The 555,662-nt window shown below is 33.8% G+C and overlaps 25 protein-coding genes and 3 long non-coding RNA genes across 52 annotated transcripts; 10 read left to right on the forward strand and 18 right to left on the reverse strand.

Moving 5' to 3' along the window:
• Window positions 1–568: 568 nt before the first annotated feature.
• Window positions 569–6,722, reverse strand: LOC111053708. Its single transcript, XM_022340630.2, has 2 exons — window positions 6,234–6,722; window positions 569–2,210 (listed from the first exon to the last, which is right to left on the reverse strand). Exons 1-2 carry the CDS (start codon window positions 6,631–6,633, stop codon window positions 1,885–1,887), a joined length of 726 nt encoding a protein of 241 aa, XP_022196322.2. The 5' UTR covers window positions 6,634–6,722; the 3' UTR covers window positions 569–1,884.
• Window positions 6,723–16,851: 10,129 nt separating this feature from the next.
• Window positions 16,852–21,656, reverse strand: LOC120355525 (putative uncharacterized protein DDB_G0293878). Its single transcript, XM_039443992.1, has 2 exons — window positions 20,486–21,656; window positions 16,852–17,615 (listed from the first exon to the last, which is right to left on the reverse strand). The coding sequence occupies exons 1-2, from the start codon at window positions 21,456–21,458 to the stop codon at window positions 17,329–17,331; spliced, it is 1,260 nt and encodes a 419-aa protein (XP_039299926.1). The 5' UTR covers window positions 21,459–21,656; the 3' UTR covers window positions 16,852–17,328.
• A 730-nt stretch (window positions 21,657–22,386) lies between these two features.
• On the reverse strand, window positions 22,387–33,233 carry LOC111053718. Its single transcript, XM_022340640.2, has 4 exons — window positions 32,766–33,233; window positions 29,780–30,101; window positions 27,604–27,798; window positions 22,387–24,249 (listed from the first exon to the last, which is right to left on the reverse strand). Exons 1-4 carry the CDS (start codon window positions 32,769–32,771, stop codon window positions 23,912–23,914), a joined length of 861 nt encoding a protein of 286 aa, XP_022196332.2. The 5' UTR covers window positions 32,772–33,233; the 3' UTR covers window positions 22,387–23,911.
• Window positions 33,234–35,165: 1,932 nt separating this feature from the next.
• Window positions 35,166–148,153, reverse strand: LOC111053656 (protein held out wings). 7 transcript variants are annotated; one of them, XM_039444036.1, is made up of 8 exons: window positions 147,824–148,153; window positions 71,255–71,388; window positions 54,578–54,694; window positions 51,891–52,031; window positions 50,546–50,606; window positions 47,937–48,260; window positions 42,252–42,391; window positions 35,166–38,817 (listed from the first exon to the last, which is right to left on the reverse strand). In XM_039444036.1, exons 1-7 carry the CDS (start codon window positions 147,951–147,953, stop codon window positions 42,285–42,287), a joined length of 1,014 nt encoding a protein of 337 aa, XP_039299970.1. In that variant the 5' UTR covers window positions 147,954–148,153; the 3' UTR covers window positions 35,166–38,817; window positions 42,252–42,284. The 7 variants fall into 7 exon arrangements, with proteins under 7 accessions (XP_039299970.1, XP_039299955.1, XP_039299976.1 ...); XM_039444021.1 differs by having other exon boundaries at window positions 37,128–38,817; window positions 50,504–50,606; window positions 147,824–148,148; XM_039444042.1 differs by lacking the exon at window positions 35,166–38,817 and having other exon boundaries at window positions 41,104–44,618.
• Window positions 148,154–170,677: 22,524 nt separating this feature from the next.
• On the reverse strand, window positions 170,678–178,845 carry LOC111063822. 2 transcript variants are annotated; one of them, XM_039444066.1, is made up of 4 exons: window positions 178,598–178,845; window positions 175,827–176,035; window positions 172,578–172,770; window positions 170,678–171,108 (listed from the first exon to the last, which is right to left on the reverse strand). In XM_039444066.1, exons 1-4 carry the CDS (start codon window positions 178,614–178,616, stop codon window positions 170,903–170,905), a joined length of 627 nt encoding a protein of 208 aa, XP_039300000.1. In that variant the 5' UTR covers window positions 178,617–178,845; the 3' UTR covers window positions 170,678–170,902. The 2 variants fall into 2 exon arrangements, with proteins under 2 accessions (XP_039300000.1, XP_039300004.1); XM_039444070.1 differs by lacking the exon at window positions 178,598–178,845 and adding an exon at window positions 177,595–177,705.
• A 1,755-nt stretch (window positions 178,846–180,600) lies between these two features.
• Window positions 180,601–208,655, reverse strand: LOC111053665 (probable ATP-dependent RNA helicase pitchoune). The gene is made up of 13 exons (XM_039444093.1): window positions 208,255–208,655; window positions 207,078–207,146; window positions 193,021–193,080; window positions 192,447–192,512; window positions 191,389–191,649; window positions 190,431–190,580; window positions 189,964–190,128; window positions 188,691–188,831; window positions 185,252–185,412; window positions 184,800–184,952; window positions 183,150–183,320; window positions 182,194–182,371; window positions 180,601–180,765 (listed from the first exon to the last, which is right to left on the reverse strand). The coding sequence occupies exons 1-13, from the start codon at window positions 208,352–208,354 to the stop codon at window positions 180,656–180,658; spliced, it is 1,785 nt and encodes a 594-aa protein (XP_039300027.1). The 5' UTR covers window positions 208,355–208,655; the 3' UTR covers window positions 180,601–180,655.
• LOC111053674 (WD repeat-containing protein 36) lies at window positions 208,515–216,789 on the forward strand. Its single transcript, XM_039444081.1, has 4 exons — window positions 208,515–208,754; window positions 209,849–211,461; window positions 213,256–213,530; window positions 215,897–216,789. Exons 2-4 carry the CDS (start codon window positions 209,922–209,924, stop codon window positions 216,752–216,754), a joined length of 2,673 nt encoding a protein of 890 aa, XP_039300015.1. The 5' UTR covers window positions 208,515–208,754; window positions 209,849–209,921; the 3' UTR covers window positions 216,755–216,789.
• A 6,911-nt stretch (window positions 216,790–223,700) lies between these two features.
• LOC111053682 (nucleoporin NDC1) lies at window positions 223,701–225,442 on the reverse strand. Its single transcript, XM_022340601.2, has one exon. The coding sequence runs from the start codon at window positions 225,108–225,110 to the stop codon at window positions 223,701–223,703; it is 1,410 nt and encodes a 469-aa protein (XP_022196293.2). The 5' UTR covers window positions 225,111–225,442.
• A 745-nt stretch (window positions 225,443–226,187) lies between these two features.
• On the forward strand, window positions 226,188–233,286 carry LOC120355550 (cell division control protein 45 homolog). Its single transcript, XM_039444098.1, has 2 exons — window positions 226,188–226,342; window positions 229,446–233,286. The coding sequence occupies exon 2, from the start codon at window positions 229,579–229,581 to the stop codon at window positions 231,292–231,294; it is 1,716 nt and encodes a 571-aa protein (XP_039300032.1). The 5' UTR covers window positions 226,188–226,342; window positions 229,446–229,578; the 3' UTR covers window positions 231,295–233,286.
• Window positions 233,287–238,153: 4,867 nt separating this feature from the next.
• On the reverse strand, window positions 238,154–245,169 carry LOC120355554. Of its 2 annotated transcripts, none has more exons than XM_039444105.1 (3): window positions 245,013–245,169; window positions 243,916–244,014; window positions 238,154–240,403 (listed from the first exon to the last, which is right to left on the reverse strand). In XM_039444105.1, the coding sequence occupies exon 3, from the start codon at window positions 240,366–240,368 to the stop codon at window positions 239,661–239,663; it is 708 nt and encodes a 235-aa protein (XP_039300039.1). In that variant the 5' UTR covers window positions 240,369–240,403; window positions 243,916–244,014; window positions 245,013–245,169; the 3' UTR covers window positions 238,154–239,660. The 2 variants fall into 2 exon arrangements, with proteins under 2 accessions (XP_039300039.1, XP_039300040.1); XM_039444106.1 differs by having other exon boundaries at window positions 243,916–244,017; window positions 245,013–245,168.
• Window positions 245,170–252,800: 7,631 nt separating this feature from the next.
• Window positions 252,801–264,048, reverse strand: LOC120355562 (sphingolipid delta(4)-desaturase DES1). 2 transcript variants are annotated; one of them, XM_039444122.1, is made up of 7 exons: window positions 263,544–264,042; window positions 259,919–260,095; window positions 259,136–259,275; window positions 258,261–258,474; window positions 256,468–256,679; window positions 253,986–254,174; window positions 252,801–253,211 (listed from the first exon to the last, which is right to left on the reverse strand). In XM_039444122.1, exons 1-6 carry the CDS (start codon window positions 263,623–263,625, stop codon window positions 254,034–254,036), a joined length of 966 nt encoding a protein of 321 aa, XP_039300056.1. In that variant the 5' UTR covers window positions 263,626–264,042; the 3' UTR covers window positions 252,801–253,211; window positions 253,986–254,033. The 2 variants fall into 2 exon arrangements, with proteins under 2 accessions (XP_039300056.1, XP_039300048.1); XM_039444114.1 differs by lacking the exon at window positions 252,801–253,211 and having other exon boundaries at window positions 253,839–254,174; window positions 263,544–264,048.
• An 8,950-nt stretch (window positions 264,049–272,998) lies between these two features.
• On the reverse strand, window positions 272,999–297,060 carry LOC111059587. Its single transcript, XM_039444131.1, has 7 exons — window positions 295,865–297,060; window positions 285,866–286,211; window positions 280,474–280,668; window positions 279,150–279,378; window positions 278,036–278,158; window positions 276,956–277,238; window positions 272,999–276,408 (listed from the first exon to the last, which is right to left on the reverse strand). The coding sequence occupies exons 1-6, from the start codon at window positions 296,173–296,175 to the stop codon at window positions 277,204–277,206; spliced, it is 1,239 nt and encodes a 412-aa protein (XP_039300065.1). The 5' UTR covers window positions 296,176–297,060; the 3' UTR covers window positions 272,999–276,408; window positions 276,956–277,203.
• A 20,316-nt stretch (window positions 297,061–317,376) lies between these two features.
• LOC111059584 (putative mediator of RNA polymerase II transcription subunit 26) lies at window positions 317,377–333,650 on the reverse strand. The gene is given in 11 exon segments (XM_039441346.1): window positions 317,377–318,530; window positions 319,708–320,568; window positions 322,298–322,363; window positions 324,196–324,430; window positions 325,321–325,564; window positions 326,665–326,899; window positions 328,201–328,342; window positions 330,593–330,737; window positions 331,318–331,481; window positions 331,484–331,792; window positions 333,355–333,650. Coding segments are annotated over 11 exon segments (2,643 nt in total). The 5' UTR covers window positions 333,371–333,650; the 3' UTR covers window positions 317,377–318,304.
• A 4,456-nt stretch (window positions 333,651–338,106) lies between these two features.
• Window positions 338,107–346,938, forward strand: LOC111059586 (lysocardiolipin acyltransferase 1). Of its 7 annotated transcripts, XM_039444149.1 has the most exons (9): window positions 338,939–339,333; window positions 339,492–339,494; window positions 340,534–340,785; window positions 342,827–343,009; window positions 343,971–344,172; window positions 344,667–344,779; window positions 345,147–345,297; window positions 345,843–345,960; window positions 346,312–346,938. In XM_039444149.1, the coding sequence occupies exons 3-9, from the start codon at window positions 340,753–340,755 to the stop codon at window positions 346,703–346,705; spliced, it is 1,194 nt and encodes a 397-aa protein (XP_039300083.1). In that variant the 5' UTR covers window positions 338,939–339,333; window positions 339,492–339,494; window positions 340,534–340,752; the 3' UTR covers window positions 346,706–346,938. The 7 variants fall into 7 exon arrangements, with proteins under 7 accessions (XP_039300090.1, XP_039300085.1, XP_039300087.1 ...); XM_039444156.1 differs by lacking the exons at window positions 338,939–339,333; window positions 339,492–339,494 and adding an exon at window positions 338,107–338,330 and having other exon boundaries at window positions 340,534–340,731; XM_039444151.1 differs by lacking the exons at window positions 338,939–339,333; window positions 339,492–339,494 and adding an exon at window positions 338,222–338,330.
• A 50-nt stretch (window positions 346,939–346,988) lies between these two features.
• On the forward strand, window positions 346,989–373,029 carry LOC111059583 (myosin-3-like). Of its 2 annotated transcripts, none has more exons than XM_039444162.1 (6): window positions 346,989–347,183; window positions 347,989–348,089; window positions 348,963–349,088; window positions 353,189–353,235; window positions 365,704–365,802; window positions 372,373–373,029. In XM_039444162.1, exons 1-6 carry the CDS (start codon window positions 347,122–347,124, stop codon window positions 372,496–372,498), a joined length of 561 nt encoding a protein of 186 aa, XP_039300096.1. In that variant the 5' UTR covers window positions 346,989–347,121; the 3' UTR covers window positions 372,499–373,029. The 2 variants fall into 2 exon arrangements, with proteins under 2 accessions (XP_039300096.1, XP_039300102.1); XM_039444168.1 differs by lacking the exon at window positions 353,189–353,235 and adding an exon at window positions 358,968–359,014.
• Window positions 373,030–375,654: 2,625 nt separating this feature from the next.
• On the reverse strand, window positions 375,655–378,993 carry LOC120355575. Its single transcript, XM_039444139.1, has 2 exons — window positions 378,104–378,993; window positions 375,655–376,620 (listed from the first exon to the last, which is right to left on the reverse strand). The coding sequence occupies exons 1-2, from the start codon at window positions 378,629–378,631 to the stop codon at window positions 375,799–375,801; spliced, it is 1,350 nt and encodes a 449-aa protein (XP_039300073.1). The 5' UTR covers window positions 378,632–378,993; the 3' UTR covers window positions 375,655–375,798.
• Window positions 378,994–379,136: 143 nt separating this feature from the next.
• Window positions 379,137–384,334, forward strand: LOC111055303. 5 transcript variants are annotated; one of them, XR_005573675.1, is made up of 3 exons: window positions 379,137–379,496; window positions 379,930–380,058; window positions 384,034–384,334. It is a non-coding gene; the product is annotated as an uncharacterized LOC111055303 (long non-coding RNA). The 5 variants fall into 5 exon arrangements; XR_005573682.1 differs by lacking the exon at window positions 379,137–379,496 and adding an exon at window positions 379,509–379,615; XR_005573679.1 differs by lacking the exon at window positions 379,137–379,496 and adding an exon at window positions 379,606–379,682.
• A 6,108-nt stretch (window positions 384,335–390,442) lies between these two features.
• On the reverse strand, window positions 390,443–398,907 carry LOC111058793. 3 transcript variants are annotated; one of them, XR_005573687.1, is made up of 4 exons: window positions 398,690–398,907; window positions 396,679–396,766; window positions 392,803–393,001; window positions 390,443–390,706 (listed from the first exon to the last, which is right to left on the reverse strand). It is a non-coding gene; the product is annotated as an uncharacterized LOC111058793 (long non-coding RNA). The 3 variants fall into 3 exon arrangements; XR_005573685.1 differs by lacking the exon at window positions 398,690–398,907 and adding an exon at window positions 398,277–398,493 and having other exon boundaries at window positions 392,803–392,965; XR_005573684.1 differs by lacking the exon at window positions 398,690–398,907 and adding an exon at window positions 398,277–398,483.
• A 1,328-nt stretch (window positions 398,908–400,235) lies between these two features.
• Window positions 400,236–400,655, reverse strand: LOC120354362. Its single transcript, XM_039441426.1, has one exon. It carries the CDS (start codon window positions 400,653–400,655, stop codon window positions 400,236–400,238), a length of 420 nt encoding a protein of 139 aa, XP_039297360.1.
• Window positions 400,656–406,211: 5,556 nt separating this feature from the next.
• LOC111062666 (PIN2/TERF1-interacting telomerase inhibitor 1) lies at window positions 406,212–411,971 on the forward strand. The gene is made up of 4 exons (XM_039444207.1): window positions 406,212–406,393; window positions 408,490–408,615; window positions 408,973–409,129; window positions 410,625–411,971. Exons 1-4 carry the CDS (start codon window positions 406,327–406,329, stop codon window positions 410,944–410,946), a joined length of 672 nt encoding a protein of 223 aa, XP_039300141.1. The 5' UTR covers window positions 406,212–406,326; the 3' UTR covers window positions 410,947–411,971.
• Window positions 411,972–419,319: 7,348 nt separating this feature from the next.
• LOC111059819 (translational activator of cytochrome c oxidase 1) lies at window positions 419,320–427,021 on the reverse strand. Its single transcript, XM_022347442.2, has 5 exons — window positions 426,645–427,021; window positions 422,791–422,906; window positions 421,694–421,827; window positions 421,053–421,224; window positions 419,320–419,586 (listed from the first exon to the last, which is right to left on the reverse strand). The coding sequence occupies exons 1-5, from the start codon at window positions 426,811–426,813 to the stop codon at window positions 419,383–419,385; spliced, it is 795 nt and encodes a 264-aa protein (XP_022203134.1). The 5' UTR covers window positions 426,814–427,021; the 3' UTR covers window positions 419,320–419,382.
• An 8,382-nt stretch (window positions 427,022–435,403) lies between these two features.
• On the reverse strand, window positions 435,404–449,905 carry LOC111061240 (tRNA (guanine(10)-N2)-methyltransferase homolog). The gene is made up of 10 exons (XM_039444221.1): window positions 449,901–449,905; window positions 449,762–449,827; window positions 446,729–446,971; window positions 446,029–446,163; window positions 442,605–442,761; window positions 441,754–441,860; window positions 439,676–439,820; window positions 437,274–437,472; window positions 436,688–436,814; window positions 435,404–435,608 (listed from the first exon to the last, which is right to left on the reverse strand). Exons 3-10 carry the CDS (start codon window positions 446,930–446,932, stop codon window positions 435,483–435,485), a joined length of 1,200 nt encoding a protein of 399 aa, XP_039300155.1. The 5' UTR covers window positions 446,933–446,971; window positions 449,762–449,827; window positions 449,901–449,905; the 3' UTR covers window positions 435,404–435,482.
• Window positions 449,906–452,867: 2,962 nt separating this feature from the next.
• LOC111059818 (sorting nexin-17) lies at window positions 452,868–468,271 on the forward strand. Its single transcript, XM_022347441.2, has 10 exons — window positions 452,868–453,292; window positions 456,479–456,671; window positions 457,333–457,508; window positions 458,367–458,457; window positions 459,128–459,212; window positions 459,907–460,069; window positions 461,239–461,445; window positions 463,408–463,590; window positions 464,091–464,210; window positions 464,690–468,271. Exons 1-10 carry the CDS (start codon window positions 453,233–453,235, stop codon window positions 464,849–464,851), a joined length of 1,440 nt encoding a protein of 479 aa, XP_022203133.2. The 5' UTR covers window positions 452,868–453,232; the 3' UTR covers window positions 464,852–468,271.
• Window positions 468,272–470,053: 1,782 nt separating this feature from the next.
• Window positions 470,054–485,818, reverse strand: LOC111059820 (ATP-dependent RNA helicase abstrakt). The gene is given in 15 exon segments (XM_039441514.1): window positions 470,054–470,390; window positions 471,082–471,218; window positions 472,045–472,227; window positions 472,406–472,555; window positions 474,318–474,450; window positions 474,452–474,487; window positions 476,045–476,176; window positions 477,918–477,999; window positions 478,320–478,400; window positions 479,394–479,550; window positions 480,136–480,269; window positions 481,353–481,562; window positions 483,403–483,542; window positions 484,953–485,111; window positions 485,744–485,818. Coding segments are annotated over 14 exon segments (1,758 nt in total). The 5' UTR covers window positions 485,768–485,818; the 3' UTR covers window positions 470,054–470,390.
• Window positions 485,819–492,244: 6,426 nt separating this feature from the next.
• LOC111062206 lies at window positions 492,245–506,234 on the forward strand. The gene is made up of 4 exons (XM_039444249.1): window positions 492,245–492,515; window positions 494,168–494,453; window positions 501,657–501,813; window positions 505,436–506,234. Exons 1-4 carry the CDS (start codon window positions 492,370–492,372, stop codon window positions 505,582–505,584), a joined length of 738 nt encoding a protein of 245 aa, XP_039300183.1. The 5' UTR covers window positions 492,245–492,369; the 3' UTR covers window positions 505,585–506,234.
• On the reverse strand, window positions 501,808–512,213 carry LOC120355642. 3 transcript variants are annotated; one of them, XR_005573698.1, is made up of 4 exons: window positions 510,755–512,213; window positions 510,154–510,433; window positions 508,460–508,545; window positions 501,808–503,113 (listed from the first exon to the last, which is right to left on the reverse strand). It is a non-coding gene; the product is annotated as an uncharacterized LOC120355642 (long non-coding RNA). The 3 variants fall into 3 exon arrangements; XR_005573699.1 differs by lacking the exon at window positions 510,154–510,433; XR_005573697.1 differs by lacking the exon at window positions 501,808–503,113 and having other exon boundaries at window positions 506,986–508,545.
• Window positions 512,214–517,438: 5,225 nt separating this feature from the next.
• On the forward strand, window positions 517,439–527,124 carry LOC111057938 (actin, muscle). The gene is made up of 5 exons (XM_022345417.2): window positions 517,439–517,706; window positions 517,823–517,975; window positions 523,234–523,612; window positions 525,113–525,220; window positions 526,172–527,124. Exons 2-5 carry the CDS (start codon window positions 517,850–517,852, stop codon window positions 526,687–526,689), a joined length of 1,131 nt encoding a protein of 376 aa, XP_022201109.1. The 5' UTR covers window positions 517,439–517,706; window positions 517,823–517,849; the 3' UTR covers window positions 526,690–527,124.
• Window positions 527,125–532,834: 5,710 nt separating this feature from the next.
• On the forward strand, window positions 532,835–553,389 carry LOC111057939 (alpha,alpha-trehalose-phosphate synthase [UDP-forming]). Its single transcript, XM_039441598.1, has 7 exons — window positions 532,835–532,877; window positions 543,549–543,663; window positions 544,495–544,735; window positions 545,629–545,835; window positions 546,618–546,735; window positions 547,623–547,903; window positions 551,530–553,389. The coding sequence occupies exons 1-7, from the start codon at window positions 532,838–532,840 to the stop codon at window positions 552,919–552,921; spliced, it is 2,394 nt and encodes a 797-aa protein (XP_039297532.1). The 5' UTR covers window positions 532,835–532,837; the 3' UTR covers window positions 552,922–553,389.
• The last annotated feature ends 2,273 nt before the right edge of the window (window positions 553,390–555,662 follow it).

The raw sequence follows: 555,662 nt of genomic DNA on the forward strand, positions 1-555,662 counted from the left end.
CGATCGCTACACTACTTATAAAAATTTCATCATTATACAATTTGTCATTAGAAGAATCAAGGGTGAGCGAGCGTTTAGGCCTCCCGCGATTCCGACAATTGTATTGAGTCTTGTAGTGAGTCAATCAGTCTGGTGTTCACTCAGCGTCCTCACACGCCATTGCAAAATTTATAGCCACTACACCACTGACTCAGTGCAAGATTCACCCTACATGTGTGAAGCCGTTAAAAAACGCACCACATGATTTGCCGGCCCAACGTGAGGCATTTAAATACAGCATTACATCACCCTAAGTGTGTTGTCCTATCCTTGGAGGTGAGAGTGACTCCCCCAGGAGGAGCACCACACATTATAAGAATGTTTTTGTTTCACTTGTTTGTAAAAGAATGGCAATTATCCACCTTGAACAAATCGATTAATTTTTAATGACAATGCACAAGTTCAGCACCAATTTGATATTATATGATCCTGCAATGTCATTTGATTGATCGGAATACATTTTTTCTTCTTGAATGAATAAACAAAATACCTGAAATTAAGGTTTCTTCTGGAAAATGAAAGAACTGAGAAACGAGAATATTTTTTTTAATTTAGCTTTGGTTTCAGTTGAAATCAAAATCCTCAATATCGATGAGGATTTACAAATAAATAATAATATTTACAAAATAATGGCTCAAAATTCTTAATACTGTACAATCATTCCAATATAAATACAATCAGTCAATAAGACTTGAGCTTTGTAACAGCTATACAAGTTTAACAAAAATGTTCTACATTGTAGAATACACACTGATAAGAATAAATATTATCATACATTACAATAATGTGATAATTCTCAATAACTAGAATATTTTGTCAATAATATAACACGCGATTCTCCTTCTCAAAGCATTCATCTCTTTAAACTTCAGTTAATGATCATTGTACAAGGTGACACAAAAATAAAAAATATAAACAAAACTGTTCCTAAAATACTTAATACAATCATGATTTATCAGGCTCTTCAAAAAAATAAATTTAACGTCTGTGATGTTTCAGAAAAGAAATAGAACAGCCTGTACAGGAATTTTTAACTTATATTTTGTTGAAAATTTGATGGATCTGAATTTTTAGAAGCTATTTAAAATACGGTTACATATCTGAATAACTGTATTCAATAACATAATGTGACAAACCATATTCATTAAATCTTTCTAATATCATTATCTTATTTTTTATTCAATTCCAGAACTAATTGATTTAATTGTTCAATTAACCACAAAGATTTAATCATTCATTGGCACAACATTGCATTATTATTCATCATAATAGATTAATATTGGTGCCATTTGTGATTTGTATAAAAATTTGTGAGATGAGTTATCATTTCAATCCCTGGGAGAGATCATTTTATGAAATAGTATTTTTAGTTGCTGGGATTTCAATGTCATCGTCCCTATCAAAGAAATAATGACTCGTCAATTCAGATCAGATCAGATACACCCCAATTAAATCAATTATTGCTGCTTTGAATTATTCATTACATTTATGGTTTATACCATACAATAGTTTCTATCTCTGCAATAAATCAAAATAGATTTAAGAATCCGTTTCTTCCGGTATCTATTATCATAGATATCAGCTTGTAATGATCAATATAATTTTTCAATGTTGATAAATTAAATCAAGCTTTAGAAATTACCCGTAATTTGTTCATTTACAATCCAAAAAATGAACTGGTATACTTCAAATGCCTCTTCGAAAGGAGAATTTCTATTAATACTGAAGGACTCTCCTATCTATCTACATCTGTATGAATGACATCAAGACGATGAAGGACATCCATATAGGAATGAGGATGACGTCGTCCCAAAGGAATGTATCGAAGGAAAAAGGATCCCCTTATCACTGAGGCACCTGCGCGCTGTAGGCCATCTCATGAGCTTTGTTCTCCTCGTGGGCGAGAGGCAGAGGGATGCTTCGGCCCCAGCCTCCATGATCGCCGCCGCCTCCATGTGCGTAGATCACCTGCGGGTGGGAGTCACCGCCCCCGCCGCCTCCGACCAGCTTCTTCAGACCGATTATCGCGGAGAGCAGAAGCGCGATCTTACCGACGAGCAACGCCTTACCGGCGATCAGGGCGATCTTGGCCATCACCATCTGGATCATCATGCCTCCCATCGCCAGCGCGCCGATCATCATGTGACCTCCCTTGTCCTTCTTCTTCCTTCCTGCAACATTATAGCAAAACATTCGTTAGTCATTCAACTCTGTAGGAAACAAGAAACATACAAAATCCAAAACCTATTTCTAATCTCATGATAAAGAATGAAAAAATAATTTGAGTAGGTTATTTTCAATCTTATCAATCGTGTTGTGTTCTTGGAAACAAATTGTATTTAGGTACTGTTTTCTATCGAATAATCTAATCAGGAAAAGGATATTGCAGTGATTGGACTCCCAGGAGGCAGCCGTTTGTACAGTCAAAGCTTAAACGAAATTAAATCAGCTGGTGGCTTAAACTCAAAATGAAACACATTATAACGAACGAGACTTGATACGGATTTAATACAGTTTAAAATAGAATTCAGTTTAAACTGTGACTGTGCAAACGGCACTTATTAAATGATGTTAAGGTGGGCTATTGAGCCACTTCAGCATTTTTTTTTTTAATACAAGGATTTGTTCAATTATATGCAGCAAAGAGAAACCTTCTGCATATAACAGTTGTTGTTAAAACATTACTAATTTCATTCCTTATTTTCAAATAGGTACTGAAGAAAACGAAATATCTAGTTTTCTCTTATCTGTTCTATTCTGGATTATCTAAATTCTGATTTCTTTCATTTCACTCAATTTCATTATCTTACTCTTCATTATTTCAAGTTCTTTATTTGTAGAAAACTATTATTATATTGAGTTCAAAAACAATAAAAAGAAATAATTATTGTCGAAAATTAGCTCCAGATCAACAGTATTGTTTTATTTTTGAATATTTGACAATACGAAAATCTAGTTTTCTCTAATCTGCTCCATTCCAAATGATTGTGTATTTTGCCTGGAAGGTTATCTTTGCAACAAACTTCAATTATTCTTTTGGAATAAAATTGAGTAGATTCTGGATAAGTTTTGAAAAATTATGTAATAAGAAAGTGAAATATTTTAAAGCCTTTATAAATTCCGTATGAGTATGAAGTTGAGAGAAAAATAAAAATCTTAGTACCCTTTTTGAAAATATATTTTTTTATATGTTTATAGTGAATAAATATTTTCAAAAAGGGTACTAAGATTTTTATTTTTCTCTCTCTTTCTATAAAAGTAGCCCTATACAGAAAAGAGTATGCATTAGAGTAAGTGATAAGAATTTAGTTTAAATCGAGGAAAAGTAGCCTACTCCAGTTTCATTCAATGTTCATTGTAGTTAGTCTGTCCAGGGCTTTGTCAGGATTAATTCCTTTTCAGTATCACTGACCAAGGAAATCTAGATTACGATTGGAGCTAGTGAAAATGTCCTACATTGAAAAGGAGAGTATTCCTTTTACTAGGATCATTCAATTATGAATAAAAGAAACTGATTCACAATATTCAATTTGAAAAGTAATAGCCCTAACTCTGTGATATTGAACTGAATGATTAATGTAGCAGTTCTAATAACCAGGTATGAATAACTATAACTGAGTTCAACTACTGATGGCTATTAACTTTCTAAGGCATAGTGATGAACTTTATTACCAGATCATAAATTGGACGTCCATTCATTATGCCTCACATTAGACTGTGCAGCTAGCATCTTCGACATATTTTCAACATATCTAATAGAGAAGTTAATGATGAGCATACCATTATTTCCATCCATGTTGAACAATGAAGTGTTCTACTTGTACAACTATTGTAGCCTACATCTATTGTTTTCAGAGCATTTGAAAAGGAATTTCAGTCCTTACAAAGTTTTATGTATTCTACTTGATACTTTCATCCTTTATTCCTCTGCATTTGTTGGTTTAAAGACATCAAACCATGCAATTCATCCTTTACTGGAGCCACCATTTCTATGTTGAATTTTTAGTGGTAAAATTCAGTTTACAGTTGGTTTTTTTATTACTTTCTAAATGGAGTAATAATATTCTTTGTCAATTTGCATATTTTCAAATTGATGGACTAAAATAAATACCGGACACTTTCCTATTTTCAAGACGTCACTAGTCTCTAGAATATTATTCTATTTGGAATCAGAATGAAGAAATGAAAGGGTATCCTATACTATTAAGCTAGCAATTTCTGTTTATATATTTATATGTTTGTATTTCACCGGATCTCGAAAACGGCTCCAGGTCTCATCTTTGGGAAAACTCGCTGAACGACATTAAAAGGATAATTCATCCATGGCTGAAACAGCTGAGACTTTCGTCGTCTGTGGATAGTAAAAAGTGAGCGAGTGATTCTGTGGAAAATCAAAATATCGCATCCCCGAAATTCATAAGATGACTGACGTATATCCAGCTCTAAAATATAAACACGATCATTTCAGAGAATTGTGTTCTGTTTATCAATAAATAAAAGTAACGAGCGAAGCTCGGTGCCCCGATATTTAGTCTTATCTATCGATTTCAAGAGTCAAGAACTCCACGAAAAATTAATCAAATCCTTATGATAATATTAATTATTTCAAAGTTTATATATCTTTATGAGATACTTGCAGTAGTCGTTGGATATAATATTGTACTTTACTGTTTTGGTTGAGAACTTCATATTTAAAGCACAGTAGGCCTTATACTGAACGTAGGTACTCAATAATATCAAATCTGAATTATTATCTACTGCTCATAAAATTCAATATTATAGTCGTATAAGTCAACATGAACTGACAGCTGAGCTTGGACGGTTAAGATCAGTGAGTAAAGAATGTAAACAATACAATAAACAATAAATTATAAATGTATAATAAAGTATTCTATTTCTGATTCTATTTCAACAGAATAGATTTTATTACATTTTACCTAAATATATTTTTCTGAGAACAAAGTCTATTCAGCCACTATTTGTTGAGAGATAGAATGCTAATGCTTATGTTTTCAATGGATTTCCATTCAAAACCAAATTATCTAAATTAATTTTTGAGTTGAACAAGACATATCAAATCCACAATAATTATGAGCTACGGATTTTTATAACGTAGACTTCTCCACAAAAGTAATTCATCCTTCTCGTCTTGCAAAGTATGGATAGATGCCGATTTAAATATGTTATGGAAATTGTAATACAAAATTTCAAAATTACTCTCACTTGAGATTTCTCTGTTAGAAATTTATGTGGAATGGACTATTTACAGAAAAATAATTTCCAATCGATAAAATTTGTGTAAGTTCCTCTAATATCTTGGGCGATATTATCGAGCTATTGAACGAACAGTGGATTGTTCTCATATTAAATTATTCACAGATCCTCTCCAGATATTCATAAGCTGGTTACTCATTTAATATAAGGATACGAATGCAATCGAATTTTGAAAGCTATCACAGTACAGGTTCTGGATTGGATTCCCATTATGTTTGGTATTTATTTGTATCAGACCTCACGTCATTACAAGCCAACATGAATATAAATTTCTCGTCATTATAAATTTATTGGTCTAATCTTCAGTAAAAATTCTATTCCGATATCTTTGCACTGGTTAATGGGTTATTGAATTTCCATTTTGTCAGGATATTTTCATCATGCCTTTCTACATCGAATATTTTATGGCTAAGTCATGCACAGCTCAGAGACTTGAGTGAGTATCATCAGCAAGAGAAAAACATGTCTCAGTTTCATATGTCTGTACAAGTTATCAAGCTTTTCTTAATAGTCAACATAAATATAGTTTTATTAATAGTTCATTATTATTTTTAAATAATTGTTCATTCATTATTATTTTACTCAATTCACTTATCATGCTCATCGTCCTCAACATTGATGAATTTTATTATCAATTCCAATACCAAGCGACAGTTAGTAAATAGATCAAATTGCATTATTTGCATTCTGATAGATAAAATGTAATCAAATACATTTCTTGGCTTCATTCAGAATTCTGCTATTTGAATCAATTATCATTTACATGTTTCATCGATAACATTCTATACTATCTGACTCCAACTCCAGCAATTAGATTGGTGAGAATATCATAGTATACTTTTATAATCTTGATAAACAGGTGATTTACAGCGTATGATAAACTGGTGGGAATTTTAGGCTTGAAGATGCACGACACTAACCTTCCAAAACATCAGCGGGAATGCTGAACTGCAGAGTCCTGGTCTGCAGGAACCTGTAGAGTCTGTCCCACAGCATCTCGTCGAGGGAGCGGCTCTTGTCGTCATAGCTGCGGGGGAGGCGGGCGGCGATGTCGGACTCCGACTCGTTGTCAGAGGCGGCGGAGGCGGCGGAGGGATCCTTGACGACGGACACGAAGTCAGTGAGGGCGATAGCGTCGGGCTGACGGAGTGCGCGGTCCATCAGAGCGACCGCCTTCAGCTTCAGACAGACGCCGACGTCGCGGTCCGCACTGCACTTTTCGACAGTCTTGTAGATTGCATTCAAACCACCCGCGTCCTCCGATTCGGCCAATGTGAACGCGCAAAACAAACAAAGTACAAGGGTAGCGCACAACTTCATGATTGTGCCGTGGAAAACTGTCAACTGCAAACAAACACTGGGATCCTCTGGTGGCTGACTTAACTCAGAACGAAACAAGTTCTACTGACAAGCGCCTCCACCGCCACTGGCTTTAAATACCGCGTCCTTGCCTCTGACCGTCCAACTGGAGCGCAACTAACTTTGCTCCTCCTCCTCCTCCTCCTCCAACTCATCCTTCTCCTCCTACCAATCGTAGATGGTGTGCTCACAGTCACAGTGAAAACAGCATCCATAGCCATAAAAAATAATAATAATATCATTGTCGTCATGTTGTCTGAAAGTGAAAACAAAATGGGAAATCTACTACTGTTGAGATGCTGCTCGGAAAATCGTCACAATGTGTTGGGTTGGGTCTCCTCTGTGGAAAGCAATTTGGTGCGCAGGTCAACTCACTTCCCTTTATGTTGCTAATGAGTGACGTTCGATTGCATGATTTCATTGATGATGGTTTTACTAATGAGAATCACAATTCACACAATATAGGATCGTACTTATTTTGGATCGAATCCTTGTATACATCTGTATTGATATAGCCTACACACTTGAATACAATGATGTTTTATTCTATAGACAGATAAATACCCATTTGCTACTTGACAAATTAGTAGATTCAAACATTCTGGATTCGGATAAACGTTGATGATTGGAGCTTCTTGATCTTGGGATGCCTTGTAATAATTGGAATAACTGAATAGAATCAACTGGGTAGAATTAGCGTGATTATTTCGAGTACAATCTTATTGTAAGGGTCCCACATGGGAGGGGTTTGATGCAGACTGCGTGATTGAAATTTTTAGGGGAGGGAGTTCAAAAACCAATCTTGGGAAGTCCCAAAAAACAGAGTTTAGTATTAACTGACGACTCTTTTTTGTGATCTTGGAATGTACAAGGAATAAATACAAAGAAAGAGAGGTGGCGGAAGAGCTGAAGCATGGTTCAAAACCTACCTGTAATTATTACTACCTCAATTGCCACCTATTGGGTGTAACCTACCTTCATTGTAAATTTTATGCTTATTGGAAAAATCTTATTCTATCTCACTCATATAAGCGCTTTAATTGAAAGATTGATTTTGGTATGTAACCATCTGGAATGAAAGTTTAGAGATATTATAGAAGTTAAAACAATTCAAACAAAGTTTTGACGTCAATTCCTTCGTTTTTGTTGATTTTTTAAATGAATCATACATAATTTTTAAGGGTGATGCATGGACGAGTCCACCAGTTTCTTGGGCAATGCTTTAGCTAAATATTTATAATAAATGTACGATACTTTCTTTTTAATGTATGTGTAGAATATGATTCAAGTATCTCACGTGATTCTGGAAACTCCAATTTCATTGAGTTGTACAGCGTGAGTGTCATTTATTCTTATCAATGAAGTAATTGAAGTTCAATTTGACACAGCCTACACGAGCCTACGTGTTCAGCACAGACAGTAACAGAACTGAATCATCAACCAGAGAGAAAATTGTTGTGATATGTTCAAACGGTATTAATTGTGTGTGATCACTTTCATCTTGTCTCATTCAACTAGCATCTTGCGTCTGCTCTGAGAGCACATTCCAATGTTTTGGAGCCTAAGAAAACGTTCGAGAGCATTACGAATCATTTTTACAATTGACTTTCGCTGACAAGATATGCTACTGCGTTGGTATATCGAAACTAGGAAGGCAACGATTATGAAAATATCATATCTCAGTATGAATCACGGTGCATCTCCATAGGATTTTTCAATTCTCATAATGAATTAATTGAATGCCTCAATTATTCTATAAACAGAGCTCACAAGACAAAGTTCCATGCACATTCTCTGGTCGTGGAATCAAAAATATAATTTTTAATTGGATTGATCCGTTCAGTTCTTCGTCTTTTTCTGATTGACTGAACGACCCCGTTCTGGCATCCCTAGGCCCAATAATATATTCGCCCTCTTGGCTAGTTCTAGTATTTTCTTAAGAACGCTCGTTCATTGAGCAATAGGGAAGCGGTTGGCTTGACTCAGTGGTCGCGCTGATATGCTACCTGTTGTTTAAGTAAACAATCATGCGCCTGCTTCTCCCGTTGAAAGGATGGCCGCTTGAGCCAACTCCTCTGAATATGATTCATGACTTGCAAAATTACTTCTAGGAGGTTCGGAACTCACCCAAAACTCACCTATCTCTCATTATCATCCGCTGCATTACCCACGCACAACCCTTGAGCTTATGTGGGCATCAACCTCATTAAAAAGAAATATATATAATATATTACTTAGGTCATGTCATGTTTATTGATCAAATACCACTCTTCGATGCAACTTAATCACAGTATCCCGTGTTTGAGATCAATGTTTGAGCGAAGTTAATGCAATATGGAGAAAATAGTCCATATTTACCAAAAAAAAAATATTGTTCCAATAAACTTCGTTTTCAATTGAAAATCAGAATTCCTTTTACTATGATTCTACCATTCAATTTAATTCAAAAAGTAATGTCAAGTAAGGGGTATTTATTTCTATTTCCAGATATTTTTATTTTTTTCTCTTAGCTGTGCGCCCCCTGAGAGCTTGCGCCCATAGGCTCGGCCTACCCGTTAAATTGTGAAATCCTAGTCACAGGGTCAACAAAGTCAATAACTTAATAATTGTAATCACTCAAACTTTAACTTTAATAAAAACCTAAACGTACTTGAAGATTTATTGAGCACGACTCTACATATTCAACTCCAACCTCCCTTCCGAATCATGGAAAAAATGTCCAATACGTTCCGGTTCAGAAATGAAAGAATGGCTTTCATTGAATGGAATGATACTGGTAAAGTAATAATTGTAGATTCCCTTATTATTTGTAATATTTTTCATGATTGAAACAGCCAAATCAAGAAAAGCATCCGCTAAATGATGTATGGTGAAATACAGGATCTGTATAATAAGTAACCGGACTGACATCAGGAAATTTTTTATTGGAAAAATATGTACAATTTTTCATTAAATATCTTCAATGTAGTCCCTATTGGATTCGATAACATGCTAATATCGGGTTTTCAAATCCCTGAACGCTCCCTGGAAGTCGGCAACCTCTATGCTGTCTAGAGCCCTCGTCGTAGCACGTTAAACGTTTTCCAGAGTCCCCAACCGCCTCCCCTTAAGTTGTCTCTTGATCTTGGGAACAAAAATGAGTCCGGTGGTGCCATATCCGGGTTGTAAGGAGGATGTGGCAACGTGAGAAATTACGGGCTGTAAGGAGGATGTGGCAACTAAGCCAATTGCTCGGTGACGAGCAGGCAGGTGTGCGACGGACCATTGTCGTGAAGGAGGATCCACGAATCAGCAATCCCTGGACGGACTCGATGAACCTTGGCGGTTAGTAGATGGAGCACCTCTCAGTAGTACTGGTCGTTTACAGTTTGGCCGGGTGGCACAAACTCTTTGTGAACGGCCAGAACTACAGAGAGGTGCTCCGTCGACTAACAGCCCAGGTTCATCGATTCCGTCCGGGGATTGCTGATTCGTGGATCCTCCATCACGACAATGCTCCGTCGCACACCTGCCTGCTTGTCACCGAGCAGTTGGCTAAACAGTCGAGGGTAACGTTGCCACATCCTCCTTACAGCCCGGATATGGCACCACCGGACCTATTTTTGTTCCCAAGATCAAGAGACAACTTAAGGGGACGCGGTTCGGGACTCTGGAAAACGCTTAACGTGCTACGACGAGGGCTCTAGACAGCATAGAGGTTGCCGACTTCCAGGGAGCGTTCAGGGATTTGAAAACCCGATATCAGCGTGTTATCGACTCCAATAGGGACTACATTGAAGATATCTAATGAAAAATTTTACATATTTTTCCAATAAAAAATTTTCTGAGGTCAGTCTGGTTACTTATTATACAGACCCTGTATACTCATATAATCCAATGACTCATTTCTATTACTAGAGAAACATTTCTTTGAATATCCATGTCTTTAAAGATAAGTTTTCAATTCTTATTTTATGTTATTATTCCAATGTGACTTATGGTCCTCCTTCTTTCGCTTGCTAGGTCTGGTGACTTGACTAGAATTTTTTTTTGTACTATCCATAATTAACTTTCTATAATTGATCTGACTCAACTCATATCATCACATATAATCAATCGATATCAGGATCAGCTCATTCATCTGTCTATCTTCTTCAATGTATGTCTTTATTTTTAAAAAATGGATAGTAAGAACATTCCAGGAAGAATCTTGAAGGCATGGAGTGAGAAAGAAGTATGAGGCGAAGAGTGAGTTAAATATCAGACACTTCAATTTCTAGTAAAAGTACTCACTGTATCAGTCACTGATTTATATAATATAACTGATTATATAGTTGTCATCCACCTCACTGATATCTATTTCAATAGGAAAATCGAATTATAATAATTACTATTATAAGGAAGAGCATTAGATCTAAAATTCGATTGTAGAAAAGCATTAACTTTTACATCAGCCCAAATTTTAGTGAATATTAATTAAAATGATTTAAATGTTATTGATTATCGCTCATCCAGTTATAATTGAATGACATTTCACTTTTTTGGAGAATGTCTCGGTGACTTCTTGAAAGGTAGCGTTTAGAGTCGAAAGTTGACAGACTAATTACAAACTGTTTCGAGGGAGAAAGTAAAAAATGGAGTTGGGGGCTGGACGGCTGGACGGCAAGTTGTCGACGTTACGGTCATAAAGTAAACGTTGCGCGAGTGTGTGTGTTTGTGCTATTTTAGATTAAATATTTAAGCGACGAGTGAAATGCTGGGATTTCGAGTTGGGCCTAGTAAGCAACCAGTGCAGAAAAAACGGCAATTTGGATGGCCACGGTCGACAGTGACGGTAATGCCCCCACATGAGAGAGCGCTCCGCTCATTCATTGCAGTGCAGATTAGAGAGATTGGTGAGAGATGATGTTAATTAGCGAGGTGTGCTGCATTGCATGAAAATGTGTCTCAGTGCCAGTGGTGCCCCCACCCCCCCTCATGTGCGCTCCTCACCACTTACTTTCATTAGGCCGATATTTGGGCTGTGAATTTCCGGATTTCCACTTTCAGAACTAATCAACTCCCCATTCACCACGATAAATAAGTCACCCTACAACCATCCACGTTTCTTCCTAAGTTATTTTCGAAATAATAAAAAAATCTTACCAGCTTGTCAATCAAAATTTTATCTGCGGGTTTTGTGGCAGAAAACCTGTTGATTATGTCGAAGCTCAATTTCAAGAAATCAAGAACTGTCCATCCAATCAAGTTGTATAAAAAATTAGCATCAATCAAATATCAATGACTTTTACTGGCAATTTTTCTGTATTATCAAACGTTGAAGTCTTTACAGTACTCAAGTCATTTGGAAATATATAAATATAAAAGATTTGAGAGTTTGAAGTGACAAAATTCCTTGATTGTAATCAAGTAGGTACTGGTGAGTAAATTGACGTGATTGGTGTGTCAAATAGAACATTTTTACCGACGAAACCACGAAATTGAATCCTACCTACAATTATATAAGACTAAGTTATTTTAACAAATGACTTTGTTATGATCTTTGTTTCTATGTATGATTACTTTGTTAAGAATGGCGAAAAATGTATATGATATGAATTCATCACATAATGTGCGTATATGAGTATACACTATGAGTAATCACATAGTTCATCATATTAGAATATCACATAGTTTTATACAGTGAGAAGGCAAATCTCCCATAAGATTTGAACTATCGATATTCTTGATGAGATTCAGGGCATTCAATGTTACACTTGAGCAGGAACAAGGGAACGGAACTTTTAATTGAGCTATTGGTAATCAAAGATGATCAGGCAAAGGGCTACCTCAATTTACTAACCAATTTCAGAGTGAATTTACTGTGAAAAGTATTAATTGATAATATTCTGCTAAAATGTGAAAGTAATAATTAAAATTAAGTTGTTCATCTGCTTTGAACGAGGTGTTGAGCCGAGAGCCAAAGATGCGTTTAATTGGCAGCGGTCATTTCAGACTTTTTCATAACGAGTTATTGTTTTGTGACCTACATCTTTTTATATGCATCGTTATTTTATCTGTGATAGTTTTGTTACAGTTGCCATTCTACAGATTTATTGATCAGTTGCTGAGTTGACTACGTTCACTATCTCTGTCCTGCAGTCACTTTCGCTCAGCTCATATCCGATCATCACTCTCTGTATGGTTTGGAGCAGTCCACATGCCGGAAGCTCTCACACAACTCCACTTTCCTGAAATTCTTCCAATTTGGTCTCAAAATCAAGATGAATGGTGGCCATAAAAGTCAGAGACAACTTCCTCTCAACTGGTTCATATCGTCCGGCTTTGCTTTATATTTATTAATCAAGCGCCGTCCGAAAAACTTGTAGACAAGAGATTAGAATTTCGAAGCTAGTAGGTCAACTGACATCGGCAACTAGATTATCAGAAGTTGACTCCTGATAACCGAAAACCGACTTCTTTGGAGTTGTAGGTCAATGTCAAGACTGTTGGACACCTTCCTTCCTGTCATAGTTTACACCTATTCTTATTAAATATTGGAAAAGGGAAAGACAGTAACAGCTACATTCACGATTTTTGTATTATTGGATCATGGCTCTGGAAAATCATTCTAATCACTGTATCTTGTTTATTGCGACTACGTTTATGAGAATTTTTTCCATCAACTAGAGAGATTCTCATACTAATTATGGGCGCCTGCAAAGGGGAGAAAGGGCTATGTTGAGGTTGAATAAAAATAGAGATTTCAGTGCTAAATAAATAATAATAAAAAGTATTTTATTGGTCATAAAAATTTCTAGAATACGTAGACCATGTCACACAATCATAGACAAAATCCATACAAAACAAAATCCTCTAGTTGATGAAATTCATTAAAAATATGTCATCAACCTTATATTTTTTTTTGAATTTGATCATATAAGGGGAAATACAGTGCTATATAAATACTTTCTCATTTCTACAAAAATAACTGGGATACATGTGAAAGAAGATAGATCTGTAGATCAGTAGAACAGCTGCTATAGAGTGAACAAACAGTCAAATTGAACACGTCTGCTACAATAATAAGGTGCCGTACTACCTTGAAGGAGATATGAAGAAGATTTTTAAGCTTCGATAAAAATGTAAAACCAGACAAACCACCATATGGTATTCATCTTATTCATATACATGTAATGATGCTGGAACGGTTCCTTTTTAGCTGATGGCAGCTGGTGAAAAGAGTTGCTTGATAGAAGATCTCAAGTTCTAGAATTAAAATCTGAAATGAAGAGGAAATTTTCAGAGAAAACTTGATGCTTTGAGCTTATAAAATGGGATGAGGATTTTAGGTCACACATAGTTTTGTCAAATCAAGACCTAAATCGCAACACGTTTCTGAGGGCTACGTCTTTTATTAAAAATAAGCTACCGTGACACAGTTAATTTTTTTCGTCTCGAAGCATTAAATATAGATATAACAAGATTCATCTCCACAAAGCAAAATAATGGAACTTGGTTATTTTATACGTACTGTTTTTTCTAATTAATAAAATCTGAATTTAATTGGAAATTTTTCAAAATACGGTTATTGTATTATTCTCTCTTATGGGATAAATTATGAAAACAAAAATTTGACCCACTGTTTTAGATGAGTTCCGAACCAACTGAATTAAGTTTTTCATGGATGTAAATGATTAAAGCAGCAATCATCCTTTTAACCGAAGTAATAAAAAGAGCGCATCACAAATTTCAACTGAGAGATTAAATGTGACTTTGACTATCTACTTTTCCAATATATACGACGAGAGGTTTCTATTTCGTATTTCTCTCTCTCTCTCTATTTTCTTTAAATGAGTAATGTATTACAACTTCTACCATGGACCATAGTATGTGAAAAATCTTCGGGATCATACAATTTTTCAATTATTGAAACAGTAATAATTTTTGATAATCATACTCACTTCTATAATACAACACTGTGAGCGAAGAAACTACTAAAGATGATTATTTTGATTAGGACGATTTTATATTGTATAGTGAGGTCTACGTTATAATGACAGTGAAGAAAGATAGGAGAACAATGTTGCCGATCCTCTGTCATGTCAATGCCTTCTATAGACGGTATCTGATACAGGTTTATTGATGTAATATTAACTGTTCATTCTCGATTAAAATAATAAATATATTTTAGTAAGCAAGAAATTATATTCTTCAATAAATTCATAATGAATTTTGATAATTATGATGAAATATTTTGTTAATTAATTATTAATTCTACCTTGTTAAAAGACGATCTGGCAACAGAGCAAAGCGAGAATGAGATAGCGCTATTCGCTTTGTTGAATGATAGACAAGGAAGGATAGCAATACCATTGCTAAGCAAACAATGCCATTATAACGTGGACCTCACTATAGTAAAAGTTTTCATCATAGTTTAAGTCCAGTTTCTTGAATCATTCATTCCATAACAATACTGGGTTCAAATCCCGGCCTGGGCAAAATATTTTTCTCGGGCCACTCCCGTGTTTTCGATGTAAACATTAAGTCGTCGGTCCCGGCTGCCTGGAAACAGTCGTTAGGCCATGTCAGAAGCCCTGAAATTGACAAAGTGCGACCTGAAAACTGACACCAGACCTGAGCCAGCCAGGTCACTCGATATTATTATTTTATTATTGGGCAATTGAATTATTACAGAATCTGTAGCCTTCCATCCAAGGCCCATTTCTCTATGCTATTTCAGTTTACTATTCGTCATCAATACACCACATTCCCGATGATAACTAGCGTGATCATAATCACGAGACAGAGTTGTAAACATGACGAAATAAGAATGATTCTGCACTAGGAGTTCCCACACATCAACAATATTAGATAGTTTCCAACTGAAAGGCGTATCCAGTCGATAATTCAATTTCATACTATGTCCATCCCTCAACAATAAGTGTCCAGTGAAATCGATAACAAAAGAATTTGCGAGGACTTATCGGCTACCATTCAGAATGGAATTCAGAAGCATTGACTATCACTATGATGTTCATGGACCTCTCTGATTCATCCATGCTGATTGAAATGTACAGTATTTCAGATTCAGATCAATGGAACTGGGTAACTGGACTAATATTAATTGCAATGCTCGATGAAAAAATGTATGTTACTTCTTTTGTATGATACAACAAATCGATGTACACCAATTAAAAACATTATCAATAACAAGATTTAATTTCAAATCTTGGCACTTATGAACCGATTTTTACTGTCTGAAGCAGGACTTCCTATATACTGCCTAGGATGTTCTGTCTAGAGAGTTATTCCAATTCACATTTTATAATAAAAACAATCTAAGCTTGAAGCAATCCAACATAAGGCCAATGCGATGAAGAAATTGGCATGATGAATTTGAATTGTAATTTCATGTTACAGAGTTCATTAGAGGCTCTTATTCTATATGATAAGTAGTAAAAAGATAGTACAATAACACATATTGTTCTCTTTATAGAAGAGTTATTTTAATCCTTTACATACAAAGTATACAGTATTTCTTAAGACTGGAACAATATGTCAACTCAACTCAACATCCTCACTAAGGAATAAGAAACAACGTGTGTAGGCCTATAGGTCTTTATATTAAGACATTTTCCGTACCAACTCTCTGTATTCACTCGCTCTGTATTAAATCTCGTGGTTGAGTGATAGAGTGGACATTACTGTCCAAACTTCGCCACGTCAACAAATAAAAAAGTCATTATACTCTCTCTGCGAATTATAAACTTGGCTACGTTTATACAGAGAGCAGCCCACGCCCAGTGACAGCAACGCAACACAAACATGAAAAGTTGAATGTGTTATTCATAGTGAGGTGATATCAGTGCGACTAGCAAGTAACATAGAAACTAGAGTTTCTCCAGATTACATTACGTTGCTATCAACAGTTCCTTCCTTAAAGGTGAGCAATATTAGAAATACATGGACAATTAAGCAAAGATTTATATTGTTTTTATATTATCTGAATCTCGAAATATGACAAAAATCCTCGAGTACCATTTTTTATATTCTATCAATTCACTCACACACAACAGTTTCGACTAATTTTAAAGATTGAGGATTTTTATTCCATTTCAATAAATGTATCAGATGGAATTAAATGGAGAATGCATTTATTTTCATTTTAATTTTTGGATAGTAGTTCTCATCAAATTTCCATCTAGCTGTTAGCCCTGTTGTCAATGTTTGCAGTTGCAGAAGTCTTCGGGGTGATTTGCAGCATTTATTTAGGATTTTCGTTAAAAAATAATTATAAATGTATCACTTTTCCCTGTAAAGGAAAAGTGCATTTCTGATTTTCTATCAGGAGAGTTGCACTGAACTTGGTTAAACTCAGGGGGAAACTAAATTTTTTGTGTTATTAAGTTCTACAAAACATCTGAGAAATCGTCTCCAAAAAGTGTTCAATGAGTTTGAACTCATTTCAATAAATGTATCACTTTTCCCTTTGAAGGAAAAGTGCATTTCTGATTCTCTTTCAGGAGAGTTGCACAGAACTGGGTTAAACTCAGGGGGGAGGGAAATTCAATCTTTTTGTATTATTAAGTTCTACAAAAGTCTGAGAAATCGTCTCCAAGAAGTGTTCAATGAGTTTCATGGTTCTTTTCACTTTCATCGTTTTGCAATAACGATGATCGATTCCATGGCATGTTACTAACGCATATAAAACGCATACTGCTCAGGTTCAGGCTGGACGCGGCTGGTCGCGTGAGGCCGCTGCGTTATTTCGCGGTGTCCGGCGGCCAGTGAGAGCAACAAGGAGAGAGCTAGGCTGGAGAGAGAGAGAGCACTGCCCGACGTTAGCAGCGCGAGGGCCAATAGACTGGTCAGCGCAGTTGCTGGTAGCATCAGAAGCAACTTCAATTTCAGAAGCAGCTCGTTGGCAGTCGCTTGCTGCAGCAACGGTTTCCGTCCGACAATTCGCCTGCTTCTGCTGTCTCCTGCAACAATGGAAAAGAAAGTGCAATCATTAAGACGCCCCTAAGGCCGACTAGAAGAAACCTACCGTAATTGAGCGTCGTCAGGCAATGTCCTGTTCTAACTTCTAACTAGCCAGAGTATGGGAAGAGACCACTACCTACTAAACACAAAATTGAAGCCAGCGATGCTCGTTCAACCTATAATCTGCTTCCAATTCTATTCTCAGCTAACCGTATTAGTGAAGGTACATCTCTATTGAAGTAATGCATGGTAAAAATCACACACGCTCCAATGAAAAGTTGACATGGAAACAAGGCCATGAATTGTCCTTGTATCACAAGATTCTCAACTAACTCTAGAGGAAAAGTCTTCTAATATTGTTCTATGATACACCATTCAATTTGCTAGCATGCATCAGTTTTTATTCTCATCTCCATTCCATGTTTGTTCCTGCATTATTGAAGAAGCTATCGCGTGTCTTATTGTGAGTACAAAGTTGGAACTTTAAAATTAATTTCCCTGCAAATCAATATTCCTAATAAAATTGGAGACAAGAAAAGCCGGTATTCTTTCATAATTTTCCAATATTTAAAGGTCTACTGAAGATTTATAACTCATGATTAGGTATTAGATATAATATAGGTATTAGATATGATACAAATACTCTATAGGTGTGAAAAATTTTAGCCTACATACTTATTTTAAAGAGACTTGTTTCATCATTATTTCAATGATATGGTTCTGATTAATTTGTTCATAGCTCATAAGGAAATATTCATAATAAACGTTTTTCATAACTTTCTTATTAAGTTTTTTATTTATCATAATATTATTATCGTGTGTGAAAGTATTCTAATATTGTTGTAAATTGCGCCTTTATTTACCACAGAATATTATAGAAACAATCGAAATTCCCATACGATATTTAATTTACATTAACCTCCTTGTAGAATATCATATATGGAGATAAGATGGGAGGATAAGGTTCAAGATTTCAGGATAAGGACATTTGAAATGAAATTGAAAATTTTAAAATTTGTTTAGAATTTCTACATTCAAAACCAAATCTGTTAGTGATTTACTCAATCTTAACTAACGTGGAAAAATTACAATAAATATTTAAAATAATCAAACTAGAATTGAAATTATGTTCAACTTTCCATTAGAAATTGCAGTATTTGAGTTTTCCAGAGGTAAATATAAAACGATATTTCCTTATTAGCGCCACAACTGCAGGGTCTCTCTAAGGAGGAAATGTCAAGATATGGAACTAAAAATCTGTTGTTTCCGTTGCATAACACTGAAAATCGTCACAGATGATTGCGTCTACTACCGGATCCGGATCTACAACAGTCAATTTTCCACAATTGAACGAAAGTATTGGAAAAAATAACAAATTTTATCATTTCACTCTGCTCGTGAAATCGAAAGCATTCCAATAATACTAGCAGATGAAAAAGTATTTGTTATTGATCCTCCGTGATATGAGAGAAAAGCTAAATACCATTTGTAAAAAATAATGTTTCCGTCCATGGATATCTGTTGCTGGGAGAAAGAATTTTTACAAGTGAAGAGTGTGAATAATTGGTTACTTTTTCTTATCTTATAGCTTTGGTTGTAGGAATGAATTATTCAAATTTCTCTCGTCGTTCAAGAAAATTGTTGCCACTCTACTTTATGACGGCACTAAAAACTGAGGAATTCAGGATAGACTCCCTAGCCAGAGGAAGCTTCACCGGAGTGTTTCTGAAATTCTAATTTGATAAGGATTGACACACCTTGAAACTGTTTGTTACACACCTTATCCACTGACACACCTTATCCTCTTCCATGGCATGTAATTGGATCAATATTATAAATAATAATTTGATAGTTTTGATAAATCATCGTTTATCCAGTCCCACAAAAAATTTATATCTTAAGATTCCATTGAACTTTGTCCAAAATATATTTGGAAAATAAAGAGTTTGATGGGATTGAGAAGATCTTTAGGAGCTAAAATCGAATAATTCAGAAAAGTTCCGAAATATCTGTGAATGTTTAAATCATCTTGTTCAATATATGAGGGCTGCAAAGTTTCATTATGTTTTTGATAAACCAAACAGATTTTTGTAGCAAAATCAAAATTATTATTTTTTCCTCATCAAAAATTGTCGATTAATCACTCTTATCCCAAATCTAATAAATGGAAAGTTTGTACAAAAAGAGGAGAAAATAGAGGATGGTAGGTTTACTGAAAATATAAGATCTATATAATATTATAAATGATCTTTTCTCATTTTTCAAATTCTCAAAATATAGGTTTTTCTATCCATCTAGAGGACGGAAGGTTTACTGAAAATATAAGATCAATATAATATTATAAATGATCTTCTCTCATTTTCTCAAATTCTCAAAATATAGGTATCTCTATGCCTCTCAAAAAAGGAGTTACAATAGCTTACAACCCTTTATTTCTAAAAATAATTGAGATAATAAACTGTTCGTGTGGAATCTTCAAATATGAACTTTCTATGACATAGAATATTATATAATCTCAAATATATAAACTCTCAAGATATAGGCTTTTTCTGCCTTTAAAAAAGAGTATTATAATACTTTCAAAATATTGGCATTTCTGCCTTTGAGAAAGAAATTAAAATAGCTCCCAAATCTTTATTTCTTAAACAAATTTTTGATAGTATAAACTGTAACTGTTTAAGTAAAATCTTGAGATTTATACTTTCTGAGAGACACTTTCTGTATCACTATGTAGTGATGTTCTAGAAGAGAATAGATTTTCTAGTGTCTAGTAGTATACCGGTATTACCGGTGTATGCTAGTGTCTGGTATATTGTCATACTAGTGTCTGATATATTGTTCAGTTCAGATTCAAATGTAAGTTACCTACCTGTAGGTTGTACTGTATCAATATTTGATCCTTGCTGAGCACCACAAGGGCCTTTCACCACAGATGAAGAATGAAACTTTTCGTCATTATGAGCACATCCAATTTTCTGATCATGAAAACTAAAAACTCCCTCATCCGTCATTTTAAAGGATTCAATTCTGTTAAGATAACTGATGAAGTTATAGAGAAGCTCAATTATATTTGAATTCTCATTTTGCAAATTATGTAAATTAGGAACATTCATATTCATCAACCGTTCTTGTAATGATTCAAAGTTATTATTTTCAATGGGCTTCAAATCAACTCCAATTAATGGATGATTCTTTGATAACTGGGAAAGAGTATCCAAATTGGAGTTAAGCTCAAAATCGTTTACAGTGTCTTTTTTAATTGCATTATTGGATTTGTAATCGTTGCTTACATCTGAAATATTCTCACACTTGATCCGACTACATGAAGAATTATTTTTAACTGATGAGGAGGAGTCATTAGACTGCGAGTTGTTAACACTGTCTCTTAAAGATGTACTATAACTTTTTCCAACACCTCTAGGGTTCCCATCTAATTCTTCACTACTATTAGTATATTTTTCAAAACCATTCGAATCATTCTTGACAGGACGTAATCTTGTAATGAATTCTGCCTTCCTATTTCTAATACTCTTTTTACTGCTAGGTTCATAGCTTCTCAACAAATAATCAGGTAGTTGATCACGTGTATCATTAGAATGTACAAAAACTGGTTGAAAGATCTTCACTGGACTGTTCCTGAGAGAATTCTTCTCAGGCAACTGCTCTGAAGTTTTTGAAGTATTATTTGATATGTTATTGTTATGGTATTCAGTCATATGTCTGCCAAATCTAAAACCGCGACCACCAGCACTCACTATCATATCCTTTGTGATAATTGATGATGCCTGGATAAGCAAGCGATTGATTGTCAAAAAGCACGTTAAATACATCACCAGAAGCATGTTGAAAACTATTCCACTTAACTTTAACAATTTCAAACTATATCCAAACCTCTTCCTCGATCAATATTAGAACTTTTATAATACTGTGAAACATCTATTGTTGTTACGACTGTGGAATTTGTGAATGTACTGAACTATCTACTGTCAGTTACATCAACTTATTCTAAATACGTAGCATGTCGCAACTCGATAAAAATAATTTCCTCAATTTTAAAAATGGACTTCCAAGCGGAATTAATCATTTTATAGATGTTAAACCTACAGACACAGTCATATTATATGTACCGTTTGTTTGTGAAACATCATTCCAAAATCTAAACCACGCTTAATACTTATATATTAAGATGCACCATTATCTAAACTACAGTATCGCTATCATCGGAAGCATGAACCATATCAATATTCACTGATTATAAAAATATTGCGGGCTCCACAAAGTAGGTATTATTCCATTACTGTTGGAAATTGTTCCAATTTGAAAATTCGGATTGTTCTTCTTCTACCCAGAATACCATTACCATTATTTTAGAATATCTTCATTTTGAATAAGTTATTCATTGAGGAACTGGAAATTCTCCTCCTACACATTAAAAATAAACTCCTAGCTTTTAAAATAAATTCGAAATATTATTACAGATTCCAACTTTCAAAATAAATAAACTAAATGTTTTTTCAATAAAAGGCTTTCTAGTTTCATAAGGTTTATTCTAATTAATGCCTATATGACCCGCACTCTGCAACGGTCTGCGTTAATACATTATAAGGTCTCTAGGATGAGTTTTTTTATAGTTCCAAGCTAAAAGTTGTAGTTTTATCCAATCAACTGTTCGGTACTTGATATCTGCAAAAATTGTCCAAAGGGATATTTATTAAAAATATACAGAAATATGATAAGTTCATTATTGTAAAAAATAGCATGGATAGAATCTTCATTGAAGTTGAAAATTCGCAGCAAACAATATTGACTCCAGAAGTGAATAAACCGACAACCTTCATTCCACAGTACGGTACCAAAAATCACAATCATAATATTATGGTAAAGAAGAATAAATATCGTACTCTTGGAAATGAAGGAAAACAAATTTTGAGTAATATATACGATCAATTTTTTTCAACACAGATTATAACTTTTGAAAGCCTACACAAATTCACATGGATATAGGTTTATATGTGATTATATTTTTTAGAATATAATCCATACAAATTAAATACAAAAACAAAATAAAAAATTCAATTTATGCATATATATAATTTTTATACAGAATAAATCTTCACAATTAAAGTTATACAAACATCAATTGGCACTAATTTTTCACCTTTTTGAAGTTTGTTTACAAATTATCAATGTACTGTGGAGTGGACAATACATCTAATCAGACAATTAGTCATTTTTATAGACTGAATCTTGTTTCTAGTTGAAATTTCATTGAAAAGGAAAAATGTTCTCCACCTATCACAGGCAAACCATAATATGGATCAAATAAGACTAGTCATTTTTATAGGCTGAATCTTGTTTCTAGTTGAAATTTCCTTGAAAAGGATTTGTTCTCCACCTATCTCAGACAAACCATAATGGATCAATCAGCAAGAAGAATTATCTTTTCAATTAATATTCTCATATTTATTAATTCAGTAATGTACAATTATTACACTTATATGAGAAGGCTTATGAATGGAACAGAGTACCAGAGTACAGAGTTGTTTATCACCACATAAGTCGAGGGTTTTTTCCGTTAAGGAACGACGATGGATTCTTGATTTAATATTATTCAAAATGATTTTAACTTCAATTATAGGCAGTATGCTATCACAATCATCACTCAGGAAGTCAGAGTCTGGCTCGCTATATGGGGATCATAAATTTGAACGCCTGTGCTTCCGTGCTAGAAGATGTGGTATGAAGATCAGACGATTAGAGGCTGAACCACACTATACATACAGTATGGAAACTTGGCTAGTACCCTGACGCTAAAATCATGTTAGGAAGCGCCGCATTGTAATATTATTGATGGTAGGTTCGGATCACTTTAATCATCCGGATCAATTGATCTCATTCACTGCCACGAGCCAATCAGAAGACCAGGATTATAACTTCCCAAGATCACGTGACGTGTTCAGTATTGGCGTCATGTAAAAAGCATTGGTTAGATAGGCGATTGATTACAAGTTTCCATTCTGTACCTATTCTGTGGCTGAACGCCTAGATTTGAATGTCAAAAGATCTCATTTTGGATGAATTTGTTTTCAAACTTATTTGACATAAATTCGAACGCTGGCGCTTTCATGGAGAAGGTGTGAACTTTGCATGGGGAACTTTTTCCAACAGAGATCGCGCAAGTTGATTCACCTGTCAACTTCTGATCCCCTATAGAATAATATGAAAACTAATTCTTCATATTATCCTTTAGCATGTATTAAATGAATCTATCCAGATATTGTCCTTTATCATAATATCATTTCTTCGACTTTTTCGCCTTGTCTTCCCATCTGAAATTACGGCCACTTGTTTCATCTCTTTTCCTGTGGTGATTGGAGTCGCGATACAGACTGCCATCATAGAAGCTGTGAGGTCCCAGCAGCGAGGGAGGACTCGGCACATGGTGCTGATGGGCATACTGCGACGCCGACGCCAGCCCAGCGATCGTTGTGAACAGAAATGCGAATTTGCTCAGCATGAACGCTTTCTTGGTGAGGAATATCAGGGCGGCGAATACCAGTGGAATTATGGCGATCAGATTGATTTTCAGTCCCAGAATGTAAGGTAGGACAGCCCTTTTCACCAGGAGCCGACCTGTAATAATATTAAATAATAATTATTAAAAAATTATAATAATTGTTTAAATATATTATAAAGTGTTCTAATAGGGCTTGAATTGTTTAATTATTATAGAAATAATAACATATTTGAATCAGCTTAAAAAAGGTACTAGTTATTTCTATAGTAATAAAAATAAAAATAATTTCATTATTTAATTAGATAATTTAACTTTTTTTATTATAATATTTTCAAAAAAATAAAATATAAAATGCTTAAAAGTGTGCCAGTTTCGAATTCGAATTTTCAGTTCACTTCACCCAATAATTTATCTGAGAAGGTATCCTTTTTCCATCTGTCATTTTGTCTTATCACAATATGGATATAAGCACTCGATGAGTATTATAGTTGTGGGTTGATGAAATAGTCTCAATATTTACATTATTTTCATTAGTAAATTCCATTTACACCACCTGACTCTGAATCCAGATTTATTCTTAGAGAGGTTTCAGAACAGGACGTTCGCCAATGTGTGATGGGAATTCGGGGAGGCTCTGCCCCTGGCTGTGATGATATTCCCGCTAACTTGATAAAAAATAATATTGATATTCTTCTCACCCCGCTCTGCCACATCATAAATTGTAGTTTCAGAACCGGAACTTTCCCTGATTTGTTTAAGCTTGCCAAAGTAATCCCTCTCCACAAGTCAGGTAGTAAAGTTGACCTTAATAATTACCGTCCTATATCATTACTTAGTATTTTATCAAAAGTTATTGAAAAATGTTTTAAAAAACAATTAACTAATTACATAAAAACTAACAACCTACTCACTGAGTTTCAATTCGGCTTCAGGGACGATTGCAACTCAGAAAACTGCTTTTATCGCTTAAGCGACTTTTTGAGGGTGGGTATTAATAATAATAAATACATTCTTCTTCTATTTGTTGACCTCACCAAGGCTTTTGATTCTATAGACCGCTCCATCTTGATGAGAAAACTGTATAAATATGGTAATGTCCAGGGAATAGACTATGGAGTAGTCCAGGGTAGTACCCTTGGTCCGGTTCTATTTCTCCTGTACATTAATGACATAATTGAAAGCAATATTATGGGGAAAATTTTGTTATTTGCTGACGACACTGCTGTGTATTTTGAGGGGGATAGCTGGAGAGAAGTGTACAGGACCGCAAATAGTGGTGTAGTGAGACTGAAAAAGTGGTTTGATAGCAATATCCTTAGTATGAATATTAGTAAAACCAAAGTCATGCCTATTTTTCTTCACAAAAAACGTGCCCCACCTCCCCAGTTGGATCTTAAACTTCACATGTGTGGTCGTGAGTGGGATGTTGAATGTGACTGCAGGTCAATTGAGTCTGTAAATGAAATGAAATATCTGGGTATCATTTTTGATAATAGACTGAGTTGGATGCAGCACATAGCCTACTTGAAAAAGAAGTTGAGAAAGTTGATCTTCGTTTTCTCTAAATTACATGGTATCCTCAATGTTAAAGAATTAAGAATGGTATATTTTTCATTTGCTCAGTCCATCATGACATACGGTATTATTGCATGGGGCGGTGCATGTGATGTATACATTAAAGAATTATCTATAACTCAGAAAGCAATTATCAAGGCTGGACTAGGTCTGGAAAGGACTTATTCATCAGATCTCTTGTTCAATTTCTTCAATGTTCTCACTATAAAAAAACTTTTCATCAAATCTGTTATGACCTATGCATTTAAAAATAAGATTGTTTTCAATAATTCCTCTCAACACAATTACCTGACCCGCGGCTCATATCTCCATCATTCTGGTGTTTCACGTAATATGAGATCTGTCTGCGACAGAAATGTGACATATCTGGTTCACGTAATTCTGCGGAATGCACCTTTGTTTGTTAGTCAGCCGGGGGAATGCTCAATATACCAATACAAAAGAGTATTGCGGGGGTGGTTATCTGCCTAAATAACGACGAATGTGATCTGATTTTGAGATCTGCGTACGTCTAGCCCCGCTGCGCGCAAACGCGGTTGGTTAAACTCCAGGCTTACGCTTCAAATTATTCTACTGTAGACCTATATTCTATACAAATTTTATTCCTCTATATATTTATTATTTTGAGCTTCCAATTTTCATCTCCTCTACCTCCATCCGTAATCAACCAATGAATTTAAATGCATTTAACAGCCATTTTAGAATGTTGGTGTGTGTGTATGTATGTGTGTGGTGTGTGTGTGGCTGTCTTCCCCTCCCTGTATGTGTGAGTTGTATGTGTGTAGTTGTGCTACAATATTTCTATGATTGAATAATAATTTCTATTATCTAACATATCATAATTCAATTTACTTCTTTATTTAAGTTATTCTTTTCATTTCAATACAATGTACCTAGCCAAATCTAATTTTCCAGAATTTCTCTCAAGTTATAATAATTTAAATAATGTAATTACGAACTCAAACAACTCACAAACAGACCTGCGTGTCCATGTGAGTGTTGTTTCAATTATATCTTTTTATAATATATTGTTTATACTGTAAATGTTGGAAACAAATAAATTTGATTTGATTTGATTTATTAGATTGACTTTTTAATTGAAGATTTCATAGAAATTCAAATACATAATAAAAATAATAATAATAATACAGTGGTCTCTGTGTGAAATCCATTATAAGATAAATATTTTTTCAAATGGAAATTATTATTAAGTGACTTTTTTGTCCTTTACTATAATAATATTTACATACGTTTTCTGATAAGATAAAAATTAGACTGTTTTAATTTCCAGACAAAAATATTTCAAATTCCAAGTCTACCCACTAGATATTTCCTGAATTGATTCTCCTTCAATTAATTATTGATCAATTTAAAATAATTAATTATTTTCTTAGTCTATATTATGTAAATTCATCTATAATTTTGCTGTATTGTATGCCATTGTATATAAGTAAGTGTATAAACCAGTATATTGTAATCTACATAAAGTACTCAATCAATCAAATTGACTATTATTTGATAAAAAGTGTTTCTTTTTACTGTTAACAAAACCTCTTATCTTAATAAATATTTAAAAATCTTACACGACTGATAGAATTTATGATTATTCCAAGTTATTAGACCAGATTTGCATCAGTCTCATAATGATTATAGTTCACTGTCATAATAGAAAAGTTTAAGCTGTAATGCATTGAATGCACTAAGTTCAGGTGTTTAAAATCAGCTCTACTTTTCTTCTCCATGTTTGATATTTTAATCATGATTTTCGAACTCACTGCTGGCGCACTAAATTAGTGCGGTAGTGTGATATAATATTGATTCCATAATTTGTAATTGTTTTCACAGCAGATAAATTATCATTGATTTTTGAATGAATGCATGATTGTGACAATTACCAGTTGATAGTCGCCTTTCATCATGGCCTTTTCTGGGATCCAGCAAGAAATGCAGGGATGGAGGTCCTGCATTCACAGATCCTATGCACATCTCCAACCCAGGAAATAGAGACTCCAAATTCCAACGCAACGTTCTTCGTTGTAGAAACTTTGTGCTAGCTTCCATAAGAGAATAGAAATCAGTTGGATCCGCATCTAAAATGTTAAACATTAAAAGCCACATTTAATATTTTCAGCAATATTATCAACCATGACTTTTTCTATTTGTAAAACTTTGTAAGGAGATGACAAAAATAAAATTTTGGGCGTTTTGAACAACCGGTTATCTCACATTATAACTGACATGTTTTGATGTTCTTTCCTGGAATTAATATATTTATAACATAACTTGATTTCTAATAGAGTTTATAGAACTATTCTTCTTCTTCTTCCTTGCCTTTTTCCCATTATTTGGGGTCGGCTCTCCTGGATCTTAGTCGCCAGTGATTGCGATCTTGGGTCGTCTCTATAGTTTATAGAACTATTGTATATGAATATTCATTAATAAAGAATAGTATATTCATGCGCAAACTATACAATAATATTAATAATAGCCTAAATTATACTATATAATCTAATAATCATATCCGTCAATATTATGTTATTTACAAAGGTTAATTTTTATTACTTTTATATATTATCAACTTTTCATATATATCACACATCGTATCAGGAAAATTTGTAAAAGTTTGTGAGTGTAATTTATTGAATGATGAAAAGAAAAGTGTGAATAATGAAAAGAGAGAAAGATTCAACACAATCAACCACGTATTCCTATTCTATGTCATTTGCTATGCACAATGTACTACTGGTATAATGCAAGCACACATGTCATTCAAATATCAGGTACGATTTTATTGCTGTGCATTAAAATCATTCATTTATTATTATTATCATTTATTCTATTCTATTTCATTTTCTTCATTTTGCATTTATTTATTTTTTGAAAATAATGTTTGTATGAGCCCTTGTGTTTTGTAATAGTGTAGTAATATAGTTTTTGGCTTGTGTTTTTATAATAGAAGAGATACTGTACCCTTTACCCTATATACCGTACGACAATGTGTAGAGATGTTTGATGATTGGGCCTACAGTTTTACAACTGGGGACGTGGATTTTGGTTTTGATACACGTGGCTTTGTAAGTGGGTTTTGAACCGCTGGGAATAGTTCTATAGCTCTCAAATATTTATTAGAATAGCAGCTAGACTCAAACAGCCAGCCTTTCAACGGCATAACGTAGAGCTATGCACTCTGCACTACAATAGTGTAATCTAGACGATTCCGATTCGAGACGGTTCAACTGCTGGCACAGTCACTCTCCATAATTGGGCAGTGAGGAGGCTACTCTCTGACTTGTTGAGCTTGGGGTCGCTCACCTGAAAATTCAGGTCTATTCGTCTCAAATCATCGTCGTCATCACCTGAAATTACCATCATCATCCCAACACACTTTGTAGTATAGAGCCCGGTTGCACGTATGTCTGTTAAATTTGACGGTGGTCAATTGACGTCATTATTCTGTTATACGACTTGTTCAAGATGGTTTTTGTAGCATAGTTTCCATGGGTTCCCCAAGACGTACCGTAATTTAAAAAAAATGGATGCTGTCACTGAACCTTGATCAAATTTAATGGGCAACCGGAGTTTGCTCATTACGCTCATCTCAAAAAGATTAGTAATAAATATTAATAGATGGTAAGGGTACTTCTTGTGCTCTTCTATAATTAAACATCAAGTGGTCCTATGAAAATACTTTATTAGCAACAAGCAGGTAACCCGTAATCCGCAAGGTCTAATTAAAAATTTGACCTACGGTACTGAAATCTTGAATAATTATTTTTTGTTTTCCTCTTTGTATAATTGTAATGTTATACTATCATTATATGTCATTAAGGCTCGTACTGGAGTTTGTCTGTGAGCCTTTCTATGTTTTCTTGGAATAAATAAATAAATGAAATAAATAGGTCTATAACCATCCTCGGTAGATTAAGAATCTATATGCAAAAATTCAAGTTAATCAGTCCAGTAGTTCATACGTGATGATGGGTCATTTGTGAATTTCCTATCCCGTACGTGTATAAGTCAGTTCTTCCATTTATTATTATAGATCAATGCATATACTATAATTATACTCACCAACAGGTACAACAGTGCGGATTTCTTGAGAATCAATATCATTGTCATGCAGCTCCATATCCTCATAGATGGGCAGACTTTCCTTGCGGACGGCCGTCTGCAGCATGACAAACGCGCCCGCCGTCATGCAGGAGCCCACTGCACCCCCCTCTCGCAGACAGTGGCCCACCTCTCCCATGTAGCCCCCCTCGTCGGGGGACAGCCCCCCTGCCCCCGCTGCAGGCCCCTCTTCCACCGGTCGCATCACACTCTCACATTTGTAGTATTCAATCGTTATAAGCACCAACAACGACTTCCATAATATATTGAACTTGGCTATCATCTGTAATAAGACATTTTTATTTGTAAACTTTTAAATTTTTTGGTAGAATATATTCAGCTTAAGGCTGTGCAAAGGCTAAAAATAAACTTTCTACTTATTTTTCAAAGTTTTACGATTTGTATGTCATCAAGCTATCAAAATGGAAAAGTTTTCTCAGGAAAACATTTTTCCGGTCATTAGGTACTTTTTGAGATATGAGCGCCTGAAGTTTACATTTTTGGGACAGAAAATTTCAAATTCGGTAAGAGAATCTATGAGATTCATAGGATAAATTCTTCATGGTATTGTTGATTAAATAAAACAATTTTTTAAATATAATTTTTGATATTATTCAATTTACCAAAAAAACTCAACTAAAAGTTATTTTTGGACATTTTCAGTAAATTGAATAACTTTCTCAAAAATTAGTAAATGTTTTTTCAATCAACAATATCATGGATTTATCTCTTACCGAATTTGAAATGTTCTGTCTCAAAAAAAAATTGTTTTCCTCAGAAAACTTTTCCATTTTGATAGCTTGATGATATACAGATCGAAAAACTTTGAAAAATTTCACCAGTAGAAAGTATATTTTTAGCCTTTGCACAGCCTTAACAGAATCCCTTCTGTGGGGGATCTATATTCTTGAGTTGAGAACCCAGCCATGCAGAAGTTCGACATTGTTGTGCGTCCACGGTATAGCTACACTCTCAACACTGGATGCATATACCCACTAAACTGCCTAGTTTTCCCCAATAGTATACCGTACGCTAACTACCATTATTTCATCTGTATATGTTGACACTCAACTATTCTTTCTGGAAGTTTCGAAAAATTTCAAGAAGGCATTCCAGGCGATGCCTCATCATTGCCTTTTATCAATGAAAAACTGTTTTAATAAGCCAACTCAGTCTTAAACTGGAGTAGGTATTATATTTTTTATATTATAATTGCACTTTAAAACTCTTACAGTATTGTTACAGTTGAATGGAATACAGTAAAGAGTTACGTGAAGAAATAACATAATCGTGTCCATGGTGGACAATCTAACTACATATTATTTTGTTTAATCCTATAACTTATCAAAAATTTACTTTAATCTTTAGAATTTTTGAAATTGTAAGAGCAAGTTGATTCTATTTAGAAGAGATGAAATTTTTGGAAGGATTGATATTTAGGTTTTATCATGCTGATCTTGTGTAGCCTACTGCCTTCTATTTGTGTATCCTTAGTAATTCACCAAACATACGTGTGAATCACAATCACCATGAGGTGAGATATTCATAATACTATAATGGAACTATTAGGTACCTAGTCTTAATCCATACAGCGCGAAGAGCGCTTTTTCAAATGAATGTGTCATCAAAATTTCCATTGATCTATCATCTATGACTCTCTTATATCTCTACCTCTTGAGTTGAATTATTTGTGCCAAAAAATATTCTTCTTTACATTTTTTACACTGTACTGTATTGTTTCAAAATACAAAAATTGAACCTACACATTTACATTTATCTTCATCTCTATAATTGTTGAGGCGATTTGAATAATCTTCAGCGAATTAAAAAGTACTCTGAATAGCCATCCATACATAGGAAACATATCCAAAAGGATGTAAATAACTTAATTGGAAGGAACTAGTTTATTCAAATATTTCTGATTCAAACACTCGAGACTTAGTTATTACGGTAGTTGAGTAGGAGTTAGGCTAAAAGTTATGATTTCTTCATTTTCAAAACCTCTCATTGTGGCTGAAAATTTTGTATCTAGCAACATTATATTGTGGTTTCTAATATATATGGCATGATTTAATTGTATAGAAATACAAATAATTTATGTACGATAAGTTTTTATATCACCATGTCAAACAGGTCTGGTACCTCGAGATGCAAATACTCAATTGGCATTTAATTTTATTTTGTAATAGTAGATATTTTACAATGGTGTAAAATTTGTATTGCTCTTATTATGTATTTCCAAGATGTTGTATTTTTTTCTTTCTGCCAATAAAACATTAATTCAAAAATGAACAACGTACAGACACTCATGAATTCACGTTTATAGTTCTGGAAAAACTTTTGGAAGTAAGAAAATAAATTATTTTAGAAAAATAATACTTACTGTATGAGCGTACCTATGTGTTGTAAATCTCAGATATTTCATAAAAATAATTTATTTTCTCACTTGCCAATTTTTTATAATTATGTACGCTTGCCAATAGTTTAGTCTCCAGTCTACTGGAGTAAGCTTAAAACAGTGAACTTCTCAAATTCGACATTGAATTTCGTCCTGAATGCGAGCTAATTGAAGAAAAATGTATCAGGGCTGCATTGAATATATCACTAAGTATATGACTTTTATTCATTTTCTCAAGGGACTCATGCCCTCATGTGGAAATAAAATACTTGAGGAAGATAGTCTTTTTTCTTTAGGGCTACTCTTAAATATAAATAAAAATTAGAAATCTAAAAGTACCCATTATCAAGTGATTGGACAATAAATAAATAAAAATTATTAATAATTAATTTATTTTCCAATCACTTGATAATGGCATTATATAGCTGAAACATGTCGTGATTGAACAATTTTAAAAGGCTAACTTACTTGGATTTCTAATTTTTATTTATATTGAGGAAGATAGTTATATTTAAATCTAAATGAAAATAATATACTATTATTACTTACATGCATAACAGTGTTCGTTGCTCCTTAGTTGTATTTCAAATAGAGAACTCTGTATCACACAGCAGTTTGCAGAAGCAGAGATGAACTACAAATGAGCTTTCCTCTCCCCAAATGTCTTCTATTTATCAATTTTGCAAAATTAAATCACTCTTACTTTCTTTCTTCATGGTAAGATTAACATTGCAAAAGTGATTAGAATCTTTGCTTTCCATTATTGTGATCTCTACCGTTTGTTACCATCCTCAGCAGACTGATTGATGAATATTTATGAGATCAACCAACCAGCTTCACTATAGCAAAGTGCGGTACGCTACAGTACTTCTCTATCCAACTTGAAAACCATCGCTAACTGTCACAAAAGAGCTAACAGCAAACAGGAAAGGCATCACGCTTTCAAGTAGTTAATAATCTACAGGAAATCATAATGCTGCTTTATTTGCTGATCGTTCACAAGATATTTTTCAAGTAGCTGACTATCTATTGCAATATCACCAGCTTCCGTAGCGAGGCAGAGAAATGGGCAAAAGGCTCATCTTTACATCCTGAATGCTGAAGCACGCTGACTAGTTTATTATGGTACGGATGTGAATTGATTTTCTTACCTACCGTATTATAGATATTTTTATGAAAAAGGAGAAAAATCATGATTGTGTTCATGTGGATGGACAAGCCTACAATAATTTTGTTAGACTATATTACAGCTACTGCCACGTTTATAATGAGTTATTCAATGTGTTGCAAATTTTCTCAAGTTGAGTTTTTTATTTTTTCAATTTTTCATAGTCTTATAGGAAAGTATTGAAGCTTAAATGCAACATACAGTATAAACCTACCTGTACCCTAACAGAGCTTACGAATCTTATATTGTAGTTTTATACAGTGTTTGAAAAAGAACTCCCTAGTTTTAATATGTAAAAAGTGATATACACTATTCTAGTTTGTGGTGTTTGATTCAGCAACCGTCAAGTTTTGTCCCCCTGCAGTTAGCAGAACTGCTTGACCTTGAGACGGCGCCAGGGAACAGTTCCCTCAGTTGAGTTCAAGCTTTCCGGGAAGGTGGATAGGGAGAGCTGGCCCAAAATTGCTTGCCACCACGAAGCCCGGACTTAACCCCTCCGGATTTTTCTTTTGGGGACACATGAAAAAAGTTGTGTACAGTGGAAAAATCCGAGACATGAACCATTTACGGGAAAGAATCATCACGGTGGTTGGGACAGTTACACCTGATAGGTTGGTGAATACATGGCGAAAACTTGAATATCGTCTCGACGTGTGCAGGGCAACAAATGGATCCCATGTTGAAGTGTACTGATTTTAAACAAAACTTGAAGGTTCTCTCTTTCATTGTATGTACTTGATGTAGTTTTCCATCAATTTACACATTAAATTTATATCTAAAACTAGGGAGTTCTTTTTCAAACACCCTATATTATAGTACTAGTGTGAATGCGGCATAACACTTATTTGAACAGATGTTGGATTATATAAGGCTATGGACGCAAGTTTATACCACGTACCAGGTGATATGATCTAGTTTAAACTTGAGACTGTATAAATTCACCGTACAGGCCAATGTACCTAGAATACATGTATTCTAGGTACCTTGGTAGGGACCATAAATTATGCACAATCCAAGTTTAATCAAACTGAATAATATCGGCTGAGGTTTAAACTCAAAATTTAACTCATAACAAAAATAATGTAACCCTTGATTATTATTTAACCTACTAGCTGTTCAGATTAGTGTTAAACCTAGACTGTGCATACGGTCAGCAATAATATTGCAGTTTATCAACATAGAAGCCTGCAAGTGCAAATGCACATACTCCAACCTTCTTATATTACTCAAGTAATATATTGCTGGAAGATCCGAGTTGGGAGTTTGCAAAACAAGCTCTACATTCGTTCATCATCTTCAAGATCAGAAATATCTGAATCGTCCTAGACTCTGTCCAGAACTCAAGACCAGCCTTATCGTTGATTTACAGATCAATTCGATAGAAAGCATATTTTAAAAATAAATGTTCATACTAATCTGAAAATAAAAGGATTGAAAACCCAATTATCACTTTGGTGTAAACGCAGCTTTACAGAGTGTGCTTAGAGCAGAGCCCAGTGCGCCATTAGGCCTACACATCAAGATGAAACTCCGGTAGGCTCAATACATTTCTCATTAAGAAGTTTTTCATTTCCTGTCTACGATTCATCTCAATCAAATTGTACGTTCAACTGAGTTTTTGCCGCGTATAATTATATAGGATATCACAACATAAATTTTCAATTTCACCAGTGGTGTATTTCGATAACTTGAGATCACTATACACCATTGACACATTATACACCAGAAACATATTTTAGAGCTAGGATATTTATTAATATTAATAAATGAATAAGAAGTGATAATAAAGAAAGATTTTATATTTTCCATTAATATTTACAAGAATGGATTCTCTACATTGTAGTGTAACTATTTCATGATAATTTGCAAAAAAATGTGTTGAAATATGCTCCATAAAAATAAACGACAAAAGTACAAATTAATTTTTCTCTGAAGATGTAATATACAAATATCAAAATATTGATCCAGTTCAAAAATATAGAGATTCCATTCGAATAACAATGGCACTTGTACAAAAACCTATCATCACTAGTAACACATAACACAAAAAATACGGCAACGCCTTACAAACTAAAAGAAATATTTGAACAAACAATTCAAATGAATTATTGCAATAGAATATTATTGTATTATAATCTCTTTACTACTAAACTTTCACAAAAATGAGACAGATCATAGAATGAATATTCAACTATTTCTCGAAACCCTGTCGGGCTCTTGGAGAAAAGTTGTCATTATAACAAAATTGACAATATTAACTTGTTTAATGGAAGCAATAGCAATTGATCTTTTAAGTTCCAGAATTTGAACTTCTTCATGAGCTAAAAGGAGGCTTTCTTCTTTGTGAAATATATTTTTTAAATGTTATTGGAGTAGCTCTGAGCTTCGAGCAACAAAATATAATAGTTCAACTATTGAACTATAAAAGGAAAAAGTAGCTAATATTTTTTTTCACATCGGACAGTAATTTTCTTATAACTTTCAATTTGATAACAGGTAATAGTTTTCTAATTGCTATAATAATTTTTATTGGAGGGAGTAATCTCAGCATTCGATGATTTGTGACATTCAAATAATTAAATACCTACTCATTAAACACTATAGCTGCCAACAACTTCACTAAAATAGTGATGAGGTTTCAATATTCTTGTTTGCGAACCAACAACGTAATTTTTCAAGACTAGGAAAAGCATACCTATTCTAATGATAGTACCGTATGTGTTTTTTAAATGTTCTTCCAGTGATTTACTCTAATAATTTGATATATGTAGATGATTACTTGTTCTCCAACACAATTAAAAGCTATGCAATAATTGATTTATTGTCATGGTTTTATATATCTGAGAAAACATAAGACTAATATTCAACTTGATTGAAATATGACACAAGTAGGCCTAAGAAATATCTTTTTAAATGTATATGGACGTTAAAAATCATGTAAAAATAATATCACTACCATATTGAAAAAAACAATATCATTGCGGGAGGATCGAACAGCATCTAAAACTAATAATAACATGTCTGTCAGACTTGAAATTTACTGTAATAAATTGGATGGATCAAATTCTTCGCCTCAAGTGAAGTTCACTTCAGGCTATTTATAGCCTATTTTGTTCGTTCATGATTTGCGACAGGATAAAATAATCTCAAAATACTATTCGTTCGAAATTATTCACAGAGTTTACAGAATTGACTTTGGATTGTTGATGTGTAGGCTATACGAGAATGAGTGGGCAACTGCCATGTTTCAATTATTGATTGAGCATTTATGAGCAGGTCTGTTGATTGTTCTAGTATTGTCAAGCTGCCTATTGATGATATTCTGTCAATATTTACAATGAGGCAGTATCGTGAGGTATATCATGACTCAACTAGTAATTTTATTTGAAAATGTACAGATTGTGATTGGTAAATAACAAAAATTATTACTACGATACATTTCAAGTTTGAAATTGAATAAATTGTTCCTATTATATTTTACTGTAAATTCACTTTTTTAAATTAACGAAACCAACTCGCAGGAAAACATTAAAAATGGGTTGAAGATATAATGGCACACACAAAAATCTAATATTGTTTTCTTTTTCAAGATTTCTGAACCTTCAACAATAGACTTTTGAACTATAACGTAGAGAATTGAAAAGCTGCAAGAATAATCTTTGCGACGGAAAAATCTTTTAGAGATATTAAGACAAAATGAAAATGTAAATGAAATTTTTGCTGTGAAAAGTTTTCATGTAAGATACTATAAAATTCGAAAATAAAAATCTATTCTTCAAGGACATTAATAATAACATTGATATCGATCAGTATTCTAGAATTCTATGTGACGATTCTTGTAGGTGAATCATATTTCTTAAGAGAATACGTGATTCTTCTAGGTGATTCATATTTCAAAAAGAATACCTTTCTCACAGTCTTTACATAATGTTGCAGTTAAGGCAAATATTTATAATACGGACTAACAATATATTCAAGTATTACATTTGAATAGAACTAAAATAACTAAAAACAAATAATAAATATATATCTATAAACAAATTATTTTTGATTTCAACAACAAGTAAAAATCTCATAAACTTGTTTCGCATTTAAAGCTGTCAATATGTTATTACCATTTAATTTGATCAGTACTTTGATCAAAGATTGATTAAGAAATTCTAGAGAAACATATTCACAAGCTAAATAAGTTATAGTACTTTGTGAAATACCCTGTGCAGTGCAGTGCATGGCAATGGCACTCTCACAACCTGACTAAATGATATTCAATAAAATAGAATATCATAGCAGCTCTATGATTCGACAATAGTACTCACAGTAGAGAGTGAATCTAACAAAAAAGTTTTCTTGAAGAAAAGTGAAAATGAAAAATCATTTTCATGAAATATATTTTACAATTGGGCTCATAATATTGGAGATTTAAAAATATGAATATATCTGATGAATACAACAGGAAAAATACACCAGTATAAATTTAGAACATTTGAAACATATTTTTTCGTTTTTAAGTACGCTAAAGTGTTCCATCGTTTTCCGGGAACATTAATTGAAAAAATAGATCTATTCATTAATGTATTAGCTCAGAAAATATAAAATAATTCAATATCATGCTAAATAACAATGTGATAGTTATTAACATTAAACTTCTAAATGATTATTAATTTATAACAGTGTCATGCAAAAGATGAGAAGACTGACAACGTTTTAATCTTTAGGGCATTATTACTTTTGAATAAAATCGTTATTAAGAGAAAAATAAATGCGCACAAAACAACAATGAGCTAAGTTACAATATTATTTCTGGAAGTGCATAATTACTTAGGCTATTAAGTATTCAAACTACAAATTATATTATGCTGCTTTGTACAGTATTGAATAATAATTTTCATACTTCTCCCAAGTACAGCACATTCTTTTTCTATGTATATAATAGCTTCTCATAACAAAATAATGATCATGGTGATGATTTGAAAAATATATTAGACACTTTTATCCTTATGTAGGATTCAAAAATGTAAATAAAAAATTGTAAAATCCTTAAAATTTATTTACAATTTGACAATATCATTTAATAAGGTTTGTTAGTATCTTATTCGTGAATGAACACATTTATAATAAGAATAGTCTGTGAAATTTCAAGTTTAATATCAAGTTTGTTTGGAAAATAATATCAATTTCTTGCAATAGTTTCTATTGAAAAAATGAATAGAAAAAGAAAGTGCCATACTGATATTTTAACAGAAAAACCTTTAAAATCTATGTACCACAATGATTCTCTCCTGCTTAAGAGAGAGAGAGAGAGCCAGAGGCGGCTGTTGTGTGTGTGAAGAGGAGGCGGAGCGAGAGCGAGCGAACGAACGCACATGAGCTCGCGCGTACGAGCAACTTGTTAGATTGGCCAGCGTGCACAGTTGGTTACGGTTAGCTCCAAGCCTAGGTACGAACCAGGACATGGTTAAACAAGAAAAAGAAAACAGAATGTTAGTAATCTCTTTCCTGGTGTCAATTCGACTAAATTATTAATAAATATTATTGATGATATTAATAAATTATATATACTTAGATTGATTATTTCCCAAAACAGAACCCACTACTCTGCTCAAGAATCTATGCCATGCTTGTGAAAGAAAATACGCCTCCGGATACAAGATAGAAAATTGGCAATTTGCAACAATTGTCTCAATGAAACAAAACTAACTTTCTACTGGTTGAGTGGAAAAAAGTTTCTCTACCATATACAATCATGAAACTAGTTTTTATAGGAAGATGAATTGTTGAAGAATGAAGTTAAGTGTGATCAGTGTCAAAAGACATCAGTTGCCTTATGCCTCTACACATTTCAATTTCAATAAAGTTATGACGAAAATATAACATTTATACTTAATTACAAATTATGGGGAAGAATGAAAGAGAACAAATGATTGTAAATTAAATGGAAAAACTTGAATTAAAAATTATGTATTTGTCATTAATAAGATTTTTTTGAATAAAATAAGACTGAGAGATTCAGTATATTTTCTTTTGAATATGAAAATTGAAGAATTTAAAGTACATTTTATTTAAAGATTTTATGGATTTCACAAGATGAAAAAGATCTACAAGATGTTACCTGTAGAAACATCTACGAGACGTGTAAGCCTTTCAATTTGCTTTGGGGAATAGTTCTAAATTATTTACCAAGTAATTTCATAGCATAGAAAAGATTATTGAGTCGATTTTCATCAATTCACAGAAAAGCGGATGAACATTTTAAAGATGAATGTTTATTCTGAGAATGTAGAAAGCATGGCATAGATTCTAAAAGTAGCAAACACCTTGAAAAAGCAGAGGATGGAAAGGATATTTAGTGCAATAATAAATTAAATTCAAAGTGTATTCAATATTAATCAGCCTTTATTGATGAATAACGGTATTTAATAAATGATTTCCCAAAATCAGATTAACTTTCATAAACGTAAGCAATGCAAATAAGCCAGTATGAAAATCAGTTCATTCGTCTTACCTATACCTGAATGAATATTGGAACAAGCAAAGAAGGATTGATTTAGAAACTATATTCAACAGTAAACAATTATTATAATAGAAAGGATACTCAAACTTGGAAAAAATTCAAAAAGTGTTATATTCTAGGAAAATAGAAAATTTAATTAAATCAGAATCATATTCATAATTTTTAAATGTATTGTCAACATCTAGCTTATTTGCATGACTTCCCGCTATATTTTTTAAAAATCATCAGAAAAAAATGTGAAATTGTTGTGGAAATGAAGTTGCTCATGTAAAATCGATAAAACATATAGATAAAAAGTTTGAGATAACACAAAACATGGTAGAAAAATGACAATACTGATTGAGAATTGAAGAAAAAATTGTAACTAGGCATGATTAGAGAGAAATGGATGGCAGTGAGACATTAACAAAAAAATACCTGATACAAAAATTACAACTAATGTAAACTGAATTTGGCTGAAGAACGGGTTTTCTCAAATTTATATGAATTTCCCGCACAATATAAAGTGGCGATAGAAAAATTTTACAAGTTATGTTGCAAAAATTGGAAAAATATTTCATTTTCAGTTGTCATGTACGGTACATATATCACCCTAGCTGGAGTAAATGACTGTAAAATTGTACAGAATAAAAAAGCTGCCAGTAAAAAAATTGTACAAAGAAGATAATACCATAAGCACCAGTTAGATAGACATTGTTGGCTTGAAATAATATAAAGGGTGTAGGAATAGTGAAATTGTGCATAGAAAATCAATAACAAAAACACAGAATAAAACAAATATTTACCACCTCAATTCAAGGGAAAACTATTACGTTTTGTTAAATATTTTACTATTATTTGAGAAAATGAGGTCTGATTTTTGTTAGTAGAGTGGCATGGTTAGTTAACTTGGCCATGTGAATCAATCAACCAGGGTAAATATTAAATGCCTGAAAGGGTTATCATATATGAAGAGATCTATTGTAATCGACTTTAAATTAATATAAATTATCAATGTTCAAGAAAATGTTGAGCCCATAATGAAAGGATTTTTTGATACGATCAAATTCAGTAGATTAAGTTATCTGACATGTCAATGAAAGACTTCGCTTGTTATATTAATCACGTTGAAGCAGAATAACTAGCTTTTAAATCATTTTCTAAAAATGAAAATTACTTTATGTAATGTGAAAGGGGATGAGGTCGTTAAGACAAATAATAACGGCAACTTTAAAATAAAGTTCACTTTATTGTGCAATTTATGCAATGCTCAAATCAATGGTACAAATTCGCACCATTCCTCTTCAATTATTATAAATATATTATAAAATCTAACATTCAAATAGACATCAACAATAATTTCTCTTAAACAACTTCTTCACTGGCACAAGTTGTGAATCTAAGCTATTTCACATCATACAAGAGTATTCACTTCATTATTAGGTACTTGAAAAAGGATAGTATTTGATACCTAGACGCACGGTTTGAGAGAGGAGACAGGATGCTATCATTTTCAACAAATTAAAACTTCTACATTATAGAAAAAATGGACGGATGTATTCAGTTGATAAAATTATTTTTAATTGGGAAGTCTGGCGCGAATAGAAGTTGATCTGTGCTAACAGTAAAAACGTTACTATTTGTGGAGAATAAATGAAGTACAAATGCATTTTAGAAGCCATTATAAACGTAGAATTCTATTTTTATAGATTCAATCAAAAATATCAACCGTGATTTAGATTTACAGTAAATCATTGACAGTGTAGCTTGATAAATACGAGTTATTATAATCGATGCAATGAATTCAACACCAATCATTCCTTTCACAAAACATAACGCAATGGCTGCATGGCACAGATAGAATTCTATTCGCTTCGTACATCGATGCGGGACTACAATGATTATAAATTCAATATTGCCACATGTATGCGCTCGACTAACAAATATCAGAAGAATTATGAGAATAAGATAAATATGAAGTAAGAAAATAGAGATGATAGTGGGGCCTCTAGCAAATTACCCGATAAAAATCCTATAAATTGATGAACTGATTCCGAAAAAGGGCCACTTGGAAAAATCACGGGAAAGACTATTCATTTCCTGATGTTTGTTTTTCGTATGAGGGAAGACAAGACTTAAAATGGTGGGGAACTTGGACAATATCGTAAGGCAATAGAGAGACAGAGGCCCGGTTGCAGAAAAGCCGGTTAAATTTTAATAGTGATTAATTTAACGAGAGAAGGCTATTTCGAAAAGAAGGTTTCTCTGATTGGTTCTCGTGAAATTAGTCACAATTAAAATTTAACCAGCTTTCTTGCAACCGGCACAGAGAGTTTCAATTGATAATGTGTATCACATTGAATGATTTGAAACTAACCTTTTAGGGATCAGGGAGACCGTAAAGGAAATTTCATGCGAGCGCGCCGGCCCTTTGATAAGGGTGGTCGCGGATCTGACCCAAATGTCTCCGTTGCTTAGCAACGCCAGCCGCAGCGGCCACTGCTGCTGCTGCTGCTCCTGTTGCACATACAAGTCACACCATTCAGAGACAATACTCAACACATTAAATATAACCACTGGGCTGTAAAGCAGACTATAACAGAAATGGTAACAGAAATAAAACATGACTAATTAAAGCACATTAACTGTCTAATCAGGCAGCTATTCATCTGAAAAATAATAAATAATTCACTTAACATCTACAAATATAATATCTACGCATTCACAACATTGTATATAATTAAACTAAAAGTAGACTAAATCTATTAAGAACATAGAAACAGCATAAATATCGTGTTTTTATATAAAATCGAATCAACTAAATACTAAAGACGACGTATTTCTAAGGAAACAACTGCTTTCCACACAATGTGATATTTCAAAGTTATAATATACATGGTACTTATAATACCTGCCATGAGTTGAGATTAAACAGAAGTTTTTTTAAAATTTTAGTTGATTTCAGCAAAGCTTTAAAATTGATAGGTCATTAGTATGAACTTATCATCACCACCGTCATGAAAACACAAAAACTTATAGGAGTGTCTGTGATTGGATAACAATAGAATTAGATTGTAGTACAAAATTAATTGGGTAAATTTGTGTCCAAAATCGAGAAGATCGGTTCGAGGCAGATTCAAAAAATGTAGAATTTTAAAGAAAATGCTTATATTGACATTTTTTGATAAATGCAATTAATTCTATTCTAAATTGGAAGTAGGCTATATATAGTATGATGAATGTGAAAATAATAAGTAGAGAAAAGGCTACCGTACTTATAGAGAGCAAAAGTTGCAATAATCAAGTCTGATATATTTTGGAATTAGGGCTATTGTATCACAACTAGAGTTACCTAATTGAAGAAAAAGTATAGGTACTTGACAACGCGAAAACTATCAACTTTCGGCTAAAATCATTGAAGCTACTTACTCAATAAATATGCTTCTTCCAAAACTTTTGAAACGTTTCTTGAATGTGAGAAATCAACTTTATAGCTTATTCTATTGATTCAAGAGTCAAAATACTACAACTGTGAAAAGATTATGAATGATTCTTTTCTTATGACTGTTACAAGGTATATTATAAATCGCTTGTCTAAAACCAATAATAGAAAGTATACATTTCAAGAGAAATATGCAACCGAGATGATGAGATCTGAAGTTAACTAATCCGAGAGATGATTCCTGCTAATTTCAACAGGGTCTAATTTTTGAAAGAAGAATCATTGTTGACATATTTCAACAATTTACTGATTGTATTTTATTACAATAAGTATTGATAATAAAGCTCACTTTCACTTCAAAAGATCTCATAAAACACAACAAATTTATATGAGTTCACACAATAATAGAATAATAATACTAGACTTCTACAGCCTAAAATTTTTGAAATGCAGAAAAGTACCTCTGGCAGTCAATTGATAAATAGAAAAGTATTTCGATCACAAAAACAATATATACAAGTCTCATTTAATGAACAATTATTATACCTAAATTACTGTACATGTACTGTACAAGTGATCTAAACTGCATTATGAATATAAAATATTTATTGAATAAAATAAAAAAATACTCTAATCTAGAACGTTTATACGAAAAACCGAATAGATATAATACTCAATGAAAAACAACCTTCCAATATGAAACACGGTAATATGTCAACATTCATATTTGCACCAAAAAATATCTAATCGAATATGCAAGAAAAAGTGAATTGATTTCCAAATCAAATCCATGAGAAATCATCACACACAATAATACTTTGAACTTATTTAAAGCTACTACCAAAATAAATTGTACACTAAAGATAACTAATATTGAATTACAATAAAATATATAGTCTATAAACTAGGAGACGAGTCGAGTAATCTCAATTACATTGAGTGAAATGCAAAAATAAGCTTTACAAAATTGATACCCTGCTCACTCGTAGAAAGTAAAATAAATAAGACGCACAAGTACATACACATTCAGTCTCAACATACATACTACATTCGCAGATACTTTCAGTGACATGATAAAACTAATAAAGCGAGTCGTACTGTTTGTAACAGATCATGTTTGATTTTTGAAGATTGTCAAGTAAGGCGTTTGATTGTTGCAAATCAAAGACCTGGATGGATGATAGTATAGAGATGTATAGTAGAGAGAGGCTGCGCTGGGGGTCTAGCGCTGGTCGGGCCAGTGGCGTGGGTTGTGGCTGTGATTTTGCAACCAATGGGTCACACCCCAACAGCGAGCCACCGCTGCTCTGGAATTAGCAATCCAACCGTACAGTCCACACCAAAACAATACACCCTACTACTACACCTATTCTTCAACACTCAACTCAAATGGATACAGATCAAGTAATATGTGATACTATTCTACCAATATGAAAAAAATGGTCATATAGTATTCAGAGAAGATGAAACAACTCATAAAATTACTAAAACATTTTTTCTCCGACTGGTTTTAAATGTTGACTTGACAGGGTTAAAATTGTTACTTCAGACAAATTTTACTAAAGCTTATTCCGACCCAAAAATATAGTATAAGCAATGGAAGGCAGTTTGAATCCTTAAATAATATTTTTAAGACTTGACAATACCAGAAGTAGGTTGGAATTTGTGATTGAACCAATCAATAGCTTATAATTGACTGAAAATAGGAGGAATCTGAATCATTCTACTACAAAATTATCCCAGCATCTTATCACTTGGACTCTTGATTATTTTTTTCTAGTTACTGAAAAAAGATCAGTAGATCTTTGACTCTGAAACTTTGATCTAACTGCATTGGAAGTTTTGCTATCTATTAAACTTTATAGGATTGAATAAATTGTACAAATTTTATTCAATTTCTAAAATGAATTCATTGATGCATTTCGAATCTAACTTGCTAATACATTATCGAACATTATCATTCACTCCATTGTTTTCATTCAATTTTTTAAATATTCAAAAACATTACTAAGGCGATTATCGTAAATAGTATTCATTCTTCACAAATAGAATTCAATTCACATTTCATAAACTCTGATGTATCTTGGGCTGCTAGGGAGGATTATTCCAATTTACTAACAAATTTTCTCAATTAATGAAAATGATGTTGATAGGATGTAACCAGATTGAAGTATAGGATGTAATCTACTAAAAATAAAAATTAATTATCATTCAACCTTGGAAATGGGCTGAGGGCGAATGGATATCAAAATAAGAAAGTGTGTGTCGGAATGCATTTATGATTGGCTATACTGGTGTTACCGAATAAAACTTACAGTAACTCTGTAAGTTACATGAACTTACAACTTAAAACATACTTTTCACATTGAACACAGTCAATGAAGTTTGATGTGACAAATCGAAGAAAATAATGCAGAGCTCAAATAATATAGTAGGATGCAAAACATAAAATGTAAATAAATGAATAAATAATGAATTTTATGATTGAATCTGTATCCATAAATTAAGTGCATGAAGCATCGGTCATAAGCTAAGTGAATGAGTAGAATTTCGGATCATTAAAATCTTGTTAAATTTTTCAGAAATCAAGACCAGTTATGAGATTATAGTAAATTATTGTCTATTTTTTATCACTAAAATCAATGTTCATTTGATGGTGCCCATTCCTGTACTGATCTTTGAAAAATGAATCGGATAACCAATAATTCTACTCAATCACCTAACTTCATGAGCGCTACTATGTTCTGAAGAATATTGTAGTTTTTAGATGAATGGAAAAATAAGCCATCGCCCATCACCAATAACAACGAATAATCCCAGAATATTTCATGCAGTACTTCTAATGATTCAAAGAGTACCATAAGTAACCAAACTGGAGAATTGAGACATTTTAATTTGAGAACTCCTTAGAGTATTTATATTTGATTATAAATGAGAAAAATATATCAATCAAATCAAGTCTCTTATCTTCAAAATGTTTGGACTTGTATTCGCCATGCACGTGATTAGAAACATGGAAATTACAGAATTAGGAATTTCGTTTGATAATAATAATTATACATGGAAATTATTTTGGTATCGTCCACGGAACAACAAACGTGTTCCAAATTTTTGATAAAATTTCAAGGGTCATTTGTATAGTATGTCACTGAATATCATTTATGTATAACAGATTCAAGTCTGACACAAAGTATTTTCTCTATTAAGCCTTTCTAGGAAGAACGTCCTATGACTAGCACTCACAGCTAAAAAATTCAACAGATTTTGATCTGTTTAAGAATAGATTTCTTCAATATTCTAAGGAGTATAGAAATCAGTGAAATGTTACTGAAGAACATGGACATTTGAGAAAATCAAACCAACATATCGATAACGGTTTAAGAATATTTTGATAACAGGTGACAAAATGTTCAAGAACAGTTTTGGATAATATTCCTAACTCTTTAAAAGGAGTATCTAGTTATTGGATTGCATTCAAATCTACAAACTTGTTGAAAAACATTTTTGGGAAATATTCCCAACAGTGTTTGAAAGGAGAGTGTAAAGTTACTGAACAGTATTGAGCAGCATTCACATCTACAAAATTTATCATAGACAATAATAAGTTCAAGAACATTATTTTGAAACATTCCCAACAGTGTTTCATGGGAGTTTGATGTTTGGTTCAACAAGCTCGTTCAAGACATGGTCAAATCAGGTACACTTTTCAACGAGTGCACAGAAACATTATGTTTTCTATGGCGATTATAGATAATTCCACTGCACACTTGTAAATCGTACCCGCCTTGATAATGTTCAAATGTCTTAACCGTGCTTGGTGAACCCGGGCATAAGTATAGTTACACACACGTTGATTTTTGAACGTACGATTTTTGCCAACCTTATAAATTCTATTAGATTGAACATAACTTGACAAATGCATGATGTGATCATGTGTTTGTCAAGTTCCATTAAATCTGGGAGAATTTATAAGGAGGACAAAAATCATACGTCCAAAAATCGATGTGTATGTAACTGGCTTTACTAAATAGCATTCACATTTTACATCTACGAACTTGGTAACTCATGCTGTAGACCTAATGTCGAAGAACGTTTTTGGAAAATATTCCCAACAGTGTTCTATAAGAGTATTACAGTACGGTGCTGAATAGTAAGTAATTCAAGGCGACAAAATATCCATAATCGAAAGATGGATGATGCAATCGATTCACGCCTTGACTTGAGTTCTCTTAGAGCTGAACCTCTGAATTCAGTTAGGTACTCATTGAAATACCTACTGATATTGATGTGTGTTTTATGAGTGTCTAGTTACGTTACTGAATAGCGTAGCATTCACATCAACAAACTTGATTACAGATATTGAAATGTTGGATGACATTATTTGTTGGAAATTGTCTCAACAGTTTAATACTGTGTCAAGTTACTAAATTATCTAGCATTCACATCTACTAACTCGATTATCGATAAATGTTCAAAAACGTTTGTTGGAAGATTTTCCCAACAGTTTGATGGGACTGAATTCACTAGCATTCACATACTAGTTACTAGCATTTACATGTACGAACTAGATAACATATAAAAATGAGTTTGTAGGCTCGGGTCACCGAGCAAAGAACCCACCCGAATGGTCGGCGGCGGTGTACTCGGTGAGCAGAGGCGACCCGGTGAGCGCCGAGTAGTCGGTGTAGCTCGGGTAGGGCGTGTAGATGAGACCATGGGCGTCGGCGGCCGACAACAGCTGACCGGGAGGCCCCGACCCGTTGAGGATGGAGGCGGCCGTGGTTGGCACCGGGATTCTCGGCGACAGGATGAGCGGCGCGCCGAGCGGCGTCGCGGTGGGTGTGCGAAGTGGAGTCGCCAAGCCGGGCATGCCAGGCGACATGAGTCGCTGCGTCTCGGCTGCGGCCGCGGTCAGTGCCATGCGTCGCCACTCCTCGTCGCAGGCTGCAAAGCGAGCGACACACACATCAGTCACACGTTCACATCACACAGGCCCGGAAACTTACACTAACATGCATTGATCGAGCACTACTTGAGTCTGATCTTATTGATCTACATTTCTCACTCATGTGGTGCGTACAGACTTAAGCGCTGCAAACACACGCATTTCGGTTTTAATCAGCTGATGCTACGCTATCTGTACCTTACTGTTCCTGTACAAATACTGATATAGTCAGCTAATGAAAAGTGAGATGCGCGTGTTTGTGGCACTCATGTCTGTACGCCGCTTTGGATGCAACTAATTGAAATTAATTAGAATAGAGTAAAACTTGGTTTTTGTTCAGGGAAATTCCTTCAATAAGGGAAGAACTGCGAGTATAGTATAAGTTCAAGTAGCCTATATTATCAATATTATTTCCAGTATCAATATAATAATTCTCACTAATACTCGTACTGTTCAACCCATCGCATTGCATTCCACTCCAAACGGACTTACACATTGAGGTATTAGCTTTTAGTTAATGACCAGCCATTCTTGTTTCTCAGCAGCCAACAATGTGAGTGCCTGACAGTGCATAGTGCAATAACAATGCATACACTTCATAAAAAAACTATATTAAAACTGAGAGCATAATAGCATCCTCAAAAACTTGATTGACTTTGTTTAGTTTAGACTTTTGGACAGTTTTATGTTTGGTCCTGAGTGAAGAGGGATAGAAACAATCAAATAGTTGAGATCCTTCCAGAGATTTAACTCGAAGCAAAGTTATCAAGTAAGCGCTTTTCAAAAATTAATGCTTTCTGAGAACAAATATTTTATGTTTTGATAATAGCCTCCACTAACTCACTACCTCCGTAAACAAAGCCATAGTGCATGACAGGTGGTTGATGGTAACGTCAGCACAGAAAGGGATTCTAAACCAATAAAAACCATAGTTGATATAGATCAGCTGAAATCAACAAATTTTTATTTGTGTAGGAGCCCTACCTGTGCTGACGTCACCAGAGTGCACTATGGCTTTGTTTACGGAGGTAGTGAGTCAACGCTTAAAAATCAAGGGAAATTTATGAAATCTTTGTTTTGTTAAAATAATAATTTTTCCTAACAAGTTCGAAACCAAACTAAGTTAATCTAGTTTGGTTTCGAACTTGTTAGGAAAAATTATTATTATAGATATGGCAACTTTTAACAGGGTAATTGAACAACAAATTATTCAGTTTACAGATAATTATTCATCATGCCGAGCTCATGTCTTGCATGCAATTTATGTGCAATGTTATAAAGTACCCTTACAGTCAACTCATTCAAAAAATAATAATGATACATGACAATAACAAACATGAACATATTAAATTCCTCCCAGATTTTATTTTATTAGTTTCATAGCAAAATTATATTGATATCAGTGTATCTGTAGTTTACTAGATTCATCATATATTACTTAATTTATTACTGAAGTGAACTCCATGAATTGTATCAGCTATCAGTGGATCTGTATCAGTGTATCTAAAGCTGAATCATATTACTCTTCAATCTGCAAGTTTCGATCATAATTTTTCCCTAATACTTATTACAGCCTCTCTTTAGAACCATAATTTAAAAATATTCATAAGCCAAGTCGCCAAAGCAACTTCATTCATGGATGAAGAATGAACTCTTCAATTAATCAGTTAGACCTGTGTCTATTAGATTAAAAATGTCTCTAATCGATCAGAGATTCAGTTGAAATTGCAATACCGTACAAATTTAGTATTTACAGATTTCATTCACAAATAGAAGATATTATTTCTCCAGATTGAAATAGTGCTCCGGTTTCATTAACTGCGTTCACACCAAAGTTGACAACTTTGTTTTCTTCGTCCTTATATATAAGGAACAATATTATTGTTCAAGATTAAACATGATTTGGCAAACACATGATGTGTTTCCCAAGTTCCGTTCAATCTAGTATAATTTATAAGGACGGAAAAAACATATTGACAACTTTGGTGTAAACGAATCATCAATTTATTCCAACCCCAATCTCACATATCAATGCAATTAGTTCACAGTTTCAACAACATCAACAGATCATGTCTCGAGCATTTAAGCACATATAAAGCAATAAATCATGAAAAACAACATTCACCTATTGGAATGTTACATGATGTAATGTTGTATCAATATGTGGAGGAGTTGGGGGGTGTCTAGTTGCACAAAGGTTAATATATTAATGAACATAGAATGAGGAACATGCATTGTGTACCTGCAGCAGCCAGTGCCTTAGCATTTGAATCGCGATATGTACCGTTAATGATAGCCAACTCCATCAGCTGCCTTTTCTTCAGCTCATCCTCACCGTCAGCTTGCTATTATCATCAAACAAAACATTAGTCACAAAAAGTATTCGGGCGAGTATCAATGATTTGGGAAAATAGATAAGATTTAAGCAGAAAATATTTTCAATGATAATACTTCTAGCCTATAATAAATCACTGGTTAGTACATTCCATGAGTGAAGACCTCTGGTCAGCTGATAATTACAAGCTGGCTAGAGATCTCTATCCATGGAATTCACTATCGAGGAAGAGTGAGTGGACGAATATAATTGAACAGAGAATATATAGAAAATTCTAATTACTAATTCAAAGATATCAATCTGAGCAGAAACTAGATAAAAACAATCATAGAATGCCCCACATTCCACACTCAATTTAAATACTGAAATACATATCCAACTCAAAATATTGGTTGGGTTGCAATAGTACAACCCAACCCTACAGTAGTTTTTAATTTAATGTATAGCTTATCAATTTTATTTTGTGGTCTGCAATATGTCAAGTATAAATGGTAACTGATAAATCATAGTTGTTTCTGGTTGGTATGTTGCTATTGCTACAAATACATGCTATGGCATAAATACATACAATTGTACATTGGTACAAACACAGCAATCCCTACCACAAGTTAACTAGGGATGACATCTTTAGCCAACTAAATATGTATGCGCTGTTACAAGTCGTCAATAATGAAATAATAACATTTATTAAATCAATAGTATGTAGAATTATTATAATAGGGAATGAGAGATATATAGAACTGATAGAATATTAATAAACATATAAATCTGAGTACCCTTTTTAAAATTATTTAATTATAACGCTATTATCAAGTCTTGATAATGACATTATAAAGCCGAAACATGACGTGATTAAATAATACTAAAAAGGGTACTCACATTTATATTTTTCTTTATATTCAAAAGTAGCCCTAAGGAAAAAAGACAATTTGATGAGAACTGATAGAGCTATACATTGAACGACTATAAGTTAATAGAACACTAAATAAATACGGTAAACTTCTTTCTGTTACTTTTGTTTCAATTTCGCAAAAAAGAAGTAATTATGTATCTGATTGTGTAGTAAGACTGTATTAATGTTCCTTCATCTGCATCCTTCCCAATTTTAGTAAAATTTTAGAATTTTAGTAAAAGTCTAAAATTCAAATGAGCATTATTATAAAAAAGACAATCATCTACAAATTTTCTGAGTAGTGTGAAGGTGATATTGTGGTAGTTATCTACACTGAATAAATATCATCTATACATGTTTAATGAAACAAAATTTCAAGTGAAAAAGGTTTGTAGGACTCACAGGGACAAGTAGTTTCTTGACTTCATCTACAGCTCTTTGTAGCTTGAGTTTGGCTCGGTTTTCTGTGTCGTCAACCGATATTAGAACATGCAGCTCCTCGCTCAGGTGCTCCCAATTTGGCTTTCCTCTGTTCAGTTCCTCCTGTCAATCAAGTAGATTGCATTTAGCATACCTACATCTATTATGATATTGGTCAACATTTGTATTGGGATGAATCAAGCAACAAATGACGAAGGTAATGTAGACTCAGAATAGAATGACTTGTTTATTTCTTGACGTGGCGAAGTTTGGACAATAATGTCCACTCTACCACTTAACCACATCACCCATCAATAGAGTCTATGATTACCCCACCCATCAATAGGTATATGATAAGATGGTAAAAGACTTTCAAATTTTGATAGCAATTGATAGTTACTTCAAATTTCAATTTATAACATTATCACAGCCTTCCTAGCACACATTCAACAATTCCATATCACTATTTGAAAACTTTAATAATATGTAATTACATTTTTTTCATGAAACCATGAAAAGATAAATGCTTTTTTAGGGTTTAATATGGCTCTTCTATGCTGCAGAAATATTTACTATCCTACATAGTAACTTAAAATGAGATGAGCCACCATATTGGTAAATAATTAATTATGCTTATGCGCTTACAGCAATTAAAAGCATGCAGTATGTACATTTGACCCTGGAAATAAAGCCACATTATAACTCACAAAATCATATATTTTTTCGAACAAATGAAACCTTTGCATAAAAAAGGTGGGTGATGATTGAAAATGATTTGAGATTGAAGGCATAAACAACAGAGAATCATGTTTTCAATAATATAAGAAGAATTACAGAAGAACTAACTTATATTAAATTGATTTCATGCACACAATTGATAAATAATGAAATATAAAAGGATAAAAGGATTGTCTACTGAAACTGAGATGTATTACCGTACAAACCTTGAGTCTCATCAATCAAATAGTCCTTACGCTAGCGTCCAAGAAGCATTAAAAGTGTTAAAGGCATTAAATTTGTTTACTGATGATAGCTGTTATGTAATTCAAGAAACTATAATATGTCAAAAAATAGAGGCCTGAAAAAATATTACAGTAAGAAGAAGGTAAACGATAATTTACTAGTGACACCATAGCTTAATAGTAGCCTCTTTAGAGAAATGTACATCGTTTTAAAATCAAATCTAATAATTTTACTTTCTTTTGAGTACCGTATCTGCTCTAAGAGAAAGATTTCAAGAGACAATTCGACGTTTACATCGAAAACACTTTACTGAAGTATTACAATTTATAAGAGCAATGAGGGATGATTAGCTTTATTTGTTGATAGAATTTATCTATGACAGTACAAATGACGTTTCATCATAGTAAAATAGTTATAAAGACTAGCTCATTCTCTTCTTATCAATTCAATAATCCTCGAAGTCATCTACACAATGGTATGTAGATCTGAAATGAATTAACAGTTAGTTAGATTGACTTGATTACATTGGTTCTCATTTGTGTTTCACTAGTGACTTGTGTATTATCGTGAGTGTGATATGCCAGTATAAATGCAAGACTCAGAAAGTACAAGATAATATCAGCAAGTACTTTTTATCAGCGTCGAATTTAAACAAGATTTTCTATTAAGAACAGAACTGAATGAAATTAAGTGATAATATCATGGATATTATTATAGAGACTTGATGGTCACCTGTCACCTACACAACTGTATACAAGAAACTGAATAGCTTACACTCTATTCAAAATTATTTTAATCCATGCAGAGTGCACTGTGCACTGCTTACAATAATAAATTCTTGATTCCCATGTGGACAACAGAGAGAGAATTATTCCAGTAGACTTAGAGTAATAACAAAAACGATTGCATGGTATTTTAGTGAAATGAATAAGTTACAGGAATTGTGAGGCAAATTACAGTAGATGTTAGAAGAGAAAAGAGAAGGACTGGGCACGACCCAAATAAACAAGCCGATAAATGAAACAGACAAGACGTGAGTTGCAAGAAGCAAGAAGAGAGGTCGGCGAACCTCTTTGCATCCTACAACAAAATAAGGCAGTTTATTAGTAGCCCAGAATAGACTAGGGGAGGAAGGGAGAATGGATGATAAGGCAACAATTCTCCGTTGAAAATCTCTAGATATTAGCTTCCAATTCCACATTGAAAACAGAGTTCTGCATAAGATTTAGAATAAGCAGTTACAGAACGCACAAGCATCTAATTAGTTATGAAAAGCTTTGTAATATTATGTATGAGCCTAGCGCCCAGCACAATAAAAAACACCTATAAATTCTTAATTTTGGGTTCTAAAATTCTTTCATAACAAATGTCCTTTCCAAAATTCAATTTGGTTTTCCAATTTTCCTGATAAAACTAGATATTAAGCCCTTCTATCAGGAAGAGAAGTATCTTCAAACAAGAGATTTAGAAATAAACGATTATTTCATTTCAATACTTTAATTCACAAACTGTTAAGGAGAACCTCCTACTTTTGATTTATATAGTAATTAAATAATAAAATACAATAATGCATAGTGGAGACTGATGAATTTTGTCAATAACAACTAGAACTTGGGTCAGTAGCATTGTTATTCAGGATTACTGTATTAGTACAGCTATTGTATAACATGTATTATATTACATTTATGAAATTTGGAGGTACTTACTTTCTTTTTATCTCTCATTGAACCTTTACCCCGAACCATTATTTTACAACCAGTCTCTTGTTCTAACTGTTTCGCTGTCATTCCTCTTGGGCCCAATATTCTTCCAACAAAATTGAACTGCAAAAAGAAAAACCAATCGATTAGTAAAACATTCGAGTTCACTTAAATTCTAGTCAACAATATTTTATTTATTTATAATTTTTACAAAGTAGCACTGATTGGGAGAGAAAAACTAAGGATACTCCTTGTACCATTTTTCTCCCAAATTTAGATAACATTTTAAAAGTTCAAGATAGGGACGTGGTTTCACTTTTCTAAAATTTAGTCCATTTTCACTAAAAAACAACGAAAACTGGGAATTTTAAATTTTGATGGTTAAAAACAGAATAAAAAAATATCACACTCAAATCACCATTAATTGAAACATTTATAATATAAGTCTATATTCTTCTAGTTATCATTATACAACTGCATTATTTTTAATTTTGTTTCATAAAATAAGTAGATATCTTCCTTATTCCCACACTCTAATAATCATATCTATTACATTGGCTCAGAGGCAGGTGTGAACAAGAATTGAATTGATTCACATTCCTATCATTTCTTCAAGTTCTCTTCTTCTTTTTATTTTTTTTAGAATTGAATAAGCTTTTACTTATTTTTTTCTTCTTTTTCATATCTCTTATTCTTCTCCTTATTTCATTCTGTCCACTCTCTTTATCAAAACATTATATTTCTTATCTACTTATAATTATCTTATCATCTTAATTTATATCTAATTTAATTATATTTTGACTTTTCGCAGTTAACTGTTTTTATTTTTAATACTTATATTTTGCTGAAGGTACGTTGTGTTTATTTTGTTTTATTTGAATACTGTTGTATTTTGATCATTTGTTTCGATTTGTATTGTCCTGTTGTCTGGTTCAATGAGTCTATCGAGATCTAGAACCTCATATTAAAAATCATTCAATAAATCAATCAATCAATCTAATATCTGTCAACTATCACCTAATTCGGTATTCCTCTTCCAAAAAAGATCCTTTTTTTATTGAAACAAGTCTTAGGAATCGAGTCAGGACTATCATAAATGTATTCATAAATGTATCAATATTGAGCTTCTTCAAATGAACAATATAAACCTTAAATTTTATGAAGTAAGTTACAGAACAATATCACAAGCATTATCCTACTCGTTGTCAAAGCACAAATCACAGACTCATGTGAACGACATCCTCCACCAAGTTAGTGGCACCAACAAAACTCAACTAGGAAAGGACGAGTAGAATGTTGAAAGTTCATGCGGGGGTCAACCACAAACAACGAAGATGTGTTGAATAATGAACAGCGAACCTTCCACTGGTTACGATCAATAGAAACAAAATATGCTAATAATAATTATCATTAAATAAGGACATAGTTCTAAGTTCGCCACGAGTAATGGGAACAACCAGGGAAGATGGAACTAATCTTTCGGCGGCAAAAGAACAAAAGACAATTATTGAGAAGTACAATCGGTGAGTTCAGAAGGGTGAACAAGAGAACAGCCATTCATGAAGAAGGAATTTCTCCAAGTAATCTGCAAGTACTGTATATGGGAAAACGTAAAAGCAAAACAGTGTCACCGATTTCAACTACAAAGAGGTTGTATGAATACGTATTTTATACAATAGTAATACACAATACTCTATTCGTAGATTATATACTTTTCATATACAGTAATCTGTAAATTGTTTATTCTATAACAGTATAAACGTAAAACTGTTGACCTCAAACAGGTTGCAGGGATTATTATTCTTATAAATACATTCTTATATACGTTGTAATATAGTATGAATATGTGGTCTATAGTCTCATATACAACATGACCGCACAACTGTGACAAATCCGTTAACTTTCTGTGCAGGACCTCAAGAATCATGTAGAATTGTGGTCTTCTGTACAATAGTATTGTTATTTGTAAGGTAAAGTTAGGTGTAGTTGTTGACAGGGTGACCTATTTGCAACGGGGATGGCAGCAGTCATGTCCCAAGTCCCCCAGGTCGCACACCGCAAAGCCAACCTCCTTCTCTAAAAGGCAACCGTTGCTATATTGCTTTTAAAGGGCGCTGATTGCCCGTCTACATTCCACATTCCAGTCGCCGGTGATAAGGCACATTCCAGTAATGTACGGGCGCAAACCTATTGTCACCTCATTAGCATCAGCTCCTTGTTAGGAGTGCGCAAAACCATTTTTCTTATCCCAATATAGAGGAGCGAATGCTGTTCTGCTGGCAGCAGTCCTCTGGCCTTTGTTATCGGTCAACAACCGACTCGGTCACAACAATATTATGGTTTGATCACAATGTGATCGTAAGTAACCACTGGTTAGCCGATGGCACATTATCGGCCAGCAACGGTAAATCTGTTCATCTTCATCGAATATGGTTATTGGTTGTTTAAATACAGGAACACGGTGCTTTATAAATCAGAAGATTTATGTTGCAGAGAGCATTGTGTTTTGGCTGCGAAGAAGATGACAAGTTTCAGAGAAGTTTCTCTCCACCTATTCAGCCTTGATTCTACATATTCTGGGTTGATTAATACTCTCATTTTAGTATAACGATATCAAAGAGCTTGAGGGGGAAATCCAATATTGCTAGGTAAATATGGATTCAATCGTGTCAATTATAACTGTTAAAGATCTTTAAAGATCAAAAGAACTTTACTAAAGATCTTAACTTGTGCTACTTCACTGTTTTCTTTTTTTATTCAACTCATTCTTTTGTGAGTCTTTGTTTTATTCATACGGTTGTTTCATAATTTAGTTCTATCCTTGCTTATTTTTATCTTTATCTTCATCTTACTATTATTACTACTCTTTTGTGATTAATTTAAAAAAATTATTTTCTTCTTGATACGTACAAGCTTCAAGTTCTTTCGTACTATTGATAAATTTCTTATAGTGTATATTATGTGACTATATATTATATGCAATTGTACAAGGAACAGATGAATTTGAATTTGAACAACAACTATTTTGGAAAATTGGTAATATCTCTGATGAACACGATTAGGCAGTAAAATAGCAAGAGGTACATTTAAATTTGATAGATTCAATATTGCTGGGGTAACAAGGATTACATCACATCGATGAAAAATTGATGGAAAACTTATCAATAACCTATTTTACTAGTATGGGATTTCAGCACTTTCATATACAGTAATACAATATGGAGAAGGTTCGGCGAGTAACTTCAAACTTGAGAGGAAGTGTGGTTTCATTCAATCATGTAAGAATTCAATCATAATATTAGAAGATTGATGAGCAACTTATCAACAACAATATATAGTATGGGAAGAATATGAATTGGTATGGAAATGATGGATTGGCAGATAATAATTAATAACTGGGCGGTTGATGGGTCGGAGAATAACCTGTCATCGATGGGCCCGATATTTATAAAAGTAGAATGGTTCTTATAGATGATGATCGAAATCTAAAACACATCAATACAATTAGTGATGAAATCCATTTTTTGGACTAAAACAATAATTCATTCATCAGGAAAATTAAAATATTATTGGATAAGAAAGTGTTTTATGAGTTCAGTTGGAATAATTGGATTTAATATTGTATTTTAGTTTGGAGATCAGTTGTGCCAGGTGCAAGGAGTTATTGTGAATAGAGACAGAGGTTGGAAACAAGTGAAACTTAAGTTGCTGTTTCCTAAAGAAGAAAACGTTTGCAGGACACGTCTCCTCCAGGAAGCGTCATCCTTCTCATTATTAATGAGTTTGCAATCCATCATTAAGATTCTGAACTCATAGAACGCGAATAAGCATGTGATGAAAGAGGCGTAAGAGATGAGCAGGGTTTCAGAATCGGAATGAGAGGTAAATGAATATTGAAGTTTTGAAATTGATGGATAGGCTAATCAAATATCCATATTTATGTGGCAAGTTCCAGACAGAAGGATTACAAATGAGAACAGATCACAATTTTTTATGTATGAATTCTTATTTGAGCTAATGTTACACTCAACGTTATATTTCTAAATACTTTGTACTCTACTGAGGATTAGAAATACTATCCAAATACTCTCTAATCCTCAGTATTGTTGAAGCCCCTAATGTTAAATCGATTACAACTAAGTTTATCAATCAGATCTCTTTTCATTGATGAAATGAGCCAATTGTATCAGGAAGTTCAACAACATAAAATTTCATTCATGTCGCACTCTGCCAACAGTCCAAGTTGATAAATCAAACCAGATTAGCACTCCAAATGTTGGAAGATGTCTGCCAAAAATTTGAGGTCACTGGGTTTTTTCTGTCAACCAACAACTGTCATTTCAATAGCCAATTAGGCCTAATATATTGTTATAGTAATAGTATCTATAAACATAAGCCAATCGTTTAGCTTTCAAGTAAGTCATAACATGGGAAATAGATATTCATTCGAAAAAGTAATCATGAAATATTTGAGTTTGGCGGGAACACAATTGTTTTTTTTTTCTTAATGTTGACCACAGTAAGAAAGGCGAGTTTGATTAAAATACATGGTTGAACAGAACATATGCAGATATTATTATTATTGCTGATCCATCATTGGTCCTCTTGGATTTCATAGGGAATCATTTGCAAGCAAGCAAGCTGCTATGATGAAAGGGAATTTCAAAATGTACTGAAATAGAGTAGAAATTGGAAAATGAGTTAGCACCGTTATTGTTGGAACTGAATTAACTTGGGAACATTCACCTTCAATTGTTATTGGTGTCTCAGAAAATTCCAATTTCATTATCAAATAAGAGAAATAGGTGATAGATTCTCCTTATGAAATTATACTGTTCTGAAATTCATTACTAAAATAGCCAGTGTTTACGGCACGCACATCAAATGAATTGCTTTTTCAATTGCGTCGTCACAAATATCTCATGTTTGGTCTCAATCGAAGCCAGAGATGTCGCCCTGAACTTGGATGTCCTTTGATGCTATAAGAGGATCGGCCAACAAAGAGGGCGAATTAAAATAGACAAACACGTCACTACTTTCAATGCATGACAAAAGAAAGCAAGGGAGCAATGAGAGTGTGACTCTTCATCAACTGATTCGAATAACCAGTGAATTTTATTTTCAATTACGGGCAACTGTTGTAGTTTCAAAATTGAAGTGACTTTCTGAACTAATACTATCTTTACCCAACGTTTTCCCCACACAGTTTCCTTTTTCGTAGCATTTGTGCATATTGATATGTCATTTTCATTTTTTTCTACTTTCCTTCTAAAAATTATTCTACTTGTAATTTGGGAGAATTTTAGGAGTTTCATATAAAATTTCCAGTGAATTTTATTTTCGATTACGGGCAACAGTAGTTTCAAAATTGAAGTGACTTTCTGAACTTATACTATCTTTACCCAATGTTTTTCCAACCCAGTTTTCTTTTTCGTAGCATTTGTGCAAGTTGATTTCTCATTTTCATTTTTTTCTACTTTCCTTCTAAAAATTATTCTACTTATAATTTGGGAGAATTTTAGGAGTTTCATATAAAATTTCTTACTTCAGTATAATATCATACTTGAAGAGATTTTTAGGAGTTAAGTTTGTGTGTCATTTACTCATACTAATGATAATTAGCAAAAATTTTCCCTAATGAATAAATAGTCTCATATAAAGAAAAATGAGTTAATCTTTAACAAACTCCTGCGAATATTTTTTTAGTGGAACAATGTTATCAAGGAAGCATTTTTAAAACTCTCCTTACTAGACTCCTGAAAATATTTTCTTAGTGAAATAATGATTTCGAGGAAGCATTTTTAAAACTCTCCTTACCAAACTCCTGCAAATATTTTCGTAGTCGAACAATGTTTTCAAGATAGCATTTTCAAGACTCTCCAAGTGTCTAGACCAGCCCCTTTCAAATAGCTTTGATGCATGAAGAATGTTCAACTCAGACATCCCAATCATACTTTATATGAGACCGACTGCACCAGTGTGATGGTAGTAGTTACTGTACTATTACCGACAAATTAAAATCTCGTTTAAGAACAGTGAGTGACCTGCCAATGAAAATCAAGCCAGCCAGATGAATGCTAACTAGACTGTTGTTCAATCAAGTGCAGGAAACTGTTGTTAGAGGGTATAGAAGCAGGCGCCAGACACCGCTTGCTTGCTCGCACGTCCATCTCCACGCACTTTGCTTGTAGTTGGCTCATATACTTCACTTGGAAATTTTACTTCATCTGATAGTTCATTAAGAATTTCACTCCTTTATATGACAGAACTCATACATATGATTCCTTTATATGACTCCTGCGGCTCCTGCCGATCAGAACGATCCCTCCAGAGGTCCGTAAGTTGCATCTTACCTGCTGGATTGTATTTTTCTCAATAAGTAACATTAAATTTGGTTTGTGATTCATTACTATGCAGTTCTGTATATTATAAACTGATAGGTTATTGAGAATAAAATTTTATTCATTCATAGTTGGGTTCTCACAATCAGAAGTAGCAGTAAGCTGATTTTCATATTTCATTTTTGTTTTCATTACATTCCTTTCCTTTTTGTCTTATTTAGCAGTTTTAAATGGAGACACAATTCATTGGAAGTTATTTGATTGTACTGTAGTTTGTAGTTTGTACTACTCTTGAATTTTCAATGGGGTTACTATCTACAATTCCATATATAACCTCAATGTGTGCCAGATCCTTTTACTTGCGTAGCTAGAGGACAAAACACCAGCTGACAAGAAGCAACTCAGTGAAACCATCACAATCATCAATGATGGTAATAGTGAAATGAATTATACATCTAGCCACGATTTCACAATAGCCGACAGTCGACCAATTCACAAGTAGTCGTGATTCGCCGTATACTGTGTGCCACGTTGGACCACCACGCCACCATTAAGCATGCAGCAGGCGCTTCCAGAGGCATCATCGATGACTTGGTGAAGTGTTACCGACCCTAATGTCGGCCGAAACAGGAGATTGGAAAACTATAGACATACTATCGAACAATTCAATTCGATTTTGTTCATTCAAATGAGATGGCCACTGGCAGAAAGCTAGTAATGAAGAAACAATTGCCCAACATAACAGTGAGAATTCTTCACGCCGTGCCTGTAAAGTGGAGCTGTATCAGCTGTACAAGTCGTATAAAACTGAAAGATCACATCAGGTCTCACATACAAAGTCTTGGTCTGGATATCGACACATGCATCGCAAGGCTTGTCGTCAAAAGGTTATCGACAATCGAAGTTCTTGAAGGGAATAATCATGACCTCCCTCTAATATGGGAGCGTCAAAACTATATGTGCAGAGCACGTTAAAGGAATTCAAATCACCGTTGCCAACGCTTTCATCATCAGCTGTAAGGTTATCGTAAAATTGTGGCAATAAATTCATTGTACTATAGGCAGGATGAGGTCATCACTACTTTTATGAATTTGGCAGCTTTGTTCTTGGGGCATTCACCCCACATAAAGTAGGCCTACACGCAAGGAATATGATCTTTCGAGAAGATTTGGTATAATTATAATTTGTTTTTCTATCAAGGCAACAAGGATTGACAATTTTTATTATTGAGTTCGCTATTTATTACAATTGAATTCGCTAAATTTAATTCTCTCAAGAATTTAGCGAATTCAATTCCACTTGTATGCAAATTAATGGAAAATTAGTAGTCAGAAGGAGGTTGACTGTCAAGATTTATAAAAAATATGTAAAATGTAAACTTCATAACAAATACACTTGTAATATAACAGGAATCGTCTGCATTTCAAATGGCCTCTTGGAAATAACGAGAAAATCGCTTGTTAATGAGCGTAATATCAATTCATTAGTTTAAATTGATTATTATTTTCAATTCTCGTTTTAAAGAATCCATTTATCTGTGATGAACTCATGTCTTTCAATAACAACTACCAGAGATGACAGAAATAATATTCCCTTACTTTATGCAACCACTAACCCAAATTTAAGAGTTGGTTTGATCCAAAGCTAGTATAAATAGTAAATATTATGTTATATATTTTAAGGCCGAAGACTAATATGTATACTGGACTTGGTTATATACTCATGGCGGTATGGAATACCATCCTGGGATCCTGGGATTTGAGACTTGGAAAGCCAGATGTTTTAACCCCCAAGGGCTGAGGTGAGAGGAAATATTATAACATTCAACTTGAGAAAATACTGATACGTTCAGCAACAGAGAGGGGTGACTATATTTAGATTATCAAGAGCATATAAGTTGAGGGTGTTGAAATGACAGCTGCAATAAGAAGACTATTTTTGAATGGAATAACCATGGAGCAGACTCCACCAAGTCCACATGGTCGAGATTTTAATAAGTTCTCTCGTTTGTATAGGACTCATTTAATTACTCTACAAATTTGAAGTTAAAATTCGACAGCAAATTAGGAAAGTAATACCTGGATGGAATCATGTTGGTGACGATTTTTCAATCTGCTACCGAGTGAATTGAAAAATCACCAAATATAAACTCAAAGTAAATTACCTATCATAAAAGAGAATATGGACCTCAAAGCCACTTGACCTTCCATAACTAGAGGAAGTACAATTGAAATACAGAATATCCAATCAAAATAAAAATCTTTGTCATTTTTTTCTCTCTCTTCCAAAACAAATAAAAATGTACCTGAATAGAACGTTAGTGGTTCATGTTTAATATGTAAGTGGGTCAATCCCATATGAACAGCATGCTTCTGAAAATGAGTCACTAGTGACCTAACAAGACAGAAATCGTTTGACATTTGCCGATTGAGAACAATCAAGGGAACCGACAGCAAAATTGAAAAATCACACACAATCCAAATGAGATTTGAAAATGGCCAGTCCAGTCTGATATAGTTTATAACACATTGCGACACCAATAAATAAACAATAATGTTTGTTTTCCTCATTTCTATTTAAGGCAAAAAACTGAACTTCGAAAGCTGTTTTGTCATGTCGACTTCTATAAATACAACAAACGCCAATTTGTATTCAGTTCCAACACTGATTATGGCGATTCTATGAAAAGTAAGAATCATAAATCAATTTTGAGATGATATCAGTTTGAAGTGAACATGTCACCAATTTTTGCAGTATGAAGATGTCTCCTATTGTAATATACTATTGCAAGCTACAATTCAATATTCACTGAAAAGAAATTCAGTTAATCAATTTATCAAAGATTGTAAGTAATACTGAATAAGAAGTTGGGTCTCTTCAGTTAATTGATTCACCAAATAATATGATAAATTTGCTTTCTAGTGACTTAGTACCGCTTAGTCTCAAACGATACAATATTATAAATAATATTCCAAAAATAATAAAAATAATTGTAGAAAAACACTTTTGAATTATGCAGTGACAACGTTGTTGTTGTTGTTGGTCATCTTAAGACTGAGGAAACTTTTATCAAAAGGAAATTTACTCAGTCTGAAGATGACCCACAGGTCGAAAAGTGGTCACTGCTAAAAAATAAATGTGTCCTCTTCAAAGGTGTTTTCTTATACAAAGTTTAAATTAATGATGAGAAAGAATGGGTTCACCACACACAATAATGATTGATCACTGTCGACAAATAAAGTTCAAAATGGAACTTAATATCATCTAAAACAGTGTAACAAGAAAAAATCAGAGAACAATATTTCAATCACGTATGAACACAATCACATTGCCAAGAAGTGTTGTGACAATTAATTATGCAAAAGATTAAAGACTTCTCAACTTTGTTCACAGATTAATGCTTCCAACCACGGAATTAAAAATTAGTAACTATGCAGTAGTTCTGTGCTCTGGGGATGTTTCAATATTTTATTGAAGTTTTCTAGTGATTTTTTTATTTTGATCGAAATAACATGGCAGAATATAAATATGGAATAGTGTAGATGAGGGAACAAGATAAGCGTTCTCTGTGATTACAAGCGCGTGAAGAGCATGTGTAGAAGCCGCAGCATCACGATTAGGCCTAGCACTCTCTGAGGGGGTGGAGGCATTTTGAACGGCGCCTTTCTATTTTCGAACAGATTCGAAAATAGCAGCAACCCCACCCCCGATCATAAACCCATCGACCCTCCCCTCTCCATGACCGTTAATCCCCCAAATCCACTACAGACGTCAAGCGAAGTTGCGACTCTGCATCTGGAGATTGGATGGCCCAAAGCTACCGTATTGTATTTCACTTGCAAACAGATCAGTAAACAAAGCATGAGGCACAATGAAGGGGATTGATTGTACGATTAAATTCTATCTTGATAAAAACGCAGTGGAGCTTGAATATGTAGAGGAATACACGATATTTGAATTCAAGTAGCACATAGTATCGTCTAAGGTACTAGAGTAAGGTGAAAAGTGTATCAGAGTCAGTAGAAAAATATTGGTTCTTGAACAACACATTTGAATGACTGATGCTCGATTACCGAAATTGAACTAACCAATAGCTATCGAAGTTTTGTACTCAAATTAATGAAACGTTTTTGGTTAAAACTTTTAGGTTATTCAAACTTTTCAAATTACCACAAAATGATCATCAATTCGAGTTTAACAAGTTTGAAAATTATCTAAGTTTAAAAATTTGAACATATTTTCTGAATAGGTGGAGACTTATGACTGTGTTTAAAGACACATTTTCTAAATTTTCCATAGGATTTTAGTCAATCTTTACTTGCTGAATCAGTCACTTGCTGCAAACAGAACAGACGATGGCTTGTTGATTTTGGATCAAAGAAAGGAAGCATGGCGTCTTGTGGTTGTGGCTGCTCTGCCTCTGCCAGCTATTTTTACCCGCCAACTCAAACTCTTTTCTAGCGTCACACTCTCTCTCAACTATCAGTGTTTCCCATTCTCTTTGTCCTGCATCCTTCTCTTGTTTTCGAGTTAATGGGTTAATTGGATATGTGTTTTTTATCGATAGCCGCCCGCCTCAACTTCACTTGCCACTTGTCCAAGAGTTACCCACATTGTCGTTACTGATCTGTGGCGGCCAATAATCGTGGACGCTGCTGCTGTCAATTGTCTCCCAGATCGTAAAAATCCATCAAAACTGTGCGGTGGGTGTTCGCGCCACTTATGGCTGGAAATTGGTTCAATTGGATTTCCTATTGCAACAGATCCAAATGATCCTACGCGATCGACCTTGCTCTAAACAATGATAAATGATAGGACTTCTGTTGCAATGCAACTTTTTACAACTGAATTTTATCTGTAAATTTATTACTGGGTTACAAGGCTCAACACAATACGAAAAGCGAGGGAAAAATACAATATTTTATTATCTCCAGATATATTCTATCTCTTGATACGACTGACAACTGAAAATTGATTTGGTAAGACAAAATTATATCAATTTCTAAAAATGATAAATATAGAGAGTATTTGAGCAATCAAATCAGAGTCTAAATATCAATTTAAATAATCTTCAATCAAATATACTTGATACTCATAAAATTCTCAAGATTTATGAGCTTGAATATGTAGAGGAATACACGATATTTGAATTCAAGTAACACATAGTATCGTCTAAGGTACTAGAGTAAGGTGAAAAGTGTATCAGAGTCAGTAGAAAAATATTGGTTCTTGAACAACACATTTGAATGACTGATGCTCGATTACCGAAATTAATGAACTAACCAATAGCTATCGAAGTTTTGTACTCAAATTAATGAAACGTTTTTGGTTAAAACTTTTAGGTTATTCAAACTTTTCAAATTACCACAAAATGATCATCAATTCGAGTTTAACAAGTTTGAACATATCTAAGTTTAACAATTTGAACATATTTTCTGAATAGGTGGAGACTTATGACTGCGTTTAAAGACACATTTTCTAAATTTTCCATAGGATTTTAGTCAATCTTTACTTGCTGAATCAGTCACTTGCTGCAAACAGAACAGACGATGGCTTGTTGATTTTGGATCAAAGAAAGGAAGCATGGCGTCTTGTGGTTGTGGCTGCTCTGCCTCTGCCAGCTATTTTTACCCGCCAACTCAAACTCTTTTCTAGCGTCACACTCTCTCTCAACTATCAGTGTTTCCCATTCTCTTTGTCCTGCATCCTTCTCTTGTTTTCGAGTTAATGGGTTAATTGGATATGTGTTTTTTATCGATAGCCGCCCGCCTCAACTTCACTTGCCACTTGTCCAAGAGTTACCCACATTGTCGTTACTGATCTGTGGCGGCCAATAATCGTGGACGCTGCTGCTGTCAATTGTCTCCCAGATCGTAAAAATCCATCAAAACTGTGCGGTGGGTGTTCGCGCCACTTATGGCTGGAAATTGGTTCAATTGGATTTCCTATTGCAACAGATCCAAATGATCCTACGCGATCGACCTTGCTCTAAACAATGATAAATGATAGGACTTCTGTTGCAATGCAACTTTTTACAACTGAATTTTATCTGTAAATTTATTACTGGGTTACAAGGCTCAACACAATACGAACAGCGAGGGAAAAATACAATATTTTATTATCTCCAGATATATTCTATCTCTTGATACGACTGACAACTGAAAATTGATTTGGTAAGACAAAATTATATCAATTTCTAAAAATGATAAATATAGAGAGTATTTGAGCAATCAAATCAGAGTCTAAATATCAATTTAAATAATCTTCAATCAAATATACTTGATACTCATAAAATTCTCAAGATTTATGAGATTGAATTATGCATGTAAAAATGCGTCATCCTTTGATAACGATATTATAATATTAGATAATTATTATCTTGGTATTGATATCATAGAGAATATCAGTTTCGTATCGTGAAATAACGACAATCTCTATCAATATTGCTGAATTTTCAGAGTCCACAGCACCCATACCTCATGTAATGAATAATGGATTGATTGATTCCCTTAATCCCATTGATTTATTATCGAACCCAACGAAGTTTGCACATAGTTCTTCAAGAATTAGAACAATCATCAGATTTGAATAGAAATTAATAAAAAAGTTATATTCTGTCGCTTTACTCCAGAGTGAACGAGTATGAACAGCAGTAATTTAACAGACTTATAGAAAGATGGAATGAAGTAGATTCCGAAACTATGGGATGAAGGAAACCGATTTAAACTGAAGCCACATACTGAACGATGAGATTTCAGTTTTTATTATCGTAATGGCTTTAGATAGCTCACTTGAAACTCTCAATGACTGGGAAGCCTGCATTTTATTGCATACTAATCACTCATTTATTGGGTTGTGATAGCTTTTCTTATTGATTCGACATAGCTATCAAATCAAAGTTGGATTCAAATCATCAGTAAATGCAGTCACATATAACAGATAACATAGCTGATAATCCAAGTAATTGGAAGGTGATTAATTAGTTTCAATAACTCCCAAATAATAGCAACATTTGTTTGGAATGTTTAAACAGAAGGGATCAAATCAGGATCCAGATTGCATTCCGATGAACAAATAAAACTCAGGAAATCGACACCAGCAGAATTGTGTTATCAGTTGATAAAAATAAACTACTAATACAATTTTGAAATATCGTAGAAATACGAGGAAACTGAATATTGCAGAACGCGACGACGTGTGAAAACTCCCACACCAACTACTCAAAACAAATTTCAGATTCCTGGGTAAAGTGGGAAAGGATTTATGAGTTCATTATAATCTATTCTGAGACACTCGTTCCTACTCCGCTCTGAATGTGGAACAAACATAGGAAATAGAATCTAGTGTTATGAAAATATCAGAAAGAGATGGTAATTTATCAATTTATATTTCTCTAAGTTTCAAAATCAATTTTCTTTCATAAGAAAAACTACCAGCTCAAAAAAATCCTCAAGAAGTCGTACAACAAGCTTGAATTCTAACTATAAAATCAATTTTTGAAGATTGGAAAATACTGAATCAAAGCTTCAAAAGCTATCGTTTTTTCATGAGTGGAATTGGATGAATTTAATGAGTTTAATCTCTTCAATGAGAATTGTTTCTTAATGCAGTGAATTGGAAAATAGGTCCTTCGTCAAATCCAAATAACCAGTGACGCAAATGAAAATTTTGGACATTTATCAAGATCAATAACGATTATTTCAACATTCCAAGTTCTTATAATGAATAATACTGAATTCGTTTTTGAAGAATACTTTCCCAATATACTACAGAATAGGTATATCCATATACTGTATGAAGAGATAACTCCACAGGATTTTAATTTTGAACATAAATACAAAACTCACGATTCACGTTGGTGACGAATCAGAATATAGGACTAGTATGGTACATGAAGCTACACTATAAATCTGCAAGAAGGCTTATTAGAAATTCCGATTGAGCAGGCCCAACCCATCTGACTCACTGCTAATTTTGTTCCAACTTCATTGCTAAGCCTGTCCAAGTAATTTTACACTCTCAGAATGCACAAAAATTGATTTCCAGTTCCGTTAGCAGATAAATAGACATGAGGTAATCCAAAACTCATAGAATTTATTGGTTTTGTGGATGAAAAAGATAATAATTGACGGAATTTGAAGCCAACAATAGATTCTTTCAGTCTGATGTTTGAATATTATTATGACCGATTAGTTTTTGTTCCCATAATTTCACTAGCGAGGATCAATAATTGAAGTTTACAGCTTATTAACAATTTGCTGAATCACTCGATAGTTAATGGAAATCAGAATCACCAATTTGTTGTTAATCGATTAAACCAACAATCCAACAATTTCGAGGTTGATTGGTACAGAGGACTAAAAACTCCTAATGATGGTTGAATTTTTTTTATTAATGACCCAAGACTGTTTTTCATTTCAACTTGTTTTTCATTCCAGTTGACAGAAAATTATGACAATTTTTTATCATTTTTATTAAAATGCAACAAAAATCAAATAAGTATGGTATTAAAAACTTCAAACTATTGAATAGATGTTTGGCTAGAGAGATACATTGTGTCTAGCTTCAAAGCATACCTCATTATATTTTATTAAATATAAAATTGTCATCACCGTTCATCTCCATCCCCTCTCACCAGATGAATTATTGATATTTTGTCAACATCAGGTTTTATTTAAAGTTCTATCTCTATCCAACTCGAAATATTCTTTCAGCATGAAAATTTATAGTTAGCGAGACAATGTAAGATATAAATATATATTCTTCATATTGTAGAAGTTGAATTTTTAAAATTCCATTACAGTACGAAGAAAGATGATGTTCACAAATGGCGAAGAAATAGAGCATGTTGTGAACTATCAGAAGTGTAATCAAGTACGTACTAAAAAGCTGAAATAATGTTTTTCAATCTATCAATATGCCAAAAATGGAAAATTTGGGGCCCAGATGTTGATACAATGCTTGCTAAGTAGGAAACCAGTTCAAGATTTATACTGTTACATGGACAACCGAAACTTTCTTGTGATAAGGAATTGCTTACAAGGAGCACAGGGACAGTAAAAGCCCTATTTGAGAGATTTGAATCCGTATCACTAACACTGGACACACACATTTTAATCCATCTGGTCTTCTAAAGCGCTCCCTTATACGGATTTAAACCTGATCATAGTTGTATATTTAATATGGTTCAACACTCACATTAGCCTAACTAATAGGTTTGAGAACACGATAAGTAGGTGCTTGATTGGGTACCGGCCTATGGGCTTAATTTATTTTGTCAGCAGGGAAAATTGTATGATATTTCACTGATCATAATAATTAACATTTTATCTATCTGATTGACTATGTTTTAGTACGGATATCAGATATCACTTATATAGAAGTAATTATCAACTCGCAATTTTGAAATATGGAACAAAACATCCAGGTACATAGAGAATGAATCTTCAGGAATAGCTTCAGGTTTTTTCATCAACTCATAACAGACAAAAATTACTTTATTATTTTTTGTGAAGTCAATATAAAAAAACCTTCTTGCTGAGGATCTCAGCACCTTTATCCTTCATAAACGATGCTCATAATGTTACAAGGAGTATCGAAGTCAGAAAGTTGAAAAAGCATAATAGAAACGTCACTATAATTTGCATTTTGGCTTTAAGATTAAGGTAGTTTTCATAGATCACTAGATCTGTTTAGAAAACTATTTTTGTGGGTTTAACAAAATTATACAGATTTAGCAACAGGTCAACACATATTACATTCTAGGTGGAAATATTATGATTCTTATAATACTGGTTGATAATGAGCTGGTAGCCTGGGCCTATATCTGTACTTTCCGGCCACCATGAAATGAACGAAATTGATGGGATTATAGTTGTCATCAATAACAGAACTCGTATGCTCATCAGCTATCTTTCTCCTAACTTGGGACTTTATCTCTTCCACAATACATTTTTAATTTATAATTCATTGGACATTTTTGCATGATAATGAAGTATTTCTATTCTATAGTGATTGAATTTGATAGAATTGAGGACAAGATCGAGTTGCAATGAGTAAAATATGAGTGTGAAAGGTATAGGAGTACACCAAGTATTTGACTTGTTCCATTTATGACATATTTTATACTCATTTGATAAAATTATTTGGAATTTTTTTGGAATTTACAAAAGATAAAATAAGTGTATGAAAAGTTGTGTGTTGGAACTCGAATTCATTTTTCCTTTGGAAACCAAAATTGTTTCCACTACAGTGTTTGAAATAATTGATGGAATTTTGGATTCGATTAAGTTATCATTTTCGGATTTGATTGAGTTATAGTATAGAGTATAAGTTACTTACTTCTGGATGTTCTTTGATGGGCACAAAGACCTTTTCGTTGAGCGTGATGGGCGGGCCCTGTGCTTCGGGCAACACCAGTGGTTCAGTCTTCACGCCATTCAGCTGGAACAAACTCGACCGCACCTTCGCTATCTCTGCAACACACACAACACACATACATTCAACACATTGCTAAGTCACAAGACGTGCAAAAACTCTCAACACCACTGGTGCTAATCAGTAGCATAAACATGAGATAATGAGTACAGAATTCTCTACAATCGCAGGAAATATCAAAGAGTATTTCTATTTCAAGTCCACTTTTGCCCTGGTGTCTGCCGTATTTTGCTCATGGAGTGTTAGGAATACGTATTATGAGGAAAATCACACATTATCATGAATTTAACATAAAATTGCAAGGTGAAAAAGGGCGTGTATCATCAAAATTTAAATGAGAGTATTTGAGTGGGACTTGTTTGTGGAAACATAAAGTAACTGAATAAACTGTAAAACTACAGAATTTAAATTGACTGTAAACTGTAAAACTGTTCATATTTACCGAATTAAGTGTATTACCACAGTAACTGAATCAATTCTATAATTATTTTCTGTGTTGTGGAGGAAATGTATTAATTCATTTATCGATTCATACCATTGAAACATTTAATTGATAATTTTTTCGGTAATTCTTCAAAATTATATTTCTAATATGTGAATATTTCCTATTTTACTTATAATAATGTGAAATATTTCTTCTATGTTTAGTTTTGAAGCATCTAAATTTGAATATCTACTTTGTGAAAATACTTGAGGACTGAAAATTGTGTGAATTGAAGAACTACAAGCCTTATCTATTTCGGACTATGTGTTATCTATATTTGGGAGAGGCATAGCACAAGGTTACCTTATTTTTCCTCTCCCTATCATTTTATTAATGTACTTATTGTATAAATAAAGAATGAATAATTCAGGGAGAAACAACAGGTTCAGTCCAAAACTGTTCCTCCCCTGAATTTTGATACATGGTCAAAAAAATGGTAAATTAATAGGTAGAAATTGGCATTATATAAATGTCTTGAAATTGATAAACTTGGAACGTCTAGATAAAATTACAACGTTCAGTATTACAGATAAACCAAAACATTACCATGACCACCGATCAAAGGGATCAATTTGAATGAAATTAATTTAAGAGTGGCCTAATACTGTTCACTGTTCACTATTTTATAGCCACAACTGCTCACTGTTTCATAACCATATAAGCTTTGAAGCTTTATTGCAAGAGAAAAACACCCAAAAATCGAACATGCTTCACCAATCAATCTCCAACCCAACACCATATGGCGGGTTTCCGCAATCCTTTACCACACAACCAGATTGGTTGAAGCAAATTACAATGGCAGGCAGCTTCCTCCTTGCTCAGTGTGAATGCTGTCGGTCGGGCTGAGGAGTGAGCAGAGGAGATTGATAGTAATCGAGCAGAGCAAGAGGACGGCATGGTCACGATGTCCGCACCAACTGATAAATGAACCTGGACAGCAACAACTGCCTCTGCCTTGGGCCAACCGGCAAGGAATCGATCATCATCGATGCTACAATGAGACTGCGACGCGGCACAACCGGTTGTTCAATCTTTCTCGCGAATAGCACGCATCGCATCGATTTTCCACTCACCGCCGGCAAGTCGCAACGCACTCCCGCATCTCTTTCTGGAGTCGCCTCCAACTAATACCTTCATTTTTATAAGTATGTATTATATGCATAAAGCCTCTTCAATCCGATTACTTGGACCTCCGTGGAAGTCCATTACACCCAGCTTTAAACGTATCACGTTAAACTTTATTCATTCTTTACTACTAAACAAATAGGTACTGTACTCAGTGTAGGATATATAGTACAGAGTACGGTAACCATAATCTTTACATTACAGTATTCAGTGTACAGAGTTCAATGTACAGTATTGATTATAAACGTAAGAGTTGAACGTATAAAGAGTTGAAACATACTTCAACAGTAGTAATTACATTACAGTAGTACTGTAATTTTTTTCTACAAAAACCAACGTGTACTGTGTACCTTCCACCGTTCCACCCTATTACCAATAACGAACTCTTAGCACACAGAGACTAAACTCTAAACGCTTAGCGTAGTGTGAAGATTGAGGATGTTAATGGAGGATTCTGTAATAGAGGCACTATATATTTAGAGACACTAAATTATCGTTTTGTGTTATTATAACAGTATACTAGAATTGAGATAAAACCAAAATATCTAAAAGCTGAATACCAAGAAAGATGAGAACTGTAGTAGCTCACCAACTAGAGAAGAGGTAACATTTCTACCACATTATTGAGACTGCATCACAATAAGCTGTATTACACAGTGATATTATATCAAGCCCCGCACACACACATCGGTTTTTGTTGGTACGATATTTTGCCGTCCTTATGAATTCTATCAGATTGAACGGAACTTGACAAACATCATCTGTTTAATCTAATAGAATTTATAAGGACGGCAAAATATCGTACCAACAAAAACCGATGTGTGTGTGCTGGGCTTCAGTGGAGAGAAATCGTACTTGGAGCATCTCTAGTAAGCCTATACTACCAGGAATGCAAGTCAATGAAGGTGTCTGAGAAACATCAATTGTTTATTGAAATTTATTTCAACTTTTTCAAGTACAGTATATAGGAGCCTACCTACTTTCAACTTTTACTCGGAAAACTTTCAACCAGTGGATTAAGTATCCACGCAGACAGAACCGAAAGTTATCTGATCAAATTCCTGCAATAGCCTTCTGAAACAAAAATTAGCTCTGAGTGACGGTGATGCTGGTTTTTTATTGCGATCATGAGTTCTAAGAAACGGAAGACTTTGGCGTGTACAGCCAATGAGAGTTCACCACACGCGATCACAATTTATTCATCTGTAGGAATTTTTAAGAATTTACCAAGTTCTTCAACAATTATTGTGCAAATTGAAAAAAGACATAAAATTCCATGATGACACACTAATACATATTACGGAGTTAATATAAGTTATAAGTCAATTTACTCTACCATAATGTAATATCATTCTAATCTAGTTCCCTTGATCTATTTTTTATCAATTTCAAGTGAATTTTTTGTGGATCATTTAGAAAAATCAAAGGAGCTCGAGTAATAGAAGTATTTTATGCTACGTGGTCAACAAAAATTGGATTTTGGATAAATTGAATTATTTATTTATGTTTTCCATATTTAGTACATACATAGGATATTCTGTCCATTCGTAATTGAAAGCGCAAAACTCACATATTTTAATATCACAATCTTAGCCGATTAGCTTCAAATAAAATACAACGTTTTTGCAGTAGTACAGATAGGACAGATATCTACTCTTTTCTTTCCAATCGTGAAGGATTAAACCATCTGACTGAGTAAATTACGTGATAGATAAGTCTGAGTAAATTACGTCTGTTGAAGATACACCATAGATAAGTGCTTCTCAGCCTCAAGTTGACCCACAAGTTATATCAAATTATTCCGCACATTTCGCAATTCAACGTAGTTTCTGCAACTATCAACTTTTTTAACAAAATCCAGTCTCATCAATCAGCCTGTAAAAAACATTGAAAGATAGATCTACAAATCGCATACCAATCTAGCAGATGGTGACAACTTTTTCTACATACATGAAACATAAAAGTGAAAGTTAACAACCAGTGGTGGACCCACACTTCAAGTCATGGGTAAATTGGAATATTGTATTTCAAAAAAACATTACAGGAATATCTGCTAATTTTATGCCAAATAAGGAACGTGGCGACGTAATGTTTGCTGCAAGCAACTGTTAATATCACTCAATTTGAACATAAAATCACCAGTTTAGATAGAAATGTAGACAGCAATAAAAACATGAAGCCTACTAGGCCTAAAGCATGGGTAAGTAAAGATTATCTAGTCTTCAAATCTTATCACGAGCGAATGAGTGTGAACCAGGTCTAAATTATTAACCCATTGCAGGGATAAAAGAAACTAACGTTTGAAAAGCAAGATATCGTATTTCCACTTCACAGATTGTAGGAAAATTCAACTAATAAGACGTCATAGCTTGGTTTAGTTCATATATATAATACATGACGATTGGTCACAGGACAGTATTATAATAACACTATCCGCTCTCTCTTATTCCAGAATCACACAAATTCCCTTATTCCAGAATCACACAAAGTTAAACGCACAAATTCTAGAATGACAATCATTTTTATTTCAGAGCAGCATTCAACTGTTATAAGATTATTTTAATTATACCCTTATTTAAATTTCAAATCAATTTATTTATTTCGCTACTATTCAACAATAGTTTTCAAATTCATTTCGATTTTCAATCGAGAATGATTTGTTATTAGGATATTAGGATAATGCATTGTAGTCCAATTCAAGAATGGAATTTTTGGTTACTCAAGATACTTTTGAGCATTGAGAATATTGAATATTGAACAAACTTGAGAATATTCTACAGCAGGGTCGTGAACGAAACTCACAGGCCCAGATATAGGCCTGACAGACAACTCTTATGGTAGCTGGTATAATATTATGCTAATTCCAGTTAAGTACAATATAAATTAGCAACAAAATCACATTCCAATTCTCTATCTCATCCTAAAAACCCAGACATTGAAGAATGCAGAAAGCATGCACAGTTCAACGGTTGAGGAGCTAAGTTTCCCCAGTTACATACAATCCATCGATTACCCTGTGCATGGAAACTGTTTCAATAATGGTCTGGGATAATGGTTTTACAATCTCAAATCGCACGACCCTATTTTTGTACTTCCCCTAACCGGTTGGCTGGTTTCAATTTTTGTTTGAAAATGAGTTTCAATAAAAGGCCTTTCTCAGCCTCCACCAACTAATGCCCTATTAATTTGGGTTTTGCAACATTCTAGAAGTAAACGATATGCATAATATTGTTGACTCGGTGTCCTCGATGACATTATCAATAACTTGATACCTATTTGCATGTTCAATATAAATGAAAAGGGTTGATAAATTCCAAGATTTGTACGCATCTTAGCCTGCATGATCCTCGATTTGCATACTCGTTTCGCATGCAATACGGGTTAAAGTGAGGTGCAGTTATGCAAGCCGTAGTGACATTGCATTCTAGCTGACTTGGTCGTGGGGCATTCAATGGATGTTGTGGCTCTTGCAAGAGAGATGAATATTGTATGCAAAATCCGTGCAAAAATATTTGTCAATATGTAGTCTCCAGTGAATCTTTCAGCATTAATTTCCTACTAATCTGACACGTATCTCCAGAGGGAACTCTTTCTCAAGTCCAGTTAATCTTATTGCAAAATGACAACTACTAGGAAAGGTTGTTGAAAGATTTGTCTAATAATGCAAATTCAACAAAGTAGTAACGTATTCATTACAATGGACATAGAATATTAGTACATGAATATTTATGAACAATGCATGAATATATTATATGACAACGAAAACACAAAATATTGCTAAGAAAATTCATAATAGCTTCAATTCCTTTGATGATATTCCAATAATATTCAAATAATTTTCTTACAATAAATCTTTTAATTTCATTTTTTCAACGCATGTGATTGAACCATATAAAATTCGTTTTCTCAACACAGTTTCAAAATTTCATTGCAACCGTACCTATTTCTAGTACACATTTGCTAGTATGAGGCCTAGTAAGAGAATCTATATAAAACAAAAATTAAATATTCATATGAATTAAGTTAATTACAATGACTATGAAGATTCACTGAGTTACTCATGTAACACTTGGGCCTACTAATAATCACATCTAGAAACATCACAAAAATTTGGTTGGTACTTTCAGTTTAAGCTCTTTAAATGCGAGTTGGGTTTCTTAATCTTTCAAGTACTACACCGAATTCAACGATTTACCAGTTTTTTTTAAGAAATGCCAAAAAGGTTCAATATCGTAAAGACGTTCATACAGGAATTTTCCATTCAACGAGATATCTTTCTCATGTCCATTCTTTTTCACATGTGGTGGAAAATCTATCACTATTTATCTGGTGGATCAATCAGTATCAACTGACATTTATGCGTGAATGTATGTGAAAATATGACATGGCTTTTCTTCATGAAAAATAAGGATAACCATGATGCTGATAACTAGCTGATAAACAGATAAGGCACTCAAAGAGAAGGAGGAGAATTGAGTGGTGCTGTGGTACATTACAGGAGCGTCCTGGCCCAAAATAATGAATATGAAGAAAAATCAGTTCGGTAATTATTATAGAAAAAAGTACAGTAATCTGAATTTTTGACGGCCTGACAGTAAAGTAAAAAGGGCGTTCAGCGCAAATTACCCTCTGAATATGGGCAGAAAAACTGATATTAAGTATCATGGGGTGTTACTTAAAATCACTCAACCTAACATTAACCTTGCCCCCCCCCCCAAAAAAACATTTATATACGCCACTGGTACATTATGTTACAGTACGTGTAACAGTGATACTGATCGTTTGAAGTTATTCACTAAAAAACATAGTGGCCGTAGTCGAGTGGATTAGATGCTGGCTTTGTAATTCAAAGGCCCGGGTTCGAATCCCAGCCCGGGCAAGATATTTTTCTCGGGCTACTCCCGTGTTTCGGATGGACACGTTAAGCATTCGGTCCCGGCTGCCTAAAAAACAGTCGTTAGGTCATGTCAGAGGCCCTGAAATTAATCAGTTGCGACCTGAAAACTCTGACACCAGACCTGAGCCAGCCAGATCACTCGATATTATTATTATTATTATTATTATTATTATTATTATTATTATTATTAATATTATTAAAAAACATCAATTTATGATCGTAACTTTGAAATTCATTTTCCTGCAAGAACCACAAGTAGATCAAGAAACACGTCCTTATTCAATTAGCTTGAAAGGCAATTCATAACAATCGTGGATCATCAATGTTATTTCCCAAAATTACGCGTCGTTAACACCTGTACGCTGAATTGGGTCATCAAAGTTGTTGTGAGCATTAGAAAGAATTAAGAGTGAACACAAGCAACAGGAGTAATTGAAGCAGCTGAGCTGTGTGCAGACTGCAGAGACTCCTTGCAGCCGGTTGTTCGCTCGCCGGAGCATGTAACTGAGCGGTTCCGCCGTGTGACTTCATTCAGTCTCCTCATCTTCCACACACCGCTGACACAGTTCTCAACTTTAAATTCGCTTCCTTTTTGGTTCTTTCCTTCTGCTATCAACGTCCTCAGTTAACACTGGATAACATTTGCCGACTAAGTAGCTTCTCTTGTAGGCTCGTCTGATTTGCTTTTACCGTTTGCTGCTCGACGATGAAATGAGGTTCACTTTCTTCTCGGCTAGCCACCCGAAAGTAAGCTGTCGTGATAACGGTTAACTTGATAACAACTACAAAAACCAAATTGAATGATTCTGATTAACGGGGTTCAACAAGATTGCAAGTGTTCTAATGAATGCTAAAGGTCTGCCTTTGCAAACAAAGTAAAATATTCAATAGGGTGATTTATAATAACAGATGTATTGATGAGGGGTATGAAACTTTCTAAACAATTGAATATATTACGGAATTTTACAATCATTCCTGGGGAGTCCGATCTCACTAGGCATCAAACCTGTAATCTATATAGAAATCAATCTGAAAAAACAAACCAATATGCTTGCAAATGAATAAAATTACATTGTCAAAAACCACATAAATTCGTTCATGATTCTAGACCTTTAAATTTTTATGATGAAGACCTCAAAATTCTGATGTCTTAATATCTGTCTTACAAACTAACCTAGACACTGGCATAAATTGAATGAACGTAAAAATCTTATGAAGACAAAAAAATATAAGAAAGCTGTATTTAAACTACGTGTATTATCAATAATATTAATGGTTAATGGTTATGCTATTTTTGGCTGGATTACTAATGAATCAATGATTTATGAGATAAGGAGGCTTCTATCTGACTATTTGTCAATAACATAACTGATAATGGAACAAGAATCGACCAAGAAAAAATCTACACGTTTGAAGAGTAGCAATAAATACAAATTATTCACTAGAATGCATTTACAGCTTGGCTTGTTAATTTGAGAATTACATACGCTAACTATTTTGCATTTACTGGGAATTCTCAGCCCCTCACTTTAAGATCTAATCACTCAAACATTGGTAAAGATAGAAGTAATTTACACGTACATTCTCTTCTTAGCCTTTCATCTAAGCTAATATATACAAATCATTATCTCCTAGATTATTGTAGAACATTAAATGGATAATTTCAAGCTACAGCTAATGGACTTTAGCAATTCAGACAATTTTTTCATCACACAATAAGAGCTTTGAGACATACGAGAATACATTAAAACTAGGTGGAGGAAAAATTCAATAATTACATGATAAACTAAATTTTAACCTACTTGAAAAAGAAGTCAATTAGAATATTGAGATATTTTTATATTTTCATTGGATTTATGAATAAATGAAAGATGTGAAAACTGAAATATTTGAGAACAATGAAATCATGAGGAATACAAATTCAGTAGAGCTTCTACTATCAAAGAATTGATAGTAATAAGCGATAATTAGTGAAACACTTTTTGTTGGAATTATAACTTTTCAAGAGACTTCCTATTATGGAGGTTCCTAAATGTCCATTAATGCTCTACAAATTTGTAACAATTGTGTACTGTAATCTTATTAAAGTTTCATTAAATGTGTGACACAATAACATCCTACTTATTAATACCATCACAAAATAATAACCCTGAATCAATTTTATATTATATTCATAAAATCACTATTTTAATACAACAAATTAATTGAGAAAAGGTTCATCACAGACATTGAAATTTGTTTAGCGTTCTTGCCGAAATTTTTACTAGATCAGAAAAAAATCAAGCTGAACAGTCAACCTTTATTACAATCCACATTATTTCTTATTCCACGGTATAGTGCACTTTGTATTAGGTTATGGGTTTATCCATTGATGTTATAGCGGTTGGGGCGAATCCAGCTTAGTATGTGGGTGCCCTAATTGAGCACGCGTGGCTGATTTCATGTGGGCTCTGCTCAGTACTTAGGGGAGTCCATTGATTCCCTCTATCCATCATAGCGCCATAACACCGCCTTTCAAATCACCTCGCCACTTTAGTACCAGTATCGCCGATTAGACTACCTACTGCTCAGTTGTTGATTCTGTAAAGGGTGGCCACCCCTGCGATTCTAATCTTCATAGTTCTATAGAAGTATAATTATGTAGCTAAAAAAGTCTGACAATAATTTGAACAACCTAAGTAAAACTACTGTGGAAGAGCGACGATTGGACCCACATTGTATGACCCTATTAAGGCATTACTTCAAGAGAGAATGGTGTCTAGCACAATATTGTCTATGCACTTCTGATGATAATAACCACAAGCTATTGATGAGTACAAAAATACATTTGATAACAATCATCGTCGATGAGTGATAAACTATTCCAATCTTCTTGCACTGAATATAAGAATTAATAGTGTTCATTATTATAATACTTCGCAGACCAAATATTCTTATCAATTCTTATCTTATGAGTAAGTTGACAAATTAATATACAAATCAAGATCAAAAATGTCTACCATGACCATAAGATAAATATAACAGGTATTGTTGAATGTGATAAGAGAGAAACATGAACATTAATCAGGAAAAAATGTAATTCACAAACAAATACCGTATTTTGTTTGAATAAGATACTAAGCATTGAAAATAATTAACAAGTCACTGCCATAAATTTCACATTAATTATTGTAAGGTGAGTTTTTCTCATTGAGAAATGATCAATCGTTATGAATTATTACTGAATACTCTTTCTTCTTCTACTGAATTGCTGTAATTCTCTTCATGAGTTCGAAGTTATTTTACATAAATCACAACATTGTTACCAAATTCCGGCATCACAAGCTAACAAATAACCAAATCTCCAGCCAATAATATATTTACATTCAACAAACATTTTATTGGGTGGTATTCTCTAACCAATTATACATCGTATAATCAAAAATTAAATCAATTATTTCTAAACATAAATCTCATAAGTTATCTTTGGGTGACTGAAATATTTGTTATTGCTGAGCTTTAGTGCAAAAATAAAATGACTGATCGAGCTTACATGAAACCCTTCATATAACTCATAAGCGACAGGAACAAGGAAGCTAAGATTCCGCCAAGTGCATGTGCAATTACAAGAATTAAGGCAATCGCACTATTTCTATAAGTGCAGATCTGAACTCTGGAGGGAACACGTATTTTAGTATTAGTAGTTGAATTCATCAAACTAATATTAGCAAGTAAAAGCTTAACCGGAAACCACGTTCAAGATGCATTGCGATGAGTTGACAAAACAATTTGACGTAAATAATGGCTCAAACTCGTGAAATTTATCCTCGTTATTTAGAGTAAGAAACAACTTGTACGCCAAAGAGATGACTCGCCCTAGATTAACGGATTTATTTTGGAATTCTCATTGAACTCTATTTTCAAAAGAAACATCACAAAGGAATTTGAAAAGCACTTCTAGATTTATGAGACTTATTGGCTTGGTTCCTATGCATGCCTCAGTTTACATGCCTACTGTAGAAGACTCCTAATATTCTAAAACTAAATATTATATATGTGGAAACCATCAATAATTAATAACTACGAAATCGATAGATATGCAATAAATCTTCTCTTGAATAGAACAGAAAGAATAGAACACTTCACAGTGTTCATAGAATAGATCAGAACATTAAGTGAACAAAGAATTGCCAGGATTGGCAATTGACGCAATACATTTATTCAAATTATTGTTGAGTTATCCATTTCATTCAACCCTGTTTAGAAGACAGGCAAGAACTGAAACCAGAAAATAAATAAATACAATATAAAATAATGATGCAAAATGATTTGAGCTTGAGCAAAACAATACAAAATACCTACTTGAATACCATTTGGAACACCAAGAAATTTAGTAAGTTTAAACGGATAAGTATTATTCTTATCCAACCATTTACAAGGATAGGCAAACAGTTTGATCCTAATCGATGCTTTAAATTATTATCATGTTAATTATAAATCAGTCCACTCTCAATAATTATAGATTCATACTATTATTTTTTCTCTCCCTATCATTTTGATGATATACTTATTGTATGAATCAATGAAAAATAAAGAATATTGCTAGTTATTTTTGCTTATAATTTTTAATAATCACTTTAAAAAGCAGCTATTATCATTGCTTACCGTTATTTAGAGATGAGTCTTTACTGATGTACAATGAAACTACATTACAAACTTGATAACAAGTGTAATTATCACGACGGCTGAATTATTTCAAAGCTGTGTGCTTCTACATTGAGAGGGAAAAGAAACCACTGCAGCGTGTGACACATATTATTATTCTTTGCAACAACAAACCGACCGTGTTCCATTTCCGCTATCGGAATCAGCCTTTCGTTTAGAAGGTCAACCTCATACACACTGAGTGGACACTATCTTAAATGTCCCTCAGTCTCCGAGGTACAAACTGCATACAGCAACACTATTGGTACTCACACCAAATCATCAACCTAGAGCGTGTAATTACTATCCTAATTGCTATTCAAAAGGCAACATTATCACAATATTATGCACATGAAATTATGAACATTATTACAGTGTTTTGTAATCTTTAATAGCTGCATTAGCTTCCGTTTGAATCATGATCAAAACAACAGAGCAACATAGGTGGAATTCGGGCTATGTGTGAAATAGAGCAGATTTCAAGCTCGACTGATTAACGCCTGAACCTTGACTGGAACATATTCAAATGAGCTGAAATGAGAAATACCGTAATACAATAACTAGTCCTGGGCCTGGGCACAACACACCGATAGGAATAAATGTTGAAGGATACATGGAACACTTTAATGGTTACTACAAATGTACTATGAAAAATTACATGATACATTATCATACTCCAAACGCTGCACAAATATGAGCATACAGTATCAGTTCTTGGAATAAACGAGGTACGAATATCATACTGCAGTGAGAGCATTTAGAACACACGTTTAGAGGGAGATTCCTTTTCTGTTGCAGCCGAATTCTCGCAGTCTAATCTGGGTTCATGCAATTAGAAAATATAATTGAAACATCAGCATATATTTGCTCATTTCAAAATACACAATTTACTCTGATAGAAGAGTAATAACTAAAGTACCTACAAGAGGAGCCATAATCTATTAAATTGGAGTGAAGCTTTATCTCCTGAGGCAGTCAAGTTGCTATCAGCCCTATTCACAAAGCCTTCCTAGTTTCTAGTAGAACCTTTCTACTGTACGTTCAAATATCGATAAGGGACCCAAAAAACTACAGTTGCCACACGTTGACCTCCCTCTCTAATCCTGTGCTCTGCCCTATTTGTATGGAGGAGCTTCACTCCAAACTCAAACGATGAGCAGATTTTACTGATATACTTTTAATGCTTGAATGAAAGAAATTACTGTATAATTATATGAATGATATAAAATCACTGTTTAAACTTTAAATGCCTTAAAATTCGCATTTAAATGATAGTTTATTAGCTAAATTATAACATCATCCACTTTGAGTATTAGTATTTTTTTGTAGACACAGAGGAGTATTAGATCAATAGATTGTTCTACAGATGAGAACAAAATGAATGATCATCAATCCAATGCATGGAAAGTGAATTCATTGAACCTACAGCAAGTGAGATTATGAACATAATGGAAGTGAACTTTCTGCTAATGATAAATGTAAAAATAAACAACTACACAACCATAACGATCTGCTATTTTCATAAGTCTCCACTACAATTTGTCAGTGTTCACCATTAAAACAACAATCGGGCCTTGTCTTGCCTTAACAGTCAGCAATGGAAATATATTTCAATGAAGCATTGATGTAAAAGTTCTTGGACCCGTCTGCAAGATGAATTAGTGCGCATTTGCTGCTCCAACAACCACCAACGGGCATCTGATAGAGGTTGAGATTTAGTGAGATTAATGTTCGGACCTACCGCAATATGTTTCAGCGACTCCAGTTGTTGGCGCCAAATGCAACATGGATGGCTTTCATATTTCAATCTAAAGCACATACTGAGATTATTGCAATTAACTGTGTGCGAATGAACAGAAATGTGGCTTCTGATTTTTACACATATGTAGCTTCTGAAGCGACGAATACACTATTATGAAAATTGACAGATACAGTCAATCTTCCTGCCTCAAGATTGTGTTTCATGATGTCACAAAAGGTTTTTATTTTATTTTCGATAACATAATTAACAAACACCTCGTCAATCTTGGCCCTTGAATCAATAAAGTGGCAATAATCATACTGATTAATCATTGTCAAATAATATACAGTATCAAATAGCAACCAGTCGTTTCATTCGTGTAATATTATTGCTGTGAACTGGACTCTGTTCCAAAAACCTGAAAATCCATGGAATCATTGAAAATCAAGATCCATATTATTTATTTACATTTATTAATTTATCTTACATTGCTTTTTGTTTGCTTCATGTTTGCTATTTGTTTTGTCTTACATTTGAAACTTATATGAGAGAAAATAAGAGAATTATGTGTTTTCACTGAGATTTTGAGGAGTGCCATTTAGATGAAACGTCACAAGGCTCACAACATAACCTCAAAGCACATTCTTTAAACAATCATAATTCTATTATCTAATCTGACAACACTCCAATGTGTCTACAACAATTGTTCTGTCCTAATATTGATTGAATGCTTATTTACAATCAAAAAATGGTTTATGTACTCTAAAAACCAAGAAACAAAAAGCTCTACATGCAAATATTATCTATGGAAATCAATGTAATTACAGTTGCCCACATGTTTTCCAGTACTACTCAATCACATTTATGACATGTTCAACAATAGTAGCAATTGATTGTATTTTGAAGTGCATTTCTTCAGACAATGCACACAATTGTTGATGGGCGATAGGATAGATCGTTCTCTAGTTGGCAGCTGTTAATCGAGGAGACGGCATCCGACAGATTGGTTCATTCTATTCAGTTCTATCGGTTCGGCAATCCATTTGTTTCCGTGGAGGAAAGGAACAGAGGAGAGAGATGGAGTTGTTCAGAACAGACGCAGAAAGAGAGAAATGGAGAAGTAGACTGGAATGGTCGAGATCAGCCAACCGTGAAAAGTAGTAAGGTGTGGTCGCGTATTTGCCAGCATTACATGTCAAGGGTGAACGATCGGCAATCTCCGATGATTCCTCCCAGTAAAGAATAGAATGATACTCTGGTGAACTGGGTGCTTGTTGGTTTAGCCCATAATCGAGGAGGCGCCGTACTAGACAGATCCATTGTGCACAATATCAATAGGAATCAAGTGTAGACAGATCCATTGTGCACTATATCAGTAAGAATCAAGTGTTGCACCTATTAGGGAATCTCTAAGCTTCATCCCCTACCTGGGTTTATCATATCCTCCCTTCCACCCAAACAATCGATTTGTTTGTCAACAGTTTCCATTTTATACTCCAAATTAGAAAGCATGTAGTTGACAGGAGTCAAAATTTTGTTTTTGCGGTATTTCTCTTATACTTTCTTGAGATTATAGATTTAATAAGTGACTTTCTTGTAGGTATAAACTTTTCAATAGCACATCTAGTGCTTCTAGCAGTTTCATTTTGAGTAGCCTCAAGACCTTGATTTTGACCTTCAGTCTCAACAATTCCCAATATTATAATATTAATATTCACAAAATATCCAGCCACAACTTTCAAATATAATTTACAGGAAGCGATACAAGCGTTTCAGAGCAGATGGCTCACAAAGTGAGTCGAGTGTGAACAACAGAACATTGTTTTAAAGCCCAGCGAAACATTTAACTAGCCGATTACAACTCCCAAGCACGAAGCAACTAACAAAATGTTAATGAACAAGATTAGAGAGCACGGTGGGAGGGAGGGGGCCCATCTTCGAGTTATTTTCAGAACATTATCAGCTAAACTTTCGACACAGGTCAAAAACCTGTTTCCAGAAGAATCCGTCGGTAATCTGTGTTCCTGGTCGGAGACCTGGACGTCCTTGCGACTGCGCGGTTTCTGGCTCGTGGTGATGCTGATGGTCCACTCATCTCACAACCAACTGATTGTCAAAAGGGTGAAAAATATCCCTCACAATACTACTTCAAGGTCAAAGGTTAAATACTACTTGAGCAGTCAAGAACTTTGTTGTAGTCAACAATTTTTCTGAACAATCCTATTTACATCATTGAAGTTTCTCAGAGTATGATAGTGATATGAAGAGTACCTAGCCAGGACCCAGGTGATTTATTAATAATTATTATTTTCAGACTGATTTCTGTTCCATCTGAACAGGTAGAAGATTTGATAACGTGCCTGAGATCAGACACCTCAGAATAATATAAGGTAATATTCTATAGTTTTCTTATAATGTAGATTTAAACAAGAAGCTTTTATGAATGAAATGTAACAGCAGAATCACTAGATTTCAATTCGTCAATCAATCCCTCCGCAAATGAATATTTCAATGAGCAAAGGACAGGTCATTCAACTCAAGTTGTTGCAGCGGCAAGACAGTAGTAATACTTTGGTAATTCAACTGCACTGAACTCATCAAGGCCTGAACTCTGATGAGTGTTATGAAATATCGTCAATTATTATCCTTACTATAATTTGACTGCAGTAGAAATAACAACTACTCAACTGTCTAGTTCTAGTACTGGCTAGACTAAATTTTTAACAAGACATTAAATCATACAATTTTTTTTAAATTTTATCAAAAATCATAATGCAACACATGTCTAAGTTCTCAAACAAAACACGAGAATAATCCAATTACACTCTACTCACGAGCACTGGCAGTTTAGTTATTACTGTATACAAGCATTTATTAACAAAAATCATTTGAATTCTGTAATTTCATAACTATTGAGCTTTAATTTAGCCCTGTGCACTATACTTTTTAAAATATCAACAGTATCGAGATTGCTGGCTAGTTAATCTAATCAATTCGATCATTGTTACAGGAAATATAAGAGATAAAATATCAGTTTGATAAACCGAGAGTATTTGAAATCGTATTTAAAGTTGAGATTTTACGGTAATCAATATTGTGGTGGCGTGGCAATGACTACTGTTCTTCAAGCATTTAAAAGAGGAGCATTTTTGGTCTAAGATCCCCACACTTATCATCCAACTATTATAATAATAGTTATAGTTATTATTCAACTATAATAAATTATTAATTAAATCCTATTTCAAGAGCTATTCTATATTGTAACCTGTTTGAATTGAAATACAGTAGTTTATTTTCCAATTCTATTTGTAATCTACATCATGCATTTAATGATGTTTTTCTCCAAAAATAGAGATATTCTCTGCATGCTCTGATAAGGATTATGAGGAATAATGTTTCCCAACTATTGATAAAGTGTTTTTGTATTATTTATTATTGTTGTACGGTTCATTGTCATTTGAGCAACCTTCCACTTTGAATGCAGGCAGCGGATGACGTGCATATTGTTGGCAAACAGATGGAACAAGTCATAGAATTCGCAGTTGCCAGATAATCGTGCCAAGTGAACTGGGAATGTCAAATGATATCATCTCTTTTTTATACACAAAATGCATACAACGGCCAACAAGCGGCAAACGGTTTCAACGCTAAGCACTATCATTTATTATGTGATTAATCTGATACAATTTAATGAATAAACATACAATATCAAGAGTTATATTTGAGTAATAGTTTGATCCCAGGTTGTGTGAAAACTGTAGAATCTTTCAAGCTTTAAAAAATCAAGCTGGATGAAATCCAGTCATATTATTGCTATAGATATTGTATCTTGGAACAGTGATTTCAATATAGAATTGAGGAATTGGAGTTTTTTTTTCAAGAATAGTAAAACTGAAAGTATTGATGAATTATTATTGATTAAATTATTAGGGCTTTGAATTTGTTAATAGGTTATAGCAGAATATTGTAATACGAGGCTTATAGTGAGTCTTGTGTTGTTGTGTGGTGTATATATAGAACATGTAACTCACCACTCGCCTGAGGATTAACAAAGGGTTGATCACAAATCAACCCTTTCACAAAGGGTTGATCACAAATCAACTTGATTTTAAGCATACCTAGAAAAGAGATATTAAATAATGTTATACTTTGATCAAGACACTGAAAATGTATTGACAGATAGGCATTCAAAACTGAAATTTATAGTAAGAGCTCAAGCAAAGAGATTTTCAAATCAATGGATTTGACTTTTCAATGTAATTTCAAACACTTTTATTACAGTACAACGGCATTAAGAAGATTTATAAATAAGGACACGGTTGAATAATTTACAGGATCATAACACATATAACAAAATCAAGTATATAGAAGAAAAAATAACTTACTGTGACATATGTAACATCTAAAAAGCATAATTAATGATAAAAGAAAATGGTGAATTTGATGAGAATAATTTATTGATGAACTCTATGATTTGTTATTACTCAATGAATTTTGTAAAGCAGTCGAGTAGAGAGAGAGAGAGAGAGAGATTCTGAAGATATATCAAAGAGAAAAATCAAATAAAAAGACCAAGAAATAGTCAAAAACCACGTATCTTAATAATAACTACCACAATATCAACTTCTCGACTAAACAAAAAGTGAAAGAGAAAAATAGTCATAACTAAAAGATAGTAGGTGGATATTTCAAGTGGCAATTGATTTATTTAGAAACTGGATGCAACTATGTAAGATCTATTCAGTACAATTGTTTTCCCAAAGATAACACTTGTTTATCTTATCAGTAAGAGTGGTGACACTACAGCTCTTGAGATTCACAGAGCCTTTGATGAAACGTTTATTTCCATTACTCTCGATTATAGAAGTTCATATTTCAATCATGCATAACAAATACAAGGCAATAATAATTGATGAATAGATTGAATTAATTGAATTGATAAATTCCATGAGTACGTAAAAGTATCAAGTAAGCTTATTCCATGGTAACAGTAGACATGTTATCAGTAAAATACATCAAATATCAAACAATAATGAAAGATAATTCCACAACTATTCATGGTTGATTAGTGAGTGCTCTTCATGGTGAGTTATCAAGTTCCAATTGATTCATTCCCAGAAGAAAATAAACATTCCTGAGTTTCATTGGTACGTATTCAGTTTATGTAGCTCAAGGTCAATAGATTTTTTTCACCTAATATCGGAATGAATAGCAAAATGGGCAAATAAAATGTCACAAATTTTCCATCATCTAAATTGTCTACCAAAGTTGGTGAATGACTCAATAATCGACACTAAACAAGCCATTCAACACGTACTTCCGGTGATGGACTATGTAGGCCCACTATATGAACAGTTGAACATCACCTCATCAACTAACAATGAATTATTCATAAAATCCGTTTTGCAATTGCGGAGGAGGTTACGAAATCATACATGCTCATTAGGTCATGTGAAATTAACGTGTGACCATGCTTTGTTTACAATCAACACTTGATTCATCTCGTTATTGTTAATGGATTTACTTACTGTAAGAAACAACAGGGCTCGATTCATTCATTAACAAGCCAAATAGATGAAATATATCCACAATGGGATAGATAAATAATTAATATTTTTTCTCAATATCACTACAGTGATGAATTCCTTGATCAAATTATTTTTTCAATAACACTGGATTTCCACTCAACGAAGATTTCAATATTCTAAATATTTTACATTTTATTTGAAATACAAACAATCCACATTCTATTTGTATGATTTCCAAATTTGCATTTTATTTAATACTTTATTCCTCCTTCCAATACATCCAACTATAATGTGGAAATATAGTTTCATGTTTTTGAATTTGTTTTTGTACTAGGTACTGTATTTATATTTGGAACAGTTTTGGGCTTTAAGCCTGTTGTTCCTTTCCCAATCATTCATAGTTGAGAATGATATTGTATGTATTGTAAAGCATCGAATTTGGGTAGATAAAAATCCCTAACCGAAATAGTAATAGGTCTGAAAATAAAGTAACTGGCTAATATCGCCAAATAGATAATAACTAAGATTAGATAGCATCAGCTTGTTCTGGCTAAACGGTACAAAAACCTAAAAAGGATTTGAAGGAATTTGTTGCTAATAAATAGATTATTATATAAAATATTTTGAAGATTGAGGTTAGGTATATGTATTCAGGGATCGGTGACCTAGAGATCGATCAAATCGAGCAACGTAGAATCTGACCAAAACCCCTTGGCAGAGCTCTATTGCAATCAAACAGTATGCAATGTGAAAAAACACATGATCACGTGGCTAATTATTAGGTAGCATGAAATAAATATTAGTGTATAGAATATTAGCTAGCATGTAGAGAGCATAACCAATAAACCAAATAAAAATAATTAAGTGTATTCAGGAAATAGGAGGTACCAGGCGCATGAATACCGAATAAAATTTGCATGCACCAATAGCAAAACGGCAGTTAATAGGCGGCAACTGTAGGCCAATTCAAAAATATTTCTATATATTTATATAAATGTACTGGATTTGTGTTAACACATTGTATAGTCTATGTTATCGATATGGCTCGAAGGCAAAGAAATTATTAATCGCACAACCTAAGTAATAATTTGATATTTTTTGCACGATCTATTTGAACCTAAATGGCGGAGGACTAAGATATTCAAATTTTATGTTAATTTGAAAGTCGGAAATAAGATTTGTAAAATTGAGAAAGGAGAACCAGCACTCGCCTGCCAAATGCCACCATGAGAGGACCCCAAATATTTTAGAGTGTAGTACCTTGCTAATAAATTTGTAAAAGTTAAAGTTGAATCAAATTATTAAATTTCTTAAAAGACTTCGTGATGCTATTGTAAAGCAGAAGTCATTTTCATTTTCAAATAAATTTATAACCCCTTGGAAGAGACGATTCCGGCTACCATATTCCAGGACCACATGGAGTTGGATCGACATCAGCGGCTTACAAGAAGATTTTCGACACGTGAGTGATAAATATTGAATTAGTGATGGGCGCCCTCGTGCTTCGAATTATCTAATAATCAAAGCTAGCTCGTCGAAAGGGTTTTTATTATAAATTAAGAAATTAATAAGAGTAATACTTGCGCAAGTAAAATTAGTATTAAAGGTATTTATTGAAGAAAAAATATAGATCAATACATTTCAGAAAATTCCATTGGATCAAAGAAGTATAAAATCTAGGCTATTAAAATACATTAATATGCTCTTCAATTTTTGCAATATAATTTGCGATAGTTTGTTATAGCTCTAATTCACTAGATGAATGGCTCTACCTATTCCGTCAGGTGCCGAATCTTGCACCCTGAGATAAAATATATATTCGATACAAAGAAATCTACTAAGTACTAGAGATTTTAATATATATATATATATTTGGATTATTAGTGGCTAATTTATCAAGTTGATCTTAAAGAACCTATTTTTTAATTGAATTGTCCAAGTCAACAAGTATTAACAAGAGCATATCGCAGCTACATGCCAAAGGATGCATATGAATTTTAAGATAAAGGCACATGGTAATGATTCATAAATCTAGAATATAAAGTTTAGCCTGTGATATTTTACTGATTTAAATTATTGTTCTATTTTATAATATATTTTTTATCGCTCTTTATATATTTTTTGCCTCGATCTATTTTCTTTTGCATTATTGTTTAATATATGTATGATATGTTTATGGTGTGCAATTTATTTTTATTCCTCAACACTATAGTATAAGTATCATATTTATATATATTTATTTTATTGAATTACAAGAGTTATAGGAGAAGCCCATACCTAGGCCTAGAAAGATTTTTATGAGACTGGATCCTATTAAAAACCACGACCTAATTATATGATTATATCAAATATCTCATGCTTACCGACTGATGCAAGCAGGAGGCTAATCGTTATTTAAATATAAAGAATAACGTCACAGTATCAATGTATAATAAATATTTCTTCAAGATTTTTGAACAGATTCACAGAACATTAATTAAAACGTTGATTCCCATTACTCATTATCATAAAAGTTCATATATCAATTGAACCTTTCATTTGGGTCATTTCTTTTTAATCTTAGTTGATTCAATATCAAAAATAAATAAAATTTCATTTTAAAATTGTAAATATCTTTTGATATATTCGGACTCTAATATGGAAGTATCACGAGTCACGACAGTGTTGAGTTAGATGATTATTTCTTGAAAAATATTCTCAGATGAAACTGGGCAGCAGAAAGATCAGATAATTAGAACGTCGTGAATAGAAACGAACTTACTCGTTCTAAATTCTAATCCACCTTTGAGTGATTAGTGAGAATATGATGCAGCGGCAACCAAGCAATCCACCCTTCGACTGGAAGGGGGGACTCCGGAAGTTGGGGAGTCGAAAATGGCTTCGTTAAATTTAGCCAGCATCAATATTTGGATTGAAGGCGGGTGGATTCGGTCGGTTATGATGACTGTACTCTGTTGTGAGATGTGAGCAGCCAGCAGCCAGCTTTGCCACTTGTAGCATTGGAATGCAGCCAGAGTCTTACAATATATCTGGATATCAAATGAGTTCTGATTCATGGTTTGCTAGTTTGAAAGCTGTGGCCTGGTCCCTTTCAGCACAACCGCATTATTTCACTCAATTTCCAAGCCAACTTTGTTTTTCAGAGGGGTTATCTCTCTATCTCCCATGAAATCATAGATATCATTTATTAATTTTTCGTTTATTGAATTATGTACAATGCCACTCTATAAGCAAAAAAAAAACTTATGACCAAATCTGAAACTTCTCCAATTTAGTGAATGAATGTTCAAAATTAAGGTTATGTTCAGTTTTACACTATCACTGATTTGAAAATCAGTGAAATCTATTTAATATTTGCAAAAAAAATGAAACGGATAAAACAAATCTTTTTCAACATCAGTTGGAAATCATAACATTCTGAACGGAATGACAAGTCCCCTGTTACGGATACTTGAGCTTTAGGGCCTAAAAATGTATTCTTGAGAATGAATAGTTTTGCAATAAGTTGTAAAACTTATCGAGCTATAACAAACTTTTCGTATATTTCATATAAAATTGTAAAATTACAATAGCACCACATTAAACATCAACATACAGTATATTAGGTAATATTACGTACATACTGTACAGCATGTTACACACAGATACAGTAGTAAACATCACATATATTAGAAGAAGCTGAGTGTCACATAAATTAATTCTACATTTAAGTATTTTTATAAGGCAATCAAGGTATTTTTATAAACGTATAATTTCGATAAACGTCGAAAATCTGAACAAATCCAATAAGCTTCAGTTATAGAAATTGAGTCATTCCCAACAACATTTCATCTGTGAGTATTGCAATAACACATACAATCGATCACGAAAGGCCAAGTGAAAGACATCTACAATATTAGTTTCCAGTGTTATTAAGACCAAAAATCATTACCAAAAAAAGATTTAATATATCCTTTATTGGGAATTGGGAATGACCTCCACCCAGTTCCAGTATAGTATTAGCAAATAAAGCGCCAACAACAAAACAAATTGACAAAGCATTAGTCAACGTCCACCACTCGCGTAACATACGTATAGTAGCCTCTCTATCTATATTTTTGCTATATCTTGAGTTGGCACGAGCGCAGTAGAGGGCAGTCGACTGATACGACGATCAGATCATTGAATGAGTCACTTGTAGGTGGATATGTGGACCAAGATGGAGGGAGATAGGAGAGCGCGTCAACTTCATCAAATCAGTCGCGGTAATCTGATCGAAATAGACTACCGCTTCGATAAGAATATTAGACCAGCTAGACGTTTTTCATGTTTTCAATGCGGCTGATACGAAAGTACTTCGTTCAGATGAAACATTAGTGTCTCTTTATAAAATGGTTCATTTTAAATTCGAATTCAACTTAATTTATTTGATAATAAAATAATTATTTTTTATGAAACTAGGGGTGCGTCCTTAGCCTCCGAGGGGTGAACACCTCTGATGAAACATTAGTGCCTCAGTAAAATGGTTAAGTTATGTAGTGAGAAAATGAAATAGCAGAATCAATGAATATGATTCTATCAGTATAGTTATCATTCAGTTTCATATATTTTGCCTTAATCCTAAACAAAATACAGCATTTGATAAACTGCAACAATATCTATTCATTTCTCGTTTATAAACAAATTACTAGAGTATTACTATTGTTCGATTGGGTATATTAGTTGGAATCAGGCTGAACAAATCAAAGCCGTGTACGTTACCCAATTGGTGGAAAATTTAATAATTAAATTATTGAATTTCGTCTCACACTTCTAGTGATTCACAATATTTACGTACTGATTTACGTGGATTCTCATCATACAAGACAAAATAGAAGAGTAAATCGATAAAACTGAAATTAGTTTGCAGCCCTTTCATGAGATAAGTTGAGATTTCTGTTGTGAATAACATCCATCATGCTAATGAACTCGCAAATGAGAAGCAAAAACTAAAAGAGTTTACTTGCAAAACAAAAGCAAGATCTTGTGCAAAGCTAGACTGTCAAGGCAGGCATTTCAATTGCGGAGCCAGTTAATAACCCAAGTGGAGTTAAACGGTAAGCAACCAACACAAATGAGAGGTAGAGGCCTAAACATGGGCAACCAAACAATAGAACAGTCACCGTGACCGCACTCAAAACAAACATCTGGCTGCAGCAGACCACGTAAAACAATGAGACACAACTGTACACAGGGTCACAGGGACCAGAGGTCCTGGGGACCGGAGAGGTCCAGGGGACCGAGGGGGTCCAGGGCACGGCTGTCACGACACAACCTACAGCTACAGCGGACCGCGTTTCTCACGAGTGACTTCATCAAAATGATTGCGAGTGTGGAAGAGCACTGACTTCACCAGACGCAAAGCAAGCCGCATGTCAATCATTTACTGTGTTGCCGACTAATGATGATCAAGGAAAAAAGTGTTTTCACAGTAACAATAATTATGCGTTTGTTCCGGTATGGAGTACGGCACCACTGTGATTACATATTGCAACTTCAAAAATTTGCAGAGTTCTTAATTATTTTTAGGAGAGTCCGCAAGTGTGCCTCACGTGACTCCATTTTACAAATTAAAATATGAAGGGTGACTTGTGCTCAAGTTTATTTTTGTATAAATATGAACGCACCAATCGTCAAGTAAATCTTACACTCTGCTTGTCCCTTTTTAGATAAGAAGCTTTATTCTTTTCAGAATATGTCAATTAATTTCCCCACTCCTGATGCCTCTAATCCAGACTAATATAAGCGACCTATCCCTCGATCAACTGCAAGTAACCCTTACAGCGTCTGCTTTATATCACATTACTTTCAGAAGAAATCATTACTTTACTATATCCGCAGTGCCTGCAGTAAGTTTTATTTTATGAATGCGCGACATTCAACATGGTGCATGCAGGATGAATGCACTCTTTCATAAGGTTTAGTAGTCATACGACTCCAGTATGCATTAGACATATGCCAGAACAGTTCTTTCTTCAATTACCCAGCTTTCTTCCCTAGTAATAAATAATAATATCCATGCGGAGGAGATAGAGATAACCTCAATCTTCTGTGCAATCTCAATAATTCAATTATATTTTCAACTCGTTCCTATCTATCCTAAATAAAATGTGCATTCATTTATGAGCCTGGTGAATGGATTATTTAAAAGTACAGTATTCCATAATCGCAAAAACTTTGGATAAATTACTTATTATTAAGTTATCGATTGATAATAAGTTTAATAATTACTCGTAAGTTTAATTTACTTCACTCGTAAGTTTGATTTACTTCACTCGTAATTTTAATACTTACTCGTAAGTTTAATTTACTTCACTTGTAAGTTTAATACTTACGAGTGATTTAACTCGTTTTTCCGGAGAATCGAATGTGCATAAAATGATTAGCTTATCAATTGGTTGAAAAATAGGTGATTTCTAAGATGAGTCAGAGATGCCCAAAACGAAAAAGAAACGTTTTTATTTCTGAACAGTCAGAACTATGAGAAGCACACCTTCACACAGTTGAGTAGTTATCTTCAGAAGCAGAGTCAATTAAAATCATAAATCTGTTTCCAAAAATTGTTAACATGCATATTCTCAGGCACAGAAAATTGTTGTCCATTGTAACAGGCTTTCCAGGGATTGAAATTCAAACATCCATGATGAGAATTCCAGTTAGCTGTATTGTAAGTAAGGTCATCGTTAATGAAATCTGTTCTCCTTCTTTCATCACACGAGATGACGAGAGATTACATCTGAAAACTATAATGAGTTTTTCGTCAATGTTAAGAGACGTAAAACTGCTAGCTGCTAACTTCAGATTTTGACCTTCACATTCTCATGTTATATGGTTGATTCTTTCTAATGCATGAATGCTATTAACACTCCTTGATAATTCCTATGATAACAACATATCAACATGATAATTAGCATACGAAGACTTCAACAGTTTTGGCAAACCCAAATAACAATTTGTTGTCTTCAGTCAAACTATCAACACACTTATGATTCATTGAAACTTACAATGGTAATTGGATAATTACCAAGATAGCTAATTTGAGAGGCTGTAAAAATGTGAATGTTTTGCTCCCAGTTTTTCCAATTTCCAGTTTAACCCTATATACTCAAGAAATGTATTTAGGACACAAATATCAATAGTTGCATGTTTCAAAACGATTTAAAAGTTGTCTTCAGTCATTAAGATAACACTAGCCTATTCGTATTGTGATGCAAAACGTGTTATATGAATTTCTTCCCTATTACAAATTTATTCATGATAACGTGCAGGATTGGCTTTTTATCAATGTATCTAAATTGGATATACAGAGAAATAACATAAAATATAATATATTTATGTTAATTACAACATATTCGTGATATTAGGAAGTAATAAATTCAATTAAGCTGTGACAAGTGCGATTACACACCTCATAAAATAGAAATATGTAATAACAATAATTTATCCTTCCGATGTAATTTTGAAAGCATTGTATATATTCTACTAAATAAAGCTAAGAGTGTCATCGGATGTTGATGTATTTAAAAAAAATGATGTTGTCAAGTTGTCTTTTATAACATTTTAATCAATAAACAGTAGCAGAGCTGGAATAATTCGATTTGTGGAGATTGCAAATTCCTGCAAACATGAATGTGAAAACAGCAACAAACCCCAAGATGGGTTTGCCCTACAAAATTCTTCGAAAAAATTGTATCTACTCGTATTTGTACAGAATCAATCTCTCCTACTTATTTATCACTGAATGAACGATGAACTCAGATATAGATTATATATTAGTCCATATCACTCAAGACGTGAGCTCTCACAACCGTATTTTCTTCTATTATAGATCAAAAAAGATAGAAAATAAAGATAACGATCTACTTTAGGACCATTCTGACAATCTTTGTTTGAATAAGAGAGAAAAGAAGTAAATCTTATCTATAAGTAAGTGATTTGAATAGTCTCAGTCTGGATTGTCTCACCCGGATGTATAAATTTTAATGATTTTGTAAACAAACAACATTCCTAATTTTTCAATAAGCTCTGTCAATGGAACTATAATTATTATTACGAGTAGATTTGAACAATGATTGTTTTTCTTTCTTGCCTTATTCATTATTTTCTACTTATATTCTCTTGATAACTTATAACCAGACTGATAACATTGTTCTATTGCATATTTCTTCTTACACAATGAATGAGACTTGTCATTTTCCACAATAAAGCTTCTGCTTTTTTATCAAAAGTTACTTCCATGATTCTTCAATTTTTCTTTTTAAAGTATGCAATATATAATTATCATTTCGGGCCCTAGCCCGGGTAATTTTATTTTTTCAGAAAACCTATATTAGCCCAAGAATAGTGTATAGAAGGTTGCCTTGATCCCATAAGACGCGTGGAGAAGGCAGCCGGCTATGGTGTGACGTCATGCTGCGACCTCTCGGCCCGGCTTAACTTGTATTCAAACGTAAAAATGCCTAACTATGAGCCCTTATAGCAAATTAACCATCAACACTCCATAGAAGTGAATAACATCAAAATGTTCAGAATTTTATCCTCTTTGAAACAATATCAAAAAAATTTTCAATAAAAATCCTATAAATTTTACTGGAGAGTCTAAAACAAATCGTTTGAGTACATGATTCGATTCAATACATAGCCTACTATTTCAAATTAGTTTTTGTACTTTCTCTTACTTTTTCTCGCGTCGTTGTAGTTCTTCCTCTTATTTAGATTCTCATTAAGACATTTCTTTCTCATGAAGGTCCTTTGTTTGTGTAAAGATCTAACTACTTCTTCGGGAATTTCAGGATATTTCTCTGATGATATTAACGTAATTTTATCAACAACAACAATGCGAATCCATCAACGGTTTTCTAACATTATCACAAAAATAACCAATCTAAATCTGCCCTAACAATGTATTAACATCATTTAAACATTATATAGATTTTTATTTATCCTAATTATTAACAAATTTGATTCAAATTGATGCTTTTATTTAGAAATAACAATCAAATTTCTGAAATTTATTTAATTCATGGATTAAATAAATAACTGGAAATTGCTATCGACCTTCATTATTTTAATGTAATTTCTAACACAACAAAAACTACTGCTTTTACACTACAAAAATTAAATATGAATAATAGTGTTGAAGAATGACTTTGTTACAGCTCTTTATTATAGTAGAAAGCGTAGATTAACAAGTGAAGAAGCAGAATCTTCTGCGCGAACGCAGAATCAAGTAATGGACGCACGAATCAAGTAATGAGGGTAATAAACTTTCTGCACATCGCTCAGAAATTAATATAAAAAGGAAATAACGCTGATGTTGACCAATGATGACCAGTCCGTTAGCAGATTATGAAAGTATTGAAGAATGTTCGAAGGAACATCTGGCGCTAAGTGACCGTAGTAGCATCGCACTAGACCGCTAGATAACGACAGAAAAAATGAGCCTGAAATGTGAAAAATCATTTAATTTCTACCGTTCACCGGTCGAAACTTTTTACAGCCACTCAAGACCTATTGCACCACCAAGTGAGAAAGCTACGAACAATGACAGCTTCAATCCGAATTGGCTAATACGTGTTACGCCATTAGAATCTAGGACAAGAGCACCACTGTGCTTTGATGTTGAGGATGCATCAATATATGAGAAGAAGCCGAATATAAGTCTCCTCTATCCCAGACTTGACGTTTTGTATTCATGCAGAGCGCTCATACAGTTTTCTTTTACGATCTTCAAACATTTGTATCGTACCAACTAAACCGGTAAACACTCGACCGTGGAAGACAAATAAATATGTTTCCAACAAGAAAACGAACTCACTCACCGTGGTGGAGCTTATTTGGGCGTGCTGACGTGCTTGTGGGTGCGGAGAACAACTCAATACATGACATCATCTTGGAAACAGAGCTTGTTTAGAATGCTTACGCCGTTCTGAAATTTGTCATTCGCTCACTGTGTATTTGGGCTTATATTATTAGACTACAAACGTTTCTCAACTGGTCATGATATATCAACACTTGAAGGAATTCGACCTCAGGCTAATAATCATAAACCAAGGTTCTAAGATACACATACTAACTTTGATACTAGACGTAAAGGCCCTCGAGTGTGCGAACTTTGAGAGAACAGCTTGTCAATAAAAATCATTAACATTAACAAAACTCGAATAGACTTCAGTTGAGAGTCCAGGTGCGATTTGAGAATATTCTAGCTGAGGGTTCGAATATGTCTGAAGCTTCAAGATTAGTGAAAAAATCAAAACTTTGAAAATCTAAATTTTACTAAATTGTTCAAAAACAACTCGGTACAAAATCTTATTGAGAATGCCAATTGATAGTCAATTTTTTGTAGGGCAGAGTACGATATCAGTCACTAGAATTGAGAATAATGAATCAATTATGAAATTCTGATCTGAATTATGTGATGACTTGCAGTTTAGAATCTTTAATAACTGATATGAGAACAAGTAGTGATTATATACTGAGAGAATTTAAATAAACTGTCATATACACTTATAAGCTCTGACACTCGTATTTTATGAACATAATTTATACGATATTGTAGAGTGTGCACTGAATCATTGTAGTGTCCTATAAAAGTCTGCTCGAATTAATAAATCCAAGGTAAGTAATGCGTGTTTCATGTACCAGCACTATTTTCCTATCAACCGCAACTTATTCCAATGACTCATACAACAATTACGTATCAGAGAAACTCATGCAAGATAATTAGATAAGATTCCATGCACAAACTAGGCCTATAATATTGTTATATAACAAATCAGGTTGTTTACAAAAAAAAACTTCATTTCCACCCAATGGTGTGGAAGTATTTCACATTTTATAAATGGAATAGTGGATGAAAGATTCAGCCAACCGACTTATGACAATCCTCTCGCATTATATTAGAATCAATAAGCGTCTCTCACAGCCATAAAACTTGGATAACCAAGTCTAATAGTAGCTAAGATAATAAACCAACTCCTCAGTTTGGATGCCAGCCAAAATCATTCTATTCAGAAATCCTAGAGGTAATGGCTTACTGCTTTTCAACTATCAAGTTACACATTTCCAAATTCGTTGTCAGTACATCAAGTGACAACATTTCTGTCTTTTCACTAGCTCTCGAGAAACACGTGATTCTGAAGATCACAAAGGAGACTTGAATAATTACTGTTTGTTGTTTGTTGTTGATCAAGTCTAGTTGCTTGCTACAGGGATATAAATGAACTTTAACTTCAATGTTTTTAATTGGTGATTCATTCACTGATTCGAATCAGTCACTTCACTTTTTTACTTTACTTTTCTTACTTCACTGTGTCCAAGAGTTGTATTGCAAACTATCCATGATCTTCAGGTTCTATTGAAGATATGAAAGTGGAAAGAAATTAATATCGTAAAAGATGGAGTAAATTAGTATGGGAAACTGACACGGAAACTCCACATAGATTCAATAGTTCAGGAAATTCAAAGAATGTCATTGGAAAGAGGATAATAATATTATGAAGAATAACGAAGATGAGGAGGAAACGTTATGAAGATGGAAAATAGTGAGTAACAATAAGCACAGTGATGTAGTTTCACATAATATGCCACTCAAGTTTTATTGAATCGATAGCACTCAAAATGAGGCAAAAAAATCTGGATTCATAGCTGAGAATGTCATGTTGGCCCAGTGACCTGAGCCTGCACTATGATATACTACTTCATTTCGATGTAGCCTAGTGTCTGCCCTATATTCATTGTCTTCCTTTTGAATGAAAGCTATAGGCTTCCAAAAAATCCTGGTTCGAGTTGTAGAACTACGGGTTTGTAAATCCTTTTTGTTTTGCTATTTTCTGAAACTAACCCAAAAATTAGTTCCACAGATTCAGTATTAATAAGTTCTATAGCTATCATTCAATCAGAGATTTCAATTTTCACACAATGGTAGTGAGAAGAGGTGTCGTGGAAGTTCTTTATAAGACATGAGAAATTGAGACGACGTTCACGACACAAGACGAACATAATCTGTACTGAAGAACAACGTCAATGGGAATGGGAAAGAGTGCTTACTAGCTCCAAAGATCACAATGGCATGCTATTAAGGTGCAAAATTCTAGCCAAGGACATTATGCTGTGTCTTGCGCTTGCTTTGTGTGTGTGTGAGAGATAGGGATAAGAAATGAGAGGAGGAAAGAAGAGATGAAGAGGAGGTGGAGGAGATCATGAGGAGACCAAGAGGAGGCGGCTTGGCCTGACTTTTAGTCATTCTCATTCTGTTTGCGAGACTGATCAATGGATAGGAGCCATTCTTGGGGGACGGATTGAGTTGAGCAAGCCCCGTTTAATCTTTTAATCCGTTACGAAACAGATCGACTCGATTTTAAGAGCAAAAGAGCACAACAATAACAAAAGTAAAAGTGGCATGCCGCTATCCATACAATGAACATCATCGCATGACTGATTTTGAAAAAATCAAAACCTAGAGCTTTCTGTCCAATAAACTAGTTACCTAGGACAGAAAATCAGCTGTCTTGGGCTAAAAAAGGATTTTCAGCACCACTGGAGCAATGCTGAAAGTTTGCTAGGCTTGATCTTTGATTACATCAACCTTTAGAGAAATTCACTCTCGTTTGAGAGATGGTTAAATTGTTACTCTATTCATGAAAATGTAACTGATAAATCGCTGATTCAATTTGACATTAAACCTTGCGACACAAGATTCAATGCGGTGAAACGAAACGAAAGGAATCAATTCTATGATTTATTCATTTATTACATTCTACAATTACAATATCAAATTAATGATTGGGAGAGAATCAACTGGATATTAATTAACCCTGTTAATTAATACAGTATATAACTTATTATAATTCATCTAGTAAAAACTTTTCCAATGTTTTCAATTATAACGAAAGAGAAATATGAAAATTCAACTCACCAGAAAACAGAATTATCAAGTTTTTATATTATCCACTGAATCACGTTACAAAATGTGAGACCCACATTCATTATATTGAATGATCGATCATACCTGCAAAAGAAAATATTAATTATTTACAAAATTTGAAACGTGAAGAACAATAATAAACACGTCTTACTCTAATGAACAATATCTATTTTCATGGTACTTAAAACAGTGAGATGATTTTTAGATGATTTCCAAACGTAACAGTACACGACTTGTTGAATCGAAATTGATAATTTGGATGATAGGAAAAAGAAGAATTGTCACCTTATCAGACAAAGCATTTCATTGTAAGCACTTTCAGTCACGAATTAGTGTCCCAAAATAGAACAATAATTTTACAAATGAATTAAATTATATATTTGAGATTGTTACTCTTATTATGTTTTGAATTTTGGAACAAGTACATATTAAGAGAATAGAAAGGAAAAGATAAGAAGCCTAAAATGAGAAAGTGTGTTCATTATAATGTGATTATTTCAAATGACATATAGTAGCTACAATTACTTTAAGTTGCATTCCTAATCTGGAGATGAATCACCAAGATACCAAAATTGGAGAATAATTTTGATCAGAAATTCTCAACATTATCAAGTAATGTAAAATTAGGTTGTTATCAGGTCACACAATATTATTTTATTAAATTGTTTGGACAAGAGAACTAATGCGTACTACACATGGCAAGAAACATTTGACCTGCACATAACTGCTTATATTTACAATTTCAATTAAACATTTTTGTATTTTTATACAGTTTGTTATTCTTGTAAAATAAAAATTATAATGATACCTGTATTCAACAACTTTTGAACGTGTACAGAGCAATCAACAATGTAAAAAAAGAACATAATTATTTTTAATGATCGAATTACAAATTATTTTTAAATTGTGATATTCAACTTATAATGTTCTAATTTTTATGACAAGTTCATCATTCAATCGTCAATTCACGACCGAGAAAAGTATCATTGTAACACTGTTATCTAATCTGACAATTTCCGTTCCAAATCGTCCATAACTTATCATTTTCTCGACACCTTGCAGATGGAATGTTCTAAAGAGAGGGATAATAGGTCGGAAGAGGCAATCATGGAGTATGGAGAGCCATAAAATACAATCAGCTGTTGAAAGAGCTACTGGAGTGAGGAAGACGGCCAGAGGACAACGCATCTTCAAAGCTAGAGGTTTACGTAATGAGTACTCAGTACTGGGTCTTTTCCCATGCACCAATACCACTTCAGACTCTAGTAACTATAGCAGCAGTTGCAAATCCACAGATATACTAATGAATGCTGATGATCCATCCAGTTGTAAATCTATAAGTTGGATATAGTAATGGATCCATCCAGTTGCGAATCCATAGATATACTGAGCAGTTTTGTGACGTATGCAGTTGCAAATCCATAGATATAGTGATGAGGGACGGTCAAGGCAAGGCTCAGCCAGGACACTGACCCTTCCTCCACGACCGGATTCGCCTGTGGCCTGTGGCACATTCCTCTCGCATCACATCCACTTTTCAGAACTGCCTCCTTTTGAACCCCTGACCCCTGACCTCTTCTCACAATAATGTCCCTTCCTTATCACACACCGAAATTTGCGCGTCCTTGAAAAGGATACTTGGACTAATACTTCATTAAACATACTATGAAGTTTTGGGAAAGTTGGTGAATCTGGAACTGTGAGGTTCTTGGAGTACATTGAACACTTTTTGGGAAAGTTAGTCAGAATAATAGCACTTTGAATATTGAAGTGAGGATCTGATTGTATATGTGGCACTCATTGAGTGGCTATCAAAGCTATGTCAAGCCACGATGGTTTACATTAGGATACACTCTTAGAAATCTATGCTTGTTCTACATGGCACGTTTGACGTCTGTCCTTTTGTCCAAGAGTAATAATTTTGTATAAACAAGTGTCTAGACAGACTAAACAGATCTCATAAACTTTTTACTCATTGCTATTCGTCTTAATTGTTTGCTAGATTGGTTAAATCTTGCTTACTATACAAGTAGGAACTGATCAGAATTATTCTCTACAAAATCCCTATGTTTGATTTTTTAATGTTTTGCATCAATGCTGCAGATCACAAATATTATTCTGTGACTCAAGTGTTGAAAATGGTATTGTAATTTAACTGGAAATTATTCCACAAAACCCCTTGTATTTTAACGATTATCATCTATTGCAAATATATTTCTCCAGCTACATTGTAATATCTGAAGAAAAATTCCTATGCAAAACAAATTACATTTCCCTCTTTGACAATCAATAGAAAGATTTTGAACACTGGAATAATTTAAGGAAGTAGTACTAGACCAGAGGGGATTTTTTATAATTATAACATTTTCAACAAGGCATTCATGTTAATTACACAATCAACTCCTGAAAACATCCTAGAAGTTCCATAAAAATTGTCTGAAAGTTGTTACACAGTGAGAAATGTGTGAAAAAAACATGGGAAATCTTCTTTGACTGTTAAATTAACTCAATTTGAGGGAGAAACAATTGTCAGAATGAATTAAAATGAATTATTCTGATTAATATTCGATCATCATGACTTTCATGCCCAATGACATTATAATGAAAATCATGACATTTTCAGGCTAATCCTAAAAATACAGCCACTTCAATTAGGTACTTCAAAAGTAACTTGAGTTTCTTCCCGTGCAACCATTCAAATGACTGGAAACATGTACCGTTTTCACAGTCAACGTTTCTCAATCAGACTCATTTATTACTAATTTATTCCTCTCTAGAGGGACCAGAATCTTGTAACGACATCCAACGAAGCTTCGATACTAGACAGTACTCTGAAACCGGCTCTTTTTTGTTGGTGCCATATAAATATTAATGGAAGAGAAACTGATGGAATAAACAGGCATTTAACGAAGATATCTGGTTAGATTATTGAAAGTTGGTTGTTTTTGATCACTTTTCAAGAATCGAGTTGAATTAAAATTGAAAACTGTAGAAGTAAAATTAGAACCGTTGGAGTTCTGAAAAATCATGACAGGATAGAATGTTTAGTGATTATTAATTTTCGAAAGGTTAGGGAGACCGGTGTATTACAGGAGACTACATTATACATGCATTTAGTAAATTATACATGCACTACATTACAGGATACTGTAATGGTGCAAATACTTGCAGACAGGAGACTGGTACAAATACTTGCAGAAAGTGTTGCGGACTAAAATATTGCAGAAATAAGAATTTATATAAATTTGGGAATTAATGGAATTGTATATTATTACTATCATCAAATAAAATTCTCCCATCAGGAAAACATTTTCTATCACCTTTTAATTGCATACCAAAATACTCGTTTTTTACTTTACATCTAAATTTCATGCTTATTGGAAGCAAAATCCTGAAAACCAAATAATGTTTTTCGAAGAGGAACTGATTGAATAATAAGCCAACAGAACATGCATAAACGGAGCTAATGTGTGAATAATCGGATAATGCACGCGTAGGGTGCCGGAGGCACACACTGTGTTGCGTCACAGGGATTTCGACGAACAGCGGTCTGGATATCGAAATGACGCGATAAACAATCGTGGTCGGTCGGTAGTTGTAGCATCTGAAAAAGGAGCTGAAAGATATCAATCAGGTTTGTTGAATTGCCCAGAATAGAAATGGAGAAAGCGACAGTGGTATATACAACCAGCAATGGAGAGTAGGAGAAGGTGCCCCTTAGATTTCTCTCTTATACACCTCATAATCTTCTAAGAAACTGTCAATAGTTGATATTAGGCTACTCATAAGGATCAATCATAAGATCTTCCAATGAGGTGACTAGTGTTGAATGAATAGAAATGGAAATTGTATGAGTAATAATGAATGTCCATGACTTTTCTCAAGATAGAGAATTATTTAACAATAAATTGAAAGAATAGATTAACGGTTATTCAGTCAGAACTTTTCTCCACTCTGACAATATTTTTACTGTAGTAGTAAGGGCTTGTTCACATGACAGCGACTTACGCTCGGTTGTCGCGCGATTGGCAAATCGCTCGATTTGCCAGTCTCGTACACATGACAGCGATTCATGAGCGATTTGCCCTCGGTCAAGTCTGAGATTACAACCGCCGCGATTCGCCGGCGACTACTAAAACCGAGCGATGCATGTGTACAGCACCATGTGTATCCATATACCTGGCAACCGCTCGGTTTGTCAACCACGCGACAACCGAACGTAAATCACTGTCATGTGAACAGGCTCTAAGTTGGTGATTTTGTAAAAGTGTGTTGTGCAGCCCAACCCAAAACAAAACTTCAAAGGCTTGATAAAGAAATCTTTGTTTGGGAGTCATCTCAATACTTCCATTACTGGTACTTGTAACCACTTATTTTATACATTTACGTCTTGTTTGTGGACACTTGAAAGACACTCGAGACCTGATCATTGACTATGTTCTTCAGAGGTTATTATCAACTGGTGGTGGATTAATCAAGCGATGATAAATTCTCATCGATCTTTGAATCATTTCATCTTCCCCCGATACTGAATTAATATTCCCATATATGATTTTCAACATACCACTACTTACAATAATTCTCTTAGGACTGTGTAATGTGCTAAGTACTTTATCATGAAAAGAAAGTTGAATGCAGATTGTACATAGTAGCATTGAGTGAAGATGAGGATGCAGTACAAATACAAAGGATGCGACCTGTCGCAAACATATTGACGCCAGAGGAGCCAACTTAACCTTTGACATAGTTTACATACAGTACACTTTCACCGCGAGTTTTGCGTTTTCGAAACCTGCTACAAACATCCATCTGTATATGCAACCGCCGACAAATATGGTATGGACATTATCGATGTCCATTATGCGTAAAAAGTAAAAGCAGTATTTTCCAGCAAAAACCGGACGCCGCTAGGATAAGCGACGACTTTTGATCGGTCAATAAAGTTGCAGCCATTTTGGGCAAACATTGGTGAACCAACTTTATAAACAGTAGCAATTGGCTATTGGCGCTTCAATTAAAGCAAGGCAACCACTAAATCAATCATTTAATCTGGCTACGCTTGTTTCCCGAAGAACATTTGACATCCCCTTCATATCGAATACCTGTTTCTATACAAGAGCACAGAATATTTATTATCGATAGGACTTATTTGAAACTGTACTTTATGGCAATACAAAATGAACTTGAATTTGAAATCGAATCCTCATAACTTTGTTTCTCAGTGGAATATACCAGAAAAGGAAATGAATATGTTATTTCAATAACAATAACTAACAAAAATTTTCCTGGACTCAATTTAGAAAGCTAACACCCATGTTCGAAGACTGAAGAAGTTGTGAATGCGCTTGTAGATTTGGTAAGATTCATACAAATTATACTATAAAAATTCATTCAATTTCCGACCAAACGCATTACACTAATTAAAGTGCACTACTTCTGAAGGAAAAGCAAGTTTTTCCACTGCGTTTAACACACTGGGAAGAGACTCAGCGGTAACAATTACTGCCGAAAAAGTTAATGAGATGTATTACAGGGCTGGGCACAATAGACTTGAAGCAACCCATTACTAGATGCAGTAGCAGTGAACCGTAATCACAATGGACCGATGTAGTAAGACAAGGAGGAGGTGAGTGTAAGGAAATGACTGATCATCCTTCTTCTTCCTATTCCTCTTCTTATTCTCATTCTTCTTCTTTAAACTCTTCTTCCTTTTCGTCCTCTTCTTCTGTAGCCATGAGACCGCGCCTGTTAGGTGTCGTAACAACCATTTTTCGCCATTATCTTTCAAACTCTTTCAATAGTCTATTCCCTATTCAGCATAATTTTACGCCAGATCTGTCTTCTCTATTTCTTGTACAATACTGTACACTGGTGAACTAACACGTCGGCCATGTCATTGCATCCACTAAAAAGCCAGTAAGTCAACGGAGAAAATTCTACCACAATTTGAGCAACATAACTACAAGAACATTTGCGTGATTTCAAGAAAACCATCAATCAAACTAGGATATCTGTCGTCTGAATAAAGGAGTAATCTTGTGACAGTGAGAAGCCCAGCAGTTTCAAATTGAATGATGAATTGCTGGGAATGCTGGGAAGCTAGACCACGTTGTTTCGAAATGTTTGAGAAAATAGTAGCATTGAAAGCTATCCTGGAGAAGTGGAAGGAAAAAATGAAGACTTGAAGGATTTTATACTCTATAGGTACTGGACGAAAGCAGCAGGATAACTAAACTTCAATCAAAATTAGAATAAATCTTGAAATATTATTGATTTTGATAAGTTCTCTACCTATAAATGTATATTAGTTACTCTAAATATACCTCTAGGGTCAGTCAATATCTAAATTCTAGGTGTTGAGAAACCAGAAACATATATTATAGGCCTAAGGTTGATGTTTGTGTTTATTTTGCAAAGAGAAAAGCCAAGTTTCAAAATTTTAGGAAGACTTTTGACATAGTAATTTAGTGAAAAATATTATCATTTCTACTTCTGAGCTACGATTAAAATGAGAAAATAACCAAAAGTGAATTAAAATTAATATAAAATCTCATATTTCCAAACTCTATTTTCAGATCCAGTTTCAGCACAAATTGACTTTATGTGATACAGAATTGTTATGGAATTTCAGAGCCAATGGCATAACATTTATATTTTGAAGCTAAAAATAACACGTTAGAACGTAAGCTGCATGGACCGCTGTAAAATGAAGTAGGGTGCATTCCAACAGACTGACTGAAACGGAGGTGAGGTTTATGGCCGAAATTACAGCATGAACTAATACTTGAACGACGAAATTAGGGAAGCATGCATCTGGCATCTGAAGCTATATGCTTGCTGTCACCCTCACTCAATTTACAGTCGGCTATACTGATGCATTCTCAAGTGCAAGTGAGATGACACTCAAGAGTTCTCTTCTATAGTTTTCTCACTCGCCCTAGTTCATTCAATCTAAATACCAAACAAGCTCTTCACATAATAAACTTGACAATAATGAATATTTACTTGATTGCTAGTAATCATGAATTGACTTAACATCTTTTAACCCACGTAACCCACTTCGAATTCAAATTTTGTACAATTTTCTCATTTATCCGACAAACGCATGAATGGATATTTATCATTTTTACATTTGTGATAGATTAGGCCTGAGAGAAAATAATAACGTATTTCTTCTATACTCACTGCTAATATTGCAGGATGCAAATCCACTTTTAAAGTAACTATACATTTGACCTACTATAGTTCATATTATGGAAACTTCTTTTCTATATTATGTAAGACGTGCGACTAGATAACTTCTTGCAAAGTACTGCCGTGATACTAATGTACTTGAAAAACTGAATAACAATTAAGAAAACGTAACCCAACAATGAATACAATGTAGTTCAAGTTAGTTTGTAATGAACAACACCCGTTTTTCGATGTACTTTAATTGAATATACAATGTCAGAATCGGGGTTTTCTAAATTACCACTACACTGGAAGTAGGCACTGTACATCACAATAATTGATCTGTGGGCTGATACTCTGAAAGATGCGTTTGACGTGTGTCTAGGCTTCGTACAATAAGTGCATTTATACAAGAGCATGAAAAAGCTCTATATGTTGTCCTATATTGTGAATTGCACTAGGCTAGGCTATTCAAGATTGATTAATTTTGAGAGTATTCCAGATTGAATAAGATGGAAGCGGGCGGTTTCGGACAAAGAATAAAAGACCGATGAAGAGTTGGCGTTTAAAAGAGGATTGTTCCTTTGTGCTGAGAAAATGACAGACGGATTCGAGTCGTAATTAAAACTGACTTGTCGGCGAAATAAGAGTTCAGAATAATAATTGAGCTGGCTGAAAGCAAATGACGTCTCTTCTAGCTACTGTAGGCCTACCTGAAGAAAGCCGTACACTGTCACCGTTGAGTAGAGTTCATCTACCGGTGAGAGCATTTTTATTTGATCGATAGGGTGACAGTCTACTTTCAACACAGCAATTCGTACATCATGCTACTTCCTGTTCAAGTTTTGTAAAACGTAACATACTTGAAGACTTTTTAAATGAAAGTGATCTGAATAAACTCATATTAATCGAATTCAAATCGAATGCAACAGTGAACTCCCATTTTTCAAGAGAAACTGACTCAAAATTCACTCAATGAAAAAGAATGAAGTGAAATAAGATTTTTTCATAGAGCATAGAATTGAAAAATATAAGTCTGGATAGTAAGGTAGAATTTAATTGTCAGCAGTCAAAACAAAATTATGATGAAAAATTCAGAAGTATTGGAACAAATTAAATTGGATTCAGAGTTATTGAAGATGGATTGTCGACTATCAAGGAGGAACACATATAGATCATTTCTCTATCACATTGGAAATAATTGAGGATGCTTTAAATTAAAAATTCAAGCAATAGATAATAGGAGGAGATAGAAGACAGTCGTCAATACAAGTAAATACTCTAAAACAAATCCTTGTCTCAATCTGTTCTATTGAGTAGACATTGTCTTGGTCTACTCATCGATTTTCTCAAATAATCATCATAAAATATCTGATTAACAACAATTGACATCTATGACATTATTTATTAAATTTTCATAGGCTGGACTCAATTATTTATATAACATATTGGATCAATGTCACAAAAATGGGATGAAAAAGAAGCATACATGGGCCTAAAACGTTTTCTATTCTGTGATGTAGTCATGTCCATAAGCATTTTCACAACATATTTGAATACAGAAATCAATAAAAGCGCCAGAAATATTTAAAAATCAAGGAGTGACGCGTTTATGTACAGAATGCCATCTCTTCACACGATCAGAGAGAACCTATAGATTGTTTATTCTAACCTTTAGATTGTTTATTGTAGGACACAATACTGGAGATCAAGTGAAAAGTGAAAAAGTGTGAGAAAGCATGCGTGTGAAAGGCAAAGAAGAGGCAGCGCTGTCCGGAACTTTCCTGGCTGTGGGCCGCGAGTGACCGACAAGGTCGGCCGTCGGCCGTCAGCCGGAAGCAAAAACCGCCGATTCACCCACAACAAACCGGGATAGCGGCTTCAAACTCGGCAAGGGTTGTCTTCCAGGCACGAAGAACGGGTAGCGAAGCACGCCCGCCCCAAAATCAAGTCGGGGACTTGGTTGAGGGCAGAACAAGTGCACAGATGTTTCAAGTTTCTCTCTCGCCGACGCATTCCTTCGGTCAAAGGCCCGGAAGCGCGCTTTGCGTTTGCGCCACCACCAATCGCAAACACTTACCAGCGCAGCGCCCACTCGCTCTAATACTGCACCGTACAGTATTTCCTACTACACCGAATCAAACTATATTCACATAAGGCTATACTATACTAGGTACTATATCTACCTCACTGTACTAAACAACATTCATAGTTAACTACGAAACATCTATCGGTGCTAGTTCGATGACTTCTTACGTCAACGTAACGCAACTGAATACAAATAAACGTCAACTAGTTGGTAAACCAGTTGAGAGGTTGACATGATACAGCCCATCATCCTGCATAAAAACGGCTACCATCTGAAAATGGTTTTATATGTAGGTATCAGGTCCTCATGTCATCTGCACATACATATATCATCTTGTGGAGAGATCTCAATATTGAACAAGTCAAATAGAGAGTTAAATAAAGTTATCACTGAATTTAGAACATAGCCTACTGTTACTACTAACGAAAGAAAGAGACCCACCGTTAAAATTATCTGGAATATCAAACTGGAATTTTCACAAATTTTAATTCCCTCAATCTAGAAGGTAGAGGGATCCCTTCGCCCTGAAATTCAGCTCATTGGACTTCTTCAAGATTTATCTCAATCATTATTCGATTTATTTTAGGCGAAAAGAGACAGAAGATACAACAGTTGGATAAAAAATATCATTGATAAACCAGTTTATTCAATTACTTTTAAATCAACGTTCACATCTAATATCCATATCTATACTGTACTATTTTAGCCAACAAACACACAATTGAAGCTCATGAGTGAGTAAACAGATGAGGCAGGAGGCATTGTCAATGCGAGCGACGATCCACTCTGATTATGTATTCCACGGCGACCCTCCCCGACAAGAATGGCTGGAAAATACTCCTACGTTGATTCCGATGGCCAACAATAACACAGCTCACTGTTCACACGCACTTGGATGATTCGTCACGAAAAGAAAGTGGAGGCTTGCCTTATTCGGATGAATGTATTCAAATGATGAGTTTAATTGAACAGCGTTTGTTTGTTATATAAAGTTGTAGGCTTTTCAAGCAATATTTATTCGTGATATTGTGCATTATTACTAGGCATGTTTCATGAAATCTGTGAAGAGTAGGTGGGCTGGTTTTACTGCATATATTGAGCCCGTTGGTGTGAATTTTATTGATGATTGATGACAGGTTGACTAGGCTAAATAATATTATGAAACGGATATTGATGGTTAACAATATATTTTCCAGTACAATAATGTTTCAAAAAATTTCCTATTCGATACAATTCGTGAAACCACCATTACTGTTAGGTTCTAGGTTATAAATTAGATTTTTTTCTCTAATCAACGTACTTGTGTGAACTATTTTTCAGTTGATAATAATTTGATGTTTCAGACTAAGCAACAACCACACGAACGAAATACTAATTATATCAAAATCGTTTGGGTTAACAATTAATCTTGAGTACTTGAAATTTTAATTGCAAACCGGAAGAAAGCAAGCCAAAATTGAACTAAGATAACAAAAAAGAAGGAACGTAGAGTGAAGTGCAGAATGACAGTAGGACTATATTATTAGAAATCATGAATCAGAATTTCTTATACTACTCCCATTGCAATTTTTGCCAATTGAAATGAACCAAATCCCAAAATGTCAAATGAAATAACAGTAATAACATAGTTTTCGCAAATACATCAATTAAAGACAACAACCGATTAAATTCACATGAAATGCGAGACAGCTTAAAAATGTTAGCTTACAATGTACATGGCACGTTTTTTCAAGAATGAGCATCGCTACTTGTATAGGTTATTTACTACACTTTCTTCTGTGGGTAACCAATGTCTGGCGGTTTGATTAGGTGAATTGAGAACGGGAGAGAATTACACTGGAATCTAATCATAGGCTACAAGTTTATTACACTTCAGACTATCAATAACCAAACGATTACACCTGCCTACTCCTGATACCGTGTTGGCGCCTCAAGAATAAAATGTGTTATTAAGAGATTTAAGATTGGTGAGATTTGAGTTTGAAAAACAGAGGAATTAGGATGCGGCTCCAATCCATCGACTTTCACAATTTCAAATTTTGATATGATTCGGTGAATTAATTATTGACAGAAATTATTGAATAAATAAACTTCCAAACATAATGATTGCAGAATATTTTCTGATGGATGTTCTATTCCTTGGCATTTCCAATTTAAAGAGACTTTCGAAAATTACGAGTATGAGTTCAATTACCTTTCAAAGTTCTAATCTATTTTGACACAACATAACACTTTCTGATCAATTTATAAATCGATCCTTTTCCAATTTTTTGTAAGTTTTCAAAGTAGCCTATATTCATTGATTCGATTGTTTATTTAAATAGCGAGGTAATATTAAAATATAGCCTAGACTCTATTCTAATGTAACGTATTCCAATTGAATTGGAATATCAAGGAATAAAATGGCATATTTTGCTTTATAAAAATAATTTTGTAGTAATGGCAGGGTTCTCTATTCAAAAGGTAAGAGTTTGTTTTTGGATTGAGCTTCATTCATCGTAAAGCAAACTAGAATCTGAAAGCAACCAAAGCCAAGTTCCTACACAGGGTTTCATGACATCTGCTATCCACATGCTTGTCTCCATTGCCAGTGTTCTAGCAAAGACGACCCTCCAAGTCACAGCTGGATTTTTTACAACTTGTCTTTGAAGTCTCCAGGGAGGAGACAACTTCAACTGTTCATGATCACTAAATTACTGCAACAACCTCTCGAACATGTCGTCACTCTTGAGTGTCTGGCCTGAGTTCCAATGCTTCCTACAAAATTTATTTCAAATGTGAAACATGAAATGACTGTACAGTGCTGATTTACGAGTTGAATGAACGATGGCAGTTATTGAGAAGAGTATAAATCTATTTTGCATTAAAATAAATGCTTCAATTACTTGCCACATGCTACAAAAAATATTGAATAAATAAACAACAAACTTTAGAAACCGTGGATTCACTCATACTGCTATAAAACCCAAATTAACAAAATATTTTAAAATTGAAAAGGTCATTACAAAGAACAAATTGATCATTATTTCATCCACATCCCGATAAAACGAAGCTCAATTGAATACTGTGTTATCATTAAACAGAGATTAGTCTAGCTAACTACAGAGCTTATCAAGTGAGAGTATGGTACATTCAAAATTCACGACCATAAATGATTTTCAATCTGAAACTTCTTCGTGAGGAAAGACTTCCTTCTAATAAAGTATATTCATTACTATAATATATACAAAAATTCGTTGGCTTCTGATAAATATTTCCTATCAATAACATCAGTGTTTACATACAGGAGCAGCATTGTGTAGTTCAATGACTCTAGCTGTAGGATTTCAGACTTGAAACTCCCCTATAAATATTTCTATAGTGAGTCAGACAGTCGGGAGCCGAGATTACGTTACAGGTGTTTTCAATTCAGGGCGACCCCTCTAAAAAGGTGGTTGAATAGGAACAGTGATCAGGGGCCAGATTAGAGTGAGAGAGAGTGAGTCAGAAGAGAGGATGAGAGAGTGACTTGAGTACAATGTTCCATCGAGGGTGAAAAATTCAAAGCAGCAGGTGGCGGGAAACAGTGGAAGGCATAGCAGGTCTTTCCGTAGGGTCTCAAGGTCAAAACACGACCTTCCGCAACCCTTGGATCATCTCTTCACTCCAGTGAACAAGTATACAGTACCTGTGCCCAGAGTGATCAATGAAAATATAGTACTGTACTTATCAATCAATTAAAATATAATTTACTACACTTCTGCTAGTATTGATAATCTGTAATTATCGTATTAAATAGCCAGGTTCCCAGTATCAATTAACAAGAATCCACATTCATTGATATTCCTCCATTTAACTACAGTTCATTAATAATTCCTCCATTCAACTACAGTTTAGCATATGGTGACTGAGCAATGTGGTAATTAAAGCGCGCATTTATGGCATCGTTAATAGGTTTAAAAGGAATACGGAATACATTTCTGTTGGGATCTACAATCAATACTTAATCAAGACTTTTACATCTTTCGTTTGAAGCGTTTGACAAGTCACATAATAATCTAATGCATGCAAAAGTAAATAAGATAAATGATTTATATTTGTTCTCACTGATCAATTATAGTTGAACAAATGACCTACATTAACAACAGCATAAAAGGTTTTCAAAGCATTTTCTAATAAACAACTACATTAACGACTTGTACATTTCAACGTTTCAAAAGCATTTCTTAATTAGCTAACATCTTTATGAGAGTTGGGAAGATTATTATATCCTGTTGTTTTTATGAAGTTACACCTGATAACAAAAGAGAGAAGATGTTCCAAATAGATTTTAGATTAGCATTGTTTGATAGCGCAAATGTATAGGCCTTGATTACTGGAAACAGCCATTTAACCCATCAAAACAGAAAAACCAGAAAGGATTATTCTAGTAGGCCCAATTATCCTGAACATTGGATGAGATTTGGTACACATGATTGGATAATATTAAGAATCACACGACGTTGTGGAACGCTAGTGATGACATTGTGTATTACATAGGCAGGAAATCTTGGATGCTGGTGCTGGAATAAATGACGCCTGCCAACTTTAAACCATGAATACAGTTTCCACATGGATGCCAAGTTTCCACTTTGGAATTATTGTTACATAAAAAGTTGCCAACAAATGTTAAATATTGTTTTACGTGATCCCTAGATAATACAGGTGAAACAGTTGTTGACTGTCACCTCGTGTGTTTTCTCAGTTTCATTTAGATCAAGTCGGAACAAAATCTAGCAACCTCATGTTGCACCGCAGAATAAAAGACGGCTGTATACTTTCCGAACGAATGAGTGAACACAAATACGCGCAGCTCGCCGCATCCAGAAATAAACCCAACTATAACTACTGCGTTTCTGCAAAGAACAGGCCTTATTTATACGGCATGCATCAGATCAACCGACGTGCCTCTAGTCTCCAGTCTACACAACAGCAGCAGTAAAGAAGTACAGTTGTAAGGAATGCCAGCCAGTCCCTGTCCGTAGTGGATAAGGACAACTCAATAAACAGATTTCAACATCTGCCCAGCTAATTATACTCTCACTGTATGTTTCCTTATTTCCTTCTAGGCATGGCTACTTCGTTACATGATAATCTACTGCATGTCTGAGAGTTTTTCATATCTTCCAGGTGATATCTACACAGTTTTTAACACAAGTGAATATGATGTTTACGTATTAATCCTCTGTGAATTCCATTACGACATACTCTTATCTGATTAACAGAGTCTCTTGCGAAAAAACGACACAAATAAGCCAATCCACGAGTAGCTTGAGAACTATCAGGGAGAATAGAAAAATAATATTCAGCTATATTTTCTCTGATAACAAACTTATATATTTGTAAATAGTAATAATCAATCTATCACTAGTCTTGCAGTCAATGTTGATATTGTACTGGACGTGACTCTTTTGAAGAGAAGACTTTGGAGTACGGTACGTTTCAGAAACGTAGGGAACACTACAAAATTAAAAAAAAAACTTATTAGTGTCTGTTTTAGAATTGCCTAATGTGAAACAAGAAATCATGAGCTGCATGAGAAGCTATAATCTAATAATATCAGAAGTACTAATAGCAATAAATTTAGCACATCATTTTAATTATGAAGAGAACCAATACTATAAAACATTGTTTCAAATGTCACAAAGTAGAGTATTAAATTGAATTAGAATATCAACAAGAAATAAAGTAATATGAACCAACAAAAACTGAAATCTCAAGTAAATCAATGAAACCTTTTTAATCCTGGAATAAATATTGATTATATTTTATTATCCGAAAATAAATAAGGGATAAAAACTTGAAAAAGTTCAATAGTTTGCTGTGGAATAATTTGAATATTTAACAAGAAGTAAGGTTTGCTTTAGATCGTTGATCATGGAATTGCACACATTACAATGAATGCTATTCAAGTGAGATGATACAAAAAGTCATTACCTTGAGAAGCACATAGCTTTCAAGATGTACTCTTCCGTTCACATACAGAGAGTATAGAATGTAACATAGAACGTTACATACTCTCTGTTTACATACTGTAATAATATGAGAACACAACAATACAGTGTCATATTTTTTTCAAATATTCAGATTACATCTAGATTATATTTGTTTGGCAACCTCATGCATCAAGATATTTGTAAATGATAACGGGAAAGGATATACACGCTAAAAGAAACGTGATTGTTCCATGAGATGACAACAGTAGATAGAAACGAAAGTTTTAAATCGGTGTTGTAAACGAGACGATAATCCAAAAACAATAGGTTGCCTGAAGCATCATCTACAATATTGGCAGTATAGTGCTTAGGAGTGGACCAGGAACTGGAGTTTGTCAGTCAGCTGAGTCGGACTTCGGACAATAGAAGGAGTAAAAGAATAAATGAAAAAGTAAAGGGTAATCGGAGACAGAACACACCTTGGCTCGCGCTCGGCACGACTCACTAATTATTTTTTATTGTAGGTAAGCATCACTTCAACTGGTCACTGGTCACTGATCACGTGAGTCTATCACACAGCGCATTAGGGTCTTTATCGGAAGCCAATTTATCATAGTTATGTTCAAGAATGCGTAATACAAGAAATGGACGGAATGTAGAAACAAAACTGGAACCTATTGATAAGGGAGCCTACTATCGGAGTGCTAACGGAGAACAGATAAGATAAAGCACAATAGAGCAGTACTTCACGAAAGTGCAAATACATTACTAGAATGAATTCGATTTTGAATGTTTTTCCAACTGTCTAAAGGCTGAAAAGGAAGCCAGAGTTAGCTAATAAACTTTAAAGTCTCATGACTCTGCTGTCAATTTGTGCATATTCAATGAATATTACAAACCTCAAGTTGGAGGTTTAAGAGGATAGCACACATTTTCTTGTGGTATAAATTTGTTAAATCTATATACCTCTTATGTAGGAGGTCAGTGGATGAAAGGAAATGAAGGATTCATTTCCTTTTGCGTAATTCAACTGCATTCAACTATGAATTGAGATAATTTATTTATACAGAAGACTATTTTTATTAATTAATTTCTTATAAAAATATATTAGTTACTCTAAAATCACTTCACTCATATGGGCTACTTAAATCAAATTAATAAAAACAATATAAAACTTGAAGTACCCTTTTATTGAAAAGAAAGATCCCTTGTAGTAGAAAGATCCTTTTATTAAATAAAAGAGTACTACAAGTTTTATATTGTTTTTATTAATTCAGTTACTCTAAACTCACAAAAAGAAAGTTATTCTATAGTGAAGAATCTTAAAATGTCATGGAAGATAAAACTGTATTAGGCTAGTTTTCAAACTAATGATCAATAAGAAGCAAATTTCATTAGAAGTGTACATTACAATCATAGTAGTGAATAGTGAGTACCTAGTCTATAAGCTATCATACTGCACTGTTTAAAGATACTTTACTGGCAGCCAAACCTTCAAGAAAGGAGCCAACCTTCTTAGACCACCATCAAGAAAGACCATATAACAACGACTACGCCCTAAAATAAAATTTCTGAAATATGAATAGAATTCAGTGGCTCAAGTTACAACTAATAATAGTGGTATTCTGTGTTGTTGGAAATAAAAGGTATTTTCAGATGGTGGCAACGATGATACAGTCCTCAAATTTTACGGGTTTGCATCAGAGCAGAGGCGCCCGAGCGCGCGACGTTTTACGAAAAAAGTCAAAACATTTTATGAAAAATGTTTGAGGCCGGAAATCAGTTTGTTAGATGACGAGGAGGGGGGGTGGTTGTCGTGGGGGGAAGGATTATGCACGCTTTGCTTTCCAAACGCATTGGAGAAGTTCCAGAAGCCAGAGATTGGATTCTAGGGGACAGGGAGGTGGTCTCGAGTGAGAAAGGACAAATTTAAAACTCATTACGTGAGGAGTAGTCGCCGACGACGACTATTCACGAAACTGAAACGAGCGACAGACTTACGACAACATCGACCAAGCTCATTTCGGGGCTATTTTCGAAAAAACATTCTCATTCGACTCGGAATCTGAAATGTCAAACGGAAAGGACCCGGCGGTCTGGCTTATCAGGAGTTGTCGGAAGGCGGGATAAATTATTAATGCTGTCACAGAAAAGAAAATTGGTTGTAACATGGAAAATTGCATAACCAATCGTTTGACACGATTAATTGGACCAGACAGATTACCTGGGTGGACTAATTTCAACCTAATTGGTATAATATTTTATCACTGATTTATTATTTCGATGATGGATGAACTGGATCGGATGCCACACTCCGTTCGCAAAATTATAATTGTGCGACTTGAAAAGCTCGAAAAAGTAATGAATCATCCAGAGACCATACAGTACCAAAGCTTAATTACACAATGTGGCCGACGTCCTTTCAGTTTGTCATCTTTTACATTGCAACGTTACTCATGTAATATCCATCAAAATTGTCTTCTTCACATACTTCCGCACATTTTTTCATCTATTGACTTGTTTTCAATATTAACAATACTAGGCTTTTGTGTTGAATAACGATTTAATACTATTGTTTCTACTATTCGAAATTCCAAGTTTGCTATGTATACTGAGAACTATTAAGTTATCTCGAAAAGCGTAAAGAATATGTTTATGCTTCTTATACAGTGATATATGAGGAACCACCTCACTGCACATGTTTACTTGGAGAGTGAATATTAGACTATACAAGCAATGAGTGATTGTCAAGTATCAATCAAAGTGATTTTTATCTAAAAATCTACTCTATTTTCAAGTCACGTATTACCCTCATGGAAAGCAATCAGGCTTACAAATTTCAGTTCTGAACAAACTGTTTGAGAACGCCCTTTTGATTTCCAATCACTCCCCCATCAAAACCGAATTCAACCTCTTGATAATTTGGACATAACTCCTGGATGCAGTAGGCTTACGAGTTTGTAGTGAATTATGAAAAACACAGAAAAGGTACATAAATACAAAACTTACATTAATTAAGACGGGCAAAACCAGCAATCAAGACCATCAAGTTACCTGGAAAAATAAAAGTAATAGCTGTTAGTAAAACAGAATATTCTTGATAGTATAGTTGTAATAGTAAATTAGAAGGATGAATTTTACAAGAAGTACAATTTTCAATTTTACTTAGCTTGTTTGAGTTCATGGGAGTATTTACATCATCTTGTTAATCTAAAAATGAGAACTAGATACTTGGAGCTGCTGACAAGCGATAAGGTAAACACAAAATGAGTAATCACTTTAAACTACAAGACTATTAAATGCTATTAATTATTATTCAACGAAAATCCTTTAATTCCATCTGTAAAATGCTATTAAATAAAATAAGCTTAGTTGTCTATTTGAAGCATATAACGTATGACAGTCAATTGATTATTCATATTCATGAATTTATACTAGTATTCATTAATGATGGACAAGGTATTGTCCAAGTCACATCACCACATCCACCCACATCACAAGGAAGCAATAATAAGAGAGTGCATGAATAGTGGTCATAATCAGGATTTTCCATATTATATAATTTTTATTTGACTACAATTTTATTTACAGTACGTGAAAAACAATAAAATGTTCATTTTATTATATTGAAAGTTCTACTTGACTGTGATTCGGAAGGTTCAGTTCATATTCAATTCACGGGAAGAAGCGGGTATAAAATAAGGACGAGAAGAGAAGAGAACAGAGGTAGTAAGAGATTGCGTACGAATTACAGAAAAGGAGACACGATGGAGAGAGAGGAGGGAAATGAGAAAAAAATAAATAGAAAAGAAGAGAAAAGAAATTGAAGAGAAAAGAAGAATATAAATAGAAAAGTCAATGTTACGAGGAGGGGCAAAATTGAAATAGTAAGTTAAAAAATCTGGTGTGGTACACTCACACAACTTTCCTTGCTCATTGAACTATAAGCCTCATTATCAAACGAGAATAATTTAGGGGAATAACATAATGACGATTGACGGCAACATATTTGCAACTACGATCAGACTACTGTATAATTATGTGTATATACAATTGTTTTCAGAGTACTTTTTCCTTTATGTAAATTGTGAAATTCGATGATTTTTTTTGAAATTCGTCAAAACAGCTGTTCTACAGATGAAATATCTTGACTATGACTGTGTTCTTTTTATAAACTGCTCTACCTACCCACGGTATATGGAAGAAGAAAAAGTAAAAACCGTGTACCAACCTACCTCATGCACGAGAAGGAGGTTACAAAGTCCATTTCTCAAGGATTGGGTGGACCCCTCATTAGTACCCCAGGAAATGACTCATGTCAGTTGATAGAGCTATTAAATAACTATACAGGGTATGGATTTCAAAAAATTCGTTAAAGCCATTTTTGAGAAAATCGTGAAAAAAAATGGTTTTTTAGTAACTGTCATTTTTCTCAAGAATATTACGGAGCTCCTACAATTTTCTCATAAATAAGACTCATGTTAGTTGATAGGGCTTATAAATAGCTATCCATGGTAAAAATTTGAAGAAAATCGTTGGAGCCGTTTTCGAGAAAACCGTGAAAAACATGGCTTTTTAATCATTATCCGCCATTTTTCTCAAGAATATTACGGAGCTCCTGAAATTTTCCCAGAAATGAGACTCATGCCAGTTGATAGGGCATATGAATAGCTATCCATGGTATAAATTTGAAGAAAATCGTTGGAGCCGTTTTCGAGAAAAACCTGAAAAACATGGCTTTTTATTCATTATCCGCCATTTTTCTCAAGAATATTACGGAGCTCCTGAAATTTTCCCTGAAATGAGACTTATGCCAGTTGATAGGGCTTATAAATAGCTATCCATGGTATGAATTTGAAGAAAATCGTTAGAGCCATTTTCGAGAAAAACGTGAAAAACATGGTTTTTTAGTAATTATCCGCCATTTTTTCCGCCATCTTGAATTGAATTTTATTGAATTTCTTATTGTCGGGTCCTCAGGGTATAAGGACCTTAAGTTTAAAATTTCAAGTCAATCGGTTAATTAGGAATGGAGTTATCGTGTTCACAGACTCACAGACATACACACATACACACATACACACATACACACACACACACAGACCAATACCAAAAATCATGTTTTTGGACTCAGGGGACCTTGAAACGTATAGAAAACTTGAAATTGGGGTACCTTAATTTTTTTTGGAAAGCAATACTTTCCTTACCTATGGTAGTAGGGCAAGGAAAGTAAAAACCACTTTTTTGGACTCAGGGGACCTTGAAACGTATAGAAATTTAGAAATTGGGGTACCTTAATTTTTTTCGGAAAGCAATACTTTCCTTACCTATGGAAATAGGGCAAAGAAAGTAAAAAATGGAATAGAGGATAACAACAAAATAGATAAAAGGAAAAGAAGAACATTTTGCAGAGGAGATAAAGCTCTTTGGAGGAGATGAGTCAAAGTTTAGTAACAAGGATAAAAGAGAAGATGGAGAAGGGGGAGTAGGAGGAGGAGGTGGAGGAGAGGGAGGAGGAGGAAAGGAGGAGGAGGAGGAGGAGGAGGAGGAGCAGGAAAAGGATAAATGGACACGAAGGAGGAGCAGATAATGTTTATTACAGCAGTGGAAAGGAAGAACGGGCGCATCCGTTGACTCATATCAACGACACACCCAGCAAGCAAATTCAGGACCTTACAGCTGATTGCTGGTGCAAAGTACACCTCAGTGCTGTCCTAGCCTCGAGGCGAAACAATCAGCCTATTTGCCCGTGCCATCCACATCCAAATCGTGATGAGAATCTCAACTGCCAACTGCCAACCAACTCCTAGCTACGTCATCGTGAGCACTGAGCAGTAAGCCAGTAACGCTCCCAACATTACGAAACTTGGGCATACCATCAACAGTCCACATCATAGCCTCCCTTTTCATTGCATTTAGAAGGCAATAAAGCTGCAACAAATTGAAGCTCATCTTCGATGGCCTTAATAATGATGTTGCGAGCAACTGATGTCCTGCTATTCACTGGATACAAATTACTCCTAGCAGCGCAGCGCACCTTCCTGCCTGGAAAACGTGGCACAGATTCCAAACAAAGTATTGAGGATTTTTCTCTGAAAATAGCCCTTAATTAGTATACCAACTGATTAATATTGTAAGTGAAGAAGTTCGATGATTATATTGTCGAACTCTAATTTTTGTGATTATTTAAAAATAGAAAATAAGAACGCATTTTTCATGTACTTCCTGACTGCAATCTAGAGATTCGCCAGAAACTGATAGTGATCTATCATATATTATTTAATAATATTGTGTTCAATTGATATTTTCATAACTGGAGTTAGTTATTGTTGATATTTGTGTGCCACTCTGTGAATAATATCATATTGAATTCCGAAATTGATGAGACTGAAATTCAATTGATTTTGATTCCATAAAAGTATTGACTTAAACCCCCGTTACAAACTTAATATTTCAATAGACTTGAACTGGAATATTCTAATGATCTAATAACATAGCCCAATAAAACGAGGCCGCACTTGCTTTCGTATTATTAGAATTGAGAATGATAGACAAAACACCTCATTGTTATAATTATTGTATTTGATTATGTAGGACTACAGAGGTTTTCCATACAAATCAAGTTTTCCGTCTAATACAGAGCTCATTAGTGTATCTTTATTTGAATTGTTCCAACGATACCGTATATAGTCTGCCTTCTAGACTACGTTGAAGTTTTACGCGCCTGTTTCAGAAATTTCGTAATGTTATTTATTGCTCGTTACTATACTGATTGTCATGAAGATGTCAGTATGGAATTCTGTCTCAACGGTTTAATCCGGATTGAAAGCAAACCAGCTGAGTTTCAAGGTCAATTTTTCGTTTCCTCCACACGCACTGTTCATCGACAGCGCGTCATAAATATCAATTGTTATGTAACCAATCGAATACCGTTCAATAAGTTATTCCAAGACAATGCTGTGTGTCTAGGAAGAAAGGAAAGGAATGTGATGTCATACATGCGCTGCCTATACCTAGCTTCAACATCACACAACTATGTAGTCGAGTCTTGTAATAATTATTATAATCCAGATTCCCAATCCTTCAAGGATTGTTGTTTACTAGATTATAGAGTACATGTAACACAAGACCTTGATATGCATTGTTGTGAATGTAACTTTGTAAGTATACTGTAGTCAACATATTTATAGATCAGTGGGTAACTTTGTAAGTAAAGCATTTATATTCATAAATTATAACACACTCGGAAACTACACTAAGGACCCTATAGAGAATATGTGAACGTCAGGAGCATTGGAGACGTCTGTTCAGTGTTTATTTGTCAAATTGACGTTCAGTTGTAAATTAACTATTATTTAAAGGATTTCCTCTTTGATATGCCAACGACATTAGGTAACCAATTTAGATTGAGGAAGCCTAAAGAAACCAAAAGTGATAACTGATAATTATGAAGTTTGCTAGTATTTAATGACAGGCATTATCAAGCAGATGCAAAAGTGTGGAAATTTCACTTTTTAATCTAGCTCCACATATTTGGTGTATTATAATATTGTTCATGAACTCCAGTTCAAATCGAATTCAAAGTTCTAGACCTGCGACTCAAATTTTTATTTCTTCACCCTTCACCGAGCTCATACAAATTTATGGAATTACTATCAGCTTTAGACAAGAAATAACAAAAAATACGAATATAAAGAAAAATAAAAATACTGAGATTTTTATTTTTCTTTATATTTATATTACAAGTAGCCTTATACAGAAAAGAGACAAAAAAATACGAATATATTGAATAGTTCTTGAAGATAACATTCAGCTCTAACATAACATTTTTATCACAAGCACGATGATATATATCTTTGAATAAATAACATTTAAGCTGATTTAAAAGTAAAAGAGGTTCAGTAGATGAAATACTGCATTGCTTTTATGAGGTTGAAACCGAAACAAGTTATGTGTTTAATACTGTTACCAGATTTATTTCGTTACAGTATTGAGGATTCCTCTAAAAGGTAGGATCAAACTATAGAAATAGTTTATGTATCTGTTGAGCATCATGTTAAGTAATGTATACCTCATTTATTTCCATTGAACGGAGCTATTACATTGCTACTTATTCCATAAGATTGTGTAACCAGTTACTGCAATACTTAGTATGATTGGGGGTATATCTATGGAATAAATGAGCACTCCATGTATCTGGGAGTTATTTATGGTCCGTCAAGGGGATGGAATAAACCAATTAAGAGTGAATTTCAGGCGCCAATGATTTATTGGATGACCAGTTGGATGGAGGCCATGCGCCATGCTACAGCGTGCCATAGGCCATGTGGCAGCATGACCACCGTGTCAGACACAGTCACGCCGCCTGGTGGCCGAGTCGTGCCCCAGATCACAGTCAAAACATCACAGTCTCCCACAGAACATCCAAGGATCCAACTATGAACAGCAATAAAAAGCAATAGAGCCGCCAGGCCACAACCCTTCCAATCGAGGAACACGCTTCGAGAATTGGAAAGATTTATGTGTAGAAAATACTTTTAGAACCATGCTTCAAGTCATACACAAATGGTTTTCGAAGTAAATAGTTTTGAAACTTTTAAAGATTGTGGAGTGAGTATACAGGATTTTCATTGAGGCTAGTGTACTATTTATTTTTCTACCGAACTCAAAGATTACAATACTGAGAACCTTTCCATTTTTAAAGAGATTCATCCCAAAGGCCTGTGGTTGCAGCTAAACTTGTAATAATTATGAAAACAAAAAAATAATAACTTTGTTGTGCTGTGTTAGAGAAATGTGTCAATTTGAAAAAAATCAAAAACTTACATTTTGAAACATTGTTTCAAAGGGCAATACTGGCAACTAAACTGAAATTCATTCAACCTTCCCTAAACAAAAGAGTAATAGTTACTCCAAAGTTTATGAAAAAAATGCTCATGTCGAAATCTGGTAAGCATTGATAATTTGTAGATGTATTTTGGAATACATTTAGTGGATGGACCAAGCAAACAATGACTAGTCAAGCCAAATTCTAGTAGCACTTCAAATATCAGCCACACTATAATTTCAATAAAATCAGACTGCACTGTATGTCTGCAACCAATAAGTCAACATTATTGAAAGAATATTTCCAGGATAAGATAGGAAAATAATTTTAAAAGAGAGAATGCTATCGAAATGTCAACATAAGTTTTTATTCGCGACGATTGACGAATGAAATGCACAATGATGCCAGCTTTCTTTAAGTTAGCTCAACATTCGGCACGTTAGAAAGCGTTGACCTAGTAAGGCCACAGAGCAGATGTTGACATACCTTGCCAACACTCATACATTGCTCACCTCACAACTCACTACTCACACTCACAACTTACAACGATCAAAGCCTTGAGAAGCAAAAGTCATGCGAGCGGATCGAACCCCCCCCCCACCCTCATCCCACCATAACACAACCAATCAGACACGTGATTACACTCACTTAGCGGCACTGCCATAAAAGAAAATAGTAATATTTCCAAAGCTATGTGCCGAGTTATTAAAGTTAATAACGTGGAAAGTTATAAGCGGATCTGTACTTTGATTTATGAAGATGGATCAAGGAAATGGATTAGGAAATAATCAGCCACATTCAACTGAATTCAAGACAGATTGATAGACAATTATTGGTAAGGTGAGCATTACAAGCTTATTATTCCCCGATTTGATTATTAAAAATTGCTAAGCCCAACAATGATGCCCAAATGCTCATGAATTATTTACACTTCAATTCAAACTTGTTTATTATTTTATGCTCATGGTTACTCAGGTTTATTACATTAATGAAATGGACATTGTCGAACTTGGAATGTGATAATGCCTTCTATCAGTGCTAACAAAGTAACTCATTTGTGAAAAGTATTAAATGTATAATCACAGATTAATCAGTATTTATAATAAAATGTTTAGATTTACGAAATGATTCAGATGTTAATAAGTACACAGTTATTCTGTAAAATAGAATATAAACAGCGATATCCAGTAAACCACTTTTTTCAAATACAGGATCTGAATAACTTGAGTGGACTGGACCTGTTAATAATTTGAATATTCCCCTCTTCCTGTTACGTCAAGCATCACTTCACCTGTTAAATTCCCCGTACATGAAATCACGCGAGTGTGACATCACCCCAAAACACATCCATTTACATCACGGTACATAAATAAGGGGATATAATGCACATAATGGAAACCAAGGCCCATACAAGCCCAACCTTAATCAGATCTAGTTATACAAGTAAGTTAATCAGTTACAATATCATGTGATATAGTACTAGTCAACTCTACTACAACAGTGATTCAGATTTCAAGTTACAATATTTACTTAACAATCTGTAGAGTTCACTCTCCAACAGTGGCTTTAATTTGCAGTTGAAATATTCACTTATTCAGACAGAAATCAGTAACATTATCCTCTTATTTAGTAAGTAGAATACCCTCTCAAAAACAGTGGTTTGAATTGAAACAGTGTTTCACCCTACAAAATCAGAGAGAAGCAAGTACTATTTATTTAAGGATATTCGTTCATCTCCGGTCGAATTATCTTTTTACTCAGTTTGAAGGGTTCACTATTTATAAGGGTAAATTTATTATACTACGGTACTGTAAAATAGTTTCACTATTCTACAGTGGTATATTTATTATACTACTGTAGAATAGTGATTACGCCTATTCAGGCCTATCAGTTTCCAGTTATCAGTCCTCTAATTTATCATTATCCTCCATTCCAGTGTTCCCTCTTCTACAGTGGTTTACATCACCAGCAACAATAAACTCTTATTCAGTCAGTGATCAATTACGCTCTTTTCCAGACAGTTTCTACTTTTGAACAGTGGTTTGCCGCCTTTTTGTATTTGTTTGTGATTTGTTGCGGACGATGAAATTGAATACGGTCCTGATTCTCGGAAAAAAGGAAGACTGTTCACACTGTGAACGCTTTGAGTCATCGTGTGAAGGACGCGGTTACTCCACTCCCCCCCCCCACCATCATCAACACCACCCTGGACCACCGCGCCAACATCGGCTTAGGAATCCAGTGCGGCGCGGTTTGAGCAGAGAGTATAGAATGTATAACTCTGGGTTTGAGTGGCTCCAAAACAGGCTCTGCTGGACATGATACACGACGGACGACCTGTTTCGATCCGAGCAGAAGAAGCGAGATCATCAAGAGTGCGTGGGCCTCGCCACATCGGTTCGCCCACCGCTTTTCAACGCCTTATCTCTCCGTCAGCTGACTGACTAAGCTGCACACACCTGTGACTCACTCGCTAGCAAACAATCTGTGCAAATTTCACGTAATTGCCTGCTAATCAAGACTTACTGCGGCCTACACGTTTGGTTAGCCTTGTACAATGTGAAACATGCCCACACAATACCGATCACACCGATCCAGTAAACTACAACAACAAACAAGCTGCTTCTGGTCTTGTTTTTATTCCATCATCTCCGATTATTATATTTTGTTCAGTCCTATTCTGGATAATCCTCATGAATAGGAGTCGTTGTACTCTAAATTTATTCCTATCGCTGTGGCACTGATAAGAAACCTATCTATTGTATATTACTGTACCTCTCTTTGATGATTCGAATTAGATTACTATGTTTCTAAAAGAGTAAAAATACAGATAAACAATATTCATGATTCCTTAACCTGAATAAATCAGTTATAATTTATTTCTATCTTGTTTTGGTGATGTGAACAGTTATCAAAAATATTCAAGACTGGAAATAAAGACTATGAGATTATATTATATTATCGTATTTCTCTATATAGAGAATAGAAAGTCCTTCTCTTATCAGTTAATCGTAAATAGTTTTCTGAATTGATAAAAAACAAAGCAAGTTATTGGAGAATTGGATTTTAGTCTAATCAATTGCAGTATTTTTATAAAACTATAACTTTCATAAATAAATCATAGTGATGAAATCCAATTAACTAATCATAGGAATTTCTGAGATGTTTGAATACAGAAATGAATTTTAATAAAAATTGATTAATTTCTTGTGGTATAAAAAATAAATACAGAGCTTCAGAACTTCCGCATCATGTCAAGATATATAGTTTCTTTCTAATGTAGTTTTATAGTGCTGGGTTCCTGAAACGTCTCCCACGAATAGGCTACTTTGTATATGACAAATACTGTAAGAATTCAAAATAATAACTGGAAGAATTCATGAATTCTAAACAATAGTCTGTTCAATTAATTCTGGTGAATCAACATTTCAATATCTATAGATGCATTACGGATTTAAACTATTCCAATATTGTATTGTATTTAGTTTGATTATTTAATTAGACAAGAAGTAACACGCCGTTCAAAACTAGCTATTTGTAATGGCATTGCTACGTTTGATGATGTCACTCCCTAATTAAATGGAATGTGAATATTTAAAGTCATCCTAAGAATTTTGATTCATAGCAAAGTATTCGGATACTGACGGTCTCCTACTATATAGAGATTGAAGGAGAGTTTACTGACGCTCTAGTAGTTCTGTTTGCAAAACATTTCAACAATTTTGAAAAGACAGCTTGGAATAATATTATTCAAACACGAATTGTATTGGTGAGAAGGACCATACTTTGAAAAAGAAACAATGGACATGCCATGCCACACCTTTCTTGGCTGTAACTACTAACGCCTCTTCTAGCTCTAGCACTTATCAACGCATGTCTTGTCTCAGCACTCAGCTGTATGCTGTTCTGTTCGCATTCAAGCAATTTCATTCTTCTCTCATTGCTTCTGTTTCTTTCTCACTCTACCCTTCCAATCTAAACTCAAGTTCACTTCATCTACCGTCCTTCTCACTCAATCCCACGCCCACACAATCTCGCTAATCACAAACTGTCTTACAGTAACACACACTGCCTGGGACAAGCCGAAAATGCAAAAGTTCAATGTTGTACATGTAGGTTCATAAACAGACATTAATAGCAATTTTCAGAGTTGGAATAGTTCGACAGTTCACAAACGGGGAAAATATGAAACAGAAAAAGAAAGGAAACTGGTCTCTTCCTGCTTGAAAACATATAATGGGACTTCTCATTTCCTATTATTATACAACTTTAATAAAATATTGTTCATACTGAATTAATATAGGTTGCTACTTATTTGGAAAGTTACTTGATTGGTATCCAATCACTCTAATTAGATTAGGGAAAACAATTAGGCTGTTGCATTGTACGGATGGGCACCAATAATCGTCCTCCAATAACACTCAGTGCTTTCCAATTTTTTTCATTGGTTGGGAAGCAACTGAAACTGTGAGTTCACTTTATTCTTGCATAAGTATAGAGCTTATGAGAGCATAATAGTCATCAAGAAACTGAGTTATAGTAGAATTCATTGATAAAATGGGCATCAATGAAGAACAAAGTAAGGCACTTCACCCAAATGTGCAAAACCGCAATTGGAATGCACAAACCAATAACAACAGAGAGATTAAAACTTTGATCAAAAGTGGGATGGTAGAGTGAGATTTACAAGAACATCTAGGAGAATAAAGGAATAAAAGTGACCACATAAAAGTGATAAATATTGAAGTATGTTGAAAAAAGTATTTCCTATTGTTTAAGTCATCAATAGAACGACACTAGCATCTAAATTTTTCTAGATGCTAAAAAGATCATCTCAAGTCATATCATAATCGTATTCTTATCAATTGAAAATGGAAAATTAAAAAAGTGGAGAACAAAATATTCAAAATTCCTATATTGTGAAAACATGACAATCAAACGAAATTGTTGCACAGCTCTGTCAATTCATTGAGCCAATTTAAGTGAGACCTTGGTTTCCTTTCAACTGGAATAGTTCTACAATGTTAATTAGCACAGCTACATAACTGTGTTGCAATCGGGCTACAGACAGCTAAAATTTTATGCCTCAAGTCGGCGAGCTACCTCTCACCAACCGTTTATCAATAGTTTGTTCCAGAATTACTTTGTTTCTCTCTAAAACTTTGAGGTGTAGGAATCAGAGTGGCAATTGATGCAAAATCATACTCTTCAGGTCAGTTGCAATGGTCGTAAAAGCTAATAATAATAATATATCAGTAGTGGATGTGGTCAAAGATTTTAATGAGTATTAATAACTATAATAAATTATTAATTGATAGTCAATTCGCAGAGTATTTGAAATGGTCTATAAATGAGGATTCAATATAATTTACTGCAGAAATAAAACAAAGTTCAATATGTTTGTTTTAGTAACTCCGTGTTCATATTCTCCAGGCTCCCCCAGGATAATCTTCTTCGGAAATTTTCTATTGTTACGAGATTGTAGCGTTTTGAATTTGGGTTTCCACAGTCTATTCATTATTACAAGGTCTACACTTTTTATGTTCTAACCTACAACAATTGGAACGAAATTCAATAAATTTTTACTAGGCTTCTACCAGTCATATTTTTCTTTCTTAATCTAATTAGTTATATGCACGTGTTGTGTGGTCGCAGTTAGTTTGTCCACTTTATGGCAGAAAGAGTTGACAGAAGGCTGGCGCTGCGCTGCGTTGTGCTGGAGGCTAAGCTGTTGGGCGACTACAAGGAAGTGCCGGTACTGGATGGAGCAGCAGGGAAGAGAGAATCGAAGGATGCTTGGGGAATCCGGTAGCGACCCAATCTCAACTCTTATAAGCGGAGAGAGTGTTTTCAAACGGCGAGGCCGTGAAACCTGTCCAGAAAGTAACAGAGTGTGTGTGTGTGTGTGTGAGAGAGAGAGAAAATGAGCAAAAGATGGCGTCAAGGAATGTACAAGAACCAAGGAGTGGCGCACATGTGATTCTCGAAGCTCATAAAGGGTGGTTGGAAGGCGGTGGGGGCGGCATATTGAGCCGGGGGCAGTAATCGGTGAAAAGCTACGCGCAGGACCCAGCCAGACCATTCTCCGCCCCCTGTGAGGCCCCTGGAGGCGGCACAAAGCTCAGATGACAACCGCCTCCATGCCACCCACGGGTCGGCCATAGCTCCAAAGCACCGGTTTACCAACATGCAAACACGCACACGCACGCTTGCGCCCACTCACACACGCTCTCTCAGTCCGTCCTACACGTGTCAGCAGTCGGCATACCGGTGCAATAGTAGGCCTACTCGACTATCAAAATCACACCGCGTTCAACCAGCCTGAATCAAATATTGCTCAATTGCTTGTAAAGTAACATGCTGTGATTTTGGACAACACATACGAATTCAAAGCTACTAACAACACATTGCACAGTACTACACATTGTAGAGTAGAAGCAAATATCCTCGAATAGTTCTTTCTGGAGAGTGGATATATTTTTAATATTGATTCATAATTGTAAAATGAAGCTCAAATAATTTGAAAAAAATGAGAGAATCACACTGCTAGAAATTAAGTGAAGGAAGCAGGAAGTTAATTGTTGGAAAACAATCTCAATTCTATCGTGAATAATAAAATATAATAATAAACCGTTGAAATTCAGACTAGCAAGTCACTTCAAATCTTCCTTATAAAAATTAGCAGGAACTACAGATACTATACAAACAGTAAACAGTAACTGTAGTAGGATCCTATTGATAACAGCCGATGCCCAGTAAGATAAGGCAAGAAGATTCAAAATTATGTTCAGCTAAACTAACCAAAATAATGTTAACCATTCAACTGCATGGTTAGCAAGAATTATCATCAATAAAATCGTAGGAAAGGGCTATTTTTCGACTGTGGGCAGTCACATAGAGTCCTGCTTCAATGCATTTAGTCACATACTTCTCCTATAGATCCTATAGTTCTAGGGTATGGTAATATTTTCCTCAACTAAACATCTACATTTGCACTGCTGTTTTCAATCTTTAGACGTCTTGTAGAGTACGTCGTACCATATAGAAAAGATAGTATAATGTAGAAGAATATACGTATTATACATGGATACATTAAAAATTATTTTATTTATTGAGAATAAATTATTATACATGCAATTTTACTGTAAACTCCATCTTATAATATCCTTTCTCTATGGTCCTACTTTGTGCATAGATGTAGAAGTATTAGAGACATCGACGTTTATCTGTAAAGAACACGTATTCGCTGCCAGCTCCTGCCCGGGGCATTTCAACATGCTAAGTGGCCCCATGGCATAGCATAGCAAACCACATGCTGGATGCTGCTGGCCTCTCATCACAGTGCAATCGATTGGTGCAGAGGCTGAGCAGAGCAGCTCTTCGGCGTTTTACGATGCTTGCCGTAAATGGCGTTTTCGATTGCAGATCTCTCCAATAATCTATTGCCAGATCCCAGTAAGGCAAAAAGCATGCATAACGGGCCTCTCTTGCTCCACGCCGCCTCGCTCAAACATAACCAACGCAATTTATTGCAGTCCATGTTGATCTGTTAGTACAGTATTTGATGGCGACAAGCGTGGTCAACTATTTCAATAGTAACCAATCGACGATAAATTAAAGCAACGGCGATTTGAAAATGTTACATGCTGGCAAATACTAACATCTGGGACGTCATCAAAGTTTCACACGTCCCACTAATAAATAGTTGTACTAAAGTGTGTACAGGAGTTTCTGATTTTGCGGAGGATATCAATGTCCTGGTTTCTTGAAGGAGCCGGTGAAAATAACAAATGTGATTCTGACAAATAAATCGATTTGTCGATAAATGAACGGGATCCAGGCAATAATAACAATAACACAACTTCCAACAAATAATGACAAATTGAAAGTTTTTAATATTGAGAAAACGACCAAATTTTTATTAATCAACCAAAAGCTGAGAATTTGGAAAATTGCAAATGAAAAATTATTGCAAACTGCGATACTGTCAAGGACTACTTTCCTTGACCAAACTGTGTTTTCTGACAATGGCGTGATTCGATTAATATTCAAAGAAGGAGACATTGGTCACATATACAGCTACACTATACATGTAATATTACAGTAAACACATCATCTCTGACTTGTCATGTGTGATGTAATGAACCATAAGAATTAATACTATAATGAAAGGAAATTTGCACGATAATTTGAGAATTATTTTACAACCAATTGATTCCTTCGGTCTGGCTACTGGCCTCATTATACTGCAACTGCAGCAATAAAATCGAATTGTGCTTTGCTCTTTCCAAACTCATAAAAGATCATGAATGAACCAGTCAACAGTGAGGAGTTTTGATATTGATAACACAGTGCTCTGTGTTTGCATTCTTATCGCACCGCCGTTATAAGTCAGTTCTATCACAAGTGAGGCATTTTAGATGAAGCATTTGGAATGAAGATGTCTAGTTGCCCCCCTGTGACCCGACTGCCTATTTATAGCCATCTATCTGCAGTCAAGGCCGGATTCACATCGGCCAACACACGGCTTTACAACAGAAGTCTTCTTACTTCATTGAAAACTTTGGGGTTGGAATAAGCTTCTCAGATAAAAAAAGTGTGAATTCCCAATTTTGGAAAACAAATTGAGAAACTGCAAAGTGGACAATAATTGTAATGATTCAAGTTATCAAGAAATTACATTAGGTTTTAATGATTCACTGACACATTGAAGAAACATAATAATTCAGACATAACCTCTAAAATAGACGATCACACAGAGTGGAAGATCGAAAATGGAAAAGTGATCAAAAATGAAAAGTGAGCTCGAAAGAAACAAAAAGTTCTCCGGAGATGTGGAATGAAGTTATTGAGAATTAGAGTAGACAAGAGAATTAAAATGGAGTCACAATGCAGTATAATTCTTATCTATTTCACAATCCATGACGAACTGCAAGTTAATAATTCTTTTTGAACTATTCCGAAAGCGCTCCACATGTGAGTACTAGTTTTTAATAACTATTATTCAAAAATAAGAATGTAGTGTCGTCAAAATAGTTCAAAACTAAGCAGTCGAAGTCACATTCACTTCCAATAAATGAACTTGCAAATCAGTAGATAGAATAAAACAGAAATTGTATAGGCTAATGCATTTGCTCCAAGAATGAATTGCTGCAATTTTGACAGACAGGTCCATGGAAATCCATGCAGGCTACTCTACTCTTTTGTAAACTATGAGAAAACGATCCAAAATCTTGACTGCTCCTACAATGTACGTCTAACAAGAACGACAAACTACTATATACTGTGCAATTACAAGATATGATTAATATTATTATAAACTGTGCAATTATATACTGATATTATTATCATCTATGATTTTCAACATGGTGTAGTCAATTCTTTTGTGTGTTCAGAATTATTTTTAACCCAAACAATTTATTTACGAGTCGAATCTTGAAACAGATGAGAAATGAAACAATTTTCAGCCAGTACATGAGACAATCACAGTTCGCTATTATTCAACTGTAGAGTTTTGTGGCTCTCGGCTATACTACCCGAGTGAAGTAGACAGTGGACAAAATGCACATGGAATAGGACGACAGGGCGGGTCTGGTTTGTGTCTGTGTGTGTGTGTGTGTGTGTGTCGGTGCGTTCATCAGTTGTGTTTCGACGAGTGTGACAGTCCACAGTCGCCGGTGCCACGTTGCCAAACTGGTCGTCGGTCGGTCGCACATACAAAACAATGCCGATGGACGACTCGACTACTCACACAGTCACACGCGCGCACACACACACACACAGACGCAGAAAACAAGCGAGCCTCAGCCTGCACGCAAAGTGAGGAACTTCTACTATCACCATCATCATTGTTATCATCGGTATCTTATCATCATCATCGACATCAACGTTCCGCTTATTGTATTTACATGTTATTCCTGTTTCAATGTCAAAAATACTAGCGCCGCCCGACTATTATAGTGGTCACGTGACAGGTCCGATGAACTCCCATCCTACAGTAGGAACTGCATGGCTTGGCTGGCACACCAACAGCTGATTCTTGCAATCGAAACCAGACACCGACAGAAACACTATACATGATAATATACACTACACTATTATATACATAGACGACTGCACTTCTGGATATAGGCATAACATTAACTTTATGTTTCCGAATAGGCACATCCATGGCCATTCTATAGATCTTCAGATCGATGGTCATCTACACTAAAGATGGCCATGGAAGTTCTCAATGGATAATATCATAGCCACCTCTAATACAGGTATTAGAGGTGGCTATAATAATATGTATTGAAAAATACTATAGTTATTGGGATAAAATTTAAAAAAAAACTGGAGTTTTAAAAAATATTGGAAGAATTACATACTTTTAAACGGCATTAAAAAATGTTAATAGTTGGAAAGTTGGATTCTAATGAGAATACACCAGAACTGGCAAAAGTCTAAATTGATAATCCTTATTAATAGTTGACCAAGTGTATCATAGCTGATGTGGTGATTTTTAGTAACGTACATTTCTATCTGATTAATGGTAGTCTAGGTTTAGTTTGTATAGTACGGAAGAACTGGCTGATTGACGATACTCGTTTGAAACATTGGCTACAAAGATATTGATTGTATTCAATATTGATATGTGAGGATATAACTTCTAATCTATCGATGGGATTTCAGTATTAGGGAGCTGGTTACAGGATAACTTGGCACAGAAAACAAAATGTATGCTTCATTAATGGAATGAAGGATCAAAGAAAATTGGATTCAGTGATGATGGCCAGGACTAGATAGATGGATTTATTACAGCCTAAAATTTGATTTCCAGCCAAAATCATTTTTCAAAGAACTTTGTTGCAAGGGGATCTAGTCACAAATATTTTGTATAAATCAAGCATCAAAAATATATAAAAATTAATATTTGATTATTTCAACTTATATCTTCATCTTCGGAGAGGAGGAAAATATATAGATATAATTTTTAAAATATATTAAAAATATAGTGCTCAACTCTGAAAATCCTAAAACTATTCAACAAACATTAATTAATAAAGTTAATAGAGCAATACAAGTTAATCAAGAAGATAAATTTTATGAAATGAGCTGGACGTACAAGTGGCAACTAGGCGTGTCTTGATAGAACTATTCAATACTTCAGTAGTTTACGTACAATAGTAGTACAGCTTGCATAAATCAGTAAACAATGATGTGCTGTTGGATGAATTTTATAGAAATACCAAATAACAATAAGCAATAAACTACGAAGAGGACAGCATAGCATAAATATAGAAAATAATGTCTCTAGATGTGCTGGAAGATTCCTTCCAAGTTTCATAACCAGTCTATGATGCTGGATAAACTCATTTCAGAACGATATTCTAATGATACAGTGTGCAGTATATATCCTATATTTTAGTGTACAGTATTTAGAATAGCTGAAGTGTGAATGATTGTATTTATTTTTACACGATAGATAGTTTTTAATATGATGTAAAAGGTGTTACTATCATCAATTTAATATTGAAAACGGTTATTCTGACATTTATTAATTCGAAATCATGAGTTAAAAGGCTTCATAATGAATTGTAAATCCAAAAATTACCGGAAAGAAATCAATCCACCTTACGCTACAGTAATACAGGGAATTTAACTAGAATAAATATTAGCATAGCATTCTCCTAGTAAGAGGTACTTTTATGTAATCATATTTTATATATAGAGGTACTGAAGTATTCACGAATATAATATACAGTGTGATTCAATGATATTAATTTTATAATTATGCGATCCAGTAGAATGAAAATATAAATTTGTGAGATACTATCTTCACATAGACTAGTAGATCACAAAATCATATTATGTGGAGATGAAGAACACTAAAATCTGTATATGTCTTCAATAACAATGACTGGACTTGATTTTTAGTTTTCACTGTAACACTGTAAAAACCTGACTTTATATTTATCTATCATGTTATACGGTAATATAATACTCAAAAATTAACATTTATACCACTACATTTGTATGGTGAGATGTTGAGCTAAGATGTCCATGATATCTAACTTTCCAATATTTCAGAATTTTCTTGAGGCTATATGGATGTGGAAGCAGCAAAAGACTGTATAAGTGTATATAAAGCAGCAGGCCAGCGCACACAGCTGAGTACCGTAACGTACGTATTTGGAAGTCTTCCACATTCTATTAGCAAAGGTGGAACCAATCTCATAGGAGGGGTCAACCGAAAGTCTCAATTGGCATTCACAACTGGCACAACGGCAAGGCTCAAAAGAAAATTTCATTATTCTATGTATTCAGTTCACACGCGCACACAACGCTGATGATATCTTGCCCATGTTATACAATTTGTATGCTGGCTGTATTATTAATAAGGGTCATTTTATACTCAATACTGTATTCCCAGAAGTCTCTTTCTCATTTTTGGCAAATTTTCATGTAGCACAAATATATTCTTTCTCAGAATAAGGCTTTTGTTGGTTGATGCGGTTAACATTTGAAATTTATTGTCTATTGACAAATTTTGACTAAATTGTATTAAAAAATACTATTGACTTACTTGAAAAGTTGAATCAATACAAATGTTTCCAATTTAAATGAATCAATTACTCGAAAATTGTATTGGTACCAATTGGTGATCAATTTACATTAATTGGGTACATGGTACAAAAAGCTGAAAGAGCACCAAGAAAATATCATACCATAATTTACTGGATTGTCAATATTTACACCTAGTTACTTCAGTACTAAAGCAGCCCAGAAATAAGCGATTGTTAATAACATCCTTCGCTCATAATCAATCAGCAAGTGGTTCGATTATATTGAATGGAAAAATGGGATTGAAAACCATTTGGTGACTCATTGGCAAATACTTTACAAATATCTACAATGGAATAATCTTGATTGACTTACTCTCATTGCGACAGCAATATTTAGCATGGAAATAGAAATAAAGAATGAAACAGGAATGTATTAACTTATGTTAAGCACGATGAACCAAATTGCAAACAGCCTTATTAGAATGGGAGACCGAGTAGGCGTACTACACTGGTATGGAGTCTTCGTCATTGCTTGCCAAGCCTAACAATGCCATATATGGTCGTGTAAGAAGAGTTGCTACAGAGGAAAAAGCAAAAATAACTGCAAAGAAAACCGCGGGCGGATTTCCATAATGTTGAATAGAGTGGAAAAACAACACAAGAAAAAGGAGAAAGATGGAGTAAAAATATTGTGAACATAATCAGAAGAATATTAAATTGTTGGGTGGGTGCAGACAATGTTGCCCCAGGCTCCGACTTATCTTCTCCTTGTAATTGAAACATGTCTAAGATCACCTTCCAAGATATGAATTATTTAAATTGTGTGAATCAGTTTTCCCCCAAGTATAGAAATCTACACTGAAACTCTGAATAAAGTTTCAAATACATGGCGCAGATATTACCATAAATATGAAGGCTAACCAGAAAGGGCTTGTGAAGATGGTATTACAGTTATTTGATAGTAGAGGCAAAAGTTACCAAGGAAAATATTCTGGTTGTCATTGAAATGATTTACAACATTCTGATGAATATTATTTAAAGTCTAACTTATTCCGTATACATAACAAAAAAGGTAACTAATTCTGTGTACAGCAGGTAGCGTATTATTATAAAATTTTGAGAAGCGTAAATTTAGTACTAAGTATTTGAGTTAATAATTCAATATCCGTACTGTTATAAAAATTAGGGTGTAATAAGGGGAATTCTGATTTACATCAAGTGACTTACTTTACAAATATCAATTCTAGTCTCGAGTTGTTTTCACAATAACGTACCTGCAACAAAATATAACGATTATTAGAATATAAAAAAATATTAAAAAGTTTCATTCTAGAAATGTCATTGAGAATTGGTATCTCTCAACGCAAAAATGGTTCAAACGTAGGATATAAATATATTATAAATACGCTATTGGCCTATCCGAATTATTCAATATTTTTTATTTATTGATACAGTAAGTACATCATCAAAATTATAGGGATTGTAATTCTTCACTTCACAAGAATTTCATAATTTCTTTACGAATCATAGGTAATGATTGTACAACGTTCAAATCTAGAAAGATTATTATTTATAACTCTACTATCCGATAAATAATTAATAACTCGACCTCAAACAACCCTATGAGTGATGAGCTTTACATAACTGGAAGAAGAAATACAGAAAATACCAATAAAAATTGAAGTGCTTGTCGAAATATGTTTCATGTAAACGGATATTGCACACAACGAAGTTATTATTTACGATTACCCAACAACAATTCACATTTTTCTTCAGTAATCACAGTGAGGTCAAAGATATGAGAGAGACCAAAGTGTCCGAGATAACGCGATGCTCACATCACTAGAAAACGCTTCACAAAATAATAAGCGATTGCCTGGTTATTGATTGCCTACAACTACAGAATCAGCTACCGCTCAGTACCGTACTTGATATGAATTTGTTGTATCTAAATAAACTATTTGAGATTCAGAAACATTTCTCTTTTTCATAATTTTGTATCCATAACAGTGTTGACTCAATGTAGGCTATTTCTTACTTATAGTTTAGCATCTAATACCACAAAGTGCCATCAAGTACAAAACAATTAAGAGTTATAAAAGTACATCTATTAAATTTTATACACAGTACTGTATGATTATTGATTGGGCTGGGTGAAATAATACAAGTTGAATTTTCTTTAATTTGTGGATAATTTATGAAAACATTCATGGTACTCAACTCACGATGGACTGCCAAAAGATATGATTTATTACATAATAAATCTCATCATATAGGGAGGCAGAGGTTATCTAGTGACAAGAAACATTTTGCAATTCCGTTAAAAAGTGATTGAGAACTGAAACTGAAAAAAAAGATGCAATCCAAAATTATTTCCTACTAAGGTTCAATAATTCAGATAGTGATAAAAAGAAGCCTAATTCAAGAGTAATCTTAACAATTATTTTTATTTTAACCGATGAACTTCTATCATCAACTTTACATGGATTCGTGGGCTTCATATTTTTGTGCTGTTTTTCAATCATTGAACTAGAATTACATAATTTCATAAGAGATTGCTGATTTTTTTCAAGTCACAATCAGCTAATTACAACACATTCAACTGCTAGATTTCTTCCTCTCTATGTCATTCATGAACATCATCAATGGAAGAGAGGTTTTAAACAGTAAAATGATTCTTTGTTGAATGAGAGAAATATGAAATTTGTTTGTATCATATTTCAATTGATTCCCATTTGCTATTATTTATAATGATTATTGTATTAAACAAAATTCCAATTAATATGCTACAAAGTTCCATTTTGGAAACAGAAGAAATAATTACATTACATTGAGCAAGTATATTGAACATTAGAGTACTACAGTACGTTAAGTTTAATAAGAAGAAATTAGTTCATTTATAAAATAATCAATATTTAAGACGATCGTCAAAAGTCTTTTGTCAGCATACAACCAATAATATTGAATTAGGATAAAGAAAAATACGTCTCAATCATACGGAAAAGTATCAAGCGGAAACTCAAAATTCACTTCATGTTGATATAGATTTTAGAACTGTTCAGTGACAATAAAGACAAAGAAAGCTATCCTATTAGATGTGTAAATATTTGTCTATATAATATTGTCATTAATTCTACATGGCACATACCAAAACCGATCAAAATCTACTACCAAGATCTTCGAAACCAGTTCCAAGCGAACCAAAACAGGTTTCCCAAGCGACTCCCAATTCAAATTCCCTGCTGCAACTGCATGAAAACTCTACATGGAACTGGATAATTTGAAATGGTGGTTTAGTTAGTTGGGGAATTTGATCCCATAGATGTGAGAGATGGGAAATTTCAACTACCAATTTCTAAAGGTAACATTTTTAAAAAGCATAATTTGTCAACTGCAAATTCAATTCGGAAAAGGAAGAGGAAACGTAGTGAGTCAGTTGATCCAATTTTTCCTACAAGGGATAGAATTCATAATGGAAGCGAGAAAAATATAAACTTTACATTACTTTTTCCATTATTATCATATCCTGATATAACTACCCACACTTCAATCCTTCAATGCAATATTGAAACCTGAAAGAGATGTGACAAAGGCAATAATATAATAGATAAAAACAAGATCGTGTCAGGTTATTCAAAGGCTGTAATGACGTGTTTGAGAACTTTGTCATTTCGTGAAAAATATCATTTACCAGAATGTAGACCATTTTCCAATGATGCTGATCTACCAACAAAGAAATTTGAACGTGGGAAAAGTGAAATTCATGAGACACTTGTTGACACTGATGAAATTTAAATAAGAATGACAGTATTTTACAGAACTTTACACCTAACAACGCCAGGCAGTCAAATACTTCATAGTTCAAACATGAAAATTGGAGCAAAATTTGAACAGTTTGGATGAGAAAAACTTGAAGAAGAGATAGTACAGTATTTCTACAAGTCTCTGTTGAAATGGTAACTGCATGTAAAATAGAATGTTAATTAGATGGTCGATAACTTTATTATCTGAAAGCTCAATCGAGAAACATCTTCTGGAACATTACTAGCACAGAAACAGTTTTCAAGGACCATTATTAGTTCTCGACTATCATGATAACAGGCATAGAGCTGATAGCAATGTGAATTATACTCCAAGGCTAGTCCAAGGACTCGACTTAATTGGTTGCCTACTGGTATTGAAGACAAAAACGTTAATAGTCTGACTGATCGTACAGTGCTCATTTAGGACTGACTACTGTTCAACAGTTCATTTGTTATGCATTGATATGGTCCTCGAAGTATAGTAACTACTTCTCTGGATTTTTTATCAATTGATTTGATACGGTATTTTTTAGAAATATAAACTGTAGTATAATAATAAAATTAGTGATATCAACATTATTATTATTTAGTATGTAAATTTCACTTTTGTCTATCACAGATTCGATACCCATGCCATGATATATCTTTTCGTATTCTCTATGACTCTGGAAAATAAAATCTTGTCTCAACTACACTGTTTCCGCTAAATACACAGCAGTAAATTACTCTCTCCTATTACATGATAACAAACAATCAATCACCTTAGACTGTACAGGCCAAATAAACACAGTCTATGATTCTCAGGAAAGTGCAGGTATCAATTTATTTAATGATTGCTAAATGCCTCACTACAGCTACAGCAGCACTATGAGTTGGCTACTTGGGAAAAAGCATACAAGCACCGCTCGAGAAAACAGGTCTGATCACTTCTTACGTGGTTTCAGACCGAGCACTGAAATTGCTCTACATGTCTGATATGATAGCAATGAAGAGAAATTGAGGAAGACGGAACTAACCGGATGAGCCGAATATTTCAAACAGCAAGATTCGTTAATAAATTAAGGCAAACATGATTCTTTTTCAGATCTCACATATGTTTTCGGGTCAAATCTACTGTGTACGGACCAAGGGCTTGCATTTAGCAATCTAGAATGTAAAGTAAAATACACTATGAAGCATTGTGAATGTAATTTTCTTAAAATTGAATTATTGATGATACTGTAGCCTACAAGAGTAATAGTGGGTTGATAATATGTGATTATTAGCTGAACTGTTACATATAGAAAAGTAGTACAGCTTCAGATGAACTGTGCAACCCAAATCATGCATGTTCATCGCATTAGTTGCATTTATACTATTTCGTTAAATGGAAAATAATCTCCAGTAATTAATATAAGAGAAAATAGGATGTCTAGAGTACTTGAGTTTATATCAAAAACAAATTTACTTCATTATAAATGTTCTAGATTCGAAATGACATTATATGCATTGAAATTACGATAGATCATTGATGTAGCCTCTACCACTTTACCTACTGATAAGAAATTACACATTGACAAATGACAATATTACGTTAATGATAATTATTGTAACAACTAGTGTAGTAACTAACTATTATTAGTGATCTACCGTACTTGTATATGGTTGCAATAATTGAGTTAGGACTGAATGGATTTCAAGTAGCCTATGTATTTTCATTCTTTCACTAGCAATGAGTCAGACTAGTTTTTCGGTCGTTGATAGCAAGACCAGGTTACTAGGAAGACAGCGTAGTTTTTCAAACGAATTTGGCAGAAGCAATTTATCTCTTCAACATGATTACTCACAGCCTTTTGCTAACGTTTGCAATAAATTCTGTGCCAGAACTACCGTAGTCACTAACAATATATGCGATTCCAACAAGTCAAGAACGGTCCAATTAAATTTGGTCATCTGGTTAGTGATTCATGCTCTAAAACAGCGAAGCTGTAGTTACAATCTCATTCTTCACTTGAAAAAGTAGAGCTTCAAGTTCACGTAAAAAGTTTTTATTCAATTTATCACTGCTCGTGTTCCGGTTTCCGGTAGCTGGGGACGAAAATTATTCTATTCTTCACAATAAAAACGTTCTCTTTCACGTTCCACATTATTCGAAGTATTCAACAACTATACTGAATGAACTTATAGAACTAAAATGCTGGCTATTAGTTGTGTTTACTCTTTTCAACAATATTTAGGTAATCTTGAACATTGACCTACTCAATGACCAAACAAGAAACAACATCATTCAACTAATGAAGAATGAACAGATAACAATAATTACAAATGGAATGGGGATTAATGAGACTGAATCGAAGCATTACAAAACTGGTCATTGAACCCAATGTTTTCAAGTGGTAAAGAGGATAAAATATATAAGATAATAATATATTATTATTACATTATACATGTGAGGAATTGAAAGCTTCTTCTTTATAAGGTGCTCTGAAATGGGCCGAGACTCATAGATATTATGAATGTTTACTATTATTATATTAATTATTAATTTTAAATTCTCCAATTCTTAGCATTATGCAATCAAATTATTGTTGGTCCCATGCTCCCTTCAAACACTTGGCAAAATTGGAACGATTTATTCAACTGATGATGAATACGATATTCGGTACGGTACCTAAATGTATTTTAAAGGCTATTTTCAGTTCGCTCAACTCACAAGCGAATTCAGTCGTAGACATTATAATGTATAGAATGTAGAGTACTCGCATATAACAAAGAAGTCCTCGTTCAAGCGAATGGAGTGGTTCAAAAGATTGTATTGAGTGCAATGTTTTGTAATTAGGTATAATTCCAATTTGAAAGGAAGGTAAAAGGTGATAGTGTATGCATGAGGTCATATATTGTAACAACTGTGAATGATTTTAAATTTGTTGAATACCCAGTGCAAGTTATTAAATCCTTGGCTGTTAATCACTGATAAAAGTTTGAGCTTTGGCACAGTGGATTGAGCAAATGTACGACCTTGACTGATAACAAACTAGCTATTTACTTGAACAAGACTCTTTTATTGAACTACTGAAGATTACTGTATAATGACAGAACATTTACAAGCTAAATTTTTCAAGATGTGAAGAAACATTCATAATCGAGGAAATTGATTACGGTACGTACTCCTACAAGATTAATTTGTCTATAACCCCTATGTAAATTGATTGAATGAAGAACATTGCTGATTTTGGAACATCAATTCAAATTGATTTTGGTCTTCAATTTTTCTTGTTCGAATGAGTTTGAGTATTGAAGACTGTTATCAAAAAATCCGAGATAGTATATATTATGATAAGATCTACAGTTGAGTCAGTCTTATCAAAATGTGAAAAAGAATATCAATATTGGAAATATGGAGAATGTTTGAATGAGAGTAATAAAATTATAACAATAATGATTACTGCTTATCACTGAACAACTATGAACTTGCAAAAAACAACTTAATCATTTAGTTAAGTTACTATCTTCTAATCCTTCATGCTTACTCTTGATTGTAGTCTATTTCCGATAGGTAGTTTACCGATTACTGTACTTCTTTACTAAGACAATTATACCTAAGTAATTAACTGCCAGGACAAATAAATTTGATTAAAAGTAAATACATACAAAAACCATAATATAAAATCAGGTGCAACAGAAATGAATTAACTCATGTAAATTCATTCATTGCCTCACATATACATCTATCAACATGGGAATTGATTAAAACAACAATATACTTCCAACTATGATATCATCCATCCATATAAATAGATCTATTTTTACACTGATTAGACATGCACAAGGAAATCATCAAACAATAATAATTGTAAACAGACCTGTGAGCTTTTGCCAGCTTAATACTATAGAATAACTCATACAAAAGATAAAAAGACAAGCAATTTTGACTACGGTATTACTAATTAAATAACTCAAGTACGGTATTCCCTGTAGCATATTAATAATGCTTGCTAATTATAATGTTTGTGCGTAGTGTAAGTTATAAATCATAACTTTAGTACCGTTTTACTTCACATAACATACAATACTCCAGCACAATAATTGAAAATATTATGTTGAGATCTTTATAACATAACACAATAGTAAAATTATAATTTAAAATTTGCTGGTATCAAATAATAGAATGCATCCATCAACTTTATCTTTCAGTTTTTCAAGTTATAAAGATTTCAATCAATTAACTGCACTTATGATAATGAGGGAATGACATGCTTGCTTTGATGCAATTACAAGAACATTACCTACTTCTATTTGTCAATCTTATATACAGTTAGATAATCTCAAGCCAAAATAAAAGTGCCTATTTTGTACAAGTAGACTTTGAAGTATTTGGTCGTTTAAAGTGTCTTACTTGAGTCTGTATTATTATATGAAATCAGACTGTTTATGTGTATGCATGGGAATAATAATTGAAATGGCCCAATTTCATGAACGTTGACAATAATATTATTTACAAGATTAACAAAAACTAAATTACAAGACTTGTAAGCTACAGACCTACAGTAGACTCGTCGAAAGACAAGATTAATCATGCCTTGATGACCTACGTGAATGATATACGGCGGAGTTTGTAGTTTAGTATAGAGTTTGACATAAGATGCAGAATATAAGTTAGCCAAAAAGAACAAACATTTTAATTTGAAATGATTACCTTCATCAATGAGCCTTTCCACGTGCATGAAGACATTCGGGAAGGCGGTCACTTGTTTTCTATCTTTCAGTAGCTGCGCCAGGTAGTCCGCTATGCTTTGCGTGTTGTTCACGCTAGAATTTTCACTCATTGTAAATAGTTAACGAAAACAACAGAACAAAATGTTAGTAGTATTATAATTCGATGTAGGTTCGTTGTGTAACCCAATCCGAGCAAAGTGCTAGTTCTACTTCAACGCGGTCCCCTAATAACTGGCACGGGACAATCTACGGACACAACTGAGCAGAGAAAATGGCCGAGTGCTCGACAAGTAGACGGACTGAGTTGTGCGCATGCGCAGTGGAGTTGGACGAGTCCATCCGGATCTCGACGGTGTGGGTTGCCTGCCTGTTGCATGTGCCTTCTCTTCTCATACCATATAGGGCAGGGGCGCTCTCTGGTATCGTTCTCTTCATTTTCCGAAGCTCTGGACAACTCTTGTTTACTTCTTTTTATCATAAATTGTCTGCTACATCGGCGAAACACTTCCCACTGCTTGAAATTTCCACTCTTGAAATTAATTTGACGCACTTTTAAGGCAAAGAAAACGCTGTTCGACTCACTTGACGCCGGTGGACACACCTAGATCCTCCACTTCCAGCCCCACCCACCCACGCACGCACACCGCTTCTGCCTTTTGCCTTTGCCCTTTGCCTTTTCATATTTTTTGCCTGCCAGGCCTAACTCAATCCCTTTAGGTCGTGATGTTATCATGTAATCTACATTAAGTTATTATACTGTACTACCATAGGTACTGTTATAGAAAATCACTGTTGGCTACTTCTATTTTGTCATTTACAAAAACTTCAACAATGGGTAAAAATAAAACTGTTATCAAAATTATTTGACTGATTCTCACCTCATTCAATTATTCATCTTCACATGAGAAAGTTTAATCGCAGACAATATTGTTTCAATACTTTGGTTAGAGTTAGAGCCAGAGAACAAAAACAAACCCATACCGGTAGGGAGTAGCACTCAATTCAGAGTTCAACATCCATTGAAAATTATAATAGGATTTATTAAGTAAATTTATGAATATTATATATATTCATTGTTACATATTCATAATAACATTTGGACTAATAGCAAATAGCCATTATAAATCAACAACTTGTGTTCTTAATATGCACAATGCAATCAATCTTGAAATTTGTTAGCTCTTTTATTGCATGTATTTTAAAATAAATTGGAAAACACACCTCACATATTATTCTTAGAAATTTTCCGTTCCATTCTGTTTTTGCCCTGGTTACTGCAGTTAAATGTACTCAGTATCACAATCTGCTATACTGTATCCATACATCTGCATGCTTAGTCCATGGTCACATAAAAAAGAAGCTCAAGTGGAAGTTGAGGTTATTCTAGTCTTTTCAGTACGATTTCTATAAACATGTCTAAGTAACTTAATTTATTTTATTTTTACAAACGCACGTATCGGGAGAGAAAAACTAAGGATACAGTATTTCTCTCTCAAGTTTGGATAACAAAGTCCAAAATAGGGTCTCTTGATTTTCACTTTTATTCAAATTTAGAATTCAGATTGATTTATACACAGAAAAATTAATTATATCCAATATAGATATGCTCAACAAACAATAACGAACCAGCTGATGTCAGACATTGCTTCTTTCATTGCTAGTAATGGAGAAAAGGTGCAAATATACAGATCTGCCAATGAAAGGAGTGCTGTGTCGGATTGCGTTTTGTTTAGGGGTGCCACGGCACAAGTACAAGGGGTCGCTCGCTATAAACAGCCAATCGGGGTTGAAGTACCGTAACTCGAGTGACGGTCACGCAACTTAGAACTATTCATTCATGTAATCACCCTCCCCCTGACATACTACAAGCAGCACTACACAAAAGAATGAATGAATGAACGAATGCCGTCTATAGCTCTCACCTGTTGCGCTTGTACAAGTTTACAATAACACTTTTCTACACGATGCCTTTCAATGAGCCAATCTAGATTAATAACAGCGATTACCTGTGCTCTGTTTATTCATTCAATTAGAACTTCTAATTCACTTATTCTCTTAGCACTCAACACAACGTACTTTTCACTCTATTCAATCCGGGAAAAATCATTCAATTAATGGCTCCAGTCAATCATTCAAATAGGCATATACCAGGAGAATCTCTATTTTAATTTTCAAAATAAAATCAATACTTCTATGAACATAATTAGTACTAGGGTAAGTACTCCTTAGAACCCTACCTTCAACCCCATCTCGCTCAACACTGCTGCTAACTATGCTAAACTAGTAGTTCTGTGAACAGTAGACCTCGCGCAGTTATAAACCGCAGCCTCCTCTTATACTGTCCATCAGAGTAAATCCTGTCTGTATGTCGTGTCGGCGAGATATCGGTGTGAAAACGGCTAATGGCTGTTGGGGTTGGTGTATCAAAAATGCTACCATCAAAAGCTAATCTCCTTCAAGACATACTGACAACAGGACAGCCCGAGTTCAAAGCAGAGAAAGTTCGAGAGACAATACTATGTTATTTTAGTTATTAATTGTATGCGCTATTGCACGCAATCGATAGTTCATTTAATAGTGAATAGAAAGTGCATTCAATGAGGCATGCAATTAATAGTCTACACAGCTTCTGATTTTTTACCAAGTTACATTGAGATATTGAATTGCATGCGTCATGGCATGCAATTTATAATCTACTCGACAGCTGATTTATGATGAAAAAATTCTATAGTGTGATTTTTACTCTAATATTGGCGTATGAAGGAGGCTCCTTTTTCCTTTTATATTATCCTTGAAATGCAAAATTTCCAAAAACCTTGTATATACGTCGACGTGCAATTTAAAAAGGAACATACCTGACACATTTCATGAAAATCCATTACCGCGTTTCGCCGTAAATGCGCAATACATAAATTCCTGGTAAATTCAACAAACTTGTAATTTTTATCTGACTGAATTGAATGGGTGATCAAAAGCTTTAAAAACTGAGTAAAATTATGAAAGCTGCTACTCACCAAGAAAACAAACATTTTAGCCCAACATCATATTTTCAGACGCTTCAGCCGTTGTTGTTGATGTTTTTCTAGTGGAAGATCCTTCTAAAAGGCATCAAGATGGTAGCGGAGAAGCGGAGCAAGCAGTGGTTCCTCACTGATAAAAAATTCTCATTTTTGCACCTGATAGGCTATCCCTGATTGGGGATCCCTTGGTGTGCATCACAGTAGAGAACATATTATCCGGATTATCCGTAGAGTCCGGATAACTAATAATCCGGATAATCGATTTTACTCTAGCTCTCAAGTATAGACGAAATTAGAACTTTGCATTCTGGCCTACAGTACTTAGTATGTATGTAATATGACTTTTATATACTCATCTTTCATTCACATTCTAGTTAAAATAGACAACATGGTGTGTAATTCAATAACTCAAGGTACTATTTGAAGATAGTATCTACATAATTTGTTTTAGATTGTAATTATAACCAATTTTCATTTATAAATCACACTATTGCATCAAAACATACTTATTATTTTTCAAAAGTATCTGTTCTACAACTTCTATAAAAAGCTTTGGAACTTTAAAGAAATTAATATCTAGGATTGTGGAACAATAATTATTTCAATAACATATATTATTGTCTGTAATGACGAGTGGCACAAAAACAAAATTTTTTGAAGATCTACTTGTGAGAATATAATATTATATTCTTCCAGCATTTCCATTCATGTTACTTGTAAAAAATGATTATTTGAATTTATATTATAGATTGACTGTCATATTAAAAGATAATGATTTCAGTATGGGTAGTAATGGGCACGAAATGTCCAGATGCAGAACGAATTGATCCGAGAACTCCTCGATAACCAAGAAACGGATAGGAGCGGAAGATAGTTACGACGTGGTTGCGAAAGCAGCCTATTTTACTAAGTTTATAGTTGGCCAACACCCATCCATAAAATCCGTTCACGATGCAAATTCATTTCCACTCCTTAGTGGGAAGTCTGTGAAGTAACACACCCTATGAAAATGAGAAAATCGGAGACATTTGGAAGGATTCGTTTGCAGTTGCAGTAATCCGTATCTTCTGGATATTGCCAACTAGAAAATGAGGCTAAACTGTCTTCGGAAATTGAACGAATTAAATAAAACATTAAACAATCTTTGAAAGCTACTCATGAAAATTTGAAAGTGTAATTCACTTCAGGTGTATTTATACTCTGAACTCTATGCTATTTCCATGAAGTGCGGAAATAGTAGCTTGAAACTGAATTGAAGAAATAAAACTTTTGATTGAAACGAAAATCTAAATATATTATATAGACTAATGTTTCAGGATGTTCAGAATTATTTCAAAATTTGAGTGTCATTGTGATGTTTATAAGAGAAATATCATATAAGTAATACTGTGCACTCCATTTTCCTGAATTATATCCTTTTGTTTCATAGATTATTTTTATTTAGAAATCGTAACATTGTAGCCAGTCTAAGAGACGATAATCGAACAAGTTAAAATTTTGACTTTATTTTTGGGAAAAAATGTCTTCGTCCTACTTCATCAACTCAATGAATGAAGAAATAAATTTTGGGATTTCATTATTTATGAATGGAACAAAAATAATATGAAGTACGATTATTGAATGGTGCAATTTCCAGATTGACAAGAAATCTCCATTACATGTTTGTAAGAAAACTTCACTTTTGTGAGTAATCTCAAAGTGACTATAGAAATAGATGGCTGTAGTCACGGTCTTTATATATACGCTGGGCAGAAATACCAAGTTTACCATGTAAAAAAATGTTGTCCGCTGAAAAATTTAAACCCTCATAGTTTCGAATTTACAAGTGTAAGAATGTGAGTAGGTAGTGAGCCTCACAATAATGATTAATATTGTGAATCAGACAATTATTTTTTAAATATTGGTAAAAAATGTTTTATGAAGCCTACCAACATTTCAGTGTATAAATACCGTACTGCAACTGCTCTGTGAAAATAAGGAAACAGTTCATGTCCAATAATTTTAGAGGCCTTATAGGTATATCATTTCGAATTTTCAATTTGTATTACCAATACACATTTTAAAAATGAGTTTTGATTTCTTTATACCATAATTTAAAATACAATGGTGATATGGCTGACAGCTCATTATCCACACTGTGAATGTAATGTGGATTGCTAACGCTATCTATTGGCGAATCTGGAATTAACTGCACTAGACAGCGTGAGTAACGCGCTAGATTTGAATTCAATCTTATTAGGAGCGGGGATACTAATCATGATGGATATATGAATGATTGAAAATTTGAAGACAGCATTGACATCAAAATCATATATTAAATAGCAGTAATTTCAACAACGTCCTTCTTAGACAAAGAACTCTCTCTTATACTCCCACCCAACTAAGAAAATAAATACAATACTTATCTGAGTTTCCACCCACTACAGGTTGGTAAGTTATTTTAGACCTCTATATTGTAAACGTAGAGTGTATTATAATTTTCTGTCTTTATTGATATCGTAGTAGATGTCAAGGTAAGGCATCAGGGTCGTTTCAACATCGTCGAAGGAACTGAATGAAGAAAAAAGAAAATTCTAGAATACGGTATTGGGAAATGATCCAATAAAGTCCTGAACAACTCTTCATTGATTTTTCATGAACTAAACCTGAGAAACATCTCCAATACTTTTATGTGAATGAGATAGAGATCTAAGTTGAATGAATAGTAATGTTGCATTACTGAGTTCTCGTGTTTTGTCGAGCATGTGGTGCTCTGATGACGTAGCAGTGTGAGATTTATGTTATCAGGGTGTTTGCTGCAAAGTGAACAGGTTTGGAAGTCATTTCTCTTGTGGATTTACGTAGGAAGTAAGCCGAGAAAGGATGAATGAAACTGGCGGTGAGCGTGCGTGCGTGTGTGTAGGGCAGGTACGAGCGACCACATGTTAGTTGGCCCATGTCCCAGATCTGCCATGCCATCAGCCCACGTGGGTGCCATACTGCCATATGCCAGCTGTGTCATGAGTCAAGCTTCACCACTAACCTGGTTGACAATGGCTCATCAAATGTGACACATGTCATAGAAATACAGTAATTTAAATTATTTATCGAACACCATATCATTTTCAACAACTGCTCATTGCTACTGAGCAATAATTTGCGACAATCTTTAGCACCCGACCTGATTCTATCAGAGATTCAAATCAGGTTGTGTGACTCAGACTCACCCTGCTCTACTGTTGCATAGAGACTGTTGTATAGAGGTAACGGAAGACGAAACATTGAGAGTAGAACCTGTTTTGTAGATACAGTTCTCCAGAAGTCACAAGTTCATGTGACAAATATTCTGATACCATATAAAACATGGAAGTAATTTTAGCTGCTGGAATTGTAAATTTCAGGTTCCGTGGAAATGAATGTGCTGTATGTTGATTATTGTCTTGAAGACTACTGACTATATGAAGCTGCCTTCATAATCAAATACTTTACCAACTTTAAAAAGACAAAAAAAATTAATAAAGGAATGAACAGTGAATGTGATGTAACAATTTCTGAAGCTCTGAAGGATTTATTCGAATGATGATCGAATAAACAGTAAACACTCAGTAATTCGAACTTATTCCAAGTTATTCGCAATTGTTAAATTCAAAAATGTACTCGTTGATCTATTCAATCCAATCCTCAAGGTAAATGATGAATAAATTCCATGGTTAATTATTTTATTCCTCAAACACTTGAGCATAGATTGATGAAAATAAATTTAATGAATATATAATTGTGATGTTTCACTACACAAGAATTCATAAATCCGCTTCAAATAATGCAGTAATCTTCTAATCAGATTTCAGTAGAATGATTTCAGTTATCTATGAAGTATGAACAAACTCGCTTTCTGATTCATCAAGCTATATGTTGTTGTTTTTGAAAATTCATCGTTTGAAAAACCTAATTATTGTCTGAGTTCCTTCGTCAGCTCTCAAATTTCAATATGTATGGAAATTTATCAGAAATTATTATCGTCAGAGAATATTGAAAGTCAGCTGTTAACACGTGGGCGTCATCTACAGGTCACTCTCAGAGTCTCCTGAGGATAAACTAGTATTTCAACGCCGGAACAACCTTACCACATCACATCTGGTTATTTCATTGATTCTGCCATGCTGCACAACTCCATAAGTAATATTATTCTTTAGTGAATGGATTTGTTTGTCGCATAAGACAACCCACGTCCTTCCCCTTCCCCCCACCTATTACCCTATCATACAACCTGACTTAATGCCACCCACTTGCATCTCAATGCTAACGCAAATCTATAATATGAATGAAAAACCTCACCTTCAATTTTTTACTCATTCATCGATTCATTCATATTCTCAATTTCTAGTCGATGAGATATTTGCATCTGGATTAAAATCAAGATAATTCATTGTTATCGTTTGATATGATTGTTATCGTATGAGAATGAATCTAACTACGTAACAATGAAGATACTCTTCTCAAATACACAAGCAAATTTAATTACATACGGAATCACGAAAAATTGATTTGGGTAGATACTATTGAAAGTTTGTGAAACATGTGCTTTGTATACGCTGTTTAGTGTTTGTATACGCTGTGCTTCTTTCTGGTTTATCGTTCGATGGCACACAATATAATGTTGATATAGTTACAGCGCCTCTCTGTGTACACTGTATACTTTTCTTTCAAATTGGAAATTTTCACTTCGTGAAAAATGAACTCTCCATCTGAGTTGATAGTAAAAATGGGGTGTGCTCTCTAGAGCATTCTTAGGTGGATTCAGATATCTATAGATATCTACATCTATATATCTATATACCTTTCTAAGACCGCTGGAGCTCGAAACGCCTGACCGGTCTCTGTGTGAACACACCCCAATTATTTTCACAGTTCTTTATTATTTAAAGAATGATCCTTTATGAATCCAATCAATAATCAGATGAAACGTGATAAATAGATTCCATATGATCATCTCTCAACAGAATTACTTCAACCTTCAGTCCGGAGCTCCATCATAAATATCTAGTTGTTCAAAAGTGATGATATCTAAGAAACCTAAAAGAAAAACATAGCATATAGCCTAAACACAACACAAAAAAGTTATTCATATGAGATCACATTACTGCGTCAGAGATTTAGTCAAGTTGGAGTAGATTCCTGAACCTGAATTATTTGTTTGGACGTCAGGTTTAGTTTCAAATTTACCAATTAAGCTGAAACCTCCTGGTCAGCAATCATGTGAGAGTAAATAATATAACATACTATAGCAATAATTAGATAAAATAATGTGCTGGTTGTTGACTCAATTATATCCATTAGTCCACTGCCATCAAGTCTGTTTTAAAATAACTCTGGTGAAATTTCCTGTCTCCTAACCTTTTTCAAATGGGAAAATCAAGAAACAACATTGATGACTCACAAACAGCTTTTTGGTTCAGTGCATGGGCTTGTGGCACAAAATATGAATAATAAATATCAAAGACAGTTTTAGTATTTTACATTATGACAAATCCCATCTCCATCTGTTTGGCAGGTTGCTTAACTTCACATGTTAAACTTGTTCGTTGGATATGTCGAATTATGGACACCATTGCAACATCTGGAGACATTTTCGTTTTTGAAGAGTAATTGGAAGAGATAAAGAGAAGAACCAGCGTCCAGCACTTTCCAAAACGGAAGAGCTGGGGTTTTATTTAATAGCGACATCCATAAGAGAGCAATGTAGAAGCTTTTAGAGTGGCGCCGGCGAATCGATCGTTACGTCACTGAATTGAATAGAGAAGAGGACGTGATGAAGATGCTGTAAAGAGAAAAAGCGGGAGGAAGAAGGCAGAACGATGTTGGCGATGTGGTGGGCGTGTGTCGTGTCGTTGTGTCGCGTGGGACACACGTGTCACGTGTCACTAACACCTACCTATCTTCCAGCTGGTCATCACCCTCAAGGACGACATCTTGCCACAAACATCTTCCAAAGGTTTTTGTCCTTATCGCAGATCTGAGAGCTCTTGGAAACAGATCTCATCCCAAAAAATAAACTTCAGAAAGAGGTTACAATCAGAAAATCAAATATAGGCTACTAAAATTGAAGTAATATGTAATGAAATTCAATTACTGTACATTGAGTGTAAATTAAGATTTTAATTTAACAGCTAAATTATTCAAAATCAAAACCTTAATTTTATGAACAGCAGATACTTAAAAACGGTCTACGCTTCAAGACAAAATCCTATGCTTTGATTGCCTGGCAGCCAGCTATATAGGAAAAGAATAGTTTTGATTAGTTTTTGAGATTGTTTCACTGGACCTAAAATACCATTTGAAATTATTCTTATTTCCTTCATAAAACCAGTGTATTATCTTTAGCTTGTACATTTTCTACTATTCAAAATAGGTCGTACTGTCAGTTCACCTGAATCATCTTTGACCACGATAATATTATTCTGAACTGTAAGCTTATATGAAAAATGGGACTGTATCCAACTTGAGAATTAGTCTCCACCCTTCATTGACCGTTGCAGCTATCAAACAGTTCCCACATTCCCACAATTTTCTGTGTTTCTCGCAGTACAACGTTTCCCATTTAACAATAAGAGTTTATTGAGAATGAACAAATTCAACTCTTATCTATACTATCAAATTATATGCATATCTAACATCGTGACCATGTTAATTATTACCTACCCTTACAAAATATGAATAAGAGATTGGTTGTAGAGTACACATTTTCTGATAACTTTTTTATTAACTTTTACCGACAGAGTATACTCCGCCTTAGATCAAAGACTGATAAATTATAAGATGAGATAAGTATAGTTTCAATAATCAGAACATGTAGTTACAGTAATTGGTTTTCAGGAAGATTGCTATACGTACATTATTGTAGTCTCCTCAGAACGGAAAATGTTACTTGTTTCCATAATAATATTACTGCACATGAATAAAGATAAGGCGCAATTCATAAAACTCTCGAAATGTGTTTTATCCACATTGTTATCACATGAAAATCTCAACTACTCAATTTCATGATACATCTCTCATATTTTCTAACGAAATTGATCCATTTTGGTAAAATTTTCTGTTTGAATCTTTGCCGATTTCTCTTACAATATCTATAATTTTGATATCTCTATTGGAAATATTCAAAGATTCAACATATTTTATCCTCCGCACGAATGATGAAAGATCGAGCAATCCAAGATTTTCAATAAGGGTATGTTTCTACTGAAGTATATTTTTGAATCTATAACCATTCCACGGAAGTTACCAAGTGAAAAAGGAAGGGAACTCGTGTAAGCTAATGGTGTCATGACCTCTGTCAAAAATTCTCAGAACTAAAGAATTTGAAGGAACTACGGAACAAATGGTGTTGTTGAAGTACGGTATCCTCTTCTCCCATCTCCAAATTTAAATCTGATACAACATCCAACGGCAACAAAGCAAATCTCGTCGATCATTTCGTTTCTATTCTAGATACTAATGATAGGATCGATCTTTCTTTCTGTCGACTGTCAGTTTGACTCAGGAATTGTTTCTTACAAGGATGGAACACGTCGCGAAGGAGTAGAGTAATGAAGCTACTACGGAAGTCGATGTAATGGAGTTACTAGAATGAATTTAGAAAGCGTTAAATGAAAAGGAAGTCTGGAAATAGAGGATGCCCCGCCTAAGGGCCTAAACGCGGGCATATGTCACTGGAAGTGAACATTATTCTCGTCCCAGCCCAAATCCCAGTGAGCTTTCGAGAAATTACTTTTATTTGGTTGTCGCATCAATCGGATGCTCCAATCAAACGAGGCGCCACTGCTAGAAGAGCCACCCATCCTAATTATTTATCAAGCGACCTACTTTTTGCATTTACTTCACACATCGACAAATTATTACCTACATCTACTAATTGACTGTATATTTTTTTTACAAATTGAAATTTCTTTTGAAAATCTTGTCAACGGTATCCATTTTCATGATTGAATATGATATGTTATTTGAACGATTTTTATTAACTATTAGCATTAAAATCACTAGATTGCCAATAACAGAATGTCACCCATAGTTCTGCTACTAATTCCATAATTTCCACTTGTCCATGTTATGTATCAAATTGCATACTGTGATAAATGGAATAATACATTTTAAAGACATAAATGGAAGTATGATGATTTCAAAAATTTTTGAGCTTAATTTATCCAAGAAGGAAGTCCTAATTTATCCTACGTACAAGAAGGAACTCTGTAGATAGTAAATTTGAAGTCTATATAGTAAATCATGGAAAATTTTCGAAATCGGTTTAAAAATGAAAATTCAAATCTTTATTTTTGTTCAGAATTTCAGAACATAGAAACATACAGAACTCACATTCAGTGAGCTACACTGGAAAGCTCTGCAAAGATGAAAGGTAACTCGAAACCGTACAAAGGAAATCAGTGTCACATGTGAAACAGAGTAAGTCTTCACAGTTGACCTTCCAATTGGTGTCTACAGTTTGTAGACAGTCTGAGTACATTACGGTGGTTGACGTTGGGGTAAAAATGGATTGGTTTCCGGTGGTGGCCTCCCTTCCGGTGTCACGCATTGTTTACCGGGGCGCCGCGACGACACCTCTCACAAAAAGAGGAGGAGAAGGATGCGTCGCGATGCTATTTCTAGTGTCGATAAAACATGATATAAGGCCACAAAAGACCTATTCTGTCTCTTGAGCCGTAAACAAGTCATATTTAGTAGATTATCAAGATTTACTCCAGGGATTTACTAATACTAGGATTGTGAGGATATGGTTTTACGACGTCGGAGTGACGATGCCAACTGTGTGTGTTCCTATTCTAATGAGTGGTTCGATTAAAATAATCCAGCGAAAAAAATTTACCAGTCAATTAGTATTCATTGTTGAATTTATAAATCACCGAAGATGAAATAGTTCAAAAGAATCAAATTAGTTTGGAATTTGAGAAACAGTATTGCACGGTGTTTTAGAAAAATTGAAGTTACATGGGTTATTGCATTATTTCAATAATACTCTCACTTCTTTCTCAATACTATAATTATATATTTTTTATATTCATTAATTCATTTGTATTGAAGTATTGTACTCATAAATACTAATTTCAAGTGAGATTGATTTGATCAATTTCAATCTCGTTGGCGAATGTGATATCCACATTATTACTTTATTCACTAATAACTTATCCGCTACAATTACCAAACAAGAACTGCTCTGAACACAGGTATCATCACTCCTAGACTGCTTAAAACATTCACAACAACATCCTCTCATTATAAAATCAATATGATTTTCCCTAAGCTACCAGAATTTAAAAAAAAAATCCGTAAATAATAAAATAAGCCATATCAAGCAAATAGTCAACAAAATAATGGATACTTAGTTTGAATCGTGAATAATGGAGAATTATAATAGAGTATCAATTTATTCTGATCGACAGTGGTCGAGTAATGTGATAAGATCGCAAGTATACAATAATATTAAAAATGAATATAGAATATGAATAAAAATGAAAATAGAACACATACATAGGGAAGTTCAAATGAATTTATACGAAATTTAATGTGTACGGTGTGTTGAGGGATTTTGAGCGTATTTGGGATGTCTCTTTTAGGTTTAATTACTTGTAGTATCCTAATACCATTAATTATCTATCATTTAACGTCTGTAAGTAATATATCTTGTAATTAATAATTATTATTGCTATGTTTCTTTGTTTTGGTGATATGTTATGGTTTAGTCCTTATTATTGGTTGAAATTGTTTTGTTCTTCAATTGTGTTTTATACTCGCACACAGGCTTTGCCCATGTGACGAACCTTATTTAAGTTTTGAATACCATATGTATATTGTATATTGTTTGTACTTTCTAAGAAGAAGAATAAAGATAATTTCAATTCAATTCAGTCTATGAATGAAAATCCTTGAAATATCACGTGAAATTAGGAAGCAGAAATGTGTTTTTACCTTAATGATCAAGAGTGAAGCTATTTACACACTCATCGATTTTGGACGTTCAAATTTGAAGTAGCGTTCAGACCTGTCGATATTATACCGTAAACATACATGTCATTTTCAATGATTCGCTTCAGCTGCTTGTTGCTGTGCCACACAAAATCGTTCCTCAAACAAGGATTCGCCAAGTCCGTCGGTGCTCCAAGCTCGAGAACAGAGCTCAAGCGGAGCTTGAACGTGAGCTTGAGAGTTCGTCGCGAACACAAACCGCGCATGAAAATAGTTTTGTCACCCCATATCGGCTTCGCCATCATCTTCTCGCGTTTCGTTTGTAATCGGCTTGTGTTCTTGGCACATAAGTCTGCACGTAGCTATATTTTTTATGAAATCCTTTTGTATGAACTATAAAATCTTCTATTCCTTCGAATACATTACCGTACTCCTTCTCCAAAAAATCCATCAGCTCTCTTGAGAAAATCAGAACAGAGAACATAATCCACTGTTCTATGAAACTCAACTTGTTGGTTCTTTCAATATTCGAAGTTGAAAGCAAATAAACACTAGAGTTGCAACCTGACTCCTACTGACGCTGAAACATTTCATCTCATCAATATGAATGACATTTAGTACAATTAATGTTTGTCCAACCTACGCCTGCTTTGGTTCTTGTGCTGGGAGAACAAGGTGTGTGTTTTGTTTCGACACAACGTGTCATGTCCCACACAGATCACTCTTCAGTTTCCGGTTTTGCAATTTGTCCTCTTTCAGCTCATTACACCGTCCAATAAAACACACTTCCATCTGGATAGAAATGGAAGTTTGAATTATGGAGCGAAATCAAAACTTAGAACGGGTGTTCCATCACGTACAATATTTCTAAATATAATAAATATTCTATCTGAACAGACAAGAGAGAAGCAAATCAACAAAACAAAACACTGGTTGCACAAACATTCTATTGGAGTTTAACCTTGATTAAGTGCTGATTTGTCCGCTTCTCTCATGTTTCTTGTGCGGCTTTCAACTGTCATTTAATTACGATTAAAATTTTATACTTTTGTGCAACCAGGAGAATGTATGGTACCATAAAACATGGTGATACACTGATGGCTGATCAATAAAAGTTATATTAAAGAGAATTTTAATACTTAACTACGATTCTTTCAATAGTAGCCTACATTAAATTGAGAAATAGACTAGTAAATCGCAGAAGCATAACGAGAAATTGAGTTTTACACGCTGGAAAATCATGCAGGCCTATTGTCTCATGAAAAAAATATATATTTACGATTTTCCAAGTAATATTCAGGGGTAACCATAGAGTAAAGATACCGTTTAATTGTGATTATTTGTGTCGTCTCTAGTAAAATCTATCTGAATGGGGGCTTGGAACGGTCAAGGGAGAACATGAGAATCATAAGCAACTGGAATGGTAAATTCGATGGTCAATGGTTACTTTGTATTCATCAGCCCAATCAAATTGAATATCAAATCATTCTCATTGATCACTTTCAATTATTTATCGAGAAATTTCAATGCAAAAAATTCTAATTCTATTCTATATTTTCCAATAATTTTTGAAATCAGGGGATCAAGAAGAAATTCATACTATACATCTATTTGCAGGCTTCCAATATTTTTTTAGATTTAGAATATAAATATATGGAATCATAGTGTCATTTAATTCTCCTTTAGTCAAGTGAAGTCAAGTCCCTTGGTTAAGCCCCCAAGTCAAGTCCTTCGACCTCTCTAATTTTTCTTTCACGTAGCTGCATACTTTATTGATAGATAATTCAACTTGTGAAACTACACACTACCTAAAAAAGGACTGCTTCACACCCTAGGTTTTGACAATAACTGTGAAAGACTACCTGAGAAGAATGATTCTCTAGGAATCCATTGACGCTATTTATGTTGAGTACAGTAAATCTTCAGTCACCTTCCATTCTTTCCATAGTTTTATCGCGTTGATTTATGGAGAAAGTGATAGGAGAGGAATGAGAAAAAGCCAGCAGCAGCCGTGGGCGCCGCGAGCCAAGGTGGGCGAATTGGGCGGCTACCATATATGCCATCAAAATAAATACATAGTTATATTCGATGATGATAATGCTAGATTGAACCGGCTCGCAGCTAAACCTCCACAAATTCAACTCTGTGCGCAACATATTAAACTCTCACAGATAATCGGGCGGCGCCACAAATCGATTAATTCCTTTCAGGTTGTTATTGGCTCCTTTCAAAACAGTATTTCCATTCTTCATTTACATTCTAGAATTCAATAAACAACTTGCTACTGCCAAGCTTATAAAGTGGTGATTCGAGATTATCTTGTGTTTAATGAATCAATTATTGTCGAGTATTCCTATACGATACTACAGAAACTTGAAGAATGGAGGAAATGTACGCCTGATAGTGTTAAGAGTTTTGAGGGGAGGAAATGGATTTTTAATGAGGTGAAAATCTCACAATGACTCCCGACTCAGAGACTACCATACTGCTGCGTCTTGAAAAACGAAATTGGTTGGTGAGTGATAATAATTTATTGTAGTTAAATACTTTTTTATCAATTCCTGATTCAATCACACTACAAGTAGTATAAATCACGATAGTTGATCTACTATTTTAATTTTCCGAAATCCTACAATCCGATATTACTAACGATTTTACAGTAAATTATTACGTTTCTCCAGCTACCAAAATAGGAATTAGAAACCCTAAGTACCACAGTACATCACTCAAATTTGATAACCGGTTTACTCTAGTAACTAAAAGAGACTTTTGAAAATATTTCAGAGTTCGTCCAACATCAACGACTTTATTTTTCTACTGTATTATATTTCCCTTCTTCTGTTAACAATTAAATCAAGGGTTTTCAAAACGCACAAAAACTTTAAATTCAAACTAAAACGAAAATGCATCGAAATAAACCATTCCCAGTTTTTGTGTTCTTAGTTCTATTCGAGAACGATTCAGAAATTTTGAAATTCGATTCACACATATTCAGCCTAGGACCTGCTGGCTTTCAATTGGTTGTGGTGGGGGTCTAGGCGACATGGATAAGGCGAGCGAAGCGATCCTGCCAGCTTGTATGTGTACAAGCAGTTTATAGTGAGCCAATTGATATCAGAGAGAAGAGGAAGTTTGGTCTGTTCCTATTTTCTACTCAGTAAAATATTAATAAAATTTTATAAATTTATAACATATTATTAAAGTTTCATTTCAATTTGGTTTCTGGTGAAGTTTCTGCTATAGGTAGCATTCAACGTTAGTAGACAGACGTCTGTCTACTAACTTTGGGTAGCATTATTATCTCTTCAAATCTACCTTTTCAAACTCATCCCACTGAACACCTCAATCAACAGCAAATACTGTTTCCAGACTATAAATGTATAATCAACAAAAAAGTAGGCTACGGTATTCTCAAATTCACTACCTACAGATATTTGCATAGCTCGTTGCTATTCAATAAACCCTTCCCTCATTTATAATTATGCATCTCATCAATAGGATGAGAATTTCCATTCGTGATTTTAATTGAATGGTTATTAAGCGGCTTGAAATGTGGGTGGATGATTGGAAACACTTTGTTATCATAATGCGGCAATTGACGACTGTTGATAGGGCACACTGAAATATGAAATTAATCATTTCGTCAGCCTGCTAAGAAGATCGTCACTTGGGCTTATATTCATATATCTATATTTCCAACAACACATCTATATTACCAGTGCATTAATAGTATAACGATACAGTTATCTACATTGTAACAAATGATAGACAGGCTATTAGGACATGGAATCGTGACTTAGAGTGGTCCAGTGTGGGTGGATAACATCAAGGCAGACAATTACATTGCAATCCAGAGGATAGGCCCTACTCTGTCAAAGAAGCACCTTCTACTTTTTCAAAGCAGCATTGGTCCTCCATCAATCAACTATAGATTAGTTTTCAATTTTCAAATGTTAACTGTCATTGAGATCAGGCCAGTTGAATCAGATTGCATATCAATGAATCAGTTTTCAAGTAACCTTGAGTTTGAGGTTTATAATGATAAAACTAAAATTATTGTTATTCAATATCAAGAACCTGACTGTATCTAGTGAGCCAATTCATTAATCGAATTGAATGGAAAACATAGAAGAATTGGGGATCAATGTGGTACCTATAACAGAAGTTGCGACGCTCTCCACTAGACCATCATTATTTAAACACACAACAATGATTTTGCCACTTATCTTTCAAATTATTAGATTTCAAATGAAAACTCATTCAATAATATGTAAATACCTAGTTGGCAGTTGTTGGCAATCAATCATTGCTTCTTCACAATAATAATTTATGATCATAATCTTGATTCACAATAATTGGGCTATTTTACTTGAAAAATGTTCTCAAATTTTATTTTACCCAAATTTTCAAATCTAGAGATACAATAGTTGCGGCACATACTGAGATTAGCATTGTTATGTCAGAATGATTGTTTAGTCTTATTGAAAAAATAAAAGGTAGATAAGATAGTACATCTGCAAATCAGGAATTGCACAGTGTAGGCAATAAAAATAGAATGCATCAATTTTAAGGATTTTAATAAACACAATAGAAATGGTGTCCATGTGTTTTATGAAATTCAAAAATAGGAATCAATAATATGTATTCAAGACTGAAAAAGAAATTAAAAACAACCTGAAAGTTTTAGTAAGCTACCTACCTAGACATTTCAAATCATCATTCTCATCTAAATTAGGGTTGAACTCTACTGTTACTCTACAGCAAATATTGTAGCTTAAAAATAAGAAAAATCTTGAAATTTAGGTTTCCTGACATTCATGAAAGACAGGAGCATTTGTTTGGTCGAGCCTTTTCTAATTTAATTGTTTTCTTTCTGAATTCTTAAATTTATTTATCACAAACACAATACAGTACTTTACTTGTAAACTACTAATTTGTCCAAATAAAAATGTACATTAAATTTAATCACTATAACAAATAAAATACTTATGATCTTTCTATGGTTTTGAAAAATAAAATATTCTGAAAGTTTTCGAAAAATTGAAAACTATGAATTTATTCTATTTTTATGCTAACAGGTGTAGATCCAATTTTCTTTTTGTTTCACTTGAGAAAATCATCTTAATTCGTATGCTGTAAACCCACTCACGCCTAAAGAAGTAGAGTTATTAACAGAGTAGAGTATGATTTTTTAGAGTAGGTGTGTGTGGGGGACACTGTATCTATCCTAACCTTGTGCAACAAAGCCAGAGTGTACGCCCTCTCACAGAAAGATATTCTACGCCCCGCCATCTAAATTGCTACATTATTCTGCACCTCCCCAGTGCAAACACTTTACAAGATGTACTCAGCCATCAAATATCTCCCACTCTATAAACAGTATCACAAAATAAAATGCCGACTTTATTGTGTCCGTACAGATTTCCAATTATAATCCTACTTTGAAAGCGATGTTAGATTTTATAAATGGACATGAGCGGAATAATCTGCTTGAAACTAATTATGTTGGGCTGAGAGGTACAATGTTGCTATTATTTCAAAGACGACGATTTCTATGCACATCTTGTCATTTTTAATGTATTATTCGGATATTGAAAAGAAAATGTGCACCTTATCAAGATCACAACAAAAAAGCTCTAATGATTTCTATCACATAGATATCGGTAATCGTATTTTTCTTATTCAAAAATGGTAGTTAAGGCATGAAGTTGTACGATACTATCCGATTTGCAGATAGCAATACAAAATGAAGGTCTACTCAACGACAGGTACACAATAAAATCAATTAATTAAGTATTACAGCATTTAGTTTCTCATGGAATGAAATGCGGGGAAATTTATTCTACTCATCAGACACTCAGATTATATTTCTTTAGTACCGTATATCACCCTTGGAAAAACACATTCTTTAAAAATATATTACATGAATCTATTCTAATAAATCGTGGAAAATGGCGGTTGGCGGCATGCAAAATTAATTAGATTATTGGTGAATATATTGCTTGAGATTTTGGGAAACTATCCTTGTGCTATTGTTTTCGTTCAACAGAATCAATAGTGCATAATGGCTGAATCCACTTACAATTTACGATGTAATGCACAATATTTTTATTCAAAATAGGAAGGCTACTATACTTCAACAACAATAACAAAACAATACATGTGAATTGATAATATTATTTCTATTAAATGCGAAGTGCCATTGCTGCCTGTTTCACTAACCGACAGTTATGAACTTCAATATCTCTTCTCGTTGATATCTCCCATCTCAAAGCATAATCCTTCCAATTACCTAAGCATAAGTCTAAAATAAATCTAACAACATCATTATCATCAATTTATTATTTTCCGGCATCATCATTCCAGGAAAAGGAGTATCAAGCAGGATAATCAGGAAGTAGCATAATTTGGCAGATAGATATCGGAAAAACGTAAAAAATAAACAATTCACGAGTTTATGAAATCATACTGCGTGAGAACTGAACCACTGGATGGATGTACCATCCTGGGTAAGAGAGAAAAGATCCTATTTTCTATTATCTCATAATTTTCTCAACATAAGATGCAAATTATTATTCTCAAACTAAGTAGGCCTACACCTTGTGATTTGGTACTTTTTAGAAAGAAAAATTCATGATTGAATGAGCATAAATTGATAAGAGTAGCCTACAGTAGTTGGTACCGGTACTGTAGGTGTAGGTGCTTATCTACAGTGATATCAACTAGAAACTTACAACACGTGTTTGATAGTGAATCTCAAACAAACATTCTACATGGATTCGGCTCTGTAGAAAGTGAAATTTACAACTCAATGTGCATAAATAACACTGTATAGCACTGTAGGTGCTTATTTACAAGGATGTCCAACTAGGACTAGGAACTTACAACACAGGTTTGGTTGTGAACTAGCTCTACTGGTGAGCGGGACAAGGGTAGAGGGGTGTTTCAGGCAATCCAAGCTAGCAATACACCTGTATGGTTCAAGATGACATCCCACACGCTGGTGTGACGACGACGCTAGAGTTTTGTAGAGGACGTTCGTTGGGCGCGTAGGAAGTAGACCTCTGCTGCGACCGCTTCCTACATGCATTGCCATAAAAAGTCACCGGCCGCGGCGGCGGCGGCGAAATTGGAAAGGTGTCCGCCCCGATTTATCTATTGCGCAGTCGTCAGTCCTACGTAACGACTGAACGGTGTGGGGCTGGACGGACGGACTTACGGACGGACGGACGACGGCCCTTCCCAGCTGAAGGCTGAAGGCTGAAGGTGGGTGACCACCGTGCCCCCGCAACCACCTTCAAATCAGAGGATCACTCAATGTTGAAAACGTTGAATTAGGGTGTAGAAAATAGATTAATTTGATGTAGTTGTTTTGGCTTATAAATACACTTGTCTTTGTCTGCTTATTATACTTATAGTTATTATGTTTCTGTTTCTATATTGTAGTATTACAATACTAAATTTATATTTTTTAGATATTAGAAAAATTCGAGAAATTAAGATTAAAAAACTTAATTGATAATTCTGAGATTGGGTAGGGTGTCAAAAAGGGGTAGGTGACATATTAGACTCATACATTCTTTTTTGTTCCTTACTGAGACGTATAATATTAGAATATTACTAGACTGATTTTTTCTTAATATAAGAAGATTTAATGAAAATTGTAGATTTTTATTTCAATACGTTATTCCAAGAATTAGTTACTGAATGGTTTTATATATTTAAAAATTTGTAGCATTGGAAATCGTTCAAAATTGTATTATTTCAATCCATTAACATGATATTGATTGTAAATGAGTGATATTATATTATTTGATTCCATAGGTATTATAACTGCTTATCCACAGCTTATTCAACTTTCATCCTTATTCAACTATTCTGTATGCATTATTATTATTATTATATTATTATTATTATTATTATTATTATTATTATTATTATTATTATTATTATTATTATTATTATTAAGTATTTAACCTACTTACTGAAGGATTGAAGGATTTCCTACTAAGCTTAATCTTGTTTCAATATAAGTGTCAACTTGTATGAATGGAGAATTTTCAACTTACTCAAATATCCATAAATTTCAAGCACCATCAAGGTATTAAAAAAATGATATTTTGTACGTTTGTTGGAATCTAGCATTTTTCTGAGTTCTGTCAACAAATTCGTTTTTTATTGAATTTTAAACACAACTTTATAATAATTATATTAGAAATATTTTGTGCAATTGATTTTTACAATGGTAGAACACTCTTATTTAATAAATAAAGTAACACTTTTTTAATCAATTGTAAATTTATAGAATGCAAATGATTCAACTCTCCAATACCACAAACCAAACTGCTCAGTGATACATTATTCACACCTTTCATCAATTGGGATTGAGGCTGTTTTATCTGCAATTAAATTTTATTACACCAATAACATCTTTATTGCGCTGACTCAATTTATCTCGACAAAATCACTACTGTACCAGCTACCAATACAGGAGTGCAACACGGCTGCTGGAATATTATCAACCTATCCTTTGCATTTAGTTGAAAACAAGTTTCGCCAATTTGCCATGTTCCTAACGAAAGATCTCATGTAGGAGTTGACTACAACAATTAATTGCCTGGTCTGGGATAATTTGTTAAAATATAAGGTGGTTGCTGGGTTGCTGGCGCGTTGTCGTTTCCATCATTTGCCTTCCAATTATCGATCGTTGACTTCGTAGAGAGGACAAGAGTAGATTATCGAGAAAAATAGAAGAGTGTTTTACATTGGGTGGGTGACTAGGGCCTGTTATGAGAAAATTATGCGGCTCGATTACTTATGCGCAGAATCCAAATTTGGATGTGGACCGCTGTGGGTGTATGATAATAGTCGAGACTTTTTCCGTTCTACTCATTGTACCTACATGCTGGTCTTACATGACACAATACACGAACAGAAGTTACATGTTTCCATATCCAATTCCCAAACCATAATAATTGGAGGTACGAATTAACTTATCAAGCTGCTTCGAAGTTTACAATTCGGATACTCGGATTAAATTCTCTGAGTCTATGTGTTTATTCATATCTTGTTATGGATCTGGATGTCAATTTGAGAAGTTGACTTGCCTTATCTGCTACAAGACAAAGATTAATATCGAGAACATCGAGAAAATGTTTGCTACCATTTTGAAGTGAAATCTGTTGAGCAAAGATTGTAAGATGGATGAAATTTAATTGGATTTCGTTCGGTAATTATTATTCCTTTTAAAAAATATACATGATTGAATCAAGATTAACTATTGCATTGACAATCATTTCAAGAACCTGAGTATTTTATCTCCTGAAGTACCTAGTATTATAAGTACCAGTGATCACAATTTTAATAATAAGGGCACATTTTACAAAACCATGAGTAACATAAACTAGCAACAGAAACAGTATTCTTCAATGTTGTTTTCAATCACGAAATGCTCACTATTAAATCACTTACTTGTTATTAAATAGTTATGACAATGTTATTGAAAACTTTCTTGTTATAAAATTTCTTCAATAAATGAATTTATTATTTTTTTCGGCGGACCTGCCGAAACTGTCACAGTAAGTACGGTAAATAAATTCATTTGTTAAGAAATTTTACTGATAGTCGTTCTATTTAATAACAAAAAAGTGTAAAAAGTTTATTGATTATACGTTCTAGAGTAAAGTTGTACTAGTTGTTTACGGTATTCCCCGGCCGGCCACCATATTTTTCTCGGGTCAATCCCGTGTTTTGGATGGTCATGTGAAACCTTCGTACCCGGCTGTCTAAAAGCAATTGCTGTATCAGAGCCCCTGAAATTGAACAAAATCGGCCTAAAAACTCTGAAACCAGATCTGCACCAGCAAGGTATTTCTATTTATTGATTTCCATTAATACTGAATTTACTTCAAACATAACATAAACTTTGTTCAAATAATAGACAATATATCCAATTAAAAATTTGTCTATGTTATTATAAAAAATAACAGTATATACTGTTCGTTCCAAATATTTTGAACGAGAGAAAACGGAATATTCAGAATAGCTGGTATTTTCAACAGAATTCAATTCTCTCATTTATATTATCATTGAGATTTGGACTCCCCTTTCTCATCTTTTTTAGGTTCTCCAGAGTAGTACTTATTAGAGTAGCCTGGTTTCCAGCATTCTTTCTCATAGTCCCAATGAGATGACATTCCATCAATGACCCCGTACTCCATGTCTATGGCTCGCTTCACCTGCGCCCGGACATATTCGTAATCTGTTACACTCTTTGGCCAGGGAGGGGCACCTGTTGCAAAAATAAACACAATCAACTTAATACTTACATAAACTATTCCTTAAATATCCCAAATTCAGTATTATAGCCGACTCAAAAAATTAATATAAGCACCCTACCATGAAAAGGTGGTCGTCAGTAGGATTTGTTTTTGTTTATGATAATCTGTACATAGCCTATTTAAATCAGTGAATTATTAGTGAAATGATTCTATGTACTTTAAACCTTATTTCTCGTCCCTCTATTCATATTATCCAGAATCCATTGAAATTGAGATTAATTGAAATTGAAGTACCTGCAAACCATAAAGCTTTAGCACTCAAGTTCTATTCAAGTCACGTGGCCGAGAAGTGGCCGTTAGTGGCGAGCATGATGTTTCCAGTCGAGGCCTCAGCCCAGTCTGAAATTTCATGCAAGTAGAGACATTCACGGCCAAGTAGCGTACGATATTTTTCGCTACATAATCATAAATAATAATGTAAATGAGTAAACAGCAACGAATAATTGAATACGTACTTCACGTGATGAAGCCTGAAATAGGAATGTTACCAACAGCGCAACATGGATAATCACATAGTACCCTTTTTTGTTTGAAGAACAATCCATTCAGAAAAGCTGTCAATTTTGTGTGGTCTTGTTTTATGAGAGGTTTGAGAATTGACTATTGGGAGAGTATGCAAATTCCAATAAGTATTTTCACACTAGTAAAAGAAATACTATTATTAATTCTTCTAATAATTCCAATTGAATTATTTATTTCAATAAAAACTCTGTTAAAGAAGTTCAGACCACGGATATGCTATGAGTTGGGTAAGGCTGGGTTCACACTGTTGATTTTTTCGTCGGCCGATAGTTCCCAAAAAGACGGAACATATGCTTTTTAAATGTAAGTCTTCATATCGTCAACGGTGATAGAAAAATCTTGCCAGAAAATAGAACCTGTCCTATTTTCAGAGGAGAGAGATAGTAATGGCGCATATACTTCTGCATACAAACATTCACACTGGTATAATTTAGTCACCGGAACTCATTCTTCTTCACACATTTCAGAGGGTCACTAGCCTTTGTTTGCCTGTTTATTGTTTCCCTATATCAAAAAACTCCAATCGTTAATTTCGAGATATTCAATTTTTTATTCGACTCACTGAGTCCATAGAAGTTTGATTTTTGTTTTTATGGCCAAGAATAATATTTTTTTTGTACAAAAATCGAAAAGTTGCTGGGTCCAAGAATCAACAATGTGAAGACCCAAAGGGATCTCTCCTATTTCACGGCTATTAGCAAATCATTCCGGTTCGTTGCGGACGACTATTTTTCGATCAGACTGTCCGCGCCCTAATATTTTTATTGGACACTTTTATTTTTATTTAATTTAATATTTTTATTGATAATATTTTTATTTTTGTTGGTAATATTTTTTTCTAGGCGAATATATGAGTATGATTATTGTGCATATTGATAGATGAACACGGTACACTTACAGAAATATCTGAGTGCCATGAAGAGCCAAAGTGCGACTGATGTCCAGATGAGGCTCCAGCCGAGAATCAGCTTCCACTCGCCGGTGCTGGCCAGCATCTCAGAGTACGTTTGACAGAAACTTGCACGGTACAGGCATCTCTTCTCATCATAGCTCAGATTTCGCCAATCACACTTTTCCTTTTCACGCAATGCCTTAAACATAATATTTATCCAGTGATTTTAAGCTACTACATAGTGATTAAAAAAGAATGGTTTAAATCATATCACCATAGAGAAAAGATAGCATAAGAAGATATCCGATGGTATAGGACGTTTATGTTCCAAATTTCTGTTAACTCAAGCCGATAGTCCTAGGCCCGGTTGCACAACAGCCGGTTAAATTTTAACCGTGATTAATTACTCGAGAATCAATCAGAGAAGGCGTTTTTGAAAAGACGGCTTCTCTGATTGGTTCTTGTGGAATTAATCACGGTTAAAATTTAACCGGCTGTTGTGCAACCGGCACCTAGACTCCTAGTAGTTCTTTTTTGTGAAGCTGGTATTCTATACTGTGCCGTTCTTGCACAAAAACAGAAATAATAGTACAGTAATCGGCTTGCGTTAACAAAACATATGCTTGAAATTTGGAACATAAACTACCAATACCATGGGATAACAAAACATGCGTTAACAAAACATATGCTTGAAATTTGGAACATAAACTACCAATACCATGGGATATCTTCTACTGCTATATTTTCTTTATGATATTACACACATAAAATTTATGATGGTGTATTATAAGTAGTGTATGTGCACTCTTTTTGAGGCTCGGACATCAACATAGAAGTAGGGTCCATACACCATGGTTTGTGGAATTGCACTCAAAACGCTTACATGGGCGAATTTCTACTGGTGAGGGTTTCTGGTTCCCCGTATACGAACATTATGTCGATTGACTTTACCGCATAGGTACGTGAAACGCTGCCTCATCGCTTATAATACATCATATATTTGATGTTTCTTCGAGTAAACTCGAAGAAACATCAAATATATGATGTATTATAAGCGATGAGGCAGCGTTTCACGTACCTATGCGGTAAAGTCAATCGACATAATGTTCGTATACGGGAACCAGAAACCCTCACCAGTAGAAATTCGCCCATGTAAGCGTTTTGAGTGCAATTCCACAAACCATGGTGTATGGACCCTACTTCTATGTTGATGTCCGAGCCTCAAAAAGAGTGCACATACACTACTTATAATACACCATCATAAATTTTATGCTTCTGTGTGTAATATCATAAAGAAAATATAGCAGTAGAAGATATCCCATGGTATTGGTAGTTTATGTTCCAAATTTCAAGCATATGTTTTGTTAACGCATGTTTTGTTATCCCATGGTATTGGTAGTTTATGTTCCAAATTTCAAGCATATGTTTTGTTAACGCAAGCCGATTACTGTACTATTATTTCTGTTTTTGTGCAAGAACGGCACAGTATAGAATACCAGCTTCACAAAAAAGAACTACTAGAGGAGTCTAGGTGCCGGTTGCACTGCACAACAGCCGGTTAAATTTTAACCGTGATTAATTCCACAAGAACCAATCAGAGAAGCCGTCTTTTCAAAAACGCCTTCTCTGATTGATTCTCGAGTAATTAATCACGGTTAAAATTTAACCGGCTGTTGTGCAACCGGGCCTAGGACTATCGGCTTGAGTTAACAGAAATTTGGAACATAAACGTCCTATACCATCGGATATCTTCTTATGCTATCTTTTCTCTATGGTGATATGATTTAAACCATTCTTTTTTAATCACTATGTAGTAGCTTAAAATGACTGGATAAATATTATGTTTAAGGCATTGCGTGAGAAGGAAAAGTGTGATTGGCGAAATCTGAGCTATGATGAGAAGAGATGCCTGTACCGTGCAAGTTTCTGTCAAACGTACTCTGAGATGCTGGCCAGCACCGGCGAGTGGAAGCTGATTCTCGGCTGGAGCCTCATCTGGACATCAGTCGCACTTTGGCTCTTCATGGCACTCAGATATTTCTGTAAGTGTACCGTGTTCATCTATCAATATGCACAATAATCATACTCATATATTCGCCTAGAAAAAAATATTACCAACAAAAATAAAAATATTATCAATAAAAATATTAAATTAAATAAAAATAAAAGTGTCCAATAAAATATTAGGGCGTGGACAGTCTGATCGAAAAATAGTCGTCCGCAACGAACCGGAATGATTTGCTAATAACCGTGAAATCGCTTTGAGTCTTCATATTGTTGATTCTGGACCCAGCAACTTTTCGATTTTTTTACAAAAAAATATATTATTCTTGGTCATAGAAACAAAAATCAAACTTCTATGGACTCAGTGAGTCGAATAGATTATTATATAATATTTAAAAAAAAAATTGAATATCTCGAAATTAACGATTGGAGTTTTTTGATATAGGGAAACAATAAACAGGCAAACAAAGGCTAGTGACCCTCTGAAATGTGTGAAGAAGAATGAGTTCCGGTGACTAAATTACACCATGGTTTGTGGAATTGCACGCAAAACGCTTACATGGGCGAATTTCTACTGTTTGGTGAGTGTTTCTGGTTCCCCGTATACGAACATTATGTCAATTGACTTTACCGCAAACGCTGCCACATCGCTTATAATACAACATCATATACTTGATGTTTCTTCGAGTAATTTGATGAGATATTGGTTTGTGTGAAAGGTTTTCAAAAAATATCATTGCTTTTTGCTTGAAATTGGGACATTTTTTATTAGATCACTCTAAATATTAGAGTTGAATTATGATAATTCTACTTGATAACAGCATGAAATAAAAATAATAAATTGAATTTGAACTTGATAATAATTGGTTTGAGTGTATCAACTATTTTAGAACTATTTGTACAGTACCGTACCGTATTCCGATGACTTTATTATTCCACAGAGACGAGAATTAGATTGGACATATTAATGTTTAACTTTGGAGTATGCCAAAATCCTTGAGTGATAAATATTTTTAGTTCGATCTTTGCTCTGCTTGCGGATGGGCTAATTGAGCTCGATACACAGTAAATATGGATATACAGTAGGCCTACTTACATACCGTACTACCAACACTGTAGCCTACATGGGTATGGTATTCAAATGCTTGTAGATATTTTCGAGAACAAAATTAGGTACTGTAAACTATATGCTAAATTTTAACAAATATTTATGCTCAATATTAACAAATATTTATTTTTTCATTTACTGACCTGCATGAAAGGATTATTGCGTTGAAATCTGATAGCTGGACAGGGAAAGGAAGGTTCATCAAAATAGGCCGGCGAGCCATCCTTTCCAAAGCCAACAATGTCTCTGTCGCCTATTATGTTGGTCCACCTGTCTGCCGTCTCATAACCCACAGTCCTTCGAAAAATAGGCAAGCCATAGCTTAGCATATTATTCACTTTTCTTAACCTTCCTGAAGAAATATAAGCGTACATCCATTCAGATATGAGTGTCTAAATTAGAGCACTTGGTGAAATTATAATTTTATTTACGGTATGGTACTACTTATACAAGTACTACTAGTACATACACCCGTAATGAATTATTCGGCTATAAAAAGCTTTTTTGCCGAAATAAAGGTTTTTGCTTTAAACAAGCAAAAACCACATGTTGTGATGTGGTTTCACACACTCTATGGAAATAGCAATATTACAACATTCGTTGTAATATAGCAATCTTAACCAACTATTATAATTGTTTACATTTAAATAATAAAATGTATTTATTACTCCTCAATATATTTTTAAAGGAAGTAGATACTTTAAACTATGAGAAAATCTAGAACTATATGAATGGGGTGTCTAACAACACAGTCTAACAATCAGGGTGAATAACAACCTCATTTTTTAGTCAATACGTATATTTTTTGTCTGTTCTTATGTGCAGTAGCCTATACTTTTCAAATCAAATTATGATTCTTAATTTCTCTTTTTTCTCTTTCCTCAGTTTCTACATTGATAGTTTATTCTACTTTACCGGTATTCAATGTTCATACACGTGTTACTCCCGTTTGAAGGGTGACCAGTTGAAAAGCCGACTCAGCTAACAGTAATTCATGAGTTTTAAAATTGCTTCCTTTTAAGTTTGGAACCCACCTAAAGCTATAAGTTTACTCATCTCTTATTATCCTCTAGTCCGATTATGTGGGCCCTGGGCATTACCCCGAAAATATTTTACAGGAAGAAAAGAATTTTCTTAGGCTAGGCACACACCAGTTAGTCATCACAAAACAATACATGATCAGACACGTTCAGTCACAATACTTCACATAGTTGCTTATGAAGACATGTCTAATTGCATTGACTAATTAGTGTTTTTTGCGTCATAAGCAACTATGTAAAGTATTGTGTCTGATCATGTCTTGTCTTGACTAACTGGTGTGTGCCTAGCCTTATTCAACTTGAATATGCTGATGGCGAGTTTTTATATTTTCTGTTCATCTATATACTGTATGTTACAGTATCTATAGAAAAATTGTCTATTCATTTATTATTCTCAATTTTTAATTCAGCTTTTCTATTTAATTTTTATTTACCCCCGTTCTTGCATCCATCACCTACTTATGTTTATATATTTTTTGCCTATTATGACTAATTTATTTATTGATAATTATATATTATTTCACTCATTCATAAATGTTTAGAAAACAATGTTATTTTGTTTTTATTATAAGAAAGAAAATAATCACGGCTGAAATTTAAACACTGGATTTCTGTGTGGATTCGCAATAATTATTGGTTTCTATTGGCGGGTTAAATCTATTTTCAAGTCGATTTTCTGTTATGCCTATTACTCAATATTTCATTTGAACACTAGCTCATTTTATTCATTAATCACCCAGACCCTTTTGAATGCTTACTACCATCGGACTCCCCAACCAGTACGGTATCCAAAGGTTATCCAATTTAAATAAGTTTAAAATAAATAGTTAATTTCTGCTAAAAATGACTTGTGTATTATCTGTAAGATTACCTGCAAGTAGAAATGTCATTTTGAATACTGAGAAATTCACAAGGTAATAACAAGAAATTCAACTCGTCAACTGGAAAAAAAATGTTTGCTTTAGGCAACTTGAAAATATTAGATTGCAGTATATTTTACCTTATGTAAATAATGTAGTTCAAAATGTAGACAAATTGATGGTACTGTTATCTAACTTTAATGATGAGAAAATCAAACAGGTATATCAGTATACTGTGAAAGCACTTATCAAGAGAGAAAATATGGTGTCGACCACCGATAGATAAGCATGATAATTACGATAGTTATCAGTCACTGCCAGCTTTAAGATATTATGGTTAGATGTATAGAGGTATTCATGTTTTCAATCTCTGTTATTAGTCATTCTTACTTTTCTGTACTTGGTGGTGGCATTATGATTGGTTTATCATGTTATAATATGATGTAAAAAAAAAATATTTATACATACAAAAAATTATCTATATTCATGTGTAAATGACTCAACTCATTTGTATGGCAATAATTGTCGAAACAAATAAAATGATTTATTATTATTATTATTATTTAATTTTTATTCACCCCCGTTCTTGCATTCATCACCTAACTATGTTTATACAATTTTTGCCTATTATGACTAATTTATTATTGATAATTATATATTATTTCACTCATTCATAATTGTTTAGAAAACAATGCTATTTTGCTTTTATTATAAGAAAGAAAATAATTACGGCTGAAATTTAAACACTGGATTTCTGTGTGGATTCGCAATAATTATTGGTTTCTATTGGCGGGTTAAATCTATTTTCAAGTCGATTTTCTGTTATGCCTATTACTCAATATTTCATTTGAACACTAGCTCATTTTATTCATTAATGACCCAGACCCTTTTGAATGCTTACTACCATCGGACTCCCCAACCAGTACGGTATCCAAAGGTTATCCAATTTAAATAAGTTTAAAATAAATAGTTAATTTTTGCTAAAAATGACTTGTGTATTATCTGTAAGATTACCTGCAAGTAGAAATGTCATTTTGAATACTGAGAAATTCACAAGGTAATAACACGAAATTCAACTCGTCAACTGGAAAAACAAATGTTTGCTTTAGGCAACTTGAAAAAATTAAATCAAGTTTTGAAAGTACAAGATGTGTAAATAATTACAGTAATATGACTGGCCAGCTGTTAGTTAACTTTCATTGCTAAGGTAATTTCAAATCTTGATCAGGTGATGTAAATACAAAAATCATTGTGCAATGAAGAAGCCACCTTATAGGCCATATTGTAGGGATAATTCACAGCCTAAGACAACTTGCTTCTCAATAAAATAAAAGATTTTCATGATTTTTTGCACCTGCTTCCTTGCTTTGAGGTTAGAACAGAAGCGATGAAATTGATAAATATATTTTTTGTAAAATTTAAAATTATCATAGAAACATTCAAATCAATTCAAAAAGTAGTCCAACTTTGGATCGACTTGAAAAAAAATCTTGGAAAAATTAATCTAGTCTATTGCAGGAATGTGGAGACCTCAGACTGCAACGCAGCAAAGGCTTCATGATTTGGAAGCAGCATAGAAATACTAGAGTCAGCAAATAATTATATTAAGAAATTCATTCTTCAAATGAATGTGCTGTAATTTTTATAATAATATAATATAAAAATAGTCATGTTAGTAAGAAGATAGCAACTGGCCTGTTCTTGGACTTACAAAAGGCATTTCACAACCTCGATCAGGAAATTCTCATGGAAAAATTAAAACAACTGAATATACGGGGAAAGGCTTTGCAATGGATCGCAAATTATTTTACTGACAGACAACAATATGTCGAGATCCTTCACCATCATCAAACTGCAATCACGAGTGTTAAATCAGCTTTTATAAAGATGAATAATGGTGTGCCGCAGGGTACAATTCTAGGCCTCTTATTTTTTCTCATTTCCATCATGTTTTTCTGGGAAGTCATTGATGTATAATTTATTGTGCTGTTCGCAGATGACACCACAATCATCATTCCAACAGAAAGAGTAACTGAAAAAGACAGCACTATAGCTTCAGCATTCCAAAGAGCCTCATTAGCATGCAGTGATCTCAAACTGACAATCAATAGAGACAAAACTGTAAAGATGGTCTTCACACCCAACCAAAGACAAGAGCCTGAGACAGACATGAGCACAACTTGCAGCACAAAGTTTCTAGGGGTGATAACTGACCAGAACCTCAACTGGGGAGAGCACACGAACCTTTTGTGCAACAGGCTCTCATCATCCCTGTACGTGATAAGAATTCGAAACATTGAATATGAAAAAGCAGCATTGATTGCATGCCATGCCCTGTTTGCCTCTTTGCTGAGATATGGAATAGTAGCATGGGGATCTGCGCCAAGGAACTGTATAGACAGAATAATTCGCTGTCAAAAAAAGGCATTAAGGATTATCTTGAGGAAGTATTTCAGGGAGCATTGCAAACCACTATTTATTCAAGATAAAATACTCACTGTAGTCTCACTATATCTTATGGGAACAATAATTCTTGCTACCGACAGAACCCTGCACTCCGTAGTGACCGACATAATTGTAACACCAGAGGCCGAATAAATATTGACGTTCCGCAACATAGGCTCCAGAAATTCAAGCACACCCCTACTTATGCTGGCTCGCACTATTTCAACATCCTGCCAAAGGACCTCAAGTCAATGATACACCCCTTTAAGGAGCTGAAACAGTACTTCTTGAGGAGAGCATTATTATATCGTGGCTGAATTTGTAGACGGAAACACATTCCAAGATCGGAGGACATGATCGAGTACATCTGAAAATTATAACGATTCCCCGATCCAAGAACCGTGGCGAAGACACCGAAAGAATTGAATTGAATGTTTTTGGAGAGAGGTAATTGTCTCGTGGCTCACCTTCCAATTGATCATAAGAGTATTAAATTATTATTATAGCCTACGTCTAAATAATTGTTTTAATTCTGTCAGGTGTAAACGGGATTGAATGAAATTAACAAAATATTTGTTATAAGAAATATATTAAGTAAAATATTTTAACATTCCGTAACGCACAAAATCAACTTATATTGACATATTTTGCTTTCTTTCTTTCCTGATTCATGTTCTTGAAAGATCCGTATCCTCCACCTCCAGTTCTTTTCCTTGGTCTTGAGCTGGCGTTCACTTCTGATAGTTTTATTAAGGAAAGCAATCATGCAAGAATGGACACTGGACACTATACACTGCCATAGAAATAAATATACTATGTGTATAATAGTAATAATTCTACAGTATCCAATATTGTAGCTTTAAGAATAAATATTACAAGAATCCGCCAGAATTGATTTAGACACGGTTTTTAGGACACCTATTAAATCTAAAAACCATCAAGTCCAATTAAATCTAACTAAACCTATAGATTTAATGATTCATTAGATTTATTAAGTGTTTGAGAAACCGAGCCTTAGAGGCAAAAATAAGGGCCAAGCCACATGAGGCGTTTTTCAAACGAGTCAGCAGGGCAGGATGCTCTCCGATTGGCTGATTGGGTGGCGTTCGGAAATCAGCTGATGAATCTGACTCGTTTAACTGCCAACTCGTTATCTGACTGATAAACCCTGCCAACTCATCTGAAAAATGCCTCATATGGTTTGGCCCCAAATCACGACCAGGAAAGGATTTGACAGTTGTATCATCTTATTTACAGTGAGAATGGAAGATATGTCTAATTAGAGTATCAATAGCTCACGAAGATGGAAGTCAAGTGGAAATGTGATGCGCTGAATTATGGGAAATCCGGTTTCACTCGGAATATAAGTCCTTACCGTAATGGAACGAGTTTGATACTGCATATTATGTAAAGTATATTATGGTATGTCTTATTTCATGCTGACCCACAGCGACAGTCTTTGGACTACATGGTTCCTGTTAATTATAATAAAAAAACATCTTTCACAGTGAACTCCAGAAAACCTCTAACATCTGAGTCGCTTAGACTCGGCCGATTCAGAGTCATGGAGTAAAAGCCTGGGATAATCCACTATATGCATTAAATACTGCACTACACAATTCAAAAAGAAAGGATAGAATAAACTGGTTGGAATACATTTTCCAGACAACTATAATTCAGGTGCTTTTAATCCATTTCCACTATCAATTTACTTGAAAAATCAAGACAGTGAAAATTCTTATTGGTTCCCGAGACCAGTGAGAAGTAACCTTCTAACTTCTTGTTTTCTCTGTTTACATGAATCTATAACCATCTCTTCACACCCAGCGTAGCGTAGCTAGAAATACCTTTAGAAGAGGTAGCCGTTTTATTTCGCAATGTTAAATCAACGCTATGTTGGTGTGAAATGGGCAGATTGATTAACATTAGGAGATACATCGGCTAAGTCTTCGGAAGAAGAATTTATAACTACGCTAGTTGTGAAGACACCTTAACGCCCTTGATTCAAACTTATTCAAGCAATAAAACGATTTCAACAGTCAAGTAAGTAAGAGTAAGTTAATGAACCTGAAAAATAGAACATTTTCATAAAATTAAAGAAAAACTAGAGACAAATTGAGCCAACAGCATGCTGATGGCAAGAACGATTTGACAGAAAAGGATACTCAAATCGATGGCAGGGGGTACGTTGAATCCGAATGACTTGGCCACCTTGGTCAGGTCCAATGTGTCAATGTCGAAGATGGTCTTCAGGTGATGACTGTCGTAAGCCCTCACATACGCTTTGAATGCTTCCTTCGCCGACATGTTCAGGTAGTAGTTTGTCGACACCAACTTTTCCAGCTACAACACCGAGAAAGATTACAGAATTATAAATGGAACATGGCATTTAATGAATTTGTCAGACATGAATATTTACAAGATTTTAATTCACTCAAGATTTTCAGTTTTTGACAATAAAATGAATTTATTAGTAAGAACTTCTAAATGCTAAAAGTAATAAAACCTTTAAACCTTGAAACCTAAAACCTTCAAACCTTTAATTTCAAATCAAATTACTTTAATCACTTAATTAATTGTACAATTTCACAAATAATTAAGTACACTCCTAATTAGGATGGGCCTACGTCGAGGAATGGTTTCTCTTATTACATACTAGCAGGTAAGCCGTGCTCCTTAAGGGTCTAATTAAAAACTTGACAAACTGAAAACTTGACCTACTGAAATCTTGAAGAATTTGAAATAGGCCTATAACCATACTCGTAAATTCAAATTAAGAATCAATATGCAAAATTTCAATCAGTCCAGTTAGTTCAGACGTGATGATGCGTCATTCTTGAATTTCCTATCCGGTACGTGTATAAGCCAATTCATTCCTTTATTATATTATAGATAAAGCTTCAATTCATAAAATACAAAACGGTAAGAAAGATATGAACAAAATATACAGTACATTCAGTAATAAAAAGTAAAATATTTTAGAAACGAAAAGAAACTAATTTCAAGTGGCATTGGAATAACAACTATAACTAATTTCCAATAAAGGGAGAATTCTTTAAAATTATTGCGAATTCAAAGTAACTTACAGTGCAATAATATAACAACGTGATATAAAGCTTACCTGCAGTTGGATGTCAGCAATTTTATTCCATGAGAATTCGAATTCATTTAAGGGCACCCGGGCTTGCTTGAGGTAGCGCAGAAAACCGAGCTCTTCAGGTCTCAGTATGAGAAGGGCACTGCCTCTGCCCCCCTCGCCACGGGCTGTTCGACCAACTCTGTGAATATATTCCTACAAAAACAGCTACCATCAATATCTAATAAATTTAAATATTGCTGAATATAAAGATTCACAGAATTCGATTAAATTTACAAAAATAAATATCACAAGTTAAAAACTACATCCAACAGAGATAACTAATCAGTCCTTAAATAATAGATCTGTTCCAAGTTTAAAGTCTCAATTTCAATGACTCGTTTCATTACATTTTGTTCCAGCTCTACCACTACCACTATAAACCTCTGTTTACGGAGGTAGTGGCTCTACTTTTTTCTTAATTGTTAACAGTTGGGAAATTTCACAGAATAGTTGAACAGGAAACACACACAACACAATATTGCGTAACAGTTTTCTGCGCCTTATTCTTTGCAAATTGGTAACAATATAAAGTGATAGTAAAATGAAAGAAGGTAAGATAAGACAATGGAAAATTTTCACGATACACAGCATTCCAAAACATTTGGTCAAAACCTGTGTATTTTTGGTATCTGTATTACTAAACACTATTGACTAATTCAGTAGGATGTGTACAACTAACTTATAGAAATAAAATTGATATTTACTAGTAGTTCTGTGAACAGTAGACCTCCGCTCAGTAAGTTACATTGACCTGTTATGTTTTCTCAAAAATTAACAAATGATTTATCAATTTAAAATGTCTAGAAAAATCCTAAATAAATATAGAGCTTTCTGTCCTATCGTACCGTGACGTGTCGTCCCGGAATGTGAGTGTGAGCGCTGTTATCAGGTCTGGCTGCAACTGTCTACAACGTTGATGGAAAGATACAATTTTCAAGATGTTCGATGTTTTTGAACGGGAAGTATTATAGTCAACTGTCTACTAACGTTGATGGAAAGATAAATTTTCAAGATGTTCGATTTTTTTGAACGGGTGGGTAGTATTATAGTCCACTAGACAGCTGATTTATGATGAATAATTCTACAGTCTGATTTTTACGGTAATATTGGCGTATGAAGGAGGCTCCTTTTTCCTTTTATATTATCCTTGAAATGCAAAATTTCCAAAAACCTTGTATATACGTCAAAGCGCAATTTAAAAAGGAGCATACCTGTCAAATTTCATGAAAATCTATTACCGCGATTCGCCGTAAATGCGCAACATAAAAACATATAAACATTTAAACATTAAGAGAAATGCCAAACCGTCGACTTGAATCTTAGACCTCACTTCGCTCGGTCAATTATCTTTTTTTGAATGAGATCCAGAAGTAATATTTATGTATTTTTTTGTTAAAGATATACACAAATCATATGAATGATTGGGGAAGGGTCAACAGACTCAGACCAAAACTGTCCCTTCTCAAATTTTTATATTAATAGTCCTGAAAGATAGGTTTTATGTTTCTTCACTTCAATCAATTTGAGTCAAATACTGAGTCCAAAAATATACAATCTAGGAGCGACACTTTTAAAATAAATAATATAAAAGACAACGAAGCTTGAATGAAAACGATTCCGTTAAAAGCCTACCTTAGGATCATCCGGAGGATCGACTTGAACAATCCAGTCAATTGCTGGGATGTCGAGACCTCTGGCTGCGACATCAGTACAAAGTAGAATTCCCGACTCCACATTACAAAACTGGAAAAATGTTGTCGTTCGTTTTGCTTGCTTTTGCTTGCCCTGGTCAAAAAAATCATTCATTACGAATAGATGTAAATGCAATAATTTGTATGTAACACCGAAGAAATAGCAAGTGGGAATACAAAATTTCTTTCGGGAATACAGGGATAAATAGCACATCACCTCAATCTATACAGAACAAGAGGCTCAGTGTCATCTACTGCACCTCATATATTCAATCTTTAATGTATGATCTTGAATACTTATTGAGAAATGGCATTACATTATATTGTAGTGTATTTGCCACTACCATAATACAATATTTTACACCCAAATGGAAATTCAAACCGTATACTTACATGAATGCACATAACTGGCAGGTCAATGTAGTTCAACAGCTCGTAATAGAATTTGACAGCCATACAGGAGCTGAAAAATACCATTGCCTTCTTCTTTCGAATCTTCTTGAGGAATGTGAAGAGGAGTAGAAATCGTTTCTCCGAGGGCACAATCACATAGCCTGCACAAATAGGAGTTGATTAGCCAACATAAAGATTGGAGGAATTCATCCTTTTAAAAAACTAATAGGAGCCATGGTAACCGTTATATTGGGTCGAACCATATACGGTTTGCAAGGGACAAAAACAAAAAATAGGGGTCTCATATAGGTGTAGGCTACCAATTTTATTTGTACTTCGAAAACATGTTATAAATGGGTAGAAAACGAAAAATAATAACAAATTATTGAACTATTGAAAATATTTGAACAAAATAACCAGATTCAGTAACAGTAGTACATGCATTACAGTATATCCTATTATATTAAGTGAGCAATTTCTGTAGATCTGCATATATTTTTATATCTGGTTATTTATGTTCAACGGATCTCGAAAACAGCTCTAACGATTTTCACGAAATTTGGAATATAGTAGGTTTATGATATAAAAATTCAATTGCACTAGGTCTCATCCTTGGGGAAACTCGCTGAACGACATTAAAAGGATAATTCATCCTTGACTGAAACAGCTAAGACTTTCGTCGTCTGTGGATAGTAAAAAAGTGAGTGAGCGAGTATGTGAAAAATCAAAATATCGCATCACCGAAATTCATAAGATGACGTATAGCCAGCTGTGAGATATAAACAAGATCATTTTAAAGAATTGTGTTTTGTTTATCAATAAATGAAAATAACGAGCGAAGCTCGGTGCCCCGATATTGTATATTAATTTGATCAAATCTATGCGCTCTATAGTGTCACACTGGAACTAAATGATTATTGTTTCAACATAAGTGGTATTCACTTAACCAGCTAGATCGAGCTATCTGTTAAGTTCTGTTAGTATCAACTCATAGGTTGTCATAGCAGGAGCACATTGAAAAAAAAATTAGCAGCTGAGAAAGCAGGTAACGCAGGTTTGATTGTGTGTGTGTTAACACAAAATTTCGTAAAAACGGAGGCTGTTCTTAGTGGGGTTATAGTCGTGGAGTTACAACTAGTTCCCGCTTGTGGTTAACATAGGATGGATCACAATTTAGGAAATAAAAGTTGCTTGTTAAAACAACATCGTAAATATCCCTAATAATCACACTAGCCTGTAACAATTATTGTATCAATTCTCGTATTATATTTACTATTATGTAATATATTGCAACTGAATAGAAATCGATGTGGTCTTGAGTACAAATTTGAGTAACCTTTGAAATGAAATTCACCATCGACTTGTTATGTGAATGGACATTTCTTACCCTGTTTCAATCCTTCAACTGTGGCCATTTCCTTGTGTCATCCACGCCAACATAGATGGGCTCTTTCTTCAACGCAAATGCTGTCAACGCTTCAGTTTTCGGTGTCTTTGTAGCACTGAACAGCATTGTTTGCCTCCTCTCTGCAAATAATCAGTTAGTAAATATAGTTTTGGAATTGATAACTACACTAATTTTATCAAATTTAATGAGAATGCCTTTGAAATAACAGTGTTCAACTGTGAGTATTGTTATTGATAGATAGCTGTAATCCTTTTGAAATGTTTTGTATACTGTAGAATTGGTAAAAAATAGCAAGTTATACTACCATGGCGCCTAAAAAATATTTCTAGTTAAATAAAAAGACTAAGAAATTGTCAAAACAACAGATTTTCTGTGATTTTTATTAATTTAATATAACTTATTAAGTCAACTTAAAAACTCATAACTTATAAACTTACTATAAGTTAATATAACTTAATTCAACTTCTCAACTACACAAAAAGGAAAACATTTCTAGACACGAAAAACATAAGTTGAATTCTATTTTAACCTATATGATGCACAACAAAATCAATCAAAGGACAATAATAATGATGAATTTATATTGAATCATGATGAACAGTTGAATTTCTCAGGCATATCATATATTTCAACCAATACATTTTAGGCTACATTTCCAACAAATATGACAAAATTTTTATTCTCTCTCCCAATCATTCTAATATATAATGTGAAGTGTTTTGTAAAAATGAATAATGGATAAATTAAGATGTGCCGAGCACTCTTTTTAATTCAGGCCTTTTCCCAAGTTATAATAGTAAATTTAATACGCAATAGACTAGAGCCATTATTGTAAGTGAGTTAGCGAAATAAATTATTTTCTCTCTCTATTATGAACGACCATGACTTCGAGTTTCCCATGATAGATATTTAAAAATTGTGGCTCCGAGTCGTCGAGGAATGTAGATTATGGAATTATCTCTAAAACTTAGCCTTCCTGTCGCGACATAGAGTGCGATAAGTTGGAAAACAGCAAGCATTGAAATTATAACAAACTACCGATTTTGCAGTTACTATTTGGTCCAAAGGCTCTAGAAGCCACGCGACGATTGGTCAAATTGATTCCCTTCGCCCAATAGGAGACCTGTTTCTAAATACAGTAGTGGGGGGGGGGATTCCCCAGGCGAGAGACCAGATTACGTTTCGGAGGACACTTTGCTAGGAGCACTACGAGAGTAAAGATGTAGTCACTATGTTTCCCCCTTTTTGGGCAGGTTTACAAGTTTATATCATTAGTTAATGTAGGAGCTAGTTTTATTTTTATTAAAGTTTAAATTTTCTAGTAGTGCCATGTCCTGAAAAGTTAATTGTGTTTCTTCATCATGTACGAATAATTGTTTCTTCAAATAACCGCTAAGGTACGTAAAATAAGGTTAAAATATAATTTAGGGAATTTAATTGATTGAAACTTCCACAAGAGTATTGTATTAACAAAGCCTGTTATTTTTCAAGTTAATAATATTGATTGAGAATAATCCTTTTGATTTTATTAGTGATGGAAGATAATTATAATTTTTTTTCTAAAGAAGTATAGAAAGTATTCACTTAACCAGCTAGATCGAGCTATCTGTTAAGTTCTGTTAGTATCAACTCATAGGTTGTCATAGCAGGAGCACATTGAAAAAAAAATTAGCAGCTGAGAAAGCAGGTAACGCAGGTTTGATTGTGTGTGTGTGCTAACACAAAATTTCGTAAAAACGGAGGCTGTTCTTAGTGGGGTTATAGTCGTGGAGTTACAACTAGTTCCCGCTTGTGGTTAACATAGGATGGATCACAATTTAGGAAATAAAAGTTGCTTGTTAAAACAACATCGTAAATATCCCTAATAATCACACTAGCCTGTAACAATTATTGTATCAATTCTCGTATTATATTTACTATTATGTAATATATTGCAACTGAATAGAAATCGATGTGGTCTTGAGTACAAATTTGAGTAACCTTTGAAATGAAATTCACCATCGACTTGTTATGTGAATGGACATTTCTTACCCTGTTTCAATCCTTCAACTGTGGCCATTTCCTTTGTGTCATCCACGCCAACATAGATGGGCTCTTTCTTCAACGCAAATGCTGTCAACGCTTCAGTTTTCGGTGTCTTTGTAGCACTGAACAGCATTGTTTGCCTCCTCTCTGCAAATAATCAGTTAGTAAATATAGTTTTGGAGTTGATAACTACACTAATTTTATCAAATTTAATGAGAATGCCTTTGAAATAACAGTGTTCAACTGTGAGTATTGTTATTGATAGATAGCTGTAATCCTTTTGAAATGTTTTGTATACTGTAGAATTGGTAAAAAATAACAAGTTATACCACCATGGCGCCTATAAAATATTTCTAGTTAAATAAAAAGACTAAGAAATTGTCAAAAACAACAGATTTTCTGTGATTTTTATTAATTTAATATAACTTATTAAGTCAACTTAAAAACTCATAACTTATAAACTTACTATAAGTTAATATAACTTAATTAAACTTCTCAACTACACAAAAAGGAAAATATTTCTAGTCACGAAAAATATAAGTTGAATTCTATTCTAACCTATATGGTTCACAACAAAATCAATCAAAGGACAGTAATAATGATGAATTATATTGAATCATGATGAACAGTTGAATTTCTCAGGCATATCATATATTTCAACCAATACATTTTACGCTACATTTCCAACAAATATGAAAAATTTTTACTCTCTCCCAATCATTCTAATATCTAATGTGAAGGGTTTTGTAAAAATGAATAATGGATAAATGAAGAGTAGCCTACTTAAATTCTTTCACTAACTTCAATTGGAGTTCCTTGAACTATTAGTATGATGTTTATCACATGTGCATTATGTAAATTATGCTTATATTATGCTACATTGGTTTGATTATACCTAAAATAGAATTATACAAATTTGCTAATTAATACCAACAAGTTAAGAGCCCAAACAGAATGCAATAAGAATGCATTTATTTTCAACAATGATGAAAACACATAATCATAAATGATTGGGTATAAAAAACAGGCTTATAGACATTAATATTATATTCCCGAGTTTCGAATAAAAAATAGTCCAAAAAGGTTATTTTTTGCTCCGAGTGATGCCTACATAGTTTTCAGACGTATGCGTGGGTGATGATGATGATGATGAATGCGTTGACCTACATTTTTAGGTGGGCTCCAAACCACCAGGAAGTGATTTTTTAAATCATTGATGTTGAATACGATCTCCAACACACTGTACATTTACATTTTAGATAATTTAATATCGACTTACTTGGAAGAAGATTGATGATTTGTTTCAAGTCCTCTTCAAAACCAATATCAAGGATTCTGTCAGCTTCATCGATAATCAAACACTGGAGATTTTTATAAAGGAAGTCCGGTGTGTTTTGGAGGTGATCAAGGAGTCTTCCCGGAGTGGCAACAATTATATTTATACCTGGAAAAAGCAAATTTAAAAATTAATCAACTAATTTGGGCGAATAATTTCTTGAATATCAATAAAAATTTCAAGAAGCTAAGTCTGCAATATAAGATATAATTTGTCGGAAACAACTTTTTCCTAAGGAAAAGTTTTCATGATGGAAGAAAAGTTAGTAAAGTTAGTAGACTGAAGATTGTTGTAGCGCCCCAGTGGTCTGGTGAACCACTGAACAGCGGACAGCTGACAGTGGACAGCGTTACAACAATCTTCAGGTTTCTAAGTAAACCAACCTGGCCGGCAATTAGTTTATTAGTTACCTTTTGACAATTTTTCAGCTTCAGCTTTCCTATTTGCTCCACCCATGATTAGTCCATACGTGTGATGGTTGTATTTCATGAGTTCCTTCAAAACTCCAAATGTTTGCATAGATAATTCTCTAGTAGGAGAAATTATTATAATTCCAGTTCCTGTAAGCAAAATAATAACAGATCAGCATTATAAAAGATCACAGGATATTTAATAAGATTTAGAAATCGTAAGAATGATATGTAATAAGATAATGAAAAATTAAACTGATTTGTATGACTCAAATCAGTAAAATCAATAAATTATTTGTAGTTTGCATTGAAATTTCTAATACTGTATAATCCCGAACCATCAACGCAATCTTGCTTTTATGCATAAAATCAAGTGGAATATAATTCAAGCTGGGGGAAATAAATTACCATAGATAAGCATTGCCAAGCAAGCTAAACCTTGGTTTTTGTTTTCGGAAGACTGTTAAATCATAAGCAATATTACAAGACTAATATTCTATGATTGTTCCAAAGACTATATAATGTTCCAATTAGCCAATATATTATCCATCATTAAAGGATTTGGAGTGATCACTGAACTACCTACAAAAATGCAATTTTTCTTTATCCTTATAAATTATTCGTACACTATGCAAATATCATGATCAACACAAGGAATCTTATGTTGGCAGTGCCGAATATTACATTAATAATCATTGTTGGGAAAGTTACAATCAATGTCTATTTGTAGGTAAGTGTATATTGCATACTCCAATGATTGTATTGTACAAGTATGTGTATGTGATTTTTGGCAATAGATTCAATTCAATTCAATTTCAAATTAGCATCAAATTGAGACGCTAGAGTAAGTACCTATTTAAAATTAAATCATATTATTATAAGTTTTCATAGATTTATTTGCATTGAATTAGTATATATTGAGAGCCAAACTACAGAAGAATGGACATCTAGGACTTACCATTTCGTGGCATGAATTTGAGTTTAGTGATAAGCTCAATAGCTGGTATAAGGAATGCCAGAGTTTTTCCCGATCCAGTTTTAGCAGAACCCACTATGTCTCTTCCTTCCAACAATGGAGGAATTGCCTTAGCTTGGATCTCTGTCATTGTTTTGAAGCCCATATCTTCAATGGCCTTCAATAGTCCTTCAGACACTTTTCCTTCCAAAGTTGAAAAGGAGGAATCGCTCAATATGCCTAGAGCGATTGAGGAGCCAGGCACTAAAAGATGAATAAATAGAATGATAAGATTATGCAAACAAGAAATATAGAACACAAACACACGCTGATAATACAGTAATTACTTTTTAAAACGCGAATCATGAAGGCGTATCTGTTGATTTTATCTTCATCAATCTCAATTACTAACTCCAAGAATAAGAACTCTCAAAACCCTTCCATAGTAACTCTAACGCATAAAGCTGATTAGAATTTTTCTATTCTTCTTATTTTTCGTCTTCTTCTTAGTCCATCAAGTGCTGAGCAAATGAACCAATGGTTCATTTATAGTAATTCTGTATTGCAGGTTAAATTAATGCAGTAAATAACATATACTTGGGAGAGGAATAGCACAAGGTTACCTTATTTTCCTCTCCCTATCATTTTGATAATGTACTTATTGTATAAATGAATAAAGAATGAATACTATTCATTTATATAGTCTAACTTGATATTCATCAGAACTATGAATATGGGTAATGAGACGATGAGAGTTGAGGTGTACCTACAGCTTCAAGAGTGTTATTCACACTTATTTTTATCACTCGTATTTTTCCTCTACCATTTCTTATGATATTTATTTACGATACGACTCCGTCCCTTCAGCGGACCACAAGTGATTCTTGTGTACTTGTTTGAATTTTGACAGGATCCTTAAGGTAATACTATTTGTTTGTATAATGTCTTATTTTTATGTTTGAAGTCTTTCTTTTGCATTTTGTTTTAGTGTAATCTGTATCAAGTAATGCATGCTTGTTGTTGTAATTCTGAAAATAAACTACTATTAATTATAAACTCACATTGACTTTCATCTAACGGAGCATTTTCCCCTTCACCGCCGTTCTCATTTGTGGTTGGACTCTCCTCTGAAAATAAAAATATATTTTTTTCAATTATATTGCTTTAGTGATAGAACAGACTTGAAATGATGTAGACTACAATTTTTAAACACAGTCCATCAGAATAGCAGATGCTGAAGTGCCATACAAATCCAACATAAGTAATTTGTTTCGTAGATTGTAGGATGAAGGCAGAGAATGACCGTTAGAGTATTAGCCAGCCAAGTGTTGGATAACGTCTCTGCGGTCATTTATTGCTTTCTGTGGAAATTTTCAGTACAAAATTTTAATATAAACTTTTAAATTGATATGAACGATTATTTTGTTATATTATCAACTGATATTACTTCAATTTCAAGAATGGATAAATTTCAATGTGTTGTTATTGGAGTTGTGTGACTCTTGAGCAATCTGTTCTTGAAATTGTTAATATAATGATATTCACTTCAACTAAAAGCATTCCTTATGAATAAAAGTGAATCTCACTATAGCTTGCTCAATTAACCAATTCATCAACGATTCAAGAATTACTTACCATTACCATCTTCCTCTTCCATTTTTTCATGTCTTCCTTTCTTTTTCTTCCTTTTCCTTTCTAGAACATAAAAAATTAATTTCCTTTCTGTATTGGAGTGAAGAGAAAGTGTTACAGTAGAAATACATATAGATTATTTCAACTAAATAATAGACAATGGCCAAAAAGGTTATTTATCTTTAGTTACTTCATTAAAAGAAAATTTATAGGCTTACAGGTTACTCTTCAATTAGTACCAATAACAAACTTATAATTTTATATATTTAGTAAAATACTTGGAACTATATAAAATTACTAAACATTGAACTAGAAAGGGCTGATTATGTTAAATATAGTATATTTAAGATAGAATTATCATTATTAATATTTATAGGCTAAACAATAAAAATTAGGAAACATATCTCAAATATTAGATCTAGTTGACTGATGGCTGTGCTAGAATGAAATATAAAATAGTACAATAAAACGAAAATAAAGCATGAAATGAAAAATACTCCTTTTACAAGCAAACAACTGACAATGTTTATGGATCTTTTGAGAAGTTATGGCCTTTACATCACTTGTACCGAGCCCACCAGGGGAGCAGCCTGCTTGGACAATGTTGCTGTGAGATTTCAGCCAGGTGTTTGCAGCACTCAAATGATTGAGCTTCGTGGTGATGACCATTCTGCCCTGGTAACAGCTTTCCTAAATTGCAGTTCTTCTGTGGTGAATGATGTATAACCTTCTTGGCATGCCAACTATAATTTCAGAAAAATACATAATGCTGCTCTGACCCTTTTTAGAGATGCACTGGCCAGCACCCCCTGGGAGGCTGTGCTCCATGACACAAATGACCTGTCTGGAACATTTTTCCAGTATTTTCAAGAGAAGTTTAACAACTACTTTCCGGAAATTGTCAAGTCACATCGCACTCAAAGACTAAAAAAGAGCCCAGGCCGTGTGAAAAGTCATCTTGAGTGGTACATTTATGATCTTGCCAGACTCAAGGGAATCATGTTTGCCCTAAAAGATAGATGTGAGCGTGGCAACGGCGATGACAGAGAAAGATACCGTTAGTCCAAATCCATCTACAAAAAAAGTATTTGAGAAAGCTAGAAAGTTGGCAACAGCATCTAAAATTGAGAGTGCATCAAAATTGTTGTAAGGCTGCATGGGATGTGATAAACTCACATAGATCAATGCCGAGGAGACAACTTGTTTTTGCAAGCCCTGACTCTTTCAATTTCTTCATAGTCAGTAAACGACATAGTGAGTGCAATGCCTGTTGTTCCTGAGGATCCAGTTAAGATTCTGGCTGCACGAGTACCACCAACGCACACTCGTCTTTCTGTTCTCTATCCAGTCACTCCAATGGCCCTTAGGAGGATAATTCGGTCTTTTAAACCATCCAGGAGTCCGGATATCTAAGGCATTTCTGCTTATATGATTCGGGAGGTGACTGATTCCATTTCAGAACCCCTGGCAGCAGCTGTCAACGACTGCCTGAGAACTGGGGTTTTCCAGATTTCCTGAAGAACTCAAGAACCGTTCCTGTCTACAAGAAGGGGCACCACCAGAGCCTTAACAGCTTCAGGCCAATTTCAATGACTCCAGTGTTTGGAAAGGTGGTTGAAGCGGTCATCAAACCCCAACTTGAGAACTTCTTGTGTTTGTGTGTGCTCTAATATTGACCAGGAGAGCAAAGCTAGTCTGGTCGTCAACCGAACTAAGACAGTGTACAAACTTCTCTGGAAGTACCTCGTTTATTTATGCAATCATTACTAATCTACTAACCAATACCATCCCCACCGCCAAGCGTTTATAAGGACACAAAGGGGTATAGAAACAGATCTATGTCCTATGGCTGATGTTATTTTGCCTGTCCGCTCTGGAGTGTGTAATAGAGGACATACTTATGGTTGTTCGAACTACACTACATGTAGTTGATAGCCTAGCATGTTAGAAAAATTTATGTGAAAGGAAAAATAAGCCCTCAGACCCCAACGTGTAGTTTAAGGACCAGGGCTTGAAAGGCAAGAGCTTGACCAAGGAAGGCCAGACAGGAAGATAAAAGATGAGTAAAGGAAGAATGATACAAAGCCAAGTCAATAGAAAACCGTTCATTCCAAGAGATAAAGATCCAGAGCATGTTGAAGAAGAAGAGGGGAGTGGGAGTAAGGGCTCTGGAAGAAAAGGGTCCCCTTTTAGTCGCCTCTTACGACAAGCAGAAGATACTGTGGGTGAATTCTTCCCTTTAACTTGAGTACTGAGTCTACCTTGTTCGACTCTACTTTTTCCCCCCTGCCCACAGGGGTCACGCTTTTATACAAAAATTCTGCAAACTGGAAATCTCCCAGCAGATTTCAAGGAGTCTAAAATAGTTTCAATTCTCAAGCCTGGCAAACCTTGTGATGATGTGAAAACCTGAAAAGCTACCGCCCAATTGCACTGCTGAGTGTGAGTTACAAAGTGCTAGAGAGGCTTCTCTACAATAGGATAAGTGAAATATTACTAGAGCATGTACCGATTGAACAGGCTGGATTTCGACCCAACCGGAGTTGTACAGACCAGGTTCTCTCTTTGACGACATATATCGAGGCAGGCTTCCAAAAGGGATTGAAAACATCTGTTGCCTTTGTGGACCTGAGTGCTGCTTATTATACAGTGTGGAGAGAGGGACTCATTTCCAAACTCCTGCATGTTCTACCAAGCCTAAAAATCATCCAATTGATAAATAACATGTGTGATGAATTTTTCAAATAGATCTCATGAGAAGAGAGAAAAATTGTGATTACCTTTTAAAATGAAAGAATTTGCTAAAGGAATAGTTAGCGACCGAGCGATAAAGCTTACTTATCAATAACTGTATATTTGATAAGAGTACCGTTCTGTACTGAATATTTTTCTAGGAAAATTATTCAATAAAATTATAATTATTTTGCGAATAAAGCACAAATTATTTATGAATTGCTCACCGATTTTGAGGTTACACTTGTTTACTATCGATCAGATGTTTTCAAAACAGTTCGAACGCAGCTGACTGATTCAAAGCATTGTCAAATATCATACCGGTTCTCATGCAAGGTAAAATATCATTCCTAAAAATTATAAAACTATCAATAAAGGATCAAGAATTTCAAATAAAAAAATAAAATATATGTATTATTGTTGAAATTATTTATTATTTAAGAAATTGTATTATGCGTCGGGTCTTATTGTAACTAAATAGGTCATAGCATGAAATTCTATTATTGATAAAATGGCAGAAATTAATTATAGTAATCTCAAACCTAATGAAAATTGTACAAGAATATTAATTTATTAATAATTAATTCAACTGAACCACATGGTAATTAAATCTCTTTGGTAGGTCTAAACCAATCACAGTGCATAGAAATAGCACCAAGACAGTGATCGTTTGAAAGCAACACATGTTAATCTATTATCAGACACCAACCCTGCCTTATCAGTTACACTAGCACGTGTACATTGTAGGAGAGGAACTATGTCTATAAGATTAAGTAGTTTTAAGAATTACATAAATTAAATTATTATTGTAATTAAAGGAATTGTATTCTACTACTTGCCACTGACGTCATGTTTACGTCACAAGCGTTCTACCAATGGCAAATTTTTATGCAAATTATTACATTGAGATTCCGAGAAGCAAGGTCTAGCCCAAAAGCTTAGAGAAAAGAACAGCACTTCCCTTTTGAAATCCTTACCGTGTAGATCTCTTTCATAGTTACCAAAGACCTATTTGTAAAATTTCTTGTTCGATTTTTAAATGTTCTATTTGTGAGCCGATATTTTAGGCCAATCTATTTGTTATTTATAAATTTCTGTTTTCATCAATCGATAAATTTAAAAGCTTAAAGTAGATTATCCCTTAATTAATTCGGTGAAGGAGATATTTAAATTAAGATTCCCCACGTGCTGAAACCAAAGCCTGGATTGCCGCCGATCAAACGATTTTTGATCTAAAGAAGAAAACCACGACCGCCAAGGAAATTCACGTGAGTTATAAGTTTTAAAAGGGGCCCCAATCTACGCTTCGAAAATATTTCAGTGCAGAAAAACATAAATTTTTTCTTCGTTAAATTATTGGCCACGCCGACAAGCGCTTTTAGTTATTAAGAGCCTAAAATTTATTCATATTTAATTTCTAAGAATTCGTAGTTGATTAACTATCCTCCGCTGCCTGAACCACGACCCCGAACATTTTAAAAATATTTTCTATAATTCATTTTTCTCTATTTTTTTCAAACTGTTAGATTTTATCAATTGTAAAATTCTGTTGAATCACGCATGGTATCATGCAAGCACAAGAAAATTTTTAACTATTCTGTTAATGCCAAATTATTATCAACCTGTGAATCAAATTCTGAACCTGCACTGTATGATTGAATATTTTATTGTAATATATTTCAGTTTTGTTAATTCGCTTTCTGAGTTCGATTATTTCTTAAGCCTGTCAATTGTTGTGTCTGATACGTTCTATATCATCAAGAACCGATCGAATACGATCATTGGAATAATTGAATCAAGCTGGATATTGGAACAGGTCTAAGTGGATGTAGCGAGTGGGGTCAGATCGAGATATTTATCCTTTGTCCTTACCTGCTCATATATCAGCTTTTATCTGTTACCTACCTCGACTTAGGAGCGAACACGTCAATTGTACAGCAGATGCAGCCATAGATCATATAAATTCCTACAATAGAGCTTAAAACCCGACAAGACTCTGTTCTCGAAATATATTCTGAACGATATTTGGTTCAAATACCGTATTTTAATCCTTCAGAACTTATTAGAGACGCAGTCCCGTAAATTATCTACATCGGGATTTTTGCTCGACCTGTATGATTTTGTATGCTCATTCTTCACAGGTAATAATTTTAAGGTATCCGCCTTCAGTGTTTAGCGATCGCTACACTGCTTATAAAAATTTTCATCATTACACAAATTTGTCATTAGAGGAATCAAGGGTGAGCGAGCGTTTAGGCCTCCCGCGATTCCGACAATTGTATTGAGTCTTGTAGTGAGTCAATCAGTCTGGTGTTCACTCAGCGTCCTCACACGCCATTACAAAATTTATAGCCGCTACACCATTGACTCAGTACAAGATTCACTCTACATGTGTGAAGCCGTCAAATACCGCTCCACATGATTTGGCGCCCAACGTGGGGCATTGAAGAGGCGGATAATCGACTGCGAGGATTATTTAGTTGCTCAGTATACTATAGCGCTGACAACGGGAAAATTTTTTTTTTTTAAAAATTCATGGTTGTGAATTTCTTCAATTTTTAATATTAACTGTTCACTGTTATATAAAATAACAAGACGTACCATACCCAATTTTTGAACGGAAAAGAAATTTATCGATTGATGAATTTTTAGAGAAAAAATCGAACTCAGAATTTTATTATCTTGTTATTCGAAAATTGGTCATACTATAAGTCATAGGTTTAAGAAACACCATAAGAAAGGTCATATTATTTGAAGAATATTGGGTCTATATTAAAACAATTTATAAATATTTACAGAAAAGAGGATTGAAGTTATTTACAGTTTTAAAAGTTTTTAAAACATAAAGAGGGAAGTAAAATTAAATCCCGGATATATTGCGGAATAATTAAGCAGAGTATCACTGCTTTTATATAAAATTTTGCGAAGAATACTAGCCCTATATATAATTGCGGCAAGAAATTATAAGAATAAAATATTATAATAATAGTAATAATAAATATAAGAGGCGTACCTGTATTACCGCATAAGTGTTCACTGTGTATCCTGTGTGTTCGTGTCATTTTTATGTTAACGATATTGCTAACTTGACTCATTTTATCACTGAACACATTGCTAAACCACTTTTTCCGTATTTCACTCACTACGAAGCTATAACAATTTCTATTGGATTTCTTATTAATTATTTTATATATCACGTCAACACTTTCACGCTTTTATTCACCGCACACGTTCGTCGCATTATTTTCTCACAAACCATGGCAGGAAACGACCAGGTCAATCCAAGTCTGTCGGACACCGAGGACATCTCACCCGATTGTTCGCCGCCATCCGCATCTGCCGATTTCCATCCAAATGTACTGGATGATTTATCTTCGACACAGGTGGAGGAGAGCTGCATCCTAGTGGAAGATCCGTCGGCAGCCCAAGAGCCGGAGGATGAAACATCGGGAGAGCATACGGACGACGACGCCCCCGAGACAGGAACTCCCATTTCTCGTACCGTTGCTCGGATAAAAAACCAGAAGGTAACCGTTCGCCATACACCCGCTCCCGCACTGGATATGGACGCCTTCCTGGAAGCAATAACCAGTAAGATAGAGAAAGGAAACAAACAAACAAATGAAGCAATAAAACAAAGTTCTTCAGCAACAAAGGAAGAGTTAAAGAAGGAAATCCAAGAAATAAAGAAGGACAACAAGCAAACAAAGGAAGAATTAAAAAAGGAAGTTCAAGAAGTAAAGAAGGTAAACGAACAGGGGTTGGAGAAGTTGAGCCAGCGAATGGACAGAGCATTCCATGATACCGATAATACCATCAAAAAATTAGCTGAGTGTCTGGATAAATCAATTTTAGAAACAAATAACCGATTGGATAGGATATCCCAAGATATGCATACAGAAACAATTAACATCAAAGTCAGCCTAAAGGAACATATACATGTGGAGAAGGATACAATGAAGGAGGTGAAAGTCAAACAAGTAAGCGAACATGACACATGTATGGGAGACCAACCTACCGAAAATGTCAAGGCTGAAGTCGCGCCGCACCCTGCAGAGCACCGAGAGGAGCCGGACGACATCATCCACCAAGCCGAGGACGTCATCAATGGCATACAGGGACAACCCCGTACCACCACCCGCAGAATGCCAAGAGAAGCCGGACGACATCACCCGCCAGGCCGAGGACGACATCCATCAGGTAGAGGGACAGCCCATACCGCCGCGCGCCGGACACCAGGAGTCCAAGGACGTTGCCCGCCGAGTAGAAGAGCCGCCTGGACTACCGACCGCCCGTATCTCCGAGCCACCGAGGACAACACCTGCAACAGATAAACCCAGTACTCATGAAGATCATCCGCTAAACAATAGAAATGAAACAGAAACACACTACAAATCAAAATCACAACTGAAACTAAAAACCAATGAATCAAAACAACACACAAGCAGCAAAACAATTCAAGAAAGAAAAAAAAATATCTGAAAGGATCTATTTACACCGCCGTCATGTTAGGCTGAAATCCTACATCAAGCTTTCCACCAACATGCGAGAAAGAAGGAAAATAATATCAAGAAGGACCTACAACCACCGCAGTCATGTCCGGTTAAAATCAAGTAGACTGTACACCGGCATGCAAAAAAGGAAAATATTATCAACAAGAATCCACACACATCACCGGCATGTCAGATTTAAGAATAGCAAACTGCATGTTACCGGCCGACAAAGAGGAAACGAGTTTGAAAGAATTGATTTACACCGTCGGCACATTCGTTTTAAGCCAAGTTTTAATAAAACGGATAGTTGCAAATCGGAATTAGACCTTGAATAACACCGGAATTAAATTTAGATGGGGGCTTAAGAAATCATTTTGAATTAACTGGAAGCTACGTTGTGAATTACATCAATTATCGAACTTCTTCATAATCACAGCCTACCCATCGAATCATATCTTTGCATACTGGAATCTTTTTACTGCAGCCTAATCAACATAACCTAAACTTCGCCGCATCTCAGCTAATAAGGAAATATTATTAATCCACATCAAATGAAGAAATTATTATCAACTCTAAGTCAAGAAAATAAACTGCAAAACAACATTAAAAATTTACCAACCTGATCAAGCCATCAGTCTCGTGCTACAGTCATCACCGAAACAATCGTCTAACACCATCCGCACAACTGAAAAACAGAAACAAGAATTATAGTATCCACGGAAAATAATTATAAATTAGAAACAACATGAAATTAGTAGTGAATAGGAGGAAAGAAAATAAACAAAGTTTATTTGAAAAAAAATGTGTAAATCTAACCTCGAAATACAGAATCGATCAAGAAATCTATTCAGAACCAAAGCCTGTTCGATAATTTTCTTCGTCCCACCAACCAATGTGTACGAAATCCTAGAGTCAATGTTAACAGAATCCAAGCAATATCGTTATTCAATTATTAATGTAACATATTATTTAATGTGAAATCATAAGCAAAAAACCAACCAAAAATATATATCTATGTTAATTTGCACGAAATGCGCATGTTCTATGTCATATATGAATGTATCTCTAAAAAACTCCAAAGAAAATGAAATTCTTACCTTTAAATGTGAAATTTATTACTGTTGCATCAAAAGATCATGAATTGTAATTCAAATTGATAAATGTAATCTTAAGGACTTAATATTTGTAACCAACATTGATAATAATCAAGAAAGCCATTTCAAGTGTAACCCTGTTTGTACACAACGTACTAAGCGCAAATAAGAAAATTGCTCGAGTCAAACGGTAGACGATTGTCAAGTCACCGAAGTAAAATCACACTCTCACCCAATTTATGTAAAAGCCAAACCAAAGAGTCGAAACCTGTAATAACTATGAAAAAATGATGAAAGTCTATATTTGTTGCAAATACTATTCAAATCTTAAGAAGTAATATGTGAAATTTTGTATATTTGTTATAGTTATGGGTCTGCTCATAAGCCACCCATGAATGGAAGTTGTGGAGTTGTTTTTAATGAAGGATCCTAAGAGACCTCATTAATTATTGTATTTCGATTGTATCCAATGGAAGGAACAATCAATTATTTATTTTCTCGTAGCCAAAAGTGCACGATATATTGTTTTTAGTGTTAAGTGTTGAGTTTTCGTAGAAGTAAGGAGATGAAATAGTGTATTCATCACAATATCGGATTTTTCAAATAGTCATTGTTTCGACTCGTCTCCCAATTACCTATTTAAAATATCCTGGGGGCTTTTGTGTGATGAATTTTTCAAATAGATCTCATGAGAAGAGAGAAAAATTGTGATTACCTTTTAAAATGAAAGAATTTGCTAAAGGAATAGTTAGCGACCGAGCGATAAAGCTTACTTATCAATAACTGTATATTTGATAAGAGTACCGTTCTGTACTGAATATTTTTCTAGGAAAATTATTCAATAAAATTATAATTATTTTGCGAATAAAGCACAAATTATTTATGAATTGCTCACCGATTTTGAGGTTACACTTGTTTACTATCGATCAGATGTTTTTAAAACAGTTCGAACGCAGCTGACTGATTCAAAGCATTGTCAAATATCATACCGGTTCTCATGCAAGGTAAAATATCATTCCTAAAAATTATAAAACTATCAATAAGGATCAAGAATTTCAAATAAAAAATAAAAATATATGTATTATTGTTGAAATTATTTATTATTTAAGAAATTGTATTATGCGTCGGGTCTTATTGTAACTAAATAGGTCATAGCATGAAATTCTATTATTGATAAAATGGCAGAAATTAATTATAGTAATCTCAAACCTAATGAAAATTGTACAAGAATATTAATTTATTAATAATTTAATTCAACTGAACCACATGGTAATTAAATCTCTTTGGTAGGTCTAAACCAATCACAGTGCATAGAAATAGCACCAAGACAGTGATCGTTTGAAAGCAACACATGTTAATCTATTATCAGACACCAACCCTGCCTTATCAGTTACACTAGCACGTGTACATTGTAGGAGAGGAACTATGTCTATAAGATTAAGTAGTTTTAAGAATTACATAAATTAAATTATTATTGTAATTAAAGGAATTGTATTCTACTACTTGCCACTGACGTCATGTTTACGTCACAAGCGTTCTACCAATGGCAAATTTTTATGCAAATTATTACATTGAGATTCCGAGAAGCAAGGTCTAGCCCAAAAGCTTAGAGAAAAGAACAGCACTTCCCTTTTGAAATCCTTACCGTGTAGATCTCTTTCATAGTTACCAAAGACCTATTTGTAAAATTTCTTGTTCGATTTTAAATGTTCTATTTGTGAGCCGATATTTTAGGCCAATCTATTTGTTATTTATAAATTTCTGTTTTCATCAATCGATAAATTTAAAAGCTTAAAGTAGATTATCCCTTAATTAATTCGGTGAAGGAGATATTTAAATTAAGATTCCCCACGTGCTGAAACCAAAGCCTGGATTGCCGCCGATCAAACAATTTTTGATCTAAAGAAGAAAACCACGACCGCCAAGGAAATTCACGTGAGTTATAAGTTTTAAAAGGGGCCCCAATCTACGCTTCGAAAATATTTCAGTGCAGAAAAACATAAATTTTTTCTTCGTTAAATTATTGGCCACGCCGACAAGCGCTTTAGTTATTAAGAGCCTAAATTTATTCATATTTAATTTCTAAGAATTCGTAGTTGATTAACTATCCTCCGCTGCCTGAACCACGACCCCGAACATTTTAAAAATATTTTCTATAATTCATTTTTCTCTATTTTTTCAAACTGTTAGATTTTATCAATTGTAAAATTCTGTTGAATCACGCATGGTATCATGCAAGCACAAGAAAATTTTTAACTATTCTGTTAATGCCAAATTATTATCAACCTGTGAATCAAATTCTGAACCTGCACTGTATGATTGAATATTTTATTGTAATATATTTCAGTTTTGTTAATTCGCTTTCTGAGTTCGATTATTTCTTAAGCCTGTCAATTATTGTGTCTGATACGTTCTATATCATCAAGAACCGATCGAATACGATCATTGGAATAATTGAATCAAGCTGGATATTGGAACAGGTCTAAGTGGATGTAGCGAGTGGGGTCAGATCGAGATATTTATTCTTTGTCCTTACCTGCTCATATATCAGCTTTTATCTGTTACCTACCTCGACTTAGGAGCGAACACGTCAATTGTACAGCAGATGCAGCCATAGATCATATAAATTCCTACAATAGAGCTTAAAACCCGACAAGACTCTGTTCTCGAAATATATTCTGAACGATATTTGGTTCAAATACCGTATTTTAATCCTTCAGAACTTATTAGAGACGCAGTCCCGTAAATTATCTACATCGGGATTTTTGCTCGACCTGTATGATTTTGTATGCTCATTCTTCACAGGTAATAATTTTAAGGTATCCGCCTTCAGTGTTTAGCGATCGCTACACTGCTTATAAAAATTTCATCATTACACAATTGTCATTAGAGGAATCAAGGGTGAGCGAGCGTTTAGGCCTCCCGCGATTCCGACAATTGTATTGAGTCTTGTAGTGAGTCAATCAGTCTGGTGTTCACTCAGCGTCCTCACACGCCATTACAAAATTTATAGCCGCTACACCATTGACTCAGTACAAGATTGACTCTAACACATTGTTGCCTATTCTTTAAATAACTGCAAAACCATCCCAGTGCCACATCCTACAAGAAAATACTACAATAAAACGAAAATAAAGCATGAAATGAAAAATACTCCTTTTACAAGCAAACAACTGACAATGGTTATGGATCTTATGAGAAGTTATGGCCTTCATCACTTGTACCGAGCCCACCAGGGGAGCAGCCTGCTTGGACAATATTGCTGTGAGCTTTCAGCCAATCGTTTGCAGCACTCAAGTGATTGAGCTTCATGGTGATGACCACTCTGCCCTGGTAACAGCTTTCCTAAATTGCAGTTCTTCTGTGGTGAATGATGTATCACCTTATTGGCGTGCCAACTATAATTTCAGAAAAATACATGATGCTGCTCTGACCCTTTTTAGAGATGCACTGGCCAGCACCCCCTGGGAGGCTGTGCTCCATGACACAAATGACCTGTCTGGAACATTTTTCCAGTATTTTCAAGAGAATTTTAACAACTACTTTCCGGAAATTGTCAAGTCACATCGCACTCAAAGACTAAAAAAGAGCCCAGGCCGTGTGAAAAGTCATCTTGAGTGGTACACTGATGATCTTGCCAGACTCAAGGGAATCATGCTTGCCCTAAAAGATAGATGTGAGCGTGGCAACGGCGATGACAGAGAAAGATACTGTTAGTCCAAATCCATCTACAAAAAAAGTATTGAGCAAGCTAGAAAGTTGGCAACAGCATCTAAAATTGAGAGTGCATCAAATTGTTGCAAGGCTGCATGGGATGTGATAAACTCACATAGATCAATGCCGAGGAGACAACTTGATTTTGCAAGCCCTGACTCTTTCAACCGTTTCTTCATAGTGAGTACAATGCCTGTTGTTCCTGAGGATCCAGTTGAGATTCTGGCTGCACGAGTACCACCAACGCACGCTCGTCTTTCTGTCCTCTATCCAGTCACTCCAATGGCCCTTAGGAAGATAATTCGGTCTTTTAAACCATCCAGGAGTCCTGATATCTGCGGCATGTCTGCTTATATGATTCGGGAGGTGATTGATTCCATTTCAGACCCCCTGGCAGCAGCTGTAAACGACTGCCTGAGAACTGGTGTTTTTCCAGATTTCCTGAAGACCTCAAGAACCGTTCCTGTCTACAAGAAGGGGGACCACCAGAGCCTTAACAGCTTCAGGCCAATTTTAATGACTCCAAAGTTTGGAAAGATGGTTGAAGCAGTCATCAAGCCCAAACTTGAGAACTTCTTTGAAAGACAAAACCTTTCAAGTATGCAGTTCAGTTTTCGAAGAGGGAGGTCTACTTTGGATGCAGTAAATAAAGAGGCTGAAAGTATTGGTCTGGTGTTTGAGGATGGAGAGTCTCTGGAGCTAACCCTGTGCGACCTGAGCAGAGCCTTTGATTGTGTTGACCATTGCATCCTGATTGAGAAACTGCGCTACTACGATGTAGTGGACTCAGCGCTATCCATTCCCAAGTCCTATCTGGCTGGGAGGCAGCAGGTGGTGTCTCTCAATGGAGCTTCTTCCTGTCCACTCCCAGTGAGCCACGGTGTACCTCAGGGATCAATCCTGGGACCGATCCTATTTATGATTATGATAAACGACCTCGACAGTGATGGTTCAACGCTCTTGTTTGCGGATGATACATCATTGATGTCATCTGGCCGTGTCCTTCAGCAGGTGTTGGAGATGTCAGCTGAACATTTGCGGTCTTCCTGGTTCCTGGGAAACCGATTCCAGTTGAATGCAAACAAGACCCAGCATGTCATCTGCAGCTTGTCAAGAAACCTTTCTGGTGATCAAGACCCTATCAAGCTGCTGGGTTTTGTTCTGGACAATAAACTCAACTGGGCCAGCCATATTCAGCATGTGACTACAAGACTGTCCAGAATTTGTTTTCTGCTGCTGAAGCTGAGGGGTCATGTGACTGAGGCCTATTTAGCCATGGTGTATCACGCGCTCTTCCACTGTCACGTTTCCTATGGCCTACTCATGTGGGGTCATTCAGCAAAGGTTGTGGACATACTGAAGCTGCAAAAACGGGCTGCCCGAATCATCACCGCGAACGAATATCGTGCACATTGCAAGCCCCTTTTTGTTGGACTTGGTATTCTAACAGTGATCTGCCACTTCCTACTTCTCTGTCTTATGTATGTCAAGGAGAACCAGCAGTACCTATTGACTCGGACTGATGTGCATCAACATAACACCAGACATCGAGAGCTCATTGATATTCCCAGATAACGCCTTCAGAGATCATAGGTGTACTTCAGTAGTTCGGCCTTGCGATACTTCAATAGGCTGCCTACAGGAGTAAAACAGTTGGATCTAAGAACTTTCGAGAGAGTTGTATCCAAGCACTTATGAGTGATGATTTGTCGGAAATGCTGTCTTGCTAAACAAGCCTTATGTATGTTTGTTTTTGTGTATTACATGTAGGCCTAAGTATCAAGTAAGTATATGTTTTTGACGCCATCGATCCCTTATTATGGGTAAAGGATGCAGATTTAGGTATAAAGGTACAAGACAGAGAAAAAGTTGAAGAAACAATAGCCTAATTAACGTATGAGTCTTCACCAAAAATAATATTACTTATTAAGAAGGAATATCCGTTGACATAGAAATTATTTCGACTATTTTATTCTATTTGTAGCTCACTAAAAAGAAGTGTGAGCGAGTAGTAGTTTCAACTTACTCTTTTCAGGAGCACTGACATCAGGTGTTGTCAAGCTGCTGCTTGCAGCTGGAATAGCAACATCCTCAACTGAAAAGAATATTTATATCAGTAAATCATATCAATAAGAAGTTAACAACTAGAAGTTTCAATAAATCACTAATTTGAAGAATTCAAAATTAAGAATCATAGCCAATGAGTTTACAAATTTACTAGTCAAAATAGGAACCATTCAAACAAGGCCAGGAGAAAGAGCATTGCATAACAAATTAATAAAAGTCATTTAGTATTAATATAAAAATTGAATGGAGTGACGTGCGATATTAAATGAGAAATGAAGATAGTAAAGCTGCTTTTACACCAAAGTTATTAACAAAATGTTAATAACTTAATCCTTATAGATTCTATTAGATTGAACGGAACTTGTAAAAAGAACATATGTTCATCATGTGTATGATAAGTTATGTTCAATCTAATAGAATCTATAAGGATAAGTTATTAACATTTTGTTACAGTAATAACCTTGGCGTGAACGCAGCTTTATAGATTCTATTAGATTGGACATTACTTATACACATGATGAACATAACAATTTTGTGTTTGTCAAGTTCCGTTTAATCTAATAGAATCTATTAAGGACAGAAAAATAAAAAAATTGTATATAACTTTGGTGTAAACGCAGATTTAGACTACGTAATATTTTTCTTCTATGATCTTATCTTAAATTTAAAAGGGCAATGGAGCTTAAGATCAATAGTGCCAAAAGACCACACGACTAAAAAATATCTGAAATTACTATTGTTTATTGAAGTAGCCAAAATACATGTCAGATGTCACAAGAGGTCTGTAGGATTCATTGAACAAACGACAGAGTGACAAGACTGAAATACCAATGCAAATAATAGTGTTGTGATATCAAAATAATATCTTACATCAAATATCCTATGAAGGACATAATTTAAAATTATAAAGAGTATTTTAAGGATCCAAAAAATGGATTCAAATTAGCTAGAGTTCTTTCCAATAGTTTATATTCAATAAAAGTGCATGCTTTTTCAACTCTAGTCTTATAGACGGCCGTAGCCGTCGGAGGTTTATTATAAAGCTATTTATACCTATAAATTAGAGCGGAATTATTATTTTATATGTAGAATAATTGAAAATAATGGGTATCAAATAAATTACAATGATTACTAACCTGTAAGCTTTGTTTCGTCTTCCTTTTTCTTGAGAATATTCAACTTATTTTTCTCCCGCTTTCTGATTTTTCTAAGTAAAACTTTCTCTTTCAAAGACATATTTATTTGTTAGATTCTAAACCTTCTATTAAAATCTAAAAATATTAAAACATTGCATGTGATTCAGAAATAAATATTGAAATGCTTGCTAACCTCACACACGATCACAAGAAAGTGTAGCGTGCACGTGCATACGGAGATTATCTGAAATAAATCTAAAAGGCTGTGGTATAAATTTTGCCAATACTGCAGTAATTTTTCATAAAATTATTTTAAAAATCTTATTGAAAATTATTTCTACTTATTTTTGGAGAGGAAAATATGAATGTCTATATATTTTTTCAAATTCAGTACAATGCCATCAGAATCGCATATAAAAACATAACCTACAAATTCATTGGTTTCTGTCTGGTTTGAGTTGGAGAATTTTAGGTTATGATCCAATTTTTAGTTTTTATTGGTAAGTATTTTTAATTTGATTCAACTAATACTACTATTGCCATTTGTTGCAAGTGTGATAAATATTAATCTTCCGTGTAAATATCATAGTTTTACATGTTAGTAGATGTAGATTTTGTTTTTCTAGGACAACACTATAGTCATGGTTTTGTTATGATATGACAACAAACACGTGCAAATTTTATTGTTTCTTTAATTTGACTTATTTACCAAAATAAGCATTTGAATTACTGTAGAGGATAATTAAATTGAAAATAATTTAATAAAAATGATGATATTTCATTTTGATACTGGTGTATTGTATACATTCATTAGACTGATTGCTGTATTCGCAGCTGCAATTGATTTATCAATCAATTTGTGTTACGATGGGCAGAGTAATTTCTCTATTAAGAAATGAATTTCCAAAAAATTACATTTCTATAATTTGTTTGCTTTCTTACAAAGTCATTGTTTTATGGAACAATTCCAAGGGGTCATCCATCCAGTACCACAATGACTAATACCATAATGGTATTAATAGTACCTAATAAGAAAAAAAATGCTCTCTGTTCATAACATAGACATACTACTAGGGCATGTCCATAAGAGTACAAGACAAAAAAGGTAATAATATAAATGTATACCCAATTAAAATATGACTGATGCAGTACCTAATTTATAAATTCAGCCTTTCATTCAGTTCTTGATTGAGAGAATACATTACAGGGGTTGAATATACTCGCCGGGATGGTTTCGCACGTTAACAGGATGTAGGCCTATTATACTAAACACCATAGGTTCGGAATTTTGCTCGGACATTATCCCTCGTTAGAGGTATGCGTTATGAAACTAGAAAATAGTGAGTCCTCGTGATGAGGACACCAGAAGTAAGAAAGAAGTAAGTAAGAAAAAAGAAACGCCACTTTTTTTCCTTATAGTTGAGGCCCTACACAATGAGTACTATGAGGATAAATTTAACTTATATTCATGACAAGGACAACATGAAATTCAATGAACACGACCATGGTTCTGTGTTGCGCTTCTATTATAATTTTATCAACTATTCAGTATTTCAATTAAATCACAATAATTATATTTCTTTTCTGGTTCCAGGTTATTTCCAAAAAATGCTTCCTAGATGGTTTAATGAGTGAGCAAAAATACTTTGAGAGGATAAATAGCAAAGATGTCAGCTAGTCAGATTTTTGTGAGTAATAGAGCACTGGGCTATGTAAGTAATCACATTCCTCTTGTCACCCGTTTTATCAAACGAAGAAATGAAAATCTGGTGGTGACATGTGTTGGCAGGGCTTTTCATACGTACGGGTGCGCCCATTTCTCTCTACTATCAGTCAGTATTCAATTGGAAGCGGATATAACATGTCTTGGTGCTGACACATTCCACGTTTACACTGCTTGCGGCCCTTTAATCCAAGCATGGAGAAGAGGGACAGAACTAAAACATACTTATAGAGGGCACACTCATGATGTTCATCTGCTGTTGCCTTTTGGACCCCATCTGATATCTGTTGACGAAGCAAGTACTCTGATTGTATGGGACGTGAAGGACGAAGATATTTACTTAAGTTTGAATTTTCAAAACAAAGACTTTCATATCACAACAATTTTGCATCCTAGTACGTACTTGAATAAAATATTACTGGGCAGTGAACAGGGAAAGTTGCAATTATGGAATATTAAAACTTCGAAGATGATCTATAAGTTTCGAGGCTGGGGCTCCCCTGTCACAGTTCTTGAACAAGCTCCAGCTGTTGATGTCATCGGAGTGGGTCTGGCTGATGGACGTATTTTCCTCCACAACTTGAAGTTTGATGAGACTGTCTTGTCTCTTGTGCAGGATTGGGGAACTGTGACGTCGATTTCTTTCAGGCTTGATGGAAGACCAATTATGGCAACAGGTAGTGGGTCAGGACATATTGTGTTCTGGGATTTGGAGAAGCGAACAGTGGCTAGTCAGCTGATGAATGCTCATGAAGCATCGGTGGCTGGTATGAAATTCTTGCCCAATGAGCCGCTGATGGTGACGTCGTCACCGGATAACACTCTGAAAATGTGGATTTTTGACTTGTCAGACGACGGCGCTCGCCTGCTGCGAGTGAGAGAGGGCCACGCGGCCCCGCCCACCTTGATCCGGTTCCACGGCAGCAACGGCCACAACATTCTCAGCTCTGGAAACGACTCCTCACTGCGCATCTTCAACACGCAACTCGAGACATTCAACAAAAGTTTGGGTCGCGCGTCCTACAATCGCAAGGCATCCAAAAAGAAAGGAAAACGTCTCGATACACACATCATGCCGCCTATCACAAATTTCGACTCTGTCACGATCAGAGACAAGGAATGGGACAGCATAGCAGCCGTGCATCGCGGTTTACCTGTCGTTACAACGTGGTCCTACGACAAACTGCGGATGGGCGAATTGAAACTTGTACCTGACAAACTTAAACCGAAAAACTATCAATCCTTCGTCCCTCCAATGGCGACTTGCTTGACTGTGACGAATTGTGGCAACTTTGTTGTGATAGGATACAGTACCGGCCACCTGGAACGATTCAACATCCAGTCTGGAATCCACCGGTGCTCGTACGGCACATCGACGGCGCATGCGGGGACTGTGAGGGGCGTGGTCGTGGACAGCAACGGACAGGTTGTCATTTCTGGTGGCGCTGATGCTTCTGTTAAGTTCTGGATTTTCAAAACTCCTGGTGAGTAATTATTTAAGGTGATATTCTTACAGTAATTAATAATAAAACACAGCACTACATTATTGTGTTACAAGCACCTTTATTAAAAGAACGAGAGACTTTAGTGAGGTCTACGTTATAATGGCAGTGAAGAAAGATAGCAGAACAAAGTTGCCGATCCTCTGTCTTGTCATTGCTTTCTATAGACGGTAGCTGATACTGATGTAGCCTAATATTAACTGTTCATTCTCGTTTATAATAATCAATTATATTTTATTAAGCAAGACATTATATTTTCATAATTAAGATGAAATATTTTGTTAATTAATATTATCAATACTACATTGTTAAAAGACGATCTGGCAACAGAAAAAAGTGAGAAAGAGATAGCGCTATCCGCTTTGTTGAATGATAGACAAGGATAACAATACCATTGCTAATTAAACATTGCCATTATAACAAAGTTCTAACGTAGACCTCACTATAGTATATGTTGTTTTAAATTTGATATTTTAAACCAGATTTAGTAGGCTGTATTCTTATTCAATACATCAAATCTATCTTCTCATTCCCATAAATTGAGCATTCACATAAAACATATTTCTTGTATTTAATTTAAAGCAAAGTTATTTTTATCTTTAAAATGTTTTTTTTTATTTACTACACTATTTTTTTATTCTGGAGTTTATCAATACTATTTTAGTAATTTTTGAAAGATGTGGAGAAATCAAACAAAATTGATTCAATTTTTTTCCGATGATAGTCTTAACATTTAGGGCCGATTTCCGAGCTCGGGATTTAAGTAAAGTTCTAGACTTTAAAAAGCTGGAGTCAGAAAATTGGCTTTCCGAAACGGGGCGTAGTCGTAGTCATAGTCAAAGTCACGTTTAAATTAAATTTCGAAAAACTAGAAAATTGAACACAAAATAAAATAAAGAGAAAATAGTGTAAAGTTTCACAGCTATTTTGAATTATTTAGGAATGTTTCATTTCGTCAAGGAAAAACGTTTCCAATTATAGAAATGAGAAAATAAATATTTATTTTGCTGCAACTATTTACTGCGACTAAGCCCCGTTTTGGAAAGCCAATTTTCTGACTCCAGCTGTTTAAAGTCTAGAATTTAGCTAAATCCCAAGCTCGGAAACCGGCCCTTAAAGTCTGAAACTAACAGTCATGTAATAATACTACCTATAATTACACTATGGATATTACATTCTCTTCTATATTCTACGGAATGTTTTCAACAAAGTCACTTCCGTGTTATCGGATGGACACGTGTAACTGTTGGTCTCAGCTGAAGTATGACAGTCATAAGGCTAATTGACGGCTCAAGTTATATATTCATGCGAGTTAGGCACTTCTCACAAATAATAATGCTCATAATATACGTTCACAATGGCACAATACCCATTTCCTAAGCCAATTCATTCATCATTTAGTTTTTAAGATACATTTCCATAATAAATATTGAAATGTTAAAACAAAAAAGTTATAAACTGTCCTTGTATCTCATCACAACACAACTAGTATAATAAAATATAAATATGTACAGTTGAAAATGGTTTTGAAGAGCTGAAACGGGTTGTGTTGTGATAAAATAGAAGGGTACTAATTGATATATTTTATTGTGTTTCTATAATTTCGGTAGCCCTAAAAAGAAAAGTGAGTATATTGAAATGTGGATTATATGAAGTGTTCTAATGCTGTACTATTTTGTATTCATACATTTTCGTAATAATTTATTTTTTTTTTAATATTGAAATGTGTTTTTATATGGAGTGTTCTAATGCTTTAATATTTTTTATGAATGGCAGGTGTTGCCCAATTTGCGTCAGTTGCGATGGAAGAGCCAGTCGCATTCTTCTCGAAGCACCGAGAGAGTTCGATAGTGTGCGTGGCGCTGGACGACTTCAGCCTTTGCCTGCTGGACATTGACACGAGACGGCTGGTGCGACGGTTCGTCGGCCACAGCGGACAGCTCAATGACGCCACCTTCAGTCCGGACATGCGCTGGCTCGTGTCAGCCGCCATGGACTCTACTCTCCGTGTTTGGGATATCCCCACCGGGCAACTGGTCGATTGCTTCAAGGTAAACCTGCCTTAATCAATTCACCGATCAATAACTACAATTTAAATTTTATTGAAAAATGATACTATTTATAATTGACCGAACGTAGTGAGGTCTATGTTTCAACTCGATTTGCTTTTGTCTGTCTGTATGTAACGCGATTATGGCCAAACGCGTTGATAGAAATCGATGAGATTTGGCAGGAATATTCCTTTTTCAACTGCGCGTCGATGTATACACAAGGTTTTTTTGAAATTTTGCATTTTAAGAATAATATGAAAAGAAAAGGAATTCCTCCATACTCTGATATCATAAAATTTACTATATATAAAATTCTAAAATAAAATTAATATAATATATAATTCTATATATATTCTAATATAATTCTATAAATATAAAATTTACTTTGAAGATAGGATCAATCAGACTATAGAATTATTCATAATCAATCAGCTGACAAGTGGATTTACATGCATCACACAGATGTCTGGCCGTGTCTATTTCTATAAGGTAGAGTTTCAATATTTTCTATGATGCGTGCCCATCAGTTGAAAAACAAATTTAATAGGTGATTGAAAATAAAATAAAAAATGATTAAATAAACTGAATAATGCAAAAGAAATTATAATATTCTTGATTGAAAAAAATAATTTTTAAATAGTTGAGAAATTTTTTATCAAATGGAAAGATTATCACGAAACTGGATAAATCATCATATGGGATACAAATTCAAACGTGAACTGAGTTTATTAATATAAGTGAATTTTTGATCTTGGAGAAAACAAATAACAGTTTTTAAGAGTTTAATTATGATTCAACTGTGAATTGTGATTCAACTGAATCAACTAGAACAGGTGACATCAGATACTTGTGGATGAGAAAACTGCGTCTACTGTTCACAGAACTACTAGTACAGTATAGATAACATAGGAAACAATAAATTGAATGAAGATATAATATAAGGTACATTATTCATAAAATTAGAAACTCTGCGGAATTAAAATGATAGGCCTACAATTAAAATAGAAATGCAAATTAATTTTCTCCTCGTGCTGCCACTAGATTTTTGTCTTTGGGTCTGATCACATTGAATTCGTATATGTGCAAGTGCAAGCTTGATTCATGCATATAATTATGTGCAAGCGTGCAGATGAGATACAAAATCTGGAAGAGCAATAGACACACACTTGGAGCTTGCACTTGCTGGTGCGTTCAGTGTGAGTAGCTACTTGCAAGTCAATACGTGTTTTGAAGGCACTTTTCAAATTTTGTTTTTCGGCTCATGCATGATTCGACTTGCACCTGCACATATACGCATTCAGTTTGATCAAACCCTTAGGACCGGTTGCACAAAAGCCAGTTAAATTTTAATCGTGATTAATTTCACGAGAACCAATCAGAGAAGGCCTTTTTGATAAGACGGCTTCTCTGATTGGTTCTTGTGGAATTAATCACGATTAAAACATAACCGGCTTTTGTGCAAACGGCACTTAGACTCGTAATAATTTTTCTTCTGTTTCTAGTTTTACCGCATCTTTCACTTTTGGTGGCCTTTACTTCACTTTTATCGCAAGGGGAGTTCTCTATCTAGTGAATGTTAAAAGTAATTCGTACCATTCCGCTTTTAAATTATCAATGGATTTGTAACAATTCCAAACCAAATGAGGTTTTTGAGGTCGTGTAGAGGGATTTTTTTCAAGTAGTTTAAGTTTAGTTCTTGAAAAAAGCAACAGTAATCAACTATGAAAGATGTTTGATAGATTGTCACGGGAATTTGAAAAACATCTAGCCGTTTGAATTATGACAGAATTGCTTCTACTATTTTTCTATTTAGTTAGAATTCAACTCTGTTTTCCTGTGCGTGGACTGACATTTATTTTTTGTGCACAATACATACTTTGTCTCATTTGCATTTATAAAAATGTGTTACTATTCTTGATAAAATTTATTGAATAAAAATTGATATTGTGGAATTCCTCCATGATTGAAAAAACACAGTTTTGTTCTAGTCACATGATCCACTTCTTCACAGCTAGATTTGTACACAGGACTGCAGTTTCCTACACTACAGCTGAAGATGTGTTTGTTTCAGTCCTGTGTACAGATCTAGATGTGAAGAAGTGAATGTGACAAGAATAGAACTGCTTTTTCAATATGTTATTATTCTCATTTTGAATTTGTATTTCAAGGAGTAATGTTTGTTTTTTTGTGACAAATAAAGTTTTCCATTCTATTCTATCTAAAACAATGAAATTCTATTCAATAATTCATTGTTAGTACATTCTAGTACTGTCAACTATAGTGTATGATTTGAGATTGTGATGAATTTCATGAAATTTATTCTAATTTAAAAAACAATTCTAAAAAATTGTCTTCTTTGTTCACAGGTTCCATATGCGTGTATTTCATTGAGTTTTTCACCTACCGGAGAATACCTAGCCACTGCGCACGTTGATAACTTGGGACTGTACCTGTGGTCGAATAGGACATTGTTTGCGCATGTCTCTTTGAAGCCACTGCCAAATGACGTGGACATTCAGATGCTGGAATTGCCATCAACAACGCAGACAGCTTCCAGCGTTGGCGAGTTGGATGACATTGAAGAGGAGAAAGACTACCAGTCACCGGATCATCTGGAAGATCACCTAATCAGTTTCTCGTCGTTGGCCAACTCCAGGTGGCAGAATCTCTTGGATCTGGACCTCATCAAGAAACGTAACAAACCAAAAGAAGCTCCCAAGGCTCCCAAAGCTGCCCCCTTCTTCCTCCCCACTCTCCCCTCCCTCAACTTGCAATTCGATCTGAGGGATGTGGAGAAAGGAGATGGTGCCATTAAAAAGATAGACCTGAACAAAATGATTGACAACCACACCGCGTTTGGTAAACATTTAGTCGAGTGTGGGAAAAGTGGTGACTTCTCTTCAGCTCTGGAAAAATTGAAAAGCATGGGACCTTCAGCAGTCGACTTGGAAGTGAATTCTCTGTTCGTCGAAGGTGGCTCTTCGACATTGTTGGATATGTTTATGAGATTGATCAAGTTTGTGTTTGATAGTAATAAGGACTTTGAACTGGGCCAAGCGTACTTGGGCTTGTTTCTGAAGGTGCATGGCGAAGCAGTGGCCACCTCATCACAACTATCCGCCATGTTGGTTGAGTTACAGACTGCTCAGGACACTAGTTGGAACAGATTACAACATAGGTTCTCTTATTGTTTATCAATTGTTGAAACATTGAAAATAAATTGAATTTATATTAAATATCTTATATATTTTCAAGTGTTCCCAAGTTTCTCATTGAATACCTTCCCAATTACACAATTGAAGTTTTTCTTTCAATGGAAAGATACGGTATGACATTCACAGAGAAGCTTCTTTCGTATCGTTGAAGGTAATACTGTTCATATTCATATTGAATAAGAATACTTGAAGTTGTCACAACCACTTATTAAGATAACTAGAGACTAATTTATTGTCATCTTAATAAATAAGTGGCATTGATTCTTTTTGAACATTTCCCAGTAGTGTAATGAGCCTTTTCCTTCGAAAACACTGGAGTTAGTATAGACTCCAATTGAAATTCAGGATCTTGTTCCATTTAAAACCGTTGAATACTGCTTGATACTGTAAAGCCAGGATAGAAAGTATATAGGAGGTCCTGGTGAAGCCCTTGAAGAAATATAAACTCAACAGCAAAGTCGAGTTTGTCTAAATACAGCAATATTTAGAGCGTCTTTCACATAGATGAGGTTGTAAATGCAGTATGAATAAAAACCTTCATCCATTTCTTATTTAAATACTTTTTCAAGCCGTATCATGTAATACATCTCTGTAAAGGTAGGCGCACACAGATCGTATACCTATACGATGCGGATAGGTACCTATGCGCACTCCAATTGAAAACAATCCATCAAATCCAATCGTCTGATGCGTGCCGTCCGTCCGATGACGATCTGTGTGCGCCTACCTGTATAAGTCCCTTTTAAAAATTATATGATAGTGCAGGTGCTCAATGTAAAAAGCAAGCTACATCAAAAGAGAAGAGGCTCGAAGTTTAAAGTAAATGAAAATGCCAATGAATTGCAATAATTAATAAATTAAACGAGGATAAAAACGTAATGTGATTTATTCACATTCTCGTTCAATTAATTACCTATTACTGTCACTTCCAATATTAATTTCCCATAAAACTATTAAAAATTGCATTTCTTTACTTGAAACATGAATCGGAGTTTGCAATCATATTGTTGATATAAATTGAAGAAAAATGTTCAGTGAATGATTCATTTTTTTGCATCTTCTGATGTCATCACATCGCCAGTTTCTCTGAAGTTATTAAACAGTAAGTTTCGTTTATTCTTCGTCACAGTCTATTAACTGGGTAGTTGTCAAACAAATGACTGTCGAATTTTTTAATTGGCATAATATTATACAAGTAGGTCCTATCTTCTAGTATTCGTCAAATTCAATTATAAATATTATTCAGTATTTATAAACTAAATACTAAACCCCCGAGGATTATGAAAGTTTTGTAGGGTAACACCAAGGGGTACCGTACGACGCGTATATCAGGTCAAGAACAGAGAACCACTACCATACTCAATACTTTATGTTTCAATAACCAAAAATAAAATTCCATACAGTGGAATGTTCTGTAGTAGGGTATAGTGTACTTTATACATTCAATAATTTATCAGTTTTGTCATACTTACATTTTTTTAATGGATGTATACCCAAAATTGTACTTTTCAGTCGTATTGATAGCAAGTATTGTAGTACCTAGTATTCCAAAACTTTGAAGGGGTGTTGTCCATTGTCCTAGTTGAAATTAACGCCGACTGCTTTTAAGGTGAAAACATAGTGGAGCGGCGAAAGTAACTTCAAGCTTGAGATGAGTGTTTAGTGTATTTGAATAGTTTATAACATACAGCCCCACTGTGCGCCATCTTTTAAATACCTACATGTTTTACATTCAACATCATCAAGCTTTAGGATACCTTCGCCGCTCCACTATGTTTTCACCCTTAGCAAAAGCGCATTTCCTAAGCCCTCAAGCTTCAACAGGCGTAAAGCTCTGCGTCGGTCCAGCTAGCACAGACCCAAGGCTAGTAAATAGGGATTTGTCCTTGAGGACAGACAACACACACATTAATTATTCTTTTATTTACTGGATTGGTTTCAATGGTATGGAGTAGATTTACGATTGTTTAATAATAATTTCTCTGGTCGCAGGAACAAAATGAATAATTATTGACCGAACGGAGTGAGGTCTAAGATTCAAGTCGACGGTTTGGCATTTCTCTTATTGTTTAAATGTTTATATATTTATATGTTGCGCATTTACGGCGAAACGCGGTAATAGATTTTTATGAAATTTGACAGGTATGTTCCTTTTTAAATTGCGCGTCGACTTATATACAAGGTTTTTGGAAATTTCGCATTTCAAGGATAATATAAAAGGAAAAAGGAGCCTCCTTCATACGCCAATATTAGAGTAAAAATCAGACTATAGAATTATTCATCATAAATCAGCTGACAAGTGATTACACAGATGTGTGGAGAAGCCAGTCTATTACTGTATTTGTATAAGGTCTATTTTCTATAGTTTTCTGCTCGTAAGCAGGTCCTTCTATATGGCAGCAGCCCTCCACTCTCTTCTATTCTCTGCCAGTCGCTTCGTTGCATAGTAGCTCATCCCCTCCTTGATGTCGTCCAACATTTTGTATCTTCTTCTCCCTCTTCCTCTTCTTCCCTGAATGGTGCACTCCATGGCATCCACCAACAAGCATTGCCGTCTCATCCAATGTCCCAGCCATCTCCTCTTTCTTCCCTTTATCACATCCAGCAGACTCCTTCTTTCCCCAACCCTCTTCAACACCTCCTCGTTTGTAACTTTATCCCTCCAACTGATCCCCTCCATCCTTCTCCATATCCACATTTCCAATGCCTCAAGCCTCCTCTTATTCTCCTTTCTCAGCGTCCAAGTTTCTGCACCATACAGTGCCACACTCCAAACATAGCACTTTATTAGCCTTTTCCTTAGTGTCTTGTCTATAAGGACTATAGTTTCAATCAAAGACATTAAAGAGGTATACATCTTTAAGCTGGGTTTACACCAAAGTTATTAACAAAATGGTTATAACTTAATCCTTATAGATTCTATTAGATTGAACGGAAGTTGACAAACACATATGTTCATCATGTGTATGATAAGTTATGTTCAATCTAATATAATCTAGAAGGATTGAGTTATTAACATTTTTTTAATAAATTTGGTCTAATCGCAGCTTTAAGGTCTTTGGTTTCAATATTTTGTTTTGCAGTCATGGTATTATTATGCGTGCCCATCAGTATCAATATTCTCACATTCGAAAAAGCTAATTTAATTTGTTTAGTTGAATAAAAATAAACAAATGAACTAAATAATGCTGGAAAAATTATAATATTTTTGATTCTAAAAAATTAATTTTCATCAGATAGAAAGATCATCACGGAACTGGATGAATTATATATGTATTATGGAATACAAATTCAAACGTAAACTGAGTTTGTTAACATTTAAAACAGTTGACATCTGGTACTTGTGGATGAGAATACTGCGTGAGGTCTACTGTTTACAGAACTACTAGTTATGTTTGAGTAGAGATAACTTAGGTACTATTCTTAGTACCATATCCACATGTTCTTATGGTCACGTTTATTATGTTTCATTCTAGGTTTGTTTAAACCAATAGCTGATGTACATGTATCTCCCTTTAAGCCGAGATGCTGCATAAGGGCCTAGACCTAGCGCCGCATTGCAGGATGGTTTCTCACAGCTTGGCGTTGTTGTCATGTGAGATGGTTGTCTGGCTTGGAAGTGTTTCGGCCGCATTGCAGGATAACTGTTAACGGTTGCCGGAAGATCAACAGCTGGTTTTTTTTCGTTATTTTTCGTGATAGAGAAATTCTGATTGCAGATTCGTTCTCAGCGACCCCAAGTTTATCCTGAAGACTCAGAATGTCAACAATGTTTTTTAAATAATTAAAAATCATCATGAAAAGTCATTAATATGGTAGTAAACCACGTTTCTGGAAACGTTTTACTGGTGACTGGAGTTATTATTGATTATAGGTAACACAAAAATCAAAATAATCGTGAGAAGAAAACTGCTGATGAACGCAAATAAGACCGCCACTCCATTGTTCTATTGTCTCGGCTGCTTGGCTGAGCCTGGCTGGAGGGATCAAATAACCGACTGGATTGATCTTTCGTATGTCTGCTAGGTGGAACTACGCCGACCATTACTGGGTGGAAGACGTTACTGCGGCCGCTCACATTCCCACCAACGCTGCTATTATTTGCTGTCTCGGCGCCTAGTGCGAGTCAGACAAGCATCCAGCCTGCACTGCGGAGCTAGGTTAAGGCCGGTTACAGAGCTCGACCGACCGTCACTGCGTACGTCAGTCGCGCTTCTCTTTTCCATAGATATTCCATGTATCCGTACAGAGCACGACTGACGGCACGCATGCGTACGATCAGGACCATGCGTTTTATACAGCGTACGAAGACCATCGGTCGAGCTCGTGCGCATCCGTTCCATCGGTCGACTGACGCGCTATTGAAACAAATAGAAGCTTTCAGAGCTGTACTGATCAGTAGCCCGATCGCAACATAACCAATGTGCTGACACCTCTGCCCGACAATCAGCTGATATTGAATTGAATAGCATACCGTACCTAATGAATGAATTCAATAATTAATAGTGTCATAGTTGAATAATTCAGAGTGTTTCTATACATTTCTTCAATAATTTCTAATTTTTTTATTGAAAAATCATATATTATTAACATTATCTACATTTATTTGATCCGTAGCCTAAAGTGACTGCAAGTATTCCCAATGGTGATACAAGCTCGAAATAACTCATCAGAATTTCTGATGGACATTCTGAGGTAGTTGAAAAATGTATCTTCACCCCAAGCAATGATGTAAATACTATATAATGGTACTAAATTCCCTTTGAAGACAAGTATGCTGTCTAGTTTATACCACTTTATATAAATGCATAACTGGACATCTCTCTCGAAGTGAATTTCATTCGAACTTCCAACCTAGTGCAAACAGGCAGCCTCTACACTTACCATTTAAACATATCTTTGATATAGTAACTGTAATAGCTTAAAGTGTAAACTAGAACACATTGTACACTCACTTGCATGTTGTAAATGCTGCCTTTTTACCATTCAAAATTTTCAAGTAATAAGAAAAATATTTTTCGTAGAATCTTATTACTTTTTATTAATCTCATTAAGGTTTCTGTTGTTCATTCCCTTGAAAAATCAAGATTTAGCGCCAAGCCACAAGAAGCATTTTTTTCAGGCGTTTTTAGACGAGTCGGCAGGGCAGGAAGCTCTCCGATTGGCTAATTATCAGCTGATTCCTGAACGCCAACCCAATCAGCAAATCGGAGAGCTTTTTCTGCCCTGTCAACTAGTTTGAAAACGCCTGAAGAAACGCTTTTTATGGCTTGGCTTCTGAATAATCCATTAAGAGATTTATATTTTTGGACCGGAACCTTAGACCCTTATTACATCGTGATACCCTAGATGTGTCCGTGAGGTAAAGCAAGCTAGGACACCAGCCGTCCGATTCTGGTGAGCCGGCTGGCGACCCTATAATGAAATGAAAAAATCTTTTAACTCGAAGGGATAAGCGGAGCCAGCTCAGCCAATTGGAGTAATTATTGAAAACAATGGAGTCATAGAAACAAGCGCGATTGCCAAGTTCACAAAACAGGCACAGTCGATGCAGTGCTTTCAGAGAAGAAACTAGGTATGCTCATCATGAGGTGTTGAACACTCACTCAAGACTACAGAACGCTGTCAGCTCTAGTACGGCAACATCGTGGCCACTGTATCCCTACTTTTCTCTGCTCCGCCTACCACTCCGAGTTGGTAGATGTTTTAATTGCTCTGTAGTGTGATGAGCACAATGTCTCGCGACTCGCTCGAATCCTTGGCGTCCCTCTGGCGACCCAGCCCGGTGGCCTGATGTAATACATGATTTAATTTCTAGCAAGCCAGATAATAATATTTTCTGTTGATTTCCAACTAATATTGAATATAAATATATAGTAAGCAACGGTACCTCCTTATTTAAAATAAATCGAGTTGTGAAAAAATGAAAACTTATATAATTCATTATGAATTATCTGACAATATTATAATTTTCTATAACTGGAAAGTAGGAAGAAATAGAATATTTCGCACTTGTCGTTTATTATTGTATTTATTAAATTAAAAACTTACATTAGATAGTGAAAATTAATGGAAAATGACAATAAAGATTTCTTAAAGAAAAAGGAAGATTAAACGTGTGACACCGCAAAATACAGGAATTCAAGTTATACAATTTACATGTTTTAATTTATTAATGTAGAATCAGAATGTATTAAACAATTACACAGTATATGCCTGCCTGATGCAAATATTGCTCAAGTAAACAAAATATTTTAACTTTAAATAAAATTATGGTCACTAGTACTTGACTTTCTCAAAATGATTAGGGAGCAATGTACCAATATTAGAACAAGAGTCATACACCCAAAACCGAACATAAAACCATATGTATGATATTTGGTTATCATACATAAAATATGAACTATTACTAGAAAAAGAGAAAATCTTACAAGAAAATTAATTATTAATTTATACAGTTTTGGCGATACTAATAACAAGTCACAGGAATAATTTTCAAATCAATAACCAGTTAAACAGATTATTTAAATAAAAGTTCATCCAATAACTTTAAAAATCCTAAAACTAAGTTCACAAGCAGGCCATACTGCAAGTTTTGAAAAAATATTGTTACTATTGGAAGTGGATCACCAAAGTTTTTGTTCACAACTTAGTTACTTTGATTCAGAAGCAGCCTACAAAACATGAGACTTCATCTGCCATATAGCACAATTTAAAAAACCAAAACAATTCACATGGACGTTGCAAACATGAGATTATACAAATCTATAGTGTTTTGAAAAAATGAAAAAATATCATGATTGTTTTCTTCAAAGTGATAACGTTAACTAACTTTACATGATTAATTATACAAAAGAACTAAGACTTAAGTTAAAAAAGACAATAAGAAAATGTCAGTCAGTAACCCGATAACTAACTTGTATTAACTTAAGCAAGAACAATAAGAAATGATCGCTTATTCTGTGATTTGAACATAATTTGAAAGTTGTTTTACCCTAGGTTCAATCATGTCTCCAAATAAATATACTATCAAAGGTTTCTTGTAGAAAGCATTCAATTTCTCGTCAAACCATGTGCTGCAGTTCTTCAATACTTGCTCATATGACTTTTGTATTGTTGAAGTAGAAACTGGATGTGACTGTACAACTACAGGGGAGAGGCATCTGATTCTTGGAGAGTAAATATGCTCCTGAATAGGAACATTAGGAGCAGATAAGTCATGCTTCTTGTTTGAATTGACTTCGCTCAATGTTAGACGAGTTTCATCAAATGCCTTATCTAGATCATCGAGAAAAGAATTGATTACTTTGAAGCACTGGCCAGAAATACAGTTCCAAGTTCGAGCATGTCCTCCAGGTTGGCTCAAAGTAAATAGTTGCGCTCTACGTTCGTCGTCAAATTCAGCCAAGAAGGACAAATCGTAAAAGCCCAGATGTTGAATGATGGGAACATTATCACACATTAGTGCGTTCTGTAAGGGCACGTGATCAGCTGGAAGAGCCAATAATGTTGACACTGGGAATATTGCTCTTTCAGTCAAATAGATATTGAATAAAATCTCCATCATTTCCAAAGTGACAATAAATGTAGTGCTCAACATCCACAAGTAGAACATTAATTCAAAATCTGCAAGAGTAAATACACTATCCAAGCCCTCATTCTTAGATTGTAATTGAAAAATCGATGAAAATGTACTTCTCAAGTAATTTCCTTTGAAAAAGTAGCATACATAAAAAATCAGACTTGGAACAATTGATTTTGCAAAAGAGTTCCTCACACAAGGTAAAAATGATGACTGGATCCTGATGAATTTTTCTTGTTGTATTGGAGGAAAGAACAGAGCTTTTGAAGACCGAAAAATGTTACTTTTTATGAAGAAGAAAATTCCCATGCATAGTCCATCACATACAAGAAAAAATCTTTCTTCATTGAGGCATCTCTCAATCTGGTTTGGGCACAGCGTCGAAAATGAATTTAAACGTTCATTCAGCACTGAAGTATGGACATGTGCAAGAGTAATACCAACAAACGAAAAGAGCACTAAAGTTGTAAAATTATAGATTGTGAAAAAGTTCAGTAACAGTGAGAATCTAGTATTTGATACCTGGTTGTTGCGTTGAATGATATAGTCTCTGCTACACAAAAATCCTTGACAGAATATCACCAGGGCAAGTGGAAAAATGTTCAATAGAGTTGTGAGAGAAAAAATAGAACTAAATGAAACTGAGAATGCATTAAATGGATGCCAAAAGTTCAAATTTGCAATGAAAATGTAGCAATACAGGAACATAAATTGAAACACAATACTCCAGCCGATAGCTCCGGCTATTCTCCAGATGTGCATTTCTTTACTACTCAATTCCATTTTGGTTTACAACGGAAAATGTTTTATAACAATAAATAAAATTATTAGCCAATATTATTGAAGCTGATCTATTTGGCGCGAAATGCTAACAGTCCACACAATTGACTAAGATTTCTAATTATTAAACTTTGGATCACTGATTCAAACAACTGTATCATTTGATATAAAAGACATTATCACATAAAATCATAGAACACATAACTTATCGTTGGAAAATATTACTGCAATTTTCAATAACCTCACAAGATAAAGCATGTGTCATTTTTATAAAACCCAAACTGAAAATGAAAATTGAGCTGCGCAGCTGCACACAAAGTTTACCGGTGACTGAGAGGCCTTCTAGATTACATTGCTACATCCTAGAACAGCTGATACAAAAGCGGAGTACCTACAAGCATTTGTCTGGATTGAGGCTTTCGTTCGCCCATCAATACGCTGTGCGCCGACCACCGGTACAAAACCACAAAACCCTGTTGTGCCAAGGTGCCTCGGACACAAAAGACATCATATTCTGTGCCTCGGGTGTAGTTGCCTTGCACATTATAAAACGCTTTTCACCTTGTTACATTATTACTATTATATACCTTGTTAAGAAATTAACACAGCAGAGCCCATGATCATATTTTTGTTTCTGTATTGATGATGAAATTCATGAGAACCTTGAAATGTATTATGATCAATATTTTTATAAAATGATTTCAATTTGATAATCCTGATTTCCCGAATAAATAGAATAATGAATAGATTATTATAATCAAGTGTTGATTTTATAATGTAGACCTCAGCTCACTATAATCCAACAAAAATATTGATAAAGTATATGAGGATTCAAACAAGTAAACAGCAACGTCAACTCTACGTTCGAGCAAATTCATTTTGAAGAAATGATCATTCATACAGATTGCGCTCAAATACAAATTATATTTTCATTCTTTCTCCAGAGATACAGCAATGGATATATTATAGAGGATATTTAAAAATATATAAATTTCTTATTTGAGTTTTGTTAATTTGTTGATATCAAATGTTGATAATTTTACAAGAATTAATTTTTTTCTAGTCAGCTGATAGATATCTTTCCCGCCAAATGTTACGCCGACAAATAATAAGATTGATTTTATTTTGTAAATTTTATTTTTGAAGAATTTAAGGTTATCGATTGAAGTGGTTTATATTTATAATCAAATTTACACAAAAACCTACGAACTTTCCAAAATTTACATTTTCAATAGGTTTGTATATTTACAAATGTTTTTTAATTTAAGTTTGTTTGCTAACATGTGTCTCTACGGATTCTATGTTTTAATAATATTATTTTGATAATAGTTTTGATTATTCCAGTTTTAATAATAAAATGTCTCCTGCTTAAAATACATATTTAATTTATACTAGATTTCCAGGAAATACTGGTCAAGATGCATACTTGACTTGAAGTTGAGTAAGATTCACAGAACTAACCTCTCATTAAATATGAAAATCTATCAACTTTTCAAAAATAATTCCTTACCTGTATAAAATCCAAATCGAATTCTTTTGAATCATGATCTTTGAAACAAAGGATACGGTAATGTATTAAATATCAGTGTTAGTAATGAAATCAAGTTGTTAAATGAATATTATACCATTTATGAAAGTAGTAACTCAAAATACTCATGGTAGGCAGCTATGACCTAAAGCCCAGAGAAACTTGAAATGATAAAGATTGAGTTTAATTTATTGGTGGTTGATTCCACATGAACTGACCATGCCAAAACCTGGTCGACAGTCAGTCCCAGTAAACCAACTGAGATTGAGGACTGCTCCTCCTCACTATGAGATTGAAAGAAGCTGAGCTGTGACCGTTGTAATCAAATAAATGAGGTTTCTGAGATGTTTACCTCCAACATGTTTGCCTTGCACCAACAATCCACCTTACAAAGGACCGAGTTTTCAGCCAACTCGAGTTCATTATATTATTAAGCTGTTATTAGAAAATTTTAATCGTCAGCATAGAGAACAGATTTGGTTAGATGTACATTTTTTTCTGGAGGGTTACCTATTTATGTAAATAAAAACAAGAAGCCCAATATAGAACCCTGAGGCACTCGTTTTCCTACAGGTCATTGTTTAGAATTGAATTTAGCATTGATGACAACACCATTCTGAACCTTAATTTTAACCATCTGGGTTCGCCTAAGATAATATTCTAATATTGATAAGAAATTACCACTGATTGCTTGGTAATGAAATTTCTTGAATAGGATGCTGTGGTCCAGGCTGTCAAACGTTTTTTTAAGAGTCCATCTACTGTTGGCATCCCAATGCTGTTTTTGTAGAATTCTTAATTCTCTTCAAACGAATAGCCATCTCAAAAGCATTACCGAAGATCTAGACAAATTAATCAGTCTGATCCCTAAGGTGAATCTAATTCATTTATGTAGGCGACCAATTGCATCAAATTTGATAGTGTGAGAACTTCAACTTGTTTTGATTAGAAAAAGTTCGTTCTATCATACACTACAGAGATTCCACTTGATATAGGCCATGAGTTATAACATGAGCCTAAACCCCATGAACGGTGAAGGAGTAGCTGGCGTGGTATGGATGTAGGGGTGAGAATGTCTCTCACACATTATCCTTCTCACTCTGCATGCATACAGCCAGTGTAGAGAATGTTGGAAGTGAGGTTAACTTACTTACTTTACTCCGTACTGCTACAGCCCGTTTAGGGCCTTGACCTCCTCTCCATTCCTCTCTGTCGCCAGTTTTTCTTCTCCAACCTCGGACACCCAGCCTCCTCAAATCTTGTTCCACATCTTCTAGCCAGCGTTTTCGTGGGCGTCCTCGTAGTCTCCTTCCTCCTGGATTTTCTCTGAAGACCTTCTTTACTGCTCTTGAGTCACTCATCCTTTCTACGTGACCTAACCAACTCAGTCGCCTGTATTTTATTTCGTTAACAATTTCTGTTTTTTGGTATAGGTCACGTAACTCTCGATTTGTCCTTATTCTCCACTCCCCATTGTTACAGACTGGTCCGTAAATCTTTCTCAATACTTTCCGTTCCCAAGTACTCAAGAGATCTTCATCTTTCTTTGTGAGAACCCAGGACTCTGCGCCATACAACACAACTGGTTTTATTATTGTTTCATAAATTTGAATTTTCAACTTCTTCGTTAGCACTTTGGATCTAAGGAATTGGCTTAGGGCAAAATAGCACTTATTACCTGCAGCTATCTTTGCTTTTATATCGACTTGGACGTTGTTGTCATCAGTGATTACAGAGCCAAGGTATTTAAATTCTGCTACCTTTCCAAAAACAAAGTTCTCTGTATTTATTTCTGTGTCACATGCTTGTCGTGTTCTGCTGCTGGCCATATATTTCGTTTTGCCGTCATTTATTCTAAGTGAGGAAGTGAGGTTAACGGCTGCTGAAAACAAAGTGATCAAACTTTTACCCCCAAAAAATCAGAGTTGAGTCCCATGCAGTGGGAGTTGAAGGTTCATGTTATATCTCACCGCCTCCACCGAGGCAAATGAACGACTATCTCCTAAGCAGAGTGATTAGATAAAGGCAGACTCACCACCTGCTACAATACAGTCATCATTAACTAAGTCATTATGCAACAGAGGGGAAGAGTGTGCTGTTACTTGAGTAGGCTCTCTGATCAAACCCTGGAGACCATAAGCACAAAAACCAATATCACCTCCTGCCTAGAGCTTGTGCTACTTAGAAAGACAACATTAAAGTCGCCAATCACAATGACTCCTTCAAATCTTTTAAATGTTGAATACAGAAGTTTGTCAAGTCTATCAAAACTAGTATCCATTAAACTGTCTGAGATCTATAAATACAGACAATTAGATTTATCCTTCACAGTCACATCCGCTGTCACAAAACAGACTTACAAACACAAATGAAATTCAGAGGATGAAAATCCACGTCTGGCGTAAATAGCAACCCTTTTTTACTCTCTGTTGAAATAGCACACAAGATTAAAACCACCTAGCAATCCTCAATGAACAATGAAATCACAGTGACATTACTGTAATCATGTTTCAAGATTCGAGTAAATCATGATTTGGTACTAGCTTATTAACTGGCAAACAATATTTAATACAATTTATCAATTGAATTGGCAGTAGGTATTTAATTAGTAACTGTAATTATCTTGAGTTGAAATAATTGAACATTTGTTTCATCTTTTTTTAAATTTGAGACTGTAGTGAGTAATGGAACTTACTATTATGTTAATTCATTAGATCTAATCAAACATACAATTTTTCAAGATTGAAGGGTGGTTGCGATTTCCAAGCATAACTTAAAGTTTTTATGATCTTTGTTTTTTTTTGTTACAGATTGACAGAATTTCCTGTGTCTCATTGGAACGATGGTCATCAATGATCTGCAATTTGAAAATTCTATTTCGTCGTAGCTGAATGTCCAACATCCAACACTTTCACTGGAGAATGATCTAAAGGTTTGTGCAACATGTACGTTGATAACATAGTGAAAGACTTCTACGAGGTGCTGGTTGGACAACAGGTACTACTGCTTGTCAACTATGACATTGATGGATTGTGCACTTGCAAAATGCTTCAGTGGCTTTTTCAGACCGAGGGCACTCTTTATTCGTTGGTTCCAGTCGAAACTATCTCGGACATTGAAGCAGCTTTCAAGGAGCATATCAAGAACATGACTTACGTTGTACTTGTGAACTGTGGGGGAACAATAGACTTGGTTGAGCGACTCGAGCCTGAAGACAATGTAATATTTTTTGTGATTGATAGTCACCGTCCGTCCGACCTGTGCAATGTGTACAGTGCGGCGCAGATACGGCTCATAGCGTTGCCCGATGAAGACGAAGACATTCCCGCTTTCAACGATGTCTTCCAGCAGCAAGATACCGATGATGAGGAAGAAGAAGAGGAGGAGGAGGAAAACTTGGAAGACGACAGTGAAGCTAGGCCAGATAGGTTTGAACAGCTTGAAAAGGCAGCAGCTAAACGAAGAGAAAAGCAAAAGTGGGAAGAAAAGAAAAATAAACTCATGTTCGATTACTATCAATTTTCATACTATGGTAAGTCTAGCTCTGTTTTAGTGCACGAATTAATTTGGACTTTGTCAAAAGGCAATGTAGATATTTTATGGTACGCCATTGTAGGACTAACTTCTTATGTTGTGTGCGGCGATAAAACGCAGGAGTTGTACATGGAAGAAATGGGTGTACTGAAGAGACATTCCAGCGAATTGAGTTCGAGATTCAACACCGTCGATTGTGAAGACAATAATTCGACAGTGAGTAGTCCTCACCCTCCAAGTGTATCAATTAGCGCGGAAATGGATCTGAAACTGGCAATGTTCAGGCATTGGACTGTGGAGAGCAGTTTGCGACACTCGCTCTCTAGCTCGATTCCGTTGAAGCTGTGGACCAAGAAGGGCGAACAGCGTCTACAACAAGTGCTCGTAGAAATGGGAATTCCACTGGTGCAAGGGCGGCAGACATTCAACGCGATGGATGTGAGTCTGCGCAATGAGTTCCACTCAATGATACTCAAAGTGGCTGACGCACACGGCATGGAAGATATTCAATTCCCATCGTTTGCATTGAAACTATGCTACAAAGGCCAATACTTTGCCAGTGATTTTGTCTACTCGTTACTAGGTCTACTCAATGAACATGATAGAAATAATGAAGACTGTTTTTTCAGTTGCCTCGATTGTTTGTCTAGTCGTGATAAAGAGTTGCTTGAAAGAGGTTTTGAAAATCACAAAAAAGTCTTGTCAATCATATCCAAACAGATTCAGATGTCGTTTGATATGAAACGAATTGCACAGTCTGGTAACTTTTTATCTTATAACATTGAAGAAAACACAATGGAAGCCGGCATTTTCAAGCGTCCTCATTTATTAATAATTCTTGCTAGACACATGTTGAGAGCTTATCTAAAATTAGGAACTAAGAAAAGGCATAGCCGGTTGCCTCTAGTTGTACAGTGTAATTACAATGCTGACCATTGCCTTGTATTGGGGATCCCCCCAGTCACAGAATTTACAAACAAAAACTTTTTTGGTAGAGCGTTTGAACAAGCAGCTAATGTTCTTGGTTGTCCCATAGAAATTGATTATCCAGACTCCTCTATTGTCCGAATAGAATCAAACGATAGAACTCGATTTTTGGATTCTCTGTCATCTCTACTTTCATGACATAACTCTAACAAGAAATCTTCAGTATCGAAGGACTTCAAAATGCAGTACTCATGTCTGTTGAGCATAATTAATTCAAAGAGTATCCAGTTGTATAATAAAATCTTAGCTTTATTAAACCGATGCAACGATTATCAAAATAATTCATGACTGCCTTCCCATCGTCATTTTAAATGGCAAATTTTCCCGTTTATTTACACACTCTTGAAGAGCAGTCCAGTGATTTTTAATTCCAATTCATATCAACGTCTAGTTAATAAATAGTATCAATTAATTTTGCTTTGAAAAGGTTCTTATTTAATTTCCTTTATGAATTTGTAAAATATTGAAAATCTTAATTTATAGGGATCTAAACATTGCGCACATGTAAAGGAATGTTTCTATGGTTTATTCATATTGGCTAAAGCACAATAAAATCACATGAAGTACAAACAACATATTATATCTATAGAGATCGCTGAATGAATACTGACCACATTATTACTGTTATTGTTCTGTCAACATGTCGGTTTTTTCATGAAGTTTTGTACAAGCATATTATATCTGAGGGGTTGGCTTAGATCTTAGAGGAAGAGTTCATGAGAATACAACACACAATTGTTGAACATAACAAAAGAATTCCACATTATTGTGAAAGTGCTGAAAAAATGTCCTCATCAGTTCCACCATATGGAACGAATATATGCATACACTAATAAGCAAAGTATCCTTTTTGAGAATTTGTTGTAAAATAGAAGTAATTTAAAATAATACTAATTTAGGTTTAGAAATATATGTTGTACTAATCGTGAATTATTGTAGGTGTCATAAGTAGCATTTTATAATATGATCAACTAGCTGAAGAAAAACGAAATATTGAGAAAACGAAATATTCACAGAACAGTAAACAGTATCATATTACTATATATTCTAGTCTGTTCACAGTAAACAGTATCATATTACTATATATTCTAGTCTGTTCATCGAAAGTAGAGACGAAACATCTCTGTTTCGCTGATCAGACTGTAGTAAGATTCACTTCAACCCTTCAGCTTTGATTGAATGAGAAGCCTTGATATTAAGAAGGAATGCCGACTGTTTGAAGCCAATCTCTTTATAAAACTATTGTAATGTGAGGTAGCCAGTATGTATCCACTTCAATGACTAGAATAATTGTAGTACCTTACATAGATACTTCATTTGATTCAATATTTGAACACTATTTCAGCAACAGCAGTCTAAGGACCAAGCCACATGAGGCGATTTTAGACGAGTTGGCAGGGTAGGAAGATCTCGGATTATCAGAGAGAAGCTCTCTCTGATTATCAACTGATTCCCGAAAATCAACTCAAACAGCCGATTGGAGAGCTTCCTGCCCTGCCGACTTGTCTGAAAAACGCCTCATGTGGCTTGGCCAATTGAAGCAAAAACTGCCTACTACACACGTTGTGGAGCACTTTCGGACGTCATATAGTAGCTTTCGCTGTGTAATAGTAGTGGTTAGCATTGCTATGTCGCTAAAAAGTGTTCAATTGACTCGTAATGGAGCGTTAAATTGAAGAAAATAACTCATGGTCTTCATGTAATGTAGTATGAATATTATTACGTTTTCAACTTTTGTATGGCAAACGAATCATATCCTCATTAAATGAAGATATGATTTTGGTGATACGGTAACTACTATTCACAGAAAGTTTCCTTTACATGTTCGCCACTTTTCGGTCTCTTTGTACAATAATCAAAGATAAAGCTTCTTGTATAATTTTATTATGATAGAATAACTTGTGTGATTGTACTATATTTTAATATTTCATGATAACCTCGTATTGTAAACTGTTGTATCTTTCTCCTCTTGTATCGATAATTTTAGCAATTTTATTCCATTTCACATTATATTTGCGCTTAAATGAGAGAAGAATATTTTCACAATTGTGTAAATAACATGGTAAAAAGAGGAAAATTAGAATGATTACTGACTCGGATATTTTTATAAATAGAATTTTCTCTCAATTAGATACTGGTATTTTCGTTTCTCCCTTTTATAACGCTCTGATGTACCTTAGAAAACTTCTCCATCTTGTATTAATAATACTAATTTAAATTAAATCTTGACAATCTTATAAGTACAGTAATTTTGTAACAACTTGTTGAGCTCTCCTGTGATTTTTTCCATGAAAGTGATTAAAAAAGACTCAACGTTCAAAACATCTTCGACTTCATTCCATTCCATATCAGTCATATTCAATGCCTTGAAGGCGCTCAATTGAGTAAGCTGTAAATAGATCAAACTGTCAAGGATTGATAAATTTTACTAATGTACCATTGTTTCATGTTATAATGACCATCACATAGTTGAAAAATTTAGGTACTAGATGTTTATTAAAAAGCAATAGGTTGTTAGTTATGTGCCGGTAGTGTTAAACAATCATTATATTAAGCTTAATAAAAATGTATTATTATCATTACTCTTTCATTTAACCTTATTTCAGTTTGAAACTGTGCTGTCAATCTGTGGTATTTGATTCACTTTGTATTTTTCACCCACGGACATGAATTGACAGCCCAACGAAGATGCTTTCAAGTCTTGTTGGTATGCATCAGAGTTGAAAAATTGTAATTTCATTGATAACCCATTAACTGGAGTGTCCGTCAGCTCAGATAGGGATTTGTGCAAAGATGCAGTGTATGGTGAGGTGGAGATCCATTAAGCGGCTCATACTGGTCCTGCATTGCATGTCGTGCTTGCAGGACGGGCCAAAAAAGGGAGGATCGTGCCAATGTGTGAGGAATTTCGTGCTAAGCACGTCCTGTATTGCACAGCACGATGGAAATCCGGAAAGGTCTGATTCCCATCGCGCCAGGCCAGCCGGCGTCGTGCTGTCCTGCTAGTGTGAGAGTCAGTTTCGTGCCACGTGCCGAGAGTGCAGTGTTTTGAGGTTATATTTCGTTTGTTGGCTTTTCTCTTTTTCCATCATAAGTGCTGATGCACAAGTGTTTCTCTCTCCAAATTTTTTACCAATATTCATCGATGAGTACAGAAATCATCACTGCTTGTGGCGTGCCAAGTGCAAAGAATATTCGAATAGAAATTTAAAACAAAATATTCATCCATATTTTAAACAATTAGTATTTAGACCTAGTTGAGTTGTGCAGAACAGTCAAGAGCTTGAGGTGAAATTATAGTTGAGAACTTCATGTCCTCTAGTGACCTCCCAGTGGCTAAATATCGAAGTGTGAAATATCGTTGTTCACCTGTTATAGCTTTTCTGAAATTAGTGTCCTGTCTCTCGATGCGCGGCCAAACCTTTTCCACATAACTAAATGTATCATTATCCATACACAAGTAGTTAATATAAAATTATTTTCATGATTCTCAGGTAATTCTTTCAAAAGTCCCATGTTTGAATATTTTTCTCTCCTTCAACCAATTTTTCGTCCATACTTGCCTTTTCCTCTTCTTTACTTTCCTGTCTCCCTGAATAGCACCAATCAACAATACTGCTAAAGCTTTCTTCTTCCTTAGTACTGGCATAGCTAGTGAACAAGAAAATATCACTTTCACAACCGACTTCTAGCACGGCACGGAGCAAACTGAATTTGCAGTGTATGGCGCTCATCGTGCCATGCCAAGCTGGTGGTGCCAATAAAACAAATGGCAGGATGTGCAATGCACGAACAGTGTATGGGCCGCTTTACGTATGTGTAGCCTATTGTGGAGGTGTCTCACACTGTAAATGACTGCCAGAAGCCCAGAATTACTCAAGGCAAATTACAGGCCATTTAGTTAGGCTGTAGAGGATTGCAACAAGTGATATCATAATAATTATAGATGTATATATAATATCATTTTGCCGGCCAGGATAGCCGAGACGACTAAGGCGTTGCACCATTCAGTCTACTGGTCGTGAGTTTGAATCCCATGGAATAGGCATGGACGTTTGAACATCTCATAATTCACCCTCGCACTTCCCATTACCCACGCACAAGCAAAAAGCTCATGTGGACATCATCCGCAATAAAAAAAATAATTTATACACATGCTATAAATATGATAATATATTATAGCTGTTATGTATACACTAATTTTCCCCATCCTTGACCTGTATGTACAACTACCGTAGGTACCGTAGTTTCAATTTAATGGCATTTAGTTTAGGGGCTCAAGTACACCGTATACAAGGTGGCGCAGATGGATCGGGTAGTTTTAAAATATTTGTCAAACTGTCCTTTTTTCCTCCATGATCATAACTATTTATTATGATTATAGTGTTTTGTACTATAAGTGGATAAATATTAAAGATATTGGATTGAAATATTGAAGTATAAGACGTGTAGTTACAATGGAAGTTTAATAACAAAAAATTAGTCGTTAGTTTTTGAAAATTACATCAATCAAATGGCAATATTTGAGTCGATCCTTAATAACGTTCCGCATTGCCCGCTCAATCACCTCACCAGGAATTGATGTGGTTTCGTTGTGAATTACTGCCTCCAACTCCTGAATGGTCCGGAGTTTGTTCATGTAGACCCTTGCTTTTAAATAGCTTTATAAGAGGGGGCCAATGCAAATCTCCATTACGGGGAATCAAACGGCCAGAGAACAGCTTGCATTGATATCCTATATAGCGGTATGTTCAGTTGGCCCGTCTTGTCGGCACCACATATTGTCTATGTCGTAAGTATGGTACGGTAATTATCAATTGCTAGTGATGTGCTTGAGCAGGCAATGCGGAACGTTAAGGACCGACTCCAAGAATGCGTCGTTCAAGAAGAAGGGCATTTGGTGATGTAATTTTAAAAAAATAACGTCTAATTAATGCATTTATGTTTAAGCCACGTCCGTCTTACTCCACTTCTGTGTGGATTGAACCTTACATGGCATAACGACAGTTTTCAGGTGACTGGACTATTTAGTAGGTGAGAGTAAGATAAGGGTTACACATGAAAAAATCCTAGACCACAATGTGTACCGAAACTTATTCATATCCTGAACAAAATTTCGATCGAAAAACAAATTTGAAGGAAGAGATTAGGCCAACAGGAGAGCAAACATGTAGGCTATTCTAAAATTATTCCATGCCAGTTCAAAAATGTCAATTTCGGATAAAATTAATCGATAAAAAAATAAATAACAATTTTTATGAAAACATTTATTTATTGTTTGGTAACAAGTAAGTAGTACGTTTCGTACATTTAAACCTAGATAAAAAATTTAAAAAACATCTACCGGTACTGTTAAGAAATATTCATAAAAATATATGTGGATATTATTCATAGGTATAAATATATATTTATATAGAAAATAGCTATTAAAAACTCATAATACAAACGTTTATATAATATTTAAATATATAATAGCAGAAATTATCCATGAAGTTCATATCAGAATATATCAGTACTTTTCCAACTAAATATAAGAACAGATACAATAATAACACCATAATAATTATAAGGCAAAATAATTCTACAGTAAATAGAAATGTATATGGGTATACACTCATTGGTATAACGATAAGTTACATTAAAATTTGTTCGAAAAACAAACCAAAAGAAAAATATATCAGTTCTTGCATTAATATCAAAAGCATACATAGTGTAATTAAACTATGTTTTATAAGTAATAATAAGTGAGTACATTGCATGTACGTGATTGATTTTTTTTAAATTACAATATTATTGACACAGTGGAGCCCAAAGCATACTTGGAATTTCAGATAGTTGAAAGCCTCATATTGGTCACAGATTTCATTAACTGTACATTCGTATTTAAACAAATTATTGTTCATTCTAAAAAATGAAGGTAACTGATTTTTTAATTAGAAGTACCTAGAAACATTTTTTATCAACCAAGAAATTCAACAGTGATAAGCTCTGAAATACTTTAAAATATAAAACGTTTATTTAGTTTATAGATTATAGAAATTTGGGTGAGTTACAAAACATTCACTTTTATTTTCTCTTGATGGCATTGCTATATGATTAGGCACGCGATTTATTCCAAGTCTGAATATTAGATGAATTTTGTTTATTTAGAATTTAGATGATACTAAAAACTTCGTACATTAAACTTTTGTTTCTATACTATAATTGGAATGCTTATAATATTTTAAACTCCGTAAGGTAAAATTCAAGACTAACATAATTTATACACATGTAAAATTCTAAATAAAGTTGGTTTGTTGGTTAATCATCACTTCATGATTTTATTTTTGGTTCACATCAACATTCTTATAAAATTTTAAGCAGTCTTTAATTTCTTGAACATGTTCAAACCATATCATTCATAAAAGTAGAAACTCTACACTAGAAATTTTCAATTTGATTGAAATTGTTACCAATGCATTTGAAATTCAAATACATTTGTGATTTTGTTAAAAATTTATTTCAACAAGAAAGTTTAGCTTCAAATATGAAAGTTTTCTAATGATAAAAATTAGCTTTACAAAAAACTATTCTAACAAGAATGTCTCCAAACACGAAACAAATGCTAAACCCGTCATAAATATACAAGATTTCCAATATAACATCAATTATTGAATATATTCAAACTTGAGAATTACTATTCTTCTTGAATGTTCAATTCATTTGGTAATACTGCCAGAGAAATAGGACCATTCAACAACAAAGAATAAGTTAAGAAAAATTTATAGAACGCTCATTAAATTTAAAATCTTATAATTAATAACAGAAATAGTGTCCAATGATACGATAAAATAAGAATAATAATGCACGGGATTTCAATAAATAATGCACTGCAAGAGGAATGTTTAAAACAGTTTTCAATGGTAATCAAGGATTTTCAAACAACAAAAAATAATTGAATAGAAATATTTTTCAAGGAGAGTTGAATGGCAGAAGATACCAATCTTAATTTTTGTGCTACAATGTCAGGGCACTATTTTAAATAGTGTGTCAGTGTTTTTTTGTAATTTTCCTTCAATGATAAGTTTTCAGTTAATTCGTGTTCTGGGAAGACTTCAACTTTGTTTTATTTATCCTACATGAACTGTCTTAAGTTCATTTGAATTTATCAAATTCAATATACCGCAAAACTTCAACAAACTGCATAAAACTTTTTGTGAAAATGTCTGTTTCATGAAGTGTCGAGTGTGTTTCCTTGGCATTTTACTTTGGCAACTTGCAATATACAGCTTCTAATTTATACCTTATTGCATAGAAAAACTAAATGTGTTAGATATGAAGATAGATATAATAATGAAGAATATCATTAGAATTAGGAAAAAAGGTAATCCTCATCAAGATTCAGTTGTGTGATTGTAAAATGTATTTTTTTCCAAGAAAACGTTGAATATAAAACAAAATATTAATCAACTGAAATTATAAAAATTGAATGAATATTTATGACAGTATGAATGTATGTATGTTTGTAACATGCAACGGAGTATACATTATATAATACATATTTATCCCAACAAACAAAATAATAATTCCTTCTTGTTATAATAAATGGAACCAAAATTGCTTACCGTACTATAGAATAATATAATGTTTAAGTTTTAGAACTTGACTGGACAAAATGCAGGCAGAGTATCACCTCATGGAAGAAGCTTTTTCCATCAAGGAAGACGCTTCTCCTTCAACTCTTGGAAATACTTACAAATTTATTTATAGCTTCTTACATAGATTGCGGTAGAAGTGAAATTAATTAAATACATTCCTAAGTGAGCAATGTAATAAATAATTAATTATACTTTCAAATAAAAATTTTCAAATTTGAAATTCGAAAAAATAAATTTTTATCAGTGACGTAACATGTGTACATTCAATTTATTCGAATCACTTCGCCTGACCCTCTTAAAAAATGTTAACATTTCATAAAAAAGCGCTAAGCCAACAGCCGCACATTTCATTCTAGCTGCTACAGTATAATTAATATATTTTCTCAATAAACATAATTCCCGACTAATTAACAACAATAACGTAAGAAAGAGCTATTTTTGGTAAGCAAACCCAATTGAATGTTTTTACAATATATTATATCTTGGTGGCGGCTCATCTATAGACTAAGTAATATTTTTATGTAAAATAATCTATTTTAATATAATCGATATAAAATTGAAATCTTGGTCTTTTATCAAAGACTAACAATTAACTACGTCAATAGATGTTGTAATGGAGGTCCGACACCTCCATTACCTCCAATAATTTGCCCCCACGAAACTACTGGTCCACGTTACGCCTAAACAAGCAAATTAAAATCTGAGGACATTGATCGTGCTTTTCACCTCAGGAGAGAGAGATTTTGATTTTAAAAGTAACTTGCAACAAAAGAACTAACAATCGATAGAGTATGGTAAACTAGAGTAAAAAAGAGAATACTTGCAATTGCACTTGGAATAATAGAAGGGGAGATTGGTAGCAATGGTTTATTGTTGCAGTTGTTGTTGTTGTGGTAGTGGTGGTGGTGGTGGTAGTTTGTTGAGTTTTGAGCGTGGTTTGGCGTTGGAGTAGTTGCCCAGATAGCAGGAGCTGCCCTGCTTGGAGGTGTGCACATCCAGGTAAGCCTGCCTGGAGAACACCCTATGGCAAGTCTGGCACTGGTATTTGCTGATGTGCACCTTGTTGTTGTGACGCAGTAACGATGTTTGGAATTTGAACGTCTTCTCGCACAGTTTGCAGATAAAAATCTTCCTATTTTTGATGGCGTAGTCGGCGTTGGAGTCGGCGGCACAAGGCTCGACGGGGTAGGGCGTTTCTATGGGCTTGCGCTTGACTGGCTTGTGCTTGGGGGTGCGCAGGGGGTCCTCGAGCATGTTGGGGGCGCCGAAGACGGCGTGTTCGTTGTCGAGCAGGTGACTCGCGTCGTCTGCCTCCTCGAAGGGGGTGGCGGCCATGTTAGGGTGACGCGCATGCGCGTGGTGTTGTGACAGCAGAAATGGATGGATCTCGTAGCCCAGCTGTGGGTAGAACAGTGCCAGCGGCGGTGACGGCCGGTTCATCGCATCTCCCATCCCCACCCCCATGTAGCCGCCCCCGCCACCCCCGTCGCCCATCGGCAGCTGCAGACTGCTGGTCGACAGCTGCACTGACAGGTCGTCCTTTCTACTTTCCATTGTGTTGTAAATGTCTCCCATTTTCAGCTATATCCTCTCAACTCACACTCCAGCAGCTGCAATTAGATAAGAATGCTGATATATAAGAATGTATGCATTAAGAATGAAATGGACTTAAATATTCCAACCCAACATGAACATAGGACTAGAAGCAGTCATCTTCTACATCCCAGCTTAGAGAGAATTTCGCGAACTGTTTGCGACAGAAATGTCTCTTAGGTAATTAATATGATTTTGCGGAATGCTCCCCCCCCCATATAAGTCAACCAGGTTCTTGTACTGTACTAAAATACCAAGAAAATGCTGCATGAATAGTTGGAATCTCTGAATGACTATCAATGTGGTAGATTGTGGTAGTATGTGTAACGCCTTGAAATTTCATTTACTCATGTGTGTGCTCAAGTGTGTAGTGTGTGTGTGTTTCCCTTCCCGTGCGAATGTTAATAGTTGAGCTTGAATATTGAATACGTTTTTTATTTCTATTTCAATAGTTTTGATATTGTATTGTTCAAAGCTATTAAATATTGGTAGTTATCTGTAATAGTGATCCTACTTCTCTGTATCATAGATAAGTTATATGTGTAAATTAAATTTTTATATTTCCTATGCGAATATAATCTTCTTTAAATTAGTACATTTACTGATTTTTTTCTAAATCTGAATTATTTTTGTAAAACAATAAATTCAATTCAAGAATCATTTGTCGTACGACACAAGAAATGTTACAATCCAAGAAAAAATTTTGCTCAACTTCAACAAAAAAATGTAAAACTTTAAAAACAAAATTATTGTTCATTTCCTTACTTTTATACCCTAGATACAATTCTTGAATAAAAACACACATATGTTGTCAAATTCTACACAGTTTTAGAATTCTACACAGTTTCAGCCAACTTGAAAATGTGACCGGTGTGGTTACGAAACCATGGTCGTGTACCAAATAAAACTGTGTAAAATTTGACAACATATGTGTGTTTTTATTCAATTATGGAACGGTTCTACAATATTGACAATGACTCAGTCGAATTTCTATACAATTCTATTACCATTCTATACTTCTATGGGAAACCGAAGTTGGCTAGGTATTTTTCCTCCTTTCTTACTTTTCAGCACACCCATCATGAAACCACCTGTTTTTTGTTTTTAATAAGAAATTTGTATTTTGATATCTTGTATATTTTGTGTTGAATTGAATGAAATTATTGATTATTTGTTATAACCTTCATCGAAACAATAGTATGCTTTGTAACAGAATTCCGAGAGTCATAAGGAAAATAGTAGGCCTATTCGTTTGTGAATAGAAAATTAGCAAATAAGATAAAAAATTAAAAATCAAAATCAAATCAATTCAAATTATAAGCATTCTTATTGGAAAGTACCTACCCTAAACCATTCCTCTACATAACTCAATCTTCAAGCAAATACAGACATTTATCATACCGTAGCTTGTGACGAGTTTTTCAAATACCGTCTTTTCTGAAGCATCCAGTGCAGTTATAATAGTTATTTGTGCAACTAGTGCGCAAAGTGACACTTTGCTGCACCAAGCCCTAGGGGAGTGCGAAATGGTTTCTTGAGTGCAGCAAAGGAACTTTACGCACGTATTTTACATTAAATTTTTCCTACACTTACCATTGAATATGAAAAGTGAGTAATTATGGGTAGAATGTCCTGAAATCAATCCAATGTTTATCTGTATGATTTAGTAATTAATAACAAATTTTATTTTAAAATTGATAATTCAATAAAAAATTGTTTTCTTCTAAATTTTAAAATTTTTGAATGTAAAAATTTTTGAATTTTATAATTTGTATTTAAATAGGTAAAACCTATGTGGATGGGGGCATGGAACGTTCAAGAGAGAACAATACCCCTCCTTCAACGCTGGTTGAATGGGAAACAATAACTGTCAACCCATGTCAATTCTCAACCAATATCAAACAATAGATCTCTTAATGCCCCCATCCAGATAGGTTTAGGTCTGCCCCCATCCACTCTGGTCTGCAACTTACAACTCGACATAAAAACTCGATTTTTTATCGTTTAAAAAATATCAATTAGCACAAGGAAATTAGTTCTTTGATAGGCTCAGAATTGTGTTCCATAATGATGGAATTCAACTATTTTTCTAAATTTAATAAGAATGACTTGAAAATTCTGTTTTGAAGCTATATGTACATCTCTGATAACCTGATATGAGTTATAAAATCATTATATACTAAAATCATTTATTGCGTGAAACCACAGAGAAGAATTCCTTCTACTTTGTGGTGAAACACACCATTTAATTGCAGGGTTTGGTTTTTACCACACGACGAACATAATATCCTTTGATTAGCAATTCGATTGTACATCAATAAAAACTGGTATATGCCTTCACGGTTTAGATCTGTGTCGTATCTTGATAAGCTCTGCAAGAACTCCATGTTACCCCAAGAGCTACAGAGTATAGACTGTCTAGTACTTTGATGGACCTGAATTATAACTTTGATGGACCTGTACAGAACACGGAAATGGGAATCCCGCAGTAAAAGTCTAAGTGTGGAATAACGTCACTAAACTTAACAGGATGGGGGCATACGCTTTATTGCACAAGGGTCGAAAATGTGCTAAATCTACCTGCCAAAGGGTCTCGCAGTTGTATTGTTCTAGCTTGACCGTCCCATGCCCCCATCCAGATAGGGTTTACCCTAATTTTTTATATTTTTAAATTTTTAATAATTTATCAATTAGTTTTAAATATTTATCTTGTCAAAATTATATGAATAATTTTCATTGTGTTGTCATGCTACAAATCTGGAGTACGCAAAGTATTACTTTGCGCACTAGTGCTGGAAAGTGATTCTTTGCAGCCTGCAATCAGTGCAGAGATAGTCACTTTTCAAGGTATCTGTAGGAAAAATAAATAGTTACGCCCTCTTTAAGTTCCTCATCACTATCAAATATTTTATTCCCTGCCAAAGTTTTGTAACGAGATGAAAATCTGAAGGGCTATATCATAGTGGAACATAGTGGTTGGTTCAAAGTTTTCCGCTTATATTGGCTTAGAAGTTGTTGTATCAGCGAAGCCACATGAGGTATGGTACTACTGTGAAAGAGAATGGCACCATTCTAAAGAATGGCCATGCCGCTGATTCTCTATTGCTCGCTGTAATTTCTTGGACTCTTCAAACTCTCATCCCTCAACAAAACTCAAAAGCAGGAAAAAGTTTTGACAGTGATGAAGAACTGAAAAAGAACTTGAAAAATTGATTTAATAATTGTTTCAACCATTTCCATCTAAACCTGTATATTACTCCCTATAACTATAATAAAGCACTTATTTTTCTCCCATGGGTCTGAAAACAGTTACTTCTAGTGATAGCATAGAATAAACAATCTATAACCAATATAGGTTGTTATTCTATGGTCATAAATATAGGGGCTAAACAGGTAGTTGTTGAAGCGACAGTCGATTAAAATTTAAATAGGTAATAGATTCAATCATTCTAGATGATAGGTATATGAAAACTCTACGTGGTATTATTTTTTTAAATACAATGAATAAATTTGAAAATAGCGTACTCACAAATAGTAGGTAGTGCTTTAAATACTGGTCGCATCAGCAGTCAATTTCCTCAATTTTTCTTGAGCATTGTTGTTAAAACATTGAGGAATCGATGGTAGACTGCTGGAAAAAATAAAGATTTTTTAAAATTCTGCTTAATACTTTTCAATTTTTGTTTTTCGACATAACTCTCAACTACAATTTGTAATTTCAATGGAATATTCTGAAAATACCAGCTTACTAGTCTTCGTTTCAGGACAATAACACCTATATAAGTTATTGTAAACGTAAAGCATCATATAATTTAGTTTTATAATTTATCATCTACTAAAACATTTGAGTTATTATGATACCCAAAGCTTTCAATTTATTTGCAATTGACTGAAACTCTCTTACAAGAGACAAGAGGTACTATTGTATTATATCAATATTGACGGAAGGACAAAAAAGTTAAAAAATAAACAAATTGAATACGGTACGGTAATTCATTCATCACATGAATGAATAAAAATATGAAATTGTGGCACATTAGCAAATGCAGTTATAAGAGTAAGCTAGCGCTTAGAAAAACTTGAAATATGGGAAGTGATGAATTTCAAGTAAATACTGTACATGTTATATTTTAGAAAAACTCAATGGTAAGGTTTACGGTAGCCTACTTGAGCAGTTTACTGTCCAATACTAATATATTCAAGTTTTTGAATAACATTATGGTATCTGTATTTAATTGCAATCCTTTACAACTCCAAGCAAAATTTAATTTAATAAGTGCCATTCATTGTAAACTAAGAAATAATTATATTGGACATATTTCAAAAATTAAAAGTGAAATTCATTCCAATATTGTCCATTGTCATGGATAAAAGATGTGACGAAGGCAAATATCTTAAGTGGTATGAATCTAATAACTACATATTTAATTTGATTTGTTTGTAAATATTCTGCAATATTTTCATAAAATATACACAATAGGCTACATTTTGTCCAGGAAAGAATGTAAGTTAACTGAAGTTATTCATACAAGTTGCTTTCAATCCTTTCATTGTAATCTGATCATAACTTAGAATGTTGAAGAAAGTTTGCTTATTTTCTATCCTATGATAAATTATAGTACTCACACCCAATAGAGTAGATAATTGAGTATTTTATAATAAATAACGTTTCAGAGTGTATAAAAATAATGAAACATAACTAATAACAGAAACTAAAGAAAACAAGAAACAGATGACAGAAATGTCAGTCTTGTGCAAAGACGTCAACGACATACCAAACCTATGACAAAAAAGTTCAAAGAACGTTTTTCAGAGCATCCCATCTACACAATAGGATAAATTAATAATACTCTGCCGTAAAATTTGACCGTTGTCAATGTATACGAAAGTATATTGACACACAGAGCTACAGGTGAGCATTTTGTTAGTTGGGCCGGTCTCTGATGATACTGCAGACCAAAGTTAGTAGACAGATCTACTAACGTTGACTGCAGACACAGAAAAACGTGTTTTTTCCTCCCTGCTGCAGTTTTTTAATCATGAGACTCATTAAAACTGTTTTAAAATTCTATTATTTGCAGGGTGTCAGTTTACACAAAATTTCAATTTATACTTAATTAAACTCATATTAAATACGTTTCAAGTCCCATTTCTTATAATGGTGGTTCTTTATGAGATTAAACCAAAGTTATTAACAGAATATTAATAATTAATCATTATAGATTCTATTAAATTGAACGCAACTTGACAAACACATATAATTATTCAACGATTGTATGATAAGATAAGATATGTTCAATCTAATAGAAACTATAAGGATTAACATTCTGTTATTAACTCTGGTGTAAATGCAGCTTTATAAACCGATCAAAAAAATACCAGTTTCCATAAACAATAATGTTTCAAATTCTTCACATAAATTACAAAGTTTAGGTAGAATAAGGTTTGATATGAGGCTCATTATACACAATCTGTAAATATATAATAATTACAAATCTTTAACCATCTATGGGGTCTCACTATACATTTACCACCTGTTATACGTCAATTAATCAGTTAAAAAAGAAACTTTTCAAAACTAGGAACTAAAATACAATTCAATTGGGTACCATTACAATGCATAAATAAAATTCACTAATATTTCATTTCATACAGAAACAGCATTCACTTAAAATAACTTATTATATTACAATTACTATTGTTATTGTTGGAGTGATGGATGTAGTTACAAATTAGCACCTAAATAGAATTAAGAATAGAATAGAAAAAAGTTTAGGTATCGAATAAATAAGCTACCTTAAGCGAACCTCAAAGAGTCTGCTTGACAAGGTACATATTATACAAAACATTAAATTCAAATATACACATCAGTGAACGTTATTTTTACAAGAATTTATTACTTAACAGTTGATATAAACTAATTAATTGTTGCTTAGTTCTCAAAAGTGTTATAATGTATACCGGTAGTCAACCTGAACTTACATACAAAAAAATAAAATGAAATTGCTTACAACAATACAATACATTAAAGGTGATGGTTTCTTGATCCATTCCGAGCTGCTTTGTATTAACACACTTTTTCATGTATTTGAACACGACATGCAGTCAACATGCAGTTGACTGTTTGTCGTGTTTAAATACATAAAGAATCTGGTGTGGTTCACTCACACAACTTTCCTTGCCGTTATGAAAATTGATCAACTGACGCTAGTGTTCCTGCGCATCTCAAGTCTACTTTTCTAAGATCTGAGCAAGCTGGTGACAGGACAATAGCGCTGCAGACACACGAAGTCTACTATCTCTTCATAGTGAATGATTTAATCGAATCAACAGTTGCCAACAGTTTGCAATTGAATAATCTTATTTTCTCGAATTTCGAGCTTATTTTCAATTTTAGGTGATAATAATATTATCAATAATATTTGTTGCAATTTTGATCATCAGATTAAAAATCTGGTGTGGTACACTCACACAACTTTCCTTGCTCATTGAACTGTAAGCCCCGTTCTTAATCGAGAATAATTTAGGGGAATAACATAATGACGATTGGCGGCAACATAATTATTTGAAACTACGATCAGACTTCTGTATATGTGTATATATAATTGTTTTCATAGTACTTTTTCCTTTGTGTTAATTGTGAATTTCGATTTTTTTTTAAATTCGTCAAAACAGCTGTTCTACAGATGAAATATCTCGACTATGGCCCGGTTGCACAACAGCCGGTTAAATTTTAACCGTGATTAATTTCACGAGAACCAATCAGAGAAACCGTCTTTTCAAAAACGCCTTCTCTGATTAGTTCTCGTGAAATTAATCACGGTTAAAATTCAACCGGCTGTTGTGCAACCGGGCCTAAGTGTTCTTTTTATGAACTGCTCTACCTACCTACCTCATGCACGAGAAGGATGTTACAAAGTCCACTTCTCAAGGATGGGGTGGACCCCCCATTAGTCTCCCAGGAAGGAGACTCATGCCAGTTGTTAGAGCTGATAAATAACTATACAGTAGAGTATGAATTTGAAAAAAATCGGTCAAGCCATTTTTGAGAAAATCGTGAAAAACATGGTTTTTTAGTAATCATCCGCCATTTTTCTCAAGAATATTAAGGAGCTCCTGCAATTTTCCCAGAAATGAGACTCATGTCAGTTGATAGGGCTCATAAATAGCTATCCATGGTATAAATTTGAAGAAAATCGTTAGAGCCGTTTTCGAGGAAACCTTGAAAAACATGATTTTTTAGTGATTATCCGCCATTTTTCTCAAGAATATTACGGAGCTCCTGCAATTTTCCCAGAAATGAGACTCATGTCAGTTGATAGGGCTCATAAATAGCTATCTATATATATATATATATAAAAGCGAAATGGCACTCACTCACTGACTGACTGACTCACTCACTCGCAGAACTAAAAACCTACCGGAACAAAAACGTTCAAATTTGGTAGGTATGTTCAGTTGGCCCTTTAGAGGCGCACTAAGAACGGATTTGGAAAAATTTCCAAAGATACGCCCAAAATCTGCGTTTTCCAGCGTGTTTTAGCGTTTTCTCAGCTTTATTTCTTCTTATTTTTGGACGATCCAGAGGGTCCAGGGGGTGGAGCCCCCTGGCTAGACGGATATGGCGAGCGAAGCGAGCCTGACGGCTAGTCCATGGTATAAATTTGAAGAAAATCGTTAGAGCCGTTTGCGAGAAAACCGTGAAGAACATGGATTTTTAGTAATTATCCGCCATTTTTTTCGCCATTTTGAATTCAAATTTATTGAATTTCTTATTTTCGGATCCTCATGGTATAAGGACCTTAAGTTTAAAATTTCAAGTCAATCGGTTGATTAGGAATGGAGTTATCGTGTTCACAGACATACACACACACACACACAGACCAACACCCAAAAATCATGTTTTTGGACTCAGGGGACCTTGAAACGTATAGAAAACTTGAAATTAGGGTACCTTAATTTTTTTTGGAAAGCAATAGGGCCTACTTTCCTTACCTATGGTAATAGAGCAAGGAAAGTACATTCCTTACCTATGGTAATAGGGCAAGGAAAGTAAAAAAGAAAAATGTAAAAAAAATGTTTTCTATCAATAACTCCAAAATCTAAACTAGAATCATGGCCTCAGCTTATGGAAAGACATAGCTAGTAGACAACTGTCTACTAACGTTGATGGAAAGCTACATTTTCAAGATGTTCGATGTTTTTGAACGGGTGGTATTATAGCTCACTAGACAGCTGATCTATGATGAATAATTCTACAGCCTGATTTTTACAGTAATATTGGCGTATGAAGGAGGCTCCTTTTTCCTTTTATATTATCCTTGAAATGCAAAATTGACAAAAACTTTGTATATACGCGCAATTTAAAAAGGAACATACCTGTCAAATTTCATGAAAATCTGTTACAGCGTTTCGCCGTAAATGCGCAACATATAAACATTAAGAGAAATGCCAAACCGTCGACTTGAATCTAAAGGTGCGTACAGATATACGCGCCGCGAACATGAGCAATTCACTTTTAATCAGCTGACTATATCTGTATTTTTACAGAAACGGGAAGATATAAAAAGCTTGACATCAGCTGATTAAAAGTGAATTGCTCATGTTCGCGGCGCGTAAATCTGTACGCACCTTTAGACCTCACTTCGCTCGGTCAACAACATACCTCTCATTCCTTAAATCATATCTATTAACTTTCATAACTAAATATTTTTTGCAGAAGTAATTTTCTAAAATCAAAGTAAACAGAACTATACCTTTTATATTCAAAACCTTGCATCTATTCAAAAGGTTCTCTTATGAAATATCTCCCTGAGAATTGCTGACCAAACGTTAAATCTTCCTCTGTTCCGAAGATATTCTCCTAAGAAAAACATTGCTAGCAAATCCCCAACCTTGCAATCCATATCTCATAATGGACTCTCCCAAGGCTATATACATCATCCTCTTCACTTTATTGGGTATTAAATCTTCAATATAATACATTTTGGCCAATAGGCTACCTGTTTGAGTCTATTACAAACATTTTTTATATGAATATCTGGCATACTATCAATTTTGTCCAGTTGGTTTGATAGTTTTTCACCTGTTCCTAAGGTAAAGTATCGGTTCCTATATTTTAATATCCTGATGTAACTTATGAACGGTGATATTACAAATCCCAACAAAAATGGCTGTCAACTGTTACTCCTAAATATTTATAATTTATACAATTTGATAGGAACTGACAATCTGTTGTACAAATTAAAATTTCTTGCTCCTGCAGTTGGAAACGTTCACAGCAACGGTGCTTAATTTTGGGTTCCCTAAGTCTTTCCATGTAGGATGAGGTTATATGTAGCACCTTGGTTTTGGTAACACTTAAATTTAAACAATTATTATGAGACCATTTAGCTAGAGTATTGGTATCATGTTGTAACCGGGTTTCGGCCACATCTAACGATTTATGAGAGAAAATCAACAAAAAATCACCTGCAAACATAAATATCTTACAGTGAATAAAATATCTAGGTAAATCATTTTTCTCAAGAATATTACGGAGCTCCTGCAATTTTCCCAGAAATGAGACTCATGTCAGTTGATAGGGCTCATAAATAGCTATCTATATATATAAAAGCGAAATGGCACTCACTCACTGACTGACTGACTCACTCGCAGAACTAAAAATCTACCGGAACAAAAACGTTCAAATTTGGTAGGTATGTTCAGTTGGCCCTTTAGAGGCGCACTAAGAACGAATTTGGAAAAATTTCCAAAGATACGCCCAAAATCTGCGTTTTCCAGCGTGTTTTAGCGTTTTCTCAGCTTTATTTCTTCTTATTTTTGGACGATCCAGAGGGTCCAGGGGGTGGAGCCCCCTGGCTAGACGGATATGGCGAGCGAAGTGAGCCTGACGGCTAGTCCATGGTATAAGTTTGAAGAAAATCGTTAGAGCCGTTTGCGAGAAAACCGTGAAGGACATGGATTTTTAGTAATTATCCGCCATTTTGAATTCAAATTTATTGAATTTCTTATTTTCGGATCCTCATGGTATAAGGACCTTAAGTTTAAAATTTCAAGTCAATCGGTTGATTAGGAATGGAGTTATCGTGTTCACAGACATACACACACACACACACAGACCAACACCCAAAAATCATGTTTTTGGACTCAGGGGACCTTGAAACGTATAGAAAACTTGAAATTAGGGTACCTTAATTTTTTTTTGGAAAGCAATAGGTACTTTCCTTACCTATGGTAATAGGGCAAGGAAAGTACATTCCTTACCTATGGTAATAGGGCAAGGAAAGTAAAAAAGAAAAATGTAAAAAAAATGTTTTCTATCAATAACTCCAAAATCTAAACTAGAATCATGGTCTCAGCTTATGGAAAGACATAGCTAGTAGACAACTGTCTACTAACGTTGATGGAAAGCTACATTTTCAAGATGTTCGATGTTTTTGAACGGGTGGTATTATAGCTCACTAGACAGCTGATCTATGATGAATAATTCTACAGCCTGATTTTTACAGTAATATTGGCGTATGAAGGAGGCTCCTTTTTCCTTTAATATTATCCTTGAAATGCAAAATTGACAAAAACTTTGTATATACGCGCAATTTAAAAAGGAACATACCTGTCAAATTTCATGAAAATCTGTTACAGCGTTTCGCCGTAAATGCGCAACATATAAACATTAAGAGAAATGCCAAACCGTCGACTTGAATCTAAAGGTGCGTACAGATATACGCGCCGCGAACATGAGCAATTCACTTTTAATCAGCTGACTATATCTGTATTTTTACAGAAACGGGAAGATATAAAAAGCTTGACATCAGCTGATTAAAAGTGAATTGCTCATGTTCGCGGCGCGTAAATCTGTACGCACCTTTAGACCTCACTTCGCTCGGTCAACAACATACCTCTCATTCCTTAAATCATATCTATTAACTTTCATAACTAAATATTTTTTGCAGAAGTAATTTTCTAAAATCAAAGTAAACAGAACTATACCTTTTATATTCAAAACCTTGCATCTATTCAAAAGGTTCTCTTATGAAATATCTCCCTGAGAATTGCTGACCAAACGTTAAATCTTCCTCTGTTCCGAAGATATTCTCCTAAGAAAAACATTGCTAGCAAATCCCCAACCTTGCAATCCATATCTCATAATGGACTCTCCCAAGGCTATATACATCATCCTCTTCACTTTATTGGGTATTAAATCTTCAATATAATACATTTTGGCCAATAGGCTACCTGTTTGAGTCTATTACAAACATTTTTTATATGAATATCTGGCATACTATCAATTTTGTCCAGTTGGTTTGATAGTTTTTCACCTGTTCCTAAGGTAAAGTATCGGTACCTATATTTAATATCCTGATGTAACTTATGAACGGTGATATTACAAATCCCAACCAAAATGGCTGTCAACTGTTACTCCTAAATATTTATAATTTATACAATTTGATAGGAACTGACAATCTGTTGTACAAATTAAAATTTCTTGCTCCTGCAGTTGGAAACGTTCACAGCAACGGTGCTTAATTTTGGGTTCCCTAAGTCTTTCCATGTAGGATGAGGTTATATGTAGCACCTTGGTTTTGGTAACACTTAAATTTAAACAATTATTATGAGACCATTTAGCTAGAGTATTGGTATCATGTTGTAACCGGGTTTCGGCCACATCTAACGATTTATGAGAGAAAATCAACAAAAAATCACCTGCAAACATAATTATCTTACAGTGAATAAAATATCTAGGTAAATCATTTGTGTAAAGTAGAAACAGCAAAGTTCCCAGGATTGATCCTTGAGGCACTCCCACATTTGAAGTCCTCTCTTGGCTCGAATAGTTCCCAATTTTAACAAAAAATTTCTATTCTCCAGATAACTTTCAAATAGCCTGAGTACAGTTCCTCTTATACCAACAGTAGATAGTTTTTGTAATTAAATTTTATGATCTACAGAGTCGAAAGCTTTTGAAAAATCTATAAAAAGACAAAGGTTATGTGCATTACCATAAAAACACTTCATTGACATGGGCTACTATTTAAATTATATAAAATCTTATAGCACCCTTTACCATATATGTAATTGAAAAAATTTGACAATTTATCTGTACCTAACCCTTTCATAAAACCATATCGAAAATCATTGACGATAGTATGCTTATGTAGGAATAAATTCATCCTCCTTATATGTATAGTACGAGTTGTAGTTTTGAAGTACCGGTAGTCATGTAGTTCCTATTTTGACTAGTGAATAAAATTGATTTACACGATAGAGAAGTACTTTAAAAGTAGTACAGTAGTAGTAAAAGTATCCAATGTGAGTATCACCAGGTCTCATTTATTTTTTTAAAGCAAAGGAATAAACTCATAATCAAGTGCAAATATTGCATAATCAATTTAAAACATTTATTAATAAAGCAAATAATTATTGTAATTTAAAAGTAGGTATTACAAACTGTTGCTTCAATATGCTTAAAAGATAAACTAGTTAATGTAATTTTGTAGGAATACAAAAGACTAGAGAAGTCAGATAATTTTGTTCATGATAAATATATAAACTAAGATTGAATAAATACATAGATAAATGTACATAAATAATTACACTTATAATGTCAATAAGCAAAAGCAAACAGAGAATAATTGATCGATGACTAATACTTATTATAAATCAAATTTGTTCTTTGCATCCTTGATAGAAACTCGACTCTGTATAATATATTCTAAATTTGAGCTTTATCTAATAATTTGAAAATAAGTGATGTTAAAATGTGCACTTGGCTAGCAAAAATAGACAATGAATGAAGTAAAATATGAAAAATGCAATAATAATATATAGCACCCTTTACCATATATGTAATTGAAAAAATTTGACAATTTATCTGTACCTAACCCTTTCATAAAACCATATCGAAAATCATTGACGATAGTATGCTTATGTAGGAATAAATTCATCCTCCTTATATGTATAGTACGAGTTGTAGTTTTGAAGTACCGGTAGTCATGTAGTTCCTATTTTGACTAGTGAATAAAATTGATTTACACGATAGAGAAGTACTTTAAAAGTAGTACAGTAGTAGTAAAAGTATCCAATGTGAGTATCACCAGGTCTCATTTATTTTTTTAAAGCAAAGGAATAAACTCATAATCAAGTGCAAATATTGCATAATCAATTTAAAACATTTATTAATAAAGCAAATAAATTATTGTAATTTAAAAGTAGGTATTACAAACTGTTGCTTCAATATGCTTAAAAGATAAACTAGTTAATGTAATTTTGTAGGAATACAAAAGACTAGAGAAGTCAGATAATTTTGTTCATGATATATAAACTAAGATTGAATAAATACATAGATAAATGTACATAAATAATTACACTTATAATGTCAATAAGCAAAAGCAAACAGAGAATAATTGATCGATGACTAATACTTATTATAAATCAAATTTGTTCTTTGCATCCTTGATAGAAACTCGACTCTGTATAATGTATACTAAATTTGAGCTTTATCTAATAATTTGAAAATAAGTGATGTTAAAATGTGCACTTGGCTAGCAAAAATAGACAATGAATGAAGTAAAATATGAAAAATGCAATAATAATAATAATGTAATTTACAAAATGAGATGAGTTAATGTTGATGACATTTCGGAATCACGTTTTGAGGCCCTTGTGCTTTCTCTTGATGCGGGCGTATGGTCCAATTTCAGGATCGAAAACAAAATCATACAATACCGATACCCAAGAATTATGATGGGGAAGTTTGTCGTAGAATTCTGAAGCAATTTCACGAACCTGGAAATTAAAATTTATTTTAATAGAAAATACAAAACGTTTACAAATGAAAACTGCAAATTTTAAATAAACTAGGCCTTATTACAATACAAATTATGATACATTTGGACTTGCATTAAGACTTGATTCATTTTTCATTTAATAGAATTAGATTTCAGTTATTATCCTACTGTTATAGTTATTATTGTACTCTACTGTACTAGTAGTTCTGTGAACAGTAGACCTCGCGCTCAGTAAGTTACATTGACCTGTTGTTATGTTTTCTCAAAAATTAATAGATAATTTATCAATTTAAAATGTTTAGAAAAAATCTTAAATAAACATAGAGCTTTCTGTCCTATCGTACCGTGACGTGTCGTCCCGGAATGTGAGTGTGAGCGCTGTTATCAGGTCTGGCTGCAACTGTCTACAACGTTGATGAAAAGATATATTTTCAAGATGTTCGATGTTTTTGAACGGGTAGTATTACAGTCAACTGTCTACAACTAACGTTGATGGAAAGATACATTTTCAAGATGTTCGATGTTTTTGAACGGGTAGTATTATAGTCCACTAAACAGCTGATTTATTATGAATAATTCTAGTCTGATTTTTACTCTAATATTGGCGTATGAAGGAGGCTCCTTTTTCCTTTTATATTATCCTTGAAATGCAAAATTTCCAAAAACCTTGTATATACGTCGACGCGCAATTTTAAAAGGAACATACCTGTCAAATTTCATGAAAATCTATTACCGCGTTTCGCCGTAAATGCGCAACATAAAAACATATAAACATTTAAACATTAAGAGAAATGCCAAACCGTCGACTTCAATCTTAGACCTCACTTCGCTCGGTCAATTATCACTATAGTGAGGTCCACGTTATAATGGCAGTAGATAAAGATAGAAGAATAGCGATGCCGATTCTCTGCATTAATTTATTATATTTCTACATTGTCAAAAACATAATTGGCATAGTTGTGGACCTAGAAAAGGATAGTACCACCGGCTTTGTCGAATGATAGACAAGGATAGCAAAACCAAAGTTGATCAAATACTGTCATTATAACGTGGACCTCACTATAGTAATGAAATAGCCTAGCATTTGGAAATCTGTCCAACTCTTATCTACCTTTTCTCATTGAGATTCTTGTATTGCATAGAGGAGAGAAATATAGAGATAGCCAAAGGCATCTTCCATCTTGTTTCTTGATCGTTTAGAACGTAACGCCGGAAATAATCTTTGTGAAAAAGTAATGTTGTATAAATGATATGCTTCAGTGGAGTAAGCATAGGAATCAATCAAATAATCAAGGAGCCCTAAATATTCAATTTTTTACCAGGTTTGATTTGGCACCCATGAGGTGAACCCACAAGGAATTGAGTGTGTATTTAGAGGTTATTACAAGATGATAATATTTCAATCATAATGAGATAAACAGTTTTGGAATAAAGAGGAATTTAACGAGTATTTGAAAATTATATAAGAAACTCTGTTTTGTTTCAAATAAATTAAGTTTACAGATGGAAATTAATGAGAAATTGCATTTGTAATAATTCCAAAACTGTTAATCTCATTAAGATTGAAATACTATCACCATGCAATACAAATCTCAATTCCTTGTACATTCGAATTAATGAGAACAAATAATGATTTTCTCATCAATTTACATTGGTAAACTGACTGGCCGCTGTGGCTTAGTATCAAATGAGCACATCTATCCAGTGATTGTCAGTTTGGTGTATTTGATAAAAGTATGCCTGACTAGCAATTAGGAGGAACCGGGGTCGATTCCTGGGCTGGAAAATAATTTCTGGATAGAGGGCTTATCGATTTCCTTCTTGCTGATCACTATGTTGTCAATATTTGCAGAAGCAGAATTCTTGGGAGTGGTTTACAGCATTTAACTTTGGATTTTCGTATAATAATAATTGACTTGAGTTTACTTAATGCTTTTATTCTCATAGCATAAACCACTGTAATCAATTTTCTGAACAATGAATCATGATATTGCTCCTAGGCTCCAAGAACCAACAACAGACCAAAATTTCCATATGGATTGTACATCATCCGACTATCCGACTTCATCACTGTAATTATTTGCATACACACCTTCTCACCTATAATAATTACTTTATCGTATTTATATTCTAACTTTTTTCTAATTTCAAGTTGAAATTATTTTTATAATTTGTATTAATTTCATGAGCTTTATTGTTACACTTATTTTTACTACTTTTGTATAATTTCATGAAGGAATTTGAACTCAGAACTAGTAAATTTCAATTTTAACATAATTGATGGCAATTACCTGAGGTAACCTTGAGCCAGGAACGTAAGGGAAGTCATGGTGTTCATTATGGTATCCAACGTTGAATGTTATGGCATTGAGGCAGCCATAATAGGAGTACGTTTCAAATCCTTTGTGGAACATATAATGTTCAGATACAAAATGCCCAGCCACAGGATGAATACCCATTGCTAGTAGAGAGCCACCCAGCATGTAAGCAAGCACTTTCCATCCTAGAACAATGAATATGGCATGTTGAGGAATAATTTGAATGCAGGTAATAAAATCAATAATCTATTATCACTTTTACAATCACTATTGCGAAATTAGCGGAAATACGTGCGAAGTTCGCTTATCATGATTATCTACTTTTGTCCTACTATCAATTTTATCATCTACTGCATACATCGTGGATTCCAATGACAAACAAAGGTTATTGAGAAATCTACTAATGAAATTTGAATATTGTAAATGAATATAATACATAAATACACCTTTTTAAATTTAAATGGTCTATATTATCAATGAATATCTCAGAAACATTTAAATTTCTATAACTATGCAATAATATCTATCATCCATTGATATAGACAACCAGGAGAATGTACCATTTTGGTCCATTTTCCAATTATTATGTAAAAACTATACTGGTTAGTATAATATTTTTAATCTGTGAAATGTTAAATAAAAATTTAGAAATCACATAATACGGAACATTACTATTTGTGGAACTTGTATGCAAAACCAGTCATTGCCAAACGAGATAGAATTTCATGATAGAAAATAATTTAATAGATAGAAAACATGATAGGTTTTTCATTTGATAGCAACTCTATCAAGTTTGGCGTAACTTTTGCACATCATTTGCCTACAATACTGTATTTTTTCAACAAAAGTTATTATCACCTTTATATTATTATTGGAAATGGTACCTATAATATCGATGTTATCGATTGGAAACGTTCGCAAAAATGCAGGAATAAGCTTTTTCAAAGCGTTCCCAGTTCTATAATGACTTGTTTCGCGATCGAATGTTTGGAAAAAGCTATTATTGTACTAAAGAAGCTTTTTTCCTTAAATTTATCGCAAGACTTGTTCATTTGACAGGCGTCTTTATTGGAACATAAGATCCTCCTGATAATAGGCCTACCTCAATTTAATACAAGATACGGTTGTTATTTATTTGGCAGGAATTTTAATAATTGTTATCAAAATTATACTATATTATTTTCACAAATGCTATTCCCTAAAAAACATTTTTTTATTTCAAAAGACCATTTTAATAATCAAGCATCATAAAATTAAACAATATTCATCAGGTATCATTTCATAATAATTGTTCAAACTAATCAAATACATATTTGAAATGTATTCGTTTAAAATATTTTTTTTTAATATTCAAATACATATTTAGATTGAGACTATCAAGTATTGAAAATTGAGAAAAGTAATACAGTAATGGTATATTGACCTAGTTTAATAGTGATCGTATTAATAGAATTTTCTTATCGGAAAATTTTATTTATTATTATTAAACAATAAGTTTATGTTTATTGTTCTGACCAATTTAACTATTTGTGTAGCCTTGTTTGAGTAAGATAGTGGATACATTACTGCAAAAACAATACTTTTATAAATAGAATCAATAAAGTTGATTATTATTTAATAAAATAAATTTGCACCACTCTAAATATATTGAAATATAGCGTTTTCTCGTACACAAACAAATAAGAAGAGACTCCTTCCAGAATAGATAAGCAATAAGATAAATAAAATGAGATGAAACTCATTCAGAGTTATTTGATACTACTTACCTAGAAAGTAGACGACTGCAAAATTGAACATCAATTGAATAGCAGTGTTGCATAATTCCAACAAGGTGGGGGGCTTCGGATAGGTAACTATCGGTCTGAACGCATAGAAAAGTGGCTGCATAAATAGCCAAACCAACTTTCCAAATGTGTTGCAGAAAAGTTTCGCTTCTAAATAAGTCGGAATGTCAGTGTCAATTTTTTCATCTCCTTGATACTGAAAACAAATTAATCTTCTATTATAGGATTTTTTCAACAGTACTTCTAAATCCAGTCAAGGAGAGTTTTAATCATTGGGTGAAACAAATTTGCCACATTGTATAGGCTACCGTATTATATTGCAACAATGACAGAGTACTACAGAGTCTTAGCCCATATAACACTTATGATAGCTTTCAATTCTTTGAGTATGAATCAAAATGTGAGTTTTGTGAAGCTTTCCAATCACTAAGGAACCTTCAGCGATAAAAATAATTTGATATGATAGGGAATGTTGTCTAACGCACTATTTTGACGTTGAAACACCGACATGCTGTCGATTATAAACTATTCCATTTACTTACTGACTGGATAAATAAATAAAATTCTCTATTTCAATAAATGGTATTTTCGGGATTCAGGAACCAATTTTCAACAGACGGTTGAAAGTACTCCAGTCAATAAGTGAACAGAATCGTTTATTTCATCACATTTTTGACTGCATGTCGGTGTTTGAATGATAAAATGGTGTTTTAATACATATTAGTTCAGAATCATAATCTTGAATAATGCATTTCGTAATAAGTAAAAGAAAAATGAAATATTTCACAAAAATAATAAAATGAACATGATATTAAGTTGATTGAGAAAGATATTGTAAAAATATGAAGATAATTTACCCTATGATGTTCCAAATGATAATACTTGAAGGTCACTGAGAATGGTAATCCAATTGGCAGATTAGCGAACATTCCGAGGAGTTTATTGGCCATTGGTCTAGAGTAGCCAAATGCTAAATTATGAGCAATCTCATGAATGGCTGAAAAACAAAATCATAAAATTAATAATATACAATAATTATGACATAATAACATATTTTTATAATCTGGCAATAATAAAATTCACAACATTTCAAAAATGCCTAATCACTTTCTACACATTGCTACGTAAATACAGTGAATTGAATGATCTTTAATTTTGAATTTGAATACACTTCAGAAGATTCCAATGGAATCAGTTCTAAGTTTACTGTCCATCTGCTCTGTACTCATACATCTGTAGAGTTAAGTGATGAACCAATTGATTAAGTGGAAGAGCGGCCTCAAGACTTCGTTTAGGCACTTCCAGTCAGTTAATTTCTTCGTTATTCATGAAATGTAATCCAATATTTTCAGAACTATAATAAAATCATCAATATACGAGTATACTCGTATACTCGTATTTTATTTGACAGTGCATTATTAATCTTACATGACTTCTAAAGCATATTATTTGTCAAACCTGAAAATTATTACAACTCTTTTCAGTTTAGGCCTGAGTAGTTAAATAAGATAACTCCTCAGCCTTGTTTACATGTGAAGTCCAGCAATTTCAATCTGAATTCGATGTCTACAATTTAGAAACACAGTATTGAATCTCAATGTCTATATTATAGATTAGAATGGATTTGTGGAAAAACTTACCAAGCATTAGAGAGTGATTGATGACACCACCAAATATGTAAGCTAGGAAGAACACAATCGGCCAAGAGCAGTCTTTTATGAACAAGAACGACACAAACTGTGTCAACACCATACCAATCACAATCCATTTGAAATTAGGGTCGTATCCAAATAGTTTCTTTATTTGCGGATATTTGGCTGGAAAAGAAAAAATGTGATTCATTAGCTATTATATTCAATGAACATAAATAAACTCAATTGTTATATGCAGTACTATTATTGCTGGAAGAGATCTATTTCAACTTCAAAATACCCTACAACTGGACAAAGCAATAAAGAAATGTCAACTGATTTATTACCTATTAGATTTAGTTAACATGAATAAATTCAATTGTTATATAAAGTACTATTATTGCTGGAAGAGATCAACTTTAAAATCCAAGCAAAATACCCTATAAGAATTTTGTTTCCTATAGTTACAATTGGTCAAGTCAATAGAGAAATGATAACTGAATATCGTATTTAAAAAGGAGCAGGAGACAAAAAACGTGTATTTTTTAATGAGATGGTTCCATTCAATTGTTTTTAAAAAAATTATAAACGCATTCAATTATTGTTTTTTTTTAATTAAACTGATGAACATAGAACCATTTAAAACATTTACGGATAAATTAGAATAGAAAAAACGGGATGTAGCATTTTTTAAACACATAATTAGGTGCATTATGAATAGCCTATTCAGGACAGTATATTTTATAAGGTGTTTTAATGTACTATTAATTATTTTATTATAAACATTAGACATGATTTGAAGAGATGAATTAGAGGCTGAAGGAGCTTGAGCGTTACAAAAAAAGTACAAAATGATCAAGAGAAATAAAATAATATAAATGTTTTTTATTCACTAATCTTTAAAATAGTTATTTGATCGATAAGTAATCAAGTAAATTAAAAATAGTGACAATAAGTAAGTAGCTTCCATTTTTCTTGCATAGAAGATAAGCTTACTGTAATTTGTCAAATGAGGAACTTTAGGTTGGTTCAAGTTGAACTCTTGACAAGTTGACGTTTGTATTTTTCTCCGTCTGTCTGCTTCTGTTAACATTCGCCTTTAATTATTGTATTGAATATGAAGTATGTAATGAATGAGAGTTGATGAATTATGACAACTCCCAAGTCATCGGCACAATGAATGTAACACCTGTTAACTATGTACTAAAAATTACACTTGAATTGTGACATATAAAAAACCCCAGCAAAGTCTTGATCTAAGCACTATTTCAAAAGAGATTTCAAGTAGATGGAGAGTTTTTTTAATGAGGATCTTATTCTGTTGTGCTACTATATTCAGTTATACGTTCTATATAACTGATCTAACCTTGAATGAGATCATAATATAAAATAGTAATTTGAATGGTAATCTTCCAAAATTGAATTGAATGGTTTATGAAGGTAATCTTCCAAGACCTTCATAACCTTATGATTAATCTTCCAAGACCTTATGGTTTATGAAGACCTTCTTGAAATCAATTTCAAAATCAACATTTCAAATAGTATAGGTAACTTACTCTCTTCAAAAAATCTACATTGAACTTGAGATAAATATTTTTCGAGAACCAATTATCCCTATTATTCAACAAAACAAATTAATATACGATCTCCTAACTTTAAAATTCCTTGGAGACCAAAATACGATCTTCCAACTACTTTTGACAATTGAAAAAAATAATTTCAATTATTTCTGACAAACTTTCTCGCTTTCACCACCCATATCTTTCAAAACAAAATGTTTCCAGCATGTCGAAAATTTCATGTTTTCTGCTCGAATGGCTCGACATTGACGAACATTACTTAATTAAAAATTAATATGGGTCAGATAAAAATTATCCAGACACCAATAGAAAGGAGACATTCTCTCCGTTAATTTGATATAAAATTATTACGCATTACGACGCCCCATGATTCTGAGAGAGTGATATTAAAAAGAAAACAAATCTTTGCGATGTTTCCAATTTTATCATATAAGTTGAACTTCCTTTTAATCCTTCAACCCTGAAACTTTTGTAGCACTACTACGTTATCGGGGATGATATTCTACATCCAATTCTGACGTTGAATTGGAAATTTGAGAAAGTTGCAATTTTACACGAATTGGCAACCTTGTAATTTCTTCGGATGGAGGGCCAAGTCTCAACTTATTTTACACAGACTTTTCTCTTCTCCGTATATCCCTCCAAGTCGGAAGTTGTTTTGTAAGGACTTTATTTTTTTTTCAACTTACTTCTAAGTTGGAGAGCGTCTTGGTAGTCTATCTTATGTTTGATTATAGTTCAGTTCTGACTCAACCTTTGACCGTTTGAAGGAATAGTGAATTGGTTGATATTGGAATAAACTGATTGATAATAAGATTTCAACCAACAGTAATAATCATATAACGAAATAAATTATATAGTGTTTAGTTGAATAATAGTGTGCAAAATATTGAACAGTGATCATAATGGAAAAAGTTAATAGTGAATAGTCATCCTGACCTGACCAAATGAAGAGTTAATATTAACGGGATTTAAAATACTAGCCTATTCAAGTTATGAAAATATAAATAATTGAAAAATGAAGTTAGTGTATTAGTTAACGTACCGTAATGTATTAGTCTACTTATATTGCATATAGGGTAGGTAACAGCAGTGCGTGAAGAGAATACATATTCGTAATAATTGTAAATTCAAATTGGTGAGCCAAAGTATGGCCTCGTCTTCTGCTTCATTCAACTTTTGTAGCACTACTTGAAGCCTTGTCAGTGGACACACAGCAATAATATGGCTCATAGTGTTCTTCTGACCACATTCGCAGAGGGGAATCAGCCAGACCCCATCTATGCATATTTTTCAAATATCTTCCCTGAACTAAGCGGTTCAGACGCACCCACACCGGCCGAGGCAGTTCAAAACTCTTCAATCTTGGTTTATTTACCAAATTACTATTTCTCACTGACGCAGATTACCAGTTCTCAGTTCATTTTTGAGCTAATTAAATGTTTTCTGACCGTGGGAAAATTTTCCAGATAGGTTTTCTGTTCTTGAGGCTTAGTACAAAAGAAGATTCCAATCGCTGATCATGAATTGGGAGGTCAGGTTGCTATCTATATTATTGTAAGTAGTTGCTATCCTATTAGTTCTTGATAACTTTAGAGTGTTTGCTGAGATTCATTTAGGCCTAAATATATTCTACCAAATACAACATTAATATTTTAGTTTATATTCATGGCGTGAGAGCCGTCCTTTCGCCTAAACTGTAGCTATACTAAGATTACTAAGCCAGAAAAACTTCTATACTAAATTGTCTATTCTATGACTAAGCCTATACCCGGCAAAATTTGTTATTCCTGTTTGTTGCAAGGTTATTGCAAAAACCTATTCTTCAGCAGTTAAAAACTGGTAAGAGGGACAACCGCAAAAAATTAGCTATGAGTCTTTATTGAATAATATTGAGCATGTAGCTAATTTTAAAACATACGATAACCTCAAAACATTCGAGGTGACTTCAAGTAGCTTAATAACACTTACCTGATCCAATTTTAAAATTATTTTCATACATATAGCAATTCCATTTTACTTACAGTAATGTCAACGTTACGTAATATGCTTACCCAAAATAGCTTTTCTACGAGAAGCATGTGGTTCTTCATTATAAGTATACTCAAAGTCAGTTCGAGAAACATGGGCTCCCATTGCAAAACTTTATCCAGCCTAGATGGTGTATTTTTAAAATATTTCTCAATTTTATCCTTTCATTCGATCTAGATTATACCGCACTAACAATGCGGGCACAATAAAAATGTACATACAAGTATAATGAGCCGGTAACACAATACTGCAGCTTAATGACAGGAACCAGAACCAATGATAAATATCTTGATTTTTCGAGTTGATAAACTCAGTATATCACAAATATTCACTTTGGAATTGACACTACATACTTTTCAAAATGTATGTCATCCGTCACTAAAAATAATTTATATTAATATTAAAATTACACTTGAATGAACTTAGTTTTATACACTATACAATGGGCGGTAGAGGTAGAGGTAGAATGCTGAAAAGCACCAAAACCACAACCAACCACAACACTGTCCGATCCGTCCCACCCACAGTCATAGCCAGAGTCAGCTGTTATGACAGCGCCACCGGCGCCACACTCTTGCCAAGCGGCTCGCTGTATAAATCTATATGGGTGGAGTGAAGACGAGCGGTGATCTAATAACTATAGTAGCTCTGTGAACAGTAGTCCTCACGCAGTATTCTCATCCAGAAGTACCTGATTGAAACCTATGTACCTAGAATACAGTCTATTCTATAGTAAGGTCCACGTTATAATGGCAGTGGATAAAGATAGAAGAATAGCGATGCCGATTCTCTGCATTAATTAATTACCGTATATTTCTACACTGTCAAAATCATAATTGGCATCGTTGTGGACCTAGAAAAGGATAGTACCACCGGCTTTGTCAAATGATAGACAAGGATAGCAAAACCAAAGTTGATCAAATAGTGTCATTATAACGTGGACCTCACTATAGGTACCTTGATTGAAACTATATGTTAGACCTTATGGAAATTCAGCAATAGACTATGGCTTCTCCACACATCTGTGTAATCACTTGTCAGCTGATTTATGATGAATAATCTATAGGTAATAATCTTACGGTAATATTGGCGTATGAAGAAGGCTCCTTTTTCCTTTTATATTATCCTTGAAATGCAAACTTTTCAAAAACCTTGTATATACGTCGACGCGCATTTAAAAAAGGAACATACCTGTCAAATTTCATGAAAATCTATTACCGCGTGTCGCCATAAATGCGCAACATATAAACATTAAGAGAAATGCCAACCGTCGACTTGAATCTTAGACCTCACTTCGCTCGGTCAATAATTATATCAACTTATTAAATTGTCAGGTCCACGTTAGAAAAATTCACAGATTTTATAACGCCAGTAAAAAAGATATGTGTGATGTTGCCGTTTCTCTACCTTACCACTGTCTTTTTTCACTTAAAACTGTAAAATAATAATGCCTTCTATATAAGATAGCTGATTTCGGTAATTTTATATGATATAAAATGTTCATTTTATTATCTTGTTAAGAATTATCAATTATATTTTATTTGTTGAAAAAAATATTATTTTAATGAATTAAGCCTTGTACACACGTCCGTACAGATTCGCGCGAACAATCGTATGTATGCCTCAGCATTCAAAAAGCTATCTGATTTGCAGACGACACGAAGACATGGTAGATGTAGATTTTCCACAACATGACAACAATGGCGTCATTCCATCATTGAAGATAGTTATCACAAATTGCAGCAGTATCATTTTATTTCAATGACTTATATAATAAAATCAAAAATAAAACTTGACAAACGATGTTGGTGGGTTGAACGATTGTAGGTTGAAGTAAGGAAGTAAATTGCTACATGACATAATATTGACAATTCAAACTTTCTTAGGTTGTCAAACATTATCTTGTTAATATACTGAATCTAATTCAACTAGTTATCTAAACAAAAAATGATATCATCATGAGGGAAGCAATAACTCCACAAGAACGATTGGCTTCAACTTTGAGATTCTTGGCATTAGGCGATTCATTTGTTGGTTTTCAATATCTATTCTGAATCTCAAAAAAGAAAATTCTACAATAATTCCAGAAGTTTTGATGACCTAATCAAAGCACTTAACACTGTCTCACAAAATTTACAGTCTTCTTTAAGGAAATTAGCCATAAATTGAATCAAATACTTAATTGCTGCCCATTTTAAACTAACTCTGGTCATACACATGACAAAACAAGATTCTCCAAAAGATTAGCTTCAATATTTACCTTCAAGGAATACTAGTTCAAAGTTTGAATAAATCTCTCATAGATTATAGATAACCTAGCTATCTAAAACGTATAATATCATATTGAAGATTACAATTTTAATTAACAACTCTGATTGATAACATGAAACAAACACAAGATGATTTGATAGCCACAGTAAAATAATATTTGAGCTATACTTTCTTGTAGGAACCCTGTAGAGAAGCTTTTTTGACTTAAATTATGCAGTTTTAAATTTGTTAATCATGATATGAATTATATACTCCATGCATGTTTCTATTTAAATATTTGACAATCCACATATCCTACAAAATTACAAAAATCCTACAATTTACAATTAGTTATTGGATCACAATTTGATTTGTCATTCATTAACCTAATTCATTGGAATTAGGTTATGACGCCTTCAATGTTTACGTTTTGCCTCACCCGTATGGCAAAATCGCGTCCACACGTACATTCAATACTCGCCCGAGGCGCCTTTGAGCACGCCAAAATACCGACAGGGTTCCGGTTCGCCCACATGCCTCAGCGAACAGTGTCCACACGTGCGAATGCAAGCCCATACACGTATGCTCACCCGAGGCAAACGTACGTGTGTACACCGTTTTAGTATATTGGTAGTAAATTTTTATAATAATTGAGATAAACTACTATCTTGGCACCTAGTTATATCTCAACATTGTTTTCATATTTGTCAAATGATGGACGAGGATAGAAATACCAATGTTAATCAAATAACTTGGGTACTATCATTATAGGGTTGATAGAATTGGCTAACTCGGAACTCGCTGAGTCCACAGAGAAGAAGTAAGAGTAATCTTCTACTTTTAAGAAGTAAATCTTCTACTTTGTGCTTACTCCATGTTAATCTGCCGTATGAATCTCAACTGCGCTGATCGGAATTGACTGAATGTAGAAGTGGCTAGCTCTGCATCGACTGGAATTCGTTGACTGAGAATTCACTGACTCTCCCGCTTTTAAACAGCAGTCGACAGAAATGGCTATACTCTGTCCAAACAGGCATGAGCTCTGAAGGATTAGGCCGACCCTCCTACTACTCACACACACAAGCGCAGTCTTCTTTTGTATGTGTGAGTAAAGGGACGGTCTGCCTACCTGTATACCACGTAGTATACACATAGTATGTCAATGGCGCAGGTAGGCTGGGCTTGTATGCCTGCGCGTGGGAGAGTGAGGGTCGGCTTAATCTTTCAGGGATGTTCTCTCATGGCAGTTTGGACAGAGTATAAGTCTGGAACTGGCTGACTCAAAATTCACTGATTACTACATCATCGTCTGCTTCCTCTGTTACTCATTCCCTTGCACTTGGTGCTGTTCACTCTTTTACACTGGGACGGATAACAGATTGCTGCACACTAAGCACGTATATTTTTTGGTAGCTTATTTCGGTATAAAAAATGATTGGATCTTATGTAAAATTTGCTGATAAATCCAATAAAACTAACTAGAGGTTAGTAGCTTTGATGGTTATTGAAATAATATTATACCGAAAACTATTATTTTCTCCCGTTAAGAGTTGTTCAAATTATTGAATAAATAAATAAATAAATAATAAATAAATAAATAATAAATAAATAAATAAATAATAAATAAATAAATAATAAATAAATAAATAAATAAATAAATAATAAATAAATAAATAAATAATAAATAAATAAATAATAAATAAATAAATAAATAAATAATAAATAAATAAATAAATAATAAATAAATAAATAATAAATAAATAAATAAATAAATAAATAAATAAATAATAAATAAATAAATAAATAAATAATTTATTGTCAAAAACATGAAAATGTCATAACAACGTCAGTTCAAACTTACAGTAGTCTAATAACACATCATATATAAATATATACACATATACATACACATACATACATATATATATATACATATACATACATACACATACATACATATACATATATACATATACATACATACACATACACACATACATCACATTTCATTTGTATTATTTTAATCTATTTTATTTTTAAACTCAATTGTCTAGCACTCTACAAGTCCAAAAAACAAACATCTACTCAAATAACTTTTTAAAATTGAATTTCGAAAAACTCTTCTACCTTATATAGACATTTTCCAACCAGCAAATTCTTCAAAAATCGTTTAAAACTCACACAGTTACTTTCTCTTATCTCATTAGGGAGAGCATTAAAAAGTTTAATAGACATGTATTGCCAATTCTTTTGCGATCCCGCATACTGACAATAATTAACTCTAATATTATTTCTATGCCTAGTTCCATAGCTATGTACATTACTGTTCAACACATATTCACTAATAGTTTTCTTCATTGATGTTAGGCATGCCAGTATATACAATGATGGCACTGTCAACAGTCCCATACTAACAAATAAATCTCTGCATGGTGTGAGAGGGCCCTTCTTACATATTATTCTCAAGGCCTTTTTTTGAAGCTTGAACAAGACATGGGAGGATGAGGAATTTCCCCATAGTTGAATGCCATACATTAGATGGCTATGAATATGCGCAAAGTACACATTCATTAATACTGAGGTATCTACAATTTGGCTCAGTCTCCGAAGAAGATAGATGCCTTTGTTAATTCTTTTTGAAATGTGTCTAACATGTTCATTCCATGTTAAATTTGTGTCCAGCATCATTCCTAGAAATTTCATGGATGTTATTTCTGTTGTACTCCTATCAAAGCTAAATTTCATGTCAATTGTTTTGTCAACGTTCAAGCTCAAATTATTAGCCGCACACCAATCATTTATCAATGAGGTATTTTCAGTGAGCATTACCTGTAAATTTTCCTTGCTCTTATCATCTACTTTCAGTCCTAAATCATCTGCATACAAATAAGAAAGGCCATTTCCATTACATACATTTATCGAACTAGGCAAATCATTGATATAAATTATAAATAGGAGTGGTCCTAAGATAGAACCTTGTGGTACACCGCACTTAACAATTTCACCTCTGGAATACTCCCCATTCTTGTAAATGAATTGCACTCTATTTGATAAGTAGGAAGAAATTAGATCTACTGCAGATTGTTCTAGGCCATAATGAAACAGTTTTTCACATAATTTGCTATGATTGACAGTATCAAATGCACGAGACATATCAAAACTTCTAAAATGTACATTCTTATGGTTTTCCAGGTCCTGAATAACTTCCTTCACAAGTCTAAGAACATTATCACCAGTACTATGGTTCTTTCTAAAACCATATTGGTTGTTTGAAAGCAAGCTGTTATTTTCAAAATATTTGACTAATTGCGAGTGAAGAAGCTTCTCAAAAATTTTCGATAATATATAAATTAAACATATCGGCCTGTAGTTATCTATGTTTGATTTATCTCCTTTCTTGTGAACTGGTATCACCTTAACTCTTTTGAACTCATCAGGAAATATTCCCAAGTCAAGGCACCTGTTAAATATGGAAGTCAACACTTCTGATATATTAGGAGCTGCTAATTTAACTATCAGAGAATTTAATCCTACAATATCCAGACAATTACTATTACTCATTTTATTTATAGTTTCAAAGACCTCTTCCACCTTGAAGTGTACAAATTTGAAATTTGTATTCGGCCTAGGAATATTATGAACATAATATTTATAATCAAAATCACTTTTGGGAATATCTTTACCAATCTGTTCCGCTTTATTCACAAAATATTTATTTATATCATCTTTTGACATTCTGCATTCAATTCCTACAGATTTACTATTTATAGTGGTATGTTTATTTATAATTTTCCATGCAGCTTTTGTCTTATTATGACTATTCTGTATTAATTTATTGTTGTAATTGAGTTTTGCCTTTCTTAATTCATACCTATAGTAACTTCTTAATCTATAATAATCCGATCTTATCCTTTCACAAGTAGAATTTTTATGCAGATAATACAAATGCTCACATCTAATTTTTAAAGCACACAAATCCGAATTATACCACTTATTATCACATTTATTTACATTAATAGTTTTCTTAATCCAAGGAAAAGCCAAGTTCACGGCCCACATGAATAGCTTCTGGAACTCCTGAATTTGTTCTATTACATTTTTTAGAGCATAGACAGTCAACCAATTTACTTCTTCCAAGCATTGCATAAAAATATGTACATTACTGTCATTAATTTCTCTGATCTTTATTATATTCCTATTCATAATCTTATTTTTATATTTTTCAAGTCTTAATATTAAACCTATAGCAAAATGGTCTGAAAGAACTGTGAATATTATTTTGCTCTGCCATCTACTAACATGAATATCGGTAGCAATATTATCAATGCATGTGCCACCCGTTTCGTTGGGTCTTGTCATTTCCTTTACAGTTAAATGCATATTAAAACTCAACAATAAACTTAGCAGATCCTCTCTATAACTAGATTGAACATTTAAATCAACATTGAAATCGGAACATAAAACCACATTGAAACCACTATAAGCGAACAGGAAGCTCAACATCTCATTGAGTACGACTAGAAAATTATTGAAATTTAAAGCATTCACACTATAAGGCCTATAAACAGATAGAACAATCACATTCATAGCAGGTACTTTGATTGCGCAAGCCTCACATATCATTTCAATAGACATTCCTTTTATAATTACTATGTCATTATATTCTATATCATTTTTAATAAAAATTGCACTTCCACCATGAATGTGATTCGATCTGCAAAAGGATGAAGCCCGTTTAAAATTACCAAAATTGACAAACCCAACATCCTCCTCATTCATCCAATGCTCACTAATCGCTATTATAGTTGACTTATTCTCATTAGCAATCAATTCTAAATAGTCAATTTTATTGCTCAAGCCCTGGACATTCCAAGATAAAAGACTCACCTCATTATTAGTAATTTTTGTTTTTTCCGTACTTTTAGCTGGCTTGAATCCTGAGTACAATAATTTAGATTTCGCAGCTGACTTATCAGAGTGAATTTTTTCATGTCTAGAACAATTGAAATTTCTGTTGCGAGAAGCGCCAACGCTATTAATATTGCAATAATTGTGAGAGTTCAAATTGTTGTGTTCAGAAACAGGGATGGAAGAGAAATGTCTAAAAAATTATTCTCATTTAGTGACTTGTGGGCGTCTGATAGAGTTGTAGAATTCATTTCAGGGGAGGGAATGTGGGCAGGAGAAATAGTTATAGGAGTATCTGGACAATCTGAAGGCAGAGATACCCTAGCGTGAATGGGAGAGGCAGGAAAAGGTTTTATAACTGGCGAAACTGCTGCAACGGGGCTATCAATGATAGTTTCACTCATCTGAGCTCCCTTCATGTCAGTCACAGAAAAATCACAAATAGATTGCTTAATGAACCCTATTAAGTGATTGACTAAAGTCTTTTTACCACGTCGATTGAGGTGAAGGCCATGTCTGGTAAAATGAGACCTTCCCAGAGAAGTGTTCACATCACTGTAGTGCAGTTTAAGACCCCCTTTGTAGCCTCTCACTGCTCTTGATAAGGACGCATTAGAATGACCTATGTTTACATTCAGCTCTGGATCATCATAACGATATGGAACACCGCAGACCAATATGTTTGATTTTAGATGCGACGCTAGAATATGATCTATTCCACGAGAGAGAGTTAACTGATAAGGTTCATCACGATGAAGATCATTGGTTCCGGCCATTACAATTACAATATCATCCCTGGAGAAGTCTTCAACAAATTTAAGTCCATCCTGTACAATTTGTTGCAGCTTTGCTCCAGGCTTTGTGTATACGAAAACGTCATAACTGTCCTCCAGGCTCCTCAGGTATTTACTAAGAAGTTTTCCGTGACTATCGGCCAGTATCGTCAATCTGTTCTTCTTCTTCATATTCAAGCTTGCACCTTTGGTAATTCTAGAAGAAATAGTATTCCGTTTGTCAATTGGTGTGGCAGATTTATGGACCAAAGCCTTGACTTGATGAAATTTGTGAGCTGAAGACTCAAAAGCAGGCGGCATCAGCAACTCGCTTGAAGAAAGCTCCGAAAATCGATTAGAGATCTTAACCAAATCAGCATTCCTATGATTGGCTGGTCGTTTCCTGACTGGATTACTAGGAAAAATGAAGTCATCACAATCAGTAGTTACAAGATCATCAAAATTATTATTTTTCAGAAAATTATTGTTTTCTGTCTGAATAATGTCTATTATAGCATTTTTATTTTCAATTTCTTCATTCAAACGGCTTCTGGACTCCTCAAGACTCTTTATGCGCGATTTCAATGACTTAATTTCATCCTCTGCACTCTCCTCATAAAGCAATGATGCTTCAAAACAATCCTGTCTCCTATTCTTTTCGGCCTCTAGGAGTTTTGTCAGGTGTATATTCTCCTCCGTTAGCCTCGTCAAATCACTATTCAGTTCATTGTTGATTGAAATTGAGTTGTCTAATTTGTTTAATACTCCAATTATGTGAGGAAGCAAATCGACAATGGCATCATTAGAAAATTTGTCAGCAATAATTGACAGGGTCCCCCTGAAACTTACTGCTAAGTCTATAACATCACCGTTAAGAAGATCAATACTCAGATTATTGAGTTCCAGTTTAGCGTCACGAATCAAATTCTCTCGCATACGACGAGTTGTCATGGGTTTATTCATCTTAAATTCAAACTGAGCGCCAAAGGTAAGAACCCACAGATGAAAGTATACAACATCAATGGAATGAAAGGAGTTCAAAAATGTCACGCATAGTTGTCATGGTTACACTCAAAACAAAATATGTTTATGGTTGGACGTAAACAAAAACCAGCTGGTGATTATCAGCTTCGGAGAAGTGACAGCAAAGATAACACAATAGAAAAATAGTTTGTTGACTTTATCAGAGCAGCCTCTGCTATCACACTTTCAGTCGGCCGCTATACAGGCGCGATAACTGAACCGGTCAGTTGAATCGGAACAACGGGCACACAACAACAAAGTAACAAGTGTATGCCGGTTATGAAAAATAGACTCAATACACGTTCAAATTGCTCTGTGGTTCAAGTGTTATTGATCTCGTACTATCAAATCACCCGTCATGCAGTCATGGAATATATTAAAACAGGTACTTCACACTTCCAAAAACTATCTGATTACCACAAAACTTCACAATTCTTGTAAGTAATTATTTTAAAATATCAAAAACTACGGAGCAAATTACCAAACAATATCACATGGCAGCCCAGTGCTACCAACTCAATATACCTTAAATATAACATTACTGACTCAGAGTAAACATAAAAACATTCTCAAACAAATATAATATTGAAATATAACATTACTGACTCAGAGTAAACATAAAAACATTCTCAAACAAATATAATATTAAAATATAACATTACTGACTCAGAGTAAACATAAAAACATTCTCAAACAAATATAATATTGTCGGTGATGGTTTATTGATCCATTCCGAGCTGCTTTATATTAACACACTTTTTTATGTATTTAAACACGACATGCTGTCAATTATCAAGTAAATAATTAAAAACTTTTAATTCTTGCTCTCGGTACCTCTGAGAATGTTTTTCTAGTTTATAATTAATTTTTGGTTGATTTTTTTGAAATTTGGGGGAGGGTGGTGCCCCCTTGCACCCAGAATGTTTAATTGGAATGATAATACTTTTGGGTTGTACATTTTTGGGTTTAGAAAGTTATTGTGGCTTAGAAAATTATTTGTTTTAGAAAATTATTTGTGAGATAGATATTTTTAAAATAAATTAATTTGCATTACCCTTATTTTCTAACCATTCTCTTCCATTCTAGTTTTATTCAACTCAGATTAATTTTCTGACCGTCTTATTCTTTGATAAAATTATCCAGTAAAAAGTTAGATAATTCTGAATTCATTTCAACTCTTCTCTCATGAATTATACAAATGCCATTGTTTGGAAGAAGTAGAGTAGTAGCCATCAAACTGAGAGACAAGGAAGAAGATAGGAAGTGGTATTAAATAGAAAGAGATGGAGAAACAACAGCCAGCAGGTAGTGTGCCATCCAGGCCTTCTCTGTATAGGGTCGGTTGCACAGACACAGTATACATAGGCACAGAAGCCTGTCAAACTTTAACCATGATTGAATGCTATGAGAAGAGGAGCCTTCTTTTCAAAAAAGAAGTTTTTCTGCCCTGACAACTACCTGTTCATTGGAATAGAAACTAGTTTTCATATTTCAACCATGGTATCTCTAGTTAACTCAACAAATACAAAAATAATTATTTTCTATGTGACAATAAAAAACACGAAAATAATAAACAAAGTCATTACCACGAAGCTATGAAAAGTGTGAGAAGCTCGTTTTTCTTTTAGAAATCGTTTTGTTAAATTATTCACAAAGACAATTTACAACGTTGTACACTAGAAAGTACAATAATAATTTAAGGCTCAATAATAAGGCAAATAAATAGGCTACTCCACATTTGATACCTACATGTTATCCAATGATAATATGTAATCACACAACACCAGTAAGGTTGTTTAATACAAAATACAATAATAAAGGCAAATTATTATTCCACATTTGATATGTGAATTTTCTTCAAAGATAGCCTACTATGTGATTACACAATAGGTAGCCTACACAACACAAAGATTAAATTAGGAATAATATGAGGCCAATTGAATAAAATTACTCTATTATTACATTACTGAATTAACATTGATTTAAACAGAATTGTCTTCAGCAAGTAAATAGTGATTAACACAACTTTATTCAAGGGAATCAACTTTTTGGAATGGAACATTCAAGAGTTAAACTATGCAATATTTACATTCAAAAATGACAATATCGTTTTGAGTGAACCAATGTTTGCAATGCAACTTTGAAGAGCTAAACGAAGCTTATCTCTTGTCAATATCCTAATAAATTAGCAAGTTCTTCTGCCCGGGGGAGCTTACCAGTTTCTACAGTGGGCCTATTATTATCACCTCCTGACTACTTCTAACCAATCCACTATCCGTCTGATTTCGTCTTTTTTGTCTTATTTCATTGTTGCAGTACAATAAATACTGAATACTGTTCTGGTTTCTCAAGTGATCATAATTTTTTTATTTATTTATGAACTTCGGCCAAAGATTACAGAATATTTACAGTAAAAAACACTTCACTTACATGGGTTACTTTTGTACAAATAAATAAAAACAATATAAACATCTTGTAGTACCCTTTATTATTAAAATCTTTAAAATATTTCAAAGACTAGTTTCGACCCTAACTTAGGTCATGTTAGATCATTTTTTGTTTCTGTGCTACTTAGGGGGGTTGCCTAATTATATGTGCGATTTAGTTGAAAATAGTGAATAATGCTTGTACGCTGACAATATAAGTCTGTGCATTGCTGATAAGGACTGGAACACAACAGAAATTGAATGTAACAATTCTATATCATTAACAAAAAAGTACCGGACTCATAGACATCTGCTACTTAATGATAGTAAAACAAGGTTCCTCCATTTCACTTGCAGAAATTCAGAGGTAAAACAACTTAAATCTGGAAATAATAAGAAAGAAATTAAATTTTTGGTCTATGTCTTGAAAACACACTTAGTTGGTCCGTTCACATACAAAAAATATGTAAAAAATTAAGCTCAGGAATTTTTGCGCTGAGACGACTAGCAAAAATTTCCAACTTAGAAACGTTAAAAGCAGTGTACTTTGCAACGATCCACTCCCACATTTCATATGGAATTGAAATATATGGAGGAACAAGCATCTCAAACTTGAATAAAATACTCCTATTACAAAAATAAGCAATAAGAATAATTCTAAATCTTAATAGAGAGCAATAATAAAAGTCATATTTTTCAGTGAGTTGAAGTTCATGACGGTGTACAGCCTGTACAATTTTAGGACAATATTATATATAAAAACTAACGAATCTAAATTCCCACGGCAAGTAGATATACATAATATATTATTATTATTAAATTATAATATACATTATAAATAATTAATACCTACACTTAAGTAGAACACATTTTTCGGGTTCAGTCATAGCCTACTATATATTATCTAAAGTAAGCCATGGTTCAGTCCATTAGAAAACACCATGAGAAAGACAATATTGAATTCTATGTACACATGATAGAAAATAAACGAAATAAGAATTGCAAAGCACACACACACACATACACACACACACACACACACACACACACAACACACACACACACACACCACACACACACACACACCACACACACACACACAGGAAAATATTTTTGGTAATGAGTTAGAAAGTCCTCATGAATCTGCCCACAAGGCACATACAATGTGGGCACCTGATTGGAAGCCGCACATCCTCCAGCTCAATCCCCCACAATTTCAAAATACGTTGGGGTGCTTAGGCTTGTGCCGCCGCAGAAGTCGGCGCAACCTGCCAGTGGCCACAAGGCACCACAATTTGGGTGGCCCTATTTTTTTGTCTGGCAATATGAGCATTGAGGGAGTGGATTAGTGTGCGGGGCAGTAGCCTCTCTCTCTGCTAGTTCGGCTTCTAGCTCCCTCAATTGTTGCGCCACAAACTCCGGTGGCGGGCAGTCCTATATACCATAAAATTGTAATACTACCCTCTCCAGCCGGTAGCACTCTAGGCTGGGGCCCGCACATCGTGCTTCTGGAAATGAACATAAACAACATTATTATTAAGGAGTCGATAGAGCCTCATTTTTCATTGAATTTTATATATCACTACAAGGTCCCCCGTGCTTCACTACGGGGTTCAACAGATAGACTGTTGAAATAATATTTATGTACTGGAATTATTATAAACTCTATGAGAGACTGGTAAGCAATTAATTTTGAGTAGTTCAACACCTTCCATTTTCTGAAAAATCGATATTATTTATAAACAACACCTGAAAATATCTTTCGTGAAATTCGCTCACAGTAGAAATTGTTTGTTGGTGAACTTTAGTATGAAATCGGAAAGTTTCATAATTACCTTTGATATGTTTTCTACTGAATGATGCGCGGTTGTGTTTTTTGTGTTGGGGGGGGGGGGGTTGTTTTTCATAAGGAAAATACATTAATTATTAATTTTTAAAATCGATAAAACTCACGAAAATAATGTAGAATGTTGTGGGCCTGTATGGTCATTTTCAGTTAATTGAAACTTTCTTGAAAATTAAAATTCTTATACAATAGTAGAAAATTATTCTTACAGACAGGTGGTTGTGGGATTAGAGGTGGCCCTAAATCATCTTCTTCGTCTTCTTCTCCATCCTCTTCATCATTCGGCATCCCAACTTTTCTTCCAATGGTTGCCGCTGCTGCCTCCAGGAAATCTTCCACAGTGATTCTCTCACCTCCAATGTCCTCGCTGAGTTGCCTGATTTCCCGACATCTGGCGAGAAATGTTTTTTCTTTTCCCTGGTGATACGCCGATTGTTTTGGCATCTGCCTAAATCATTCACTGTGCTTCTTTCAATAACTTATGTAGTTTTTCTGTTGAGAAATTAAAATTTGGTAATTTCAAACCACAGTATTCAACTATAGCTTACATGGAATATCACTGTTTGCTAGTACTATTTATGAATTTTAAATCTATTCCTTTTAACGTTAAGAAATGCAGGGGTGACTGGAAGGTCACCCCTGCTTCTCTACGTGGTTCAAGAGATCCCGTTGAAGGAGATTCTTTTTTTAATTATTATAATTATCTCACTATTTGTGACAATAGCTATCAGTAGTTGAGCTCTGCAACAGGCTTTCACACATACATTTCATTAATTGAAGTATCCCAGTTCTAAATGGAGGTCTACACATCGAAAAGTTGCAACAACTCTCTAGAGATTGCATAAATTCTGTGATTGTGTGAACTAGGTATTTCTGGGCTTTCACTCTAAAAGGATTGCTCTCACCAAATTTCAAGTTTCAAGACACAGTGGTTTGGGGCCTGAGAATTTTTTTAATTTTGTGTAGTATTAATATAATTAGTTGACTATTGTGATACTGGACTTCTAATACTTTTTGCGAACAATATTCATTAGTAGCCCATCTTCAAAACTGTCGTTCTTTTCTTAGGATAACCTAAACTATAATTATGAAGTTGCCAATTGCAAAATTGAAGAGCGTTCGGCCTAGAGGGATCGCTAATGTAATGACACTTTTCTACTGTTGCACGAGAGAAATAATATTACGCACTCGCGTACGGCATGTGCGTAATAATTCATCTATTGCAGTAGAAATAGTTTGCACACGAGTTACACAACCTAATACCATACCGGTGATTTGACTTCACTTACCAATAAAACTCCACGCATTTGGATGGGGGCCCATCTTTCTCTTCAGCTTCATATTGAACGATTCAGAAAAGTTGTTTGTCCTCCTTGGACTATTATAAACACTCAAGTGTCCAACACCAACTTCTGTAAATCACATGAGTATAATTTGTTGATTTAAGTGAAATATTTAATATTTTTTGTGATTGTGAAGGAAGATTATGGTTTGGATTTGTATTTTGAAATTAATTAATCTGATAAATCCAAAATTATTGTAATACATACATTTTTTGGACCCAAAATAGTGTGTGAATTAAGTTATTATTTACATAACCTCTAGACCTTGTATTCCAAATTAAAAGGTTTAAAGCAGTTTTGGGCGAATGCCTGTTGTTTTTACCTGCATTGTATCTATTGTCTATGAATAAATGAAATGAAAATGAATGATATTTTAGGATGGATTAAAGAAGCAGTGTGGTTTATACTACAGCAATCAATTTTTTTTGTTTCAAAATTTTATAAAATAACTTACTTAATTTAATGTGCAGTGATAATTAAGAGTAATATTTAACTATAATTTGTTGTTTTAATTCTTCTAAATTCAAAATTTCCAGCTTATATATATTTTTGAACTAATATTGAAATTGAACATTTTAGAGTAGAGACATAACCTATTTTTTATACATGTAACATTATCAAAATTTGGGAATGGAATAGCTTTGGGCCAAGCCTGTTGTTCCTACCCAATCATATTTATATGATTTGTAATATTGTATCCACGAATAATAAATAAATAATCTTCAACTGGTCATTCCTTGCTCTACTTTAATGAGAGTTAATGTATAGCAGGGGTGTCCACCAAGGGGTGATAGTGGCGCACGGGCACAACATTTTTGGGGGAGGGGGTTAAAAAATAGTTAGTTTGAAGGTTTTTTTGTGGAGGTCCAAAGCTGAGCCTAGGGGCTCACAGATCCTAGATCTGGCACTGACCAGGTACATTCTCGCTCTTAGTCTTAGGGGGGGATTATTTTTTTGGGGGGGAGGGGTTAGTGCGCCATACACTCTAGGTGGGGGTGGGCAGCCCTGTGTATAGTTATAGGAAAATAGGCGAAACATTTTTTACTGTTAAATTACTTACTTCCAATCCATTGCGCTGTTATGTACTCGGTGATTATTATCAGCTTTTGTTTGTAGTCAGCATCCGTTATAGTTTGGTTAGCAAGTTGACCGATAGCGGCCAATCCAGCCTCTATCTGCCCCGCTGGAAGTAGGGGTAGACACATGCACATGTGGATAATTTTTTTTACGTTTTCATCATTTTTTGCTGCTATGACCAATCTGTATTTCTTCACCCTCTTCAATATGCACTGTAAAACACCGTTAATTTATTATAGAAAAATTAAAATAAAACTAGCACACAAGAGCGAATTCTATTTCATTATTATAGGTGCTGCAACCCAAGTCCCATAACTTTAAAAATTTCTGGAGCTCCGCCCCTTCTATGCAAAGTTTGATTCCAGATTTACAATTATCAGGCTTCAGATACAATTTCGACGAAAAATTTCAAATGGGAAAGATTAAGCATGAAAATCTTTACAATTCATGTCCAGTAACATTTTCACCTAAAATTGAAAATAAGCTCGAAATTCGAGATAATGTGATTATTCAAATGCAAACTTAATGAGAGAGGCAACTGTTGATTCTCGAGGCAACTTGTATCATTTACTGGAAGAGATAACAGAATTGATCTCGTCAGCTGATCAATTTCAAATTATATTTCCGAAAACTCAACTCTAAGGCTAGGGCCACACGAGCGCATAAAGTGCGTCCGTTGCAACTTACTTTTTGACGTTTCTAGCCTTAGTGGGGTTTCACACCAAAGCTGAGCCGAGCCGAGCGGAATCCGCGTTCGCGCTAACTATGTAGGATTTAGTCGGGAGCATTCAAATCAACCGGGCCAAGTCGAGCGGATTTGTGCAGTCGGCTTGACGGCCAACTCGAGCGTTTTCGGTCAAGCGGATTCTGCCTTCTTTCAGTTTAGTTCGATCTTCCCACGTATTGAGTTCTCACTACAAGGCTAGAAAACCTACTGAGTGATGTGAGTGCGAACGCAGGCAGATTCCACTCGGCTGATCCGCCTCCGGCCGATTTCGCTCGGCTGATCCGCCTCCGGCCGATTTCGCTCGGCTCGGCCCAGCCCGGGCCAGCTTTGGTGTGAAATGGGGTCTAAGGCTGGAGATATTTAAACGGCAATATTTATAGCGGCAAGGAAAGTTGTGTGAGTGCGCCACACCAGATGCTTTCAAACAGTTCAGTCAGGTGTTTTCAGCTTCACAAATCCACAAACAAACAGACGAAAGTCGATCGACTTGAAACACAGACTTTGCTAAGCTCGCAGTCAATTATAAAAAATGGATCCATTGTATAATCTATGTAAATGTAAAAATTGTACGAATACTTACGTTAGAAAAGTGCCACCAACATCCACTGATGTCTGAAAGAGGGAAGGTTTCCCTCAGTGCCCTCATTAGCCCCGCCTCAAAATCTGACATCACACGTGGGTTTATATCTGGTGCAAACTGTTTCACCAATTGTAGGGCAGCTTTGTAGCAGGCGTACGACTTCCTCTCCATTAACACGTACGCCACTGGAAAAGCCTTGAAGTGACAAATTTACGACGATTTAAAAAACTGATATGTAATAGATGTAGATAGCAACTGATGACTAAGGGTCGGTTTAAATTATGAGAACAAGGACATTCATAACACTTGTCGGGAAGAAAGAATTATGTAGATTAGTACAGCAGTCGAACCTCTGTATAACGAAGAGGTACCTCTGCAGAGGTATACCGAGGTATACCTCTGCAAAGAGGTATTCGTTATTGAGAGGTTGTTCTGTCAAGTAAACTGCCACGATCTTATGGATCTTATAATATCGTATCACGGCGGTGAATAAATGCACATGGTACATAAAACATAATAATCGCGAACGTAGGTACATTTCGAAGAGATAGCTTGTGCGACGTACCGTACTGCACTTATTTTAAAAATACGACTATATTGTCGCAAAAAAACGTCGTTCAAGAGATTATTGGGTTCGTCCTTTGATCAGTTCAGGGCTACTCAATGGGCAGAATTACAGGTTCACCATAATGTACATGGTTTTACCTGATATAGACAATTGTTTCTATGTGCGTTCATTTTGAAACACCTATCTATCTTTTCATAGTTTATTGATAGACTAGAAACTGGAAATGCCCGAGCGTTTACTTCTGAAATTGTAGCCTCTTTGTTCCGTGTAAAGTAGAAATTTCCAGAAGCCTTACAATGACACCTATAAATACTTCCCTACACCAATTCTAGTTGTTAAGTTGAGAATTATGAATGCTTGAATGATAATGACTTCTGAAGTAATAATATTTTTACTAACGGCCGACGAAAAAATCACCAGTGTGAAGCCAGCCTAAGCCTATAGTCAGTTTAAAAAATTGAAATGTGTGACAAAAGCAAGAATGGGGAAGTCCAGTCGTTCACCTGCCTGGTCTATAATAATGACAAGTTCTTGGAATTCAAATTTTAGTAACTTGCATTTAATTTCCGACTTGTGTTTCACCCTCTATTGACTGTCTACCACCCTTTCTTCTTCCTAACTGAATTGCCATTATTTTTAGTCTATTGACCTTTCTGCTGAAACTAAACAATTCCTTGAAAATGACCGTCTGCTTCCCATACAAACTACATTTGTATGTTGAAATCAAGAGAATACTTTGTTGTTAAGAAGTCCGAAATTCGTTAGAGGTAAATAATCAGCCAAAACTCTAAAATGTCATGGGACCAGGTAAATTCGTTGTGTAGAGGATTCCATTAAGTGCATGGAGGTTTGTTATAGAGAGGTTCGAGTATGTGGTGACTTCAATATTATTTAAATAGGAATTATTGTTACACATTTGAAATAATTGAAAAATACAAACAGTTTCAATAAACATGGCAACTAAAATCGAACAACAGAAACAACAATTTCATGTTACTTGTTGACATTCTTCATCTGATTCGGGGGGCATTACTATCCCCGTTTAGATAGCAATACGTCACAAACAAAACAATATCAGTCATCAAATAACAAATAATTAACTTCAACATAAAATTACTCAAGAAAGAAAAGCCCGTTGAACCCAGTTTCGTCGATAGTAACCCATATAACCCATTTCATAATAATTTTGAATCCCCACTTTTGATTGACATTCTCGAATGAACCTTTGTTTCACTACACTGCCTTTCGTTGGTTTGTACATTGCTTTATCGTCGGGGTTACAGTACCTGGTTTTTGGCGGTGAGCTTTTACCGATTGAATTGGCTTGACGGCGACGTCCTCTACGTTCCTAGACCTGTCGTCTGAACGGGTGTCTTGAAGCGGTGTTACATAAAGTTGCGGAACCAAAGGGGTGGTAGTACAAGAAGTTGGTTTGGGGACACACATGAACCGCTGTAAATAAATGTATTACAGCATTAATTTCTAACTCTTCTACAATCATCAAAAGCTAAAACAGGAGTTATCTATTGATTACAATAAATAAATTCTTTCATTCTTTGAATCCTCATTTTATATAGATTTTTATCTTTAAACTACTGATTCTTTTTATCAGAATTAATGGATCTTTCTTCACAAAAGAATCAAATTGAAATGATGCTAACTTATATAATATTTTTCGTTTGGCTTGCGAAATCAAATATAATTTTTCATATAGTAGCTCGGCTAGTATTGTTGGAAACTTGTGCGCCAGCCAACATTTATTTTATTTATTATTATGAACTATAGGACGCAATCCAAGTGTAAATAACGGGCATTCGCCCAAAACTGCTCAGAACCTTAATTAAAAATGAACATTCCAGAGTTTATGATTTGATTTACCTACAAATACAAGTCCAAAAACTAGTATCACTGAAATTATGAATTTATCACCTAATAAAACAAGACACTTTATAACACAATAAAAGAAAAAATATTGAAAATTTCACTTTAAGGAAAGATAATGTTTGCCTTATAAGATTCATCTTGTGGAATTTTACCTTAATTAAATAAAATTAGTAGACACATAGAAAATAATTTAAATTGTATTAAAATTTGAACATTCATTAATATTAATTTCCTGGAAAAGAAAAACTTTCTTCTTCATCTATTAAGATTTCTATCAAAAAAAATTTACATTATTCGAAAGCCTTAATGACATAAGAAAACAGAGTCTGAAAAATATAAATTAAAAAATGTCATAAACTCAATATGAACAATTCTTAAAGTTTCATTCCAATTTAAAGGCTATCTTCCTGACTTTCAGCAATACTCTACGATAATATATCTCCAGGAACAATAACTCAAATGTAACGTAACTGAAAACTTTCTATACTTCTGTAGAAAAAAATTATAAGTATCTTCCATCACTAATAAAATCAAAAGGATTATTCTCAATCAAATTATTAACTTGAAAAATAACAGGCTTTGTTGATAAAATCTTTTGATGAAGTTTCACTTAATTAATTTCCCTAAATTATATTTTAACCTTAGTTTACGTACCTTAGCGGTTATTGAAGAAACAATTATTCGTACATGATGAAGAAACACAATTAAACCTTTCAGGACATGCCACTACTAGTAAATTTAAACATTAATAAAAAAATAAAACTAGCTCCTACATTAACTACTGAAATAAACTTATAAACCTGCCCAAAAAGGGGGGAAACATAGTGACTACATCTTTACTCTCGTAGTGCTCCTAGAAAGTGTCCTCCGGAACGTAATCTGGTCTCTCGACTGGGGAATCCCCACTACTGTATTTAGAAACAGGTCTCCTATTGGGCGAATGGAATCAATTTGACCAATCGTCGCGTGGCTTCTACAGCCTTTGGACCAAATAGTACTGCAAAATCGGTAGTTTGTTATAATTTCAATGCTTGCTGTTTTCCAACTTATCGCATTTTATGTCGCGACAAGAAGGCTAAGTTTTAGAGATAATTCCATAATCTACATTCCTCGACGACTCGGAGCCACAATTTTTAAATATCTATCATGGGAAACTCGAAGTCATGGCCGTTCATAATAGAGAGAGAAAATAATAATTTATTTCTGCTAACTCACTTACAATAATGGCACTAGTCTATTGCGTATTAAATTTACTATTATAACTTCGGAAAAGGCCTGAATTAAAGACAGTGCCCGGCACAAGATGTAGATAGCAACTGATGACTAAGGGTCGGTTTCAATTATGAGAACAAGGACATTCATAACACTTGTCGGGAAGAAAGAATTATGTAGATTAGTACAGCAGTCGAACCTCTGTATAACGAAGAGGTACCTCTGCAGAGGTATACCGAGGTATACCTCTGCAAAGAGGTATTCGTTATTGAGAGGTTGTTCTGTCAAGTAAACTGCCACGATCTTATGGATCTTATAATATCGTATCACGGCGGTGAATAAATGCACATGGTACATAAAACATAATAATCGCGAACGTAGGTACATTTCGAAGAGATAGCTTGTGCGACGTACCGTACTGCACTTATTTTAAAAATACGACTATATTGTCGCAAAAAAACGTCGTTCAAGAGATTATTGGGTTCGTCCTTTGATCAGTTCAGGGCTACTCAATGGGCAGAATTACAGGTTCACCATAATGTACATGGTTTTACCTGATAGACAATTGTTTCTATGTGCGTTCATTTTGAAACACCTATCTATCTTTTCATAGTTTATTGATAGACTAGAAACTGGAAATGCCCGAGCGTTTACTTCTGAAATTGTAGCCTCTTTGTTCCGTGTAAAGTAGAAATTTCCAGAAGCCTTACAATGACACCTATAAATACTTCCCTACACCAATTCTAGTTGTTAAGTTGAGAATTATGAATGCTTGAATGATAATGACTTCTGAAGTAATAATATTTTTACTAACGGCCGACGAAAAAATCACCAGTGTGAAGCCAGCCTAAGCCTATAGTCAGTTTAAAAAATTGAAATGTGTGACAAAAGCAAGAATGGGGAAGTCCAGTCGTTCACCTGCCTGGTCTATAATAATGACAAGTTCTTGGAATTCAAATTTTAGTAACTTGCATTTAATTTCCGACTTGTGTTTCACCCTCTATTGACTGTCTACCACCCTTTCTTCTTCCTAACTGAATTGCCATTATTTTTAGTCTATTGACCTTTCTGCTGAAACTAAACAATTCCTTGAAAATGACCGTCTGCTTCCCATACAAACTACATTTTGTATGTTGAAATCAAGAGAATACTTTGTTGTTAAGAAGTCCGAAATTCGTTAGAGGTAAATAATCAGCCAAAACTCTAAAATGTCATGGGACCAGGTAAATTCGTTGTGTAGAGGATTACGTTAAGTGCATGGAGGTTTGTTATAGAGAGGTTCGAGTATGTGGTGACTTCAATATTATTTAAATAGGAATTATTGTTACACATTTCAAATTATTTGATACAGTGTAACACTGGAATATATCACCCTTGAATTTTAAGAGTATCATCAAATAATAATATTGAGATTTCAAGCGTAAAATCAGTAATTTCAACTATTTTTTGGAAATTAATCTATTTTTTGAATTTAACCCTAGAAAGACATCACAAAACAAGCAACGCTTAAATTCAACATTGGGTTACGCATAACCCAAACTTTAAAATACTACTAGATCCATTTTTTACACTGTTTTCCATGATCAACCTTTCAAGAATCATCTTCTGATGACATCATCTTTGATGAAACTAAACTTAATGAGAGGGGGGCGCACCTATTTAGTTTGCCCAGGGCGCTATGAGGGTTGAAAACGGGCCTGAGTTGAAGTCTTGATAGCTTGTACTTACATGGTCGAATGCTACAGCATTTACAATGAACAGCTGTGTAAGACCTGGAACTGAAGGCACTGTTTTAAAAGTGCCATCAAAAAAAAGTTCCTCAGCCGTTGATAGAAGATGTTTGGTATTGTCGGAGACAAATACCAAGTTGCTGCACTCTCCAACCAAAATGTTGTCGATGAAGAATTTTTTGCCATCTAGAGTTTCCGAAAATCTAGCCCATTCCTCTGCCTTCAACATATTAGTAAAATCTATGGCAGAATTTGGCAATCTCGGAAAATTTAATTTTCGACATTTCTGCATGGATGACTCGATTGTTCCAAAGGCCAAACTTTTGGCTACTTCATTGGAAACTCTGAAATTAAAAGATTTTATGGTAGAGTTGATGGACCCTTGAGTTTCTTAGTTCTATTGAATAGACTTTAAACTATAAACGAGGCGGGTGCACTCGTACCCAAACGCGCTTTCCGGCGCCGTACTTCTACAAAACAGTTTGATTCACATTTTAGTTTTGCGTTCAGAGTGAAATAAAGAAGTTGTGGCGTAAATGTGCGTTCCTTAATGTAGAAGTAGAAGAAGAAGAAAAAAATGTAAATAAAATGAAGAGAAATGAAGAAGAGTAAGAAGAAGAATAAAGAGAAGAAAATTGAAAAGAAAATGAAGAAGAAGAGGAAGAAGCGGGAGAAAAAGAAGAGGAAAAAAGAGTTTAATAAAGTTGCACATTCGTGCGACCTGGGATAACCTAGTGAAATATTAACACACACTTGTTTCCATGAGAAACAATTGAAAGTCAAACATAACCGAAAACTAACTGAATGCTTATGAATAGCCAGAACCCAACTGTTAAATCCACACATAATTCTCACAAAATTACCATATTAAACAACACAGAAATAGGTGTTTTTTAAAATCCAAGTTTTAGAATTATTTATTCTGAAACCAATACAATAGTCATGACTCTATGTAAAAAAAAAACAAAATAATAGAAGAAATTACAAATTTATTCATCTATATTCTATCTATATATTTAAAAGCGAAATGGCACTCACTCACTGACTGACTGACTGACTCACTCACTCACTCACTCGCATAACTAAAAATCTACCGGACCAAAAACGTTCAAATTTGGTAGGTATGTTCAGTTGGCCCTTTAGAGGCGCACTAAGAAATCTTTTGGCAATATTTTAACTCTAAGGGTTGTTTTTAAGGGTTTAAAGTTCGTCTTTTAGCATGTATATTCTTCTTCTCCCAATCTCTCAATTATAATTGAAATTTCCATATCATATGTTACTATAGAACTATAATCTAGATAGATTACCTCTTCGAAACAGTTGTTAACTGGCAACTAAATTAATAATTTTGTCAGGTTGACATTAAGTTGAGTTGACTTTGTTAGGTTGGCACCAAGTTGAAGATTTAAATGCATTTATCGTGTGCCAAAGAAGATAATTTTGAATAAAATTTAGAATTTAGAAATAGGCCGGCACATCTAGAAAATACCTGAGTCTATACCTAATTCATGCAGGTGAACGGGCTAGAGTCAAGAAAACTTCAATTAATCTTGCCATGCCTGATTTAATAGGTTTATACTATAGAATAACACTACAATTTGAAATAATAGAAAAATACAAACAGTTTCAATAAACATTGGCAGCTAAAATCGAACAACAGAAACAACAATATCATGTTACTTTGTTGACATTCTTCATCTGATTCGGGGGCGCATTACTATCCCCGTTTAGATAGCAATACGTCACAAAACCAAACAAGATCAGTCATAAAATAACCAATCAATTTCAACATGAAATTACTCAAGAAAGAAAAAAACCCGTTGAACCAAATTTCGTCGATAGTAACCCATATAACCCATTTCATAATAATTTTGAATCCCCACTTTTATTGACATTCTCGAATGAACCTTTGTTTCACTACACTGCACTTTCGTTGGTTTGTACGTTGCTTTATCGTCGGGGTTACAGTACCTTGTTTTTGGCGGTGAGCTTTTACCGGTTGAATTTGGCTTGACGGCGACGTCCTCTTACGTCCCTAGACCTGTCGTCTGAACGGGTGTCTTGAAGCGGTTTTACATAAAGTTGCGGAACCAAAGTTGGGGACACACATGAACCGCTGTAAATAAATGTATTACAGCATTAATTTCTAACTCTTCCTACAATTCATCAAAAGCTAAAACAGGAGTTTATTCTGTTATTTAATTTAGATTTTATCTTGACGTTCTGATTTCCTTTTCAAAATTTAACAGATTTAAAACAAATTACTTGCCAGAGTGTCATTATCTACAATGCAACTTTATGAAAACACTCGTAATAAATTAATATAATGCTTTTAGAAAAATGAATACTTCATTAATTATGATGTTAACTTTTATGATATTTTTCGTTTGGTTTGCAAAATCAAATATAATTTTTCATATAGTAGCTCGGCTAGTATTGTTGGAACTTGTGCGCTAGCCAACATTTATTTTATTTATTATTTATGAACTATATAGGACGCAATCCAAGTGTAAATAACGGGCATTCGCCCAAAACTGTTCAGAACCTTAATTAAAAATGAACATTCAGAGTTTATGATTTGATTTACCTACAAATACAAGTCCAAAAACTAGTATCAACTGAAATTATGAATTTATCACCTAATAAAACAAGACACTTTATAACACAATAAAAGAAAAAAAAATATTGAAAATTTCACTTTAAGGAAAGATAATGTTTGCCTTATAAGATTCACCTTTAATTAAATAAAATTAGTAGACACATAGAAAATAATTTAAATTGTATTAAAATTTGAACATTCATTAATATTAATTTCCTGGAGAAGAAAAACTTTCTTCTTCATCTATTAAGATTCTATCATAAAAAATTTACTAAATCATTCAAAAGCCTTAATGACATAAGAAAACAGAGTCTGAAAAATAAATAAAAAATGTCATAAACTCAATATGAACAATTCTTAAAAGTTTCATTTCAATTTAAAGGCTATCTTCCTGACTTTCAGCAATACTCTACGATAATATATCTCCAGGAACAATAACTCAAATGTAACGTAACTGAAAACTTTCCATATTCTGTAGAAAAAAATTTATAATTATCTTCCATCACTAATAAAATCAAAAGGATTATTCTCAATCAATATTATTAACTTGAAAAATAACAGGCTTTGTTGATAAAATCTTTTGATTGAAGTTTCACTTAATTAATTTCCCTAAATTATTTTTTAACCTTAGTTACGTACCTTAGCGGTTATTTGAAGAAACAATTATTCGTACATGATGAAGAAACACAATTAAACCTTTCAGGACATGGCACTACTAGTAAATTTAAACATTAATAAAAAAATAAAACTAGCTCCTACATTAACTAATTATGTAAACTTATAAACTTGCCAAAAGGGCGAAACATAATGACTACATCTTTACTCTTGTAGTGCTCCTAGCAAAGTGTCCTCCGAAACGTAATCTGGTCTGTCGGCTGGGGAATCGCCCCACTACTGTATTTAGAAACAGGTCTCCTATTGGGCGAAGGAATCAATTTGACCAATCGTCGCGTGGCTTCTACAGCCTTTGGACCAAATAGTAACTGCAAAATCGGTAGTTTGTTATAATTTCAATGCTTGCTGTTTTCCAACTTATCGCATTTTAGTCGCGACAAGAAGGCTAAGTTTTAGAGATAATTCCATAATCTACATTCCTCGACGACTCGGAGCCACAATTTTTAAATATCCATCATGGGAAACTCGAAGTCATGGCCGTTCATAATAGAGAGAGAAAATAATTTATTTCGCTAACTCACTTACAAGAATGGCTCTAGTCTATTGCGTATTAAATTTACTATTATAACTTGGGAAAAGGCCTGAATTAAAGAGAGTGCCCGGCACACTCCCCTTCCTTCCGGTGTGAAACACGCAAAAAGAAATCTAATCAGGATATGTTACCATAGAGGCATTCTGTATGATTTGGAGAGTCGAATTTCTGGATTGATAGTAGGATCCAATTTGAAGCGGGCCCTCTTCAAAAGAAATCTCTTAAATCATTCCGAAATTCAGCCAAATGTATAACTAATTGAGATTTGGGCAAGAGTCTTTAAAACAGTGGTAAGAGTCAGGACAAAACAATATGGGCGTGTCCACCTTTTAAGTAGGCACTAAAGACGGACCGAGTATAATAATCTTGAATACTTCAATCACTTTATTGAGTCCCTGGTTATTTTCTTGGCAAACTCTAACAAGGGAAAACGTTTAAAAGACATCATAGTTTTAATTGGTTCTATGTTACTCTGCTGTTGTAAAATATGAAGTACGTTTGATCATAATAGTAAAGGATGAAACTTTTTCACTCAGCTGAATGTATTGAAATCTAACTATCATTACTATAGAGTTGAGAGTGCAATATATTTTTAACAATATAAAGCAATTCAGTAGGCAATACTATTCTACATAGAGACTACGATTCAAAGATAACAATGATTGAAACAGCATTTATCAACGCGCGAGCTATATGACACAAGCGCGATTTTGCATTCCACAATCATGAGAAAACACTTTTCATTATAATATTCTAGTAGGAAACCTAGAACGCTAGTCAAAACAAAACTATGATATCGGGTGCCAGGCTTTAATCGACAATAATAATTCTGTATTTCGCTTCTCACTAGAGTACGTGACATTTTCTCTAAACACTGGAAGCATACTTTTCATCGCATGATTTAATAATATGGAAATTCAACTCGATCAACTAGCTTGGGACTGCTAATGCTTGACTTCTGATCATCAACATTATGAAATTTACCAATACATTAACACATTAATAGACTACTATTACACTATTACTGATTTACAAGTGCACTGACATTTCCAACCTTACTGGAGCCTCACATATTTATTCCTCAACTATAAACTTCATATCCAACTAGTTTCAATTACTCTACTAGATCTCAAAATATCTCAACTTATTCACATGGAAAACTTGATTGCAAATTTACTATTCATCATTAAAAAAATTTATCATTTCATTAAAAGATTTTCCTATTTTTTTTTTATTTATTAATACCTTTTGACTACTTATCTCTAAAGGGTCCTACTACTGTTAATTACCTCAATTTAATTTTCCCAACAAAAATTCTATTTCCTTTTTGACACGAACTTTCCTACATATTTCTACCTTCATATCCCCAATTAAATTTTTAATCAACCTTTCAACTCTCAACTACAGAATAATTTAAACTCATGCTTAACTCAAGAGATTTTTTCCTTTTCATTTCAAATTCAACTAGAAAAATTTCACTGTTAATTTTATTTTAATTTAACCCGTTCAGTACTGTTCCAATATTTATTTCTACTTTCACTTAACCATTTTAACATTACCTAGGTACTCGAAAAAGTTTCTCTGTTATTTTATTTGTATACCTTAACTAATCACTTTAAATATTCATTGTCTAAAACTTTCAATTTTCGTTACCATACCAAATTTCTAAGCAACTTTAAACTCAATAATACCCCCTTTTTTTACTATTATTACTTGTGTTTTTGCGGCTGACTTTCCTACCAAACATTAACGAACCTTTTGACTGGGTTTCCCTAAACTGCATTACGCTGATTGTTTTCCTTACAATCACTACGAAGACTCACTAAACATTCTAGATTTTGGTTTACGTTATTCTACTGATGAGCCCCATAACTCTCGAATGAACCAGACCGTTTACTAGATACAAAAAAAATCTTAGCTCACACCATCTTCGGTGCCTTTCGCTAAAATTATACAATTCCACCGTACAAATTTGCAAGGTTAGTCACAGCTAAATTCCTTGATTTGTTACATGGACAACTATCGGGCAGTGCTCCGTTCTCTCTGGACACGGACCTACACTCGCGCCGATTACCTAAATTCAACAACAACACACACAGGCAGGACATCCCCGTGTCCTCCTCTAAATCTTGAGTCTCAACTAAACAAAAAAAATTCCCCACAGCCTACAGGAAACGTCACCAACACAACGGATCTTTACACTATCACTACGCATGCCTACCGCGAAAAATCACACAAAAAAAAATATTTCCAATAATAAAACTGATTCACCTTTTCGAGAATAAACATTACTGATAAAGGGACTTAACAACCTCATCTGAATCAACTTATTTTCATACAAATTCCCAAGGATTTGATTATCATTTCAACTTTCATCTACAATACCCAATTATTTAGTTTAAACATCTCAAGGCCAAAACTACTCATCAACTTTTCAAAACTACATATCAACAATAACTAATAAAACAGTTTCCTATTTATTCTCTGATTACCTTCGATCTACCTAAACTTATCAAAAAAATTTCCTATTTTCCTCAAACATTCTCCCATAATAATTTCCGAATTTTCCTAATTTACTTGGGTTGACCTATAAAATCTCAATATACACTTTCATTACTACTATAATGATATTCGACTACCAGACGTGAGACCAGAATACGTACGTTGACATTACAATAATTTCTATCATCATTCACGGAATTACAGAATACAAAAATTTATTCAGCACTTAGAATCAGTTGTTTTTCACTTATGCTAGTTTCTTCTACCAATTTTTATTCTACCGTTAAACATTTAATTTCTCAATGATCAATTTCAATTTGAAGTTTCAGAATACTTTCAACTTAAGCATCAATAATACCTGACTTTATCTTCAAGCGCTTCAAAATATTTTCACTTTAATGGATTTACTGAACTGAATAACATTCCTATTTCATCTACAATTATTTAAACTTCAGAAAAATTGGAGTAGCAACTATAAATTATTCATTCGACTCCAAACCTAAAATATTGACAGTTAACACGTTCACAGAATGAATTATTAAGTATAGACTCAGAAAAATTGATCTAGTATTATTAGAGTAAGTTATGAAAAATTTAATTTTTTTTAGAAAATTTGAATTCCAGAGATTTAAATATCTCTAGACAGCAGAGTTGCGCAGTTGTGTGCCAAAGAAGATAATTTTGAATAAAATTTAGAATTTAGAAATAGGCCGGCACATCTAGAAAATACCTGAGTCTATACCTAATTCATGCAGGTGAACGGGCTAGAGTCAAGAAAACTTCAATTAATCTTGCCATGCCTGATTTAATAGGTTTATACTATAGAATAACACTACAATTTGAAATAATAGAAAAATACAAACAGTTTCAATAAACATTGGCAGCTAAAATCGAACAACAGAAACAACAATATCATGTTACTTTGTTGACATTCTTCATCTGATTCGGGGGCGCATTACTATCCCCGTTTAGATAGCAATACGTCACAAAACCAAACAAGATCAGTCATAAAATAACCAATCAATTTCAACATGAAATTACTCAAGAAAGAAAAAAACCCGTTGAACCCAAATTTCGTCGATAGTAACCCATATAACCCATTTCATAATAATTTTGAATCCCCACTTTTTATTGACATTCTCGAATGAACCTTTGTTTCACTACACTGCACTTTCGTTGGTTTGTACGTTGCTTTATCGTCGGGGTTACAGTACCTTGTTTTTGGCGGTGAGCTTTTACCGGTTGAATTTGGCTTGACGGCGACGTCCTCTTACGTCCCTAGACCTGTCGTCTGAACGGGTGTCTTGAAGCGGTTTTACATAAAGTTGCGGAACCAAAGTTGGGGACACACATGAACCGCTGTAAATAAATGTATTACAGCATTAATTTCTAACTCTTCCTACAATTCATCAAAAGCTAAAACAGGAGTTTATTCTGTTATTTAATTTAGATTTTATCTTGACGTTCTGATTCCTTCTCAAAATTTAACAGATTTAAAACAAATTTACTTGCCAGAGTGTCATTAATCTACAATGCAACTTTATGAAAACACTCGTAATAAATTAATATAATGCTTTTAGAAAATGAATACTTCATTAATTATGATGTTAACTTTTATGATATTTTTCGTTTGGTTTGCAAAATCAAATATAATTTTTCATATAGTAGCTCGGCTAGTATTGTTGGAAACTTGTGCGCTAGCCAACATTTATTTTATTTATTATTTATGAACTATAGGACGCAATCCAAGTGTAAATAACGGGCATTCGCCCAAAACTGTTCAGAACCTTAATTAAAAATGAACATTCCAGAGTTTATGATTTGATTTACCTACAAATACAAGTCCAAAAACTAGTATCAACTGAAATTATGAATTTATCACCTAATAAAACAAGACACTTTATAACACAATAAAGAAAAAAAATATTGAAAATTTCACTTTAAGGAAAGATAATGTTTGCCTTATAAGATTCACCTTTAATTAAATAAAATTAGTAGACACAGAAAATAATTTAAATTGTATTAAAATTTGAACATTCATTAATATTAATTTCCTGGAGAAGAAAAACTTTCTTCTTCATCTATTAAGATTTCTATCATAAAAAATTTACTAAATCATTCAAAAGCCTTAATGACATAAGAAAACAGAGTCTGAAAAATATAAATTAAAAAATGTCATAAACTCAATATGAACAATTCTTAAAAGTTTCATTTCAATTTAAAGGCTATCTTCCTGACTTTCAGCAATACTCTACGATAATATATCTCCAGGAACAATAACTCAAATGTAACGTAACTGAAAACTTTCCATACTTCTGTAGAAAAAAAAATTTATAATTATCTTCCATCACTAATAAAATCAAAAGGATTATTCTCAATCAATATTATTAACTTGAAAAATAACAGGCTTTGTTGATAAAATCTTTTGATTGAAGTTTCACTTAATTAATTTCCCTAAATTATTTTTTTAACCTTAGTTTACGTACCTTAGCGGTTATTTGAAGAAACAATTATTCGTACATGATGAAGAAACACAATTAAACCTTTCAGGACATGGCACTACTAGTAAATTTAAACATTAATAAAAAAAATAAAACTAGCTCCTACATTAACTAATTATGTAAACTTATAAACTTGCCCAAAAAGGGCGAAACATAATGACTACATCTTTACTCTTGTAGTGCTCCTAGCAAAGTGTCCTCCGAAACGTAATCTGGTCTGTCGGCTGGGGAATCGCCCCACTACTGTATTTAGAAACAGGTCTCCTATTGGGCGAAGAGAATCAATTTGACCAATCGTCGCGTGGCTTCTACAGCCTTTGGACCAAATAGTAACTGCAAAATCGGTAGTTTGTTATAATTTCAATGCTTGCTGTTTTCCAACTTATCGCATTTTATGTCGCGACAAGAAGGCTAAGTTTTAGAGATAATTCCATAATCTACATTCCTCGACGACTCGGAGCCACAATTTTTAAATATCTATCATGGGAAACTCGAAGTCATGGCCGTTCATAATAGAGAGAGAAAATAATTTATTTCGCTAACTCACTTACAAGAATGGCTCTAGTCTATTGCGTATTAAATTTACTATTATAACTTGGGAAAAGGCCTGAATTAGAGAGAGTGCCCGGCACAATCGCGGAAAAATTGATTGGGCACTGCTACTTCAATCCTGGGAATATTATATTACTAGCCGTCAGGCTCGCTTCGCTCGCCATATCCGTTTAGCCAGACGTTTAGTCTGGACCCCCGACTGGATTGTTCTAACATATGATAAAAATGCTCAAATGAAAAATGCAGGCGAGCGAAGCGAGCCTGCTGATCTCATTCTCGGACGATCCAGTCGGGGGTCCAGGGGGCGGAGCCCCCTGGCTAGACGGATATGGCGAGCGAAGCGAGCCTGACGGCTAGTACCGTATAATAATAAGTTACAAGTTGAAAAATTTCAGATCCTGGAATGAGAAAATCCAATTTTTGAGTTGTATTGAAAACAAATTCGGGCTATTTGCTGATTAAATATGGAGCGGTAATTGATTTGAATATACTTTGGAACAATATAACTATTGAAATTTCCATTCATATAATTATATAGATTTTTTAACTTTAGGCAAAGACTATTTGCATTTTAGGTCTAGTTTGATTATTAAATATATAATTAATTAATGTATCAAATTTTATTGATAAACTTACTTATTGCACTCCTCGTCAAAAATCCTTTTCAGCGGTGTTGATTCACGTTCGGCCCGCTGAAATATTGCTCCTCGTAACACATGCTTAGCTTCTAGCAGAGGATCTGGGCCGTGATTATGGCTAGGAAAATTTTCATTATATGTAATGTTTTTACTTCTATGTTCAACCCAAATCCTAGCTCTACACGTCTTTAAGTAGCAACAGTAATGTGTTTTCACCCTTGAGATGCTATTATACTGGTAATAGAAACCATCGTTGCAAGTGAAAAGTGTTGCACCACGACGTACCCCGGGAATCTCCCTTAATGCCATTACTGTATAGAAAATAATTACAGCATGTAACCTCTGAACCGAACTAAACACCCTGTTCCTCCACTACTAAATTAGGATACAATACTTATTACAATAAACACTACTTAAATTATCCTCCATATTAGCATAAATGGGAGAACCGTGTTAGGTGAAAATTGTCATCACGCCATCAGAGCCATTCATATGCTGCAAGGCCACTCTAGATGGACTTGCCACACTACCACTTTGGGTAAACGTCACAAGACTAGTCGGACTGTATTCCGGGGATTCCCGTAATCCCCACTGTAAATAGATACGTTGAAACCTCAATTTAACAATTGAAACTACCCCAATTGAATTTTTGAGCTCCTTATGAACTAAAATAGCATCTACTCACTCAGTTTCAAGCGTTAGTTCATGTGGGTACTGCTTTGGTGATTATGTGCAGTGCAGTTAATCATGCCTTATAAATGCTATGTACCAGGCTGTAGAAGAAATTATGATAGATTATCTAAGGTATCAGTATTTTCGTTTCACAAGGACTTAAATAGGGCTCAAATATGGCTTCGAGCTATAAACAAACGAATTGACGAAATCTATGTCAAGCCCAAAATAACATTTATATAAAGGTCGAGAATTCGAAGGTTTAGCTGTTCAATCAAATAAAAATTCATGCAATTTAGCAACAACTATACAAACATTCATGGTATCCTCTCTGTTATCCAACTATAAAGAGGTTGTAGGCTTATTTCCTTGTAAAGATTCAACAGGGGATCAGTTATATGATCTCACTCTACAAATCTTGAGTAAATTAGGATACAAAGTTTTTAGTATAATTTCTGATAACAATCGCATTAACAGGTCAATGTTCATCAAGTTATGTGGAGGAGCTTTAAAAGTTTCTCAATCCTTTTGATCCCTCTCATAGTATATTTCTACTATTTGTTTCTGTACATATCTTGAAATGTATTCGTAACAACTGGTTGAAATCTTTCACATACCAGATTTTGCTAACCATGTTAGTATTCTCACTGCAAGTTTTTCTGACTTGAAAACACTTCATTACTCAGAAGAGAATATTGTTATCAAATTAGCACCTGCACTCGACAGAAAAGTTATCTTCCCAAGTTCCCTTGAAAGGCAAAATGTCAAGCTATGTGTTAGGGTATTTGATGAGAAAAATGAAGCAGCTTTAACAGAATGCAACTTTCAAAATGAAAATTTTGAGGGTACTATTATCTTTCTAGATACCATATCCAAATGGTGGAGAGTACTGAATGTTGGTCATGTATTTAGAGGAGCTCGATTTAATGATGATTATTGTCGTCCCCTCACTCCAGTAAACGACGAGAACTATTCATTCTTATAAATATATAAGAATATTCATATCTTCTGCCACTTGTTTTACCCAGGTCGATGTCGTGTTTGGGTAGCAGCCCCTCACCAGCACTAGCCATCCCTATCTTGGGTCCCGCAGCCGACGACAAAGCAGCAGCCAGCTTGCCGCTCGCAGTGCCGTCCACCAGCCTCAGCACCAGCACTGGGTCCCGCAACACCTTCCTCGAGTTGCCCAGCCGACTTCTCTGCAGCACAGGCCGCTTGAATGTCTTGCGCAACACGTTGTCTTCCGGGTGACGGCGCTTGTTGCAGTGACATGTCTCCGAGGTGCACTCTGCGCCCGACAGAGACTCCAGCACTGACTCGGGGTCGAGGTCGTCTTCCGGGCGACGCTTCAAGTCGGCGCTGTTTTTTTACATTTCGGGCCCGTTCTATAACAGAACAATTCGAAAACACTTTGAATATGTTTTCTTAGCAATGATTCTTAGACAGAATCATTTTATAGATTTTAAAGATCATAGCAACTGCTATCAAAAGTAGTATTATAAGTTATTAAGCCTATGTTACGGACAGACAATAGACAGAATTGAATTGAATGACTGCTTTTATTTTTCCTTGAGAGCGATGTTAGGGCGCAGTCGGCCCTCTCTTACACTTAACTCTCAAGAAGACAATAAATTCAAAAGAGAAGACTCTCAAACAGACGGAAGAGAGTTAAAATAAAAATGATTAATTAAATTATTTTGGGCCAGTTGCACGTATGTCTGTTGAATATGGACATTAACGCCGATTAACAAATCATTGTTAGTTTTACGGATTCATATCTGTTCCAATTACATTTCTGTTAGTTTTTAATCCCGATTAAGTTTCTGGTTAACCAACCAAGATTTTAACGGTTTCACAATCTGGTAACACTGTAATTTAACCGACAGATGCTATTATTCTGAACAAAAACAAAAGGCACAAAATTGAAGTTATGTTATTGAAGCAGAGACCATTCATTACACATGTGCCATAAAAATGTTCTGTTTGTCGCTAGTCTGTCAGTCGCCTATCTGACAAACCCGCCCCGTGAAACAGGGGCCCCCCTGGGCCCCTGGGGCCTGTTTCACAAAGGTACAAGTAGGTTACAAGTCTTGTTTTGTTGCCAACCATGGTTATGGAGAACAGGGGCCTATTTCACAAAGATACAAGTATTGTTACCAACCATGGTTATGAACAAGTACTTGTATATATAGTGAGGTCCACGTTATAATGGCAGTGAAGAAAGATAGGAAAAATCGTTGCCAAGTTTCTCAATTTTGCCACTGACTGTACACAGCTGTTACTCAATTCATCCCATTAAATTAAGTCTAATAATAATTATCATTTCCTTAATAAAATAATCAATTTAATGTCAAATTGATCACGAAAATATATTTTTCATAATTTGATTAAAAAATTTGCTTTCATGACTGAGATCAGATTTTAATTTTTATACAAACCTGAAATGGCGGCTAATTTAAAAAACTGTGATACAACAATCTGAATTTCAAAACAACAAAAATTGAGTTATTTGGTAGGTATTCTATTCCAATTTCCTTCAAAATGATAGAAAAATAGAAATACTATTTAAAAATGAGTAATTTCAATGGATTAATTCTGAAATAACACTTCAATATTATTCATCACCTGCAAACAAAAGTTCAAAGCTGAATAATTGTGATAGTCTTTGTATATATATAAGGGAAAGCTACAAATTAAAACTAATGAGCTGTGATATTGATGAATGTAATGCTATTTGTCTCGATGTCGAACATTAAGTGGGAAGTTTCTGAGATTGATAGGAATCTATCGTTCACCGAATAGTAAAATTGATGAATTTTTGACGAGTTTAGACAAATACTTGAGTGGCATTCCTGACAATATTGATATTTGTCTAACAGGTGATTTGAATTTAAACTTGAATCACTTTGATAAATTTGTTGCTGAATACATTTATATTTTGAGTAAAAATGGTTTAAGATCTCTTATAAAAGGTAATACCAGAGTCACAGAATTATCAACGTCTTGTATAGATCATATATTTTTAAGATCTAAGGATAGATTTGTCTTACATATAAATAGCAATATCTTGAAGACAAATATAACTGACCATTATTCAATTACGCTTCATATAGGCTATAAATGCAATGTTGTTAGGAGTGTCTTATTGCCTAAGAAAATTAAAAAGATAGATTACGCTAAATTGAAAGAAAGTTTGAGCACTGAAACCTGGTCCCAAATTGTTCATAATAGTTTAGACAGTACAGATGTTTTGGTAGAACATTTCCTAAATATTATTTCCAACCATTTCCAACTGGCTACTTATGATGTATCTATATCCCATAAGAGCAGACCATTGAATCCATGGATTGTTCCTGGACTCATAAAATCGATAAATAATAAAGATAAAATGTATAAACGGCTGAAAAAGGAACCACTCAATTTAAAACTAAAGCATGACTTGAAGAATTATAAGAAAATACTAGATGAATCAATAAAAATGGCTAAGGAAATATATTACAAGAATCAAATGAACAATTGCAAAGGTAATCCTAAAAAGCTTTGGAAAAAAGTAAATGAAATCATAAACGAAAAGTCTGTAGAGAATGAAGAAATTAATATTGATCCAGAGACTTTAAACAACTTTTTTGCTCATGTCGGGGAGATGCATGCTCAGTCAATTTCAAAGACAAATAGTCATTCTGAACTAAAATATTCTAAACCCAGACATAACTTTACTAATTCGTTGTTTTTAATTCCAGTTTCTCCTCTTGAAGTGGAGGATACAATAAAAACTTTAAAGAATAATGCTAGTCCTGGAATTGATGAAATTAGCAGTGTTACTTTAAAACAGATAGCAGAGTTTATATCCTTACCAATTGCTCATATTGTAAACACTATTTTCACTAAAGCTTCTTCCCCAAGCCATTTCAAAATTGCCAGAATTAAGCCAATTTTTGAAAAAGGTGATAGGAATGATCCCTCCAATTATAGGCCTATAAGTCTACTTAGTAATTTAGCTAAAATAACTGAAAAATTATTTAAAAAACGCTTAATTGATTATATTATTAAATATGATATTCTTGAAACAAATCAATTCGGTTTTCGGACAAACAAAGGTACAGAAGATGCACTAAGTCATTTTTTGAGGATAGTAATTGACAGTATGAACAGAAATAAAAAGACAATAGCTGTTTTTCTTGATCTCTCGAAGGCTTTCGATACGGTTCCCCATGATAATTTATTTAAAAAACTAGAAAATCTATGAATAAGAGGCATTGCTCTTGATTTGTTAAAAAACTATTTGTGTGATAGGTCGCAAACTCTTTCATTAAACAATTTTAATTCATGTGAGAGTGCTGTGCGGTTACCCCCTTTTGGATTGCCTCAAGGAACAGTTTTATCCCCTCTTCTTTTCCTTTTGTATGTAAATGATCTCCTTAAACTCAGTCTTGATAATGGTAAAATAGTTTCTTTTGCTGATGATACAGCCATAATTTTTTCGCATGAGAGTTGGACCAATGTTTTTAAAGTTGCTGAGGATGATATGAATAAAGTCAAAAAATGGTTGGACTCAAATACTCTTAGTCTTAATATTTCAAAACCAATATGGTTTATTTCAAAACCATAAATTTTGCTGCAAATGCAGGTGGTCAACCAAATGCAGAATTTAGAATGAAGCTGCATTTGAACTGCACAGACACTCTCACCTGTGACTGCCCATCTATTGAAAAAGTTAATGAAATTAAATATCTGGGTGTAATAATAGACGAATATTTGAGGTGGAGTTCACACATAACTTTCCTTTGCAATAAACTGCTAAAATATGCAAACTATAAATTTTACAAAATGAACAACATTTTCAACTTGGAAAGTCTTAGGATGATATACTATGCTTTTGTACAGTCTTTAATTCAATCTGGTTTAGTTGTATGGGGTGGAGCCTATGACACTCACCTTCTTAATTTATTTTTGATTCAAAAGTACATAATTAAGACAATTTTAAAAAAACCTAGGCTATATTCAAGTGAATCCCTCTTTGTTGAATTTCATGTAATGACAATAAGGCAACTTTATTTCAAAAGACTTCTTAAACATATTGTGAAAAACAAAGATACATTTATCAGAACTGATAAACTGTTTTATAACTTAAGACCTGACACATCTTTGAAATATATTATCCACGATTCAAAGTTGAGCTTTCTAAGAAGACAGATCATGTATATGAGCACTAGATTTATAAATATTTTACCTTTTGATTTTGAATTAAAAGTCCAAGATAGAATGATTGATACTTGGATTAAGGAGAGGTTCTTTTTTTCACTGGGAGCGGAATGGTGGTAGTGCCAATTTGATTTGTCTTTTTTTCTCATTTAATTTAGTTTTTCATTAGTTTTTAAGATATCTATGTATTTACTCGTTTATTCTTTTTAGTTGTTCTACTTTTCAAGCTTTTGATTTTCTTTCTATTTATTTATTTAATACTCCCACCAGCGGGCAAGATGTTTTTTCTTTTGCTGGTGGCGCCTAAAAAGTTCTACTTTTATCTTAGGTTTTCATGATTAGTCAAGTTCTATTCTATGTTATCTCTTAGTTTAAGATATTATGTTTTTGTTAGACTTGTCTATTTCAAATGTTTGTAATGTATGAGTATTTGGCAAATAAATTTCAAATTTATTCCAATCTGATCCATCATCCCATACCACATTCGTAGTGGTCAATACAAGTAAATCTTTGTAAAAAAGTATTTGATAAAAGTTCCACGTAAAAGACACTCTGGGGTGTTAGACACCCCAAACAAAGAACAAGATGAGCTAGCTGGTGACCTTGTAGAATGCTTCAAACCCAATTTAGACTGGGTAAAAATTCCCATCTGATATTGTCAACTGCAGAACAGAAAAAAAAATCCCCATGGTGTGAAACACCCCAGTGTGTCTCTTTAGGGTCAACGCTGATTAACAAATCATTGTTAGTTTTATGGATTCATTTCTGTTCCAATTACGTATCTGTTACTTTTTAATCCCGATTAAGTTTTTTGGTTAACCAACCAAGATTTTAACGGTTTCACAATCCGGCAACACTGTAATTTAACCGACAGATGTTATTATTCTGAACAAATGGCACAAAATTGAGGTTATGTAATTGAAGCGGTGACCATACGCATGCGCTATAAAAATGTTCTGTCTGTCGCCACTCCAGTCTGTCAGTCGCCTATCTGACGAACCTGATCGAAAACTAACCCCAAAGATCAGAATCTTATTTTGAATGCTAATATCAGCTAAATACACTTTTCTATTTTATTAACGGATGAAATTCATTCATATATTTATTTCATACTTTGAATTGTGTAGTTTTTTTACCAAAAAGTAATTGGAAGACAGCTACCGGTATCAGTAGGTATACCTACCCAGTGAACTCTAAACTAACTGGAACGGGCTGTCCAATGCTTAGCTACAACCAAAAGTGTGTAAGGCGGAGTGAGTGAGACAAGCATACCGTGTGGGATTCCCTTCTCTCTCGTACTCATACATTCAAGCAGGCTGTTGCAGCTCTTGAGTACGATTTTTCATTTTTAAAGTTTAAAAACGGATTTGAATGAGTATTAGGGCTATTAGTATTAGATCACAACCTTTTCTCTTAAATATTGTGATGTATTTGTCGTGAAATGCGTAGAATTGAATAAAAATACGACCGAAAAATGGTGATGTATTGTGTTGCATTTGGATGGAAGAATGTGCATGTTAAAGGAAATGAAATACCATTTCACAGGTAAGTCAAACATTTTTATTCTGTTAATTAATTTGAAGAAATCCTTTTGTTTTACATGCATTTCCAATACTTCTTTCTATATTGATCAGTTTATTTGACCAAAAATAAAACAACAAATTTGGTTATATTCCTAGTAAGTTATACCGTACTGTGATAGTTTCTATGTTTATTGAAAATTTCGGCCTACTTTATAGCATCTAAAATAAAAAACATAGTTGAAGAACAAATTAATCCTTATTCAAAAAAGAATAAATAATATCTGATGCAGAAATTGTGAATGTTTCCCTACAAAGACTATCATTCATTCTATCACACATTCTATGTATGATGTAATTTATGGATATAATTTGGTGTTAAGCATCAGCATATAATAAATATAGTATATTTATCATAATTTGTATACGGTATATTATGTAGGTAGGCGTATCATACATTTTATGTATAATGTATATATAAATTTAGTGTAAGTAGCAGCATATAATACTAATAGAATCTAATAGTATAATACTATAATCTAATAGAATCTATAAGTACGAAAAATAAACATTTAATGAATTTTGTGTAAACACAGCTTTACAATAATGATTAATAATTCTGTGTTATCATCATGAGATGACATAATTTATTTTAGGTACCTACTTTTATTTTGAAAAATATGATATTGCTATCAGCTGAATTGTAATTAATTTTTGAAATCTTCCCATTTCAAATAAATTTAATAATCGTTCAATCTACAATTATAAAATAATTTTATGTGTATAATTATATGTGTTTTATTGTTTATAAATTTATAATTATAAAAATTATTATTTAGCATATTTTACTGTTTGCTTATCATATGGTCATAATTATAATACAATTGATATGTTTCTTCATAGATTTCTTTGCATCATTTCTGAAACTCCCACACTGATTTGAAATGTTTTCAGAATACCTAGTATATTGCTATCATTACATAATTTAATAATCCTGTGTTTTGAATCATCATAATTTATTTTATTTACCTACTTTTATTGTGAAAAATATGAGATTGGACTATGAGCCTGTTTTTTCATCCTCAATCATTTCATGACAGTTTATATTGTCCTTGTTAAATAAATAAAAATGAATAAATAATACGCTTCTCTTAAATCTGGCCCAAGTTATTCCATGCTTGTGAAAAGTTGACAATACTAAAACTAATGCAGTCACAAATAAAAAATTTCTTTTCTTTATTATATTCAACCTATTTCATTATTTTTGCTCTCAAAAAGTTAACAATGAACTGCTTAATAAAGGAAAAATAACTCTTCCGTGGAATAAGACATGCATATAGAAAAAATAAATAGAAATTGAGACTGTGCAATGCATTCTCCCATAAGAGCCAATGCGTAACAAAATGAACGAATCCCACAGCAATGCGGGTTGCCTATCTTTACCAGCTGCCTCACTTTTTTTGTGTTGCTAGTCCATTCCAGTTAGTTTAGAGTTCACTGTCCTACCTAATCGGCGAGGGGTCGCAGAAAACCACCAGCCCTGAAAACCTGCAGGCAAAAACAAAAAAAATGGGACAAATTGGGCTATTGTATAAATGGGACAACGACAAGCTAGGTCTTTTTTCGATCCAGCTTGTCGCTTCCAGCACAAGCTTGGTTTACTCGCGGAAATCCACCAACCCCGGCCGAAAAATTCTATTGACCAAACGTTCACAATGTTTTCCAACTCGTCGAAAGTAGGCATCTTTCTGCAGAGCTGTAGATGATTATTTTGTCAATGAGTTCAGAATCATATATATTGTTGATTGAATATTATGAAGGACAATATTATTGAGAATCATTGAATATTCTGATCAAACAGAAATGTAATTCATAAACTGTTTGTTATTTTTCAAAGACAGGACATAATTATTATGTAAATAGCTTATATTTTCTGTACTAGTTGAAATCTATTGTTGGGTTCTATTTATTGATTCAATTTCAGGTTTTTAGTTGAACTCGCTGGTAGGTAAATGCTAGATTTATGAAAGTAGCCTATGCATACTCCTTCAAAATATAACTAATATAAATGAGAATTTCATTTCGATACTAGCTTGACCGGCGAACTTCGTACCGCCAAAAAGTCGAATGCATCTACTATTGCATCAATATCAAAATTATACGATGCGGATAGGTATATGCACTCCACTTGAAAACAATGCATCAAATCTAATCATCCAATGTGTTCCGTCCGTCCGATGACGATCTGTGTGCGCCTACCTTAAAGGACGGTTTGTCTGATAAAACCCAAATAACAGTTTTTTTAAATTAATGAAAAAAATCTGCTGTGGTACACTCACACAACTTTCCTTGCTCATTGAACTGTAAGCCTCATTCTCAAATGAGAATAATTTAGGGGAATAACATAATCACAATTGGTGGCAACATATTTGCAACTATGATCAGACTACAGTATAGAGGTGGCTATGGTATATGTGTATATATAATTATTGTTTTCAGAGTACTTTTTCATTTGTGTAAATTGTGAAATTTGATGATTTTTTTAGAAGTCGTCAAAACAGCTGTTCTACAGATGAAATATCTTGACTATGACTGTGTAATTTTCATAAACTGCTCTACCTACCTACCTCATGCACCAGATGGAGGTTACAAAATCTATTTCTCAAGGATGGGGTGGACCCCCAATTAGTTTTCCAGGAAAAAGACTCGTGCCAGTTGATAGATCTGATAAATAACTATACAGGGTATGAATTTGAAAAAAATCGGTCAAGTTATATTTGAGAAAATCGTGACAGACATGGGTTTTTAGTAATTATCTGCCATCTTTCTCAAGAATATTACAGAGCTCCTGCAATTTTCCCAGAAATGAGACTCATGTCAGTTGATAGGGCTTATGAATAGCTATCTATGGTATAAATTTGGAAAAATTTTTAGAGCTGTTTTTTGAGAAAATCGTGAAAAACATGATTTTTTGGTAACTGCCATTTTTCTCAAGAATATTACGGAGCTCCTGAAATTTTCCCAGAAATGAGACTCATGCCAGTTGATAGGGCTTATAAATAGCTATCCATGGTATAAATTTGAAGAAAATCGTTAGAGCTGTTTTCGAGAAAACCGTGAAAAACATGATTTTTAGTCATTATCCATAATTTTTCTCAAGAATATTACAGATCTCCTGAAATTTTCCCAGAAATGAGACTCATGCCAGTTGATAGGGCTTATAAATAGTAATCCATGATATGAATTTGAAGAAAATCGTTAGAGCAGTTTTCGAGAAAAACGTGAAAAACATGGTTTTTTAGTAATTATTCACCATTTTTTCCGCCATCTTGAATGGAATTTTATTGAATTTCTTATTGTCGGATCCTCATGGTATAAGGACCTTAAGTTTAAAATTTCAAGTCAATCGGATGATTAGGAATGGAGTTATCGTGTTCACAGACATACACACATACACACACACACATACACAGACCAACACCTAAAAATCATGTTTTTGGACTCAGGGGGACTTGAAACGTATAGAAAACTTGAAATTAGGGTACCTTAATTTTTTTTGGAAAGCAATACTTTCCTTACCTATGGTAATAGGGCAAGGAAAGTAAAACAATACATAAATAACATGCAATTAATTCCAGCTGACTAAATTACTAGTAGTTCTGTGAACAGTAGACCTCACGCAGCATTCTCATCCACAAGTACCTGATGTCAACTGTTTTAAATGTTAACAAAATCAGTTCACATTTGAATTTGTATTCCATAATTTATTAATATTTATGTTAATTTAAACAATGAATAGAATATATTTCTATTCCAGAATTTATATAATTTCATCCAGTTCCATGATAATCTTTCCATCTAAAAAAAAAATATTTTTTTCAATCGAAAATATTATAATTTCTTCAGCATTATTTAGTTCATTTGATTATTTTTAATCACCTATTAAACTAGTTTTAAATATTGATACTGAGGACACGCATAATAATACCATGACTGCAAAACAAAATTTGAACCAAAGACCTAAAGCTGCGATTAGATCTGATTCACTAACAAAATGTTAATACCTCAATCCTTATAGATTATATTAGATTGAACATAACTTATCATACACATGATGAACACGTGTGTTTGTCTACTTGCGTTCAATCTAATAAAATCTATAAGGATTAAGTTATTAACATTTTGTTAATTGACCGAGCGAAGTGAGGTCTAAGATTCAAGTCGACAGTTTGGCATTTCTTTTGATGTTTAAATGTTTATTATGTTTATATGTTGCACATTTACGGCGAAACGCGGTAATAGATTTCCATGAAATTTGACAGGTATGTTCCTTTTTTAATTGCGCGTCTATGTATATACAAGGTTTTTGGAAATTTTGCATTTCAAGGATAATACAGAAGGAAAAAGGAGCCTCCTTCATACGCCAATATTAGAGTAAAAATCAGACTATAGAATTATTCATCATGAATCAGCTGACAAGTGATTACACAGATGTGTGGAGAAGCCAGTCTATTGCTGTATTTCCATAAGGTCTATAGTTTCAATCAGGTACTTGTGGATGAGAATACTGCGTGAGGTCTACTGTTCACAGAACTACTAGTAACTTTGATGTAAACCCAGCTTAAAGATGCATATCTTCGAGGTCTTTGATTGAAACTATAGACCTTATACAAATACAATAATAGACTGGCTTCTCCACACATCTGTGTAATCACTTGTCAGCTGATTCATGATAAATAATTCTATAGTCTGATTTTTACTCTAATATTGGCGTATGAAGAAAGCTCCTTTTCCCTTTCATATTATCCTTGAAATGCAAAATTTCCAAAAACCTTGTATATACTTCGACACGCAATTTAAAAAGGAACATACCTGTCAAATTTCATGAAAATCTATTACCGTGTTCCACCGTAAATGCACAACATATAATCATATAAACATTTAAACATTAAGAGAAATGCCAAACCGTCGACTTGAATCTTAGACCTCACTTCGTTCGGTCAATAAAAACAAATTTTTGTCTTATGAACTTTCAATTTTATTTTATATTCTGAAAAAGAACGAATGAGCGAGTTAATTTTGTTGTCCAACGAACCGGACCTGTAAAAAGATTCAAGGAGTAGGCTACATGTTGAAAATTTGAGCCTGATTGATCAATTCTTTCAAAAGTATTTGTAGAACATACAAACTGACAGACAATGACTTTGGCCTCTAGTAAAGCTGCGTTTACAGTAAAGTTATTAACAAAATGTTAATAACTTGATCCTTATGGATTCCATTAGATTGAAAATAACCTATCATACAAGTGATGATCATTTATATGTGTTTGTCAAGTTCCATTCAATATTATCTATATTATAGAATCTATACCGCAAGGATTAAGTTATTAAAATTTTGTTAATAACTTTGGTCTAAAAGCAGCTTAGTCAACTCACTAACGCTCATTCAATAAATTTAATTGAAAATAACTGAATAATATTTACAGAACAGGGTTAAAACGAATATATAATAATATCAACAATATTATTATTATAAGTACAAAGTTATAAAATCAAAATAATTTTTTATTATGACAAATAAAACAATAATAATAGAATAAATAGACTCATATAATAGAACAAGAACCCCAGCAATAATAAAAATTCAATCATGGCAATATAATTTTATTCAATACCCTCTAGAATATTACATAAAGAGATGACAATTTGGCCGGAGGGGAAGGAGTGGTGGTAGAGAGGGTAGTGGAGGTAGAAGAGGATGATGAGGAGACAATGACAAAATAACAGTAGGAGGATCGTGAAAACGATGACGCAATCAGTGAGTTCCGAGTCAGTCACTTCCAAAGTTAGTCATTTCCAATTCTCCACAATTTTCTGGCCAGATCCAGTGGGTTTCAGAGTCAGCCAATTCTATCGGCGACCGAATCAGTGAGTTCCGAGTCAGCCACTTCCACAACCACAGTTAGCCAAATTCCAGTCAGCCAATTCCTCGTTCCCTCATTATAACGTGTGCAGTTGCTCGTATTACCAACTATAGTCCTTACAAAATTACTTTTGACTTTTGAAGGTAGGGATACAGCGGCGGCAATGGTGCTGTTCCTAAGTGTGCTGGCCAGCATTCTCCTCCAATATTCTAGTGAGTGTTCAAGTGCTCCTGATACACATACGAAGTTTCCTCTCTGAAAGCACTGACTAATCGACTAATTGGCAACTGCGCTTCCACCTATGACTCTACTCATCACTGTAATTGGCTGATCTCCCTCCATTTCTCTGCGCCTCGTGATGGAACGCTTCATCATACGTAACTCACCTTCACCCACAGTTACACTTTCAGCTCTTTTGACATAAATGCATACCCTTGTATTCCTCTCCAGTTTGCAAGCGCGGACCCTGTCCTTTTTTGAGTCAGTTCTTTATCCCCTATTATAGCATAGATAAGTTTTCCAAGTTAGTGCTAACCTTATAAAGTGACAGAACTTGAATTTTGTTCGGAAACCTTCCTCAAATTAATGCCAACCTGACAAAATTGGACTGGTTATTAATTCAGTTGCCAATTTTAAACATCTGTTTTGAAGAGGTAGTCTCTCTAGATTATAGTTCTTTATGTCCCATGAATGAAATTTGAACATTAATTCTGAAACATCTAGGGCTTCGAGGTGCACGAGATTGATATTTTTAGAATTGGGGAGGTCGTGGAGGAGACCCCCCCGTTCGACTACCCCCACCCGAATTTTTTTTTTGAAGTTGTTAATCGAAAACAGCAGAGCTTTATTTGTTAAAATTAATTGGATTTTTGATTTGTTCATTAAAATGCCAAGGTCATGATATTTATTTTTGCAACTTCAGTAGTAGTCCAGTCACTATATAGATTGCATTTTATATTGAAGTTCTGATTTTTCAATCATTATATTGTTTCGATACACAAGAAAAGTCCAGAACCAAAGTTTTTCATGCAAAATTTCCTTGTGATAGATACAGACGAGTGGCCCAAAAACCTCGTATTTTCGGTTAATTCTCCAGTTTTCAGAGGTTATTTCCGCCAAATCCTGTAATCGAACAGAAAATTTAAATGGCAATTTAAATTTTTCATTTTTTTTGCTTTTTTCTGTTAATTAAGAGTCTCTAAAATGAGTTTGATACATCATAGAAACTCATGATTGATTTCAAATTATAGGCAATTCCATCCTCTACGAGCTCAGCTGCCTAAAATTGATCTTGAATCACTGTTTCCTATCATAGCACAGCCTATAAGGAAATATCTTCGATTTATTGATGTTGTTAACGATTGAATCTTACATTACGATCATATTCTTCAAATCGTCCATGAATCGTTTACGGCAACTACAAGAGGAGATTCTATTCTTAAATTCAAGATCAAGTATTTTTTATAATAACGGGTTACCGATATACATAACTCTGAATACAGAAATTGGTCATTTCTTTGTGTATTGAAATACTGGTTAAATTACACTCAAGGATGAATTTTCTATTTTCCGATCGAATTCGACTTATGATGCATGATTTTGAACCGCCTTGATAAGCCGAGAAGAATGAGCTGTAGTACAGTGAAATCTCTTTTAACGGACACCTCCAAATAACGGACATTCCTCAATAATGGACAAATTTTTATTCCCCGTCACTTCTCCATAAGAGGACTCTCAATAACGGTTAACGGACACTTAAAAGGGACAAATTTGTCCTTTTAAGGACAAAAGTCCTTATCGGACACCAAAAAAAAGCGGTGAAATTTGTAAGAGCTCTTATAAGAACGAATGAGAATAAACCCGAATAATGGATGTAAATACAGTACCTAAGTACAGTATTATACAGTACCTACTACGTACTGTATAGAGTTCTATTTATATAATGCATTCATTTAAAGCCACTTCACGCAACAAGGGAGATAAAAGAAAGTACTGCATTGAAGTTACAACAACAGATTCTGTTGATGAAAACATTGTTTTACAGAGGTAAAGAAAACTAGAAGTTGATGTGAAGGCTTTGAAGAAAAGAACATTTTCAACTGTGATGAGACTGGTCTATTTTTTAGAGCTTTACCGGACAAAACTATGTGTTTGAATGGTGAAAATTGTAGGGGGTTGACATAGATCAATAAATGTTCAATGGCATTCTTATAAACGAGCCATATCTTTCGATTTCATAGAAAGATGAAGAGGCAAAATAGAAGGGTGTGTCTATTTTTCTTGACAGTTCACCAAGCTGAAAAGGTCACCTTTTTAAATAATAGTGGAAGATATACACTATATGACTTTGTTATGGTCGGGGTTACCTTCTCTATATCAAAAAGTAGATGAACACAAGTTCTCAATAGCGGACATTTTTACTAATCCCCAGAGGTGTCCGCTATTGGGAGATTTCACTGTACAATGATATCAGATCATTGTGTCAAAAGTTATGAGTGTTTGAAATTTTGATCCTTATTGAGATGTCCTTAATATGCACGCCTCTTCACTAAATTGAGTGCATCTAACGGGTGATTCTCATAGAACATGATCTTATGAACTTATATCGTTGTGCGAAATCTCAATGTGATGACAATGGAATTATTGCTGATGATGATTAAAGTTAAAACTTGGGTGTTTTCCAAAATATAAGGAGCATTGTTGTCAGGTACCTGGAAATCTATATGAGATAGAGCACTCTAGCTGGTCTCAAATCGTATAGAGCACAAAATTACGCCCACAGGGATTTTGAATAATTATAAATTTAAATGGTAGCAATCGTAATATATTATTGAACAAAAACTAAGATTCATCAAAATTGATTTTTTCTTGAAATTATATTCATTTTTGAAAAATTGTAACTCAGTACTCATTGAAGATAGAAAGATCCGAATGATCTCATTTTATTAGTAATTTCATAATCTAAATAAAAGCCGTGAGAAAATGTTTCTGTTCGATTACAGGATTTGGCGGATAACTGAAAAATGAACCGAAAATACGAGGCTTTTGGGTCACTCTGTATCTAGCACATGATATTTTGCATGAAAGACTTGGTTCTGGACTTCTCTTATGTATCGAAGGGGACGGATTCAAAGGTTCAAAGAACCTCACACGTCATCCGAAGCTTATTGCTTCCAACCCACACCGAGCACGCTCCTCCCTCGTACCACCATCGAACCACAGTCGCACCGCCCACGCACCCATCATGAACGTTACGGAAGATGTTAGATCTTCTCGCGTTCCCCGGTCGAACCACTGTTGCTCGCCGGTCGATCATCAATCGCTCTGCTGGAGTGACGTTCGGTTGCGGAGCAGAGCGACAGTCTGTACGCACCTATAGGACCTATAGGTGTTCTTTACTCCGTGCTTATGTATCGAAACAATGTATTGAGAGATCAGATCTACAGTATAAAATGCAAGCACAACCCATTTTTCATAAATATAGGCTATATTGACTATAGTAAGTAGTTTTTTCAAACACCAGTTCGAAAGTGGGGGGGGGCGATCGCCCCCCTGGATCCACGCCTGCCAGCTTGAAGCTGCCTTCGCCTCTGCACTACCGTATGATTTTACCCAAAAGTGAAAATAAGCTTCAAGCTTGTGTTGAGAATAATAAATACAGAGTGGGTGAAAAGTCTGAGAACGGCTTAATATCTCATACACCAGAAAGAAGGAGAACATTCCTTTCATCCTCTTCTCTGTGCATACACTAAGGTAATTTGACGGTGGGTGTGATTGAGGATCCTACTCAAATTGAGAATACTACTTTACTATGACTTTGAAAATCTGGTCCGCCATCTTGCTTCAATATTCCCTTGACACTAGCTGTAATTAGTTCCGAAAGTATTTTAATTTAATATATTGGTATAATGAGGAGCGCATGCTATTTCCTAAAAAAGGACAGGGATAAAATAACCACTCGAAATTGTATAATTAATCATTTTAGTTTATAATAGTTTCAACAAACAAATCAATAAGTCTTATACAAAAGTGTTCAGTAATATCATTATTAGTATCAGTGTTTAAAAACAAGTACTATAATAATTCTAGTAAAAAAATTACACTTGTTATTATCACCATGACTTTACAGCTCGTTCGCTGAAATGTCAAAAGTAGTGATCAATTTTAATTGATTGAAGTTTATTGGTATTTTTAAATGAAAATCCGTTATACAAATAGATCAAATTAATCACGACACAGGATAAATGGTGAAAATATATTTTTTAAACTAGTTATTTTATATTAATGAAAGATTTTATGATCTTTGTTGTGAAACCTTTGGAATGATATTATACAGAACGTTTCAAACGGCATTCCTAAAAGTTATCATTTTTATGAATAAGCTATTTCAACTGATAACACTTATGCTCTCAGCACCAATATCATACATCAAAAGAAGTCAATAAAAACTAAATGCTATGGCAATACAAATCGTGCAAAAAACACACGTATACAGTAATTAAACTAAAGCAGGGAAGATTTCGATTATAAACTTACAACTTAAATACATTGTATAAAAAACATTGATCTGAAAGATTCGACTGTATTTCCTAAGTGTGGTAGAAATTGAATTCGATGATGACAGTGACAATTATTATTATTATTAATATCCAATTATAACAAAAAAGTTGAACTTTTACAGATTAACAATAAAATAAAATAACAATTATAAAATAGATTAAAATGACTAGATCCATGGCTAACTGTGTAATAATGTATGGTAGTATGTTAGGCTGTCCTATGGTAAGTGGTTTTAGGCATTCTAACTGCATAACTGACATCATTGATTCAATGATGCCTGGTAATATTAGAATAGGGTTCACCATTGAGTAAAATAAATTTTTAGTTAAATAATGAAAAGACAGAATAGAATGATGTATGTTCTTTAAATGAAGCAAGGCTGTCAATAATCATTAAATTAATATAAATTATTTAAACAAATACTGAATGAATTTGAAGAGGATAATGATAAATATAATGTTAATCATATGAACTAAGAATAAACATAGAACTCAACTAGTCAGTTCAGTGTTTGCTGAAAACAAACATTTACATACTTGGAGCGAAAATAGATTAAGATTGGTTTGTAGATGACGTTCAAGTAGCATGTTATTATACTAGAACAAATCATGGAAAATGACTATTTCGTAGAAATCATCTAACAAAAATAATAAAGTTTTCAAAGGTGGGGAAATAACTTTTGTATTTGGAATGTATTCAGTGAGACGTATACTTGTGTCAAAGTTTATAATATCCCGATTTTATCTTTCAACCAAGCATACTAGTTAAATCTAGATATTAAAACTAACTATATGAAAAAAGTTCAACCTGTTTCAGTTTGAAGGACAACCTTGATCAACTCAATAAAAAAGTATCGTTAATATTAACATTGACACATTAAAATATATAATATATTTCCACTCAGATACTTGCAATGTTGTTGAAAGGAATGGATTTGAACTGGAAACTTGGAGGTTCGAAAGACATCAAACATTTCACACCAAAACCACAAAAACTTGATATCTACAAACAGTAAGCTCATTAGTATTATCGATTGACTGTATTTCCGGCAGGAAATTTTAGGTCAATTTCAAATGTATCGTACTTGAAGAGTATTCTAATGAAAAATACATCTCACGGTAGGATTTCCATATTCAGAAGGGACAGACTATTTTCAAACTAATAAATAAAAACTTGTCATACTATTTATAACTAGAACCGAAAAAGCAAAGAAATAGTATAATCAACACAGTAATTTGATGTTATGATTTCTTGACTCCTTTTAGTCAAGAGTGTCAAGTAAGTTTTGACAAGAAATAATAGATTGGAAAAATCAGACTTGAATGCAATACAAATTAAAACCATCTCAGTTGAAAGGATTTATATCAATACTGGTAAATAATCAGTTTTACGAACTTGACAATTCAATCATCATAACACAAAATTGAAAACATTGTTAAATTCAATCTTCAGTCTGTTACAACTGGGCAAATTATCAACTCATTTGTGCATCAATTTTAATATCAATACCAGAACCAAATTTAATTCAAACAATGAGAAATATTTGAAACTTGTAATACTAATATTTCTTATCATTATTCTAACGATTAAAAGCACAGACTGACAGGTAACTTAACCTGCTAACGGTACACTTGAAAATTGTATAAAACTTGAAGTCCAAAATAATAATAGCACCGAGCACCGTACTCAGTAAAATATTAAACAAATCATTGAGTAATTTACTACATGCTAGGAGTAATTAAATCAGAATCAATTCATAAATGCCTGTAGAAATATGGAATTATTTTGGACGTGGAAGCTATGTAGAACTGATTCTCCTTAGAAATAAAATGAATGATGAGGCGATGTATATGAGAATCATTAGAATTCAATAAATTATTATACTTGTGAATAAATAGTTTACTAATGATTTTTTGTTAAATAGCATTATCATGTTTAGTCAAGAGTAATTGTTGTATATTAAGTCTAAATAGTGAGTCAAGTTATGGACGGAATCTACGTAGTCTTACAGGTTCGAGCAATTGGATTGACTTATTGTTCTTCATCACTAAAGTAGAACTATTTCCATGAGAGCACCATAATTTACAATAATCTTTCTATTTCAGAACAAATTAGATATTATTTTCTAACTGAGCTCATACCGAACAACCTCTCTTATTGTCAAAATTTTAATCTGGACAAAATCGATTTAAATACTATTCAACAAGTTAACTTCTATTCAAAACAAACGTGTCAGTTATTGTTACGTTAATTATTTCTAGAGTTACTATAAACCTAATTGAAAAATATTACTATATCAGGCACAGCTGAATTTTAGATTCAATTAAATTTCAAAATTGAAGATTTTAAAACTTTGAGACAATGAAGCTCTACATGGAACTCATTGCGATTTCAAGAAAAAGTTTGAAACTCTTTGGTTCCATCAAAATTTTTATAGTTTCACATAAAACAATCAATAATATTCAATTCACAAAAAAGCCATGCAAACTTATAAATATTATATAACTTATGTGAATTTAATAAGAATCTTGTAATCATAGTTATCTCAATGTATTTTTGGAATATTACTATCAGATCAATTTGTTGATATTTTAAATGGTAATTTCCAAAGTTGATTTTTCAGATGAATATTACCGATTTTAGAGGAATATAATACATTCATTAGTTTTTAAGCCTAATGTAATGAAAAATGGTAGAAAAATAATAGATATAACTCCCTTCAAGTTAAAAATTATCAGACTCGCCAAAAATATTACTACATTACTATATGTAGTTTCTAACACACCAAACCAGTCAACATTTTGATTACGTGCTAAATTTCAATTTATTGAAATTATTGAATAAATAGAAACAGTTCATCGAAATTATTTATGTCTTTATGAAAACGAAAGCAAATTATCATTTAAAAGCAGGAGAAAAACATTCAGGATTAAAACTGGTTAAGTAGTAAATAATTGTCAGTTGATAAATGAATTGCTTAATATAACATGAGAATAGGTACCTAAGCATTCAGTTATACGGTACCGTACTTCTCATTCAAAAAATCCAAAGGTCAACTAAATTATTGGAAAACTTCCAGAGATTGGAAATTTAGTTGCATAATTGAAAATAATGCAGTCTAATTGTAGGCTTGTATCAAGAGATTTTAATTGAAAATTATTCAAACTTTGGATTCAAATAGAGTTCTAAAATAACAAAAGATTAAGGTATGACTTTATTCGGTAAACAGTCACCAATTATTATGGAAATTGAGACTCCGGATACGTTTATAACTCTAAAATAAATTTTATTCTTGTGTATCTTAAGCTAGTCAAAGATCGCTTGTGAATATATTTAGACATATAACATTTGAATGAACTGTTAATACATTTTGAGGAATATCTTATAGCACCAATCAACAATCCTGAACGATGATAATCAGTGCCCTACTTGTTCAATTTGTTAAATAATAAAATAAATACTCAAATTAGACACCTTATGAGGCTTTATATGGAGATATTAAGAGAAATTACTGAATTAGAAATTATTCTATTCAAGTTAAAAGACTTTCTTGAATGCTAATATTCCCAAAAGTATGTAGTTAAAATACAATCATATAAATGTTAATGTAATTCAATAGATTGTTACATTTCAAGGCACAGTTGGACAATCCCAAAAGAAAATTACTAAATTTCATCAATTTTCCAGTCGAAGAATGGGATTATGCTATTTATTAAACTCCCTAGATTTCTAAAAAAAAATACTTTTCAAATTTGAAATATACATGTTAATGAAAGTTTAAATTAATAAAAGTTATTTGAAGATGAATTAGCAAAGATTTAACTTAATCAAACTCAATCAATTTCTTGTTACGAGAGTTTAGAAGTTGTAGCAAAATGACTTATTACAGATTAATTTATGATTTTAAAAATAATTATTAAAAGTAAATGAATAAGAATTATTTAACGTGCATTTATTATGAAGAGCCACCTAAAATAAATTAAGATTAAAAATTGTAGTAAAAAAATGTAAAAGCTTACAAGAAAATATGAAAACTTGTTAGTAATATTATATCAGTCTAGAGTCGCTATAACGTAGAGAACATGCAAAAGTAATTTAAAATCAAATAAAATAATATATTGGGCGGAATCTTTGGAAGTTGAATTATTATACATTATTTGTTCAATATTGTGCTAGAAAATATGATGAGAAGTTGTTATGCCTACCAGTGAGCCTTCTTCAAGATGTAACAGGGACACTTATCTATCAATTCATCAATATTCACGTTTAAAATTTCACCGGTATTATTATAGCTTAATCAAAAATGGAATCATAATTATTTCATTAACTAAATGTGGATATTTGAATGATCCACTCAAGTTTTTTGTTAGGCCACTTTCACCTAAAAGATTAAAAAATACTTGCAATTTAGTTATCTTAAAGAAATTATTAAAAGTAGAATGAATATCATGATTCTACATAGATAAGAAATAAATAATGGCTTACAAAAATTAATTCGTTGAGAGAGAACATCGAAACTAACTTTAATGATTGCACATGAAGAGTGAACAGCAATTGATTCCTAAATGACAAGCCTTCGGACCCCGCAGTTGCAGCAGAATTTGGCAGCCAGAACGGGGAATTTTGATCCGCATTCGTGGCAGAAGTTGGCGGTCTGAGACGCACCCACCCCCACCACCGCCGCAGCAACCGCCCCCCCGCGAGTCGACGAGCACTCCGAGGAGCCGCCACTCCAGCACGTGTCCATCTCCACCGGACTCGACTGCTGCGGCGATTTGCGGTTCATGCTGCAACCAACAACAAAACACTGAATCAATCTTCATATTTTAATAAAACAAATAAATAAATGTTTATTTCCCCAAAAAACTAAAACTACTACATCAATTACAGAAAATATTAGATAAATTACAATTAACTACAATAGTTAGTTACAATAAAAATTTCTTATAATGTGTCCTCTACATGTTTAGTGTTTTCTGTGTGGAAATTGACCTACTATGCATCCACTATGGCCTACCATGTTCTAGAGTAGGTTTTGTTTGTTTTATTGGGCGGATTATTAATTAGTTAGTGTTTAGTAAGTCAAGGTGGTTAGTTGTTGTTTTAAATAATGTTTTCTATGATTTGTCTTCCTTTGCTCATCAACCAATTGTGTACTATTGTTTTGAACTTTCTAGGATGATTAATCTGTTTTGAGTTTCATTGTAAAGAACTCATTCCCCACATGTGGGAAATTTCACCATTTAATTGATTTTGTACATACTGTATAAATGTTCATAATTTGTGAATAAAACAATATTTGATTTTTTACATCTCTCCATAAACTGTACAAAAGCCCTAGTCGAATATAAATCAATAGGACGAAGATACATAAAATTGAATTGACTCACTGAACATCAGAGATGTTCCATAATAAAAACCAATTTATGTATTGAAGGATGTTGTCTTGGATAGTTCAAAAATGTAATTAAAACTCAGACTACAACAATAACAACTGCAACTCAAGTTTTGACTAGTCCAAAGAAAGTTTCACTTCAACTTGATAACCATCGAACATATCATAAACACTGAAAATTAAAGGAGTGTAGCCTTCACTAGAAGTTACGAAAATGATATAAAAATTCTGTAATAATTACACATCAGTATGGTTAACTAGCAGAATATTTTGATGATTGACATGTTAGACTAAATCATGAGCGGCAACCACGATTGCTGATCTTTTATCACTTGTCATATTCAAGATCAAAATATTTAATTTATTCATACATGAACACAACAGATCACCAATCATTATCATAATTATGTCACCTTGCCACAAAGTGTCACCATTTAGATCGAATAAAGATTTTGTTTTAATAAATAAAAATAATTGTTCTTTTTAATATCGGTTGATTGGGGATGATAATGGTCAAACAGAAACTTGAGGTTTGTGATAGTTTTCGGGAATGGGTTCTGTTGATTTACCTGTTGTATGCGGAGTCAGTGATAAACTTGTTGGCTTGAGATCGATGCTTGTCGATGTGGTCTAAAGGTGTGAGCGTATTGGAAAGACTAGAGTTAGGAATTAGAGGAGAATAAGGATTGAGAGTTGAGGGCATGGCAAAAAGCTTTTCGAATTCTGACACCGACTTGAGCAGTTCTTGTTCAGCTGGACTAGTGTCAGCCAACGAACTGTTACTGTTTTTCAACAAATCGTTCGACGATCTCAGGGTTTTGTTGTCAGAGGAGCTATCATCACTCACATCACAGTTGTCGTTGAAATTATTGTTATTGTAATGGTTACTACCAGTTACTCCAAAAAGAAGATGTTCCATTTTAAGGTTGCTCTTGAGAAAGTCTCGGCCGCGACGCGGAGTCTCCACAACAGAGACAGACCGTTGAAGAGGTAGCTGCGCTTTCCTATCACAGCTCGGCACTTTAGCACTAGAACTTATACCCTTTCTCAAATTATTTCTACTGTTATCGAACGATTCGATACTGATTGTAGAACATAAACTAATAGTGCTCAAGCTCATCGGATTGAAGTTTTTGTCAACAATGCCGTCACATCTGTCAGCTAGCGTCGGAGTAACACGACTTTCGGCCTCGAGTCTTTCAAAGTCGTTGTCTAAATCGGAATCGGGAGAGCGATTGGAATTGTGGCTGGGAGACTGGATGGGTGCAAATTTGGCGAAAGCCGAATTGAAGGAGTTGAGGACAGGAGCAGTGGAAGAAGAGGGAGGCTGGGGCACGAGAGAGTGGACGAGGGCGTCGTCGTCATCAGACAGGCCAAGCAGCTCTTTCATTTGTCGCTCGGCCGACTTGTACGGGTCGTAATTCTCCATGCTACATCACAAAACACAAGCAGTCACCAACTGAAAATCACTCTCAAATACAAGAACATTTGAAATGACAAGAATTTGAATTCAGAGAAAAATAGCCAACATACTTTTTTAATTGTCCAATTCCTGACTTACTTTCTATAATTCATGGAAATCATTGACCTCTTTAAGAAACAAATGAAAATTAGAATTTTTATTCTGAATACTGTACTCGAAAGATGTTGAAATAAAGTTTTGTGGTGAACAATTTTTTTCCATTGCGAATGATGCTAACATAGGATTAGATTTTGCCTGTGCTGTGGTAATTGGAAATGCTTGTGTGATTTGATAAAATGATCAAATGTACATGGCGCCGGCAGGATTTGAACCCATGAACTAGATGGTGCTAGCAAACTGAAGTTTGTAAAACCCCACATCACTAGATCAGCCTGGCGAGCGTTGACAATGTTGGCCTGAATATTGATAGAATAGATGAATACAGTTTCTGGATTTCTCAAATTTATAATGGAATTAATAATGAATTAAATCGAAGAAAATACAGTTATCAAATGTTTTGAACAGCTTTTGTGTTGATAATTTATAATACATTCTGCAGATGAGTTGATTAACATCATATCAATCCAATAATTTATAAATATTTGCACAATTAAACTGAATTTCTTATTCCAAGTAAAATATAGTACTTGGAGAGAGCGAATACTTGGAAATGTGAAAAATGAATTAGGAGAAACTCTATTGGAAAAGGGACTGGGATAGTATAAGCTAACATTAAGTTGTATAATATTGCAGTTGATTGTTTACAGTACAAACACAGTATGAAAACGAGTTGGTGTATATTCACCATACCACAAAAAGTTGCATTTTCAATTTCTATGAGCCAAGAAGAGAGAAAATGCTACAGGAACTAATATACCAACTTTTCTCGTGCAAAATGAAAATGTAATTCCCACTAATAGAAAGCAGGAAACAAATAAACTGGAAGCTCAAGATAAGACAATACAGGGCGAAAATTGTAGAAGAAAGTAGTGATTAACTATTAAAATTGAACATAAAAAAATCGAATATTTACAAGTTGTTTTCAATTTCTCAAATGTGAAAGATAGAATTAAATATATTGTCAAGGGTAAGTGCTCTTAATTTGTCTAAAGTTAGTTAAGATTAACTATAATAACTTTATATTGCAATATAATTTTACCAAAGAATTTTTCAACCAAACTACGTCAAACGCATTCGTTATCAACAATAATGGAATGAACGTTGAACTTTATTCAGGGAAATGAAACGAAACGAACACCACATAGAATCTGAGAGCAAAAAACGAAGCTAGGGGCAACAGAATACAGGACAATTAGGTCAGAGTAAGTCCCACAAATGCCTGGTTCCGTTAAAGAAGAACAACTGAAAATACATTAAAGAGATATTTTTATATTATTTGGTTTCTCAAACGCAAAAAAATCATACATATGATGGATGATCAAGGATATATTATTTGGTTATTAAATCTGAATTGTCCTTACAAGGTTACATTTTCACCAAATAATTTTCCAACAAATTTAATCAAGTCAAACTCATTTAATAACAAACAACAATACGATTTTTTCCAGGGAAATAGCAGGCAAAAAAGTCATTCAATCATAAGCTATAAGCAGCATAGGGATTACGGTGCAAAATAGTCTACTGGAATAAGGGGTGTGAAAATGAAAATTTATGAATTTCTCTGAACTTCTACTCACACAACTGGAAAACGTTTTGGCAGCATTGAAGTGACTACATGTTTTACTACCCGGGGTAGTATGATCCTAGAGAAATTCCTATTTTAATAATTTCTATAAACTTTTCATATTTGCAGAGTTGGTGAAAATTATGGAAATATATTTATTTCAGAAGGTGATTTGACAGTAAGTTTCATTAGGGATCGCCATTCATTTTTCTTGAAATTCTGTATCCATATTATGTGTGTCATATGACTAACTTCCCATTTGAGAAAATGAAGTTAGATTCAAAATGGAGGTTCCAAGATGGCGGACCAAATTTTGGAGCGACGGGAAAGTTGTTTTCTTTTTTAATCGAATAGGATCTCAATGGAACCTCCTATTGACAAATTATTATCCTTGTGAAAAAAATGTTGAACAGTTTATACATAATTTCCACCAACCCTGTATATCTCATAATAAAACTACATAACTGCTTTTTATTCTCAAAGTATCCGATCATTGAATGAATATTGGATAATGTAACAATTATTGCTAAAATTCAAGGTTTTGGTTGATCAAAAACAACAGCAGTAGCATGGTTCTACATGGAATGCGATTTAGACTTTTGCATTTGAATCTTTCAATACATCACATACATTGAATAACAAACAAAATGTCAGGTATAATGAATTTTATACAACCAACCTACTCTAAGCTAAGAGAAAACAGAGTAAAAATTAAATCATAACCAATCTGAAACTTTATTATCAGAAGGATTGAGATACGAGTAATATTCACGATACAACTGATTGAAACACCCAATAATTTAATAGAAAGATTTAAACGTCAACTGATTCGGCTGTCTTAATAATAGATTGATAATAAAACTGCATTATTGTTGTTTTACTTCGATAATATTGATTGAGATGGAATAGGTAGAAGCAATATTATTAGAATTACTAATTCATAGAAAACAGTAAGTTTTTCAAAAATCAACTATTTGAAGAAAATTTCATCTTCTTTCCAAATACAAGAAAGCATTGTTAGTAAATTCTCAAAAATCTGATACAGAAAAAACTATCTTTAAATTTATTTTAATTTTGTAATTTCCATTTGAACAAAATAATAGAATCACGTGAGAATCATTTTTCTATGAAACATGTAGCACTGTTTAAAACAAGAATTACCCACTCATTTTTGAACTAAACACTGAATTTATCTTTCTAGTGTGTACACCTTGGATGTTGTAATCATGGAAATTGATGAGGTAAACTTTAAACATTGATTAAGTGAAAAAAACAAGTGTTAAATGGCGTCCGTTTTTACTCATACACGTCTGAAGACAACGTTGTGGTTGTGAGATGTCCATACTTCTCTGAAACATTATACGTGGTAGCTCTCAAATCTTATGCTCTTGTTTCAGTCAGGGTTTTGAGAGTACGTTGTTTGTTTTACACTTGTATTGAGGTACCATAAGAAATAGACTTTGGTGGAGTGGACGGACATCAGAAGAAGTACTAATAACTAGAAGTACTAATAACAGTCTAACTGTTATTTCGAATCATCTATATTCCTCTGCCCAACCAAATGCATTTATAGAGGTTGTAGGTTGTTTGTAGAGCACACTCAAATGAAATATAATATTGGTAAATATTCATCAAATAACATACGGATAATTGGTTAACTTGTATTTTGCGTCTGATATAAAACTGAGTATTTAACAATTGGAAAAAGAAAAGTTACTAATCAACATTACAAACTTAGTAATATAGCATGGTTTGAGACAATATTACAGGTAATATTATTGTTTGGTTGATTAGAATCTGAAAACAATGGTAACGACATGAATCCTAATTTATATGCTCCAATAGTATGATGTAATGCAAATAAAATTGCGAGATAGTTTGACAACAATATTGTAGATGGGGGACACTGACCTCTTTTCAAATTTCATCGCAGCTTCAACCTTCATTTCGTTACTAGTTTCTTTCCTTATCATGGGCAACTGTTTTCTTCTCAAAGCGGTTGTTTCTATTGATTCGAAACCTTGATGTTGCTCCATATTGCTCTCACTTTGTTTCACGCTAAGCGATTTTGAGCTGTCCACTGAGCTAGACTCTTTTATTGGTGGGAGGGCGAAAGTTTTGTTTCTTGGATTAGTGATTTCGCATCCTTTAGAATCGAAATTATTTATTTTCCACAAACGGCCAACTGATTCGTTATAATATAACACCGCACAAGAATCGGATTCTGCTCCCCCCGTGGAGGGCAATTCAATGATAGGAGCATTTTCCACTTCCGTTGGGGATCTTCTTCCAATCACAGGGAATCTACTTTTCCACTTTTCAACTCCAACATCGTTCTTATTCTTAGTAGAAGTTTGAATTTTACTTTTTAAAGACACTTCAACAGTTGGCTTGTTAACTTTTCTGGAAGGAATCTTCGATTTTAAATTTTTTCGCAACATACTCTTTCTATTATCAGTTTCTGGAAATGTATGTGTTCTCTTATCCTCAACTCGTTTGTTTTTATTTCAACATTGTCAAGTGCAGTTTTATTAAAATCAAGACCAGAATTTGGACTGTTAATCTTTTTTGATTTGATGGAATCTATTTTTCTTACTTTATTCCGAGTCTTCAATTTTTCTTTCGTTCTATCTAGTTTGAGTTCTTTATTTTCATAACCCATACTCATATTTCCTCTGGACATATTCACATCATTATTATCAACATCACTGTAACTAGATTCCCTTGTAACGGAAGATCTCTCAAGATTGCGGTTGTCTTCCAAGTTTCTATCACTTTCTATGATGTAACTTAATCTATCATACTCAACATTTTCAAAAGTTTGGGCATCGGATTCCAATCTATCATCAATCGTTCCAACACTTTCTTTCTGGAATTTATCATTCAAGTGAACATCTTCTTTGGTAAAGCTTCTATTCAATGGTTCTTCATTAATTGCTGAGTTAACATGCTCATAGTCAACGTACTCTGATATATTTTCCTTTCTTATGTTCATTGATAAATGGAAATCATTGTGGCTGTTTTCATTTAGTTCACTACTTCCAATGTCGATCTTATTATTTTCAATAGAATCCTCATTTGTCCTGGTAAACGTAACGTTTTCCACACTCTCAATCTCATCATCATTCACAAATTGATCTTTACTATTTGAGGACTGAATAGCAAGAGCATTTTCATACTGAGACTCATTTTCATACTGAGGCTCCTTTTCACAGCCATCAGTGTTATCAACAACAGATCCATCCCTACAAAGGGAGGAGACCAATCCATCTCCAGGAGTCTCAGAATGTTCATCAGAAACATTAACATTGCAAAATTTCTGCTTCAAACTTTCAATCAAATCTACACTTTCAAAGCTTAGCTTCCTATCTGGAGACAGAATCTCATGAATACTTCCCCACTGGAAATTGTACTCATCTTTCGTGCTCGTAAAAATTCGTTCATTTTTGTCAATGGAAGAAATGACTGAACTCTTGTCTGAACAGCTAGTTCTGCAAGATTTTTCATCAATAGATGAACACGATTTGAACTTGGTAAAACTTTGAGCACTATTAGGACGATGATATTGTTTCTTCTCAATGGAATTGTGCTCTTCATCTTCTGACACACTTCCCTGACAACTGCTGTGTCTGCTTCTTGGGGCATCCAGAGTATGGATTGAAAGCATTGAAAACAAACTCTTCTTCACTTCAAACATGCGTTCTCTTTGTTTAACACAACATTCTGTTAAATCCTTTCTATAAAACAACAGTAAATCCGATTCAGACTTACTTTTTTGGCAGTTTGAACACAGATTCTCTTTGCAAACGATTTTTGGATTTGAGAACAGCATTTCTAAACTTACTTTCGGTTCATTTTCAGCTGACAAATCCACATCATCTTCAAACTCATTAGGGAGGAAAACTTCATTGTTTTCAACATTCTCAAGCCTCAGTTCAGGGCTGGCAGATTCTTCCATGAAAAAACTGTTTACACCCACATCACAATTCCCTGAGCATTCTGATGCGTTACCATTTTCTGAAAATCTATAAGACTTGAGATCATCAATCGAAGCATCATCAGCACTTTCTACTGGGGTTTCAATATTATTGATTAGCTTAGAATCATTCACAATATTATCATCATGATCATCAGAGCACCTATCAACTAAAAGTATCGGATCTCCATCAGGTCTGTCAGTAGCAAGATATTGGGGATCATTTTCAATATTTTCCGTACTACGAAGCATATTTGATGACGAATTCAACTGTTGTATAACATTATCACACTCTCTAGAGAGTATATCAATTTGATTCGGTTGAGGACCTTCTTTGTCTCTGCCAGTGAAATGAACTATATCATTACTAATTAATAAATCCGGTTTGAAAGCTTGTATTTTACCAGCAAACTCGTTTCGACTTGACTTCCTGGCCGAACTCTGTTTAAATTTGAAATATTTTGATTCTGTCCAGGAGTAATTGGGGATATGTTACAAGAGGCACTGAAAATATCATCTTTCACAGATTTAGGGGTGGTTTTAGTATCTCTTCTAGCTTCATTTTTCAATTCTTGTTGAGTAACCTGCCTTCCTCTAGTTCGATTATTTTGATTGACATTATTATTGATTGCCTTATTCCTGGAAAATTAAAACAAAATAGGTCATTAAAATACATCCAGGCACTAGACTTGAAATAAGTTTCTGCAGAAGGGTCTATGATAAATTTGTTCAATTTTATCCAAATTATAAAAACAGAGTGGGGCAGATTAGTTAGCTTATTTGGTTACTAAATAGAATCAAAACATTCTAAATTTATCTAGTTTTATAAGGTTATTGAAATTCACTTGGATAATCTCACAGGAAGAACTTACAGAGGGTTGAATCAGGGCAACCGGGACAATGCAGATCACATTTTGAAATGCAAGCCGGCCTGCACTGAAAAGATGCGTTATTTGCCTAATGCAATTTATAAAACCGAATAACAGTAGAAGGTGGGGCAGTGAAACGGCACTATTTTAGGTATTCAAATAACATTGTTATTTAAAAATGGTTACTTTTTGAATATTACTCCAATAAGGTGGCGACCATCATTTTCCACACATTGTTCAAGTCTCACACTGAAATTACAACTAGCACGCCGTAACACCTCTGGTGTTATTACAAGCATTTCTTGTGATATCCGCATTTTTGAGTCCTGTATGTTGCTGGACGAGTCTCAAAATCTCGGGGGAAAAAGGAGGCCATTAAATATTCCCATTCCAATGGATCGAACGTTTCGGGAAATAATTTCTCATATGGTCAACACTTCTTACTCTGGCCGTATGGCTAGTTGCTTTATCTTGTTAAAATGAGTGTTCTCATTCACATGAAATCGTCGAAGTTGAGGAATGAGGAGTCTGTTCAGCATTTGAACATAGCGAGCTGATATTAATGTAACCGTGTAGCCGTTGTAAAAAAATATGAACCAATTATTCCGTTCGAAGACATCACACATCAAACAGTTACTTTTACCAAATGGAGTGGACTTTCGTGAAGTTCTTGAGAATTTTGAACAGTCCAATACCAAAAATGTTGTCTGTCTATAAGTTGGTGAGAATTTCAGTGTGAGACTTGAACAATATATGCCAAATTATGTTCGCCACTTTACTTTAGTAATATTAAAAAAAAATCCTGTATAAACCCAAAATTTCCATTTTTTGCTCTTACGATTTATTGGAATTACTTGGAAATATTATTTTTGAAATATATTTCAATACGGGACCTGAAATAGTGCTGTTTGACTGCCAAACCTTGTAGATAAATGTAAAATGTAACAGCTACTTTGTATTTTGCTCGAAGAATAAACACGATATTCGTACAAGTTTTGTTTTAATTGAGAAGCAAAATAGGCAAACTAATCTGTTCCATCCTGTGGAAGCGAGTAAATGTGAGTGACTTACTTTGCAGCATCCGGAGTTGGTTTCTTCATAGGAGAAACACTTCGACGACTATTTCTGGCAGGCTGATTTCTCTTGAACGAGTCCACTGTGTTGGCAGTGTTGGTTTTGGGCGAGACATTGCTCATCGTTTCTCGATTCATACCTGCTCGAAAATAATACATTTGTATTGGAATAAACTGTAATATTGGGTTTCATACGTTTACATATACTAGTATTTGGTATCCCATCATGTCAAATGTACAATAAGTGAGTGAACAATAAATTAATAAGAAATTATGAATTCAGGGCTACTTTCTTGTATTTATAAAAACTAGTAGTTACAATTTTTATTCTTGTTTTATTATTTTATTAATTTTAAAAGATACTATAATTCTATTTTATAAATAATAAGAAATTATATTCATTATAAGCTGAAAACATGAAAACAACCGATATATCATCAATTAGTGTCTAATATTGTTAGGAGAACGCAACCGAAGATCAATTCTTGAGCTAATGAACAATTATTAACAATATTATAGTCAACCGCGCGAAGATAATCCGATAGAAATTGGAACAGCTGACTAGCATCTCACTCCCTTCCTTCCAAAAGACTGGTGCTTGTAAAGACAGACCACTAGAATAAACCTAGCAATTGATTGTATAATACTTGTTTGGCTAAACCTGGCAATCAATCTTATAATATTTGCTCACTGGCATTCTGGTGGAGATCGTCAGTGCACCAACAGGGAAGCTACTGAGGAAGCTTTAGACCTTTACAGTCTGGTCTAAAACATATTGATACCATATCCTTCTTGAGTTGTAGTTGTAAATCTGCTCTCTTTGCTGAAAGATATGCCAGTCCAACAGCAACACAGAGATGAAGAAATATTATTGATGATTAAATAATATTGACTCAGGACCAAAATCTCAAGTTTTATAAATTTTGGAGAACAATGTTCCAGTCGAATTGAACAAGTGAAGGAGCAGAAGAGCATTTAAGCATGCCCCCACAACACAATAGCATGACTGATATAGCAGTGGTAATCTGTAACTAGGTACTCCAGAGAAACATGACTTCTTAGCTTTTGCATTGGGCACACAATTTTTGAGAATCTGTTACAGATCATGTTATTAGGAAGCTTACATGTCAAGTTATCTTGAAACAAGCATCTTCAAGCTAGTTTCGTTTACGAGTACAAAGAATAATGCATGAACGCAACATGTAACCTGATCGTTTTTCAAAGGGAAGATAAAACAAATTTCCTCTAAAAACACTTCACTTATATGGGCTACTTTTGTACAAATTAATAAAAACTTGTAGTATCCTTTATTATTAAAAACTTTAAAATATTTCAACGACTAGTTTCGACCATAACTTTAGTCATTTTCAACTTGAAAATGACCAACTTGAAAAATGACCCAAGTTATGGTCGAAACTAAAGTCCGTGAGAAATTACTCTTAACACGGCTCTTTCTCGATGACGGAGAGGTCCGAGGTCTATCCTCCACTAATCTCTCCCACTACCTAGCAGCATTCTCCTTCTTTTGTGTCTGTGTGGGAGAGCTTTGTAACGCGTCGCGCCCACTCCCCTCCACTGACAATGTTTCTGTATGTTAAGTTAAAGCGTTGAGTTATGTTAACAGCGTAAAGCGAAATGACACGGCGGACCCAATTGTGCGCAGGATTTCCGTCTGTGTCTGTGCTACAAACTTTTTTTTTTTAATTTCTTTATTCATCAAATTCACAAAATACATCTGAACAGTGTCAAATTACAACAAGAATTATGAAATATCGTCACAAAAATCATCCTTTACACATAAAGAAGTCACAAATTTTGATAAAAAACAAGATTCTAAAATCTTGCAGTCAAATTGACATACTCCTGCAAAGAGTATAGGGATAGTCCCACCAAATATTCCTTCAATTTTTTTTATGGAAGGTGAACTGTGGAAGGAGAAGTGGGTTTCTCCTCTTCATGTTAAAAGTAATATCTCACAGACTTTAGTCGTTGAAATATTTAAAAGTTTTTAACAATAAAGGGTACTACAGGTTTATATATTGTTTTTATTAATTTCCTAATGTAACTACAGTATAGATGGAAATAAATTAGAAATTGCTGACTTCAAATGCTAATTAATGAATAATTATTATTAAACGAAAATCGTAATTAAATGCTGCAAATCACCCCGAAGATACTGCAAATATTGACAACTATTTAACAGCTAGATGAAAATTCGATGAGCGCTACAATTCAAAAATTATTTTCCAGCCCGGGAATCGAACCCGGTACCTCCTAATTGCTAGTAAGGAATGCTTATCCTTACACCAAACTGACAATCTCTGGATAACAGTTTAGATATACAGATAACAGTATATATATTGAATAATTATCACTATATGCGAACTCACTTGTAACAGTTCTTGATGACAGTGAGCTCGATCGTGTTCTGGTGAGCCTGTCGGCGGCCGGAGATGGATCTCTAGTGCAAGTTTTAGGCGAACATTTTTCGCTGATTGAAGCACGTCTTGTTCTGTTCAACAGGGGCGCCTTATACTGGTCAACAAGAGAAGTTCATTACAAATCACCTAACACTATTAGTTGAGGGGAATAGAAATGGAAAAAAATGAATTTAAAAAATAACCAGAAAAATCTTAGATCTAGCAAATAAAAAAAAGTATCATCTGGCACTATTTAAAATGCCATACCTCATTACGATTTCAACCAATTTACAACTAACTATCTAAAAACTAAGTTTAAAATGAAGTCTCATTTCAATTGAAAAAGAGCTGATCCTGAAAAAATAAGCAAAATTTCTGCACTACCGTACTTCACTTTCAATAATTAAGCTAAAAATCATTCAGAAGATGCTCTAAAATTGACAGGTCTACAAGATGCTCAAACTAAGGTTAATAATATCAGATACAGAACTACAGAGTCAGCTTCTGAAATAAAAATATTCAACATAATATAGAGTGGACGAACTTCACGGCATCACATCAGACTGCTGGTGTATTGGTAATCACGATATTTTTGGTAACTACTACGAGTTAAATACATTAGTTTTATGGAGTTCGTAGTACCCTCCAATATATATGAATTATTGTGATAATGTTTTGACAGACTGAGTGTTTACCTTAGTTCGAGCTTCGAGCCTTTCTTTAGCTTGAATACTAGCTGGACTTTTAGGTCGGATGCGAGAGCTGTGTTCCTTGCACCATTCCAAGTGTCTGTCGTAGGCTTTTGGCCCGAAGTACCTGTCACAATAGAGACACTTTTCGTGGTCGACTGGCTTGGCGGGAGGGGCAGGAGCCCCGCTGTCTGACGACGGACCCCCTTTGCAGCTCTAATCGCCCTAACAAACTCCAAATGCTTCTCCTTCCATTTTGATTGTGTTTTCCTAATTGGCGACTTATCGACTTTCTTCTTTTGAGTGATAACTGGTAGGAACTCGGCAAGATCTGTTCCTTGCAGACGTTGCTTGGCAGAATCGAATACCTTTCTCTTCTTGATTAGTGACTTTTCACAGTACTTTGCATGCTTGGAAAGAGCATCTGGACGGAATGTGCGTCCACATGAGTTGCAAGGCAGTAAAACGGACGGAATTGATTCTGAAAAATAAAATGTTCAATTAAAATTCTCTAAATAGGTAGTTGAATATTATTTGAAGTACATATTCAAGTTGAACGCTCCAATCCGTTGATTGTTTTTTCCAACTCATACTTAGGTACATATAAGTTTATTGCTTTTTTGTGAGAAGTAACTAATTATTTACATAATCTAGTATTTATATCATCATCTAACCAAAGTCATATCATGGTAAAAATAATATTCAACTTTTATTTTGTGAATATTTTTCTATTACTAAAGAAAACCGCTAAACGTATAACTGCTAAATTGAAAAAATAAATTATTATATGAATGAATCACGTTTTTCTATAATAATGTGGCAATAAAAAGGCATAGGCCTAATAAATAGTAGTTTCAGTTTGCATAAACTTTAAAAACCATTTAAAACAATACATACGGTTAACGTATGTTATTTTATTTTAGAGATTGACTACTAATAATAAGTCATATTAAACTTGAATTAAATTTATATATTTTTTTCAAGATTTAGATGTAATGAATTACATTCATAACAAGTTAAAATAGTTTGATCTGAGGAGTCTTTAAAACAGTTTTACTATTTATAAGTTATAAATGTTATATTATTAATAGTAGAGTTTTAATTCTAATACTAAACTCAAGTCTTGCTTTTTAACTTCAGTTACTAGAAATAGCCTACGGTTCAGAAATAGTAAAGATAGTATGTAGTATGAAGTACTATGAAACTGTACTAGAAATAGTACTCAACTTTAGGTACCTGATTTTCAACTTCAGTTACTAGAAATAGTACAGTATTACATAGTAGGCCTACATACCGTATAGCAATAGATTTTTTCAGAAAAATCTCTGGTTAGATAACAATTTGATCACACAGATAAAATGTAACTTATTGGCTTAATTTTAGCCGACATTCAAAAATATGGTAATTTTATGGTTTCAATCAAAATTATAGTTTTACTTGTGTAGAACTTTCAAGGGTGTAGCTTCAGACTACAAGTATTAACCACAACTTGTGTACAACAGTAGTAGAAACATTGATACCACAGTAGATTAACTAAGATAAAAAAATAGGTAGTTATTTTTATTAGGTACCTCTAAAAATAGTAAGTAATCTATAGCCATAAAAATTTATAAAGTAGGAAGTTTAATATGAAATACATTGAAGTTATTGAGCAAGCCAATGAATAAAACTTTCAACTGAAAACCTTCAGAGCTGAGTAGCATTGAGACAAGTTTCCTTATATAGATACACCTTCAAATAGAAATAATAATCAACAGAGTTCAGTATAAATTGAATAATAACAGAATTCTAGAAGAAATATAATAAATGTAATTTTTACTAGACAATCTAGTTACAGAAGTATAATAATTATAAATCCAGGGGTTCTGGAAAAATGTATTGTCAACTCTCAAGGTTAGAATTGGATGTGACTCAATACCCAAGTAATAATGGATGGAATAGACGTATTTTATTAACATCTCAATAGCTAAACATAAATTAAATTAGATAATACAATTAATTGTATTCAATTTTAATGTTTTATTTACACATGTTTACACTTACCTTCTGGCTCAGCCATCTTTGTTGCTGTGGGCAACGGCAACCAGCCTACGGTCTACGGTTTACAACGATTGGTCGATTGAATAAAATGTTTTTGCATCGTAGGAGTTTACAACTGGGGGATGAGCAAATTGTAAAGAAAATTAAACCTAAAAAACAGGACAATAATCTAAAATAAACAATTATTAGAAAGTTTCCAGTATTTTTCTATGTTTCAACAAAATTTATGATAACATTGGAGCTGGAGATTGATAAAAAATTTTCGTCTGTCTGTACATTTACATTTTTGTGTGTCGACTGACGAACTATCAATAAGAACTATCGATACAATATCGATGTCGATAAAAAATATCGCTTGATATTTTAATGAAGATTCTTCCGTTTAGTTTTAAGATCTGAGTAATAATAATATAAATTGAACTTATTTTGATAATTTTTCAAAATTTTCTCAATAATCAAAAGTGTTCTATATTGCTGAATATCACAGAATTGATACCAATATACATAGTTGAATTACGAATCGATCATCTCTTTCTAGTCAATCGATAAATATGATGCAATGCAATCATGTTACCCGCCGTTTTCAAATTATTTTAGTTTTTACAAAAAAAAAAATACTATTACTGTACTACAGATTTCTATTCTTGTCCAATTAATGATTTTAATTTTTCTACCGGTTTGTAAGTACAATATATTATTCAATCTTACAAAATACATAAATCAATAAACTTATTTGGTTTGAGTTCATAGGCCTACAGACCAAATTACATTACCATAATATCCTAATATAGTAGACTTATTTTATTGTACGGTAAATATAGGTCTAAACTTTTATGATATTAACACATATTTTTTATAATATGATGATTATCATGAACTAAGTAGATTCATAGATAAATATGAGTATGCTATTTTCCGTGGTATCCTAGTTTATTATTGTCATCATGATAAAATATTATGAAAAACGTTTAGATAAAATAATAACTTACAACTTGTAGAATATGACTAACAATAGCCTAATCAAATCACTTTTGAACTAAAGCAAACTAGCTAAACGTATAACTGCTAAATTGAAAAAATAAATTATTATATGAATGAATCACGTTTTTCTATAATAATGTGGCAATAAAAAGGCATAGGCCTAATAAATAGTAGTTTCAGTTTGCATAAACTTTAAAAACCATTTAAAACAATACATACGGTTAACGTATGTTATTTTATTTTAGAGATTGACTACTAATAATAAGTCATATTAAACTTGAATTAAATTTATATATTTTTTTCAAGATTTAGATGTAGTGAATTACATTCATAACAAGTTAAAATAGTTGATCTGAGGAGTCTTTAAAACAGTTTTACTATTTATAAGTTATGAATGTTATATTATTAATAGTAGAGTTTTAATTCTAATACTAAACTCAAGTCTTGCTTTTCAATTTCAGTTACTAGAAATAGCCTACGGTTCAGAAATAGTAAAGATAGTATGTAGTATGAAGTACTATGAAACTGTACTAGAAATAGTACTCAACTTTAGGTACCTGATTTTCAACTTCAGTTACTAGAAATAGTACAGTATTACATAGTAGGCCTACATACCGTATAGCAATAGATTTTTTCAGAAAAATCTCTGGTTAGATAACAATTTGATCACACAGATAAAATGTAACTTATTGGCTTAATTTTAGCCGACATTCAAAAATATGGTAATTTTATGGTTTCAATCAAAATTATAAAGTTTTACTTGTGTAGAACTTTCAAGGGTGTAGCTTCAGACTACAAGTATTAACCACAACTTGTGTACAACAGTAGTAGAAACATTGATACCACAGTAGATCAACTAAGATAAAAAAAAAATAGGTAGTTATTTTTATTAGGTACCTGTAAAAATAGTAAGTAATCTATAGCCATAAAAATTTATAAAGTAGGAAGTTTAATATGAAATACATTGAAGTTATTGAGCAAGCCAATGAATAAAACTTTCAACTGAAAACCTTCAGAGCTGAGTAGCATTGAGACAAGTTTCCTTATATAGATACACCTTCAAATAGAAATAATAATCAACAGAGTTCAGTATAAATTGAATAATAACAGAATTCTAGAAGAAATATAATAAATGTAATTTTTACTAGACAATCTAGTTACAGAAGTATAATAATTATAAATCCAGGGGTTCTGGAAAAATGTATTGTCAACTCTCAAGGTTAGAATGGATGTGACTCAATACCCAAGTAATAATGGATGGAATAGACGTATTTTATTAACATCTCAATAGCTAAACATAAATTAAATTAGATAATACAATTAATTGTATTCAATTTTAATGTTTTATTTACACATGTTTACACTTACCTTCTGGCTCAGCCATCTTTGTTGCTGTGGGCAACGGCAACCAGCCTACGGTCTACGGTTTACAACGATTGGTCGATTGAATAAAATGTTTTTGCATCGTAGGAGTTTACAACTGGGGATGAGCAAATTGTAAAGAAAATTAAACCTAAAAAACAGAACAATAATCTAAAATAAACAATTATTAGAAAGTTTCCAGTATTTTTCTATGTTTCAACAAAATTTATGATAACATTGGAGCTGGAGATTGATAAAAATTTTCGTCTGTCTGTACATTTACATTTTGTGTGTCGACTGACGAACTATCAATAAGAACTATCGATACAATATCGATGTCGATAAAAAATATCGCTTGATATTTTAATGAAGATTCTTCCGTTTAGTTTTAAGATCTGAGTAATAATAATATAAATTGAACTTATTTTGATAATTTTTCAAAATTTTCTCAATAATCAAAAGTGTTCTATATTGCTGAATATCACAGAATTGATACCAATATACATAGTTGAATTACGAATCGATCATCTCTTTCTAGTCAATCGATAAATATGATGCAATGCAATCATGTTACCCGCCGTTTTCAAATTATTTTAGTTTTTACAAAAAAAAAATACTATTACTGTACTACAGATTTCTATTCTTGTCCAATTAATGATTTTAATTTTTCTACCGGTTTGTAAGTACAATATATTATTCAATCTTACAAAATACATAAATCAACAAACTTATTTGGTTTGAGTTCATAGGCCTATAGACCAAATTACATTACCATAATATCCTAATATAGTAGACTTATTTTATTGTACGGTAAATATAGGTCTAAACTTTTATGATATTAACACATATTTTTTATAATATGATGATTATCATGAACTTAGTAGATTCATAGATAAATATGAGTATGCTATTTTTCCGTGGTATCCTAGTTTATTATTGTCATCATGATAAAATATTATGAAAAACGTTTAGATAAAATAATAACTTACAACTTGTAGAATATGACTAACAATAGCCTAATTACTTTTGAACTAAAGCAAACTAATATTTTACTTCAGTTATAACTAGGCCTATAGCTACAAGTTTGTGTGAAATACCTTTCTGATAAGTGAGAAAAAACCCTAGGGTACGGTAGGTACAATAAAATTAATATTAAAATGAAAAATTTTCCTACACTTTTACAACGTTTTTCCATAAGCACAACTTTTCTTCCGACTTGAAGTCTTCTCCTTCTCCTTTTCCTGATTGGACAAATGTCCTCTCGTTACGGTACCTACCATATAGGTATTTCTTTTTTCCCTGCAACGAATTGAATAGCTTTGGAAATTCGCTATCAAAGCTATTCAATTCGTTGCGGGAAAAATAAATATTTATGGTAGGTACAGTATCGAGAGGACATTTGTCCAATCAGGAAAAGGAGAAAGACTTCAATTGAAGTCTTCTAAATAAAAAACCTAAACTTAATTCTTATATTCCAATCTTATAATAATAGGTGGAAAACATGATTATTTTTCACATAGAATTATTCCTCAAAATAACATCAATTAATATATTATGTATATCCATATATAAAATCTGAGTACCCTTTTTAAAATATATCGTCACGACATGTTTAGGCTTCTAGGCCTATGCCATTTACAAGTGATTGGATAATAAATAAATAATAGGTACGGTACGGTACTAATTTAAGATTCTTATTATTTTAATCTTGCATTAGTATTTATTTATTTTCCAATCACTTGAAAATGTTATTAGTAGCCGAAACATGTCATGACGATATAATTTAAAAAGGGTGCTTAGTATATTCAAAAGTAGCCCTAAAGAAAAAAAGACAATGTATATCCATATTAAATGTGATTCGATCTAATCATTGAACTAAAATGGATGTGAATGAAATAATATTTTATGAATCAAAACTATTTGACAAAAAAATATTATTAAATAGTAGTAGCCTATAAGTCTTAGGATGAGTGGAAGAGCCTATATATATCTTATTCATGGAAAACAATCGAAAATTTACAATATTATTGCAGAAATAGGACTTTTATTTGTTAATAATAATAATATAAAGTGACCTGGCTGGCTCAGGTCTGGTGTCAGAGTTTTCAGGTCGATCGCAACTGATCAATTTTAGGGCCTCTGACTTAACGACTGCTTTTTAGGTAGCCGGGACCGACAAATTAACATGTCCACCTTTGATTATTTGCTATTATAGGGACTTTGTTTCATCTCTCAATTAGACCCCTACATATCAAACTACATGTCTTCGGTATAGGCATTAATGAATTAAGATGGGTCATTATTTGTTCGTACAAATGACTGTAGGTATGTAGGGAAAATTAATGATGTAATGATACTTCAAGAAATGTAGGAAAATGAATTGAATTATTGATCCTTACTTTTTATTGAAAGAGCTTTATTAGTTTTGAAAATACTTCCCAATCTTTAAAAACTTGAGTAGCAGTGACTACTTTTAAACCGATAAAATTATCAAGCAGCTCTAATAATTGGATTTGGAGAAGCCATTGATGTACTAAATATACTAGAAGCTGAGTATCGCGTATTCCTTCTATCTTCATGGAAGTTGTGGTTGTTTCCAGTGGAAAATACTAAAGAATAAAGAGCACAATTTTAAGGTAAGTATTTTCATTATTTCATTTACAACTTCCACAAAACAAATAAGTTGCTCATGATATCCAGATATTTTCAAGAATTATATGCTTGAAATGTCACAGTATTTGTCTCACTGCCAATTTTTTAGTCATGAAAAGACAGACCTATGAAATCACTTAATATATAATATGTTCATAGAATTTAATTATTCAATCGATCTTCAATAATAGAATTGGATTTGGTTTAAAATGACATGATTTGGAATACCTATAAACGCTGTTATGGTAATGATAACAAAATAATTATATCAATAACGTACTACAGTAATCGTTAATAACGCATAATTATTTTTATATGTATTTCTGATTGAATGAATTTGTGAATAAGTTCAGTAATTAAAATAACCAGTAGGCTTTTTACGAGATTAATAAAAATACAATCAGTAACTAAATGCAGAGGAAAAGTAATTGGAGTTGCATTTTTTGGTACCGACGTCTTGATGTTTCAAGCGGGAAATGCTATCTAATTTGACCCTTTCACGATAATAAAACATGACTTCACGCTGAACGTAAAAGATAACGACATATTATTATTTGTCAATTTTTTATTAGATATGATACAGTATTCATTCTCTAAGAAATAATTGGAGTGATTTTATTATTATAGTAGCTATACACTACCTTCAAGTAAATTGGGTGAGAGAGACACTACCGGTATTCATCTTTCTTGCTCTTTTGCAAGGTATTTTTAAAGAACACTCTGCTGGCATGTAGTTTTAATACAGTTGGATGAATGAGCATTTAAAATTTGGCTTGATTTAGAAAAAAGAAAAAAAAACACGTTTGTCTGTGTCTTCAAAATATAAGTGCCAAAAGCAAGTTTAATTCTAAACGGAACTATTTCTGAATTCAGTTAAGTCTACATTGCCTCCGTGAAAATAGTGTGTCATCTATTTTAGCTACCTACCTATTCTATTTGAAAAGTGATAAAGTGATGTCAAAGAAAGATGGAATGCCTTCTTTTGTTGTGAGTAAACGAAACAAATAAATCTTGATTTCATTATTAAGGATTCAATCGGATAAATTTAGTTTTAAAAAGTCGTCTATTGTATAAATGAAACTACATATTACGGTAATTTAAATATTAATAATTGTTAAATATAATATTGCAATAAAATATAATAGGCTGTTATTGAATATAATATTATATACGCTTTTATTATCTATGCTGATTATAATAAGGTACTAATAATAAAATACTTATTAAAAAAATTGTTCTGTAAGTGGAATTAAATAATTGATCATCAAAATGATTTTTTTGTCAGAAGGTGTGTGTTTAAATAAAGTGTGACTTGAGTAATAAATTTTACTTTCAACACCCTTAAATTTGTAATTCAATTCACCATTAATAATAGAATATTCACAATTCATAGTTCTGATTTTGAAAAAAATATTCAACAACTCAACTCAATAGATGCGCCTACAGTATTTTTTGAACTGCAATATTATCAACTTATTTTCTCAAAGAGTAGAGCTAGTATATTGAGTGTGCATAAAAATCAAATACTACTTTCTAATTGCAATATAATTATTGCAAACTTCAATATTTCAAACCACTTTTATTAGTAAGTTATGGAAAATAAAAATGATACAGAGTGAAGGATTTCCATGATGAGAATATTTCAATTAAAGAAAAAAGAAAAAAGTTCATGAAATGTTCATCCAATTTTCATCAGCGTACCGGTATCACTCATTACCTAGTTTTGGGCTAATGGGTGGGTGTGATTCCAACCTTCTCCCCTTTTGTGCGGGGCTTCATTCACCTGCCTAGTATAATTTAGCCTACCTGGTCCTTTAATCCAGCTTTTGTAACATTGTTAGATTAGTATAAAAAAAACGATTGGTTCCAACCATATAGTGAACTGAACACTTTGTGTTTTCACTCATTTCAGAAAAATAAGTTCAATTTTGATACTTTCCTCGATTTATTCATGACTAATCGATCGTTTTACAGTGGAATTGTATCGTTCATTAATTCGATTTTAAGGAATTTCTTCCGCTCATTTCTGAGAAATTTTCTTTTCTCATTACATTCACTCTTTATTTATGGATAAATGGTTATCTTTAGATATACAGTATATTAATGACTACCAATAAGTATTTGTCGAGCAAAATCAAACTCTATGAATATTGATTATGAAAATGGACTGAGCCAATTATTTTGCAGACGTGTGTGTCGGAAAATGAGTGAGCAATGGCCAATGTGAGGCGAGGGGAGTGCAGGGGTTGTTGGTGTCTGGACCAGGAGTGATGCTGGATCAATAATACCCCCACCCCCGCCCCGCCCTGGCAAGGGTAGCTAGGGCTCTATCACTGGAATCAGTTCACCATTTGATTCAGCTCACTTGTGGAAGAAGGAAGCTCTGTGAGTACCCCACACTCCTCCATGTCTTTCTCCAGGCCGTACACTACAAACAAGGTTCACAACATTCCCTCACTACATATTCTTCGCTCTGCTTTTTTAACTGGCTGAGCTGCTTCAAGTAATAATAAGCTATTTTACACAATAGTCCGGCCACTAATGAATCAGTAGGCCTACCGTAGGCTACATATCGCTATCAGCAGTAGACACAATCGCACTCTTTTCCATATCGTACTATATAAGCAAACAGTACATTGACACGCACTTAATAAAAATTGAATTGCAATTTAATTACAATAAAACTTTTTTATTCTTTCCCAAAAATAATTATGCATGGGTTTATTCTCATTAGCGTCTGTATCCTACAGAAAATTACAGGTTGTTCCTTATCATTATTATCTTTTATTTATCTATCAATATTTCAAGCTTGTTTATGTTATTTTCAGTCAATAATTATAATATTCTAATTCTCAGTTCAACTAACATTTGAAAATACCTACTCATGTTTTAAAACATTCCAAAGAACAAAGAACATTTTCATTCTCACCCCCCCTGTCTATCTCTCTCTCTCTCTTTCTCTTGTAAACCACTTGTAGACTAAACCAGATTCATTTTCATAGGAAAATTTCAAGCTCAAATTAATCGATATAGTGCTCGAAAACTTTTCCTATTTTCCGGTTTTACATTACAATAATCCTGATATTATTTCTTATATTCTATTTTTTTCGAGAATTCATTTGTTGGACATCTGCATTGAAATCTTTGATTCGAGATCAGAGTATTTCAATCATATCATTCTCATGTAATCACACTAATTTCAAGAGTCATAGAATAAAATCCTCTCTTAAAACCAATAATAAATTCAACTGCCTGAATTGAAACAGTTGTACTATAGACACTTCTTCAAAAATATTGTCGTCAATAAAAGGTTTGTAGTGTAGTGTGTGTGGAGAAAGAATTTACTTACATTTAAATGATATTAAGCTCATTAGTGAGAGATCTATATGATTTGAAGAAATTCAAATTTTATTTGTTATTGATGATGATGATGATAACTAACTGGAGATTGAAGGATTCTGATAGCAATAACTATAATTTATGAATGATTTGATCTCTGACAATAAATTGATAAACTGGTGTGAATAGGTAATGTTAAAAAATTAAAATTATGATTTGAAATGCAAAAAGAAAAATTACACCAAAACTAGAGCTACTAGCCTACTAATGATAAATTTTGACAAAATATAAATTTTCATAATTTACTTTTTTAAAGGCTTAAACTCAATTGTTTTTTATATTAAATTATTGCAAGATAAATACTAATATTTTTTCCCGTAAAGCTTCTTAGCTGCCTTGATGACTTAGTTAACAAAATTATGTTTTCCTATTTACTATTGCAAAATAATAAATTTATTAATGACTCAGTAAAGTAACATGGCTTCCTTTACCAAAGGTTTCAACAATAGCCTATTTATTTATAATGAATTTTCTGCTTTTTTATTCAGTGATATTTATAAATATATTCAGATATTTATCATATAAATTTTTGCCCGGTTTCTAATACAGCAATTTTAACTGAAGCTACACTATATGTGGGTCTAATATTGGCAAGCTTTCGAAGATAATTACCCGAATTGTATATTGGACCAATCAACCGTAACAAAAGAAGCACTGCGAATTCCTTGTAATGTAGGACATTGCAGCTTATAAAGTAGAATTGGCAGAAGTTTTTGGCAAAAAAACCACGCTTCTTTGAAATTGGGAGCATGAAAAAGGAGTATTAAGTGAAGGGGAAGATAGATAAATCACAAAAAATATCCAGTTAATGCAGTATCATAAATTATAAATAGTAGAGAAGCTTTTTACCAGACATTTTTTCCTATGAATTGTGTTAACTTATTTCTTGTAATCAACATGTTCAGGTTAAACACATAAAGCTAAATATTGAATCAAGAGAAACAATTCAATTGATTGATGGGCTTGAAGATAAAATTGACAGCCTATGTGATAAATAGGGCTACTGCATTTTGATAACAGCATTACTGATAAGTGTAGCTAACATTAGTTAACGACAGTATTTTGTGGAAATTTGGATTAGGGAGCAGGAGAAATGAGAAAAGAATGGGTGCTGGGAATGCTGTATGCAGGCCTGTGGGCCGCCAGCATATTCTCCGGCTTCCTGATGTTGTGCTGTCCGGTATTTCCGTTGATGCTCGTCAACCAGAAGCTCTATAGGCGACTCACCGATCTCATTTTTGCTATCTGGGAACTCTACCCGGTGGTAAGTCGTTCAATTATTGCATTCATTTAATGAAAATTCATTAATCTTGACCAAAACATCATGTCTGAAATGAATTTACAACATGAACATCATCAAATTTATCCAGTAGTACAATACCTACTATTGCAACTCTTCGGTGGCGTCCCAGACCTATCGTCTCTAGCGTAAGTCAATTCGGTGTGTTGGTCAATTGATGAATTGAAATCCTCTCAACTATCCGTTCTGGATTCATTTCAAAAATATACAATCTCTGCTCAATGAAGTGATCTATAAACATGTCGAAAGAATAACTTTATAGAAATCAAAAGAAACCCTGGAATCACAACTCAGACGCTGAGCACGAGGCGTTTTGTCAGACAATTCGGTACGGCACGACAGGACAGGAAGCTCTCCCATTGGTTGATTCTCGATACGCCAAGCCAATCAGCCGATTCCCATATAGAGAATCAGCCAATCGGAGAGCTTCCTGTCATGTCGTGCCTTGTTAACTCGTGCAGATTGAATATAGCTATTGAAGCCTAACTATTATTATGCGGTCTCATTATGTAGGTGTGAACAGTGTATATATAAACAATATTCAATTCAAACACTAATATTACACTCAAATGTGACTGCAAAATGATCATGAATAAGTTTTAGTACTGTATTGCAGCATTGATTGAGAAACTGAATAATTTGATTATATAGACAATTAATATAAGCATAAAATGTCTCACATTGTGAAATTATTCTTCAAGCAGCTAATCATGGAAATAAGGATATGATATAATGGTAAATAATTATGTAGGCTATATGTGAATATCACCCTCAGCAAAAAAAAACTTTTTATATTTAGAGTACAGTATGAAGTTTAATAGTATTATTTCGTAAACGATTAGTTCATTTTGTAATAAAAATTGTTTTGATTGCAATACATTTTAAGTTAATAGAATAATAGTGATCGTTGTCACTTTTCGAACAGGCACTGATGGAAGTGTTGTTTGGCACAAAAATAGTAGTCAGCGGTGATGAGATTCGTCCCGAATCAGCGCTGATCATAATGAACCACAGGACTCGCTGTGACTGGAACTTCCTGTGGGGAGCAATGTTCTACGGATCACGACGCCCCGCCCACAAACTCAAATTTGTATTGAAGGCGCCCATCAAACACATTCCTGGACCAGGTAGGCTACTCATTTCGACTCGAATAGAATCGATTGATAATTCGATATCTTGTGGGACAAGAGTCCCCAATTGCCTTTATAAAAGTTGAAAAATTAAAAAAACGAGATAGTTTTTATTATATCCACATAATCGAATAAAATTAACCCAAGAAGGACTAAATAAGAATTGATATGAATTAGAAATTAACAAGTAGCCCTATTAAAATACTTTATTGCAATCCATTTCAATTTTGCTCCCATTTTGTGCTGGTAGGGAGAAGTTAATAAGCCAGGCTGTAGAATATAACAGGATAATAGAATATTGACTAACTCTCCTCAGCTCTTGGACTGCATCCAATTTCCTAATAAAAGATGAGTCCGGAATTTCCTCCAAATTGACTGGTGAAATTTGATTATACCGCAAAGATTGAAATTAATAATTAACCTTTCAACTACAGTTCTTTTTTCTAAATTGTTTCTGTTTGATGAAATCTCTCATTTTTTTCTCTCAACAGGATGGGTGATGCAAATGGCTGGATTTCTTTTCATAGATCGGAGCTGGCAGAAAGACGAAAAAGTACTCAAAACTTCTCTGGACTATATGAGGGACCTCAAAAACACATATCAGGTTTGATACTAATTGAATCTTCTATGATCTATATTATTGGAGAACCATCCTCTTTTCCATATGAAAACAGAAGTTATATTTCATGCTAATTTATTTTTTGGTACCAGGTCTCTTAATAGCAGTAGAATTTAATTCTAAAAAAATGAATTATCATCATCCATGAACTTTTATAGTACACGTTTTTTATAATCCATCATGAGAATAAAATTGCTATTGCACCCCATATCAAGGATCTTTGTAATAGACTGAAACAAACAATAATAGTATTACACCTATTACTGATATGGACGGATATAAAGTACAAAGACATTTTATAATATTGAAAAGTAATATACTTATTGTTATTGAAAAAATTTTTGCCTTTCAGATATTAATATTTCCGGAAGGAACTGATCTAACACCACACAACTTGGAAAAAAGCAATGCATTTGCCAGAAGTCATAATCTGGAGGAATATAAGAGAGTTCTTCATCCAAAGACTACTGGATTTTCATTCCTAGCTTCAACAATGAGAGAGAGTGAGTAAATATTCATTTGTTCAAATTGAAAGAACAACAATTTAGATGAAAAGATTTGATTTTTCTGGCATAAATGCATTACAATAAACTTTTGTTTGTCGAAGGTTTTTTTAAATAATTGGAATCCCTTTTAATCTAATGTATATTATTAGCTTTTAAATGACGACAATCAAAGTATTACTCAATGACTATATTGCAGTGAATCTATAACGTGCGTAACAGTGAAAATTTATTGTCTTAAACGATGGAGTTTAAGGTGTGGAAAACAGGTCCAACAATGCAAAACAGCAGACACACGCGAGTAATATTTTAATACCAAGTTCATTGTTCTATTTTGGAATTATAAAAGAAGATGAATAAATTTATATTGAGAGAAAATCTTGTAAAAGAGATAAGGAGGTTGAACATAAACAATACTTTCCATACAACGATACAAGTTATTGAATTAACTTGCTAATGAAAATTAGTAGTGAACAGATAATATAATATCTAAGAATTAAACACAAATGCAACGTAAATACAAAATATAAAAATATTGTTTTCAGATAATCAATTGGATGCTGTGTATGATCTGACAGTTGGATATCCAGACAAATACCCACAAAGTGAAATGGACGTGGTTAAAGGAGTATTTCCACAGCAAGTCAATTTTTTTGTTAAAAGGTCAGTTTTCTCTGAGATTATTTTCTGAATGGCTCATTAAATACTCTTGTGAAAAATTTGTGGATAACAGAAATTGAATGGACAATAATAATGACATTAATCCTTTGATGAACCGTGGGTAAAGTCTAGGCTTTATTGTATTTTTAATAAAAATAAATAATTGGAGCAATGTTTAATGTAACTTTATTGCTCATTTGTTGTAATGCTGAAAATGAAATGATCCTAATATCATTATGATTTAACGTTTTCCCTATTGTTCCAGATTTTAGTCATAAGTTTTATTCGAATAAGCATATAATATTCATGATAATCCAGCACAGAATATGGTTGAAGAGTAAGTTTTTGTTGTAGGTATCCTGTGCAGTCACTTCCTACAGACACAGAAGATTTGAAAGCCTGGTTGAAAAATATTTGGAAGAACAAGGAGAAGAAGTTGGAATCTTTCTATAAACAGCAAACCTTTACACCTGAAGATGACGAACTCTTGGGAGAGAAACTTCATTTTAATAATGATACTAGTAATGCTCTCTACTTGGCGTTATTGTTCTGGACAAGCCTCATTGTAATTACCAATTATCTTTTGATAACATCAACGCTAATGCAGATTTGGACACTCATGCACTGCTTTTTACTAGTGGTGTTGTCTCTTACTAAGGGCTCGCTTGCTTTTGAAATCTATTGTTACAGGAAGAATGAAGAAGAAGACGACTATATGGTTGAATACCATAGTAAAAAGAAGAAGTAATTAAGAGTCCCTATCAATGATTGTCTACATCACAAATATTTACTACTTTCTCAACTTTTTGACTTTGAATGTTTGTAAACTATTTTGTGTACTGTATGTTATTCGTATAAGTGTTTTCCAGGCATTGATGTCTCTTGAAAATTTATGTATTGTGTACCTAAAATTATTGTGATATGATGGATATTAACATCTTCAAGATGTAAAACGTATTAATAAATGGATATTTTGGTAGATGCTTGATTTTTATTTGGGAACCGACAGCCTTGTCAAGGAAGTTGAAAGGGTTTCATGTCGAATAAACAGGATATTTATAGGCAAAGAATGTAACATTCAGTTAGCTCACTGTTTGATCAATAACGTGGGTTCAGCTTTCCAAAAGAGCGACTCATAGTTTGATTGGAAGGAGGCTCATCAAAATGAAGAGGACTAATGATATTGACAGCATTAAATCTGAACTGGAGCAAGAGAAAAAGTACAGGCAAGTCAATTTATTCATCAAATAGATAAAAAAGATAAATCATACAGTTCAAACGAATCTTGTCTTTGAAAGTATCTTGAAGGATTGTGTAGACAAAAATCCTCCCGTTCTTTCCAAATTGAGTTTATTATCATGAAAATTATCACACTATAATTTGATAAATATATAAAGGGAAATTTAAGAGTGAACCATACATTGTACATGAATAAAAACTACACAAGTAGAGTTGTTTTAAGGTTCATTGAAAGGAATTCTGGCACTGCTAATATATGACTTTTTATTGAGCATTTATCAATCAATAGAAGCAATAATTAAATGTTTTGAAATCAACTAGATCAATAGAATATCAATGGAACTTATTTGTTGGTTCAAGTTCTGCTCTACAAATGCATTATTTAATCGTGAGATTGAATTATTATTCGTGTATTTCATTCTCTAGACGTAATTTGAATGATTAAAACAAAACTCCAAAGAAGTATTTTCATGAATAAACAATGACATGAAAATATCAATTTTTCTTGTGAAAAAGAGAACCTCAAGTAAGGAGTAGTATGTATTAATGAAAAAAAAAACACATTGAGTTTTGAATTATTTCATTACCTTAAACTTCACAGGTCTGAACAATTCTTAAAATATTGCTATTAGGGAGGAAATAAAAACAGACGCATTAGGATTTTGGGAAAAGATTTGAACAATTCAGAATTCACTGAATCAATTGAGTTGTTTCAGTTTTTGAGAGAATTTTATTAATATTGATGTGGTATGGTGAACCAATAAATACAAGGATTATCTTGTGAATTTTAAGGGACTCTATGGTGAACAGCAATAGAGAACTAGAAGCAAATATACACAGAATGGAGAAAGAATTACAAAGGTTGAAAAAAGAAGACCCATCGTCAATTCAAGGTAGGTGACATTTTAATAGCCAACACATTGAATTCGTTATAATTTCAAACAGTGTTGATTGAGATGCAATCTTAATTCGAAGACAATTATTGCTATAGTCGTCTTATCACAAGAAAATCCCAGGCTAGTTAATATGAAGAGCTAAAGTGAAAATAGGACTTAGCTGCAACCCTGAAATTTGTTGCCAACTTTGATTTGTTTGCACAGGTGATATTTCGATCTCTTTCTATGTTATAACCAGTTATTTATTTGTTGTAATAGAACATCATTTTTATAATTCCAGTTTTATTAATTTTGCAATATTCTACTAGTTGAGATAATTATTAATTTATTATTTTATTTTTATTATTTATTTTATTATTCTAATTTTTACAAGAAAGAAAATCGTATAATATTGTGACATTTTTACACGATACAGATTTATAATAACACTGTAGTCTTATTAGGAGTATTACTGCTCAGTATAATACAAAGAGGACTGCACTTTCTTTCCTTAAACTGAATATGTACCGCACATAATACTGTATTGTTGATAATGATACCACATCAATAACTTACACATTATTCTAAAGTTTAACCCGAAGTATTTTTTGTATTATCCAGAAAACTGAATTGAAAAGGATATCTGGATAAGTGATCATCCAAGTTTTGAGAAGTTATTAATTGCCGTTTTGAAGAATAAGATTCACTGACATCACGCAATATAGCTCAGATATCAGTTGAGTACCTTAGCGCAGCCATTTCATTATGATTTCAATCAGAACAAAATAAACATGCTGATAGAAATTGAAAATGATAAATGAAAATTTTCATTTGATTTATACCTATATTTGGAAATTTATAATAAAATAAATTTTCGAAATTTATTTCTAGTTTTGAATTCATCACACTCTACAGTAACCCAAGAGGGATTTCAGGCATTCCAAGCTCAACTCAATGCCAACATGAAACTAGAAAAGGACATAGCTCTTGAACGTGAGCGATTGAGAATTCTGACTGGTAAGCTTTATCTTGGTAAGCACAACCACTGTCATTCAAGTAGGTGAGTAGAGTTTCTTATCTACATTTTTAGCCTACATTCATACAATTCCACAAAAAACACTCCAATTTTCAATTAAACCCCATCTTTAGATAACTACCATGGCCTACCAACTAAAAAATAATTCTAATTTCTAATACGTAGTTCAGAAATCAAATAATCATTAATACATTCAGAAAATTTGTAAAATACCTACATACATCATTGTAAAAAGATACATTTTTGACATGATTATGTGTAAATTCATTCACACATCTTAGTGGCGATGAATTAGCGCTTGAAAATTACTTTTCAATAAATATTTTGACAATTACGTTGAAAGACCACTCACATTGAAATTATTTCTTTGCATGCAACTCAATCTTCAAACACGAATTGGCTTTTCACCAATAAGTAAGTTATTGAATTTATAGAAACAAGAGTTGACTGCCAGTTTAAGACTACCATAATTCATTTTACAAATACATTTTCAATATTGATTCATCATGAATTTATGAACAAGACATGAACAATTTTGGCTTTAAAATATAACTTACTTGGCTTGAAATGCATGTACATGAGAAACAATAATTACCTACAAATGACAGAGTATTGTGCTCATCCAGAAATTCTGTTTATGGAATAATAGTCATAAGATTTATCTCCATGCTTTATGAATTCACTGCATTTGTAAATATTTTATATTTGTACTGCCCTTCTAAATATGTCTGTAGTATGGTAGTCTATATATTTGAAATGAATAGTGATTATTTTTTTCCATCATTATTTCAGCTTTGGAAAAAAGTAATGAAAATGAGCATTTTGAACTGGTTTTGAATATTGTTAGTATAAAAACTTTAAAATTAGACATAAAAAATAAATATTTTTGGGATTGTATTTCCAAAATAATTTATCACTTTTATTATTATTCATAGTTCTACCTTTGATTTAATTGTTTGAGGGTCACATGCCTCATGTCGAAAGCGAATTAAATCAAAGTCTAAAGTGGCTTATAGACAGGAAAGTAGAGACGGTAAGCTACTAGCGGCCATTCCATTACGTCACATCTCGTTCATTTACATTCAGAAATAAGTTTGTGAATGTAAATTGGTATAAGGTGACGACACTGGCTCCTAGTAGCTTTCCGTCTCGCCTTTCCCTGTTAAAGTTTACGCTTATCTAGAACTACATGAAGCTGTGGTACCATTCACTATAATTTGTTAAATTTCGAGTTTAAAACACAATCTGATTCAATTCCACTTAAACTTGGATGTTGCTTAGGAATACAGAATAAAGAAGCAGGTTTTCATCGATATACTCGTAATATTGTTCTAACCAAACGAAGCCCATGACCGAGACTCCTGGAAGCGACCCCACCTGAGTGGAAGAAAGCTGAGAAGAAGAATACTTGTAATATTGTTCTAAAGTGGAAAAATGATAACTCTATTATGCTTAAGAAGGAACTCAAAATTGAATATTGTGAACAAAACTATTAAATTATTTGTAAATTCTAGCTCAATAAGTGAATATAACAAGGAGTACAATGTTCATCGTAGTTAGTTAACATATGGAGCGATACATAATAATTTTCAGTAATTTTCAACAGCTCCTCTATGCCAAGTTGTGAACGTTACATTGAATTCTACAAAATTCACTAGATTATTTATTCCACAGGAAGAGGTGGAAGGAGCCCAGGCTATCAATTTATTACCGGTATAATTTCTCAGCTGTTACATTAATAATTTATTAAATTAAAATCATAATATTCATTTCCTTCAATCGCTATTAAAAACTGTTATTACCGTACGTAGATGAGATGAAAAAATGTCTTCATTGTGAGGATGTTATATTCCCATAGTCAATATGTTATTCTGGAGTAACAAAGTATGGTATTTCTGTGAGTGAAATTTCAGAAAATTTCGCTCCGCGACGGTGTGCGCAAGTCTTCAAATTGAAAACATTATTGACAAACGACAGCAAATTGATTATGTATGTAATTACTTAATGAAGGTACAGAAATAATAATAATCATTATTCAACTTATTCCTTCATGCTTTTCACTCTTAAATTGTAGCCACTATCAGGACAAGGTTCCTTACAATAGTTAAAAAATCAATTTTCTACAACAATAAACTATATTCGAAGTTTGAAATGTAGTAGCCTAGTCACCATAAATAATTACAGTAATAGATACATATAAACCTTTAGGCTATACGTATACCTTGAGGTCTTGTTGACCTTGAATCAATTGTGTTAGTGAAATTTTATGATGGAAGTGTTGATTAATCAAAAATAAATATTCAAGTGGAATTTTATTAAACAAATTTATTCTATTGTAAATTGAATAACATTGTTTTATTGCATGAAAACACTTGATGATGCAATATTAAGATAGTATATATAATTATAAAATATCTACGACATTATTTCAATATTTCTACACAACTACAGATAAAAGCTATAATTAGAATTGTAAAGACAAAAAAATAATACCGACTTTAATTTAATACTATAACAAGTATTTATAAATTCTATATAAATATCGCAAATACTAGTATTATGGTGGAGTTTTATTAGCTTGGAACCTTCATCATTTTATAAATTATAGAAAAGCGCCAAAAGTTGATAAATTATGAATTGCTGTTTCCCAGGATTTTCCAGGAGAAATAATACTAACTTAACATAATACTTGATATTGTACATCAAATAATTGATCAATTCGGTACACATTTTTTACATTGATAGATTGTTATTGACATATTATATATCACAGATACAAATTTGGTATACATTGAGCAGAATAGGATAATTGTGTACGTTACTATAACAATTTATTGAATATATATATCACAGTAAATATTGAAATTTGATATTCATCCAATTTATATGCGATTATTTCTAATTAAATAGAACATAGAATAATAATAAGAAAGGCTTGATGATGTAACCAGATATATTTGAAAAATGACAATTATTAAATAAATATTTTTTGTCATTGTGTAGTCACAGTCAATCTACTTCAAACGGAAACATTCTCATTTGACAAACTCAAGCCTTGCACACACAGGGGCAAACTCATGACGGCGCGGCCAGCAGGAGAATGATTGAAATTGTCCCGCTGCCACCACTGTCACGTGTTTAGCACCGGTTTGCGCAAGGCTTTCAAAGAAACAACAACTATTGTATAATAATAATCAATGCTTGATAGATATGTTTCTATAGATTTGTGAACATGAACGAATAATTAATATTGTATATTTAATTATACAATGGCTGAAATAGTATGACATAATTCAAAGAATATGACACGATATTGTAAATGTAGACCACTAATGTTCACATAGCAGGGTAAGCATTAGCTAGGGGACATTAGCTAGAAACTAGATAAATAAATAAAAACTAGCCAACTAGTTATTGGATATGTGCAGACATGTTGTGGATATATATTAATTATGGTGATAGTGTAATATAAAACATAGATCAGTACTAAAAATGCTTCAACAGAGAAATTTTCCTGCGTAATAAACATCTAAAAACAATGCATTTATTTAATAATTTATTCTGAAGCGTTTATGCTTAGGAATAGAGGTACTTTTAAAATTATATTTTCAAAGCAATTCATTAAATTGCTTGCATAAAATTAACAATACTAATTTATTATAATACAAATAGAGTTTGAATTTAGTTTTTAATGGGAAAATTTTTCCTATAAAAAGAAAAGTATATATATAAACTAAAATGTCAAGAACATTATTTGTGTAAGACGTGATGGGAACTGCTTGCTTTAATACCTTACTTGAATTTTAATTGACAACACTCATTATTGGAAAATTGTAAATAATGTTACAGTCATCAAAATAAATTATAAGTAGAATATAAGTTAGGTAGAAGAGCCATTAATATTTCTTTCTCAAAGTCACAACCTGGATGAACACTCAAAAAATTGAAACTTATGAATTTTAAAATTAAATATCTGTATGGAGAAAAATATGATTTGAGGATTGGTTGAATCTTCTCACACATTAAAAACATGAATGAATGAGTGAATGATGTTCTATGAGGTGATATTTCTTTGTTTCAGATTCAGAAACAGATATTACAGAGCTGAACTTGGACGGACTTACTCAGGTAAAATACAATATGAGATTAGTTTTAATGTTAGGGTACCGCCAATTGCGGTTAGTGATTTGTATGGCACCTACTGCAATAACTGGCTAAAATGCAAGATTGCAATTATCACACTGAAAACCTTAGTGTTCTAACCAGCTTTTTTCAGCTCTAGTATTGAAACAAGTCAAAGAAATAATTGGTTTCAGACAAGGGAAATGCACAAACAGATCAGGTATTTAAACAGATCATAGAGAAGAGTTTCGAGTATAAATAAATACAAATAATATTTTAATTATTCAATCTTTACTTTATATTGGACTTATGCAATATTTTATCTATATAAAGTATATCACAGATCTGCATAATATGCAGATGCCTTATGTACTATAGTAGAAAATTAGTTGCATATATCTTGACAATTTATGAGACGGCAATACCAAATGATGCATCTTGTTTTGCATGGACAGAGCTAATGGTAAGTGTGGCAGCTCAGAAATAGGTAGTTGCCTGTTTGAATATCTGATGAGCCTTCCTGCACATGTAAATGAGATTTCGTTATTCTCAGATAGATGTGGAGACAAAAACCGCAACAAACAAGTTGCAGCTCTATTATTGTACATTTCCCAAAGATCAGATAATTTAAACAGTATTGAGCACAAATTCTTGGGAAGTGGCCATAGCTATATGGAAGCAGATTCTATGCATAGTGCAATAGAATCTGCTAAAAAGCATGTACCTGTGTACACAATGCAAGATTGGCTAACAATTTTCAGATTGGCTCGCTCAAATAGAGTGAGAAACAAAACCTCTATGCCATACATAGTGGGAGAGATGCAGTACAGCAACTTCTTTGATTTGAAGCAGCTCTCAGAAATGTTGATTAAGAATAGGACGAAAAATGTGAATAAGGATCAAGTGAACTGGCTGTGATCAAGAGTATGCGGATCACCAAAACCAAACCAGGAATACTAGAATACAAGTATGAACACAGTGCAGAATTTTCATCAATGAATGTTCTTGGGAAAGGGAGACATCCATCAATGCCAGAATTACAAGTCTTGTACAAAACGCAGCTGCCAATCAGCAATCAGAAAAAAGGATTCATTGAATTTGTGCAGGAAAATGGCCATTCCAGAGGAGTTCCATGCATGGTACAAACAAGTACCATCCAATAAAGCAATCAACTTTGTTAATGCAACTCCAGAGCCAAGTGTTGGAGATGTTTCAAGTGATGAACAAGATTAATTCAAGATTGTCTTATTTCTTAGTCTTTTAAAAATCTCAATCAATTAATTACAATTAATTAAAGGCATTCTGTGATTGGACAGGGGGCAAAATGAACAGGCCTATGAAGATTCTTCCAAGTCAACATCAGAGTTGACCATTGATAAAAAATGATCAATTAATTACCTTAATTAATTAGTATTAATCTTAACTAATCTTATTGATTCAAGATTCAGATTAATTCAAGCTTGATTGAGAACGAGAGTTATCCATTATGAACAAATGTCTACTGGAAAAATACACTAGCTCTAATTTTTCCAAACTTTGATTTTTTATTAGTTTTATTTTTTTTTAAATGAATTGATGAATTGTTACATTTAATTTTCACATAAAATTTCAATAAATCAAAAAAATGTTCATTTCTTTCACTATTGCCGCGGTTGATTTTATTGATGCACATTTTGGAAAACAGTCCGTTAAGGCACTCAGTACGATTTTCAGTTAAGTGTGACTCCAATGTGATGACGTTAAGTGTTGGGCTGATCTGGATGCACGTAGTGTTGGGCTGATACTTGTAGTCGACTGCTGCATACCAAACTCGATACAGGTGACATCTCATTAGCATTGCTTCATGTTTGTAGTAGACGGCTGCATTCCAAATTCAATACAGAGTCACATAAATTTTGTATCATATTTGTAATTATACAATGTACATTTCAGGCTTGAAATGACAATGTAATTCGTTTTTTGGAAAAGAGATAGACGCTGCATACAGGATTAATTTAGGTGAGGATTAATTTAGGTAAGGTTGGTTTTTGATATTTTCAGCTTTCAAGGTTTAGAGTTCTGCATACAGGAATAATTTAGGAGAGGATTTTTTGAATCAATTCTTTCATGATACTGTGATGTTCTTCTGAATTCAAAGTTGTGAATGTGAACATGGATGGCAATTACCTCCAGGTAATGCAGTAGTGTGAAGTTTGAGATACTTGGTCAGCAATAGGCGTTGGCATTGCTATTGGCGTATTCTTTGGTGTTGGCTTTGGCATCGGCGTTGATATTGGCATTGGCGTTGGCGTAGCTATGGACATCAGCACAGGCATCGGCTGATTTTGGTGTTGGCAACAGCATTGGCGCAGGCATTGGCGTAGCTTAGCTTGCATGATTTTTGTTGTTGCATTGGCGCAGATTGGCATGGCGTAGCTATTGGCATTGGCGCAGGCATTGGCGTAGCTATTGGCATTGATTTTTGTTGTTGGCATTGGCGCAGATTTTGGCATTTTGCGTAGTTAGTTAGTGTGGCGCAGGCATTGGCATTGGCATTGGCGCAGGCATGACATCAGCACAGGCATCGGCGTGATTTTGGTGTTGGCATCAGCATTGGCGCAGGCATTGGCGTAGCTATGGCATTGATTTTTGTTGTTGGCATTGGCGCAGATTTTGGCATCAGCATTGGCGCAGGCATTGACATCAGCACAGGCATCGGCGTTGATTTGGTGTGCATCAGCATTGGCGCAGGCATTGGCGTAGCTATTGCATTGATTTTTGTTGTTGGCATTGGCTCAGATTTTGGCATTGGCGTAGCTATTGGCATTGGCGCAGGCATTGGCATTGATTTTTGTTGTTGGCATCAGCATTGGCACAGATTTTGGCATCAGCATTGGCGCAGATATGGCTTCGGCGCAGGCATCGGCGTAGATATTGGCGTTGGCATCGCACAGGCATCGGCGTAGATTTTGGCGTAGTATTGGTGTAGGCCGCAGCGTTGATTTTGGCGTAGATATGTCACACTAGTTCGAAAATCACCCAAATGTTCTTAACACTCTTCATGGCGTTCACTTGTTACTGATTTCGAGATTCAAATGATAACTCTATTATGCTGAAGAAGGAACTCAAAATTGAATATTGTGAATAAAACTATTAAATAATTTGTAAATTCTAGCTCAATAAGTGAATATAACAAGGAGTACAATGTTCATCGTAGTTAGTTAACATATGGAGCAATACATGATCATTTTCAGTAATTTTCAACAGCTCCTCTATGCCAAGTTGTGAACGTTACATTGAATTCTGCAAAATTCACTAGATTATTTATTCCACAGGAAGAGGTGGAAGGAGCCCAGGCTATCAATTTATTACCGGTATAATTTCTCAGCTGTTACATTAATAATTTATTAAATTAAAATCATAATATCAATTTCCTTTAATCGCTATTAAAAACTGTTATTACCGTACGTAGATGAGATGAAAAAATGTTTTCATTGTGAGGATGTTATATTCCCATAATCAATATGTTATTCTGGAGTAACAAAGTATGGTATTTCTGTGAGTGAAATTTCAGAAAATTTCGCTCCGCGACGATGTGCGCAAGTCTTCAAATTGAAAACATTATTGACAAACGACAGCAAATTGATTATGTATGTAATTACTTAATGAAGGTACAGAAATAATAATAATAATAATCATTATTCAACTTATTCCTTCATGCTTTTCACTCTTAAATTGTAGCCACTATCAGGACAAGGTTCCTTACAATAGTTGAAAAATCAATCTTCTACAACAATAAACTATATTCGAAGTTTGAAATGTAGTAGCCTAGTCACCATAAATAATTACAGTAATAGATACATATAAACCTTTAGGCTATACGTATACCTTGAGGTCTTGTTGACCTTGAATCAATTGTGTTAGTGAAATTTTATGATGAAAGTGTTGATTAATCAAAAATAAATATTCAAGTGGAATTTTATTAAACAAATTTATTCTATTGTAAATTGAATAACATTGTTTTATTGCATGAAAACACTTGATGATGCAATATTAAGATAGTATTTATATAATTATAAAATATCTACGACATTATTTCAATATTTCTACACAACTACAGATAAAAGCTATAATTAGAATTGTAAAGACAAAAAAATAATACCGACTTTAATTTAATACTATAACAAGTATTTATAAATTCTATATAAATATCGCAAATACTAGTATTATGGTGGAGTTTTATTAGCTTGGAACCTTCATCATTTTATAAATTATAGAAAAGCGCCAAAAGTTGATAAATTATGAATTGCTGTTTCCCAGGATTTTCTAGGAGAAGTAATACTAACTTAACATAATACTTGATATTGTACATCAAATAATTGATCAATTCGATACACAATTTTTACATTGATAGATTGTTATTGACATATTATATATCACAGATACAAATTTGGTATACATTGAGCAGAATAGGATAATTGTGTACGTTACTATAACAATTTATTGAATATATATATCACAGTAAATATTGAAATTTGATATTCATCCAACTTAAATGCGATTATTTCTAATTAAATAGAACATAGAATAATAATAAGAAAGGCTTGATGATGTAACCAGATATATTTGAAAAATGACAATTATTAAATAAATATTTTTTGTCATTGTGTAGTCACAGTCAATCTACTTCAAACGGAAACATTCTCATTTGACAAACTCAAGCCTTGCACACACAGGAGCAAACTCATGACGGGCGCGGCCAGCAGGAGAATGATTGAAATTGTCCCGCTGCTACCACTGTCACGTGTTTAGCACCGGTTTGCGCAAGGCTTTCAAAGAAACAACAACTATTGTATAATAATAATCAATGCTTGATAGATATGTTTCTATAGATTTGTGAACATGAACGAATAATTAATATTGTATATTTAATTATACAATGGCTGAAATAGTATGACATAATTCAAAGAATATGACACGATATTGTAAATGTAGACCACTAATGTTCACATAGCAGGGTAAGCATTAGCTAGGCGACATTAGCTAGAAACTAGATAAATAAATAAAAACTAGCCAACTAGTTATTGAATATGTGCAGACATGTTGTGGATAGATATTAATTATGGTGATAGTGTAATATAAAACATAGATCAGTACTAAAAATGCTTCAACAGAGAAATTTTCCTGCGTAATAAACATCTAAAAACAATGCATTTATTTAATAATTTATTCTGAAGCGTTTATGCTTAGGAATAGAGGTACTTTTAAAATTATATTTTCAAAGCAATTCATTAAATTGCTTGCATAAAATTAACAATACTAATTTATTATAATACAAATAGAGTTTGAATTTAGTTTTTAATGGAAAAAATTTTCCTATAAAAAAGAAAAGTATATATATATATAAACTAAAATGTCAAGAACATTATTTGTGTAAGACGTGATGGGAACTGCTTGCTTTAATACCTTACTTGAATTTTAATTGACAACACTCATTATTGGAAAATTGTAAATAATGTTACAGTCATCAAAATAAATTATAAGTAGAATATAAGTTAGGTAGAAGAGCCATTAATATTTCTTTCTCAAAGTCACAACCTGAATGAACACTCAAAAAAATGAAACTTATGAATTTTAAAATTAAATATCTGTATGGAGAAAAATATGATTTGAGGATTGGTTGAATCTTCTCACACATTAAAAACATGAATGAATGAGTGAATGATGTTCTATGAGGTGATATTATTTTTTTGTTTCAGATTCAGAAACAGATATTACAGAGCTGAACTTGGACGGACTTACTCAGGTAAAATAGAATATGAGATTAGTTTTAACGTTAGGGTACCGCAAATTGCGGTTAGTGATTTGTATGGCACCTACTGCAATAAATGGCTATAATGCCAGATTGCAATTATCACACTGAAAACCTTAAGCTGCATTTACACCAAAGTTATTAACAAAATGTTAATGTTCCTTATAGATTCTATTAGATTAACGGAACTTGACAAACACATATGATCATCATGTGTATGGTAAGTTATGTTTCTAATAGAATTTATGAGGATTAAGTTATTAACATTTTGTTAATAACTTTGGTGAAAACGCAGCTTTAGTGTACTAACCAGCTTTTTTCTGCTCTAGTATTGAAACAAGTCAAAGAAATAATTGGTTTCAGACAAGAGAAAAGCACAAACAGATCAGGTATTTAAACAGATCATGGAGAAGAGTTTCGAGTATAAATAAATACGAATAATATTGTAATTATGCAATCTTTACTTTATATTAGACTTATGAAATCTTTTATCTATATAAAGTAAATCACAGATCTGCATAATATGCATATGCCTTATGTACTATAGTAGAAAATTAGTTGCATATAACTTGACAATTTATGAGTCGGCAATACCAAATGATGCATCTTGTTTTGCATGGACAGAGCTAAATGGTAAGTGTGGCAGCTCAGAAATAGGTAGTTGCCTGTTTGAATATCTGATGAGCATTCCTGCACATGTAAATGAGATTTCGTTATTATCGGATACATGTGGAGGCAAAAACCCCAACAAACAAGTTGCAGCTCTATTATTGTACATTTCCCAAAGATCAGATAATTTTAACAGTATTGAGCACAAATTCTTGGGAAGTGGTCATAGCTATATGAAAGCAGATTCTATGCATAGTGCAATAGAATCTGCTAAAAAGCATGTACCTGTGTACACAATGCAAGATTGGCTCGCTCAAATAGAGTGAGAAACAAAACCTCTATGCCATACAGAGTGGGAGAGATGCAGTACAGCAACTTCTTTGATTTGAAGCAGCTCTCAGAAATGTTGATTAAGAATAGGACGAAAAATGTGAATAAGGATCAAGTGAACTGGCTGTGATCAAGAGTATGCGGATCACCAAAACCAAACCAGGAATACTAGAATACAAGTATGAACACAGTGCAGAATTTTCATCAATGAATGTTTTTGGGAAAGGGAGACATCAATCAATGCCAGAATTACAAGTCTTGTACAAAACGCAGCTGCCAATCAGCAATCAGAAAAAAGGATTTATTGAATTTGTGCAGGAAAATGGCCATTCCAGAGGAGTTCCATGCATGGTACAAACAAGTACCATCCAATAAAGCAATCAACTTTGTTAATGCAACTCCAGAGCCAAGTGTTGGAGATGTTTCAAGTGATGAACAAGATTAATTCAAGATTGTCTTATTTTCTTAGTCTTTTAAAAATCTCAATCAATTAATTACAATTAATTAAAGGCATTCTGTGATTGGACAGGGGGCAAAATGAACAGGCCTATGAAGATTCTTCCAAGTCAACATCAGAGTTGAACACTGATAAAAAATGATCAATTAATTATTATTAATCTTAACTAATCTTATTGATTCAAGATTCAGATTAATTCAAGCTTGATTGAGAACGAGAGTGATCCATTATGAACAAAATGTCTACTGGAAAAATACACTAGCTCTATTTTTCCAAACTTTGACTTTTTATTAGCTTTTAATTTATTCTATAAACTATAAATGTTATATAATCAATTATCAAACAAATAAAGAATATATCATTCCTTGCCGTATGAAATTATTTTGTGAAAAATCATTATAAGGAAATTATGATTTATGTTGGGAATTAGAAATTGATTTCCTGAAAAATGTACTTTTATGGACTTGGTGGATTTTGCTTGTACGCCCACAATATAAATGTTCTTATGTAGACTTTTGACAAGCGTTTGATAGTGTCAAAAGTCGCAGCAAATATTCCATAGCACCCAGATGTCTAAGAGGACTAAACAAACTGCTATAATGAAACGCTCCCTATAATCTTATCATATAAAACTATGAGATCCGCTTTGCATACCTGGAACTTTTTTCTCTGATAAATAATGGATAAAAGATCTGACCAGTTATCAATATTGAACAGTTTGCCTTGGCCGTATTTTTTCAATACAAATTTCAAGGAATTTTAATAAAAATTTTATTTTTTAATACAAAATTATGTGGCTTCGTGCAAGAACTACTAATGTCAATTTTTTTCAAAAATGAGTTTAATACAACACTAATATCGATTATTTTCAGTTCCAGAAGTGCCAATGTCCTATCTCAAAGCAATAAAAAGGTATAAAAATTTTTACTACTAATGTCATGATTGACATTTTTCTCATTTTTCATGATTGACAGTTTTCTCAGAGTGCGAAAACTACCAATGAAGACATATGTTTTTAGATTGTCATTCATACTCCATGCCAGAACTACCAATGTCGACTTGTGCACTTCTAGCACTCGCATTTTCGTATCGAAATGCCGTAGTTCGAAAATACAAGGTGAACTTTCAAGCTGATTTGTGAGAAAATAGATATTTTGACATAGGTAGTTGTTGCACCAAGCCACAGATATGAGGTCAGATCAAGTACGCGGCCACTCTTCTATTTTACTCTATGATTGACAATTCAAAGACAAAAACATTCATTGGGGTTTGGAAACGAGACGGGACCGCCGAAAATAATGGATGGACCGGTAGGAATATTAGTGACCCTTCAGCGGTCGCCTATTGTTTGACATTTTGGTGACCTATTGTTAATGAATTACAAGTTTCCCACTCGATGGAAAATATTGGTGGTCCAATCAGCTTACATAAAGGCACTACTATCAGCTGTAGCCTACAGTGATTGGATAAACCTAAACATTACTGATGATACATACAAATTTAGTTAAACTAAGAACATGTATTTAGTGTAAATAGTGAGATTAGCATTGAATTAGAAACCTTGATAAGTCGAAGAACATTTGCCCTCCCCCCAACATAGAAATAGAACTTGATAACTAATGCAGAATAGGAATAAGGTTTTAATAGTAGATGTTTTATCAAAAAACGTTTCATACCAGTCTTTGATATGTGTTCTCCAAAAACGCAGAAATACATGTAATTACATGTAAACTCCATGTTGTAGTGGGACAGATGAACTGTGTAACATTGACGGAGACCATGTTTACGAGATCTATTAACTTGCATGGTTGGTTTCAGAACACCAGCCTCTGACGTTTGCAGCCAGTGCTTATTAATAAAAGAGAAATTAAAACAATTTACAAGAGAAAAATATATTGATGACCGAAAAAATCGTCGACAGGAGAACAAATGCAGTTTAGGACTCAGTGGAACCTGATAATTCCATTTCCTTGTGTTCTGATCTCCAACAGATACAACCACTCCCAAGAACTTGCATCCAAGAAGCTTTTTATCACAGACAATTTAATTTTTATTCATTAGTAATAGTTGACTTGGTCACAAAGTAGCCTACTTTTTACACTTGGACAGAAGAAGAATTTGGGAAAGAAAGCAATGAAGTCTCTTCAGCACATTTTATCATCTTTAGACAATGGACTAAAGGATAAGACAGTACTTCGTTCATTTTGTAATGGATGTGGGGCACAAAACAAGAATAACATAGTACTTCACACAATAATGTATAACATGCACACAGTGAATACAACTTTGGAGCAAATTCAAATAGCCTATATTTTCCTGTCAGAGGGCATAGTTTTCAACCCGCTTACAGAGTTTTTGGCAGGGTAGAGAAAATGTTAAGAAAAAATGTAACAATTGTATAAAAAGATACAATATATTTGACTTTACATACATAACGTTGTATGAAAACTTTGAACAGTTCGAACAACTTGGAATTGACTGGAAAACTTTGAATATCAAATCTTTAGCAATACACTTCAAGAACTTAGAAGCAAAGTGTGATGGAACGAATTTTTATAACTAAGGGAGCTACTGTCAAAAGGCAAGTGAAAAAGAGAAATCAAGAATTGGTAACACAGAAAAAGTTACTAAAGTTGGAGTGAGAGCTGTAAGAAACTACTGTTTTGAAGATGTGGAAGTGGAAAGTCAAGTGAGTTTGTAGTTTGTACAAAATACAAATGAACAACAAGAAGATAATAAATATTGCACTTGAAGAAATTCCATCAGGCCACCCAATTTCGAGTGAGAAAAAGGTAGTCGATGATGTTATGCCAAAAGGGCCAATCTGTTTTTTCTCAAAGGGCAAATCTATTTTACACGTTTAAGTTCAGAACGAAAGAAGTTATTAGGGCCAAACTGTTTCAACTGCTTGGGCCAATCTGCTGGCCAACCTTGATTCAATGGGCCTACATGGATCAAGGCAGAAAATTCACAATGATTTCTGGCAACTTGAAAATGTCAAAAAATATTTCATTTTGAGATGTGTGAATAAGGTGTGAATAAGAATAAGAAGGCAAGAGAAACAGTTACTAGAACAAGTAGAAGACAATTCTCTCGAAGTTATTTCCTACCATTTAATGAAGAATTTATTGAAGTTTGCAAAATGTGTTTTATGAATACATTAGATGTGGGTGCAAAATTTATAAGATACACTGAAGAACATGCTTCACCGTTGGGTAGTGCAGCATCTGATAAACGAGGTATTTCCACTACTGCCAATAAGACAGGTCCACATTCATTGAAGGCAGTGAGAAATTTTATTGAAAGCCTTCCGGCAGTACCCTCACACTATTGCCCAAATAGCTCAACTAAGAAATATCTGCCTCAAGAGTTTGAAAGCTTAGCATATGTGTACAGACTGTATGTGGAGCACTGCAAAAATATTGGTTTGAAAGCAGTATCAGAATCTGTTTTCAAAAAGGTATTCAGAACTGAGTACAATATTGGAATTCTTTCACCTAAAAAAGATAAGTGCACGGTATGTGTAAGTTATAAATGTTTGCCTACTCCAAGCACTTCCCAGCAAGATGCACAACAGAAACACAAACAGGAAGAGGAAGACATTAGAAAAAGATACGAGCAAGATCAAGAGAAAAGCAAGCAATAAGAAGATTTCATAACAACATCATTTGACATGGAGAAAGTGCTTTTGCATGGCAAAAGTATTCTTTTCTTCTATGCACGGAAATATGCTGTGTGCAACCTTACATTCTACGAGAGTGGAGCTCAACAGACATATTGTTATATGAGGGGTGAGAGTGACGGACACAGAGGCTCAACTGAAATCTGCACAATTATGTGGAAATACTTAAATTTATTAGATGAGAGGGGAGTGAAGGATGTTGCCCTGTATTGTGACAACTGTGCAGGGCAACAGAAAAATATAGCCATGTTTGTGTTAATAACGGAGTTTATCAAACAGTCCAAAACATTGAAAAAAAAATTGGATTGAATCTCCTTCTTGTTGAACACTCAATGATGACTGTTGACTCGATGCATGGAGTAATAGAGAGGAACATAGACAAAGAAACAGTTTATGCGCCGAGTGAGTGGCCAACAATTGTAACAAATGCACGCATCAACCCTTTCCAAACGAAGTTATTTCAATGAAAAGAAATGAATTTGGAGATTGGAAGGAGTATTCAACTGGATTTGAGATTGAGAATGAAGAGGGTAGGAAGTTAATGATATCTGCAGTACAACGTGTGTACTGGTCCAAAACAGATGTGTTGAATCGTGGGACAATTGGCGTTTACAGAAAAGTCACAGACACTACTCCAGAAATTCATTTAATTCGGCATTTGAGAAGGCGCAAAAGCAAAAATTACCGGGACCTAACTGAGGCGCCTTTTGCTTACCCAAATGATTTGGCTCTACCATTTCAAAAGTATAGAACTCATGAATCTTTGTAGCAAAGGTGCTATACCTGAGCGCTACCATAATGAGTATTTAAATCTTCCACATTCTGAAACAATTGCAGATGTTTTGATGCAATCAGATGAGGAAGACTGATTCAGAAATAACTTTTTCTATATTTCTTTGTAAAAATAGTTATCAATAAAACCTTATGTTTTTTAATAGAGACTAGTAGTATTTATTTTTCAAACTATTCATTGATTATTGTACAATTTCATTGGAGAAAAAATGCATTGCTCTTGGTATTGGGTAATACATCAGAAATAAAATTCAAGAAGGGCCCACCAGGTATGATTGAGTCCTGAGAGCAGAAAGGAAAAAGGGCCAATCTACCACATTGGCCTTTGCACTCATAGTAGCTCATAAGCTTTTAACCAAAAGGGCCAATCTATATCTTCATTTAGTTTTCAAGTAAAAACTATTATAATTATATTTAATATTTTGAGAAACAATAACTGAAACCTGTAGAAATGAAATAAAAGTGTGTACTGAAAAAAATCACAGTGAATTATCAGCAATATTTTTGTTTACATGACTGCTTCAATCTTACACACATTGTTGGAAAATGCAGATTGGCCCTTTTGGCATAACACCATCGGACTATTATAGCATTGACTTGAAATTCTTTGTGAGAGAGATTTTGTTGTGATACAGAAGAGGAAGAGAGTTTCTTCTTGCATGGTACCAGAAGAGGTGCAAGAAAAAATGTGGCCCAAGGTACAAGAATCTCCCCTACTACTGTAACAGGATAAAAGATTGTTTGGTTTAAAAATAAATATCTTACAAAGAAGGTTTTGGGATCCAGCCAGTGATTAACCAGTTTTAATTTCAGGCTGAGTTGATACGTGTGGTGAAGCAACTGGAGAGAATGAAAACTGATCTACAGAGCAGTTTAAGGGACACAGAACATAATTTGGATTCGCAAGCAAGGGTGAGCAATCATTATTTTCTCTCTAATGTTGGATAGCACATTAATCATAAGGCACGGACTCAACCACCATCACTTACTATACTGTGTCACTGCCATCGCTCATTTCTTCTCTCTAATCATGAAGCAATGAAAAAGGGTAAGGGGATATCTTTTCCAAATTCTCGGTTGAAGGACTTCAAGTTGATTGAACGGATTTAGTAAGAAAGAGTAAGAATGTTGGATAATCATCTTGAATTTTGTAACTGGAAAAAAGTGCTTGAAAAGTTCAAGACTCGAAATAATTCTGGAACTCAAGAAGAAGATATCTCTGAGATGGCATACTTTTCAAGTTTCAATGTACTGGTTTAGTTGAATGACCAAATGATTACCGAAATGAAATTCCAAGCTATCCAATGGACTTGCAGATCTAAGTTATACCTTTCAGCAACTACTCATATTGAGAAAAAAATACACTCCTGAGCTTAATGAATTGATAGAGTGCACAAGTTACAAATAGCTGTGTTATGTTAATCAATATAAAATAATAAAATTATTGGAAAGTAATGTTGTAATCACTGTTGAAAATTGCTTTAAGTAGGCTATAAATAAAACTTGCTTCAAGTGCATGATATATAGTTAGCATTATTTTGTACTGTAAGCAATGATATTTTCAGGGGTTCTCAACAAATTTTGCCCCACACCCCCTTAGAACTCTAAATGTTTGTCACCTGACAACTTCAACAATCCTGGAATTGTAAAAGCTGCTCAGCTAAACACTAACACTCCCAAAAATAATATTTCTGGTTTTAGGAAATATGGCATTGCAACAAATATTCATACTAAGACTTCTTGGGTTTTGTAACAGAGCGTTCCCATAAAATGAGAGTCCAACCACTATTGATCCGTCTGAAATACCATAATTAAGAGTTTTCAAAAAATCCAAACAATCACTTAGTACAATCACAATAGTAAAATGTTGTGAATGTGTTTAATAAGAGCGTTTTGGCAGCTCATAATAACCATTGTTTGGCATTGATACAAATCAACTTAAATTTTCAAGATGAATTACATTATTTTATTCAATTAGCGAATGCAAATGAAAGCTGTTTGTAGATCTATTTATAGCGCAAACATGACAACAGATTATGAGAGATTATGTTAGAATATAATTAATCGAGCAGAAATTCATGGCTGCTGGTTCCACAAATTCCAATCAATTTGGAGGAGAGTGGTGAGAATGCTGATGTCACTCTCTCATCTTCCAACACAAGTGTACTTTAAGATTCTTATATTGTTTTTATTAATCTGTTAAAAAGAAGCCCATGTGGCTGAAGTGTTTTTATCACAACAGATTATGAGAGATTATGTGTGGAACATAATCCATCAAGCAAAAATTCATGGCTGCAGGATAAGACTCAATGCCTCAACCCAAGTAAGAAAATTGGTAGTGGATAACCTCAACGTTGTATAAGTACAAGTGATGAGGCGTATAATAACACAAAACGTTATTATAATCTGAGAAGAAGACCATTGTCAGTTTAACCGGGATAGCTAGTTTATAAAAAAATACCATCTGTCACCTGGTATCAATCAATTCGCAGCTAAGTTGGCACCGAAGTTTTCAGGACCCTATGAGGTTGTAAAAATGATGAGTTCATCCGTAGTTCAACTACAGAATCATATAGGAAAATTAGTTACGGTTCACGTTAGATTCATCAAACTTCTTCCTTCTATAATGTATGACGAGGAAACAGAGGAACACATTGATAGCGTACAACAAACCCATACAATTTTAAGAATAGGTGGTTAGCTTTTCTGGGGGTTGTTGACCCAGGAAGAGGGTTAGAGATATGTTTAAAGTGAAGGTAATTGAAGCAGCTGTTCAGTAGCGTCGAACAATAATCTCCTTCCCCCTTCGCCCACGATGGTGGAAAAATAATAAGAAACCGCAATGTATAATTATGATAATTCATACCAGCTGTGAAAAGAGTAGCAAATTTTGAAAGTAATTGTTACATTACCATCAACATTTATTCTAAATTAATAATTATTATCTATATGATTGAAAGTAGATAATATACAGTAAAATAGACGATTGTGTACTCACTATAGGGGTGAGAATTTTATTTAAATAGGAAAAATAGAAGAGAGGTAGAAATCTATTTGGTCCAATGAGGACAATCTAGTGGGAATTAATTTCTATAACAGAAACAATGCATTCGTATTGTTTGTGAGAGCATTATAGACATCGTAAATCGTGAGGACACTCTCATTGAAATGAGATAATAATTTGTCCTATAGGAACAATACATACGTATTGTTTCTGATAGCGTTATATACGTCATGTAATGCGAGAATAAAGAGGAGAATTATCGTTATTCGTCCTATTTCATTCTTTGAGGTGCGAAGGTTCATTGAGATGGACAACAACTAATTGTTTTTTTTTTTGAACAGTAAATAGGAATTTATTGGGCAAAAACAATATAGTAATATTATTTTCAGTGGTATAATACTAATATGGAGTGATACGGTAGAACAATAGTGGCAGCTACCATCAGTTCGCTTTGATCTGTTAGAAGAAATCTAATTTTGTAGAATGCGATTTTATTTGTGTTGAAAGAAAAGAAGATTGGAGAAGCGTTGAGGTTTTATTATTCCTAGCAAGCGACGAGTGACGAAAACAGAAGAGTTATAAAGTCGACAATTCAGATTCTATGGGAGGTGGAAGGGAATAAAATAGAACGGAATGGCTTACAACAATACGACAGATTAATCATGAATTTCATTACGATACATCCAAAGTGTAATATTACAGTCAATTTAAAATTTCTTTTCGTTAAACGCATGTTAATAGCGTGAATTGAAAGTCATTTAGTTGGTTGAAATTAGGGCTACTTGTTCTTATTTATAAAATAGAATTATATCTTATTACTTTATTAGTCACTAAATTGTCATATGGGAAATGGTACAGTATTGTTTTACATATGAGCGATCCCAGCGACCAAGAGAACAAACTGAATCAGGAGGGTGAGCAAGATGATTACTCAGAGTCGGTAAAACACCCTAAGGTATCGTGGGTATATAGATTGCGGAGAGACGAGGCCGTTAATCTATGTGTAGACTATGGAATTAGCACGGAAGGCACTGTGGCGGATCTTCGGAAAGTTCTGGTGGAACACCGCCACCGGAGTTTCCCAGGCGAGCACTCAACCCCAAGCAGGGCCGCCATTAGTCCAGCCGATGCCAAACAAACAGGCGGAGGAGATTCAAGTACATTAAGACATGAATCATGAACCGAAAATATGTCGACAACCTACAGTAGCTCCCATATGGACCCATGCACAGTTTGCGATAAGGTCCGGAGTTGGAGGCTATCATTTGACGGGCAGGGCGACGCGCCGGGCTTCATGAAGAGAGGTTGCATGAACTACAAAAATCTTACTGTCTCAATGGCAAATACCTGTTCGTTGCGTTACCCGAGTTATTAAGAGGTAAAAGCAGCCTCAGGATGAGAAATCGCAGTGAGCAGTGGAAACGGTGGGACGATTTTGTAACGGATTTCAAGGCTTGATACTAACCTCCCACGTATGAAGAGGACCTTGATAATAAGATATTGACCCGAAGACAACGGTAAAGTGAAACAATAGACAAATTTCACCCTGCTGAGACGAGTGGTATGGTCTTAACCGGTTCAGGACGGAGGTAGGAAGATGTGCTGAGCAGACGACAGCATGGGGATACACCTCTGACCATCTTTGCCAATGTGGTCAAATTCAATCCACGCAATCAAAATGACTTTATTCTGAATAAACTCCTCTGGTCGTTTTGACCCTTGACCAGAGAAATTATTATTATTGTTAAAAGCTTACCCTGAATGAGTCTGTTTTTCAAATTGTCAAACACTCACCCTGCCTTTCTTGCCATAATAGAACTTTTAAATAATATAAATAACTTTAAATTATGATCATTACTATACTAAGGTATAGATAAAAACATATCTACCAAGCTAAAAAGATTTAAATTCAAAGAAAAATGACAGAGATATTTTATTAGCGATATTAATCCATTCTCTGAAATGCTCATAGAACAAAAGTTGGATTTTTTACAATAGTTGTTCTTGTTCTAGGGTACAAATTAATATATATTTGGATGGGAAATTGAAATTGAATTCTTAACAGTGAAAATATAAGCTACTTTTTGGCACATGTTATTAATTATGAAAATTCTGGAGAATAGTTTTTGTTCAAGCCTGTGGTTCTATCACAATAATATTTATATGATCTATAATTATTTTTGTATTTACAAACGAGCAAACGAATGTATCAATATTTCCTCAAATATTGGCAAAGGTGCAGTCTCTTAAAAACTCATAAGCATAGAAAAAAATGTTTTCAAGTCAGAAGTTTATTAAGTCAAGTGCACAGTGACCTCAATAATGATCAAAGTCTTGACCTTCAAAGAGTAAATACAATTTTTCAAGTTATGTATATAGGCTATTGGGGGGAAATCCACCCTAACCACCCTTACTTATATCTACAACTGCTCTGTCAATCCTAGAAGCCATCGATTCTTATAATATGGATACTTATATTCTTACGAAGGTTATATTATAAGGTTTCAAAGGTCACATGCTACTGATGAATGTTCTGGATGCTCAATATTTGAGTGTAAAAAATCGTAGAGAATAATCAGCGAACTCATCGCATTCTTCCCAAGTTTGATAAAATCATCTCCTCTTACCTCTTTACTACCTCTGTGTACAAACACGTAGCAATTCCATTCCAAATTATGAATGGTTGACTTCTTACATTTTTACTGGTTATATTCGTAATTTGAATTCAACTTCTTGGAGCAAGCAGCTGTTAATACGTGATCAGCAGTTATCTCTTTGTCAGTTACCATCCTGAAACCGAAAATCAACACCATTTCAATAATAATTGAAAAATTAACAATTATAATTAATAATTCCACTATCTTTTAAAATATTATTTAATTTGGAATACTTATTTTGTCAGAATTACATGAATAATCTCCATCGAGTTGAAAATTCTCAGAAAAAAAGACGTGACTGGAATCAATTCCCCATCCACCTCAACCTTCCATTTGAGTGAATTGAGTCCAGCGTCCACTGAGTCCACTGAGTCACAGAGATGGGCGTTTGTCATATTATGCTGCGATTGAAATGATTCTTATCCCTCAACTATTTATAATATTTTCTGTTCGGTTGCAAATGTGGATTGCAGAAAAGTACTTTGCGCAACAGTTCGAAAAAGTGATTCTTTGCTTCTGTAATCAGTGCTGGAATGGTCACTTTTCAAGCTATTTGTAGGAAATAGTTATTTGTGCAACTAGTGCGCGAAGTGACAGTTTGCTGCACCGAAAGAAACGTTTACGCACGAGCCGTAGGCGAGTGCGGAATGATGGTTTCTTGAGTGCAGCAAACGAACTTTGCTCACGTATTTCACATTAAATTTTTCCTACAGTTACCATTGAATATGAAAAGTGGGTAATTATGGGTAAAATTCCCTGAAATCCATCAAATGTTTTTCTGTGTAATTTTATTATTGATAAAAACCTCAATTTATTTAAAATTGAATAATAATAATTGAATTATAATGATTAGTAATTCAATTGAAAATTTATCTGACTGCCTGAAGGGGGTTTATCTTATGTAAGCATTGAAATGACTATAATCAATGCACATAATGGCAAGGCAACGCTGTTCTCCACTGCCATTATAACGTGGGTCTCACTATGAGTATTACCAACTTAATTTTGATTTTCCTGCACTGGTGCTCCATACAACCTACTAACTATTTTGCGTTGTCATGCTGCAAATTTGGAGTACGCAAAGTACTCACTTTGCGCACTAGTGCGGAAAAGTGATTCTTTGCGGCCTGTAATCAGTGCAGGAATGGCCACTTTTCGAGCTATTTGTAGGAAAAATAAATTATTGAATTGAATAAACAGATATGGAATAGATTAAACTTGATTCTTATATTTCTGCTTTAGGATTCAACCAACAAATGATGCTATCAATGTTGAAAATTTTTCCCATATCATTGCGTGTAAATAAAAAATGAAAAAAAAAAAACACAAAATACATACAATGAAAGTACAGTAATGAATTTTACTAATAGATTATGAAATGAAGTTGATAATTAAATATCGGTAGACTCATTACTATAGTACTTAAATGTATCAATCTTTTTTTGCGGTGTTTTCAGCTTGAGCATGAGTGATGTGATGAGAGAATCAAACGTTCATGCCACCAGCAGGATTCGAACCCAAGATCTAGGCAGTGCTCGCAGACTGAAGTTTGTTAACGCTCCTGAACACAACCCGGCCGATTTTAAACACAAACTTCATGAACCGTATCTAAATTATATCTAAGAACATTCAATCAATTAATCCATCTTTTTACAAAAAACAAATACTCTTTCACGAGGCAAACTTAATAAAATAGACGAAAGGATAATATAAATGAAATGCATCCACGAGTTCCGTGAAGCAATAGTATCTTTGGATTTATTACAAACTTCTTATATGAGCATTCAACTAAACTTAATAAGAAACATGTTTTTTTTTCAGGAATACTTCCGTTTGAATGAAACAAGGCGTCTTTATCAAGCAGAACTCGATCTAAGACAAAAAAGCAAAGGAGGGAGGAAATTTCCACGTTCATCTGAAAGTATGACTCAACTTTCATCATCCTAAGTCTTTCACCACCATAAACTTGGAGTCTCAAGGGATGATAATTTTATTGTTGAAAATTGGAATCTTTCAATTCAATCTATAGCCAACAATTTTTCAACATGAAAATATTATATCATACAAATAGAGGAATGTTACGTGCTACTGTTTATTGAATCTATTATAGAGCTGAAATGTAAACGTAAAGATTTTATATTTTTTATATCTGTACTTATTTTCAAGTTTATTTTTCAATTAAATAATGTATATCAAGATAAAATGGAGAAGAAACTCAGATAATAACTAGATAGGAAGAGCATGCATGCGTGTTCTAAAAATTATTCTGTGCCTTGGAATTTGAATATGATGTTAGAAAATGGAAATATGCTATTTCTTGTAATTGGGATTTGGAAGTCTTCTACTACAATAAAATAAAAATTAAGTAATTGATACCTATATTTTATCTATGCTACTACTTAATCTTATACATTACAATATAATGACTTCAATTGATGACAGCTGAGGTCTCTATAAATTACCATATAAAGTGTAAAAGTCAGGACATATCTGGTATCAATAACATCAAACAAAGAATCGAAGCTGTTCATCTGAGATCTGAATTCATAATTTAAATCTAAAAAATGGAACATATGGTACCAGAAGGAGAAGTTGCACAGGAGGATCTGGTATCAATAACATCAAACAAAGAATCGAAGCAGCAAAACATCTGACATCTGAATTCATCATTTCAATCTAAAAGATGGAACATATGGTACCAGAAGGAGGAGTTGCACAGGATCAGGTATCAATAACATCAAACAAAGAATCGAAGATGTACATCTGACATGTGAATTCATAATTTCAATTTCAGAGATGGAAGATATTGAGGACCTAGAAGTGAAACCTTGTAAGTCAATTTTTTTTCACATAAATTGAGTTATTGGTATCATCATTTTTTTTTGAATCAGCTGATTTGAACTAGTGAAAACTGCAATTAAAAAAAATACTGTTCAATATAGAAAGATGTGATCAAAGTGGCAACTCGATGTCTTGTATCACGAAGGCATTGCAGATTAATAGTGTAACCATAATGAGGAGAATTCTTGTACTTCCAGACTGCCACCAATTGCAAACCAAACATGCAAAATACGTCATTATAATAGTTTGAAGATTGAATCAAAGATTATATCAGCATTTTTATTGTATGGTAAGTGTTTATTGTATGCTAAGCCACAGTTGCGGCTCAGCACTCGAGCCGAGTAGACATGCTTTGTGCAGCTCCATTGACGCTGTTGTTATCGGCTGGTGCCAGTCGGTCGGTACTTGTAGTGTCAGTGCAGTACTGTTAACTAGTGAACTAGTGAACATTCATATTATGTCTCTATGAACGCTCTCAAGTTTTTAATCGTTTCAACCTGTAAAATTATTATATAAACTATGAAGTGTAAACACTGTAAAAGTCAACTACCCAAGAACGGTTCTTTCGTCACTTGTTCGGCCTGTGAGGGAGGTATCCATTATTCATGTTCGGGTTTGTCGGAGACATCTTATAGACATCTTATAATCGTATGTCAATTGCTAAGTGGAAGAAGTGGATATGCGTGTTATGTAGGGCAGCCTCATCTACTCAAGAGACGGATGGTGAATGTCAGATGTTGAGTCAGAAGACTGAAGTAAAACATTTATTAAAAGTCATAAAAAAAAATTGATTCAAACACTTCTCTTGACGACTTGAAATTGAATGTAACAAGTTTAAAAAATGATGTTCAAGGACTATCTGATTTTTATGACCAGCTCAAGTCATTAATAGCCGAGATTCAAAAAGAAAATAAAGAGCTGAAACAAAAACTGGATACCATCATTCAGGATAATAAGAACAAAGTACAAAAAATTGAATTTTTGATCAGACGAGTAAACATCATGGAGCAACGTAGCAGGAATTGCAACCTGGAGATCCATGGGATGGACGTAGCAGTGGGAGAGAGAGAGGAGGGAGGCCTGCCGACAATGGTGCATCGACTTGTCACCCAGCACTATGACGTCCCCATCGAAGATAAGGATATCGAAGTTGTGCACTGTCTGCCCAGGCGAAGGCCCGATGCTCTGTCAGCTGTAATTGTGCGCTGTTCATCAGAATGAGTAAGAGATAGCATTATGATGAAAAGGAAAACTGTAGTCAAAAACGACTCTTTGTTCAAGAATAAGAATGAAACTAAGCTATTTATTTGTGAAAACTTGACACAATTTAAAAAGTCTTTGCTTTGGAATGCTAAACAAAAGGCCAAGGATCAGGGTTGGAAATATGTTTGGGTTAAATTTGGAAAGATTTTTGCCAAGAAATCTGATGACTCCATTGTAGTGAAGCTATAAAATGAAAGGGATCTTAAGGCGCATTTACACCGGAGTTTGAAACACGAGTTGCAAACAGAAGTTGCAAACATCTCTAAAAACGCGCATTTTTAGACGAAACATTTCGCTGTTGCAAACAGTTTTTCAGTGTTTGCAACAGAAATTTTTGTTTCCACCTGAAGTCGGTAAAGATCAAAGGGAGTTGCAAACTTTTGTTTGCAACACTAGTTTCGGTCACTATGTGCCGTTGAAACACGAAACAGAAACATTTCCCCGCCATCTCCTATGCTGCCACCTCCACTCTCACTCATGTGATCACTCGAACCACCCTGTCTCGACTCAAGTGTCAGTAACCCTGTCTGGACCGCTTCCGGTTACCACGTGCTTGTTGTGAGTTCTCTTCTCTCGTACTGGTTGTGAGTTATCGCGTGCGTGTTGTGAGTGATCAGTGGTGAGTGACAATGGAAAATTTACTGAGTGAGATGGAATGGGGAGACGACAACATTATAAAGTTAATTAGTTTGTACAGAGAGCAGCAAGTCCTGTGGAACCAAACTATTCCCGATTACAAAAATAAAAACATGAAAAACTATGCATGGAATGACATTTCACGTGAAATGAATTTAAGCAAGGCAGAGGTTCAAAATAAAATGAGGAACCTTATTATTCAATTCAATAGAGAAGCTAAAAAGGGGAATAAGTCTGGATCGGGGGCCGACGATGGGAAAACCAAGTGGAAGTTTTTTCAACCAATGATGTTCCTGAAGGACAAAACGATCCCCAGGCAAGGTCGAGAGACAGCGGGGGAGCAAGAAGCAGTAGGCCCACAGGTAAGCTTTTTTTAATAATTATGTATATTTTTACTGACAAAATTTACAATTTTGAATAATTCATTTTCACAATAAAAATAAACACTTATGTAAGTTTGTGCTAGTGTTTAATCAGGATTACACTACAATTTTACATTGCCTTAACCTAATGCTTATCCTGCCAGGAGACTGATCCTTGAGGACTCTTAAAATATTCTGCAAACTCTTTTCGGATCTCCTTTGCTAGCTCTGAGGGTTTCCTAGGAATCCGCTTTAGATGGAGAAGTGTCCCCTGGGGCATTCCATCCACCCTCCACTGGCCAGGTACAAGAGTTCCACTTGCATCTTCACTATCATACGTCCCTGAGGGATTGTACGATGCACTTGATGACTCGCTCCTCCTTAAAAAGTTGTGCAGATGCGCGCATGTTAATACAATTCTCTCAGCGTTTTCTGGTTCAAGAAGAAGTGGTTTTCTGAGTATTCTAAACACTACCGATACAATTCCAAACACATTTTTGACGACTCTACGCGCACGGCATTGGCGATAGTTGAAGGTTCGTTCAAGACTTCCTTTATCATGGAGGCCTGGAAATGGTTTCATCATGTTTGGTTGCAGAGAGAATGCATCGTCTGCAAGCATGACGTAAGGTACTGGATAGGTCCTCCCTGGCAACATTTTGGGGCTTGGAAGGTTCAAATCAGATTCATCCAAAAGTTTCTTGATTTTGCTGTGAGCAAATACACCACCATCGGAAATGCGTCCTTGGCATCCAACCGAAACATAAGTGAAACAATAGTTGGCATCTACAACTGCAAGCAATACAATGCTAAAGAATCCTTTATAGTTGAAGTAGTCACTGCCAGTGTTGATTGGTGCTTGTAGCATTACATGTTTCCCATCCATGCTGCCAATGCAGTGAGGGAAGTTCCATTTTAGGTTATACTCTTCAGCGTGATGTAGCCACTCATCTTCTGAAGAGGGAAGCTGCAATCAGATGGAAGAAATTAATTATCTAGTACAACCAGTACAGTATAGCGTCGTATATTATTTATATTTATAGCCTGTATTCGCTACATTTTCCCGTCGTAGTAAATTGTGAAAACAATAAGCTTGAATAGCGTAATGCTGGCCACATTTTTCACTAAATTTTTAGCGAGTGAATTTTTAACTATCATACTATTAAGATACCCTCTTTTTTCCAGGATGGAACAGAAGTAGATGAACCAGCTCCTTTTGAAACCAGTGCAATTCCCCAAACAAGTGATGGAAATATTTCCTTGTGTGAGAAAATTTCCTCTGAAATCACCCCCTCCACTAGTAATTACCGTAAGCCCTGCAAACGTAAAAGGAACCCTGAGGCCCACGAAGCATATGAAGTTATGAAAAAACTTCAATCAACGATGCAACAAAAAGATGACTGCGATGTATTCGCTGAAAATGTTGCTTGTCAGCTGCGTCAAATCACCGATATTCGATCCCAAATGATAGCAAAACATAGAATAAATCAGGAAATTGGAATGTCTCAATTCGACATTTCTTATAACCCGCCATCAAATGGATCTTCTAGGCCTTCAAGCGCTGGTCTGGACCACCAGTTTAAACCAATAGCCGACGGGCTCGCAGTCGTCAACAATCTGGACAATGGTGATGACCCCGCAAAAAATACCTATACAGCATTACAGTAATTTTGTTTGTTGTTTTTGGCCCTTTTCAGTTTTTTTTATTGACCTATGTTATACTTTTTTATTTTTAAACTTTAAGTGGAGCCAAGTAGGCCTGCATTCGTTTCTAAATGTTTGATAGACTCTAAAATTGAACTTGTGGTTATGTAACCTGTAACGTATTAAATAAATGTTAATGATAATAAAGATATTGTTAGTGATTAGTTCTCAAAATATGAGTTATTTAAAAACTAAATATCCCTAATTACCTTTACGTTATCTCCCAACAAACCTATCTGAAGCAGATTAGTTCCTAATGGTTGTATTATAAAGTTAGGGGAACGATGTTTGCGCATGCGCACTAGCACAAATGGAGTTTTCACGAAAATGACAAATATTTTAATTCTGCACTTTTTAAGACTCAGCTTAATGCTATCGTGAGGTTAGGTTAGGTTAGACTATGTAAACCACTTTTACCTGGTAAATAAACCACTTTTACCGGCCTGCCACTTACTACTTAAATGCGCCAACTTGGTCACCTAACTTTATAATACAAGCATTAGCGTCTAGTATCAGAGCAGCACACACTTCTGGTACAAATAAAGCGAAATACCAGTAGTAGATTTATTGCTTAAAATTATAAAAATATATTTGCCATAAAATACCCTAGGACCTTTTAGGGGCGAGAGCGGGGGGTTCTTAAACAGGTTCTGAGTGTTAACAACAATATTTTATATTATATTATTTAAAAATGGCTGTCAAAATAACAAATATAGGCTATGTATAGTCTACTTATAACGTCTTACCTTTATGTTATCCTTCAGAAGATCTATTAAAGCCTCGCACACCTCAGGTACAAACAAAGATATGGTTGATTTTGATATCTTGAACAGGTAACTCAAGCTTGTGTATGAATCTCCGGTAGCTAAAAAACGCAAGGTTACGGCTAGTTTTTCTGTTACAGAAATAGCCTTTCGGTAATTCGTATCCATTTTCGAAATTTTGTGACCAATCATTGAAGTTATATATTCAAAATCCTCACTGGTCATTCTTACAAAGTTTTTAAAACTTCTGTCCGTTCTCAGTTCACCTGATAGAGGGTTGACATAATCTCTATTTAAATCGTCCAACAGGTCGTTTCCACTGTATGTAGCTCTGGAATTCAGAGATGGCCTCACCCAGTATCGTCTCGGCCTACGTTGCTTTGACAACACGACACACGCCGCCGCGGCTAAAATGACATCCTCGACACTTGACATCCTTGGAAGGACTGATCCCAGGAACCAGAACATAGGCGAGTCATAATCAAGGTTGAAAACATTTTCATGAAACATGGAAATAAAACCATGAAATAAAAGTTGCAAACTTTTATTTGAAACTACTGTTTGCAACTGCTGTTTGCAATAAAAGTTTGCAACTTTTTGTTTGAAACTTTGGTGTAAACGCGGCTTTAAGAAAATTATTGGCAATTAGAAGGATTAATCATGCGGGCTTTCATAGTTTAGCTTATTCTGTTATTTGTAATGACTTTATTGATTTTTATTATTGATGAGAAGAATAATAATCACTTACTAACACAATAATTATCAAATATAATATAGTACTATGAAATATCAGCTGATATTAATAATTTATTATAGTAAAACCACTTGTAGGTATTCTAGCATATTATTCTTTGTATCTTATTTGGACTTCTCGTAATGACAGATGAAACAAATTTATCGCAAAACAAATATGAAGGGTTCTATAGTGAGGTCAACGTTATAATGACTATTAGATCAACTTTGGTTTTGCTATCCTTGTCTATCATTCGACAAAGCCGGTGGTATTATCCTTTTCTAGGTCCACAACGATGCCAATTATGTTTATGACAGTGTAGAAATATAATTAATCAATGCAGAGAATCGGCATCGCTATTCTTCTACCTCTATCCACTGCCATTATAACGTGGACCTCACTATAACAATATAGTTAACCTAGAATAAATTCAACAGTCGTCAGTCTTGTTTGAAACAGATAACAGAGTTTTGAAAACTTGCAAAATATGTACATGACTATTATTATTTATAAACCACTATAATTTTAATTTGTGTTTTTACTGTTGGTTATGGTATTAGTTATAAAATGAAGTAGCAATAATGTAGCATACCTAATAAAAAAATCTTTATTATAACAAGAAAGAAACTGACTTATATGTTGGTAAGTATTTCATTATTTAGGATTTGAATTTTCCTATTGAAATATTATGTTGCTATTTATCCATGATAACAATTAATGTTTATTTTTCAAGGTTGTTGGTCATTAACTTAGTTACATAGGTACAGAATTTCCTAATACATTTAGAGTTAAACAATAAGCAAGTTTCACTGTGAATCAATGAGATTGGTTGATCAACATTGTTTCATTGTTTATCACTTTATTTTATAATCATGGGTATCACAAGTAATACAATAAGAAAGACAACTATATATTTTCAATGTTTTTAATTAAAAACATCAAACTTAAAACTAGAGTAGCATACCATATTTTATTGATTTGACTTATTTTGGCTATTTAGTTTTATTCTGATGATAATTCACTTAGCCTATATTTATTTAATTTATGCTAGGCCTAATTGGAAACTATTTTTCAGATAACAATAGCAATTGCTTTCCTGCGTATCATCATTACTACTGCCTATATCGTACCTATATTTTGTGTTTTCTGTGGAGAACGAATGGCTCAAGTTAATGAAGCTAATGAAATATCAAAAACCTACCAAGTAAGTTTTCTTTTAATATCAACCTATTAAAACTAGATGTAAGTTACTAAGTTTTGTGAAATGGTTTATTTACTTCTTTATGATTTAACTTCTTCAGCCCTTGCGAGTAATGCCAGGTCTTCGGCAACATTAAAAACAAGAAACTTTATAAAAGCTATAAAATATAAGTTGATGTGTTCCAATAATCTAATGAAATTAATTAACATTTGCAATAAGTAAACGTAGGTAGGCTACTGAGGCACCCATACTTGATTTGCTATGTTTTCATATAGAAAATAAAGTTTTCCTGTACGATTGCTGTTTTTCTATTATCACAGATAGCTTAGCCCCTTATCCTGTCTCGCTTTCTGTGTTTTATTGGGTGCACTACAAGCTTTTTAGTGAATCTATAGCAATGATTATTTTATTTGATATTTTTCCTATTAACTTATGATTAAGTTAATACAATAATAAAAAAGAACTCTACATAACCTCATTTATTATAACTCTACTTATATTGTATCATTTTTCATCACCTAGGCTTCTAGAAAGTCGCCTTTGTAAAATACCGGGGTGACTCGTCGACTCGGGGTGACTTTGACCCACGTCGCGGAAAAAGATTCAAATCATTTATCTCCGATATCTGTTATCCGAAATCGATGTTTAACATTTATATCCGTAGCCTTGATCATTATCTAGGTTTTACAATCAATATCTTGTCGAATCTCGATATATTACTTAACTATCAACATAAAATCTAGCTTCTTGCTTCATCTTGTGATTTTGTTGTCTGAAAACTTCGTAGCCTATTAGAAAACTCATTTCTAAAAGACTTATAATATCGGCGAGTACATTTATTTTTGTTTTTCATTATATTTTAATTGTTATACATAGTGATCATTTAGAAAGTCATTTTAGGTTAAAATTATGGTGACTTTGTCCCAGTATAAAAATTGTGTTATTATGCAGGATATATTATGCAAATACAATTCAATGTATGATAAATATAATGTATTCTACATAATAAAACATAATTATTCACCTTGCTTAAAATTAATATGCTCTCAATATTCATTTTTTGCTTATTCTGTAGCTGGAGCCAACATGCCCCGACGTACAAAAAATTTTAGGCAGCAGAAACATAAATATTTTTCAATAAATAACTTGTAATTTTTTGAAGTGATTTTCATTTGTTTTTAGTTTAATTATCCATTTTAAAGGTTGACATTTGGTTTTACTTTGTATAAATCTTGAAAATTAACATTTTTCCATATATTTTTCAAAGTTAGACAAAGTCACCCAACCCCTGGTTGACATTTAATCCAGGCAATGAATGCTCAAAAAAGGGTATAGAGGGAAATGTTTGGAAGACAATTTTTGACCCCGCAGATCTGTTGAGGTTAATAAGGAAGTAATATTAAAAGTCCCCATCCCTGTGCTAAGGGGGTGGGGGTGGTTTAAAGGTACCATTTTTTGGTTTCTCGCATAAAACTCAAAAACTATGTATCTTAAGGACTTAACTGTTATACAACAAACTAGCCGTCAGGCTCGCTTCGCTCGCCATATCCGTCTAGCCAGGGGGCTCCGCCCCCTGGACCCCCGACTGGATAGTCCAAAAATGAGATCAGCAGGCTCGCTTCGCTCGCCTGTATTTTTCATTTGAGCATTTTTATCATATTTTAGGACAATCCAGTCGGGGGTCCAGACTAAACGTCTGGCTAAACGGATATGGCGAGCGAAGCGAGCCTGACGGCTAGTAATATAATATTCCCAGGATTGAAGTAGCAGTGCCCAGTCAATTTTTCCGCGATAAATGCATTTAAATCTTCAACTTGGTGCAAACATAACAAAGTCAACTCAACTTAATGCCAACCTGACAAAATTATTAATTTAGTTGCCAGTTAACAACTGTTTCGAAGAGGTACTCTATCTAGATTATAGTTCTATATTAACATATGATATGTAAATTTCAATTATAATTAAGAGATTGGGAGAAGAAGAATATACATGCTAAAAGACGAACTTCAAACCCTTAAAAACAACCCTTAGAGTTAAAATATTGCCAAAAGATTTCTTAGTGCGCCTCTAAAGGGCCAACTGAACATACCTACCAAATTTGAACGTTTTTGGTCCGGTAGATTTTTAGTTATGCGAGTGAGTGAGTGAGTGAGTGAGTCAGTCAGTCAGTGAGTGAGTGCCATTTCGCTTTTATATATATATATATAGATTAAAGCTTACATAATCTCCTACAATATTTATTCTACAACTTTTTTTATATCTCCTCTAGTTTTCGAGATATTCGCTCTTGAAGGTGTGACATTTAAAAAAAAACACAATTGCCACAATTTTTTTTACTTTCCTTGCCCTATTACTATAGGTAAGGAAAGTATTGCTTTCCGAAAAAATAAGGTACCCCAATTTCTAAATTTCTATACGTTTCAAGGTCCCCTGAGTCTAAAAAAGTGGTTTTTACTTTCATTGCTATCCGAAAAAAATTAAGGTACCCAATTTGTAAATTTCTATACGTTTCGAGGTCCCCTGAGTCCAAAAAAGAGGTTTTTGGGTATTGGTCTGTATGTGTGTGTGTAAGAGTGTATGTGCGTCTGTGTACACGATATCTCATCTCCCAATGAACGGAATGACTTGAAATTTGGAACTCAAGGTCCTTCCCCTATAAGGATCCGACACGAACAATTTCGATCAAATGCAATTCAAGATGGCGGCTAAAATGGCGAAAATTTTGTCAAAAACAGGGTTTTTCGCGATTTTCTCGAAAATGGCTCCAACGATTTTGATTAAATTTATACCTAAAATAGTCATTGTTAAGCTTTATCAACTGTCACAAGTCCCATATCTGTAGAAATTTCAGGAGCTCCGCCCCATCTAGGTAAAATTTGATTTTAGATTTCCAATTATCAGGCTTCAAATACAATTTAAACAAAAAATTCCAAATGGAAAAGATTGAGCATGAAAATCTCTACAATTAATGTTTAGTAACATTTTCACCTAAAATTTAAAATAAGCTCGAAATTCGAGAAAATGTTATTATTTCAATTGCAAACTGTTGGCAACTGTTGATTCTATTAAATCATTCACTATGAAGAGATAGCAGACCTCGTGAGTCTCCAGCTTTATAGTCCTGTCACCAGCTGGCTTAGATCTTTGCATAGTAGACTTGCGATGCGCGGGAACACTAGCGTCAGGTGATAAATTTTCACAACAGCAAGGAAAGTTGTGTGAGTGCGCCACACCAGATTTTTCTATTTTTGCTCTTATAAATTTTTAAAAATCGATGGGAAAAATCCATGTTGATTATGAGCTTATAGAGCATTAAATTCTCCTCAATTTGATGTATAATTTCACACATTTACGAATTTCTCTACACCTTTTGCAGCAGCTTTAGTGTTGAGTGTGAAATATCCATTTTTGCAACAATAGACCAATTGACAAAGGAATTTGGAGGGAATGTTTCAAACAACATTTTTGACGTATCAGATTTGTTGAGACTAGTTAGGAGGAGAACATATCAAAAGTCCCCATTATATGATGCATTATTGGAGAGTTATAAGCCCTTAAAGAGCAAAACATTGGATAATAACCTGTTACTTTAACAATTACACACCTTCAAGAGCGAATTTCTGTTGTATTACTGTTGGGAATATCACAAAATTTCACTAAACAAAAAGTGTAGAGAATGTATCAAGCTTCATTTTTGAATAGTTAGTTATGTCGGTTGAATGCATTGTTTTCAAGATATGAGCGTGGAAGCAAAACGCTAAAAAATGCAACTTTTAAACCTTTTTTAGGTGGTTTGGTTTGAATAATATTTAAGTAATAAGTTTATAATAATAAATAATATAAAATATTATAATAAATAATAATAAATTTTAAATAATAAGTTTTAAATAATATTGTTACTTATACTATTTCATAAAAATAGCTCATTCAGCAATAAATACAAACTTATTTTATTAAATGATTTTTAATGTTTTGCAGGACAATTTCTGACATTTTACAACATTCTACAGGCACATAGAAGACTGGCTTATGATGGCGAAAGACTTTTGAAGGCGGTTACCTTGATTGGGATCATATCTATTAAACCTTCGAATCCTGCACTCAAAAGTAAATGTGATACCATTCAAATGGAATAAGATTGATTTGAATTGGAATTTGTTATTCCTGTATCATAGTGCATTTTTCTACTAGTTACCCTACGTATTGTACATTATTGTAATAAAGCACTAGCTGTTCCATAGTAGAAGTCTTTGAAATAAAAGGTTTCTTTTTCAAGTTAGTGTCACATTTTATATTTTTTTATCCATTGTATACGGTATATCCATTTAGTTTTAGAACATTGTATTAACACTACTATTGTTTCAAAAAGAGTCTGAATGTAATTTAGAAGATGATTCTATCGTATGATTCTTCAACGAATCCATCATAACTTACAAAAACTACAGCATTTGTTCTATTTACTTGTCAATAATCGTAGTTGCAGAAGCATTTGTATTTCCAAAACCAAATTTGGTATTTAATTATGAAGTATGAGTAAAGACATATTCGCCTACAAGACATAATTATTATTCGTTGAGCATTGTTCTGATGCTTCACTCCAACTGTACTTCTTCCACTACGAACTACTATACTCGCGTACTTACTAATAATAGTAAAGAGAAATAGAATAACATTTATTATCAGGCCTACATCTTTCTATTGTACTACCATAGAGGATAGAACAGAAAATATTGTTATTTCCTACTACGGTACGGTACTCATCAAGCTAAATTTCAACCAATAAAATACAGTACAACCCACAATCACGTACAAACATAGAAAAATGCGACTCCAATTAGAACGTATATTTTATTCTATATTCGATATATGGCCATACATAAATTTCCGATTTTCATTGGGCCATAGTGACGAATATGTTGGTCTTGATCGAAATTAGCCTTGTTAATTAAAGCTACTGGATGTTACTTTAGTTTACAACCAAAATTAAAGCATTCTCAGCCTCTATAGCTGGATAAATTAATCGTTGAATAAAATATTAAGGAAATATAGAAAGTAAAATAATTAAGAGAAATAAGGAATGCTTTAAGCTCCGTTCACACCAAAGTTAATAACTTAATCCTTACCGGTATAGATTCTATTAGATTGAAACGGAACTTAACAAAACTTGACTTCACTTATAATGTTCATCATGTGTATGATAAGTTATGTTCAATCTAATAGAATCTATAAGGATTAAGTTAATAACTTTGGTGTAAACGCATTTTTAAGTTACTTCTGACACAGTGTTTGATGAGATGTAGAAATATCGATTACCTATCATAATGAAAATACAAAGGTGCTGTAGTCAACATCATAATGTTGATAGTTGACAATTTTTATGTGTTACCGAGTTGCCTATGCTTACCGTAGTTGACCAAATAGAGTTAGGGCCAAGCCTAACGAAGCGTTTGAAACAAGTCGGCAAGGCAGAAATATCTCCGATTGGCTGATTATCAGGCCAATTCCCGAACGCAAACCCTATCTGCCAATCGGACAGCTTCCTGTCTGTCGTGCCGTCTGAAAATATTACTCATGTGGCTTGGCCCTTAGTTGTGTTTATTAAGCATAGGATTACTGTACCATATTGTTCGGGTCAAAAACAGGCACTGGTCAACGTCGGGGAAGGGGGTGTATTCCATACGCCCAGACCTCATTTTTTGTTGAGATGATTTTAGAAGATGAAAGAGATTAAAGTTGATCCTTTTTATTGGAGATGATAAATTTATTATATCTCCTGTGAAGTTGATCAAAAACGACGTATTAGATTGAAAAGAGCAATTAACCATATTATTTGAAACCAAAAATGGTTTGGAATCAGTCGAGCGGTCCTTTTCATTAATTAACGTAGGTACCGTACTTACATAAACTGTCATGTAATCATTTTTTGTGGAATTACCCATAACATATTTTTTCTGCTCGCCTGCAGACTTGAAAACCCATATATAATTCAGGAATATAAATGATGGGAAGTTTTGAATTGTAGGCTACACCATTATTACATATTTGCACATTTGAAATTTCATTGGATAAAAAGTTAGCGGGTGGACTGGAATGAGCGGGAAGTTTCAAACTAGCGTATTCTATTTTTCATAGCGACGACAGTTCAATCACTCAGAAACTTTATTCTGCAGAATTCGATCACATATTATGATATCCGGCTCTTGATTTTCTCTGAAATAATATTATAAACAATATTTTGTATTAATAAAAAGTGAAGTACCGTATTGTTATGAAATGATAGCCTAATGCACATGACTTTGCTGATATTTCAGCAAAGATTGTCATTATAGAAAAATAGATTTCAAGATACCACTACAGTAACTTATAGTTGAATGCTGATTATAAACAATTAAATTTTGTGTTTGATTTCACCATTCAACTAAGTTACTGTAATGGTATCTTAAAATCTATTTTTCCATACGGTAATGACAATCTTTGCTGAAATATCAGCAAAGTCATGTGCATTAAGCTATCATTTCATAACAATACGGTAGGCTACCTACTTCACATTATATTAATTCAAAATATATTGTTTTCTAGGTAGAAATTTTATGTAAGCTTACTTTCAACATGAATCTTCCAATATTTGTATAATTTGAATTCAATGTAAACTAAACTTCATTTCTAATTTTTTTTTATTCCATTTCCAATATAAGTCACCGGTTCCATGGAACTTTGGAAATTTAAAATTCTTAGTTTATTTTTTTTTATAGAGTTGGACTAAATTTTAGCAATGTGAAATCAAACCTTATTTATTTGAAAACATTTAATCTATTAAAATTTGAGAGAGACAGTTTTTGGTTCAGTCTATTATATATCATGGTATTATATATTTTGCTGTCATTTTTTTTAGATAAATCAATTTATTTACAAAACAAAATGAATATTACAAAAAAGAACCTAATGTACTCAAATGCACCAGTATCAAGTACGGTAATAAAAAGTACTGGTACACCAAGCTTATAATCTTTTTTGAAAGACTATAGTGGTCTGCATAATATGAATGCCTGTGCTAAAAAAATAATACAATACTGCAGGACTATTATAACAGAATAATGGTTTGAGAATACCAGGTCCTAAAAAACCACATCAATACCATTTTGTGTGATATATCGAACATTTAAAAAATCGTTTTCTAAGAAGCCTGAAATCGATTTTCGACACAAGCTTTCTTCTGCTCAATTATTGGCAGAATTGATTCCTGCGCAAATCTACTCTTAATAAAATAAATTGATTCTTCAACAAAATATCTGTGTTGTCGAATTGTGTAAAATCTTTCATGAAAGCCCATATGACTTGATATATCTTCTAATTTCACATCACCAGTGCAGTTTTCTAAATCAATTATATTCAGTCCTAAGGACTTGCGCAAGAATATTGAAATATTTTGCACAAATTGGCAATAAAGATATTTAGTCAAGTCTCAACTTGTTTTATTCAGAGTATGGTACATAATGTAAATTTCATGCCCAGATATCATAACAATCCTATACAGCAACTTCTGTTCACATGTTTAGATGTTTATATGTTTGTATTTCACTGGATCTCGAAAACGGCTCTAACGATTCTCACGAAATTCAGAAGATAGTAGGTTTATAATATAAAGATTCGATTGCACTAGGTCTCATCCCTGGGAAAACTCGCTGAAGGACATTAAAAGGATAATTATTATTCATCCTTGGAAAATAGCTGATAATAGTTATTTCGTCGTCTGTTGGTGATGGAAGTTAGTGAGTGAGCGAGTTCATGTGTGTGGGACTGTGTCAAAACTATGACTCAGCTGTTGAACTTTTGTAATCATTCAATCAGGTACCTACTTAGTGCCGGTTGCAAAAAAGCCGGGCTATTAGTAGATCCATCTTTTTGAAATGGTCTTCTCTGATTTGGTTCACGTGAAGTTAATCAGGATTAAAATTTAACCGGCTTTTGTGCAACTAGGCCTTTGTGAGGGAAATTTTTGCATTCCTCTGGGAATTAATCTCAATTTACTGTGATTAGATAGAATATTTCTGTATGAATGTTATTTTAATTTCTTCTTTCGTAATAAATTGTTATGCTTTTGTACTCCAGAGCGAAACTCGGTCCCCGATATTTATAGTACACTACTGATAACCAAACTTGTTTGCAACCTTTTGTATTTCATCTTGCCATGTGTTAAGGCAAACGCACGGAGCAGCAGACAGTCATATAAAAAAGCAAACGCCTGTGTGCGTGTGCAGACTCAAGGCCGGGACATATATAACCGCACCGATCCCGCGCCGACGTACGGCCGAGCTAAGCCCACGACACAGTAATGGCGGTGGGAGAGCACACATATCCGGGCGACAGCAGTGTCTCAGTTCTGTAGTGCTACTGCGGTCTGATTTCTGAATGTGTTAAACTAATCTATATATATATATATAAAAGCGAAATGGCACTCACTCACTGACTGACTCACTCACTCACTCACTCACTCGCATAACTAAAAATCTACCGGACCAAAAACGTTCAAATTTGGTAGATATGTTCAGTTGGCCCTTTAGAGGCGCACTAAGAAATCTTTTGGCAATATTTTAACTCTAAGGGTTGTCTTTAAGGGTTTAAAGTTCGTCTTTTAGCATGTATATTCTTCTTCTCCCAATCTCTTAATTATAATTGAAATTTCCATATCATATGTTACTACAGAACTATAATCTAGATAGAGTACCTCTTCGAAACAGTTGTTAACTGGCAACTAAATTAATAATTTTGTCAGGTTGGCATTAAGTTGAGTTGACTTTGTTAGGTTGGCACCAAGTTGAAGATTTAAATGCATTTATCGCGGAAAAATTGATTGGGCACTGCTACTTCAATCCTGGGAATATTATATTACTAGCCGTCAGGCTCGCTTCGCTCGCCATATCCGTTTAGCCAGACGTTTAGTCTGGACCCCGACTGGATTGTTCTAACATATGATAAAAATGCTCAAATGAAAAATGCAGGCGAGCGAAGCGAGCCTGCTGATCTCATTCTTGGACGATCCAGTCGGGGGTCCAGGGGGCGGAGCCCCCTGGCTAGCCGGATATGGCGAGCGAAGCGAGCCTGACGGCTAGTGTTGATAATATAACACTATTAAAATCTTGTTACATCCAAATTGAATTTATTAAATTTTAAACTAATTACCTGTAGACACAGAAAATGAGAATCATAGTGCTGGTATAAATATTTCAGTGCCTAACAATACATGTATCAGAAATATATATCCAGCAATAAAATTGTTATCTTCTGCCTTCTGCATCTACACGTAATTTGTTTTAAATTTAAAATTCAAGACACAATCACGGGTTCCTTATTTTACACTTTTTGTTGTTTATTTAATTATTTATTATATTGTGTCTGTTATACCTTTGGCTCAACGTATTTGGTTCTACTTTTACTTCAACTTATTTCTCCGTTCAACCATATTTCTCATCACTTTGATCGTACAAAACTGAATAATTCTGTGTCTCTTCAATAAGTTTTTTACTCTCTATATTAAGGCTGTTCGGTAAACCTTTTTATTTTTATTTAAATTGAATAATCTTTTTCAATATAATTGTTAAGATCATTATAAGAGTGAGAAAAAGTGGCAACTGAAATTTTTGAGTGGTCTAATGAGCGAGTTATGGGTTGTTGAAGTGCTAAACTCTGTTTTCTCTCCAGATCATAAACGGTTTTGAATTTTCCATTGGAGTTTTTTTATACATTCAGTATATCATTGGCTTTGTTCTAATATGCGTTTTTTCGCGATTAATGCCAAAATAAACAAGTTATCGAATTTGCAAAAAATGTTACTTTTTTATTTATGAACGAAATGGGGAATAAAATGTTTTAGTTTGGAAAGAATAATTTTTTAAAATTTCAAGAGAAGTTCTAATAATATAGTCGAAACCGTTTATGATCTGGAAAGAAAACGGAATCTGGAAAGTTAGCACTTCTACAACCCATAACTCGCTTATTATACCACTTAAAAATTTCAGTTGCCACTTTTTCTCACTCTTATAATGATCTTAACAATTATATTGAAAAAATATTATCCATTTCAAATAATAAAAAGTGTACCGAACAGCCTTAAACGAGGCCGCACCTTCACCGTCAAAAAGTAATCTGAACTAGTCGGTGACGGCGCGGGCAACAAACACGGTGACGGTGCTGGCGCGGTGCGGTAGTATGTGTCCCTGTAAAAAGTAACTGACCTGTAACTTGACCTGTAAAAAGGTTTGAAAAATTTGAAACTGATTGATCAATTCTTTCTAAAGTTATTGCAGAGCATACAAACAGACGGACGACTTTGGCCCTCAGTAAGTCAAAAGTGAGAACTCGCTAACGCTCGTTCAATAAAAACCAACAATAATAATTTAACATTATATTTATTTTTAATGTATTATTATCAATTATACATGAGCAAAAAACATTACGGTACATCAACATTAATACCAGTAGGCCTATCACATAAATTTATACAGAACATGGATATTAATGAGTCATACACAGTCGATAAGAACTTCTATTGCTTATTAAGGATATTGGGGTGGCTTATTGGAGTAGGTGATAACGCGCTTAAAGGCAGAGGTGACGAACGATGCAGTCTGTGGTGCTTTGATCAATCGAGAAACTGTAACAGAAAAAATAAGTGGAAACAACAGAAAGATAATTATGTAAGAAAGAAATAATCTATATATATATATATATATATATATATATATATATATATATAAATGACTATGTGTTAATTTGTTACTTTGTTTGTTCCCTATAGACTTAAAAACTACTTGACAGAACGGCATGAAACTTTAGGAATATGTTGTGTGAATATTGGGGATGGTTTCTGAATAGAAATTTTGATAGGGGGACTAATAACAATTATTTATTAATCCATTCTACAGACCTATGTTTCCAAAATTGTCGGCCCAGCGGCTACCGATGAACGGGAAGATGATCATGATTGAAGATAATGTTGTGATAATATGATTTAGCATCTAAAGTTAACAGCTGTAATAGACTTATAAATTGTATACTGGTATTAATACGGTGGTTTGGAGTTGAAGTTTAGTTGATTGGTACCAGCTGAAGATAATGGTTCCTTAGAAGACCTATACAAATAATTATAACTCCCCTATCATTGAGAAACTGGAAAATGTTGGAAAAAATGATTCACCTCATGAAAGAGAGTTGTTCATATTGCATTCATTAATTACTGAAGAATGACAGAATAATTTACAATTTTTTGAATTTAGCTCAGCTTATATTCATCCTAAAATGGAAGATGGAAATAATATGGAATTCTGTGTGATTCATCGTATATCGCGTATTTTCTGGACCATCTACTGACAATCAACAACTATGAACGCATTAAATTCATCTTTGGAACACTGATTTACCTATCTATTTTATTTAATCCAACACTTTAATGATAGATATTACTACTAATTGATTGAGAAGGAATATGTTTTCGGAATAATAAATGCTGCATGACTAAGCACATAGGAAGTCCGTATTGAGATATAAATGAAAATATTGATTGTCAGATAAATTTAATGATTCAAAAAATAAAGTTAAGTGTGACATGCCTGATACCAATTACCTAGTGGAATATTTAACGCTCAACTATAACAATAATCTTACTGAATTAATTTTTCATGATGAGCTGTAAGAATTGAAATAGGCTTATAGGATGCAAGATTAGTATATTAGTATTAAAAATATAAATATGTGTTAGCTTGCTTGCATGATAATCTGTTGGCTAATTTAAGTTTTTTTTTTGTTTTGCTGTTTACTTGCTTTATTCATCAAAATATGACTAATTCAGAACGAAATAGTCTGACTGCAGACTTTAGTGTAATGGATGGTTTAATGTGGGTTGACGAATTCAAATTTCGAAAAAGCTACGTATCCCAGAAGGGACAAATCTCATATAGATGTACAAATAAGTTGTGTTCAATGACCATTATGACGGATGCTAGTGGACGAATTGTTTCCAGGAGTAGCGGTAAACACTCCCACCATCCTCCCAAAGAGAAAAATAGTAGAACTCCTGTTTTATTTATTTTTCATTTTATTTAAGGTTTAATGGCCTGTATCCGATTATACGGTAATGAATTTATACAGTAAATATTTATTGGTAATGATCAGATATATAAAAATTTAGTTTATTCAATTTCCTGGATGGATAAAAAATATATTAATATTATGAGTAAGAGTAATTCAAACCTACAATTTATAAAGAGATAATTTACGATTCAATACAGTTTAATACAGCTAAGTTGGTTGATTATGGTTACTGATGAATGAATTCGCAACTAATAAGTTCAAATAGAGAGACAAGTACTAAATACTTTAGTAGACTTTAAGAGGTACAATACCGATTTTATTACTGATGTTATTAATGATGAGTTATTATTAGAAAGATTATTACGTATTAATTGAAAGAATAAATTAATAAAGTAAGTTATTAGGTTATGGACAAGATCTACGATGAAAAAATATTTCTAAAGGCATAAACAAGAAACGGTTTATGTTATGTGCGCTCCTCGAAACACGACCGTCCGCTACCACTGCTCCCGTGCTCCGACTCGACTCCTGTCGGTGATAGTAGGCCTACTGTTGTAGTTTAAAGAAAGAAACCTGTGCCTTTGTTATTCTGAGTAGAACCGGGCGCAGTTAATTGATACAAATAATTGAAAATTATAGTCTGATCGAGTGTTTACTTACATGATTAAAGCTATAATGGCTGTCACAAATATCAGCTTGATGTGAACAGCTCAGATTTGTGAGCTAAGTGGCCGTTCTCCACTAAATCTCTCCCAAGTTCTTATCACGGGATATCAGTAGGTGCATTACCTCTCCAAAGATAGCTGCGCTTGTTCGTAATCATCTGAAACCATTTCTTCAATTATTTTGTGGATTCAATCTGTAATAATAAAAGTATGATTAATATTATAATCCCAGCATTCAATATTTTAAAATATATATATTATTATCCTATTATTTGCTGCCAGCAGTAGGAACATGCTCAAATGCAAATGATAGGCTGTCAATGTATGATTTTCTTCACATTTCACGATTCAAGTTTACATTTTTGAGCTAGAAAAACATCAATTTCTCTATATATCTCTTTTAGAATGCTCTTAAAAACACATTAAATATCAATATTAAACTTGCGAACATAAAATATTAAATTATTTTGATGTTGCATACAAAATATTTTATGAGTTGATAAGCATAATAGCTAGACATGTTAAAATTGTTATAGTTAATCTATCAAAGATAAAATTATGGTAGTTTTAGTCTTATCTAAGTGAAAATTGGTACAAAATTATAATAAATAAACGTAGGCTCAAGTAGACGAAGTACACCTAATATGAATGTGATGTTTTTGAACCTGCTTTGTGCTTAGGCAATAAGTTAGTTTATGCTAGTCGGTATTCATAAATATATTCAGTGGAGTCACTTGAGCAAGACGTCAACAGTTTAGTGGGAGTGGCAGGTGCATGTTTGATAAGAATGATAACTTAAGGTTGTGCATCACGCTTTTCAAAACTTTTTATGGTAACATTTTTCAAAGAAGGCTATTCCGATTTGGATACCATCGGTCTCACTAAATGAAGCACATCACAAGGGAAAACTCAATTCATAATTTTTACTTTTTGCGATATATAGTTTAAATCTTGGGTGAGATCCGATCCATTGCTGAATTGGGAGCAAATAAATTCATGAAACTTTGAGGATTCATTATTCAAGATAGTTGCTCATTGTAGACCACTATTTCAACCTTTGTGGCCTCATTTTGACTCTGCCTGCAATGTTTATCCTGGAATCAGCCTTAATGGTGGAATGGAAACCACAAATGTTCACAATAAATGAAGAAACTCATCACTATAAAAAGATCTACAAGCAAAATTGATCCATGTAGTGGAAGTGACTTCAACCTTGGCCAGGAATAGGCCTGAATTATTGAGCAAAAGAATATTGAACAAGGTTGCAGCTACTGTACGAAGCATAGAAAGAGGACAAGTTGAAGAAGACCCTGAAAAGTTAGCGGGTAGACAGACCCACATCATGACCACCACTCTGTCGACGAGGCTTATTCTGCACAGTGAGGCTTAGACGCTTCACACGCATTCGGTTCGGTTCGTTACCGAAAACGAATGAGGCTTTCATACATGTCAGGTTTTAATTCGTACGGTTCTAATTAGGTATTTTCTTCTCAAAAACAGCTGTGTTTGGATTTTCACAGGTCATGCTGGTATATTTAAATATAACAGCTGGTGTTAAATTGTAAGATGTTATTTCTTGAACAACAAAAATTTAGGGCCGGTTTCCGAGCTCGGGATTTAGCCAAGTTCTAGACTTTGACTGGCTTTAAACTCTGGAGTCAGATTCAAAATCAGATGTAGTCAATTGGTTTTCCGAGTCAGAGCGTTAACGTAGTCGAGGACTCAAATAGACCCTGGAGTTTAGACATCACGTTAGACCCTGGAGTTTATAATTTCGCTTTCTGAGTGAAGGGCTTATAAGTCCAGGACTTGAATTAGATTCTCGCCTCTTTCCAAGTCAAGGATTTATCAAAAATCGTCCAGGACTTAAAACAGCGTGATTTTAAACCCTCGACTGGGGTAGGGTATAAATTCAAGTTCTAGACTTAGGGCCGGTTTCCGAGCTCGGGATCTATAAGTTCTGGACTTACAGAGTCTAGGACTAAAATAAGCTCTCGGGTCTAAATTGACTTTCTGAGTCACGATTTTATCTTCTAAACTCCGGAGTCTATCAAGTTCTCGACTTATTTGAGTCCAGGACTTTAACGCAGTAAACATGAGGGAAATTCACAATATTTTGCTGTTGTATTGTTGGCATTATAGCAAAACGGAAACAGCTGATTGCAGCGGGACAATTCAAATGAGCATGCTCTCCAAACTATTTTGTGAAAATACGTTTCGATTTCTTTGTAGGCCTATTCAAAGCAAAACCTTTGAAAGGTGAATGAATAAACATTTCATTTTACGTTATGCTATTATTGATCATTGATCCTAACCAGTGATTATGAATGAAAATTTAATTAGGCTACTGAGTTTGAAAACGTATTTGTTTTGAAAAAAAAACTGTATTCCATGACAATTATTTGGCTTTTTATCTTCTCCAAAACAATAACTGAATTGTGTTTGCTCAGTTAAGTCTAGAACTTGAATTTAAACCCTACCCCAGTCGAGGGTTTAAAATCACGCTGTTTCAAGTCCTGGACTTAAAAGCCCTTCACTCAGAAAGCGAAATTACAAACTCCAGGGTCTAACGTGATCTCTAAACTACACAGTCTATTTAAGTCCTCGACTACGTCAACGCTCTGACTCGGAAAGCCAATTTTCTGACTCCAGAGTTTAAAGCCAGTTAAAGTCTAGAACTTAGCTAAATCCCGAGCTCGGAAACCGACCCTAAAAGTTAATTAAAAATTGTGAATTATTTGAATAGTTTCTTTTTGATTATGTTAATTTTGGATGTTTAGAGAGATAATTTTTTTAAATTGAAAATTTGTTCCTTGTTTTGACACATGGTATTATATAAACTTCATCTCTTCTCTCCATTGATGAAATCATATAATATTCGTGGAAAAAAATTCTCCCTGAGTTTTAATTTATATCTTTCATATTTTTTGGCAAACTATTCATTGAGAAAAAAATGTTCCTGTGAACTAACAGAATTGAATTGACCATATGATTTTGACTTGGGAAATTTTGAAACAGATAATCACGATATCAGGTTAAAATAAAAACAAAAAAGGCCAGCGTGTGTAGAAGACTTTGTTTTTTCCTGTTTCCCTAGCAACAAATTCGAATATGATAAAACCTATTCGTGTCGAGGGGGCGTTCGGTGCTATGCGGTTGCTATTCGGTACCGAATTCAAACCGAATCATCGCTTCACACTTATAGGAATTCGCCAAAAACGAAACGAACCGAACCGAACCGAAAGTGTGTGAAAGTAGCCTCTCGCTAGCAACGAATTGAAACCTGATGGAATTTATTAGAGTCAAGTGTCAAATAGGCGTTCGGTTCTATGCGGTTTCTATTCGGTACTGAATTCAAACCGTATTACCGTTTCACACTTATCGGGATTTGCCGAAAACGAAACGAACCGAATGAGTGTAAAACTAGCCTGACGACCACAATGCAGCAGCGTTTCCAGAGGGATGAAAACAAGTATAAAGTGATCAAGAAAGTATTGCCTGTCTCATTACATATTTGATTTCTCAGAATATCAATTCTAAGTAAATTAAATCGATTTTTTAAAATTACCATATTCAAGTTGTTTTTGATAGTATCCAAATCGAAACAGTACAAAAATGTCACCTGTAAAATGTTTTCCAAGTGGGTGGCGCACAATATTTATAAATAAGGTAAAACTTTGTGGCTTGGACACACACACAGCGATCTGCAGACAGGAATCAGAGAGGTCTTAGCAGGTTATAGACATGAATATCTAAAATATAGATGAAGGCCACTCTGACCGCTTCCCGCAGATTGTTCTCTGTGTGTCCCAGCCCATACTGATTTGGAGCAAAAGCAAAAATTCCATTTCATGGTGAATTGTTTACTTACTTGGTCAAAAATAATTATTGCAACAACCGTATCAGTTACTGAATCACATCTTGAACGTTCCATTAGGATGCAGTTGATCAGTTTGGCACTGTAAAATATAAATAATAAGTTCAAGTTAATTTATAAGGAAAACTTTTGTATAATATTAAATTTAACATTAGCATGAAAAAAGTTGGCGATCAAATGAAAACTACTCATTCAAAGAGGGTAAATAAATACAGCGATACTTAAGTACAGCTGATTATACGAGTCACACTGGCAAACAAGGAATCTTCCTTCTGCAGGTATTTTTGCCTCACCTACTGTACTCATGCATGTGAGCATAAATTTAATCTTAATTTATTAATACTATTATCATAAATAAGGATATCATTTTGTTATAATTTCTAATTAAATAGATTAACATTTCCTTAATTTTTATGTTTGTATCTTGTTTTTGGCAAATAAATTCATTCATTCAAGTAGGCTTATAGTTAGGTCAATGCTATAATGCCAGTAGAAAAGATAGGACAACTGCGTTGCCGATTTCCTGTATTGCCACTGGCTCCTATAATAGAGAATAGCTGATTCGGAATAACATATCTGATGTAACCCAATATTAAATGTGCATTCTATTTAATAATAATAATAATAATAATAAATAATATTTTATTCGTCAAGAAAATATATTATTCAATTAGTAATTCATAAATTTTCATGATTTAAATTAAATCTTTTTGTAAGGTCTAATTAATTAGGTATATTTTTACATTGTAAAAAAACAATCATGTGAAGCAACATGAGGATAGAGCAAAACTTATTTCAATTTCCAAAGCAATTTGATTTGTCTAATGATAGACAAGAATAGCAACACCAATGTTAATCAAATGCTGCCATTAGGTGGACCTCATAGTACCAGAGTTATTATATTTATATTGAGTTACCATAAAGCAAAAATACCATAGGAATATCAGCGGCTTGAGTTAACAGTGAAATTTACAACATAAGAGCCCTATACTAAACCATTAAATTAAACACCATGAGATGTTTTTTATGCTATTGTTTCTCTATGATGCTACAAATTACAGTAGTCTGAGTACCGTATATAAATTATCTTCAAACAACCAATCCAATCAGCTCTAGGGCTTCAGTGAGTCTGGTTGAATTTCATTCAGTTTATAATTTGGTTAATGGAAAACTTTTTATAAAATACTGAAAAACTTTATTTTATAAAACAATCCACATTTGGCTAAACCACTCTAAGCTTAATCTTGAATCATTTCTCTAAATGGATTTTCCAACAAGTAGCCTGACTGCAGTAGGCCTACATGTAAATCACTTATGTTAGCAAATCCTTTTTTATTTAATTTATTGAATAAATGATGCAGTAACCTAACTACAGTATTTAAAAGAAGATGAAATTCATAAATATCTCACAATAGGGAATAAGGTCTAAATATATTTAGCCTATTCAGTACCCCTACTTCTAATATTATTCAAGTATTCTAATGATAGAACAAAGAAATTAATAAAAGTTGCTAGCCTATTATTAATAAATTAAATTTGCTATTTTAAAATAATATTTTCAACTTTAGTAACTTAGTCCACATTAAACTTACCTCAGGATGAGAATTATTGAGAAACCAAATTCTGTCACAATGTAATAGATATCACTAAGCAAAAAGTATATTTTTGTATTATCCCAATCCTAATTATAATTACATTTGAATACATTACATAAAAAAGATTAGCCTGTAAAACAATACTCTATAAGAAGCTGTTTCTGTTGCAAAATGCAAATGTACGTTACACTTACCTTAATTATTATTATTATTATGCATAACATAACCTATAAACTTGATGCTATTATATTGAAGACATATTAAATTTTCTAAAAAATAATAGATATGTACGTATTATTATTTTATTATAAAATATTATATTATCTGGAAAATATTAAATTACTTCTACTTATTTTTTGGTACAATCGCAAATCATATGAATAGTCTATAATTGAAAAAGAACGACAAACCAGGTCCAAAAGTCCATATCATTCTAGAAAATAAGTCAGACTTGAACCATTTCTCAATGACAAACACATTACAAGTATTCCCACTTTGGCACCGATATTTTGAGTTCCAGATATTTCCAATTCCGCCATCTGCCAAACAAGTAATTTGAGTTCCAGATACTCCCAATTCCGCCTAGCAACATATTTCGAGTTCCGGATATTTCCAATTCCGCTGTCTGACAAATATTCGGAGTTCCACCCAGCAACAGTTTTCAAGCATAGGGCATTTAACATTGATATTTTGAGTTCCAGATATTCCCAATTCCGCGGCCCCTACTGTGCCAGTGTTGCTTCTTTCCTCTGTGACCATAGCATCGTTTTTCCACTCAATTATGTTTTTTATTTTTTTTTTTTTTTTTCTTGTATTTTTTTTTATAATTTTTTTACAAGTGATTAAATTTTGACACATGAATCGAAACGACATGGCATCGACAGACCATGGCACCGACATGACATGAATCGACACAGACCATAGAATCAAATTAAGGACTTGTTGGCCTCAAAGTATTCAGCCACAGAGTAGACGAATGGCATCTCATACAGCCAGGCTCTAATCCTTCCACCAAAACTTCTGTCATTCAGATCCCTCACCATGTCTGGCAGCGCGTTGAAGATCTTCTGTGCCAGTACAGGGAAACAGTCTCTTTTCTTGTTCAATCTGCAGAAGGGTACATCAATTTTAGCTTTCCCTCTGGTATTATACAAATGCTTATCGGCTCTTCTTGTCATTAAGTGATAATTAATTTTCAGGTGTAGCAAGGAGAACAGAATGTACTTGTTGAACACTGTATAGATAACCAGTCTGATGAAGATCGGCCGACAGTGATCAAGGTATCCTGCTGATTCTAAAATTCTCAATGCCTTTTTCTGTTGAAGAAGCACATCATTACATCTGGCGCATGTCCCCACATCTGCAGTCTGTGAATAATATGGCTGTGAAACAAGGCAAAGTAGACTTCAACAAGATGCTTCCTAGAAATAAGAGGCTTTAGACGTCTAAGTAGAAATATTACCCTGGATAGCTTCAGACAAGGCTTGTTGGTGTGGCTACCCCAGGTGAGTCTTGAATCCAGCATAAATCCTAGTAGCTTGACCTCACTGCAATTGATGAGCTGGTTTGTACTGAGGTGCGATCAATGAGGTGGTTTGTACTGAGGCTACAGGTAGTCTCTTGTGTCTTGTCTTCATTTAGACTCAGCTTATTATTGGTGAACCACTGTTTGGCTAGTCCAAAAATATCTGCAGCCGCCCTCTGCACCAACACTGGTGTTCTCCCTCTGGCAAAGATTGTGGTGTTATCAGCAAACAGTAGGATGCCTCCTAGCAAACCAAGGTCATTGACTATGATCATGAGAAGGAGGGATCCAATCACTGATCCTTGTGGTACCCCATGATTAAAATGTAGAGGACCCAAGTTAAATCCCTTCAGCAAAAGGATCTGTCTTCTGTCTGTTAGGTACGATCCCAGGGTGGCAAGGACCCGACCTACAACTCCATATGCTGCAAGTTACTCCAGCAGAATATCATGAGGGACAAACTCAAACGCCTTACTCAGGTCTGCCAGAGCCAACGCCACTGAGTCCCCCTCTTCAAAAAAATCTAGTATGTCACCCACCAGCTTGGAAACAGCTGTGACTGTTGATTTACTGCGCCTGAAACCATGCTGCACACTTGAAAATAGGTTATTGCTCTCGAAATGGTCCATTAGTTGAATCTTCATAAAGGCTTCAAAGATCTTGGCCAGTGCGGGAATAATAGAAATTGGCCTGTAGCTTTTCAGGGCTGTAGGGTCACCCTTCTTGAAGATAGGCACTGTTCTAGCCAGTTTTAAGGCTGTGGGGATATATCCTTTGCTAAGGCATGCATTCAACACCACACTAAGAGGGTGGGCAATGACATCAATAATAGATTTCCACTGACATACCATATATATCTTGAGTCTTTTTATTTCTGAAGTGACTCACCATTTAAATGTCTTCTGGTGTTACTGGGTCCCAGTCCTCCATTACTGCGGTCCCCTCCCTTGGTTGCTGAAAGAGTCTGCCAGCAGCTACCTGTGATCCGTCTATTTCTGAAGAATAAACTTGAGCGATTTCTGGTGGCAAAATTTTCCCACAAAATAAGTTTATATCTTTTTCATGGAAGTGCTAGTGTTTGTGTTCATGTCAAAGGTCTATAAACACGAGTGTCATGACCTGTATTTGAAGACCTTTCTCATGTCAAAAAATTCCAGACAAATTCATTCAAAATAAGATTATTTTCAAATTCAAAATTAGGCGCTCTGCCTCTATCATCTGATCTCCCCACAATTACTTTCTACACGGAAGCGCTAGTGTTCAAACTTCTGTTTCCATCTTTGAATTATTCTTGTATACTTAATCCTCTTGAATACTTAATCTCAATTGCACGGTTTTTAAGAACCTTAGAGCCATGGAATACAGAATAATTCTGGGAACAAGTGGTATTTCAAGATTTGGAAAGTCTTAGTAAATCATCTGTACAATATATGACCACAGTTTTTAGACATATAATAGAACACATACAGGACCTTGAACACATAACTATTAAGAGGCAAACACATCTAAGACACTGGAATAAAGGAAAAGAATGTACATATCCACCTTTTTTCTAATATTATGAAATATAGTTTTTTGGACCTCTATCAATGGTTTCAAGTGACTAATATATAGGTGGAGCCTCAACAAAACTGTAACTTATCTTTGAATCAACGAATGCAAAATATGACTGCCTAAAAACATTTATAGGGAGAAATTAATTTGAAGAGGAGCTATCCTATACCTCACAACTTATAGTTTCTTCTTCATCTATCACCACATCTTGTCACATCATGTAATGAATATAAAAACAAAGCTAATATTATAACACTTGAATTAATTGATCGAGATGATAATGATCAAATTCAAATTTAAAATAAACCTAGTGACTTTCTTGGTTGGAGAACTTGCTCATATGAGCTTTTGTATTGTGATCTTTGAATCCCGCAACTTTCAATTATACAGAGTAGGTAAAAATTACGGAAAAAGCTAAATATTTCTTTTATGAGAATAATTTGACATTATTGATTGGTAGGTTTCATTGAGTATCCTATTTGAAATTGAAAATTACTCTGCCACTTCAACATTTTTCACCCTTGCATATGAATCCAGCAGAGTTTATTAAAACAAATAGTGAGCTGATGGTAACACCAGAGAGATTTATAATTCTTTATCCTCACATCTATAATCCAAATACCCACATCACAAGGCAAATGCTTTGTGGAGTGGGAAAGCTCCTAAAGACATCATGGAACTCATGATGTCTTCAGGAGCAGTTTCCATCTGCCATACACTATGTGGAAGTCTTTGAATTGTTTAAGAACAAGATGTAGGTTGGAGCTTGTGAGATGAGGTTTTAGTGAGGATGCACTGTGCAAATGTGGAATAACTCAAAACTATGAAAACCTCAAATATGGACATACATTGCACGTTGGAGAAATATTAATTTAGGAAATAACAAAGCAGTTTCTGCCGATAAATTTTGTAATAGTATTTTACTCTGTGTGCCCCCAGACACGAAAGAAGAAGATTTGAATTTAAATTCATTTTTTCAAATGAGAAGGTGGTCATGTGACTCATGATTTCTATACAGAGTTCCAAGAGAAAATTAATGGCAAAAACCACACATTGAACCTCAAACCCATATATTAATATTAATCAGCTGAAATCATGTGTCAGTGCATGAAGGACTGTCTGTGTGATAGCTCTCAAATTAATAGCCTTAGCTGATGCTATGAATAAATGATTGCTCCAGTATTTATATAGTTATTATATGGAAGAACTTCTATATAGCCTGTTTAAATAAAATGAAATGTAGAAGTTTGCATAAATGATATTTTTTCTCTATAATAAAATAAAGCAGATCCACTATCCGCTCAACATTTACAGATCAGTGCAGCTTTTTAAAGCGATAAACTCATATGAAATTACATAGCCTTGAACATGTTATGAAAATAGCCTAAATAGACATAGGAAAATTTAAAAATAACATTCAAAATTTCAAAACAATTCCCAGCCACCATGTCTTTTCTTCATTCTACCTAAATACTTCAGTGGACCTGCACAAGTCGTCCTATAATTGACTTAAAATATATTTTTGAATAAATGAGATAATTTTTCAGGTATTACCTTATGAGAAACACAAATTATACCTGAAATGACAATTTAAAAGATGATAATTTTGACCATCCCAGACTTCATCCATGCTTCAGTTGGTCCACCCTATAGGTTTCCCTACTGGTACCAGTATGAATGATATTGAATGGTTATATCCTTATTATTTCCACTTAAATATAATCTTATTATATGTAGGATTTCTATTTTTCTATTATCTTCAAGAGAAAATAAAATAGAATACACACTAAGCAACTTTATTTATTTTTTTTTTTTTTTTAATTTCAGATTGGTGTACCACAGATTTTTAAATTAGCTGCCATTTCAGGTTCTTATGAAAATAAAAATCTGATCTAGAGCTGCGTTTACACCGGAGTTAATAACACAAGTTATTAACTTGACTGAATCGTCAAAAATTTCTCTTAACGAAAGTTAGTAACTTTGTTGAAGTTCTGACACTGTGTTACTAGTAAATATTTGAAAAAAAAAACACTTACTCTTGTTGGAGTCTTGAGGAATGCATTTCACTCCTGAAGAGGAGCTTCATCAGGCTGAGTAAGTGTTTTTTTTCAAATATTTACTAGTAACACAGTGTCAGAACTTCAACAAAGTTATTATATAGTGTTTCGTCATGGAAAGCAACTTCAATTTCAAAAGTTAATAACTCGTGTTTTTAACAGAAAATTCCGTGTTATTAACAAGATCTTGTTATCAATATAATTGACTCCCATATGATTTCATTAAATGAGAGTATTCATATGATATAACAGCCAGTAGAATAAAAAGCAAAAAATTGTCTCCAAAATACTCTAAATTGAAACAGGTGTGATCATTAACAGAATGATCTTCATCTGATCTAATGTGAACAAATTATAATGCGTTTACACCAGAGTTGATATCAAAGTTTTCAACATATTTTAATAACATTTTCTTTTTGGCTGCTAGTTTTGTTATCAAAAAAAGTTAATACTTTAAAACACTTTTATGTGTTTAAAGTTAACACTTTTTCATGTGTTTCGTCTGCAGCTGTAGTTATTAGGGAACAGCTGTAGTTGTGGGGTAGGGATGCTGGGCGAGGGGGTTGCAGGGACGATAGGAACCTGTTATTAACGAAAGTTAATGATTGTGATAAAAGAGATTTTTATTATCAACATTTCCTTTGATCTTTACCGACTCTCAATGAATAACATACATCTTGTTAATAACAAGGAATTTTCTGTTAAAAACACGAGTTATCGACTTTTGTTGGGAGAAATTTTTGTCAATTCAGTCTATTTGATAACTTTTTATTAATAAATCATGTTATTAACTCCGGTGTAAACGCAGCTTTAGTTATGAAAGCAAAGTTTTGGATCAAATTATGAAAAGAGATATTTTTTGATAAATTTAATTAATTTGACATGAAATTGATAATTTTATTAAGGATAATAAAACTAATATTAAATAAAATTTCAAGATATGAATTGAATAACAGCCATGTATACTCAGTGGCAAAATGGAGTCAATTTAAGAGATTTGGCAACTTTGTTCTATCTTCCTTCACTGTCATTACAACGTAGACCTCAATATAGGCAAAGAACATAATATCGTCGGGTGAGCACACCCATGGCCGTATGCCTTAAACGGTGTACACACGAACGTTTGCCTCGGGTGAGCATACGTGTATGGGCTTGCATTCGCACGTGTGGACACTGTTCGCTGAGGCATGTGGGCGAACCGGAACCCTGTCGGTATTTTGGCGTGCTCAAAGGCGCCTCGGGTGAGCATTGAATGTACGTGTGGACGCGATTTTGCCATACGGGTGAGGCAAAACGTAAACATTGAAGGCGTCATAACCTAATTCCTAATGAATTAGGTTAATGAATGACAAATCAAATTGTGATCCAATAACTAATTGTAAATTGTAGGATTTTTGTAATTTTGTAGGATATGTGAATTGTCAAATATTTAAATAGAAACATGCATGGAATATATAATTTGTATCATGATTAACAAATTTAGAACTGCATAATTCAAGTGAAAAAAGCTTCTCTAAAGGGTTCCTACAAGAAAGTATAGCTCAAATATTATTTTACTGTGGCTATCAAATCATCTAGTGTTTGTTTCATGTTATCAATCAGAGTTGTTAATTAGAATTGTAATCTTCAATATGATATTATACGTTTTATATAGCTAGGCTATCTATAGAGAGATTTATTCAAACTTTGAACTAGTATTCCCTTAAAGGTAAATCTTGAAGCTAATCTTTTGAAGAATCTTGTTTTGTCATGTGTATGAGCAGAGTTAGTTTAAAATGGGCAGCAATTTAGTATTTGATTCAATTTATGGCTAATTTCCTTAAAGAGGACTGTCAATTTTGTGAGACAGTGTTAAGTGCTTTGATTAGGTCATCATAACTTCTGGAATTATTGTAGAAATTTTCTTTTTTTGAGATTCAGAATAGATATTGGAAACCAACAAATGAATCGCCTAATGTCAAGAATCTCAAAGTTAGAGCCAATCGTTCTTGTGGAGTTATTGATTCCCTCATGATGATATCATTCTTGTTTAGATAACTAGTTGAATTAGATTCAGTATATTAACAAGATAATGTTTTGACAACTTAATAAAGTTTGAACTGTCAATCTTATGTAATGTAGCAATTTATTTCCTTACTTCAACCTACAATCGTTCAACCCACCAACATCGTTTGTCAAGTTTTTATTTTTGATTTTATTATATAAGTCATTGAAATAAAATGATACTGCTGCAATTTGTGATAACTATCTTCAATGATGGAATGACGCCATTGTTGTCATGTGGAAAATCTACATCTACCATGTCTTCGTGTCGTCTGCAAATCAGATAGCTTTTTGAATGCCGAGGCATACGTGGATCGCGTCCACAAGGACGTACAGTGAATGTTGAGGCATATGTACATACGATTGTTCGCGCGAATCTGTACGGACGTGTGTACAAGGCTTTACCCGAGGCAAACGCTCTTGAGTACGCCTCTTAACAATGTTTCATCAATACCTAACATACTGATTACCAAACCGGTAACGGAACGGTGCTGATTGCGTCCGAGAATTGAATATTGATCAACACTGTAGTTGTCTCGATTCAACTCACACGTAAAATAAATCATGTGAATTCCAAGAAGGTAGAAGGAAAGGTGGATGATGTAGGGTTTATGTTTTGAAATGGTAGAAAAGTATATTGATACTTTCCGAAATATCAAATCAGTGCTCAGTAACCCTTATCACAAAGAACGTTACATTCAAAGAACGGCCTGAATATAAACGTTACCTGCGCTTGCGCATCACGGTTAGAATAAGACGACCTTTTATTTTTGAGGTTATACTTTGGTAATATTCAAGTCCACATGTCAAGTTAAATATTATTTTATTTTTGAATTTTCAAGATTATTGTTCTATAAGAAAAGCAACTATGTTAGCTGACAAGAAAAAAAGGAAAAAGTTCAGTCCGAACCCTCAAGGAAATATATGGTTTACAGGTAATTATATTTTAAGTTTATGGATAGGTTACAGGTTAGAGCCTCTTGAAATAATTGCGTTGTATAAGAACATATTATTACAAAGTATTCAGGGTATGCATGATAGAATTGGCGTAAATTAAGGTCCAGTACCGATATACTTGTCATTAAAGTTTTGGTAGGAATAGATTTAGTATGTTAGGCTATTGTGATCATAAAAACTAAACTGCTGTCACTATTGTTTTTAAAATTAACAAACTTCAAAGTAGCACAATAAATTTTGCATACATTCAACCTATACCGTGTAGGCCATGTTGTTTTTTAAACTATTAATAAGTCGATACAGTACTTGATCTAATCCTTAATCCCTTCTAGCATATTATTGCCATTTTAAAGCAAAAGCCCAACCTCCTAACCTAAGTCGATACAGTACTTGATCTAATCCTTAATCCCTTCTAGCATATTATTGCCATTTTAAAGCAAAAGCCCAACCTCCTAACCTACCCTTTTACCTTTGATACATTAATAAACATACCTCAAGCTGGATCCCAACCGCTACCTCCGTAAACCTCTGTTTACGGAGGTTGTGCCCAATCCCTTCCAGCATCTCAAACCTAAAACCTAACCTACCCTTTTACCTTTGAAACACTAATAAACATAATTAAACCCAATCTCTAACCGGCGTAATTCTAGGTCAAGAGGTGTGTGAAAAGTCTTCATCAAAGTAGCCTATGGTTAGTAAAACAGAATTATTTTTTTTTTGTAATGAGTGGCCGCTGTTTTATTTTTGTAATCAAAATAACATACTGAATCCAACCAAAAACTTGATGATAGATATATAGGTGATGATCTATGTCTCACAATATTTTTCCCAACACAAGTGATTATCACCATTTTTATTATGACCAAACGAGCTATTGAACTATGAACTGTGGTGAACTAGGTGAACTATGAACTGTGTTCATCATGTTAAGTTTCTTGGCATCACATTACAAAATAATTGTAAGTGGGAAAAACATGTCAGCTAACTGTGTAGTAAGGTATCTAGAATTATTTTTATGCTTAGCAGATCAAGGCATATTTTAAGTCTTGATGTGTTGATTGCTGTTCATTATGCGTATATTCAGTCTCATTTCGCATATAGTATTGGGGGAGATGAATTGAGATTGGGGGATATAGTATTTGGTACATGGGGGAGAGATTCAAATGTGAAGAAGCGTTTAATATTACAAAAGAGAGCTATTAGAGTAATTTGTAATAAAGATAGTAGTACCCATTGTAGACCATTGTTCAAGAACCTCAGAATCATGACAATTACTGCACTGTATGCTTTTGAATGCCTGATTTGCACAAAGAAAAATGTAAACAGTTTTCCAATTGATAGTAATGTTCACAGCTATCATACTAGGCAGGTTACAGCACTCAGAATGACATATTGTAACTACCACATTGTGTTGAATAGTTTTGTTGAATTGGGGAAAAGAATGTACAATAAGTTACCAGTTGAAATAAAAGAGCTAGAGATTAGACAGTTAAAAATTTGTGTGAAAAATATTTTAATTGACTGCTGTCCTTACAGTATAAATGACTTAATGTAACGTATAAATAATAATAATGTGATGTAATTTTTATGACCTGTGATATATTGATGCTAAATTTGTTTTAATTGACTGCTATCCTTACAGTTTGAAACACTTAATAATGTGATGTAGGCTAATTTTATGACCTGTGATATATTGATGTTAAATTTGTGATGGTTTTTTGACGATGTCTTGCATTTGTTTTCAATATTCTGACAGAAAACGAATCTTTAACTTAGCCATAAAATACTTTTAATTATGGTATACTTCAGAAATAATACTTTCTATCTTTTTGCTTAAAGACACCTCTGGTGCTTTGGTAACTTTGGAAAAGTCTATAAGATAGTTGATTCCATTTCAAGTTGCTCTGAATAAAAATACCTTTCAAGAATTCATTTTATTATCAATGTTGAGTTTTGTTCAAATTAAGAAATTATTCTATTTGTTGGCTTTACAACTTTTCAATAACTGAGAACCAATTTTTTTCTAGTCTAGATCAACACTTTGTTACATTAATGTAACGTTCTATTTCAACAGATAAAAGCAAGTTTGGACAAAAGCTATTGGAGAAAATGGGTTGGAAAGAAGGGCAAGGATTAGGTGCACAAAATCAAGGAATCTCTGAAAGAATAAAAGTTCCATACAGATTGAATAGTTGTGCAGGTGAGTAAAATGGATGTTCTACAAATAACCTATTGTTCGGCAAATAGTTTGCTTGTTTGGTTTTTCAAGTTTAAATATTCATTAATAAATTATAATTGTTTCTTCAGTAAATATTGGATTTACTACGTGATGAAAAATACGATCAGTAAAAACTGACTTCGTTTGTCGACCATAAAAAATCGTTTTGCAAGTTTCACTTCAGTTTCACTTCAATAGGAATCGGAAGCGCATGGATAATAACTTATCTGATCAATAAGATAACAATGAAATCAAGGAGCCAATAGCTTTCCTCTCACAAATTGTGAATATGTAATGCTTTCATATTTTAGTTGGTTAAATTTTATTCCATTCCAACAGGTTTTGGCTTCAAGGAGCAAGAGGATTCACTTGTTCAGCAAAAGGAATTTGTTACTTTACTTTCTTCAATGAATAATGGCACACCAGTAGAAACCATAGACAACTCAAACGTCAGTTCATTGGAGAACAAATCGAAAAAGTCGAGAGCTCGTGTTCAGTAAGTTGTTTTTAATTAATGTTTCTCCATTCTTACTTCATACTAATACAAGAGCCTGCACTTCATATTATTTGGGAAGTTATGATCATTTTTGTTAAATAATTTGTAATTAATAGTGTTATCGTTTTAACAAGTAACATTTCTTAAACATTATTGTTCGTTCATCACATTGAATTGAATTGCCTCCATTTTAAACCTAGAAGGCGAAGTAAGGTCGCAGTCGACTCTCTCTTACACCTAATCCTCCACTACAATACTAACTTACAAACTAATTACACATCACATAATACAACTAGATACAAAATTCAACAAAATAATGAGTAAAAAATCAAATATTAAATTGAAAAATAACTGAAACCTCTTAACAATTTTAGTTCTTTAGTAAGATTAGATTACTTTATTGGAATATTTTTCCTTATATCCTAAACTATTTTCCTTGAGCCTAAAGATTGAACAAAATACTACACACAGGTTTATGAAATATCACATTTTTAACCTTTGTAAAATTTTGTCATAACTAGTTTCTTTATTGGGAGCTTAATCACACATAGTAGTTCAGAAAAGGTGTATAAAAGACTATTTGATGTTAAATTGGATCAAGAGTCGATTTGAAAGATGATAAATCAATATATTCATCGTGGGAAAGAAAATTAAAATAAAAGTATCCTTTTTCAAATTGTTTATTTACGAAATGTTTAGGCCATGATGCCATTATCAAGTAATTGAATACAAGAAGGAAATTAAAAAACATTAATAAATACTCCATTAATGGTATATTTATTTAATGTTATTTTATTTATTTTATTCGATTACTTGATAATGGCATCATGGCCGGAACATATCGTAAATAAACAATTTAAAAAAGGGCACTTAGATTTTTATTTCTATTCAAGAGTAGCCCTGAAGAAAAAAGATTATTCATCATGGGGTACAGCTGTACCCCACGCGTCTATCCATGTTATGAGAAACTGCACGCCTACTTGAAGGTTAACAATCATTGAAGTGACATAGTTCTTCTAATTTGTTTTATTCCATTTTCCAGCTAATTTTACATGTGAATTGATCATTTTTGTACCCTCATAAGGCCGCAACAAAATAATAGCATTTTTAATTAGAAATCTTTCTCCATCATTATCTCGGTAACAATGAATTCTTAGACCCATGTGGAATTTTCCTCCATTTTGGTGTAAGAAGACCACTCACAAAGTTTTTTGGTCTATTTCAGAAACATTCTGTATAGATCTATGAAATTCCTTATAATTCAAATCACGCGTTGAGCTGTCTTTCAGCAGGGTATAGAACTGTTACATCAGATAAAGCTCAAGTAATGGGTAAAGAGCTAAAGACTAATCTTAAATGCTGTTAGAGACATAGACATTGGCATTCAGCACTTATATACTATATATTTTTGTCATTCATTATGACTATTTTTGTCACTTCGGTTCAATTAGTAGGTAGTTCAACCTTATTGTTATTTTTATGTTTTGTTTTTCAGTTATCATAAATTCACGCGCGGTAAAGATCTGAGCCGTTATTCATCCAAGGATCTTGTTGGCATCTTTGGAATACAAGGAACCGTGAATGAAGAAGTCTGCGACAATGAAAATAACGGAACTTTTGATTCACAAAACCATTTCAATGAAGTGTCTCAGGAGAATAGTCAACAGGACGGATCAGAGTCAGAGGACCCTGACTATGAAAAAATCCAAAAACGAAAATCCAAGAACAGAAAACTAGTGACTTGGGACTTGGGAAAAACTAGTGAGAAGTTGAATAAATTAAAGACGAAGAGGGAAATAGTTATGAGGGTGGATTAGAGCAAGAAGATACTGTGAGCCATAAAAAGAAATCAAAGAAGAACAAGAAGAAGAAGAAGAGGAACTTGAAAGATTTGGATGAAACATCCCTGGTAATTACCGATACAGATATGGTTTGTGAAAGTCAACAAGTGAATGCTGATGATGACACACTACATACATCTGGTACTGGACTTGCCAAAAAATCTGGAAAACGCCTGAAAACCAGAGAGAGTGAAAACCGTCCATCAAATATGGGCAGTGAAGAGCCATATGAAAATGTTCAGCTAACCAATGGCATAGCAAATGATGAAATTAGTTCATTAGAAAAGGAACCGAATCGTGAATCTTTCCTCAATGAAAATAACGGAACTTTTGATTCACAAAACCATTTCAATGAAGTGTCTCAGGAGAATAGTCAACAGGATGGATCGGAGTCAGAGGACCCTCACTCTGAAAAAATCCAAAAACAAAAATCCAAAAAATCCAAGAGCAGAGGTAAAGTTGATGAGAGATCATTGGGAAAAACTATTGAGAAGTTGAATACATCTAAAGAAGAAGAGGGAAAAGGTTATGAGGATGGATTAGAGCAGGAAGATACTGTAAGCCATAAAAAGAAATCAAAGAAGAAGAGGAAATTGAAAGACTTGGATGAAACATCCCTGGAAATTACCAATACAGACATAGTTTGTGAAAGTCAACAAGTGAATGCTAATGATGACACACTACAGACATCTGGTACTGGACTTGCAAACAAATCTGGAAAACGCCTGAAAACCAGTGAGAGTGAAAACCGTCTATCAAATATGAGCAATGAAGAGCCAAATGAAAATTTTCAGCCTACCAATGGCATAGCAAATGGTGAAATTAGTTCATTAGAAAAGGAACCTAATCGTGAATCTTTCCTGAATCGAGAAAAATATAGGTATTCAAACAAACGCAATATGAAGCCCAATGAGAGTGGCTTCAAAGGAAGTAATCTACCTGAAATTGTAGGATATGCTTGTACTTGAGATGAAAATAAATGATCCAATTAATGTTATTAATTATGTTTATTTAAATTTCATTTTTGTAGAAACCTATCCAGCTCTGGGACTAGAAGGGATTGAATTAACAGGCTAATGATCATTGTCACTTTTAGTTGAGTGGCCTCTTTCTATTTATGCATTTGAAGCCCAATAACTTTTCAGTGGACATTTTCGACTGACAGGCGAACAGTCCCTGGAACAGCCACAGAGAAGAGGAATCTTCTACTTTGTGGAACAGCTGAGCTACAAGAGCACACAAACAGGCTTTCACCTGCACATCTGCACCTGAAGCGATTGGTTCAGGTTTTCGATTGTTCAGCCGAATATGTCTGAACTTGGCTGGCCTTAGGTGTAATCACATTGGATGCGTGTATGACCATGCGTTGAATTTATGCATGACATGACCAAGCTTACAGATGAGAAACAAAATCTGGAAAGAGCAATAGAAACACACTGAAAGCGTGAATTTGCTAGTTGCGATCAGTGTGAGCAGCTGCATGCAAGTCATGTGTTTCAATGAAACTTTGCAGATTTTGTTTTTCGGCTCATGCATAATTCGACATGCACTTGCATTCAAACATATTCAACATGATCACACCCTCAAACCGTAACTAATTATGGCATTTGTATTTCCTTTAGTGGAATGATGAATCTTGAGCTGGCCACTAACGTAATGTTCCACATGTCCGATACGTCTGTACAGTAGAAAACCTGAACGTTAGTGGTGCGACGTACGTCTGCAGTCAAAATCCTATGTAAAAGTTAACAGATGTAACTTATTTGTTCATCTGACAGTCGTATCGGACATGTGAAAGTTAGTGGCCAGTCTAAGTCACGGTGCACACCGGAGAATCGCTTGATATGAGAAACACAGTTATGGCCAAGCGACACAAAGCGTTTTTCAGGCGTTTCGCACTGGCGGCGGACGAGTCGGCAGGGCAGGACGCTCTCCGATTGGCTGATTATCAGCTGATCCCGAATGCCAACCCAATCAGATGATAATCAGCCAATCGGAGAGCGTCCTGCCCAGCCGACTCGTCCGCCGCCAGTGCAAAAACGCTTTATGTGGCTTGGCCCTTGAGGTGCCGAAAATCGTTCCTTAGCGTCGACTCGAAACGCGAGGAATTATACATAAAAGTCAAATGAGTCATCAAAACTAATGAATTATCAGGTTATGTGCTCTAGCCGCGGCGGCTTTAATCAAGCATCTCTAGCCGCACATCTCAAGTCATCATTATTATTTGCACCTCTAAGGGCCGGTTCCCGAGCTCCGGATTTATCTAAGTTCTAGACTTTAAACAGCTGGAGTCAGAAAATTAGCTTTCAGAAACAGGGCGTAGTCATAGCTTTATGATTATATTTATTTTCTCATTTCTATAATAATTGGAAACTTTTTTCCTTGACAAAATGAAACATTCCTAAATAATTCAAAATAGCTCCAATAGACCTCCTGGTTTTGAACTTCCCCGGCACATCTGGGCGCTTAACAGAATTCGGTCTAAACATGGGAGATGTAATGCATCATTTTTCAAATGGGGACTTGCAGACTCCCCACTATGTGTGACTGTGGGGCGTTGGAGCAGACAGTGCACCACATCATATTTAAATGTGAGATACGTGCCTACCTGGGTGAGGCTTTAATGTAGCCAGTCGTCCACAAGCAATATAGTACATTTCAACCCTTGACGTGCACTTCAAAGTATGAAATTTTCTTAATTTTGACAAAACTGTCATACACTAAAAAAATAAAAATAGCTGAAACTTAACACTATATTCTCTTTATTTTATTTTGTGTTCAATTTTCTAGTTATTCAAAATTTAATTTAAACGTGGACTGTGACTATGCCCCGTTTCGGAAAGCTAATTTTCTGACTCCAGCTGTTTTCGCTCTAGCGAAATCCCGAGCTCGGAGACTGGCCCTAAATGTTACCAGTACCATTAATCAGTTTCTTGTAATCATGCATACCAAAGAATAGCACTTTACGTAACAAGTCCGGTAACCATAATTTACCGCATAAGTATGATTGTTTCTGCCCGAAACGTAGTTGAGGGCAGAATTATCATACGAATGCGGTAAATACGTTACGTACAATATTTTTTGTCATACTTATCTGTGATTGAATAATATTGCTGAGAAACAGAAACCATTACCTGCTGCTGCTTGAGCTACTGCATTCTATAAACATGACCTAGCCCGTAGCGCCTAGTTCATAACAGACAGACCCTTCGAGCTCAAATAAAATAATAAAGGCCTAAATTATAAGATTTCAGATGAGTTCTTATAACTTGAAACTCCTTAAATGAGTTCTTTAATTATTTGAGTTGGTATATTAATCACTCAGATGCTATTAGGACTCAGTAGAGTCCTAACATACTCGACTGTAAAGAGAAAATCTCTTTACAGTATAGTATGCTGTAATGGAAATCAAATGTTTTCTTGTTCTGCAAACAGCTGTTTACCGGCTTTATTTAATGCATGGAAAACAGCTGCAATTGAGTAAGTATGACAAAATAGTATATTTCGCACCTAGGGCCGAAAATGAGACTTTTCCGGCTCGAAATCGGTTTTCAAGTCCGAGGCCGTAGGCCGAGGACTAGAAAAGATTGAGAGCCGGAAAAACATTTTTGCCTGTAGTGCGAACGCTATTTTTCGCCACACAGAAAAATAAACAATATATTATGAGAATAATTGTTCATTAAGCACTTCCAAAAGCAAAAGTGGAAGGTCATAGCTCTAGCAAATCTGAGGTAATCTGAATATCAGGAAATAAATTGTCTAAGTATTTTTATTTTTTATTCTGATTTGTCTAAATAACCTAAAAGATTATGTTCAATTATGTGGGAGGTTGAGTTTATACTTTTTTATTCTTTCAAATGACAATAAGATGATATTATTATAAATGTTTTAATTATTGAATCATAAACACAAATAATGAAAAGTTTTTTGATCAGCTGTTTTAGCACACTTGAAATTTGGCCAATCTGAATAATATATCTTATCTGTATTTCATTCATCCAAATAAATTCCCTTTCCCATTCCCTGATTCCCTTTCATAAACTATTTGTAAAAACGTTCAGCACCATGGATATTGCCCAAGTAGTTCCAAAATTATCCACCAGGTTTTGTGATAAGCAAAGTACTATGAGGTTTGAGGTTGGATTCTATTATACTCTGAAAATTGAATTTGAATAGTTTATAATATATTATTTGTATTTCATTCATCCAAATAAAATGATAGTATCTTATTGCAAAATACTTTATTGAATTCTAGAAGCATAACCTGATTCCGTTTCATCAACTATTTTGTAAACACGTTCACATCAAATCAGAATCAGCTGACTTCAAGGTTATTTTACAGCCCTAGGGCCGTAAAAAATTTTTTGCCACACTTGGATGTAATGAGCTGGTTTATGTGCATCATATGGAGGCCGAAAGTGATTGTTTTCCGTCCAGGCCGGTAAAACTTTACGGCCCTAGGGCTGTAAAATGACCTTGAATAACAGCTGATCGTGTCTGATCTCACAAAAATCATGGAGAGATAATCTCATACGACTGTAATAATCTATATAATTATGTATCGTGAATCGCGGTATTATGTCTATAATATATTTTATAAATTACTGTTCATAATTTAATATTTATTATTGTGTTTTTGATATCAAACAATAGAATATGATGATATCTCCATAGCCTCAACAATATAATGTTGGCTGCATTGTCCATTGTCAGAAAGTATTTAAAAGTGAAGAATCAAATTTGAAATCAAAGTACAATAATTGTATCAATATTTAAAAGTGAGGTAGAGTAATAATTGTTTCTTTATTATTATCGAATTCCACTTCTTAATGCAATACAATCAACAATAATAATAAGAAAATACAGCAGAGATCTGAAGTTTAAGGTAAGCCTACTGGTGAAACTCAGTCTTGACTGAAAAATTCCTAGTAATTTTTCTGTAATTCATTATTGAAACTTTTAGATAATTTTTCTTCAATATTAAACCATATAGAGAAAACATTAGGCCCACTCAAGATTGAATCTTCAAATGTTTTCTCTATGATTTAACTATTTTCAGAGCAATATTTTGTTGTGAAAATGCCGGCAAACTGGCTTCAAATTTGCTGCTATACACTATATTATAGTAGCCTACATACATTACCTGACTTAATTCAGAGTGAAAATTTTATTGTGAGACAGATAATAATATTAATTTTAATTATATAAGTCATGAGCCAAAGTCTGTTGTACGCTTTTTAGGAGTGAAGTAAACTTTTTTAGAAGTTTACAGTACAGTATTATGTGTATGCTAAGTGTTATCAGTCAGGCCCCTATGTTCAACAATACACAAAAGCCGAGAGCATAAAGGCGTAATACATCAGAACTCAAAGCTCAATGAATAACAAACATTATCTAGGTTCGAATCTTGGTCAATGACTTTTTTTTGTCAATGAATTTCGACTTTTATTACCTATTTTTTATATTAGTTACCGTAATTTAAATTTCAATCAATTTTTTAGATATATTTTGAGACAAAACTGTGAAATATGCAATTATATTAATTTTTTCATCACATTATTTCAAAATAGTAATGAAAATTCTATTCATCCATCTATCCATGATATATTGCACCGGGCGCAAAGCTCGCGCCTAATATTAATAGTATAAAAATATGGTCACTATTGTAAATTATTAATTAGTAATATTGAAATTAATTGACAGTAAAAGTTGTCATAACCAAGATTCAAACTATCAAAATAGGCTGTTTGAATTTTATTTATTTTTTAATTTCTTATATATTCAGAAGTTTTTTTTTGTGTGGCGAAAAATAGCGTTCGCACCATGGGCAAAAATGTATTTCCGGCTCTCAATCTTTTCTAGTCCTCGGCCTACAGCCTCGGACTTAAAAACCGATTTCGAGCCGGAAATATCTCATTTTCGGCCCTAGGTGCGAAATATACTATTTCGCCCCACTTGGATGTAATGAGCTAGTTTTCGTGCGTCATATGGAGGCTGAAAATGATTGTTTTCTGACCAGGCCGGTAAAAGTTTTATGGCCCTTGGGCTGTAAAATAACCTTGAAGTCAGCTGATTCTGATTTGATGTGAACGTGTTTACAAAATGGTTTATGAAACCGAATCAGTTTATGCTTCTAGAATTGAATAAGTATTCTGCAATAAGATACTATCATTTTATTTGGATGAATAAAATACAGATAAGATATATATTATAAACTATTCAAATTCGATTTTCAGAGTAGGATAGAACTTCTAACCTAAACTTCCGAAGTCAATGACAACAAGCATTGTTGACGTTGACATTCAGATTGGTCAAATTTCAAGTGTGCTAAAACAGCTGATCAAAAAACTTTTCATTATTTGTGTTTATTATTCAAGAATCAAAACATTTATAATAATATCATCTTATTGTCATTTGGAAGAATAAAAAGTATAAACTCAACCTCTTACATAATTGAACATAATCTTTTAGGTTATTTAGACAAATCAGAATAAAAAATAAAAATACTTGGACAATTTCCTGATACTCAGATTAGGTACCTCAGATTTGCTAGAGCTATGACCTTCCTGTTTTGCTTTCGGAAGTGCCTAATAAACAATTATTCTCATATTTATAATTATTGTTTATTTTTCTGTGTGGCGAAAAATAACGTTCTCACCATGGGCAAAAATGTTTTTCCGGCTCTCAATCTTTTCTAGTCCTCGGCCTACGGCCTCGGACTTGAAAACCGATTTCGAGCCGGAAAAGTCTCATTTTCGGCCCTAGGTGCGAAATATACTATACCGGCCTAGTCAGAAAACAATCACTTTCGGCCTCCATATGACGCACGTAAACCAGCTCATTACATCCAAGTGGGGCGAAAACGTTATTTACTTTGGTTCCACGATGGAGAAGATTAGTCACTAATTGGGGTACAGACCTAATAGCACCAGCACCGTTCATCAGACTAATACGACATTTATTCTTCTTTTAAAATTTCAACATTGTCCTATCGACATGAAAATTGAAGGGAATGCGCCACAGAACCAAGGTGACAGTGCATAAAGGTGCTCGGTTATACTCTCAAGGTTCTATTTGAATAGTAGCAACAATCGAAACGGAAAGGTAGATCGTGACTTGTCCGTACTGTTCATATCTTAAAGCGAATACGCACACAACAGTTACAGTGAAAATATAATTCCGATAAGTTCTAATGAGATTATTCATACTCGCTCGGCCGGGCTGAATCACTACCACCTAGATTTACAAATTGAGTGTAAGATTTTAAATTTAGGTGGTAGTGGCTGAATGGGAATACCGTAGTCCAATTACAAGTCCTGGGAATTATATTTTCACCATTCACTGTTGAGTGCGAATCCAGCTTTAGGCCCGGTGCACGTAAATTGGAGCCAACTTATAGTGAGGTCTATGTTATAAAGGCAGTGAAGAAAGATAGGAGAACAGCGTTGCTGATTGTCTGCCTTGTCACTGTCTTCCATAGAAGATAGCTGATACAGTATGTCTTATGTAGCCTAATACTAGCAGGTGACCCGTGCTATGCAGTGGGGAGAATTCAATGTTGTAAAATGCAATCTCCTTATATCTAGGAAACATATGAAAATATGGAATAATTATTTATTATTTTATATTTATTATGACCTCAACAAAAATTATGGAAAAATGACGATTTCCCGGTCTGCCTGCGGAGAAGACTGATCATGTAACAAGTAAGTAACACTATTTTATCTATGACCACTCTCAAGCGAAGTTAGCAAAGTATAACAAACTGGAAGCAACGAATTGAAAACTTGACACAATCTTTAATACTTCGTAAATTTCTTATCCCGTACGTATCAGTTTCCTTTCCTTTAGATTAACTTTTCATTCTTATTTAAATACCTCATTAATGATATTTTATTCTACTAAAACAAATATTTTCCAATGATTAATTAATACATTTTCATAATAATTGAGATAGAATATTTTGCTAATTGATTATATTCCCATATTGTTGCAGAGCAAGAAAAGGATTTCGCTATCTGCTTTGTCGAATGCTAGCTATGGCAAAGATAGCATCACAATTTCTAATCAAATACTGCCATTATAACGTGGACTTCACTATAGATATGATTACAGCTATTTTTTGTTGTAGTCAAACTCTGATCAACTCCCCATCTATCAAAGAAAAACGGTTGGGCCCAAAATAGGTCCACCCTGACAGTGAAGATTAATGTTGGACATATTGTGTGTATAAAAATGCGATTTCGCGCATACGGTTCAAGAAAGTGATAGCAAGAATAGAAATCACACCTTCAAAATAAATCTAAGTACCTAAAAATGTATTATCCCAAGTCTGAGAATAATTTCTGCTTGTTTTAATCGAAATAAATTTATTTGTATTTGCTAATTATTTACAAAATGTGTAGTCTCATATCACTCAATGTTATCATAGATTTTGACAACCTCTGGCAGGGCATTCAACTTCTCAATAGCTTTTTCAAGGTCTTCAACTGTTTCATCATCTGTCAAACTGACAAATTTCAACGGCATGTAGTAATCATCAGCTTCAATGACTTCATATCCCAAGTCGATCAGCTTCTTCTTAACAGATAGCACGTGATTTGGATCGCAATGAAACTGAAAATTAAAATCGATAGATATCAATTTATTGAAGCAGATAGTGATTCAACAATAATCATGTTGTTTTCATTAGACTGGAGTCTGAAATACCACTAATTTTACTTTTAAAAAAAATAATGTCCCGTACCTATTTAAGGTGTCCAGTTGTCCAGAATCATTGCACAACTGGACTAGGTATATTTGAAAATGTGTAAATTGAGTAATGAGTAGATTGTCAAGTATATAAACTATAGCTATGTAAACGAAAACTAGCCCATCTCCCGGAATTTTACTAAACATACAAAATAGAACAGTTGTTTAAGGGAAAAACTTCAGAGAATGTTCGTTCATTTTATTCAAAAATTTCTTCAATGAGTAACGTAATCGGCAAATTTGGAAGACACAGACGAACTAGGCGCATGTCATTCATTCTGCAGTTTGTTAAAGTGTATTGAAAGCTGCTTATTTTTTCGAAAATTTATTTTTTACAATCACCTAAGAAACTTACCTGATTGTGAAAAACAATAAGAAGAACCACATTTTCTGACATGTACCCCTTAAAGTAACACTTTTATCATTTTCTATCAAAAATCTACTCCAGACAATTCAGATTAAGAATGATTATAATAAAATAGGTTAGTGATTTTCAGCAGTTCAAAACCAAGTCTAATATCATAGAATCAACTACACATAGTTTAGAAAACCGCCAACCTCTCGCGGTTCTCGCCAAGTTCTCTCTTTGAAAGGGTGACTGCTGGAGACAAGATAATTGGATAATGACGTTGTTGAGCTTCGAAATCCCTGTAAGTACGTACATAAACCTGCAAGGCTTGGGTAGATGCAGCCATTATGGGGTGCTCAGATTTGATACGTTTACATACAATATTATGTAAAAATATGAACTACTAACAACCACAAATTGAATATGTTGTGAATTAAGTTGGCAAAGGTCTGATTGCCAAAGAGGTCCTAGACAAAGCTGTCTAATGTCTATGGATAATATGGAGGTTATGCTGTCATTGTAAGATGTAAGTCAAGTCTGGTCAAACTCAAATCAATAAAGCCTGATTATATTTATATAAATATAATATTTATATACATTTTTATTGTTGCTTAAATTAATGATAATTTTAAATTTATATTAATAATTATTGTAGCACGCAATGGTTTTATATTAATAAGACACAATTTACAAAATTATTGTAAATTGAGTCTTATTATTAATATAAAGCCAACCCTTAAATAGTACAATATACTCACTTCATTCCATTCCACAATAGCATACGACACTCCATTTAATATCAATACTAAATTGTTGCTATTTTGATCAATTTTTTCTTTTTTCGTACAACAAGGCATCTAATGTGAGTACCCACTTATCAACAGGAGAAACAGCCTGTTCTATTGAAGTCATACTATACTCACTATAATGAGTTGTGTTAAGAATTTATAGTATTATTATGCTTGTAAAGTGCTCAACTCACCAGGAAAACTCCACTCTCTGTTGAATCTTCCAAAGCGTCTTCAGCTCCTACAGTGATTGCATCATCTATGCATGCGTCTAAAATATTTTCTACATTTGCATCAGCTTTGGGCTTTGTTTTTATTATTCCCTTATGAACAAAGTTGCCTCTTAAATTTCCTTCCAATGACAACCTGAAATTCAATCATACAATTGAAGTAAATTGATAAGCACTTATATCAAATACAAAATATAATATTAATCAATGAAGTTGGAAGTTTCTCCCAACCAAGATTCAAACCTGTAATCTTACATTAAAGGGCAAATTGGAAAGTTTCAGACTTGACAATTCAGATGAAAAATCTCGTTGACATACGACAGAGAATATCTTTTTGGCCATATTTTAGTGGATACTAAAATTTCAGCCGTTTTGAACGATTACAGTCGTTTATAATTTCATGTCGAATGCTGGGTGTTGCGTCTGCTCACGCCAAAGTTGTGGATTTGGCAAAAATATTGCACATCATTGATGTTGAACAATTCTAGCAGTCAATGGTGATTCCTTTCTCACTACAATATCCGACAAATAACGAATGCTTCAACATAAAATATTATAACAATATTTTTATTCATAAATAAAAACGGTCATCACAATCAACTTACCTATGCTTCTTAATGCACGATCTTATATTAGCTTTTGTTCTAGCTGAATTGTCCGTGTAAGTATTCACTAGGAAAAAAACGCCATTGGGTCCCAAAAGATCGAACCAGACTGTTTTTGCACTGGATTTGTCGACCTGTAATAGATAATAATAATCATCATCTTTATTAGCAAAGAAACAAAGCATTTTACATCACTATTTAAAAAGTTAATGAATAATAACATTTTCGACATTTAGATCACATATTTTAAACGTATACTGTATAACTTATGATAAAACTTTTATTGAAAAATAAGATGCCAATGAGTGTGAGCTCATCTCAAGGCAGTCGACCTGTATAAGAACAGAAATACGTGAATGTGATTCGGTGTGTTCGGAACTATGTCACTGAGCACTTGAATAATGACAATGAAAAAAAACTAAACATTCTGAATAAAAAAGTAATTTAATAGGCTATGTTTTGTTACTTTCATCGTTATGTTATAATATGGGTTACGGAAAAAGTTGGAAATGTCCTCCGTTCACATCAACACAGCACTGCACTCGTTTTTGCATCTCCTTCGCAATGTTTTGGTGAGAAAGTCATTTTCAAGAATTTGTAGCCTGTAAGATCTCTGGAGGTCATTTCTAGCACATTTTATAACCCATATAATCATAAATATGTAAATAAAAAAAACATACCAAAGTTTTGAATTCCTCTATCCATTACGAACTGCTATATGTTTAATATAATTTTTGACACTAAAATGACGACATACAGAATATATATTATTGTAAAAAATATGAAATATTTAGATAAAAATTATTAAATTTATTATTCATTTAAAATGTATAGTGATTTATTTAATTTCCATAATTGAAGTCCACAGTGACTTTCCGACTATTCTACAGAAGAAAATGAACATTCAATCATTGTAACTGTAGCTGTTTAATACTAGTTACCACTACAAAACACATAAAACAATCTGCTAACCCACATAGAATCTTGATGTAGCTCACCTGATATAACTAGAGAGTTTGTCTTGAAGATTGAAAAAAATTAAAAGTGTTTAATTTATTTCAAATCAATAATAAGCTTAGATTTAGCTCACAACATACCTTTGACAATTTAAGGAAACTCTGTATAGATGCATTTGGCATATTTTTTACTCTGCAAAGGTCCAAGACTTGAGCTAACGCATTATTTGTTTCTGGATTATTATTGTTTCCATTTTCTGTAAATGATGCAGAGATTTTCACGTTAATAGTTAACACTATATTTTGAAATATGAGCTAAATGTTGAGAATACACATAAATATGAATTGTTGAGTTATTAAACAAAATATGCTGAAAAAGTTACTTTTATGTTGAAATGATAGTGGTTAACTTGTCTATCATCTGTCATCAAGAGTAAATTGTTTTCAGTCTGAAGAGACTGCCAAGCATATCATACTGGATTGCGAAAGTCTTGGAGCTAGAAGAAGGGCTCTGTTTGGCTGCAAGCAACCAGGTGAGGAATGGGATGTTGGTACCGTATAGGGAAAAAACTCATTGACCTTGTAAAGGACACGGGAGTTGGTTTGCCTAACTAACATACTTTGGGACACACAATAAGCTTCGGTTGACGTGTGAGGTTCTTTGAACCTTTGGATCTTTGAATTCGTCCCTTCAAAAACATAAACATAAGAGTAATATCAAACTGATAATTTGTATAGAGAAAAAATTCTAAAGATGAATTATTATTCACTCATTCAATCACTTGATAATGTCATTTAGATTCAGCAAAACATGTTGAGAAACATAATTTTCCAATTTGTAGACTCGATTTTGTTTCCTATAATCAGACATTCATGACAAACTACAATGTAGAAAATTCAATGATGGAAATATATTGTTCATTCAATTGTCTAAAATAGAACTACATTACATAGACCAAAGAGGCTGAGCTCAACCAGTTTAAGGGCCAGTGGGCGCCAATACACCTCACGCTTCTTTCCTTATAGTCAATACAAAATTACTTTTGTCTTGGAGGAATATGCGGCGCAGAGAAATGGAGGGAGATCAGCCAAAAGTGATGAATAGAGTCATAGGTAGAAGCGTAGTTGCCAATTTGTTGATTGGACTCAGTCGACGCAGACAGGAAACTTCGTATGAGGAGCATGAGCACTAGAGCACTCACTAGAAATTGGAGAACGCTGGCCGGTATAGAACGGCAACATCGCGCCGCTGTATCCCTACCTTTCTCTGCTGCGCATGTCCCTCCAAGTCATAAGTAATTTTGTATGGACTATAGTCATGACCAGAGATTGACTGTGTTTGGGAGTGTACCTGACTTGGTTGTTGCCATAGGATTGACATATAAGTTATATCAAAAATAACAATAATTCACGTTTGTTCAACTATTGACTAATGACCCCCTGGGTTGGAGAGCTCGCTCAAGAACTGTTGTATTGTAATCTTTGAACCCCGTGACTTTAATTATACAGAGTTATTGAAAATTATTGAAACAGCTAAATATTTCTTTTACAAGAATAATTTGACAATACGTTTCATTGGAGATCCTATTTGGAATGAAAAATTACTCTGTCGCTTCAAAATATTTGTCCCTCATATGAATCCAAATTTATTTTTTTTAATGGAGTTGGACATGTGATACATGATTTCGAATTCGATACAAAGTTCCAAGAGAGAATGAATGGCGGAAACAGCACATTTATATCTCAACCCTATCAATTTGTTGATGTAAACTTGTGAATTATGTTGTATATTGACCAGCTGAAATCTTGTGTCAGCGCATGAAGATCTGTCTGTGTGATAGCTCCCTCATAGCCTCAGCTGATGTTATGAATGCTATGAAATGAATGAAATAATTCGTCAACAGACTAAATGAAAAAGAACAACAATTTTTCTCTTATGCACTTTCAATGTTATTTGCTATATCCTGAAAAAGGACGAAGGAGTGAGTCAATTTTGTTGTCCAACGAACTTGACCTGTAAAAAAGTTTGAAGAACACATGTTCAAAATTCGAAGCTGAATGATCAATTCTTTCTAAAGTTATTGTAGAACATACAAACAGACGGACAACGACTTTGGCCTTCATTAAGTCAAAAGTGAGAACTCGCTAACGTTTGTTCAATCAGTATATTACCTGTGGTTATTAAACATGATGAGAAACTGCCGCCATTACTTATTCTGTTTGCCAAAAGTGGACGAGTTGACCTATCTTACGTGTTTTTATTTTCTCATCCTATAATATTAAGCAAACAGTTTCTGTTTATGTCTGTATGTCACCGGATCTCGAAAACGGGCGATTCTTACGGAATTTGGAACGAAGTAGGTTTATGATATGAAAATTCGATTGCCCTAGGTCTCATCCCTGGGATAACTCGCTGAAGGACATTAAAATGATAATCCATCCATGGAAAAACAGATGACAATTACGTCGTCTGTCGAAAATGGAAGTGAGTGAGCGAGTGGGTGTGTAGGAGTGAGACAAAATTATGCCTCTGCTGTTGAACTATTGCATTCAATCCGCTGATTTCACGAGAAATATTATCCGGCAAAAAATAGTTAGAGCGAAGCTCGGTCCCCCGATATTAAATAATATGATATATACTATCCCTATGCAACCTTGAAACTTCAAGAATTTTCAACTCACACCAGTAATATGATTTGTATCTAACCAGTTTGTATTACCTCCCATCTGTTTTATAATCAGTTTTCAAATGAGGACCCCCAAACTGCTATTACCCAGTCAAACCAACTAGGAGGCTAGCTATTAGTTTAAATAAAATAAACTGTTCTTGAATGAGGTGAAACACAGAACCTGGTGTTCACGTAAGGCATGGTCTGCAAGCACGTGATGAGGCAGAGGTTTTGTGATGAACTCCACTCTATCATGAGAGCAAGAATTTGTCATGCTGTGCAATCGACTGGCCAGGGTGACATTTTTGATGCGGACACTGAAGCTACATGTGTGCCTGCCAACTACTTGAATTCAGCATACCATGGGCTGTTCCATAGTCATGTAAGATATGGAATAGTAATATGGGGCCATGCAAGGAGCTGTAAAATGATTCTCCTTCTGGAGCAGAAAGTTCACCATGTCATCACTTCAGCCATCTCAGGTTGTTTGTGTTTTCAAATGTGTTGAACTTTGACGAAGTCTGTCTAGCGAATGCCATGGTCATGAACGGAATATCATACTAAATTCCTCATACCAAAAATTCAACAGTATAGTCAAACAAAATTTCGTCTAAAAAGTATTGCCTTGATATTACCTAACATGACCAAAAAAAACTCATCTTAAAAAGTCTGTCAATTGATTTTACACTAGAAAACATACCATTCTTGGGGCACTTTATGGGCCGTAAAATCTAGCATTAAGACTTACATATTGGTTTGAATACAACAACTTTGTTACTTGAATGTAAAAAATATATAACATGAAGTCTATAAGAATTTGAGGTGTAATTGTGGTATCCCAGGTCTCATAATATATTTTTACCGCTTTCTGCATACAGTATACGGTGTGTCCAACAGAAGATATAAAACCCGACGACCAAAGATTCTACACAAGAAATTTGCAAAAATGTCTAGTGAAATTTCTCATACCAACCATAGTTTTTTAGTAATATCAATTTTTCAATATTTTTGGAACCGTCAATAACTATAAAACTATCAGTCAAAATCTAATTCCAAGGATATGGTTGGAAAGAAGAATAAATTATTAAGAAGAGTTATATAAATTGTTCCTTTGTTTGACGTTTTAAAACTTTATAGGCTATGTTATTGCGGGACTTATTAACGTTGCGCAGTCGTTGTTGGAAAAGCTTCGTTGAATTGAAATTAAGCCTTGTTCTTTTATCTTGAATAAACTCATCTATAGAGAAGGCTACAGTGGCTTGATGCTTGAAGCTTAATAATAAGTAAAAACTCAGCTTTTATAATAGCTCTTCCAACAATTCCTACCTGCAATTGCAATTTTTATTCGCTGTCCTAGTCTGCTATACATTTGACTACGAGCAATGTCATTTGCTGCTTTTGTATGTCGAATATTTTGCCATTTACTATGTCCTGCAAACCTTTTAGCAGTATGTTGAAGTGATAGACCGATAGTTAACCTCAAACATTTAATCATTGCTGATATAACTTTAAATTAACAAAATCTATTGTTAAATGTTTTATTGAGTTAATCTCATACTTTTTATAATCAATAAAATTAGAATTATGTCAGCTTAATAATTCTGTTCTTATCATAAAAACAAACAAATGTTCAACTACACTATCACCGCAATGTTTTCGAACTAACCTCACTTTCATCTATATCTACAGTTCAGAAGGAACAAAAATTAAAAGTTTTAAATTATTGATAATCAGCTTGAAAAATATTCATAAAAAATAGAGAAGAAGAATATTTCTGTAATACCCAATAACCTACATTACAAGAAATATTCAAATATAAATTGAACATTGTAATATTTTCTTTATAAAATTGATCTAATTTGCAGGTGGTGTTCCTGATAAGAGCGGAAAATTTAAAAATGGTGATGGATTGTTTTTTTTTGAACATCCAAGAAAACTTTGGACTTATAACATATGACCAAGGATAATATTACAGTATTTGTAATTTGTCAGTACTCAACTTAATTTTATTTTTACCAAATTGCCAGGAATGTTTTTCTGCATCTCTTTAATATATACAATATTAATGAGTGTATGAAGAAGTAAGTTGTAGTCAAGGTTATATGGTAGGAATTGTGTGAATAGTAGTTGAATCATAACGAAAATAGTCATTAAAAAAAAATCATCAATGGATCATTCTCCTTAGTATGGTGAAATTAATTAATCATGAACAAGTCTTCTGTATCATCCGTGAAATCTGGCATACCTTGTCGAGCCAATGATCTATAGAAAGAGTGTGCTTCACTTGGCAAAAACTGTAGTGTCGTCTCCAAATCCTTGAATTTTCTACTACTGATTTGCAATTGTGTAACATTTGTTGGGTTGGAAGTATCTGGCATTGTTTTATTGCTCCTTTGACTATTTTACCAAAGAAGCACTTTTTCGAAGTTCACATCGAAAGAGGTTTCATAGAATGAGCTGTTTGAATCTTCTTTTCGAAATTGCAAATTAACAACTTCTGAGATCAGGAAATCCTCGCCATCGCTATTCTTCTTCCTAGCTATAAGAAATGACTTGTCAGAAGTATTGGATACATGACTGTGGTGTGGAAGACATTTTTCTAAATCACCAGTTAGTAATCCATCATCAGCTTTAGCTCTAACTTTATCTTCTCTTTTTAAATGATAACGGGTACGTCTTTTCTTCATTTAAGTAATCATGATATTTATTCCTGATGATATTTCCATCTTCATCTAGTTTGGTGTCTCTCAATCTACATTGCAACTTGTCACAAGTATCACACGTGTCTGTGCTTGGAATATTTTTCGATACAGCCATTCCTCACATGGCGCTTGATTCTCTTGTCGACAGTGTTCTTTGTACAGTAAGAATAACTTTTCAATTGATAGGTGGGGTTCTAGATAATCTTTTTGGGTCTTTTCTCTAGAATAATGGGACTCATATTCTGAAAACTTGGAAATATGCTCCTTTACAAAGTTGATGGCACCTTGTGGGTTTTTATTGGGAGGTTCTTGATGACCTCTTCGGTCACTAGAGACAAGTCCCCCGGTTTGATGTTTCTTTATTGCATTTGTCACAGAAGTTTGTGAAATGCTCAATGTTGCAATAAATATTTATCTACAAACAGTGACCTCTTCATTATTGACAAGGAGAGAATATTTTTGAGTTACAATTTCTCTTCTTACTGCCATCAGTGGGTCTACTGCGCTCAGTTTGTAGTACTTTAACTAGAGAAGCCACAAACTGACGTTTGACATCTACTTATTTATTTGCATCCCAATAATATCTATGTATTTATTCTATTTCGGTCTTCATTAGACAGTTTAATTGTTTTGGCTGACATAAGTTTACCCTTTTTACTAATGTATGGTAAACCACTTGTTTAAAGTAACATTTCCACTGAATTTCATTACGAACTCTTTTCCTTGACTTTTTCTTTATTATTTCATCGCAATTGGTAGATGAATTTTCAATAAGAGAATCATCCTCGTTCTTATTGGCTAACTTCTCACCTGAATTTTGAGATTGTCTTAGTGAATTAAGCCTACTTTCCTACATGGTTGAAATACTATACTGTCTTGTGAATCTGATGAATGATCTGTTGTGGAATGAAGTCATTGTCATCATCTGGAGTGTTCCACAAGAAATTGGCCATTTTTTTGTGTATGGGAATATGGGCTAAAATACACTCAAAGAGGAATTTAATTTTTTTTATCAAATTTCAGCTATGATACATGATTTTGAACCGTTTTGACAAGCTGAAGATCCGTCTTTATGAGGAGATCTGATCACTCTGTAAGAGGTTATGAGTGTTTAAAATTTTGATCCTTGACATATCCTTATGTGTACCTTCTCCCCACTACTAGAAAATACTGAAATTAAATGTATCTAACGGATGATTTCCCATGAAACATAGCCCTCATAAGATGATTTCAGCTGAAACATGATTTTTTTCTGTTAGGAAGGCTTAAAAAGGTATTAATGTTCAGAATTAATTTTTCATTCATGTGATGTGTGGTTTTCTATCATTACTAGAAAAGATTCAATGGGTAGAAGTGGTATGTTTGCATAATTTTGAAAACCCCTAAGAAATACCCATTTTTTTCAATTTGTAGCTCCGGAACCAAAAAAGGTATTGCCCTGCGCGATCACTCAATTTATTGGAAATTTTATCATATTTAATCTTGGAGGAAATTCTTTTTCTCGGAAAACTTGAGGTTTCCGAGATTGAATGGAAAAATTAAAAAAAGTCCAAAATTTTGGAGGTTTTTGAGGGTGAAGCCGCCCTCTGGCGTATCTGCAAATTTCAGATTCGAATTTAGCGCCCCACAATACATATAAAACAGTCGAGAAAAATGATTCTTTCTGGGCTGTTTCCTGAAAGCTACCATTTGACTTTATTTAACTATTATTCAATCCTGCATTTTAACAGCTGTAGCAAGGTGCTGTAGGGTTATCAACTTGAGCATAATTTACAAAAATACATTTAAAATAATGAAAAATTGTAAATTTACAAAGAGTGAATGTATTTTCAAATTTGGATTAGATTAATTTCATATAAGAAAGTACTTTTCACCAATAACAACTCCAAAAATATCACAAAATAGAAACCATTGTTAGAGGTAGAAAGTATCATGCTGGAGTTAACACTGGATGCCTCTGAGATTGTCATGGTAGATAATATTAACTGGGAGATAATACCATGTCAGCCAACCATCCTCAGAGGTAAACAGTACCATGGGGATTTAATATTATTTACTTCTCAGCACATTGGAGTTAATACCATTTTTGCAACTCTTAAAATGGCTTCCAATGTACGTAGGAGTTAACACTATATACCATTCGATAGAGAATTTTTTTCTGATTTCATATATAGTATTAACTCAATTTCGTAAAAAATGGAGTTAACACCCTTTACCTCTCGGGTACAGAATTGGTTGAGGCAGAGAATCGGCAACGCTGTTCTTTTATCTTTATTCACTGTCATTATAAAGTGGACCTCACTATAGTACGGTACTCAGTATTCTAGAAATATGTACCGTATTTCGTGAATATAATAATTATAAATATAACATTGTAGCAAAATACCCTACATGTAGAATTGCATATTTATGAATAAATGCATTATCAGACTATAGCCGAAAAATCTTATATTCATGAAATTTAACTTCACACCTTTGAATGATTATGAACCTTTGAAACGATCGTAATAAGTTGATTTATATTCATTTATATTATTGTATGTAATGTTCTGGCACCACAAAGAAATTCCACCTCAATAGTTGATGTATAAGATCTGCCAGAGGTCTTAATTGTGAGTCACACAATTTTATGGTAGTGACAATAAAGGTATTAGAGATTATCTATGGTCGAAAACGTCAGAGGAGAGGAGAAACAAAAGTGGAATGTGGAGGCTTTAAAAAATGCACAGACCAGGACTGCTTATGAAAGTGCAGTTAGCGAGAAATAGGATAATTGGAGCAAGAATACTCATACTTCCAAATACTCAGTCGTCGAAAAGTAAGAGAGAAAATAACAAATGTATCAAATCAAAATAACATTGATTTGACTTCTTTACTCTCACTGGAACCACCAAGGAAGCAATTCTAATCAACAAGTCGCCACCTGGAGGGCAGGATTTACACTTGAGTCTCAAGCCGGCAAGATAGAAAATCATTGAGGAAAATACTGAAAGAACCAGGAACGTGTCATCCAAAAATCATTGACTTGATGTCATTCATCCAGTGAATGTATTCGTGCCAACTCTGGAGTGTAAATTTAAATTTTTACAAATTGATTCTAGTACTCAAAACGAGAAAATTAGTAGCATGCCAGTTGAGAATGTAGAGCTTGGGATAAAATCAAGTAGACCAGAAGGCATGAACAAAACATGAAGAAAGGATTGGGACACTCGGAGGCAAATGATATTTTCTCTCAATTTGTATCGGTTGGATCAAAAGTCACGGTGCCAGAAATCTCATCAGAGACACTGAAATTTCCTACCAGCATTTCAACAATTAATCAACTTCAATCCTCAACAAGTTCTTTAGAAGAGGAGACAAACATACTGATAGACATTTTATTGGGCCAACAAAATGAATCAACAATAGCAAGTTATAACAAATACAGCACAATGACAAACACTTAATATCATCTTACATCTTACAAGTAAACTAACTGTAACCATTGAAGAAGGTAATGGAGAAGAGGAAAATCTGGATGGTGTTTGGACAAGACTAAAGGACATTATAGTAGAGGCTGCTGCTGGCACTATCGGAAGGAAGAGAGAGAAAGAAATGCTGACTGGTACGATGAAGATAAGCTGGCAATTGAGGAAAGGAATTGACTGAGGCTGGCTATAATGCAAAGAGTGACAAGAGGCAATGTGGAAATCTACAAGGCAAGCAGACGGAAAGCAAAAAATTGTATTAGAAAGAGAAAACGAGAATACCTTGAAAGGCAATTAATTAGCAGGTATTGAAAGCTCACATACCCAGAATGAAACAAGGAAATTTTATCAATCAGTCAAAGTAATGAGTAGAGGCTTCCAACCAAGGACCAACATGTGCAGGTGAAGTGATTTCTGAAGAATCAAAAGTGTTGGAGAGATGGGAAGAACATTTTCAATACGTATTGAATGGAAATGATGAACGTGAACAAAATACTTGGACAACATGTTTTCACACTGCTGATATTGAAGTTGTAAACCCCACTAAAAGTCATAGAAGAAGTACAAAAGCAGAACTGTAAGTCAGCAGGGGAAAACTCTATTACCGCTGAGATGTATTAAAATGCAGGAGATAATGTGATTGACACAATATAAAAATTGATTCTGATGATATGGAGAAAAGAAGAGATGCCTAAAGAATGAAACATGGGTCTTATCTGTCCAATTTATAAAAAAGAGAAAAACTGATTTGTAGCAGCTATCGAGGGATTACTCTGTTGAATGTTGCCTATAGTGAGGTCCACGTTATAATGGCAGTGTAGGAAGATAGGAGAGAAGGGTTGCCAGATCTCAGCCTCGCCACCCAAACAGCTGATACTGATATATCTGATGTTGAAAATAGTTAATCATATTTTATTTGTCAAAAAATATATTTTTCAAAGCTGTAATGATAAATTCTCATAATTGAGATTACATTTTTTGTCAATTAGTTGAATTTCTACATTGTTGATAAACGATGTGGCAACATCGCAATGCGTGAAAGAGATAGCGCTTTCTGCTTTGTTGAACGATAGACAAGGATAGCAGGACCATTTCAAATCACACACTACCATTATAACGTGGACCTCACTATACAAGATATTAACCTCCATCCTCCTGAAAAGAACAAGCTCACTATCAGAAAGAATCGTTGGCGAGTATCAGTGTAGGTTTCGACCAGGAAGGGGCGAACAACTGACCAAATTTTTGCTATACGCCAACTAATGGAAAAATGCACGGAATACAATGTTGATTTGCACATATTCGTCGATTTTAAACAAGCATTTGACTCCGTAAAAATTAAAAACCTGCTAGAAGCCCTGAAAAGTTTTGGTTTCCCTAGAAAACTAATAAGACTGGCGTCCATGGCCCTGTAAAATAATTGTGCCAAGGTATTTGTTGGAAGAAAAACGAGCAGAGCATTCCAATAGGCAGGGTGATGCATTGTCAGCACTATTTTTCAACTTAGTTCTGCACAAAGTAGTCCAAGAACTAGAACTCACAGGGAACATCCTATTTAAATCCAAGCAAAGGCATAGCCTATGCTGATGACATTGCATTGGTGGCTCGAAATTCAGCAGCTCTGAAGGAAGCGATTTTGACTCTGGAAAAAGAAGGACACACTATAGGTCTTGAAGTTAACACTAACAAGACCAAGTATATGAAGGTAGCCTCATCGCTGGCAAGACGAGCAGCACAAGATTTTGAAGTTGGGAGATATAAATTTGAAAGTGAGGAGTTTTACTTACCTTGGAACTGAACTGAATATAAGCAATAACCTGAGTCAGGAAATTAAAAAGAGAATTGATCAAGGTAACCGAACTTACTGTGCAAATAGAAGTTTAATGAAGTCTAGACTAATATCAAGATGCACGAAAGTAAAACTACATCAAACACTTATAAGACCGGTAGTGACATACGGCTGTGAAACTTGGGTTTTCAACTCCCAAAATATGAACGCGTTGAGGATTTTCGAAAGAAAAATAATAATAAGAATTCATGGCCCCATATGCGCAAATGGAGAGAGGAAAATCAGAAGCAATGCAGAGATAAGTAACATTCTGCTTCTGCGGGGAAATGATATAGTACGATTCATAAAGTCTAGAAGAATCAGCTGGCTGGGACATGTGCAAAGAATGGAGAATAATAGGATGCAGAGGCAGATGCTTGTTGGAAGAATGGAAGGAACGAGGAAAAGAGGTCGCCCGAGAACACGTTGGCTGCAGGATGTAGAAAAAGATCTAGCGTGCCTAGGAGTGAGGAACTGGAAGAGACTGGCTAATCAGAGAGATGAATGGAGGCGAATTGTTGAGGAGGCCAAGGTATACGCAGGGCTGTAGCGCTTCGTAAGTAAATAAGTATTTAATGTTATTGGTGAGTTGTTTGAAGAAAATGAATGTAATATTGTAAAGAAGAATGAACATATAGCCACAAATCCTGCAATTTTGACTAGATATATTCATATTTAATTAGAAGGCTATCAAGATATGTGCGATCGCATATCAAGAACTGTCTCAATGTCTCAATATTATCAGAATATCAAGTTGCGTACAAACTCATGCATTTCTCCTAATTATAAGGTACGGTATCTAAGTTATACCATACTTTTTCTGTACAAATAAAGATATAATAAATATAGCATCATCTGATGAAAAGCGAAGTGCGCGTGTTCGTGCGCATGAGTCTGAGCCCCTTAATATGTAACTTGATGGGGCCTCTAGGGATATTTTATTAAATTCAAGTATAAGCGGCGGAATTTTAGTCTGCTAAACCCCCACCCCCTGAAAATGGTAAAGTTTGGTCAGGGGGGGGGGGGTCAGCTACCCACCTCGAAGTCTTAAAATTTTCTAGTCGTGACCCTGGGTCCCAGGCAATTTTTGTTTTAATTATAATTCTGCTGCCGTTCGCGTTACTGTCACAGAATAGGTACAGAATGGAAACTGTCAATCAAACGCCTATCCAACCAATGCTTTTTACATGGCGCAAATACTAGACACGTCACGTGACCTTAGGAAGTTCCAATCCTGGTCTTCTGATTGGCTCGTGGCAGTGAACGAGATCAATTGATCCGGATTATTAAAGAGATCCGAACCTCCCATCAATACTATTACAATGCGGCGCTTCCTAACAAGATGGCGGATTTGTGCGCCAGGGTACTAGCCAAGTTTCCATACTGTATGTATACTGTGTTACTGTCTATTGTGACCAATTTAAATTCATGCCACTAGACTCTTAACCTTGGTGTAGAGTTTTTGTGCTCTGTGAATTGTTGTTTTCGTGAAATGACGCTTTTGGCTCCTCCCCAGGAGCCAAGGCTCACGACTAACGTTGAAGAATGTACAAATTGACCTCTTGATCTCGATTTCAATGACATTAGTGATGCTGAATACAAACTCATAGAGCAAGATAAGAATACTGACCCTGAATAGGCTGATAGTGAAACCAATGAACTTGATGTGATCCCAGGGACACTAAACCTCCCTTAAAAGTGAGCTATATTATGATCTATGGCACTCAGATGTATAGAGAAAGTGAATAGGTTAAACTCTTGTAGGCCTTTATTTAAAAAGCTTGGTCTATTAACTGTGCCATCTTTGTATGTATATGAAGTTGTAATGCATGTGAAAATGAGTGGTGTGATCCAGAATTCAGATGTTCATGAGTATAATACGCGAAACAGAGCAGATTATCATATAATGGGTCACAATAGTAGGTTATTTGAACAAAAACCAGATTATATTGGTAGGAAATTTTATAACAAGCTACCTCAAATCTTGAAAAGTAATGATGATTTGAAGATTTTCAAAAAACAAATTATAAATTGTGATATTTTTAAAATTTGACTAATTGAGGTCACAACCAATAAAGACAAAAATATGTACAGATATTGATTTTTTATTAAAGGCTTGTAAAATTAGATAAATATACATACTATAACCAAAGCGAAGCTATTTCAATCATCCGTTGGCAGCTTGAAACTTTTTCGTAGCTTCATATTTTTTTCTCGTTTTTCTAACATGATTAAAATACTTCTCTCTAAAATCCAGGTAACTGTTTGCAATATCATTTGGAACAATATTCTCCTGCAAATAATAATAATAATTACATCAACACATTTTTCCTTTAATTCGTGACTTTATTATTATTGCTAACTGATACTTTACAAAAATAAATATTTCGATTTATTGTAAATTGTTATGTTCCCCACAGCTACACTAACGGTAGAAAGAGTATTGCTATCTACTCAAAACCCAAAATTTTATTAAAATGTTAAAAAACCTCTGGATAATCGAGATTAATATACACCACGAGTAGGCGTAATCCGTGCTCGTAAATGGGTGAAAATGACTAATTACATAATTACATGGATAATTTTCATTGAAGTTGAAAATTCGTAGCAAAAAATATTGCCTACATCCTGTGATCGAACTGGAATTTTTCAGTTCTAGAATCATGCACGTTGGCAATGCACTGGACGAATTGATGATTCGATAATACTCTTCTCTTAATGCAAATGCTGTAATGATGTTGTTATGTAAATGCATTAGAATTGTATAGGAGGGTTAAGTGGGAGAGAGGGCAGGCTGCGCCGTAACTTCGCCCTCCAGGTTAGAATAAAGGCAGCCTATCTATCTATCTATCTCTTACCTAGGCTACGTAGGACAAATAAAATTAAGTTTTAATAATTGAAATAAGTCTATAGGTGCCACGGTGAATTCAAAATCTTTATGAGAAATTTCAAGTTAATCAGTCCAGTAGTTGTGGTTCAGATGGTGTGATGATGCATCAAACAACATAATTTTATGAACTAAATCCAAAGTAATCTTTATATCATAATATTGATGCAACACAAACAGACTAAAATACATGACTACAATTTGATTAGATAATTAGTTGCAAGTTTTCAAACATGACTAAAACTTTTCGTATTGCATAATTTCAGTGAGTTTTGCTTCAGTGAAATGACTGACATTGGAGAGGATAAATGTTTCTCAAAAGTAAGCAAAAATTGATACTACAATGTGGAAAGACTTATTGAACATCAACATTTTCAAGTCCTGATATGCAGGGATTATAGAATCTTGAGGAGCAGGCTACTATTGCCGAAGAAAGTCAATAACCCAAATTGAAATAGCCTAGACATTGCATTACAATACTATACCTGTGGTTGAGTTTTCTTCTCGTAAGTCAGAAGTCTTCTGGCGGCATACTTCGATAGAACTTGCTCACAGTTACCAACTAATTCTAGATTTGGATGCTGTGGTAAATCTTCCTCTTTATAATCACTTCTGTAAAATGGAATAGGATTTTATGAAATAATGTCAACCAATTTGATTTGTGTTAAATGAGGTCATTAAATTTTCAGAAATATTCATCCAGAAGTATTTTTCAATGAAAACTAAAAAGAAAAAAAATGTTGTCTTTTTAAATATGGATTAATTTAAGATTGTTAGATTTAGTAACTGAAAGTAGTCTCCCGTTGTCGTGATAAATGTTGTAGAATCTAGTCTTATTTTTCATAATAGAATAAATACTACTTAAAAAAGGATACAGTATCTGGACATAACTTGCAAAAAACAAGTAAACTTGTACAAATATAACTGGAACAAACATATTATATTCTCCTACTATAGTAATACTATAGTAGGAGAATAACTGGCATGTAAAATACTGATGGAAAGTACAGTAGTACACTGGAATAAAATAAAAATAATATAATGAAAAGATGGTAAGTTGATGTAATTTACCTGAAAATAGGAACCCAAGTCACCAATCTTCCTCCCAACTTCAAATGCTTTGATGCAAAACAAAGAAGATCTGACAATATGTGCGCCAAGTTGTAAGTGACTTTAGAAGGTATATGATTTTCCACTTGGTTTTCATTCAAGCAAACATTGCTCTTAGTTGATCCCACCCTTTCAGTGGCTTCCCTGATTCCGTATGGAGCTGAAATAATCCAATGCAATATCATACAATTATTTCGAAAATTGTTTAAAATCTTAATAAGAATAATTTTTTTGAATGCCAATGATTTGCATCCAGAGGTGTTTATTTACAAATAAAACAGATAGCCTACATACTTATTATTAGAATACTCATATAAAATTCAAGAGGTTGCTAATAATGAATTTAATCCTAATTTTATGATACCCCACTTTAATAGTATGTGTTGGGGTAATCTTAAACTCTTATGATCTGGGGTACTATAATCTAAAACATGAACATTTTTTTTAATGTAGTTGGTGATATATAAGAGAGTGAATTGTAAGATGAAGGGTAAGGTGTACAGATCGGTAGTGAGATCAGCTATGTTGTATGGCGCGGGAACCTGGCCAGTCTCAAAGAGGCAAGAGAAGAAAATGGAAGTGGCTGGGATGAGAATGCTAAGATGGATGTGTGGGGTCACAAGAAGGGATAGGATTCGTAATGAGGTGATTAGATGTACAGTTGGGGTGGGACCATTTGATAGGAAGATGCAGGAGTCCAGGATGAGGTGGTTTGGACATGTGCAGAGACGTGAGGAGAATTAAGTGGGACGGAGGGTGCAGGATTTGGATCTGGGTCGCAGGAGGAGACGGGGAAGGCCAAGGATGAGGTGGAGAGAGAGAGTGAAGGCTGATCTGCGGGAGAGGGGTTGGAGACACGGGGAGGCGATGGACAGGATTTTGTGGAGGAGACGACTGAAGGAGGGAAATGCCGACCCCATATGATTGGGATAAGGCGTAGCCAAAGAAGAAAAAGTTGGTAATATATAAGTGTGAATAATATTGTGTGTTAAAAATATTATTGTTAGTACATAACTTTCATAAGATATTTAGTCATCAGTGAATGACTAAATAATTTTTATAAAAATGTGTGTTGTGATATCATATATTATTACTATATAAATAATATAAAACCAATATACATTTCAAACTACTGCCTCTATACTACACCATAACCATAAAATAAAATACATATTTGCAAGTTTATCCTATATTATTTTTTACAATGAGCTCCTCAGTCTGATAAATTTCACTATCATATAACCAGTTTTTTACAGTTCTTTTAAATCTATTTCTTGCTTTGCAATCTGTGGGATTCTATTGTAAATTCTACCTAGATATTCTACCAATCTCTGAACAAGAACTGTGTTCATTCTAGGAACGTTATCAAAATTCAGATTTCTAATTCTGGTGCCGCAGTTATGTGGAAAATTGAATCAGTAAAATTTGTATTTTTCTTTATATAAACTACTAAAACTCATACTTAAAACTCAACTGTCTGACACTGAGAACTTGTGCTTTCGATGAATAATTCACTAGTTGAAAAACAGTTGTTTTTGTCATGATCTTAAGAATACGTTTCTGAGCTTTAAAAATTGAATCTATGAAGTTGTAATTTGCTGCAACCGAAACCAGCAGTCCATATCTTGATGATGTTGCAAAGCAATGCAGCTAACGAGTTCTGAAGTCACAGAACTACTCTTGCATTTATAATATAAAAACTAACAGAAACAGTAATTTCGAAAAATTATTTTATCGAAAATAACAATTTGAAATTCGTTTAAATAATTCTACTCATGTTCTGACCCTTTAGCTATAAATTTTACACGCAAATCTGAAAATACTACAGGTTAGCTTCAAAGAATTGTTCAAAAAATTCATTTTTATGATATTATAAAGCACGACCACAATCTTTATAATTAAAATTTATTTCCTTCTCATTAAATTAGATGTATTGAGGCTCAAAATATGTTAAAAAATTAATCTGGTAGTAGTGAATAGTTCTCTATTGCACAATATATAGAGTTGCATGTTAATAGGCCCGTCCAATTTAAAAAGGTGATACGGAAGTGTTACCTTATTGTAATGTGGAAGAGTAAACGTTAAAAATAATTAGTAAAATAAATTGGGATGAATGAAAATGAGAGTTTGTATGGAATTGCTGGAATATGAAAAATGAATCTCAAATGAAAAAAAAACATGAGATTTTGTTGAATTTAAACGGTTTATTTCGATTCCTTTTCTAGTGAAATTTACTTATAGAGCTTTTATGGCTTAAATCATCTGGAAAGTCAATTTTGTTTTAAGAGATGAATAACAATATAATGATTAAATTAGGATTTAATAGATTTTCCGAAGTTGAGGAAAAAAAGTCCAGTACTCACGATCAGTTATAATCGCGTCGAAAATCAAATCATCCCTCCAAAGAGGTAATGAAGAGTCAGCAACAACAACATCCAAATAATTGTTAAGAATACCATACTGTTTCATATTCGAATAGATACTTTCATCAACTGCACGATTTTTGAACTGAAATTGAAAAAAAAAAACAATTACAAATTGAGATCCTTATAATAGAATAGCAGGTATTTTTTATCAAAATTAATAGTACCGTATAGTTAGTAAGTAATAATGATTCCTCAAAAAAATAACCCTGGAATCGAATGCTAATCTATGATCTAGGATCACTCAACAAATTCAACATTCCACTATAAAAATTCAAAAACGAAATAGAGAATCATAAAAAATATTTATTGTTATCCTTTATAATCTATTTTATCGCGTAGCAATTTTGGTAGAAGAAGAGGTCTTTAAGCCCAGAATCTGACTCCTTCAATAATGATGTTGATAAAATATGTGTACGCTAATACTCATTTCTTCTTGAAGAAGATAATGTGCTAAGAGATGTGTTATTTCACAAATCAAAAGCCAATTGTTACCAAATTACCTTATGTACTTTTGTTATTTTTGTATTAAAAAACGCAACCTATTAGGCCCTTTGCACACTGGGCCACCATGGAAGCGCTTCCACAGAAGCGCCACCACGTGCTAGCATTGTCTCTTATCTGTCACTGCACACTAGAGCCACCATCCACCAGCCACCAGCCGAGCTTCCAGGAATGTGGTGGCTCGAGCCGCCGATTTTGTTAGCCATCAGACTGTCGCGCCACCACGTCATACCATTGAGTATTATCTGTCAATGCACACTAGAGCCACCAGTTACCAGCTACCAGAAAATCATCTCAAGTTCAGTTTCAATTCAAACCAAGTTCAGTACAGTTGTCTGTTGAAGTCGTCGTAATGAATAGCGAACAATTTGATACAGAAAGGTTCATTCTTGAAGTTGAAAGCAGACCAGCTATAATGGGACATGTCTTCAAAATTATATGCAGACCGGTATGTGAAGAAAAATTCTTGGAGGGAGCTGGTAAATCTTTAAATTGTAAAATATAACCTCACAGAAAATGAACAAAATGTATTTGGTAAGTTATATAACCATTTTTCTTAAGCATTATTCATTATAACCATTTTTCACTATTTTCGTGTTTAATCGAACGAAAAAACATCAGTATTTAACATAAAATATTCATATCATACATTTTTTTAATATGAGTTTCAAGGTGATATTTCTGCTTGTCCCATTTTGGGGATGTTGGCATCTTTGTGTTTATTAGTCAATATTCAAGCATGTCCCATTTTGAGAACGTTGGTAACTTTGAATAAAAACTTTTCCAATATTTTATATTGGTAGTACAGCTTCATGAATCATAGGACAATTATATTTTATGGTGTTGTCTGCGTGGTGGTGGCGGCTGTAGTGTGCAATGCTATTAGATATTGATGGTGGCGCTTCCATGGAAGCTTCTGTGGAAGTGCTTCCATGGTGGCCCAGTGTGCAAAGGGCCTTAATTATAATTTTAATTTTCATACGATTATTTCAATATATTTTTTATTACGGAGGTTGGCCATATAAGGGGAAGATTTGCGAGGAAGCGAGGAAGAAAATTTTTCATTACAGAGTAATTTTAAAAATGAACTGCCCAAAGTACATAATTAGTCAGTATTCGAGATGATTTGATCAAATAGTCGATTGTAGAGAATCACATGACAACAGTTAATTATAATAGTCAATTGAAATTACATGAATTTTCATTATTATATAGAACACCAAAACAATATTAGCCAACCAAATGACCTCCATTGCAATCAAGGTTTTCTAGCAGCCTTGTCTAATAATTTCGCGTAACTTCTTTTATCTTGACAAAGAAAATTGTCCCTTGTATGTGACGAGAATATCCCTTGGACACCTCGATTGAAGAAGAATATTTAACAATAATACATTAGTTCGCTAATAAAATACAGTGCATAGCAATACCAGCTGAAGCCAGTACGAGACAACAGATATCATTCCTTCTGTTCATGTTTCCTCAAGAAACAAGGCCTAGAAACGTCCTCAACTCACCCTGTCTTGTTTCCTAGTTGGTTTTGTCCTGCCATGTAACATCAAATAATCGATATCAGCTCCCAGCACATGACCACCAAATCGTGCAGCCGCTACAAGAAGTGAACCTACACAAAACGAACGCATTCGTCAATCATAATATCCTAAAGCTTTTCCATTTTATATGGAACAAATTTTCAGTTCCCATTCCACTTAATCAAGAATCCTCCATGTATGGAGGATGAACTTCTAGAAAATAGAGCATTAAAAAAATTCAGGATAATTTTATTTTCCAGTAGTTTTATTTTTTAAGAACTTGCCTAACATTATTGATTATAATTTCAAATTTATGGATAGTTTTCTGTAGCTCAGGAATACTAACCCAATTTAGTGACCAGGAATTCGATTAATGATAACACAAAAATAATCGTAAGTTATCGTAAATTCCAAAAAAAGCTCTACGTGTACTTTCAGAAGAGCGAATACCTGCAGTATCACAAGTATACTTGGTACATACTGAGTATAATTTTCGGTGATTTTTTCGGGCTACTTTTTCACTGAGGAATCGATGAAGTCGGTCCTCAGATCCTGGAATTATTCTTTTGCTACCTGATAATCAGATTCCAGACCTCAAAAAATTATTATTAGTTCAATGTAGCACTGTAAAAAAATTGATCACACATCAAGTACAATACAGCAGACAAATTGACTTATGATCTCAGTACAATCTATTTTCTCAGGAATTATTACGTAATTGATATAAATTGATCATTAACCCTACATCACATAACTATCAATTGCATAGAACTTAGGTTGTCGATTTGTAAAAGAAGATACTTTGAGTTATTGTTCTAAATGAGTTTAATACTTACCAGAGCCAACAAAAGGATCAAAAATCAAATCACCATCCGACACTTTTGCCATATTAGCCATCAACAGAGAAAGTTGTGCATCCATGCTTGTATTTCCGATGAACTTTCTTTTCTTCAAAGATAGTTCTGAAATTACGTTTCTCTGTCCAGAGGAAATCTGAAAAATATATTTACTTATTATAGAAAAAGAACAGATTCCAACAATAGTTGAGTGATAGGAAATGATGATTAAGAAAGCCCTCCTAAATAGGCACCTGGTTTAATAAATATAACTAAAAAATTAATAATAATTATTAAAATTCTAAATTATTTAGAAAGTTTGGTTAGAGCATCATTGTTATTAATGATTGGTGAAACTATACATCCATTGATTGAATAGCACACTATATTATGTAATAAAACATATAATATAATGAGAGTACAATCAGGAAGTTTTATGAACTTCTTAAAATTAGCTGGAATGACGATCATAGATAGTCTTTTACAAGTTTATTACTCGCCTATTGCCTAAGCAGCTAGCTTCAGAAATATATATATTTTTTACATTTGAAGCAATGTTTATGGAGATGCTCAAATTAATAACAGTATAGATATAGAAGAATAGAAAAGTATCTATTCATTTAATCATTCAGAATAACACAACTTACAGAGAAGTACCACAGGCTTCCGCCCAAAACGGTTCCAATTCTAATTTATACAACAGTCCAAATGTAGCTAGGAAGTATGACTCTTTATTTGATGACACGGCGAAGTTCTAACAGTAATGTCCACTAGCACATTATGAAATAGTTTTAGACTCTGCCTGTTTCTTCTTTGCAATTAAAATTTTTCATTAATAAATGAAATAAATAATAAAGACCTATAATGACAAAAAGATGCACAATAGACCCAGCTGGGAAGTATCTTTAATTCTTCGATACAATTTTTATAGACTTTCATCTTTCATGAAAAGTTTTATCAATCAATTAAAATGTTTGAAATAGTTTATTTTTCCATCAGTAGCTTCAGCTACTTCCGACTTCTTCCATTGCTTTATTCAGGGATTTTACGTAAGCACAGATTATTGCTGTGAACTGAAAATAGTAGATTAAATGTTCAGTAAGAAGAAAGAAGAAACTTACAACTCTTCCAAAGAATACGTGGTACGGTTGTTCAGGAACATTGTTCGGTGTGAGTCCATAATACTCGGTGTATAAAAAGGAACGATCTGGATTCTTTAGTTTGATTGGACCTTGGATGGGAAGATAGCTGAAAGTCTGGAATAATTTTAATATTATTATCAACAAAGAATATAAAATAAAGTTAACTAAGGAAAAGTATATTTATATATCAAGTACACTAAAGTATATCAATGAAAATAAAATAAGAAATAATAACATACTTCTAAATTTATTATTCATTTTCAAGAAACCTGCATTAATAATTTCCAAGACCTCTGCAACTGCAATTTTTTTTCAGAATAATTCACGGTTGACGTACTGGTTACAAAATTTCATGATTAAAAATTTCATAATTGTTGAAGTTAACCATCGACTAAAACCTAAACACCAACTTTGTATTTCTAAAGTTATTTCATTTCTAGTGTCTTTTAATTTTTAGCATACTACTGTTTTGAGATGTTTTTGTAATTGGATATTGTAATTAGCACAATCATCAACTAGCATTCACAAACAAGGCCAAGATACGAATAAAAATATAAAAATATTATATAGGCCTATTAGTTTTGCATTTGTTTGAGAAGTTGAATAAGAGCTTAATAACAGGTCTATAATTATGAGAATAATTTTCAATTTTAGTACAGTGGTCTACTGACCAATGAAAATTGAATTGTTCGATTAGAATGATTACCTCAATTTTCTGAATCTTTTCTTTCAAAGATTGAGCATGACCAAAAGACTCGACTTTGATCTTGAACGATAAATGCGGTTCAAAGTGAGGCATCACCTCATCTGGCAATTTCTTCAACTGCTCATGCAGTTGTTCAATACTATTGGAATGTGCCCACAGTTCTGTTATCGACCTTAAACAGACCGATCGACTGGCTAACTTCATTGCACAGTCATCCGATTTCAACTGTACGATCCAATAAGGCTGAAACAATACATTAATACTGGCAATCGAGCAAATATGAATAGGTATATTATAAATATCATGAATAATGATAATAAAGAATTTTTTCATTTTAAAACATTTCTATCTGAAACAGATCACTTTCAACAGAGGTTGGTATTCAACCTCTTAATAGAAAAGTTCAAACACTTGAAAATCACTATTCAAGCAGCCAGTGTTTTAATTATCTTAAAAGTTGAAATAGTTATTTGTGCAACTAGTGCGCAAAGTGTCAGTTTGCTGCACCGAAAGAAACGTTTACGCCCGAGCCGTAGGCGAGGGCGGAATGGTTTGTTGAGTGCAGCAGAGGAACTTTGCGCACGTATTTCACATTAAGTTTTTCCTACAGTTACCATTGAATATGAAAAGTGGGTAATTATGGGTAAAGTTGCCTGAAATGCATCAAATGTTTTTCTGTGTAATTCTATTATTGATAAAAACCTTAATCCTAAAATCCTAAAGTCCTCGTTGTTCTTGGTTATAATATATAATGAATAATAATTAGCGCGTTGTGCTTCGTTGCACCTCTGCTCACTATAGCAGCCCACTCACTGTTACCAACTTCATTTTCATTTTGCTGCACTGTTGCTCCATATAAACTACTAAGTATTTTGCGTTGCCATGTTGCAAATCTGGAGTGCAGAAAAATTTTCCCGCACTAGAGCGGGAAAGTGATTCTTTGCGTTCTGTAATCAGTGCAGCAATGGCCACTTTTCAACGTAACTGTAGGAAAAAAGAATTTCTATCAATGTTTATGGAGATGCTCAAATTAATAACAGTATAGATATAGAAGAATAGAAAAGTATCTATTCATTTAATCATTCAGAATAACACAGCTTACAGAGAAGTACCACAGGCTTCCGCCCAAAACGGTTCCAATTCTAATTTATACAACAGTCCAAATGTAGCTAGGAAGTATGACTCTTTATTTGATGACACGGCGAAGTTCTAACAGTAATGTCCACTAGCACATTATGAAATAGTTTTAGACTCTGCCTCTTTCTTCTTTGCAATTAAAATTTTTCATTAATAAATTAAATAAATAATAAAGACCTATAATGACAAAAAGATGCACAATAGACCCAGCTGGAAAGTATCTTTAATTCTTCGATAGAATTTTTATAGACTTTCATCTTTCATGAAAAGTTTTATCAATCAATTAAAATGTTTGAAATAGTTTATTTTTCCACCAGTAGCTTCAGCTACTTCCGACTTCTTCCATTGCTTTATTCAGGGATTTTACGTAAGCACAGATTATTGCTGTGAACTGAAAATAGTAGATTAAATGTTCAGTAAGAAGAAAGAAGAAACTTACAACTCTTCCAAAGAATACGTGGTACGGTTGTTCAGGAACATTGTTCGGTGTGAGTCCATAATACTCGGTGTATAAAAAGGAACGATCTGGATTCTTTAGTTTGATTGGACCTTGGATGGGAAGATAGCTGAAAGTCTGGAATAATTTTAATATATTATCATCAAATAATATAAAATAAAGTTAACTAATGAAAAGTATATATATATCAAGTACACTAAAGTATATCAATGAAAATAAAATAAGAAATAATAACATACTTCTAAATTTATTATTCATTTTCAAGCAACCTGCATTAACAATTTCCAAGACCTCTGCAACTGCAATTTTTTTTTTTCAGAATAATTCACGGTTGACGTACTGGTTACAAAATCTCATGATTACAAATTTCATAATTGTTGAAGTTAAACATCGACTAAAACCTAAACACCAACTTGTATTTCTAAGTCTTTTAATTTTTAGCATACTATTGTTTTGAGATGTTTTTGTAATTGGATATTGTAATTAGCACAATCATCGACTAGCATTCACAAAAAAGGCCAAGATACGAATAAAAATATTAAATAGGCCTATTAGTTTTGCATTTGTCTGAGAAGTTGAATAAGAGCTTAATACCAGGTCTATAATTATGAGAACAATTTTCAATTCTAGTACAGTGGTCTACTGACCAATGAAAATTGAATTGTTTGATTAGAATGATTACCTCAATTTTCTGAATCTTTTCTTTCAAAGATTGAGCATGACCAAAAGACTCGACTTTGATCTTGAACGATAAATGCGGTTCAAAGTGAGGCATCACCTCATCTGGCAATTTCTTCAACTGCTCATGCAGTTGTTCAATACTATTGGAATGTGCCCACAGTTCTGTTATCGACCTTAAACAGACCGATCGACTGGCTAACTTCATTGCACAGTCATCCGATTTCAACTGTACGATCCAATAAGGCTGAAACAATACATTAATACTAGCAATCGAGCAAATATGAATAGGTATATTATAAATATCATGAATAATGATAATAAAGAATTTTTTCATTTTAAAACATTTCTATCTGAAACAGATCACTTTCAACAGAGGTTGATATTCAACCTCTTAATAGAAAAGTTCAAACACTTGAAAATCACTATTCAAGCAGCCAGTGTTTTAATTATCTTAAAAGTTGAAAAAAGAATTTCTATCAATGTTTGTGGCAGAAAGTTCAATATTTTTTTGTTGATATGATCAGGAACGTCAAAAAGACGTTCTATGAGCATCTAGTCTTAGAGCAGGTTTGAACATCTTATCAAAACTGTGAAGATCTTTTCCTCTAGTCCAGAAAGTATCTAGATCTATACCGTATGTCTAAAATGTTAGCGTCAGTCAATTGTTTCAACAGTCATAGTTGGAATTTGTGATTGATTTTAAATTTGTTAAAGACTTTGTGAAATGAAAAGTGGAAGAAAAATTTATTAGTATCAACTCAGCTGAACTTTCAAAGTGGAATTCAAAATATGAATTTTATTCCTGAAATGTCGAAAGATCCATAAAACAAACTCGGCTATAAAAGAGTTAGGCATCAAAAGTTACCCTCATGAAGAAAATGGTCTACTTTAGTCACTAGTTACACAGTAACTAAAATTCAAAATAACTTACAGCAATCCTGTGCTATCTAGAGTAGATATAGTCCAGTCAATATAGACATGCGTACTTGCTATAGGCGTGCTTGCAATTTATATTGTGGTTTTGATTTTTTCAATATATTGTTTGGATACAGAAGTTTAGAACCAATTTTTTTCATGCAAAATTTCCTTGTGCTAGATACAGAGTGGCCGCAAAATTTCGTAATTTCGGTTCATCTTGCAGCCATTTCCGCCAAATCCAGTTATCGGACAGATAAATTCGCTCTCGCCGTTTTTTGGATTATCAAATTCTGAATAAAATTAGATTATTCGGAACTTTCTATCTCCAATGAGGACTAAATTATGATTTTTCAAATTGAGTAAAATTTAAGAAAAAAAATTTTCATAAATTTTAGTTTTTGATCAACAATATCTTCCGATTGTTACCATTTAAATGTATAATTCAACATCCCTCTGGGCGTAATTTTGTGCTCTACAATCTGAGACCAGGTAGAGCGCTCTATCTCATATAGATTTCTAGGTACACCTGACAACAATGCTTCTTGCATAAGAAAACAAAGATATTGTCAAATTTCACTATAATATTTATTAAAAACTTTAAAACAGTACCATGGTTTCACGTAAACCTGAAGGTTAAGAATGTTTCTGTATCCTCATTCCTCAGTATAGCTGATGATGCGTTGGTAAACGTGAAACCATGGTACTGTTTGAAAGATTTTAATAAATATTATAGTGAAATTTGACAATATCTTTGTTTTCTTATTAATGCAAGAAGCATTTTTGTCAGGTGTACCTGGAAATCTATATGAGATAGAGCGCTCTACCTGGTCTCAGATTGTAGAGCACAATATTACGCCCGAGAGCAAATTTTTCCATCCGATCACTGGATTTGACGGAAATAGCTAAAACTGAAAAATGAACCGAAAATACGAGGTTTTTGGGACACTCTGTATCTAGCAAAAGGAAATTTTGCATGAAAAAATTGGTTCTGGACTTCTGTTATGTATCCAAACAATACAAACAATATATTTTTGGGACACTGTATCTAGCAAAAGGAAATTTTGCATGAAAAAATTGGTTCTGGACTTCTGTTATGTATCCAAACAATATATTAAAAAACCATAACTACAATATAAATTATTACAAGCACCAATGTATATAGTGACTGGACTTTTAAAGTACCACAGATCAAAATATGTGTGTACAGTTTGAGTCCTGTAGCTTTGCCTATCGGCGGAGTGCCACTAGACTACAATAGGCTACTACCCGTTCAAAAACATCGAACATTTTTGAAAATATAGCCCATCTTTCCAAAAGCAAAAGATGTTCTTTTGTATCTTCTCAAAAGCAGCATGTTGCATACACAAGGAACTTTTTGGAGTTAAGTCCTTTTAGCACAACACAGTTGTGCAGACAGCTTCCTTCAAGGAAGCTGTGTAGGAGCTTCCTCCATCTAGGGATCTGGGGTCTCACGTCTCTCAAAGCCGTGAATATTACCCCGCAAAACATATCTTGCATAAATGCCGTTTCAAAGTCACGGAGGCAGAGCTACGCGACGCGTACTGAATTGAATATTCACAGTACGTGATTCAGTGTGAATGAAATCATTGTGAAGTGATAATAATAATTACGAGTCCAGAAATCAACAGCTGATATGAGCCATCACTTTTATACGCACACAAACTCGATGTTATAAGATCGATTGAATAAAAGGTAGCTCATTGATAATTGTGATTGCTAATAAATAGAAGCTAGCTGAAGCATGCTGATTGCTAATTCCAAGTAATTTTCAAGCAAATGCTAGGATTCTAGTCAGCTGTCTTTATAGCAAGAACTGATGGCTGGTAGCTAGTTATTAGATTATAGTTTCTATTCAATCGACCCATTGTTGACTCTCCTTTCTATGAACAGACGATACAGCTTCATCGTTTACGTCCTTGACAAATAGCTGGTGTGCTTTACACTTTACCTGATGAAAGTGAATCTTGCTTGATCAGTACATAAAAATAGCCACTTCACTAGGTAAATGAAGTAGATGACAATTCTTCCATAATTATATACAAATTGAAACAATATTTTTGGATGCTAGTAAGTAAAGTGTATTTTTATTACTCACATGTTTATTTGGAATTTCATCCCATTTTAGTGAAATTTTCAGAGTGCTGGCAATAGATACAATTTCCTGTAAAGTGAAAGAATAGATTAGAACTACTCTACATCGAAATACACAATTAATGTCGACAGAATCTTGAAACATTGAATCCAAGTTCAAGACAAGAGATATTCCGATAATTATAACTTGACAGATGAATAATCTGAATGCTAGCAAAATGGAAGACCATACATTCAAATGTCACCAACAAAACATCCAATAGTATATTTCACTATGCATCAAACTTCTCATACTTTCACGTCATATGGACTGTTTTTATTATATTGTATAATGGTATATATTTCATAAAAGTATATCAATATGTATCAATTATACATCAGCTAGTAAGATAAATAAATATTGATTATTTTAATTGAATTACTTGTGTTTACTAGTATAAGTATTCTAGAGCAGTAAAATAACAATTACATTTACATTACAAAATTAAGTTAAATTCAGTTATAGCCCTATTAACCGATTGATTATGCAATTCAGTGTTTGGCTGTGATGGATTACTGAACTAAGCCAAAATAAAATAGTTGATACTAATAGAGGGACATAACAGTGATCAAGCCTCAGCTGAAGGCTTTTTTCAAGGAGAATGGCCTGTTCTCCAACATGCAGTTTGGCTTCCGTGTTGCATGTTGGGAGATCGACAGTGGGGGCAGTAGACTATGCAGCTGAGCGGATTGATAGTGCCTTCGAGGATGGTGAGTCTCTTGCTCTGGCTCTGTGTAATCTGAGCAGAGCTTTCAACTGTGAGGACTATGGCATTCTACTCAGAAAGCTAAGTTGCTATGGGACTCTGTCTTTTCCATCTTGGGCTATACCTTTCTGAAAGGACTTAGCTTGTCTCCCTCAATGGTGCAAACTCCCAGACTCTTCCGGTGACTTTTGGAGTTCCTGAGGGATCAGTGCTAGGGCCTACACTTTTCCTAGTCATGATAAATGACCTTGACGATCATGTTTTCTCTCTGATGTTTGCGGATGATACATCTCTACTGTCGTCGGAAGCTGAGCTTGAGCGAGTTTTGGAGGAGTCGGCGGAGCATCTTTGATCTGCTACTTTGTGGTTCTTTGCTGATCGATTTAGCTGAATTAGGACAAGACCAAAAGAATCATCTGCAGCTTGTCACAAGAAGAACTACGTGACCCTCCGGATCCAGTGAAGCTGCGGGGTTTTGTCTTAGACTGGAAACTCAGCTGGAGCTGTCTTATACAGCAGGTTACCAGCCGACACTCCCGCATTTGCTTCCTGCTACTCAAGATGAGTGGCCTGGTGACTGAGAGGTAGGTATCGTGTGATGATGTATCATGCTCTATTTCATTGCTACATCACCTATAAATTGTGGCCCCACTTATGTGGGGTCACTCGGCAGGGGCTGCTGATGTCTAGAGACTGCAAAAGAGGACTGTACGAATCATAGCAGCGACCATCTCGACCACTGCAAGCCGATCTTAGCTTGCCTTGGTGTACTACCCAATGGTCGGCCATTACATCCTCCTGTGCTTAGTGTATGTCAATATGATACAACATAATGTGGCTGCCCGTAGTGCCATTCACTACCACAAAAACAGGTACCATGAGCTGTTGAATGTCCCCAGGAACGCATCTATCAATTGCACGCCAATAATTACAGGATTTCTGCCTTGAAATTATATAACAAGCTGCCTCTTAGTGTAAAGCAGATGGACTAGGCCATCTTGAGAAAAACAGTTAGGAAGCAGCTTTGGGACACATTGTAGTATTTAAATTAATGAGTGATAATTTGTCACTGGATTGCTGCCATCTGAATAGTTGTGTATTGAGTTTTATGACGCCATCAGTCCCACAAGTGTAGATAATAAAAGAAGCAAAAGGTACACATTACAGGTGTTTTCAAAATCAAATAAAGCATGACATCTAAACATAAAAGCAGAACAGAACAGAACACACACGCACACGTGATAGATGATAGTAAAAATCGATATTTTGACATTATTGATAGCTATCGAAATTATACTAACATGATAATGAGAGTCGATATTTTTGAAATAATACTTCCATGACAAATTTACCAATCAATTTTGTTGCTTTAGAAGCGATGCTCCTAGATTAATTATATTATTGTTATACCAGTGGCGGATCTACGGGGGGGGGGGGGGGCTTTCGGGCTCAAGCCCCCCCCAAAACGCCTAAATTTTTTTTTTGTAAGAATGTAAATTTTATACAAATATAATTAGTTTGAAGCTGGTAAAGTATATTCATTGGCAAGAATGACCTAATTCCACAACTACGTCTTCAATTGTATGATATCCGTTAACGTTAAATCCTTTTCATATTTTTAATCTGCCTTTTATTAACTTTAATGTATTTCATTATTAAATAAATAAACAAAACATCCTGAAAACTTTTACTGTGAAACACACGTTTTTACTCCATAAAACTTCAACAATTAACTTCATTAAATGTAAGCCCTTTCACAAAATTTTCCCCTGTTCAGCCCCCCCCAAAATAAAATTCTAGATCCGCCACTGGTTATACCTTATGCCTTTGTTTATATTTTATAGTTCACTACTTAAATTAATGGATATAGAAGTATTTTCCAAAGTTTTGAATATCGTATATTTTATCAAAATATCAATATCGATATTTTTTCAGCTGCATTTATGAAAATGGATATCGACTGCCAAACAGAGAAACATTGATGCTCGATCTCGATAATAGAAGACCGATGCTTGATATCGAAGTTCCGAAAAGAAGTACCAACTTGTGTTACTTATAATACAATTAATAAATTCAACGATGAATTTGCTCGGATAAAAAACATTTTTTTTAAATAATATTCTATACATCAATAACAGCAGAAGAAACTGTGAATTTTACATTTCTATTGTGATCTTAGGATTAGGAGGCCCACCTTTTCGTGAGGTAACCAACAGATCATGATTATCTTCTCATGACAACAAAAAATAACTATTCATATTCATTTTATTCAGATGTAAAAACACAGAATAGGTTGTAAAAACATAAAGGATCATTATTTTTCCAGACTGTACTGAAGCAGAGCCATGCAGCACAAGTACAGTCCAAGATCCCATTCAAGTTCATAGTTCATTGCTCCAAGTTTGACAGATAAGGAACAGCTGCTCTGTTTATGTTGAAAGTGGTATCAAAAGACAATGGTGAAGCAATTATTTTTAACTGCAAATGCGCTAAGAGTGTAGACAAACCGATTATCCTATTACACATCAATGTGCGCGCAGTCTTAAATATTTCAATATTAGTATCTTCAACATTTCAATGGATGATCAAACATGTGAAAGTGTTATTTCAATATGATTCTTTCTTTATCTCGAATCTCTTTGAATGAAGGATTTAGTTTTACAACGTTAATCAGATTATTTATCTTTTGATAAATAGATTTTATAGAAGGTAGTCACGTATTGTTGATTATGCATTTCTCAATACCTGATACTCAGGACATCAGTGAAGAAAGTGGTTCTTCGTATGTGGTAAGTTTTAACCTTATATATAATCAGTTAAGTTAATGGTTGCAATTTGCAACTAAATAGTAAAATATACGTTTAATATCATTCATAATTTCTACTCACTCTTCACTTTTTCAAGGATTATTGAATTGTCAATAATATTACAAGATAAAGTTGTTTTGTGTATGTCAAACATGCAATCTATCTAATCCAATTCAGATATTGCTTGTGACTTCTGAAAACTTGAATTGTTTTCCCACCTTCTTTTGTAATCTCTTCAAAGCCTTTGAAAGAATAGGCGCAGTGGTTGATAAAAACCTGATTCCAGAGCATGCGTGTTTGAGGCCTGGAAGGTCGTGTAGTATGCCCAGGTTACACTGTTGCCTAGCACACAATAGTGTTAACAATGGATGGGATATTATATCAGATGGAAGTATGGATTGGATATATCTGATATATTTGTGAATGCTCGGCTGGCCACTCGCTTTTGCTCGTCTTGTCTCTACAGACATTTTAGCGAAGGCAAGTAAAGGTGAGCGCTGACATTTTCAGGTACTCTACCTCACCTAGCGCATTGAATCTAACTATGAAAATAAGCTTGTGACAGGTAAAGCTTTCATTGAACTTTCATCGGCCTACCTCACAGTTACGTGGTCCACTAGAAGAACTGTTTTCGTCCGAACTAGCCTCGGCCGAAAGCTACCGAACTCGACCGAACGATCCCCCAACAAAGAAAGGAATGAAGTTCGTCAATTGCAACAGGTTCATACGGCCGTCTCCGGCCGATCAATTTTTTGATCCGAATTGAATGGGATTTTCCGGACGAACTAACTAGTCGAGCTAAGTCAACAACTAGAGCTCCTAACCCACAATTGTTCCACAGTCTTGTTTGTTTTTTGAAGTTGTTCTGTTTTATAAAGACGTTTTACAAGCATTATTTTATTTTAATGACGGCTGAAAATTCAACACATTATCATACTCTATAATAGTTGTGTCATAGTGTTCATCCTCAAATAACCCTCCAAGCCCCATGTGGGTTGGGGGAGCTTTGAGTCGATCATCGTAGGCACAAATTTGGGTCAAGAGGCTGAGTCGAGGGTGGCCAGACGCCCTAGAGGCAGTTTGGCGTCCCCTCTCTCAGCGGAAGGACCTACAAAAAGGCCAGGAGTAGAACTCACGTAGGTCACGAGTTTGTGAGTGGAGAGGCCAAAACTCACCACTGCTCAAAGAAGGGCGGCCATTCAAGCAAAACTTCTCGGGAGAGGTGAGGCTTTAGACCCTGCAGAGTTTCGGAGGGGCGAAAAGAAAAAACTCAAGAGACCAGTGATGGTTGAAAAACCAGGCACAAATGTGGGTCAAGAGGCTGAGTCAAGGGTGGCCGGGCGCCCTAGAGGCAACTTGGCCGCCCCTTCCTCAGCGGAAGGACCTACAAAGAAGGCCAGGAGTGGAACTCACGTAGGTCACGAGAACTAATCAGTCTGAAGAGACTGCCAAGCATATCACACTGGATTGCGACAAGGATTGAAACCAGGTGATGAATGGAATGTTAGTATAGGGAAAAACTCCTTGTTCTTGTAAAGGACATATGTATTGGTTTGCCTAACTAACATACTACTTGGGAACACAATAAGCTTCGGTTGACGTGTGGGGTTCTTTGAACCTTTGGATCCTTGAATCCGTCCCTTCAAAAACAATAAACCCTCCAAAGTCATAGTCATCAAACAATATCATTTCAAGTTTTTAAGATAAAATACTTCTACTTTATTGATATTCAGTCAATAGATAAATATTAAATAATGTTTTTTGTATGATTATATAAATATCATACATATCATAAATATCAATATCATTTTGTATTATGTAAATGAATGAATATCTGTGAATTTAAACAGTTATTTTAATGTGTTAGGAAAATCATGAGTTCATCTATTTTGTTACTAACAAAAAAACTAAGAGAAAAAAACTGAATTCAAGTGGAAAAATGTAGAAAATTCTACTAGTGTAGAATTAGAAAGTAGAAATAATTGTGTTATAATTGATGATTAGTAGGTACTTTCAAGTAGCATAATCTCATCGAAATCCATTTGATGGATGCAATTTACAGACTTTGTAAGTAAACACACAAAGATGAATCAGTTTCCCTATACTAACTAGCTTGCCACTTCACTTTCTGGCAACCAGCCAACTACTGAACTTGACTGACGAAAACTGTTCCAATGGACGGCCGAGTTGACGGCCGGCAGATTCGACCGATCCACCGGCCGAACGGATCGGTTGAATACGATTCCAGTGGACGGTTACCCTTAATCATAAAAGAGTGTTGTCTAAGCTCTACAATCTTACTTAAGACTATCGTCTAACAAGAACCATTTAAACAATCATTTAGAAGAAAATATTTTATGTAACTCTAATAGGTAAGAAGAGTTTGTGGAGAATGCAGAAAATTAGTTTACCTCAAGGTATTGTACTCTTTCCATTGCTGTACAATATCTACACCAATGACCATCTAATTTACTCGGAGCTCCATTTATGTGTTGATGATACAGGTCATGATATTTTTTCATATTAAAAAACAATTGAAAGTTGGTTCTCTAGACAATTATCAGCTTACTTTAAAAAAATGTTGAAGACAAATCCTCAAAAGACTTGAGTGCGTTTCACCTTAGAAATGGGGAGGCAAGGAGGAAACTGAACATCCAATGGTAGGGCACAACTCTTGAGCGTGCAGACTGTCCAAAGTAGCTAGGAGTCAAACTTGATTGGACTCTCAGATTCAAGTGTCACTATACAAGTTTGAAGGGCAAAATAGTTACTAGGAACAACATCCATCGAAAACTCACAGGATTATTCGGGGTGGCTCACTCAACGGTCTTGAGAACCCTGGCACTGCAGGAGAATATTGTGCTCCAGTACGGGACATGCAAGGGAAGTAAGCTTGAGTCATTCGGGCTGATTGTAACAGGTTGTTTGAGGTCCACATCTGTCAACAAAATTCATTCCATTGCTGGTAAAGATCCACCACCATTCTAAAGGAGAGTGAATACACAGAATGAGAAAGAGATACTGATCGGGGGGGGGGGGTAGTTAAAAAATCATTGTTCACAGGACGACAAATACACCGTACTGACATTAGTGTATTGTTGGTTTTGATTGCTCTCACTTTGTTGTAGGCTAATACTACTTTGTTGTATTGCGTTTTGTTTTCTTCAGGGATATAATATACATATCAATGGGATCTACCACTGCACGGTGAGATACAAACAATTGCACAATCTGAATGAACAGTTGAAGAAAATACATGGCGCTAACAATGTACCTGAATTCCCGCCAAAAAAGTTCCTTCCACTCTCCTCAAGTCAGTTGGAAGAGCGACGAGCTTATCTGGAAAAGTACATTCAGTCAGGTAAGTTGAACTTGTATGCTTTTCAACTACCGTGAGAAGTAAATTCTTGAAAAATGATGATAGTTATAAATCTAATTTATTATGAAATCTTTATCAGGCGGAGTTAGGACTTTCAAGTCCTCTCTATCGCTCAACCTCGAAAATAACAATAAATTATACCATCACAATTCAATTTATTCTATTATCACAATAAAAATAGAATAATTTCTTCACGATTTTGATAAAAAAGTACTCTAGGCAAGAAAGCGTTTTAATGTAACTATGAGTTACTTGTTACTTACTTACTTGTTGGTGTCTTCTCTTAAGTCATTGTCAGTTCATACACAACACATTTGTAGAAAAAATTAAGCAAGAATCGCCTAGTTGAACGCTCCATTCATTATACAGGCCACAAATGAGGATGGGAGACCGGATTACGAAGATTTGAATTATGAATTTGTTGAATACTGTGGAATAAACTCTGTTAATATTACAACTTTTTGGCTTTATATATAAGCTAGTTATATTAGTTGTGTCGGTGCCTTTAATACAGTACCATACTGATATATTTCATTAGAGATCCAACTGCTATTCCCTTATGGGAACCCGCAACACTTTCTTTATATAAATTTTGAATTTTATAAATAAATTTGTAATTTTAATTTTATAAACCGTTTTTCAGTGGGTCAAACGCCTCATCTGATGAATACAGAAATTTTCAACGGGTTTCTGTTCTCCGCTCAACAAGAATCGTTCCATGACAAGTGCCAACAAGTATCACTCGACGTCTTCCTAATGAATGGATATAAAATAACCATCGACGCCAATACTAATGAACGGACTGATCAAATTTTAGAGGTAACCCATCAATCATTATCACTGTTATTCCAATGTATTCGAAACTTGTTATAGTGAGGTCCACGTTATAATATCAGTGGAGAAAGATAGGAGAACAGCGTTGCATTATTTAATAATTAATTTTCATAATTGAGATTAACTATGTTTACAATTCTAAATTGTTGGAAACGATCTAGCAACTTCGTTGTAGAAAGGGATAGCGCCATCTGCTTTGTCGAATGATAGATAACGATAGCAACACCAATGTTAATCAAATACTGTCATAATAACGTGGACCTCACTATATATTATGAATGCCAGTAAATCATTTAAATAATATTTTGTTCATTTGCTCGATAGTTGTAATGACTTGGCAAACTACAAAGCAAACAAAATGCTCTGTAAATATTCCTAACAATAGAATAAAATTAAGTGGCTAATTTGATATTAAATGTAGTAAATAAGTGTACTTCATTTCCAACAGTTATCTGCACCTAATGATATGCTATTATTTGTTCAACGTTCCTAATTCTGATTTGTTCATCGCAATTCATATGGAATTTATTCTTTTTTGAGATTAGATCTATTTTGTAGTTTTTAAAGAAAATAATTTTATCAACTTGATTATTTTTAGGAAATTGGCTTGTAAGTTCAATTAAATTTCCTAAAACTTTGTAATTGAAAAAACAAATAAGCTATTTCAGCATTTTAGTATTATTTGTGCAAAATATTCATCAATAGAGTGTGGTTAAGCTACCTTGATCCCTTGAAATTACGTGATATTTTCTATTTTATGGTATCATGATGTCTGTTAATGTTAATCAATCTTTCTACAATCTCTAGAACAGTGTAAATGAATGAATTTGTTTCGATTTTCAGAAAGTTTGCTGCCATATCGGATTACCCACCAATTATATGTTCTATTTCTCTTTGTTCCTTATAAGCCGTGAAGATGATGGCGATATCATAAGTAAGTATTAAGTAGAGTATCACCTCTTTCTATTATTGGCTTTATCAATTAAATTTAAATTTATTAGGAATAACGTAATTGATTTTATTTTTGAGAAAATACTATTTTTGGGGAGTTCGATCACAGTAGGCATCAAATAATATGTGATAGCAATCGATATCTGATGAAATTCCGAATAAAACAGTATAAATCCTAATCAAAATATTGAATCTAAAACAATATCAACTTATTCCGGGTTCGAACCCAGATGTAACCATGGTCTAGCCAGGTCACTCCCGTGCTATTGGATGGGTACGTTAAACTGGCGGTCCCGGCTAGTATTTGAAGAGGCATGTTTTTGAGAATTTTTTGTTTATAATGAAGTTGAGTTGAGCAAAGATCTAACGTATTGAATATAAACTATAAATCAAAAACGTTGAAACGTATTGAAATCGTATTCTTTTTTTAACATTAAAACAGTTGGGTAGCTTACCTTATCAATGGAGTAATTGATAATAATAAAACCAGTTATTAAATGAGAATTTAATGCAAATTTTTTATCATCATTATCCTCTCGTTTGGCTGTTTTCTACGGAAAACTTGGTTTTAAAGAAATATTTTTATGTTACAATAATTTTTTTGTCAAGTTTTTGACAAAAAATTTTCATCAATTTCTTCTTTTACTTTTCAGTTACAAGAAAGTTGCAAAATTTCGAATCTCCTTACATATCAAAGAAGTCTCTTCAGGGCAACCATAGAATCTTCCTGCGGAAAAGGTTAGTCTGCTATTCATATCCCTATTCTAAAGGCTGAAGTTGAATGAGTTTATTCCTCTGTAGGCTCACTTACAATAGCCAGAAAACAATTGTTTTTCATACAAATTTAATATGATTTAAGATGCCTCCACACTTACAGATTGGCCGCATAGGCGAAAATATTGAATTTTATATTATTGGCTAAAAATGTGTTGGCCTCATAATTTGTTCCAAACGATGTGATAATCAGCCTCCAGCCAGGCTAAAGTTCATATCTCTCACATGCGGAGACGTTTTCATTCAAAATCAGCATAAATTAAGAATTTGTATTTCGAAGAAAAATAAACTAAAATGAACATGCCGAGCTCGACGACTGTATAAATGTAGTAGGTAGAATAGAATGACTGCCTTTATTTTACTTAGATTAATCAATGTAATAGATGTAGCCAATGTATTTTCGTATGTGACTGTTTTTGTGCCATCATAATAATGGTGTTTTCTGTTGCCAAAAATTTACATTTATCGACTTTTTCTATGGAGTAACAATAGGAGTAAATTTCTGTCAATATTTTTCATAAATTCATCATCTCTGAGATTTGAGTTAGAAATTGGTACAATTAGAAAGCATTTTTTCATCAATTCGGTCATCATCTTGAAGTTTATGAACTGTTGACTGTTGAAGAGAATTAATTTTGATGAAGCTGTATTGTTTTAGCTATTGGGATCCTGGCTACGATGTGGAGATAATGACTGACAAAGTGGGTTTGAATCTTCTCTATACTCAGACTGTTTCTGATGTGGAGAGAGGTTGGATTGTCTGCAGTAAAGATACCAGCTCGCACCTTGCCACTCTTCAAGCTACTGGAGCAAAGAAACAGGTCATTTCAACAACAATAATGCCATACTTAATTTTTCCACCCCGAAAATACCAGACATTTTGAATTTGGGGTCAAATGTATTTATTATGTATTCTATTTGCCGAGGATGATGTCTACATAATTTCCGAGATTTTCCTTGGGCAATGAAATGGAATTAAATGAAAATATTCGATATCAGGCGGAGTCAGGGCTTGAAAGTCTCCCCTACCTGTAAACCTCTCAAACTTCTAATGGAAGTGGTAATTTATTTATTCACCCATTAATTAGATACACACATTCAATGATTGGTAATGAAAAACAGGCTTAGTCCTTACTATTTCATTCCCGAATTTTGATTTCAAGGCCTCTTTTCTTTCCCTTGGACACATTTTTCGTGTTTTCCAAGAATCTAATACAATTAGAATATCCAATAATTCAGTCATGAGTAGAAATTATTCAACACGGTCAATTCATTAGCTATAGCGAAAGCTACGTTTACACTATGTAGCTGGAGAGCTATATAGCTCTACTATATTGCAGAGCTATACAGTATAAAGTTTAAATCTGCTAGAAGTAGATTTAACGCTAATTTTATGTAGCAGAGCTATATGTAGCTCTGCTAGATGTAGCTCTGCTATAATCAACTTTGATGCCATTACTTGTAGCAGAGCTACATATAGTTTGGGATAAACCGGTATTCGCTGCTCAGTTCCCAGCTAGCAAACAGCACTAAACAGCTGCAAACAGCAGTAAACAGCTGCTGCATCCTTCCTTCAAGGACAGAGCAGCTACATCTAGCTCTGCTACAAACAAAAATTGATATGTAGCAGAGCTACATATATCTCAGATTCTTTTTGATGTTTACCGAAAATTTTGGTTAGCTCATTTTCTGCTATATAGCTGAGAAAATAGGCTTAAAACTGCTTTATAGCCAGGCTATATAGCAGATCTCCAGTGCCACGTTTTGAACTTGTAGCTACATAGCATGTAGCTCTGCTACATAGTGTGAACCCAGCTTAAGCTGTTAATGTTCAAAATAACACTATAATATACAGTAGAGCAACGACTATCCGGACAATGGCTATCCGGATACTGTAATGCATCAATTAGTTTGGATAATCGTTGCTCTACTGTATTCTATTTTCATAAATTCCCAATACTTTAATAACTTACCTGTTGTATTTTTACAGTATTTGGATGTTGCAAGAACACTAAAATACTACGGCTACGTACAGTTCCAACCGTGTACCTGCGATTATCCGTATCCTGGTGCAGCTGTGATCGTCAGTGCTGGCTACAGAGAACTCAATTTGCGGGTCACATTGGACAATGGAGAAATCAAAGAAGGCTGCTTCAAAGTAACTCGTATGAGGTGCTGGCGTATCACAACGCACAATGTCAGTGTTTGTTTCTATTATTATCCTCCTAATAAAATATTTAGAATTTATTAATTCTTCATTGGCATTCGAAGTATATTCCCAAAGTCACACTATCTTTCTCTCTCCTTCATCAAGTAATGATTGAAATTATTCAAATTATATAAAAGATAGAAAATGTTTTATTAACAATCCCGTATTTGAAATTCTTTTGCTTTAGTATGCAAACATTAATTGCTATCTTGTGTTATATTTTTATACTTTTTCTGATAACTTTAAAGTTTTGTGATTTCTGCAATGCTTTATAAATTCCCTTTTTTAACTGAATATAATTTTGTCTATTTTATGTAATATGTTCTGATATAAATCGTTTATGAACCGATTTGATAATTTGTTGAGCTTCTAAGAAATTGTTGCAACCTATTTGATCACAATGCTATGAATTCAATCGCCAATAATTATTATTGAATCGTTCGAATATATTTTGAGAATGCTGATACTTTGTTTATCAGTTTAGTGTTCTGTACTAAATGAGGAAAACTAGACTATCATGGAATGAGTGGTGTATCAAATTACAGAGATAACGGTGGGGAATCCAATGTTTCGTACAAATGACATACAAGATATAACACCACAAATTAAAAAAAGTTCATTTCATTTTTCTCATTCAATGCATTCACAGATACAGATTGGCCATCAACCGGAAATTCTTCTTGATTTTTTTAAAATTACTAATTAATAATGTATTCATAAATTAATGCTTAACTTCAAATGCAATTGTATTATTGTATCAGTAATATTATTATCATAGCCATAGTGGTGTATGGGACCATTATACTAAATTACGAACTATTAAAAAAAGCAACTCTCGTTGGAAATAGAAAATCAAGATGCCGTACTTCAAAATTATGAACCAATACTATTACAATACTAGCTGGCCCGGAGAACTTCGTGCCGCCAAATAGTTTAATGCATCTCATATGACAAACTTTAGCTGGATGCACACCTGAGGAGGCGCGATGCGGCATTTTATTTATATAGATAATTTTCGAACAAAAATAAATAATTTACTAAAAATCAATTAATCCTGAACACCGAAGACAGTACAATTATTCGAACAAAGCAATGTATTTAGAGCATGTAAGTCTTTAACCTGAGGCCGCATTGCTGGATGGTTACACACAGCACAGTCATTTTGTTTTTAATCAGGGCGTTTAGAATAAAATACATGGGCGGTTATAGAGCAGCAGACACTCTTGTCTACTATCTACCGACGGCTGTTGTATGACGCAATGTTTATAACAGCTGATTTTTATTTCTGTGTGTGGCAAGCTCACAAATCTTCTTCCATAAGGATTACATGTAAAATTTGAAGGACGGTAGGAAAGAGTCCTGAAGTCGGATTATAAATTTGATAGGCCATAAACCTGGTCCAGAACATAATGAACACAACTAAAAAAAATCATCAAATTCGGTGCACACATGAAAAAGTTATTGAACGTCAGAATTTGCGGCTCGGTTTTTATTTATATAGATTACCAATAACATAGGGTAACTTCAAGCAAGCAAGAAAACTGTCCATTTTTGAAGAGAAATGATGATGATGATGATATCACTTGACTTTCATTCTGTCATTTTTTAGATAGTTATATTGTGATTGAGAAGTAGATGAAATTTTTTTTGGAAATAAAATTAATATAGGAGTCAAATGATTAGGAACCGAAGTATTTTCAATAATACCGTAGCTCTTGCCAGTTCCAGGAGGTATTAAAATTGTTTTAATCCGCAGTTGTACTAGCCCGAGACCAAAACAAGTAAAATATCAATAAATGAATAGTCTATATATTTCACTTATAACAATATTATTATTATTATTATTATTATTATTATTATTATTATTATTATTATTATTATATTCTACCTAAATAGTTTTATATCCTTCTCATCAAACTTATTTGAATCCACATTTATTTAAAATTGCAGGAGAGAATAGAGGACGGACAGCGTAAGGAACAAGTTCTAGAATTGGGATTCGAATATCTGATGGCGAGAGACAAGCTGCAGTGGATCACCATAACCAGTAACCAGGCAATACTCATATCTGTGTGCTTGCAGTCCATTGTTGACGAGCTTCTACTCAAGAAAACTGGCATGAAGTTCAATCAGGTACATTAATACCCAACAAGATACCCAAGATGTATTTATTATTCATTTATGAGAAAATAATAAGTTGAAAAGAAACAATTTTTTTCTTGTAAACGGGATACATAGAAATAGTATAAAGCCATGTTCCAATGAGACGTGAACCATGCATTCGTGGAGTACGCTCCATGGGAACGACGCGTAGTGAGTTTAACTCTCACGCAACCAGTAGTTAGGATATGACTGGTCACTCTTCGTATTAGACCGGTTTAATTTTCATTCTTAACTGTACTTACAACAGCTGACATTTTTTGTATTTCTGGCTGAAGTTTTGTCTGTTCTGAGGTAAACTGAACCCATAAGATAGACAGGCCACACCCTACGACTGGTGTGGCCCAACAAAAGTGTGTTCATAAGTGTGCGTCGCATTGTTATCAATTTATTTCTCGAAAAATCGGTTTTCAATAAAATAAATAGGTTACTTGATAACTTATATTGTTTTTAAGATTCATTTGTTGTTTCAGCGCAACGAAGATGCTAGATTCGAAGGTGAAGCATTCAATTACATGAAGCGAGATGGCAGCAGTCAACGAATTAGCTTGAGCTTGAGTCAGTCCAGTTCAAGTCTTTCTGATGGACATCCAGTAAGTTAACCGTTTACAAATAATCGTAAAATTCTGGAATTTATTATTGCTATTGAAAAATTCATACATGTTCAACTATACTGTACCATTACGGGGCAGCGATGGTTTTGTGGTCGCGCTGATAAACCATCGATAAGATGAGTTGAGCTCCATGCGCCTGCTACTCCCGTTTTAAGGGCTGAACTCCTCAAATACCATGAGTTTGAAATTCGCTTCTCTGTGGTTCGGAACCCACCTAAAGCTGTAGATCCACTCATCTCTCATTATCATCCGTCTCATTACTCACGCACAAGCTCTGAGCTCATGTGGGCATAATCCTCAGCGAAGAAAAAATATTCGCATGAATGGTAAAACTCTTGAATCTGTGGTTAAAACGGAAAATAGATCGCTACGAAATTTTTTAACAAATTTTTGTAATCAATATGTATCTACCTGATGTAAAAACTCATCTCTAATCACTGATGTTTGAATATTTTCAGGATTCAACCCCGAAATCACCAGTCAGAAACAGTGAGCCGACGCTTTCTATAAGGAAATTATCGGACAAATTATCAGCAATCAATTTGAAGCAAACAGTAAACAGGGTTCAACCTCTCATGGAAAACGACGCATTCGAAGGAATTGGGGATGATGATCTCTAATTGGTTATTTAATTGCTCATGTTTTTATTAATTTTTGCATTTATAATGGTTCAAAAATATTTTAGATGTTTATTTATAACGATTTGACAATGATAGCAGGTCTAAGATTAGGTATATAATTTTTTTATGTATTGTATTTTAATCGTCTGCATATTCCAACGTTATTATAAACTAAATACTCTTTGTCACCTTCATTTTGTAAATATTTTGCATGATACATCTAATCTGTTTATACTGGTTTCATGTGTAGCTGACTTGATGGTGGTGAGGTATAGTCATTATTTTTCAAATTGTAAAGCTTTGTAAATTGTGTAGGAGCCAATAAAAAAACTCCCTTTCAATCTGAACAAGTTAATCAAACTTAATATTTTTTATAATGATAAAAACTTATGAACTTTTCTTGAGATCCTACCTTTTCATTTTATACTACCAACAATAAAGGCGTTTTCTTAATATCTCATCAAATCTTGCGTCCAATCATACTTTGTTCTATTGAGTGCCTTTTCAATAAAAAATTCAGCTTCATAGTTTTCATAATGCGTCATAGTAGGGAAACTCAAATCTATTTTTGGAAATGCAAAACTGATTATGCTTCATTGAAATATGAATTTAATGCGATAAAATTGCATGCTTGCTATGAAAAATATAATGTAGTAAATTTGTGTTCTTCCATATCACACAGAGTAGCCTACTTCTAAAAGTGGTTAGTAAAACTGTGCATGGTGCAAACCACTGAATTGTTTTCCAAGGTTTTTTCTTGGGAGATCTTTTCGTCATTTTATTGGCATCGTGTCAAAATCATATCATCCTGTCATTTTTTAATTATTCTCAATGATGAAAATTTATATTTGCTATAAAAATAGTTTCTGAGTTTTTAGTTGGATTAATAGTCTTATTAATTGTATTTACATTTTGAATATATCCTAAAACAAAAGTTATTGCAATCACAATAAAATATTCCTGTTATCCAGACATAAGTCATATTTAAACTAATTTCATGTTATACTAATCAAACATTGACCTTGGCACCACTTAGTTGAAAGTGGCTCACCAAAAAATGTGTCCAATCTTTTGGTATCTAGAGTGAAGGGTGAATCAATATTTTGGAAAGTACCTATCGAAAGTTTGAAGTATTAATTGTTTTTCTTGGCAGGATTACTATTTTTAAAGGTGCTGTATCTTTATGACGATGGAGAAAACACCATCTTAATTTCTGCATTATCAAAATAAGTGGTAGGCCTAATAGCTGCCCACGCTCTTAATTTCTTCTGACAATTTAAATACCATTTAATTACAATACTATACAATCATAATTAATCAATTATCTCTATGAATGCAGGTGCGTTAACGAGAGTGAGTGAGATTTAATACATTAACTATCAAAATATTTACAAAAAGGTCAGTTTAATAAATAATATGCAATGTCATTGTTTTATAACAGGTATCTTTTAGATCGCTCAATGAAATACCAAATGCGTCCATAATTTTATAATATAATGTGTAATATTTCATACATTTAATCCTCTTCTACGTTCCTTTTCCTAGAACTTCCAAAATATGATGTAATAAAATTATTAGAAAAGAATCGTGGTTCTAAAACAGTCCTACTTTGTACTAATCCAACTTTTTTCGTTTTCACCTTGGTACCTATAATTTAAAAGTGGCCAACAGGCTATTGGCTTTTAGGCTAACCGAAAAGAAGAAAGAAGCTAAGTTGCCAGCGCCAGCTTTTACACGTGAAAATTTATTTGTAAATCAGTCAGAAAATTGTAAAATTAAAAGGAGTACAAAAGATATATTTATGTTCATTTGAAGTACAAATTTGTTAATAGTTAATGAAAATGACAGTACTTAAGCCAAGTCTGTTTACTACTATGATGTTTTAAAAACGGTACAATACACTCAGTAAGAAACACTAATATCGCACAGTTATGTGTAACATTCATAAAGTCCTGTATTCCAAATTGTCCAGTATTTCAACTTTTCGTTATTTGTGTTTACTATCTAAAATTATCAAAACATTTCGAATAATATAAACTTATTACCATTCAAAAGGAAACATAATCTTTCCTTTTACCTTTTAAACAATTAAGACAGAACCTTCTAGGGTATGTTTATCCAATTTTATAGACAAGACAAATTGAAACCCAGCCGATCTGTGGAACTTACATAGTTATATTTTGGTTATTAAAAAAACATCATTTTTAACTAGTGTATTAAAATATTTTCCCAATATAACACATTGCGATACTTCTAGTTTCTCAATTTTAAAAAATTAGGCAATTTGAGTGTAATTGTAGATTACTTCCGTGTAAAATACTCGTCAATATGAATTCCTGTAAAATTATATTCACCGTCGAGGTTTCGATTTGAAACTTTCGTTCTCGAAATTTAAAGTTTTTATTTCGTAAAAAGATTTTAAAATATGCCAATGTAATATGTTACTGAATATTGTGAGATACTTTGGAAGTACAGTGTATTAATAATTACAAAAATTTACGTTCTTGTCATATCACCCACACAACTGAAATGCTTGAAATCTTCAAAATTTGTTCCATAAAATGAGTTATTAGCAAAACCTGTAAGTTAGTATAAATTATGTGATAATTTTATTTTTATATTATGTGACAAACTTGAATTTCATCAAAAGTGTGCCAAGTATCAATCAAAGCAAACTGAACATTTTGGACTGAGAATGTTACAAATGGATCTTCGAATTTTGTAGACTATTTAAAACTGTGAATCTGTAATACATTAAATTTAATATGTAAATTATTGCTGAGTTAAGTGATAAATAACTAACTGAACTTTTCGAGGGTTGTTTTAATAATGGTGCTGTGAACATATACCGTACAAATTATATTATTTATTAATTATTCATTGCTCTCTTATATGTTATTTATTGTAACTTTGTTTTCCCCCAAATCTTATTTAAACATTTACAGAAACTTCTAGACTTGGGTGCAATAACTAACTATTTACAAAAACCTTGAACCTTGGCAAACAAAAATAGATTCAACAGGGGTATTAATAAACATGTACTCAAATATGTTGATTATGATTTTCCTAGCATTTCAACCAATTAAAATGTTTGTTCTCTCCTATAATTTATAACATTCCTTTGTGGTCTAGTGAAATGCATTTCTTAACTTTGACACACGGATGGCTCTGTCTGATTGAAACATTCTCAATACCTAAAATACTTATAATGTAATTCATTTCATTATTTATTGCAAATAATTAAATCTATTCGTCTAATTACATCAGACGTAATGGAATGATAAACTATTTCAAATGTTTAAAAGTTTCTGTTTGTTAATTCTATTTTATATTGTACAAATTTTCTAAATGTATTGTAAAATATCAATAAGTCATTGAATGTATTACTTGTGACTAAATAAAGTATTTTTACTTTTGCAAGTGCTTTTACTCAATACTCAAGTGTAAAAAATTATTTTTGGTCAATATTATTATTTTTATTAACGTATTCTATTCTAAACTGTGTTGTGCAGTGTGATTCACTTAATGTGGTCAGCACTGGCTGAATGCTCAAGTCGAAATTACTTATGAGGTGTGCAGAAAGTTTGAAGTAAATGTCTCACTATAGTGACTTATACTAGTATTCTACAAAGATTTTCAAATTCTGCTATTGATCTGTAGTTTTTGACTAACAAACTGTAGCAACAACCCAACAACCTCAAATTTAACAAATAAAACTTAATACTGTTGCTGGTGAGATGCTCTGATATCTATACATAATGAAAACACTGGGTTGTTTTCAAAAATATCACTTATTAATGGTCGGGACACACATAACCGCACCGACGTACGGCCGAGTGTCGGACGTACTACGGCGAGTGAGAAAACAAATGCTTTCAAACGTGTAGGGACACATACTACCGCACCGCATCAGCACCGTCACCGTGTTTGTTGCCCGAGCCGTCACTGACTAGTTCAGTTTACTTTTTGACGGTGCGGGCTCGTTTAACGTAGAGAGTAAAAAACTTATTAAAGAGATACGGAATTTTCCAGTTTTGTATTATTAAAGTGATGAGAAATGTGGTTGAACGGAAAAATAAGTTGAACCAAAAGTAAAAGTAGAACCAAATGAGTTAAGCCAAAGGTATAATAGACATAATAAGTAATAAAATAAACAACAAAATGTATGAAAGGAGGAACCCGTGACTGTGTCTTAAATTTTAAATTTAAAACTAATTATGTTTAGATACATAAGGTGAAATATAATAGCACAGAAATTTTATTGCTGTTATATATTTCCGATACATGACTGATTGTGGTATTGTTATGTACCGAACTATATTCCAGCACTATGATTCTCATCTTCTGTGTCCACAGGTAATTAGTTTAAAATTAAAAAATATAAATTTAAATCGCATGTAACAAGCTCTAATAGTGTTATATTATAACCAATATTAACACATTCAGAAATCAGACCACACAGAACTGAGACACGGCTGTCGCGTGTGTTCTCCTACCACCATCACCGTGTCGTGGGCGTATCTCGGCCGTACCTCGGTGCGGTTATACATGTCCCGGCCTTTATTGTAAAAATTACCAACATGTTTCAACACCAATGGTGTCATCTTCAGTGTGAGAAATTCAAAACTTTGAAATTGTAGGTTAGGATACACAATAGGGTGTATTAAAGGGTGTTAGGGTGTTACGATAACACCCTATTGTGTATTCTAACCTACAATTTCAAAGTTTTGAATTTCTCACACTGAAGATGACAGAATTGGCGTTGAAAAAGATTTGTGATTTTTACAATAAATAAGTGATATTTTTGACAACAACCCAGTGTTTTCATTAATATAATATTATGAAAGTCTACTTATAGAATGGGCTACTTGTAGACTAGGTTGAGTTCAAAAGTAAATCTGACGGGCTGCTACAAGGAAAATCTTTCATCCACAAGTTGAGAATTTTCTTGATGTTTACCATGAGGCAGAACAGCGTTAAGTGTGAAGCCGCCTTTAAGCCTGGACCACACACATCATGCAGCGTTCCGATCCTACTCATGTCCGATATTTCTGTGGTGTAGAGGGCTGGTGGTGGCAGATCACATGCACCATTCCAGGCCGTTGTCATTACTGAATCGGATCGGAATGGAATCAGAAAGTGTGGCCTGGACTTTATTGATCCATGATCAACTCGAAGGGAGTGTGAAAAAATAAATTATAATTCAATTGTTTATAGATATTATTTTATTTACATGAAAAATATAGTATTCTATCACAATTATAATATGATGTATTTTCAATTTAATACGCTGAACAATCAACTTTTCACTAGAATTGAATAAATTATTCCGTTGTGTTGCAGTCTGTCTGTTTCCAACTTTCATTTCGGAATACAATAACTTATCAGACGACAACTAGATCAGATAGATTCTCCAGGAATTGATAGGTCCACAACTTATCATGGATCCTCCAGGACATAAGCAGTTCATTTTGGAAAATACAAAATTTTGTACAATCATGACTTTGACGTGGTCGATGACTTTAAAAACTAAGTAAACCTGCAAAAAAATACATTGCTACAACAATATTTCACATGGTTCACATTAAAATTTCCAATTCAACGTTTGAAATCACATTGATCGAATTTCATTAGATACTAGCTAATGGTGTTGATGACATCTACTCTATTTATTTCAATTGTGAAAACGCATCGTGAAATAGGAGACAAAATTAAAAAACTGACAAGGAAGAATTAATACAAATTATACATTATGGATTCATCATTTTGAGAGTGAATAGTGAAATATTTGAAAAATTTAATTAAAATCAGTTTATTCCAAATCAATAATATTTTTATTGAGAAAATAAAGAGTGTTCCAAAGCATGTATATATTTTCGTTAATACTTAGAAATAAAGTGGAAGGAAATTAATCAAGTAGAACCTCGATGGTCCATCAATGTCGTCTGGGTCAATAGGCTTACGCCGGTCAGCCCACGGCGCGGTTTCCTAATAGCCTAGTGAACCATGCTATCAAATTTCAATCGTTCCGACATTTCCAGTGCACAATTCCATTCAGTTTGGCTCGCGTCAATTATACGAGGGTCATTTCTCAACTCCTATTGGCCATGCATAAAAAACGAATAGTAAAAATATAATCACTAATAAAATAAAAATATCACTAACAAATTTCATTTACAGATTGAAATCGTAACGACAGCACAAAAAATACTGAACGGATTAAAGAGTACCTAATAGTCAGCAGCGTTGCTTGCAAGATAATCTCGTCTGCCAATATTTGACGCCTGTTTGTTCTGGATAGCTTCCAGTTTTGGACAGTCGGTGATTCTGTGTCCAAGACCGCCACAGTAACTGCACCCTCTCTCATCTGAAAATAACAATCAATTGTGTAATAAACTAGTTTGAACTAAGATATGAACCTGTTAATTAATTAAATTCAAGCATGACATGAATCGTAGCATTTCAGAGTGTATTACAATAAAAATCAACTTCTCTGAATTTTATTAGTAATATGAAATGTTTACAGCTTCCTTAAATTCAACGTCTTCAAATTTGAATTTTAGATATTGGATTTGAAAAATGCATTTTTTAGAAGAGACTTCCTAAGCTTGAGAAGAGCACTACGCATATTGTATGGCTAAATTTCCACTTTGACGTAGATTTGATTATTATAACTTTTGCATCGGGTCTGTTCAATTAGGAAAACCTAATCGTAAAAAGACTATAATTTTATATAGCATCGGTTTTTACATAACAAGGCAGACGATTATAAAATTTTCACTTTTCTGACTTGATACTGTAATTTTGTAATGTGCAAATACTGTAATATTTCACATTCACACACTGTGAAATGCCACACGTGACCACACTGAGCAAAGGATATATAGTTGAACCATATAATCAATGTTATCACAGTTCAACTAATTCAAACTACTGTAGTGAACAATTGAAATATTAATAGAATATTTTATTCCAATATTGATTTGAAGTTGTAATTCCCAGGTGATCACCTAAATTTAGATAAACAAGGTCAAACTGGATCCCAAAATTAATTATCTACTACTCATTGTCAATTGCTGAAATATACTCTAATATTAAATCCCAATGTAATTTCAAGATTGAAATTTAGGTTGTGAGCTTCATGAATCCAATTCAGAAGTTCAATAACGTTTCGTAAATAGTTGCAAAATTACCTCCAAGATCCAAGTATTTCTCATTTTCGGATTGCAACTCGGCCAGGAAGGGAGGTACTTTTTGTTTGGCTTCCATCAGAAGATGCTTCAGGTCAAGTAGTACAGACTCATCATTTGCTTTATTGATGAATGTTGTGGCGATTCCGGTTTTTCCCGAGCGTCCAGTACGTCCGATTCTGTGAACTGGATAAAAAACAGAATTTTCAAATGGAAAAAGAAAGTCAATTATTCTTTGATAACAAAGTGCTGATTTGATTGAGAATGGGAACCATCAATTCTAAAATTGTGTGTTTTTGAAGAATAATAATACGACCATTCGTTGCAAGAAAACTGCCGTTTTATGACAAAATTGTGTGCTCACCATAATTTTCAACGTCATCTGGCATGTCATAATTGATGACATGTTGAACGTTGGCGAAGTCCAATCCTTTGGATGCAACATCTGTGGCGACGAGAACATCTTTATGGCCTTTCCTGAACGCTTCAACTGATCTTGAACGTTCCTCCTGATCTGGTAACAAAACGATGAATAATGAATGAGATATACACACGAAATAGTTATGGAATGAAGAAGAATTATTTAATTGGTCTAACAGTCAAAATACGTTTTCAAGACATGTTTAGTCTATTGTCTCTTTTCTGTTTGGAGCTACATGTAATATAAATAGAAATACAAATATCAGTACAATTTTTGAATTATTTTATCACATATTTGTATTTCTATTTATTTTATGTTTAGTCTAGCCTGTTTTTTCGAAATGTATTTGCTAAGACATTTGATTGACGTAAGAGTATTAAAAAGAAGGAAAAAATGATTTATCTATTCATTATTTATTCGTTCGTCAATGATAAATACGGTAAGATAAATACTACCAGGTAAAAACATATTTTATGATGGGCTTGAAAAAGTGTGCAATGGAATTCCTAGGTATGAGATACTGGTGGTCCTAAGAGATTTTAATGCTGAGATAGGAAAAGAAGATGAATTGAAAGGCATTGCAGGGAAAATAGCATCCATGAGATAACAAGTGAGAATGGATGGCTATTAGCAAATTTCGCGGCCAGGACAAATATGTATATTACACACACTTCCCTCATAAGAGAGGGAACACATATTACACACACTTCCCTCATCTTGGTACATGGAAATTGCCAGATGGTAGAACGATCAATCAAATTGATCATGTGGTAAATAGTAAATAAATAAATAATAAATAATTTATTTTTGTCAAAGAACAATTACAAAATTGCATTAGACAATGTCAGAGAATTGAAAAGAAACATTACATTAATAGTTTGGGTGGAGACCCACTCAATACAAATTTATACCATCTAGGTAACTCATAAATAACAAATATAATCTTATACACATACTAGTATAATATACAGTATTTTGTAAGACAAACATTAATTGAAGGAGTTTTCATAAAATTCCGTCAAACTATAGAATGGGTTGTAACTTGGGAATTTGTTTATTGCCTTTCTGAAACTAGGATAAGGTAGATCTCTGACATATGATTGAAAAGTCTTATTCCCACATTAAAATGGCTTCTCAAAGTCCTTCATAGCCTTACTTGAGGAATATTATGTTTGTGCACATTAATATTACAATCAAGGTTTCTTTCCTTCAATTTTATATACGAAAGCAACGTATATATATACAAACAAATGACAGTCATGACTCTAGTTTTGACAAATAGCGGTTTGCAGGGAGCTCTCACATTTGAGTTAGTTACTATTAATAATAGTAACTAATTATAATAATATAACTAATAAATATAATATAATAATAATAATATAACTAATAAATAATTCTTATCGCTTTTTTTTCAGAACCAAAACTTCAGACACCCGTGAACAATTTCCCCACAAAATAACACTGTAAATAGTTGGGCTTAGCCTGTTTTTTATTCCCAATCATTCTATAACTAAGCCCAACTATTTCATTTACGAATTTTTATTAAAAATTACTCCAAAAACAATACATATAAAATGTTTCAAAATTCCTATTGAGATAGTAGCTTTAACATCCCCACAGTGAAGTACAGCATCCATAATATAGAACTGCAATTAGTTTTAAACAATAGATATGATCTATCATTGATGAAACATTTATTAGAAATTGCAGTTAACCAACTGCTGGAATATTATTACTGTATTAATAATTACTTCAAGCGTTCAACGGATAGATACCGTGTTCGATTCCCCGGTCTGGACACAGTTTTTGGACAGTTTGATTCTTCATCCTAATCTTACAAATATATTAATATTACCTTTGCCTCCATGAATTGCAACAGCCTCAACTCCCTTCAATAGCAAATATTCATGGATTGCGTCGACATCTTGCTTTTTCTCAGCAAAGATAAGAACCGGTGGAGTCGTCTTTTGCAGACACTCCAGTAGGTAAAACTATTTTCGCTTCTTGCTTTACATATTCGACTTCCTGAAATCAAAACAAATAAATGTAGTTTCGAAATAGATGTAGTTTCAAAACAAATAAATGTACTTAATGTTTAATGTTAAACATTAATGTTGAAACATAATGTTCGACATAAAACAAATATACTCTAGTCTGAACAAATTTTGTTCAGACTAGAGTACATTTTGTCAGTTTCAAGCACTCGGAAAGACCATTAAAACCCAAATCGTTCAATCAAATACCAAACATCACGAACTCTTGCATTTGAATTTGTTGTTCTTAGTGTTTGAAAAATGAGTTATATCACATGTATAACATTTAATAACCATTGGAGTGAATTATTTGGTTATAAATAAACTCTGTTCAGTGTCAACAGATTTTTTTATTGCATAATTCAACAGTGCAGCGTCCGTTCGATCTGGAAATATACACTGCATTTGGAAATTGTTGAATAGTGAAATAAATGTTTAAATGCTTATTTGAATACACGAACTGTTTCCCCCTTTGGAAATTTTATTTCATTTTAAAGAAACACACTTACACTAGACTGTTAACAGTTGAAAATTTAGCAATTGTATAGTGTTGTTTTCCGATTCATACAAAGTAAATATAATTCATATTATACTGTTCGTATTGCAGTGGAAAATGATGTTCGATTTCTAATTTACACACGAAAATAAAAATACAAAGAATTTCGTTTGTAGAAGTTGGTTTAATTTTAGAAGTAAATGAGAGTTCAATACCATAGAGGATCGAATGAAGGATCTTCTGGATCGGAAGAGGATCGTGGGTCTTCTTCCAATCCTCTTTGGTAATACCCTAGAGAAAAAGATAGCACAATATATTCCATGGTATAGGTCGTTTATGTTCCAATTTTCAATTGAGAATAGAAAAATAGAGAAAAGATAGCACAAGAAGATATTCCATTGTAGACTATAGGGTGTTTATGTTCCAATTTTCAATGTCAACTCAAGCCGATAGTCCTAGTAGTTCTTTCTCGTGAAGCTATGTAACGCTGGTAGTCTCTCATACTGTGCCGTTCTTACACTCTCTTCCGGCCAAACAGTAAAGCTGCGTACACATATACGTGCCTTCAACCCGCACCGAGCACGCTCCGCCCTCGTACCGCCCTCGTTCCTCCATCGCACCGCAGTCGCTCCGCCTCCGCTCTGCAGTCGCACCCATCATGAACGTTATGGAAGATGTTAGCTCTTCTCGCGTTCTCCGGTCGAACCACTCTTGCTCCCCGGTCGATCATCAATCGCTCTGCTGGAGTGACGTTCGGTTGCGGAGCAGAGCGAAAGTCTGTACGCACCTTAATAATAGACAGTAATCGGCTTGAGCTAATAAAACTCGGCTTGAAATTTGGAACATAAACGACCAATACCATGGGATATCTTCTTATGCTATTTTTTCTTTATGGTAATACTGACTGTGTTTAGACAATCTATAGAATATCATACATTCATGTTTACAGTAACAAAATTCCAAGGCATATATTAAATAGAATGACAGTCAAGTTGTGTGTAAATTTAAACTATATATTACTAAGAGTGATGATTTGAGTGTGCTTCAACAAACCTGGATGACATTCATTGAGGCGGCTCCAGCTCTTCCAACATTGATGGTGACAGGCTTCACCAGCGCCGATCTGGCGAAGTTCTGGATCTTCTTCGGCATAGTTGCTGAGAACAAAAGTGTCTGTCTTTGACCCTGCAATACAAGACATGATAAAAAATAAAGGTAAAGTTTTCAATTTTCCAGAATAAGAAGGCATTATAAAGACTACTGTTATTCATCGATGAATGCGCTAATAATGATATAAAAATAATTGACAAAGTAAATATACTTGAAAAGTTAGAAACATGAGAATTAATAATTTATAAATATGAGGAGTATAACTGATTTTATCCTCCAAATCGGTTTATCTTATGTTTCATAGAAGAAAACAAGAAATCAAAATTTGATTAAATAGATTAGATTTAATCTAGGTAAATCTAGAAAATTCTAAATTGAGTCAACGATTTGAAAGAATGTAATTTGTTGGAACCTTATAGAATGAAGCATACATTATTTTTAGTATTGAAATTAGGTGAATTTAAAGTAAAAAAATCTGGTGTGGTACACTCACACAACTTTCCTTGCTCATTGAACTATTTAAAATTTTACATCTATTTTCGCTTAAAAACCTTTCCCCTTATTTTGATCAAATATTTCTCTTGTAAAAAAAACATCCACGGAACAAAGTGCCCTTTTTATAACCCTACCTTAAAATTTCTAATATAGTTCGCTAAATAAACCTAAGCGTCATTATCAAACGAGAATAATTTAGGGGAATAACATAATGACGATTGACGGCAACATATTTGCAACTACAATCAGACTACCGTATATGTGTATATAAAATTGTTTTCAGAGTACTTTTTCCATTATGTAAATTGTGAAATTCGATGATTTTTTTGAAATTCGTCAAAACAGCTGTTCTACAGATGAAATATCTTGACTATGACTGTGTTCTTTTTATAAACTGCTCTACCTACCCACGGTATATGGAAGAAGAAAAAGTAAAAACCGTGTTCCTACCTACCTCATGCACGAGAAGGAGCTTACAAAGTCCATTTCTCAAGGATTGGGTGGACCCCATTAGTACCCCAGGAAAAAGACTCATGTCAGTTGATAGAGCTAATAAATAACTATACAGGGGATGGATTTGAAAAAAATCGTTAGAGCCGTTTTTGAGAAAATTGTGAAAAACATGGATTTTTAGTCATTATTCGCCATTTTTCTCAAGAATATTACGGAGCTCCTGAAATTTCCCCAGAGATGAGACTCATGCCAGTTGATAGGGCTTATGAATAGCTATCTATGGTATAAATTTGAAGAAAATCGTTGGGGCCGTTTTCGAGAAAACCGTGAAAAACGTGGTTTTTTAGTCATTATCCGCCATTTTTCTCAAGAATATTACAGAGCTCCTGAAATTTTCCCTGAAATGAGACTTATGCCAGTTGATAGGGCTTATGAATAGCTATCCATGGCATAAATTTGAAGGAAATCGTTAGAGCCATTTTCGAGAAAAGCGTGAAAAACATGGTTTTTTAGTAATTATCCGCCATCTTGAATTGAATTTTATTGAATTTCTTATTGTCGGGTCCTCATGGTATAAGGACCTTAAGTTTAAAATTTCAAGTCAATCGGTTAATTAGGAATGGAGTTATCGTGTTCACAGACATACACACATACACACACACACACACACATACACACACACACATACACACACACAGACCAATACCCAAAAATCATGTTTTTGGACTCAGGGGACCTTGAAACGTATAGAAAACTTGAAATTGGGGTACCTTAATTTTTTTTGGAAAGCAATACTTTCCTTACCTATGGTAGTAGGGCAAGGAAAGTAAAAAGGTATAATTCGAAAAAAATTTGTTGCGATACAAACCTTGAAGAACGAAAATATTGTTCGAACATCTTCTTCGAAACCCATATCAATCATACGATCGGCTTCGTCCATGCACAGATACCTGCAAATTTAATAATGCTGCAATATAAACTTCAAAACTATTTCAAGAGCAATGAATTTAAATGTCTTAAATGAATATAGAAGTCATAATAAAATCCATGAAGAATTTAAAATTCAACAATACACTTAGAATTGAATTCAAACCCTATGAAACGAAAGTTCGGCAGGCTTGAAAATAATTTCCTTGTAATGAAAGCCAAAGATATTGACGATGTTTTCTACAATTTATCAGTTTTCTGAGAAGATTTTTGAGCGATTATTATAAAAAATGCAGAGGGTCAATAAATTGATGAGATGTCATTTTGGTTAGAATTGCTATACCTGCATACATCAAGCCGCACCATCTTCTTATCAAGCATGTCCATCAACCGTCCAGGGGTGGCAACCATAATATGAACTCCTCTAGAAAATAGAAAGAAATATAAAAGGGGTTTGATCGTATTTTTTACGTCAATAAAGATACAGATTTCCAATTATTTGTTTACAATAATTTTTCTTTAATTTTTAGGAACGAGAAATTCGAGAGAGTCTTCTATAGTGAGGTCCACGTTATAATGTCAGTGTTTGTTTAGAAATGATATTGCTATCCTTGTTTATCATTCAACAAAGCTGATAGCGATATCTCTTTCTCGCTATGCTCTGCTGCCAGATCATCTTTTAAAAATGTAGAATTAATAATATAATTGATTATTTTAAACGAGAATGAACGTTGATATTACATCGATAAACTTGTATCAGCTACCATCTATAGAAAGCATTGACATGACAGAGGATCGGCAACGTTGTTCTCTATCTTTATTCACTGCCATTATAACGTGGACCTCACTAGTTAAATTATTATTACATTTATTGAGTTTGTGGATGAAATCATGCCTTCTGAGATATGGAATGGGCCTACATCATCAATCGGAGTTGATGTATTTAAACATGCTGAATGAAGTTTTATTGAAAAAGGCATGATACATGAATTACACTTTAATAAGTCTGATTTATTTGAATATCATTACTATAACATCATAATGAGATTGGAAAGTATTTAAGATAAGTTTTATAATCCAGACATGTATAAATATGAATTAAAATCGCAGGTAGCGCGCAAGTTTGCTTTGCTGCTGGTTGTCAAGTTATTTCAAATACTATTAATGAATTTAATTTATCTTATAATTTTGTATTTTTTACGAATAAAATATTATTATTCAATCAGCTTGAAACGTTTTCCAATGTAAGTTGATTGAAATGGAGAATGTTATTAAAAGGTAGCAAGTACAACACAGCTTATTATGTAAGATGTATTCAATACACTACACTACACAATGTACTAGACTAGAATTTTCTGCCTTTATAACGATAGCATGCGTGTTTAATCGCGTTCAAACCGTTCAAAACTTTACATACCTATTTATGACTTCCAGTGATTCTGATACCGGAATACCTCCAATGGCTAGACATGACCTTATTTCTGGAGCTCTATGTTTTTGAAGACTTTTACTGTAATGATTAATGATATCGAATGTCTGCTTTGCAAGTTCACGAGAGGGACATATTATCAATCCTGGAACATACAAAACATATATTATATTTTAGAATAATAGAATCCGAACCAATTTTAAAGGAATAATCTATAGGAAAATTATTGATATTTTTAGTAAGATCATCCTTGAGAGCTAGTGTTTAATTAAAGCGATTGCCAGGATTAGTTTCAAATACAGCAGCAAATCTAATATAACTTATCTGATGAATTTATATAGTTAGTGCAGGTTGCACAACAGCCGGTCAAGTTTTAAACGTGATCAATTCTACGAGAACTGATTGGTTCTCGTGGAATTAATCACGGTTAAAATTTAACCAGCTGTCGTGCACCGGGCCTTAGTATTGTAAACTTTAATACAGTACTTTAATCGAGCATGATTAAAAATATTATAGCTCCAAGTTATTCGTTAATAGTGAGATGATTAAGGATTCAGGAAACATAATCTTATGATGAACTGGAATCAAGTGTGAGATATGTTCAAATATTCTTGAACAAATCACCTTTTTCAAGTAATGCGGGAGAGAAATAGTTATCGTTTGAATTTTTTGCTCTTGCGATCGTATTAGATGTACTAATAAATAAGTAATTTATATAGAAATGACTTACCATAAGGACCTTCATTCATCATGAACGGTAGTCTTGTCTCTTGTTCCAAACAGAACATTAGAATTGGCAGCACAAAAACTAGTGTTTTTCCACTGCCAGTGAAAGCTATTCCAATCATATCACGACCTGATAGCCTGAAAAGAGATGTACATTAAACAGCTTCATAAGTAAAAATTCAAAATTATTTTTTGCAATAATTAATATTAAACTTGATGATTAATAAATTACAGTTAAAAATAATCGCTTATCATTATCATAAAGCTTGATATAGAAGAATGCATTCGATTGAAAATTTTTATAAACCTCGGTTGGATAAATTCATATTCAAATATTTATTCCAAAAAATGCATAATTATATACTATAATAAATAAATACAATTTCAATAATTTTGTAATAGAAAAAATGGATCGAATACCCCTACAAAGACTATACATCTGTGTACAGGGGAATAGGACTTGTGAAGAAACTTTCAGGAATTTCACTAAGAATGCGATAAAATTATTTTTGGATGCAAATTACCGAGTTCAAACTGTTCATCAGTTGCTTGTACTAGATGCTTTTGTAATGGTGCTCGAATGAGTCAAAAAGATAATTCGGAAAGGAGCACTGACGATTAATACGATGGAATAGAAATAACAGGCAATCAACCAGGTAATGATATTTATTATATATTAATATTATAATCTGATAAATTCGACTACTAAACCAGAGGCCTGTTAATTATTGTCTAAATCAGTGAAGTCTTGAATTTCTCTATCCATTGCGAACTGCTATATGTTACATCAATTTTTGACACTAAAGTGATGACTTGCAGACTATAATTATTATTTGTGAAAAATATAAAATATTTACTCACTGACTGAAGTATGCTTTCGAATTACATCGGATTCATTGTCTTATACATGTTGACAATGAATCCGATGTGATTCGAAAGCTTGCTTCAGTCAGTGAGTAAATATTATATGAAAATTAAAATATTATATGAGTGAATATTTTTCACAAATAATATAGTCTGTAAGTCTTTATTTTAGTGTCAAAACTTGATAAATCAATGACTTGAGAATAACTGATGAAGTAATAGACTAGGTCGAAGTGTTTTATTAGATATTTTTTTCTAAAGTTTAAATTCAAGCACACATTTACTAATGTGAACTTTACTTTAAAATATGAAATACAGGTTTTTATAAAAGACTTTGGACACATTGCTTTTACTTACACAGTTGGAATACCCTGCACCTGAATAGGGGTAGGCTTGACAATGCCTTTCTCCTCTAAGCCGGCCAAAATCCCTCTGGGGAATTTCATTTCACGGAAAGATTTCAAAGGCGGAGGCACCTCTTCGCCCTCAACTAGAATGCGCAGCTTCTGCCTCACTCGATCGTGTCTTTCTTCACTCAAATTCAGGATACATCTGGGCGCTCTCCAACTAAAATAGAATTATTATGATATTTTAGAAATGTCTTTAATAAGAGTGAATTTATTAATTTATCTGCATATGCATTTAGATGAATGATCGATTGAGAAAATAAGAATGGATGTAAGCATATAGTCTCTGCATAGAAGAATATAGGGTGCATAAAAAGTGGCTGTTCAATTCAATTCTTACACATGTAATTTCAAAGTAAGCTATTCTTGGTGAACAGTTTGTTTAGAACAGAGCCTGATTCAAACAGCAACCCCTGAAATAGTTTGAAAAGAATATTATAAGAAACTAATAACTAATATAACTATAACTATTAGTAACTACTATAACTATTATAACTAATTGTGATGTTGATATCACTCTCATCTTAAACTAAACTGCGTCAATAAACAGAGCCGTATGGTGGATTATTTCAAGAGAAAGCTTCAATCCTATATCCAAATAATGATGATGAATGAAATATGCTTGGGCTAATTCCAATATACAATAATATATTATTTTACTGGATGTCAAGAAGTGTTTAACTGAAATTGCTCTGAGATACAGAGCATTCTTACCACGTGACAAGTATTCATTACACTGAGCCCATCAAAATGGTCAAATATGGTAAACGTTTGAGTGCAGACCCAATGTAACGTATTCAAAACATTCCTAGGGCAACAACACACTTTCAAATAGCAAATTTACACACAGAGATCCTTACAGAAATATGACAGTTTATAAAGAGTAGCTTTATAGAAACAATTATTGAACACTTTGATTCAAATAAGAACGCAATACTGTTTAGTTTAGTTTAATTTTCGTCATATAATACTACAGAATCAAGCAAGAATCAGAATCAGTCAAGAATCAATCAAGTTTGGTAGTATATGACACGTCAAAACTATTGAGTACAGTACTCAAAAAACGTAATTATAAAAGAGAGAAAAAAAACAAGAAAATCAGAACATACGAAAGAGTTAAAAAAATATGCTTGCAAAAAAAAAATGCCTACACGCGCCAACAGTTGAAGCTTTCCTCTAAACTGTACGGAGATGCATCGATCAATTTAGCTTTTATTGCATTCTTGAACCTTTCTGAGCTCTCAGTACATTTTATTTCAATAGGAAGAGAGTTATAAGCTCTTAATCCGCTATAATGTGGCCCTTTCTCTAAGCTTGCTGTTCTGTGTTGCGGGTACTGAAGATGAACTATCTGGTTTCTAGTATTGAAACTATGATGGATATGACTCTCTCTCAATATCTTCTCGTTTTTCTTTGCCATAATTGCAATTTCGAGAAAGTACAATGCAGGAACTGTTAGAATTCTAAGTCTTGTGAAAGAGTTTTTACGGGATTCATAAGGCTTCAAGTTGTCGACAATTCTGAGGGCTTTTTTTGCTTTTTCAAGACAGAATTAAGATTATTTTTCCACTCCCCCAGAGCATTATACTATATTGAATTTTCGACATTAAATAACCATAGAAGACATTTAACAGTGTTTTTGTTCCAACTACATTCTTCAGCACTTTCAATGAGGAGCAGATACTTGAGAGTTTGTTCAGAATGTGATCCACTTGAGACACTTTCTGATTCTGACTCCCAAAAAGCAGACTTCATCCTGAACAATCTCATCAATCTTTTGGCTGATTGTGCCACTTAGCTTACTGGTCTCAGTCCAACGTTAGTATAGACTAACTCTGTCTACTAACTTTGGTCTCAGTCAACTTAAAATCCAATAATTTTGGATTCAATAACCTAAAACTGTATTCAATAACATGAAAAAATATTGTATTCAATAACCTGGAAAATATGTTTTCCAAATCATAGAAATACATGGATACATGGAACATATGGGAAAATACCTTGTTTTAATAGGATCTTCGTACTGAATACCTTTGGCCAATTCAGCTACACCCATCAAAGCTTTCTTTTCAGCAACGCTTTCTAGAATTTTCTCTTCTTCTTTCAGTTGACGTTCCATGGCACTTTCTTTTTTGGCTGAAAATATTATAAAATGTTACCATTGAAGTCATTGATTTTTGGATACATCAGTCTGAACTTGGTAATTTGTGTTCATAAATTATTTACTCGCGGTCTTGATAAAATTCAAAGAAGTTACTTTTCTGAGCTCCGTCTCACTGAGGTATAGGGGTATAAGAAGCGTGATACATTTTTGAGGGATGCACCCCTTATTCGACTCCTCAACACATATAGAAAACAATCGAATTAACAGTTTGAAAAAAATGAATAAAATGCGTAGAATAAGATTACAATACTTCAATCTTGAGGAAAAAATACAGAGATGCAAAGAAATATGAAATTAAATTATGCAGGACAAATAATAATTTTAAAGACACTTCATGCAATTTTTTTCATGAATTGATGAATGTCAGAGAAGAAAGATAGCATAACTGCGTTGCCGATTCTCTGCCTTGCCACTGCCTTCTATGGAGGATAGCTGATACCGGTATATCTGATGTAATATAAACTGTTCATTTTTTGTTGAAAATTAATAATAATTTATATTTTATTCACAAATAAATTATATTTGTCAATGATTTAATAACAAATGTTGATAATTGAGATTGAATGTTTTATCAATAATTATATTTCTACATTTTTAAAAAACGATCTAGCGGAGCTAGAAAGGATATCGACTTTGTCGAATGTTAGACAAGGATAGCAACAACAATGTTAATCAAATACTGCCATCATAACGTAAACTATAGAGCATGAGTTCTGAAGCATAAAATACATAGAATAATGATAAATTATGTCTCCAAAGTGTATGAATCCCATGTTAGTTCTCATTACATTAGAACTTTTAAACTGACTTCATCCAGATTTTTATAATTTTTTTCCAGAACAAGCATTCCGTAATGTTTCGTGCTTTAAGTTTAATATTCCTCTAGATGACTGAAAGAAAACTTTGTAATTAATTATATTACATCAGTGAATAAATATTCAATGTACCTTGAAAATGTTCGTCGAGTTTTTTTAGTTATGGCGATCAAGAAATGAAAAAAGATTGATTAGTTCCAGCAGGATTATTGAATTGAAACTTCAATAATATTGTTTTACTTATTCTATACACACAAGATAGAAAGAAAAAATACTACTAATTAGGGATATGAGGTATGAAAAAGGGGGAAATTGAAAGGTTTTTCACATATGATTATCCATGTACTAGGAAAACCTTCAATCGTTGAAAGGGTAAAAACGGTATCAGGTATCAGGGAAAGAGGAGGGAAGGTAGGTTTGATAGGATTGGATGAAGAAAGGTATGATGTGATGGGGGAAAACGATAGGACCAAGTGGTAGCATATTTTGAATTTTATGAAATGATTTACAGATTCCAGAAGTATCAACAAGCAAGTACACAAGCAAGAAGAGTACCCTTAGTGATAACTTAGTAGTAAAATATATGATTAGTCAAGATTTTTCTCACCTGAGTTAAACGGCCAAGCTTCATCAACTGTTGTTTTTTCCTATCCTTCACTGGTACATATGGGACATATTCTTCATCGGATTCGGAAGATTTTCGTTCTTCTTCCTCTTCACGACGGTAGCGCTAAAACATTCAAAAATGATTAGCCTATAAACAGAGAATTCCGATTGCCAGAATTGATTGCATCCAACTATACTCCGTACAAAATTACTTCAGACTTAGAGGAATTTGTGGCGCAGAGAAATGGAGGGAGATCAGCCAATTACAGTAATGGATAGAGTCATAGGTGGAAGCGCATTTGTCAATTAGAGTCAGTCGAGTCAGTGCTTGCAGAGAGTAAGCTTTCTAAGTTTAACATGAGCGCTTGAATACTCACTGGAAATTAGAGAACGCTGGCCGGTTCACAAAGGAAACATAGCCGCCTTTGTATCCCTACTGCTGTTTGCCTTCTCTGCTGCGCATGTCCATCCCAAGTAAGAAGTAATTTTGTACAGAGTATAGAGACTTGTAATCAATTTTGGCAATTGTGATTGACGATTGGATCAAGGAAGATAATACTGTAAACTATAGACTGAAAGTATGTAGGCTATTCTAATTATTGTAGGCTTCATGAATTTGGAAATAAGTTATAACTAATCATATATTGAGCTAGATTTTAAACCAAGTACACAGACATATCATTAATAGAATAATAAGTAGATTAGGTCTATGTCAATTAATTTACGTTAAAATAGAAAATATTCTAGAATAGTTACCTTTATTGGTGGTTCTTTCTCCATTCTGATAATTATAAGAACAAATGGATATCAGTTTCAATTTTATATCAAAATCTGAAATGCAAACAAACATTAGATTTTAATACAAGGACTCACGGCATAGAATAGAAAGACAAATTCATTTGTGATTTAGCATTAAATAATAAACGGGATTAGATTCCTTGTAAATTATTATCCATAGGGTGGATTACTTTTAAATTTATTTTAACTGCCCTAATTCCAATAATATATATCTATGAATAACGGGGAGTATATATGCATAAGCATTCGTAGGCCAAGGTTAAATAATTTTACAATTAATATGCATGTTACGCTATTTCAATTCTTAAATTAGAATGGATTGAATTTTTTTAGTCAGTAATTAAACTCTTGAATTAATTGCCACCTATAGCGCCAAGCATCTTTACAAAATAATGCCAGCTTTACCCAATCCTTGCCGTTCAAGGATTGAACGTTTGTTACTTAGGTTGTTTCATTTGATTATTATTTATTATATCAATAAATTTGATCATTATTTAGACTTTATTTTTTATTAAAAAATAACAATAAATAAAGAAATTGGATCAGAATAGAAATAGTTTTACATGCATATCTGATTTTATATTTTATTATTTTTTGTTGATATGTTGTTCTTTTTTCACGAATAAATCATTCTGATAGAAATTATCATTTGAATAATTGAATACTTGAATTATTACTTAGGCTAATAGTGAATACTTCAAATACTTGGTGAATACCAAAGACTTTCTAAAATCTAGAAATTTCCAGAGAACTTCTAGGAATTCCACGGTATTATCGATGTTGTATAAACTGTAATGCTACAATATAAAATGTTAGAATGCTTCTGTTTTATCCAAAGAGACTAATTTATTTTTTTTATTTGATGAATGTGTGTTTTTATTTTAGTTATTCGGAATTTCCGGCTGACGGTCTTAGACCCAGCCGTATAGTGTATGCAATATTTTAAGTAATACTTCTTGTAAAATATTGTTTTTCCAATAAAGCACTTATATATATATATATATATATATATATATATATATATATATATATATATATATATATATATATCACTTAAATTCTGGAGCCACTGACAAGCATCTTATCCAGCAGCATGAACTTCAGCCAGCCCTCCATGACATGAGTGTTAATAACGGGGAGTAATGTTCCTTTCAAGGATTTCATCAAATAGAATTACAGAACCACTAATATCGAACCCTTATGACACACAATTCTCACCAACAGGATAAGAGAGCAATTAAAGCTGAACAGGTGATTATTTACATCGTTTATTCCGGAAATTTCTTAGTAGAAAACTACTGTGAAATAATTAAGAATTTTTAGAAAACTGAAAAATAGATTTTATTTTCTCCAATCTAAACAATTATCGAATGCTCATTCCTAACCACAAGCCTGACACTAACCTAAGCTGGAGAATCAGTTCCCGCAAGATGACCAACTTAGGGGAAACATATTCCAAGAGTACGGAAAGAAGCGAAATGCAAACATCATTTGCGACGAAAATACCGGAATACTAACGTTGTTAATACGTAGGGGCATATAACTTATAAAGAACGGGTTGGGTAGATTTTTGCCTCTAGTGTTGAAATTTGTGCCCGGATGGATTTGGCGATTTTCAAACTCATACACTCAACGGTGCCCGAAACAGGAGGAATTGATGCACATTTAGCAACACTGCTGACTGCCCTGCCCTTCTATGTTTCACGTCATACATCACAATTCATTGAAAGAATGAGAGATAGGCAGTGTCCAAATATAGTTCTCAGGCATACCGTACTTAAGCATCGATACCTTGAGTAAGAAGACGACTGGACTTCTCTGCAAAGTAGTGGTAAATGTAAGGGTTGCATGTCAGTTTTCGGTCCTGATGAAAGCCTAGCAGCCCAACACTCCTAACCTGATCAATAACATTTCTCAAGCTGGATATCATTCTCTGAAACTTCTATTACTACTACTACTACTGTCCGGTGCTACAGTCTATCATGATCTTTGGTCTCCATCACCAAGCCTCTCCACCAATTTTTATCCTCAATCCCCGCTAACCTCTCTTTCCCTATTAGACTAATTGTGTTGGATTGGTGTAGTTGTATTGGAGGGTTGGGTGTAAGAGAGGGCTGGCTGCGCCCTACTAGGTCAAAAGCGATTCTATTGAATTCAATTTATAATTACATCCTGAACATCTGATGATCAGACAGAGGATGAGTGAAAAAGAACAACCTTAGGAAGGTTCTCAACACATATCACAATCACAATGATAAAATACTGCAATTATACAATAGTCACAAGAAATATATATATTTTTTAAATGCAGTCAGTCGAAAGTATCTATGTGCAAGGGCCTAGGTTGAATCAAAGACATGGAACAATATTACTCCTGCAGAAATTCATCCACAGAATAGTATGGCCTTTCAAGCAACAGCCTCTTTAACATTCCTCTGAATTTTCAGTCAAATATTGTCCCAAATATCCTGAGGGAGCCTATTATAATTTTTTGGGCCTATATATTGCGGAGATTTTTCAAACATGGCGGTTCTATGAGCAGCCACTGATAGGGAGGCTGAGTGCTTTGTATTGAACCTGTGGATTTCATTATTGCGGATGAAGTTTGGTAGTTTTTGTGAGTGTAAGAACAGATCACCTAGATATACAGTGACGGCAGTGTGAGTCTCTTGCCACTAAGGAAAAGTTCTCGACAGGGATATCTAGGGGGCTTACCGAAGATAATTTTCTTAATGCTTATTCTATTCCTTTGATTCGTGAATCTTTTATATGTTTTCGTCTTTTTTCTCTTTTTAAAACAACCTATCCTCGTAGACCACTTATGGCAGCCGTATGCCTCCCATCATCTTAACATCCGCCAGCAACATGAGTCTCTGTGACTTTATATTACAATTTTTTTTCCAGCACCTCGTAGAAGCTCTGTTCTTTGTGATTGTCCAAACTTCAGATCCTTATGCAATTACAGAAAGACTGAGACTTTATTATTACTGTAAAATTATTGTTATTGTAAAATCAGTACGGAAATTGTTCCACTAACTTGCTTTCAATATGGAGAATGCGATCACCTTTTGTGTAGTTGAGAAGTTGATATTGTGGTAATTATTCAAATAGAATAAAAATACTAAGAAATTGTCATAAACCACAGATTTATTGATACCGGTACTTAGAAAGACCGGTTTCGGTTGTTACACCATTGTCAATCTCTGATTTAAACAGAGGTTTATCAAATTAAGAAATTGTTAAAAACCACAGATTTATTAATACTTGAAAAGCCCGGTTTCGGTTGTTACACCATTGTCAATCTCTGATTCAAACAGAGGTTTATCAGTATTTCTTAGTATTTGTATTTAATGAGAATGCGATCCTTGTATTGTACCTCAGCTGAAATAAGTTGCAAAAATGAAGACTGGGTCCACTATTCCTAATAATTATCACTATTTGTTCAATGAGATGAGTTGAATTTTTTCTTCAAGTTTATGATTCCTGAGATATCAGGCTTCATACTTGACACATTCACTCTAAAATGTGACCGCATGTCGAGTCGATTTCTAAACTTGTTTTCCATAAAACATATTGATGGAAATGCTCGTTCTTAACGGTAAGTTATTGCAAATGAAAGGATTAACCTCAATGTCTTTTCTCGAAGCTTTTTATAGTTCTTTCGTGCTGTTTCCCAAAAGTCTATCAAAATCGAGTTACTATCAAAATATTTATTCATTTCACTACAGCTGGATAAATCTACAAGTTGATCTTGTTCGTTTTCCTCTATCTTGACAGCAGCAGGGATTTTTAACCCAATTATCATCTGGGTCAGTTTCAGGAAAATATTCCCCAAAACTGATTGCTAAGCTGCGTGAATGCTCTGCTATTTTGATGATTTAGCTTATTTAAACAATCAGATAAGGAGACTGATTGTAAAATTTTATGGTTTGTTGACAATGAAGTAATTTTTCAAAATAATGCAGTATTCACCAGTTAACTGTAAGAATGCAGATTCAAATACAATAAAAATAGCTAGAAAGGTTCATTGTTTTGTAATATTCGTGGTTTCAGAACTTTGCAGTTTAAAAATCTCTTTTCTATTAATAGTAGGCCTATTCGATTTAAATTATACCGTACTTTCCCTAAATTTTCAGACCCCCACAACATGCCCCGCGGACCACCAGTTGGGAACCGCTGGTATAAAGGCTTTATTATTTTATTTTAATTAAAAAAACTAAACGGCGGTCACTGTTGTTTTTGAAATAAAGAAAGTTTCAAGTAGCACAATTTTGCAAGCATTTAACCTATATCGTGTTAGCCATGTTGTTTTTTAATATTGATAGGTTGATACAGTACTTATAAATGTATTGATCAGATCCCTAACCCTTTCAAGCATATTATTGGTATATTTAAAAGCAAACACCTTACCTCCTAACCTACCCTTTTACCTTTGAAACAATATTATAAACATACCTCAGCCTGGACACCAACCCCTTCCAGCATATTGCAATCCCAAACGAAAAACCCAACCCCCCTAACCTACCCATTCATTGTTGAAACCGGTGTAGTTCTAGGTCCAGAGGTGTGCGAAAAGTCTTATCAAATTAGGGCTTAATGTTAGTAAAACTAATTCTTAAAAAAAATTGTGATGGGAGGCTACCGTTCAACTTTTGTGATCAAAATAACATACTAAATCGTCTCAACCAAAAATTTGATATACCCAACAGGTATAATATCGGCACTGGACCTAAACTTGAGCCACCAATTAAAACAAATATCCAAATCCTACTTGAACACCCTAATAGGCCTATTCAAAAACTAGGCTACGGTACAAAATAGTACCTTGGTTTTTCCGCTATACTACTTTTCAAGTAGTAAAAGCAATAAATATGAATATAGAAGGTTCTAATCATAATAGATAAAAAAAACCTTACTTGATTGTGTTTAGTTTGCAGAGTAAAAAGAAATGTTATATTGGAATTAAAAGTCTGCATTTTTTAAGAATATTAACACTAATCGACAACAGCACTTTCAATTTACTTTAACGTTTATTTACGAATCTGTTCATAAAATAGTTCTTTATTGAAAACACAAATATTAAATCAATCTACTTGTTAGAACTTAACCTAATTCATTGTTATTTGTTATTTACAATTTACATTCCGTTTTCCGTTCTTTGGTTTTATTGTTTCAGAACAAACCACTCTCTAGCTCAGACAGCACCGTATCACGCATGCGTTAGCAACGGGGTTTTCCCGTTCCATTCAGTCAGTTCTTTGAATGTAACGTTCTTTGTTATGATGGTTACCGAGCACTGTAACTGGAGCCAATCGTCATTCTATTTGATGAAGATATTATTATCCAATGATGATTTATCATTAAATCCAATATAATAATCAATATATTATCATTTTATTTAATAAAAGAAAGAGTACTTTTGAAAAATATAATCAATAAAATATAACAGTTGTTATTTAACTGATGTTAAAAAACACTATAACAAAGTCAGCATATTGTCATTTCGAAACAAAAACCGAACCCTCAACCTCCCCTTTTCATTGAAAACATCAATAAACATAACTATTTGAAAAACCTCTAATCCCTACCATCATATTGCAATTTCAAAGCAAAATCCTAACCTATCTTTCCACCTTTGAAATTTCAAAAAGCATAATTCTACCTGGACCATAGCCCTTTCTAGTATATTGCAATTTTAAAGCAAAAACCTAACCTAACCTTATGAAACATAATTGAATATAATCCAAAAAAAACCTAACCACTAACCCCTAACCCCTTCACATTTAATAATTTAGAATTCAAAGCAAAATCCTAACCCTCTAACCTATCCTTTCACATTTGAAACATAAAAAAAAATTGCAATTTCAAAGCAAAAACCTAACCTATCCTAATTACACATTGTCAAATATAACCTAAATCAAACCTAACCTCCAACCCTTTCACATTTGATACTTTAGATTTATTCATCATCTTTAGAACAAAACATAAACATGTTGTTCATTTCATGAACATGTTCACAAACATGTGGTTCATTTCATGAACATGTTCACAAACATGTGGTTCAAAGTAAAATCCTAACCCCCTAACCAATCCTTTAACCTTTGAAACATCAAAAAACGTAACTCTACCTAGACCCTAGCCCCTTCTAGCATATTGCAATTTTAAAGCAAAAACCTAACCTATCCTAATGAAACATTATTGAATATAACCTAAATAAAACCTAACCCCTAACTCTTTCACATTTGTTGAACGATAGACAAGGATAGCAACACCATTGCAAATCGTACACTACCATTATAACGTGGACCTCACTATAGATACTCAAAGAATACTTTTGATTAACTATGTTATAACTGTGACTGTTGCTGAGAAGCTTCTCTGTGGCTGAAAGAACAGGAGAAAACAGGAGCAAGAACAGGAACAGGAGAAACGCCAACAGCGCGCTCGTGGAGAAGATGTTGTGTACTACTCATGTGTAAAAATGTAAACAAAGATTGGCTGAGCGGGCAGCGGCCAGTATTTTACGTTTTTAACTCACTTGCAATAAATTTATTTTAAAAATTATTGCTATTTAAAAAATAAGAATGCCTAGAAGTAAAGTTAATTGTAGTGTAGTTGGTTGTCATAACAACTATATGAATACAGAAAATGTTGTATTTTATTCTTTTCCTACAAGATCATGGGATAAGGAGCGCCGAGAAAAGTGGATTTCTAGTGTTAAAAGGATCAAGTAAGACTTATTATTTCAAATTAGTAACTCTTTGAATGAAAAAATATTATTAACCAACTACTTTTAATGCGTTTTACAAATAGTATAAATCTGTGTTTTCGATGAAGCAAATTCTTATCTTTGCAAACAAGTCCCAATACAAAGATAACCTAAAAGCATAAGGGAACGCTATGTTTATTGAGTTGGTAAAACATTAAGACATATGTCTTGCTACTAATACAACGGTCATTATACTTATTGGCAGAACTAATGGAAGAGCCCTTAAATATACTCCAATACAAACTGCTGCCATTCCAGAGTTTTAGGGGTGACCCCCTGGGGCCTATTACACAAAGGTACAAGTATTGTTACCAGCCATGGTTACGGACAAGTATTTGTAGTAACAAATTTACAAGTACTCACGTTTCACAAAAATTTATGATCTACAATTTTACAAGTCTACAAGTACTTCAATAGTAAACATAACCTATTTTCATGATAATTTCCTTTAAAAAGGTTAGCCTACTTGTACTTTTTAATAATTACTTTGAATACATTTGAAAGCAATATAATTTTTTGTACAGTCTACTCCATTGATTGCTCAATTTCAAACCTATAGAGCACCTTTGTATTGCTTGCTTCGTATATGGAAATTATCGTGTATGTGGAAGAATTTTCTGGTTTTGTATCCGAGTGTGACTGAGTAAAGGATGCATTCAGATAGTTGCTAATGTGATAAGGGTTTTCAATAATTTTGTTGTCCCTATAGAGTCTAAGATTATCCACATTTCCTTGCTTTTATTTCTCTCCTCATTTATTATTTTCATAAGTCACCATCATAAAGCCTGCAATTAATTATTATAGTCAGTGTTTTAATCACATACTTTGTAACAATATATATAGGGCCTGCCAATGGAAAGAATTTAAAAAATTATGCACTGCCTACTCTAAAAGGGTGTTGGAAGCTATCATCTTTGCTTTTATTCCTGCGCGTTAGAAAAACCGTCCTGACGACAAGGATAATGATTATATTGTAATAATATATATTGCTGAGAAAAACAACCATAATTTACTATTTATCTATTCTATTGTATTCTTATATAACTTTAAAGTGAAAAAAAACACTCACATTCTTTGGTGTGGCGACGAGTTTCTGTTTGGCTTAAGGATGTGCACACCAAAGAATGTGAATGTTTTTTCACTTTAAAGTTATATAAGAATACAATAGTATAATTCCAGTGAAAACATGATGGATAACCAACAACGGATTTATTTATTATTTATAGAATTCACTGATTGTTTTATAGGATAAGCTGTTTAAGACTACTTACCGTATTGATTGTCAATTTTTTGAAATGATTTTGTAATGTCTATTATATTTCATGAAATGGCTTATTGAGACCTGCTTCAACAAAATAATAAAAAGGGAATCCCCTAATATTTTGATTTTTCATTCCTTGAAAAGAACAAATCGATCCCTTCCCTAAAAATTGTAATTGATGATTCTAATAAGATTAACTTGAGCTACTCTTAAATTGCCGTCAATTCCACTTCCCATTATGAATTGTATACTTTTAATTGATCACTTTATCAATAATTTAGATACAAATTTCAAACTACTATGTATTATCTGAAGTATTTAAAAATTAATAAATTGTGTTAACTTTTTTCAGAGAAGATGGAACACCATGGCAACCGACAATATATTCTAGAATTTGCAGTGATCACTTCATTAGCAAAAAGAGGAATGATCATCCTTTACATCCCGATTATGTGCCTTCAGTATTTCCAGACTGTTATAAGAAGAGGAAAGCTGAAAATACAAGCAGATTTAGTAGACTTCAGAAACGAGGCAGATTAAATAAGTATAAGAATATAGAAGCTGGAGAAAATCTTCCAGAAATTGAAGAAGTCGGACCGCCTATTGTTGATAAACATTTTGAAGACAAGTGCATCCAGGTAAGTGAGTCAGAAACAAGACAATGCTGAAAAATGTAATTGCATAAGTAGGATTTAGTTATTCAATGTTCCCTTAAATTCAAGCAACTGGAAATGTTTGCAGCTAGGAACTAGTTGGTCTTTGCAGCAGTTGGTTCTTGGTCTCAATTGCATCCAAACACTCCCGGTCAAACCATTCATTTTTTACCCTTCTTTTCTCTCCTATGACTTGCTCAGCTGTTCTCACAATGATGTCTCTCACACATCGCCATCTCTCTTCAACCTGTTCCTCTCCATCACTTCGATTCTGCATCTCCCTCAAACCTTGCTCGACTGACCTTCTGTATCTGTCACCTACATCAGGGCCACTAAGCTTTTCCAAGTCCCATCTCTTCCTTTCTTGAGGACGTCTATGCTGCGCATTTGATAGTCTTTCTCTAATAACTGCCTTGACAAGAAAATGATCGGAATCGCAATTTAGGGCCTCTGCAGGCTCTAACATCAATAACTGATGAGGCATGTCGTGAAGAAACAATCACATGATCAATTTGGTTCATCATATTAGTTCCTGGCACTCTCCATGTACCCTTATGTATATTTCTATGATCAAAGGCTGTACTTTTAATGAGGAGATTGTGTGCTGCTGCCATCTCTGCCATCAGCAATCCATTTTCATTGGTGTCATCATGAAGTGAGTGTTGCCCAGCAATGCCTCTCAGGAAGTCCTCTTTTCCTACCTTTGCATTGAAGTCACCTAGTATCAGAATCATGTCATATCGTGACACTCCATCAATTGCCTTGAAAAGCTCATTGTAGAAGTCCTCTTTTACTGCAACTTCTGCATCCTCAGTTGGCGCATATGCTGATATGAGTGTTGTTGTGGAAACGACCTTTCATTCTCAATTTGCAAAGCCTATCTGTTATTGGTTCAAATCCCAGTACGCTCTTGGTGCATTTCCTCATTACCATGAATCCAGTGCCTCTCTGCCCACTTTTTTGTTCATTTCCACTATAATAAATCGTGTATTCACTTTTCTTGATCTCACCCTGTCCCTTCCACCTTATTTCCTGCAATGAAACAATATCAATACCAAATTTCATGATTTCTCCAGCAATTTCTTGCATTTTTCCAGGCATGAGCATTGTTCTCACATTCCATGTGGCCAGTTTCAAATCATATCTTTTCATAATTTTCCGTTTCCGTGATTCTGTTCTATTTCCATTTCCATTTCCGTGAAATCCGTCCGTCCGAGGCTCTGCGTGAGTGTTCTTAACAAGTTTGTTTTTATGAGATGGAGAAGTTAACCCCATGCTCAACCCCCAACCTGGAGGAAAAGGGTCGTTTGTTTAGAGTTGCCCTCTCCTAGGCACTTGCTTCCTCCATAGCTCTCAGAGTGTGCCTATCCTGGATTTTGTTCGGGTTCACTCCCCAGGCTCTTCCGCCCTCTCCGCCGTTGGGATTTCTCCTCATCCGCCTTTGAGGCCGTTGACCGGGTGTCACCTAGTAACCCTAGGAAGGGGCGCAGTGGATGCTTAAAATGCGGTGTTGATCACAGTGCCTCCAGATGTTGTGAGGCCAATATACAGCATCCACCACTTGCTGGGGTTCCCGGGACTGCTACACCCGTTGACTTTCATAATGAAAGTTCCCCCGAGGGAAATCTAACCTTAACCTATTCAAATTCTTCGGATGATGTAGGCTGCTGATAAGAGTCTTTTAGGACGAGACGTCTTTAGTCTTTTAGATTAAACGTTTTTTCAGGCGTTTTTAGAATCGGCAGGGCAGGTAGCTCTTCAATTGGCTGATTGGGTTGACGTCTGAAAAAACGTCCAATATTGTCTCACCCCTACATAGGTTCTCTATTTACTGCTTCGGAGCAGGTGCTTATTGATGATTACTTCAAGGAACTTAATGCTTTCTACTCTTTGTTCAGTAGTGTTCTGATAATCGTCTAGTTTTAAACTAAATTAGGCCTACGGCTTGTTGGGGTAAAGTTCACGTGTAGGCCACAGTCTTGTCATTGTTCATTGGTAATTTTACTGTATTGTATAACAAGGTAACTCCAGCAATGTTTGAGTCAACTATGTTGATTAGGTTATAGTTTCGATTAGTAGGGAGTATCATCTGCAAACAGGATGCATTCCATATTACATTGTAGTTTGTCAGGGAAATCATTGATATCAATATTATAAAGGAAAGAATCAGGTTATACACTTCCGAACTAGGTACCGAACTGATTAACTTGAAATTTTGCATTTATTTATTTAATCATTCAGAATTATACAACTTACAGAAAAGTACCACAGCTTACAAAAGTAATATAGCTTCTTAAATTACCAAGAATGGTTATAGGCCTATTTTTAATTCTTCAAGATCTCAGTAGGTCCAGTGTGTCAAGTTTTTAATCAGACCCTTGCGGACTACGGGTTACCTGCTAATAAATATCATAGTTTAAAATACATACTTCTAATTAATATTTCGATTCCTCAGCTAATTTCACATAGCCTATTAATTTTAGCCGCCACAAAATAATGAAATTTTAAATTTGGAGAAAAATGTGATCTATCATCATTATCTGCCATCATTATCTCGGTAACAATGGTAACATCAACCGCAATAATGAATTTTAAGACCTATTTTTACTGAAACTTTTTTCTTCAGTTTGATGAGGGAAAACCACTCACAAAGTTTGTCGGTCTATTTCAGAAACACTGTATAGTGAGATTCACGTTATAAAGTTAGTAGCCTACGTGATTAACATTGTTTTGATATCGTTGTATGTCATTTTAGACAAAGCAGATAGCTCTTGATGTTGAAGAGGAACCCTCAAGTGTAAGGCAGGCGAGTTGACAAAGGCTTTTCAAACATCCATGCTAATCTTACCACAAGTCGATCATCTTTTGTGCACTTGTACACAGGTCCCTCAGCCTCCTCGATTGATTTCGTTGGAGAAGGATAAATTCCGTTAGAAAATGTTTACAGTATGGAATGTGCCATTATTTTCTGAAATTGAAGTAGCCCTGTGAATAGCAAATCCGAAATCTACGTCTTGTTTGGTAATTGTGTGGAAGCTGAGTACGGTACATTTTTCTGCTTTGTAGGATTTGGTAAAGGTGAGAGGGTTTTTATGGAGATTTGTTTGATGTTGAGGACACGGAATTCAGAGAAAAGTTGTTCGGTAGGTTATCACTTAATATAACTTAGGTCACTTTATATCACTTAGGTTATCCTAATATTCAGGATTATTATTAAGAGAGTTGTTTGAATGGGAGCAAGAGGTTATAACAACACCACCGAGACTCCACCCTACCACAACATACCATTATACTGAATTATCTACTGAACTTGGGCAAAGTCCAGACCGGCAAGCTAAGCGTCGCGGATCAGGATCACTGTCTTGTTTGGAAATATTGAAAGGCGTTTTAGCTACATTTTCTTAGGGTTCAGGTTTTCTGATCCAGCCAACGTTTGAATCTAATAATACGCTTGATCCTTCTCCGTTTGTAATCCTCATTCCACGTGCAGCCGGGTGACATGTCAGCCAGAAAAGGTGTAATGACTGATCTTGTGAATATGTCATTCAGCACAAGAAAATTACTGGTGCAGCTGAAATTGGGTAGAAGTATTCCCTTACTTGAATAGGGACCCAAAGATGACATTGCAAATTTTAGACCAGTATCAGTTCAATTCTCCTTTTCCAAAAAAAAATAATAATAATAATAAAGATAATTGAAGAGAAAATTGTTATTTTTCACAGTACCAATTTGGATTCCGTTCGGAAAGGTCGACAACCCTTGCAGTGAAAGACCTCGTTGACCGAGAATATGTCTCACTTGAAAAGGGTAAAAAAAGCTTTAGGACTCTTCGTTGATATGAGGAAAGCTTTTGATAGTCTAAATCATAAAATACTGCTGGAGAAGATCTACTTTCATGGCTTCAGAAGCTTGGCTTTTTATTAGTTGAAGTCTTTTCTAAATGTATGGGCGCAATTGTTTGAAATTGAAGAGAGGAACGGGGAGTCTCAACTAAAAATATTAATCTGAAATCCGCCTATTAAAGAGAGGAGAGAGTCCCACAGGGACCAGTCCTTGAACCCTTTATTTGTACTTGGACCAGTGTAATTCTAACTGTACAGTATAATAATTACCTACCAGAATACCTGCCCATAACAGTAAACACAACTATTTGCGAATGATGCTAATTTCTTGCTCGAGGATGACAGCTATCAAGAACTACATGTTAAAGGGGAGGAAGTAATGAAGTGTATAGATGATTGGTGTAAAACAAATGATCCAACCGTAAATGCTAGAAAGACCTTTTGCATGTGTTTCACTCAGTCACTCCCAATGACCTCATTTTTTTCATAGATTCAGCAATATTATCAATTCAGTGGATTCGTGTGGATCAATGTTGATGCTGGTTTAAAGTGGAACAAAATTATATTGATATAGTGTGGTTAAAATAACTCTGCGGGTTTTGCATTGTCAATACTGGTGAAGACCATGGACGAGAGAATAGCTATAATGGCATAGGCCTACTATGGGTATTTTCAGCCAATTCTCACTTATGGCCTGATATTCTGGGGCTCTGCACCAAATTTATTGATGGCCACAGAAATTGGTTGTGAGAATGATTTACAAAAACCACACTCAACGCCTCGCAGAGGATTATTTCGACAAGCAAAGATCCTACCGTTGCCTCTTATCCTTCACCAGGACACGCCTCTTATCTTTAATTTGTTTGTCAAAATATATTTGGTGATTTCGAAGAAAGTTTTAAATGTGCTTCTATCTTGTCTAAATCGGATCTGTGGATCCAAGTTTCTCTTCATTCTTTCCAGCTCCGCAACGTTGCCAGATTGTTTTTGAATCATTTAGAAATATAATTAATCAATGAAATATTTAATCTCAATTATGAAATAGTTGAGAAACTATTTTCTAAAACAAAGTAGTTTTTTTCTTGTATCCATTCATCAATTTGCTTGATTGCGTTATCAGTGATTGATTTTGTTGTTGAATCTATTATAGGTAATTTGTTGATAGAGGAATCACTGTTATTTCACATTTGATAGCGGTTGATTGATAAATCTCTGTCTATATTGTAGACATTTAAGGCTGACTAATATTATATGACGATTGTAAATAGATTTTCATTTCTGTTGATAAAAACATTTTATTTCTTACATACTTTTGTCTTGTATGTGATTGAATATTGGTCTTCTAGGGTAAGTTGAACAGTTTTTGGAAATAGCCAATTTGTCGTAGGATGTTCCCCAAACCTCAATAGCATATTAAAAAACGGAGGGTAATAAGAAAAATATTTTTTCTATAACTTCAGTATCTTTAATTTTATTTAATCTATAAAATACACTTATCAGATATTTCAACTTAGATAAAAGATAATCAATATGTTTTTTCTATTTCAAATGTTTATTTATCATTATAACATAATATTTTATTGATTGTACTTTCTTAATTATTTTGCATTTTATTTTTTTCATTAGTGCACCTATAATTATTTTTCATTTCAAGTTCCAAAGCTCTGTGGGGTTGACCAATATTTGGTGTAAAAGTTATACATTTAGTTTTGTTTGTATTTAATTTAATTAAGTGCTCCTGAAGCCACTTTTGATTTTTTCTAGAACTAGTAGTTCGGAGAACAGTAGAACTCGCTACACACACTAACATCACTACTCTCCACACGCCCGCCCATTCACACACAAATACATACAAATTGGATTATAGTATGATGATATATGCAATAGGATCGGTGGAGGACGCTGAGAAATAGAAGTTCTTTACATTTTTGAGCTAGGATGCACGGTTGAAGAGATAAAAAATCTGAAACTTGAAATTTGGTACTTGGAAAAATTATCATATTCTAAATTTTTTAAAATTTTTAACATGTAATATATGAAATAATACCACCTTGGAGCGCTAAATAATAAAGGTTCTTTACATTTTTGAGCTCGGAAGCACGGTTGAAAAGATAAAAAATCTGAAACTTGGATTGGGACTTGAAAAAAATTCTAATTCCAAAAATTAGAAAATTTTGAAAATGTGATACTTGGAATGATACCGCTTTGAAGCGCTGAGAAGAATGAGCCCAATTTGAACCTAATCCGATAAAGTATTGAAAAGTTAGGTTGATTTTTAGGGTAATAGCGTTTGTGAAGGTGTTGATGTGCATGGCCCTGTTAGTGAGGTTAGAAGGCGCATTATTGAGGGTATTCCTCATTGAATTCAGTTTCAGAATGGGTTCAATTAATATGATGTTCGTAATTCTTATTATTTTTATAGAGTTGATCAAACCTACAGTTTAAATTCCTTAACTTTTATACTTGAATATTTGTTAGTATCAACACATTTTCTCTTTTCTTCTCTGCTTTCATAAATTTTCTTTCCACCGTGGCACATGTTTCCCCTTAACCTTTTTCTATGCTCAATTGTATAATTTTTTAAACTTATTATCTTCATTCTGTATTTATTACTTATACTTAAATTACTTATGCTCTCCTCATACTTATCAACTTTCTTATGAATTTGTAAATTGCATGTACTGTATCTCTTATTTTTATTTCTTTTAGTAACTTGCTTAATACGATTGTAAATTGTAGTAAAGACTGTTTTGGGCTTAATGCCTGTAGTCTTCTTTGTTCTGTAATTAATAAATAGATAAAAATTTCCGAATGAAGGGCCGCCATCTTGAAACGGGGATGAATTTTAAAATTTTAAATATATACGTTTCTGCGCCTTGTTTCAAAGTGCTTGTATACTAAATTTTATCCAAATAGGTCCATAACTGCGACTGTATCTGCGGTACAAACAAACAAACAAACGCCGATTGACTTGAAACATAGAATTCGCTTCGCTCATTCAATAAAGCTGGCATTTTCAAATTGAAAGTAACTTATAAATTCTTGGAATTTTAAAGATAATTCACGGTTATGCTGATAAAATAAGAAATTTCCCTCGATATATAAATTGTTGAGAAAGTTATTTAATTCTCAACGTTAAGTAGAAACCACTGCAGAAGCAGTCTAGTGTCTCGAGATTGATAGAGAACTTTACAATATAAAAGTTATGATCTTCAACAAATTTCATCACATTCACAAATGTTACTGTTTATGCGTGATTCAATCTCAAAAATAAAATTTTATTGATTAAATTTTGAAAATAAAAGGCTGCTCTTGTATAAAACATCTTTATATAATTTTCTTTCAGGATGACATATCAGAGTTATGTAAAGAGTCGGATGACTGTGAAACTTCAAGCTGTGTTACAAGAGATGATATAATTCTCATGGAAGACAACCTCTATGATAGCAATCTTTATCATGAAGAGGATGTCAAACCTGACATTCTTGGAGTAAATGACACGGGTAAGTATGATTTTCATTGTTCATAGCATTTTACGTGTTCAATTGCTCATATAATAATCGAGAATTGACATAAACGTTTGTATTTTTCAATGTGTAATATTGCATCCATTACTGAGTTGGATAGAGTAATAGATTATACATTAAGTTACAGAAATATAATTAATATGGTACAATATAAACCAATCGCAGCTCTGCTATTTTTGGTTGGTGCATCACATAGCCTATTTCATGTTGTTAATTTATGATGTATTGAGAATTAGAACTTGTTCAATATATTTTTCTCAAAAAGAGAGGAGCACATTAGGCCTATTGATATACAAGTTGCGGGTCATAATTTTCTATGCAACATCCAGGAAGATACTGAACTTGATCCTACTATGCAAATGTAATGACAAATCAGTCAAATGCCAGAATTGTCAATTTATCGAAAATGGGGACGTCATCAAATTCATTTCATATTCTATGCTAAGGCATTCAGGATACATCTCTTGTGAAACCGCCATGAAGATAATGTAATCCATTCAATGCGATTTATTATTTTGAAGAAAGTAAATTTTGCTCCTGCTTTACCACACTTTAAATTAGCATGAGCTCCAGTACATAATGCTTCTACTGCTATACATTTACAGTATATAGAAACTGGCTTCTTGGAGCTGCTGATATGAGTGGATTACAAAACTCAACTGCTTATCATGGTCAAAAGACATCACACCTTGACCAACCTTATTACATAGGTACTAAACATTTTATACTTACGAGTATAGCACAAGCTGAGTTCAACTTACTATAGCAGGGGTCTCCAACCTCGAAAAGATTTTATAAGGTAGCTCAGTAAAAAAATATTATTTCGTGAATGGACTAGATTTCTATCAATATAATCAGTTTTTACCAATGTAAAAAATAACAATTTTGAAAACTTCAATATAAAATCTTAAAAATAACTATTCATCATCTATCACTATTGAGCATTTTATCACTCATTAAAACACTCATAAAGGAGTGCATTTTATCACTTGATTAAGTGATAAATAAAGTAGTTAGTGATAAATAATTCATTTTATCACTTAATAAAGGAGGGGGAGTGGTGATAATTTCTGGCCAAACTTATCGGCCCGCGTTTCCTCCAAAATTTCAGAATGTGGCTCTTGAGAAAAACGGTTGAAAACCACTGTTCTATAGACATGGATATTATGAAATAGAATAAACCTTTATACAGGGCTGCTAACTAAGCTCGCACTAGTTAGACTATTACATACTCGCCAGTGTATGTTTGTCAAGTGAGTGCAAATCTTAATCCCAGCTGTTTGCATGTTAAGGATCTTTTTAGTTTTTATGAAGCAGGAAAGCAATAAATATGGATAACCTTATTGGTTGATGTCGAACCTCTGCCCGATCTTAGCTTCCAAATATATTTTGAATATTCATAGGCTTCTTGAATTCAGTTTATAATCGTAGAAAATGGGATCTAGTTTTTGGGGTATTTGATATTTAATTATATCTTGTGAGGGGCAGCTGTTGAAACTTGAGATTACTAGTGAAATGGCGGGTCTACCAGGAAGCGGCAAACCTACCTACCTACATTCTTGGGTTTCATTGATGTAGAGATTCTAAAGCTCGCTTCTTACAGGGACATTATTAGTAGCGGCCACGAGAACGCCGAATTAGAAATGTCACAAACACAAATGTACGACTACATGACATTTCCAATTCCGCTTTCCCTTATTAGCTAGTGGACGATACCAATGTCTTTGTGTGCAGCGCGCTTAAGGCTCTTATTGGTATCCCAGTGTACGCAAACTTTGAGAGCAAGGCGTAGGGCATTAGTTGTTATGTCACTCAATAAACTAGGTACACCAGTGAGATACCACTGTTGTCCGAGAATCATAGCAGGGTATTGAATCTCACATAAGGACATCACTGATATCCTAGTGTAATACGAGCTTTAACAATTAGGCTATTTGAGTTCTATTTCGCCGTATAACCATATTTGAGAAACCTAGAGAACTATTACATGTTTTAGAAAATTTAAACAGGAAATTTGAATTCTCTCTTTAAAAATGGGGCTTCTTATCTTTTGGAAAATTACAATCTAATTCAATGAAGCATAATTATTAAACCAAAACAAAGACAAGTAATCAATGAACAAGTCATTTGAGCTGAAATTCATATAAAGTTTCAATTTTTTAAAGTAAACAAATTGTTCAATTAAAATTCTAAACAGGATAAGGGACTATTCGATGATGTGTCTACTGTCATACAATGACTATTTAATCCAACTTATTACAATGGATTGAATGAATAACATTTGTTTTACAGTCTGGTCCAAAGTTTACGCCAATATATCACATTACCTAGTAATTGCACGCTTTTTGAATTTAAACACAACTCAGTGAAACTTAGTGAAATAAAGACATAAACTTCTATACAGATATAAACTTCTATACAGTTAGTTCCTGTCAAAATAAAAATACTACTTGCTAAATTATCCTCAATTTGTATGCAAGTAGGAGGTCAGTGAAAAAAAAGTTTTAATGCTACATTCACACACACACACTCACACATCTCTCTCTTTCAAGTTGGTATGTGCAAAAAAGGTGAAAGAAGTATTATAATAGAATGGGAATCAGATAATTACAGAAAAATAACTCTCAATAGTTTTAGGCAAACATCCAGTAAGCCATTTTGATATTTGTTTTTCCAAAAGTATTTTGTTCTCAATATATCTTATATATTCAGGTAGATAGTTGGAAAATTTTGGCCCCAAAAAGACAAAGGATTTCTGAAAAAAGTGTTATACACCCTGGGGTGTCTAGCTAAATTTTCAACTACTCTTCTAGTTCTGTATACATTATCATTCTCGAACATTTTCCGACTTCGATTGCCTGATAACATGTAAAAGGATGATAAGACTTTGAAAACATATTTATAGCGCAATAGCAAACAATTGAAAGATAGGAAAAGAGTGTTCGATCCTGCTCACACCCTTCATACACCGTACTATGGCTTTTTGAAGCACAATTAGAGATGCTAGATGGGTTTTGTAGGTGGATCCCCAGCAACTAATGCCATAACTTAATTTGGAATCCACCAGAGCAAAATAGAGTTGCCTGAGCACAACTGAAGGAATGAATTTTCTAAGGTGGTAGAATTTTTTAAGAATATGGCGGAGATAATTTTTCAATTTACAAATGTGATGAGACCAAGAGAGTTTCTCATCCAGTACCAGACCTAGATACCTGATGAAATCAGTTTGTGCCACAGTACCACAATCACAATATTGATTTGACTACAAGAAATTGTATGAAAATTTAATGGGTGAAGGAGTTGCCAAGGAGTAGACAATGTAAATAATATATATTTAGTTTTAGAGAGGTTTAGGGTTAGGCCATTTCTATTGAACCAGGAAAGCATTCTATTCAGATCTTTTTGCATAATCTTATTTAGGTTTTGCACGTCTGTATTACAATAAGAGAAAGCAGTATCATCTGCAAAGGAAACTGGAATACCATTAAAATGACCTGAGAAAAGGTTATTTATGATCTATAAGAATTTCATTCTTGAAGATCTGTGAGCACTTATGAAATGAAATGCAGTCTTCAATTTATTCATGTGTCTGTTGCAGGTAATATGTTTGCAACAGATCTGTCGGAACAGGCGAATGTTCCCATTACTAGCAGTGACAGAAAAAGGAGTCGAACGGAGTCGCATTCACCCTGTGTTGATATGCGGGGGTCGGGAAGGAATCTGATACAGAGGAACTACTCAAGGTGAAGCGGCTGCGTCAACTCATTGAAAATGAGGCTGAACTTCATCGGTACAACGTTGAAACTGCCAAGTTGGCTCTAAAAGAACAGGAATTGAAAGTGAAAATTTTAGAAGTGCAACTAAAAAAGGAAATGAATAATAGATAAGAACTACAATCGATGATGTATTCGTAGCTCCTCATGAGAAGTGTAGGCTATTTATAATCTTCTAGGTTAGTACTAGCCATTGTTTCATATTTTTCATTGACAACAATTGCTTACTTCAGTTACTCTATTAAGAGTACCTACTCTTAATAGAGTAACTGTTTTACTATTCAAATTAAAATCGGTTAATATCTATTTTATTCCAAAAAATAAAATCATTATTCGTGTTACACTATTTGTGTTATTGAGATCTTCATCACAAACTCATATACCGTAACAATTATCATTACAATCAGATTCGAAATATTCCCAGATTCTGACTTCATTGTGATTCACTATTTTCTTGTGGGAATCAAAATGATTCATATAAAAAAATGTAGTTTTAAAACTAGTTAATTGTATTTTTCATAAATAATCCATTCAGAAATTTAGTTTTTAGATTGGGTAATTGTATTTTTCCTGAAAGAATTTGTGCTAGGCTGAAAAAATTGAGTAAATTAGTTGACCAACTAATTGCTGTTGATATAGTTTTTATCCATTCTTATCCTGCAAAAATCGCACATCAACTTTATTGGTGTGTTTTTCACGTTTAATCAGATGAGAAGAATGATTTTACTTATTACTTTCAAATTTACCATTTTTCTACCTGTGTTATTTCATATTGGAACTCTGAAGAATTAATGTTCTTGAGAATAGTTACAAATAGTTGATTTTTTACTACTGCTATGATCTTTTTGAAACGTAAATGGGTCATCATTATCTTATTTTTATACTTGCAGTAAACTATATAACCCCTAATATTATATTATATTATACTGTAATATTAATAAAGGCTTACATTGATAAGTTATTTTTCATTTTTATTAACTCAATTTATGTTCATACATTATTGAATCTTGCATTTTAGACTCAACATTGTGCTCGACTGAGGTTGCATTATGTGCAGCGTTGGAAGTTACCTATTGTAGGCTTATGGAACACTCATCATTAATTCGTGAGTAATCATTAATCGTTGTTATCCTAAAATTTCATCCTCACTATTTCCATTAACTATTTAGATAGTCCAAAACATCAATTTGTATTTTTTATTGTATTATTTTTCACGCTCCTAATACCTTTCTCAGAATATTTTTATAAGGAAAATGATTATTAACAAGTCTTATTATCAAAAACTATTTTGTCAATACTGAATTGGGTATTTCTTATCATCGATCAAATATTTCACTTTAAATAGAGTTTTATTCCAGCTTATAGATTTTGAAGCTCCTTCAGTGAGCTACTTAACCGATAAAGAAATCTATAAATAGATCTATATTATAAATATAAAAAAGTTTGAAAATGAAGGATGACAAACAGAAAAAATCTCATAAGCAAAATAATATGAGGCACAGTTCAATAGCTTTATCGGTTTAATAGAGTTTATTTCAATATTGATTGTTTCTCTAAACGCTTATTCAGCAGCATTTGAAGCTGGAATGTGACATGGAACAAATTTGAGGCTTATGATTGATCAACTAATCTTACCAATGAATTATGTATGGGCATAGAATAAAACAATCTTCCAAGTTTACTCTGGCGGTACGTGAATTACCCTTTATTGTTAATCAAAACCGTGTCAGTTTTCTCTGGTACTGTATGGGGTTTTACTGTCCCTGTCATGATTCTTGATTCCCTTTCCATAGAACTTAATTTTGTATGATCTCTCACTTATTATATTATTAATTGATTAATTACGTACTACACTTGTAATCATAAGTTTGTTAGCATTTATCAGAGAGAAGAACTTGTGAATTGCCTCTTCACATTTATTTAATGCTCATAACCCTCTACATTTTATGCCAACTTTTTTTATTCTATACTCTTATATGATTGTTCTAGCGAGAATAATGTTAGTAGGTCTATCTGTTATATATGTTTTCAATTTTCCCAACCAATTTGAATACCTAGATTGATGGCTATTATTGTCAACATTGTGTAGCGTATTGTGGATGAATCTTGATTAGTATATATATTTTTTTCAAATCCAATTGTACATACACATTGGATTGATGACTTTCGATGTGCTTTCTACTGGTTATTAAAATTATTATTTGTCATTGTTATTGATGAGCTTGGTAAATGACGTCAAAAGTTTGAAGTTTTATTGAAAATGTTAACGTTGTTCCACTTTTTAAGAAAGTATTCTCAGCACTCAGCGAAGTTTGAGAATGCCATATTTGGATATAATAGTGAGGAAGACAGTTTGAAAAATTACAAACAGTTGAACTCTTGGGTGCTGGAAGGTTGCCAATCTTCACTCTGGCCTTTTTTGCTTAGAAACGTTTAACAGAGCTGTTGCATGTTTCTAAAGTTTGTAGCGCCCCTCTCTAATTCTCACAAATTCATTCTGTCTCTGCTAACCATGTAATTTAATAGTGTCAACCGTTTTTGAACGAATAAATAGAATAAATAATAATTTAACTGTTGTTGGGGGGTTTGATTTCCATTTGTTATTGAATCTTGATTTCTAATTATTGCATTCCAAACCTTTAATAAGTTTTCTTAATTCTTAACTTTTGAATTTGGATGCTTCTAGGAGAAAAATAAAGTTAAAATTGATGAACTCCTTGTTTAGCTGAAAAAATTGTTTTCCCTTTCAACTATCATTAGATTGTTGAATTTATATGAAAAGGATTAGCTATGAACGGAATTTATCACCTTTCAATAGCACTAATTTTTAGAACGATGCAAAAGGATACTAAAAAATACCACTAATAATATTACGAAAATCGTTGAATATGTTTGTAATTTATCAAATCCAAACTAAATACGCTTTGAACCTCACCTGAAATCAATAAAATATTATTAATAAGATAAAAAACCAGTGTAAAGAAAATTGATTATCAACAGGAAATATTTCATTATTACAGTTAATTCTTGTCTTGATTTTTCAAACAGTGACCAACATTTTGGAATGTTATATTCATGCATACGAAATTAATTAACATTCCTTTCCTTAGCATGAAGTAATGCATAAAAATAAAAATTTCAAAAATAGATTATTGAGACTATAATATTCAAATGGACACTTATTTTCATAAAAATTTGGTTTAGCAATATGGAAAGATTTAAATTGACTAATAGAAGCATTATATTCTACGATTGACTTGATGTAACCGGTGCAGGTGTTGATTTAAAAAATATATCTGATGAACTTTATTCTACAATGATATTACTCTGTATCAAGAGAAACAGCTTGTTATTTAAGGTATATTTGCCTGTATATTTTTCCAACCAAGACAAGCCTAATATGATAGGAATAATGAGTTCCAGGTATTAATTTTCAGTTACAGCCAATTAGAGTATTTTGTAAAAAAGCTTGAACCATATTTCGTCAATTTCATAACTTGAAAAGTAACGAGAAGTCATCTCTTGCACTGAATAGTTTCATACGTCTACAGTAATGATCAAAGAAGCTGTAAATAGCATAAGAGTACATAATAGCACAGAATATAGAATGACTTGTTGCATGCTGCAGGAACTCTGCTCACTTAAACAGCTTAACGCAACAAATAAATAGGTAGTAATGATAACTATATACGAGGGTAAGTCAATTATTATCAGCAATATTGGTGTATTTTACTTTATGTTAGTTGGACTGTTGATTTTCATTGATGATGTATTCTTTGTTCATTTGTGCTTATATCTGGGCTAATTTCAAACTGCTATTTCAATTCCATCCTCACTGGCATGCTGTTAATTATGGCAGCTACACTATTCATTTGCACCAAATAAGAGTATAACGATTAGTGGGATCAACCGTTTTTCGTGGTAGGAGAGTGGAAAAAAATTATTGAATCATTCATAAACACTCAGTTATGGTAAAACACTATTCCCGTTCAGCACTGTAAGTTTTAATGAATTTCTCCTGATACACCTTCCGACCTCGGAAATCGGTTCACTGAACGTTGGTGCAAATGACAAGTGGAGCGGCCATAATTAACAACATGTCAGTGATGATGGAATAAAAACAGCAGTTTGAAACAACTAGCCTAGATATAAGCACAAATAAGCAAAGTATGCATCATTAACGCAAATTAACAGTGCTACCAAAATTAACATAAATACACCTTCATTGCGGATAATAATTGACTCACCCTCGTAAAAGCTTAATATGCGGTTAAAATGCTAGTAACTCGTTTAAAATACTAAAATTCCACATAACTTGAAAACATTTCATTTCTAAATTCAAATGACCCTGCAAATAATAATAATAATTATTAAAAATATTGAAGATTACAATAATACTAAAAAACATTCAATTTAAAAGTTTCAACATCCAATTAACTTGAGATAACTCTTGTAGAAAAATCTGGAAAATGAGACATTAGCGGATTAAAGTACATAGTTTTCACTATAAGCACAAATAAGTTTATTTGAATGAACCACTTACCAATTAAAACCTTTATTTTTCAACTCACAAATTTCCAAATTTCTTTGGATTTCATTATGAAACAGATGAATCTAAATGCTTGAAAATTCAAGATCAAATTAGGTGTGACCGCAATTTAGGACAACATATTGGACAGCCTGTCAAAAGGATCATTCACAAAATACAAAATTACACTTCATCTAAAAATTCTTGGCCTCGGTTTCCCCGTCTACGTTCCACATTATTTCATAGACTCGTCTCTATTCTCAATTCTCATCTCCATCGCAATAGGCTCGTGCTCCTGTTGAAATCACCAAAATATCAATAAAAAAAATTAAATGGAAAATTTTCAAGTCAAGTGTAGTGTAAACAAAGGAGATACCCATTTGCTGTAAATTCGCCCACTGAGTTCTTTCAACATATTGAATTTTAATTTCCAAGATCATGATATTAAAATTATGATATTATAAATATATATTATATTAAATTATGAATCAATATCAAAATTATGATATTGATTCACCAACAATTGCAAGCCTTTTTCAGTAGAAATAATGCTCGCAATGACCTGCAATTCTTGTATCAACAAAAATATTCTCTCCATTGTAAAGGTGCTACTCACCAGACGAAGCATTGTGTTTCTGGCTAGATGTGTTAAGTTATACAACTAACTACAGCGAAATAGCCATACAACATTCTGGAGATAATACACTTATTTTTTATTTTTATAATAATACACTTATTTTTCCCCCACTCTGAATATTATCGAAGAACGTTTTTTGACACTTGGCGAACGAATCGGATTCACTCTAAAGCAGTACAATAGACACACGTTGTTCTTTGATAGAATACATTGCGACTCGACCTGAATATTAAACGAATTGTATACATGTGAAGTTACCATCAAGCAGCGCAACTGCTGTTACAGACTTGTATGAAACAAAATACTCACTTTTTAATTCTATATATCTTGCTAATACACGGCTTAAAACATCAAAAATTACATCACGGTACCTACTACAATCACTGTAATCTTAAATCCTGATGTTTCTGAACTTTTAAAAACTTCCTTTTTTGGAGATTGAGAGAAACCAACTTTCAAAACATTCCTTCAACTTTTACTCGACTTTAAAAAACCAACTTTCGGAACATTCCTTCAACTTTTGCACACTTTGTATCTTCAAATTATGATACTTCAAAAGACCGGTATTGGGTTGTCAAAAAAATACTCAGTTCAAATTACAACAGTAACGGACAATAACGAAGTTCGGACGTTGTTTATTTTATCACTATTGTTCTAAGAAAAACTCGTCTATACTCAATACTAATACCCATGTTTAAATTACGCTTGTTACTTTTACAGGACTCGAATTATTAAGTTGCATGATCTGAATCACTGTATTGTTCTCCAGAAATTCTTTTTTGAAGATATCAAAAACACCCGATCAGAATTTCATTCAACTCAGTTATGTCACTCCTAAAAGTCTTAGATTGTTAAAATATAATTAAAATTCCAATATTAAACTTCTCACTTTTATACAGCTATTAACATCCGGTTATAATAACTCTGTACTTTTTTATTTTGAATGATACTTCTAAAGTCTTGGGATTTCAAGAAATGTCCAATTTCAATAAAAAACTTGTCACTTCTAAACTGAAATAAGCATGGATTACAATTGTTCAGCATTTTTCAATTCTGATACAAAAAAATTCTCAGGACAAACCATCATACCTGATACTTCTATACGGTTTCAAATACGGTATTGCTAGACTTAACAATCACGGAATTCTAAATTTATATTATTTGAAAAGTTTTGAGTTCTCAGAAAGCTCCCACTTCGAAGACAAACAGATCTATTTGTAATACGATCTAGGCTGAATAAGTTGCAGAAATTTTTAGCTGCGGATGCTATCTGTGTGGAATAAGATGAACGAATGCCGATGCCGAGGGTGAAACAGCTCCAGTCATAAATTTAATTGAGACAGGAATTTTGTTAGCCAAGTTGAGGAAACGTGTCTGACCAAAATCGGCTCTCGGCGGGGAATTAGCTAGCAACAGAGTGGTAAGCGTATGTATGTGTGTGTGGTGTGCTCTGCTCAAAACGGGAGGTCGGTCGCAGGCAAGGCCTCGCCCCTTCTAAATTCAACTCGACGCTTGCGAGCGCATGCCCTGCCACTCACTCCAAATAGAGTTTTGACAACACATTGCTGCTCCGTCTCTGCGTCTCTGTCCCTCGCACGACGGGCTTTCCCCGCCAAATCAACACATCGGTGGTAACCCTTCCGCTATGACTATACAAGTGAAGAATCAGCCTCTAGTCGAAAATCACTCACCGACTCATCCCTCAAAACTTCATTGAGAAAAACCAGAGAGATACGTCAATGTGGTCAGCTAGTAGTTTGATTACAAAATTACATTCGTTCACGTGATCACAAATACATACAAACTCACAACTGTTGAAGATAACAGAATTACAAGAACTCAGTAATTCTACAGATTTTAATATTGACTAGAAAAAATTGCATGGAGGAAAGAATGGCATCAAGCTTTGTAAATCTCTGAAACTTTTGGAGCTTCGATTAATACAATCATTGAAATGTGCTCTTCTATCAATAACTGAGTGATTTCAATGTTTGTAGATATTTATCAAGCATAAAACCGCATGGAAGAAAGAATGTATTTAAGAGTAGCCCAATGTAGCCTATAGCTTACAAAATGAAAGTGATTCAGTGACTCAACTAATAAAGGATATCACTTGTAGAGATTTTCAGATTTTTATTTCAAGATTTTTAGACTCCTTTGGAATTTTATGCTCCTTGATTTATCAAATAGTAGTGATGTGTTGTGACTATATTATTTGTTTATCACTGAGTAAAAATTTAACTGAAGACTAATGAAGACGCTATTTCAATAATTGTTATGAAGACATTCATCCTTACCAACTAAAATAATTTTAGTAAGCTACTTTGAAATATAGCGTCTCCATTGATAGTGGCAGCTCCAAACCCGTTCAAGGTTCAACAAAGTTCAGTCATTGTCTCATATTTCTTATTTGTCCACATGGAGATGGAAATACAGTTTCTAAGAAATGAGAAATTGACGATAATAAACGGTCCATTAAATGGGTACCGTTTATCCATTTTTTTAAATATCACATGCAGTACGAAATCGAATGGGTTGATATGCATCATTTGTGTGAATCATCTTTCCTGATCCTCCATTTAGAACCAAGTAAAACTTTTTCTCGCGCAATAATTATTCTAGTAAATAGTGTGAGGTGATTAGATTCATCCTTGCTAATTACCTTGACCGTAGAATTACAGCCAACTTTTTTGGAAAGATTGAGTTACCACCTACGTTCTAGTTTTAATTTGAAATTATGAATAAGCGCAGCAGCACTGATTGTATCTGGCGACAAGAGACGGAGTTGTAAGGTGTTATTTGCGGTGTTCGAAGAGATGACTCCTTGAAATGTCGCCATTGAGGGGCATCTGAGCAGCATCTGCCAGAAGCACAAACCTTACACTTATTTTTCGGCTTGATAATTTGGGTAATTTTGATAATTTGGGGTAGAAAGGGTTAAGCAAGTTACTGAAAAAATAAGAGATGCTGTACAAGAAATTTACAAATACATAAGAAAATTATGAGGAAAGCATAAGTAATTGAAAGTAATCTATGTATAAGTAATAAATACGACTATAGTATAGGGCCTAATACGACTACCATAGTATATTGGATTTATATAAAAGTATATCTTATTATAATATTAACAATCAATCTCCTTCGATTATGTCATCAATGAGACTAATTTTATCCTTTGAGTAGCCTCAAATAGTAATGTAGGTGGTTTTTATTTTAAAACCGAAAGATATAATTATTTTTTTAAATGTGGGATTGGTGGTCTCCCTTTTTCCGGTATTGTATTCATTGAATATTTTATCCCAGTATTGTTGATTCTAAATTCTTTGTATCATACATAAATTAATATATAAACATGAAAATTGGAAATCAAATATTAATCTTTTTTAACATATATTTTCTCAATAATTCACAACATCTTCCAGATTTGAAGCCATTTTCAAGTGACCTAAAGCCATTTAAAGCCGGAAAATGTGGTGAATAATATAAAATAATAATGTTAAAAAAGGGTACTTGATTTTCAATTTCAATTGATTAACAAATTGAAATTAACAAATTTTATCATTGAAAGGTGGAAAAAATAAGTGGTTTTTCATCTTCCTTTATAGCACATTGCATAAAAGTATAAAAAACTGATGAGCTATTTTTATTGAGTAGGAAACAAAAAGACATGGTAATTCAAGGCTATTTTGATAGAACATGATGTTGAGTATCCGAGTATGCTATGGCTTTATCAAGTTATACATATTGAAAATTAAATAGGTAAATATAAATATAACTTTCAAATTACGTAGACGGAATGCAAGTTAGTCTAATTGAAATTAAACAAACTGTCCTGTTCATTTTGTTAAGCAATCAGGAATCTCCAAAATCTGAAATATTTTGTATAACATATTGTAATTATCAACTTATCGATTTCAAAGTACCTGGTGTCCTCAGTCACCAGCTTATTTTTTCGTGCAATTATTCTGGAGTATTGGACAACTCAATTACAAAAATTTGAATTTCTAGTCCTGGAGCTTAGGATGCCTTAAAAACCTCGAATTTTTGGTTGCTATTCCAGTTTCCAGCTTGTTCGAAATTAATTCCCCAAACGGCCCTTTTTCACTACATCGTGACTGGACTATGACTTGTAAATTAAATGACGTTCACTCAAACTTTCAAATGTAAGTTACAATGTGTTTGAATATTGAGCTTAGTCAGTTGTGAAAATTGAAATACAACCCTTCTATTCACTTTGAACCGAATTCGTTGCAATATGAATTTGTACAACATTCCTCAATCATAATCAATTGAAAAGTCACTCTGGCAGATTCAAAAAATCAGGACAACATTTGCAACTCAGATGCATCGTGGTATATCACCAATCACAGAGCTTGTGAGCTAATGGCTAGTGGGCTAGTGTTAGCTAGTGGGCTAATGTACAGTTACTATATCAAAGTTATTTATCATGTTTATATAGTAACTGTAGGCTAATGCAGCCTTTTCCACTAGAATACTACTCATGTCTATAGAAACATATTCTTGAATATTTACAACTTCATATTCTTTTATTACCTTCCATTAATCCATTTTCAGCCCAGTTTCATGAAATATCATAAAAATGCTCTTATGCATGTAGGTTTTATATACCGTATATAGCCTACTTTTAGAAGCCTAGATAATAATTATAATGATCTAAACTAATTTGATTAATGTCTAAATAATTTTTTGGAATGAGATTTTGTTAAATAAGAGCAAAAAACTTCCGTAATTTTATTTTAATACCGGTAATTTATTCACACGTAGGCCATCCCGACATAATCAATTATTTATTTAAAGTAATCATCAACAACTATGGGAATACTTGTAGTTATGAACTTATTGTTAGAATCTGAAGAATTTTTGGGGAGTGATAAAAAGTATGATTTTTGGATTGAGTCCAAGTGGGCGCTCCTAAGCAAACCATCAGCACTGCTACCTATCATTCACAATCAAGGTCTGTTAACAGATGTTGACCAATGTAACAATAAATATTATCAATTATTGACAAAGTTGAACGTAAATACTGTTGATAGAAAATACTCCTACTGAAATTTCACTACATGGATTTTTTCAATTCTAAAAATGTATAGCTAGAAGAATAGAAGAGAATAAATGTTTGACTGTGGTATGCATATATAAGGTTTCAGAACAGTGTATTATCATGGAAAATTATTAAAAGTCTTATGTTGGAACCAATTTATTAACATATGAGAAGGGAAAATATTGCTCATTGATGATTATTTTAGGAGGGGTGGAACAGAATACCAAAAAGTATTTAGATTGAAGTATTACAATTGAAAAAAAATCAATACGAATTCTATATCTGGCATTTGAAGACTTCATGGAAATTGAGTGATAAATTTTATGAATATCAATCAATCTGAGAATACCTTTCTGGTAAATTATTATCTGTGATAGTGAATATTTTCAGGATAAGGCAGAGAATGGTTTTCAATTATTTTCTTAATGCGTACCTTTACCGGTATCAACTGTTTAATTGAGGAAACTATTCCTTAAATTTACATTCTGTGACATTAGAGAATAATTATTTGCAAAGTTCACATTGATAGTAAGGTTGAGCTACATTTTATAACAGATCAGAGTTGAAAAGTTTATGCACATTTGATCATCTACAGCTAAGTCAACCATTTAAGTTATGAATTATTGGTCTTCATATTTCACTGGAATTCACCCCCTTTTAAATCTACTGTGTAAAAAATCAAGTTTGGACAGTTGGATTCATATACTTATTAATCTTATATCATTAAAAGTTAATGTCGGTCAAGTTTATTTGCTCGCTATAGTCATCTATGGCAGACTAACCCTTATTCAAAAGGATTGCGATGTACCATGCAGTGAAACTCAGACTATGCAACACCTCCTGTCTCAATGTCCATTGTTTTCATTCAATGGAAGTCTGAGTGCTTTTCATTCTGCTGAGTATAAGGCATTGCCAGTGGCTAAAAGATTAATATGATTTTCCCCACTTCTCTCACTATAGAGGTGAAATACACAGAGAAGAATCCTCCTATAAAATGATCATCTATTGAAAAGTGCATCAATTTATAAATAGCAAACCTTTAATTGAAATCAATTCACCTGTTCACCAAGATTTTTTCCAGATTTACCGTACTTTACTTTCAATTCTACCAATCAGAAACCAGCATTTGTAACAGAATACATTCACAGTAGAGTCACCCCTCAAACTGAATTTTTTTCTATTTACCGAGGTCTCTAGAAATTACTTTCCCATTCCATAAACATAATTATTATATAAGCACAAAAACGAACTTGATAGAAATAAATAGAGTACTGTATGAATCGAGTAAATATGTTCTGGGAAGAGTTGATTTGTAAGCTCAAGGAAATAGAGAAATAGGAATTGATTTTTTTGTAGAAATTTACATCATTTTGCAAAATACAGTTAAGAATTAACAAAACCCTCAACAATTATATCAACAACAAAGTAAACCCCATAAACTGACATCAATAAAAGCTTCCTGAGTCTCTTGTTCCCTCTTGAAACATTCAAAACAACCCAAAATTCAAATTATTTTTAATGAATAATCTAAAAATTTCTCAAAAATCAGCCACTCATCCCACGTATTTGATTTAAAGTGTAGTAATGTTTTGAAAAATGCTGGCTGGTGGAGAGGGTAGTAGGGGGTGCGCTTACCTTTTGCGTTGGCCGCTTGCGAGAGGCCAAATATGGGGCTGGATGGGGCAGTGGAGGGGTGCAGCCCCCTCGTGACGTCACTTGGTGGCGGCGGTGGCAGCGGCATTCCCTTGTAAGGAGGGCGATATTTCGGGAGCGCGGAGTGGTCGCAACGGATATAGTCGCCTGCGCTCACCCAACGACGTTCACTCGCTTACCAGTCGTCAGCTGAGACGGAGCATAGCGGTCTACCAGGTGAGGATCACATCAGTCAAGAGTCTCTAGCAAGAGCATCAGTCTCTAGCATCAGCATCCAGCTAGGCTTATCTGTCGACCGATTACTACAGTGAAATTGTTTTTGTGTTGTGCAGGTTAACTAAACAAGAAAGGATATCAACATGTGTGACGACGACGTAGCCGCTCTTGTCGTAGACAATGGATCCGGTATGTGCAAGGCCGGATTCGCCGGAGATGACGCTCCAAGAGCCGTCTTCCCATCCATCGTCGGCAGACCCCGCCACCAGGTCAGTACAACTGATAAACACACACACATACACATTCAAATTGCAAACATTGAACACTTGAACACAAATTCAATAGATATTCAGTTGAGATACAGTGGAAACACAACTAACATTCGATTTTGATAAAGTGCAAACATTGAAAACTTCAACACAATTCAATAGAAATTCAGTTGAGATATAGAGGAAACACAACTAACATTCGATTTTGATAAAAAGCAAACATTGAAAACTTCAACACAAATTCAATAGAAATTCAGTTGAGATATAGTGGAAACACAACTTACACTTGATTTTGATAAAGTGCAAACATTGAAAACTTCAATACAAATTAATTAGATATTCAGTTGAGATATAGTGAAAACAAAACTTACATTTGATGTTGATAAAGTTCAAACATTTAAAACTTGAACACAAATTCAATAGATATTCAGTTGAGATATAGTGAAAACACAACCAACATTCGATTTTGATAAAGTGCAAACATTGAAACACAAATTGAATAGAATTCAGTTGAGATATATTGAAAATACAAATTACATTCGATTTTGATAAAGTGCAAACATTGAAAACTTACAACACAAATTGAATAGAAATTCAGTTGAGATATAGTAGAAACACAACCAACACTTGATTTTGATAAAGTGCAAACATTGAAACACAAATTAAATAGATATTCAGTTGAGATATAGTGAAAACACAACTTACATTTGATTTTGATAAAGTTCTAACATTTAAAACTTGAACACAAATTCAATAGATATCCAGTTCAGATCTAGTGGAAACACTACTAGAGAATAATTTCTTGAAATTTCATGAACAATAAAATAAGCAAATGGCATAGATAGGCTACTAGTAATTGTGAAATAGTACAAACATTGAAAAAATCACTATTGAAAAAAAAATGGTTGAACTTGATAAAAATATTGAACACAAAGATTGTTTCGATATTCAATTATGATAAAGGGCAAACATTGAATAATACACTAATATAGGAGCAATTTGACAAAAAACTTCAAATTAAAAAAACACTAAAAATGAATACACATGTAATAAAGTAAAGGGAAAACTTGAAATATTAGGCAATAGCTTTTGAAAATATAAAAAATGTAATACAGTTGATTGTAATCTACATTAGAAATAACAATATAGTAACCTGTAATTTTCATTAAAATATGATAAAGTGGAAACATAGAATGATAATATAGAGAAAAATACAATTAAATTGTTCTACACATTTAATTTTGATACATTGAATACAAAGAAACACTATGAAAGCACACAATTATATCAACATTTTAATACTGTGGCTATTGAGTGGAAACATTGCATTGGATGAAAATCTATTGTAGAAATAGCCTAATTAAAAAAAAGATTTAGACATTTTATTTTGATTAGATGATAACACCAATTGATAGTTAAATACACAGTTATAGCATTTTATAATTTTATAAGTTATTATTGTATTGCATAGTGAGTGCAGTTCCTGAATACTGCACTTGTTGAAAATTACCAATGAATACTTCAATGCTTGAAACTCAGTAGAAATGAATACTTATTGATAAAAAAATGCAGCTCATACTAAGGTCTAATAAACATTGTTTGAAAAAAGTAATTTTAAAAAGTTGATTCTCAACTCTGTTTCATTCAGAATTTTCAAAAATTTGTTTTCCAACAAGAAAAATTTCATGACCTGAATTCTCAACTTTGAATCCGACACAACCCTGAAATACATTTCACGATATGATAGTAAAACAGCAAGCTAGCTATTTATGATGTCATAGATTTTCATGCTATTCGATATGATACACATTGGTTTTATATCACTGATACAACTCAACTCACATAATAATACTATTAAAAAAACCTTCAATTGAATAAAAAACTTATTAACTTCGTTGCTACACATGAGTTTGTTAGTTCTTCTGGAACATAAAAGTAAAATCTTCTGGAACATAAATTAAAAATTTACTTTAATTTATAATAAATTACTTGAAACCAAGAGCCTTGAAACCTTACTTAATTCAACTTGAAACCAATAGTAGTTGATAATAGTAGATGCACTTCAAATTAATTGATAATTTGATCAAACTCTATCAATCGAATTCTTTGATCTAACACAGATTATTCTGCTTTTTTCGAATTCGAACTTGAAATTTCGTGAAGAAGGATAGTTTCTAGTTTTTATTTTCAATATTGACTAAGTATAAAGTAATGCTAATCTCTTTTTTGAATTAGTTCTTGTATTTACTCCAATTAAAAAATCTTATTCATTTTTGAGGTTTTATAATCTCCAAATGTATTATGCACCAATAAAACAAGTTAAAATATGAAAATTTATATAACATACAAAAATTTCCTCAACATGAATCAATCACAAACTAATAAATTTTCAAACCAAAATGTTTGGTGCATGTGTTTTACTTCCCCTCAATCCAGAAATCTAAGCTCAAATGAATATCTTTGCAAGTAAATAAACTAAATTTACCAAATAAACATATTATTCTGTTCTGAACAAAGTTGAAATCGTAGAAAATTAAGTATTGCTGATCTCTAATATCAATTCTTGTTGTTGAAGCAATTACCATAACATCCAAAAAATTGTATCCATAAAAAATAAGATTGTTCTATTGAAAATTATTTTTTCCGAGAGTAAAAAGAAGAAAATTTGTAACTCATTTATTTTTGTCTTCAATCAATTTTTTATCATGCGTTCGATGAAAGTAAAATACGGTTGCAAGTTTGTTTGAGACAAGAATGCCGCTGCTTCCAAATCGCATTCTCAACATTTTAATTCCAATAATATTATGATGTGAATCTGTAATACCGTATCATTTGTTTGGTTATGAAACTTTGCCAAAATAGTTTTACTCCCACGTAAAATTTCAACTCAAACTGATTTTTTCTGTATATCGCAATCAAGTTCTAATAATTGTGTCACCAACACCCCATCACTCACCAAGACCAACCCTTGGTCTATAGATGTTATTATCAGTGAAAAATAAAGTAGAAACTATTTCCATTGAACCTGATCCTATATTTATATGATCAGAGTTTTTATAAGCTAAATTAAAAAATGTTACATCGGCTAATATATTTTCATTTCGTTGAAAAATTTGAAATTAGAGAAGCAAATTTTGCTTTGAGACGATACCAACTTGCCCAATTATAATTTCATATTTAAATCTAATTCAACTCAATTAATACGTTATTTATTTTTCTTTTTAACTTCTCAACCACAAACAATATTTTCTTATATTTTGATACTATATTAAATTTCCTGATACTTTTTCAAAATTCAACTTTAATTTCATTTATAAGAGAATATCTATTTTATTTGTTGATAGACATAAAATGATCATTCTTAGAACTTCGCCATGCCAACATATTATAAAAGTGTGAATATTTAATTTTAAATCTACTGGATTCTTATGTTCAGGTCGCATCTTTGCAGCAGTTGCCCATTTGAGAAGAGAAGCGTATTTTGAAAAAGAAGTCGGCCCCTTAGAACGGTAGCGTAGGCTATTTTGGGAGCCCGGTTGGGGGAAAGGGCTGCGGCTGCAGTAGAGTCAGAGTGGTCACCTTTTTTGGTCTTGACGGAGGGACGAATTTAACTTTGGCCGTGCGTTTCCTTATCGGTGCCTGCTGTGCAGGGGATACACTCAAAAATAGCCCACCGCCGGCTGCCATCTTGCACTCTCGCAGTCCACTTTCTTTCGTTCAGAAGGGGAACAAGTTAAAAATATATTCATCCGAATGAGTCTACTCACACACGGCTACGAACGCGTCTTCTCTTTCATACGCTACACATACGTTTTACAACCGTTTGATTTGGACTTGCAAAATATTCTCTGATGAAAAAGACTTTGATATTTTTGAACGCCAATATTATTCAATGAGTAGTCTACAATAAAAACGATTAATGAAGAAAATCTTGAAATAAAATTATTTCCAAGATTGGAAAATAAGTTCAATGATGAAAATAAAATCGGAATGAGTTATCGTAAATAATAATTGAAACTTTCATCCCCAACATATAAGTTTACTGTGAAACTTGTTTCCCTAATTATCGGAAATAATAATAATGCTTGATTAATATCGGAAATAATAATTGAAACTTGATAATGCTTGATTATTATCGGAAATAGTAATTGAAACTTTCATCCCCAATATTAAATATACTATAATGCTTGTTTTCCCGGGACTTGACCACAATCAACTACTCATGTCGTGGATAAAATTCGACAAGTCGATTATCTATTCTTATATCAATCAATACAATGGAATTCATACGGGGCGAATCTCTTAAATCAATGTTAGTTTTGAGAATGGCTTCGATCCCCTGTTCCACTTGTAAATTTACTCAATCATTAATCAATCACTTCTTGATTATTTTTCGTTAAATTTAATTATCGTAGTGGAATAAAAGATCAATTTGATGATTGGTCTTGTTAACTATAGATTCTCATTCCCCATGAAAATAAGTTTCAAATCTTATGAATAAAATTTGGACCAGGATATTGCTATTATTTCTAGTCCTGAATAGTTCAATCTAGAATCCACAATAAATTCATTGGAAACATTTCAGTTTCTTCTCTAAGCGAAAGAGTCATGTTCATTTGTAAAATTTCTGAATCAGATTAATATTTAATTTGACAAAAACCCTCGAATTAGACAGCAGAACAGAACCCTCATTCACAACTAAAATGAATAACGTAATAAACAAAACTTAATCAGAACTAAAATATTATAATGTTTCATAATTAAATATAAAAGCACGCCAGGCACAAAATTTTAATAAGTTCAAATCAATCACTCAGTTTGCCGGACGCCTAAACATGCAAATTCAATAATAATCACTTTAACGTATTGATTCAGGCAGAATCACGATGATTTTTCAACTAATAACGCATTCAGTACAACGCTCTAAACAAATTTGCTCTATACGAATTTACCATGAATAGAACCTAAACAAAACGATCAGGATATTTCATTAACAGTTTTACTAAATACTTCAAGAACACTATTTGAACAGGTAATTCTTATTCATAAGAAAATCATTAAACGTTCTGAAGTAGTCAGGGATCGATAGTCAGTCATGCGATAGTCAGGGACAGAATTTTTAATGCAATAGGCCACTGTTTCATCCTTTTCAATTTCTTCTTGATAAATTTGTCACAGTCACTAAGACGTAGACATAATGTTGGGTAGGCTGTGATTGTCAGTGAGACTGATGCAGGTATGTTTGTTGTGTTGCACAGGGTGTGATGGTCGGTATGGGTCAAAAGGACAGCTACGTTGGTGATGAGGCGCAGTCAAAGAGAGGTATCCTCACCCTCAAGTACCCCATCGAGCACGGTATCATCACCAACTGGGACGACATGGAGAAGATCTGGCATCACACATTCTACAATGAGCTGCGAGTCGCCCCTGAGGAGCACCCCATCCTGCTCACAGAGGCTCCCCTCAACCCAAAGGCCAACCGTGAGAAGATGACCCAGATCATGTTTGAGACCTTCAACACACCCGCCATGTATGTCGCCATCCAGGCTGTCCTCTCACTCTACGCCTCCGGTCGTACCACCGGTATCGTGCTTGACTCCGGTGATGGTGTCTCTCACACAGTCCCCATCTATGAAGGTTTGTTCCCAACTTGAATTTCCCTTCAGAACACCCTAGCAAGCAATGGGTCGATTGAAAAAAAACAAGACTAGCAACTGGTCATTGGTTCTAGCTACACAAATAAGATTAAACAGTTCACTCGAATCCTAGCATTTGCTTGAAAATTACTTGGAACTAGCCATTGCTAGTTTTTATTCAATTGATCTAATATAATTTCTTACAACTCATATAAACAACTTTGACACTTGATAATGGGCGAAACCGATCGTCTAAAAAAGTGTACTAGTGTACTATTCTATTAAACATTAAAGTAGCCCTATTGAAATACATTAAACATTAATTTTCAATATGAATACTATTCATATGAATAGTATTGAGCTTGGAATGGCAATGCCTCTCTGGCCAATTGTCTCTGATTCCATAGGATTGCGAAAACTGTTTAAAAATTTCAGTTGATAATAATTGTCAACTACAACAAGAATACAGCATTGCAATTGTAAAGTAAAATATGTTATCTAGCTCAAAATTGTAATTGAAGACTTGGACCTAGTAAGCCATCTTCAATCAGAAATTGAAAGTCAAATCTGTTTCATTCAACCACTAGACCTTGATGTACTTCAAGCTTGGAAAGAATGGAAACTGGTAAACATTTTGAATCCGTCTTTTGAATACCGTAACTATTTAGATAAAAAATGTATGAATATTGAATAGTTAGAATATTTTGTATTAATATTCATTGAATACTTCAATATTTATTAACTTCTCTAGAACAAAAGCACTACAGTAAAATTATATCTCTTTTAATATTAAATGAAGCAACCTTTTGAACTGAATAGAAAGGATTAATTCTAAATCCAATGTTGCGTCAGTAGAAATAATTAAAATGACATACATTGTAATTTCAGCCTAGTCATGTAGAGTTTCTACTGCATCTTAAGTTGACAAAAAGAAACAAACACTTAATCTGACACAGTAACTTTCCAATTACCGAAAATGTTATCAATTCAATTCATTGAGTTATTACTTTCCTAAAAAAACAAGAAGTAAAAAACGAATTAAAATACGGTTGACTGATTTACGTGGTGCTAAATTGGGGTAAACTAAAATGATAAAATGCTAAATTGATTGTTTTATATACGCACGTACTAGTGACACAAATTTTCTACTTATTGTGCGGAAATATTGCGAAATAGATAATAATTGAATTCCTTTATTTTCCAACTTGAATTCTTCAACTCTCTTTTGAACAACCTCATGCCAAGATACCTGAACTCAGTTGGTTCAAAATACTATTAAAATACTGTTTTTTTCATAAAGGAGGAAAATTCAGAGTTTGATCTCCGATCAATTATTATCTAATCTTATCAGTAATCGAACTTTAGTGCTCAATAAAAAATTCTTCAGAGATGATAAAAATCAAACTTTGATCTAAGCTCGAGTAACCGGTCATTCATTTATTTAGAATGTAAAGATTGTGTTTGAGCGAACTAAGGATTGTGTGTTTGTGTTTGACTTCAGGTTATGCCTTGCCCCACGCCATCCTCCGTCTGGACTTGGCTGGTCGTGACTTGACCGACTACCTCATGAAGATCCTCACTGAGCGTGGTTACAGCTTCACAACCACCGGTAAGTTTCCTCTTTCCTCAAAAATCCTTCATCCTCCTATCCTCATTTCCTGATTTCACAGAAATGAAATTCGGAGATCATGATCTCCTTATCTTTCAGATCAACAGAGATATCACACTAAAATCATTTCTCCAGTGCTCTTAAAGCCAAGACATTATTATCAATCTCACTCTCACCCACAAGAATATTTCTGCTTTGAAGTAGGCTATTTATATTTAATTCTCCCTAAATTGATCAACAATATACTATATTCCTGTTTATTCGTTTTTTCGTTGATTGCCTTAAGCAATGGGTGGTAAAGTAAGAATCTCGCAATTTTGAATCTTGTTACCCTACAAATTTTGCTTTACTTGCTAAGATATCACGTTGAACTAATTAGTTTCATATCAAATGATAAAATTCAATTTTAAAACGTTTCAAATTATAAAGTTAAAATCAACTCTATAATCTTTTCAACTACTATAGGTACTTATATAATGTAATAATTCAAACATAAAATTAACTTTGAGAAATCATTGTGAAAACAATCACATGATGTGATGAATCATAGTGCTCCAAAATTATTCTCTACCTGAGTATACCCTGTATTCTCTTGAGTGAAAAATGCATTCCACGTGATTCTTATCAAAATGGATCCATAAAGAAGAAATCTCAATTCAATTCACGTGATTTTCCAATCAAGTTTCAAACAAACTTTAGAATAAGACTAGGGGAGGGACGTTCAATTTAAGGGCCGCTGTTATACTTTCCATGAAGTATGCGCTTATCGACACGTTATTTTCTCCGTTTTATGAACGTTGAAATTGTTACTCTCACAGTTATTGATGTTATTTTCAACGATAGGGACGTTATTTTTTTGTCATTGACATACGTTACTCTTTATGTTATTCAGTTAAACGTTAGGGACGTATTATGTTAGATCTAACTGGATGCATTTATTGTGACCAACAGCTGAGCGTGAAATCGTGCGTGACATCAAGGAGAAGCTGTGCTACGTTGCCCTGGACTTCGAGCAGGAAATGGCCACCGCCGCTGCCTCCACCTCCCTGGAGAAGTCATACGAATTGCCTGACGGTCAGGTGATCACCATCGGTAACGAGAGGTTCCGTTGCCCAGAAGCCCTGTTCCAGCCTTCCTTCCTGGGTATGGAATCGTGCGGTATCCATGAAACCGTCTACAACTCGATCATGAAGTGCGACGTCGACATCCGTAAGGACCTGTACGCCAACACTGTCCTGTCCGGTGGTACCACCATGTACCCCGGTATTGCCGACAGGATGCAGAAGGAAATCACCGCCCTCGCTCCCTCCACCATCAAGATCAAGATCATCGCTCCCCCCGAGAGGAAATACTCCGTATGGATCGGTGGCTCCATCCTCGCCTCCCTCTCCACCTTCCAGCAGATGTGGATCTCAAAGCAGGAGTACGACGAGTCCGGCCCAGGCATTGTCCACCGCAAGTGCTTCTAAACGCCAACCACTCCAACCACCAACACCAACACCACCACGCTACTTATTCTATTTATTTGCTATTCACTTTTCGTATTTCTATCTCGTGAGTGATTTCGGGTGAACTTCTCTTTAGGGAAGACCGCCGCCGAACACACTACTACTACAACAACCAAAACAAACACACAGACACACACACACAGCAACGCTCTGCTCTGTCGGTCAACGCCATGTTCATGACGCATTATCACTGTGCAAATATTTCGGAATAAAAAATCATTACAATTTCTTGGTTGACGGAATCTCTCTTCAGCAAATTCCCTTCCAACCATACATACCAAAGAACAACAATTATAAGCTTTTGCCGACAGTTAAATAAATATATTTATTATTTTAAAATATTTCAAATTGAAATGTCTATTATTTGAATAAAATTAATTTATATTTATATTATAATTTTGTTCTGCTACTGATATACTATTGTCCATTATCTTTCCTTGCCAAGGCTGTTCACAAAATCTATTGAACTTAATCTATTTAATCTTGAGTGTTTGGTCCTCAATGTTCTCCAACAAAAAATTGAGAACATGATCTCCAAAAATTTCAAGAACATTGGATTATATACTGCATACGGCGAAATGGACAACCAATGAGATGATAATAATAAAAAATCAGAAGTTGAGACCGAATTCATATAAATGCTTCTAATAGCATGGGCGAAACTAAAGAGATGGAAATATCCGCTTAGGTGTGTCCGCTTCAAAAAATATACCCATAAAATGTTATAAATGCAAAATGCATATAAATGAATATCTAATATAATAAGATAACTGGTTATCACTATACTGTTAAAAAAACTATTCGCTGAATGAAATAAGACTTCTTTACACTTACCGATTGCTTGCCGACACGGAACTCAGAATGTCCCCCGATTGGCTGAGAATCAACTGTTCGTAAGAATCAGTCAACCGGAGTACATTCTGAGTGTCTTGTCCACAAGAGAAATCAGTGAATGTGCAAACGGCCATTTGATCACTGGATCCAATTATCATCCGATCAGGGGTTGAGTATTCTTGAACTTACTGGGAATAATTATTCTTCACATTCAAATCGATGAGAAATGCTTAATGTGATGTGTCACAAAAAATTATCACAGTTCTCTTCTTTTCTCTCCATGTCTCATTTCAACTGAGATATGATGATGCAATCTTCATGAAAATATCGTCATCTCATTAGTTTAAGACAAATTAAGTCATGTGAAATTTGAAATCTTTGGTTCATACACACTATTATCACAATAGCATGTTATGAAATCAAAGCCATACCATGATATATTATGATGTAGTGATGGTGAGCCAAGTGTTCCAAACTTTGATAAATTCACAAAGAAAAGTTATTGAGTAGATAAGTGATTGATCAAACTGAATGTCAATCTTTCAATAGATTAGGGTAATAATTTCCATGGCTCTTGATTTAATCAAGAAAATTATGAAAATTCAAGGGCAAAATGAAATTCAGCTCATCACAAGTAGCCTATTTCAGATCATAGAAGAATTCTGTAGCCCACTTCATGCATTTGAATAAATGTTGCATCGTTGCCAACAGATCTAGATTTTGATCAATGCCATCAACATTGAGGACTGATGATTCATTGTAAATGAGTTCCTGTGATATTTGATTGTAGCAAAGCGCTTCAGTAAGCTATTTAATCTATGTTCAAGTTGGCCAAGGTCATTTTCACTATTCCTAGAATACTTGTATACATCCTTACTCATGTTACCCTAGCCATGAATAGAGCTCTGAATAGCTCACAAATCACAATACTGAAATACATTATTTTACTACGGTACTGTTAGTATCAAAGACCTTAAAGAGATATAGACCCACAATGCCTATGCCTTCCCAATGATAGCTCTTACTTGAAATTGAAGGCCGCCATTGGGGTATTTTAGCACGAGATATTATATCTATATATTTGTAATATTGTAGATTACAAAGGCATTTGTATGTAATAATCTTATAGGTTGCCCCCTCAGTGGCCGATTTCAATTCCAAGTATGGCACTAGCGCTGCATGTGAGTCTATGCATCTTTAAGGTATTTGGTTAGTATAGAGCCTGTAGTAGTGAAGTAGTGAAGCCTGCAGAATTCCTGTGGCTAGTTTCACTAGTTAATTCAGTCACCTGTTTCGTTAAAATTCATAGTAGGTGAAAAATTAGCTTGTGACTTTCGAGGAACAGGTCCCTGCATTATAAATTTCTGAGATCCTGTTTGGCTAGTATTATAACATTTAAAATACCCTCTTTAGAATGGGAATTTAAATTATTTTAGAATGCTGGGAATTATAAACAGATGACATATTGACGACTAAAATAATTATATAATCAGGCTAGAAGGACCTTCCTGTGAGGAACTCCCATCAATAAACAGCCATATTACTTCAGGGTAGATACATTACTTTAAATTTAGAAAATGTCACCTGTTCTACAGAAGTTGATACACAAAATGGTGCATAATTGTATCTATCGCCAATTTTTTATCTACTTTTACGAATCTTACTCGTAATGCGATTATATATCTCTTCAAATATAATTATTCATATCGCTCTTAGTATTCATTCACACAAAGTTCAAATATATTCATACAAAGTTTTAATATCACGTAACTCGAATGTTTGAGCACAGTTTTTTTCAAGATCGTGAGATTTCAAATCTAAATTCTGATTTGGTTTATTATTTCATGATTTTCTCATGTGATTTTCTTGTGTATTTCTATTTGATGAATGGAGATTAACAAAGAATCTCGTACATCAGACTCTGATGTGAATCATTAGTGGTGGCGTTCTATAATTGGCAGCCTTGTCTAATTGCCTTCTCCTAATCATCAACACAACCTTCGTTGTGGTAGAAAAATACAGTATCCGATTCCGATATCGCTTTTTTCTTTATAAATGGGACACTGTGAAATTGAAATAAAGAAGAATCATCGCTAGACAATAAAGAATATTCATCAGTTCACATGGGCGTTACTTCGTCCCATACTCAGCTTGCCAACTCTTGTAAAACCAAATTTAATTTATGTATCATTTTTCATATTCTGATCTACAGGAGTGAATGAAGCTCCTCAATTGTTTTAAGTATAATAGAGCGAACGGTTGATCAATATAATGATCTTTTCAGTTTTTTTAAAGAAAATAATAGGGTAAGCGTAAGGAGATTAGAACAATTTTTTTTTTAATTTTTATGGTAAAAAAATTGTTTTCAGTTGATAGTTCACTCAATTCTTGAACGACATATCATATTCTTGAAAGGAAACTATGAAGAGACCTCCTTGATTGTTTTCATTACCTATTGGAAATTTATAAAATAATTATTATTATGGATAAGAGTTAGGTACCTATTTAAATCCCATTAGAGATGTTGTGAAATGATATTTGATATTTCAAAATTTATCGTCCACTAAAAACAGATTTTATCCTTCTTTTCTTCCATGTGGATGAAATCTTGAAAACCTTTTTAATCAACCGAAAATATTGCTTTTAATCTTCAAACTAAGATACATTTCTATATAAATCGATTATAATGTATAAGACAAACCAGGGGCATCATTTGCGACACTATAATTATGTCTGTGTGTAAAGACAGCCGGAATACCAGTGATACACCAATCGGACCTCGTGACTGTGGTGTCCCAGCGGTGTCCGGGCTGGTGACCCGAGTGAGACACACCAGTGGGGGGGGGGGGCAGTTCTCAAGCTATGCCTACCTGAAACAACATTTTTTATTCAAAGTAGAGTATTCTATGTATGGTTTCATTTTCAATACAACTACCTAACTACTCACAAATAGTTTTTCAGTGTGGGGAATTATCAAGTACATTTTCTTTCCTATATTTCCGCTACTTCAATTAACTTTTCCATGTTTGATAATAAATAAATTTAGATCTATTTAGATCTCTTTAGAGAGTTTTCATCTCTTCTTTAATGCAATCTTGATTTAAATATTCTACATTTGGAATATTCCTTCCATCTTAATAGATGATGGAATCCTTTGTTAAAATTTATATTAAAATTTTTAAAGATATACCTTAGCCTTCTTATGTGTTGTTATTCTCCCCACAAAAATAAGCCAAATATGTCAAGGAACTTGAGAGATTAATACCATTATTGAATTAGCCTTGTGAACGGAATAGTTTGAAAACATTTCCCATACTTATATTTTCTTGATATGAACATTATTTACTCTGATAATTGAACTCGTTGCAACCCATAAATATTCAACTTGTACATAATTCTGTAAGAATGTAGCCTATGTCCGTTGAGGACAATGGCCTTATCGCATGATCCAAAGTACGAAATCCCGATAACATTTCGATTTTTTAATTGGTGATTTCGGAAAATAAAGAAATGACCCAATTTCTCCCACTCTGTGTTTCAGCTTGAATAATATCTGATTGATGAGTCTGAGATGAATTTGTATGTAACTTTCTCATTTCTCCAACCAATTTACAACAAATTCACCACATTCTTATACGTTACCGTACATAGATTAATTAGAAGAATATGATTCGTTCATTCTCTCTCAAGCTGTTATATACTGGAAAACGACTAATGATAAGCTATACCTACCGTACTCAAACTAAGCTCCTCCCATGTCCCATCCATATTTTCATTGTATTTTTTTTTTGTAACTGCCCTACGTTAATTCTTTTACATTCATGTATACGGTACCAGTATGCGATTATTACAAGGATATAATCAACATATTTAGACTAACAGAATAACATACCGGTACTACACCTGCCGTCCATGGAGCAGTAATTCTATGGTTATTAAATTGTTCCAAATAAGAAAAGAAATCAACTTAAATTTGTTCAATTTCTTTATCATATCATAAAAATCTAATAAATAGAATTAATTGATAACTTAATATATATAATTTTAATATATGTGTATATTTTCAATGTAAATTGATAAATAAGCTTGCATAAATAATAGAAAGGTCAATACTATATAGTTGAGAGGGAGACACATTGGCCGATAAGTATGTGGGGTCTTTTCATATTATACGATGCTAGCCAAAAAAATTAAGCTTTAGGTTCTATCTTCTTATTGCTATGACATGAGCACAATTTCAAATCCATTAAGTACAGTATATACCTATTGAAACAAGAGATAGTGAATGAAGTATGGTATTTTTGACCTGAAAAATAAAATGCTGAGCATTTGAATATTTTGTACATTTTTAATTTAAATATAATTCTTTTGAAACACCTAATCTCAGAAGAGATTGCAATTATCCCACTTACCTTGTTGGAGATTTGCTAGAACTTCGTCAATTCAATCACTTATAAAAATTATTGGTCACTTGTGTTCGAAATGGATGGATCAATGTTACATCTTACATGGGAAATACTTTGTTAATAAACTCAACGTGTTTGGGTCACGTTCTATAGCCCACTGCGACACGCGCGTGTAGCCTAATTCCATCAGTGCTTGAATCTCCTCTGTTTAAGTAATTCGAATTTATATAAGCATGGAATTTATTCTGATAATTCATAGACAACGTAAACATTGCTCACTCATTAAACCCAGTTCAATTCTGTGTCTCGTCTCTGGTCTGTGATCCTCAATAGAGATTGTGTTTGTTAGTAAAGCAACATTCCCGATTAGTCGAGAAATAGTAATTGAAAGTTAGAGTACACAGTATCTTGTCTGCTTGAGCATAGTTCAATGATAAAACTATTTATATGTACTGCGAATGTGTGTATAAAGAGCAGTCAGTATTTGAGTCATTCACCTGAACCTTATTCAAAAGTGAGTAAATATTGAGTTATAAATAGCCTTCATCGAAATAGACTCGCCCCTAATAGTCAAGATATTATCTGCAGAATAATATTATTATTGTTGATTGTTTTCTTTCTTTCCTATAATAACACCAACACGGTACTGGAAAATATTATTGGGCATATGGTTAACATCGGAGGAAAAGGATATTGCTTAGAAACTACCTAAATTTATCTTGAATCTGGGGAGAAAAAAGTGTAAAATTTCTAGCTAAACTGCATTTTTTGTGTTTCTTTTTGAATTAACCATTGTGCATTTGAAAGTCTACTGTCAAAGCCTGAAGATTCATAGTTTATTCAATTTTATTTCCCTCTTCTTCTAGAAAATGCTGAAAAGTAATTCTAGAAATTACCATCTACTCAAAGGTAAGCCTCATTTCGATAATCATAATCTGTCATTTTGTTGATTGTATTTGTTGATATTCAAATGAAAGCTATTAACTCCCATCAGACTATTTAAAAAAAATTATTAAAATAGAATCCGCCGCGTATTATCTACATTCAATGTGTAGGGAGCTTCTTTATGTGGTACCGGTACAAGTACAGGATATGGTATGATTTTTCAAGAAACAGGAATCTGAAAAACATTAATTTTTTATTTATACAATAGAATGTATAATATAAGTTGGTGCTCCATACTCTTTTTTCATTCATGAATAAACAGTTTAAATTGATTTGAAAGTTTGAACAGTGATTTGAACAGTTTGAAATTCAAACTGATTTTTAAATATAATGCGAATTAAATTTAAAACCTTATATAGATTACATTATTTGTTACTTTGAACATGAGTTATGTACAAGTGTCTTTTGAGCCACCAGATTTAATATTTTTGTGCTTCTTATCAAAACGCTGCTCTTCAAAAATCACAGATATTCAACACACCTACTCTTCCAGGAATTCCTAGTTCTGACTATAAAATAATTGTTTTTTTATATTTCCGTCTTTATTAAGAAAGCAACTCTACTTTCACCGAAATCCAATAACATAATTATACCCAACCAGAAACAGATTGCATAGCATACCAACATTCAATTTCCCCGGTTGAATAACGCTACTCAAATAGGAAACTTTTTGCATGTAGCTCATTGGTTTCAGCGCAATATTCCAGTCAAGATTTCTGACATTGAGGGGTTTATCGTTGCCGCCTCCAAGCATAGAGTGAGCAGGTGGCTGTTCTATACATTGGTGCAGAAGCTTCGCAGGCTCTCCTAAATTCGCATTATAGATGGATGATCATATCTCCTATATAAATCTCAACATATTCTTTCTAATATTCATCCTTATTATCATGATATTCTATTTGTTCATACATTTTCCCCCACCGAATATTATGATAAAGCTACCGAATGTCTGCCAAGTGAACCCCTTAAGCGTAGGTAAAAACCCCTCGCTCAAGTTTCCAATGAACACTATTGATGTCTCCTTTTCGATTTCTCTTTTTGCTTACAGTGTAGGATAGTTTGACAAAACCATTTAACCTGGAAACTAAGTTAACATGTAGGCCTATTCAGGTTCCATGAGCTCTCCTAGAGAAGTATTTAACGTACATGATGATATTTGTATACTTACTTACTTACTCCATGGCGCTACAGCCCATCCAGGGCCTCGGCCTCCTCTAGAATGTCTCTCCACTCCTCTCTGTCGGCAGCCTTGCGTCTCCATCCCCTAACGCCTATTTTCCGAATATCATATTCTAAATCCTCCAGCCAGCGCTTGCGTGAACGTCCTTTCAGCCTTCTTCCACCTGGGTTTTCTCTGAAGACTCTATTAACGGCTCTTGAATCGCTCATTCTTTCTACATGACCTAACCAGCTCAAGCGTCTCACTTTTATCTCATGTACAATAGGTGGTTTTCTGTACAGGTCACGCAGCCCTTGATTCGAACGAAGTCTCCATTCTCCATCAATACATACTGGACCGTATATTCTTCTCAGAATCTTCCGTTTCCTTATACTCAGTAGGTCTCCATCTTTCTTTTTCAAAACCCATTTTTATGCCCCATACTACACAAGTGGCTTTATAACATTTTCATAAATTTGTAGTTTAATTCAATTTTCCTTGATAGTGTTCTGGATCTTAGATGATATTCGTATCAAGTAGCAAAAGAACCATTGCACATCGACAACTTAATGGAATAAAATATTGCCTAGAGAAAAAACATTCTGTTGAAGAATAAGAATTCTAATATAGCTAATCATCAATAAATTATAGGCTAATCATTTTTTTATTTCTATGTTATTCATTTATTATTAAACTTATATTATGATGCGTCGGGGAAATGAAGAGATAAAGTAAGTAGGTGAAGAATAATGAATGGAAAAATTGCTCAAAAGTGAGAGAAAGCGTTAGATAAAAGTAAACGAGAAAGAAAGTGCAGTGGGTTGGTGGATTTTCCGGTGGAAGAGCTGTGTTGACCGGTCCATGTGTGAAACAAAGTAATAAAAATAACGGATAACAAACAAATAATACGAATAGCGTTGAAATGAAGAAGACAAAAAACGCGTTCATAGATAAGCTGACCTAGGCCGTGACTTATGCACCGAAAAAATATTCATAACTAAGCTAGAGTATGAGTGATCACGAAGTGTTCGATCAGTCATATTAGCAGCTAGCGCACTATCCTATCAGTTTCCACTAGCAGCCAGACGCGACAGCAGGTAGGCCTGTCTCTTAATTATTGCAAACATTTTTTCATTAATCAACAATTCATTTTTATTGTCAATTTCTCTTCCCACATAACGATTATATAATATCAATTATAACTCATAAAATTAGTCGATGCACTTGCATAGAAATTCATCAAAATAAAGATTTTCTAACAGGTTACTTCTCATGCTTGGTTCATATTTATTTATTTATTATTCAAAAATACATCTGAGAGCACAAGGAATATGACATTCCATATTTGCTTTCTTTACACATTATCAAATGAACAATGGATGATTTAGTGCAATAAAATGAAATATATTAAAAGAAAAGCAAAAATGTCTTCACAAAAAGTCTTCCTGAAAAGAAAAGTGATGAGTAAGTGAATGGAAGAAAAAAGTAAACAAAACATTTTTAAATAAAGACAGGGAATTTTAGTACCCTTTTATTAAGAACTTTAGAATATTTCAACGACTAGTTTCGACCATAGGTCATTTTTTATATTGTTTTTATTTGAATCAAGTAGCCCATATAAGCGAAGTGGTTTTAAAATTTTAAAAATTCATAACTCACTTCTAACCGATATAGATATTTCTGCCTCGTTGATAGATGTTTGGAAAATCAATCCGTACTTTATTGAAAATAATCAAAATGACTGATATTTTTTGCACTCGATTATAGGCTCATGAAAGGAATCACATAAGAAAAAAGAGAAGTGACGAGTCTCTAATTTAATGTTATTAAATAGTAGCCCAATATTCATAGTTCAATCTATGAAAGTTTTACTAGTGAGGGTCAATCAATAATAGAACAATTATTTATTTACATATTCAAATATTTATTCTATTATCAGAGAGGTTAATCAATTGTTTTTGATTATTTTTCTCTCTTCCAAGATCTGATCTTGAGACATATTGTCTTTAGTTTACTTCAGATGTGGCTTTTCCATCAATGTCCAAGTTAATAAATTTATACCAATGTTAAGGATAAGTGAAGACATTTGTATAAGGTTTCCGAATTACAAATATGAGATTGAATTTCCCACATAAATCAGTTACGGTACCGGTATTATTATATAGGCTACGTACCTAACCAATACCTACTACTATTTAGTAATATAGTAGGTATTGACATAATTACAGTCGTGAGCTTTATATTTTAATGGTAAACATGATTTAAACTTGGAATATATAAAATTACTGAACTAAATTTCGACATAGTGCTGTTTAGAATCAGAAAACTATTCTCATTTGAATAGATTGATAAAATTTAATAGGTCAAATACTTCGTATGATAGTGTGAAAATTGTTTAATTATTTCCGGGTGTGCTAAACAATATCAATCAAACTGATAGCGCCAATTTATAAACCATACATGTAAAACCTCCACTCACCCAACTATTTAATCATAAAAAATTGATTTGATGCTAAAATTATCATGAATGATATAAGTTTACTGAAATTAATTCCGGCTGTTCATCAGGCATAGACCTAGACCTACTATTTTAGCAAGATCTTTTTCAAGATCCTATATTGATAAGGTATTTTTCTACTACTATTTCCAATGAATAAGACATCAATGTAGGCGGGTCTGGCATGGTCTACATATGGATCTGACTCACATGGGTATCAGTATCAATAATTATTGTCATTATTACACTTATTTTGTTGGCAAAGCTCTATTAAATGGCATGGAATCATTTGAGATGCCTCTTCATACACTTTTTCATTTACATCTATAATCATTATATCGTTTCAATTTCAATATAAAAATATAATACGTACCGTTTCAATTTTCTTCGAGTTATCAATTATACCGGCATCTGAAATGTTGCGCTTGTGGGTGATTGTAAAGTGGTAGACTCTAGACTCGTGGTCTCACGTTATAGTGTAAATTCCTCTACTCTAAGAAAGGCTTGTTAATGCTTTGAAAGAATTATAGATGAAGAACAGAATCTGATATCACATCTCTCCCCTACTGGGATCATTTAATTATGTATTCAGTGTCAATTTTGATGCTAAGCCAAAGAAAACACGTGATAGCTAGTTGATCTGCATTTCGTTCAAATAAAAGTCTCCCACTTCTATTCAGTTGCTGTATTCTGACTAGATAATGCTATTATTCGCACAGTCCCAATGACAATAAATTATGATTGTGAGAGAGATTGCAACAAATTGTTAGTGATTCTGTAATATTATTCCAGTTATATGTCTAAATTGAGGCTAGTTCGATTATACTTTTTTGATCAATAAATTTTATATAGGCTTATGTATTTTTTCAATTCAGTCAATGCTTCACGAAAAAATTGTTAATCACACAGAATCGCACTCTTGTTATTATTCAACTTGAACCCTCATAAAATAGTTGGATGATTAAATTATTATCAATAACCATCCCAATAATATTCAAGGTAAATTCTAGAATTTAGAAGAACATGAACTTCACATCAGATCTAAAAATAATAGGTAGCTATAAATTATCGCCGAAATTTATCACCTAAATTCATTTTGTGTTTCATTAAACATACTAATATTAGACGTTAGATATTTCACTAATTTGAGTTTCTATTTCAAATAAATGCCAGACCCTGCATTTACTGATAGCCTACTGGTTATTTATTTATATTTAATGGTTAGAAGGAAACGAGAATAAATTTTATAGTCAATACAACAACTTTTCCCTTCACAACATTTGTACCTACAAGAAAATGATTTTTATGACTGATATGCTCTCAACCCTCTAAAATATGAATATACTCATTTCACATAATGAATATTTGATTCATATTAATGAAGTTTTTTTATCAATTAAAAAATTATGTCAATCAGCTAATACAATGCGTGATACCATATTATTGAATATGTGCTCTGTATTAGGCATTGGTAAATATACGTAGAAGACCTTATTATGACGATTGGCACAAACTACGTATTAGTATTGAACTATATGCATTATGTAATTGGAATTTGAGTTGATTACCAGATTATCCCACCTCCCAAATAGGGTACCGTATATGACTGTTTGCACGTATATATATGCCCCCACAGTACACACTGCGATCACAACCTATGTATGAATAGATCACAAAATAAACATGATTGATCTTCACGAATATTCCCGAATGTAGGTTAATGAGTTTGATTCGAGTCACTATTGTTTTTGCTAGTTCATTATTTATTTGGATTGTCATAAAATAAATGTTATTGAATTGAATGCTATTGTAAGTCTCTCCCAGTTCTGTTATGCTTAATATTTAATTCTCATAATATTAATAAAAGTTCAATATTCCCCCATTAATCATTTGACATATTTTTCGCTTCTCGAGCCAATCTTAATAAGTCTGACGAAAAAAGGTGAATTTTTAATGAATTACTATCAAATTTATGAAAGTAAGCTATACGCTATGAATCAGTAATATAATACCGGTACTGGTATTTACATTATTTTACTGTACCGTAATTCATGAGAAAAATCTGCTAGAAAGTTCTATTAGAAAAGTCAGCTTATATTTATTGACTCTTATATACTCATGTAATATATACGTACTCATATATCACACACAATATAATATTGTTTAAAATAATACTGTATAAAATAGATTCCGTGTATTGGATAAGTGTCATACAGGCTCACTACATACAATAACTCACATACGGGACCGGTAAGTTATCATAAACCGTATAGTCGTAGGTCTACTGGTATATTTCACTTCACTTATCAATGAGAAATTTTTACCATCGACTACCTACAAATAATATCATACATGTGTGGAATAAATCACAAGCTGGAGTTCTTTTTAGATAAAAAGTTGGAATTTTGTCATTATTATTCGTGGACAATAGGTAACAAACATCTTTAACTTTGAGAACTATGATAGGGGTATTCATTTTTTGTGAGGATATTATAAGGGATTTGTCAAATTCGGATAACCAAGCATTCATCTTCAAACAAAAGTCACAATAATTGGCTAGAATCTAATACCTACTTTTTTATATTAACAACCAAAATAAATTCAATGTTTTCCTATTATTCAAGATCATAGAACTTGAGAGAAAATAAGTTGAATAGAGGAGAGATTTGAAGATAAACTTTACATAGGTACAATACTACTGGATAAGTACGGTACGGTACCTTAATACCAGTACGCACTTAACTACCACTTACAACTAACGTGTATAACTGAGTTTGTTACAGTGCAGAACCTTGTAGGTAAATAATCATCAAATATATTTCTCGGATGCACAACAATAAAGTAAAAATATTAATATGCTATTTTATAAGATTTCTCAGGTTCCTGAAATAAATAAATTTATGTATCAGGTTTATAGGAAATTTTGGGTAAATAAATTCATTGGGCGCTACTTCCAACATAATTTATTGCAAAGTGATCGTCGTTCATAATAGCTAGAACAATCCAAATTCAATGACCCCCAATGCTTGACGGGTTTTTCGTAGCGAGATGAAATGCACAAGTGTATAGATTTATAGCCGGGTGGAGATGCCGAGACACGAATCGTTCAGCCTGGCGACATTCGATGATTGTGAGGCTTCGCGTGATTGGAGTTGTAAGCTGACCAAAGTACTGCAGCCCATCAACCGAGCAGCCTCACTCATTTCCTAGTCTGCCACCGAACGGCTTTAGTACAACTGAAAAAGGGCTCATCATCTGAGCAAGATTCCAAGTCAACATACAAAATATTCTGTTTAATCTAGACATCTGCAAATCATGTCAAGTGAGTGGATTTCTCTAAACTCTGAATCACGTAAACGTTTCACATAATCAAATTATACAACATGCACTTACATTTTTTGTAGTGGCTACAGGGAACAGGTGCTAATACTATTGTTTTTTTCTTTAGGGCTACTTTTAATATAAATATAAATATGAATCTGAGTACCCTTTCAAATTATTTTGTCACGACATGTTTCAGCTAAGTGGAAAATTTATAAGGGTACCTACTCAGCTAATACTATTTTATGAACTATCATCATTCTCCACTTAGAACAGTTATTTCACATCATATACCTTTTTTGTTTTCCCTCGATGTTCTAACTATTGGAAAATAAATAATTAGTCACATACTGCGGTACCATACTGTACATCGTTCATTTTTCACTGGACTTTATCTTGAGGTTTCATTTTTCTCGTATACCTGTTTGATTTGATTTTGACCAACAAATAATTTTTAAAATAAAAAAGAATTATAAATGACCGGTAACTGGCACTAATTTTCTTATAATTCATCATGGAAATGATACAAGTAGATCAAGAAGATAACAGTATCTCCATTGAAAGTTTCATAAAAAATTGATTTTTATTTGTACGGTACACAGCAAATGTACTTTAATTCCACTTATGGTGGAATAAAGAAAAATAATTTTTTAGATTTTATGGAACTCCTCTTCAATAAGATAGATTTCGTATTCTGAAATTGATTTTATATCATAAATTTAAAACTTATTCCTATCTATAGTACCTAGCACAAAAATATGTATCAATATAATTGCTTTTCTATTACCTATAAGAAGAAGATTTTTCTATTCTATGAAGATTCTTTGCGATTACTTGTCAGTCTGTTCCATTTTGTATAACTACTCAGCAGTTTTATAGTTATTCTGAACTTCAAATTCAAATTTCATACCTCATTATTTTACTTTTACAATGATATTCCACTTTAAAAATTGCGAGACTACAGGAGAAAACTGGTTAACGCTGAAAATAACAAGACAGTAGCCAGGGCCTTATATAGGCCTACTTTTTATTGAGAATAGCAGAAGAGAATACCGTTATAATATTTATAGAATATAAATTATAATACAATATAGAAAAAATAGAACATCATTGATACAATTCAAATAATACAAGAAAGATAAAATGAAAAAATCATTCAAATGATACCTCAATTGGAAATAAAAAGTTCTTTAGGCTCAGCCGAAGCCGTCAGCCAGCCGTACATAATATTTAAAGTTGTTAGATATTTACTGAAAAAAAAACAAATCAACAATTTGCTCTGGAATGATCAAAACATATTTTCCAATATCTATATCAATATTGTTTCCAAAATAGTTTTATAATCGTGAATGCAGCACTATTATTGATTAGATAATGCATTTGTATAGGACCCCCACATGTGTGCATAGGCTATTGAACTATATGCATATATAAACAACAATTTATTTTATTGTTTTGTTTTGACCGCTGAATGAAGATTCGAATCTGTATAACTCTGAAATACAATGATTAGCAGACTCCGTGAAGGAATATGATTGGCTAGTATCAGATCAGAAAACGCCCACAAATTTTCGTCACACGACCTTTGGCCAAACTGATATTTTCTATTATTCTTTCACACACTTTTGTTGCCTTATTTATCAAGAGAGTAAACTAGTAGAACTTCGTTTTAGCCTGGTTTCACAAGCTCTTCCTGGTGTCATAATCTCTGTGAGACCATTTTAATAGCTACCGGACTGATTTCGGTTCACCAAGAAAAGTCTCTATTAGTCTATTCAGATAGCGCGAAAAAAATAAATAATAGGTCAAACATCTCTGATAACGTTGATCTTCCGCCAGTGCATAGGCCTACTACAGAATGGACGTGATTGTATAAAATAAATAATTGTTGTGAGAGAAGTAGCCTATCAATGAAAACTGGATAAATGCAAAGATGAAAATTCAACAATTTTCCGGATTTCTTGAAGCGTTTTAGAGTTTTGTGAACAGCTTCATCAATAATGGAAAACAATAGAAACCGTACAGGATTATTTTTAACATGATTTCAATAATATTTTAAAAATCCCCCATGAGATAAGAAGTGCTTGACTGACTTATTTTATTGGGATACGATGAGTGAGTAAAAACTTGCTGAGTTATGTTTATTCCATTGTATTGGTTAGTTGTTGGCGTTATAATCTCTGAACTCCAATAAATCAATTGATTGCATATTATTTTATTTTTACTAATAATTTCATGATGATAGACATATCAAGCTTCTTTATGTGAGTGTATGAAAAAAACATATCAAGCCAGTGAAAATGAATAGGATGAATACATCCTAATGAGTAATCAAACAGCAGAATGAAGTGGAATTTTAATAATTATGGAGGATCATTTTAGTAGTTTCTCATTACAGTAGGCCTACGGTACCGTATTACCGTATTTGTTAAAAAAATTAAGAAACTGATGAAACTATTCAATTACAACGCTTGCTCTCGTTTTATTTTATCCACACATTCGAAGTAGACGAAGACGTATTTCGGGCTGTTTTCTCCTCTCGCTGAGTCCTATCTATAGATTCCAGGAATAAACACTAGAGCAGAAGCTGCAGTCCGCTGGCTACTTTTGACGCCTATTCCTTTTAAGGAGACGAATATAGTGTCGAGAAAGAATTCATAATTCTATAACCTGTCCTAAGAATGGGTGCATACAATTTTCATGTGTCAACTTGTTGCTTATTATATTTATTATTATTATATGACTCTTTGGGCCTGTGGAGATAAAAAGTTGATTGCTCTTACCTCAATGTTTATATGATTTCATAAAGGTGTTATAGTACCTGAAATCAACTACAGTATTGTGTTTAGTAGAGGAGGAAAAATCATTGGATTTGAAAAGTACCGGGAGATATTAGTCGAAATATATTCAACATCTTTCCATTTCTATTCCTTTTGTCTGAGAGTGAATGACTATATTAAATAAACGATTCACTGTATACGGTTGTAAATATACGAATGCAAATATGTGGGCTACTATGGGATACGATGAAACTATTTAATTGAATTGGAATGTATAGGCTATAGTTTATAATCCAAAAATAATGCTGTACCGTAAGCTACAATAGTACATTCACACAAGGTATTTTTTTATTATGGTAGGCCTATTTGAGAATTGAGGGAAATTCGAATTTATAATAATAAAATTGATGATATCAATAATAATATATTGATGATATTTTATATATTGATAATTGACATTTATATTAGTTCTGGTATTAATAGAACCAACTGTTGAGTAGCTACACAAAAGATTACAATCTCCAATTATAATATATCAGCCGTGTATTTAATAACGCCCATAAATATTAACTAGGCCTATGGTAGCCTTTTTCATATTGACATGTGCAACACAATTTTTTTTCTGGTTCCCCTTATGTACCGGTATGTATATTTGATAACGACATCTCATACAAAACTCAACAGCCTGCATGGCGTTCCAAAAATAAAGTAGGCCTTGTCTACCGGTGATAAGTTGAGGTATTTATATTATATATTTGGTGGATAAGGGTGTCATTTCAAATATTGTAAGCAGTTGCTCAGCAGAACAATGGTTGCAAGTCTAAAATATGGTGCTACGGAGCTTCTAAGAATGCATTTTGTTTCGTTTCTATTTTTAGTGCGTCGCAAGATGGATTCAATAAAGGATATGTCAGCACCGCTAATAGTGGTGTCGAACCGGCTGCCATTCGTTCTAAATAGGAAGGAGAACGGCCAACTGGAGCGCAAGCAGAGGTAACTACTATCAACTATTCAAACTCAATAGCGTTAATTACAGGAAAAAATAGTTTTTTATTTTTTACTTTGATAGAATCGCACCAGTGGTATAGATGATTGCTGAGTAACGCAGTTTTAAGTCGAGCAAATAAATAAAATCAGGAATGCATGTAACATTATATTATTAGTACCTATTACCATAGAGAAAAAATAGCAAACGAAGATAGGGGGTTGCATTTTTGGTTTAGGGGTACTCTTAATTATCAAGAAATAAAACTTTTAAGTAACTATTTTGAAAATTTTTACTCACAACATGTTTCACTTGAAATTTTTAATCGTTATTAATTTTCACTCTTTATTTTCAAGTGAAAATGACATTAATGTTGGAACATGTTGTGAGTGAATATTTAAAAAGGGTACTTGGATTTTTTATTTTTGTAGATAATGAAGATAGGGGTATATGCTCCAAAATACATTGTTAGTTCAAGCCTATATAAAGTCCACGTAGCTATTTTTCGTGGAGCTATAATGTGATGTTGGTATAGTATCTCATAGACATACAACTGTGACGCGCGTACACTCACCCGTTCAAGACAGAAATAATCAACAATAGTCGACTATAATTGATAATAATCGGCTTGACATACACTGTGCAATTATAAACACAAACGCCTTTGGGTTATCTCATATTTTCTGTAGCCTTAAAGTACTTGAGCCTTGTAGCCTATTATGGTATTACATAAAAGAAAACATTTTACTCACACATTATGGTTGTTTGATAGATAGGTTGAAAATAATGTTAAGAAAAACAGTAAAACATACAATATTTGATTGTATTTGTTTGGTTAGCGCTGGTGGTTTGGTGACAGCGGTGGCTCCGGTGGTGATCGAGTGCAAGGGCCTGTGGATCGGGTGGTCCGGGCTGCACGACATCGAGCCAGGCACGCCCATCCCTGAGGCCGACCCTGCCGACAAGGCTCCCACGTCCGGACTGCTTTCCAGTCAGGTTCGTTCAACAAATAACACATTATTTCCTAAAATATTCAAGTATTCAACTCGTTACTCATTATTTACATTATTCACTAATTCATCACTCATTTATTCATCACCCACGCACAAGTAAAGGGCTCATGTGGGCATCATCCGCAATAAAAAAATCGTTTTTAATCTACTATATTTCCCTAATTCTACTATTTTTCTATTGATTGTTCTGTACAATTTTAGAAAATAGGAATATAGGAATGGGCTTCAGCTGTTTGACTTGGTTTAAACGGAGAGATACCAACTGTTCGTTCAAACCCCGTATGAAGCAAATTATTATAAATGCAACCATATCTACAAGTGAACGTGGTTTAGCGTTACACGTAGATTAGGCCCATGCATTGCATATGGCCCTAGGATGGAGAAAAGTGAAAGAAGATGGAATTACTCTATTATCAAGGAGGAGCTTATTTATTGTGTAATCTTTACAGCAGTATCCTAATCTTTACAGCAATATCCTATCTTTATCCAGTGACATTATAAAGTGGACCTCACTATAGGTAGTCTGTCACTGAAATGTACTATTCTTAGAGACCTAAGATGTACAAAATGTATACTTTCTAAGTTATTATGAAGTATGATTATATGAATAAGTCTATCGATTTGACAAGTCTCTATTCATTTACCAGTTATATCATAATTCATTAGGATTACTCAACTTTGTACCGTAGCCTTCAGAAGTTATTAGAGATGAGCCAAATTGTTGAATAATTGTTTGGAAAAATGTAAAATTTATAAAATCACAATCGGCTATTACTAGTGGTGTTTATTGAAACATTGGGATTTGAAAAGTGAAATTGAGAAGCTGCTTAAATATTCCATACTAAATTACCAAATCCAGATCAGCACTTATACTTTGACCTTCGATGGAGGCTTTTCGGCTATACCATATTGGCCTATTATAAAAATAGAGAGATATCAGTACCAACCTAATAAACTATCTTGTATTGTCAAATGAATTTACATTCATCCCTTATTGAATTTTTATTAAAGGCCTACCTGCGAGTAAACGAAGAGTTTGCAAGATGCACAATAGCAGCTTTGAGAAAAATAGTTGCTGAACTTGATGCAGAAGGCAAAGACAATGTGGCTCCTGTCATCTGGATCCATGATTACCAGCTTTTCACAGTTGCTACTAGTGTGCGACAGGTAAGTCAAATTTATTGAGTATCCTCAGTTACATGTATGTAATGAGATAGATGTTTTTATTTATTTATGTCAACAAATTGTGGCACATAGGCTAGTAGCCTACCTGTTTTTATGAAAGCTGAAAGGTGAAACCAGTTGGAGTGAAATAACTTTTAATAAATGAAAATATAATAAAGAATATAATAATAATTACTGTACTGTAGCCTACACATGAAAACGAGTACCGGTATACAGAAAAAAAAGAAGCGAAGCGGGAAGTGGGACATAATGAAAGAAATAAAAATTATGAGGGAGAAAATACTGTGGAGGGAAATAAAGGAAAAATATTTCTTTTTCTTATCTTTTCAAAATTTCTGTAACTCTTTTACCTATTCATATGTAAGATATAGGCTAGATATGTGAACAAAACTCAATAATACATGTAAAAACAGGGATACAGACAAATTGAAATTGAAATTATCTTTATTCTTCTTCTTAGAAAGTACAAACAATATACATATACAAAACCTAAAGAAGGTTCCTCACATGGGCATGAGCAATAGGATAGGAAATGAAGAAAGAATACCTGTAAAATATTCTAGTAATTCAGCTTGCAAAGCTCAAAAGCTGTATATTATTTCAATGTGCAGTACATACTGTACAAGATACATAGGTATACTGTACAAATGAATAGGATCATACTTAAAAAAATTCTTCGAGAAAAAATTAAATGGAATATATGGATCAATCACTAACACTTTTCAATATTGAATTGTCTTCTACTGTATGCTCTATGATTTCAGGCGGTTGAAGAAGAAAATTTGCGCTGTAAGCTGGGATTTTTCCTCCACATTCCATTCCCATCGTGGGATATTATGCGATTGTTTCCATGGGATGATGAAATACTTCAAGGAATCTTAGGTAATTTTATTATTGAGAGATGGAGAATATAAAATTCATTCGAATGCAGTGAGGATTTAAATAGTAAGATTATGAAAATTTGAAAAAATAGTCTGTAATAGCCTACTGACAATAGTAAAAATCGCTTTCGTGTAATCCTAGAACATTTTAATCTATAGAGCACAACTGTAGTTTACTCAGTTCACTAATTACTTTTGTTATACATACACCATAACTCCTTTAAATTTATCAACACAACTCTCGGTGATAAATGATGAAAATTCCCAATTCTATAAATCGATTGATTGAATGATTCTTCAGATTTGTATACGTTCAATTTTATAGGTACAATATTATTTGATAATATATATTCAATTTTGATGACTTGTATATTATTTCAAGCTTAAAATATTATTTATTCAATGAGTTCTTGTAGTACTGGTATTTTTCTTCTTCTTGTTTACTGTCAAAATCCTGACCATATTCTTTTATTGTGCCTTACCTACTACATACCCACAAACCTTGGCATTCGTCAAATACTGCTCAATATTCTATAAGAATTGAATTTAAGCAATACTTTTTCTAAATTATAGTCAGAATGAATATGATAATGATAGTCTGGACCGATTGTGGATTATGTTTTGTTTCTAGGAATACCTTGTCTGTTGACTACCGGTACTTCAAATTTGGTTTTAAGGCAGTTTTGGGAAAATTTGCACAAATTTAATGTTTAATGTTCAACACATTGTTTGCTCCTAAGCATCCCAACATTGTTATCCAATATCCAACATTATATCCAAGCTATGCATGGCCTATTGCCAACAGATATACTAACATTGTAATTCAAGCTAAAGCCCATGGCCAATAAATATAAAAGATCGTGAACTCTTATGTGTTTTGCTGTGCAGCATGCGACTTTGTGGGCTTCCACATCAGCGACTACTGCCTGAACTTCATCGACTGCTGCTGCCGACGCCTGGGCTGCAGAGTGGACCGCAACAACATGCTGGTCGAGCTGGCAGGCCGCACCGTCCATGTCAAGCCTCTGCCCATCGGCATCCCCTTCGACCGATTCGTACGCCTCGCCGAAACGGCGCCCGTCTTCATTAAGGACACCGACAAGGTCAAAGTCATTCTCGGCGTTGACAGGCTCGACTACACCAAAGGTAACACCATAGTATTTTTGAATTGAATTGAATTTATTGCCAAAAATCACAAATACATATTTGTACAATATAATTACAAGATTATGCTATACAAATAGACATTGATTGTACCTTGAGTTTATAACAATATTATCAATGTAATATTTGGCACTGCCAATATAAGATATCTTGTGTGTTTACTTATTCTGCTTCAAGTATTTGATATACAAGTATTTATTTCAAGTATCTCAAGATTTGATATATTTTGAAACCCATTAAGAAAATGAAAGTGGCAATATTCTCAAGTAGCTCACATGCTTCCTACCCTGAATTGAAGCTTATCACTATGGTACTCTCACTTTCTTCTGTGCTCTCCACTCTCTTAATTTACTCTCACTATAGTAGAATTAAAACAACTTCCGACTTGGAAGAATATGCCGAGCAGAGAAATGGAGGGAGATGAAATGGAGCCAATAACAGTGATGAATAGAAAAAAACACAAGTTGCCAAGTTGACGATTAGAGTCAGTCGATGCAGTGCTTCAGTTATGAAACTCTCTCATGTTTATCATGAGGAGTTGATGTTGAACACTCACTAAAGACTACAGAACGCTGTCTGCTGTATCATGAATCATGGCAGCATCGCGGCCGCTGTATCCTACTTTTCTCTCCTCCGCATATCCCTCCGAGTAGGAAGATGCTTTAATTCCACTATATGCTCACATGCTATTTGATCTCCTGGGTTCCATGTTAATGATTCAGTGTACTTACTCAATACTCTGTTGTAGAGTCCACACATAAATCTATCTAACAAGGTGGTCTTATTTGATTTGCAAACCCTAAACCTATGCAATGGGCTTAGGCTAAATTACACCTAATATAAGCCTACATAATTCAACTTGGTACCTAAGACGACAATTTCAGTAGTTCTAATGATTTATTCAGTGAAAAAATGCATACATTGGCACTACCTACGCATAGCAATAAGCCATGTCAAAATACAAAGTAATATTACAAGAATATATTTGTATGGGAGTAATTGTATTTGAATCCTACCTCTTATCTTCCTATCCTTCCTATCCGAATAAGCTCTTCTTGTACGGTTGATTGTTAATTAGGTGTGATTTATATCTCCGTTAAACTTTGTATTGATATTACACTGTTAACAGGTTTGGGCTATCTTTCAAGAAAGGTCATAAAAATGTTGCAGATCATATTTTTTTCTTTCCTTACATCAAGAATTTCCTCATATATATGATTTGCTTTGTATGATGTCTGATAATATATTGTTTTTAGAAATGTGGCTGATATAAACGCCTGATGAATTTTACGTAATCTAGAAAGGTCTGATAAATATAATGTTACATAAAAATGTATCAACAAAATTATTTAAATGAACAATTTCTACTTGTTGTCGAAACTGGGTGCTGAAGAATCAAATGAGAAGCGGAGAAAAAATTTAAGTGTAGTGAAGAAGGAAATCTCTAAAAAAGTGACTTTAAATAGCCTCTGTAGAAATCCCTGAATACCGCTGCACTCTAGCAGGCAAAAATGTAACTAATTCAACAGACAGTTTCCTCACAGAACAAAATTCAACATACAGTACTCGCTTATTCACAGCTCTTATCACTTTGAATGAGTTTTGTGATACTAGATTTTTGCTTTGCTCTGGAACTGACCTGAATAGTTTATTGTATGTTCATCAAGATCCCCAAAACATGATACCCCTTTAGGTGGAGCACCCTTTAGTATTCACCTGTACTTACCAACAAAATTCAAAAGAATAGTTATGCTAATGATATTCTGTTTATGCTTGATCAATACATTATTTCAATATATTTGAATTTTAATTATCATGGTAAATTTCAAGGGGCCTTGAAATTCACCATGATAATAGAAATTCAAATTAGTGAAATTATGTCTTGATCAAGCATGAACAGAATATCATTAGCATAACTATTCTTTTGAATTTTGTTGGTAAGTACAGGTGAATACTAAAGGGTGCTCCACCTAAAGGGGTATCATGTTTTGGGGATCTTGATGAACATACAATAAACTATTCAGGTCAGTTCCAGAGCAAAGCAAAAATCTAGTATCACAAAACTCATTCAAAGTGATAAGAGCTGTGAATAAGCGAGTACTGTATGTTGAATTTTGTTCTGTGAGGAAACTGTCTGTTGAATTAGTTACATTTTTGCCTGCTAGAGTGCAGCGGTATTCAGGGATTTCTACAGAGGCTATTTAAAGTCACTTTTTTAGAGATTTCCTTCTTCACTACACTTAAATTTTTTCTCCGCTTCTCATTTGATTCTTCAGCACCCAGTTTCGACAACAAGTAGAAATTGTTCATTTAAATAATTTTGTTGATACATTTTTATGTAACATTATATTTATCAGACCTTTCTAGATTACGTAAAATTCATCAGGCGTTTATATCAGCCACATTTCTAAAAACAATATATTATCAGACATCATACAAAGCAAATCATATATATGAGGAAATTCTTGATGTAAGGAAAGAAAAAAATATGATCTGCAACATTTTTATGACCTTTCTTGAAAGATAGCCCAAACCTGTTAACAGTGTAATATCAATACAAAGTTTAACGGAGATATAAATCACACCTAATTAACAATCAACCGTACAAGAAGAGCTTATTCGGATAGGAAGGATAGGAAGATAAGAGGTAGGATTCAAATACAATTACTCCCATACAAATATATTCTTGTAATATTACTTTGTATTTTGACATGGCTTATTGCTATGCGTAGGTAGTGCCAATGTATGCATTTTTTCACTGAATAAATCATTAGAACTACTGAAATTGTCGTCTTAGGTACCAAGTTGAATTATGTAGGCTTATATTAGGTGTAATTTAGCCTAAGCCCATTGCATAGGTTTAGGGTTTGCAAATCAAATAAGACCACCTTGTTAGATAGATTTATGTGTGGACTCTACAACAGAGTATTGAGTTAGTACACTGAATCATTAACATGGAACCCAGGAGATCAAATAGCATTCATGCTATTTGATCTCCTGGGTTCCATGTTAATGATTCAGTGTACTAACTCAATACTCTGTTGTAGAGTCCACACATAAATCTATCTAACAAGGTGGTCTTATTTGATTTGCAAACCCTAAACCTATGCAATGGGCTTAGGCTAAATTACACCTAATATAAGCCTACATAATTCAACTTGGTACCTAAGACGACAATTTCAGTAGTTCTAATGATTTATTCAGTGAAAAAATGCATACATTGGCACTACCTACGCATAGCAATAAGCCATGTCAAAATACAAAGTAATATTACAAGAATATATTTGTATGGGAGTAATTGTATTTGAATCCTACCTCTTATCTTCCTATCCTTCCTATCCGAATAAGCTCTTCTTGTACGGTTGATTGTTAATTAGGTGTGATTTATATCTCCGTTAAACTTTGTATTGATATTACACTGTTAACAGGTTTGGGCTATCTTTCAAGAAAGGTCATAAAAATGTTGCAGATCATATTTTTTTCTTTCCTTACATCAAGAATTTCCTCATATATATGATTTGCTTTGTATGATGTCTGATAATATATTGTTTTTAGAAATGTGGCTGATATAAACGCCTGATGAATTTTACGTAATCTAGAAAGGTCTGATAAATATAATGTTACATAAAAATGTATCAATGGAAAATTTTCAAGGCCAAACTGGTCTCCAATCCGTTACATCTATGGCTGTTTGAACCAGGAGCAGTTGGCGGCGCTTTACCGTGACTCGGCCATCGCGCTGGTCACACCGCTGCGTGATGGCATGAATCTCGTCGCCAAAGAGTACGTCGCCTGTCAGATCAAGGAGCCAGGAGTGCTGATCCTCTCCCCTTTCGCCGGCGCCGGCGAGATGATGCACGAGGCTCTGCTCGTCAATCCCTACGAGATCAACGATGCAGCCGATGTTCTGCATCGCGCCCTGCAAATGCCCCTCGAGGAGCGCGAACTTCGCATGACGCAGCTGCGCAACCGCGAACAGCTGCTCAACGTCAACTACTGGATGAACTCGTTCCTCTCATCGATGGGAGCGCTGGTGGAGGACGAAGAGAGCGACCCGCTCACTAACAAAATGCTCCCACTCAAGCTAGAAGACTTCGACAACTATCTCATCAATCATATTGACGACGTGTGTAAACTCAGCCTTATACTGGACTATGATGGCACTCTCGCTACTCTCACCTCACATCCCGACCTGGCAGTCATGTCTCAAGAGACTAGGAGAGTACTGGCAAGATTAAGTAACATGCCTGATGTGAACATCGCCATCATTTCAGGTCGTAGTCTTGAGAACGTGAGCAACATGGTTAACATTGAAAATGTGACGTATGCAGGCAGTCATGGCTTGGAAATCCTACATCCAGATGGAACCAAGTTCATTCACCCGGTGCCCTCGGAAAACGCTGAGAACCTGCGTGAGCTGATGCGCCTGCTCCAAGATGAGGTGTGTCATGATGGGGCCTGGGTGGAGAACAAGGGTGTTCTTCTGACATTTCATTACCGCGAGACACCGGCTCACTTGAGAGACGATATTGTGAGGAAAGCATCCGAAATATTTGTCAGAGCCGGATTTGAGCCTCATAAGGCTCACATGGCAATTGAAGCCAAGCCTCCCGTGAAATGGGATCAAGGACGAGCTTCGATACACATACTGCGCACAATGTATGGCGTGGATTGGTCGGAGCGAGTGCGAATCATCTACGCTGGAAACGAAGATGCCATGCTGGCCCTACAAGGAATCGCCTGCACATTCCGCGTTGATTCATCACCGACTGTCAAAACTGCCGCTGATTTTCGATTGGCCGACCCAGACTCTGTGCTCACTATGCTCAAATGGATCGAGAAGCAAATGAACAAGAGAGCGCCACGAATAGTTCGGTCGCCACGTCTCAACAGATCTCCAAAAATCAACAAGAAAAACTCGCAAACCTTGGTGCACTCCCAGATGAGCTTTGAAGAGGAAGATGACAGCAAACAGACCATCCGAGTACGAGTCAATAGCATTCCAGTTATGGCTAGATATTAGTAGTCCATAATATGATAATTATTCTTCTCAATTTGCCAATCAAAATACTATATTTTTACTAGTCTTTAACCATTCCAAAACCATGACACGAGTACAAATAGCATGATCATTATGTTTATGATATTATATTGAAAAAAATGTATAGAAGTATATTTCATAATAGGGAGTCAATTGAATTCTTAAAATAAAAGAAATCTTCATCCTAAATAATCGTTCACAAAGCCATTCCTATTCCAAGTTTTTATGTTTTAATTTTTGAGATTGGATGAAAATAGTCTTTAAGCGATCGTAAAGCATTTAATATTGAGTTGATAAATGACTGAATAGGAATTAAAACTTATTGAAAATGTAATCTCAATTGAATGATTCTTGTTTCGCGAGAATTTAACTTAAAACAGTGTTTGTATTATAGTTTTAAGTTGAAAATGTGTGTGTTGAATAAAAAGATTCATGTGATATTTTCATTAATCCAGTCTTTAAACTATCATCTCTTTTCAGTGATCAATTTTTTACAGAGCCCCTCATAACATCTTAATGAAGAATTATGTGTGATTACTCGTGGGATTTATGATTTGATTAGAGATTCAAATTATTGCTTTTTGACGAAATTTAGGAACTCGTAAGTGGCAAGCACAATAAATTATAATAGTCCAAGCATATGGTGCAACAGCTTTTTGGAAGTTGTCAACGATAAATTGATCATTATCACCCTTAATAATAATCAATATACCACCCAATAATCTTGAAGAAATGTTTATAAAACCGAACTTATTTACTTGTCTAATTACATTGTCTGGTTGATTCTTAATCAAGATTTCGTTGAGTTCTTGAATGAAGTTTCAGCACGTCCAACAACGATACCTTTATCGATTCTTCAATACCGACTATACTATAGTGAGATCCACGTTATAATGGCAGTGGATAAAGATAGAAAAATAGCGATGCCGATTCTCTGCATTGATTAATCATATTTCTACACCGTCAAAAAAATCATTGTCATCGTTATGGACCTAGAAACGGATAGTACCACGGGCTTTGTCGAATGATAGACAAGGATAGCAAAACCAAAGTTGATCAAATACTAGTCATTATAATCACTAATCATAGTCATTATAATAATAATAATAATTCGTTTATTTCACTGCATTTTTACAATAATTGGTAATACAAATACATACATTAAACATAATGGTTGAACATTACAATTGGTAATACAAATGCATACCTTAAGCATAATAATTGAACGTAGATAATAATATTAAGCATGTAACAGAAAAAACCACAGTGCATCCCTCTTTAGGCTAAACCTGCGTTGAGGGATGTCTCGCTCTCTAGTTGAGTCAACTTAATTATAATACAATAGCAATTTTGAGGTATCAAACAATAAAGTAAATTTTATACAATAATCAGTGTGCTTTTCACAAGATGGGATTACGAATCTTTAACAGTAAATTACATTTGAATGAAGACAGCAAAAAAATGTAAATAATATTACACCTCTATTAAACGAATTCTTCATAGAAGCGATTAAGTCTATTCTTAAACAAATTGTAACTGGGTGCATCTGATATATCTGATTGCAGTTTATTGAAAAGTCGTGGTCCCTTAGCAAAAGCATGTAAGGAGGCCACTCTACTTCTTGTGAAGGGCTCTTTTAATTTATTAGCAAGATTTCGACGAGTGGAATATACATGTTCATCCATAACTGGAAACTCTGAACGTCTTAAATACACAAACTTCAAAAGATTTATTTTAAATAGGGTATCGACACTAAAAAACGCCAAATTCTCTATACAATACTTCGGTTGGATATCTTATGGGTCTCTTTAAACATATTTTTATTATTCTTTTATAAAGAATTATGAGAGGTTGCAAAATTGAACTCCCACAACTTCCCCAGGATACAATACCATAGCAGATAATTGACTGTATCAGTGCCAAGAATACCATTCTTAATTGATAGATAGGAAGGACATTCCTTAATTGAACGAATTTATAAATTAATTTTCTAAGTTTTGAACAGATGTATGAAATGTGCGAGCTCCACCGTAAATGTACATCCAACACCTAAATATTTTATTTCATTTTCTTTCTCTAATGTAGGACATCCATAGCTGTAGTATGGACTGGCACAATTTATATTATGTGATACTAGTTTACAGTCAGTATTATCTGGAGGCAATCCAGAGGACGACAATGAAAAGGGAAGAAATCTAGTTTTTTGAATATTCAAATGTAGGAGACTATTCTTTAACCAGGACTTGATAACATCAAAGCATTTATTAGCTCTCTGGAAGGTGATTGGCCAAGTTTCCCCCCAAACTATAGCAACTGTGTCATCCGCAAAAGAGTGCAAGGAACAATTCCCTAGATTTATATTTAATAAATCATTTATGTATATTAAGAACAAAACTGGCCCAAGCACTGTTCCTTGTGGAACTCCAATATTCACATTTAATAGTCCACTTGTCTTTTTATCAAGCCTAACTTTTTGTCTTCTACTATTTAAATATGACTCAAAGAATGACAATGCAATACCTCTTATTCCTATTGCTTCCATTTTATCCATTATAACGTGGACCTCACTATATTCAAACCGTCAGGCTCCGAGCTTGCAAACATGCACTAATAAAATTTCAACTTCTTACGTTGTCTGTGCTATAAGTCGAAACTGGATCGATTACTAAAACCGAACAACATCGAAAATACTTAAATTATCGAATTCAGCAATGAAATACAGA

Source organism: Nilaparvata lugens, chromosome 1 (assembly GCF_014356525.2).
Source record: "Nilaparvata lugens isolate BPH chromosome 1, ASM1435652v1, whole genome shotgun sequence".
Taxonomy (NCBI): Eukaryota; Metazoa; Arthropoda; class Insecta; order Hemiptera; family Delphacidae; genus Nilaparvata; species Nilaparvata lugens.

Bases quoted from the DNA above. Each gene is read 5' to 3' on its own strand.
- LOC111053708 (XM_022340630.2), bottom strand. From the start codon at position 6,633: ATGAAGTTGTGCGCTACCCTTGTACTTTGTTTGTTTTGCGCGTTCACA. The intron at 2,211-6,233 runs GTTAGTGTCGTG...ATAATGTTGCAG, and splicing joins TCCCGCTGATGTTTTGGAAG to GAAGGAAGAAGAAGGACAAG.
- LOC120355525 (XM_039443992.1), bottom strand. From the start codon at position 21,458: ATGCTTCTGGTGATGTATTTAACGTGCTTTTTGACAATCAATCGCTTG. The intron at 17,616-20,485 runs GTAGGTAACTTA...CCATTGTTGCAG, and splicing joins TGATACAGTACAACCTACAG to GAGACAGCAGAAGCAGGCGA.
- LOC111053718 (XM_022340640.2), bottom strand. The intron at 27,799-29,779 runs GTGAGTATAATT...TTAACATTTTAG, and splicing joins CCGCACTGTTGTACCTGTTG to ATGCGGATCCAACTGATTTC. The intron at 24,250-27,603 runs GTAATTGTCACA...ATATTATTACAG, and splicing joins TGAAAGGCGACTATCAACTG to GTCGGCTCCTGGTGAAAAGG.
- LOC111053656 (XM_039444021.1), bottom strand. From the start codon at position 147,953: ATGAGTGAAAATTCTAGCGTGAACAACACGCAAAGCATAGCGGACTAC. The intron at 52,032-54,577 runs GTAAGTACCTCC...CTTGATTGACAG, and splicing joins CAATGAGAGATAAAAAGAAA to GAGGAACTGAACAGAGGAAA. The intron at 42,392-47,936 runs GTGGGTTCTTTG...TATGTGCAACAG, and splicing joins CACCGCCGCCGACCATTCGG to GAGCAGCAGCAGCAGCAGTG.
- LOC111063822 (XM_039444066.1), bottom strand. The intron at 172,771-175,826 runs GTCAGTAAATGA...ATTATGTTTAAG, and splicing joins GCAATAATCCTTTCATGCAG to GCATTGCGTGAAAAGGAAAA. The intron at 171,109-172,577 runs GTAAGTGTACCG...TTTTTGCAACAG, and splicing joins CATGGCACTCAGATATTTCT to GTGCCCCTCCCTGGCCAAAG.
- LOC111053665 (XM_039444093.1), bottom strand. From the start codon at position 208,354: ATGTCTTTGAAAGAGAAAGTTTTACTTAGAAAAATCAGAAAGCGGGAG. The intron at 185,413-188,690 runs GTAAGAAATGTC...CTATTTGTGCAG, and splicing joins AGTTGAAGGATTGAAACAGG to GCTATGTGATTGTGCCCTCG. The intron at 183,321-184,799 runs GTAGGCTTTTAA...CTGTTTTTGTAG, and splicing joins ATCCTCCGGATGATCCTAAG to GAATATATTCACAGAGTTGG.
- LOC111053674 (XM_039444081.1), top strand. From the start codon at position 209,922: ATGTCAGCTAGTCAGATTTTTGTGAGTAATAGAGCACTGGGCTATGTA. The intron at 211,462-213,255 runs GTGAGTAATTAT...TATGAATGGCAG, and splicing joins CTGGATTTTCAAAACTCCTG to GTGTTGCCCAATTTGCGTCA. The intron at 213,531-215,896 runs GTAAACCTGCCT...CTTTGTTCACAG, and splicing joins AACTGGTCGATTGCTTCAAG to GTTCCATATGCGTGTATTTC.
- LOC111053682 (XM_022340601.2), bottom strand. From the start codon at position 225,110: ATGGAATTGAGTAGTAAAGAAATGCACATCTGGAGAATAGCCGGAGCT.
- LOC120355550 (XM_039444098.1), top strand. From the start codon at position 229,579: ATGTACGTTGATAACATAGTGAAAGACTTCTACGAGGTGCTGGTTGGA.
- LOC120355554 (XM_039444105.1), bottom strand. From the start codon at position 240,368: ATGGGAGACATTTACAACACAATGGAAAGTAGAAAGGACGACCTGTCA.
- LOC120355562 (XM_039444122.1), bottom strand. From the start codon at position 263,625: ATGGGAGCCCATGTTTCTCGAACTGACTTTGAGTATACTTATAATGAA. The intron at 259,276-259,918 runs GTAAGTTTTTCC...TTTGTTTTTCAG, and splicing joins CAATCACTCTCTAATGCTTG to CCATTCATGAGATTGCTCAT. The intron at 258,475-259,135 runs GTAAATTATCTT...ATTTGTTTTCAG, and splicing joins ATCATTTGGAACATCATAGG to TATCAAGGAGATGAAAAAAT.
- LOC111059587 (XM_039444131.1), bottom strand. From the start codon at position 296,175: ATGGCATTAAGGGAGATTCCCGGGGTACGTCGTGGTGCAACACTTTTC. The intron at 280,669-285,865 runs GTAAGTACAAGC...TGTCACTTCAAG, and splicing joins ATGCTGTAGCATTCGACCAT to GCTTTTCCAGTGGCGTACGT. The intron at 279,379-280,473 runs GTAAGTATTCGT...GGTGTTTTACAG, and splicing joins GTTGGTGGCACTTTTCTAAC to TGCATATTGAAGAGGGTGAA.
- LOC111059586 (XM_039444151.1), top strand. From the start codon at position 340,753: ATGTCTTTCTCCAGGCCGTACACTACAAACAAG. The intron at 344,780-345,146 runs GTTTGATACTAA...TTTGCCTTTCAG, and splicing joins ACCTCAAAAACACATATCAG to ATATTAATATTTCCGGAAGG. The intron at 345,298-345,842 runs GTGAGTAAATAT...TATTGTTTTCAG, and splicing joins AGCTTCAACAATGAGAGAGA to ATAATCAATTGGATGCTGTG.
- LOC111059583 (XM_039444162.1), top strand. From the start codon at position 347,122: ATGAAGAGGACTAATGATATTGACAGCATTAAATCTGAACTGGAGCAA. The intron at 348,090-348,962 runs GTAGGTGACATT...ATTTATTTCTAG, and splicing joins AGACCCATCGTCAATTCAAG to TTTTGAATTCATCACACTCT. The intron at 349,089-353,188 runs GTAAGCTTTATC...TCTTTGTTTCAG, and splicing joins GCGATTGAGAATTCTGACTG to ATTCAGAAACAGATATTACA.
- LOC120355575 (XM_039444139.1), bottom strand. From the start codon at position 378,631: ATGTTTCATGAAAATGTTTTCAACCTTGATTATGACTCGCCTATGTTC. The intron at 376,621-378,103 runs GTAAGACGTTAT...ATCTGATTGCAG, and splicing joins TTCTGAAGGATAACATAAAG to CTTCCCTCTTCAGAAGATGA.
- LOC120354362 (XM_039441426.1), bottom strand. From the start codon at position 400,655: ATGGTATGTCAGTGGAAATCTATTATTGATGTCATTGCCCACCCTCTT.
- LOC111062666 (XM_039444207.1), top strand. From the start codon at position 406,327: ATGTTAGCTGACAAGAAAAAAAGGAAAAAGTTCAGTCCGAACCCTCAA. The intron at 408,616-408,972 runs GTGAGTAAAATG...CCATTCCAACAG, and splicing joins CAGATTGAATAGTTGTGCAG to GTTTTGGCTTCAAGGAGCAA. The intron at 409,130-410,624 runs GTAAGTTGTTTT...TTTGTTTTTCAG, and splicing joins AAGTCGAGAGCTCGTGTTCA to TTATCATAAATTCACGCGCG.
- LOC111059819 (XM_022347442.2), bottom strand. From the start codon at position 426,813: ATGATTAAATGTTTGAGGTTAACTATCGGTCTATCACTTCAACATACT. The intron at 422,907-426,644 runs GTAGGAATTGTT...CATCATTTACAG, and splicing joins AATAAAAATTGCAATTGCAG to AAAATGGAAACAATAATAAT. The intron at 419,587-421,052 runs GTGAGTTGAGCA...TTTAATTTTCAG, and splicing joins CAGAGAGTGGAGTTTTCCTG to TTTCATTGCGATCCAAATCA.
- LOC111061240 (XM_039444221.1), bottom strand. From the start codon at position 446,932: ATGAAGTTAGCCAGTCGATCGGTCTGTTTAAGGTCGATAACAGAACTG. The intron at 446,164-446,728 runs GTAATCATTCTA...AAATTATTCCAG, and splicing joins AAAAGATTCAGAAAATTGAG to ACTTTCAGCTATCTTCCCAT. The intron at 439,821-441,753 runs GTGAGTTGAGGA...TTTCAATTTCAG, and splicing joins CAACTAGGAAACAAGACAGG to TTCAAAAATCGTGCAGTTGA.
- LOC111059818 (XM_022347441.2), top strand. From the start codon at position 453,233: ATGCATTTCTCAATACCTGATACTCAGGACATCAGTGAAGAAAGTGGT. The intron at 453,293-456,478 runs GTAAGTTTTAAC...TGTTTTCTTCAG, and splicing joins AAAGTGGTTCTTCGTATGTG to GGATATAATATACATATCAA. The intron at 464,211-464,689 runs GTAAGTTAACCG...GAATATTTTCAG, and splicing joins GTCTTTCTGATGGACATCCA to GATTCAACCCCGAAATCACC.
- LOC111062206 (XM_039444249.1), top strand. From the start codon at position 492,370: ATGCCTAGAAGTAAAGTTAATTGTAGTGTAGTTGGTTGTCATAACAAC. The intron at 492,516-494,167 runs GTAAGACTTATT...AACTTTTTTCAG, and splicing joins TCTAGTGTTAAAAGGATCAA to AGAAGATGGAACACCATGGC. The intron at 501,814-505,435 runs GTAAGTATGATT...TGTCTGTTGCAG, and splicing joins TCTTGGAGTAAATGACACGG to GTAATATGTTTGCAACAGAT.
- LOC111057938 (XM_022345417.2), top strand. From the start codon at position 517,850: ATGTGTGACGACGACGTAGCCGCTCTTGTCGTAGACAATGGATCCGGT. The intron at 523,613-525,112 runs GTTTGTTCCCAA...GTTTGACTTCAG, and splicing joins CACAGTCCCCATCTATGAAG to GTTATGCCTTGCCCCACGCC. The intron at 525,221-526,171 runs GTAAGTTTCCTC...TGTGACCAACAG, and splicing joins TTACAGCTTCACAACCACCG to CTGAGCGTGAAATCGTGCGT.
- LOC111057939 (XM_039441598.1), top strand. From the start codon at position 532,838: ATGCTGAAAAGTAATTCTAGAAATTACCATCTACTCAAAG. The intron at 544,736-545,628 runs TCACTCATTTAT...TAATAAACTATC, and splicing joins TTACATTATTCACTAATTCA to TTGTATTGTCAAATGAATTT. The intron at 545,836-546,617 runs GTAAGTCAAATT...CTATGATTTCAG, and splicing joins TTGCTACTAGTGTGCGACAG to GCGGTTGAAGAAGAAAATTT.